Source organism: Diabrotica virgifera, chromosome 10 (genome assembly GCF_917563875.1).
Source record: "Diabrotica virgifera virgifera chromosome 10, PGI_DIABVI_V3a".
NCBI classification, from domain to species: Eukaryota; Metazoa; Arthropoda; class Insecta; order Coleoptera; family Chrysomelidae; genus Diabrotica; species Diabrotica virgifera.
In genome coordinates, this window is record NC_065452.1 from 27,017,361 (window position 1) to 27,594,076 (window position 576,716).

A 576,716-nucleotide genomic window follows, 5' to 3' on the forward strand; every position below is an offset into this window, starting at 1 on the left:
AAAATAGCAATAATTGCGAAAAAACAGTACAAAAACAAGTATTCGAATTTTACGTTTTTCAACCATTTATGCTATACTTAGGACCTTCATATTTCACCCAGAAAAACTCTATGATACAGTAAAACAACACTGTAAATTTTATTAAGATCGGTTCAACAGATTTTGCGAAATAAATTTTGCAATCCAGCTTTCGCAAAACAAATTCATTTTTTCAAAATGTTACAGGACTGAAAATAAAGCAGATAGCAAGTTGAAATTTTTTTTGCTTATAGAAGTGTACTGTACCTTTCATTTGCAATTTGCAAAATTAAAATCTATTAACTACCACGGCGTCAGGAAATTTTTTAAATAAACATTAATTTTTTGTGCTACGCGCAGGACAGCGGTGTTCGATTCACACAAGTTGATTTCCACCAAAATTTCTTCTAATCTTTATCTAATATATTATTTTCTTACTCTATATTTTGTTGTATTTTAATATTTTAATTCCACAAAAAACAAACTAATTTTATTATTGTTTGTGAAATATTGTTTTAATAATTGCATTTATGTTTAAAAATAATAAACTTTTATTTTCTAAGTTAAAATATATAAACAATAAAGTTTTTGCTAATAAAAGTGTTATTTCAAAGGATAGAGTATGTGTTTTTATTTTGCAATAAACAAATTTATTTATTTATACCGAAATGTAATAAAAATTAAAATGTATCAATCATTATCAAAGGTCATTGGAATGCCCAATAAGAGCAAACTATCCGCTGTCCTGCGCGTAGGACCAATAATGAACGTTTATTTAAAAAAATTCCTGACGCCGTGGTAGTTAATCGATTTTAATTTTGCAAAATTCCAAATGAAAGGTACAGTACACTTCTATACGCAAAAAAAAATTCAACTTGTTATATGCTTTATTTTCAGTCCTGTAACATTTTGAAAAAATAAATTTTTTTTGAGAAAGCTGGATTGCAAAATTTATTTTGCAAAATCTATTAAACGGATCTTAATAAAATTTACAGTATTATTTTAATGTATTATAAAGTTTTTCTGGGTGAAATATTAAGGTCCTAAGTATACCATAAATGGTTGAAAAACGTAAAATGCGAATACTTGTTTTTGTATGTTTTTTTCGCAGTTATTGCTATTTTGCAACAAGGGTGACTATTTTTTAAATTCTTAACCAATTGTATATTGTAGGAAATTTAATTAGACAACTTTTATGTTAGTACAACTTTTCTCGGAAATGAATACTTTATAAGTTATAATCAAAAAACGAAGAAAAAATCGAATTTTTCCTTCATTTTTTGACATTTTGATTATTTAAACAACGTTCCGGACCTTTTTGAGAGGGAGGATAACTCAAACACTATTATTTGATTTATTTTCAAGCAATTTCTGCAAAAAAAATTGAGTCACCTCGTAACGTCCAAATGTGCTAATATTTTTACAGATGAGCACTGGTCTAAAACTCGACACAAGTCAAGTTTTATTTTTTTTGTGGTATATGTCAAGGGGTGCTTATTATGAGACTTACTTTTTCTTAAAAGATTACGCCCCGGAACTACGCCCCGGAACACCAATTTTCATCCCTTTAAAGGGGGTAATTTGTGGTTTTTGAGAAACGTAGCCCTTCCTGTACGTTTTTGCAAAAAATTCCTTAATAGAAATATGAAGAAGACTATAATTTCCTACAGTTTATTCCGCGACAGCATGTCTATCAGCCACCGGAATGGGACATTTCGATGCCGCCGGTTCATCGCCGGCCGTTTCGATGCCGCCGGTTCATCGCCAGTCCATTTCATCGCCGTCATATCGCGCATTTCCTAGAATTCCTAATTAATACTAAAAATAACTAATAATTGTAACTGTCGAAAATTCGGAAATATATCAGATAGCGATTAATTGACTGGCGATAAATCGGCGGGCATCGGCATCGAACTGGCGGCATCGAAACGGCGGCGATGAAACGTCCTAGACCAGCGTTTCCCAAATGGTGGGTCGCGACCCGGTACCGGGCCACAAAAGCAAAATGCCGGGTCGCCTGGCTTTGACAAATAGTTTTTTTTTTATAAATAAAAAGAGAGAATTTATAGCTACCATAAAGAATATGTTTTTGAATTTTCTCAGAACGCTCAATCTGAAAACCTTGTACTGGCTTCTTATGAAATATCAAAATTAATTTCTAAAAAAGGTTATCCACACACAATTGCCAAGAAATTAATAGTTCTAGTAATGAAAATAGTAGCATCTCGGATAATATGTGATGAAAAGCAGGAAAGGCAAGAAGTGAATTCGCTGGCTCTATCAAATAACACATTGAAGCGTAGTGTTGTGGAGATGGCAGATAATATTGAAGAAACTATTATATGTCACTTAAAGGACTATAACTATTTTCCTGGCCGCTTGATGAAAGTACAGACGTATCAGATAATGCTAATCTAACATGTTTTGTAAGACACGATTTTGAAAATACTATTCACTAAGAATTTCTATTTTGTAAATCTTTGTCAACAAGAACAACAGCTGAAGAAATATTTAATCTGATTGCTAGCTACATTAGTGATAATAGGGACTTAGGAGCGATGGATCACGGACAATGGCAGGCACTCGTACTGTACTTTTTCCGGGGATCAAAGCCTTATCACCAGAATGTATTAGGTGCATTTAGCATCCACAGAGAGGTATTCGCTGTCAAAAAAATGCCACTGATTTTAACCGAATCTATGAAGGAGAGTGTACATTTTTTAAACTTCATAAAATCTCGCCCACTGAACTCACAAAGTGTTCTCTGCTTTGTGCAGAGCAATGGGAAGTGAACATGAAGATCTTATTTTGCACTACGAAGTGCGTTGGCTGTCAAAAGGGAATGTTTTAGAAAGACCTATGGAATTGAAGGAAGAAATTTCAATATTCTTAGAAGCACATCCACCAACGGCTAGGGATGCAATATTTCAATTTAAAGACAGTTTTCATGATGTCAATTGGTTAATCAAGGTAGTCTACCTTTGTGATATTTTTGACTTCTTGAACAATTTAAATATGACATTACAAGGTAGCAATGTAACTCTATTTTAAGTACAAGAAAAGGTGGAAGCTGCAACAAAAAAACTTAATTTGTAGACACGTCGCGCGGAAGCAGGAAATTACAAAGCTTTTGTAAGTGGCTTTCAAGAAACACCTGCTAGGACTGGAGGTCCTGCAAGAGGCAAATCTGAAGGAATAATTTCCTCCGTCCACGGCAACAAAGTGTGGATAAGGTATCCATTTACAATGGACGTATGTTGAGTCAGTAATTGAATTATCGTGTGATAAAGCACTCAAAGACATATTAGAAAAAATACCAGTGATAGATTTTTGGCTGTTTTGCCGCCAGGAGTAGGTACCTAGTTTTAGCAGAAAAAGCGATACCATTTCTAATTCCTTTTGTTACGACCTATAAGTGTGAGGTAGGGTTTTTAACACTGCTTTTTCTTAAAAATAAATATAGGAACCATTTGAAAGTCGAACCGGACCTGAGGATAAAATTAACACCTACTTCTCATTAATATTTGATTATTATTTTGTTTTATTACATTTGTGTTTGAGCAAATGATTCTTTATTAAAATATATAAAACTTTCATCAATATTTAAATATGTTTTCTTTTGCATACACCAGGCTATGCAAAAAATTAGTGGGTCACGAAGGATAAGCACAAAAATAACCGGGCCACGGAAAAATAAGTTTGGGAAACGCTGTCCTAGACCCATCAGCCACCGTTTAGCTGGGGTGGTGCCGCAAAATTGACAAATTACAAAAATATATTTTACAAAAAATGATTTTTCCCTGACTGTAATGGAAATTAAGAAGAAACCCTGCGGCAATTAATCACAAATAGGTAAGTGGCTGATTTTTTGGTATATGTTTCATTTAAGGGAATTGCTCATTTTTTAATTACAGGGTGTTACATTAAAAAAAAACCTTTTTATACCATATGAACCGCTTATGCTAGCGTAAAAAACTTTCAGCGATTACCCATTTACAAGTGGTATTTACAAATTTGTATAATACACCCCCATATTTTCCCCGGAACCACCCCAAAAAAAGAGAATTAATAAAGAAAATATGCAAAACTTGATTTTGGGCCACCACTGTGGCTTTAGGGTGCAAAGAAAGAAAAATATGCATAGGTTATAATGTGTAGCAGACAGTATGTTCTTTTATTTGCCATAAGTACGTTATCAATAATATGAATAGGTGACAAAAAAAACTGGAGCTCGCTAAAGCATTTCTGAGGTTTACGGCGCCACTCTGCAGCAACGGTTGCTTATACGAAAAAAATTCATAGACCTTATTTGTAGAGAAAATCGTAAAAACATGCTCTCCAAGGGATAGGGGTAGTTTGTGCAGTTTATTTTCAAGGATAGGGGTACTTTCCGCAGGGATGTTTCAATAATCATATATTTATGAAAAACCCTATTGATGAAGCATATATCCATATGGGACAAAAAGCAAAAAAAATTGTTTCAACCCCCTTTATTTATTTTTTTTTGGCTACAGGGGTTGCGAAAAAGAAAATGCATAGGACCTTATTTAGAGAAAATAGCGGTCTTTAATTCTGTACAAGTATTATTTAAAAAAATCCATAGGTAATGAGAAAATCGTAAAAACAATTATATGTATATATATCCATTATGTATATTTATGAAAAACCCTATTGATGGAGTATAGGCCCATATATGGGTCAAAAAGCGATTTTTTTTTCTTTTTCAACCCCCCGTTTTATTTTTTTTTTGGGCTATAGCGGTTGCACCAGGAAATCGCTTTAATTGTCCATGCATGGGTAATAAGAAAATAATATATGCAGCATTTTAATAAAGGGCATGGTTTGTGAAGGATTACAAGAAAACCACTTTTTTTATTAATTCTTCTTTTTTTGGGGTGGTTCCGGGAAAAAATAGGGTTGAATTATACAAATTTGTAAATAACAACAGTACATGGATAATCGCTGAAAGTTTTTTACGCTAGCATAAGCAGTTCAGATGGTATAAAAAGGGGTTTTTTAAAATGTAACACTCTGTAATTAAAAAATGGGCAATTTCCCTTAAACGAAACCTATACCAAAAAATCAGCCACATATTTGTGATTAATTTCCGCAGGGTTTCTTCTTGATTTCCATTACAATTAGGAAAAAATAATTTTTTTAAAAATATATTTTTTTAAAAATTTGTCAACTTTGGGGCGCTACCCCCTCTAAACGGAGGGTGATAAACATGCTGTCGGGGAATAAATTATAGGAAATATGGTCCTTTTCATATTTCTACTCAGGAATTTTTTGCAAAAACGTACAGGAAGGGCTACGTTTCGCAAAAACCACAAATTACCCCATTTAAAGGGATGAAAATGGGTGTTCCGGGGCGATACCTTTTAAGAAAAAGTTAGTCTCATAATAAGCACCCCTTGATATACCAGAAAAAAATAAAACCGGACTTGTGTCGAGTTTGCGAAGTTCAACCTCTGTTTCCTACACTATCGCGATTCTGAAAACAGCGACTAATAAATCGTAGTGGAGGCACCCTCTAGATTTTCTGCGACAGCGATTTTTTTGTCGCCGCGACTACAAATCGCAAGTGGAGTGCTAGCCTAAGCACCGAGCCTATCCACCAAGTGCAATCCTATTTTCACATGAAATTTATCAGTCTCTCCCACACCTGTCCTAACACTAGTCGTTTCTCCCTCATACATATCCCTCACAATGTGAAGTAGAAAAAAAAAATGAAATATGACTTACAACTTCTTAACCACACTGTATATTTATTTTATATTTTGCAGGCGAATATTACTTAGGGTGTACAATCAACTAATTGATTTACAATTATAAAAAATCCAGGCCTGGATTAAAAATATTGGAAAAATGCTCCGATCCAAAAACAACACCCTGTAGGTACATTAATTTTTTAAAAACGGAAAAGAGCATGAAAAACTAAATTTAGTGGTATCCTTTGACGAAAAATTGGCTTTTAGTTTAACCAATAACTTTTTATTTTTATATTAGTTTGTTTATTGCACGTGTCGACTGTTAGGCCCGCCGCACATTGAGACGCAGGTGTCGCAGACAACACAGAGTGGGACAGCACAGGTTTCTGTTTTCCGTACAATTAAATTGGCCCGCGCGAATTGGAACGCAAAGCAGGGCAGCACTTAACTGTGTTTATAGACCAGGGCGCATCTGTAAAAATATTAGTACATTTGGATGTTGAGAGGTGACTCATATTTTTTTGCAGAAATTGCTTGAAAATAACTCATAATAATATTTGAGTTATCCTCCCACTCAAAAAGGTCCGGAACATTGTTTAAATAATCAAAATGTCAAAAAATGAAGGAAAAATTCGATTTTTTTCTTGGTTTTTTGATTATAACTTTAAAACTGCTCATAAGTTGTTCCGACATAAAAGTTGCGTAATTAAATTTCCTACAATATATAATTGGTTAAAATTTTTAAAAATTGTCACCCTTGTTGCAAAATAGCGATAATTGCGAAAAAAACATAAAAAACAAGTATTCGCATATTACGTTGTTTTTTATCCATTTATGCTACACTTAGGACATTCATATTTTAACCAGAAAAACTTTATAATAATATATTAAAACAATACTGTAAATTTTATTAAGATCCGTTCAATAGATTTTGCAAAATAAATGTTGCAATCCAGCTTTCGCAAAAAAAAATTAGTTTTTTCAAAATGTTGCAGGACTGAAAATAAAGCAGATAGCAAGTTGAAATTTTTTTTGCTTATAGAAGTGTACTGTACCTTCCATTTGGAATTGCAAAATTAAAATCGGTTAACTACCACGACGTCAGGAATTTTTTTAAATAAACATTAATTTTTGGTGCTACGCGCAGGACAGCGGATACGTTTGCTCTGATTGGGCATTCCAATGACCTTTGATAATGATTTATAAATTTTAATTTTTACTACATTTCGATATAAATAAATAAATTTGTTTATTGCAAAATAAAAACACATACTCTGTCCTTCGAGAAACCATTTTTGTTGGTAAAAACTTTCTTTGTTCATATATTTTAACTTAGAGAATAAAAGTTTATTATTTTTAAACATATGCAATTGTTTAAACAATATTTAACATGCAATAATCAAATTAGTTTGATTTTTGTGGAATTAAAATATTAAAATACAACAAAATATAGAGTAAGAAAATAATATATTAGATAAAGATTGGAAGAAATTTTGGTGGAAATCAATTTGTGTGAATCGAACACCGCTGTCCTGCGCGTAGCACCAAAAATTAGTGTTTATTAAAAAAAATCCTGACGCCGTGGTAGTTAACCGATTTTAATTTTGCAAATTGCAAATGAAAGGTACAGTATTCTTCTATTTGTATAGAAGATCTTAACTAAATTTACAGTATTGTTTTATCATATCATAAAGTTTTTCTGGGTGAAATATGAAGGTCCTAAGTTTAGCAGAAATGGTTGAAAAACGTAAAATGCGAGTACTTGTTTTTTATGTTTTTTTCGCAATTATTGCTATTTTGCAACAAGGGTAACAATTTTAAACATTTTTAAGCAATCTTATATTGTAGAAAATTTAATTACGTAACTTTTATTTTAGTGCAACTTTTCTCGGACGTGAACACTTTTAAAGTTATAATCAAAAAACGAAGAAAAAAATCGAAGTTTTCCTTAATTTTTTGACATTTTGATTATTTAAACAATGTTCCGGACCTTTTTGAGTGTGAGTGGAAGGATAACTCAATTATTATTATATGGGTTAATTCCAAGCAATTTCTGCAAAAAAATTAGAGTCACCTCTCAACGTCCATCTCAAAACAGATCCGCCCTGGACGATTAAGTAAACCTGCCAACGCAGTCGTCCGGAGACAGATTCCTGTGCCACGTACAGAGCAGTTAGGCAAGCCGCACATTGGGACGCAGGTGACATAGGCGACGCAGTGCACAGCAGGTTACACAGGTCAGAAAATATACGTGTCACGCAGTGTGAGCGCATATTTAGAAGCAGTCATCTCGAAAATTTTGAGGTGCGAATATCAAATATATTATGTGAACATAGAAAGAGAATTTTATAATTTAAATAATGGCGTTATTTCTGGACAGTTCCGAGTTAGAGTCAGACGCTGAACTTGAAGAAACAGTTTTATTATTCAACATGTCAAAGAGAAAAAAATCATTTTGAAAAAGCAACTAAATGAAAAAGAGAAATACTCATGGGGAATATGCACTATCATCTGAATACTCTGAGCCTGCTTATTTATATTATTATCGGTTAAGCACATTTATTTATTATTTTTATTAATTTTATGTTTTATTAAAAAATACAAAAATATCCATTTAAACAATCATAATTATATACTCTATAATTTTCCACAACATTACGAATATTACCGGTATTAGGTTTGACGAGTTGTAAGCATTTGAGCATAAAAAAGAGATGTTGGTAATAGGAGCTACAGGATTATCATAATGTTGATTCTCAGTACGCTGGCTACTGTGACTGGAACTTGGTGATGGAAGAGGTGTTGACGAGTAAGACTGCTGTTGAATATGGGTAATCATTCATTTCGAATATAACCATACAAAATTTTACTAGAAACAAACAAACTGCCCTGCACGTGGCACAGGAATCTGTGTCCGGACGACTGCGCTGGCAGGTTTTCTTAAACACAGTTCTGTGCTGCCCTGCCCTGCGTTCCAATTCGCGCGGGGTAATGTAACTGTACGGAAAACAGAAACCTGTGTTGCCTGCGTCTCAATGTGCAATGTGCAATGTTTAGGCGCACCGCACATTGAGATGCAGGTGACGCAGACAACGCAGCGTAGGACAGCACAGGTTTCTGTTTTCCGTACAATTACATTACCCTGCGTGAATTGGAACGCAGGGCAGGGCAGCACAGAACTGTGTTTAAGAAAACCTGCCAGCGCAGTCGTCCGGACACAGATTCCTGTGCCACGTGCAGAGCAGTTTGTTTGTTTCTAGTAAAATTGTGTGTGGTTATATTCGAAATGAATGATTACCCATATTCAGCAGCCCCCTTACTCGTCAACACCTCTTCCATCACCAAGTTCCAGTCACAGTAGCAAGCACACTGAGAATCAACATTATAATAATCCTCTAGCTCCTATTACCAACAACTCTTTTTTATACTCAAATGCTTACAACTCTAGAAGCACCAATAATTATTATTCATCTACTACACTCACCCCCAGGTTGTCTGCTAAGATATCTCCTCAAACCGCTAATACCGGTAACATTCGTAATTTTGTAGAAAATTATAGACTATAGAATTATGATTGTTTAAATGAATATTTTTGTATTTTTTAATAAAACATAAAATTAATAAAAATAATACTTTAAAAAATAGCTAGTTTTTCTTTAGTTCCTATTGGTTTTTGGCATTACAACCATCTGAATAAATTAATCTTTTCTATTATATTATGTACTTCTTCAACTTGTTTTCTGCGTAACCGAAAACAATTTAAATAAGCAGGTTCAAAGAATTCAAATGATAGTGCAAATTTCCCATGAGTATTTTTCTTTTTCATATAGTTGCTTTTCCAAAATGATTTGTTTCTCTTTGACATGTTGAATAATAAAACTGTTTCTTCAAGTTCAACGTCTGACTCTGTCTCAGAACTAACCAGAAATAACGCCCTTATTTAAATTATAAAATTCTCTTTCTATGTCCACATAACTATATTTGATATTCGCACCTCAACATTTTCGAGAGGACTGCTTCTAAATATGCGCTCACACTGCGTGACACGTATATTTTCTGACCTGTGTAACCAGCTCTGCACTGCGTCGCCTGTGTCACCTGCGTCCCTATGTGCAGCTTGCCTTATTGTTTGTTTCTAGTAAAATTTTGTGTGGTTATATTCGAAATGTATGAACATGAAACAACTAATTGAACTGGTGAGAAGCCATACAATTCTTTACGATGCTATTATATTATGTACTTCATCAAATTACGAGTATTTTCTGCTTAACCGAAAATAATTTTAAAAAACAGGCTCAGACCTCACAGCTCCTTTTCATATAGTTGTTTTTCCAAAATGATTTTTTCCTCTTTGATATATTGTATAATAAAATTGTTTCTTCAAATTCTGCGTTCGACCCCGACATTGAACCGTAAAAAAACAAAGCCATAATTAAAATAAAAAAAGTCTCATAGACGCATAGATGCAGAAATAGCTATCTGGAGATAGTGGTCCAACTTTGAATCAAATAAAAACAAAAACTGCCTTTACCTTTTTCATCTTTACTCAGATTTGAGTACCTGAAACTGTCTTTCGGTCCTTTTCCTAGACGAAAAGAAGGTAAATACGTGACCAGTGTCCTTTATTTGCTTTCTTCTATATCCGTCGTCTCTTGTGCTTATACAGTGATGAGCGTGCTAATAACCGGCAAAATAGCGCAAAAAATGGAAAACATATTAAGTTGTGAGATAAAAAGGAATGAAACTAGTCGAGCTGGGAAATTTAGCGATATTAACATTTCAATTCACATTATATTGATTGTTTCCCACCTTTACACGTATCAGATGAGTATGTCAACTAAAACTGTCAAGGCCGCGTCCCACCATCAAATAATTTGATCAAACAGTTTGAGCAAACTCCGGAAGTACGTCAAAGTGACGTCACAATTGCAGTTTTTTTGAAATTCTAAAAATCTGAGCTCTCACTATCAGTCTAGTTTGATCAAATTTTTTGTATTGAGTTGTCTAACTTGTTTGTACTTTATTTAAAATTAAAATTTTTCATTATTATCCACAATTAACACTCAGGATGTGACGTCACTAACTGTCACTTTCAGTTTGCTCAAACCAGTTTGATCAAATTATTTGATGGTGGGACGCGGCCTTCACTGTGACAGTTGCCAAACTCGTCCGATACGTCTAAGGGTAAGAACATAACAAGTTTACATCCATGTAAAACAAACACATTATACTGAATGAAAGAGAACAGAGCAGGTAAGTCGCGGTGGAGGATTAGCGCGATGCTATCCAGGAGGTTTACATCGATGCTTTTGAAAATAAAATGAGTTTGTTTACATGGATATCTACTGTGCGGCCTACAAGGATGATCTGAGTTGATACTTTTTATATAATCCCTTTTTTGTATTCAGTTTATTTTTGAATTTCTAAAGTAATTAAGTAATTAAATTCAGTAAATTTTTGAAATATGAAGGAGGATCTGATTATTTACAGCCAATTGATAGTGGTTCTAGCTCGACTGACAGCGCAGGTGACCTCCTTGCTATGTGCTGTCGACATCGACCGCGACTTAACTAGTGGCATCTACCGCGAGCTACACCTCCACCTCGACCCACTTGTTATGTGCTTACTAAAGGTGGGAAACAATCAATATAATGTAAATTTTTAGGGTAATGTCGCTAAATTTCCCAGCTCGACTAGTTTCATTTCTTTTTATCTCACAACTTAATACGTTTTCTATCTTTTGTGCTATTTTGCCGGTTATTAGCGCGCTCATCACTGTATATCGTAAAAGTCAGGGATACAGGATGCAACCAGAAAGCAGTTTCTTAACGAACAGTCTTGGATTTAAAATATTGTTTATTATTTTTATTTCAATTGTTTAAATGTAGTACACTTTGTATCTAGGGCTTTTCGTCTTCCTCGTATTACGAGAGATGTCGCTGTTTTTGAGTCTCAAATGTGGAATCATTGCATCGCGATATTTTCCCTTAAATAGATAGGGTGTTAATATTTGTTTTAGAATTGTGACTGCATAGCTCGACTGAAGACGCATAGATGCAGAAATAGCTATCTGGAAATGGTGGTCCAACTCTGAATCAAATAAAAACAAAAACTGCCTTTACCTTTTTCATCTTTACTCAGATTGGATGTAGATAAACAGGGAACCAAGCATCGTCAAGTAACAACTGAGAAAATCAACAAAATTGATTGTCATCAGTTAGAATCGATTATTTTGAACAACGGCTATTTTAAGATATTATATAGGTTGCATCCAATATTAGTATAGGCAACTTATACTTTTGTTGTCTGAAAGTAGTTTAAAAAATATCATTCATAAAATAAATATGCTACTTGGTTCCTCTTTAAAAAATTAAATTTCAATATTTTTTATACAATTTTAAAAAGAACCAGTTACTTGGTTCCATGTATATGTTATAGTCAAAGCCCGAATTTCAGGCACTCCTAGGTTTGACTAGGCAATCCTCAGGTCTGACTGACGGTCTTAGTCAAAGCCCGAAATAAATTATAGTTTCGGCCTTTGACTAGTCAAACCTAGGAGAGACTAAGTTGATCAGGCAAAGGTCGAAATTTAATTTTATGAAATCGGGGTTTGACTAGTCAAACCCCGATCAGCTATTAAAATGTCGTAATTTGTTAGATTAGGTTTAATAAAACGTTCTTTTTTAATTTTAATGTTTATTATTTTTATATTGTCGCAATTAAAATAAAAAAAATAGTGTTTATTTCCACATGTTGAGGCATTATGGCATTTAGAGTTGCACAATACGTTAGACCTTTTACACTTACATAATTTTGAAGAGCATTTCTTATTGCAGTAGCATTTTATAAAGCCTTGTCCTGCAAATTTATAAATTTTTGTTCTAATTTCTCTTTGAGACAGCTTAACGTCTGGAACATCTTCGAAATTAAGAAAATTCTCTTTGCATTCTCTTATTTGATTTCTTGAAAAAGTGTGTTTATTGTTCCTATCAATTGTTTTATTTTATATTATATCCAAAATATTTCGAGCATCGTCTTTGACCCTATCAAAGCTGGGGAGAGGTATTGTTACAGTTTTTCCGATCGAAATTGAAGGAAATTTTTTTTCACTTAATTGTTTCATAGCATTATACTGGGCATGAAGACCTTTAATCGTCTTTCCTTTATTTATTTTAATCTTTTCTGTCTGTGCACAACGCATGCATGTACCTTTTCTGTCAAAACCTTCATAGTATGCACCAAGTGTGCTGTCAGCGCACACAACATGTACCACCTAATTACCAATTATGCACTTGTTTGACAATTTTTTTCCTCTCCTAGTGACGACGGTCCAGGGGCTTGCTTAGTATTATGGTGATCCTTAGTTTTTCCTCGGATTGCAATATCTTCTTTCACAGTTGACGATGACATTCCAATTCCATCTGTTTGTGCTAAAATAAAATTCATATACTTTGTCAAACCAAATTACGTTTTTCAAGAAATCAAATAAGAGAATGCAAAGAGAATTTTCTTAATTTCAAAGATGTTCCTAATGTTAAGCTGTCTCTATAAAGAGAAATTTGTACAAAAGGTTCTACATTTGGAGGAAAAGGCTTTATAAAATGCCACTGCAATAAGAAATGCTCTTCAAAATTATGTAAGTGTAAAGAGTCTAACGTATTGTACAACTCTAAATGCTATAATGCCTCAACATGTGAGAATAAACACTAATTTTTTTATTTTAATTACGACAATATAAAAATAATAAACATTAAAATTAGAAATGAAGTTTTATTAAACCTAATCTAACAAATTACGACATTTTAATAGCTGATCGGGGTTTGACTAGTCAAACCCCGATTTCATAAAATTAAATTTCGACCTTTGCCTGACCAACTTAGTCTCTCCTAGGTTTGACTAGTCAAAGGCCGAAACTGTAATTTTATTTCGGGCTTTGACTAAGACCGTCAGTCAGACCTGAGGACTGCCTAGTCAAACCTAGCAGTGCCTGAAATTCGGGCTTTGACTATAACATATAAATAGGAATATTTTTTTTATAAAGAAACATTGATAAAGTAGCAACGAGTGGGTTCAGGGAACACAAGAAAATGTCAAGTCACCAAATAAAACAGGTTTATTTTCCAACAAAGTAAGGTGGTTCCTTGTACAAAAACGTAAAAACAATATTTAATGCTACAAACAGGTATCGACAAAGGAAAAAGAAAATAAAAAAATGGTAATTATTATTTTTGATACAACTTTTTAACAAAATCTGCCTCATTATTCAGTTTCAGTTTCAAACTCAAAATCAACGTCACCATCATAACCATCTACATCATCTATAATAGCATTCATTAGTCTTCAGGAATCAAATGCATAATAGATTTAATATCATTTAACTTGTCGGGCATAACATATCGCGGCACACCGTAAATTTATTCATCGTGTATGTTCTTGAATGAAATCTTAGATGACTACCTTGAATATGGTTTTTTCGTCTTTTAACTGCATTTTCTTGAACCAAGGCGATAATAAGTGATGTTTGAAGATCATAACTACCAACATTCCAGTATTTCTCAAAAATTTCTCTGCGGATTTTACTATTAATTTTTGTGTAACATTTTTCTTTACAGTTACATTGATAGTCAATAAACTGTTTAGAATCTACGTGTAACCCTCTTTTAGAAATATAATATGGTTTATTGGTGTTTTTTAAAGTTCTCCGAATTTCTTCTGTCTGTCCAATGTACTTCCGTTGTCTTCCTTTTCTTGGTCTTCCTTTCCAATGCTCTTCTTGGATTACTTGTTGAGGATAATTTTCGTTGTTAGAATCGTGTCCCGTATTTGCACTGCTGTCTGATGAATCATCGGTACTTTCTGGATATGAGGCTTCATCATTTTGATAATCAGGATCTGCAATATTGTCGTCAAAGTCACTCTCCTCAGATAAATCGGTGTTCCGGCCTTCCATATTTGTATTATGAGCCTCAGCTGTACTATTACCCTCACTTGCACCATTTTGCTTACCATTTGGATAACTATTTTTGTTGTTACCTAAGTTATGATTATCCTGAAACAAAGTAATAATAGGTAAGTGGCGTATTTATACGGTAACCAGTATTTTTTTCAAAATGACTATAACAAACGGTATCTAAATATATTTTGATCTATTACAAAACACCAAAGTAATTATGTCTGACTACCTAATTTGTGTTCATCGAATAAGGTACTTGGGAAAATACGAAAACATCTAGGTACCTATGTGCACATAACTTCGGATTCCATAAATATCATCTTTCTGAACAAAGAACCAATAAGAAGAGAATCCATATTATTCCTACTAGACATTTTAGAACATGGAACCAAACAACAATAAAAAGTACCAAACCCCCACATTTCACTTAACTTCATTATTGAAAAAGAAACCACGTAACCTATTTGAGGTTATAAAATCCATATAAAAATGTAATAATTTGTAAACTTACCTGCTGGCAATACTTCAGAGACTTTTTAAAAGATTTAATATTTTGTTTTCTACACAACATTCTTATAAACTTTTAGATTATTTCGAAATCACTAAAGCATGGTCTAAAAACTGTGGATCTTTGTTCTAAAATTACTATTTCGCGAAACTGTACAAGAACATAGACCTTTCGTGAATAGATGGCGCTAGCGATATTATTTAAGATTCATATTCTGGAGCTGGGTGCAGGGGTATTGTGTAAATCTATTTAACGACAGAAACTAATATTTCAAAATTTGGCGGTTGGTTCCCTGTTCTATATCTACATCCGATTTGAGTATCTGAAACTGTCTTTCGGTTTTTTTCCTAGACGAAAAGAAGGTAAATACGTGGCCAGTGTCCTTTATTTGCTTTCTTCTATATTCGTCGTCTCTTGTGCTTAGATATTGTAAGCGCCAGAGATACAGGATGCAGCCAGAAAGCAGTTTCTTAACGAAAAGTCTTGGATTTAAAATATTTGTTTATTATTTTTATTTCAATTACTTTAATTGTTTAAATGTAGTAAACTTTGTATCTAAGGCTTTTCGTCTTCCTCGTAAAAAAGTCTCTTTCTATGTTGAAATAATATAGGGTGAGGTAGATAAAGGGCCTATTAAAAATATCTCGAGAACTAAAGGCAACTGAATTATGAAAATTAGAATAATGGGGTTTTGAAGACTGATCTATTTAATGAAAATATTTTCATCTACTTGGTACTTCCGGTTATACCGGAAGTTGCTTATAACTTCGTTTTTTTTTAATGGGACACCCTGTGTATTTTGACATTTTTGGATTCTCCTCGACTTCTTCTTTCTTAAAATATAATGTTTTGTAACATTGTACAGGGTAGGTTAAAAGATATTTACGTTTTCTTATTAATTTAGTAGCAATATTCACACCCTGTAGGATTGTAGTAGTTTGACATAATAAACTCTATTTATATTCAAATGATTTTCAATATAGTCTACTATTATTAACAATTATTAGTATAGCTAAATTTTTAATTTTAGTATACAGGGTGGGTCTAAACTCGGAATGAGTATTTTCTGAGTTTTCTTAAATGGAACACCCTATATTTTAGTATTGTAATGAAATGATATTTCATGGTACTTTTTTATTTCTTAAGCATTCCCTATACCTAACTGCTTTAATTTGTGCTTAATTGTTAATCGCACCAACAATCTTAACTTCGATGGTATTTTGACAGTTCAACCATTATTGGAAATTTTAAGTATTAGTCTAGATTAATATATGTATTTATTTCCAAAAAATTATTTGTGATTGAATATTTTCACGGCCAACCTAATACAATTTCACATATTTTGTGTTGCAATTAATGTTTTGCTTGAATCACCAATAACTCACAAATTAAAGCAGTTAGGTATAGGGAGTGCTTAAGTAATTAAAATGTACCATAAAACAACATTTCATTACAATACTAAAATACAGGGTGTTCCATTTAAGAAAAGTCAGAAAATACTCATTCCGTGTTTCGACCAACCCTGTATACTAAAACGAAAAATTTAGCTATACTAATAATTGTTAACAATAGAAGACTATACTAAAAATCATTTGGACATAAATAGAATTTATTGTGTCAAACTACTACAAGCCTACAGGGTGTGAATGTTGCTACGAAATTAATAAAAAAACCTAATTATCTTTTAACCTACCCTATATAATATTACAAAACCTTTTATTTAAAGAAAGAAGAAATCGAGGAGAAACCAAAAATCTAAAAATATACAGGGTGTTCCATTTAAAAAAACGAAGTTACAATCAACTTCCGGTATAACCGGAAGTAGCAAAGAGACCAAAATATTTTCATTAAATAGTTCACACCTCAAAACCCCTGTATAACAATTTTCATGATTTTCTTACCTTTAGTTCTCGAGATATTTCTAATAGGCCCTTTATCTGCCTCACCCTGTATACAGTCGGAAAAATGAAAGATTACCCATGAACGATCACATCAATCACTTATTTTGTATTTGCTGTCTTTTTCTATTAATAACAAATTTGTTATAAAAAAAGACAGCAAATACAAAATAAGTGATTGATGTGATCGTTCATGGGCAATCTTTCATTTTTCCGACTGTATTAATAACAAACGCTTGTTATAAAAAAGACAGCAAATACAAAATAAGTGATTGATGTGATCGTTCATGGGTAATCTTTCATTTTTCCGACTGTATTTGCTATTCGTACTTCAAAACTTTCGAGAGGACTGCTTTCAAATATGCGCTCACACTGCATGACACGTATATTTTCTGACCTGCTCTGCACTGCGTCGCCTGGGTCACCTGCGTTCCAATCTGCGGCTAACTTTTCACACCACAACTCAGGAGGCCTCACGTACTGACGGGTGACCTTGAAAGCGCTCAAAATGACCATAATAGACCTTAGATTTTTCTCAAATTTTCCATAGAATCTAGGGAAAAATTTATTTTGTACTTTGCCCTGACACATACCCAGATGTTGTGAAATGCCCCGTTTTTCGGGAGATCTGGGGAAATTTTATTTTTGTGGCCCAGCTCTGCTGCTGCTCTTTTATTAACTTTAACTGACCATCTGACTAACTCAAACAGCTTTAAATATCTATACACATAATATGTACATATTATATTTTTTTATTATCCCGGTTATTTATAGCGTTCTTCGCCTTCCGGTTCCCAGTTTCCAGCTTAGTCGGTCGTTCCATTCGCCAGGGTGAAGATTCCTTTCCGACATTGCCTTCTGAATGCCGCCTAGCCATGATTGTTTCTTCCTTCTTTCCCTTGGCCTCCATTTTAGAATTTGTTTTGGCAGTCTGTCGTCGTCTATTCTTTCTACATGGCCATACCAGATCAGTTGTCTCCTTTGAATTTCGTCTATGATGGTTGACTTGACTCCCATTATATTTCTGATTTGGTCATTTTGTATTATATCAAGTATCAAGCCTTGATTTTCTAGCCTAGTGGTCGGCAAACACTTTAGCCACGGAGTCAAATATGAATATTACAACAATTTAAAAAAAATTGGGAGCCAAATCTGCTTGTTCAGCAAACTTTTATTACACTCAATAAAACTAAAGCGTCTAGCCAGTTAAGATAGTGAAAAACGTTCCCAGCGATATTCCAAAAATAAAAAAACCACATGTTCTACATCACAAAGTATTCGACAAAAAAATTTTAAACCCCTAGCCCCATTCATACCCCCCCCCCAAAAATTAAAACGTGTTTTTTCGTTTTTTGGCGATATCTTGGTTTCTAATCATCGTAGAAACTTTTATTTTCTTTCGTTTTGTAAGGTTTTATTTACGACAGCACTGTATTTTTTACAAAATTTTTGGCGCAATATCCATTTTTTTTAATGTTGATATATTATGGAAAACCAAAAAGGGAGAGAACAGCAAACATGAGGTTTTTCAGCTCATCATAAGAATCAGGAATACTATTCCAAGCGTTGAAAATTATCATATCTTCCTTCTCCAGATGATGTAAAGCAGACCACTTGTGTTGTGAACATTTTTTTCTTTTCCAATATTTCCAATTCAACACAAAGACGTTCGAATTTAGAGCGCTATATCTCCTTTAAATCCAGAAATTGTATTTCAATTTTTTTTTGTAGCGTATGGCACCTGACACATTTACATTTACATATATTTTGTATAAGACAATACATAGGTTCACAAACGCACATCTAACTTATTTACATAGTCTATCGACTCTGGAGTCGCCATCAGGAAATCCTCTGACCTGCCATGATATAATCTTGTGGGACACTGTTCTGTGATGTGATAGATGGTTTGTGGTTGTCCACAGTCACAGAGTGGGGATGGTCGTTTACCCCATTTGTGCATCATGTAACCACATCTGCCGTGTTGGGTTCTGATTCGGTTCAGCATAGACCATGTGTTGCGTGGTAAGTCAAAGCCTGGTGGTTTTTGTGTGATGCAGGGTAAGTTGCTATTTTGTTGTTCCATCCATTCTAGAGTCCATGTTGTCGTTAAATTGAACTCACCCTCCACAGCAACCTTTGCCGTTTTTATTGGTGGTCGTCTGGAGCGTAGACGGTTACCGTTGGCGGCATCTATATCTTGATGGATTGGCAGGTTCTCGTTACCTACTATCTTTCTGTACTCACTAGTGTGTGTATGCGTCGTAGTTTGTGTGGTGGAATGTGGCTCAGTACTGGGAGCCATTGCGTAGGGGTGGATTTGATAACTCCAGCAATCATTCTCATTGTATTATTCAATTGGACATCTACTTTGTGTATATGTGGGCTGTTAAGCCATACTGAAGAGCAGTAATCCGCAGTTGAGAAGACTAGGCCCAAGGCAGATGATCGCAAGGTGGAAGCCGATGCTCCCCATGTTGTGCCGCACAGCTTCTGGATGATGTTGTTTCTGGATTTAAGTTTTTCCGCTTTTTTTTCAGATGTTCCTTGAATGATAGGGTTCTGTCAAGAGTCACCCCAAGGTACTTTGGTGTTTTATTGTAGGCGAGTGTGGTGTTTTCGAACTGAATATTGAGTATTCTTCCTGCAAGCTTCTTATTTAGGTGGAAACTGGAAACCTCTGTTTTCGTAGCGTTTGGTTGGAGCCTCCATTTACGGAAATATTTTCCCACTATGTGTAAGTCCGCCGTGAGGATTTCTTCTGTTTCTTCAAATGACTTACACCTTGTTGCAAGGACCCAGTCATCGGCGTAACCAAACTTTCTTGATCTGGTTTCTGGTATATCAGAGATGTATAGGCTAAAGAGAAGAGGAGCCAAGACAGATCCTTGAGGCAGTCCATTCTTCAGTTTCCTGGGCTGCTGATGTTAGATCCCATGACCACTTGAATCGTTCTGTCTGCTAGCATGCTGTTGATTATTCGAGCGGTGAATTTACAGGGGATTGTACGGAGGAGCTTGTATATCATGCCTTCTCTCCAGACTGTATCGTAGGCCGCTGTTAGGTCTATGAATGCGGCTGCAGTTTTAAGTTTTCGCTGGAACCCTGCCTCGATAAATGTGGTAAGTGAAAGAACCTGATCTGCGCAGCTTCTTTTGGGTCGGAAACCTGCCTGATCAACCGGTATTTCAAAGCTATTATGAATGTAATGCCATTTTCAAAAGGAGACAATTTCAACTCGGTTATCGTAGATTAAGAGGATTTTTGACAAAGGCTAAATTTTTTAAGTTTTTTTTAATGAAAATATTGCGCTGTCCGTAGATATTTGTGCCAGAGCCGCACCTAAGGAGCCAAAGAGCCACATGCGGCTCCGGAGCCGAACTTTGCCGACCACTGTTCTAGCCGATCTTCTCCAGAAGTCCATTTCGAATGCAAGTAGGCGCCGTTCCAGGGATTTAGTAAGTTGCCATGTTTCGCATCCATAGAGCACTATACTTTTAAAGATGGAGTTAAAGATTTCTTTGATTAGATAGTTCTTTTGACTAGGTTTTGATAGTTCTTTGATTAGATAGTGTTTTAGTGCTTCATTTAAATAGATCTTAAATAGTATTGGAGACAGGCAGCATTCTTGTTGTAATCCTTTTGTTACAGGAAATTCTTCTGATAAGGTGGTGTTTAGTTTGATTTTTGATGTTGCTTTATTGTATAATTGTTTGACTGCGGTGATGATCGTGCTATTTAAGGGAAATCGTTCAAGAGACTGCCACAGATTTCTCACAGGAATCGTGTCATATGCTTTTGTGAGATCCACAAATAAAAGATTATTTCCTGGCTTCTTACAACTTTCTTTTCATTAAGTTGTGTTAGGGTAAATATGTGGTCTACGCAAGATCTTCCAGCTCTAAAACCTGCTTGCTGTTTAATTTCATGAGGTTCGTATTCTTGTTCAATCATTTTTTTATGATTTTATCAAACAGCCTGCTAAAGGTACCAGTGACCGAGATACACCTGCAGTTTCCTCAAATAGCTTTTGGACCTTTTTTGTGAATTGGAGTAATCCATGCTTCTTTCCAACTCTTCGGGATTTCTTCCCCATTTAAGTATCTTGTGAATAGCATTTTAAGATACCTTATTAGTTTTGGTGTTCCGTGTTTTAGAAGTTCTGCTGGTATGTTCTCCGGCCCGGATGCTTTGTTGTTCTTCATGGATTTAAGTGTTTGTTGTATTTGTTCTTCTTCCACGTTTACATATTCGCCGTCTACTCGTATACGTTGGAGTGAATCAGTGTTATAGATATCTCTGTCTTCATTTAGTTCCCTTGGGTAATGCTCCTTCCATGCATCCATCTGGATGGTCTGTATTCGACTTTTGTTTGATGTGCCGGATTTCAAGGTTTTTATTAATTTCCATGCCGCTGACGATCGCGCTCCTCCGATGTAACAGTCAACTTCTTTACAATTTGCATCCCATGTTTCGTTTTTGTTGTTCCTGGTAATTTCTTTAAATATTTACACATTATAACAAACTAAAAAAGTGTAGTGTGATCACAAATATTTCAACGTCTACATAAGATTTTTATTTTTATTATAAAATTACAGTTTAAATAATTGCACAAAAAAATAGTATATTAAATTCAACAAAACGTTTGAACATTGTATCATTTTATTAATATGTGTTAGTAACTACTTTGAGGATGACACCCTACAAGCACAATCTGACAATTCACAAATGACTCTATCCCTGCTGCTTCTGGTTCAATAGATTTCTATATTATTTTCTCACAGTAAATTTTTAGTGATAATATTCATCCGTGTTTGACTCCTCTCAGAGAAGTAAAGCGCGCTGTGGCTATTGCTAAGGAAAGATCGTCTGCACAACTATATGAAGAGTTGGAAACACCCGAGGGATGGAAACGGTTATATAGCATATTTAAAGCAAGGGACAAGTCACCAAAGGAATTGACTCACGTAGAGCAGATGAGAGTACGGATGGTAAAGTGCTAATAACTGATGTTGAAATAAAGCAAAGACGGTATGAGTACTCTGAACAAATATGGGAAGAAAAACGCATGCCGAGTGACTGGAACTGCGGTCTGATAACATCAATCCCTACAAAAGAGAAGCCATTTAGGGTGAAGACATAATCAAGTTCGCGAAGGCGTAAAGGCTCAGGTGGCTGGGATACATAGAAAGAGCTAACCCAGATTCTACGCTAAAGCAAATAACCGGCTGGAGACCAACAACAAAGAGACCAAAGGGAAGACCCAAAACAGTATGGAGAGATCAAGTCTTAGGAGACATAAAGAAGCTAAGAAACTACAATTGAAAGGAGCGATGTAAGGACCGGAAAAAATGAAGGATAATTGTAGACAAGGCCAAGTCACACAACACGCTGTTATAATAATAAAAAGACAACAGCGGACTGATTCTCCGCAACAAATGAATCAGAGAGCCGGAAGGGCGACAAACACTCCGAAAGGAGTGAGTAAGCCATGATGATGATGGTATGAGTACTTTAGAAAGTTACTAAACGAAGAACACCAGAGGAGAGACAGAGGATACGGGATCCCAAATGAGAATGTAATACACCGGGGATAGCGACAGACGAGTGTCGAGGCGTTAAATAGGATGAAGCATGGTAAAGCAGTAGGACTTGATGTGAAGGTTTGGAAGACTCTAGGAGAGGAAGAAGTTAATATTTTGTAGAAAATGATGAGTCGGATATATGAGGAAGAAATTATGCCCAATGGATGGAGAGTGATGGTACCATTGTATAAAGATAAAAGGGATATTCAGGACTGAAAATTCGGGAGAGAACGAAGTTTAGGGAGAGATACATCGATAGGAGAACAACAGTTGGGTTTATGCCAGAAAGGAGGACAACAGATGCCTGGTTTGCTTTAAGACAGTTGACAGAGATATATGGCGAGAAGAAAAGAGAGCTACATTTGGTATTTCTGGATCTTGAGAAGACGTGCGATATGGTTCCTAGACATCGGCTATGGAGATGTATGAGAGAGAAACGGGTTCCTCAGAAGTACATAAGGATCGTGAAGAATACGTATTAAGAAGCATACGTCAAAGTAAGGACTTATGTGGGATTGGCTGAAAGTTTTCCAGTGACGGTGGGTTTTCAGATGATGAGTAAGACTAGAAGGAACAGAAGCAGGCACGACTTAATTAGGAGAAGATCCGGGGTGACGATAGTCTCAAAAAATATTCAAGAACAAAGACTGCAATGGTTTGGTCATGTTACACGTAGAAATAAAAACTATGTGGAACGAAGGATAGAGCTGTTAGAAGTTTATGGAAGGACAGAATAGAGGCAAACCGAGGAAAAAATGAAAGGACTGTGTGGCATAAAACTTGGGAGAGAAAGGTATGTAGGTGAAGAAGACCCGATGGACAGATATGAGTGGCGAAGAAGAGTAACGAACAGCGACCCCTGAAAAGGAATAAGCTGAGGAAGAAGAAGAAGAAGTTTGACGATGATGATTTCTGTTGTGTAATACAATTTATCGAATACTTCCACTAGAATATCCAGATTTTTGTCATTGATTGACTTTAAGCCCTTTACTTTTTGCTGGTGTAATGGTGACTCCATATCTGTGTTTTCCGAATAATAGATTCTTCCTTTCTTTATATTTCTCCAAAGTTTATGCATCTCCTGTTCAATATTTCTTAATATTCCTTGTCGCAATTTTGAGGTTTTTGTGCATATTTAATAAGCAGGGATTTCGCTGATTTACAGCCTGGGAAGCCCTGTTTGCTTGTCCTCTACTTAATTATTAATTAAGGTGATTTCCCATTGCCTTCCCCAATACAGAAGACTTTTGATTCTAATGGATCTTCTGCTTCCTATCAATCGGCCAATCGCGTCCACTGGTGGGCACAGGCCTTCCTCAGTTCCTTTCAGTGTTCGCTACACGTTCCATGGTTCGTTATGTAACTCTGAGTTTATTCTCGGATTTTTGCGTTAGTGTTAAAGTCTCTGCTCCATAAGTTTGTACGGGTAAAACACATTGGTTATAAACCTTTCGCTTGAAACAAATGGAAAAATCATCTACTTTTATAACTTTAATAAAAGTATTACAAAAATTCTATAACAACATTCAAGCAAACATAAAAATCAACACCAGATTATCCGATACCTTCCTGGTGAATAAGGGTCTACGACAGGGATGCAGCTTATCGCCTACATTGTTTAAAATCCATATAAATGAGGTCTTGAATAAATGGCGGAAAGCATGTTCTGGCATGGGGATAGGTACAGCTAAACGACGACTCAACACTATACACACTACATTTTGCTGATGATCAGGTGGTGATTGCCCAGGATAAAGATGATCTAATATTTATGACATACAAAATGAGAATACAAAATATGAGGTCTATACGTCAATATAGAGAAAACCAAATAAATGTGTATAGGAGGAGAAAAAAAAGAGTTAGAACTAGAGGATATGATTATTGAGCCAAGCTGTGATTATGTATACCTTGGAACGAGAATCCAACAAAGTGGAAGGACATAATTCGAAACAGAGGAAAGAATTATGAAAGAAAAGACAATAATAGGAGCTTTGAACTCACTATTTTGGTCAAAAGCCATATCAAAAGAAAAGAAAACACAGCTATGTAATAGCATCTTTAAAAGCGTAATACTGTATGGATGTGAAACCTGGCAACTGAATAAGCGAACAGAAGTTGCTCGCACTGGAAATGGACTCTTGGCGAAGATCGACCTGCATCTCTAGAGTCCCACACACAACGAATGAACGAGTACGAGATATTATGCATAGGAAAACAAACATAATAGAATAAATCCAAGAAAAAAAACTTTGTTGGTATGGCTCTGTACAAAGAATGGAGGAATATCGACTCCCAAAGCTAATAATGGAATGGCAACCCCCGGAAAGAAGGAAAAGGGCAGACCGAAAACTACCTGGATAAGTGGAATCCAGAAAGCAATGTCTGAGAGAGATCTACAACCAGGACAGATATGGACAGATCGACGCGGCTGGAAAATAGGAATCGGAAGGCACAGGACGCTATAAACCGGTGTTATATATACCGGGTGGTGAATTGGAAAACGGGCCATAGGAAACTCAATGTAAAATTCTAAACTGTTGAATTCCTGCTTCCCTAATTATTTTACATCAAAAGTCATTAGAAACTATTTGTAGAGGATTGAAATCTGTATTGAAAACAACTGTTAAAAGTGTTCTACGAATTAAACATGTTCCAAAATTTTGTAAAAACGTAATACATTTTTCAGTTTTTCAGCCCAAAATTAGGCCAAGCACAGTGCAATAATGGGTCACAATGAAGTTATTATTTTCACATTTTTTTTAAACTGTCAATATTTTTATTTTATCATTTATTGTTTAAAAACACAGTTGATAAGATACCCTCAGTTGCGGAGAAAGTATTAGTAATAAAGATTTTTTTATTCAGTCAATGGTGTGAGCACTGTCAGTTAAATAGTAACGTGTGGCCTAACTTTGACACACATACCTACTGTGCAAATGTATTATATTTTTCAAAATTTTGGAATGCGTTTAAATCGTAGAACAATTTTAACTTTTGATTTTAATACAGATTTCAATCCTCTACAAATATTCTCTCATGACTTTTGATGTAAAATAATTAGGGAAGCAGGAATTCGACAGTTTAGAATTTTACATTGAGTTTCCTATGGCCCGTTTTACGATTCACCAACCGGTATAGCTATATTTCCACTCATTACGAGATTTGCCATCAGTTTAGTTTTGTCATAAAAAATTTATTTTTAATCGTGCTCTCTCAGAGTTTTAAGCGAATGTATCATAGAAACTGTATCTTTTAAGTTGTCTACGATTAATACAACATTGTCTGCAAACCTCAGATGATTATTTAATTTTTTTCCACCTATATTGATGCCCGTATCTTGCCATTTACACCAGGGAAATAAGACAAAAATGTACCATGTTCGGGACACTTGAGCAGCCGGGTTGCAAATGGGTTTTTTGGGTACTATATACCTAATACATTATAAATACAAAAATGCCCGTCACAGTTTGGACGAGAAATTTAGTTATTAACAAATAAGGGTCAAAAATGAGAGTTTTTTCGTTTAAATCGCTACAGGTAAAAATAGGGTAATTAAATGTCTTATTTATAATATTTTTCTTTTAGTAGATGAGCCAAGGTTTAAAAAAGCGTTTTTTAAATTTTGGTGCGATTATTTGTTGCTTCGTATATTGCAAAATAAAACTAAGATTTCGAAAATAAAAAATTTGCTATAACTTTTGCGAAACTGAATTAAGGACTTTCATATTGCACGAAAAGTTGAGTCAAACAGTCCATACAATGCACAAAAAATTTTAAGACGATGCATCAATTAGTTTAAATTTTATTCAATTTGTTTATCCCAAAGAGCTTTCTTTTCGCAATGTTATTGTTCAGAAAATAATAATGATACAGCAATTCTGTGAAAACAACATGAAAGAAGAATAGTCACATTTTCAACGCATTTAAAAAAATCATTAAAAAGTCATTTTTATCACTCAGAAAACATTTTACTAAAATAGAGTCATTTTTCGCTTATAAACAATTTGAATAACTTTGTTAATATTGACTGTAGGCTAAAACTACAATAGGATTTGAAAAACTGGTATTTTTATACGAATTTTCAAAGAAAAACTTTTCGCCTAGGTTAATTACGGTCAAAGTTAGTCACTTTTTTTATTTAATTGACGGCTACTTTGTTTATAACAATTATGCAACCTAACTAGAGCCATTTCGAAGTTGAAGATATACAGGGTGTTTCATTAATAATTGTCCATATAGTAACTGGAGAAACCTTAGCACAAAATACGGAGATTTAACCTAAAACATCTAAATAAAATGTGGTTCCTTACTGAGTTACAGGGTGTTTTATCTAAAAATTTAAAAACTATTTTTGCTCAGCATTTTAAAACTGTTCGACGTATCCTTTTCATACTTGGCAGGAAGTATAGGTACTGTACACACTACTAAATTATGTTAAACAAACGTTTCTGGCTATTACCAGAGGCGTACGACGGGGGAAAGTGAATGGTTGACCCTTCTCAAATTCTACGCCACTGGCGAAATTGCCATTTTAGTTCAATTTTTGGATTCTCCAATACTTTCTATGAAAATAATATACTCTTCATTCGTAACGATAAAGTCATTAGTTTTCGAGATCTTTGAAGTTAAAAATGAAACGACACGGTTATTTTGATTAATGTATTGTGTCGCTTCATTTTTAATTTCAAATATCTCGAAAACTAATTATTTTATCGTTACGAATGAAGAGTATATTATTTACATAAAAAGTAATGCAAAATCAAAAATGTACACTAAAATAGCAATTTCGTCAGTGGCGTAGAATTTGGGAAGGGTCAACCAGCCACTATCCCCTGTCGTACTCCTCTGGTAGTAGCTAGAAAAGTCTATTTATCTTAATTTAGTAGGTTTTACAGTACCTACAATTTCTACCAAGTATGATAAGGATACGCCAAATAGTTTTAAAGTACTGGGTACAAATAATTTTTAAATTTTCATCATATGAATCATAATAACATAAATTAATCAAAATAACTGTGCCGTTTCATATTTAACTTCAAATATCTCGAAAACTAATGACTTTATCGATACCAATGAAGAGTATATTATTTACGTAGAAAGTATTGGAGAATCTAAAAATGGTACGAAAATAGTAATTCCTCCAGTGGCCTAGAATTTGAGAAAGGCTAACCATTCACCATCCCCTGTCGTACGCCTCTGGTAGTAGCTAGAAACGTTTGTTTATCGTAATTTAGTAGGGTGTCTAGTAGTCGCACTTTTTGCCAAGTATGAAAAGGATACATCGAATAGTTTTAAAATGCTGAGCAAAAATAGTTTTTAAATTTTTAGATAAAACACCCTGTAACTCAGTAAGGAACCACATTTTATGTAGGTGTTTTAGATTAAATCTTCGTATTTTGTGCTAAGGTTTCTCCAGTTACTGTATGGACAATTATTAATGAAACACCCTGTATAGGTTATGTGTAAAAGTTTGAGTAAACTTTGAACCTCAACAGAGTGGTTAATAAAGCTTTAAAAATGGCGTTTGAACGGAATTAATTCGTGGTCGGTGGAGGGGAATTACTAAAATACGTGCACTCAAAAAATGAAACTGAATCTGCAAACATATGCTGCGATTAATATCGCTGCAACTTGTTGATGGCTTTTGATCATAATTTTTTAAATTTGTATGTACTCGTAGTCTTATAGGGTACGTTATGTACACACAACCCCACCTAACATTACAAAATGTTAGGGGGAACTCCCCTTATCACTCAGGGATATGAAAAATAGATTACGACCGATTCTAAGACCTACCGAATATACATATATAATTTCATAAAAATCGGTCAAGCGGTCTCGGAGGAGTATGGAAACTAACACTGTGACAGGAGAATTTTAAAGATGTAAATATATAGATGGCTATTAACAAATTGGAGTTGGTGATAGAAGAATGAAAATTAAGGGTTGTATTTATTTTTTAATTCTACATCATATAAAATTAAGGTAGATAATTTTGTCCAAAAAAATAAAAAAAAATGTCAGGGGGGCAACCCCCATTATAACTTATGGGTATAAAAATAGATTAAAACCTCTTCAACGTCCTACAGGATAAACGTGTAAAATTTTATAAAAATCGGCCAAGCCGTTTCGTAGTATGGTAACTAACACTGTTACAGGAGAATTTGATGTATATAGAAGTAACTACAAATTAAAGAATAAAAGTGGCTAACTTTGAACCTAATTAACCTGGGCAAAAAGTTTTTTTCTGAAAATTCGTATAAAAATACCAGCTTTTGAAATCCTGAAGTAGATTTACTCTATAGTCAATATTAACAAGTTATTCAAATTGTTTAGAAGCCAAAAATGACTCTATTTTACTAAACTTTTTTCGGAGTGATAAAAACGACTTTTTAATGATTTTTTTCAATACTTTAAAAATATAACTATTATTCTTGTATGTGGTTTCCACAGAATTGCTATGTCATTATTATTTTCTGAACAATAACATTGCGAAAAAAGCTCTTTGCGATAAACAAATTGAATAAAATTTAAACTAATTGACGAATCGTCTTAAAATTTTTTGTACATTATACGGAATGTTTGACTCAACTTTTTGTGCAATATGAAAGTCTTAAGGCCATTTTCGCAAAAGTTATAGCACATTTTTTATTTTTGAAATTTTAGTCTTATTTTGCACTTTCCGAAACAAAAAAGGATCGGACCAAAATTCAAAAAGTGCCATTTTAAACCTTGGCTCATCTACAAAAAGAAAAATATTATAAATAAGATATTTAATTACCCTATTTTTACCTGTAGCGATTTAAACGAAAAAACTGCCATTTTTGACCCTTATTTATTAATAACTAAGTTTCTCGTCCGAACTGTGACGGGCATGTTTGTATTTATAATGTATTAGGTATATAGTACCCAAAAAATCCATTTGCAACCTGGCTGCTCAAGTGTCCCGACAAAAACCTTATTTCTCTGGACTAATTGAATATTCTTAAATATTGACTCTAGAGCTGCCGTGAACGATTTTGGTGAAATATTGTCTCTTTGTCTTCCTCCTCGACTTAAGCGGAATTTGTCTGTGTCTTCGTGTAGTTGTATACTTGATGTAGCGCTATCATAGATGTTTTTGATTAATGACGTACACCTGTAATATTCGGCTTTGCTTTAGAGCTTCCAGTACTGATTCAAACTCTACAGAATTAAAAGCTTTCTCGTAATCGACAAATGCAAGAACCTGCCTTAAGTGCTCTATACTATACAATTCGAGAAAAATGTACAATCACCTGTCATCTAACATCAAATATATTGCAGCATTTCCCGCTTTTCGCAAGGCCTTGAAAGTTTATTTGCTTGAGAGAGCTTTTTATACAGTGAATGACTTTTTTATAAACGATTTGAATTCAGCAAATTGACTTGCAGGATTATTACTTTCGAGTACTTTTGTACATATTTGCAGCGGCATAGATCTTTAGATTTACTTTCCCTTTCCCTTTTCCTCGTTCGCCTTCTTTTTGCTCTGACGTTGTATACATATTGTTTGCAAAATTTTTAAAAATTTTTAATGTGTACTTAATAACTATAAAATTGTATTTAAGTAGTATAACTCACGCCATTTATTTAGTGTCTGTTTCTGTTATTATTTTGTCTGTAGTTTTTATTATTTTTTGTTTTTTATTGTATTTTTTATTTTGTCCACAAATTGTAAAAAAAATTTTTGACAATAAAGCATACCCCCCTCTCTCTCTCTCTCTCTCTCTCTCTCTCTCTCTCTCTCTCTCCTGTGTACTTCTGTTTCCTACTCAGCATATAAAAACGATATTTTCGCCGTTTTAGATTAATAGGGATTTAAGGTTTAATAGAGTTCTACTCGGTCGTCAACAGGGTGTACCAACTCAATTCTGGACAAATGGTAAGGTTGAAAGTTGAATAAGAGCTATTACTTGCGCATCACTATTCCATCAACACAGTAGCTACAGGCAACCCTCAAAAAAGGATAATTTGCAAGGAAATCCATTATAAACCAATAAAATATATGATGTATTGAAATTATTTGTTTATGTATGGTGAGTGTCAGCTTCAAAGAAAATGAAAATATGTTAATAAACTTATTCTATATTAAATATGACTCGATCAAAATGACAATTACACTTTACACTAAAAACTATACTAACAAGCAATCTGTTAGGATTAAGTCATTAAAAATGGCAGTAACAAGTATACAATTTCAATGTACATTTAATAATGTCATACACCCAACAGATTCTTTGAAAGGCAAATTCACATAGTTTTCACTAGCTTGATATCTATAATGCCGACGTTAAAATTGATTATTTTTTAGTGATTTAAAAGCTATAGTGTTAACTAACAGAAATTAGAGAATAAGAGAGTTATTCTAGGAATTTATAGTAGCAGTAGAGTATAGACTGCAATGGAAACAAAAATAAAATCAATGTTACTTGTTATAAATGAGGCCATGAGAGCCAGAGTGGCCTAACTGATAAGAACATTACTTTACATAAGCAGAGAAAATTATCAGAAGCTATCAAAGTGCGATTGTTTTAGTAATTGTATGTTGACCAATCAACATACACTTATTGAAACAATCGGACATTGTTAACTTCTAATATTTCTTTGATTCTTACCAGTTAGGCCACTCTGGCTCTCATGGCCTCAAAATATACAACGTCTATTTAAATCTGACCTTTAACAACATATTTATTACGACTGATTAAAAACTACACAGTTTGTAGTAGTGTAGTTAAAAACTACACACTTTATATTATATAGTACCTAGTTTTTAATCAATGCTATTACTGATTTGCGGGTAGATCCTCCATCGACTAATTGACTGTTGTTCTGTAGAAAGGAGACATCATTGAAGCAAAAGGTATCCCTTGTTTGGAATGACCTGCTTGTTCACCCGAGCTTAACCCTATAGAGTATTTGTGGGATATGCTTAAAAGAAAAATTAGGGCTCGCCGGGATAATCCACAAAACATCGCACGGCTAGTACAAGCTGATCTTGAATAATGGAGCAACCTTCTTCTTCTTTAAGTACCGTGCCCAAATTTTTAGGCGTGGGTAGCTTCCATAACAATTTGCCGATATCGTTCTCGATCTTGTGCGGCATGTAACAATTGATCTGCTGATAAGCCAGTCCATTGACGAAGGTTTCGGAGCCATGAATATTTCTTTCGACCAATTCCTCTTTTTCCGTCGATCTTTCCATTGAGTATTAACTGCAGCATCCTGTATCTGCTACCTCATTATATGCCCCAGATATTCAAGTTTTCTCTTTTTTATCATCTTCATTAAGTCACCTTCGCCTTGACCTACTCTGTTTAAGACTTCTCTGTTTGAAATGCGTTGAACCCAAGATATTCTGAGCATTCTACGTTACGACCACATCTCAAAGGCTTCTAATTTGTTCATCATCTTAACCTTCATGATCCAGGTTTCACATCCATATAGTAATACAGGATACAGATAACATTTTAGGAACTTGATTCTTAGTTGTAAGTTCAGCTGAGAGTTGCTCAGAATAGATCTAAGTTTCATAAATGCTCCTCTTGCAACTTCTATACGAGTTTTAATTTCTTCATCCGGATTTAGTGTCTCGTTTATCCAACATCGTAGGTATTTAAAATGGTTAGATAGGAGCAACCTACCACAACAAAATGTTGATAATTTGATTAGGAGCGTGCCCACGCAAACTGAAGCTTGGCATAAGGACTAGAGCTGATAACACTGACTACAAAAAACAAAACAAAAAAAAATAAAAACAATTTAAACATTATTCGTTTTGCATTGAAATTTTTTATGCTATTGACTTTAAAACAAGTAGTTTCAATTTGTTTTTTAAATAGGTACTTTGTTGTTTTATTTAATTGTTATGTTTTGATTTCTACATTGCTTTAAAATAAATATTGTCTGACTTCGTGTGTTCGTTTTTTTTAAATTCGCACGAAATAATAAGAAATATCAGGCGATTCCATATAAGTTTGGTTGTGGGTACCTACATATTGGTATTGAAGCTAAGATAGTGCTTTGAAAATAAAAATTTATTTCTGTTTCCATTTTAGTAAATATTTAAAGAACTCGTTGTTTGTTATTAGTTATTAGTTTACTCGTTTACTCTTGAAGCTAGTTAATGTGAATTTGCTACGAAGCATTTGCTTGGTCCTTTTATAGACAATCATTTACAAGACACAAAAACATCCACAAAACATTTTTTGGTGTTTACTATAAATATAAATTACTTTTTTTATCAGGGCATATTTTAGAATAATGTGATTTTTTGGTTGCTTTTATGTTTTTACCTTGAAGACTAGAAACATAGACACGGTCTGACATTGAAACATTCATATGAAATAGATGTGGTACTTAACGCATAAATTATAAAATCTTGACAACTTGATCAAGACAAGCACAACTACTATTGAGAACAAAAAAAATAACTATACAATTATCAATATTTTGCAGGAGAGGCACAAATTATTGCGTTGCGATTGTATTGCATGTAAGGCGTTAAGAACCAAGATTTTTCAGTTGATTCCAAGAACAGAAAGTATAAGTATTTAGCCCCATCAAAGAACACAAAAATTTACAAAAACCTAAAAAAATAAAGGAAGAATGAAAATTTGCGAATACGTAGTTGAAAGTATAAAATATGTACCTATTTATATAATTGTCCCTGTAAGTTGTATCCATATGGAAAACTTTTTTGTTATTAATTTTACGAAAAAAAGTCATTCTTCATAAAAATCTCTGCATGGTCCAAAACCTAAGATTCAACCATCAGATATAAAATTTTATGAATATTATACGAGGTATGTCAAAAAGTTTGAATTTCACTCAAGAGTAAAGTAGCTTTATTTTTCACAATATTGAAAATTGATATTATGAAAAGTTGTTTGGAATTAAAAACTATATTCTAATATGCAATTACATCCTTCTAATTAAAATTTTTTTTTTGAAAAATTATGGATAACTAACATTATTTTCAGTTATTTCAATTCTGATAACTCTTTTATTATTAATTTTACGAAAAAAAGTGATTCTTAATAAAAAGTTCTGCATGGTCTGAAACCTAAAATACAATCATCTTATGTCAAATTTTATCAATTTTATACAAGGTATGTCAAAAAATATGAATTTGGCTCAAGAGTATAATACCTTTATTTTTCACAATATCGAAAATTGTTATTATGAAAAGTTATTAAGAATTAAAAACCATGTTTCAGTATGTAATTACATCCTTCTTATTGAAATATTTTGAACTATAAAGGTACTTTACTTTTGATCTAAATTTATCTTTTTTGACACACCTCGTATAAAATTGACATAAGATGGTTGTATTTTAGGTTTTAGAGTATTTTAGACCATGCAGAACTTTTTATTACGAATCACTTTTTTCGTAAAATTAATAATAAAAGAGTTATTAGAATTAAAATTACTGAAAATAATGTTAGTTATCCATAATTTTTCAAAAAAAATGTTTTTCAATTAGAAGGATATAATTGCATATTAGAATATAGTTTTTAATTCCAAACAACTTTTCATAATAGCAATTTTCAATATTGTGAAAAATAAAGCTACTTTACTCTCGAGTGAAATTCAAACTTTTTGACATACCTCGTATAATATTCATAAAATTTGATATCTAATGGTTGAATCTTAGGTTTTGGACCATGCAGAGCTTTTTATGAAGAATAACTTTTTTTTCGTAAAATTAATAATAAAAAAGTTTTCCATATCGTCCTATTAGAGGTAAAACTCACTAAGTGCACTTTTTTGAGATTTTGACATTTTCATCGATTTGAACTCAATACGGTACTGTCCAGCTCTGGAGAAGTCACCTGGGGCTCTAACCCTTCTAATTGCTGAGATAATTTATGGTACAATTCACTAAGTGCATTATTGTGAATTTCGGTTTCAGGGAAAAACTCATTTAAACTTATTATTGCACTTAGTGAATTATTCTTTACAATCTGGAATGCAGAATCGGTACTTACTTAGTCATCTTTCAAAAAATACATTAGATAACATAATCTATTTTGCGATTAAGCAGGCGACTTGTGTGTTACATTGTATTGTTGAAACTGTACAAACTGTACATTATATTTGTGTGCATTATCTGTTCGGCGATTGATAAAAGAAATATGAGATTAAATTTCTTTGTAACCATGCTAGCTTACATAAAGGGTAACATAATCTATTTTTCAATTAAGCAGGCGACTTTTGTGGCTGTCATAAATGCCGACAGAATTGCATTTACTTTCGAAGGAGGAAATTTATTGTTCATTTTTTAAATAATAAACTGTTATTTTTGATAGTTCGTTTGTTGTAAGTAAGCGAGATTTTATGGAGACAAATTCATTAACTTCTCAATATCCAATAATTGTGTTCAAGGAAAAACTCATCAAGTACAAAGTGTAGTTAGTGAGTTTTACCTCTAATAAGATATCAATATCCAATAATTGTGTTTATGGAAAAACTCAATAAGTACAATAATTGATCTAATGCGGATTGTATCATAGTTCCTGTGACGAAATATGGCTTAAAATATCTGTTTTTATTTATTCTTTAAAGTTGCATTAAAAAAATTACAATATTCAAGTCAGGTGAATTTAAAAAACAATTTGTACCTTTAAATCGATTTTTCTCCACTTTCTGAAAAGTGTAGTTAAGAGTTTTACCTCTAATAGGACGATATGGATACAACTTACAGGGACATACTGTATAAGAAAAAGTTTACATTTCTACATCCCCTTCATTTTGCAAAAATTGTGCAAGAAGTAAGTAAGTTACGCTCAAAATAAAAGTTAATCCCTTTTTTTTTTATAAAAAAATCGTAAAAATCACCCCCAAATTAGCATCTAAAAATGAAATTATTCGTTACCTTACTTTACTTATGTATTGTTTATATGATCTGTAAGTTTCATTGGTTCAAAGTGCTCATTTTTGAAAAAATTTGGTTTTAAAGTTAATTTTTTTTATTTTTTTTTAAATAACGTAAAAATTATTAGTGACACCAAAGATCTTAAAGAGTAATCAAATGTACGTTTGGCTTTTCTGAATATTCTGGATTTTTTGTTTTCCTGTTAGACCAAAATTGATTATGGTAGGGCTATTCAAAATTTGCATACATTCGTGATTAGTGACTCGCTCAAGCCATTTTAACTAGAGCCTTTTCAAAAATAAGCACTTCGAACCGACGAAACTTACAGATCATATAAAGAATAACATAATATATAATAATATATGTATATAGTAAAGTAACTTGTGTATAAAAAGTAACTTTTGTATATAAAAAATCATAAGCAAAGTAACTTGTGAAGCGGTAACGATTAATTTTATTTGGGATACTAATTAGGGGGTGATTTTCACGATTCCTTTTACCAAAAAATAAAAGGGGCCAACATTATTTTGAGCGTAACTCACTTACTTTTAATGATAGAAGTTTAAAAAAAAAAACAAAAATATATCTTTTTTTAAACACTTTAAAAAAGTTGAAATGAGTTTTCCCCGAAAAGTGCTCCATTTTTGGTTATTTCACGTAGAAATATTCGATTTGGAATTTGACAAATAAGGACCTACTTTTCATTAGCTATAACTCTGCTACTATGGGTCTGTGGAATTCATACATACACTATTTTTTTCACTTTTTTATAAGCTATAGTTTTGTTAAGAATATTTTTTTTCGATAAAATACTTTTTGAGTTATTTACGAAAAACCATCCAAAAACGTGGTTTTTTTTGTTGAAAAATGAACATAATATTCACTCGCAAATAACTCGATAAGTATTGACTTAGTGAAAAAACTGTATAAAACAAAAGTTGCTTAGAATTAGTCATTTTATCCAATTCCGGACTTAGTTTAAGCATATGAAGGGTCAGAGGGAAAAACGATGAATGTCAATTTTTGGTCATTTTGAGATTTTTGTGCAATCTGTTAGCTTAGAATGAGTACTATCAACCTGTGAATGGCCAAGGAGAAATAACGATGATAATCGACTTAAAACCACGTCACAAGATTGGACGCAAGGGGGAAAAACAATGAATATGTAACTCTGTTTCTCATTTTACCGAAAATGCTTCCAGATAGACATTCATCGTTCTTCCCCCTGACCCTTCATATTTTTTTTCACCCACACTAAGGGGTGAAACTAACCCCCGAACCCGAACAGAAACGCACATCTGTACAATATCACTTTTTTTCTTTGGCATGTTAGCTATGTGTATGCCAAATTTTATGTCAATCTGGTTGCTTAAAATTTGGAAGTTTTGCAATATTTTACCCTTAGTGAATGAACTATGCTGTGCAATTTTGAATATAAGTGTTATATAGCTATTTTAGAACGTAAATCTAAAAGAAATTTTAATTTAAATGATTATATAAATTTTTACGAAAAAATAATGTTTTTGATTATTGCATTATTTTCCAAAATACAGCACATTTAATGAAAAGCCAACCCTTATTGCCCAATTTTTGTAAAATGGAGGGGTTTAGAATTGTAAACTTTTTCTTATATAATAATAGACAATTTTAATTACCTATTCCCAAATTTTCATTCTTTCTTTATTTTTATTTTGGTCAGATTGTTCTTTTATCGGGCTAATTTTTTAATAAGTAATAGTAATAGTACAACAGAAAAAGAATATGGTATCACAAACAGCAAAAGACAGTAGGATAATGTAATTGTGTAAGTTTAGTTATTTTAGGTGTAAGATTTTAATTATTTAAGGATATTAATATAGAATTAATAAAAGCCGTCAAAGTACTATACAATCAGCCTATAACAAAAATAAAAACAAGGTCACAAATTATAACAGGATTTTTAACATCAAAGGGATTGAAGCAAGGATGATGCCTCTCACCCAACTAAATAGAGCTAAACTTGACTGAGAAAATTAACACACTTATACCATCTAGAGAACAAAAAGTCTCAAACATTAATGGGAACTTAATATGGTTCACTGATGGATCTAAAACTGGTCATGGTACTGTATCAGGAAAATTTGGGCAAACGTGCAACTATAATAAATATAATAAATCTTACAGCCTAGGTCAACATACAACTGTGTTCCAGACTGAAGTTTTTCCTTTGGTGGCCTGCATTGATGAAATCATTGATGAAAACCCTAAAGCTAAGAGAATCAACATTTACACAGATAGCCAATCGGCTATAGCCAATCGGCTATTCTGACTGTAAAGAACCCACTCAATAAAACAAAAATGGTGAGAAACTGTAAAGATTCCTCATCAACCTGGCAAAAGACAACAAAGTGTCTTTAATATGAGTGCCAGGTCATGAAGGGGTGCATGAGAACGAAAGAACAGATATGTTAGCGAAACAAAGCTCGACAGAAACTTTTGAAGGCCCAGAACCTTTCTGTGGCATCACTAAAGATGCTACGAAAAACGAGGTTCAGAAATGGCTGATAAAGAATCATCAAAATAAATGGAGAACCACTCAAGGGCAAATCCAGACTAAAAAAATAATCAAGAATATTAATAAAAAACTCTCGAACAGTTTGATGAACCTCAATAAACGAGAGATCAAAACGGCCACTCAAATGGTGACTCGACATTGTCGTTCAAGAAATCACCTATACAAACTAGGTAAGGTGAATGAAACATGGTGCAGAAAGTGCGAAATGAAAGAAGAAACTGCCATACACATACTATGCCATTGCAGTGTGCTAGGTGATGTAACACAGGACTTCACTGGTCAAATGAGGTTTGAACCAGAAGAGACCTAAAACTACCAATAAGAAAACTGTTGGCCTTCGTTGAGGCCACAAGACTTATTAGAGTTTAAGGAGAAGAACAGGGTTTGGTACAAAGGTCTTAAAGTTAAGAAGATACCTCGAAAGTGCTTTAAAAAATGGAATCAAAAATGTAGAACAATGAAAATGCCACTCACCAAGACTATAGCACACTATAGATATATAGTCTAGTCGCAACATAGAGGGTCCCGTGGGCACTTTTAGGTCGCCGCGATTTGATGGTGGTATTATAGGTTTTTTGGGTCGCTGAATCCATTGGAAGTGGTCTGGAAGATTAAATATAGTGCGTTTAATTGTTATTAACAAATTATGGTAAAATTAGGTATCTTTCAGGAATTATTAGAAGCCATGTAAATAAATTTATATTTTTATATAAATTTAGGTCTTCTCTAGTGTATTTTTGGTCGCTGAATCCAATGCGACTACTCGCGATTAGTTAAAATATGTTCTTATTTTGTTATTGTTTATTCGCCGAAAAGCTCGAAATATTGCGCTATCTACAGCAAGTTTGTACTCTTTTTCATAGTACTTTTATACTCTAAATCGATTGCCAGTAGTCGTGATACCTTAAACCACGTTCCGACTTTGTTATTAATAAATTATTGCAAAAATAACGGTTTATAGTACGTTTACTCACGGTTTTTGTTCTAAATTAAAAAAAAACCACTTGTATTGACATGAAATTTGGCATACACGTAGCTAACATGTCAAACAAAACAAGTGATATTGTGCCGATGTGTGCTTTTATCCTGGAGGTAAGTTTCACTTCTTTTCGGTGGTGAAAAAAGAAACCTTAATAAGTCCGGAAGTGGATAAATTGATTAATTCTAAGCAACTTTTGTTCTATACAGTTTTTTCACTAAGTCAATACTTTTCGAGTTATTTGCGAGTGAATATGTTCATTTTTCAACAAAAAAAAACACGTTTTTGATGGTTTTATAAGCACTTTCGAACTGATGAAACTTACAGATCATATAAATACAACATAAGTAAAGCAACTTGTGAAGCGGTAACGATTAATTTCATTTGAGATGCTAATTTCCCGTTTTTTTTTAATGGGCCAACTTTATTTTGAGCGTAACTTGCTTATTTTTGATACTAGATTAGTTTTTCAAAAAACGAGAATAAAGGTTTTTTGAAAACTTTAAAAAAGTTATAATGAGTTTTCCTCAAAAAGTGCGTCATTTTTTGGTTATTTTATGTTGAAATATTCGATTTGGAAATCGACGAATATGAACCTGTTGTTCATTAGCCACAACTCCGCTTCTGCTGTGTCTACGGACCTCGCACATACACCATTTTTTTCACTGTTTTATAGTCGATATTTTTGCTAAGAAAATTTTTTTTGAAAAAATACTTACTTTTTAAGTTATTTGCGAAAAACCGTCTAAAACGTGGTTTTTTTGTTGAAAAATGAACATATCACTCGTAAATAACTCGAAAAGTATTGACTTAGTAAAAAAACTGTATAGAACAAAAGTTGCTTAGAATTAATCAGTTTATCCACTTCCGGACTTATTTTAAAGGTTTCTTTTTCACCCCGAAAAGGGGTGAAACTCACCCCCAGGGTAAAAGCACACATCAGCACAATATCACGTGTTTTGTTTGACATGTTAGCTAGGTGTATGTAAAATTTCATGTCAATACAAGTGGTTTTTTTTTAATTTAGAGCAAGACCCGTGACTAAACGTAATATAAATCATTATTTTTGCAATAATTTATTAATAACAAAGTCGGAACGTGGTTTAAGTTATCACGACTAGTGGCAGTCGATTAAAAATACTATGAAAAAGACTACAAACTTGCTGTAGATAGCGCATTATTTCTAGCTTTTCGGTGAATAAACAATTATTTTGTTATTAACAAAATAAGAACATATTTTGAGTAATCGCTGCTAGTCGCATTCGATTCAGCGACCAAAAATACACCAAAGAAGACCTTAACACTATCAATTTATTTACAGGGGTTCTAATAATTCCTGAAAAATAACTAATTTTACCATAATTTGTTAATAACAATTAAACGCACCACATTTGGGCTTCCAGACCACTTCCACTGGATTCAGCGACCTAAAAAACCTATAATAGCACCATCAAATCGCGGCGAGCTAAAAGTGCCCACGGAACCCCCTGTGTTGCGATTAGACTAATACGCTCAACTTTGCAGACGATCAAGTAATAGTGATTATGACGATTTAAACTATATGGCCCAAAAATTAATTGAAAATTGCGATATATCAAGAAGTCAATACAAAGTAAACCAGATAAACCGATAAAGCACTGCTATGACTAGAAATATCTAAGAATTAATATTTCGCACGATGGAACATGAAAAAACCATAAGAGAAAGACATACGGCAGGTAGAAAAGCCATCACAATGGGAGAAGAGCAGCAGAAAGATTTAGAAGAGATAGAATAGATCAACAACGAATACCAAAGGCAATACTAAACTGGCAACCAGAAGAAAAGAGAAAACGCGGTAGACCGAGAAAAAGTTGGAGCGAAGGACTAGACAAAGAGAAAAGAGAAAGAAAAATAGAAGAGTGGAACAACCGGGCGAAGTGACGATTGGAAGTCCGAAACGGCAGATAACGTTATAAACGGACATGTATTAGAAGTAGTAGTTTTTTTAGAAATTCTGAATTTTGATTAATACCGGCGTAAATTGTAATTAAAGTTTATCGAAATCACATTTTTGAAATTCGTAAAACTGCTATTTATAAATACTATTAGTGTAGTGCATATTGAAAACAGCTTAACCTAGCGTGAACTAAGCCGTCTAGAGGAACTATATACTTTTGTACGGCTGACCAAATTTTATTATCTATAAAAAAAGAGTAAGAATCTGCCTTAATACCCGAAGAAAGATTTATGAATTGGCGATTCACAAAATCTCTTTTCTCTCTTTGACTCACATACTCCCATTTGATTTTAGATTTATTTATATCAATTTACGCCCTTATTAATCAAAATTCAGAATTTCAGGAGCGATTTGGTAAAATTATTTTTTTGTTATTTATCAATCAGTGCCGGCCAACTTGGAAAAATTAAAAAGATCTTTTAACTTTCCAAAATGCGCTCGGGCGCAAAAAAATCGATCCATTGAAAATTTGGTCATTTTTGATGTCTCGAATTTCCTAAACCTGTTGTCCGATTTAAGTGATTTTTTTTACCATGTTATAGCCTTATTCATTAACAGTATCGCTGTAATAATATTGTTACCAGACAGATAAACTGTCATTGTATACCGGGTGTACGAATCAAATTGTGTTTTTTCTCAAAGTTCGCATCACCTTGAGGACTATTATACTGTTTATAAAATACTGAAATTAAAAACCAACTATAGCCTCAAGTTTTCTTAACATTTTGTTTTTAGATTCATTCGCTTATGTTGGATAATAAAAAAGCTGGCCATGTTCGTCATCAGTACAGGGTGTTTCGAAATAAGTGCGGCAAACTTTAAGGGGTAATTTTACACATGAAAATAATGACAGTTTGCTTAATAATCATATGTCCGCAAACGCTTCGTTTCCGAGATACGGGATGTTCAAGTTTTTTTACAAACTGACGATTTATTTATTGCTTTAAAACCAGTTGAGATATGCAAATCAAATTTGGTGGGTTTTAAGACGTAGTTATTGCACATTTTTTGACATACAATTAAGAATTTAATATTCACCATTAGCGCGCAACGGGGTAATATGACCGATCATATTACCCTTATGCACGCCAATGGTGAATCTAAAATTCTTAATTGTATGTCAAAAATGTGCAATAATTACATCTTAAAACCCACCAAATTTGATTTGCATATCTTAACTGGATTTAAAATAAATCGTCAGTTTGTAAAAAAACATTGAACATCCCACATCTCGGAAACGAAGCGTTTGCGGACATATGATTATAAAGCACCTTGTCATTATTTTCTCATGTAAAGTTACCCCTTTTAGTTTGTCGCACTTATTTAGAAACACCCTGTACTGATGACGAACATGGCCAATTGTTAAAGTACCTAAATTTTTATTATCAAACATAAGCGAATGAATCTAAAAACAGAATGTTAAGAAAACCAGAGGCTGTAGTTGGGTTTTAATTTCAGTATTTTATAAATGCTAGAATAGTCCACAGGGTGATGCGAACTTTGAGAAAAAAACACAGTTTGATTCGTACACCCGGTATACAATGACAGTTTAGCTGTCTAGCAACAATATTATTACAGCGATATTATTAATGAATAAGGCTATAATAGGGGTGGCCAAACTGCGGCCCGCGAGCCACATGCGGCTCTTTGAAGGATTACTTGTGGCTCTCGATAAATGTACCCTAGTTCCTTTTCAATTGTGTGTTATTATATTTAAAAAAATTATTATCGTTCCATATGTTTCAAAACGTCTTTTAAACTGATATGACACATCAAAAACTGCACGAATGAACATTAAGAGTGGCGCGAAATAAAAGTCAGTAATCAACCGACTCCAGACAGATTTGTATAACTCTTGCTACGGATATAATTTGTAATTTGGATTACACATCTTAGTCATTAACGAGTATATAAAAAAGTCAGAAGGAGTATTGACCTAACTTCAAAATAGATTTCAAGACTTAAAATATTTTGAATCGTCTCTTCATTTTTTTCTGAATTCGTTTGAAATGAACATATGTAATTCATAAGGTGAATTTTTTATTACCAATATATGACCCAAATACCCCAAAGATCAAGCTCGAAAATAAAACTATATGTAATTAAGTTTTAATATTTCGTAAATTTATTTCTATTTTCAATAAATAAAATTTCTGTTAAAAATTTGTTAATACCTTCTTTACATACTTTTTGAATACGTATTTAATTGCGGCTCGCGAAAAATTTCAACTTGTGAAAAGTGGCTCGGACTATCAAGGAGCTTGGCCACCCCTGGGCTATAACATGGTAAAAAAATCACTTTAACCGGTCAACAGGTTTAGGAAATTCGAGACATAAAAAATGACCAAATTTTCAGTGTATCGATTTTTTTGCACCCGAGTGTATACAGAATCGAATAAAAAAAGTTTGATATAGTAGAAATGCAAAAAATAGGCTGCTTATTACTGCTCGAATCGAATTAAGGAAGCCGACCTTGCATAGAGATAAAAGTAAAGTTAATGATAATAATTATTTAGGAATTTCTAATAGTCCTGAGGCAGGATTATCTAGAATCTAGACCTAGCTAGACTGTCAAAATTGTAACTTTGTCGACAATCTTGTTAATCTGTTCTTTATTAACTTCTAAATTACTTATAATAAACATCAGGACAAAGTTAATGAGCAGCTAATATTTTTGCAAACAATCTAAGATAATGATAACATCTAATGTAATTTCTTATAGTCTAGTCGCAACATAGCCTTGGGCACTTTTAGCTCGCCGCGATTTGATGGTGGTATTATAGGTTTTTTGGGTCGCTGAATCCAATGGAGGTGGTCTGGAAGCCCAAATATGGTGCGTTTAATTGTTATTAACTAATTGTGATAAAATTAGTTGTTTTTCGGGAATTATTAGAAGCCCTGTAAATAAATTGATAGTGTTAAGGTCTTCTCTGGTGTATTTTTGGTCGCTGAATCGAATGCGACTAGTCGCGATTACAAAAAATGTGTTCTTATTTCGTTAATAACAAAATAACTGTTTATTTATGCTGTGGTATTAAGTATCTGCAAGTATCGCGAGTCAGAGTGTGGTTAGAATTTGTCTAATCGCGTTATGTTTACACTTTAATATTGATTTGTAAAGAGTTTCCTTATTTTTTACTTGTTTAGTGTTTTTTTAAATTAACTATGGAGTTAATTTAAATGGCAATTATTTAGTTCTTTTAATGAGTTTAACAACATTCTAAAACACTATGAAAAAGATAAAAAACAAAAATTCGTGATTAAGGGTAGCAGAAGTAATAAGATAAAATATACGGGGCGATTGATTAGTGTGATAAAGCTCAGTAGATCCGCTATAGTAATAAATAGCAATAAAAGTTAGTAACAAAAATTTTAGTAAATTTTGAGCTTCATATTACAAAATTACTAAAATTAGTTAGAATGTTACAGGGGCGTTCGATAATATAGTGGCAGACCAAACTTATATTTGGTCTTTAATGACCAAACTTTAGACTCGACGTCACTTTAATGTCAGATGTTGCGAACACTTAGGTGTCACTCCTCACTTAGGAAGACGATCAAGAACAATTCCAAATTCAGCGGTATTCCAACATATGACTGATTCTGACCACCCTATTAGTCGTAAGGACTTCTCAATCATTGGTCATGCAAGTTCTCCAACGGAACTCAGCATCAAGGAGGCATTATCCATATTTCTTTTGAAGCCACCCTTAAACACGCAACAAGACATGACGTGTTTGAAATTATTGACTTAACCCAATGATTGTTAAGTCATTTTTACGTTTTCATTAATTATTGTTTGTTCCTTTAAAATTATTTTAAAGCATCCGCTCAAGAAACTTATTATTCTGACGATGATTAAAGTAATAATTGAAACGTCACCATGAATTTTAATTTAGTTATGGGTTTTATCTTTAAGTTTATTATTTTTATCAAACTTATGTTTTCTAAATGGAACACCCTGTATTTTATTTTATGTTCGAAATCTTCTTAACTTCCATATCACAAAAATATAAAGGTTTATTATGTTATACAGAGTATTTACAAAGCTATAACCAATTTTCTATGAAAATCGTAACAAGTTCAACTCCCTGTATAAATAAAAATAAACATCACAGCAAAAATAAACACCAATATAAACTGGTATAATTAACTTACGTATAAAAATTATTTTAGCAGTATTTTGTATATATCATGTTAACTAATATTTATTTTGCTAACCTGAATATATACTTTTATATACATATTGTTTTATTACAATTAAGTTTGAAACATCTGAATAGTTTTGCTTCCCTTTCCCTTCCCTTAATAAAAATATTTTCTATCAAACAAACAACATGCACTAAACATATCAAAATAGCGTGTACCAAAATATAAAGTCACTGCGCACGCTAAATAATGACGTCACTGGCTTGATGAAGTTTAATTCGCTTGTACCTAACGTTTTTATTTGCGTACACGTTAGCGTGTACCTAGACACAGCGTTTATAAACTCACGGTTTTTACTCTAAATTTAAAAAAACCACTTGGAATGACATGAAATTTGGCATGCACGTAGCTAACATGTCAAACAAAACAAGTGATATTGTGCCAATGTGTGCTTTTACCCTGGGGGTGAATTTCACCCCGTTTCGGGGGTGAAAAAAGAAACCTTTAAAATAAGTCCGGAATTGGATAAACTGGTTAATTCTAAGCAACTTATGTTCTATAGAGTTTTTTCACCAAGTCAATACCTACGTTTCGAGTTATTTGCGAGTGAATAATATGTTCATTTTTCAACAAAAAAACCAAATAACTCGTAAAGTATTGACTTAGTGAAAAAAACTGTATAGAACAAAAGTTGCTTAGAATTAATCAGTTTATCCACTTCCGGACTTATTTTAAAGGTTTCTCTTTTCACCCCGGAAAGGGGTGAAACTCACCCCTAGGGTAAAAGCAGACATCGGCACAATATCACTTGTTTTGTTTGACATGTTAGCTACGTGCATGCCAACTTTCATGTCAATCCAAGTGGTTTTTTAAGATTTAGAGCAAAAACCGTGAGTAAACGTACTATAAACCGTTATTTTTGCAATAATTTATTAATAACAAAGTCGGAACGTGGTTTAAGCTATCACGACTAGTGGCAATCGATTTAGCTTATAAAAATACTATGAAAAAGACTACAAACTTTCTGTAGATAGCGCATTATTTCTAGCTTTTCGGGGAATAAACAATTATTTTGTTATTAACAAAATAACAACATATTTTGAGTAATCTCGGCTAGTCGCATTCGATTCAGCGACCAAAAATACACCAAAGAAGACCTTAACACTATCAATTTATTTACAGGGCTTCTAATAATTCCCGAAAAATACCTAATTTTACCATAATTTGTTAATAACAATTAAACGCACCACATTTGGGCTTCCAGACCACTTCCATTGGATTCAGCGACCCAAAAAACCTATAATACCACTGTCCTAGATTTTAACAATATTTCAGATAATTTCAAATATCTTAAAATTAATCCACTGTAATATTTAAATATATTAGTAAACAATTAAGCAGGCCGAATTAATGTAGCAAGTAGTCTTGTAAACAAACTTACACATGTAGGTATTAGTGCAAGGTTGCATTTCTGTATAATAGTCTTGACATACATATACGAATGTATTACAAACATAGGTAATCAATAAGTATTCATACACAGAGATATTTAGGGCAGTCTAATGTTGGGGTTACTTGAGAGAGTGCCACCTCGAAGAGAGGACGTTTCATTCCATCGTCAACTGGGTACTAGAAACCACTAATAAATGTACCCTATATAATAATAAAGAATTTAATGGGAAAATAGTGTATCCAGTTAATCAACCCCATTGTTAGGGTAGTAAAAACCCGTTACCACCATACCACCATCAAATCGCGGCGAGCTAAAAGTGCCCACGGGACCACATATGTTGCGACTAGACTATTAGTCTCGATGCATATTTACGTGTTTTCAAGTTGCGTGCACGCTGCGAGCAAACTACGTGCGATCGCTGGAGGTTCAGCAGTAGGTACATGACTTGAATTTATTCACAGCACACTCAAGCTGAGCCGCGGCGTGCAAGCTGCTTCCAAACCGCGTGGACTGAGAGTACGCCAGTTTCTGCTACGCCGCCACGTGCACGCCACTTGAAAACAAGTCAGGCGGTTTAGCAGTCTGTGGTGGGCAATCATTCAGTACACGTTGACCGCGCGATCGATTTCAACGTAGATACAGAGCTGTTTATTTCTGGCGTTTATTAACCCCGAGAAACCGCTCAAATGTGTGTTGACGGGAAACTTGGCTTGAAAACAAGCAGCTTGCTCGCAACTTGAAAACACGTACATGTGCATCGAGCCTTATGTAGGCTGTGAATATCATTAACATGGGCAACAGACTCTGGCATTTACATGTTTTACTTTTAAGAATTCCAAATACCAATTAGGTTTAAAAACAACTGATTTATTAAAATCCCTTCGAAAACTGATGATTGTGATAGGTTATACAAAATATGTTTTAAAATTCATCTACGAGTATTTTCTGAGTGGTAACTGTTTGAGAGTTAATGTTGAAAGAGGTTAAATAAAATCGGTTATAGTTAATTTGTTTTAGCTAACCGCGGTTTAATCGTATAAAGTACCGACTCTTAGTATAAAATCAGAGTTTGGTATTAATTTTGAGAGTAAATTAAATGTAAGATCAAATACTTACCATGTTAGAATAGTATCATGAGTTTTTTTCTGGTTTTATCCTCATGATTTACTATGGGATCACTAACAGGAGAATTTTACTGTCATCGATCTATGTAGTTGTCTTTTTAAAGACGAATCACATGCTAAGATTATTTTCACAGATATTCTTAAGTTAAAGTTGATTTCATGTAATCGAATGAACTATCTTCTAATAAAGTCGTTCCAGGAACGCAGCTCATAAATATTGGCAACATCATGTTAAAGTCATCTACCTAACTCTTACCTACTACAGAAAGTCAACTCTACTTCAACCAAACCCCTGTATAAAGAATGACGCACTATAACTAACTCGTCAGCATAATACATGAGGAATGGACCAAAAATTAAAAAACAAGAGCGTGTATTGGAAAAGCTAGATACACCTTCAACAAGGACGTGCCGTGCTATGATGCGGCGAGGCAGTCGCATCAGGCGGCATCACAAGGGGGCGGCATAAGCAGTAAAATCAAAATAAATTTGAACCATTCAATAATTAAAAAAATATATAGGACCAAGTGTCAACCGAAAGTATAAATATTATATACATATAACGCTTATCTTTTTCTATAAGTTCTTTCTATAAGTTCTTTATTATTCCGACATTGAGGTATACGATTTATGGATTTATGTTTTTACAGCAATGTTTTGTCTAAGCGAAAAATAAAAAGTTACAGACAATCTTTCTACGACCAAATGAAAATTACTGCAGAAAATCTTGATATAAGTTGATTACGAAAAGTCTGTGGATGAGCTATTAACAGTGGAAGATAAATTTAAAATATATTTTTTCATCTATATTTTAGGCATTGTCATTAATGCTTTGATTGATCGATTTTCGCTTCTAGTAACTCCAAAATTTTTTTAAATTTTTTATATAATTTGAGGGAAATAGATGATAAAACGGTACAAAAATATTGTATGAATTTTCATTCAATACTTTCAATATAAAAAGATAAAGAATCGGATATAGAGGCTATATATAGGCGGATATATCTTCTAGAAGAATTTCGTGATATATCCCAAATGATATCAAACCTCCATGAAATCTTTAGGGGTTTTGAACTATTTGCGCCAAAATAACCTAATTTCTTTATACCTAAATGTAGTTGTATCAATAAGAATTTTATTAACACTCCCTGTCTCGGTAGCTAGTGGGGAAAGAAGTTTTTCAAAATTAAAAATTATTAAAAACTATTTACGAAGCTCTATAAGACAAACAAAACTTAAAAAATTAGCACTCTTTTCAATAGAGTCCACTCACTAGCTGCTAATTTAGACTACACCAATCTGATTGACGAATTTGGCAAAATTAAAGTCAGAAGAGTAAAATTGTAATTTTTGTAAATGCTATTTAATGTTAATACATATTTAAGTTAATTTAAAGTATGCTTTGTTTTTAAAATAAGTTTTCGTTCATTTTGTGTAGTTTCATTTAGTAAAAATAAAAGTTAAGTTTCAATAATATTTAATGGCGTAGTCTCAATATTTCGGCCGCAATGCTTTTTAAATGCATTCATTTTTTTAATCCTGAGAGAACTAATAAATATTTTTGAAAAATTTAAACGCAGTATGAAAAATTACATTGTTACCGAGGGCCGAAAGTCCCTTAGAATAAACAAACAGTTTCTTTTGAATGAGATATTTGAAAATAAAAATCACACTAAATTTTTTCTTTTTTTTTATCACTGTAACTTATTAAAATAAACATTATAGAAGTTTTCAGGAACTTTCAGCCCTCGGTAATAACGGAATCTTTCATTCTGTGTTTAAATTTTTCAAAAATATTTATTAGTTTTCTCATGATTCGAAAAAAAAATTAATACATTTAAAAAGCACTGGAGCCGAAATTTTGCGCCTGCCCCCTTAAGGGGCAGCATTCCGAAGACTTGCATCATATTGAAAAGATGTACCGCACGGCTCTGAGTCCTTCAACAGGAGGGGGCTTCTTTAAGAGCCACAACCTCTCTCTTGTTATAAAAGTAACAATGCTGCGATGCTACGTCTACTGGCCTTTTTTATGGTGTAGAATCGTGGACCTTGAACGAAGATATGTGCAGAAAATTAGGAATATTTGAGCTGTGGTTATATCGAACAATATTTAAAATCCCGTGGACTGACAATATCCTCACCTTCACTTTCCCGTGAAGGTTACAATACTTTGGACACATTGTGTGAAATGAATCCAGATCTTCCCTTCTACAAGGCATGTTGCAATAAAATATATTAGGAAATCAAGGTCCAGGAAGAGCAAGAACGTTTTTGTTAAAGAACCTCAGAACCTGGTTCAACACAACTGCTGTGCAGCTTTTCCGCATTGCTGCAGACAATATAAAGATTTGCCATGATGATCGCCAACATTTTTCACGGATAGGTACACCAAGAAGAAGAAATGCAGACCGACAGAATAGAAAAAATATTGCACCACATAGGCAATCTAACATCTAAAAAATATGACAGGAAAAAGCAAATAAGGGAGTGTTAAGTACGAAAAGGTCAGAAGAGTGCAGGAAAACATATAGTGTAGGAAACAGAGGTTGAACGTCGCAAAATGGACAAAAGTCCGGTATTATTTTTTTTTCTGGTATACAGGGTGAGTCATGAGGAACTGTACATACTCCTACCTCGTATAGAGGCTCTTATGGGGAATAACAAATGACCATTAAAAAGTGTCTGCTCCCATTGTTTAATATACAGGGCGAGTTTCGCATTTTGACAGAAATTTGTATTCGTCATAATTTTTGAACGGTCAGATCGATGTGTCTCTTATTTTGGTCAATCGTTACACTATTACCACCCAATCAACTGATTTATTCAAACTAGTTAAAAATCAGGTCCGGCTTTAAAAAATTAGTTCGTTTCGGTCTTAGAAAAAATTTCACAATTGTCCATATAGAAAAGGTTCCTGAGGTTAAAATAGGCCGATTTAAGCTAACTTACCTTAGTACAAAGTTTATAATAACCGAGATACAGGGTGTCAAAAGTTAAACTTTTTTTTATTTATTATTGAATATTTCCTTACAGGTATAAGATAACAACATGAAATTTGGTATGTGAGGGTTTTTTGGGTCGAGAAAACTAAATTCCCTACCAAAAATTATGTATTGTCCAGAGGGCGCCACATACACCTTTCAGCACTCATTTATTACGTTCAATTTTTTTATCCCCCACTCTGTATAATTTTGACATTAAAATTTTTATTCTCCTATTAGTTTTACTTAAAAAAGGTATACTTCTTTCATCTCCCTAAACTCAACCGTTTTCGAGATAAACGCATTTTAAATCTGCGATACACCATCATTTTTAGCATAATATCATTGTAGTTACACCCGAAAAATAACTTAAAACCATAAAATTATCCAAAAATGTATCGCAAATTTCTTCAAATGGAATATGCGATGCAATGACATAAATTTGAGAACTGGCACAATTATTATGGTTTTAAGTTATTTTTCGGGTGGAACTACAATGATATTATGCTAAAAATGATGGTGTATCGCAGATCTAAAATGCGTTTATCTCGAAAACGGTTGAGTTTAGGGAGATGAAAGAAGTATACCTTTTTTAAGTAAAACTAATAGGAGAATAAAAATTTTAATGTCAAAATTATACAGAGTGAGGGATAAAAAAATTTGAACGTAATAAATGAGTGCTGAAAGGCGTATGTGGCGCCCTCTGGGCAATACATAATTTTTGGTAGGAAATTTAGTTTTCTCGACCCAAAAAACCCCCACATACGAAATTTCATGTTGTTATCTCATACCTGTCAGGAAATATTCAATAATAAAAAAAAAGTTTAACTTTGACACCCTGTATCTCGGTTAATATAAACTTTGTACTAAGGTAAATTAGCTTAAATCCGCCTATTTTAACCTCAGGAACCTGAGGTTAAGCTATGGCCCATTCTTTACCAAACACCCTGTATATGTCATTTAAGCCATAGTTGAAAAACATTGTAAGTGGAGTTACAATGTTCTTCATATCAGGTGTCGAATTCATGTAAATTTAGCACAGCGTAGCTAAAAAATCAAATTATCAGATAATTTGCTTGCGGTCCAATAAAAACTGAATGAAGTGCTAGTTGCATTTATTTATAACTAAAATCCTGTAAAATGATTCTAGCTAATCACCTCATGTATAATTAAGTAAAAAAATACGACTACGCATTTTGTAAATTTTCTATTGAAAAACCTTACAAAACAAACGTTTACCTACTTTGGAGAAAACTCGCATGATTACATATCAGAACTTTAAAGCATATGCAAGTGGTCTAGTAAAAAATTACACAAACTTAAAAACTGAAGTCAAAATATCTAAATATTTTTTGTACAATTCATAATAATTGAATACTGGACATAAACAACGAGTCAAAAAACAAGAAAAACTAAAACAAAAACGGTAACAAACAGTAATCAAAACGTCATGCAGATCAGCTCATAAAGCCGGCTGGTGACACAACTCGCTCATCCTGAGAAAAGTAACAGAACTCAAAAAATGCATAATTCCAGTTATCTTGTTAAATTGACTCCAAATATCACTCCTATTAAGCTGCACCCCCCACCATCGCGAATAAAGTTCGGATTCTAGGCAAAAAATTTAGTGCTATTTACGTGCTAATTAGTTGCTCTAATCCAAATTTTGTTGCTCAAACCGTTGACCAGGAATTGCTCTAATCCGAATTTTGTTGACCAGAACGTCAAAACGTTGACCAGAAAATCGCGTTGAAAGTGGGGGGGGGGTCCAGCTTAATGGCAAGCTGGACCTCCCCACACCGAAAAAAGTTCAAACTTCTTGATTTGTTTGGTGAAATTTTTTTTCTATTTATATGCTAATTAGTTGCTCTTCTTCGAATTTTGTTGCTCTAAGCGTTAAGCAGGAAATCTAGTTGAAAGTGGGGCGGGGTCAGCTTCTCATTAGGCGTACAACGAAAGACATGTATATTCACTATAACAATGATCAATAAAATCAGATACCGGTATATTTCGATGGTACGTGTTCCCTAGATTATTTTATTACCAAATATGTACGAGCAACTAATTTATTTGACATAGAACAGATAGAGACACATATAGAGCGGAGCAAGGTCGGGTGGGATAAACTAATGCATTTGCAAGTTCTACGGTTAGCAACAAAATCGGATACCAATATATTTCAATAGTACGTGTTCCCTAGAATATTACATATAATACTAAATATGTGTGAGCATCTAATTTATTTTACACGAGACAGAGGAATTTAAAGTGCGGTGCAAGGTTGGGTGGGACGAACTAATTAATTTTTAACTTCTACGGTTAGCAACAAAATCGGATACCATTATATTTCCACAGTACGTGTTCCCTAAAATATTTTAATACTAAATATGTGCGAGCAATTAATTTATTTAACGCAGAACAGAGACACAAACAGCGAGGAGCAAGGTTAATTGGGATAAACTAATGAATTTGCAAGTCTTACGATTAGCAACAAAATTGGATACCAATATATTTCGATAGTACCTGTTGCCTACCATTTTTAGTACCAAATATCTGCGAGCAACTAATTTATTTTCTAAGGAACAAGTACTATCGAAATATACCGGTAGCCGATTTTGTTGCTTTCCGTAGAAGTAAAAAATTAATTAGTTCATCCCACCCAACCTTGCACCGCGCTTTAAATTCCCTTGTCTCGTGTAAAATAAATTAGTTGCTTGCACATATTTAGTACTAAAATATTCTAGGGAACACATACTATCGACATATATTGGTATCCAATTTTGTTGCTAACCGTAGAACTTGCAAATGCATTAGTTTATCCCACCCGACCTTGCTCCGAGCTATATGTGTCTCTGTTCTATGTTAAATAAATTAGTTGCTCGCACATATTTGGTACTAAAATATTCTAGGGAACATGATTTATCTATATATGCCGGTAGCCGATTTTGTTGTTAACCGTAGAACTTAAAAATTTATTACTTCTTCCTTCATAACACCGCGCTTTATATTCCTCAGTCAGCCTCGTGTAAAATAAATTAGTTGCTGGCACATATTTAGTATTAAAATATTGTAGGGAATTGTTGTCTATTGTTGCTAACCATAGAACTTGCAAATGCATTAGTTTATCCCACCCGACCTTGCTCCACCGTGGATGTGTCTCTCCTCTATGTTAAGGGCAGGCAAAGTCCAAAAATTGAATTTTTAAAGTTTTTTGGGTTATGATTGAAAATTATTCTCTGCAATCTTCTCTTTCCAACGATATATAACACATTATAGTATAAAATATCCATGGTTACAAAATTATTTGTTTTTTGAACGTCTGCACTCAACTTACCGTGTACCGGTAGTTTTATAGCCTATTCGAATGTTTTATGTATTTGCGATTTCCCGAATACTAGGTTTTTAACTTTTGGTGTCAAATATCACTGGATCCTTAGATGATAGAAGGTTCAAATTTTTACAGTAGTTGTAGATACATAATATCAAGTTCCGCGTAAAGTTTTATTGAAAAATGTACAAAAACAAGTAAAATAAAAAATAAAATCTAAACTTTTTTGGGTTTTTTTGTAAGGCTATTTTAAAAAAAATTGAAAGTAAATGTTTCTTTTATTCTAAGTTTACAAAAATTTATGCGGGACTAAACAATACATCTAGTTTTAAAATAAAGCAAAAATTCGGTCCCTAAGTGCTTTGTTTACAGAGCTATGTGACATAATGTTAACATTGTCGTTAAATGGGACTTCGGGTGCCCTTAAATAAATTAGTTGCTCGTACATATTTGGTACTAAAAAAATTTAGAACACGTGCCATCGAAATATACCGGTATTTGATTTTATTGCTCATTGTTTTAGTAAATATATGTCTTTCATTGTACGTCTAAAGAAAAGCTGACCATGCCCCACTTTCAACTCGATTTCTTGCTTAACGCTTAGAGCAACAAAATCCGAAATAGAGCAACTGATTAGCACATAAATACATAGAAATACATTTTTCACCAAACAAATCAAGAAGTTTGAACTTCTTTCGGTGTGGGGGGTCCAGCTTGCCATTAAGCTGGACCCCCTCACTTTCAACGCGATTTCCTGGTCAAAGGTTTGAGCAAAAAATTCGGATTAGAGCAACTGATTAGCACATAATAACACTAAATTTTTTGCCTAGTCCGAATTTTATTCGAGATGTGTGTGGGGTGCAGCTTAATAGGGGTCCAAATACCCTATACTTTTACCAGGAACTATGTCACATATATATGTTTACTCCAACTCCGAAAGATGGCGGTGGTGTCATTATTTCCTTAGCGGTAAAATGAATACTTTTATTCTGGAACAATGACACTTTTCAGTTATGCTGTGACATTCGACGTGGACGTAAGCGTATCGTTATTTATCACAGAAACCGTTGTATTTCGAGAAATATCTTTTGTACTTGTTGAAAACCGTTGTATTTTGCGTTACTTTTAAAAGGAGTGACCAATATTTTAAAAGAAAAGTGACATAACTCAAATTTTTAATATCTTTCTTGGTTAAATCAGATATCATATTTTTTTGGTTTTGCCTCTTACACATTTAGAAATATTAACTTTGTTTTTAATATATAAATTTTAGCAGTTACCGTTTAAAACTTACAGTTAAGTCTACAGTAAAAGTTCAAGTCTAAAAAATCTATTTTTGTCTCCCCTGAAAAAAGTTGTGTTTTGAGTTGGGACACTTTTCTTCCGAATGAGCGAACTATGACTCAGAGGAACGACAGATGACGTAAGGGGCGCGTGCTGGGCCCCATATAGTCTTGTACGAATTTTGGTCTTAGAGACACCGAATGGAGTGCCTCAAGATTCGCAAGAACGAGGCCACCAACAGTAGAATCAAGAACGTTATTGATATTTATCACCCGACTTCTTTGAAAACACAATTAAAATTGCTTCGTATATTTTTTAAAATGAAAATTTTAAAACTTCTTTTGTTTGTTGAAAAGTTAAAAACGGACGTGACTTAATTATTATAAAATAATAGTACTAAATGATTAGATGGTGCCAGTATAGTACGCGGTCTACCGTCGCGTTTCTGCTATAGCTTGCGGTGTACCTGTACGTCTAAACAACACCATAATCTTTTCTCAGAAGGGTTTGCATACAATAATGAAAGACAACAAACCGTTTATAGGCAAAATGTTTATTGCTAAGTAGTAATAAACATTTTTAGGAATATAGAATAAACTTTTTCTTTACTATTATAAAAATAACACCATAATCTTTTCCCAGAAGAATTTGGGCAAATAACAACCCCTGTTTTCAAGTAAAATGGTCTGGTAGATTTACTAGGGTCGATTTCTCATACCTGCGTTAATCTATGGTTCAGTTGAACGAGGTTCACCGGTGAACTTCGGTTTTGTTTGGAATGCGTTTCTCATTGTGAGTGCACGTTCTACAGCTTTCGAGAAATGCCAATAGATGGCAAAAGGTAAAAAACTATCGCCATTTTGTACGACCTTTTTTATGCTGTTTTTGAATAAATTTAAATTTAAGTATTTATAGTCAAATAGTCATTTTAATAATTATAAATAAATGTAATAAAAACAAAAATAATGTTATCGTTTACCGTTAGGCTTAATATAATAAAATAGGTTATATTTATATTATGACAGCGTTTCGTGTTAATACAACGCATGCGTAATCCATGAAATCATCTGAACTGAGTTCTGAAATCTTTGAACGGCCGAATTCCAGCGTTCAAGCATCGTTCAAGTTTAAACTGCCATCGTATCGGTTGAACGTGAATTGAGAAAGACGATTTTGACTTTAAACTGAGGTTCACTAAAAGTTCAGGTTAAACTGGAGTTTAACTCGATATGAGAAATTGGCCCTTAGATTAGATAAGCTTCTTCTTCTTGTAGTACCGTCTCCTATCGGAGGTTGGCTACCATCACAGCAATCTTAACTTTGTTGGCTGCAGCTCTGAACAACTGTATTGAACTGCACCCATACCACTCCCTTAAATTTCGCAACCAGGAAATCCTCCTACGTCCCACATTTCTCTTTCCCGAGATTTTTCCTTGGATTATGAGTCTTAACAGAGAGTACTTTTCTCCTCTCATTATGTGGCCTAGATACTCCAGTTTTTTCGTTTGTATGGTTTTTATGACTTCGCATTCCTTCCCCATCTTCAGCAAAACATCTTGATTTGTTACTCTTTCTGTCCATGGTATTTTCCACATTCTCCTGCAACACCACATCTCGAATGCCTCAATGTTTTTGATGTTTATCTTTTTCAGTGTCCAAGCTTCCATGCCGTACAGCAGAACGGAGAAAACATAGTATCTTAACATTCTCGTTCTTAAGTTTATATTTATGTCCCGGCTGCATAGGAACTTTTTCATTTTGACAAACGATTGTCTCGCTATCTCAATTCGCCTCTTGATTTCTCTTGTCTGGTCATTAGCATCAGTGAAGCAAACCCCTAAATATTTGTAGGACGTAACTCTTTCAACTGGCTGATTATTTATGGTTAAATTCACATTGGTGTATAGCTTCTTTGTTACAATCATGAATTTAGTCTTTTTGATGTTCAGATTTAGACCATACCTATTGGTATGAGTGTTTATGTTTTCCATCAAATACTGTAAATTTGCTAGGTTATCTGTTACTATTAGCGTGTCATCAGCGTATCATATATTGTTAAGTAACTCTCCGTTAATGTTCATACCAATGTTTTGCTCTAGGAGCGCATCCTGACATATTGTTTCGCTATATATATTGAATAGTAGTGGAGAAAGCACACAACCCTGACGCACACCTCGACGAATCTCAATTTCTTCGGTTAACTCATGATCAACCTTGATTTTTGCTGTTTGTCCCCAGTACAACCTGGATATGATGTTAATGTCGCGGCTGTCAATGTTTTTGCTTCTTAGGATTTCATACAGCTTTTGGTGTCTGACTTTATCGAAGGCCTTTTCAAAATCTATGAAACCTACGTAGAGGTCTTGGTTTACATCCAATCCATCCATTAGATAAGCCTTGAGTATCAATAACACAATATCTGTAACGAGAATGTTGTTGAAAGACTTCTACAGAAGCGTGATTTAATCAGAGGAGTGTGCTGTGGCGTTTCTTCGATAACAAGGCACGTATCCATTAGGTTGGTGCTGTGTAACTGCCACCACATAGTGGATACGTTGATCACTGGTTACTGCGTCCTTCCATCTCTTTCTTGGGCGACCAACTGACCTTCTGCCATCGGGCCTTTCCCAGAATGTGGCGTTCAGAAGTCTTTCGTCACTCGATCTTAGCACGTAACCCGCTCATCTTATTCGGTTTGCTTTGATGTAGCGTACTATGTTTTCATCTCCATATATTGTCTGGAGTTCATCATTGTGTCTTCTTCTCCATTCTCCTGTTGTCTCTTCTTTGCAAGGCCCATAGATAGTCCGCAGTATCTTTCTTTCAAGTCCCAGTAATTTTGTTGTTTCCCGCTGGTTCAGAGTCCATGTCTCGCTTCCATACGTTATTGTGTGACGAATTATTGTCTTATATACTCTTATTTTTGCCGGTCTTAAGAGTATTTTTGATTTAAGTACGGTCATTAATGAGTAATATGCCCTGTTTCCTGCAATGATCCTGGCTGCCACGTCCTTTTCATATTTATTTTCGGATGTTATGATCGCTCCCAGGTACTTAAATTCTTTGACGACTTCAAAGTTGTATTCATTAATTGTTACGTTTTGTCTAACCCTTGGTCTTGGGTTCTTCGTAACCACCATGTACTTGGTCTTCTCCTCGTTGACCTTAAGACCAACTTCCTTGGCTCCGTTCTCGAATAGGGTGAAAATTTCTTTTGCACCTCTGGTGGATTGTGCAATTGTGTCCACGTCATCCGCAAAGGCCAGTAGTATTTTTGATCCTTGGGCGGCAAATCCGTTTGTCAGTTGTGGCTGAGCTTTCCTTATTACATGTTCCAGTGCGAAGTTAAACAGCAGCGGGGCGAGAGGATCTCCTTGTCTATGCCCGGTGTCGATGAGAAATTCCTCCGACGTGGTGCTGCCAATTCTGATTCGTGCGGAAGCGTTCTCCGTGCTCACCTGTGCTAATCATACCAGCTTTCCAGGCACTCCCATTTCTACCATAGTCTCCCACAATGCTTCTCTGCTAACAGAATCGTAGCTTGTTTAAAGTCCACGAAGGTTTGGTGTACATCGCGGTTGAATTCCCAGTTTTTTCCAACACCTGGCGTAGGACGAAGATCGGGTCTATGGTCGACCTTCCCGGTCTGAATCCGCTTTGGTAGTCGCCTATTATTTCCTCTGCGTATGGAGTTAGTCTTCTAGACAGTATTATAGATATAATTTTGTATGTTGTATTGATTAACGATATTCCTCTATAGTTCCGATAAACACGGTCTGTTGGTCAGGATAATCAATTTTTTCATTACACCGATCTCAACAGGATCAGTTCGAAGCTGTCCCTATGCATTATTTTCGAAATAGTGATTTTCTTCGTGAAAGATACTCCATTAAACACGACAGTTCATCTAACCTTGAAGTCAGCAAATACGGTAACCGACTGGCACAACATATGCTGAGAAATTGGTACAGCCATCGTACCGAGAGAAGTGACCCCATGACAGGAACAAACGACAGTCCCATTCAAATTGATGAGGTGAGATTCGGTGTTCGCCGAAAATACAACGAGGACACATACTGGAAGAAGATGGCGCTAGAGGATCGGAAGACAGCGATGGTCCAGTGGAAAACCAACAGAATTACGGAGTATGGATCGACGTCCCTTGCATGTTCGGGTTGAAAAATGCGGCAGACTGCCGCTATTTTTTGTCGAGCGGAGAGACAGGTATTATCCAAAGAGGAATTGTAGCAGGTTCCGTCATCCATTCTGATAAATGGCCTGCTTATACAAATCTAAATCGATTGGGATTCGAACATCAAACGGTGAACCACCAAAGGCACTAGATAGATCCTGCATCAGCAGCGCACACACAGGGGATCGGGAGGTCGTGGTTAGATGCAAAGATCCATATCATGAAGAAAATGCGAGGGGCACCTCGTCAATATTTTCAGTCTCATTTGGACGACTACTTTTGGACGATTCTGCGAAAAGATGGAGAAAATCTGTTCCTCGTATTTTTAAAGGACGTTAGACAGGTATATTTTTTTTTAATTCTTCGTTAGAGTTCCTTCATGAATTTTTTAAGCTAGAATCATTGACTGATTTTCTTTCTTAAAGTGCACGAATTTTTTCTTTAATAATAATTAAGCTGTATCGTTTTGTAAATAATTAGGTCACATATAAATGTTTTTACACGCACCTAGATACAGGTAGACCGCATACTATAGTGGCACCGATTAGATTTACCAAAAATCGTAAAACTTATTTTATTTTCACTTGCCTCTTTATTGTCAGTAAATGTATGCCATCTAGCAAGCTCAGAATTATTTCCGAATAACATATTACTTTTCATTCTTATGTGATAAGAATTTAAAAAATACAACAATTTTATTATAATACGTAATGTAATTATATAGACTAAAAATGTTGATGACGTTTTAATATTCAAATTTTTTTTTCTCCAAACAGAAAACTTAATAAGATAATAAAATTTTGACACTTTATCCATGTCCACTCTTCAACCTAAGACTAAATTATTGTAGCTGTATACAATGAAACAAATATTAAACTTAACATATAAAAATAAAAATAATCCATACGCCCTTGCATTATTTATATTCAGCAAATATTTTTTGTCAAAATATGAATAGACTCATCTTGAGGAGAAAAGTAGCACCAGCCCCAAGGGTGGGCGAACCGGGCGGTTACCCAGGGCGACAAATTTTAGAGGACAGCCAATTTTTGAAAGTGAAGAAATATTAAGAAATATTATTATAAAAAATCAGTACCATGAACCCAGGCGCCTACCCCTCCCAAGTTTCCATAGATGTGCCGTTAACAGTTTTCGTTAACAAGAGGAGAACAACAAATGGTAGTAACAAGCAGCACCACTACTTGGGAAAACGTATTCAAAACGAAATTATTCAGCTCCTCCATGACCAAATCAAAAAGAAAATTTAATCTCTTTGAAATCAGCCAACCATCAGACGCATGCGCGTTCGTAGCCTACAAACGCTAACTGTTAACTGCGCATGCGTTTGATGGTTGGCAATGGTTGCTGATCGTATTATGAACAAACCTATAATATCATTTTAGATTGTACACTTGATATTTTTGGGGTGGAACAGATGACTATTGATGTACGTCTTGTCGATTTAGGCTCCTGTTCATAAAGTGTTCAAATTGCAGAAAATTTTCTTGGATTTGTGCCTGTACTGGAAACCACTGGCTTGAGACTTACAAAAGTTATTTTGAAAAAACTAAATAAACTGGGAATACCTTTGGAAGATATGAGAGAAGGAGGGTATGATAATAGGACAAACATGAAAGGGAAGAACTTGTTTTGAGGGTCCAAAACAGATTTTTGCAAATGAATCCTAGAGCATTTTTTTGTCCCATGTTCTATCCATTCACTCAACTTAGTCGTGAACGATGTTGCTAAATTCTCACAGTTTTCAGTTTGTTTCTTTTCATTAGTGACAAAAATTTACAACTTTTTCTTAGCATCTATTAGGGTATTTTGAGAAATAATATTTCTAGCCCAACATTGAAACGATTATAAAGCTCAAGAGTACACCTATTGAGGCCCTGAAAATTATTAGAAACTATGATTTTAATTTCGCACTCAACGTTAGTGTTGCTTTGAGGATTTTATTAACCCTACCAGTGACAGTGTCCTCTGGAGAGAGAAGCTTTTCAAAGGTGAAACTAATAAAGACCTATGTCCCAGGAATGTTTGAGTGAGTGCTCTAGCGACAATCTCAATTGAACACGAAATAGCTGAGTCCTTGAATCTTACCGAATTATTAAAATACCTTTCTCGTGCAAAGCCAAGAAGGGGAGGTCCAATTTAGGTGGATCGAATAGTTCTGCCTGAAATAGTGTTAAAAGAATGGAATAAACATTACAATAAGACTTTATAAATTAATCCGGGAGTACACAAGCCAAAGGGATTTCGACCGGGTTTTTGAAACAAACGAAAATATTGATAAACAGAACACTTATCAAGCCCGTCCTGATTTACGCGTCCGAAACGTCGATGATGAAAAAAAGCGGATGAAGAACGTTTAGACTGCTTTGAACGTAAAATCCTCAGACATATTTATAAAGGCGTGCAGGAGAGCGGATTATGGCGTTATAATTTTAAGCTTTACCGCCTTTATAGTGAACCTAGTATTGATAGGTCCATCAAAATAAACAGACTGCGGTGGGTAGGCCACTTAGAGAGAATGAACGGGATGGGGCCGTCAAAACACATTTATAATCAAAGATCGGATGGAGTGAGGAAAGAAAAGGCAGACCCAGAGCAGGATTTAAGGACCAGATGGAAGATGACATACGAGTGTTAAATTGGAGAACCAAGGCGAGGGATAGGAAGTAATGGAAGCTGATTATAGAACAGGCCAGGGGTTGTAGAGCCAATAATGGGGATGATGATGACTTAAAGAAATCGCAAGTTTTTGTTTCACTACTATGTGGTGTTCCTTTCTGCATAATATTATTATTATTATTGTCATTATGTCATTCTCTCAAGTCATTGTCATGTCATTGTCATATCATTGTGTCACAGTTTGTCAATCATAATGTATCTACAATTTTAGTTTATTAAAACCTTTAATTCTCAAGGTTTTCATTATTACAATTTAATAAACTAAAATTTATTCAACAATGGATAAACTACTCAAGCCTGATCGACTAGACATCGATTCCAATTCAACAAATGCAACACAACTCTGGACACACTGGAAGAGAACTTTTCAAAACTTTTTAGCAGCAGCTAATGTATCTGAATACACAGATAAACTGAATTTATTGGTGAATTATGTAAATCCTGTAGTATATGAAGCTATAAGTGAATGTACCACCTACACTGATGCAACTGCTGCCTTAGAAAAACTATACATAAAACAAAAGAGTGAAATATTTGCCCGCCACACCCTATCCACACGAAAGCAACAAGTGGGTGAGTCCATTGATCAATATTTACTAATCTTAAAACACTTAAGTAAGGATTGCAATTTTCAAGCAGTGTCTGCTGATAGAAATAAAGACGATTACATCAGGGACTCTTTTATTCGAGGTTAAGTGCTTCAAATGTTAGGCAAAGTCTACTTGAAAGCGCCACTTTAACATTAGATCAAGCGTATAATTCAGCCAGATCTTTAGAAATGGCCCAACAACTATCAGATTCATATATTATGTCAAATTCTATTGTAAATTATATTACTACTGATAACACCCTGCAGAACACTGCACATTTATGGAAATTAATAAACTGAAAAATACAGATATAATTCTGAATGACCAACTCGAGATAAACAGCTCCCCACTCCTCAACCTCTTCAGTTAGAGACTTAAAAAGGCAAACACATTGTAAATTATATCACTTGAGAAAGGCACTCTGCCGAAACAGCTGTAGTCACATAGTTGTAAATAATAAATTTTGTGGAAGTATAGAAAACAAAAGTTTTCAGTGTTTTATTGTGAAATCTATACCGGATTTGAAGCATGTGGCAACCTCTACCAATTTACAAGAATTCCATTTGGCGTCACCAATGGAGTAGCATGTTTTCAAAGAACGATTAACAACATAATAGAGAATGAGAGATTAACAGATACATTTGCATTCCTAGATGATGTCACTATTTGTGGAACAACAAAAGAACAACATGACAAGAATCTACAAAACTTTATGGAAATCGCAAGGAAATATAAATTAATTTTAAACGATGAAAAATCAAAATTCTGCATGACTCAAATTAATATACTTGGATATACTATTGAACAGAAAACTATAAAATCAGATGCTGAAAGACTGCAACCCCTTATCAATTTACCAGTACCAACAAATATCACTTCATTAAGAAGAATTCAAGGAATGTTCGCCCACTATTCAAAATTCATACATAAATTTTCGGAAAAGATACATCCTATTGTCAATATCAAAGAATTTCCCTTAAATCAAACTCAAATACATGCATTTTAAAAGCTGAAACAGGACATTGTAGAAGCAGTAGTAACTTCTGTTGATGAAAATGAAATATTTACAGTTGAAACAGATGCCTCGGAATTTGCCATTGGAGCTCAACTTACACAACAAGGAAAACCAGTAGCATTTTATTCAAGAACACTTTCAAAAATAGAACATAATCATTCAAGTGTTGAAAAAGAAGCTTATGCAGTTGTGGAATCCATAAGAAAATGAAGACACTTTCTTATGGGCCGACACTTTAAAATTATTACAGACCAAAGGTCAGTTGCTTTTATGTTTGACTTAAAATCAACATCAAAAATTAAAAATGAGAAAATAATGCGTTGGCGTATAGAACTTTCCTGCTATAAATTTGAAATTATTTACAGACCTGGGAATCAAAACATTGTTGCGGATACTCTTTCAAGAATATCTGCTGCTATTCACCCCACTATGTCAGATAAAAATTTATTCAATTTACATAACACAATGTGTCATCCTGGAATAACCAGATCCTATCACTGGATACGATGTAAAAATCTACCTTATTCTTTAGAAGATGTCAAACGAACTATCTCTTCTTGTCCAATCTGTACTGAAATTAAACCAAAATTTTACAAAAGCAAAAGCACTTTGATTAAGGCTACAGCACCTTTTGACAGACTGAATATTGACTTTAAAGGACCTTTACCATCTAACAATCAAAATAAATAGCTGCTGAATATTGTAGATGAATATTCAAGGTTTCCATTTGCATTCCCATGCTCAAATTTATCATCTTCAACAGTTATCAGTTGTTTAACTGAGTTGTTTACTACTTTCGGAACTCCTGCATATATTCACAGCGATAGAGGATCTTCATTCTTGTCTGCTGAGGTAAAATCATTCCTAACAAGTCATGGTGTTGCTTCCAGTCATACAACTCCATACAACCCTCAAGGAAATGGACAATGTGAAAGATTTAATGGTATCATTTGGAAAACAATTCAATTCTCAATTAAATCTAGAAATCTACACATAAACCAATGACAAGATGTACTACCTGATTCTTTACATTCAATTAGATCTTTATTGTGTACCTCTACCAACTGTACTCCACACGAACGTATGTTTAATCATCCCAGAAGATCAACAAATGGTACATCTATTCCAACTTGGCTTAGTACTCCTGGAACTGTTTTTCTCAAGAAACATGTTAGAAATTCGAAATATGAACCTCTGGTGGAAGAAGTCCAACTCCTAGAAGCAAATTCAGATTATGCACATGTCAGATTACCAAATGGAAATGAAACCACAGTATCGGTCCGACACTTAGCTCCGAGAGGAAATAATTCCCTTTTGGCATTAGATGAGGCAACTATTGAAGATAATGAAAAAAAATGTAGAAAACTAGTCCCCCATGTAGTGTGACCAACTCCAATTCAGTCGAATCCGGGACAATGCTGAAAAAAATACCTAAAATCCGGGACTTTTGAATTAAAATCGGGCCATTTGTTATTTTTTTAAATATAGGACCCTAATATCATCATTTTATTGGTTATTTAACATTTTTATGTTGACAATGATATTTTTGATGGGCTTAATCAAATGATACGCCCAAACACCTTCCCGAGCTGCTGTCTCTAAATCAATGCTCGATGAAGCTGTTGGCTTGAAAAATTGAGTCAATTTTTTTGCTGCTGGACGCGGAGCAGATACCTCTTCGGTGTTTTTCACTTTTGATGTGACTTAGTATATCCGCTCTACCACTGTGGGCGATCGAAAATTCCGATCCACAAGTATCACACTTCATGTCATTGTTAGAGTTACATTTTTTTTCAAAAATAGAAATTCTTCTTCCAATATTTTATTAAAAGTGCAATATCGCTTTCTGTTTTTACTTTCTTGTGTTGGTTCCATATTCATATTAACAATAGTGGATATGTGAATATATTGAATGTGAATATGAATATATTGGAATGAAAAAGTCAGGTAAAAACAATAATTCCGAGATGGTCACTAATCGATTTTCGGATTCAAACTGATTACTGTACTGACAATAAAATAAATGTTTAGATAAAAAAATCATATTGCAACGCAGCAGATTTTAATTTGGCTCAAAGCATGCAACGGTTTGGAAATTAATCATATTTCGCGAACGAACTCAAGAGGTTTATCTAGAGTGGTTGACAAAACCGAAAAAAAGATGCATCAGCAATCATTACATTACACCGTTCGATGCGGCATGCTGCCTAGGCATGATTCATTGTGACATGAATTATTATTGTTTTTGAATGGTCTTTTCGGAAGACGATAATTAAAACACACAAATAAAAAAAATTCCACAGTTTTCGTTTTCTTTCATAGAACTATTAAAATTTATACCACGATTTTTTTTTCGTCTCAACAATTTAATTTGATGTAAATTCTTAGAATAATGTTGTTCTTAGAATAAAAGCGAAAATATAGATTTTTACCAAAAAGTTGAAAACTCGGATGGCCCGGAAGCCTTGTCCGGGACGCCGGGACACAACTTCGTAATTCGGGCCATGTCCCGGATTTTTCGGGCTAGTTGGTCACACTACCCATGATAAATCAAAACATGGAACCATTGAACAGTGTAGAAGAAATTAATACCATAGATAGTCAACTTCAACAACCTTCTTCTGCTCCTGGTGACGGTCCAACTACATCAACTTCAGTTTCCCCAGAACTGATATTGCAAAAGCGAATAAGAAAGTCTCCTACCTATTTACAAGATTATATCAGAAACTAACAGCGTGGATGAATGTGGTGTTCCTTTCTGCATATTATTATTATTGTTGTCATTATGTCATTCTCTCATGTCATTGTCATGTCATTGTCATATCATTGTGTCACAGTTTGTCAATCACAGTGATGTGGGAGCACATCACTGGTCAATCATAATGTATGTACAATTTTAGTTTATTAAAACCTTTAATTCTCAAGGTTTTCATTATTACATACTATATCTGGAAAAACGACTTATAATTGTAGAAATCATGTTTTCTTGTAAGAATGACCTTGCGAAAAGTTAAATTAATATTTTTTATTAATCTGCAGTCTTTTACGTCAATGTTTTCATGTCCAAATACGTGAGGAAATATCAATAAATGTAATTTTCAAGTAAATGATTTACTTACTGTTACATATGACTAATAATATTATGATCACTGCAATTCAATTTACTAAATGACCAAAGAAACAGACGAAATGAGAGAAAGAGTAGATAATCATTGCTGAAGTAGGAAATAGTAGAGGAACAGTATTTGCGTTACGTGCAGGATAATGCAAGGCCAAATACTGCAGGAACCGTGGCCAGCACAATCGCCAGATCTTAAATCCCATTGAGCAGTTAAATAATTCAGGGACGGATTGCTCCTTATCTGCACAATATTCATATTAAGGTGCGTACTGAACTGAGTATTTTTCTCCGAACAAACCGAAGGAGCAGAGCGCTGTAACAAACTGCTCTAGTCAGTCCTTGTTCGCGAGCAAAATTTTGCCAAAACGCACGAGCCGATCATTTTCAGAGGAGTATCGGTAACCGTTGAAAGATCAAAAGCGAGCAATTTTCATTGATGCTCAGTGGGTACGGGCGTTCAACGTATTTGTTGTCGCGGCAAATATTTAATAAAAAAAGAACTTTGATTAGTTCTGCACTTAAACAAATGGAATGGGGCAGAGAAAAATGTTTAGATCCGATTGATTTATATGAACTCTCTCGTATGTTATGGAATCTAAAACACGGGCAATATTATAATAAAATAAAAAAATATGCATGGATATTGATAGCTGAAGAAATATGATGTACCTCCGAAGAAGCAAAGAAAAAGATTGATAGTTGGCTTGCCAGTTTCCGAAGAGAAATGCAAAAAGTATCAAATCGACAGGTAGACTCTTTACTTTTTTAGGAACCAATGAAACATAGATAGAGATGAACCAAGAACAACTATACAGTTGTTTTATTGAAAAACAACCTTCTTATCCAATGTCTTTTTGATATTTTTGAAGTTATACTTCTTTAGGCGCGATTTCATTGAGGGTGAAATTTTATTGATCTGCTCGCATGCGCACACCGACAGTATGGTATTAGTCGTTATACGGGCTCTGATTGGGTGTTGAAATGATCTGTCAATAACTGTTCAATATGGAAGTTATCGGTAAACAAAAATATTGTATATATTAGTTTTTATTTTTGTGAGGACAGAAATAAAATCAAATTTATAATTATAGTGACTTTTTAAATAGTTTTGAAAAGCCGCAGGTACGTAATTCTAAATGTTTCAGTTGTATTCCAATAAAAAATTATCTTTATACCTATCTATTTGGAAAATGTAAAAAAAAATAATGTAGGCTATTAGTAGGCAATGCTTTAATTTACATAATCTGATTACGAACAAACTTTCTACAAATGTTCATCTAATATATCGTTTTCTTACTCTATATTTTGTTGTATTTTAATTCGACAAAAATCAAACTAATAATTTGATTCATATAAATAAACAAAATGTCAAAAAGTTTATGGTGTAAACGTTTAGGTTGTGTATATTCCCACATGACGTATACGCGAATGTGGTGTAGTGGGAAATCGCTTCAACTCTCGTACGGCGCGGTAGACGTGAAGTGGGTTCAAGCCCCAAGCAAGTTGCAAATTTTTTTTATTTTTTTTATAGATTTTATGATTGTAAGTATATTATTATATAATTTTTTTTCAGAAAATACGTATTTAATTAAAATTTTTGGCAACAATTATTGTTCAGAAATCATTTGTGGCATTTTTCAATGTGTTTGTGTGTGTTTTATTCTTTTATTTTTTTAATTTTTGGTATTGTTTTAATAAAAAAATTTTGGAAAGTAGTAGAGAAACTGTTTAAAGTATATTGATTTCGTTGAAATCATATAATAGAAGTATAACTTCTTACATGCTTACAAAGTACACACACATTCTTTTTTTTTAATTGCTTTCTATTCGAAATAAATTGAACAAGAAAAAGCTCCAGCAGCCACACATAACCAGATTCTCTACTACCATTGTCGGACGAACACTGAAATAAAATGAGCAGAACATAAGAACACGGCGAATAGAACGAGCTCTTCGAATAACCTGAACATTTACTTGTTTGTGCGCGCTCGGCTCGTTTGCTTCGTTCAGAACTTGTTTTGTTTGCTCTAGTCAGTCCTTGTTCGCGAGCAAAATTCTGCCAAACCGCACGAGCCGATCATTTTCAGAGGAGTATCGGTAACCGTTGAAAGATCAAAAGCGAGCAATTTTCATTGATGCTCAGTGGGTACGGGCGTTCAACGTATTTGTTGTTGCGCAAATACTTAATGAAAAAAGAACTTTGATTAGTTCTGCACTTAAACAAATGGAATGGGACAGAGAAAAATGTTTAGATCCGATCGATTTATATGAACTCTCTCCTATGTTATGGAATCTAAAAAACGGACAATATTATAATAAAATAAAAAAAATATGCATGGATATAGCTGAAGAAATAGGATGTACCTCCGAAGAAGCAAAGAAAAAGATTGATAGATGGCTTGCCAGTTTCCGAAGAGAAATGCAAAAAGTATCAAATCGACAGGTAGACTCTTTACTTTTTTAGGAACCAATGAAATATAGATAGAGATGAACCAAGAACAGCTATACAGTTGTTTTATTGAAAAACAACCTTCTTATCCAATGTCTTTTTGATGTTTTTTTTTTAATTTCTTTCTATTCGAAATAAATTGAACAAGAAAATAGCTCCAGCAGCCACACATAACCAGATTCTCTACTACCATTGTCGGACGAACACTGAAATAAAATGAGCAGAACATAAGAACACGGCGAATAGAACGAGCTCTTCGAATAACCTGAACATTTACTTGTTTGTGCGCGCTCGGCTCGTTTGCTTCGTTCAGAACTTGTTTTGGTAAGTCCTTGTTCGCGAGCAAAATTCTGCCAAACCGCATGAGCCGATCATTTTCAGAGGAGTATCGGTAACCGTTGAAAGATCAAAAGCGAGCAATTTTCATTGATGCTCAGTGGGTACGGGCGTTCAACGTATTTGTTGTTGCGCAAATACTTAATGAAAAAAGAACTTTGATTAGTTCTGCACTTAAACAAATGGAATGGGACAGAGAAAAATGTTTAGATCCGATCGATTTATATGAACTCTCTCCTATGTTATGGAATCTAAAAAACGGACAATATTATAATAAAATAAAAAAAATATGCATGGATATAGCTGAAGAAATAGGATGTACCTCCGAAGAAGCAAAGAAAAAGATTGATAGTTGGCTTGCCAGTTTCCGAAGAGAAATGCAAAAAGTATCAAATCGACAGGTAGACTCTTTACTTTTTTAGGAACCAATGAAATATAGATAGAGATGAACCAAGAACAACTATACAGTTGTTTTATTGAAAAACAACCTTCTTATCCAATGTCTTTTTGATGTTTTTTTTAATTTCTTTCTATTCGAAATAAATTGAACAAGAAAATAGCTCCAGCAGCCACACATAACCAGATTCCCTACTACCATTTTCGGACGAACACTGAAATAAAATGAGCAGAACATAAGAACACGGCGAATAAAACGAGCTCTTCGAATAACCTGAGCATTTACTTGTGTGTACGCGCTCGGCTCGTTTGCTTCGTTCAGAAGAAAATGCTCTAGTCAGTGCACATCTTTAGACGAGGTGTTCAAAATCTTACACATGAATGGATCCTATTGCCTCAACATGAAATTGATAACTTAATTTTAAGCATGCCAAGGCAGTGCAAACTGTAATTAATTCTACTGGAGAAAACACAAATTATTAAACACATTTGTTGTTAGACTTTTATGTTTTATATTGATTTTTATGTTAAAAATTTCCATTAAATTAGTGCACTTCTTAAATTTTGTTTGGTTATTTCATCATAAAGAACTCATAGTACACTGAAAATAAGATGAATTAATTGCTGACTAATCAGGCATTAGCAGTGGCGGCTCGTGGCTTTAGGGTCAGGGTCGGCAAGGTTTTGTCTCCTCAGATAGGTATGTCATCTAATTAAAAGGCTTCAATTTCATAGTTTTTTGTTTTTTTATTTTTTTTTATTTTTATTTTGTTTATTTTTTTTGTTTTTTTTTGTTTTTTCCTATAAATTTAGAACCTAAACCTGTTTATAAATTAACTCTAGACTATGTTCTTTCGAAGTAGCGAAATGGGTTATAACGTCATTGTAAAATTTATTATTGTTTTGGAGAGATTTTAAAAGTTTTTGTCTATTGACATTTGAGACAAGTTTGACATTCTCTCTTGTTTAATGGTCTTTCGACAATACGTTTTGACTCTTTTGAGACAAGAGAAATCCCGTTCATTTGAGGCAGAATGTGCCCACATTTGAGAACAATAATTTATTAATTTCGGGAACAGTTTGTTGTACCTAATGAATTGCAGTATATAAAATTATACAATATTTTTTAACTTATCCCACCTCCCACCTGAAAATATTTGAATCAGCATATAAAATTTCATTTTCTTATTTTATTTGATTAAAGAATTGTGGATAATGAGCTTGTCTAATAGATATTTTAAAAATTGAAGTAAAGAAAGACAAACGTATTCACAATCATTTAAATGACACTTAAATGTTTGTGAGTACGTCTGTCTTTTACTGTTACTTCATTTAAAATGAACTCACATATGCAAACCATTCAACATTTTGAAAATTCCTTGGCGTAACTTTTAAATTTTGAATCGTCAAAGAGGTAAAGTACTTACGACAGCGAGTAAATAAAGCGGGGGTGTAATAGTTTTAACTTTTGCCTGGAGACCATACAATTCACCGGACATCAAGGCAGCGCCGTCATAAGTTTGCCTTACCAATTTATTTTTCATATCAAAAAATTTTAATCTGTCCTTTAAAACACCAAAAATATATTCTGTCTTATGGCTTCTACTCACGTCTGAAAAACTAAAAACCTCTAATAAATATTCGACGTAACGCATATCGAAGAACAATTGATAATTGTGAATGACATGTTACCTCTATCAGTAGTTTCGTCTACTTTACCGAAAAGGATCAACATGTAACTACTAATTGATTCTTTCATTCTGTGTTGTTTTAGGTACGCCGCTAAATCTCTTCGAGACAGAGAGTAAATTAGAAAATTCTAGATCGTATTTGTTAAACAATTTTCTATGTTCTCTATAATTAACTTGATTTAACGAATGCTTCTATTCATCCCGTCCCCTAAACGATAATTCCTGGCAGCAAACTTAAAAAACTACAATATCAAGAATTAAACGACGTAAAACTACTTATTTCATAGTTTCACCCCGGTCGCGCTAGCAATACATGGCTAGATACGTGCCTTGCTGCCGTTTGCAGATCACCGATCGGCAGATTGGTATCTGCCGGACTTGCTATTCAAATGAATACGGGGAATGTATAATTGGTTGCCTATCGGCTAATACTCGATAGCTTCTTATTACAAGCAAATCGTCAATCTGGGGACGGCTTACCGAAGCGGGCCTATCGCAATCTGGATCACTTAACGTATCGGATCGATCGAATTCTTTTAAAAACAATGAATAAAATTTAGTCTATATTATTTCAGATATTTTTTTATTTCACAGAAACGAATATCATCAACTCTGATTAAATTAAATATTTAAAAAAATATAATATGTGTTCATAAATGTGTGGGTCGGCACTGCCAACCCTGCTGACCCTGACCAGCCGCCACTGGGCATTAGAACGGTATTTCACTTTTTAAACTCCAAGAAAAATTGATGTATACAGAGTGTTTCATTAAGAATTGTCCATATAGTAACTGGAGACATTAGCACAAAATTCGAAGATTTAATCAAAAACATTTAAATAAAATATTCCTCCTTACCGAGATACAGGGTATTGTATTTCAAATAATCTAGAATCATTTTAACCCATTGCTATAACAACTTTCAATATTTTTTGTTCAAACTTGACAAACAGTTTACACATGTTAAGATACTTTAACTAGTGTTAAAAGATAGTTTTCTGCTGTTACCAGAGGCGTGCTGTAGGGATATATACTTCATTTTCCCTGCCTTTCCCCCTCACAATCTACGCCACTGTCGCAAGAACCATTTCAACAACATGTTTTTTTGATTCTTTGTTACTTTTCACGTAAATAGCATCTGTTGTCTCAATGCGATAGAGTAAGTAGTTTTCAAGTTATTTGAGTTTAAAGGTAATGGATTCAATATGTATTTTAATCACAATAATCTATTGAAGTGCCACCGTTGCATTTGGTTGTCTTTTTAAACACAGATCACATGCTATGATTTTTTGTGGCGGATATTCTTGAGTTGGGATTGATTTCATGTAATCGAATGAACTATCTTTTAGTAAAGTCGTCCCAGGAACGCAACTCATCAATATTGGCAATATCATTTTAAAGTCGTCTACTTTAAAATGTATAATACGTGTCTGAATTGCCGATATAAATGAGACAGATTAAATAAATTATTAGAAGAATTTTTTACTAAGCAACAACATTTTTGTTTATTTAGTATTATTTTGTATTTTGACAACGACACCCGACTTGGGCGTCGAAACGTTAATAAAATCATTTTTAGGTAAAATTGTGGCTTATTTCCCATTTGAATATACTTGACTATTAAATGTTGTTTAAAATACATAATCTTATTGAATTAATGATCTTTAAACGCAAATAACTTGAAAACTACTTACTGAAAAGGATGAAATTTATGTAGAAAGTAACGACGAATTAAAAAAAAACATGCTGAAATGATTATTGCGACAGTGGCGCAGATTGTGAGGGGGAAAAAGCGGGAAAATGAAGTATACTACAGCACGCCTATGGTAACAGGATAAAACTATCTGTTAACACTAGTTAAAATATCTTAACATGTTTAAACTGTTTGACAAGCTTGAATAAAAAATATTGAAAGTTGTTAAAGCTATGGGCTAAAATGATTTTAGAATATTTGAAATAAAACACCTCGGTATCTCGGTAAGGAGGAATATTTTATTTAAGTATTTAAATTTTTGTGTTTTGTGCTAAGGTTTCTCCAGTTACTATATGGACAATTCTTAATGAAACACCCTCTATATGAGAAAAAACTTATTCCTTAGACATTTTTGATATGTTTACATATTTCAAATTGAAAACTTTAGTTTGTTGTAGTGATGGTAATTGTCTCAATGGTCGTTGTTAATTGTAATGGTATTGTATCGAAGTTATCCTTTATGTCTATCGCTACCATCCACTGACTATTTTGGCATTTTTCTATTTCTACAGAAACACTTTAAAATCTTTTAGACTGGGCTTAATTATGTTTAAAATCGATTTCTTGTAAACATATTTTTGAAGGATTCTATTTTGAAATTAACAGTTTTAGCATTTCTAAATCAGTGTATGTACCATTTAGGTTCTATTCTATAGAGATGTTTTTTCTGGTCCTGTTTGGGGGTGTTTGCATTATTTTGTTTCTTATTAGAATGTACTTGTTTCTTTTCTCGTTACGTTAGCTAAGGATATGTATTATACACTCGGGTGCAAAAAAATCGATCCACTGAAAATTTGGTCATTTTTGATGTCTCGAATTTCCTAAACCTGTTGTCCGATTTAAGTGATTTTTTTACCATGTTATAGCCTTATTCATTAACAATATCGCTGTAATAATATTGTTACTAGACAGGTAAACTGTCATTGTATACCGGGTGTACGAATCAAAGTGTGTTTTTTTCTCAAAGTTCGCATCACCCTGTGGACTATCCTAGCATTTATAAAATTTTGAAATTAAAACCCAACCATAGCCTCAGGTTTTCTTAAAATTCTGTTTTTAGATTCATTCGCTTATGTTGGATAATAAAAAAGTTAGGTACTTTAATAACTGGGCATGTTCGTCATCAGTACAGGGTGTTTCTAAATAAGTGCGACAAACTTTAAGGGGTAATTTTACATGACAAAATATTGACAGTTTGCTTTATAATCATATGTCCGCAAACGCTTCGTTTCCGAGATATGGGATGTTCAATTCGTTTTTACAAACTGACAATTTAATTATTGCTTTAATACCAGTTAAGATATGCAAATCAAATTTGGTTGGTTTTAAGACGTAGTTAGTGCACATTTTCTTGACATACAATTAAGAATTTTATATTCACCATTGTCGTGCATACGGATAAGATGATCGGTCATAATACCCATTTGCGCGCTAATGGTGAATATTAAATTCTTAATTGTATGTCAAAAAATGTGCAATAACTATGTCTTAAAAACCACCAAATTTAATTTGCATATCTCAACTGGTTTTAAAGCAATAACTAAATCGTCAGTTTGTAAAAAAAATTGAACATCCCGTATCTCGGAAACGAGATACGGGACATATAGGACATATGATTATAAAGCAAACTGTCATTATGTTTATGTGTAAAATTACCCCTTAAAGTTTGCCGCACTTATTTCGAAACACCCTGTACTGATGACGAACATGGCCAGTTGTTAAAGTACCTAACTTTTTTATTATCCAACATAAGCGAATGAATCTAAAAACAGAATGTTAAGAAAGCCTGAGGCTATAGTTGGTTTTTAATTTCAGTATTTTATAAACGCTAGAATAGTCCACAGGGTGATGCGAACTTTGAGAAAAAAACAGTTTGATTCGTGCACACGGTATACAATGACAGTTTACCTGTCTAGCAACAATATTATTACAGCGATATTGATAATGAATAAGGCTATAACATGGTAAAAAAATCACTTAAATCGGACAACAGGTTTAGGAAATTCGAGACATCAAAAATGACCAAATTTTCAGTAGATCGATTTTTTTGCATTAAACAAAAATTGTCTTGTTTTATTGAACAAGTTTGCTTTATTGAACACGGTTATTGTATAACTTAGCATTGTATCTAATGATTTTGTAGAACTGATATCTAATAGTGTTACGGTTATAGTATAATATAACAAAGATTTTTGTTTATCAAAACAAAGATTTTTATTTGTCAATACAAAAATGCCAAAAGAAGTTTGGGTATTTCTTCGACATCAACGATCAGAGAAAGACGAAGGCTATATCAGATGACAGGATAGATGAATATAACGATACACAAAAACAAACAATGAAAATGCAAAAGAGCGTTATAGAGATTAGTCGGTATCGATCAGAGAGGCGTAACTCTGAAATGAAAGGGGGGGGCAGGAAATATACTGACAGAAAATAACAATTACACTGCGGTGCAAAAAAATCTATCCACTAAAAATTTGATCATTTTCGATGTTTCGAATTTCCTAAACCTGTTGTCCGGTTTAAGCGATTTTTTACCACGTTATAGCATTATTCATTGACAATATGGCTGTAATAATATTGTTGCTAGACAGTTAAACTGTCATTGTATACCGGGTGTACGAAGCAAACTGTGCTTTTTTCTCAAAATTCGAATGACCCTGTGGATTAATCTATCATTTATAAAATATTGAAATTAAAACCCAATATAGCCTCAGGTTTTCAACATTTTGTCCTTCGATTCATTCGTTTATGTTGGATAATAAAAAATTTAGGCAATTTAACAACTGGCCATGTTCGTCATCAGTACAGGGTGTTTTCTAAATAAGTGCGACAAACTTTAAAGGGTAATTTTACATAGAAAATAATGACAGTTTGCTTTATAATCATATGTCCGCAAACGCTTCGTTTCCGAGATACGGGATGTTCAATTTTTTTTTACAAACTGACGATTTATTTATTGCTTTAAAACCAACCTGCAAAATAACCTGCAAGCATGGAATCACGCATTATGTAAACAGGGTATGAAGATAAATACACATAAGACGAAGACCATGGTAATATGGCAAGAACCAGTCGTAATAAATATGCAAATTAATGAGGAGGCAATAGAACAAGTAAACCATTTCCAATACTTGGGCGTTACAATCGAAAATAATGGAAGGCAGGACAAAGATGTTAAAGAGAGGATAAGTAAAACATCAAACCTATTTCATGCAATAAAAAATAGCTTCTTAAACAAAAAGGAAATCACAAGAAAAACCAAACTAACTGTATTCAACACCATATATAGACCAGTGCTCACATACGGCTGTGAATCATGGATACTAACTAGAAAACTAAAAAGCAAGATACAAGCCCTAGAAATGAAGTATTTACGAAGAGTTAGAGGAGTGACAATGAGAGACAGAATAAGAAGCACAGATATACGCACAGATCTTAAGACGAAATCTGTACTTGAGTATATTGAAGAAAAACAACTAAGTTGGTGGGGACACATGAAAAGAATGAAAGACAACATACCGGTGAAGAAAATATGGGAAGCCAGGATACAAAAGAAAAGAAGTAGAGGAAAGCCTAGAGAAGATTGGGATACAGTAGTCGCTAAAATCATCCAAAGGAAGGGGAAAACAATAGCAGAAGCAAGCCGATTAGCATACAATAAGAAACAATGGTCAACAATTGCACACACGTGAAAGGATGTGCCAGTCCCGACACTGAAAAGTAAAAGGGACTCAAAAGACTATATATTTAAAACCAGTTAAGATATGCAAATGAAATTTGGTGGGTTTTAAGACGTAGTTATTGCACATTTTTAAAGTATATTCACCATTGGCGTGCGTACGGGTAATATTATCGGTCATAATACCAATGGTGAATATTAAATTCTTAATTGTATGTCAAAAAATGTGCAATAACTACGTCTTAAAACCCACCAAATTTGATATGCATATCTCAACTGGTTTTAAAGCAATAAATAAATCATCACAGGGTGATGAAAAACACAGATTCGTACACCCGGTAGGTATATAATGACAGTCTGACTGTCAAGCAACAATATTATTACAGCAATATTGTCAATGAATAAGGCTATAACGTGGTAAAAAATCACTTAAATCGAACAACAGGTTTAGGAAATTCGAAACATCAAAAATTACCAAATTTTTAGTGGATCGATTTTTTTGCACCGCAGTGTATATGAAATATAAGGGCACTAAGTCGTATCTTTGGTATTAATAGGTGAATCGCAATATATGTAATCTCTTTGGAGAGAAGCTTCGATTCTGTCAAGTGTCCCATGGCACTTCACAATATATTTTTTCCTTAAAAAAAATTCACTTTGAAGGTATATTTTAGAAATATTTATTTCTATTTAATTAACAATTTCACAAATGATTTACAGAAATCGCAAGTTTTTGTTTAAATATTATTTCCGGACACACGAAATATATAACATGTACTTATACGTATAAGCAAAAATTTGCGATGTGTTTGCTACCATTATTTATATTTATATATCCCAAGATGTAAGAAAATAACTAAAAATCACTAATTGAAGTATCGAACAAGAAATTGGAATCTTCCAAAATATCATATTAATGTAAAAGAGAGTAAAAGTAATTAGCTTTTTAACGCTAATACTAAATTTTATTTGTTTGCAACTGGCAGCTAAGTACAAATACAAATCTTCAAATAGAGGTTAAGGTTTACCAACAAGACCATTAACGCTCTTGAAGATTTTTTAGTAATCAATGAGCTTTCATGGGAGAAAGTAATTGGCATATGTACTGATGGGGCCCAAGCCATGACAGGCTGTTGATATGGATTTATGGAATTGGCAAAAAAGAAGAACCCTAGGATAATTGGTTCTCACTGCATTATTCACAGACAAGCTTTAGCTAGTCAGACTTTACCTGAACCTCTCAACGTCACATTAAACTTAGCAATTAAAACAGTTAACCACATCAAATCCAGCGCATTAAACACTAGGCTCTTTCAGGCACTATGTCAAGAACTGAATAGTGATCAGGAAACCCTCCTGTTTCATACAGAAGTCCGGTGGTTATCCAAAGGAAATATGCTTGCAAGATTATTCAATATAAAGTCAGAAGTTGAAATTTTGTTAATGACTTCAAAACAAGAAGATCTTCACAGAAGATTTACAGATGATACAAATATCTTTTACTTGGCTTATCTGACTTTTTTGAGACACTAAGGGCCGGTTGTTCGAACGCTAATCAAAACTGATCATTATCAAATATTTAATTAAAATTATATTTGATTAAGCGTACTTCTGACAGATGTCGCATTTTGAGGTTATGTTGACTGATTTATTTTATTATTTTGGTTTTAATTTAAAATAAAACATAATTAAACTCTTTCTGATGTTAATTTCTTGTTTTTGCTTACAAATCAATAATAATAATAAGTAATTTTTAATAATTTAAGAGCTGCGGCTATATTTTAATTACTGTTTTACCTACAATCAATAACTGATTAGTGTTTTACATGTATTTTTCATGTCGCGATTTGATTCCCATCAAGAAAATTGATTACAATAAATGATTGATTATAATCAACTTCTTGATTAGGGTTCGAACAACCGGCCCTTAATGTCCTGAATCTGAAGCTTCACTTATGATGCAATTAAGGGGTTTATAGAAAAAATATAGCTTTGGCAACGCCGCCTTCACAGTTCCAAGCCAAACTTTTCCTCTTTTAATAAACTGAACGACCTCCTCGATGATATTCAAACCCTTCCACTACATCTAGTTTCGGATTTGAAAGACGTCATATCACGGCATTTGGAAGAACTGAAAAATCAAATTCGAAAGTACTTTCCAGATGTTAGCTCGGAAAACTGGGAATTTAAGTTGACAAGAGATCCTTTTCATATCGAAGTTGACATTCTTCCAGTTAACCTTCAAGAGCAGGCAATTGACCTAAAATGTGATTCACAAGCAAAAGCAGATTTTGCAAACATGGACTTGGAAGAATTTTGGTTAACCTACTTTCCTGTTTATCCAGAAGTGGCTTTAGTATCTGCGAAGTTATTAGGCAAGTTTTCATCCACATATCTTTGCGAATCTGGTTTTTCTGCATTGGCGTATATTAAATCAAAATACCGTTTAAGGCTGGACGTTGAAAGTGACTTGAGGTGTGCTCTGACACAGTTTCAACCGAATATCGAAAAACTTGTCAACAACAGACAATGCCAACCCTCTCACTGAAAGTGCAACCCTCTCACTGAAAGTGCAACCCTCTCACTGAAAGTGCAAAAACACTCATATAAGACTTTCAACTTTGTATGCGTATTTGATTTTTTGATTATTCTTTTTCTCAAATAAATAAACAATGTTAAGTTTAATGAGACATCAAATAAACTTTCGTATTTAAATATATCTGGATTTTTATTTTGCATCCCAGCTTTTGCTAATGAAGAGTTAGCATAGTCAGTTTCACAATTTCACTGTTCTAACTTGAACCAACCAATTATTGACTGGAGGGGAGGCCTGAGTTAATCTTCAGTGTTCAAAGGGGGCGCCAGTGCTAAAAGGTTGAGAACCGCTGATATAAATGATGATGATGAAAATACTATTCATATATATTTATTTAAAGTGAATATGTAACAAACTAAGAACATTATTTTCAAAATATCCTCGAAAATAAAATAATTATTTGTGGCGAGTTGTGAAGAATACTCCGAGGATGAAGACATGGATAAAACATGAACGTTAACGTTAGAGTGAGAAGTTGAAACGACTAATGGCAGGAAACATATCATTCTTTGCAACGCAACGTCTAATGAGGTCAAAACTTCTTTCACGAGATGCAAAAATCCAGATATACAGCGTGTCTACTTAAGTTGGAAACATATGGGAAACTTTTTTGTTATTCATTTTACGAAAAAAAGTTATTCTTTATAAAAAGTTCTGCATGCTCTAAAACCTAAGATTCAATCATCAGATATCAAATTTTGTCAATATTATACGAGGTATGTCAAAAAATATGAACTTCGTTCAAGAGTGAAGTACCTTTATTTCTCTCAATATCGAAAATTCTTATTATGAAAAGTTCACATCGTATTACACATACGATAACTCTTTTATTATTACTTTTACGAAAAAAAGGTATTCTTTATAAAAAGCTCTGTATGTCCTAAGACCGAAGATGCAACCATCAGATATCACATTTTATTAATTTTATACGAGGTATGTCCAACAATATGAATTTCACTCAAGAATAAAGTACCTTTATTTTTCACAATATTGAAAACGGTTATTAAAAAAGTTGTTTAGAATTAAAAACTATGTTTCAATATGCAATTACATCCTTCTAATTGAAATATTGTGAAATATAAAGGTACTATAATCTTGAGCGAATTTCATATTTTTTGACACACCTCGTATAAATTTAATAAAAGTTGATATATCATGGTTGTGTCTTAGATTTTAGACCATTCAAAGCTTTTTATGAAGAATAATTTTTTTTTTCAATTAGAAGCATGTAATTGCATATTTGATCTTGGTTTTTAATTCCATACAACTTTTTATCATAAGAATTTTCGATATTAAGAGAAATAAATGTACTTTACCCTTGACCGAAATTCATATTTTTTGACATACCTCGTATAATATTGAGAAAATTTGATATCTGATGATTGAATCTTAGGTTTTGGGGCATGCAGAACTTTTTATAAAGAATAACTTTTTTTCGTAAAATTAATAATAAAAAAGTTTCCCATATGTTTCCAACTTAAGTAGACACGCTGTATAACACCATAATACGACCAGCAGTCGCGTATGGAAGCCAAACATGGACGTTAATAAAAAGGGAAGTAAATAAATTGCTGGTGTGGGAACGTAAAATCCTTCGAATGATATATGACCCTTGCAGAGACAGCGTGACAAAAGAATGGAGGCGCAGATACAATATCGAATTAGAGTCTCTATTCGAAAAGGAAAATCTAGTCGAATATTTAAAGACCAATAGACTCAGATGGGCAGGGCATGTATTAGGCTATTGATTATGTTCAAAATAAGAGAACTAAAAGGAACTACAACGTTAACGGGACTTTATTATCTCATATGGTTAATGGATCTCTATATTTGAAAAAACCGCGGAGTGCTACCATTTAGATGGGTGCGTTTTTGAGAAAGGAGTGAATTAGTCCCTAGGCACAGGGTGGATTAGGGTGAGTACTATGCACTTTTGGTACAAACACGTCTACAGGAAAATTGTTTCAGGTTGAATTTGCTATCAAAATATTATATTTTAAGGTCAAAAATAATTTTTTTTTGACAAAAATATATTGAAAAGAAAAGCAAGAAAAAAACACGAAAGAAAGCAATTTTGTTTTTTGTCCCATAACTTTTTTCCACAGGGATATAGGTATAGGCATTACTTCAGCGAAAAATAACTTCCATCCTTCCTAACTAAAATAAAGTTTGGTAAAAGTCTCTAGGATTTATAGTTTCCGAAATAGGATTTTTCAAAGTTCGCCGCTCACAGCATTTCTGGGCCATTTTCCCCATTATTTCGCAAAACACTGTTCTGTAATTTTTTTCTACGCATTTCTAGGTATATGCAATGTACATTTAGTAGAAAGAGAAGTCAATTACCTTTAAAATGGTCTATTGTATAAGGTTGTATGGCTCTTTTTAAGCAAGTTATGCTTTTTCAAGATTTTATACTTTTAATGATTTTTGATATTTTTAATGTTTATTTTTTAAATTTCTCATTATGACTTTTTACTTGTACATTTAGGCATATGCATTGTGAAATAAAAAAAAGATTATTTTCTTTACTTTAAAATGGTGTATTGAAAGAAATTATAGGACTATTTTTAAACAAGATATCCGTAGGATATCCAAGGGTATCCGTAATTTGAGAAAAAATTTTAATTTTTTTTTATTTTTTTCAATTAGAAGAATATAATTGCATATTATAACATAATTTTTAATTCCGAATATCTTTTCTTAATAACACTTTTCGATATTATGAAATATAAAGGTACTTTACTCTTGAGCGAAATTCACATTTTTCAACATACCTCTTACACTATTGATAACATTTGATATCTGATGATTGGATCTTAAGTTTTAGACTATGAAGAGCATATTATAAAGAATAATTTTTTATTCGTATAGTTAATAATAAAAAAGTTTTCCATATGGTTCCAACTTAGTGTGACCTGTTGCATGTGTATATGTCACATTTTGAATAAGCATATCTTGCTTAAAAATAGTCCTAGAATTTTTTACAATACACCATTTTAAAGTAAAGAAAATAAGCTTTCCTTTTTATTAAAGGAAATAAAGTTATAAAGTTATAATCAGAAATTTAAAAATAATCGTAAAATGTATCAAAAATCATTAAAACTATAAAACTTTGAACAACCATATCTTGCTTAAAAATAGTCATACAGCCTTCTACAATAGACCATTTTAAAGATAATTGACTTTCATTCCTATTAAATGTAACATTGCATATACCTAAATCTACGTAGAAAAACGTTACAGAACAATGTTTGAGAAATAACAAAGAAAATGGTCCAAAATTGCTGTGAGTGGCGACTTTTAGAAAATCATATTTTGGAAACTGTAATTCACAGAGCTTTCTACCAAACGTCGTGTTAAAGAGGAAGTATGAAATATTTTTTTTTGCCGTGAAGCAATGCCTATACCTATATCCCTGTGGAAAAAAGTTATGGAACAAAAAACAAAATTGCTATCTTTCGCGTTTTTCTCTTGCTTTTCTTTTGAATATATTTTTGTAAAAAAAAATATTTTTGACTTTAAAATTTGATGTTTCTATAGTAAATTTAACCTTGAACAATTTTCCTGTAGACGTGTTTGTACCAAAAGAGCATATAACTCACACCAATTCGCCCTGTGCCTAGGGACTAATTATATGAAGTAATAAAGCCCCGTTAACGTTGTAGCTCCTTTCTAAAATACATAATCAATAGCCTATATACGCAGTAACGACAATCGCCTTATAAACAATGTGTTCTGGGAAAGGCCAGATGGAAGGTCTGTAGGGTGGCCTAGAAAAAGGTGGAAAGATGCAGTCAAAGAAGATCTAGAGAAAATGGGAGTGCGACAATGGGAATTAGTGGGACAGGACCGACAAACATGGAAGGCAATAGTAAACTCGGCAAAGGCTCACGAAGAGTTGTAACGCCATTGATGATGCTAACGTTGACGCAATCAAATGGACTTGGAAAGTTATTTCCCTGGATGGCCGGTGAATATCAAGTTCTTCCTCTGTATGCATATTTTTAATAGGCAATATCGTGGTATTTAACAGCTTATTTTATAGCAGAGTTTATACATTTTGTAGGGACCAGTTAGAGGTGTTATAATTTTGTAAAACCTCAAAATTAATAAATTGGCGCTCATCATGTTTTTCCCCTGGACCCTTCATTTGTAATGAGCTGCCAGTTGCAAACAAATAAAGTTTAATTGAAAGACCGAGCAAGGAATTGGAACCTTCTAAAATATCATATTAAGATAAAAGAGTAAATAGTCTAAGAGCTAGTGAACCCTCCGACTAACGGTCTTCCTGTAAGGCTAGAAATTTGTATAGTGATAATTCATAGCACACCAAGGCTAAAAACCATGACCTGGCAGGCATCAGCCCTGCACGTGTATCTACCAGGTGAATCGAAAACTGCATAGTTTAGGGGAAAAATAAACTTTTTCCTGTGAAGTTTAAATTTAAATATGTGTTTGAGTAAGTCATTTAGAAGAAATGTGTACAATGACAGGCGATTCTGAACAGCATAAGACCTTGCAATGCGAGGGGAAAGATTAGGGTTTTTTCCTAAAATTATTTTTTTGCACTGAACAAAGTTTTTTTGGGTTTTTTGGAACATTCCAAACAGAAAAGGTCTTTAGTGACTTTTCTCTTAGGTTAATAGTTTTTTACATATTAGAGATTAAAAATTTTAAAAATTGCGAAATCGGCCATTTTTAACCCTTAATCGGACATTTAACTGAATATTTTAATGTAGCCAAGGTAGGTAGGTAGATATTCTTTAAACATCGATTGATGAAATCCCGAACAGTTTTTTGCAATACAATATCGAAAACCCCTTTGTTTTTTAATTGCTAATCAAGCGGGCGCGACACTAGTATAAATGAGGACGTTTGAGTTTGCATAAATTCATATCTCGAGAATGGGCGAATTTGAAGAGAAATCCTCAGACAAGTCGATTTTATTTTTAAATTAGGACTTCTTTGCATATATATAATACTAGTGACGTCACCTATCTGGGCGTGATGACGTAATCGATGATTTTTTTAAATGAGAGTAGGGGATGTGTGATAGCTCATTTCAAAGTTTATATAATTCTCTATTTAGTAATATAAACATTAACATAATTATTTATACAGGGTGTACAAAAAATATTTTTTTATTAAATTAATTTACAAAACAAGAATAAAAATTTTTTGCCACACCCTGTATAAATAATTAATGTTAAAGTTTATATTACTGAATAGAGAATTAAATAACCTTTCAAATGAGTTATCACACGACCCCTACAAAAAACAAAGGGGTTTTCGATATTGTATTGCAAAAAACAGAGGGATTTCATCAATCGGTGTTTAAAGAATATCTCTCTACCTTGACAACATTGAAATTTTCAGTTAAATGTCCGATTCAGGGATAAAAACGAGCAATTTCGCAATTTTTAAAATTTTTAATCGCTTATATGTCAAAAACTATTAACCTAAGAGAAAAATCACTAAAGACCTTTTCTGTTTGGAATGATTCAAAAAACCCAAAAAACTTTGTTCGATGCAAAAAAATAATTTTAGGAAAAAACCCTAATCTTTCCCCTCGCCTGGCAAGGTCTATGCTGTTCAGAATCGCCTGTCATTTTACACATTTCTTCTAAATGACTTACTCAAATACATACTTAAATTTAAACCTTACAGGAAAAAGTTTATTTTACCCCTAAACTATGCACTTTTCGATTCACCTGGTAGATACACGTGCAGGGCTGATGCCTGTCAGGTCATGATTTTTAGCTGTGGTGTGCAATGAATTATCACTATACAAATTTCTAGCCTTACAGGAAGACCGTTAGTCGGAGGGTTCCTAGCTCTTAGACTAAAAAGTAATTAGCTTTTTAACGCTAATAATAGTTGTTAATTTCATAATAAATAAGTAAATTATTATTATTATTACAGCCTAAAACAAGTTGCTTTATGAACTGTGAAAGTGTCAAACAAACGAGAGATTAATTAAGTTAATTACATCAGGTAAATCATTCATTCGGATCAGTTACTTTCAACAATTCTGTAAGGGCAGTATGGTACAAAAACTTCCTTGAAAATAAACATAAAATACGAAACATTGCCATCTGTATCTTGAAGTTAATGAACTCTGGGCCAGAATGACCAACAGAATTAGTAGTCCAGGGTAATAAAAATTTTTTCCATGCCACTTCAACAGCCAGGGTACCGAGGGGTTTTTCGACAGGTAATACCTATAAGAAGTAATTGTAACTATCTTCTGCGTAGGATCTGGCGGCCATTTTTATTTATAAACAATTTAGGGTCAAAAAACGGCTTTTTTCTATTTTTTCAAATCAATGGAAAACAGTAAAACATGTTTTTTTCAGTACAAATATCTTCGAAAACATGGAAAAAGCTTTAAAATGTCGTATTACAGTTTCAGCGACCAAATTTCGGAACATTGCATTGACGACATATACAGTTGAACTGCATTTAACATAGTGGACCAATATAAAATTTCGAGACACAGAAATCCATACCACGTTGATAGACATTGTATAAAATATCGTTCAACTACCTGTCTCCTTTGAGGAGGTGCTATTATAGCCCATAGCGCCGCCCAAAATCCATGTTGCCAAGCGACCTTAATAATCCGATTTGCGGATCTTTTTGAAAGTTATATCTGCTTCGTGTCTTCGAATAAATCGGATATTAATTTGCCTATATTTTTCAGTGTAACTACCAATCTAGTATACAACAGACTAATAACAAAAATAAACTTAATGCTTAATGGTTTGTAGTTATTTCCTGTCTTTCCTGTAAATATTTTATGGTTAAACGTTATACCTTGTTTGAGAGAAATATCTAGAGAAATGCGATTGACAACATTGTCCAAACGTCTTACTGCTTAGAAAAGGAACGAGCTTGTCCAGGACACTTGCATGTCCGCAGAGCCTCAAGGATTATAACCAAACTGATATAACAACCACAAGCCGGTTGCATATTATCTAACTTTCTACGCATACACAGTAAGAATAGATTATTATAAGTTTATGGATATGTACTTAAAACATAATTTTACCTAAAATACATCAAAATTTAATAACTCTACATAATATAGGTAAGTATGTACATTAACTCCTTCAGTCATAATCGTCGCAGATCTTTAAAATTACCCCCACCCCACCTCTAGGGGGTGGAGTGGGGGTCGTGTTTACTGCCATTGGATATATTTTTGAAAATTATTCAACACGTATTTTTCAGTTGTTCGAGAAACATCGTAGTTTATTTCGCTAAGTTTCGACCGTTCCGCTACTTTTGGGACACCCTATAATAGTTATTTATGTATTACGAGCGAAAAGTGATACATTATTGCTTGAGAGTAATAGTTACCACGCGACGTGTAGCGGAGCGCGTTAATTTCTCGAAAGCAATAATGTCACTTTATGCTTGTACCTAATACATACAACATTTTTTCTACAGTCATTTAATAAAATGAAACTATTTTTAAATCATTAACTTTATGAGTTTGAAATTTCAATTTGTTTGTATTGTATGGTGGTATGGTTGCTACGGACGACGCGCGTTTTTCAAACTTTAACGCACTAGAGCGATAAAGTGACGGTACTCAGTAAACGTCAACTTTTCGTTGCCATTGACAAGCGAAAAAGTCTTCTTTATCAAGTGATTGTAGAAAAAATGATTAAAACTTTGATATATTTTATGTGAAATTATATGTTTTAAGTACATATCCATAATATGTAGTCCATTCGTACCGCGTATGCGTAGAAAGCTAGGATCTGCAATTGGCTTGTGCTTGTAGTCGGTTCGGTTATAATCCTTGGGCTATGCGGACATGCAAAAGCAGTTTTGACACGTTAGTCAGGTTAGAGGTTAGTCTAGTTTTCTCCACAGGTGCGACTTTCAATTTTTATACGTGATGGGCGGAGCCGTAGCAACTATTTGGGTGGAGTTAAATTTTGACTTGTTTTTGAATGAGTTCAGAGTCCAGTAGCCCGATGAACTATTGTATGATGAATTATAATATAAAAATTTGAAAACCTTTTGTTGGTCAACAACCTAGAGCAGAGTTCAAATACATGTATCGTGTATGATCCGAAATTTTCTCGTCTTCTCTGTGTATACAGGTCGATACACTCATTTATTGTTAACATAATTGCGAAAAAAGGTCGAAATTGCAAAAAAAAAATTTCGCAATAACTATTATAAAAACTAGTGTACAGCTTTGAAATTTTTGTCAAATGATGGTTCTTTGGTGCTTAATACGCGACAAAAATTTCAAAGCGATTCATTAAATTGTTTAAATATTATTCAGATTGTTCGGGAGAGCTTTTTTGTGCAAGAACATAAGTCAGAAAAAAATAATGTTAGAACCATTCTACTGGTGTCAAATGAAAAAGCATGAGCTAAACTTTCAAATTCGTTTAAAAAAGTGAATAAAAATGTATTTATTAGTAATAAATAATTATGCAAAAGTATCGTCAATCTTTACTTATTCACTTTTTTTATATAATAAATTATATTTATATATTTATTACAATTTTTTATCGATTATCATATACATAACATCACTTGGAGTTGGGCACCTAAAAAAAAACGGTAAAAATATAGATTTTCTTGAAAAAAGTTACTCAAAAAGTTTATAAGGAAGAATTAACGATACTTTTGCAAAATTATTTATTACTAATACATAAATGCATTTTTAATTTACTTTTTTTAAAGCAGTTTGAAAGATTAGCTCATGCTCTTTCATACATCTGTAGAATGGTTGTAACATTATTTTTTTCTGACTTACGTTACTGCAAAGAAAGCTGTCTGGGATAAACAATTTGAATAAAATTTAAACAGTTGAATGAATCGCCGTGAAATTTTTGTCACATGTTAAGCACCAAAGAGTCCTCATTTGACAAACATTTCAAAGCTATACACCAATTTTTACAACAGTTATTTTTTCGCAATTATTTTAACAATAAATCAGTATATCAAACTTCGTACTACGCCATTCTAAATATTTTTCCATGCTCTTGAAGATGTTTGTACTAAAAAAAACTATGTTTCACCATTTTCCATTGATTTGAAAAAAAAAAAGGAAAAAAGGCCTTTTTTTGACACTAAATTGTTTATAAATAAAAATGACCGCCAGATAGGTATTACCTGTCGAAAAACTCTTCAATACTATGGCCGTTGAAGTGTCATGGGAAAAACCTTATTACCCTGGACTATAGTGGCATAGTTGGTAGCTTTAATGGCGTTAGCAAACTATTTCACGAACTATCACAGGTCTCCCAGAGAAGCTCTGGGAGCTCTAATCATGGTTGAATAGGCATGAATTTTGTAATGTTTCTGTATGCAAGGTTAGACTGGCAATAACAAACATCTTGTTAGATAACGAAATCACACTTCGACGGTTACGACTATACCAATGAGTAAAATAAACTATGAAACATCAAAACAATCAGAACTATATAAAAAACTCTTTTTTAAGATCACATCTGTTGAATCATCAATGTCACCTAATCGGGAGGAAGTTGATTTGAGCGAGCTTTTGGAGATTGATGATAGCCTGCGTTATAACTCCATGTCTTCAGCTTCATTTTCCGAAAAGTCTGACATACTTGATTCGCTATCGGAGCTAACGTTCTCCTGACCCCGAAGAGCTTCCTCTGTCGCGTACTTCCGTACGTACTCTACAAAAATAAAGTAAAATCAAACATTATATTATTTCAAAACCTTAATAAACTGCGCGCCAGACAAAAACGTCAAAATTAGGAAATTTTTGATGTTTTTCTTATTTGTATCAAATTAAATATATTGTGTATTGGGCCAGTTACTTACAAACAAGGAAAAACCTAAGAAAATGATAAATGTATTGAAAATTTCCATGTACCATTACAGTTACAGTTATAGCAGTAGGTTTGTTCGTAGAACGATCAGCAACAGTTGCCAACCATCAGACGCACGCGCGTTCGTAGTCTACGAACTAAAAATTGTTAAGTGCGCATCGCTAACAGTTAACTGCGCATCGCTAACAGTTAACTGCGTATGCGTCTGATGGTTAGCAACGGTTGCTGATCGTTTGGATTGTACTACGAACAAACCTAAATAATTGAAACACAGAGTCTAGAAAAGTATCACTTGTTTCAATAATGTGAGATGCCACTACGATTCTGGATACCACTCTACATTCGATTTGGCATAGAACTGATCACGTTTTGGATGTCATTTTGGGGAAAGTGGTCCATACCTCAATGAGAACCTTTTGAAGCTCTTCACATGTTGGAGCAGGATTACGACATCTTACACGCCTTTTGGGAAGACTCCATATTTGCTCCATAGGATTAAGGTCTGGACTTTAAGCAGGACAGTCCATTTTTGAAATCCCATCTTCAAAATACTATGTTACAATCCTTGCCGTGTGTGATCCCGCATTATCTTGAATTAGCAGAAAACCATTACCAATAAACCAAGCACATGGCATCACATGATGTTGAAGGATCTCCGTTTTGTATCGGTGTGCTATTAATGTGCCTCCAAATCAAGACGATCCATGTGTGCCTCAAAAGAAATTCCTACCAAAGAATTAGTAACCCACCACCAAAGGAAACCCGGTGTGATCGATGCAGGCAGCATAACGTTCTCAAGCCCTTCTGTGGACCTTATTTCGACCATCTTTATCACATAAATTGATATTCTACACTCAATCGTAACCAATACATTTTCCCAAGCGTCTATTATCCAATTGACGTGTTCACGGGCAAATGTAAGTCTGCGTCTTTTGTGAGCAGCAGTAAGTACTGGCTCTGTTGCTGTATTGTAATTAACCTTTGTCGAACAGCAGAAACGCCGATTACTGGCCCTTGTGCTTGCTGAATGACTTTAGATCATTTTAACAGTTTACGTTCGGTTTCTCAATCAGGAGCGTCATTTGAAATTTTGTTGGGGGGGGGGGGGGCAAGCACTACAGGGTGTAACAAAAATACAGGTCATAAATTAAACCACACATTCTGGGACCAAAAATAGTTCAAGCGAACCTAACTTACCTTAGTACAAATATGCACATAAAAAAAGTTACAGCCCTTTGAAGTTACAAAATGAAAATCGATTTTTTCGAATATATCAAAAAAGAGATTTTTTATTGAAAATAGACATGTGGCATTCTTATGGCAGAAGTATCTTAAAGAAAAAATATAGTAAAATTTGTGCACCCCATAAAAATTTTAAGGGGGTTTTGTTCCCTTAAACCCCCCAAACTTTTGTGTACGTTCCAATTAAATCATTATTGTGATACCATTAGTTAAATTCAATATTTTTAAAACTTTTTTGGCTCTTGGTAGTTTTTCGATAGGGCAGTTTTTATCGAGTTGCAGCCACTTTTTTAATACATTTACATAAAGATTTTATGGGGGTGTTGTTCCTTTAAACCCCCCAAATGGTTGTGTCCGTTCCAATTAAACTATTACTGCGATACCATTAGTTAAACACAGTGTTTTTAAAATTTTTTGCTTCTTTGTATTTTTTCGACAAGCCACCTTTTATCGAGATGTGGCTTCTTTTTTAATATGGTACAAAATATACCTAAAAATGTAAATCATAAATAAATTTTCCTATTATTACTAATAATATAAGTCTCCATAATCGTACTTAACCATATACAAATATGTGGTGGATTTGACAAATATTCAAAATATCTCGATAAAAACTGACTTTTCGAAAAAGTACTAAGAGGCAAAAAAGTTTTTAAAACAGTGTGTTTAACTAATGGTACTACAGTAATAATTAAATTGGAACGTACACAAAAGTTTGGGGGGGAGGGGGATTAAAGAACAAAACCCCCATAAAGTCTTTATGGGGTATCTAAATTTCACTATAATTTTTTCTTAAGATACTAATGCCATAAAAATGCCACATGTCCATTTTCAATAAAAAATCTCTAATAGTTTTCGATATATTCGAAAAAATCGATTTTCATTTTGTAACTGCAAAGGGCTGTAACTTTTTTTATGTGCAAATTTGTACTAAGGTAAGTTAGGTTCAATCGAACTATTTTTGGTCCCAGAATATGTGATTAAATTTATGGCCTGTATTTTCGTTACACCCTGTATATATACAATACATTATACAGGGTGTCCCGAAAAGATTGGTCATAAATTATACCACACATTCTGGGGTCAAAAATAGTTCGATTGAACCTAACTTACCTTAGTACAAATGTGCTCATAAAAAAAGTTACAGCCCTTTGAAGTTACAAAATGAAAATCGATTTTTTTCAATATATCGAAAACTATTAGAGATCTTTTATTGAAAATGGACATGTATAATTCTTATAGCAGGAACATCTTAAAACAAAATTACAGTGAAATTTGTCCAACCCATAACAATTCTATGGGGGTTTTGTTTCCTTATACCCCCCCAAACTTTTGTGTACGTTCCAATTAATTCATTATTGTGGTACCATTAGTTAATCACAACGTTTTTAAAACTTTTTTACCCCTTAGTATTTTTTAGATAAGCCAGTTTTTATCGAGATACGGCTTATTTTTTTATATTTACATAAAAATTTTATGGGGGTTTTGTTCTTTTAAACCCCCCAAATGTTTGTGTACGTTCCAACTAAACTATTATTTTGGTACCTTTAGTTAAAGAGAGTGTTTTTAAAACTTTTTTGCCTCTTAGTCTTTTTTTTGATAAGTTACATTTTATCGAGATGTGGCTTCTTTTTCAAAATATACCTAAAAATGTAAATTATAAATAAATTTTCAGATTATTAACAGGTCTCTAGAATCGTACTTAACCATATACAAATATGTGGTGGATTCGACAAATATTCAAAATATATCGATCAACAGTGGCTTTTCGAAAAAGTAATAGAAGGCAAAAAAGTTTTAAAAACATTGTGTTTCACTAATGGTGCCACAATAATAATTTAATTGGAACGTACACAAAAGTTTGGGTGGGTTTAAGGGAACAAAACCCCCATAAAATTTTTATGGGGTGGACAAATTTCACTTTAATTTTTATTTAAGATGTTGCTGCCATAAGAATACCACATGTCCATTTTCAATAAAAAATCTCTAAGAGTTTTTGATATATGAAAAAAAAAATCGATTTTCATTTTGTAAATTCAAAGGGCTGTAACTATTTTTGTGTGCACTATTGTATATAGGTAAGTGAGGTTCAATCAACCTATTTTTGACCCCAGAATCTGTGGTATAATTTATGACCAATCTTTTCGGGACACCCTGTATATGATGTTATGGTGAATATTGATGTGTTTTTTGTAAATTTCAGTCATTTTCATGACCAGGGGGGGCAAATGCCCCCCTGGACTCCCAAATGACGCCCCTGTTCTCAATGCAGCAATAGTCAGAACGCGATCTTCTCTGACTGTTCATCTTCCTTTTTATACCAGTACTGGGTCGCTGTTGATTAGACCCGGTCACAAGAAGAAGACGTTGGTAAGTTCTCTTTACAGTTGGACGACTAATATTCAATTGTCTTGCCACATCTTGTTGGTTTGCTCCATTTTCCAGCAATGTCAGAATCTGAACAGACTTTCGATATTTTTACATCGTTATTGCAATACAATTCACTGTAAGGAGGCCAGTGTAACAGTAAGCTACCTCAGAAATATAAAATCAATGGGAAAATCCCAGACAATCTCTGAAACTCTTTAAGGGGGAAGTCTATTGTCAGGGAAAAAACAGGCCGATTTTCCGGATTTTTTTTCTAACAAAATATGACTCGTACATTAAATTAAATTAAACCGTCATCTTTACTATATATTCAAGTATTTGTAAAAAAATTTTCAAGTCGAAATATTCAAAATGGCCGTCGTGGCACTCCTTCAAGCGCAGGTCCGTTTTTTTTTAGGTGCCCAAACGGTGTACATGAAATCTCACGTCTGGGTGATCTGAAACAAAAAACAAAATATTGGTTATCATCTACATAGTATTGACTCTCGTCTGACGGAGGATTTTGTCGATAAAAAATTTTGGCGCCGAAAAAAAAATTCTTGAAATTTTTTTCTATTTTTTGCCCAAATTTGATGTTATTATTGTTTATAACAATTAAACAAAAAACGATATCAAAAAAATCCTCCGTCAGACGAGAGTCAATACTATGTAGATGATAACCATATTTTGTTTTTTGTTTCAGATCACCCAGACGTGGGATTTCATGTACACCGTTTGGGCACCTAAAAAAAAAAACGGACCTGCGCTTGAAGGAGTGCCACGAGCGCCATTTTGAATATTTCGACTTGAAATTTTTTTTACAAATACTTGAATATATAATAAAGATGACGGTTTAATTTAATTTAATGTACGAGCCACATTTTGTTCGGAAAATCGGCCTGTTTATTCCCTTGTCACAGTAGACTTCCCCCCTAAAACACCACAATAGTTAATACAGTTCCCAAAACAATTTTGCGAAGATTCGTTGACTCGTACATAATGAGTTCTGAGAATTTTATCATTTAAAAGGTTTTAAGAATTCGTTTATTTTTTTTCCAGGTTCAGTCTAGCTCTAGCTTGTCAGTATACGGGATAATCAATTTAATTTAATTAACATAAAACAAATTAATAAAAATGAGGCAAAATAAAATAAAATAAACAGTACTGAAATGAATATTGAAATGTTTATGATTATTTAAATATTTAGTATACATACATGATATAGCCTTGCAAACATTATTCACGACGACGCACGTTCCCGATAAAACAGATGTTAAATATGCCCTTTGGTCAGTCGCTGATCTACAGGGAGGAAAAATAAGGAAATTCCCCGCCCCCCCAACAAGGCCAAAAATTAAAGAAAAAAAAATGGTTTAAACGAAACCACAGAAAGACAAATTTAACCCAATAAACACGCTAGTTAGAAAAATTAAGGGAACTTAATGCCTATAAGTTATTATTTATGTCTTTTATGTAATCTGAGTTTATCTTTTTTATGTTTTTTTGGTTGGTTTTTCATTGTAAGTTCCCTAAGGCAAATTTCCCTCCCCAAGGCAAATTTCTGGATCCGCCACTGCCTATGACACGAAAAAATCTTTAATTCTAGTCCGCAATTCCGAAATGGCAGACGGTGGATCTGTCTGACTCCTTCAGCATCCTCCATATGTACGCATCTGGTGACGTTAGTTCTGGTGAGTGGCAACTCCCAAAATGATCGCGCAGTATTCGAAGAGACCCTCTGGCAGTGTGACAGAATGTCCCGTTTTGCTGAAACCATTGGACTGTTTTCGTGACCTTTTCCGTATGACCGAAAACAGTACTCCATCATAAACATTTATTCTGCATGGGGCCGTTTAAGTATTACGTAACGCAGGTTGGGGGGAGGAGGGGTAAAAAATTTTCAAAAATTGCGTTACGTAATAATTCAATGTCCCATTACGGTGCGTTACATAAGGGGGAGAGGGGGGGTCAAAAATCTTCAAAAATCGCGTTACGTAGTACTTGAACGCCCCTCCAAGACTAAGAACCATTCTGAAACACCTAACATTATCACGACATTCACATACACGTTATAACGACGTTCGGAAACCACTCAATACTTTTCGGCGACTGACACATACAAATTTGAGGCATACGAATTTCAGTACTGTTTATTTTGCCGAATATATGTGAACGAAAAAATTTAAAAATATTTTATTAGCTTATGAGTTTCTCGAGGTAACGCTATCGAGTATCTTTTAGTTTTAACGATTTTTGACTTTTTGTAATCACTCAGAAATTAAAACAGTTTTTTCTGCAAAAGGGGCGAAAATCAACATATTTATTATTGTTAAACAAAAAATAAGCTTAGAACAAAAAATATTTCGATAACGTTACCTCCTGAAATGTCTAAAGAAAACATATACACAATTTCAGGTGAATCGGTCAAGTAGTTTTTGAGTTACAATGTCTTGCCTTTGCCTTTGAAAAAAGCAGTTTTAAGAAAAACGCGTTTTAAGTTTTGTCAACTTTTATTTTCAATTCCTTTTTTGTCTGTCAAATCGTAAAGTCATGCACACCGGAATATGTTTTTGAATAGCGAAGTAATTTAAAAAATAGAATGGGAACAGAGCTGTTGAACGTTTCTTACTACGCTCAAGCGCGCTGGCGCCAACCTGCTGCAAAGCGAGTCGAAGGTGTGGATATTCAACACTATATCATCGCGTTTGTTATTAAAATTTAACTATTTAATAATATTTAAAATTCTTTAATAAACTTTATTTTGCTATATATTTTCATTGGTAAACAGATCGGTGCAGTCACTTACATTTGCTTACCTGTTTAGACTGTTTGTCCGGTAGCCATGAACGTTAACACTTAGGCAATACCTCATAGACCTATTTTATATGCTTTAAACTTTTAGTTTCAATAATATTTTATTGGTACAAAAATAGGTGAAACTTGCTAAACAAAGTTGTTCGCGCCTGCGTGCTTGAGCGTAGTGAGCAACGGTCAACAACTGTTCCAATTCTCTTTAGTCAATTACTTCGCGATTCAAAAACATATTCTGGTGTGCGTCACTTTACGATTTGAGAGACACAAAAGAAATTGAAAATAAAACTTGACAATACTTTAAACTCGTTTATCTCACAACTGCTTTTTTCAAAGGCGGTGGACATTGTAACTCAAAAACTACTTGACAGATCCACCTAAAATTTTGCATTTACATACAGGGTGATTGATTAGTAGGGTAAAGCTCAATAGCTCCGCTATAGTAATAGATAGCAATAAAAGTTAATCACAAAAATTTTAGCCAACTTTGAGCTTCACATTACAAAATTAGTTAGAATGTTACAGGGTGTTCGATAACACAGTGGCAGACCTAACTTATGTTTTTTTAAATGGAACACCCTATATTTTATTTTATATTCGAAATCCTGTTAACTTCTCCATCACAAAAATATAAAGGTTTGTATTGTTATACAGGGTATTTACAAAGTTATAACCAATTTTGTATGAAAATCGTAACAAGTTCAACTCCCTGTATAAATAAAAATAAGCACAACAGCAATGGTTTATTAATGCCATATTTTTTATTTATTGTCAAAATTTTTAAGAATTAATATTGCTAATTTTCTTTATATCAAATACAGGGTGAGTCAAAACGCAAATTATTTTCTCAGTAATGTTAAATGGAACACCCTGTATTTTATATCATTATTGAAAAGTAACATTAACGTACTTTAATTTTTATATAACATTCCCTATGCCCAAATTTATTAGTTTTCAAGATATTTTCATTTTTCAGAGCAAATTATTTTAGGTGTTTAAATTTATCTACATTTTAAGTAAGCCATGACTGAATTGACAATTGAAGATTACCGATTATCAATCCGGTAATCAATATAACACTGTAGCAAATAAAGAAATAAAAATAATGTATTAGTAATACATTTTACAAACAAAAACACAACCACTACATGCAACATTTTTGAAACAATTAAAAACTATCTTTTTATGTAAATGCAACAAATAAACAAAGAAAATTAGTAATAAATTTTACAAAAAAACACACAAACACAAAATACAATATTTTGTGAAGACAATTAAACACTACTTTTGTATGTAAATGTAACAATGTAACAAATAAAGAACGAAACATAATTTATGAGTAATACATTTTGCAAAAAAACATGTTTGAAAAAATTAGAAGCTACTTTTAATAAAATATTTTTAATATTTAATTACATAAGGTGTTCAAAATTATCTCCTAACACATTTATGTACGCCTAAAAACGATCATTGAATGAGCTACTTACTCTACGGAGCATTTGTAAATTAACACATCGAAATACACTTTGTATTCTATTTTTCACCTCATCCCTTGTTGTTGGAGGTATTTTATAAACTTCATTATTAACGTAACCCCAAAAAATCAGTCCAGTTTATTAAATTCTGGTGATTTGGGTGGCCACGCTACTGGTCCATTGAAAAATGAAAATATCTCGAGAACTAATAAATTTAGACATAGGGAATGTTATCTAATAATTAAAGTACGGTAATGGTACTTTTCAATAGTGATATAAAATACAGGGTGTTCCATTTAAAATTACTGAGAAAATAATGTACTTGCGTTTTGACTCACCCTGTATTTGATATAAAGAAAATTAGCAATATCGACCATTCTTGAAAATTTTGACAATACGTTAAAAAATATGGCATTAATAAACCATTATTGTTGTGCTTATTTTTATTTATACAGGGAGTTGAACTTGTTACGATTTTCATATAAAATTGGTTATAACTTTGTAAATACCCTGTATAACATAACAGACCTTTATATTTTTGCGATGGAGAAGTTAACAGGATTTCGAATTTAAAATAAAATATAGGGTGTTCTATTTAAAAAAACATAAGTTTGGTCTGCCACTGTGTTATCGAACACCCTGTAACATTCTAACTAATTTTGTAATGTGAAGCTCAAAGGTGGCTAAAATTTTTGTTATTAACTTTTATTGCTATCTATTACTATAGCGGAGCTATTGAGCTTTACCCTACTAATCAATCATCCTGTATATGCAAAGTTTGGTGAGGTAACGCTGTATAGATATTTTTTGTTTTATGCTTATTTTTTGTCTAACAATAATAAATATGTTGATTTTCACCCTTTGTTTGCAAACAATTTCGTTGTTTTGACTTCTGAGTGATACCAAAAACTCCAAAATCGTTCAAACTAAAAAATCCTGATAGCGTTACCTGGAGAAACTCATAAGGTAACAAAATCTTTTTTAACTTTTTGTTTTACATGATCCAATAATGAGTTGTGATGTCCACCGCAAAATCCATTGTTTTTTGAGGTGTCTTTAATAATTTGCCACCAATTTTTCAATATTTTTCTTTGAATTTTTTTTGAATATTCTATGAATTGTACAGGGTGATCAGTTAAGGGTAGCGAGCGGCCATATCTCATAAGATATTGGTCGTATAGATTTGAGAAAAAAAAATCATGATAAAAGTCGTCACGAGAAATTGCTGGAAATTATTTTCGAGTTTGTCAAACGTCCGCTAGAGGGCGTAACAACCAACACAAAGTAGAAAAATGGGATTTTTATAGAATTTTGTCTAATGAAAGTTTATCGATGATATCATTTTCATATTTACAGACCATTTCCCTACATTTTTTGTCTAAAACGTTTTGTTCTAAAAAATAAAGATAAAAATCCCATTTTTCTACTTTGTGTTGGTTGTTACGCCCTCTAGCGGACGTTTGACAAACTCGAAATTAATTTCCAGCAATTTCTCTTGGCGACTTTTATCATGATTTTTTTTTCTCAAATCTATACGACCAATATCTTATGAGATATGGCCGCTCGCTACCCTTAACTGATCACCCTGTACAGAACATGCTTATTTAATTAAAAAAAAAATAAAATACCATACTTTCAAAAACAAAATTCACAAAAATGTTCTTGAAATGTTGATTTTAAACACTACGCTCCCTTAAGGATAGTTATGTAAAGATTTTGATAGGCACCCCATGCAACTCAAACAGATGGGTGGAGGTCGACTTAGATTCGGATCTAAAGCCGGCCATTCATGGTACTGCGGTGTCGTTCGACAATATCGTCGATGATATCAATTTCTGCAGCACTGCAGCAGACAGGTCAGTCTGTCTGCGGTCAAATTGTACGATATTGTTGGATGCACGGTCACACACGATCAAAATTTTTGCCAATTAGTCGAATAACCGTGAGTGGCTGGCTTTAGACTATGTTTAGTCGTTGTCTGCGAGAGGACTATGTATGATTAGTGTGACCAACTCCAATTCAGTCCAATCTGGGACATGGCTGAAAAAATACCTGGAATCCGGGACTTTTCAATGAAAATCGGTCCATTTTTTAAAACGTTTTTATACAGTGCGTCCATAAAGTAACGCATAAATTCATTATTTCGTAAACCGGCGACTTTAAAGAAAAATCCCAAAACAGGTCGATTTTTATTTTTAATTTCCGATTTTTTGGCATATATATCATAGTAGTGACGTCATCCATCTGGGCCTGATGACGTAATCGATGATTTTTTTAAATGAGAATAGGGGTCATGTGATAGCTCATTTGAAAGGGTATTCAATTCTCTATTCAATAATGTAAACAATAACATAATTATTTATACAGGGTGTTCAAAAAATATTTTTTTAATTAAAATAATTGAGACAAAAAGAAGAATGTATGTAATTTATTTAATTCAAAATGCGTTTTCCTACTGTCAGTAAACTTAAAAAAAAATTATTTGACAAATAAACATTGATTTTCGCTTGAACGAAATGTTTAAACTGGCAAGAGGCAGGTGGGTGGCAGCTTTAACATTGAATTTATGCGAAAAACAATATTTATTTGTCAAATAAACATTTTTTCCTGTTTTCTGACAACATTAAAACGTATTTTGAATTAGATAAATTACATACATTCTTCTTTTTGTCTCAATTATTTTAATTAAAAAAATGTTTTTTTGAACACCTTGTATAAATAATTATGTTAATGTTTATATTAGGGAATAGAGAATTGAACATCCTTTCAAATGAACTATCACATGACCCCTATTCTCATTTAAAAAAAATCAACTATTACGTCATCACGCCCAGATGGATGACGTCACTAGTATGATGTATATGCCAAAAAATCGGAAATTAAAAATAAAAATCGACCTGTTTCGGGATTTTTCTTACCGGTTTACGAAATAGTCGCCGGTTTACGAAATAATGAATTTATGCGTTACTTTATGGACGCACTGTATACTTGGCTTGGTCGGTGTCACGGACTCCGCAAATTTTGTAATCTATTTTAAAAATAGTTCTAGGCTACGTAGGTACAGTGGAACCCCAATAAGTCGGCCTCCGATAACCCGGAAGTCCGGCTAACTCGGACGGATTTTCATCAAACAAAACAAACATTTTTTTACTTTGACTGAGTTTTTTACCAAGAAATACACAAACTATATACAACTGTACGTAATTTAGATTTACATACTGTGCATATGCATTTCATGTTTTTGCAATTATTTTAAGGTGTATTTGTTTATTATTTATATGTATTTTATTAATTTTTACCATAATATTCTCCGGCTAACCCGGGTTTTTGATAACCCGGATCGGCCGCGGTCCCGATTAATCCGACTTATTGAGGTTCCACTGTACCTGAAATTTTCAGAATAGCTTTGAACTAGCTAACAATGCAATATTTAACTGCTATTATACAGGGTGATTGATTCGTACGGTAAAGCTCTGTAGATCCGTTATAGTAATGGATAGTGATAAAAGTTAATAACAAAAATTGTAGCCAACTTTGAGCTTCACATTACAAAATTAGTTGGAATTTTACAGGGTGTTCGATATCATAGTGGCAGATCGAACTTATGTTTTTTTAAATGGAACACCCTATATTTTATTTTATATTCGAAATCTTCTTAACTTCTCCATTAAAAAAATATAAAGATTTTGTATGTTATGCAGGGTATTTACAAAGTTATAACAAATTTTATATTAAAATCGTAACAAGTTCAACTCCCTGTATAAATAAAAATAAGCAAAAAGGCAATGGTATATTGATGCCATATTTTTTTACTTATTGTCAAAATTTTCATAAATGATTGATTTTCCTGATTTTCTTTATATTGAATACAGGGTGAGTCAAAACGCAAGTACATTATTTTCTCAGTAATTTTAAATGACATACCCTGTATTTTATATCACTATCGAAAAGTACTATTACCTTACTTTAATTTATATATAACATTCCCTATGTCTAAATTTATTAGTTTTTGAGATATTTTCATGTTTCAGAGCAAATTATTAATTACGGGTCTAAATCTTTCCGAATTTTAAGTAAGCCATGACTGAATTGTCTAAAACTGACAATTTACGATTACTGATTATCAATCTGTAATCAAAGTTGGCTACAATTTTTGTTATTAACTTTTATTGCTATCTGTTACTATAACGGATCTTTTTTTTTTCTGACGAATGAACTGATACTTTTTTTTTCGTCTTTAAAGAGGGGGGGTCTGGAATCTTCAAAGGCACCTCAGTCCAGAACGCCGCCTGACTGACCTTAGTGCAGGATTCATTCTTCGTAGTACCAGCGATAGTTCCCGAGGTGCTTTAAAAACGCTCTCTCGTCGCCGAGGCTACGCCGAATGCCTACCTGCTAAACCAGACCCTCCTCTGTCATCCAGCGCTCCGAAAACGGAATGGCCGCTGCAAGGTCGACATCGCTTCCGAAGCACTTACCTTCATTTATCCACAGACTGTGAGCAAGGAGGCCCTTCATTTTCCCCGTTCTCCCCTTTTTTTGGTCCCAAGATTGGGCTTTTTTTTTAGCTAGAGCTTCTTTCCCACAGTCTGTCCCATACAATATAACTATAACGGATCTACGGAGCTTTTCCCCACTAATCAATCACCCTGAATGGATAAATCGATTTTTTTTATTTCAAACTATTTTAAAAATGTGGCTAATGCAATGATATTTTAAAGTACGTTAATAAATCAATATCTACAAATTGATGGTGGGTCAGTGGCATTAGACTGCAGACCGAGAGTTCCCTAGTTCGAACACGGCTGTTGCTTATCTTCCTTTAATTTTTTTAATAAATAATTAAAAGTTGATATACTTAAAATTCGTATTTTATAAGTTAATTATTATATATACATATTATATGTACCATTTTAAACAACCGTGGTATTATTTAAAGTACTTTTTATACTAGTGTAATTTTTGGAATTATAATTTTAACAGTTAATACACCTACTAAAAATTCATATTTTATTCTTTCGAAACATGTTGTGTCCTATATATAAAAAAACCGTGTTATTATAAAAAGTACTTTTTTTATTATAGTGTAATTTTTAGAATTTTAAGCGTTTTATATCGTCAAATTATTTTATATTCTCCCTTATAATAGTATATTATGCAACGAGCATTTAATGACGGTCATTATGAAGCGAGTATGAGGGTTACGAAACGAGCCGTATGCGGCGAGTTTCGTATAGAGTACGAGCTTCATAATGATAATTAAATGCAAGTTGTATACACTACTTTTTCTATGATCATTCACAACAAAAAATATATTCAAATTTATTAATTTTGTAACACAAATAAATTCAGTAGTTTGTCAGTTTGACGGTTTGTTTACATATTGAGAACTGTCAAAGCGTATGTATTTGACTCGCCATTGGTCACTGCGTGTGTACCACCTTTATAGCGAATGCCATATCGCGATTCTATTGGTTAAAAATCTGTATCTTAATGAAAATCTGTATCATAATGAAGTTCATTATGATACAGGTAGTGACATCATAATTGATATATTATAGTATGAGAATAGAAAAATAATAAAAACGTTTTATTATAAAAAAGTTCTTTTTTTATAAAAGTGTAATTATTAATATACAAACTTAATATCATCGGTTTATTGATTATTTAACATTTTTATGTTGACAATGATATTTTTTATGGGATTAAGCCACAATTGGTTATAATGATAATTATTACATTTTTGTTAGTTTTTGACGTTCCGACTTCCAATCGGAAAATCGTTCTCAAAAAAAAAATTGTAAGAAAGAAAAAATGTAAACATAAATTTAGGTTAATATAAAAATGTAATTATCATTAGGTACAACCAATTGTGGATTAATCCCATCAAAAATTTAATTGTCAAACATGTCACAAAAAAACAGCTTCAGAACATCATTATGCTGATTATTTCTTACTATCATATTTGTCGAAGGATTGAATTTGCTTGAGAATGAGTAGAAAACCTTTAAAAATCAATCCATTCATATTTCAAATTGACCTCAACGAACAAAATATATTCACTGTTTGCATTGTTTGTTTCTTATAATTAAATTTGTCTTGCGATGAGATTTGCTTTATAACAATGACGGTGACCCACCATGAATTTTTTCGTCTCCCTAATTCAGTTTCATATGAATTCTTAGAAGAATAACGTATTCAAAATTTAAAAATAGAATTTTACCAAAACGTTGAAAATTCGGATGGCCCGGAAGCCATGTCCGGGACGCCGGGACACAACTTCGTAATTCGGGCCATGTCCCGGATTTTTCGGACTAGTTGGTTACACTAGGTGTTTTCGTGGTGCACATCCTGAACGTGTTCAGAGGAAGAACGCTTGCGCATTAGAATATTGGCTGTTCGCGGTGTTGAAAAATCCTCCTCTGAAAAAAAAGTTCTCTGTTCGCGGAGCGCAACAACTTGTCCTGAACGTATTCGGAATGCGTTCAACAGGTTCTGGAATTAAAGAGAGGATTTATTGTCCGCACATGTGCAGAAGTTGATATGACGAATTTATTTATTTTGCTTAAAGATTCGAGATTTTATTTCTAACCTAACAGATTTTAAATTGTTGTGTTATCATAAAAATTTTGTAAAAGGTAAGGTTTTTAAATTGTATTATGTATTTCAGTTTCTTATTTTTAGAACCTTTTTAGATAATGAACCTCAGTTCAAGTGACGAAGATTTGGAAGAGATTGTAGGACTTTTAAATGTTCAAAAAAATGCAATTTTTTTTTAAATATGTTAAATTACTTTTCCTGTCTCGGAGGTGTCGATTGTCGATGCTATGTCGTAGATAAAGATAAAGAATTAGGCAATTGGCATAGGCAACCCAAAAAACATCCGGAAATTGTTCGTGCAGAAACAAATTCAGAATATATTCGGAGACACGCTTGCGCATATATTTGTATCCGGGTTAAGTTCAGAGTACATTCAGGATGTGCACCACGAAAAGACCTACTATGTATGTGTCTCTGTTGAAGGAGATTGGAAATTGGAGGCCTGGCATGCAGGTGCATGGGCATCTGCTCCGTATCGGCGTATAAAGACTTACAATACGCTCTCCAAACATCTAAACCTTGTCTAAATCCGCCTGTGTGCTTGAATTTACGTGTAACGAGTATGACTTTATCGAAGAGTTCTTTGGTGTTATTTGTGTCGGCATGTTGTTGAAACTCTGCAGATTTACTGTATATGCTTGTTCTTGTCTCCTCTACAAGCAGCCTGAATAGGAATACCCCATCACGTTAAAGGAACTGCTCGTCAAAAGTAAGTGATATAGAAAATTATTCTCATTTTCATGGTTCATTTTTTCGTGAACAATTTAACGGATTCCGCTTATTTTTTTTATTATTTCAGATTTTTCTTTCGTATTTACACAGTCGCGCAAAGGTTTGCTCAAACTCCTTTTTTGTACTTATACCGGGCGAAAGAAAAGAAATGTTTTTCTTATATTAAGTTTGTGACAGTGTTCCGCTTATTTTTTTTATTATTTCAGATTTTTCTTTCGTATTTACACAGTCGCGCAAAGGTTTGCTCAAACTCCTTTTTTGTACTTATACCGGGCGAAAGAAAAGAAATGTTTTTCTTATATTAAGTTTGTGACAGTGTAGGGAGGACGAGGTACAAATGTTAGTATACATCGGAATCGTATTATAGTCTTATGTTTTGTAAACATTTTTTTTTTGAATGTCCCTGATATCTTATCTTTAGAAACAAAAAAGATAGGTGGTTTTACTCTTTAACATGTGTTTTAAATGAAACAAAACTAAATTAACAATAAAAAATAACAGTTAACAAAACTTTAAAAACAGAAAGGCAAATAAGGTACACAGTTCTTATGAACACCTCTAAGAGTTATTTGTCAACCAGGTAAGCGGTATGCACAGCGCAACATAAGAGAGACGAGGTTGTTTAATGGAGGCTCTGTGATGTTTGGTGTGGATTTTCCTTGAGAATAAGTACGGTTTTGGTGTCTACGTGGAGGCTCTTTAAATAGCGCTAGGTACATTACGCAGATTTTTTTCTTTAAACACTCTGCTCCTTTTGCACTATATGTAGGAAATAATTTCATCTTGGTGGTATGATAACACATGGTCTCCTCACGTATCGCACGTCATCAGTTAAAACACATATTAAAGAGTAAAACCGTCTAGTTTTGTTGTCATTAAAGATATCAGAGAAATTTAAAAAATAAAATATTCGCAAAAGATGAGACTACAACATAATATCGATGTATACCCACCCTTGTACCTTTTCCTCCCTACAAGGTGTCTCAAAATTTTGTTTCGGTTAAAACACAACATGTTAATCTAAAAAACCGCCTATTTTCTTTGTTTCTAAAGGTATCAGGGACATTCAAAAAACAAAATGTTCACAAAATATAAGATTACAATACGATTCTGAGGTATACTCACATTTGTATGGTCTGTTCGCTAAACTCAGACACAACTGGCTAGTGATTTTAGTAGGTAATTTTTTTGTTTTTGGCCAATTTTGCTAAAATTGGCAAAATTACTAACTATTTAGTATTTATTAACTATTTAGTAATTATTTTTTTGCCAATTTTACGAAATTGGCAAAATTACTTACTAAAATCACTAGCCAGTTGTGTCTGAGTTTAGCGAACCGACTATACCTCGTCCTCCCTACAGGGTGTCTCAAACTTAACACAATAAAAACATTTTTCTTCCACCCGGTATAAGTACAAAAAAGAAGTTTGAGTAAACCTTTGCACAACTGTATAAATACTAAAGAAAAATCTAGAATAATAATAAAAAAATTAGTGGAATCCGCTAATCTGTTCACGAAGAAATCAACTATAAAAATGAGCATAACTTTTGAGCAGTTTATTAGAGAGCAGCATTGAAACTATTACATGAAGTGATATTTTTATTTAAAAATTCCAATATTCTGAATGTTGTTCTTTATCAGATATGTATACCATTCGCCGAACAAAACCACAAGTTATGGAAATTATTTAATATAAACTTGACGTGAATGATATTATCCAAAAATGAGAAAAAGAACTCTTAAAACATACCTTGTACTTTCTTTTTGTATTCTTCAGGCTTATGAAGATACATCGCAGCTGCATCTCCGTTGAGTGGATCAATTGGATTGGGGTAGGTTAATAGTTGCGGAAGAAACGATTCGAATATATTTGATAGATCTAAAACAATATGAAAATTAAATAATTAATCAGGTGAGAATACCCGAAATGATTTTCGGAGACACATTTGTCCCATCGGTTCTTACAATTTTCTAAAATAAGGACACACCAATTTTTATTCCAGAAGTGGTTTCCACACTTTATAATTTCAAAATTTCACCCTATATTATTCATAAATTCATAATAGACGCTACATGACATAGTTCGTTGACATCAGGTTGTTACGCAGCTTTTACAAAAATATAAAGGATGTCCCATTAAAGACAAAGCTTATGGACTATGCTAGGCTTGAGTGAATCACTCTGTACAAGTACAATTGATGTTTAAAAATCGCAAATTTATATATAAAAATTGACGGATCTCAGTGTTTTTATGACGTTTTAAAACATTAACAGAAATAATTTTATTCTATTAGTGATTTCCGCCCTATTGTATACAGTATGGTGCAACTGAAAGGAATACATTTATTTTTTCGTGAATTGGCGATTTTGGAAATAAACCTCGAAGCAGGTCGATTTTTACTTTTAAATTATGATTTTTTGGCATATATATCATACTAGTGACGTCATCCATCTGGTGGTAATAACGTAATCGATGATATTTTTAAGTGAGAATATGAATTGTGTGCTAGCTCATTTGAAAGGTTATTCAATTCTCTATTCAGTAATATAAACATTAACAATTCAAATCATACATTTAATTAACATAATTATTTATACAGGGTGGCCAAATTTCTTTTTAAATTAATTAACGTAGTGAATGTGAGTGAAATAAGAATCGAAAACAAGATAAAGTAAGTCAAAATCATTAATAATAAAAATCGAACAATATAGTGATAAGAGTAGTAGAACTAACCTTGAAATTTGTACGCCTGAATAGATATTTGACATCCGAAAAGTTGATTTGTGCCAAATATATTACGCCTGACGTGCACAACGTAAACAAACTGAACGGTAACCGAAAAGTATTTACATAGCTATTACGCCGATAGAGCAGGCAACACACAATACAGCAACAGAGTAGTATTGAATAAAACAATATCAAGTAAATATAAGTTTTAAAAAAGAACAAATAATAAAAATTAAAGAATTCATAAAGGAACTGGTAGCCGAAAATGGAGAGGAAATGATGAAAGAAACAAGAGATCTGATCGGAGAAATGAAAGAAATGAGCAAGATGTAAAAGGATGAAATAAAAAGACTAATAGAAGAAAATTTGCAGATGAAAAACGAAATAAAGGAAATACGAGCTAAAATGAACTACATAGAGGAAGCAGTGGCGGCCGGTCAGGGTCGGCAGTGTCGACCCACACATTTATATAGATAGATTTTTTAAATATGTGTATCTGTGAAGTAAAAAAAATCTGTCAGATAATACAGACTAAATTTTATTCATAGTTTTTAAAAGGATTTGATCAATCCGAGCGTTAAGTGATCCCTGCGCATAACAGACTGCTCAAAAAATGAATGATCCGAGCCATTCATCTGACTTTTCGGCTAGCCGTACCCAACTCATCCGTAGCTTGACGACTTACGCGTAAAACTCAAGTCGATGAGCAAGCGAACATACATTCTCTCCGTATGCATTAAGCGGCAGGTACGGCATATTTAAATCTGCCGGTCGGTGTTTCATTTGGCACCGCCAGATCGCATCGGCAGAAATTGTCAAAAATAATCACGCCGTTTTACGTCGTTTAATTGATATTGTAACTTTTTTAAGTTGTCAGGAATTATCATTTAGTGGACATGATGGATCGAAGCATTTGTTAAAAATCAAAGTAATTACAGAGAAAATAATGAAATTGTTTTAGAAATATTTACTTTCTGATTCGAAGTGTATTCGTAATACAGAATGAACTAATACATATATTCAAATAGTTATATTTTGAATAACGTTATTGAATCTGAGATTTAGAAAACCATTTGCTTTTCGCTGGAAGTAGATGAAACTTCTGATTATCATGTCATTCACAATTATCAATTATTGTTGTTCGATACGCGTTACGTGGTAATATTTATGAGAGGTTTTTAGGTTTTAGAGACGTGAGTAAAAGCAATAAGGCAGAATATATTTTTGGTGTTTTAAAGAACACATCAAAATTTTTTGATATCAAAAATAAATTGGTAGGGCAAACTGGGGCAATCTTATGATGGCGTTGCTGTGATGTGTGGTGAATTGAATGGTCTCCAGTCAAAAGTTAAAACTACATATTGCATCACAAGCTTTATTTACTCACTATTATGCGCATATAATGAATTTATTTTTGCATGATACGTGTAAAATAATAAAGAATATCGTCTTTTCTTGCCAGTTTAGCTCACCTAAACGGATTACTGCTTTAGAACGAATTTGTTAAAAAAAAAAGCGAACAGTTTGTCAGACGCGATGAAATTTTAAATCTCGGTTAGTTTTATCTAAGCAGATTATCTCTGGTAGTTTTAGTATCTGTAGCAGATTTTCGTGAACAGCTTTTGGAAGTTTTTGATTCTATTATCGAAGGCGACGATTTTTAAATTGGCGATACCTCGATCCGTGAAGCAATCGGTTTGAGAACTTTATTAAATAATTACTCTTTTAATATTCTTTTAAATATTTTTAAGACAGAGTTTGCCCAAGATATTCATTATTGTTCAAAATCAGTCAACTGACATTATTTATTCAAAAAATAGAATACGAAAGCTGGTGCAAAATCTCAGAGATTTTCGTAATGATAGTAGTTTCCAATATATACGCAGTGACATTTTGGATTCGCTTGATATTTCCGAACCATCAAAAAAAAGACAACATGATACATATCTCGAAAAACGAGTAGGTATATCTTGAAATTTTGGATACCTACTAATATATGCAAATAGATACTCGTTTTTCGAATTTTGAAGATTTGCAAATTTTCGACCTCTTTGACGATTCAAAATTTAAAAGTTACCTTTGCCAAAGAATTTTTAAGATATTTATTATAACAAGTTAGGTACTTAAAAATTATGCCGATCCAAATATTTTCAGAAAGTGGGATAAGTTACAAAATATGTATGTATTATGTATAATTCTATGTAGTAAGTACCGCAATTCATTATAACAAACTGTTCATCAATTTTCTTATCACCACTACCACCAATTTCTGCCTCAAATAAACGGGATTTATCTTGTCTCAAAAGAATCAACACGTATTGTCGAAACACCATGAAACAAGAGAGAATTCAAGTACATCAAATAAAAAAAAACAAAAAACAACAAAATCTCCTATGATGATTTAGGCCTTTTAGTTTGATGGTATACCTATATGAGGCGACAAAAAAACCTTGCCGACCCTGTCTCCAAGGCCACGAGCCGCCACTGAGAGGAAGTAGAAAATAGAATAGAATACGAGTGATAGGGAAAACAGGAAAAACAATATAATCATAGAACTAAATAAAACTTTGTCGATAAGGAATTAAAAGTTGAAATCAATAATGCAAAAGTAAGAAAAATCAAGAACAAAACATACTTGGTCAAAGTAGATAACTTCCCAAAGAAATTGGAAATAATGAAAAACAAAACGCTACTAATGAGAAAAAAACACAAACAAGTTTATATATCTGACTGTAAAAGAAATAGCAATCCAAAATAAACTCAAAATAATTGCAGAAGAAAAGAGAGAAGAAAACAAGAACGTAAAAATAGGATATCAAAAACTAATAATCAATAGAGAAAAATGGATATGGAGTACAAAAAATAATAAATTGATAAAAGAATAAAGAAGCGATAACACGCAAACTAAAAATTGCTGATGATGTAGTTGTTATGGCATGTAAAGAGGAAGATCTGAGAAATAATTTACACATATGGAACGAGGTATTAAATAGACATGGGATGAAAATAAACACACGCAAAACGAAGATTACGGTAGTAGCACAAGAACAACCCGTAATAAACATACAAATTAATGGAGAAACAATAGAACAGGTAAACCACTTCCAATACCTGGGAGTGACAGATTCTAGTACATAATCATTCTATTAATGAATATGTAGTTTCAAATTCTTCATATTCAAAATAATGGCGTTAAGCTATCATTATTAGAATCTAGTGAAAATAAATAAATTAAAAAATACAGATATAATAATTGTGAATGACCACCTGGAGACAAAAAGTTCCCCACTCCTCAACTTTTTCAGTTAGACTTTAAAATGCAGACACATAGTAAAATAAATCACTTGAGAAAGGCACTCTGCCGAAACAGCTGTAGTGCCAATTTATATAATGAGTTATAATAAATTTTGTGGAAGTATTGGGCACAAAAGTTTTCAGTGTTTTATTGTTAGAAAAAATGAATTTGTAACGGTTTGACGTTACGAAATCATTTTTGAATTCTTTTAATATTTTTATAATTATTTTCTCTTGATCTCTTAATTAATTTCTCTTATTTTCGCGTAATTAACTATTTCTAATTATTATCTATTTTTAAAATTTCTTGCAACGATGCCACACCTAATTATGTGTGATATCATTGGTTGATTTGTATGACGCCATACCTCAACACACTTAAAACTACCTGTTAGTTTCGTGGGTTGGTAGTGGTGAATATGATTTCGTGTTCCGAGTCTTAATTTTGAGGTAGAGAGAAATCTCGCGTCTCGCGTCACTTTTGGTTCGGAGATTGACGAGTGGTGTGTGGCCAGTTTAGGTCAAGTTTGGAATTTAGACCTCGTTTTTATTTTAAAATATGTGAATTTGGAAGTATATATCACCAAATGTAATCTGGAGTATTTGGGAAGAAATGAGTAATCCATACAATGGGGTTTTCTGCATAAAATCATCGCCACATGGTAAATTTTTTTTTATAACTGTCATTTCCTTGTGACATATATAATTTTTCCAAGTAAATCTTATGATAAGTACATTTATTCAGTGAATTTAGTAGGTATCTTTTAATTATTATTCCAATATCTTTTAAGTACAGTATTTCTCATGATCATCTTTCAGTGCGTCACAGTTTTTCGATTTCTTTCTAACGCATTAAATTGTATGTGACAGAAAAAAGGCACGTCGGTGATTACATTTCGTCGGTAACATTTTTATAACATTTATTCTAGTTATTCTAGTTGTCGATAGATGGCGCCATAATAAAAAAATAATTTTTTTTTAATTAGATAATAATATTACAAATATAATCTGTATAATTTATAAGACTATACAAAACAAAGAAAATACCATTTTATAAATGCAAGAAACACTTTTGATTTGTTTTTATTCCAAATTGAAAATAAAATGTGACAACTGTCAGATTTAACTAAAATGTCATGTTAGAATAAATGTCATAAATGTGTATTATCACGGACTTACCCTTTTTCCTATCATTTGTTACGCACTGAAAAATGATCATGAGAAATACTATAATATTCATTCCGAGAAAATCCTAACCTTAATTTTTAGCTATTAATCTGTATCTTTATCGTAATTTTATCATTGTATTCCAACATATTAATAGGTATCCTACAATTAGTTTAAAGAAATCATATTTGTTCTGTATTTAAATCCCAAATCCACCTGTCGGTAATTAGAAATTATCAGATAAATTCTTGCCAAGGTCAAATTTTGTCAAGACTTCAATAATTCAGTAATTTTTTTGGTGTTTAACTAATGGCTTTTTTTACATTACTATCTATCAACACTTTCTTAGTGTTTCTTCTATCTTTCCTTGGACTTTTTTTCCGTACACTTAAGAAATTGAAGTAAACGGGAATTGTGTTTGTTTTAGTCACTCATGGGAAAACTTAAAAACACCTCAAAACACCGAGAGGCCAATCTCCAACCATAAGTCACTATGGGAATATGTCAATTTGGGAACAAGCTATTGGAGCGTTCCAGCTCAATTTTCGTCTTGGCACCTGGGCCTACAGGAGGCATGGGATCCTGGTGCTGATTTTCGGGGATGTAACCGCAGCCTCTTTAGGAGTCGTTTGGGTTTGTTTTGGGAACATTTAGTGTTGTGCCTTGAGTAACTATTATAATTCATATCACAGACATTTGGTTAATGCATTATGTTTATTAATTATTTTTCTTAAGATTTAGCTTGCATTTATTTGGTTTTTGATATAGGTACATATATTATAGGTTTGGTAAGTTCCCAAACATGTATAATTTTGCAGTATTGTACGTTGTGCTCGGCGTATTTGCCAAAAAAAGGTATTACTTTTGACATATTATTGTTTATTTAGGTCGATTTCATGTCATTATATAAATTTGGTTGTATTAGTTGCTTGTTTCCCAGATACTTTATTGTTTATTCGCTTTATTCCATTTGTTCGGTTAATTCAGTCTTCATTTAGGTATTTATCTTAACTTCATTTCTAAAACTTTCATTCATTTGTATATTTAATTTTGCTTAATTCATTGTATTGTATTTTTACTTAGTCATAGTCAGGCTTGTGCCTGCTGTTTTATATTATTAGTCATATTTTTCGGGTTTTAATTTAGTTGTACGTAGCAAGCGTACTACAACCATTTGGTGAAGGTAGTCTCATGTGAGTTGTACCCTATATATAAGTAACAGGTATATAATTTTGTAATATATAACATGACTGTTGTTATATTAGATATGCATAATAGTATAAACCATAACTTTTGTCTTTTAGAGTCACATAATATGCATTTGGTTTAACTCCGAGATTGTTAAAGATCTAGTAGTTATTTTTAATAAATATTTATTTATTTTGTATATCATTTATTCTTATTATTCCTTTATATTTACATTTACTTATATATTTAATATTTGACAGCAGTGTAAGATACCTGGGAGAGTAATCGAAGATCATTTTCTTGGCGCCCATGATTTGTTTGGTTTTGTTCAATTGTTCTTCTTTAGCAATTATTCATCTTTATTCAGGTTCAGTACATTATTCTTATCTTAATATTTCCATTCTTAGTCATTATCACTATCTACTTAGAGCTACCGTCTTCGGAAGGCATGCAAAATTGGCCGTATCTATCCTTGAGTGTCAAGTTATCGTTCTCTTGCATATCTAGCTAGCCTAACTCCACTCAATTTGCCTCTGTTTATTCATACTTCTTTAAAAATTGGTCCATCCCACTTTCTTCTTCATCTTTGCATCTTCCTCTACTAATACTACTGAAAAGTAGTATTTTGTTACTTCAGCTTCTCCAACGAGAAGCCAGTTTCTTTCAATTCCCATTTTTGTACTATTAGCTACATCTAGGTTCTTTCTTTTTCCTTACTTCTGTTGGAGTATAATATCATTCTCTTTATTTTCACTCCAACAGAAGTTTTTCTTTTTTGTTACAAATTTCCATCAAGTAACGGTCGAATCCATCAGTTAATTCCTGCTTCTTTTAGTATTTGCATCTTGGAGGGCTGTACTCGATCAAACGCTTTCTCATAATCAACCAAACATGCGAATACGTCGCAATTGACATCTCTGCATCTCTGGAAGAAGAGAACTTCTAAATTATCTTATGGATTATCTTTAGGAACAATTTTAGGAGATGACTCATGAGGCTTATTGTATAGTATTCTTCGTATTTTTACGCTCATTCTCATTCCGCTATCCAAACAGCCAAAAACGAATCCTTTGAAAGATATGTCACAAACCTTTCTCTTGACGAAAACTGTCTTTGGAAAGCCACAAAGAAATTCAAAAAAACCGGTAGTAATGAAATCACCAATTAGGAAAAATGACGGAACCTGGGCTCGATCAGATACAAAAAAATCCAACAGATTTGCAGAACATCTATCAACCGTCTTCTTCACCCCACAGGCCAACGATATTAACGACGAGAAAATTAGAGACTTCCTTAATGCACCCTGTCAGCTATTATTACCACAAACATATTTCTCACCAAACGAAGTCCGTAACGAAATCAACCTACTTAACCGTCATAAAGCTCCAGGATTTGACCTTATAACTGGCGAAATCTCTCCCAAGAAAAGGTGTCGTCTTAATAACTATTATTTTTAATAGCCTCCTGAGACTATGCTATTTTCCAGCCTAGAAGGGAAACAAATCTGTCTGTCAGCATTCCTCGATATACAGCAAGCATTTGATCGAGTGTGGCACGAGGGTCATCTCTTCAAAATAAAAACTCAGCTAACTGACCAAATCTATCTCTTCCTTAAATCATATTTGTCCGACAGATACTACCAAGTTAAATACGAAGGTACTCTATCCAACTACCACCAAATAAAATCCGGAGTACCTCAAGGCAGTGTACTTGGCCGATTCACCAAATATTCACTGCTGATATTCCTATAAGTGAAAATACACTAATGGCAACATTTGCGGATGACACTGGTATACTAGCATCAGACATCAACGAAATATTATAATTTAACAAATTGCAAAAGCATCTCAATGAACTAGAATACTGGCTTAGATGCTGGAAAATAAAGGTCAACACAAACAAATCTTGTAAAGTAAATTTCACAAATCGAAGAATTAGATGTCCACAACTACACCTAAATAATCCACCTATACCAATAAAAACAGAAGTAAAGTACCTGGGCCTTCATCTAGACGAAAAACTTACTTGGAAATCACATATTGCAGCCAAACGACGACATCTCGACCTAAAAATTAAAAATATGAGCTGACTAATCAACATCAGATCGCAACTTTTATTAGAAAACAAACTGACCATCTATAAAACAATACTCAAACCAGTGTGGACATATGGAATCGAGCTGTGGGGCTGTAGCAAACCATCCATCACCAAAATACTACAGACATTCCAGTCAAAGACTATTCGTATGTTGGCTAAAGCCCCATGGTACGTATCAAACCAAACCCTTCATGCAGACCTCAACATTCCTTTCATCATTCCTTTCAATGATGTGATCGCTGACCACTCCAGAAGATACATGAATCGCAGCGCAAACCATCCAAACTATCTCATAGACGAATTATTCAACCCTCCACTGATTGACAGATGCCTAAAAAGACTTTGGCCAGAAGACCTAGCTGCTAGGTAAATTCCAGAGAGTCGTCAGTGGACGACACCTGCCACAAGCCAAGAACATACATCATATTTACTTATTACTTTATTGAAGTAGATTGTAAATTAGCAATGAATAAATAAATAAAAAAGTTTTTAGGCTTCTGGTTTTTTGAATGTGCAACAAATTAAGACTTAAGCCTTTCTGTTGGCATTTCTCCAGTGTTGTATATGTTGTTGAGTATCTTTGTGATTAATGCTATTGATTTGTTGTCCATTATAGTCTAAGAACTAGCAACGTTTTCGAGAAAGTATTTTAAGACAGCTGATTCTTTAATATATTGTTCCCTATGCTTCCTCGTACACCGTACCGGCCATCTGACTGCTGATACAGGTTGCGTTGATTACTGCGCAGCACACCTGTATAGGTAAATACAAAATCAGGGTGATTAATTAGTGCGATAAAGCTTAGTAGATCCGCTATATAGTAACTTTGAGCTTCACATTACAAAATTAGTTAGAATTTTACAGGGTGTTCGATAACATAGTGGCAGACCAAACTTTTGTTTTTTTTAATGGAACATTTTTAAATGGAACATTTAAAATGGATATTTTATTTTATATTCGAAATCTTCTTAACTTCCCCATGACAAAAATACAAAGGTTTGTTATGTTATACAGGGTATTTACAAAGTTATAACCAATGTTCTATGAAAATCGTAATAAGTTCAGCTCCCTGTATAAATAAAAATAAGCACAACAGCAGTGGTTTATTGGTGCCATTTTTTTTATTGTCAAAATTTATATTCCATTTAAAACTTCTGAGAAAAGAATGTACTTGCGTTTTGACTTACCCTGTATTCGATATAAAGAAAATTAGCAATATCAACAATTCTTAAACATTTTCACAATCAACAAAAAAGTATTGCACCAATAAACCATTGCTGTTGTGCTTATTTTTATTTATACAGGGAGCTGAACTTGTTACGATTTTCATAGAAAATTGGTTATAACTTTGTAAAAGCCCTATGTAACATAACAAACCTTTATATTTTTGTGATGGGGAAGTTAAGAAGATTTCGAATATAAAATAAAATACAGGGTGTTCCATTTATAAAAACATAGGTTTGGTCTGCCACTATGTTGTCGGACATTCTATCTAATTTTGTAATGTGAAGCTCAAAGTTGGCTACAATTTTTGTTATTAACTTTTATTGCTATATATTACTATAGCGGATCTACTGAGCTTTATCACACTAATCAATCACCCTGTATATTGAATTTAAAAATTATTTTATCGCCAACCGTCACTAAAGTCATTCATTATTGTACTCATTTGCCCTCATTTGCGGCAGCAAAGTAACACTTTGTATTGAAAGAAGAATTTTACTTTATCTGCCGCGATTAATCAAATTAACCGAGATTGAATGTAAGTGGTCGATGGCAGTAATCGATTATTTATTTGAGTGAACTTAAAATTTATTTAGTTTATTATTAAAAATATTGTACAAAATTTACGTTATTATTAATTAAATTTATGTCAAAAAGTGAAATCCTGTACTATTTTGCAATTACATTCATACAAAATAAATCAAAATTTTGCAAATTTAGTAATTAGGTATTCAATATTGATAACAACTACTATCACGCCATTTACTTGGTGTCTGTTTCTGTTTTTGTTTTGTTTGTAGTTTTTTATTATTTTTTGTTTTTTATTGTATTTTTTATTTTGTATAAGCTTTGTTCACAAATTAGTAAAATTTTTTGATAATAAAGCATACCTTATCGATTAAACATCGAAACCGGCCATCACGCAAAAGCATTGTCATTACTGTCACACGAAATTTTTATTGCGTCTACAATTTAAAAAAAATTTAAATCTTTTAAGTTAGGTATTAATGCAAATAATGTGTGAAATTGTGTTTTTGTTAATTCGATTATACAGGGTGTCCCGAAAAGATTGGTCATAAATTATACCACAGATTTCGGGGTCAAAAATAGATTGATTGAACCTCACTTACCTATATATAGGGTGTCCCAAAAGTAGTGGAACGGTCGAATATTTCGCGAACTAAACATCGGATCGAAAAACTGAAAAATACCTGTTCAATCATTTTCAAAAATCTATCCAATGACATCAAACACCAACCCCCACTACACCCCCTGGAGGTGGGGTGGGGGGTAACTTTAAAATCTCAAATGGAAACCCCTAGTTTTTCTTACAGATTTGGATTCGCTACGTAAAAGTAAGCAACTTTTATTGAAGACATTTTTTCGAACTGTGGATAGATGGCGCTATAATTGGGAAAAACGATTTAACCTGATACCATAGGTAAATTATAGAAACGGTCTAATATCTCGAGAAATACATTTCTAAATGAGAAACCAAAAAACAGGTTTCTAATATTTTTCGAAAACCTATCGATAAACACCAAAAATGACCCTCCAACCCATCCCCTGGAGACGGGGTGGGGGTAAATTTAAAATCTTAAATAGCAACCCCCACTTTTTATTGCAGATTCGAATTCGTCATGAAAAATTAAACAACATTTATTCGAAACATTTTTTAAAGTTGCTGATAGATGACGCTAATAAATCGTATTTTTCCAATTAAAGCGCCATCTATCAACAATTCTAAAAAATGTTTCAAATAAATGTTGCTTAATTTTTTATGACGAATCCGAATCTGTAATAAAAAGTGGGGGTTGCTATTTAAGATTTTAAAGTTACCCCCCACCCCACCTCCAGGGGGTGGGTTGGAGGGTCATGTTTAGTGTTATTCGATAGGTTTTCGAAAAGTATTAAAAAAATTTTTTTTGGTTTCTCATTTGGAAGTGTATTTCTTAAGATATCAGACCGTTTCTATAATTTACCTATGGTATCAGGATAAATCGTTTTTCTCAATTATAGCGCCATCTATCCACAGTTCGAAAAAATGTCTTGAATAAAAGTTGCTTACTTTTACGTAACGAATCCAAATCTGCAAGAAAAACTAGGGGTTTCCATTTGAGATTTTAAAGTTACCCTCCACCCCACCTCCAGGGGGTGTAGTGGGGGTTGGTGTTTGTTGTCATTGGATAGATTTTTGAAAATAATTGAACACGTATTTTTCAGTTTTTCGATCCGATGTTTAGTTCGCGAAATATTCGACCGTTCCACTACTTTTGGGACACCCTGTATAATAGTACACACAAAAAAAGTTACAGCCCTTTGAAGTTACAAAATGAAAATCGATTTTTTTTCATTTATCGAAAACTCTCAGAGATTTTTTATTGAAAATGCACATGTGGCATTTTTATGGCAGCAACATCTTAAAAAAAAATTAAAGTGAAATTTGTGCACCCCATAAAAATTTTATGGGGTTTTGTTCCCTTAAACCCCCCCGAACTTTTGTGTATGTTCCAATTGAATTATTATTATGGCACCAATAGTTAAACACATTGTTTCTAAAACTTTTTTACCTCTCAATACTTTTTCGATAAGCCAGTGTTTATCGAGATATTTTGAATATAATTTGTCGAATCCACCACATATTTGTATATGGTTAAGTACGGTTATAGAGACCTGTTCATAATCTGAAAATTTATTTATAATTTACAATTTTAGGTATATTTTCAAAAAGAAGCTACATCTCGATAAATGGTGACTTATAAAAAAAAGACTAAGAGGCAAAAGTCTTAAAAGCACTGTGTTTAACTAATGGTACCACAATAATAGTTTAATTGGAACGTACACAAACATTTGGGAGGAACAAAACCCCCATAAAATGTTTACGTAAATATATTGAAAAAGAAGCCGCATCTCGATAAAAACTGGCTTATCGAAAAAATACTAGGAGGCAAAAAAGTTTTAAAAACGTTGTGTTTAACTAATGGCACCACAACAATGAATTAATTGGAACGTACACAAAAGTTTGGGGGGGGGGTTTAAGGGAACAAAATCCCCATAAATTTTTTATGGGGTGGACAAATTTCACTATAATTTTGTTTTAAGATGTTCCTGCCATAAGAATGATACATGTCCATTTTCAATAAAAAATATCTAATACTTTTCGATATATTGAAAACAATCGACTTTCATTTTGTAATTTCAAAGGGCTGTAACTTTTTTTATGAGGACATTTGTATCAAGGTAAGTTAGGTTCAATCGAACTATTTTTGACCCCAGAATGTGCGGTATAATTTATGACCAATCTTTTCGGGACACCCTGTATATAGGACGGTGATATATATTTACTCGTAATTTGTTAGTAAATATATTTATTTAGATTTTCTAGGATTCATCATGAGAAAAACAACTGCGCAAAGCTATAACAGTTCATAAACAATAACATAACTATTAACGTTTTTTTAATTTTTCAAAAACTTTTAATTTTTGGTATTATTTTAAGTATTAAAATTAGTTTAATATTTAAATACAAATACAATTAAACTGTTAAAAATATATTTATTTCGTTGAAATCATAATAATAGAAGTGTAACTTCTTACGTGTGTACAAAGTACACACACTCTTTTTTCATTAGAAGGATGTAATTAAGTAAGTGTTAATGTTTTTTATGATTGGCGATCAAATTTGGTATGCACCCCGTCAGTAAAGACTCTTTATGGAACTCGTCTGTCACTCGCCCTGCTCGCTTCGCTCCCTCTACTCGTAATATCAGACTCGTTCGATAAAGAATCACTTTACTGACTTGGTACATAAATAATTATTAAGACGAAAAATTTTTTTGTCATTACTTTTTAAACCACAGAAATGTCTGGCAATTATAATTCATATTTCAAATAATGTTTAAAAAGTGATGACAAAAAAAATTTTCGTCTTACAATAATTTTAAATTCGATATATTTACCTGCACAGGTGTGCTGCGCAGTAATGAACGCAACCTGTATCCGTAGCCAGATGGCCGGTACGGTGTTCGAGGAAGCATAGGGAATAATATATTAAAGAACCAGTTGTCTTAAAATACTTGTTTTTCCGACGTTCAGCTCTTGGTCCATTAGTTTGATGTTTTGCTGGTATATTATCGAGGCTTGCTGGTTTGCCATCCTTTAGCTCTGTTATTGCAGAACAAAGTTATTTTTTATTCCATCATTTCCATATTCCATATTTTTAGTCCATCATTTACCTCTTCTTCTAGCTTAAAGGTGTTATCTCCTTGGTTTTAAAATAATTTCTCTAGTTTGTCTATTTTATTTGTCTATTGTATTTTACTCTGTTTGTCCAACCGTCAAATCAAGTCTCAACCCCCTTCTTCAAGTCACACCCACACAATGGCAAAATTATCTAAGAAAATTTGTTCGAAGTTAAAAAATTATTTTTGTGAATTTGTTTAAAAAAAAATTGTTTAAACAATTTTTCTACCAAGGTACCGCCTGGCACCCTATGGATTTGTTATAAGCACCATCTTTTTGAGTAAGTTTGTGCAAAAAAATCTAATCGAAATAATTTCGCTAACGATGGCGACGGTACAGTCTGGACTATAGCGCTAATTGTTAATAATTAAAAATAACAGCTTTGTAATAAAAAAAGAATGTGTGTGTACTTTGTACGCACGTAAGAAGTTATACTTCTATTATATGATTTCAACGAAATAAATATACTTAAAAGTTTATTTGTATTTTATTTAATTAATAAACTAATTTTAATATTACCACTTTCAAATTTTTTTTATTAAAACAACACCAACAATTAAAAAAAAGGATAACAATCGTCCGTGTCAGGATTTGAACCCGGGATCTTCGCGTTATGTAGTCGAATGCTCTACCAATAACCCATCAGGGTTTTGTTTTTACGGCTTCTGGGATCTGGGACGTAATTACAAACGACGGTGACGAATAGATCAAGTGAAGTATTAAATATAAAAATGTTTAAAATACTTATTATCTTACTCCCAAGGAAGACAAATACAAAGACACAAAAATTATAATAAATATATTTACTAAAAACACTAATATATTATTTTCAAACCTTACTTGCATACATAAATTGGATGATTTAGCAACTAACAACATACTGTCGGTGTGCGCATGCGCCAGGGAATGTAAAAATTCACCCTCGTGCTTAAAGAAGTATAACTTCAATGATGACGAAAATTTCTTCAGGATCTTGAAGGAGGGGTTTTACACTTTGATTTGATCACTTTCTAACTTTTATACTATAATTTTTAATCGAGTTATTAAGAATTGAAAATGGCCATTTTTGCATTTTTAAAATTTTTACTTCGACAAAATTTTAACTCGACAACGATCAATTTTAGAGAAAAATGACAAGATACCTTTTTTGTTCAGAATAACCCAAGTTATCTAAAAAATTTTGTGAATTTGTTGTTTAAACAATTTTTCGACCACGGCACCGCCTGGCACCCTGTGGTTTTGATATAAGGACCTCTTTTTGAGTAAGTTTGTGCAAAAAAATCGAATCGGAATAATTTCGCTAAAGGGGGCGACGATACAGCCCCGTCTAAATATCAGTCTGCCGAATAATGTTTTCGAATTTGTTATCAGCAGGTATACATTGATTGCGACAAAAAAGTAATCGATTTGTTTACATTTTCAAGCGTTCATTAATATTCAAGATAAAATTAAAACGAAAGTTTATAAAATAAAATAAAATCAAAAGTTGGAACAAATTTTATATTAAAGTTTTGGTGAAAACGGAAGGTGGGGATTATTTTTTAAATAATGAAAAATGGCTAATTTTTTTATATTTTTTAAACTGCTGCGGTAATTTATGTTTTTATAAATAGACCAGGGCGCATCTGTATAGTACATTTGGATGTTGAGAGGTGACTCAAATTTTTTTGCAGAAATTGCTTGAAAATAAATCAAATAATAATATTTGAGTTATCCTCCCTCTCAAAAACGTCCGGAACATTGTTTAAATAATCAAAATGTCAAAAAATTAAGGAAAAATTCGATATTTTTCTTGTTTTTTTGATTATAACTTTAAAAGTATTCATTTCCGAGAAAAGTTGTACTGACATAAAAGTTGCGTAATTAAATTTCCTACAGTATACAATTGGTAATAAATTTAAAAAATAGTCACCCTTGTTGCAAAATAGCAATAATTGTGAAAAAAACATACAAAAACAAGTATTCGCATTTTACGTTTTTCAACCATTTATGCTAGACTTAGGACCTTCATATTTCACCATGAAAAACTTTATGATACAGTAAAATAATACTGTAAATTTCATTAAGGTAGGTTCTATAGATTTTGCAAAATAAATTTTGCAATCCAGCTTTCGTAAAAAAAAAATTCATTTTTTCAAAATGTTACAGGACTAAAAATAAAGCAGATGGCAAGTTGAAAATTTTTTTGCGTATAGAAGTGTACTGTACCTTTCATTTGCAATTTTGCAAAATCAAAATAGATTAACACCACGGCGTCAGGAATTTTTTTAAATAAACAATAATTATTGGTGCTACGCGCAGGACAGCGGATAGTTTGCTCTGATTGGGCATTCCAATGACCTTTGATATTGATTGATACATTTTAATTTTTATTCCATTTCGATATAAATAAATAAATTTGTTTATTGCAAAATAAAAACACATGCTCTATCCTTTGAAATAACACTTTTATTAGCAAAAACTTTATTTGTTCATATATTTTAACTTAAATAATAAAAGTTTATTATTTTTAAACATATGCAATTGTTTAAACAATATTTCACACACAATAATAAAATTAGTTTGATTTTTGTGGAATTAAAATATTAAAATACAACAAAATATAGAGTAAAAAAATAATATATTAGATAAAGATTGGAAGAAATTTTGGTGGAAATCAACTTGTGTAAATCGAACACCGCTGTCCTGCGCGTAGCACCAAAAATTATTGTTTATTTCAAAAATTTTCTGACGCCGTGGTAATTAATCAATTTTAATTTTTTATATCGCAAATGAAAGGTACAGTACACTTCTATAAGCAAAAAAAATTTCAACTTGCTATCTGCTTTATTTTCAGTCCTATAACATTTTGAAAAAATGAATTTTTTTGCGAAAGCTGGATTGCAAAATTTATTTTGCAAAATCTATTGAACCGATCTTAATGAAATTTACAGTATTGTTTTACTGTATCATAAAGTTTTTCTGGGTGAAATATGAAGGTCTAAGTGTAGAATAAATGGTTGAAAAACGTAAAATGCGAATACTTGTTTTTGTATGGTTTTTTCGCAATTATTGCTATTTTGCAACTAGGGTGACTATTTTTAAAATTTTTAACCAATTCTATATTGTAGGAAATTTAATTACGAAACTTTTATGTCAATACAACTTTTCTCGGAAATGAATACTTTTAAAGTTATAATCAAAAAACGAAGAAAAAAATCGAATTTTTCGTTTAATTTTTGACATTTTGATTATTTAAACAATGTTCCGGACCTTTTTGAGAGGGAGGATAACTCAAATATTATTATTTGATTTATTTTCAAGCAATTTCTGCAAAAAAATTTGAGTCACCTCTCAACGTCCATCTCAAAACAGATGCGCCCTGGACTAAAAGGTTTTTACAATTTTTTTCTGCAAAGTTGAAGGGAAAAACTTTTATTTGAGTCTTACTAAATTAAATTTGACCCTTAATTCATTTAAATAATTATAAATCAACATTAAAAATAAATTTGTAAAAAATTATTATTTGCATTATAAATACGTAGACATAAAATAAACTCGCGTGCATAGAAATCCGCCCACTTAAAATTTTGGTCATTTCTGATGTCTCGTATTTCCTAAACCTGTTGGCCGATTTAAGTGATTTTTATAATATGTTATAGTCTGAGTCTTTATCAATACCGCTGTAATAATATTGTTGCTAAACAGGTAAATTTTCATTGTATACCGGGTTTAAGAACCAAACTGCGTTTTTTATCTCAAAGTTCACATCACCCTGTAGAATATTCTATACTAAATTTAAAATCAAGATGCAATAGAAATAAACAAACCAAGGCACGTGCATTTAACGTACTAGGAGCACTCCCGAACCATAATTTAAAATATAATACATTGTAAATTCCAAATCATGATTTTCGAAGTATATACAGTAGAGCGTCGATAATCCGAACTAATTGGTACAGGGGTAGTTCGGATTATCAAATTGTTCGGATTATCGAACATATGTTCCAAATACATACAAAGCTCATAAACATAGTACATACATACGTTTTAGTTACTAGGAATAAAACACCTGCATAATAAACAAATATATTGTATGTATTTCTGCATAAATAAAACAAAAATCCGCGGTCATATTTTGCCCATATTGTCATAATAAATTAAAAAATTCGGTCCGCGATCATATTTTTTAATTTTATAATTTTTTTTTGCGTTCGGACTAGCGAACGTTCGGATTACCAGGGTTCGGATTATCGACGCTCTACTGTACATTGTAAATTATGATTCGGGAGTGCTCCTAGTAGCATTTAACGTGTCTGGGTTTGTTTATTTCTACTGCATTTTGATTTTAAATTTAATATAGCATTTATAAAATACTGAAATTAAAACCCAACTATAGCCTCAGATTTTCTTCATGTTCTGTTTTTTCATTTGTTTCGCTTATGTTGGATAATAAAAAAGTTAGGTACTTTAACAACTAGACATCGCACCATCAATGCAAGACTATCACAACTCAAAAATTGCCATTTTTTGTTTTTTATGAATCTGTAATGGTAATGGGTGGTCTAACATAATGAAAGAGAATTATAGCTCAAAATTTAATATAAGACATTATTAAACAATATTAATGTTAAGTTATAATTAGAGACTGGAAAATATGCACTAAAAAATGTCTAAAATATGCATGCAATATGCATTTTAAAACAAGCTGAATATGCACAATTAACATGCAAATATGCATTTATATATGCACTTATTTTTATATGAATAATTTTATGGTTTACGTTAAATACATAAATAAATAAAAAATAATAAAAATAAATAAATAGGTTTGAATTTAAACCAAATTGTATTATTATTTCTTAATATATTTTTTTAACTTCAGGTTTTGTGACAAATAAAACGGCAAAATATTTTATTTTGACCACAAGATAAATAAGAGTACAATAAAATAAATGTACATATTTTTATTGTTACAATATTGATTCATATTTTCTAAACTAATATTATAAAAAGAGTACAATAAAACAAATTTACATATTTTTATTGTTACAATAAATAATCATATATTGATTCATATTTTCTAAACTAATATTATGTCTTCTATCTGTTAATATTTGTTTATAGGCAGAAAAAGATCTCTCAACGTCACAAGATGTAATTGGGGCATATTTAAACTTTGCTATTAGAGACGGATCCATATTAATATTTTCATCGAAGTTTCCAAAATTGATTATATTATTTATTGAACGCAATAAAGTGAAACCCTCATTTTTGTTTAAAACGTCATCAAGTTTATCTTTAATTTTTACTCCAATTTCCCCATTCAGATTTGTTATTTTCTGTTTAACCGAATCAACAATAGACATACTATTGTGAAGACATAAATTTTGAGCCTCTAATTTTGTAATTGAACTTTCAATGATATCGAAATTCGATTTTATATACAACAATTGATTTTTAATAGACTTTTCTTTAAAAATATTTTGACAGTTATCAATAGCGGTACAAGTCGGATCAAAACTTGAAATAACGCTTTTGATGTCGTCGTAGTGTTCAGATAAAAATATAGCACTTTTAAGCCAAGCTCCCCATCTGGTTAATACTGGTTCTGGTGGTAAAGGAATATCGGGAAGCATCTCCCTATATACCTGTACACGTAGTGGTGCTTTCAGAAATACTTTTTTTACATTATTTATTAAGGTGTTTACATTGGGAAATTCAATTCTAACTTTCTCTGCAACTCTGTTTAGGCCGTGCGCCAAACATGTACAGTGAATTAAATTAGGGAAAAAGATTTTAAGATTGGATGCAGCTTTCATCATATATGAGGCGGCATCACTAAGCATTAATAATATTTTTTCAAATGGTACTTGATCAGGTAAAAAAAAATTTGTTAGGGATTCGTTAACAAATCTAGCTATTGTAGCATAGTTTGTTTTTTCCAAACATTTTACACTAATTAAGTATGAGTTTTTAAAATCGCCAGAGTCGTTAAGAACTCCAACAATTAGATTCGCAATTTGTCGACCCTTTGTATCCGTTGTTTCGTCGACGGAAATCCAAAGATATTCGGCTTTTAACTGATTTTTAATACTCGTCATCACATCTTTGTAACATGCACTGACATATTTTTTCCGAAGAGTTGAAGAACTTGGTATTTGAGCTGGTTTATCTTTAATCTTGCAATAAGTTTTTAAAAAGTTTTGACACGATTTATGTTCTAACTTGTGCAGAGGGATATTGCAGTTCAAAAAAAAATGGCATAAATCCTTTGCAAAGGTTTCTTGCCCAACTGACGTATTCTGAATCTGCAAACTGTTCTGTAGAATCTGCTGGCGAGGTTTATTATCATTTTTTGATAGCTTAGTTTGGTGAAGTGAAGTTTTTATGTGTTGAACTACTTGGAATTTCTTTTGACATGGAATCTGGAATATAATGATAATGATGTTTTAGATGTTTTCGTAAATAGATACCTACATTAAAATGATCAAACTTTTTAAACCTCCCCCAATTTTTTTTTATTTCTCAAAGTGAAATTGAAATCGTCAAACAATAAAGTACAGTCAGTGTACCGTAGTATACAGGGTGGGCCACTCTCAACACCTCGCTCTGTATAAGCCAAACCGTTGCGAACTTTAAAAAACAGTTTTTGAAGAAATGGGACGGTTTGTCATTTTAGAATAGACAGACACATAGATGTGCAAAGAAGTTTGATAAGTTTAAAAATCTATTGAAGTGGAGAACTTACCTTTTTATCACAAATGGTGCAAAACATACTTTCACTGTCGATAACTTTTAGATGATTGTTACTTCCAATCCAACTTCTGAGAAGACTTGATTTTTCCCTTGCTACTTTAGGCATTTTCACAATAATAATAAAATGATTTTTTTACACAGTATAGTCAATAACTTGCAATCACAAAAGTTGAATAATCGGCGATTGATTTAAGACTAACCATTCATAAAATAAAATAATCTATCCTACCCTTAAAATGCTTAAAATTTCGTTTTGGTTGGTTTTCCCAGAATAATTCATAGTTGGCCGACACCAGCAGAAAGTACAGGTAATATTTGTAATGTTATTCAAAATATAATCGGTATTTACTTAGGTAATTTGTAAATTCTGAGAAGTCTATAAATCTTAAATATCCGGATAATGATACCTGCAGCTATAAATAACGCCCATTATGTTTATGGGTACAACAACAAAGGAGCTTAACAGCAAAATATTTACTTTCACATTTTATTTTAATGGATGTTGATGTTACTAATATATACCTTATTTTTAAATGGGGTAGAGTAAATTCCCATCAAAATATGCATTTATATGCTCTTAAATCTCCAAATATGCAAGGCATATGCATTTATGAAAAACATGAGAAATATGCAGCATATATATGCATATGCATTTTGCATATAATCCAGTCTTTAGTTATAATACTCTTGCATTATGTTAGACTACCCATTACCATTACAGATTCATAAAAAACAAAAAACGGCAATTTTTGGGTTGTGATAGTCTTGCATTGATGGTACGACATATTCTTCATCAATACAGGGTGTTTCTAAATAAGTGCGACAAACTTTAAGGGGTAATTCTGCATGAAAAATCATGACAGTTTGCTTTATAAACATATGTCCGCAAATGTTTCGTTTCCGAGATACGTGATGTTGAATTTTTTCTTACAAACTGACGATTTATTTATTGTTCTAAAACCAGTTAAGACATGCAAATGAAATTTGGTAAGTTTTAAGAGATAGTTATTGCAGATTTTTTGACATACAATTAAGAATTTACCATTAGCGTGCATACGGGTAATATGATCGGTCAAATTACCCGTATGGCCAATGGTGAATCTTAAATTCTTAATTATGTCAAAAAATGTGCAATAACTACGTCTTAAAATTCACGAAGTTCTTCAAGGTCAAGTGAACTTCATCATGAATTCATTGTTAGTGTAAAGCGGGTTTAAGAGATAGGTACAATAAAAATAATTTTGTATAAGTCTAGTTATAAATTTTTATTACTTATTACTGATTTTTAGATAGACATTTAATGTTGATTCAGTACTATTTTGTTATTTTTTTAATATAAAAATATTTGTTTCAATACTGTTTAGAGGCTATCTTTTCTGCTAATTTTTATTTATCACAATATCACAGAAAAAATTTTTGAAAGAAAAATTGTTTATACCATGTTAATAAATATTTATTGCAAAAAGGATCATGTAGATGTTATGTTTATTTGCTACCACAATTTAAAAAAAAATCGTTGAAACTGGTCCATTATTAACGGTTCAACTTTTGAACGTTTGGATCTGCTTTCCCAACCACTTTTCAGGCAAAAAGTTTTCATTTAAGGTCGCTACGAAAATCATTATTTTTTTAAAATATTCTACATTTTTATTTTATGTATAACTGGCATTATTAAGTAGTAGTGTTCATAAATGTACTCACGCAGTTTTAAAAAATGTTAATATTGATCAATAAACAAATTATTAATTTTTAAAGTTGGAAAAGCTATCTCTTAAAAAATGGTCCTAGAAAAACTTTTTTAATGTGTAAAAATTTTTCAACAACACGAAAATCGAAAGGGATTTTTTAAACTTTTTAATCCCCGAGAAGTTAAAAAAAGTTTTAAACAAATTAGAATAATTTTCAAACTCCATTTTGGAAGGGAGTTTATTAATTGAAAGTTTGGTTTTTTAAATATTTGGTCGAAAATATACAAAAAGACAAAAAAATGACCCTATAAAAATGTATACTCCCGCGTTTATAGAATTAAAAAAAAACAACATTTAATAAATAGATTAAATATCTCCAACTATTGAATATTTTTCGACCAAATTTTTTTGCTTTATATTGGTAACATACCGCAACTTTTCCTGCAAAATAAAATATGGTATAATATTGTATAGTGCATACATATTCATAATGTAAATAATAAGTTTTTGCCAATGGTTTTTCAAGTTTTATTTATAATTATTTAAATAAATTAAGGGCGAAATTTAATTTAACAAGAGTCTAAAATGAAAGTTTTTCGTAAAAACTTTCATAAAACCATGAATTACCGCAGAAGTTAAAAAAGTAATTTGTGTGAAAAATGACCCATTTTTCATTATTTATCCCCTTATATATAAATCATATATTTTCTTGAAAATATCTTTTGTTTTCACCTAAACTTTGATATACAATTTGTTCCAGAGGCGTGCGGTCCATGGAAGCGGGGGAAGCGCCGCTTCCCTATACCTACTTCGATATAAGAAAATATATCTATTATTAATAAATACCTATTTAATAACAAAAATTTTTCCCTAATCCAAGTAATCTACATATTACCTAGGCATACACATTGAAAAATATTAAAAATTAATCGCGTACGAACAAAATCAATATGCACACAATTCAACTACATATTCGGTCCACTCCTGACAGAAGCGCATCTCAAAATCGCCGCTTGTCAAGCAGTTGTCCGGTTTAAAAATTGGCCAGGGTTCAATGACCGCAACCCACTAGTCGCGCGAATTTTGGTACTCTCTGGAAGCGATAGTCCTAGCGCATCTTAGCGCCTTCCGACTGTTACTGCTACAGCGGTGGTTAGGTACGTATGTACATTCGCTTAAAGAATATGTATTTCGATTTAAATTTTTTGCAGATATTTTTCCTTTTACTGATCTTTTATTTGACATTTTACAGATGAAGTCAAATGACATTGCATTTTGTATAAGACAAATTGATGACTTTATTAATACGATAATTAAAAAACGAGAGCAGTTTAAAAATATTTGGGATAAAACTGAAAATATGGGGTTTCAACATGAAAGAAAAATAATGAAGATTGATAATGTCGGCAACAGAGAGACCTTTTGATAATATTCTATAACAAATGAATTCTAACTTTCAAAATTTTAACGATTTAAAATTTGTAGAATTATATATAATCTTAATATTTCTAATTATAATTCATCAAAATTTCCCACAGAGGAATTTATTTCACTACGATTAAATAATGAAAATCTTTTGATATCCCAGCTTTGCATTCTCAGTTAAGTGTCGTTTATGAAACAACTGACATTAGTGATAAAGAAATACCCAGAAATCTGGGTATTTCTTTATAACTACTGGTTTAAACAAGTCACTGTGTGAAGTGGTCAAGTTGTGTGAAGTAGTAGGTACTAACTATCCCAGCCACAACTGCATCAGTTGAACGAAGTTTTTCATTATTAAAATGCATTAAAAGTTTCAAATTAAGAGTTTAAAAGAAATTCAACAAGCGAAATTTAGCCCTATTATCCATTGAAAAAGACTGCATTCAACAATTATCAGAAGTTGATAGGAGAATAGATCTCAAGTATAAATAAGTGTCATATTGTTGAAAGTTGTGTGTTGTGGAAAATGCCTCGGAATATAATTTTTTTTTAAATAGAACTCTTCTTTGGGAAACAAAGCCCGGTGCGAGGACTCAAGGCCCGAGTTAGCAATATAGATTAATGATAGGTCACTAGTCACTAGAAATAGCGGGAATAGAGTGCCTCACGCATTGATCGGGGTAGGATTTAGTGTGTACCCAGGACGTCTCACATAAGCACTTTGCTGATAGAGAGCCCCTATAGCGCATCAGAGTGTTATCAGGTGGGAAGTGGCTCGACCCTCGACCCTTAAGAAAATATTTTATTATCCTTATTGAATCGCTTCCCCTTCCGAAAAAGTCACCGCACGCCACTGATTTGTTCCAACGTGTACCGAATTACATTTTGATTTACGTGTATTGTAATTTTATTTCATCAGACTACTTATTCAAGTATAAGGTATACATTGGTTTAATTGTAACGTAAAATCAACTGTAAATAAACACAACCACAAAACAAATATTTTCGATGATTAATGTTCGTTAGTAACGAAGTTTCAATAATAGTCCAGAGAAATAAGGATGTTGTCGGGACACTTGAGCAGCCAGGTTGTAATTGGGTTTTTTGGGTACTATATACCTAATACATTATAAAAACAAAAATGCCCGTCACAATTCGGGCGAGAATTTTAGTTATTAACAAATAAGGGCCAAAAATGGCAGTTTTTTCGTTTAAATCGCTACAGGTAAAAACAGTGTAATAATTACACTGTTTTAATTATTAAATATCTTATTTCGAGTATTTATCCTAGTAGATGAGCAAAGATTTAAAGTGGCAGTTTTTGAATTTTGGTCCGATTATTTGTTGCTTCGAAAATTGTAAAGTTAGACTAAAATGTCGAAAATCAAAAAGTTGCTATAACTTTTGCACAAATGAATTGTAGTTCTTAGTTGTTATTTTTGCATATTATGGGTATATAAAATTGGGAATTTATGGAGAATTTATTATTAGAGTAATACTGTTAGAACGTATATCAATTTTATTAAGAAAGATACTTTGGAACCATCCATAAATTTGGATCCTTTAACACCACCACGAGTTAGACTAACTAATAACTCGAACAGTCGATACCTTTTTGCAAGATTAAGGGAACCGGATATCTTAAAAGCAGTTAAACTACATCTTGCTTTTCTTCACGACAAGCCTTCTTCTGTATTTTATCTGTAAAAATATATAAAATTCTTAATCTAATTCCTAATCTTCTACAATGCCTGATAAGCTTATTTTATACTTATATATATTATTTTATACTTATATATTATTTTATACTTATATATATTATTTTTTACTTATATCCATAAATTCTATAAGTACGCAGATAAGAAATAATAAAAAACTAGTTATTAGCAACTTAAAATAAAATATAATAAACAGATACAAATGTCTTTCTGACATACTAAATTTCAAATTAAATTGTCAAATTATTTTTCTCTTTTTAAATTAACTAAAATTAAGGCATTGTAGAAGATTAGGAATTAGATTAAGAATTTTATATATTTTTTTGTTATGTATGCAAAAAATTTAATGGATTAACCTCACGTTGTAAGTTTTTTATGCTTTTTATGTACAATATTTTTTATCATCTTAATTTCATTGTATTTACTAAAACTTTTTTAGCATATCTTGAAGAAGCAAATAAATTTTGCGAAAGCTTGATAATAACTAAGAGTTTTACTTATCCTGCCCCCTGAAATTTATGACTGCAACCTCAAAATTAACAAGATTTTACATAGTGTCAGTCAATATTACCTGACTGCTTTATATATATATATATATATATATATATATATATATATATATATATATATATATATATATATATATATATATATATTTATGATTGTAGTTTCCCTGATGATGAAAATAAACATTTTCGAAAGCTTGGAACTATTATAAAGAGTTTTCTTTGAGATTGCTGCTACCCCAATATTTCAACCTTGTTTCCTAACTGTTCAGCAAATATTATAGCACTAAAGGCCTTAGAGGCCCATGGCTTGAAAAGTTTGTTCGTTCTTCATTTTTACTTTTCTTTAGGTACCTAGATCTTCTCTGGCTTGGTATGTGATTTTTCTCGATTCCTTCCTGTTATTCATTTTTCTTCTCTGACCTTCTAACCCCATTTTTCCATATCTTTTTCGGCCTCTTGCTTCCATCTATTTTTCGGTCTTCCTTTTCTCTTTTTTGAGGCTATGTTGTAGTTTAGTACCCTTTTTGGAGTCCTCGCGTTCGGCATCCTTTCTATGTGACCTCGCCATCTAAGTCTCTGTGCCTTTATCACTCCTATTATATTAGGTTGATTGTATAATTCCTTTAACTCATTATTTGATCTTCTTAACCATAAACCGTCCCTTATTATTCCTCCATATATCTTCCTCAGGATTTTCCGTTCCCAGATCTCCAGTAAACTTTGTTCATTTTTTGTCATTGTCCATGTCTCACTGCAGTATGTTAATATTGGTTGGATAGTTGTTTTGTATAACTGTATTTTTGCCTTTCTTGATAAAAACTTGCTTTTCAACATTCCATTAAGCGCATGTACACTTTTGTTGCCTGCCATTATTCGAGCTTGTATTTCTTCTTTAATATTCGGTTTACGTGATATTATTGCTCCTAGGTATGTAAATCTTTCTACCATTTCGAATTCGTATGATGTTCCTTCTTCTACTTCTACTTTAAGCTTTTGTCCATTCCTGAACTGACCATCTGTCCATTCCATACATTTTGTTTTAGTTTCATTTATGTGGAGTCCCATTTTCTTCGCTGCTTTTACTATTCTCTGTACTATTTCCTGTAGCTCTTTTGTTCCTCTTGCAAGCAACACCACATCATCCGCAAATGCCAAAACTTGGTGTCGTTTTTGATATAGGAGTGCTTCTCTATTGATTTTTGCTTCTCGCATTATTTTTTCTAGGCATAAGTTAAAGAGTAATGATGACAAAGGCCTTACTCCTTCGTTTACTATAAATGTGTCTGATAATTGGTTGTTTATTTTGACTCTATTTTCTGTATTTTCTAACGTAATATGTATCATGTTGCGTAACTTTCTGCTAACTCCCAATTCCTCAAGCGCCTCTTTTAAATTCTTCCTCTTTATTCTATCGTACGCTTGCTGGAAATCGATGAATAGCGCTATCGTTCGTAGGTTGTGTTCATAGCTTTCTGCTTGTAATTCTCTGATTACGAATATTTGGTCCGTTGTGCTTCTCCTCGTCTAAATCCGCACTGATATTCACCTATTATATTTTCAGGTTCTTTTTCAAGTTTATCTTTTATGGATTTTGATAAGATTTCATATATGGTATTTAGTAATGCTACTCCTCTGTGATTACTACATTCTGTTTTGTCTCCTTTTTTGTGTAATGGGCAAATAATTGCTTCCTTCCAATCTTTTGGTATCCGTTCTATTCTCCATATCTCTTTTATGATCTTGGTATTAGACCAATCAATACTTTACCTCCAATTGAAAAATTTTTAGAATTGATTGTATACGAGCAACTACTTGACCACGTTACGAACAATGCTATTCTACTTAGTAATCAGTCTGGTTTCAGAAAAAAATACTCATGTGAGACAGCTATTCAATTAACAATAAGTAAATTTAAAAATGATATTGATAATAATAAATATGTTGTAAGTGTATTCTTAGATCTTAAAAGAGCTTTCGAAACTACAGACAGGAATATTTTATTACAAAAGCTTCAGCAGTATGGTATTGGCGGAAAGGTATATGATTGGTTAAGTGACTATCTTCGAGGTCGTAAACAAAAAGTACGTTACAATAATGAAGTATCATCAGAGATTGAAATTAACACAGGAGTGCCTCAGGGAAGCGTCTTAGGACCTTTACTTTTTATTCTTTATTTAAATGAGATAGAACTTGTTGATTGTGAATTTATTAATCTTTTTGCCGATGACACTGTGTTAGCTTTAGCTGACACAGATTTAAATTCAGCAGTTGCAAAAATTAATAGGGTATTGCAAAAAGTGGATATTTTTCTTAAAAGCAATAAACTAAAGTTAAATGTCAATAAAACAAAAGCAATTATTTTTACAACCAAATATAAATTTAATCTGTTGAATTTGAATAACGTCAGCATAGGGATTGATGGTGAGCAAATTGAAGTAGTATCAACTATTTAATATTTGGGTTTTCAATTGGATAACTTTAGTTAAAATTAGTCAAAAATTATACTTTTTTTCAAGAATTGAAAAAAACTTGTCAACTTTCGCTAAAATAACGGTGTACAACACCATCATCCAACCTCACTTCGATTATTGTGCTTCTGTTCTACATCTATTTAATCTAAATAAGATGAACCAACTTCAGAAACTCCAAAATCGTGGTATGCGTATTATATTAAAAACTAATCGTTATACTTCTACAGTAACTATGTTAACCTTCCGATGACCAACCTTTTTTTGTTACACGGATGACCAAGGGGGGGAAAAATGACCCCAGGTCAAAAATGTTAAAAATGACAATTAACAAAAAATGAAGTTTTTTTTTAATTTTTTTTATGGCATGGACTTTATGTCATTCAGCCAGTCACAACGTGAGTATTAGTGTCATGTGCAGTGTGTATGTTGAGTAAGTGTCTTGTTACTTTGCAAAGTCGACGTCATTAGCGTAAAACTACTTGGAATTACACATAATAGACGGTATTTTACTAAACATCAACTTCAGAATATATTTGTTATTCGTAAAATATAGGGAATTTTTTTTATTTCAAAATATGAGGATATCTAGAATGATATTAAAGTCAAATAAAAAAATAATGAGTTAAAAATTGAAAATACTTTTGAATTTATTAAAGAAAAACATAAACTGTTGTCACAATTTCCCCCGCTTGGTCATCCGCTTCAGTGGTTTTCAGTAAAGCAGAGACTGTACTATTTTACAATGTTGTTAATTTATAAAATAATTAACTGCTTAGCTCCACCTTATTTTCACCAGTTTATTTGTTTTCATAGTGACATACATGACCATGACACAAGAAATAAAAACAACATTTATGTAAACAGAGTTAATCTAACCAACTCAATGTCATCTTTATTATTTAGGAGTTTTCAAGAATATAATGCACTAGCCATGCATTTGAAGGATTGTAAGTCATTTTTATTATTTAAAAGTGAATTAAGGAAATATATAAAAGATTTGTGAAAATACAGGGTGTTTGATTAATAATTATCCATATAGTAATTGGAGAAACCTTAGCCCAGAATACGAATATTTAACCTAAAACACTTAAATAAAATGTGGTTCCTTAGGCTAAAAAACTATTTTTGCTCAGCATTTGTAAAATATTCGACCTATCCTTTTCATACTTGGCAGAAAGTACGACTACTATATACCCTACTAAATTATGATAAATACACGTTTCTAGCTACTATCAGAGGCCTACGACAGGGGATAGTGAATGGTTGACCCTTCTCAAATTCTACGCCACTGATGGAATTACTATTTTAGTGCAATTTTTAGATTCTCCAATACTTTCTACGTAAATAATATACTTTTCATGGGTAACGCTAAAATCATTAGTTTTCGAGATATTTGAAGTTAAATATGAAACGGCACAGTTATTTTGATTATTTTTTGATATGATTCATAATATGATTAAAATTTAAAAAATATTAGTACTCAGTACTTTAAAACTATTTGGCGTATCCTTATCATATTTAGGAGAAAATGTAGGTACTGTACACCCTACTAAATTAAGATAAATAAACGTTTCTAGCTACTACCAGAGGCGTACGACAGGGGATAGTGGCTGGTTGACCCTTCCCAAATTCTACGCCACTGACGAAATTGCTATTTTAGTAAAATTTTTTAATTTTTCAATATTTTTTATGTAAATAATGTACTCTTCATTCGTAACGGTAAAATGATTCGTTTTCGACATATTTGAAATTAAATATGAAGCGACACAATACATTAATCAAAATAACCGTGTCGTTTCATTTTTAACTTCAAAGATCTCGAAAACTAATGACTTTATCGTTGCGAATAAAGAGTACATTATTTTCATAGAAAGTATTGGAGAATCCAAAAATTGAACTAGAATGGTAATTCCGCCAGTGGTGTAGAATTTGGAAAGGGTCAACTATTCACTTTCCCCCGTCGTACACCTCTGGTATTAGAAAGAAACGTTTGTTTAACATAATTTAGTAGTTTGTACAGTACCTATACTTCCTGATAAGTATGAAAACGATACGTCGAATAGTTTTAAAATGCTGAGCAAAAATAGTTTTTAAATTTTTAGATGAAACACCCTGTAACTCAGTAAGGAACCACATTTTATTTAAGTGTTTTAGGTTAAATCTTCGTATTTTGAGCTAAGGTTTCTCCAGTTACTATATGGACAATTATTAATGAAACCCTGTATAACTGCAAATTTTAGAGTTATCTTTTTTTCAATGTATGTGTCTTTGTTATATGATGTACCTTTTTGTTGGCTTTATGTTTTATATACATATTTTTTTATTTTATTATATAGTATATTACCTATGATTTTATGTCAGATATATTTCACAACATTGTGATTACCTGTAACAAATAAATTTTTATGTACCTATAGCATAAGTTCATATTGTAATTTTTGTCTTAATTTATGTATATTAGGTTTTTTCCTACTTCAAATAAAAATAATAATAAAAGATCAAGAATGGTTATTGAAACAACATTTCGGTGTTTTGAAGAGGAGATTTCCCATTAACATGTGGAGTGAGATGAGAGTTACTTTTTGTTCAAAGAATAATAGTCTAAGAGCTAGTGAACCCTCCGAGTAACGGTCTTCCTGTAAGGCTAGAAATTTGTATAGTGATAATTCATAGCACACCAAGGCTAAAAACCATGACCTGGCAGGCATTAGCCCTGCAAGTGTATCTACCAGGTGAATCGAAAAGTGCATAGTTTAGGGGGTAAAATAAACTTTCTTCTGTACAGTTTAAATTTAAGTATGTGTTTGAGTATGTCATTTAGAAGTGTGTTTAATGACAGGCGATTCTGAACAGCATAAGACCTTGCCAGGCGAGGGGAAGATTAGGGTTTTTTCCTAAATTTTGTTTCCATCGAACAACGTTTTTTTTAGGTTTTTTAAATCATTCCAAACAGAAAAGGTCTTTAGTGACTTTTCTCCTAGGTTAATAGTTTTTGACATATAAGCAATTAAAAATTTAAAAATTGCGAAATCGGCCATTTTTAACCCTGAATCAAACATTTAACTGAAAATTTCAATGTTGCCAAAGTAGGTAGATATTCTTTAAACATCGATTGATGAAATCCCGAAGAGTTTTTTGTAATACAGTATCGAAAACCCCCATTGTTTTTTAATTGCTAATCAAGCGGGCGCGACAATGTAGTCGTGAGGACGTTTGAGTTTGCATAAATTCATTATCTCGAGAATGGGCAAATTTGAAGAGAAATCCTCAGACAGGTCGATTTTTATTTTTAAATTAGGACTTTTTGGCATAAATATATATATATATATATATATAACAGGTATATAATCTTTGCTGAACAGTTAGGAAACAAGGTTGAAATATTGGGGTAGCAGCAATCTCAAAGAAAACTCTTTATAATAATTCCAAGCTTTCGATAATGTTTATTATCATCTTCAGGGAAACTACAAATATAAATATACAGTATTTAACAATTAGTCTAACTAAAATCAATAAAAATTGTTATCTTTGTGCCATCAAAAATCCAAAACACCATAGTTTTCTCTCACTAAACTAGGTGTCTAGGATCCCCAGAAACACAAAAATAACAAAATATTGCTCTGAGAAATGCAGAGCTAATACTCTCACTATAAACACCGCATATCACAGAACAACCTTACTAAAAAATTATTTATATGTTTTGGTACTTACATTATTTGAGGATGTAGAGCCTAGTTGTTAAATACTGACATAACAATGAAATTTTGTCTTGGTAAATAGTAAATAATATAAATTAAAGTAAAAACTATATAAAAACTTATAAAAATCTGAGTATAAAGCGATAAAAGCTAAAATATTTTTTAAAAAATTATGTATGTCTAATTGGCATTTTACAAAATGTCTAACAAAATGTTATGGATGTTTATTCATTTTTCTTTGAATTCATACGGAAACGTCACAACCACTGAACCAATTACAATTTTGTTATAAATTTCTAATAAATTTTGAAATAGGAAAAGAGCGAAATGATAATATAAAAGTTTTAATAAATGCAAAATTGTTTCATAGTCCTTGTCTTTTATTATTATGTAGTATACTGAAAAAATCTACAAATTATGTATCAAATTAAAGAAGAATCTGAATTATTAAATTTAAATTGGTTATTTTTGTCTAAAGTGAGCAAATAAGAATAAATTTCACTGAGATGTCTTACATCTGATTTTTTGTTTATCGAATTTTCTTCTTGAAAGATAAAAGCCATTTCCAAAAAAAGTCTTTTTTTATATGAGTTCTCAGAAGCTAGTACTTTAGTATGTTGATAATCCATTACATGACCCTCTTTGGAAACATGTTCTGCTAAAGCACAACGTTCAGGATGTAGTCTAGAATCACTTTTATGTGAAATTATTCGAGATGATAAAGTTCTCGAGGTGATACCTATATAGCTCATATTACAACTACGACATGGTATATTATAAACTACATTTGAACAAGACAATGCAGGAGTTTTATCTTTCAGTCTAGTAAAAATTGAGTTAATAGATAATGTGATACTATTAGCTATTTTTATGCCACTAATTTGATTAAAGATTCTGCTTAGCTTTGGTGTGATGTTCTTAATGTAAGGGAGTGAAAAATATTTAAAGTTAATGGGTTCCTGGTTTTCTGCAACATTAGTAAGATTATTTAAATTTTGGTTGTTAATACTATTATTATTTGTGTATGAGATGTCAGATGTATTAAAAAGTAATTTCTTTATAAGGGTTTTTGGATAGGAATTGTCAATGAATATATTATATAATATTCTTAGATTTGTATTATGAAATGAGTTGTCTGATATTTTTAAAACCCTTGATTTCATTTGTTTTATTAAATTAACTTTTTGAGAAAATTTTTGGTAAGACCAGTAATTCATATACCTGCCTGAGCTTATTGGTTTTTGGTACCAGTCAATCATTAAGGTGTTTGTAGTAGTATTACGAATAAATTTAGTATCTAAGAAAGGTAGAGTACCATTTTCATCTTCTCTTTCTAAGGTAAATTGAATGTAAGGATCATAACTGTTGAAGATGAACAAGATTTCAACACCTTCTTAAATTTAATTAGCTTTTTATTTAATAACACATATTTTTCTTTTAATAATCAATATTATTCTCAAAAATTTGGTACTCCTATGGGAGCGACAATTTCACCTATTATTGCATGTTATGTGATGGACGATTTGTTGGACGTAGTAATACCAGTACTACCTTTTGACCTTTGTTTTATTAAGAAATATGTTGATGACATAATACTTAGCCTACCTTCCAATGCCTTGGATGAAATCTTGTTCATCTTCAACAGTTATGATCTTTACATTCAATTTACCTTAGAAAGAGAAGATGAAAATGATACTCTACCTTTCTTAGATACTAAATTTATTCGTAATACTACTACAAACACCTTAATGATTGACTGGTACCAAAAACCAATAAGCTCAGGCAGGTATATGAATTACTGGTCTTACCATAAATTTTCTCAAAAAGTTAATTTAATAAAACAAATGAAATCAAGGGTTTTAAAAATATCAGACAACTCATTTCATAATACAAATCTAAGAATATTATATAATATATTCATTGACAATTCCTATCCAAAAACCCTTATAAAGAAATTACTTTTTAATACATCTGACATCTCATACACAAATAATAATAGTATTAACAACCAAAATTTAAATAATCTTACTAATGTTGCAGAAAACCAGGAACCCATTAACTTTAAATATTTTTCACTCCCTTACATTAAGAACATCACACCAAAGCTAAGCAGAATCTTTAATCAAATTAGTGGCATAAAAATAGCTAATAGTATCACATTATCTATTAACTCAATTTTTACTAGACTGAAAGATAAAACTCCTGCATTGTCTTGTTCAAATGTAGTTTATAATATACCATGTCGTAGTTGTAATATGAGCTATATAGGTATCACCTCGAGAACTTTATCATCTCGAATAATTTCACATAAAAGTGATTCTAGACTACATCCTGAACGTTGTGCTTTAGCAGAACATGTTTCCAAAGAGGGTCATGTAATGGATTATCAACATACTAAAGTACTAGCTTCTGAGAACTCATATAAAAAAAGACTTTTTTTGGAAATGGCTTTTATCTTTCAAGAAGAAAATTCGATAAACAAAAAATCAGATGTAAGACATATCAGTGAAATTTATTCTTATTTGCTCACTTTAGACAAAAATAACCAATTTAAATTTAATAATTCAGATTCTTCTTTAATTTGATACATAATTTGTAGATTTTTTCAGTATACTACATAATAATAAAAGACAAGGACTATGAAACAATTTTGCATTTATTAAAACTTTTATATTATCATTTCGCTCTTTTCCTATTTCAAAATTTATTAGAAATTTATAACAAAATTGTAATTGGTTCAGTGGTTGTGACGTTTCCGTATGAATTCAAAGAAAAATGAATAAACATCCATAACATTTTGTTAGACATTTTGTAAAATGCCAATTAGACATACATAATTTTTTAAAAAATATTTTAGCTTTTATCGCTTTATACTCAGATTTTTATAAGTTTTTATATAGTTTTTACTTTAATTTATATTATTTACTATTTACCAAGACAAAATTTCATTGTTATGTCAGTATTTAACAACTAGGCTCTACATCCTCAAATAATGTAAGTACCAAAACATATAAATAATTTTTTAGTAAGGTTGTTCTGTGATATGCGGTGTTTATAGTGAGAGTATTAGCTCTGCATTTCTCAGAGCAATATTTTGTTATTTTTGTGTTTCTGGGGATCCTAGACACCTAGTTTAGTGAGAGAAAACTATGGTGTTTTGGATTTTTGATGGCACAAAGATAACAATTTTTATTGATTTTAGTTAGACTAATTGTTAAATACTGTATATTTATATTTGTAGTTTCCCTGAAGATGATAATAAACATTATCGAAAGCTTGGAATTATTATAAAGAGTTTTCTTTGAGATTGCTGCTACCCCAATATTTCAACCTTGTTGTATATATATATATATATATATATATATATATATATATATATATATATATATATATATATATATTATTATGTATCACTTTATCAATCAAAGATAGAGTAAAAATTTAAATTTTTAATTATAACACGGGCACATAAATTTGATACACCCTGTATATTGATTTGTAACTATTTAGTAGAAGGTAGCTTTTACGCAGTGGGTTTTTCCTTAATGAGTTTTTCCCTGAAGACATAGACATTTGTAAATACAGTGAAGTGAAATGACAATTTATTTCGGATTATAATTTAAAAAGATTGTTTGTTATGGGAAAGGTAAGCTCCACAGGTAGCTGTAATTATTAGTTTTAGGAAAATAAAGGTAGAGAGATTTGGAATTTTAAGTCTGTTTTGTTTAAGCACCAGAATATTTGTATAATTTCCGGAAAGTGATTAGGATGAGTAGAAGTATTGTTTGAAAGAATACCTGGGTTTTTTCGAATGAAAAAGAGAAATGTTTCTGATTGGCTTGGCAATTTAGAATGGGGAAAGGGAAGTTTGAATGTTGAGACAGTTTTGGAAAAGAAAAATTATTGTGTGGTCGGCATCCGAGAAAGGCAGTCGAAAGTTTTCGCGTATAGTTCAGAAGCAAGTACTAGTGGTTGTTTGATAGTGGAGAGTAGCTGAAAAGTGGAACGAGAGACAAATCAAATTGAGAAGAAAAACCTCTTTGATTCTGTAAAGTCCAAGAGAGTAAGTTACAAGAACTATAGTTATTAAAATTATTTGTGACACCAAGTAAAAGAGATACTTGGGTCTCAGGATATTATTATTGAGAGAAAGAGAGGAGAGAGTTTTTTAGTTTATTGAACGAGTACTGGTCAAAAGCGGCCTGGTTTGTGTTTTGGAGAAATAGTTGCTGGTATGCTGCTGGATTGATGCTGAGAACGGAGAGGGCTTTAATTGGTAGCCTAACATAATCAACAAGGAAGAGCTGTTTGGGTCAAGAGGAGACATCATTGTGTATGAATCAAAAAGGTCAGTCAATAATTTATGTGATAGATGTTCTTTATAATCAGAAGTTAAAATATTTGCGTAAAAGCATATGAATTAAGATTCCAACATTTCAATAATTTAATAGGAAGTGGCCTCACGCTAATCCATGATCCTAAACTTCCATCATCTTTTTAGAGCAAAATTTGGAAAAGAAGATATAACCCGGATATCTGTTTTTCACGTAATAACCTCGAAGACCGATGTACCAAAGTAGTATATGGCCCAATACCAAAAACTCAATTAGCATAGACCAATTGGTATAAACATCTCTCCAATTGTCAGACCACAAACTATTCCATTCAGAAAGAGATTTAACCTCAATAAGGCAAACTGGCAAAAGTATGCAGACATGCTAGATTCTGAGCTGCTACGTCTTGAGAACTATTCTTGAGTCATTCTTGAGCCAAAAGTAAAGAACTACGTAGTACTAGTAAGAATTACTACTAGTAAGAATTCTTGAGCCAAAAGTAAAGAACTACGAACAATTTGTAGAGGTAATAAAAAATGTGTCTAGAAAAGCTATCACCGGAGGATGTAGGCAAAAATATGTTCCCGGGATGTCCAGTGAGTCCAAAGAACTAATGTGTACATACGAAACCCTCTATTCCAGTTACCCTTTTAGCCAAGAAACGGTTGACTGCGGAGCAGTCCTACTCCAACAGCTAAGTCAAGACAGAAAGGAAAAGTGGATTGAAACCCTGGAAACAATGGACATGACACATAGTAGCAAAATAGCATGGAACCTTGTAAAAAAACTTAGCGGTAACCCAAAAGAACATAAACCACCTTGCAAGGTTACAGCAAACCAAGATGCTACTCAACTCCTCATGAATGAAAGAACTAGGAACAGATATAAAGACCGATATACTCGAAGAATATTGAATCAGGAGAGAAACTACCTAGGAACTCCACGACGGTATGAACAGGTTAAAAACGGGAAAGCAGCAGGTGTGGATAATGATGTTAGAAGAGAATATTCTCGGCCAGAAAATTCTCTCGAGAATATTCTCGGAAAAAATTTTCTATATTTTCAAAAACCGAAACAAAAATAAAAACTAGATACTTACGGGTCAAATTATTATAATTTAAAAAATATGTAGGTATATTGTTTTTGCCAATCCCATGAACCACTAGCATGGGTGTTTACAGTGTCAATATTTATTGTTTTGGTGTAATATTAACGTGCAAATATTTAGATAGAATGGTGTTCATTTAAGCAGAGAAGAACAAGTTGAGGAAACTGAGTTTGTAGATAATTTAGCAACTTTAAAATATGGTGATGAGTCGGCTGAAATAATGGCAGATTTGGCACTTTATCAGTCTAAGGAGGGATTTTTTGGAAAACCATACGTTGTAAAATCAATTGAAAAACTAGACTTAATCATATGGTGAAAAGGTGCATGTTTCGGAACAAAATTAACTAAAATAGTTGTTGATATATTAAGCATGCCTTCATCCAGCGCAGCACCTGAAAGAAGTTTCAGTACTTATGGTTTTTTTATCCACTCCTCTAAAAGAAACCGGCTCACTGCTGAACGGGCTCGTAAGGTAAATTTTATTGCTCACAATATAAAATTGTTAGACGTAGAACAATCCATGACTGAGCTGGCCACTTGTGAAAAACAAAATCCCACAACTCATCAGTTGAAATGCAGATTGTAGATGACTAGGATAAGCTAATGATAGAAATAGATTCTGAATCTGAGGTCTCATCTTTTATCATACCACATCGATTATTTGCTGTTAAGAAGAAAACTTCATTTTTTATCAAAGAAATTTTGTGTTTTCTTTTTTTTGTATTTGTAATATACAAGGAACACTGTTGTTTCGTCTCATAATTTTGTATATAAGATCATGCTTTTTAAAACTCTATTTTTCATCTTCAACAATATTCTTAAGTGCGTCATGGGGTTCATTCTCAGAAAATTCTCCATATCGAGAATATTCTCGAGAATATTCTCCGATTTTTCATTCTCGAGAATTTTCCAACACTAGGTGTGGATGATATATGCAGTGAACAAATAAAGCATCTAAACAACTTTATAACATGTGCTGCAAAGACTGCAAAATTCCAAAATCGCAGAGAAAATTTAAAGTAATAGCCTTGTTAAAACCAGGAAAGGACCCAGAAAATCCCAGTAGCTACAGACCTATTTCGCAGTTGTGTCACTTTTTCAAACTATATGAGAGACTCATCCTCGCCAGAATAGAAAAAAATGTCGACAAGCACCTCATCCCACAACAAGGAGGATTCAGACCCGGCAAATCTTGCACCGGTCAAGTCCTCGCACTAACAGAACACATTTAAGAGGGCTTTGAAGAAAAACTTACAACAGGAGCTGCCTTCGTAGATTTAACAGCAGCATATGACACAGTAAGGCACAAAACATTGCTTCGCAAATTATACGACACTCTCAATGACCACCATCTGGGTAAGGTCGTATATTCCTTACTGCAAAATAGACGTTTTTTCGTTATGCTGGAGGGCAAAGTAAGTGGGTGGAGCGTTCAAAAGGATGGCCTCCCACAGGGAAGTGTTTTAGCACCAATGCTCTTCCATATATACACAAACGACCAACCTACGCCGACTGAAACCAAGCCTTTCCTCTATGCTGACGATCTCGCAATATGTACCCAAGGAACTAGCTTTGAAGAAGTGGAGAAGAAACTGGAAACTGCCTTAAAAACAATGACAGAGTACTATCTGCAAAATTCCCCGAGACCCAATCCCTCTAAAACCTAAGTCTGCGCATTCCACCTTCACCAAGCGAAAACTCCAAATTGTGTGGAATGATAATACACTAGAACACATAGACCAACCTATATATCTTGCGAGTAACTCTGGACCGGTCCCTCACCTACAGAAAACATTGGGTGTTTCTCAACTGCTGAATATGCGTTTTCCATGTGGGACAGATCTGCCCACGCTAAACAAGTTGATACTGCGCTAAATGAGACATGCAGGATAGTAACGGGGTGCATGAAACCAACGCCACTCTCAAATCTATATAAAGCAGCGGGTTTTGCACAACTCTCAACACGGAGAGGCGTTACAGAGCACATAGAGAAAATTAAACAGATTGCGGACAAACGGCATGTCCTATACAAAGCTCGAACACCACGAAAGCGACTAAAATCCAGGAAAAGCTTCCTTGGAACCGTGCAGGATGGACCGCCTGAGTATTTTCCTCTTCCTCAGGTTCCATGGACTGGCCAGTCTCTAGACTTTAAAACGTGGAAAACTATGAATAATATAAGAACGGGGGTCGCTCCAGTAAAATAAAACATGGTAAAATGGGGGAAAATAGACTGATGATGTGAACTGTGACTGTGGAGAAACACAGAATATGGAACATCTTACATGCAGAAACTGTCATCATCAGTGTACCCTCGAAGATTTGTGGCTCGCCAACAAATATGGAACCGACATAGCCCGATACTGGGCCGAAATTTTATGAATAACATGTCCGGACACGATAAAGTAAAGTAAGTGTTACAAGAAAAACCTTATTTCTCTTGACTATAACTCTTATCTTATACTTCTTTAGCTTTATTTGTGTTATTTACAGTAGCGGCTGGTGAGTGATAGACTGTCTGATTACTGATGAGTATTAGATATATAATATATAATTTATATATTGGATAAATAAAATAACAGAGTGGAGCTTGATAGCAAGAAGGAAGAGAGGCAGACCCCGAAGATCTTTCAGAGATGAAGTGGACGAAGCAATGGAAAGAAGAAATCGGCCGAAAGGGGACTGACAAAACAGAAAGAACTGGAGAGAACGGTTGGGTGAAGAAATACAGTGAAAACTGTGGAAATCCTTAGTATATTATATATAATACACACACCCAAACTTACATGGAATCATCTTATATTTGTTACTATTTCGGGCGAATTTAAAAAAACGAACACACGAAGTCAAACAATATTTATTTTAAAGCAATTTAATAACAAATACATAACAAACTCTAACATGAAGTAAAAACCACTTCTATGTAATTGATATATTTATTAAAATCTAAAAAATCCCAATGGATTGGATAAAATGTGTCCAATTCAGAACGTTTTCAGACCTATCGGTCAATCATCAGTGAATCTACAATAAAATAAGTAATCCCACTATTAAAATTGAAAGATGGTTGAAATTTTGAAAGTTAAAAAAGTGTGGTTATGATTACTTACTTGAATACTTGCTAAATAGCCCCAGAACCAAACAATGGTTGAATTTATAATTCGATCTACATTATTTAAAAGTAATATTAAACAGGCTAAACGCCGATGTTACAAGATATAACGTCCGGGAACATGGTAAAACCCTACCAGGAAACTTAAGCAACCATCTTAGGCCAACGCTGACTATCAAGTGTCAAAAATGTGTAAGGAACTGTTTGTAGTGACATTGACAGTAGAGAAAAAGGTAGTCGATTTTTCAATGGTTATTAACAGAAGGTCATGATCCAAAACAATGATAATATGATAAAGATTTTAGTATCTGAAAATGTCTAACATTTTAAATCTATTGTTTTTTGAAAAGAAAATTGTGATTTACAAAATTTAATTTAGAATATAAAATTATTTTATGTTGACTGTATACTATAACATTAAATTGATCAAACTGAAAAAAGGAAGTATGAGCTGCTATTAATAATGATAAACAAAAGATAAAACAGGTGATGGTGAGAGAGGAGAAAGAATAAATATTAGTTGGAATATTATTGTACAAATTAATTAATAGGTAGGCAAATTGTTTAAATCTATATTGTATTGGTGGTTGTATAAGTAAAAGGAAAATTATTGTTATTTAAATGTAAATGGAAATTGTTAAAATAATGGATTTTAGTTAGGATACAGTCAATATACTTAATAGTATGAAATATGTAAATGAAGAGGATTGTAATTATTATGCGATGTTTTTTTTTAAATTTGAGAGAATTCTTGTGACAAAATGGAGGTATGTGAAATTGAAGATAAAGAAATGTATGATTGTATACAAATGTATGATAATCATACATTTCTTACCCCCATCTTGATAATCATACCCCCATTTTGTCACAAGAATTCTCTCAAATTTTTTAAAAAACATCTCATAATAATTACAATCCTCTTCATTTACATATTTCATACTATTAAGTATACTGACTGTATCCTAACTAAAATCCATTATTTTAACAATTTCCATTTACATTTAAATAACAATAATTTTCCTTTTACTTATACAACCACCAATACAATATAGATTTAAACAACTCGCCTACCTATTAATTCAGTTGTACAATAATATTCCAACTAATATTTATTCTTTCTCCTCTCTCACCATTTAAATTATATATTATACAGGGTGTCCCGAAAAGATTGGTCATAAATTATACCACACGTTTTGGGGTCAAAAATAGTTCGATTGAACCTAACTTACCTTAGTACAAATGTGCTCATAAAAAAAGTTACAGCCCTTTGAACTAACAAAATGAAAATCGATTTTTTTCAATATATCAAAAACTATTAGAGATTTTTTATTAAAAATGTACATGTATCATTCTTATGGCAGGAACATCTTAAAACAAAATTATAGTCAAATTTGTCCACCCCATAAAAAATTTATGGGGATTTTGTTCCCTTAAACTTTTGTGTACGTTCCAATTAATTCATTATTGTGGTACCATTAGTTAAACACAACGTTTTTAAAACTTTTTTGCCTCCTAGTATGTTTTCGATAAACCAGTTTTTATCGAGATGCGGCTTCTTTTTTAATACATTTACGTAAAAATTTTATGGGGGTTTTGTTCATTTAAACCCCCCAAATGTTTAAGTACATTCCAATTAAACTATTATTGTGGTACCATTAGTTAAACAGAGTGCCTCTCAGCAACAGAGTAAAACTCTTGCCTCTTAGTCTTTTTTTCATAAGTCAACTTTTATCGAGATGTAGCTTCTTTTTCAAAATATACCTAAAAATGTAAATTATAAATAAATTTTCAGATTATTAACAGGTCTCTATAATCGTACTTACCATATACAAATATGTGGTGGATTCGATAAATATTCAAAATATTTCGATAAATACTGGCTTATCGAAAAAGTATTAAGAGACAAAAAAGTTTTAAAAACATTGTGTTTAACTAATGGTGCCACAACAATAATTAAATTGGAACGTACACAAAAGTTTGGGGGGGTTTAAGGGAACAAAACCCTCATAAAATTTTTACGGGGTGCACAAATTTCACTTTAATTTTTTTCTAAGATGTTGCTGCCATAAAAATGCTACATGTTCATTTTCAATAAAAAATCTCTGAGAGTTTTCGATATATGAAAAAAAATCGATTTTCATTTTGTAATTTCAAAGGGCTGTAACTTTTTTTGTGTGCACTATTGTATATAGGTAAGTGAGGTTCAATCAACCTATTTTTGACCCCAGAATCTGTGGTACAATTTATGACCAATCTTTTCGGGACACCCTGTATACTCATCAGTAATCAGACAGTCTTTCAAAGACAAAATTTCAACCATCTTTCAATTTTAATAGTGGGATTACTTATTTTATTGTAGATTCACTGATGATGGACCGATAGGTCTGAAAACGTTCTGAATTGGACACATTTTATCCAATCCATTGGGATTTTTTAGATTTTAATAAATATACCAATTACATAGAAGTGGTTTTTACTTCATGTTAGAGTTTTTTAACTAAATGGTATACAGCCAACCTAGGGAACTTCCCTTTTAGTAAATACATAACAATTAAATAAAACAATAAAGTATTTAACAAACAAATTGAAAGTAGTTGTTTTAAAGTCAACAGCATACAAAATTTCAATGTAAAACGAATAATGTTTAACTTGTTTTTATTGATTTTTTTTGTATTTTGTGGTAGTCAGTGTTATCACCTCTAGTCCTTATGCAAGCTTCAGTTTGCGTGGGCACGCTCTTAATCAAATTATCAACATTTTGTTGTGGTAGGTTGCTCTATCCTCTAAAAGCAGCTTGTACTAGCCGTGCGGTGTTTTGTGGATTATCCCGGCGAGCTCTAATTTTTCTTTTAAGCATATCTCACAAATACTCTATAGGATTAAGCTCGGGTGAGCAAGCAGGCCACTCCAAACAAGGGATACCTTCTGCTTCAATGATGTCTGTAGTCGCTCTAATGGTATGTAGAGGTCCATTATCATGCAATAAAATTAAATTTTCTCCTGTTTCACCTCTCCAGACTACAGGTTATCAACATACCTGTGAGCAGTTAAAGTTGATTGGATGAAAATTAAAGGAGTTTTTTTACGGATCATAATTCCTCTCCAGAACATTACACTTCCCATTGTATATTTGTGAACAGATCTGACAGTTTTCGTTCTTACTTGTCTTCCTCGACCTCGGCTGTCCTTCCTAGGTCATCTGATTTTCCATCTGATTACATTAAATCCTGACTGTTTTTGAAAATAGCACATTTTGTCAATTCCCAATGTTCCAGTTTTGGTGGTGAAGACACCAATTTAGGCGATCAATCTTGTGCTGCCTGGATAACTCGGGAACCCATAACTGTCTCCTGGTGTATACTTCTTGGCACGAACTCTTCTTCTTATCGTTTCAACTGAAACAGTTACACCTGTAGCTTCCAAAAGCTGCCTTTGGAGCTGCAGGTGAGAAATGGTTGGGTGTCTTCCAGCTGGACAATTAAACGATCGTGGAGAGCCGTTATTACTTTTGGCGACTTTCCCTTGCTTTATTTTTGAGCTTTCCTAGTTCCTTTTACCTAGCATATGTTTTGGACAGAACGCCCTGTATTACGCCTAGCTTACCAGCTATGTCCATCTGAGAACATTACTTTCTCCACAAGACCAATAATCTTTCATCGTTGTTAGTTGTATAACCCCACATGAGGCATATTTTCGTTTTTGGACGCAAAAGTTAGTTTATTTATTTTCGTTCAATTTGCAACTCAAGCAAATAATCTATACCGTACCGGGCTGTACTATCCGATTGTCTTATATATTTGTTTATTTTAAATAAAAACCTTTAATCTTCGCAATAATAACAAGTTTTTTCAAAATAAATAAATATTACTTTGAAATACATGGTGATTCCATATAAGTTTGGTTGTGTGTATATAATTTAATTATAATTTATGATACATATTAACACAATTTTTAATTGTTTTATCACACTTAGTTGGATATTACCAAGTTACTTTAATCAGGTTTAGACAGACAAACTGCTTTACATCCTATAGGTACAAAATAAAAACAATTATGACTTACCATATAAAGCAGTCCATGCCTGATTAATCACATCCAAGCAGACAGTACCAGACACTTCATCGATATTGGGATGGTAGATACGATTCATGAAACCAATGCTTGGAGACTTAAATGGATAATGTTCTGGCAAGTGCACTCGTACTTTCCATACACCACCTTCATAAGGGGCTGAAAAAAGATAAAATGTTAAATATTTAAAAATCCACGGATACAAGGAAATTAATTTCCTGTAATCGGTTGTATACCATAAATCACAAAAATTTATTAAAAATCCTTTATAAAAGGTATACATATTTGTTAAAAGACCCTTTCTCTAAAAAGACTATCTAGCATGAGTTAGTTGGGAGTACAGTGTTGCTTGCCATGATGTAAAATCAAGTAAAAATTAAAACATCACATAATATATACCTATGTTACGGTAAAAGTAGATAATTGGTAATTATATACAATTACCTTGATAGACTGAAGGACCTTAGATGTAGAACTACCCATACACCAGTTTGGTTTTAGAGAGAGACACTCCACAACACAACAGACTCATAGAATTATAACAAAATCCTTACCGCTATTGAGAATAAAAATATTTCACAGCGGCATTCTTAGATGTAGAAAATGTATTTGATAGAGTATGGCATAATGGACTCTGACACAAACTCAAAAACATTATTCCAACCCCCTACTATCTAATTATGAAATCCTACATTGATGATTGTTACTTCCAAGTAAAATATAACACAGCAACTTCCACATTATTTTCCCATAATATCAGGCGTACCACAGGGTAGCGTCCTGGGTCCTCTCCTCTACCTATTATTTACCACAGATACCCCGACCACCGAAACAACCCAAATCTCAACATTCGCCGATGACACTACCATAATCGCTGTCAATGAGGATCACACTATCGCGTCTGCACAACTACAAAACCACCTTGACCAATTGGGGACATGGCTCAACAAATGGAAGATAAAAGTAAATGAAACGAAGTCAACTCAAGTTACTTTTACAAACCGGAAGTTGTATGTACAACAATGACATTAAATATATACATAGGGAATGCAATCCAGCAGCATTTTCAATCCAGCTGGACTTAAAAAGAGGATGAAAATTTCTTCATTGGTTAACCTTCTAAAAACATCGAAAAAGAAGTGAAAGCCAGAATTTACAAAACAGTCATCAGACCAATAATGACATACGCGGCAGAAACACGACCTGATACAGAAAGGACAAAAAGAATGCTAGAAGCAGCAGAGATGAAAACACTGCGAAAAATCGATGGCAAGACACTGTGAGATAGAGCTAGAAGTGCAGAAGAATAACTGGGTAAGAAACAGAAGAATAGAATGGAATGACCACATAAGCCGAATGACAACAAATAGAGTAGTAAGGACGGCGAGAGACGGTTTCCCAATAGGAAGACGATCAGTGGGAAGACCACGAAAAAGATGGAATGACAACTTACTGGAGGCACATTGAAAAACAGGCAGAGTAATGTCTATATAAAAAGAAAAACAAAGAAGAAGAAGTTAACCTTCTAATTTCGCCTACACTTATCCTCACCGGTCCCATTATTCGTCGAATTATCTTTCTCTCTAAGATTTCTAACTTCATTTCATCTTTTTGTGTTAGGCACATCGTCTCTGCAGTGTAGGTGATAAATGCCTGATTGCAGCATCGTATTTCTTTTTGAACAATTTTCTATAGTGTTTCCCATTCCTTTTTTCCAATATTTGCCGGTATCTTTTTCTTCCATTATCGTTACTATTAGCTTCGGGTTCCACAGTAAATCTTCAATCCATTTCTTCATTTTAGTTCTGCAACATTTGTCCGACTCTTTCTTCTTCTCTTTATAGTGTAGGAGATCTTCTTGTTTACCTGTGGACAACCATCTGTGTTTTACTTTGTCCTTGTCTTTACTAGCTTGCTCGCATTCTTCATCGTAAATCTTTTCTTTTCTTGTCTTTAGTCCTATCGTCTTCTCTGCTGTTGTTAAGATACTATCTTTTATGTCTTCCCATGTTTCATCTATGTCCAATGGTTTTAGGACTAGTAGTTTTTCTTCTAACTTCGTGCAGAATTTTCTGTTTGCATTATCTGTATTTAGTTTTGACAGATTCCACCTCTTTCCTTTCTTTTTGTCGCTTTTGTCTTTAAGTATCTTCAATTTCATGTCGTGTATCACTAAAAAGTGATCCGAATCAGCATTGGCTCCCCTGTAGGACCTACATTCTGTACAATTGTTCTCTATTTTTTTGAGATTAGGATGTGGTCTATTTGGTTTCCGTCTGTTGTTCCAGGTATTGACCACGTTACTTTGTGCTCTTTTTTGTGCTGGAATTGAGTGCTAATAATAAAAGTATTCGCTGTTGCTGCTACATTACATATTCTCCTGTCATTGTTATTCGTATTTTGATGGATCGTTTCTTTTCCTGCGATTTCTCTGTTCGTGTCTTCTTTCCCTATCTTTGCGTTGAAGTCTCCTAACAAGTTTCTCATAGAATTCATTCTTCTCTTCTTCGGGAGCATTCTCTCCAGGATTATGTTAAATTTGGTTGTTTCTTTTTCATTCTTATATATGATATTCTTCCATCAACCGATTTAAAGTTAATAATTTTGTCTCTTAAGCTATTACTAACTAGAAAGGCGGTTCCATTACGACCCTGTTATTATCAATATAAAGATCTAAAAATTTATTTACAGTGTCAAAAGAAATGCCTTCATTGCCCAGAGTAATGTTGTTTAGATCATTCTTAAAAGAAATTGATTTGGTTTTTGAAAAATGAAATGCCAAATGATTAGCTTTGCACCACTCTAACATTTTTAGCAGATCAATACTAATAATCTTGTTCAGAACCTTAGAGTCCTTGTTTTGCCATAAAATTGTGGTGTCATCTGCAAATATAGTAAACCAGCCATTAATGTCGAGGTTAATTATGTCACTAAAATATATTAAGTAAAAGATAGGACCAAAGTCAGAGCTTTGAGGTACGCCATAACTAATAAAGATATTACTAGAGTAGTGCTCATTTATTGATACAGATTGGCATCTGTCGTCCAAATATGAACTGAACCACGTTAGAGTAGTGACTCTAAAACCATACCTTTCCAGTTTATTAAGAAGTATTTTGTGATTGACACAGTCAAAGGCTTTAGATAGATCACAAAAAACACAATTATAATAAGAAATGTATGCCTGGTTGCACCAACAAATCTCAAGCTCCAGCTTAGCCCAGCTCACCTTATAGATAGGCCCGCTTTAAGTCTAACTTACGTTGCACCATAATTTTCGATTGATCTAAGACTTAATGGTGCAACGCGTTTGTTTCGTAATTCGTAAGCTGAGCTTAAGGCATGTCTTAAGCTTAAGATCTGTTGGTACAACCAGGCATTAGGCACTTTATGATGGTAATTTAGATTTAAGATTAGAAAAGGTGAGATTTGTGATTAAAATGTATGATTGACAATTAAAAGTAAAAGAAATAGAAGAAATTAGGATTAATTAAATCTGGGTCAAAACGGCAAACAGGTGTATGTTCTCAAAAAATTTTTTGATAGTGTGTAAAAAATGTTTTATTAGCAGCTAAGTACTTTAAACACACAACGTGCCATCATCAGAGCTTCGTCCTCTTATAAAACTTTCATAGAAGAGCAATTGCTAAACGACACAATAAAATTGTGTCACATTTATTATGTCGTTTAGCAATTGCTCTTCTATGAAGGTTTTATAAGAGGACGAAGCTCTGATAATGGCACGTTATGTGTTGAAAGTACATTTTTTACACACTATCAAAAATTTTTTTGAGAGCATACACCTGTTTGCCGTTTTGACCTACTTAGAAGTGTGTACACAGTCTTTTCCAATTAATTAAATCTATCTATAAGCGAGGTTCCTACAGCCACTGTCGCTTCTCGCATTTCGACCGCCATCTTTTTCTGTCCACCCATTCGTCTTCTTTAATAGCACTATCTCTCATTATGTGCCGTACATTTTCTTCCCAGGCAACTGAAGCCCTTCCCCTTCCTCTTCTTTATTGTGGTATGTAATTTAAAGCTTTTTTGGGCCATCTATGTTCATTCATTCGTTTCACGTGACCATACCAGTTGTCTCGTATCAATTCTATCTAAACTGGAATCATTCCTGATGTGTTTTTTTTTGATATACCACACGCTCTCCTTAGATAATCCATTTCTACTACTTCTATTCTTTTTCGATCTTTCTTCGTGATCTGCCAAACTTCTGCCCCATAAGTCATAATAGAGGCTCTACCAAGGTACGATAGATTGTCAATTTCGTTTTTTGTCTTATATCTTTAGACCATAGTAGAGAGTTTAGAATGTTTACCGCTTTTTTGCCCTGCTGCGTTCTGTTTTCGATGTCTCCTTTGGTAGTCCTTCTCTGCCTTCGTCTGTCCTTCGATGCTTTCTTTAGATAATATAGATCCGAGATATATTAATTAAATACTAAATAAAAATTATATCAATAATCACATAGGTATTAATACTTAATGCTTATGCCATGTACTTACTTCCTTTAGGTCCATAGAATTTAACACAGAATTCATTGAGTCCACCAAGGATAGTTACCTCCTGTTTACTCTCAATGCTAAATCACAAATTAAGGAAAATGAACATATCGTGGACTGTGAATGCGAATTATATTTACTCTTGACCTGACAAAGGTATAAACTTTTCTAGCCAATTTATACCTAAATATGTGCAAAGAAACAAACAAAGGGCCTAGCCCGGTAAGATGTTGAAAAATGCCCCCAACTCGATTCGATTTCCATATAGGTCACAGTTTAGCACATATAGAAAAACTCACTTTCTGAAATTTTTAGTCCCCTAGGTGGTCACGTGACCCACCTAGAGCCTAATTAGGCTTTTTATGTTTTTATCTCAGCCGCATCGAGAGCTAGCGAAAAACTTTAAATAAATAAGTTATAAGCTTCAAAAAGTTCTGCACGAATTTTTTTTTATTTTTTGGCAGGAAATTCAAATTTTAGGACGATTTTAAAATTTTAAATAAATATAAAAAATAACTAAGACAATCGTTCTTACGAAAAAAATTATAACGTGTATTTTTGAATAATGTTTCACCCTGAATTTTTTCAGATTTTTAAAATTGGTGAAACGTACTTTTAAAAATAAAAAAAACCGCATTTTTCGCTTTTTTTTCGCTTTTTGATACAATTTTATACAGGGTGTTTAAAAAAGGTCACACAGTCACTAGTACAAGTAAAAAACTAAAAAATAATTGGGGTTTGCCTAATAAAAAATTTTTGTAATGTCATCCATTTTCAAGATACAGGGCGTTAAAGAACACAAAATTTTACACATTTTTTACGATTTTGCCGAAACTACTGGCAACATTGTAATAAAATTTGGCATGTTTTAAGAGGTAGTTATTGTTCATTTTTTGACATCAAATTAAGAATTTTATATTCATCATTGGCGCGCACACGGGTAATGGTCTGAACTTTTTAAAGAAAAAAAGATAGTACGCCACTGACATATTTCAAATTAATAATAATTTTTGAGTTCCTCGTCCAATTTCGAACAAAAAAATCTTACCACCGTTTTTTCATACGACGCGCCGTTTTCATGCAAACAATAAAATAGCTTACCGCTTCCAAAGTATTGGAATTAAGTTTTTCTATGGATGGTACAGTTGTACAGGGTTATTCACTATATTTTGACCCCCCTGTTAACTGCTTTATTTACAGAATTAGCAAAAATGTAAAATACAAAAGTTATTCGATTTTTAAATTATTATTTTTTGACATATATATCGTACTAGTGACGTCATCCATTTGGGCGTGATGACGTAATCGACTATTTTTTAAATGGGAATAGGGGTCGAGTGCTAGCTCATTTGAAAGGTTATTCAATTTCCTATTCAGTAATATAAACATAAATTAATTGACACAAAAAGAAGAATGTATGTAATTTATTTAATTTAAAATACATTTTAGTGCTGTTAGAAAACTGAAATAAAATTTATTGCACAAATAAACATTGATTTTTGCTTAAATTCAATGTTCAAACTGCCAAGAGACAGATAGGTCGCAGCTTGAACATTAAATTTAAGTGAAAAGTAATGTTGATTTGTTCAATAAATATTTATTTCTGTTTTCTGACAACAGTAGAATGTATTTTGAATTAAATAAATTACATACGTTCTTCTTTTTGTGTCAATTCATTTAATTAAAAAAAATTTTCTGGACATCCTGTATAACTAATCATGTTAATGTTTATATTACTAAATAGGAAACTGAATAACCTTTCAAATGAGCTAGCACTCGACCCCTATTCCTATTTAAAAAAATAGTTGATTACGTCATCACGCCCAAATGGATGACGTCACTAGACGATATATACGTCAAAAATCATAATTTAAAAATGGAATAACTTTTGTATTTTACATTTTTTTCTAATTCTGTAAATAAAGCAGTTTACAGGGGGGTCAAAATATAGTGAATATCCCTGTACATATGAGTATAATGTAGATTGTAGATGTATAGAAACTTACATAGAAATTCGAATTCTTTGTAAGGATTAAAATATTTTATTTCTTGCATAAAAATGGCGCGTCGTATGAAAAAATGGGAAGATAGATTTTTTGTCACAAATTGAACGAGGAATTCAAAAATGATTGTAATTTGAAATATGTCAGTGGCGTACTATCTTTTTTTCTTTAAAAATTCAGACCATTACCCGTATGCGCGCAAATGATGAATATACAGGGTGTAACAAAAATACAGGTCATAAATTAAACCACATATTTTGGGACCAAAAATAGTTCGAATGAACCTAACTTACCTTAGTTCAAATATGCACACAAAAAAAGTTACAGCCCTTTGAAGTTACAAAATGAAAATCGATTTTTTCGAATATGTCGAAAACTATTAGAGATTTTTTGTTGAAAATGGATATGTGGCATTCTTATGGCAAGAACATCTTAAAGAAAAATTATAGTGAAATTTGTGCACCCCATAAAAATTTTATGGGGGTTTTGTTCCCTTAAACCCCCCCAAACTTTTGTGTCCGTTTCAAATAAATTATTATTCTGGTGCCATTAGTTCAATTAAATATTTTTAAAACTTTTTTGCCTCTTAGTATTTTTTTTGGTAAGGCAGTTTTTATCGAGTTACGGCTTCTTTTTTAACATGTTTACATAAAAATTTTATGAGGGTTTTGTTCCTTTAAACCCCCCAAATGTTTGTATACGTTCCAATTAAACTATAACTGCGGTACCATTAGTTAAACACAGTGATTTTAAAACTTTTTTGCCTCTTTGTATTTTTTTGATGAAGCATCTTTTATCGAGATGTGGCTTCTTTTTTAATATGATTCAAAATATACCTAAAAATGTAAATCATAAATAAATTTTCATATTATTACCAAGTCTCCATAATCGTAATTATACCATATACATACAAATATGTGGTGGATTTGACAAATATTCAAATATCTCGATAAAAACTGACTTTTGGAAAAAGTACTAAGAGACAAAAAAGTTTTTAATAACTTGTGTTTAACTAATGGCGCTACAATAATAATTAATTGAAACGTACACAAAAGTTTGGGGGGGTTTAAAGGAAACAAACCCCCATAAATTTTTTATGGGGTGTCCAAATTTCATTATAATTTTTTCCTAAAATAATACTGCCATAACAATACCACATGTCCATTTTTAATAAAAAATCTCTAGTAGTTTTCGATATATTGGAAAAAATCGATTTTCATTTTGTAACTTCAAAGGGCTGTAACTTTTTTTCCGTGCACATTTGTACTAAGGTAAGTTAGGTTCAATCGAACTATTTTTGGTCCCAGAATACGCGATTAAATTTATGACCTGTATTTTTGTTACACCCTGTATAATTCTTAATTGTATGTGAAAAAATGAACAATAACTACCTCTTAAAACATGCCAAATTTTATTACAATATTGCCAGTAGTTTCGGCAAAATCGTAAAAAGTGTGTAAAATGTTGTTTTCTTCAACGCCCTGTATCTTGAAAATGGATGACATTACAAAAATTTTTGTCTGTGTGACCTTTTTTAAACACCCTGTATAAAATTGTATCAAAAAGCGAAAAAATGCGGTTTTTTATATTTTAAAGTAAGTTTCACCAATTTTAAAAATCTGAAAAAATGCAGGGTGAAACATTATGCAAAAATACACGTTATAAATTATTTTCGTGGGAACGAATGTCTTAGTTATTTTTTTATATTTATTTAAAATTTTAAAATCGTCCTAAAATTTGAATTTCCCGCCAAAAAATAAAAAAAAAACATTTTTTTCGGACAGAACTTTTTGAAACTTACAAACTTTTTTATTTAAAGTTTTTTGCTAGCTCTCGATGCGGCTGAGATAAAAAATAAAAACATAAAAAGCCTAATTAGGCTCTAGGTGGGTCACGTGACCACCTAGGGGGCTAAAAATTTCAGAAAGTGATTTTCTCTATATGTACTAAACGTCACCTATATGCATTTCAAATCGAGTTGGGGGCATTGTTCATCATCTTACCCAGCTAGGCCCTTTACTATTATGAATTATATGCAGATACAGCAAGAAGACTGACTGAAATAGACTACCTTTATCCCTATGGGCTAGAAAAAACAAATAAAGTAGTAACTTTGGCCATTAAGCGAATTAAAAAATGAGAAATCACCACAACCTAACGAAGTGCATGGTGAAATTTTATAGCTGTTAGAGACACATCAAACCACAGCTCTTACGAAGCTATTCAACAACACATATGAGACTGGCCTTTATTAGGCTGTACAGTGCCTACACTTTCTACCAAGTATGACACGGATATGTCAAATTATTTTAAAGTATTCTTTTTTTTTAATCATTTATTCTTTATTTAAAACTTTAATAACTATGTGTGCCCAATACTATAAAACTATTTGACATATCCTTATGATACTTGGCAGAAAGTGTAGTTACTGTACACCCTACTAAATTATGTTAAATAATTGTTTCTGGTTAATACCAGAGGCGTACGACAGGGGAAATTGAATGGTCTACTCTTCCCAAATTCTACGCCAATGATGAAACTGCCATTGTAGCAAAATTTTTAGATTCTCGAAAACTTTCTATGCAAATAATATAAGTACTCTTTATTCGTAACGATAAATTCATTAGTTTTCGAGATATTTGAAGTTAAAAATGAAAAGGTACACTTATTTTGATTAATGTATTATGCTCCTTCGTTTTTAGCTTCAAATATCTCGAAAACTAATGGCTTTATCGTTACGAATGAAGAGTATGTTATTTACATAGAAAGTATTGAATAATAAAAAAAATTGCACTAAAATAGAAATTCCGCCAGTGGCGTAGAATTTGGGAAGGGTCAACCATTCACGTTCCCCCGTCGTACGCCTCTGGTAGTAGCCAGAAACGTTTGATTAACATAATTTATTAGGGTGTACAATACCAGCACCACTTACCAAATTTCGTGTTGTTGTCCCATGCCTGTTGGAAATATTCAAAAATAAATAAAATAAAAGTTTAACTTGGTATTTCGGTTATTATCAACTTTTGTACTAAGGTAAGTTAGCTTAAATCGACCTATTTTAACCTCAGGATTCTGAGGTTAAGCTATGGCCCATTCTTTACCAAACACCCTGTATACCAAATTAGAAGAACACTTACGTGAACTTCAATTTGGATTTAGACTCGAAACTAGGGAAGGACTTTTCTGTTTTCAAGTTCTAATACAGGGATCCAGGGATGTCAACTGTGATATGTATGCATGTTTCACTGATTTCGAGAAGGCATTTGACAAACTACATCGTGGGAAACTCGATATACTAAAAACATCAGGACTCATTGGTAAGGATATAAGACTGATATCAAACTTATATCTATAACAAAAATCAACAGTGTGATTCGAAAATAAACTTTCTGAGATGTTCACAGTTGGAAAAGGAGTTAGACATGGTTGCCTATTTTCACTAGAAATATTAAACATACTTTAAAAACATCTTTAGAGAAATCTTGGATGAATCAGAAGATGGTATTGCAGTAAATGGCCCAACTGATAAACCACATTAGATATGCAGACGATACAGTATTGCTGGCAGATATTCAGGGGCAGATATTCAAAGGGGGGCAAAAAAACTTGTAACAAATGGGACCTAAAACTAAATTGTAGGAAGAAAAATAATGATTATTAGTAAGAACACCAACATAAATGCCCACATTACAATAAGCAGTACACTATTAGAAAGACTGGAGACAATATACTATTTGGGCTGCAATACCTGGGATCACAGCTCCTAAATAAAAACTTGTATTGAAAAAGCCAGAAACTCTTTAACTGTCTTAGAAAGATTCTCAGCAACTTATCTCTCTAAGTATCAATATACCCATAGAATTCTTAGATGTTAAGTCTTTAGTGTCCTCTTCTACGGAGTAGAAAGCTGGAGTCTTACAGAAGATGCCATAAACGATTAGAGGCATTTTAAATGTGGTGCTACCCACATGTGTTAAGGGTCTCATATACAGTGTGACCCATTTAGATTGGAAACACCTCTATAAAATTTGAAGTTGTTAACCGATTTTAACCAAATTTTTTTTTAATGTCATGTAATAAAAGGTCTATTGCGGGACAAAATATGAAATATTTAGTTAAATTTACGATACTTTTTCTTCGTCGAAAATGGAGAATTTGTATTAGCGATTTTTTTATTAAAAAAATTTCTACGCCACTGGATTTAGAGTGGCTTCAAATAGCTATGACAAAAATGTCATTTTAAATTTATTTTAAACATTTTTTTTGTCTAGTAGTGGTTTATTATTAAAATTATTTGAAAAATAATTAGTTTTATGGTTATCTGTTGATAAAGGTGTTCTTTTTTGACTCGTAGCTTAGTGAGTTTTAAAATTTTAAGTTGTCATAACACTCTAAATCCAGTGGCGTAGAAATTGTTTTAATAAAAAAATCGCTAATACAAATTCTCCATTTTCGACGAAGAAAAAGTATCGTAGAATGCCCTGAAAATTTAAATAAATATTTCATATTTTGTCCCGCAATAGACCTTTTATTACATGATATTAAAAAAAAATTTGGTTAAAATCGGTTAACAACTTCAAATATTATAGAGGTGTTTCCAATCTAAATGGGTCACACTGTATATACACCACACAACTAGCATAACTATTCTCCAGCGGTAAAGAAAAGACAAAGAAATTATTGACACCGTAAATACCAGAAAATTGGCTTACTTCAGCCACATTACATGTAATAGTAAATACTGATTTCTACAAGGCAAGATTGAGGACAAGAGAGGCCCTGGAAGTAGATATACAGGGTGAGTCACCACTAACGGGACGGAAGATTACAGCGAAATGGTAAAAGATTTGAAAAAAATTTAAATTGGATAGTTTGTAAGTTGATAAAAGCTACGTTTTAAAATTATTTTGAAATATACAAGGTGTCCCAATAAATGGCGGTGTATCAAAGTTATATTTTTTCTTATGGAACACCCTGTATTTTATTGCATTTTTTAATTGGCCGCAAAAAATAAGGTATAGTTTCATAAGGCCTATAAGCCTATACCTATGTACAGAGTGTTCTGAGTTATGTTGACTTTTCTTAAAATGTAAAGTTTTAAAAGAAGGCTTATTCTCAAGTTATTTAAGAAATAATAAAAACATTACTTTTACGTCTAAATAGTTGGATATTGGTTGAATGTATTCCATGATTAATTATTACATATTTGTCTACAGGGTGTTCAAAATTTACAGTTTCATTATTGAAATATTCAATGTGTCATATGATGCTTATTTTAAATGGAACACCATGTGTATTAATAAATAATTATACTAAACAAATTTACCTCTTTCGAATGGTATATGGATGTCCTATACCTAGGTGTCATAGTTTTTGCGTAATTTACAATTATTTAAATTCTTAATCTGTAAATCGATTTTAAAACAAAAGATGTAGTTGATTAATGTCATTTTATTACATTGTCAATTTATGACAGTACGGTCTGGTAATTATCAAAACTATAAACATCCGTGTATGATATTCAAATTTTTTTTACCTAAAAATGGCTTTGGCAGAGCCAATTACATTCAAATTTAATTGTTCCTAAAAATGAATAATCACGCTATCAATGAAAGAGTAGGCATGCTACTTTGCATTGGGGAATATTTTTAAAATTGTCTTTTAGCTTCTAAAGTTTACGCTTAAAAGTATCCTGATAGAAGAGACCCAAAAAGGACGTTTTTGAGAGATTTCTCGATAGATTCCATGCTACTGGTGATGTTGTATAGGTACGAAAAGTTAAATAAAAATAAACCATTTATTTTTGGTGACGTCAACGAACTTGATGTCCTGCTTTCTGTTACGGAAAACCCAAATACTAGTACGTGAAAAATTTCGAGTCAATTGGAAATCAGTCAAACGAGTGTATGTAGAATACATAAGAAAAACCACTATCATCCGTATAAAACTTAACTACACCAGCATTAGACAGAACAAGAACGTTTAACTTTTCATTTATAGACTTTCGAATTTGGAGAAGATCCTGATTTTTTTTTAAGAATGTATTGTGTACAGACGAATCTACCTACTTTTCATAATAATCGTCTAGTTAATAGACATAGCTTTCATTTTATTATGATACAGTAAACAAACATTTTACTGTTGATCGCCAACATCGATGAAGTGTTAATGTTTGGGGCAGTATTCTGAGCGAGTACTTGATCGAGATTCGTGACCCATATTTTTTGACGAAAATCTGAATGGAACAACTTTTTTAAATTTCTTAAAACAAGTTTTTTGGATCCATCTTAAAACCTTCCACTTACCGTGCGAGCAAACATGTGGCTCCAATTGGACGACGGAGTTCCTGCTTACTTTTGACGTGATGTTAAGAACAACCTCAACATAAAATTTAGAAATAAATGGATAGATATATTCGGTCCATATATTTGGCCACCTAGGTCACCAGGATTGACCAAGATGAATTTTTTTATATGGGGTTATATTAAAAATATTGTAAATATTACACTTCCTACCCTACTACTTCAGATGATGTTTTTATGAAATTAAGAATGTCAAACGCTTTTGAAAAACGCTACATATTTTTATTTACAACTACACTATATAACAAAACTATGCCAAGATGATGGGTTTAAAAATTGAGAGTGACTATAAATATTTTTAAAATCGATGTACCGTTTAAGAAAATTGTAAATAACGCAAAAACTATGACTCCTAGTTATAGAACATCTATATACCATTCGAAATAGGAACCTGTGTTTAGTATAATTAGTGATTAATATACATGGTGTTCTAATAAAATAACCATCATATTATGCTACATTGAATAATCCAATAATGAAACTGTAAATTTTGAACACCTTGTAAATAAATGTGTAATAATCAATCATGGAATGCAGTAATTATAAGATTGCAGTATTGTCATAAAATGACAATGTCATACAATGACATTAATTAACTTCATATTTTGTTTTAAAATCGATTTACAGATTAAGAATCTAAATAATTGTAAATTACGCAAAAACTATGTGACCTAGGTATAGGACATCCATACACCATTCGAAAGAGGTAAATTTGTTAAGTATAATTATTTATTAATATACATGGTGTTCCATTTAAAATAAGCATCATATTATGACACATTGAATACTTCAATAATGAAACTGTAAATTTTGAACACCCTGTAGACAAATGTGTAATAATTAATCATGGAATACATTCAACCAATATCCAACAATTTAGATGTAAAAGTAATATTTTTATAATTTCTTAAATAACTTGAGAATAAGCCTTCTTTTAAAACTTTACATTTTAAGAAAAGTCAACATAACTCAGAACACTCTGTACATAGGTACAGAGAAGCCTTATGAAACTATCTTATTTTTTGCGGACAATTAAAAAATCCAATAAAATACAGGGTATTCCATAAGAAAAAATATAACTTTGATACGCCGCCATTTATTGGGACACCCTGTATATTTCAAAATAATTTTAAAATGTAGCTTTTATCAACTTACAAACTAGGATTTAAATTTTTTTTCAAATTTTTTACCATTTCGCTGTAATCTTCCGCCCCGTTAGTGGTGACTCACCCTGTGTATATAGTGGCTGGCCAATCTTAGGAAATGGTCTGGTCTAACGTCAACTGATCTATTTTGAGCTGCTCTGAATAGAATATGGGTCAATGTGGCCACCAACATCGCTAGAAGATAGGAACCTTTAGATTATTTTCTTGTTATAAATTGCCAAATTCGAGAATTTTTTGTCCATTTTTATACCTAATACTTATGCTTTCCTTCTTTTCAAAGATTTTAACATTTGTCATAGCATAGCTAATGCTCTTCAAGTTCAAGCATATCACCTCCAGAGTCATTTGTAGTTTCAAAGACAAGTCCTTTGTGAAAAGCTTCTATTGTTTACTTACACACAAAGCTTTTCTTTTATTCTCACTTACACTCTTACACTAACTCCAGGGACATAAACAGATCACATTCAGCACATCTCTATTAATAACAATGTCACTGATAAAGTAAATTCGCTCAACTCTGATTCATTTTGACAGATTCAGAATAGGAATCATACAACACAAAAATTCTTATCTCACTATATTAACAGCTCAAATAAACTTGTTCTTTCATTAAAAAAGAATAATTATTGTAAATAGTGGGATTAGATGTGTCTTAACCTTTTTCTGATTGACATGTCAAATTTTGTTTAAATTTATTTCCTCAAAATATTTGTATTTTGTACAATAAATCATTTTCTCAGTTGTTATCAATACATTATACTTATCATGGTGTAAATATATAATTATTGATTGGCGTAAGATGTACCTACGTTATTTATGTCTGTTTACTATTAAGAATATTGGCTATGAGCAAGTGTGTTTGGTTCTGCAGTAATTTCCAGCTACGTCTAGTCTGTCAAAATGTAACTAACTTTGCAAAAAAAATTACTAAAATCACTAGACAGTTGTGTCTGAGATAAGCGAACCGACTATACCATTCTATCATTGGTTCTTAGAACTTAAACAATTCACTCTTATTTAGGCAATTATACTGACGGGCATAGGTAAATTTAGTCCCGTATACCTGAATAGAGAAGGGTCAAAATATTCGGCGTTATCGAAATGTCTCCCACTTTTTCAGGTAAATATTTTCATACATGAAATGCCTCCCCGGTACAATCTAAATTCCTCCGTTTCGTTAATCATTTAGGCTGTATTTTGTCTATTTAATCTCTGTATAATGACACAATGTTGCCAAATCGTAATTTAAATGGGTACTAAATAGGTAAACTAAATAGGTATATTTTGTTTGTTTATATTCTCTGTTGTATATTGTATTAATTGGCTAAATGCTGTATAAATACTTGAAAGTTTATTAGTTCTTGCATCAGTCAGTTTGTCTATTTCAAGCATGTCAGTTCGTTGATTTCAAGAACAAATTGTGTTATTTCAAGTCATAAAATCCGAAGTAATGGAATTAACGATAAATATCAGTCAAAAGGGCAAACCTTCACTATTAATTGATGGTTATACATTCGGTTTTCAAAAAATTTTGGCCAAAGATACAGTCTAACGGTGGACATTTACTAAAAAAACCTGCAAAGCATTTGTGAAAAGACAGGGATGTGAAATACGATAATTGAATCAATATTAGATCATAACCACGAGAAGTTGTCTGCCGAAGTTTACAATAGAAAAGCCGTAAGCAACTCAATAAAAAGAGCAGCCGTGGAAGATCTCAGCGAAAAACCAATGAAGCTCATCTGTAAAGAACTTAAGAAAACAAATAAAGAGACGTAAAAATGTATAAACATTCTCAATTTCTTTGCAACACGAAAATGCAGCAGCTGCATAATACTATGGTCAAATCTGAGAGTGCAGGAAGAGTCTATACCGGTTTCGGGGGTTGTTTCCCCCTCATCAGTAGTCCCATATCCTCTTCTCTCAGATTCTTCCACGTACCACACTTTAGGCCTTTCCGAATTGCAAAGAAAGAAATGTCACGGATGAACTAGGGCCATCTACCGAAAAACAAAGTAAGTTATCAATCGAAGTAGCACAGAAAACGACAATAAATATCGTCTCCATACCACCAGATTGACAACAGGTGGAATACTTTCTTTGGTTACACCTCCGGAGATTTTCAAAATTTATGAATCATGCAGGATGCCGAGGAAATTAAGATGAGAGAATTTTAAATAATTCACAACTCATCTGCTCAGCGTGGTAAATGCTCCAACAAGAAAGATTCCTTAAAACTCAAACTTAAGAGTAAATGAATTAAAAATGTATAATCATTCTCAATTTCTTTGCAACACGAAAATGCAGCAGCTGCATAATACTATGGTCAAATCTGAGAGTGCAGGAAGAGTCTATCGGTTTCGGGGGTTGTTTCCCCCTCATCAGTAGTCCCATATCCTCTTCTCTCAGATTTTTCCACGTACCACACTTTAGGCCTTTCCGAATTGCAAAGAAAGAAATGTCACGGATGAACTAGGGCCATCTACCGAAAAACAAAGTAAGTTATCAATTGAAGTAGCACAGAAAACGACAATAAATATCGTCTCCATACCACCAGATTGACAACAGGTGGAATACTTTCTTTGGTTACACCTCCCGAGATTTTCAAAATTTATGAATCATGCATAGTGTGACCAACTAGTCTGAAAAATCCGGGACATGGTCCGAATTACGAAGTCGTGTCCCGGCGTCCCGGACAAAGCTTCCGGGCCATCCGAATTTTCAACGTTTTGGTAAAATTCTATTTTGAAATTTTGAATACGTTATTCTTCTGAGAATTCACATCAAATTGAATTGGTGGGAGAAAAAAGTCAACAATTTCCAGAGTGTAAGAGTAATATACCACATCCAAAACGCATGCATTTTATATCGTGGTATTATAGTTGTACGAAAACTAAAACGGTGGACTTTTTTTCGTTTCTGTATTTTAATTATCGTCTTCTGGAACAGAAAATGGCCCGATTTTCATGGAAAAGTCCCGGATTTGAGTAATTTTTTTCAGCCTTGTCCCGGATTCGACTGAATTGGAGTTGGTCACACTAATCATGCAGGATGCCGAGGAAATTAAGATGAGAGAATTTTAAATAATTCACAACTCATCTGCTCAGCGTGGTAAAAGCTCCAACAAGAAAGATTCCTTAAAACTCAAACAAAAGAGTAAATGAATTAAAAATGTATAACATTCTCAATTTGAGGATATGGGACTACTCATCAGTAGTCCCATATCTTCTTCTCTCAGATTCTTCCACGTACCACACTTTAGGCCTTTCCGAGGGGGAAACAACCCCCGAAACCGGTATAGACTCTTCCTGCACTCTCAGATTTGACCATAGTATTATGCAGCTGCTGCATTTTCGTGTTGCAAAGAAATTGAGAATGTTTATACATTTTTAATTAATTTACTCTTTTGTTTGAGTTTTAAGGAATCTTTCTTGTTGGAGCTTTTACCACGCTGAGCAGATGAGTTGTGAATTATTTGAAATTCTCTCATCTTAATTTCCTCGGCATCCTGCATGATTCATAAATTTTGAAAATCTCAGGAGGTGTAACCAAAGAAAGTATTCCACCTGTTGTCAATCTGGTGGTATGGAGACGATATTTATTGTCGTTTTCTGTGCTACTTCGATTGATAATTTACTTTGTTTTTCGGTAGATGGTCCTAGTTCATCCGTGACATTTCTTTCTTTGCAATTCGGAAAGGCCTAAATAATCTGAGAGAAGAGGATATGGGACTACTGATGAGGGGGAAACAACCCCCGAAACCGGTATAGACTCTTCCTGCACTCTCAGATTTGACCATAGTATTATGCAGCTGCTGCATTTTCGTGTTGCAAAGAAATTGAGAATGTTAATACATTTTTAATTCATTTACTCTTTTGTTTGAGTTTTAAGGAATCTTTCTTGTTGGAGCTTTTACCACGCTGAGCAGATGAGTTGTGAATTATTTAAAATTCTCTCATCTTCATTTCCTCGGCATCCTGCATGATTCATAAATTTTGAAAATCTCAGGAGGTGTAACCAAAGAAAGTATTCCACCTGTTGTCAATCTGGTGGTACAGTAGAACGTCGATAATGCGGACGTCAAAAATCCGGACCGTCAATAATCCGGATTTGTATCTAGGTTTATAATTAAGGACTTAGCTGCGAAAAAACGAACCACTACAGCAGTTCAAAAACCTATTACACATTTTTTTAAAGCTCAAATAGTGTCTGATGTTTTCACTGTACACATGTTGCTATTCTTTTTCTCATAGGCATCTTTCAGTGCGTCACAGTTTTTCGATTTCTTTCTAACGCATTAAATTGTATGTGACAGAAAAAAGGCACGTCTGTGATTACAGACATTTATAACATTTATTCTAGTTGTCGATAGATGGCGCTATAAACGAAAAACAATTATTTACGAGCTATATAATATATCTACGAATATGATCTGTACAATTTATAAGACTATACAAATAAAAGAAAATACCATTTTAAAAATGCAATAAACACAATTGATTTGTTTTTATGCCAAATTTCAAATAAAATGTGACAACTGTCAGATTTAACTAAAATGTCATGTTAGAATAAAGGTTATACATTTATGTTATCACGGACTTAGCTTTTTTCCTATCATTTGTGACGAACTGAAAAATGCTCATGAAAAGAAGCATATAAATATATTACAATACAGTGTTTCAACATAAAAAAATGTTTTGATTAATTTCACCTCTAGACTATTCACAGTATAAGAGAAGATATAAAAAATTTTAATGTTTGTTGTAATTAAATGTGTATACCGACCTTGTTTTAAAAGTAATTTCGATAATCCGGATAATTTGATAATCCGGTTGGGGTGGGGTCCCAATTAATCCGGATTATTGACGTTCTACTTTATGGAGACGATATTTATTGTCGTTTTCTGTGCTACTTCGATTGATAACTTACTTTGTTAAATATAGAGACATTTACTATCAATGATATTAATAGGGTTAGACAAAATTTATATTATACTAGAACCACTAATAGTCTTTAATTAAACGCCCAAAAATATATCTGAATTTCATAAACCTCTTGATTCATCTTGTATTATTACAAATAGAAACGAAAATTTTATAATTAAAAATGGCAAAGATTTTGTTATATTAACATGTTTTTCAAAATTTCGTTTTCTCTCGACTGTTTCCAATTGGTATGTTGACGGAACTTTTAAATACTGTCCTCGTTTTTTCACTCAATTATTTAGTATACATGGCTTGAAAAATGGACATTATATTCCTCTTGTCGTTTGTTTACTTCAAGATAAAAAGTCATCTTCATATTATCTCGCTTTTAAATATATCATAGAAGAATGTTTTAAAATAAATTGTCCTATATCCAAATGTATTGTCTAAAATAATAACTTCAGACTTTGAAATTTCCATTCATAATAGTATACGTATGGCATTTCCTGAAGCAGATCTTCATGGATGTCGTTTTCATTTGGGTCAGGCATGGTATAGAAAGGTTCAAGCACTGGGCTTAGCTCCAGAATACCAGAAAAAAGGTGTTGACTCAACTGAAATTACGCATTTCCTTATTTATATTTTTGGTCTTTCTTTCTTACATCCTAAAGATGTTAGCGATTTTTGTGCTATAGATTTGGCAGAAATTAAACCAGTCTATGAAAGAGTCACCCAGTTTTGTGATTATCTTGTTGATAATTACATATCTGAAAATTCGACATTTCCCTCCACATCTTTGGGCTGAGCACTTTTTATCCTTACAAAGAACCACAAACTCATGCGAAAGTTTTCACTCCAAGTATAATTATTCTTCTTTATACTACCCTCATCCTAACATTAATAATTTTATTGATATAATTTTACAATTTCAAATAAATACTTACATTAAAATGAATTCTGTTTCGACACCAAAAAAAAAGTTGTTGCGGAAAGTACAGCAAAAATAAATTTTCTAAATGAAAAAATTTTAGAATTAAGAAAATGTAAAATAAATAGATTAGAATTTGTCAAAGTAGTATCATATAAATTTAGGAAAAATAATTTGTAATTTTATATTTCTATACACATTTTGTAATATTTTCCAAATAAGTTGTTTGTGATGTTATTTTTAATAAATCTATAAAATACTTATTACGTTTTTGTATTTTTTGTCAAATTATTAATACCAAAAAATAATGCTTATTATATAATAAAAGGGTTATAAAACTAATTATATATGTATAAGTTAGTTGAAATTTATAAATACTGCCTAGTGTCAATAATGTTTAATACATAAAGGTTGAAAATAAAATAAATTACATAACAAATTACCAATTTTGCCAAAAATTTACAAAGGGGCGAAGATGTGGCAACGTCTCACCTTCACATAAAGATTAGAAGCATGTAATGTATTTAGGGCTTAGGAGGCAATTCGTATGTGACCATTTTAGCGACAGTTAAAAAACCCTTCTCTGGGAGGCATTTCATATGCGCCCAAAATATTTAGATGGTTGAATTGAGTCCCAGGCATCGTAATCCTTCTACATAATTACCTTTTAATAGCTTTTTAATTTTTAAGTATTTTAAGTAAGTAAGTATTTCATTGATTATACATTTATGGTACTTAATCAAATATAAAAAATAATACACTACAAAAGATTTAGTAGATATAGTGTGCGATATATCTGTACCCATACGATACGGTATTAAGTTGATTGCCAAAATGAGTTCTGTGAAAATTGTTCTTAGTGAAAAAGGAAAACAATTGATTATGTTGAATGGCTTTAAACACCTATCGTTTTCACAAATCGTTAAAAAATGACTGCAAGCGTTGGATTTGTTGTGCACAGACGAAAGAAAAATGTAAAGCATTTTTAAAAACCCAAAGGGACAACATAGTGATAAAAACTATGGATGACCACAAACACAGTGAATGAAACGAAGATGTACTCAATCGTCAAAACTCCTTAAAGCGAAAGGCCGTAGAAGATATCAGTGAACGATCTATGAAAATGTGTGATATGAGAATTTTACATGAGGAATTACGAAATGGCGATATTAGTACCTTGACTACCAAAGATGTGGAATTGGACGGAAAATATAATATGCATAACACCCAACAATCTCTTCTGTCTAAATTGCCAAAAAGTATGGGAGAAACTCATGATATAATAATAAAAACATTTCCAGTGAAAACCAACAAAAACGAGGATTTTCTAATGGCAAACGAGAATCATAGAAAACCAAATTATTATCTTTTCCTGCAACAGCAATTTACAATTTTTAGCAGGTTTGGACACCATTTATATAGATGGAACTCAGTGCCGGTTTATCCACTGGGCGCTTGGGGCGGGCGCCCAGGGGCCCGGGCCCGGAGGGGCCCGTTCCTTTTAATTATAAAAAAATAAATAATTTACATATTCTCCGAAAAAAAATCTCATACGCAGATACGCCAATTGCAAACGCCTTTGTTCTATTGTTACATCTTTTCACGCCTATACACAGTGCCGTAGCCTAGCCCCACAGGGGCCCCGTGCCAGTATTTGTGGCGGGGCCCTTTTCCAAAAACTACAGAAAGTTGTCAGATTTCGCCATGTCATTGATTAAAAATTACCCAGGTAGTGGGTAAAAACTGTGTAGGTTATTAATCAATGGCCATGTCTCGATTTGTATCCAAAATAATCGTACAAACGGAGTATTTTAGTTTCTAATAATTTCATTTTGAATTGTGGAGCTTAAATAATAATTTATCTCACTTTTCGGCTTTAAAATAAGTTCTTTTAAAATAGGAACAAAATAAGTCCTTTTAAAAGAGATTGGGCAGGTTTACATGTATCCAGTAACTGGCGCCAGTCGCACTGGAACGACAGTGCTGGCATGGTAGTGGCATCATGTAAACGCTTTTTTGCTCCAGTCCAGCGCTGTCTGCCAGCGCTGTCTCGAATAGAAAGCTGGTCCATTTTTCATGCCAGTGGCCCTCGTCCGCGTCCCCTTTAACCCCATGCCAGTGGTTGTAGACACGTGTAAATACAGCGTTCCAGTCGCTGGTGCTGCCGTACCTGTGGTTTCAGTGGCAGTATTAGGATTTTTAATAAGAGTGCCAGTGAGACTGGCGCCAGTTACTGGATACGTGTAAACGTTACTTTAAACGAAAGACAAAAATAGATATACATAAATCTAATTTATAGATAAAGAATAGATTATTCTCGAAAATGCCAATACCCAAACAATAGGTGCACACTCTTTCAAACATTCAAAAGTAAAAAGTAAAGCGATTACAAAAATTGCAATTTGGCATTAAAACAGTGGCCTCTAAGTTAAGCCGCACACCAACGAAACATGACACGAAAAACATGAAACGTAAAACACGTTTCATGAAAATTAAACACGGCTAAACAAATCTTGAAGTCCGCCTACCAATGAAACGAGTGTGATTCATGCTCATAACACATTTTTATTTTCGGAAAGTTTCATAAATTGCCGGACGTCTATTTGTTTAGCAGTGTTTTATTTCCATGAAACGTGATTTACGTTTCATGTTTCTTTGATGTGCGGCCTGCATAAGGCTAGTACTCCACTTGCGATTTGTAGTCGCAGCAACAAAAAAATCGCTGTCGCAGAAAATCTAGAGTCTAGAAAATTAGACGCTGTTTTCATAATCGCGAATTGAATGCTACAATGATGTAACAACAGCTTTTAGATGTTTTTTTAATCTAGAGATAAAGAAGAAGTCAAAACGTCAATTAATACTTTTATTCGAGAAACATAAAAACGATGTTGATGAAGCCAAAGAGAACTTGCATAATGAAATTACACATTTTGTAACGTTATGCCAAAATTTGAATAAACATCATATGTAAAAACAACTTTTCCCAATATTTTAACTTTACTGCAAATTTATTTGACGATACCAATTTCTAATGCGTCAGGCGAGTGGTCTTTTTCAGCTTTAAAAAGAATAAAAACATATTTAAGGTCAAATTTGGGTCAACAAAACCTAGACGCATCATCACTATTGTATATAGAGAATGAAGAACTGAAGAAACTGAATTGTGATAATATTATATGGCAGTTTGCGAATGCCAAGTCAAGAAAAAAAGTGATCTAATTTTTGTCTTTAAGTATTTTTTAGAATATGTTTTTTTGTTTGTCATGTGTTGTTTTGTTGAACTTTCTGTTTTTATTTATGTTTTTAAATGTATTTTTTGGATTATTTTTTACATTTGCTATTCTATTCTTGCTTGTTTAAAAAATATATTTTATGGATTTTACAAGAAACCTTTATAGTTAATGCATGTGTTTTCTTGTTAAAAAACTGACAACGAATAGCAATGAAGGGGGCCCCTAAACCTCCAGCGCCCAGGGCCCGAAGTTAGGTTAAACCGGCACTGATGGAACTTTTGAATATTGCCTTAAGTTCTTTAAGCAAATGTTCTCCATCCATGGTCTAAAATATAATTATTATATACCTTTGGTTTTCTTCTTATTGCCAAATAGACAAAAATATACATACAGGGTGTTTGGTAAAGAATGGGCCATAGCTTAACCCTAGATTTCTGAGGTTAAAATAGGTTGATTTAATCTAACTTACCACAAAATTTGATAATAACCTAAATACAGGGTGTCAAAGTTAAACTTTTATTTTATTTATTTTTGAATATTTCCTGACAGGCATGGGACAACAACACGAAATTTGGTAAGTGGTGCTGATATTGTACAATCTACTAAATTATGTTAAACAAACGTTTCTGGCTACTACCAGAGGCGTACGACGGGGGAACGTGAATGGTTGACCCTTCCCAAATTCTACGCCACTGGGGGAATTGCTATTTTAGTACAATTTTTTAATTCTCCAATGCTTTCTATGTGTAAAAAACATACTCTTCATTTGTAACGATAAAGCCATTAGTTTTCGAGATATTTGAAGCTAAAAACGAAGGAGCATCATACATTAATAAAAATAAGTGTGCCTTTTCATTTTTAACTTCAAATATCTCGAAAACTATTGACTTTATCGTTACGAATGAAGAGTATATTATTTGCATAGAAAGTATTGGAGCATCTAAACATTATGCTAAAATAGCAGTTTCATCAGTAGCGTAGAATTTGGTAAGGGTCAACCATTCACTTTCCCCTGTCGTACGCCTCTGGTATTAACCACAAACGATTATTTAACATAATTTAGTAGGGTGTACAGTACCTACACTTTCTGCCAAGTACCATAAGGTATGTCAAATAGTGTTATAGTACCAGACACACATAGTTCTTAAAGTTTTAAATAAAGAATAAATTATTAAAAAATAAAGAATATTTTAAAATAATTTGACATATCCGTGTGATACGAGTACTTAGCAGAAAGTGTAGGTACTGTACACCCTACTAAATTATGTTAAATAGTCGTTTCTGTCTACTACCAGAGGCATACAACAGACTGTATACATAGACTGGCACTTAAATACCTTACTCAGCATAGATTTAGCATGTAAATGTAGATTATATTGTTTACTGTAAATATTTTAGGTATACATTTTTGTAATAAAATTATATGTTATAAAATTAATTATTGTTTTCTCATTCCTAGAAAATATTATGTGCACTGACTAGACTATGCCCCAGGTAGGCATGGGACTCAATTTAGCTATTGGAAAGATGTATGTATTATGTATTATAAATTCTGGGACTCAACTAGGTTACTCTGATACTGACTCCACTTCTAATGTTGATTTTCATTACAAACCGTAACTTTGGATTCCCCAAAATAGTTATAAATAGAGATACAGTGGGTGGCCAGATTATTAGGGACAGTAAAACAATTTTGAATTTTTTTAGTAAGTACAGTAGAACCCCGATTATCCGTGCTTCTCGGGACCGGACATGGCACGGATAATTGAAAGCACAGACAATCCGAACATTTAATTCTTATATATAATACATATGTACGTATATACATACATATCTACCTAACATAAAAAGATAACAGAAAAAATAAATCTTGTACTATGAATCTACCTCTCGGCATATAGAGTTTCCGTCGAAAGATTTACGGTGATGCTATTTTGATAAAACCTCAAAAATGCAATTTGAGTAATAGAAAATCATAGCACGGATAATCCATAGCCCGGATAATCCACACACGGATAATCGGGGTTCTACTGTAATTAGCTTTAAGGCTTGAATTTATTTTTTCTATAAGAGAGTGAGGTATTAAGGTCACAAAACCAATGAGTTTTGTTAGTAAAACTATTTATTTTCTTTACAAAAAAAATTTTTTAACATAAAATCACTAATTTTATTATTTAGTGATGTCACCCTTTGCTGCAATTACAGATTTTAGGCGTCATGGCATGCTCTGAATACAAGCTTCTGCGTTAGTTTTTAAGTTTGGTTTATGATGCCATTTTTTAACAAATTCACAGACACGCTTCACATGTAGACACATCTTATGAAGTAAGTGTCTGCATATGCAGTCGTGTCCGTGAATGTGTTAATAAGGGCTTCAATCAACTGGTGATAACATCTTTGTGAGCCCTACAGAAAAACAAAAACGAAGAAGAAGACATGGATAAAGGGCATCTCCAAGGTGATTTAGGAAATAAATTTAAGAGAAGAAGACTGTCACAATAGTAAGGAGTGGCTAATGGGAAAGGAAATGTGTAGAACTCTATAAAATCGGTTTAGTATATACAGTGCGTCCATAAAGTAAAGCATAAATTCATTATTTCATAAACTGGCGACTTTAAGGAAAAATCCCGAAACAGGTCGATTTTTATTTTTAAATTACGATTTTTTGGCATACATATCATACTAGTGACGTCATCCATCTGGGCGTGATGACGTAATCAATGATTTTTTTAAATGAGAAGAGGAGGCATGTGATAGCTCATTTAAAAGGCTATTTAATTCTCTATTCACTGATATAAACATTATCATACTTATTTATACGAGACTACCAGCACGGATTTAGGGAGGGAAGGTCAACAATAGATGCAGTTCACATAATCACACAGTCAATTTAGAAATGTTACGAACATGATATTGACTTACACATCCTTTTCATAGACTTCAAGCAAGCCTTTGACAGCTTAACAAGACCCGACCTAATAGAAGACATGAAAAACCTAGATATACCAATGAAACTTATAAAGCTTACGAAAATGACAATAAGAGGATCGACTGCAGCAATAATTACAGATAACGGAATCACCAAAAATATTGAAATAGCAAGTGGAGTACGACAAGGCGACTCTCTATCAACGTCACTATTTAATGTCGCTATAGAAGGAACAATAAGAGCTACAGAAATAAAAGGTACAATTATAACATCGATGTCACAACTTGTGGCGTATTCTGATGACATAGCAATAATTAGCAGAAACCTAAACAGTTTAAAGGAAGAATTTACGAAGTTATGCAAAGAAGCATCCAAAAGGGGTTTAAAAATAAATCAAAACAAAACAAAATACCTAATATGCTCAAGAAAAAACCCAGTTAATATGATAAGCTTAAATATCGGTGAATATGAATTTGAAAAGGTAGAACATTTTAAATATCTTGGAGTCTCAGTTAATGGAACTAATGACAGAAGTATCGAAATTAATGAAAGAATCCAGGCAGGAAACAGAACCTACTGGAAATACAGTAACTTCCTCAAAGATAAGAAGCTTACTCAGAATACAAAACTGAAAATTTACAAAGCAGCAATTAGACCAGTAATCACATATGGTGCTGAGGTAATGTGTCTGACACAGAAAGATTGAGGATCCTAGAATGGAAAATAATTCGGAGAATAGCAGGACCACTAAACTTAAGTAATAATGAATTTAGAAAACTCATGAACCATGAAGTAAGAGAACTTCTGAAAGGAGAAGACATCGTCAGATTTATCATGGCACAGAGACTCAGATGGATGGGACATATAGAAAGGAGGAATCCAGAAGCTGTTATCAAGAAAATTTCCAAATGGAGACCTTTATCACGCAGACCCAAAACTAGATGGGAGAACCAGATAGTGGAGGACCTTAAGAAGATGGGAGTCAGAGAATTGGTAACCATAAGCAAAAACAGGAATGACTGGAGGAAAATTGTAGAAGATGCCAAGTCACACAACCAAATGTAAAACAAAAATGATAATGCGGAGTGATTCAACGCAACAAACGAATCGGAAGAGCCCAAAGAGGGCGGCAATCACTCCGCTAGAAGTGTAGATGCCATGATGATTTATACAGGGTGCCCAAAAAATATTTTACTAATTAAATTAATTGACACAAAAAGATGAATGTATGTAATTTGTTTCATTGTTAATACATTTTACTGCTGTCTGAAAACAGTAAAATGTTTTATTTGAAAAATACATTGATTTTTCACTTAATCGAAACATTTAAACTGCCAAGAGGCAGGTGGGTGGCAGTTTACATTGAATTTAAGGCGAAAAGCAATATTCATTTGTGAAATAAACAGTTTTTCCTGTTTTCTAGCAACAGTAAAATGTATTATGAATTAAATAAATTATATTAGGTACATTCTTCTTTTTGTCTCAATTAATTTAATTAAAAAAAAATTTTTTGGACACCCTGTATAAATAATTATGTTATGCTTATATCAGTAAATAGAGAATTGAATGCTCTTTCAGATGAGCTATTAGATGACCCCTATTCTTATTAAAAAAAATCATCGATTACGTCATCTCGCCCAGATGGATGACGTCAATAGTATGATGTAGATGTATATGCCAAAAAATCATAATTTAAAAATAAAAATCGACCTGTTTCAGGATTTTTCCTTAACCCTGCTGTCCCGTTCGAGTCAACTACACAAATGTACTGTTCGGGTCAATATGACCCAACTATGGTTCACGCTCCTTAATCGAAATAAAATAAGTTAATGGTGATAAATAAAACTTTACTAACAATAAATTATGGTTAACTAAACAAAAATTATGTTATTAATGTAACTTAAACCTTCTTAACAAAAACAAAAGACATTTTTTCTTTCAAAAAAGCCTAGTAACAAATATCTACAAAAATTTAATTCAGTTTACAACTGGGACATTAATAAAAAGAATGGATTTTACAAATATGTTTGTGATGTAATCCAATATAACAATTTGTCTTGTCATCGTTTTTACGGCAAGTTTACAGCGTGTTCGTTTAGCAGGCGGAGTTAGATTTAATAGACGGTTCACTAGCATTTCCATCTTGTCTACTTGTTCATTCTCGTGTCCTTTTTGCCAGTTCGTAAGAGCCTTTAGTTATTGGTATATTTTTTCTGGAAATGATGACTAGATTCATTAGTTTTTTCCCAATTCCTCAAGAAAAATTCGCCGTTTTCCCAATTGATTGGTATTCCATTGGATATTTATTGATGCCCATAATACGAACGCGTTGTAGGCAGAAATGTCCAGTAGATTATAAAAAACAATCATTGGCCAGCGATTTATCTCTTCTCACATATATACGTGCCAACAAGCTAATCTAGAGTATCCATTGCTCCCTTATTGGAATTGTAATCTAAAATAATTTGGGGCTTTTTCATTTGATGAAAATGATGCATGATGCCTCGATTCATGATGCAAAGTACTCATAAGAACAACATTTTTATTATTTTTGGGAATATTGTCAAATCTTGCATGAAGCAAAAAAGACGAGCTATGAACTTCTCTATTCGCGATTTTTGCTGAAAGCTCCGGTTTATTTTACTTATAATCCCAGGCGTTGTATCTACTTTGTTTTAGAAGAAATTTTCCCAAATTTTACGATGAAAAAAAGTTATTATACACGTAATATTGTGGCATTTCAAATCACTACTCAAGTCACACATCACACGCATTTCTGTATAGATCTTCAATTTTAGAGCATAAGAAGTTTTACTGTTCATAATTACATAAACCCTAAAGTTTTGTGCCATATTTCGCTGGCTTGCTGGAATATACCATTTGAAGGGAGAGCGGTTGCCTCTAAAGGCAACTAGTTGCTTATCGACGGTAACATTTTTATCAGGGTTAAAAGTTCTGTTTACATTTTCTACCCATGTTTCATAAATTTCACGTATTACCGCAAGTTTATCAAAACGTCTTCTATCCTGTCTAGTAGTTTTGTTATCAAAACGTATTACTGGCAAACTTTCTGTAAATAGATCAAGCGACATTGTTGATCTAAATATAGTACGACCCGTTTCTTCATTCCATAAACTTTTAGTTGATTCACCATGGGACTTATAAACTCGAGCTAAAAATAAAAAACCAATGTATGCTTGGAAACCAACTTTATTTATGTCTTTCCAGTTGGTTCCAAATACATGCTGTCTGTCCATGTTGGTCATATTTATAATTTGGTTTGCAACATCGTCCAGCTACACTACAGTTGATTTTACAAGTTTTAGCTTGCAGTAACCTGTTTTTATTTACAGACGTATGCGGCTGACAAACACACAGGTACTGCTAATATAGAATACTGCCAACTAAACACACATACACAAGTAATTTTTAACGGTTTAAATACTCGGGTCACATTGACCCGAACGTACCATAGGTAACAATTTCATTTTTATCAAAAAAATCAGGAAGTTGATTGTTTATCTCATATGCAATTGAAAGACCTCATATTAGGTAATAAAGTCACGAAACACCAAATCGTTACGCCGCGTAATAATTTGTAAAATAAGAAATAAATTATTTTTTGGGTCAAATAGACCCGAACAGGACAGCAGGGTTAACTTAAAGTCGCCTGTTTATGAAATAATGAATTTATGCGGAGGCACTGTATAAAAAGGCAAAAGTATGTGTAGTGTCCTTAATAATTTGGCCACCCACTGTAGGTAGTCAAATTATAAGTATGGTAAATTCTGAGTGTTGTCTTGAAATTTTTTATAAACACAAAATTTTAGACAAAGAGTTTGTCTTTTAGACCTATAATAGGACATTAAGACACTTTAGACTAGTAATTTAGATTTAAGAATAGAAAAGGTGAGATTTGTCAGTAAAATGTATGATTGACACTTAAAAATAGAGGGAATAGAAGATAAATTTATGATTAATCAAATAATGAATCAAAATGATATCAATATTAATATTTAAATGTACCATGTACTTACTTCCTTTAGGTCCATAAAATTTTACACAAAATTCATTGAGTCCACCAAGGATAGTTACCTCATGTTTACTCTCAATGCTAAATCGCAAATTAAGGAAAATAAACATGTTGACGATCAGCTGTTCAATGTGAATAAATATTTACTCTTGACCTGACAAAGGAAGGTATAAACTTTTCTAGCCAATTCATACCTAAATATGTGCAAAGAAACGGAAAAAATTTACTACTATTAGTTGATACAATATAACATATTAATGTTGAATAATATCATATTAGAAAAAACAAAGGATACAGTTTAATAACATCCGTGTCCATACGTCTTTTTCCAGCACTTGGAGACGACATTTTTCAAATTGTCATGAAATTCTTACCATCAGTTTGTTACAACTAACTGAAAAGAATTATTCTCGAAAGGTAATCACTTTGTGAACACAAAGGCTCTATCTAAATACAGATACAGCTTAAACTTAGTATCAACCAAGAACTCTTCGACCCTAGTTTACTAACACTTGTCAGTGTCACTGCTTGCCAGCGTTGCCAACCTAAAATTTCTGAAATCGGAAGATTGATACCAAAAAAATCGGTAAAAATCGGGAGATTTAAAAAAAACGGCGGCAAATTTAAAAAAGTCATTTAAAGAAGATGGATTTGGTTATTTTTTTAGTGACATTATTATCTGTCGTTTGAGTTTACTCCTCCTATTTAAAAAATGAACCATAGTAAATAAGTATGACTTACTTCTTTGATTTCTTCTTCTTGTGTTTTAGAAGACGTACCCGCTTTCATAAAAGAAGTAATTGGTCTCTGTGTAGCAATAGCCTTAAATTTTTCTTTGTGAATATTTGAATTTGAATGTTTTATAATTGAGTCCTTTCCACTTTTTATATTAATATCTTTATTACAACTTTTACAAAACGCAAATTCATCTTTGCTACCCTTTTTTAACCACCCTGCAAACTCTGGTAATCTTTCCCATTCTTCTTTATACTTTTGGTAATACATACTTAATTTTTTTCATTTTCGGTTCACTACTTTCACTCTCACTTGACATGTTTAATTTTCACTCTGCTTGTATTTGAATAAAAACCGAAGTCTGAAAGCTAACTATAAATTAAATAATATCCTTTCCAAGACGGGTTAAATACGATACGGGTTAAATAGTTTTATACTACATATAAATTTAGGGTATTCCCATATAGCATAAGTACTTCCTTCCCCTCACAGTTTAATCTACAGATGTGTTTTCCTGATGAATATTGCTGAGTTTGTTGTTATGTAATACCTATAAGTTTTCAGCGGATGTACAAGTACAAACGATAATACAAACAAACAAATTCTTTCTGAAAAATATTCCTGACACATCAAAATTATCAATGTGGGTGTCGATCTCGGATGTATTCAAGGAAATATGTATTGAAATAATACAGTGGCGCGCCCGCCATATAGTCTGGATGATGTAATATAATTATATAGATAAGAAATTTGTGCATTTTCCACAATACAAACAAAAATTAAAATAATTTAAGTATAATAATAAAAATCGGTAGGTGAGGGTGCAAAATCGGTCTATCGGTAGATTGCTCCCTGAATCGGTAAATCTACCGAAAAATCGGTAGGGTTGGCATCGCTGCTGCTTGCTTAATTTAAATCAGCAGAGCCCAAGTAGCAAGATGAGAAACAAGAATAGAAATCTTAGTTTAAATAAATAAGTCCAAAATGTCAAACGTTTTATTAGTTTTCTGCGAAATACAAAGTAAACTTCCACGAAACATTATAAGAGGGCGCAACCACCAACAAGGTAAAAAAAATATTTATCATTTGGCAAGTATATATTTACTTTGTAGAAAGTATTTAACATTAAATTTTAACTAAACATAAAACTTAAAATAATCCAAATCTGTTGGGTTAATACCTAGTTATTAATATCTTACTGTTAAAATGTTTTTTAAATATAGATCCGTCATCCCAAATGTCGGCAACAAACATTACAAACTACCAAATGTATTCACACGGTAGGATAATAAGGGCCTAACTTTAATAGGGCTTTTCATCGATTGTCATTTGTTTCGAGCTTCTGTCATAGGTTCTATAATCTGTTTATGATATTAATATACACGGATTATACGACATGTGACAGAAGCTCGAAACAAATGACTGTGAATGAAAAGCCCTATTCACAATATTCATCACTTCTTTATCAACTATTACCTAAGTATATTTGCATTAAAATCTCCGAAATTTCGGGAAAGCAATAACCGAAGATAAAAAGCCAAGTAAAGATAGTCTTTTTTATTCCTAATAGTTCCTTTGAATTCCTAATTAGGTTCCTAATGAAGTCCTTTGACTTCGTTCTAAATAACAAAGTGCATTTAGTAGTTGATCAAGAATTGTAGTATTTACTACAATTCTTGATCAACTACTAAATGCACTTTGTTATTTAGAACGAAGTCAAAGGACTTCATTAGGAACCTAATTAGGAATTCAAAGGAACTATTAGGAATAAAAAAGACTATCTTTACTTGGCTTTTTATCTTCGGTTATTGCTTTCCCGAAATTTCGGAGATTTTAATGCAAATATACTTAGGTACGACGTAAGGAGAGGGAATACGCGTCAACAGGCACGTAGCCAGGAAATGTACTTGGGGGGGGGGGGGGGATCCAAACACAACTTAATTTTTTTGTTAGATTAGACGGTAAGGTATTGAAAGAAATTTTTAGAGTAAATTTTAGATTAATCTTTTTGTTAGCAACTAATAAGAGATTACAAAACTGATTTTTAGTTTGATAAAAAACAGTGGCGTGCCATTTTTTAATGTAATAAAATTATATTTTGGTCAATATCAACGGTTCAAAAAAAGGTAGAGAATAAATTCTTTTCATTAAATTATAGAGAAATTTATCCTCTTTTAAAGTATATAAAAATTAATATACCATTACATTTGTTTTTTTTTTACATTCATTTAACGATATCTAGCGGCGACGGCAAAGGTCAAAAATTCAAAACCAAATAAGCGTTTTGTAGTGCAAATTATGATCTTTCATATGAGCCTAAGTTTGCTAAAATCGGTCAAAAGAAACGGAAGAAATCTTGGTTTGTTAAAAAAAAACAATTGAACTCCCCCCACCGCTTTATTTTGATAGATAGAACAAAACGTTTTAGACAAAAAATGTAGGGAATTGGTCTGTAAATATGAAAATGATATCATCGATAAACTTTCATTAGACAAAATTCTATAAAAATCCCATTTTTCTACTTTGTGTTGGTTGTTACGCCCTCTAGCGGACGTTTGACAAAGTCGAAAATAATTTCCAGCAATTTCTCTTGGCGACTTTTATCACGATTTTTTTTTTCTCAAATCTATACGTCCAATATCTTATGAGATATGGCCGCTCGCTACCCTTAACTGATCACCCTGTACATAACTACTATTATAAAATACGTTACTTCCCAATTTCCACTGGTTTCACATGAAAAAATTTTGTAATTTTTCTTTGAGAACTCTCTTGTGGTGCAAATCTCTTCATGATAAAGAATACAAAGTCAAGACTAAATACAGAGTTCACTAAAAAACTCACTCACGAAAACTAAAAGAATTTTAACTTTTAACTACCAACAAACAGTACAATCACAATTGTTTGAAAAACACTTCTTTTATGTAAAAATATTCTTATTTATACAGGGTGTTTGGTAAAGAACGGGCCATAGCTTAACCCCATGTTCCTGAAGTTAAAATAGGCCGATTTAAGCTAACTTACCTTAGTACAAAGTTTATAATAACCGAGATACAGGGTGTCAAAGTTAAACTTTTTTTTGATTTAGTATTGAATATTTCCTGACAGGTATGAGATAACAACATTAAATTTGGTATGTGGGGGTTTTTTGGGTCGAGAAAACTAAATTCCCTACCAAAAATTATGTATTGCCCAGAGGGCGCCACATACTCCTTTCAGCACTCATTTATTACGTTAAATTTTTTTTATCCCTCACTCTGTATAATTTCGACATTAAAATTTTTATTCTCCTATTAGTTTTACTTAAAAAAGGCATACTTCTTTCATCTCCCTAAACTCAACCGTTTTCGAGATAAACGCATTTTAAATCTGCGATACACCATCATTTTTAGCATAATATTGTAGTTACACCCGAAAAATAACTTAAAACCATAAAATTATCCAAAAATGTATCGCAAATTTCTTCAAATGGAATTTGCGATGCAATGACATAAATTTGAGAATTGGCACAATTACCTGCATAGGAATTAACAAAGGTTTTATGAAAATGGAAACGCAAACACAAACACTTAAACAGGCACACAGCACAGTGCACAGGCATTTGTATTTGTATCAAATCTATGCTTGATGCTGTGTTAGGAGGAAGATGAACGACAAAGTATACTAAGAACTAGGACTAGGAACATACATAATCTGTTTATTTTGTTTGTGGTGCTTGAAAATATTAAATTCATTTTGGTAACTCAATATTACTTAAATAGTAGGTAAGTACAAAATATATAAATTTTAGTTATAGTTTAGGTTCACTAAATATGATATAATATTTATATCTAGGTATTATATTATCTATTCAGTATGTTTATTTTGATATGCACATAATACCTAAATATAATATATACTTACCTATATAATATTTATACAAATAACTAAAATTTATATGTACCTACTTACTTTTTAAGTAATATTGTAAAATGTACTAATTACATTCTCGTATGCAATTATTTGAATATGTAAATATGTTAGTTGGTAGAACCTAGGATGAGATTAGGTGATGCTCAAAACTTACTTCTGAGCAATATAGCACTTGCTTGGAATATTTTGAAAAGTATATTCTTCCCACATACTAAAAAGATGTGCCGTAGTATGTATATTCTAAGTATATAAATAGAAGGTTTCTAGCACTTGCTTGGAATATTCTAAAAAGTATATTCTTGGTATATACTGAAAAGAAGTGTGGTAGTACATTCTTAGTATATACATAGAACGTTTAAGTACTGTAATGTAGTATATACTCAGCATCTGCTCTGCACATTCGTAATGGTAATTACGCATTTTCTCAGTACATATATACTTTTTCTGAAAAGTATGTTCTATGAATCTACCAAGAACATGAAATTGTAATGTGAGAGGTTCCCCCATTATAATATATTGGGGTGACCTCTGGTTATCTCTTAACTTGACTTTGTGAAACCGGCCGTAATTGGGGTATAAAGACAGGTATTAATCTGTTAACGACGCACTTTGTGAATGTGGGAAAATACAGAATGTGGAGCACCTGAGAGTATGCAGACTCACATCACAATGCACCCTCGATGATTTATGGCTCTACAAAAACTGTAGTTGGATCCAGATTCGAAAAAGTAAGTAAGTGTAGCGGAAAGTCCTCAATAAATGTGCTTTGGCAGTAATGACCTGCGACGCGGAAACACTGTCCCTAACAAAAAACAATGCTTTAAAACTAAGAATAGCACAAAGAAGGATTGAGCATTAAATGATAGAAGTAACGATAAAAGACAAGATCACAAACGAAGACCTACGAAATACGAAACATAACCAGAGTTACATCAGTGGCGGATCCAGCAGGATCCAGTATCGTCAAGAGGGGGGCCGATTGGCTAAATTTCTATTAAAAATAAATGATTTTTTTTAAACGTTTATTCAGCAATCTGTTAGTTATAAAAAATTCTAACAATAAGCGTCTTTGGGGTTTGAAGTAAAAAAAAAATTGACGTTAGAGAGGTCAGTCCAATGACTGGACCTCTAGTATGGAACAAACATGACATTCCGATAATATTCTACATACAAACAGGACATTTTACATTTACAAACAATACATATATCTAAAATATAAACCGAATTACGGTGAGTTATAAAATTTAATTATAAATAAGATCCAGTGGATTTTTACGTTTTAATCTGTGAGTTTGTTCACTATTATTAAGCAAGTTTATTGCCAGGGCATTTGGATTGCTTTCTAGGCGTTTTATGTACCGAACACTGCACTGAACTATCACTTCACTGATCGTAGGTACTTCTAGATCACAATAAATGTCTTTGTTTGACACGAACCATGGGGCGTCTGTTATAGGGCGTAACACTTTGGATTGTAATCTTTCCATTATGGATATGTTGGATTTTGCTGCTGTACCCCATAGCTGGATCCCATAGGTCCAGACCGGTTTGAGTATTGTATTGTATACCAACAGTTTGTTCCGTATAGACAACTTCGATGTTCTGCCCAGTATCCAATAATGTTTACGAAATTTTAAATTTAACTGTTAGCGCTTTTTCCATATATGTGTTCTCCATGTCAAAGTTTTGTCCAGGTGCATACCAAGGTATTTAACGCTTTCGGCTTGTGGAATTGCTTTGTTATTTATTTCCATATTGGGCGATATTTTACGACATTTTGTAAATATGATATGTTGTGATTTTGATTCATTGATCTTTATTCGCCATTTCTTTGTCCACTTTTCAATGTTCCTAATATGCCTTTGAAGAGATTCGGTAGCTGTTGCGGGGTTTTCATCTGTGACTAACATAGCTGTGTCGTCTGAGAATGTTGTAGTCGTTACATTTTCGTTTGTTGGTATGTCGTGTGTAAATATTAGATATAATTTAGGACCCAGAACACTACCTTGAGGGACTCCAGATCGTATTTGGTAGATTTTTGATGTATCTGCTTCATGCTTGACACGGTAGTACCTTTCTTCTAAATATGATTTTAGTATAGTAAACATTGAATCAGGAACGTTCATTTTTATTTTGAAGAGCAACCCTTCGTGCCAGACTTTATCAAAAGCCTGACTGACGTCAAGGAAAAGTGCAGAACAGTACTTTTTTTCTTCAAAAGATTTATTTACTATATCAAAGACTCTATGAACTTGTTCTATTTTTGAATGCTTCTCTCTGAAACCAAACTGGTGATCCGGAAAAAGATTGATATCAGTTATTATCTTCATTAGCCGGGTCGCTAATAGCTTCTCAAATAGTTTAGCTAGTACCGGTAAGAGACTGATAGGACGATAAGAGGTATGTTCGTGAGGTGGTTTACCATGTTTATGGATCATTATTATATCAGCAATTTTCCATTGCGTTGGTACAATTTTGAGCCTTATTGCGGCGTTGAAGTTGTGTTATCATAGCTACACCTTTATCTGGTAACTCTTTTAAGATAGTTCCTGTTATAAGGTCATAGCCAGGAGCTTCTTTGGTTTTTAATCTATATTGAATAGTATTTTTTACATCTCTTTTTGTTACTTGTTTAATTTGCTCACTTGGCTGTTGGATTGTTGCTAGACTTCCATAGATAGCCTCATCTTCTTCAGCACTGACAGAGGGTAGAGGTTGAAAAGCGTCTTCAAGATATTTTTCAAATGCTTCTGATTTTTCTTGATCTGTTCTCGACCATGAGCCATCTGGATTTGTTAATGCTGGTATGTGTTTACTGGGTTGTTTTAATTTCCTGGTGGCCTTCCAAAGTGAATAATAGGTATCTGCTGTTGGTGTTAAATTTTGAAGATAATTTTCGATGTAGGAGTTTTTGTGCTGTAGTATTGTATTTTTCAGCTGTCTTGCGGCTCTATTGTAGTTCATTTTGTCTTGATGCTGCCTTGTGTTTTACCATATCTTTCTTAGTCTCCTCTTCTCTTTAATTTGGTTTCTTATATTAATAGGATTGTTTCTTTTATTCTGTGTATCTTTAAATTCTGGAGTGGCATTCCAAGCAGCTTCTTGGAGAAGTGTAGAAAATTTGTATACTGCCAATTCAAGTTCATATTTTGTTTTGAGAGAAATATTAAGGTTTATTTTTTGATGTATTTCTTCCCTGAACTCATTCCAGTCGGTTTTATGATTGTGCAGTTTTGCTAGACGTTCCTTCTCAACAAATCTTGAATTTAGCGTCGCTATTACGGGAGTATGGTCTGAAGCAACTTCATAATTTGGTACAATATTTAGATAGCCTTCTCCAAAACCTTTGCTTACAAAGAAGTCAAGACAGTCCGGAAGTCTACTAGGGTCAGTGGGCCAGTAAGTAGGTGTGTAACTAGATAAGTGTTTGAGATATAGTTCCTGCATCACTTGAAAGAGGATTCTACCTCTACCTGGTGGAGAAAGTCGAGAGCCCCAACTCACATGTTTTGCATTATAGTCAGCACCGGCAAGAAATCTATTACCTAGTGAATTAAAATAATTAGTAAATGATTCTTTATTCGGTGGATAGTTTGGTGAAAGATATGTTGCAGATATTGCTACTTGTCCAAGCCAATCTTCTACGATAATACTTGCTGCCTGCAAGTGTGGCTCTTTTATGTTACCAAGGTGATAATGTTTAATCCCTTTTCGAATAATAACGGCTGCACCTGCTCTAGCATGCCTTTCAGCATCAGGGTGTGGTGCATTATAAATTATGTATCCATAAAATTTAAGGTTGTGGTTGCTTGTTAAATGTGTCTCTGATATTAGCATTATGTCAATATTGTTTTCTAACAGGAAATATTGCAATTCGTTTTTATGATTTGCTAGTCAGTTTGCATTCCAGAGTCATACCTTAAGTAACTCACCCATTTGTTTTCAGAGAGAGTGCATGTTTGAGTTCTTCTCTTAGTTCTCTGATTTCTTGTGTAAGTTCATTTATGTTTTTTTGCTGTTTTTCCAAAGTTTGTTGAAAAAATAAATTTTGTTGTTGCAGGTACATGTTTTGTTGATTTAGATATGAATATATGTATATCATTGGTAGCTATATTTTTTGATGTAGCTTGTGCATATGTTAATCCAGTTTTTGGTTGGTGCGTGCTTGACGTAGGTCTAGGACCAATATATTGCTGCGATGTAGATGGATAAATTGATTCGGTTTTTTGGAATTAATTTTTATTATTATTGTTGTTCGTGTTTTTTGGAAATCTCTTATTTAATAATTCAACGTAGACTTGACAGCCTTTATAATTCGCAGGATGAGCGCCCTCACATAGAATACATTTTGCTGGTTTTCCGTCTTCTTTCTTCTTTGCACATTTACGGTAGTCGTGTTGCTCCGCACACTTGACACATCTGTATTGTAGTGTACATTGATTTCGTGTATGACCATAATTTTGGCATCTTTTACATTGGACTATGGTTTGTTTCTTCCTTGTGGCTTCAAATCGAATTACTGCATTTAACAGAGTTCCTATTTTATATATATATATATATATATATATATATATATATATATATATATATATATATATATATATATATATATATATCACTGTTGTTTTGCTTTTTTTCTAAATCTATGAAGAAGAGATCACATGGTTCATTTGTTGCCCGATTTTTTACATTCATTAGGTGTTTAACGTTATGTCCTTGTTTTTTTAAGACATCTATTATATCATCTTGCGGAGTACTATGATGAAGATTCCTTAGCACAACTCTTTTCCTCCGGTAATTTGTAGGTGTGCCGTACTATTTTGTTAGCATCCAGGGTTTCTTTAATTAATTTATAACTCTCAACTGTGTTTGGTTGAATTTTCATATTATTGTTCGTTAGTAATTTGTAAGTAAAATCCACTGTTGCTGATTTTATTAAGCCTAAAAGTTTTTGGACTTCTTTGGTAACTCTGTATAAAATAAATGGTGGAGTTTTTTCCTTTTTGACAGGAACATCATTTTCTTTTTCTTCTTGTTCATCGTGGATTTCATTTAATACTTCAAAATGATTATTTATTTTGACAGTATTATTTTCTTCGATGCGTGGTTTTGCCTTTACTTGGTTCGTTGGACTATTGTTTATTCTTTTCCGTTTTCCTTTATACGATTCTACTGTTTGGAATTCATTTGGTTCGTATATTTCATAGTGTTAAATTGTATGTACATCGCCATTTTCTCCATCTTGGTTTGGCGAAGAAACTTCGATGGAGTGACTAAAAGTATTATTGATGTGTTGATTCTTTCCTATGTTGCGTATATTTCCAGTTTGAGACGATGATGTACTCTGGTATGCCGGCTGATCGGGGATTTGTCCATTTTGTATTTCCATCGGTTGTTGCCATATTGGTGGTTGGTACTGCGTAAGGAACGAAGGTTGCATTTGTTGTTGCAATCCGTATTGTAAATGTTGGTTTGGATCATTCAAATTTTTGATTTGAAAAAATAAATGAATAAATCAATGTTTTTATAACCTTTATATTAACTTGGTTTGATAGGGGGACCTATAGCCCCCATCGCCCTTCCCTGGATCCGCCACGTTACAGACGTTGTGGAGAGTTCTTGCAGATTGAAATGGAGATGGGCTTGTCATGTGGCAAAGATGAAGGATGAAAGGTGGTCACGCAAGTTAACTGAATGGATACCAAGAACAGATAAACGAAACACAGGAAGACCACCTGTGCGATCGCGATGGCAAGATGATTTGCAAAAGATTGGATCTATAATAATTGTAACGTAATTAGTTTTTGTGTGACAAATATGTAGACCTTCTTTGTTTAGGAATAACCAGAATTGCTTCATTATCAATTAATCCGAGAAAAAATCTTACTTTTACTCGATAATCGGAAAAATTTCTGGAAATTCTAATTAGTTTCCTCACAAACTCGCATAATCGTGGATTACATAAGCAATACTGATTTACGACCAATAATTATGCTATAAGCGACTCTAAAAAAATTTACACCTAAGTACTTCCTCTCGACGTCCGATAAACGAGATTGGAAACAGTGAAAAGAAAACGTTTGATACCTGTACCTGTACAGTGTACACCATTTGAATTTTTTATTAAATTTGCCCAGTTCCGGCAGGAACTTAGAAAGAACTGCAGTATAGTGAAACAGTAGAAGGCGTGTGTATGCCTTATTGGCAAATAGGAGTGTTGGTTGCGAGTTTTATTAAAAAAATTTTAAGGTTTAGTAATAATTATTTGCCGGCGTAGTAAAAATGGTGTGTAAATTAGTCAATTTTTATTAAACACATATTATGGTAAGTTAAGATATAGGTTAATGATTTATTTTTAATTTAATTTATTTCATTTTCTTACAGATTTCTCTCTCACCCATAGTCAACACATTTATTTGATCCTATGTTATGGATGATCCGTTGATTGGTAAGAAAGTTCATACCTTGTTAAATTAAAACTTATTTGTTACATTGACATAATATGTTATTATTATTAATTTATTCAAATTTAATATTTTGGATCTTACGTATATATAATATTGATTAGTGGGGTAAAACTCAATAGATACGCTATAGTAATAGATAGCAATAAAAATTAATAACAAAAATTGTAGACAACTTTGAGATTCATATTACAAAATTAGTTAGAATGTTACAGGGTGTTCGATAACATAGTGGCAGACCAAACTTATGTTTTTTTTTAAATGGAACACCCTGTATTTTATTTTATATTCGAAATCCTCTTAACTTCTCCATCACAAAAATATAAAGGATTGTTATGTTGTACAGGGTATTTACAAAGTTATAACCAATTTTATATGAAAATCGTAACAAGTTCAACTTCCTGTATAAATAAAAATAAGCACAACAGCAATGGTTTATTGATGCCATATTTTTTATTTATTTTTAAAATTTTTAAAAATGAATGATATGGCTAATTTTCTTTATATCGAATACAAGGTGAGTCAAAATGCACGTACGTTATCTTCTCAGTAATTTTAAATGGAACACCCTGTATTTTATATCACTATTGAAAAGTACCATTACCGTACTTTAATTTGTATATAACATGCCCTAAAATGTCTAAATTTCTTAGTTTTCGAGATATTTTCATTTTTCAATTTAGCAGTAGCATGGAGACCCAGATCACCAGAATTTAATAAACTGGACTGATTTTTTTGGGGTTACGTTAAGAATGAAGGTTATAAAATACCTATAACAACAAGGGATGAGATGAAAAATAGAATACAAAGTGTATTTCGAAGTGTTAATTTACAAATGAGGAGCTCAAAGCTAAAAGGATGAGGGCCCATTTTTTGTCATTATGGAGATAGGTAATACTAATTTCTTGTACGTTATTTCATGTAAAATATTGCATGGTATCTAACTAAGCAATAAAGATGAAGGTATACAAGCCATCCAGCTTTGAAAAATACGTCTTCTAGGCTAAAAGAATGAAGGTGCTACATAACATATGCAGGCTAAAGGGATGACAGTCCACCTAGTTCAGATTGCTGACCACAGAGGTCTCTGCTATTAGTGCTGTTTATTGTCTAGATATTTTGTTAATGTACATACCTGTGTTTATTTCATAGACATTAATTATACAGAGTGTCCCGAAAAGATTGGTCATAAATTATACCACACATTCTGGGGTCAAAAATAGTTCGATTGAACCTAACTTACCTTAGTACAAATGTGCTCATAAAAAAAGTTACAGCCCTTTGAAGTTACAAAATGAAAATCGATTTTTTTCAATATATCGAAAACTATTAGAGATTTTTATTGAAAATGGACACGGGGCATTCTTATGGCAGGAACATCTTAAAACAAAATTATAGTGAAATTTGTCCACCCCATAAAAATTTTATGGAGGTTTTGTTCCCTTAAACCCCCCAAACTTTTGTGTACGTTCCAATTAATTCATTATTGTGGTACCATTAGTTAAACACAACGTTTCTAAAACTTTTTTGCCTCTCGGTGATTTTTAGATAAGCCAGTTTTTATCGGGATGCGGCTTCTTTTTTAATATGTTTACATAAAAATTTTATGGGGGTTTTGTTCCTTTAAACCCCCCAAATGTTTGTGTACGTTCCAATTAAACTATTATTGTGGTACCATTAGGTAAACACAGTGTTTTTAAAACTTTTTTGCCTCTTAGTCTTTTTTTGATAAGTCACCTTTTATCGAGATGTGGCTTCTTTTTCAAAATATACCAAATAATGTAAATTATAAATAAATGTTCAGATTATTAACAGCTCTGTATAATCGTACTTAACCATATACAAATATGTGGTGAATTCGACAAATATTCAAAATATCTCGATAAACACTGGCTTATCGAAAAAGTACTAAGAGGCAAAAAAGTTTTATAAATATTGTGTTTACCTAAGAGTGCAACAATAATAATTTAATTGGAACGTACACAAAGTTTGGAGTGGTTTAAAGGAACAAAACCCCCATAAAATTTTTATAGGGTGTACAAATTTCACTTTAATTTTTTTTAAGATGTTGCTACTATAAGAATGCCACATGTTCGTTTTCAATAAAAAATCTCTAAGAGTTTTTGAAATATGAAAAAAAATCGATTTTCAGTTTGTAACTTCAAAGGGCTGTAACTTTTTTTTGTGTGCACTATTGTATATAGGTAAGTGAAGTTCAATCAACCTATTTTTGACCCCAGAATCTGTGGTATAATTTATTACCAATCTTTTCGGTACACCCTGTTTAGGTATATGGTGTATTTACAGCTTTCTGTTAGCCTGGTGTACATTGGTGTTATTCTGTAAAGTTTCAAGCATATTTTGATGCACTGCCACATGCTTAAAACTTTTCATTGTATTTAATACTAACAATCTTCTACTGTATTTGTAGCTTGGTGTAATCAACAAGAACATATCTGTATGATATGCCTTTTAAAAATATAGATTACCTTATCTGTATTTTTAGTTTCATTTTAAACACGTTAGTGGACCATCATCCATTTAGCCTGAGATTTCATGACATCAAAAGATAAAAATAAATTTATATTTATAGTAATTTGTAAATTGATAACCCAAAAACAGAACCTATACGTTCCCTGTAAGTTACTGGATGAATTAGTAACCAAAATGAAGTGTCTTTTCTCTTAATTATTTTTATATTTAGTTTTAAAATTTAAAAACCTAATTTCTCAAAACTTGTTCTTTTTACACTCATCCTTTTAGCCCTGAGCTCTTCAAATGCTTCGTAGTGTAAGTAACTCATTCAATAACCGTTTTTAGGCATGCATAAATGTGTTAGGAGGTCATTTTGAACACCTTATGTAAGTAAATAAGTATTTAAAATATTTTATGAAAAGTAGCTTTTAATTTTTTCAAAAATATTGTATTTTGTGTTATGTTTTTTTGTAAAATTTTTTACTAATAAATTATTTTTCGTTCTTTATTTGTTACATTTACATACAAAAGTAATTTTAATTGTTTCAAAAATGTTTATGTTGGCGGTTGTGTTTTTTTTGTAAAATTTGTTACTAATAAATTATTTTTCTTTTATTTATTTACTACATTGTAACATTGATTACCGGATTGATAATCAGTAATCGTTAATTGTCAGTTTTAGACAATTCAAACACGTAATTAATAATTTGCTCTGAAAAATGAAAATATCTCGAAAACTAATAAATTTAGACATAGGGAATGTTGTATAAAAATTAAAGTACCTACGGTAATGGTACTTTTTCAATAGTGCTATAAAATACAGGGTGTTCTATTTAAAATTACTGAGAAAATAATGTACTTGCGTTTTGATTCACCCTGTATTCGATATAAAGAAAATTAGCAATATCAATCATTTTTGAAAATTTTGACAATAGAATGGCATCAATAATAATCCATTGCTTTTGTGCTTATTTTTATTTATACAGTGAGTTGAACTTGTTACGATTTTCATATAAAATAAGATTAAACATTAAGGTAAGTATAGATATGCGCGCAGAGCACTTAGCGCCGTGTGTGCGCTGAGCGTTCGTGGCGCGTTCATTAGAATAGTACGTGTTTTCAAATAGCGCACAAACGTCGCGCACACGGAGCATCACGATTCAACTGCTGTCGGCGCCACAAACGCGCAACGCACACACAGCGCGAAGTGCGCGGCGCGCATATATATACGTATCCTTACACTGAACATATTTTATACACAATACAGGTAATATTTTAAAAAATTTACAAAATGCACATCATGTTTCTCTAAAAGTCGATTTCTCATACCTGCGTTAATCTATGGTTCAGTTGATCGAGGTTCACCGGTGAACTTCGGTTTTGTTTGGAATGCATTTCTTATTGTTAGTGCACGTTCTACAGCTTTCGAGAAATGCCAAAAGATGGCAAAAGGTAAAAAACTATCGCCATTTTGTACGACCTTTTTTATGCTGTTTTTTAATAAAGTTAAATTTAAGTATTTATAGTCAAATAGTCATTTTAATAATTATAAATAAATGTAATAAAAACAAAAATAATGTTATCGTTTATCGTTAGGCTTAATATAATAAAATAGGTTATATTTATATTATGACAGCGTTTCGTGTTAATACAACGCATGCGTAATCCATGAAATCATCTGAATCTGTGTTCTGAAATCTTTGAACGGCCGAATTCCATCTTTCAAGTTGAACGTAGTTTAAACTGCCATCGGTTGAACGTGAATGGACAGCCTAAGTCTGACGTCACAAATGTCACAAAATTGGGAAGAGCTTATATTGACTCCAAACAATTTTGTTTGTAACGTAAAATGGTCATAAGGAATTTTTCATTTATGTGCTTTGTGTGGCAAAATAAGACTTCATTTAGGTATTTCGTTAAAGAAACGTGTTAATTAAGAGATTTTTATTCGTTTTTGCTCAGGTGGCTTTTATTCCTTAGTGGTTGAAAATAAACATAACCTCAAAACTGTTTACGTTCTAATCATTGGATTAAATTAACTCACCTGGGCAAAAACGAATAAAATCTCTTGATTGACACGTTTCTTTAACTGAATACCTAAATGAAAAGTCTTATTTTTTCACACAAACCACGTAAATAATAAATTAAAAATTCCTTATGAGTGTTTAACATTATACCTAAACAAAATTGTTTGGAGTCAAATATAAGCTCCTCCGAATTTTGTGACGTCAACACTTAGGATGTCCATTGAGAAAGACGATTTTGACTTTAAACTGACGTTCGCTAAAAGTTCAGGTTAAACTGGAGTTGAACTCGATATGAGAAATTGGCCCTATAAGCGAACGGCTCCACGGGCGAGAAATTGACGCTAGCAGTAGCCGTAAAACGAACTTAAGGTTCCGCGGAACGGAATAGGAATAGCCGAACTGTACCGACTACAGGACTTGTGCGTAGTCGGTTCAGTTCGGCTATTCCTATTCCGTTCCGTAGAACCTTAAGTTCGTTTTACGGCTACTGCTAGCCAATTTCTCGCCCGTGGGGCCGTTCGCTAAGATGTTGTAAGAGATTGCCAGGCATAATGTGGTAAAACACTTCAAAACGGTTTTGGAAGGTGGTCGTGAAACCAAAACGATTATACCCAGGAGATCAAGTTACATAATAATAATATAAGAAATAAATTGACTAATGTTTAACGTTCAATAATAAAAGAAAAATATTTTGCAATTATGATCTGAGTATGCAGCTCGAAATATGAATACCGAGGTGTTGTGTATTTTTTATATTTTATTTGGAACAGAGGCTTGAACGCTAAACAAGGATATAGTTACGTAATAGGTACAAGATCTTAGGTGTCGGCATATAGAAGATTTTTAAAAATAAGTTTGACCGAAAAGATTATGAACAACCACGTTTTGTAAACGGAATGAAACATAGAAAAATTAGATATTAAAAATACAATTAAAATAAGAAATTTACATTATTTGGAATCATGTCATGTGAAATGAGATATGTGTTTATGTAGATCATTACCTACACACACCTAAACTTATATGGAATCATCTGATATTTCCTATTATTTCGTGCGAATTAAAAAAAAACGAATACACGAAGTCAAACAATATTCATTTTAAAGCAATTTAATAACAAATACATAGCAATTAAATAAAACAATAAAGTATCTAACAAACAAATTGAAACTAGTTGTTTTAAACTGAATAGCTTAAAAAATTTCAATGTAAAACGAATCCTGTTTAAATTGTTTTTATTTTTTTTTTTGTTTTTATTGGTAGTCAGTCTTATCACCTCTAGTCTTTAAGCAAGTTTCAGTTTACGTGAGCACGCTCCTAATCAAATTATCAACATTTTGTTGTGGTAGGTTGCTCCATCCTTGAAAAGCAGCATGTACTAGCCGTGCGGTGTTTTGTGGATTATCCAGGCGAGATCTAATTTTTCTTTTGAGCATATCCCACAAATACTCTATAGGGTTAAGCTCGGGTGAGCAAGCAGGCCACTCGAAACAAGGGATATCTTCTGCTTCAATGATGTATCTAGTCACTCTAATGGTATGTGGAGGTCCATTGTCATGCAAGAAAATTAAATTTTCTCCTGTTGCACCTCTCCAGAGTCTAACTACAGGTTATTAACATACCTGTGAGCAGTTAAAGTTCATTAGATGAAAATTAAAGGAGTTTTTTTAAGGATCACAATTCGTCTCCAGAACATTACACTTCCCCTTGTATATTTGTGAACAAATCTGACAGTTTCCGTTCTTGCTTGTCTTCCTCGACCCCTAAGTATACGGTTTCGTGGGTCATCTGATTTTACACAAATCCTGACATTTTCTGAAAATAGCACATTTTGTCAATTCTCAATGCTCCAGTTTTGGTGGTGAAGACACCAATTTAGGCGATCAATCTTGTGCTGCCTGGATACCTCGGGATCCCATACCTGTCTCCTGATGTATACTTCTTGGCACGAACTCTTTTTCTTATCGATTCAACTGAAACAGTTACACCTGTAGCTTCCAAAAGCTGCCTTTGGAGCTGCATGTGAGAAATGGTTAGGTGTCTTCCAGCTGATTGGACAATTAAACGATCGTTGAGAGCCATTATTACTTTTTGGCGACTTTTCCTTGCTTTATTTTTGAGTTTTCCTAGTTATTGTTACCTAGCATAGATTTTGGACAGAACGCCCTGTGTTACGCCAGCTCTACAGATATGTCCATCTGAGAACATTACTTCCTCCACAAGACCAATAATTCTTCCCCGTTGTAAGTTTTATAACCCCACATGAGGCATATTTTCGTTTTTGGAAGCAAAAGTTAGTTTATTTATTTTCGTTCAATTTGCAACTCAAGCAAATAACCTATACCGTACCAAGCTGTACTATCTGATTGTCTTGTAGATTTGTTTATTTTCAATAAAGACCTTTATTCTTCGCAACAATAACAATTTTTTTCAAAAGAAATAAATATTTCTTTGAAATACATGGTGATTCCATATAAGTTTGGGTGTGTGTATATAGGAAAAGATACTGGGTTGAAGATGCATGCTTAGGACGTTGACATATTATATCCTGGCTAAACACATTGGGGTAATGGTACAATTGTAATTATGTTGAGTTGCGTGTGGACAGTAGTATCAAAGGTAAAGGTAGCCGTGGTGATTACCCACCTTTATTAAGGAAGGCAGCACTTAAAGAAAAAGAACAAGAAAGGCCGTATTTAAAGTGTTTACCAATGGTGTGCTTACAACCATACTCAATTTATCAAATTGTGATATATATTGGAGAGATCCTTGATATCAGTTTTATTATTGATACAATTTTGGTCTTTCTTTATGTGAATCATCTCCAATATACATCCTTTGTTATAATTTTGTTGTTTATCCAGAATCTGTAAATTTTCAAAATCAAAACTATGGTTATTTTCTACAGAATGTTTGGCTAAGGCTGTGGTGTTTATTTTGTTGGTTTGTACACTATGTTTGTGTGCAACAATCTTTCTATATTGCAATTCAACATACATTGTACAAACACATCAGTATCTACATATATTTTAAATTAAGCAACAAAACACGTGGTAATAAACTTACGTGCATGATGAACTTACTTACTTGAATACGCGAGAAGTCACATTTTTTTATTTGTATATTCCCTATTAAATAATTACTTTTTAATATTATTTAGATCTACATAAACTTACGTGCATAGAAATCGGCCCACTTAAAAATTTGGTCATTTTTGATGTCTCATATTATTTCCTAAACCTGTTGGCCGATTTAAGTGATTTTTTGAACATGTTATAGCCTTATTTTTTAACAATACCACTGTAATAATATTGTTGCTATACAGGTAAACTTTCATTGTATACCGGGTGTAACAATCAAACTGTGTTTTTTTTCTCAAAGTTCGCATCACCCTGTGGAATATTTTAGCATTTATAAAATACTGAAATTAAAACCCAACTATACCCTCAGGTTTTTTTAACATTCTGTTTTTTGGTTCATTCGTTTATGTTGGATAATAAAAAAGTTAGGTACTTTAACAACTACACATGTTTTTCATCAATACACAGTGTTTCTAAATAAGTGCGACAAACTTTAAGGGATAATTCTACATGAAAAAATAATGACAGTTGGCTTTATAAGCGTATGTCCGCAAGTGTTTCGTTTCCGAGATACGGGATGTTGAATTTTTTTTTACAAACTCACGATTTATTTTATTGCTTTAAAACCGGTTGAGATATGCCAATGAAATTTGGTGTGTTTAAAGACGTAGTTATTGCACATTTTTTGACATACAATTAAGAATTTAATATTCACTATTAGCGCGCATACCTGTAATATGACCGATCATATTACCCGTATGCACGCTAATGGTGAATATAAAATTCTTAATTTTATATAAAAAAATCCGCAATAACTATCTCTTAAAACCTACCAAATTTTCTTTGCATATCTCAACTAGTTTTAAAGCAATAAATAAATCGTCAGTTTGTAAGAAAAAATTCAACATCCCGTATCTCGGAAACGAAACAATTGCGGACATACGTTTATAAAGTCAACTGTAATTATTTTTCATGCAGAATTACCCCTTAAAGTTTGCCGCACTTATTTAAAAACACCGTGTATTGATGAAGAACATGTCTAGTTGTTAAAGTACCTAACTTTTTTATTACCCAACATAAACGAATGAATAAAAAAACATAATGTTAAGAAAACCTGAGGCTATGGTCGGGTTTTAATTTCAGTATTTTATAAATGCTAGAATATTCCACAGGGTGATGCGAACTTTGAAAAAAAAACACAGTTTGATTGGTACACCCGGTGCCGGTATACAATGAAAATTTACCTGTTTAGCAACAATATTATTCCAGTGGTATTTTTAAAGAATGAGGCTATAACATGTTCAAAAAATCACTTAAATCGGCCAACAGGTTTAGGAAATATGAGACATCAAAAATGACCAAATTTTTAAGTGGGTTGATTTCTATGCACGTAAGTTTATGTAGATTTAAATAATATTAAAAAGTAATTATTTAATACGGAATATACAAATAAAAAAAATGTGACTTCTCGCGTATTCAATTTTTGCACAAATATTATCCGAAGTGGGAACAAACTAAACCAATCCCGTGCCCTACCTTTGAGTTTCTAAGCAGTCAACAAAAACTTTTTGCTTGCATTTCATTTGAAGGAAATGTCACGTTGTTGCATGATCGTACTCCTATATGGTGCTCGCTTGCATACCATTACAACCAAAAAATTCTCAGTCCGGGTCTGATTTACTGTTTACGTTCACCAGGCGTATCGTGAATAGTGGAATCTTAGTTTCCTGTGTAGTGAGTATTTCGACAAACAACTGGTGTATGTTTGGTAGTTCTTTTATTTATGTGTTCAAAGGCTCTGTTTAATGACTTTTCTGAAATTGGTAAGTGAAAATAACTTCATATTTGCACTAAACACACTGCAATCTTGCTTTTAGTCTTAGTCATAAAGTAAATTCTATTTCAAAAGCCGCAACATTAACGCTCAAAAGAATATTATGCATAATACATTACAAAATATAGGTGGGTACTTTTTATATGTAGATATATAAAACTTTTGACAATGTATAGTTCGTAGTTTCTGATACAATATAACATATTCCTTATTCATATTCCTTATTATTTTTATTTATTCAAAATATTGCCGCATAGGAGGATACCCACAGAGTGAGGGTGTTATCAGCCTTGAGTGTTTTTGTATTAATTTAGACTTAAGTTTCCAATTTCCAATCAGTATACCACATAAACTTGCTTAAGATCTATCTTAGTATCTTGTGTGATATTGTGTCAGTATTACTTACCTGTTGACAATGAAGAAAAAAACCAATACAAATAGAGGTATGTTATTGCTTTCCGGCATTGATCGCTATATGAGATTTTCTCTTACGGTTTCAGAATATTGCACACAATTTTTTCCCTGGTTAATTACACATGCTGTAGTTTCTTCTATTCTCCCCTACAATCAAATAGATTTGTCTTAGTCCAGAAAAATAAGGTTTTTGTCGGGACACTTGATGACTTGATCAGCCAGGTTGCAAATGGGTTTTTGGGTGCTATATACCTAATACATTATAAATACAACAAGAATGTGTGTGTACTTTGTACGCACGTAAGAAGTTATACTTCTATTATATGATTTAAACGAAATTAATATACTTTTTATTTATATTTTGTTTAAATATTAAACTAATTTATACTTACTACTTCTCAAACATTTTTATTAGAACAGTGCCAAAAATTAAAATAATAAAAGAATAAAACACACACAAACACATTAAACAAGCCACAAATGATGTCTGAACATTAATTGTCGAAAATTTTTTAACTAAATACGTATTTTCTGAAAATACAATTATATAATAAATATACTTACAATCATAAAATGTATTAAAAAAAAACAAAAAAGAAAGTTTCTATTGGGACTCGAACCAGCGCTGATAAGAGCGGTTGGTATTAGAATTCATTCGCCTTCTCCGCTTATCCACGGACACTATGTATCATTATTTACGAAGATCGACTAACTAAACGGATTAAACTTGTGATATTTTGATATTTTGAAAATTGATCAAATTATTTTCATTTTGAATTGAAATGATTTAGAATTGAAAAAATACAACAAAACATAGAGTAAAAAAACAATATATTAGGTGAATATTGATAGAAATTTTGATGGTAATCAAATTATATAAATAAAAGTATTACATACTATGTATTTTGGCAGATCAAATAGGTAGGTTTATACGCATGATACATTAACAATTATTACGTACCTGTTGCTTTTAAAAACTATTTAAAAGTCACTACAATATTATAAACTTTTTTGTTTCTGTCCTCACAACAATAAAACTAATATATTATACATTTGTTTACCTTTACCTTTACCTCCAAACCACAGCTGCCATATCGGATAATTATTGACATGTCATTTGAACATCCAATCAGAACAAAGTTATAATGCGCATGCGCCGGGCTGATAGGTTTTAACATATAAAAAAATCACCCTCTATCGCCGGTAAAGAAGTATAACTTCAAAAATGCCCGTCACAGTTTGGACGAGAAATTTAGTTATTAACAAATAAGGGTCAACAATGAGAGTTTTTTCGTTTAAATCGCCACAGGTAAAAATATGGTAATTGAATGTCTTATTTATAATATTTTTCTTTTAGTAGATGAGCAAATGTTTAAAATGGCAGTTTTTGAATTTTGGCCCTATCATTTGTTGCTTCGGAAATGCAAAGTAAGATTAAAATTTCGAAAATAAAAAATTTGCTATACCTTTTGCGAAAATGAAATTAAGACTTTGATATTGCATGACTAGTAGAGTCAAGTAATTCGTCTAATACACAAAAAATTCAAGACGATTCGTCAATTAGTTTAAATTTTATTCAATTTGTTTATCACACAGAGCTTTTTTTGCAATGTTATTGCTCAAAAAATAATAATGATACAGCAATTCTGTGAAAACGACATGAAAGAAGAATACTTATATTTTCAACGTATTTAAAAAATCAATAAAAAGTAATTTTTACCATTCTGAAAACATTTTACTAAAGTAGAGTCATTATGGCTTATAAATAATTTGAATAAATTTATTAATATTGACTGTAGACTAAATCTACTTTGGGATTTGAAAAGCTGGTATTTTACAACAATTTTTGACAAAACATTTTTCGCCTAGGTTAATTACGGTCAAAGTTAGCCACTTTCTTTTATTTAATTCACAGCTACGTCTATAAATATCAAATTCTCCTTTAAGAGTGTTAGTTATCTTATCATACTCCGAAACGGCTTGTCCGATTTTTATAAAATGTTACACGTATATCCTGTAGAACTAAGAATAGGTTGTAATCTATTTTTCATACCCATAAGTTATAAGGGGGATTGCCCCATTGACATTTTTTTTAACAAAATTATCTATCTTGATGTAGCATTAAAAAATACGCACAACTCTTAATTTTCACTCTTCTATCACCAACCCCTATTTTTTAATAGCCATCTATATATTTCCTCCTCCTCCTAAGTGCCTTCTCTATTGAGGTTGGCGATCAATATGGCAAATTTCTCTCTGTTCTGGGCTTGATGGATTAAGTCATTCCCTGTTTTGTGGGTCCAATCTCTGATGTTTCGGAGCCAGGATTTCTTCTTTCTTCCTATACCCCTTTTACCTTCGATTTTGCCTTCTAATATTACCTGAAGCTCCTCAAATTCCCTATGGCGCATTATGTGTCCTAGATATGACGTCTTTCTAATTTTGATCGTATTGACCAGATGAGGACGTGTGTTCATTATTTCCAGTACTTCTTCATTTGTAGTTTTGCTGGTCCAGCTTATTCTTAGCATTCGGCGGTACATCCACATTTCGAATGAATTCAGTTTGTTGACGTCATACTGTTTTAATGTCCAGGTCTCACAGCCATATAGTAATAGAGACCACACATAACACTTTAGTGTTCTCAATCTTATTGTGACTGATAGTTTGGGGTTACAGAGCATTTTACGCATGTTCATGAAGCCAGATCTTGCTATCTCAATGAGTCTTCTAATTTCTTTTGAGTGGTCTAGCTGACTGTTTAGCTCTCTTGGAACTCTGAAGGGTGATACCATTGATTTGTATGTTGGGTGTAATTTGTTCATGGGGGTTCTTGTGGAATACCATGATTTTGGTTTTGGAAAGATTAATATCCAAGCCCAGTCTGTGACTTTCTTCTGATAGTATGTTCATCAATATTTTTAGTTGGTCTTCTGTTTCCGCTAATACTACGGTGTCATCGGCATATCTTACATTTTACATGTCTACATTTTACATCTGTTTTACATCTATAAAATTCTCCTGTCGTAGTGTTAGTTGCCATACTCCTCCGAGACGGCTTGATCGATTTTTATGAAATTATATAATTATATACTATGTATACTCGGTAGGTCTGAGAATCGGTCGTAATCAATTTTTCATAACCCTGAGGAATTATTAATATAAGGAAGATATATGTGTACATAATGTACTTTACAAGACTACGAGTACATACAAATTAAAAAAATAATGATCAAAATCCATCAAAAATCTCCGGATAGAGATCTGTACATTAATCACAGCATATGTTTGAAGAATCAACTTTATTTTTTGAGTGCACGGATTTTAATAATTCCCCTCTACCGACCCCAAGCCGATTTCGTTAGGACGTCATTTTTAAAGCTTTATTAACCGCTCTGTTGAAGTTCAATCATTACTCAAACTTTTACACATAAAATACTTACTACTTACTTTTTTTGTTTTCTTATAGCAGTAGAATGTATTTTGAATTAAATAAATAACGTACATTCTTCTTTTTGTGTCAATTAATTTAATTCAAAAAAAATTTTCTTTGGCACCCTGTATAAATGATTATGTTAATATTCATATTACTGCATGGAGAATTGAATAACATTTCAAACGAGCTAGCACACGACCCGTATTATCATTTAAAAAAATAATTGATTACGTCATCATGCCCAGATGGATGACGTCACTAGCATTATATGTATGTCAAAAAATCATAATTTAAAAATAAAAATCCACCTGTTTCCGGATTTTTCCTTAAAGCAGCTGGCTTACGAAGTAACGAATTTATTCCAAACACTTGCACCATACTTAGTGTGACCAACTCCAAGTCAGTCCAATTCGGGACAAGGCTGAAAAAAAAAAACCAAAAATCCGGGACTTTTCAATGAAAATCGGGCCATTTTTTTAAACATAGAACTTTAATATCATTTTATTGATTATTTAACATTTTTATGTTGACAAACATTTTTTTGATGGGATGGGTTGTAATGATAATTATATTTGTCTTAGTTTTTGATGTTTCGACTTCCAATCTGGAAATCGTTCTCAAAAAGGGAAAAATTATAAAATTTAACTGATGTTGGATTTCCATGTAAATAGAACCTTAGGTTAATATCAAAATATAATTATCATTATTTGATATTCATGTTTTTGAATCGTCTTTCAGAAAAAGATAATTAAAATACAGAAACGGGAAAAAGTCCAGGGTTTGAGTTTTTATAGAACTGTAATACCACGATATAAAATGCAAGCGTTTTGGATGTGATATTAGTACTACACTATAGAAATCGTCGACATTTTTCGTCCCACCAATTCAATTTGATGTGAATTCTTAGAAGAATAACGTATTCAAAATTTCACAATAGAATTTTACCAAAACGTTGAAAATTCGGATGGCCCGGAAGCCTTGCCCGGGACGTCGGGACACGACTCCGTAATTCGGGCCATGTCCCGGATTTTTCGGGCTAGTTGGTCACACTAACCATACTGTATCTATATGTCTGAATTGCCGAAATGAATGAGTCAGATTAAATTAAATTATTAGAAGATTTTTTTACTAAGCAGCAAAATTGGTTTAATTTATTAATATTTTGTATTTAGATAACGGCTTCCGAAGTGGAAGTCGAAACGTCAATAAAATCATTATTGAAGTTAAATTGTGGCTTATTTCCCAATTAGAATAGTAAATTATTTCTTAATTTTTGAGTCTGCCTGTCCTTTTTGCCACTATCGTTCTTCTGAGGTATTTCATCTCTGCTGCTTGTATTCTATGTACTCTGGTGTCTTCTGTGTAAGATCCAGTTTTCTGTTTCGTATGTAAATGTTAGCCTATATACTGTTACATACAGTGCGTTCATAAAGTTACGCATAAATTCATTATTAGCTAAATAAACAACATTATTGGAAGTTCCCGAGACAGGTCGATTTTTATTTGAAATCACGATTTTTTGGCATATATACAGTACTAGTGACGTCATTCATCTACATAGGCGTGGTGACGTAATCGATGATTTTTTTATATAAGAATAGGGGTCATGTGATAGCTCATTTGAAAGGGTATTCAATTTTCTATTCAGTAATATAAACATTAACATAATTATTTATACAGTGTGTCCAAAAAATTTCTTTTAATTAAATTAATTGAGACAAAAAGAGGACTGTAGGGAATTTATTTAGTGTAAAATACGTTTTACTGTTGTCAGAAAACAGGAAAAAAATGTTTATTTGACAAATAAATATTGTTTTTCGCTAAAATTCAATGTTAAAGCTGGCCTGCCTCTTTGCATTGCAGTTTGAACATTTCATTAAAGCGTAAATCAATGTTTATCTTTCAGATACATTTTTTTTCTGTTTTCTGACAGCAGTAAAATGTATTTAAAATTAAATAAACTACATATACATTCTTCTTTTCGTGTCAATTAATTTAATTAAAAAAAATTGGACACACTGTATAAATAATTATGTTAACGTTTATATTACTGAGCTTATAGAGAATTGAATACCCTTTCAAATGAGCTATCACATGACCCTTATTCTCATTTAAAAAATCATCGATTACGTCATCACGACCAGATGGATGACGTCACTAGTGTGATATATATGCCAAAAAATCTTAATTTATAAATGCAAATCGACCTATTTCGGGAATTTCTAATAACGTTGTTTATTCAGCTAATACTGAATTTATGCGTTACTTTATGGGCGCACTGTATATTGTCATTTTCGTTTTTCTTGATATTTCTTTGTTATCTAGAAATACTCTATTTAAAGCCTGGGATAGTTTTCCTCTACTCTCTAGTTAGTGTGCTATTGAGGTCGTCCTCGATGCTTCCTCTATTACTTATTACCGTTCCCAGTGGCGGATCCAGCATCGTCAAGAGGAGGGGCCGATTGACTAAATTTGTATGAAAAATAAATGAATAAATGAATGTTTTTATAATCTTTATATATAACTTGCTTCGAGAGGGGAGCATCGCCCCCATCGCCCTCCCCTTAATCCGCCATTGACTGTTCCCAGGTATTTGTAAATATGTTTGTTTGCTTTATTTTTTGTTGCTTTATCTCCACTTCGATTAGGTCATTTGTGTCTTTTTTCCTTTTTATTTTCATTACCTGTGTCTTCTGTTTATTTACATTTAGACTTTGCAAACTTTGCAAATCTTCAACTTGAGCTATCAATCAATTTACTTTTAATGGGAAATAAGCCACAATTTTACCAAAAAAAAAATGATTTTATTAACGTTTCGAAGCCCAAATCGGGTTTCGTTGTCAAAATACAAAATACTACTAAAATAAACAAAAATGTTGTTGGTAAGTAAAAAAATTCTTCTACTAATTTATTTAATCTGACTCATTTATATTGGCAATTCAGACGTATATTATACATTTTAAAGTAAAAGACTTTAAAATGATATCGCCAATATTTATGAGTTGCGTTCCTGGGACGACTTTACTAAAAGATAGTTCATTCGATTACATGAAATCAATCCCAACTCAAGAATATCCGTCACAAAAAAATCATAGCATGTGATCTGTCTTTAAAAAGACAACCAAATGCAACGATGATAGTAAAATTCTCGCGTTAGAGATTCCATAGTAAATCACGAGGGAAAACCAGGAAAAAACCTCGTGATACTATCCCGACATCGTAAGTATTTTGGTCTTACATTTAATTTACTTTCAAAAAAACTAATACCAAATTCTGACGTTAATATGTTTAAATTATAAATAATATTAATAATACATAGATATACAATGAGTAATACTAAAATATAAAATTTGTATTAACTCGATATGTTATTGACTACTATCGTGGTATTTTCTTTCTATTGACTTCCTCTTTCAGTATTCCTGGTTTTCCCTTGTGATTTACTATGGAATCTCTAACGCGAGAATTTTACTCTCATCGTTACATTTGGTTGTCTTTTTAAAGACAGATCACATGCTATGATTTTTTTGTGACGGATATTCTTGAGTTGGGATTGATTTCATGTAATCGAATGAACTATCTTTTAGTAAAGTCGTCCCAGGAACGCAACTCATAAAAATTGGCAGTATCATTTTAAAGTGTTCTACTTTAAAATGTATAATATACGTCTGAATTGCCAATATAAATGAGTCAGATTAAATAAATTATTAGAAGAATTTTTTTACTTAGCAACAACATTTTTGTTTATTTTAGTAGTATTTTGTATTTTGACAACGAAACCCGATTTGGGCTTCGAAACGTTAATAAAATCATTTTTTTGGTAAAATTGAGGCTTATTTCCCATTAAAAGTAAATTGATTATAAAAAATGCCACAAGAAAATAGCTTCAGAACAACATTGAGCTATCAATATTGCGTCGTCTGCGTAACAGAGTATTTTTACTTCTTTGTTTCCCATTTTATACCCTCCGGCAATTATCGCGGTCAATTTTTTATGTACTTTAATTTGGAAACTCTCAAAATTAAAGAACTTGCTCTAGTATACAGCTTTTATTTGAACCATTTTTCTTTAAAATATATAAGAAACGTTTTCTAGACAAAAAATTATTTTTTTTACTTTTTAAGATTGTTTAAAAAAACAAAGCAAAATCTCAAAGTCTCTCATATACCTTTGAGGACCTTCAAATGTCTGTATAAGAATTTTACGCGAAATCAAGGATTTTTCGCAGATAGACGATGTATTTGGCAACATCGCTTGTTTACGCGAAATGACTTAACTTTTTAATAGTTGTTTTATAGTAATGATTTCTGTATGGCCTTGGAGTTGGTGTTACCTGTGAATTTGTAAGTTCGAGGTAAAATACGTTTTATGTTTTTGTATTAAACCGTTATTTACCTATTATTTTTAAAATGCAAGTTTATAGGTAATGGATTTTGACAAGAGATATGTAGTCTAGTTGCAACATAAGGGGTCCCGTGGGAAATTCTAGCTCGCCGTGATTTGATGGTGGTATTATAGGTTTTTTGGGCCGCTGAATCCAATGGAAGTGGTCTGGAAGTCCAAATATTACCCGTTTAATTGTTTAATTAACAAATTATGGTAAAATTAGGTATTTTTTAGAAAGCCCCGTATAGAAATTGATAGTGTTAAGGTCTTCTCTGGTGTATTTTTGGTCGCAGAATCGAATGCGACTAGTCGAAATCAAACTTCTTCAAACAGTTTGAAGTTTGAATATCATATCATATCAATATCATCAACGTGTTTGTTTCCAATTCTTATTGAGAGCGTACGGATTTTGTTATGACTTTTTGGATAGGTCTGAAACTGTACTTGCTACTCCGCAAATTAGTTTGTAGTTCATATTTAGACGTCCATGTTTGGCTTGTTTATTACGTTCGTTTTGAAGTGTGTGGCTTTGGGAGATAATATCTGAATTTGGATATTTTTCGGTTCAGAATAAGTACCAGAACAAATTGAGTCTGATATTGAAGGTATTCCCACTGCAAAAATTAAGAGGAACAATCTGTAGTCGAAGCAGAATTAATTAACAAAAATAAATATACTGATTTATTTGATGTTACGGCAGGTGATTTCAAAACAATGAAAATTGCAAAGTGCATACTAGTGATGTAACGAATATTCGTATTCGCATTCGCATTCGCGAATATTCGCATTCGCGAATATTCGCATGTTTTTGCATATTCGCATTCGCATACGCATTCGCGAAATTTGTGCGAATGTTTTGCGAATATGAAAACCAGAAAAAAAAATAATTTTAAGATAATATTAGGTTAATAAAATCAAAATCTATTCACTTCTCATCTTTTTTTATTAAGAAAAGGTAACTTAACCTCAAACCTGCAGCTACTCTCAAATGGAAATATGCAGGACACAACAGCAGACAAAGAAACGGAAGATGGAATGAAGCGATAACTCACTGGAGACCTTGGACTACAAAAGAGGAAGGGGCAGACCACAGACGAGATGGTCGAATGACCTAAAGAGATACGCAGCGACCAGATCGACAGCATTAGCACTGAACCGAGAAGAGTGGAAAAGTAAGGGGGAGGCCTACGTTCAACTTTGGACAAATGAAGGGCAATAGATAGATAGAACCTAACCTTGTATAATCACATTATCAGCCTTCACTTTTTTTTATTATTTGGTATTATGTAATAAAGCTTAAGATTCAGATTGATTTACACTAAATATCAATTAACTTTTCATTAAAAATTTAGGAAACATTACAAAAATAGAAACAAATTAAAAAAAACTGGACATTCGCATTCGCATCCGCATTCGCGAATGTCAGTAGCAGATATTCGCATTCGCATTCGTATTCGCGAATGTTAAAAAATGACATTCGTTACATCACTAGTGCATACATACTTCTATTATGTAAAAATAAAGAACAGCGTTATAAAATCACAAACAATGAACTAATTCTTTAAAAGGACGGCGTTATGCATAACTCGACCAAGCGTCATTTCTTTAAAATCGAGATAACAGCGGATTGTGGTGAAACATGGCTAAAACTATCTTGGAAAAATCACTGTTATTGTCACGTTAACGGTTACTATGAGAAACAAAAATAAACCAAGCGACATTCTGTCTATTAAGGGTTTTTAGTTTTGCATAACAAGACTATATTCATAACTGCAATTCTTAACTGCCATTCATATCTGCCATTCATAACAGTTTCGCAATTGTAGACTAAGCACCGACTAACCGCCTTTGGTCTGTTTATGCTAAACTAAGCGTTTGGCCAAAATAACATTTTTGTCCCCATTAATGTACACATTATGAAGTTACGTTTTTATGAAGTTACACATTATGAAGTTACACATTAATTTTGAAGTTACGTTCAAAAACTGATGGAATTTTTTTAAAGTGAAAATGTTGTGTTTATGTATAATTAAATTGAAAAATACAAATAATCTACATAAAATCTCTATATTATATCTAACGTGCTATGTACTAAGACCTAAGAGTACAGTATAAGTCATAAAATGGACCTTTCGGGATTCTTCTATATTTTGAATTTTGAATGTTTATTAATCATTTCTGTACTAAGAGTATAAGTCAATAGCCTGTTTTTCATGTATAAATATTGATTTTATTCCAATAGTACAACTTTTAATTTCAAAAGTCTGTTTTGTATTGAGTACAAGTCAACTTATACTGTTACTGTTAGTACCTTCCGCTTTCATTTACGCAGCTTGTTTTATACTTTTAGTGCCCACACCACATGTTATGAGACTCTGGGACGTTTGTATTGAAAAAATGTAGATACAAATTTGACCATACAATTTCAAGGAATTAACATGCTTAAAAAGGGGTTGGTACGAAAACAGATTTTTGAGGTTTTTTGTTTTCTTCCTTTTTAACTTTCCTAAACGTTTTTTTATGACTTTCGTTCTGTCGTTGAAGACGATGCCGGTGTTTATCGTTATCGGTTATAAAAGCAGAAAATTATAAAAATCGCTAGATCCCACTTAAACCAAAAACTGTTCATTTAGTATTTTTTCATGCTTAAAATATTTTTTCTACAACCGTGTTAAAAATGCAATTTTAACGAGCGTTAAAAATGCTACTTTAAGGCACTAATGTTTATTTTTTAACCAGGAGGAGTAAACTAAAAAGACATATTCACACCCAAGAAAGTCACTAGAATAATAACCAAATACATCTTCTTTTTTGGTTGATCTAGTCGGCCCTTAACGGTAATCCATAAATATTATATTAAATTAATACGTCGCTAAAGAGTTCCAAAAATAACTGCTTTTTATATAAAAGAAGACTAACAATCTAAAAATTAAAGTAATAACACAGAAAACACAAAAATCGCCGATATAACTTAATTAACCTATGAAATGTCACTAGTGTCAAAATTTGATAAATGTTATTAGTGTCAAAATTTTATAACAGTGGAGTAAACTTGCCTGCGGTTGAACCAATTACAAACAAGCAATACAGCGCGGTAAATTTGAATCACTCCTCTTGGTTAAAAAACAAACATTAGTGCTTTAAAATTTTTATGGCACTGCAGTTCGTATTGACCGTATAGGCAATTTTAATGTAATGTAAAAAAAATATAAAAATGGAATGTCAGTCAAGTTCAAGTAAAAGTTTTTGTAGATATTGTGCTGTAATTACGTTTGTAGAAAAAATATTGTATGATATGCGTGTTAAAAAGTACATTTTTAAGGCACTCATGTGAATTGCCGAACTCGCTTGGCTCATTCTGCAAACTTTCACATTCGTGCCTTAAACGTGTAAATACTTATATCATAAATAACTATTACTGTGAAAGTGTCAGTGTTCTATTGTACATGATTTTTAAAAATGAGTAGAGGGAAACAAATACTAAAATTATTGAAACTAAAGGATGATTTATATGGCAGTCAATGTATTATTAAATTTCCTATCTTAATTGGCAACTGACATGTCTATCTCAACAAAAAAGTATATCTACGAAATAAATAAATTATTTTTCAAACTCTTTCAAACTAGTTTGACAAACAATTTGAATTTTCAAACCTGTACGATTGACCAGTTTGAATTGACTTGAATTATTTGTTAGAGGGATTGACTTGAGTTTGACTTGAAATTAAGTCAAACTCAAGTCAAGTTCAAACATTCAAGTCAAACTTGTGCAACTCTAAAGCGTCGTTTAAACACAACGATAAGTCACAGCAACTAGTTGTGATGACAAGTTGAAACGCTGTTTAGACGCTGCGATTCAATGCGATACCACCTTCAACCCAACTCCAACTTTGATAAGTTGTGCGATGCACCGTTTACACACAATGATAAGTTGCAACAACTCGATTGACCTTGATAAGTTGTTTGATTTATCGCTGTGTTTAAACGACCCTTAACTGGGAGAATAGAGTGCTATGGAAGACGAAAACGGCAAACTCATAATGGGAAAAAGCCAAGAAGAAGAAAGTAATTCAGCGAACTAGTACGGCTTAATATAAATAATAAATTGAATAAAATACTTTGTTGGGACCTGATTTGGGAATTCCCCGCATGTAAAAGTCCTTACATGTTCGCTAAATTACTTTCGACTCGGCTAAATTGGTTTAGACTAGGCCGTACTAGTTTATTCTGAAGTGTTAGTCTTTATTATATCAGGATAAACTAGTTTGGCCTAGGCCATACTAGTTTATCCTAACGCGCTTAGGACAAACTAGTTTGGCCTAGGCCAAACTAGTTTGTCCTGAAATCGGGTTTGGCCGGTAACATACATAATATAAAATTTTAACGGTTAGTTTAGTAAATATTTTAACCTCAATGTTTTCAATATTAGTTTTGTCCTAGTTATGTGAGGTCTTGTTTCTACGGTGTAATTATAATAATAGATAAAGTTTTGTTTCTGCAGTGTAATAATGAAGCTTATTGTTGCTACACTTTATAGTCTAAGAGCTAGAGCCGAAAAATCATCGTCATAAGTAATATGGAGTTTGGCATGTGAAATGTGTCTATTGTATATTGATAATTATGACCCCTTTCAGGCTGACACCTCAGTGGATACAGAAAGTAGGAATAAGGGATGAAAGGGGAAAGTTAGTGTAGTCTTTAAAGGTTTTCACCTCCTATTTTGTTAAACCTTCATCGATTTGCATGAAAATTGGTGATTAGTTAGAACATACCTCAGGAAAAAAAAAGATTTGGTGCCAACTTGCACTTTTACCCTGGGGGTGGATACCACCCCTTCTCGGGGATGAAAACGATTTTATTCAAAATAACCCCACAAATCGATAGAGGGACAAATTATAAGTAAAATTTGTTGTATCATGTTATTAAAATAAATCAATACTTTTTGAGTTATTAAAGATCAAAGATTTGTCTGTTTAAAGAGCACATGCGTGAAGTTACGGATGATAAAAAGAACATATTAATTAATTGTATGTTACTAAAATATTATTTTTATATTATTTCGATATTATAAATTTAGCAAAAGTGTATTCGAACATGTCAAATGTACCCATTATTGGACACCCCCAGTTTCTGGACATATTAAGTTTATATTGAAATAAAAATTCAATTAAATATCGAAATAATATAAAAATAATATTTTACTAACATACAATAAATTAACATGTTCTTTTTATCATCCGTAACTTCACGCATATGCTCTTAAATAGACAAATCTTTGATCTTTAATAACTCTAATGATTTGTTTTAATAACATGATATAACAAATTTTACTTAAAATTTGTCCCTCTATCGATTTGTGGGGTTATTTGTAATAAAATAGTTTTCACCCGTGGGAAGGGGTGGTATTCACCACCAGGGTAAAAGTGCAAGTGACACCAAATCAGTTTTGTTTCTTGAGGTATGCTCTAACTAGTCACCAATTTTCATGCAAATCGATGGAGGTTTAACAAAATAGGAGTTGAAAACCTGTAATGACTGCACTAACTGTCCCCTTTCATCCGTTATTGCTACTTCCTGTATCCACTGAGGTGTCAGCCTGAAAGGGATCATAATTGTCAATATACAATGGACACATTTCACAGGAAAAACTCCATATTACTTATCGCTGGTACCTATGATTAATGTGATTCCTAATACATTTCCAGTGAACATAATAACTCTTTGATAAGTGTTGGCGATACAATTCTTTTTTATATGCGTGTCCGCGAAGATTATAACTCCCAAAATATTTATAACGAAAAGATGTAGTTCATAATAGATGCCGACGAAAACAATTATTTCCCTTTATGTTTCTGTGTTTGCCGACGAAAACAATTATTTCTGAGAACTTTTAGTAATTATAATTTTCGTGGACCCAAAAACAAAATGATGTTTTTTGCTAGTCTGCTGTTTTTGACGAAGCTGCGCGACCTAATTCCACTTGAATATCAAAATGTATCTTAGATGCTTGGATTTTAAATATATTATTGTAATTGAATTAAACTATAGCATCTCTAAAAGTCGTATGATTAAATTGTACTAAACAGCCAAACTTTGAAATTTTGCAAAAACTACTAATTTTACTCATTTCGTATTACGTTGCGCGACCGGAAGAGATGAAAAAAATATGTATAATAAGTGCATTTATATTGATTTTACATGCTTTTAGTAGTTAATTCATGGTATAGGAACGAAATTGAAACCATCTGGCCTGTTTAAAAAAAAATTTGAAAAATTAAGGTTTTTCACAATTTTTGCTAACTTCGATGGCATTGCGCGACCGGAAGACAAATTAATAAAAAAATAATAATTGGTGCTTTTCTCAAGTCTATACCAATGGCAACTTTTGCGCACTATAGCGATCTGAAATAAGAAATAAAGTTTTTTCGAACCACCCTAATATACAACCTGTAAGACAATTATGTATTATACTTAATTATCGAATAGAAATTAAATTGTGGATGTTACAACTGTTTAATTTTACAATTTTATTCTTAATAAACATTTTATAATTATCAATTAAGCAATAAGGATTTAACAACCTCAGCAAGATACGTCGAATGAAGAAGGTATGGTGTAAATCCGTGACTGCATAAATATAACGTCAAATGTGAAATTCTTTTTTAATAATTATTTAAAATAGTTTAAATTCAAGCAAATTAAGTCAGTATATTAATTTTTTAACTGATTTCTGTGTAATTTGTTTAGGTATAAGGAATTTAAATTGATTAGTATTAATTAAATGAAGTCTAACATTTATAATTTATTATTATAATAAATCTTCGTTTTTAAATTGTGATTTTTATTTTTAGCAAAAACTGTGGTTGTAGAAAAAGTATAGTATGTAACACGTGAAGAACAGTAATTTCTCACTCGTTTGAATTGCTGCACTCGCTTGCGCTCGTACCGCAATTTTTCAAACTCGTGAGAAATTAGTACCTTTCTGCACTTGTTGCACAATATACTATTCTGGAACAACAACCTTCACGGAATTCTCGTCACTATTACGCACATTACCCACATTGCATTTCGAAAATCGTAACAAATTGTCGCACGAAAATATTTATATCATATTTATCATTCTGTATTTGGACCGAGATGAATTTGCAAATTTAAACAATACAAGTAGAATTCGTGTAGCAATTTTATCGTACCTAGTAATTATATCATTAACAACTTTAACCTAACTATGCTAATATCAGATTTAAAGTTTCTACGCGTTTCTACACAAAAGCCCAAAAAAAAACGAAAAAAATTCTACTGCACTAGCACTAAACTGCAAATCAGTGGAAATGATTAAAGCAAATACTAGGTACAACACTGGATAATACATGAAAAATATTTCTGTAACATTGAAAATATTGCATAAACCAGACCTACGCTAAGTACAAATTAGTAAAAGGCCTTCGTTCTTCGTTATTATGTTAAATGAAGATACTTCCCACAATGTGGTATTGATTATTTTTGAAACATAGATAGTTCATGTTGTGAGGCCGCTCCCGTCTGAAAAAATTTCTGATTCGGTTTCTTTGCGGATTCCTATTCAAAAATATCCCCTTTAAACAAATCTGAAGAGTGCCGGGCGAAATTTTTGGGCAGGAATTGTTTAAACAATTTTTTTAAACAAATTCAAAAGATAACGTTTTTTGCTCCGGAAAATATTTTTTTAGGTATTTTAGGTTATTATATAAAAGAAAGATATGTCATCATTTTTCTCAAAAGTTGATAGTTTTCGAGTTATAGGCGATTCAAAATTTGAAAAATGCGAAAATACGCATTTTCGAGGTTTGGAAACTGATATGTAAATTATTATTTTTGAGGTTGCCAAGTGCCTAAATTGAAGTTTAAACATTCATTTTCAAGACTTTAAGGGTAATCGGGCCTAATTTAGACCGTTGTTTTTTAATTAGTAATTATGCGTGTCCATCCGATTTTTATGCCGATGCGGCATAAAAATCGGTAACAATCTTATATTTTGCTCCGTAAAACATTTTTTTAGATTCCTGTATAAAAGGTATATTTAAAATCCCTCAAAAGGGCCACATCAAATTCACATAAGTAGTTTTCGACTGGTTTACCAGTCATCATCAGTGCTTAGATCATTACTTAGTCAGAACAAAAGTCAAATCCAGAATATCTAGCCACAAATACAACAAAACAACAATGAACCCACAATGGAACATGGACGAAATGCCGAATACAGAGAAACATCAAAAATATATAGAACAACTTGAACAAACCTTGAACTCTGAAATAGTTTACAATGATATAGAAGAGCTGTGGGAAACGACTGCCAAAATAATAACCAAGACTGCCGACAAGATCTTTGAAAGGAGTAGGCAGAAAATGGCAAAAACATGGTATGACGAAGAATGTCGGAAACAGCTGGAAAAAAGACAAATCGTAAGGAAGACATGGATACAACTACAAACAGAAAAAGTAAAAAGGAATACGACGACTGCCGAAAAGAAACAAGAAAAATGATACGCACAAAGAAAAGAAACTATGAACAACAAAAATATGAAGCTATGGAGAGAGATCGACCCAAACCAGGCTCCAGAGAATTCTATAAAGCAATTTCCACTGAGAAAAGAGGACATAGAACCAATTCTATCCATACACTGTATCATGATGAGACAATCAAGGTCATATGATAATCGACGATAAAGAACTAACAGAAGAATGGAAAGGGTATTTCAGGAACCTTCTAAACATCGTACAGGAAGAACAGCACAAAGAAGAGATCTAGATCACAGCGGACATGCCCGTCGAAAATCCCTCTTTTGAAGAAACCCAAAAGGCGTTAAATAAGCTGAAAAATCACAAAGCGCCGGGTACGGACGAGATACCAGCAGAACTTCTGAAATATGGTGTAGACGCACTACATCGACAAATCCACCACTTAATAACACAAATATGGTTAGAAGAAAGGATACTAGCAAGATGGAAGGAAAACATCATAGTGCCCATCTACAAAAAAGGGGACAAAACAAAATGCGCGAATTATAGAGGAATTTCACTCCTAAACACGGCATATAAAATCCTCTCAAACATCATTCTTCATCAATAGTTAGGAAAATTTTCGGACCTCACTACGATATTAACACAAACCAGTATAGGATCAGAACCAACATCGAATTAAAAGCACTCTACAATGACACCGATATTGTCCAAGAAATTAAATCACAGCGACTAAGATGGGCAGGCCACGTGCACAGACTTCATAACGAAAGACTTGTAAAACTGGTATGGGAGGAGATTCCTACAGGCAAAAGACCACTTGGACGTCCCAGAATGCGATGGAGAGATAACATCCAAGCAGATCTTTGGAAAATGAACATTCCATTTGACCCTAGGTTGATGGAAGACCCAGGGTTGTAGCGCTACGTGATGATGATGATATCCCACCAATGCTCTATAGGATTAAGCTCGGGTGAGCAAGCAGGCCACTCCAAACAAGGGATACCTTCTGCTTCAATGATGTCTGTAGTCACTCTAATGGTATGTAGAGGTCCATTACCATGCATTAAAATGAAATTTTCTCCTGTTGCACCTCTCCAGAGCCTGACTACAGGTTATCAACATACCTGCGAGCAGTTAAAGTTGATTGGATGAAAATTAAAGGAGTTTTTTTACGGATTACAATTCCTCTCCAGAACATTACACTTCCCCTTGTATATTTGTGAACAGATCTGACAGTTTTCGTTCTTGCTTATCTTCCTCGACCTCTAAGCACACAATTTCATGGGTCATCTGATTTTACACAAATCCTGACTTTTTTTGAAAATAGCACATTTTGTCAATTCCCAATGTTCCAGTTTTGGTGGTGAAGACACCAATTTAGGCAATCAATCTTGTGGTGTCTGAATAACTCGGTAACCCATAACTGTCTCCTGCTGTATACTTCTTGGTACGAACTCTTCTTCTTCTTATCGTTTCAACTGAAACAGTTACACCTGTAGCTTCCAAAAAGCTGCCTTTGGAGCTGCAGGTGAGAAATGGTTGGGTATGTTCCAGATGATCGGACAATTAAACGATCGTGTAGAGCCGTTATTACTTTTGGCGACTTTCCCTTGCTTTATTTTTGAGCTTTCCTAGTTCCTTTTACCTAGCATATGTTTTGGACAGAACGCCCTGTATTACGCCTAGCTTACCAGCTATGTCCATCTGAGAACATTACTTTCTCCACAAGACCAATAATCTTTCATCGTTGTTAGTTGTATAACCCCACATGAGGCATATTTTCGTTTTTGGACGCAAAAGTTAGTTTATTTATTTTCGTTCAATTTGCAACTCAAGCAAATAACCTATACCGTACCGAGCTGTACTATCCGATTGTCTTATATATTTGTTTATTTTCAATAAAAACCTTTATTCTTCCCAACAATAACAAGTTTTTACAAAAGAAATAAATATTACTTTGAAATACATGGTGATTGCATATTATAAGTTTGGGTGTGTGTAGATCTTTCATATGGAACTTGCCAGCGTATTCTTAAGTAAGATTTACATTTTCATCCGTATCGTTTACAAGCCTTCCATGAAATCATCCTAAACGGCTATCCTCAAAGGCTAGCCTTCTGTAATTGGTTTCTGAACAATCTCAATAATAATGATGATGTATTAAGCAAAACCTTTTTTACTGACTAATGTTGGTTTCATCTTTCTGGGTACACAAATTCTCAGGATATGAGGATGTGGAGTGCAGATAACCCGCATTATTTTATTGAAACACCTTTATATACACATAAATTTGGAATTTGGGCTGCTATAAGCAAGCGACATATAGGCTCAGACAGGAGCTGATATAGGCTCAGATCATAACCCGGTAGTTACTGTGATAGAGGCGAGACCAAAAAAGATTAGGACACCACATAGAAAGACACTAGATTTAGATAAACTTAGAAACAAAAATATACGACAAGAAACAGGAGAAGAAATAAATGAAAACCTCAGTTCAGTGCAACAACAAATTAACGATACAGATAACGTTAACCAAAAATTAAAGTACATAAATACAGCTATACAAACAGCAGGAAAGAAACATCTGACAAAAACGACAACAAAGAACAAGGGGTGGATGACACAGGACATACTAGACTTGATGGAACAAAGAAGAAAGATGAAGAATTACCTATCTCTCTGCCTTGAACGTTCTAACACAGAGATGCCTAGATGTTAACCAAGAGGTACACGCCTGCTTTATAGACTTTGAAAAGACCTTTGACAAAGTACGCCACAGTAATACGTAGAGGGGTACGACAGGGTTGTATATTGTCACCGCTCTTGTTTAATATCTACAGCGAACAAATATGCCAAGAAGCTCTCTCATATGCAAACGAAGGGATAATAGTCAATGGAGAAGTTATCAATAACATTCGATATGCTGACGATACTGTGATAATGGCAAGAACAGCGGAAGATCTATAACATCTAGTTGAAAGTATGAATGAGATATGTAATAACTACGGCATAAGGATGAACGTCAAAAAACCAAATGTATGACCTTCAGTAAGAATCCAATAAATGACACTAGTATCACAATCAACGGTACACAACTTGAAAAAGTAAACGAATACAAATACTTGGGAACCCTTATCAATGAAACAGGTGACCAAAATCACGAGATAAAAAGGGTTGAAATTGCCAGGTCTACTTTTATAAAAATGAAAAAATTATTTTGTAATCGTGATAATAGTATTCATCTACGAACTAGAATGTTAAAATGCTATGTATTCAGTACTTTTCTCTACGGTGTTGAGTCATGGATTCTTAAACAGAGGAATATTAAAAATCTTGAAAGCTTTGAGATGTGCTGCTACCGCCGTATACTAAGAATAAGTTGGATGGATAAAATTACAAATGAAGAAGTAATACGCAGAATAAATAACGAGCCAGAAGTTCTACTGAATATAAAAAAGAGAAAACTTGAATACTTAGGCCACCTGATGAGGGGACAACAGTACACATTCCTACAAAATATAATGTAAGGAAAAATCCAAGGACGAAGAAATCCAGGCCGTAGAAGAATGTCCTGGATGAGAAATTTGAGAGAGTGGTTTGGCTGTACCACTAACGAATTGTTCAAAACAGCAGTAAATAAAATTAGAATCGCCCTAATGATATCCAATCTCCGATAGGAGAGGCACTCAAAGAAGAAGAAGCAAGCGACGTATTGTAGGACCCATATTTTTTGAAGAGATTCTAAATGCTGAAAGATACCGTCAAAAAATTTTAGCTCCATTTGTAAATCAATTGATTGATGATGAATTAACAGAAGGATATTTTCAGCAAGACGGGACTCGAATTCATACAACGCTGCAAAATTTTGAATTTTATTATGGACTTTTTCGACAATAGGGTCATAAGTTTAAATAAGCCTATTTTATTCCACCCTCGATCCTGTGATTTAACTCCCTGTTATTTTTTTCTTTGGTTACATTTAAAAAATTCTATTTTTAAAACTAGCGGACTTGGAAGATCTTAGACAAAAAATAGCGAATTATATTGAAGAATTAAACAATACTCCAAGGGTCCTAAACAATGTTATAGATTCAATGAGAAGAACAGATACGTTATGTAGAGATGTTGGTGGTGGACATATACAGCATCTTCTTTGATTTTATTTCTTATTGTTACTTATATTTTTTTTTATTTTTTTTTTTCTTTGTGAAAAAAGTTTTGTGTTAAAGGATTTGGCTGATTTTTATGTTTTACAATGTTAGTCAAAATTATTTGATAAACCAATGATACAAATCCAGATTAAAAGAAGACATACGTAATATTTGCTGGGATAGCTTTGATGAAGCTAATGTGGATCGCTCGTTATCTTTTTCGTTTAGAATGATCCAAAAAACTTAAAACAATGTTTTCCGGGGCACAATAGGTGGTTGTTGAAATATAATGCGCGCCCCGGCATAAAAATCGAATGGACGCTCAAAACTAGCAATTAGAAAACAACTGTCTAAATTGAAGTTAGACCCGATTACTCTTCCGAATCTTGAAAATGAATGTTTAAACTTCAATTTAAGCACTTGTCAACCTCATTTTAAGAAAAATGACAGGATACCTTTCTCTTTTAGAATGACCCAAAGAACGTAAAAAAATATTTTCCGGGACAAAAAACGTGAACTTTTGAATTTGCTTAAAAAATTTGTTTAAGAAATTTCCCAGCAATTTCCCCAAATATTTTCCCAGCGGTGCCTTTTGATATTTTGATATCTAGGTCAACAGAAAACTAGAATCGAGTCGCCATTTATTTCACTTATTCCCCGTTAGAGGGCGTTCTAACCTTACTCCGGTATAAATAGTTTTATTGTATACCGAGAACTACGGAAGTTTTGATTTAAATTTGTCTTCTTGCATAGCCTCCTTGACAAAAGGTAGACCTAGAAATAGCGCTATCGGGGGATGGCAGGAGACGGATTTAAGTCAAAACTAAACCGTCTATTTTTGTATTTTTACTAATGCCATACTCTGTATGAGAGTACAAAGACTCGTTTCATATAGTTTCTCTGAACCGCATTTTTGGAATATTTTCCCAGCGGTGCCTTTTGATATTTTGATATCTAGGTCAACAGAAAACTAGAATCGAGTCGCCATTTATTTAAGAAATTTCTGCCCAAAAATTTTGCCCGGCACTCTTCAGATTCGTTTAAAGGGGACATTTTTGAATAGTCCGCAAAGAAACCGAATCACAAATTTTTTCAGACGGGAGCGGCCTCACAACATGGACTAAGACTCTATTGATGATTTTATTGATGCTATTGCAGAAAACAGTTACATATTATTATGAAGATTAGTAATTCATATAAGTGCTTTTAGATATGGGGAGTATAGAAACCATTTATAAATCAATTTACATTAAATTAAATACTTAGTGTTCGTACATACGAGGGCGGTTTGCCAACGTTGACGTCGCGGTTTGCCAACGTTGACGTCGCGGTTTGCCAACGTTGACGTCGCGGTTTACCTGAAAAACCCAAACGCCGCGGTTCAAGTTACCAAAGAACAAATGCAACCGCAAGGTATCGTACACATTATGAACCACTCAACTAGATGAGGGCATTTAGCACAAAATAAATAAATTTTTAAATACAGCACCTAGGGACTTGAAGTTTTTTGCATTATGTTCAGGATGACGTCAGGAAAAAAGTCTACTATTCAAAAATGGGTGGAAATGCATTATTGCACAGTAAAGTGCATAAAATGCATCCAAAATTGCATAAATATAAAAATAAAGTCAAAAACAGTATACTAAGGAACAAAATTTATTACTTGGGTGGATTTTGGGGTCACTGAATACGATTACGCCATCAGAACTGACCCCTGGGTCACCTGGTGCCCAAGATCAGTGCAAGAGACGTCATCTTTTGGAGTTTTGATGGTTTTCGGCATTAAATCGATGCAAACGGATTACTCACGGGTTTTAGGGGTAACTAAGTACTAATATGCCATCAGAATTGGCCTCCGGAGTACCTGGTGCCCAGGGTCGCTACTAAGTATACGTCATCTTCTGGGGTTTTGAGGGTTTTCGTCATTTAATTGATGCAAATGGATTACTGGAGGGTTTTTGAGGTCGCTATTTTCGGCAAAAATTAACAACTCGCCCTGTATATTATTATAAAATGGGAGCTGACACTTTTTATTGGTCATCTGTTATTCCCCATAGGGGTCTCTATAGGAGGTAAGAGTATGTACAGTTCCTCATGACTCACCCTGTATACATACTTGAATGAAAGTAGTTTCTGTAAATCAAATAAACCAAAAAAAGTCAGGAACACCAGTTGCAATATAAAAAAATTGAATTATCAATAATTAAACGAGTGTAAAAAATACAATAATACAAGAGATACGAAAAATATTAAAGAGAAATGGGAAACATAATTTACAAAGTATTTAAATACCGAACAAACGTACAATAATATAGATAATATAAGATACAATGAAACAGACACAAGCAACAATAGATAAAGAAAGTAATAACATGATATCTTACTGAAATTACTTTATGCTTTTCCTTTTTTAAAACGTGTGTCTGTGTCTACTAAGGCAACGTTCTTTTTAATCCGGAGCCAGACAGGAAGACTGTAATTGGCACCTGTCTGTCCTCTACAATATTTCATATCCTGTCAGAAAACACTCGTCGCCTGCAATGATAATTATTGCTGTGTTAGGTCAGTAAATGAAACTGAAATACTGCGATACCGTGTAATTTTCTGTGTCACCACCGAATTGCATGAAAATTGGGATTTAGATTCCTCTTACCCTCCTCTTCACTTTCGGACTTGTGTCATTGGTTGCTTTTACTTGAGGGTGAAAACCACTCTTTCTCGGGAGTGAAAAAACATACATTCAAAATATGTCCGGAAATAGATAAACTGGCTAATTCTACGCAACTTTTGTTCTGTAGTGTTTTTTCATTCTCAACTCAATAATTTTTGAGTTATTTGCGAGCGAAAATGCTCATTTTTCAACAAAAACGAACCACGTTTTTAGACGGTTTTTCGGAAATAACTCGAAAAGTATGTATTTTACAAAAAAAAAATCCTAGCAAAAATGTAGCTTATAAAAAATCGTAAAAAATGGTGTATGTATGAAGTTTGTAGACCTAGTAGAAGCAGAGTTGTAGATCATGAAAAGTATGTTCTTAGTACCCTTTCCAGACCAAGACACCGGTATCCGACCCCGGTGTCCGGCCACCGGTTTTCAATTGCAGCAAAGCATGAGCCACTAAAATCAGCCAGACACTCAAAAGTGGCTCGTCTGTAGTCGTTGATTTAAAACAATGTTTTGCTGCCGGTGGCGGACACCGGTGTCAGACACCAGTGTCTCAGTCTGAAAGGATACTTATTTTAATAAGCACCAAAATTTTGGAATTAACCAAAAAAATTAAGCACTTTCGGGGAAAACTCATCAAAATGTTTTTAAAGTGCCTTATTTTTGTTTTTTTTTATTAAGTTTCTAGCATCAAAACTAAGCAAATTACACGCAAAATAAAGTTGGTCTCTTTTTTTTGGTAAAAAAAATCTCGAAAATCACCATCTAATTAGCATCCCAAATGAAATTAATCGTACCCGCTTTACAATTTACTTTGCTTATACATATTGTGTTTATAAATAATGATCTGTAAGTTTCACCGGTTCATAGTGCTTATTTTTGAAAGAGTTGCAGTTGAAAGGGCTTGAACGAGTCACTAATCACGAGTGTATGCAAACTTTGGACAGACAAATCTTAACCAATTGCTATCTTACAGAAAAACAAAAAAATCCGAAATATTCAAAAAAGCCAAACCTATATTTTTTTATTCTTCCAGATTTTTCGTATCACTAATACTTTTTAAAATATTTTGAAAAAGGGCATTTTTTTTAATTTCAAAAATTTTTCCTTATTTTAAAACCATTTTTTTAAATAAGCACTTTGAACCAGTGAATCACACAGATCATGTAAATAATACGTAAGTAAAGTAAATTGTAAAGAAATAACGGTTAATTTCATTTGGGATGCTAATTAGGAGTTTTACAAAAAAAAAGGATCAGCTTTATTTTGAGCGTAACTTGCTTAGTTTTGAAGATAGTAAGAAAATAATATATTAGATAAAGATTGGTAGAAATTTTGTTGGAAATAAACTTGTGTAAATCGAACATAAAAATGTTGTTCTCAAAACAATAAAACCTAAAACAACAACTTAACAATTATTAACAACAACACATTTGTTTGTCCACAGCCGCAATATTCGATAATTTTTGACAGGTGATTGGAATGCCCAATCAGAGCAAACGTATCCGCTGTCCTGGGCGTAGCACCAAAAATTAATATTTATTTTAAAAAAATTTCCCACGCCGTGGTAATTAACCGATTTTAATTTTGCAAATTGTAAATAAAAGGAACAGTGTTCTTCTATATTTAAAAAATTTCAACTTGCTATCTGCTTTATTTTCAGTCCTGCAATATTTTGAAAAAATGCATTTTTTGCGAAAGCTGGATTGCAAAATTTATTTTGAAAAATTTATTGAACCCATCTTAATAAAATTTACAGTATTGTTTTAATATATCATATCATATCTGGGTGAAATATGAAGGTCCTAAGTTTAGAATAAATGGTTGAAAAAAAGTAAAATGCGAATACTAGTATTTTTATGTTTTTTCGCAATTATTGCTATTTTGCAACAAGAGTGACAATTTTTAAAATTTTTAACCAATTCTATCTTGTAGGAAATTTAATTCCATAACTTTTATGTCAGTGCAACTTTTCTCGGAAATAAATAGTTTTCAAGTTATAATCAAAAAACGAAGAAAAAAATCGAATTTTTCCTTCATTTTTTGACATTTTGATTATTTAAACAATGTTCCGGACCTTTTTGACTGGGAGGATAACTGAATTAATATTATATGAGTTATTTTCAAGCAATTTCTGCAAAAAAATATGAGGCGCCTCTCAACATCCATCTCAAAACAGATTCGCCCTGGACTAGTTGTATTGTATATTTCATATTTGACTGTTTAACAATATTAGTAGTTAAAATGTGGACTGTCTGTGAACGAAACGGTAAAAGTTGAAAAGGTACTTTAATATAAGTTCAGTAGGTCAATTTTCTACGTTCATGCAACAAATTGAGTTGGGAAAATCCATTTATATATTAATAAAAAATGTACTTCATTAAATACTTGTTATACTGTATAATTGATTAGTACACTTTAACTATTGATGTCTTGATTTACGGTACTTTAATTTTTAATACAATGTTATATAGAAGGTCGGTATATTTAAATATAATGAATCAAATAAAAAGAAGAACAAAAATGGAACATCGTTGAATTACTTTTTTTATTTACACAAATATACCCGCATCAACCACAAGGGTTATTACTGGGCATTGTACAGTCAGTAAAAGCTTTGTCACGCACGAGAGAGAAAAACAAATAACGTCAAACAAACTAAACAGAAACAAAATAAACTTAAACACAATCCTGGATCTACACTATTGCTTATTATTTTATACGTGTTTCGAATGTCTGTGCACACTATTGTCCATCCAACTCACTACCACGCAGATCCAGAATGTAGAGGTGTGAGGATGTGACAACCCTGGGTCTACTACCAAGAGAACGATGCGAAAACTTCTAACACAAATATTCTTGGCTTACACAAATAAGGGCACTACATGACAGATTAGAGAGCACTTTGAAAATGTAAGTAGAGTCAATCTTTAACGGATTTTTTGAAGACTTCTGTCAGCAGAGATGTTGCTTCGACCCCGTCTTAATTTGCTCTGATTTGTAGGCGGGTTTCTGGTGTTTTGGGAGTCTTTCTAAACTATATATGTCTTTGAGCACACATTAACACTAAACAATGTTACTATTTACATACACATAGTTTCAAAAGTTATGCATCACCTAAAATTATGCTCATTTTCGTAATTGATTTTTTTATTAATAGAAACGGATTCCGCTATTTTTTTTTTATTTTAAATTTTTCTACGATATTTACACAGTTGGACACATGTTTAGTCAAACTTCTTTTTGGTAGTTATACCGGGTGGAAGAAAAGAAAAAATGTTTTTCTTATGTTAAGTTTGAGACACCCTGTAGGGAGGACAAGGTACAATTCTGAGTATGAATCGAAATCGTATTGTAGTCTTATGTTTTGTGAACATCTTGCTTTTTGAATGTTTCTGATATCTTTAAAAACAAAGAAAATAGACGGTTTCATTCTTTAACATGTATTTTAACTGAGACAAAAGTTTGAAACACCCTGTCAGGACTAAAAGGTACAAAGGTGGGTATACATCGAAATTATGTTGTAGTCTCATATTTTGTGAACATTTTATTTTTTTCTCTGATATCTTTATTAACGAAGAAACTAGACGGGTTTACTTTTTAATATTACGTGTTTTAACTGACGACATGCGATACGTGAGGAGACCATGTCTTATCATACACTAAGACGAAATTATTTCCTATATATGATGCGAAAGGAACAAAGTGTTCAAAGAAAGAAAATCTGTGCAATGTACCTCTCGTTATTTAAAGAGCCTTCACGTAGACACCAAATTTGTACTTACTCTCAAGGATATTCCATCCCAAAACATTACAGAGCCTCCATTAAACAATCTCGTCTCTCTTATGTTGTGCCTTGCATACCGCTCACTTCTTCTTCTTCTTAAAGTGCCTATCCGTTCCGGATGTTGGCGATCATCATGGCTATCTTGACTTTGTTTACCGCAGCGCGGAACAGTTCAGTGGTAGTCGTGTTATACCACTTATCAGTTGGAGAAGGCCGTAACGTTCTTGATTTCTCATTACATGTCCTAGATATCCTAATTTTTTTGTTTTTATGGGTATGAGAATTTCACACTCTTTCCCCATTCTACGCAGGACTTCCACATTGGTAATTCGGTCAACCCAGGATATACGTAAGATGCGCCTATAACACCACATTTCGAAAGCCTCGAGCCGATTCATAGATGCAACAGTTAGTATGCTTCCATTCCGTAGAGCAGAACTGAGAATATGTAGCATTTCAACAGACGGTATTTTGTTTTTAATGCTATGTCTCGACTGTTGAAAATGGGTCTCATTCTAACGTATGCTGCTTTCGCCCTTATTATTCGCTGTTTAATTTCTATTGAGTGGTCCCATTGGCTATTTAAATTCGTACCCAGATATGTATATTGCTCAACTCTTTCGATATTCTGTTGGTTGATTGTAAGTTGAGCGTTTAGTATTGGTTTCTTACTAATTGTCATAAATTTGGTCTTCTTTATGTTAAGAGCTAGTCTGTATCTGTTGCTGACTTCTGTTATACGATTTGTTAATATCTGTAAATCATTGAGATTATCGGCAAAAACTATGGTGTCATCTGCATATCTAATGTTATTCAACCATTCACCATTTATTAATACTCCTTTGGCACAACCGTCTAAAGCTTCCTTAAATACCCATTCAGAGTAAATATTGAATAGTAGTGGAGATAAAATACAGCCCTGTCGTACTACTGGTTCTATTGCAATTTTATCAGTTAACTGGTCTTCTATTTTGATTTTGGCCGTTTGATTGTAATAAATGTTTCTGATAATTCTTAGATCTTTGTTGTCAATTCCAATTTCTTGCATTAGAGTTATTAATTTGTCATGTTTTACTCTGTCAAATGCTTTCTGGTAATCTATAAAGCATACGTATATATCACAATTTACATCCCTGCATCTCTGAAATAGCACTTGCACAGCAAAAAGGGCCTCCCGTGTTCCCAGAACATCACGAAATCCGAATTGTGTTATTGTTAGTTGTTCCTCGCACTTTGTATAATATATTCGTTTGTGAATGACCTTTAGAAATGTTTTAAGTAAATGGCTCATAAGGCTTATAATTCTATAGTCTTCACACTTTCTCGCATTGGGTTTTTTTTTGGAAGATTTATAAAAGTTGATTCTAGCCATTTTTAAGGAATTATGCCTGTGTCATATACAGTATGTCCCTGTAAGTTGTATCCATATGGAAAACTTTTTTATTATTAATTTTACCAAAAAAAGTAATTCTTCATAAAAAGCTCTGCATGGTCCAAAACCTAAGATTCAACCATCAGATATAAAATTTTATGAATATTATACGAGGTATGTCAAAAAGTTTGAATTTCACTCAAGAGTAAAGTAACTTTATTTTTCACAATATTGAAAATTGCTATTATGAAAAGTTGTTTGGAATTAAAAACTATATTCTAATATGCAATTACATCCTTCTAATTGAAATATTTTTTTGAAAAATTATGGATAACTAACATTATTTTCAGTTATTTCAATTCTGATAACTCTTTTATTATTAATTTTACGAAAAAAAGTGATTCTTAATAAAAAGTTCTGCATGGTCTGAAACCTAAAATACAACCATCTTATGTCAAATTTTATCAATTTTATGTAAGGTATGTCAAAAAATATGAATTTGGCTCAAGAGTAAAATACCTTTATTTTTCACAATATCGAAAATTGTTATTATGAAAAGTTATTAAGAATTAAAAACCATGTTTCAGTATGTAATTACATCCTTCTTATTGAAATATTTTAAACTATAAAGGTACTTTACTTTTGATCTAAATTTATCTTTTTTGACACACCTCGTATAAAATTGACATAAGATGGTTGTATTTTAGGTTTTAGAGTATTTTAGACCATGCAGAACTTTTTATTACGAATCACTTTTTTCGTAAGATTAATAATAAAAGAGTTATTAGAATTAAAATTACTGAAAATAATGTTAGTTATCCATAATTTTTAAAAATAATACCTCGTATAATATTCATAAAATTTGATATCTGATGGTTGAATCTTAGGTTTTGGACCATTCAGAGCTTTTTATAAAGAATAACTTTTTTTCGTAAAAATAATAATAAAAAAGTTTTCCATATGGATACAACTTACAGGGACATACTGTATATATTGTTAAATGTTTTTGTCAACTATTTTATGCCGTCGTAGTCCATAAGTTTTAAGAATTCGGAATGAAAATGATCAGGGCCTACTACTGCTTTACCATCTTTGGTACTTTTGATGGCATACGTTACTTCTTCAACTGTAAGTGGAGGTCCAGATTCGCAATTGGTGTTTGTTATGATGCCAGTGTTACTTCGTATATCTTGAAAAGTTTTTTCCACGTATTTAATCCAAATATCCCTTTTCTGATCTATTTCCAATACTATGTTTCCCTGATTATCTGTCAGAAATCCAGTGTTCTTGTGTTTATATAAGCCTGCAGCTTCTTTGATCTTTTTATGGAGGTTAAACGAATCATGTTTTTGTTGTAATAACTCTATCTCTGTACATTTCGAGCTTAGCCAATTTTCTTTTGCTATTTTAATAGCCCTTTTAATTTCGTTACCTATTTATTTTGTTGTAGTTATTCTTATTATATTTAGCCTTTATTCTGTTTTCAATCATACATAGAATCTCCTCTGTCATCCATTCTTTTTTCTTTGTTCTTTCAGGTCTTAAGTATTTCTCTGATATTTCTTGACTTACCTTGTGTATCTTTTCTAGTTCTAACTCTGTGCTATCTATTTCTGTATGAACCCACGTTTATTATTTTAGGCGTTTTTGTACCTTTTCTTTTACTGTTTTATTTTTCAGTTGATTAATATCGTATTTCCGAATTTTTGGTCTTTGAATTTTCTTTAAACTAAGTTTCATTTTGGCGACAAGTGGATTGTGATCCGATTTTATGTCGGATCCTGGGTACGTTTTTACAGATGTTATAGAGTTTCGAAATCGTTTGTTGACAAGGATATAGTCTATTTGATTTCTTACTGTGTGATCTGGCGTATCCTGAGGAGATTTCCACGTATACAGTCGTCTTGGAGAAAGATCATAAAAGGTGTTTGTGACTTCGAGCTGTTCTTCAGTTGCAAATTCAATCAAACGGTCTCCACGTTCGTTACGTTCCCCTAGCCCAAAGGATCCTACTAAATTTCCACTTTGTCCTTTGCCAACTTTGGCATTAAAGTCGCCCATTATTAGTAGTATTTCGTTTTTCCGAATCCTTTTGACAATATTAGTAAGGTCACTGTAAAATTCTTCTATAATTTCTTCTGGGGCGTCCGCTGTAGGAGCGTACACTTGAATAATATTTGTTCTTATGGGAGTTGTGCTTAGCTGAACTAAGAGCATTCTTTCTGACACAGGTACAAAGTGATTGACATAGTTGGCAATTGTAGTATTAATAATTAGGCCCACTCCATTTACATGTTCGTTTTTAAGATTTCCGGAGTAGAATATTTTGTGGTCGCTATTTTACCGCTCACTTAGTCGACAAATAACTCTTAAAATGTCGACCAGAATTGTTAAGTTATGTGCCTTTCTGTTTTTAAAGTTTTTTTAACTGTTAATTTAGTTTTGTTTCAGTTATAAGATGTGATGTTAATAAAATCTTCTATTTTCATTGTTTCTAAAAATATCAGGGACATTCAAAAACAAAATGTTCACAAAACATAAGACTACAATACGATTTCGATGTATACCCATACTTATACCTTGTCCTCCCTACAGGTTGTCTCAAACTTATATTACCCTTAATATTTTTTTCATTTTCATCAGTTATTATATTTGATAATTCATTTATGATCTTAGCCGAATATATTTCTGATTCTTTTTTTTTAAGTTTGCTAGTGGTTCTATATTTTTCTGTTGTTGTGATGGGATGTTTATTAGAAGCACACATTACTATTGGTCTGATTGTTAACTTTTAATTTTTTCTTCCCATAAACTTTTATCGTTTGAATAATACACACTCACTGGTACAAAAAACTGGCACCCCTTGAATTTTTGATAAAATTGTCAAAGCACACTTTATTTTTTATTGTAACTTGTATCTACGATTGGCATGCTATGAAAGAGTGTTTCAAGGTATGTTCTAAAAAGAAAATGCATACAAAAAACTTGTGTTTAAGGAAAACTATACAAACTTACAAAGGACACTCAAATTCAATAAAATTTACATGAATAGATGCGTCCCGAAATTTCAATAATTAATTTGATATTGCGCCAACTCTGAATTTGGCTTAATTAGGGCGTTAATTGTAATTAAAGTTTATCGAAATCGCATTTAGAAGTCCATAAAACTGGCATTCATAAATAATATTAGTCTAGCGGCTATTAAAACAGTTTATTCACTATTAGCTTAAGCCGATTAGAGGCGGTACAACTAACCAAATTATACCTACTTTATTATCAATAATAATAGAAAAAATAAGAGTAAGCTTCTGCCTTAATCCCTCAGAAAGATTTATGGAGTAATCGCATCACATGATCATTTTTCTCTCTTTGCCACACGTACATTCCCATTTGATTTTAGATTAATTTTTATCAATTTACGCTCTTGTTAATCAAAACACAGAGTTGGCGCAATGGTATCAAATTATTGAAATTTCAGGACGCATCTATTCATGTAAATTTTATTTCATTTGAGTGACATTCTATTTTCCATAAGATGTGTGCGGTGTCCTTTATACAACAACAAAAAAATAAAATAACACATTGGTATCTATTCAATTACTTTAGTGTTACAAAGAGCTGCGCACTTTCAATTCTTTTTATTATGATATTTTATATTTTTGCTTATTGATGTCAAAAGTATTTAGTATATTGTGCTTGTATCAATTATTGATGTTGTTTTGAAGCTATTTCCTTGTGGTATTTTTATAATTAACCATTTAGATGGGAAATAAGCCTCAATTAAATTGAAAAAAATAATTTTATTAACGTTTCGACGCCCAAATCGGGTGTCGTTGTCAAAATACAAAATACTACTAAATTAAACAAAAATGTGGTTGTTTAGTAAAAAATTCTTCTAATAATTTATTTAATCTAACTCATTTATATCGGCAATTCAGACATATATTATACATTTTAAAGTAGAAGACTTTAAAATGATATTGCCAATATTTATGAGTTGCGTTCCTGGGACCACTTTACTGAAAGATAGTTCATTCGATTACATGAAATCAACCCCAACCCAAGAATATCCGTCACAAAAATATCATAGCATGTGATCTGTCTTTAAAAAGACAACCCAATGCAACGGTGACAGTAAAATTCTCGCGTTAGAGATTCCATAGTAAATCACGAGGGAAAACCAGGAAAAAAACCTCGTGATACTATCCCGACATCGTAAGTATTTGGTCTTACATTTAGTTTACTCTCAAAACTAATACCAAATTCTGACTTTAATATATGTATGTTGTATAAATTATAAATAATATTAATAATACATAGATATATAAGTAATACTAAAATATAAAATATGTACTAACTCGATATGTTATTGACTTATTAATCGTGGTATTTTCTTTCTATTTACTTTCAGTATGGGTAACCACATCCTACCCATTCTACCGAGGAATTTGCGACACAATTGGTTTCATTTAGCGTAATTAGAGCCGCTTTTTTGATTTTTCTCTTTTTACTATCTGTTTCTTTCAGGACTATACTTGAATGTCTCCACTGAACTCTATGTTCGTTATCCCATGCGTGTTGACATATTTGAGATCTATCAAATTCTCTATTTTTAATATAAGACTGATGTTCACTTATTCTAACGTTTAATGGTCTTGGACGTTTCACCTAAATAAAATTATCGCATTCACAAGGTATTTTATAAATGCAATTCTTTGTTCTTTCTTGTTCATTGTTAGGTTTAGTTTTAGAAGATAGAATATATCTCAATGTGTTTGTTGTTTTGAATGTTGTTGAAATGTTGAATTTATTTCCTATTGTTTTAAGTTTCTCGGATAGTCCTTTGTAGTAAGTTTGTAACTTTTAGTACATGTAGTACTAATGATTTAGTAATGATTTTTGACTAATTTTTTAATGAATTTGCCGAAAACTCCCGAAGACTAGGTAAACAGTAGGTACCCTGGGCACCAGGTATTCCTGAGATCACTTCCGATGTCATACTCGTCATTAGCGACCTCAAAAATCCCCCGAGTAATGATTTTTGACAAGTTTTTTAATAAATTTTTTTGCCGAAAACTCCACAAGACGAGGTAAACAGTAGGTACCCTGGGCATCCAGTCCAGGTACTCCGTAGATCACTTCCGATGTCATATTCGTCGTTAGTGACCCTAAAAACCCCCCGAGTATTGATTTTGATTAATTTTTTTATGAATTTTAATGACGAGGTAAACAGTAGGTACTCTTGGCACCAGGTACTCCGGAGATCACTTACGACGTCATATTCGTTTTCAGCGACCCCAAAAACCCCAGAGTAACAAAATTGAACTCATTTCCGCCGATAATTGACGAGTCCTGAATTCTTTTTATTGTCTGTTTGAGATGCACTTTAAGAATGCATTTTTTGTATGCAGTTTTTCAATATTATATTATGGCTGTGGGTCACAAAGTTTCCTGGTGCATTCACGAATCGAATGCAAAAAGAATTATGTATTAAGATCCGTCTTGTTTTTTTTTTCGGAGATTCAATGCTTTATTGCTTCAACTATTAACAGTATGCCCAACAGAATGAATGGCGTTTTATAGGCACGTTAAGATATTAAGACGAGCTACTAATTATTAATTTGTATAGGTTTCCTTGTTATTTTTATATTGTATGAATTTTGTTATTTTATTTTTTGTATTCGTTTTTTGTAAGTTTGTATAGTTTAATTATTTTTATAAAAGTTTTTCGTACGCATTTCCTTTCTAAAATATACCTTACTACCTTCTATCAGAGCATGCCAATCATCGAAAAAAGTTACAATAAAAAATAAAGTGTGTTTTGACACTTTTATCAAAAACTCAAGGGGTGCCCGTTTTTCGTGCCGGTGAGTGTACCTGTATTAAAACACTAATTTACATATGCGTATACTTAATACACTATCTTTTGGTTTATATCAGTGCTTTCCAGAATTTTAAAATTAGCATTTTTATTATGTTGTAGGCAGATCTAATCAAGTATGTACTATAAAATAGACGGAGAGCTAGAGCCGAAAAATCATCGTTATAAGTAATATGGAGTTTTTCCCGTGAAATGTGTCCATTGTATATTGACAATTATGTCACCTTTCAGGCTGACACCTCAGTGGATATAGGAAGTAGCAATAAGGGATGAAAGGGGAAAGTTAGTGCAGTCTTTAAAGGTTTTTTCCTCTTATTTTGTTAAACCTTCATCGATTTGAATGAAAATTGGTGGCTAGTTAGAGCATACCTCAAGAAACAAAACTGATTTGGTGCCAACTTGCACTTTTACCCTTGGGGTGGATACTACCCCTTCCCGGGGGTGAAAACTATTTTATTAAAAATAACTCCACAAATCGATAGAGGGACAAATTTTAAGTACAATTTGTTATATCATGTTATTAAAATAAATCAAAACTTTTTGAGTTATTAAAGATCGAAGATTTGTCTATTTAAGAGCACATGCGTGAAGTTACGGATGATAAAAAACATATTAATTAATTGTATGTTAGTAAAATATTATTTTTATATTATTTTGATATTTAATTGAATTTTTTCTATCAATATAAATTGAATATGTCCAGAAACTGGGGGTGTCCAATAATGGGTACATTTGACATATTCAAATACATTTTTGCTTAATTTATAATATCGAAATAATTAAAAATAATATGTTATTAACATACAATTAATTAATATGTCATTTTTTTCATCCGTAACTTCACGCATGTGCTCTTAAATAGAGAAATCTTTGATTTTTAATAACTCAAAAAGTATTGATTTATTTTAATAACATTATATAACAAATTTTACTTAAAATTTGTCCCTCTATCGATTTGTGGGGTTATTTTTAATAAAATAGTTTTTACCACCAAGAAGGGGTGGTACCCGCCCCCAGGGTAAAAGTGCAAGTTGGCACCAAATCAGTTTTATTTCTTGAGGTATGCTCTAACTAGTCACCAATTTTCATGCAAATCGATGGAGGTTTAACAAAATAGGAGGTGAAAACCTTTAATGACTTTCCTCTTTCATCCCTAATTGCTACTTCCTGTATCCACTGAGGTGTCAGCCTGAAAGGGGTCATAATTATTAATATACAATAGACACATTTCACATGCCAAACTCCATATTACTTATGACGATGATTTTTCGGCTCTAGCCCTTAGACTAAAATAAAACAGAATCTTAAATTTAAGTATTATGTTTCTATGAATTTTAAATATGTAAAAAATGTTTCGTTAGCCTACCAAAACTAGATTTTAAATACCTCTTCAAAATTACATTCCAATACTATACAACACTACATATTATATGGATCTTTTAGCATACTTTTATACATTTTAGATAAGTAGGAGTACAGTCCACTCGTCAGAGACAAAAATGCTACTAAAGCTCTAAAAATCATACGAATTAACTGAGTTTTGATAAAAATGTCAATTTTGGGACCCCAAAAAAGATGCAAAAAGTTTGCCTCTCTTACCTCACCCATGGTCTTCCACCAAAAACACAGGGGGGGGGGAAATATGGTAAACATTGATTTACCAAGAATCTGTACACCGTAGAAAAAAGTTTCAAATAAAAAATGTAGCTGAGGTAATTTTTAACTAAAATATTTATTAGCACCCCACGGTCTGAGCTGGTTAAGTGCTCTATACTATACAATTCGAGAAAAATGTACAATCACCTGCCATCTAACATCAAATCTATTGCAGCATTTCTCGCTTTTCGCAAGGCCTTGAAAGCTTATTTGCTGGAGAGAGCTTTTTATACAGTGAATGACTTTTTGATAAACGATTTGAATTCAGCAAATTGACTTGCAGGATTATTACTTTCGAGTACTTTTATACATATTTGCAGCGGCATAGAACTTTTGATTTACTTTCCCTTTTCCTCGTTCGCCTTCTTTTTGCTCTGACGTTGTGTACATATTGTTTGCAAAATTATAAAATTTTTTAATGTGTACTTAATAACTATAAAATTATATTAAGTAGTATAACTCACGCCATTTACTTGGTGTCTGTTTCTGTTTTTGTTTTGTTTGTAGTTTTTTATTATTTTTTGTTTTTTATTGTATTTTTTATTTTGTATAAGCTTTGTCCACAAATTGGTAAAATTTTTTGACAATAAAGCATACCTTACTTATTGAAAAATGATTCATTATTTAAAAACCGTTAAGGATATCTGTGAATATCGCATTACTCTGAAATAAAATTTGTCATAATAATTTTAGGTATCTACATTTTTGTTTATGCTTAAAAACAAAATATGTAGACTAGATATAAATATAATAGGTAAGCAGTTTTGACTATAGAAAAATGCACTCATGAAAATAATGCGTTGTTGGTGTGGTAGTTGGTAGTAATTTATTACACAGTTAAAATCATAATTGGAGATATTACTAATATTTTAAATACATTGAAGATATAAAACTAAAAATTTAACGGAGGGATCATTAAACAATAATTCTGATATTATTTTAAATATATTATATTGTGAAGCATGCAAACAATGTAATAAATGTAAAGAGCATGAGAGGAGCCGACTGTAACTCTGACCACTACCTGGTGAGAGCAGAATATAAAATCGAGCATAACATAAAGGGAAACAATAAAACAACAGAAAAAATTGGAAAACAATTTAACATAGGACTACTAAAAGATAACAACACACAGAAGAAGTATGAACAGAGAATAACCAACAGACTAATCAGGGAACAAGAAACGTCAAGCCCAGACAAACAATGGCAAAATATCAAAGAAGCAATATTGGACACAAGTAAAGCAATCCTAGCGAAAACCAAAAGAAAACACAAAACAAAAGATTGGTATGATGAAGAATGTCAAGAAGTAGCAGAAGCAATAAGAAAAGTAAGACTCAAAAATCTCACAAATGACGAAGAAAGCACTAGAGAAGAATACAGAGAATTGAGAAAAATCATGAAAAGAAAATGTAGAAGCAAAAAGAGAAAATACAACGAGAACAAACTGAAAGAAATAGAAGAAAAATTTCAAAAAAAAGAAATAAGATCATTCTACCAGGAAGCAAAAAAAAATGGAAAGAGGATATCAAAAAAACAACCCATATATGAGAGATGATAAAGGGATGTTGCTAAATGAGCCTGAAAAAATAATGGAAAACTGGCAAAACTATTTCACAGAACTGCTAAATAAGAGCGAAGTACAAAAGGAAACAAACCATGAAATTGAAGATGATCAGATAGCAATAGAAATACCCACAGAACAAGAAATAAAGAACGAAATAAAGAGCTTGAAAAATAACAAAAGCCCAGGAATAACAGAAATATCGGCCGAAATGATAAAATCAGGAGGGAAAAGACTACAGAAAGAGATATATGACCTGATAAAAAGAATATGGGAAGTAGAAAAAATGCCAGAAGAGTGGACCATAGCAAGAATATGACATATACATAAAAAAGGTGATAGAATGCGATGCGAAAACTACAGAGGCATCGCACTATTAGAAATAGTTTACAAAATCCTGGCACAAAGTATAAGAAAAAGGCTAAGTCATTATTCGGAAAAAATACTGGGGGAATACCAGGCAGGTTTTAGAAACAACAGATCAACGACTGACCAAATATTTGCCTTAAAAGAAATACAGACTACCTGTTACGAACATAAAACAGTACTATATGCTTTGTTCATAGACTTTAAGCAGGCTTACGACACAGTAAATAGACAGCAGATGTACGAACTGATGAAAGAATTGGGGATACCAAGTAAAATTGTCAGGATGATAAAGATGACGATGGAAAACACAACAAACGAAATAGCTTGGAAAGGGTATACATCCAAAAAGTTTGAAACCAAGGAAGGATTACGACAAGGAGACCCACTATCAACAATGGCATTCAATCTAACATTGGAAGGAATAATCAGGAAAAGCAGAATAAACATGCAAGAAACGATATTTAAAAACGGCCACCAATGCATAGCATTTGCAGATGATCTGACGCTATTAGCAACAAGCAAAAAAGAACTACAAAAGTTAATGAAAAACATAATAACAGAAGCCAAAAAATTCGGACTTAAAATAAATGAAGAAAAGACAAAATATATGATAATGGGAGAGATCCAAAAAGAAAAAGAGAATAACATCATAGTACAAATAGATGGAGAAAAAACATACTCGTTTAAAAGAGCCAAAGAAATTATTTACCTGGGAGCCAAAATAGATGAAAATGGTCATGAAGAAGGGGAGATAAAGGCAAGAATAGCTAAAGGAAATAAAAAATATGGAGCATTACGCACATTATTGAAATCCAAATACGTATCAAGAAAAACAAAAATAAGAATTTATAAGACTGTTATCAGACCTACAGTAACATACGCAAGCGAAACATGGGTGCTCAAAAAGTCAGAAACAGACCTGTTAGAAAGATGGGAGAGAAAAATGCAAAGAGCAATATATGGAGGTGTGAAAATAGAAGGTCAGTGGAGAAGAAGAACCAATAAAGAATTGGAAGAACTATATCAAGAGCCAACGATTACGACGACGATCAAAGCACAGAGAATACGATACTTGGGGCACATAGAGAGAATGGGAAGTAAACGAATGCCAAAAATGGTACTTTCACGAAGACCAATACAAAAGAGGAGGAAAGGCAGGCCAAGGAAAAGATGGAAGGACAGTGTATATGAAGACTTGAAGAAAAGTAACATTGAGAGGTGGAAAGAACTAGCATTGGACAGAAGGAGATGGAGAGAGGTTGTGAAGGAGTGTATAAAAAGACTGAAGTGTATTTAAATAAAATTTATAAGTTATGTAAGTTATATTAAGTTATTTACTATATTATTTATGTAATCAGAAATGTAAACATTTTAGCCCTAGGCCTACAAGGCCTGTTGCGCTTAATAAATAAATATTATATTGTGTGCAGAAATAAAATATTCAGTATAAGATATCTTTTTATGCGCCCTATTATGATCAAATTCGATGTTTTCGAAAGTCATGCCGCTACGAGTACTAGGGAGATGTTAGGTATTTAAAACGTTACAAGTACGGAAATAACGATTTAAAGTTTCCTACTCAATTCAGTACAAGAATCAGATATTTACATCAGTATTTTGTAATCAGTATTTGTACTCAGTACCACTGAGAACCAGTATCAAAAGTAACCGTTATACTTCCGCATTGATTTTGCCCGTCTCTATTCGTTACGGCGACAGACAACGGTTCGGTTGGCTTGTGTTCAATATGCGGTGTGCTAGAAAAATAACTGCACGGGTCACCCGTCCCGCCGGCGCAGGTTGTGTCTCGCTTAGGTTCAATTTGCGCCGGGCCTAATAACAGCGCACAGGTGAAATTTGGACAGGCCCGTTTAAATACGAAGGATTATTTGCTCAGGAATTACAACATCCTGACGATATTGCTGCACAATTCTCGCCGTGTGTGGCCTGGCATTATCTTGCCTAAGCATGAAATTATCCCCAATAAATGATGCAAATGGCACGACATGCTCTTCTAAAATGTCTGTAATATACTTGCCTGATATAAAGTCACCCGCGAATGCCCGCGATCTATTCCAACTAACTATGTACGAGCCTCCAATTTAATCCCACCCCAAACCATTACCGAGCCGCCACCATAATATACAATCCCGACGGTGTTACACTGTGCTTAACGTTCCCCAGGGCTTCTGTACACTCTGTTCCGACTGCCATCAGAAAAAAGACAGTAACCTGCATTCATCGGTGAACCATGTTCAACATGTTCACGAGAAAAATGCAATATTTTTCTTCTATGGTCTCTGGTTCATAATGGGCCAGTGTGGCAGTGGGTGCCCTTCCAGGGCGTAGGTCGTTTTCGGCAAGTCTTCTTATCGTATTTTGGCTGATTCTAAAGTTATAACAATCCAAAAATTTATTTTGTAGAGAAGTACTTTTAACAAACTTTGTCTGAGTGTACGACGTGCCAAAAACCGGTCTTAAATTAGGAGTTCTAACCCTTCTACGGCCTTGACCGGATCTTCTGAAGTTACTTCCAGTAACAGAAAAAAGTGTTAACACTCTTGCAATGGTTGACCGAAGTGACGTTAAAACGTTCAGCGAGTTCTACTTGACTGTATCCTTCTTCGCAAAGAGTAACAATTCTAATACATGTATTAGCAGTCACTTACTGACAAATTTCGATTTTCTTGCTGCTGGTGGTTCATGGTAAAGGAAAAAACACTTAATGAACTTAAAAAACGCCTTTAAACGTTCAGCACAACGTATTCCAACATAACTAAATTCAAATTAAAATGAAGTACAATTAGCAAGTTTTTAACTTTTTGGCAAAAAATGATAAAAACATCAGCGTTTTTTACCGTTTTTTCGATAAATTTTACAATATACCGGAGGCAACAATAATATATTACGACAAAAATCGAAACATTAAAATGATTTGATTTACCAGGGTTTTTAAAATTATGCGTTGTGGGGCAGTGGGTGCCCTTCCAGGGTGTAGGTCGTTTTCGGCAAGTCTTCTTATCGTATTTTGGCTGATTCTAAAGTTATAACAATCCAAAAATTCATTTTGTAGAGAAGTACTTTTAACAAACTTTGTCTGAGTGTACGACGTGCCAAAAACCGGTCTTGATTAGGAGTTCTAACCCTTCTATGGCCCTGACCGGATCTTCTCAAGTTACTTTCAGTAACAGAAAAACGTGTTAACACTCTTGCACTGGTTGACCGAAGTGACGTTAAAACGTTCAGCGAGTTCTACTTGACTGTATCCTTCTTCGCGAAGAGTAACAATTCTAATACATGTATTAGCAGTCACTTACTGACAAATTTCGATTTTCTTGCTGCTGGTGGTTCATGGTAAAGGAAAAAACACTTAATGAACTTAAAAAACGCCTTTAAACGTTCAGCACAACGTATTCCAACACAACTAAATTCAAATTAAAATGAAGTACAATTAGCAAGTTTTTAACTTTTTGGCAAAAAATGATAAAAACATCAACGTTTTTTACCGTTTTTTCGATAAATTTTACAATATACCGGAAGTAACAATAATATATTACGACAAAAATCGAAACATTAAAATTATTTGATTTACCAGGGTTTTTAAAATTATGCCTTCATTTTTGGGCTCAGTGTATATAAAATGTTCTACTTCTTTTCCGAGAACGGTTCATTCTACACAAAAATTGATAATAAACATTTTTGTTTAAAATTCTTTCCGCTATATTTTTCTTGTTTCGGTTACGCAGACGAGCCATACCCAATATTGACAGCCCAAGATAAAGATAGTCTGCAGAGATTAGTCCACAGATTTAGTAATCAGCAACGAACCAATCAGATGTAAAATAGAAATTGATGGCATCTCAAATTCCACGGCAGAATGCAATTCACATTTAAAGAAGAAGACAACAAAAAGACAATGCACATGTTATTAAGTTAACAAAATATCGAGGATCAAAGCTCAAAAATACTGACAATAGCATTTTAAAATCTTCTACTTTGAAAAAAAAACTCTGAACTTGGCAAATGTTCTAGGTTGGACTTCCTTCTTCTGATGTCGTGCATTTCTGCGTAGGCGTTCTCCGTACATTGTATTGTCAGGTGAGATGTTCGATAATCAGGATTAAATAATTCTGTTTTGAGCAGCATTGCGAAGCATTTCATAGCTCTGGATTCCTGTCCATTGGCGAATATTACGCAGCCATGACATCTTTTTACGTCCCAGACCCCTCTTACCCTCTATCTCCCCTTCGAGTATCAGTTGCTGAAAAGTGTATCGTTCTCCTCGTAATTTACTTATAATATTTTGGGAGACTCCCATGCGCTCAACTATATTAGTTTGTCGCATGCCACATTGAAGAAAGCCTAGAAACTTATTTATCTCATCCAAAGTTAAATAACGTCGTTCTATGATAAAATATATTTTCAATGTACTAAGTAAACAAAAACTTTATAGCATAAACAAAATCGAAATTAACAGAATATTTACTGCAGTGTAAAACCTATACTCGTAGTTTGTTCCTATCAGTGGCGTACTGATAAACCAGCGGGCCCTAGTTCCAGTTGGGATGCGGGCCCGCCCTCCCAATAAAAACGCACATTGTATATAAAAAATGTTTAATAAACATTAAATATAAATCATCATATCATAAAATACCTATATCATATATTTATAAAAACTCAAGGTAATTATAGGCCATATACTCACGGTTCTTGCTTTTAAAGAACCGCTCGGATTAAGATGAAATTTGGCATACCCGTAGCTAAAGTGTCAGACAAAAAAAGTGATACCTATTTTGCCCTGGGGTGACTTACACCCCTTCTCGGGGGTGAAAAACATACGTTCAAGATAAGTCCTGAATTGGATAACCTCTTTAATTCCTAATTAACACTTAAAAATTATTGGTGACACTTCTTCTTTACGTGCCATCTCCGCAACGAAGGTTGGCAATCATCATTGCTATTCTAACTTTTGACACTACAGTCCGAAAGAGTTCAGTTGAGCTGCGTCCAAACGATTCTCTTAGATTTCTAAGCCAAGACTTTTTTCTTCTACTTATGCTGCTCCTTCCTTTAATCTTTCCCTGCATTACTAATTTTAGGAGTTCATATCTGTCACCACGTGTTATATGACCCAAGTATTGCTGATACCAGAAATCTCAACTAGTAAAAAAATATATGTTTTACTATTGTGAATATTTTGGTTTTAGTTTGTATTTTGTTTTCCTGAAGACAAAATTGGTTATAGAAGATATGGCTGTGCAAAATTTGCATACACTCGTGATTAGTGACTCGTTGAAGCCCATTTAACTACAGCCTTTTCAAAAATAAGCACTTTCAACCAACGAATCTTACATGACTTATAAACAATACATAAGTAAAGTAATTTGTGAAGTGGTAATGATTAATTTCATTTCAAATGCTAATTAGAGGGTGATTTTCACGGCTTTTTTACCAACCATAAAAAGTGTACCAACATCACTTTGATCGTAACTTATTTCTAATGTTAGAAACTTTTTAAAAAATAGTGGACTATTAAAACAGTACGTTAATATTAATCCTATCGTTTTTCATACTGACATGGCTGAACACTTTACGCCAGCCGTTTTCATAAATAATGAAACTCAAAAATCTCTAGTCATAATTAAAAACCTTAATATCGGAAAACTAAAACAGCTTCTAAAAAATGAACATTGGAATGGAATTTATATCAACAAAATAGATTCTCAAATTGCAAATGATATACAGTAGAACCCCGATTATCCGTGTGCGGATTATCCGGGCTGCGGATTAACCGTGCTATGATTTTCTATTACTTAAATTGCATTTTTGAGGTTTTATCAAAATAGCGTCACTGTAAATCACTCGACGGAAACTCTATACGCGGAGAGGGAGACTCATAAGGAAAGATTTATTTTTTCTGTTGTCTTTTTATGGTAGGGCTATATGTATGGATATACGTACATATGTATTACAATAAGAAATAAATGTTCGGGTTATCCGTGCTTTTCAATTATCCGTGCCAACGTCCGGTCCCGACGAGCACGGATAATCGGGGTTCTACTGTAATATATAAATTTATAAATAAGTTAAATAATTACATACAAACCTCTAGGAAGATAAAACGGTTAAATAGAAAAATATCAAAAAAACTCTTGGATAACGGTGGGGTTGATATCTTTTATGAAACGAAGAGATTTTCTTAAAAATAAATTAGTGTCTATATTTATCCTTATTATAGTTACCACTATATTATATTCTCTATATTTAGAATTTAACTTCAGAACTACCTAAAAGTATAGGCTGAAGGATGCGGGTGCTATAAACACGAGTATCGAACATCGAGCCAATTGTATTGGGATTATTCTTATGGCCGTATAAAACTTGTTTTGATCAGTTGTCGACTTTCTGCAGCTGTAGTTTACCTAAAACTTATTCATAATTATTGTACCGGGTGTCCCAATAAGAATGGCTCTCGGCCATATCTCAGGAACCGTTTATAGTAGAGCTTTGAAATAAAAAATTTTATAACAAAAGTTGCCTCAGGAAAAGCCTGGAAATTATTTTCATAATTGTGGGTCCACCGCTAGAGGGCGTAATTGAATATCAAAAATAAAAAAATCTAAATTTTACAAAATTTTCCTAATGAAGGGGCACTGGAAATTCGATTATTGTATTCTTCATCAAATTCTGCGCATATTTGATTTAACAAGTTTAACTCTACCTTTGCAAATAAATGGTGGGGGTGAGTGGGAACCTTTTTATGAAAAAATGGTTGTAAGTCCGGTTCTGCTAAATAAAATTTTGAAAACTGGGTCTTGTTGAAGACAGATCTTTTTCTTCAATGTAAGTGTGATAATTTTGAACCATCCTAATAAGTAATAAGCCAGATGGGAGGCGTTATTTAATTTTTTTCAGAAATCTAGTTTTCTTTGGAAAATATTAAATACAAGTATGTATTTTTAATCATACTTTATAAAATTAGATTAAATTAGCAATAGAATAGCGAAAACCGCATGTCGATATCTTTTTTCTATCTCAAGATATCTCGAGAAACGTGTAAATTTAATACATAACTGTTACTATCACCGGTAAACTAAGTTAATGAAAAGTAGTGTGCTGTGGAAAAAAACCAAATAACATTTTCCAGATGTCAACGTATAAAAATATGATTAATTAAAACAACAATATAAAGAGAAACAATACTATTAAAATTAAATATAACAGAACAAACAGAACTACTAGAATTTTTTTACATATAGAAGAATACTGTACTTTTCATTTGAAATGTGCAAAATTAAAATCGGTTAACTACCACGGCGTCAGGAATTTTTTTAAATAAACATTAATTTTTGGTGCTACGCGCAGGACAGCGGATGGGTTTGCTCTGATTGGGCATTGCAATGACCTTTGATAATGATTGATAAATCTTAATTTTTAGTACATTTCGATATAAATAAATAAATTTATTTATTGTAAAATAAAAACACATACTGTGTCCTTTGAAATAACACTTTTTTTAGCAAAAACTTTCTTTGTTCATATATTTTAACTTAAATAAAAGTTTATTATTTTTAAACATATGTAATTGTTTAAACAATATTTCACAAACAATAATAAAATTAGTTTGATTTTTGTGGAATTAAAATTTTAAAATACAACAAAACATAGAGTAAGAAAATAATATATTAGATAAAGATTTGAAGAAATTTTGGTGGAAATCAACTTTTGTGAATCGAACACCGCTGTCCTGCGAGTAGCACCAAAAATTATTGTTTATTTAAAAAAATTCCTGACGCCGTGGTAGTTAACCGAATTTAATTTTGCACATTGCAAATGAAAAGTACAGTGTTCTTCTATACCTATTTAAAAAATTTCAACTTGCTATCTGGTTTATTTTCAATCCTGCAACATTTTGAAAAAATGAATTTTTTTGCTAAAGCTGGATTGCAAAATTTATTTTGCAAAATTTATTGAACCGATCTTAATGAAATTTACAGTATTGTTTTGTTATATCACATAGTTTTTCTGGAGAAAATATGAAGGTCCTAAGTTTAGCAGAAATGGTTGAAAAACGTAAAATGCGAATACTTGTTTTTTTATGGTTTTTCGCAATTATTGCTATTTTGCAACAAGGGTGACAATTTTTAAAATTCTTATCCAATCCTATATTTTAAGAAATTTAATTGCGCAACTTTTACGTCAGTACAACTTTTCTCGAAAGTGAATACTTTTAGAGTTATAATCAAAAAACGAAGAAAAAAAATCGAATATCTCCTTCATTTTTTGACATTTTGATTATTTAAACAATGTTCCGGACCTTTTTGAGTGGGAGGATAACTCAATTATTATTATGTGAGTTAATTCCAAGCAATTTCTGCAAAAAAATATAAGTCAGCTCTCAACATCCATCTCAAAACAGATGCGCCCTGGACTATAAATGATGACGTGCATTTATTTTTATTAGTTTTATTATGTTACAAAAATATTTTTAGACTTTTCCGATGTGTGTAGTTTAATTGCCAAAGAAAACACTGTCGTTAAACTCCAACCCTGTACTCTTATATGCAAATATTGATCCTAAAAGCACATTTACCTTCTACAAGTTATATCAGCCTGTTAAAAATCTCCCTTGTTGATGGAGGAACTACTGGGGAGAGGGAATCTCCCTAGAAGTCCTCTTTGGAGGAAGTATTTTGAATGCATTTACAATTACCTTTTGAGGAGATACGTAAATTGATGATAAAGGTGAGGAAATCGAGGAAACCTCCTGAGAGAAATGAAATTGACTAGTTTGATAGGAATGCATCATTATTACAAACGGAGTGCTTATCGTTAGTGCACAACATGGTTTTTTTTTTAATTTAGTTTGTTGTGTCTCAACTACGAATACACTACTGAATCAGTTAAAGTGCTTGACACACTTTAGAACGGGATGTCAGATAGGGATGTAAACTATATCCACAATTATTTAATATATATCGGGAGCACATTATGAGAAGAACACTTGAAGTGTGAACCCAGTTTCTGTACTCTTATATGATTTTGCGGATTATACACACACCCAAATAGTCTAGGCGCCAAATAGAGGTCACCGTGTCATTTTCAATTCTGATGGACAAACTCAACGGTTTCTTATGGATTTTTGGCTGCTGATTACGAATTTCGAGGGGGGATTTCGATCCGAGTGGTCAAAAAATTGTTATAAACAATTAATTGTTTATAAATTGTTTATAATGCTCTGGCTCATAAACTAAAAGAAATAAAAAAAAATGTTTCAAATAAAATTTGTTCCTTAATAAAAAATGAAGAAACAACCGTTTACTAAACTTAAATCCGACAATCAGAACTCAAGATATTGTAAAATTAGTGCACAATGCAAATTGCAAATTGCAAAATAAGTATTTTTCGAAGCTTTATCGATCGTAACTCGGCTTCTACGCATGCAAATGAGCCTTATGAGGTGTTCTTTTAAACCTTAATTAAGAGGCTTCCAAACAAAGTTTGTTAAATTATTTGATCTTCATTTGTTTTAAAGTTATACCCGTTTTAAATTATAATTTTCTCAAAAAAATTGTACATTAATTTGTTTATAAAGGTTTCAAGCAAACTTGAGCTATAAACATTTATACTTTAATTAACAATAATGATAAAACAACTCAAAAGGAACAATTTGAGCTTACGAAAATGTTCGTAAGTTTATTTTTGGCTAAGATGTCGATATTTTAATGGCGCGCTATGAGGCGCAAGATTGGCTCACAGTCAAGTAAGTATGTATTCTTCGACGCTTTATCGATCGTAACTCGGCTTCTACGCAAGCAAATGAGCCAATATGTGATATCCATATAAAAATGGATCGAGTTCTTTTGCAGCATCATCATTGCATATAAAACGAGCATTTATGATGTGGCGGCATACACACAATTGACGGGCCTTGATGATGCTGCAAAAGAACTAGATCCACTTTATATGGATATCATATAGATAACTAGACTCTGAAGCCTCAAAAAGTTTTAGTTTTACTGCATACAAGAACAGACTTGTACCACCATGTAACTGTTAAAATTTCGCTAAGAACATGCAGATGTAAGAAAGCTGATATTCCCTGTATATCTCTATGCAGATTTGCAGATGCATGAAAAAAAATGTTTGTAAAAATAGTATTAATTAATAGTATCAACTTACTTTTTAGTTATACTTCTGAAATATTAGTTTTTAATGTTTTTTTCTCATTTAGTGCAAAAAATAGAAGACAAAGTAAATAGAATGAAAGGTGATACGAGGTACAGTATGATGATTTAATTACATATAAGAATTATATGATAAAATTGTATTAGGATCTTCAAAAATGAAAAATGAAGATAACGTATGTATACATAGTTTTATAATTTGCATCTAGAAGTTAGCGCGTGAACCTTTACGCGGTGAGCCGATCTTGCGCCTCATAGCGCGCGCCATTAAAATATCGACATCTTGGCCAAAAATAAACTTATGAACATTTTCATAACATCAAATTGTTCCTTTTGAGTTTTTCTATTAATATTGTTCATTAAAGTATAAATGTTTATAGCTCAAATTTGCTTGAAACCCTTATAAACAAATGAATGTACAATATTTTTAAGAAAATTGTAACTTCAAACGGGTATAACTTTAAAACAAATGAAGATCAAGTAATTTAACAAACTTTGTTTGGAAGCCTGTTAATTAAGCTTTAAAACGACACCTTCTAAGACTCATTTGCATGCGTAGAAGCCGAGTTACGATCGATAAAGCTTCGAAAAATACTTATTTTGCAATTTGCAATTTGCATTGTGCACTAATTTTACAATATCTTGAGTTCTGATTGTTAGATTTAAGTTTAGTAAACGGTTTTTTCTTCGTTTTTTATTAAGGAACAAATTTTATTCGAAACATTTTTCTTTACCTCTTTTAGTTTATGAGCCAGAGCCTTATAAACAATTTATAAACAATTAAATTGTTTATAACAATTTTTTGACCACTCGGATCGAAATCCCCCCTCGAAATTCGTAATCAGCAGCCAAAAATCCATAAGAAACCGTTGAGTTTGTCCATCAGAATTGAATATGACACGGTGACCCCTCTGGCGCCTAGACTAAAACTTATATGGAATCATCTGATATTTCTTACTAATTCGTGCGAATTTAAAAAACCAAACACACGAAGTCAAACAATATTTATTTTAAAGCAATTTAATAACAAATACATGACAATTAAATAAAACAAAAAAGAATAAAGTATTTAAAAATTCCACAAGGAAAAAAGTTTTCCTGTAGTTGGCTGTATACCATGTAATACAAAAAACAGTAAATCCTTTATAAAAGGTATATTCAAAATCCCTAAAAAGGGCTACATCACAATCAGAACTAGTTTTCGACTGGTTTACCAGTCATCATCAGTGCTTACGTGAAGTTTACATGCTAACCACCAAGATATAATTTTACAAAAATATGTGGGTCAAAGCCCTATATACGTGGTCCGTTAAGGAAACATCGGTTAAAGATGCCAATTAAAACATGGATGTTAGAAATATTTAGGGCATAATTGTAAAATATTTCTAACATCCATGTTTTAATTGGCATATTTAACCGATGTTTCCTTAACGGACCACGTACGTATATAGGGCTTTGACCCACATATTTTTGTAAACTTATATCTTGGTGTTAGCATGTAAACTTCACGTAAGCACTGATGATGACTGGTAAACCAGTCGAAACCTAGTTCTGATTTTTAGGGATTTTAAATATACCTTTTATAAAGGATTTACTGTTTTTTTTTTAATAAAGTATTTAACAAACAGATTGAAAGTAGTTGTTTTAAAGTCAATAGCATACAAAATTTCAATGAAAAACGAATAATGTTTAAATTGTTTTTATTTATTTTTTTGTATTTTGTAGTAGTCAGTGTTATCACCTCTAGTCCTTATGCAAGCTTCAGTTTGCGTGGGCACGCTCCTAATCAAATTATCAACATTTTGTTGTGGTAGGTTGCTCCATCCTTTAAAAGCAGCTTGTACTAGCCGTGTGGTGTTTTGTGGATTATCCCGGCGAGCTCTAATTTTTCTTTTAAGCATATCTCACAAATACTCTATAGGATTAAGCTCGGGTGAGCAAGCAGGCCACTCCAAACAAGGGATACCTTCTGCCTCAATGATGTCTGTAGTCACTCTAATGGTATGTAGAGGTCTACTATCATGCAATAAAATTAAATTTTCTCCTGTTGCACCTCTCCAGAGCCTGACTACAGGTTATCAACATACCTGTGAGCACTTAAAGTTGATTGGACGATAATTAAAGGAGTTTTTTAAGGATCACAATTCCTCTCCAGAACATTACACTTCCCCTTGTATATTTATGAACAGATCTGACAGTTTTCGTTCTTGCTTGTCTTCCTCGACCTCTAAGCACACGGTTTCATGGGTCATCTGATTTTACACAAATCCTGATTTTTTTGAAAATAGCAGATTTTGTCAATTCCGAATGTTCCAGTTTTGGTGGTGAGGACACCAATTTAGGCGATCAATCTTGAGCTGCCGGATAACTCGGGAACCCATAACTGTCTCCTGCTGTATATTTCTTGGTACGAACTCTTCTTCTTATCGTTTCAACTGAAACAGTTACACCTGTAGCTTCCAATAGCTGCCTTTGGAGCTGCAGGTGAGAAATGGTTGGGTGTCTTCCAGCTGATTGGACAATTAAACAATCTTGGAGAGCCGTTATTACTTTTGCCTTTCCCTTGCTTTATTTTTAAGCTTTCCTAGTTCCTGTTACCTAGCATAGGTTTTGGACAGAACGCCCTGTGTTACGCATAGCTCTACAGCTATGTCCCTCTGAAAACATTACTTTCTCCACAAAACCAATAATCTTTCCTCGTTGTAAGTTCTATAACCCCACATCAGACATATTTTCGTTTTTGGACGCAAAAGTTAGTTTATTTATTTTCGTTAAATTTGCAACTCAAGCAAATAACCTATACCGTACCGAGCTGTACTATCCGATTGTCTTATATATTTGTTTATTTTTAATAAAAACCTTTATTCTTCGCAACAATAACAAGTTTTTTCAAAAGAAATAAATATTACTTTGAAATACATGGTGATTCCTTGTAAGTTTGGGTGTGTGTATATTATTCAATATTTGTTGTCCTCTTTCTCGCGTTGGTCGTCGTAATGAAATCATTTCTGTTCCGAGGCATGATCGTGTTTCTATGAGCTGTATGGTTTTAAAATATATCAGTAGGGTGCTAACCTGGCTGTAGACCCCCTCCTCCTTTATCCGGGCTTGAGAACGGCAACAGATCTGTCGAGCTACTTGATCCACCAAACAAAACTGCAGGCGGAGTTCCACCAATCGGTAGAAGAAGTATCGGCCGACCGCGCAAAAGATGGAGTGACAACCTTCCATAGAGGTATCAATCCGTTAATGAACAAGCAGAATTGCTTATAAAGAGGAAGAAGAAGAAGAAGAAGAAGAAGAAGAAGAAGATATATTCAATATTCAATATCGTGATAATTCTGGTCCATAAGAATCTGATCATCCGCAAAACATAGAGTGTATAGTATGCTATCATAATTTAGCGGTATACCCATATTCTTACATTTCCTTTTCCTGGATTTCAAAACTTGCTCCAAATATATTTTAAATTGCGTCGGCGAGGAATATTTGAGCGCAAAATACTAAGAAAGATTCAAGAGTCTCAGATGCAGAATCCACCAATTTAATAAAATTAAAATGGTAAATAGTCATTTAAACCTGAGACTTTTCGCGTTGAAAGTTCTTACTGGTACATCATTTTTCTGAGACTTTTTCAATTAATAAGACAGCAGACGACGAATATAGAAAACGAAAGGGAAACAATCACATTCCGCCTTCATTCGTCTAGGAAAAAGACAGCAGAGGAACTTTCAGTACTCAAACCGAGTAAAGGAAATAAAATAATAAATGATGGTTTTGCTTGTTTTCGATTCAGAGGGTTGCACACCCGCTAGACAGGCTGTTTCTACCATTTCAGGCGTCCTCAGTAGCTTTTGTTAGCGTGCACACCTCTGAATCGTAAAATAGCTCCACCATCATTTTAAAGGGAATCTGAAAAATAATTAAAATTTCCCATTAGACGCGATACAGCGACATCTCATAACAAATTGAAGAGTCTCAGATGCAGAATCCACCAATTTAATAAAATTAAAATGGTAAATAGTCATTTAAACCTGAGACTTTTCGCGTTGAAAGTTCTTACTGGTACATCCTTTTTCTGCGACTTTTTCAATTAATAAGACAGCAGACGACGAATATAGAAAACGAAAGGGAAACGATCACATTCCGCCTTCATTCGTCTAGGAAAAAGACAGCAGAGGAACTTTCAGTACTCAAACCGAGTAAAGGAAATAAAATAATAAATGATGGTTTTGCTTGTTTTCGATTCAGAGGGTTGCACACCCGCTAGACAGGCTGTTTCTACCATTTCAGGCGTCATCAGTAGCTTTTGTAAGCGTGCACACCTCTGAATCGAAAAATAGCTCCACCATCATTTTAAAGGGAATCTGAAAAATAATTCAAATTTCCCATTAGACGCGATACAGCGACATCTCATAACAAATTGAAGAGTCTCAGATGCAGAATCCACCAATTTAATAAAATTAAAATGGTAAATAGTCATTTAAACCTGAGACTTTTCGCGTTGAAAGTTCTTACTGGTACATCCTTTTTCTGCGACTTTTTCAATTAATAAGACAGCAGATGACGAATATAGAAAACGAAAGGGAAACGATTACATTCCGCCTTCATTCGTCTAGGAAAAAGACAGCAGAGGAACTTTCAGTACTCAAACCGAGTAAAGGAAATAAAATAATAAATGATGGTTTTGCTTGTTTTCGATTCAGAGGGTTGCACACCCGCTAGACAGGCTGTTTCTACCATTTCAGGCGTCATCAGTAGCTTTTGTAAGCGTGCACACCTCTGAATCGAAAAATAGCTCCACCATCATTTTAAAGGGAATCTGAAAAATAATTCAAATTTCCCATTAGACGCGATACAGCGACATCTCATAACAAATTGAAGAGTCTCAGATGCAGAATCCACCAATTCAATAAAATTAAAATGGTAAATAGTCATTTAAACCTGAGACTTTTCGCGTTGAAAGTTCTTACTGGTACATCCTTTTTCTGCGACTTTTTCAATTAATAAGACAGCAGACGACGAATATAGAAAACGAAAGGGAAACGATCACATTCCGCCTTCATTCGTCTAGGAAAAAGACAGCAGAGGAACTTTCAGTACTCAAACCGAGTAAAGGAAATAAAATAATAAATGATGGTTTTGCTTGTTTTCGATTCAGAGGGTTGCACACCCGCTAGACAGGCTGTTTCTACCATTTCAGGCGTCATCAGTAGCTTTTGTAAGCGTGCACACCTCTGAATCGAAAAATAGCTCCACCATCATTTTAAAGGGAATCTGAAAAATAATTCAAATTTCCCATTAGACGCGATACAGCGACATCTCATAACAAATTGAAGAGTCTCAGATGCAGAATCCACCAATTCAATAAAATTAAAATGGTAAATAGTCATTTAAACCTGAGACTTTTCGCGTTGAAAGTTCTTACTGGTACATCTTTTTTCTGAGACTTTTTCAATTAATAAGACAGCAGACGACGAATATAGAAAACGAAAGGGAAACGATCACATTCCGCCTTCATTCGTCTAGGAAAAAGACAGCAGAGGAACTTTCAGTACTCAAACCGAGTAAAGGAAATAAAATAATAAATGATGGTTTTGCTTGTTTTCGATTCAGAGGGTTGCACACCCGCTAGACAGGCTGTTTCTACCATTTCAGGCGTCATCAGTAGCTTTTGTAAGCGTGCACATCTCTGATTTTTATTTATTATATTAATCTGATATATTATATTATATCTTATATATTGATCTATTAATTTATTATTACTAAGAAAGATATTTGGACCAACCAAATGCAGCGATGGTTCGTGGAGAATTAAAATGAACCACGAGCTGGATGAACTAATGTAGGGCGCAGATATTATTAGATCTGTAAACTCACAAAGACTAAACTGGCTCGGTAACCTACAAAGAATGCCAGATAATCGATCTGTAAAAGTAATCAAGAAATGGAAGCCCCAAGGAAATAGAACAAGAGGAAGGCCCCGTCAAAGATAGGTAGACGACGTAGAGGGGGATCTTAAAACCATGAACATCAGGCAGTGACAAAAGAAAGTATCCGACAGAGCAGAATGGAAGAACATTGTTAAGCAGGCCAAGATTCATAAAGAGATGTAGCGCCATTAGAAGAAAAACAAGAAGAAGCGTCGGCGATAGAAAGCAGCCCTGTTTAAGACCCTTATTCACTTCAAATCCTGACGAGATTTCCTTGCCTAGCTTATTTTTTGTTATATTGTAGTGGTGTGGTATAGATTTTTTACAACTTTAATGAGGTTCAGACTGATGTTAGTTTTTTAGAGGGCTTCCCAAAGTTTACTTTGTGGTGCAGTATCTTATGCTTTTTTAAGTCTATGTATGTACACTAAATGAAGTTCTTGATTGTAGGCTATTTGTTTGTCTATTAACTGTGTTACACAATGTAGGTGGTCAGTGCGGAAACCGGATTGCTCTTCGGCCTCTAAGCCTTTGTATTCTTCTTTTATTTTATTTTTAAAATTTTTTCCGGAAACTCTGCTGATGATGCTTGTGACAGATATTCCCCGGTAGTTATCGCAAATATTTTTACTGCCTTTCTTGTGTATTGTAGAGATTACAGACAATTGCCATTCTTTTGGTGAGTTTGCTTTTCATACATCTATTAAATAGATATCTTAGGCATTCATACAGGGTATTGCTGCCATGTTTAAGCAGTTCTGGTGCTATGTCGCCAGGTCCTGCAGCTTTTCTATTTTTTAGGGATTTGCATGCATTTCGTACTTCTTCCAATCTTAACCGAATCGCTGACCACTGACAGTTACATTGAAACTTTTTTGATCTCTGTTTTTAATAAAATCTTCTCTATTTTTCTTCTAGTAACTGTTTGAAATAGCCATCCCACTTTTCCAGAGTAATCGGTGTTATTACATATATACCTTTTGGTATCCATTCTCAGCATTTTAAGGAATTTCCAACTCCATGTGTTTCTTGTCCGCCCTATACAGGGTGATTGATTAGTGGGGTAAAGCTCAATAGATCCGCTATAGTAATAGATAGCAATAAAAGTTAATAACAAAAATTGTAGCCAACCTTGAGCTTCACATTATAAAATTAGATAAAATGTTACAGGTTGTTCGATAACACAGCGGCAGACCAAACTTATATTTTTCTAAATGGAACACCCTATATATTATTTTATATTCGAAATTCTATTAACTTCTCCAACACAAAAATATAAAGGTTTGTTATGTTATACAGGGTATTTACAAAGTTATGACCAATTTTGTATGAAAATCGTTACAAGTTCAACTCCCTGTATAAATAAAAATAAGCACAAGAGCAATGGTTTATTAATGTCATATTTTTTTATTTATTGTCAAAATTTTCAAGAATTATTGACATTGCTAATTTTCTTTATATCAAATACAGGGTGAGTCAAAACGCAAGTACATCATTTTCTCGGTAATGTTAAATGGAACACCCTGTATTTTATGTCATTATTGAAAAGTAAAATCACCGTACTTTAATTTTTATATAACATTCTCTATCTCCAAATTTATTAGTTTTCGAGATATTTTCATTTTTTTAGAGCAAATTATTTTAGGTGTCTAAATTTATCTAAATTTTAAGTAAGCCATGACTGAATTGACAATTGACGATTACTGATTATCAATTCGGTAATCAATGTAACAATGTAGCAAATAAAGAAATAAAAATAATTTGTTAGTAATACATTTTACATAAAAAAAAACAACCACAACATGCAACATTTTTGAAATTATTAAAAACTACTTTTTGTAAATGTAACAAATATACAAAGAAAATTAGTAATACATTTTACAAAAACACACAAAATACAACATTTTGTGAAGACAATTAAACACTACTTTTGTATGTAAATGTAACAATGTAACAAATAAAGAACGAAAAAGAATTTATCAGTAATAAATTTTGCAAAAAAGACATGTTTGAAAAAATTAGAAGCTACTTTTAATAAAATATTTTTAGTATTTAATTACATAAGTTGTTCAAAATTACCTCCTAACACATTTATGCATGCCTAAAAGCGATCATTGAATGAGCTGCTTACTCTACGAAGCATTTGTAAATTAACACATCGAAATACACTTTGTATTCTATTTTTCATCTCATCCCTTGTTGTTGGAGGTATTTTATAAACTTCATTATTAACGTAACCCCAAAAAAATCAGTTCAGTTTATTAAAAGCTGGTGATTTGGGTAGCCACGCTACTTGTCAATTGAAAAATAAAAATATCTCGAATACTAATAAATTTAGACATAGGGAATGTTATCTAAAAATTAAAGTACGGTAATGGCACTTTTCAATAGTGATATAAAATATAGGGTGTTCCATTTAAAATTACTGAGAAAATAATGTACTGGCGTTTTGACTCACCCTGTATTTGATATAAAGAAAATTAGCAATATCAATCATTCTTGAAAATTTTGACAATACCTAAAAAAATATGGCATTAGTGAACCATTGCTGTTTTGCCTATTTTTATTTATACAGGGAGTTGAACTTGTTACGATTTTCATATAAAATTGGTTATAACTTTGTAAGTACCCTGTATAACATAACAAACCTTTATATTTTTGTGATGGAGAAGTTAACAGGATTTCGAATTTAAAATAAAATATAGGGTGTTCCATTTAAAAAAAAACATAAGTTTGGTCTGCCACTATGTTATCGAACACCCTGTAACATTTTAACTAATTTTGTAATGTGAAGCTCAAAGTTGCCTACAATCTTTATTATTAACTTTTATTGCTATCTATTACTATAGCGGATCTATTGAGCTTTACCCAACTAAGCAATCACCCTGTATAGGCGTTAAGTTGATTGCATTTTTGTCCACATTTCGTTTTTCTTCTGTGTAATTTTTTCCACACTCTTGCTTGTGCCTCTTTGTATAAAACCTTATCCGAATATTTCTGTTTACTCATATTATGTTTCCGATACTTTTCTCTCCGGTACTTTAATCTTAATGCGGTCCTGAAAACCCCTTGATTAATTCCAACTCGCAGTGGTTGTTTGAAAGGCGTCGGGATGCTGAGATGAATGGCCTGGAATTTATTGCCCCTTTCCTGATATACTCAGGCGATAACCTGTGACTTATAAAACCTCTTTTAATAGATACTAAACTTGGTATTGCACTGACACATTTATCTTCCATGTAAAGAAATTGCACAAACGACATTCTTAACTAAACGACTCATACATTGCAAATATGCCCAAAAATAGAAGAGACCCTCCTTTGAACAGTTACGGAAGCGACACATTTATTTGCATATACATCATGCTTAACTAACAATGTATACTTAAGAATAATACGTCTGTTGTTTATAACGCCTCTAGGGCTTCTACCAACTGTTTTGTAAGTAGTCAATACCATGAGAATAATTTCTTTATTTTATTTATCCGCACAACAGGCCGTTAACACTTAGGTCATTTTTATAAAACACAATTGAGTGGTCGTTTGCCAAAAGCTGATATTATGTCCATTTTGCTACTTTTCAGGAGAGCAAATTCAAATTTCTACGACGTCCATAAAATCACAGTTTTAGAAATATCATATTTGGTTTTGAGTTAAATTTTTTTACAGCTATCCATATGAGTTTACATATAATTACCTAGCTACAAAGGCTATAGCGGGATAAGATGGTCAAAAATGTCCCCGCACCGATCAGCCCCGCTACTTATTTTTTCGATAAAAGATATAAAATTATGCCCTCATGCAAATTTTTAGCTTCCCAAATGTCCTAGAACCTCTTAAATCGAGAAAAGAAGAATTTTTAGGTTTTATTTTTTTGTGAGCGCAATTTTAACTTAAAAAATCTGGAAAAATTCAAGATGATGTATATTTTGAATATAAAATAGCCTGATTTTTTTCAGATTTTTGTAATAAAAAATGAGCTCAGGAAAAATTTTTGAAATTTTCAAAAAAATTTTAGGTTATGTAAATATCATTTGGCCAACTTTTAAATAGTATTTTTTTGTGTGTTTTTTGTCGTTCTTTCGAATGGCAGAGGCAGAATTTTTAATATCTGAGCGGAAAGAACGAAAAAATTGAAAAAAACCGTTTTTTACTGTCTCGAGATGCATCTCGGGACAGCAAATTTTAGGATTTGGGATCCTGACTACAACAACTTACAAAAACACTAAAAGTGTGAATTTTGTCATAAGATTTGGTATGTGGGCTTATAATAATATTTAGAACAGCTTTTCCAAATAATTTTTTTTTCGATATCTCTAACGCGAAGGAAACCGAATCGCATATCGAAAATTCACTCTGTTTGTGGATTCGCAGTAGACCGCGTTTAAAATTTAAATTTCAGTTGACTATTTTAAAAATTGTGAACCATCAACCTGTATGACTGTGTCAAATTTCAAATCTGAATATATTTTGATAGCCGAAATATTAGGGGTGTCTTTATTTTAAACGCGATACACTGTATATTATTAATTTAATAATTTATTGCAACTGATATAGTCGTATTTTTTATACCTAGATTCAAAATATACATTCAAAATACTGACTAATTCACTAATTTTATCATAAAAAGTTCAAATTGATTGCATTGAAGCATTGAACCAATTAATGTGTAATAATATAATATACAGAGTGATGTTTATGTACGGAACCCTCAAATATCTCGGAAACGGTTAGCACAATTTTTATAAATTTTGGTGGGTAGGGGTTTTCTAATGCGGCCGATATTATAGTGATAATTACATTGTTGTCAGATCTCCCGTTTTTCTAAAAATCTATTATTTTTTTTTTACTTCAGTTGGAATACCCTTTCTATTTTTTGCTTTTTTAAGTCCTTAAGAAATATTAATTATTTTTCATGTTATGTTCCCTATATCTAAAGATCATAATTTCGGAGTTATTGCTACATTTATTTAAAAAAAAATTTAAACAAATTATAAAAATCAATTTTTTCGGCCCGGGTAGACATTATTTTGCGTTCTTTGGACTATTGGGAACAAAAAAAGTTCTTTTGTAATTTTTCTTTAAAGCTAAACGAGTTCGAGTTATAAACAATTTAAAACTGAAAAAAATCGAATAATGACGATTTTCAACGTACAAAAACACAAATCAAAAATATTATTTTTGAAACTGTCCAGTACACAAATTCAAGTTCAAGCCTTATTGTATCAGTTACAAATAAGTAATTTAAGCTTGTTTCATTCTAAAATATTGTTCTTTAGTTGTTAATGCAGCCCAATCGCCCGTCCTCTCATATGCGCTTCACTAACAATTTTATTAAAAACCAATGTTTTAGAATAAAACGGGCCAAAAATTTTTATAGCGAGGCCCTAAAAGAAGGGCTTAGCTTGAATTTGACTACTCAGCAGTTTCAAAAATAATATTTTTTATTTGTGTTTTTGAACCTTGAAAATCGTCATTATTCAATTTTTTTCAGTTTTAAATTGTTTGGAGCTCGAAAACCATTAACTTTGGAGAAAAATTACAAAAGACCTTTTTTCTTCCCAATGATCCAAAAATGTAACTACACGGGCCGAAAAAATTGATTTTTATAATTTGTTTAATTTTTTTTTTAAATACATGTAGCAATAACTCCAAAACTATGGCATTTAGGTATAGAGAATATAACATGAAAAATAATCAGTATTTCTTAAGGACTTCAAAACGCAAAAAAATAAGAAAGTTCATTAGATTTTCAGAAAAACGGAAGATCTGACAACAATGTAATTATCACTATAATATCGGCTGCATTAGAAAACCCCTACCCACCAAAACCTATAAAAAGTATGCAAGATGTTTCCGTGATAATTGAGGGTTTCTATACATAAAACTCACTCTGTATATTATAATTATTATAATAATATTTATATTAATACGCATTAATTGGTTCAATACTTCAATGCAATCAATTTGACTTTCTATGATAAAATTAGTGAATTAGTCAGTATTTTGAATTTATATTTTTAATCTACTTATAAAAAATACGAATATATTAGTTGCAATAAATTATCAAATTGATAATATACAGTGTGTCGCATTTAAGATGAAGACACCCCTACATTTCGGCAATCAAAATAAATACAGATTTGAAATTTGGCACAGTCATACAGGTTAATGGTTCACAATTTTTAAAATGGTCAACTGAAATTTAAATTTTAAAAGCGGTCTACTGCGAATCCACGAACAGGGTGAATTTTCGATATGCGATTCGATTTGCTTCGCGTTAGAGATATCGAAAAAAGTAATTTGGAAAAGCTGTTCCAAATATTATTATAAGCCCACATACCAAATTTTATGACAAAATTCACACTTTTAGTGCTTTTTTTAGTTGTTGTAGTCAGGATCCTAAATCCTAAAATTGGCTGTCCCGAGATGCATAATAAATAAGAACATACTTTTCATTAGCTACAACTCTGCTTCTACTGAGTCTACAGACCTCAAGCGTACACCATTTTTTTTTCAGTTTTTTATAAGCTATATTTTTACTAAGAATATTTTTTTCGCTGAAATACTTATTTTTTGAGTTATTTCCGAAAAACCGTCCAAAAACATGTTTTTTCTGTTAAAAATGAACATTTCACTTGCCAATAACTCGAAAAGTATTGACTTAGGGAAAAAACTCTACAGAACAAAAGTTGCTTAGAATTAGTCATTTTATCCAATTCCTGATTTATTTTGAATGTATATTTTTCACCTTCGAGAGGGGATGTAGAATTGTAAACTTTTTCTTATATAATAATAGACAAATTCAACTACCTATTCCCAAATTTTCATCCTTCCTTTTATTTTTTTTTGGGGTCATATTATTGTTCTTTGATCGGGCTAGAGCGTGCGGCCGGTGGAGACGCGTTGTTGTTGTTTCCTTTTATAAAGGCAACAAGGCCATCTGAAAAAGTCGAGCCTTTAAAGCCCTGATCGACAGGAGAGTAAAACCGCGGTTTTGTGGCTCGTCGGTAAAGCTCGACAGTGTATCATTGTAATACCGCGGTTTTATTTACCGACGAGCCTGGCTGGCTCGTTAGTTTGTTTTATTTTTTACTTGGCTCGTCGTTCAAAACTGCGCGTGTATCACGGCTGGCGAGCCAAGCCGGCAGTTTTCGGCGACCGTTGAAGTGAAAAGACCAGTTTTTAATCGTGGATATGCGAACTCTCAGCCACGAGTTTTTATTAGAATTTATATATTGCTTACGAGACTGTTCTTGTTTATGGAAATGTAAATCGCCAGAGTACAAAAACAAAGCAATTTGATTTACCGCATATGTTAAACTCTTAAATATCGTAAAAAAAATGAACCCAACTCAACTAGAGCCGATGTCAAGAAAAAAATAAATCATTGCGAGCTTCCTACAGGAAAGTAAGTAAAGTGGGTGATCGACGTGCGAGCCATAATACCGCGGTTTTAAGAACGACAGCGACCATTTTACTCGCGGCTCGTTGGTGCTGATCGACTAGCGAGCAAGACAGTCGTGTCAACCGTCCACAGCCAACATGTCGTAACCTTGTTACTTTCTTTCCTGTAGGAAGCTCGCAATGATTGAATTTTTTTCTTGGCATCGGCTCTAGTTGAGTTGGGTTCATGTTTTTACGATATTTAAGAGTTTAACATATGCGCTAAGTCGAATTGCTTTCTTTTTGTACTCTGGCGATGTACATTTCCGTAAACAAGAACAGTCTCGTAAGCAATATATAAATTCTAATAAAAAGTCGTGGCTGAGTTCGCATATCCATGATTAAAAACTGGTCTTTTCACTTTAACGGTCGCCGAAAACTACCAACTTGGCTCGGCAGCCGTGATACACGCGCAGTTTTGAACGACGAGCCAAGTAAAAAATAAAACAAACTGACGAGCCGCGAGCCAGGCTTGTCGGTAAATAAAACCGCGGTATTGTAATGATACACTGGCGAGCTTTACCGACGAGCCACAAAACCGCGGTTTTACTCGCCTGTCGATCAGGGCCTTAGCAAGGTTACGACATGTTGGCTGTGGACGGTTGACACGACTGTTTTGCTCGCTAGTCGATCAGCACCAACGAGCCGCGAGTAAAACCGTCGTTGTTAAAACCGCGGTAATATGGCTCGCACGTCGATCACCCACTTTAGAGGTTTATTAAGATTGGTAATAGTGTTGTTTAATACAACTAAGAATAATGTAGGGCTTAGGGCTGATCCTTGGAGTGTTCCATTTTCTTCAGTTTTCTCCTCTAAGTATTCAGTTTGTCTCCTCCTTTACTCTTACGGAAAAAGACCAGTTATATAAAAAGTTTTTAATATATTTTAGGCCATTTCCACGAATATTCCATCAATCTAGTTGTTTCAAAATATTGAAGTGTTAAATGTCCTTTTTATTAAATCAAAAAAATATTGCAATACTGTTAATAATAGGTATTTTTTGTGGCTTTTATAAAAATTAAATTTTTCATATTATCACAAAATTTTATAGTCATACTTTTTATTCTTTCGATTTAAATTCGATTTAACTCAAGATGCCTATTCCAAATTATTATAAGATTATTTTACAATTTGTGTGTGTGTGTTTTTTCAGAATATATTCAAAAACTGATTAGAAACTGAGAGAAATCGTTTTTTAAAATTTAGTCACACTTTAGATTTGGTGGAATTGTTTCAGCACATACAGTCGCATATTAACTTTTCCTTTGGTGGAATTACTTCAAAATGAAAGGTATCCTAAAATTCGTTGTATTCTTCTGTCAACAAATTGTCATTGCTGTTTTAACACACAAACTACGTATTTACCAAATATTTATTTGGTGGCTTTCAAGCATTAACCACTTGCACCATTATGTTCTCAAAACAAACATGTTGCTTCTTCATCTGATTTATCTCCGCAAACATTACCATACTCACGTTGTTTTCATGTAAATTTATCGTTGCAAAAAGTGAATAATGGGATGGGAATTATCCTTTTTTGTCATGTGAATTTCCCAGATATTGTTTCTAAAAAACTAAGTACGTGATCCTGTTCTGTTACCAGAAGCTCTTATTTTTATACTCATACAATAGCACGGAAGGCAACTTGGTATGTGAATGTGTACTTATGAACGACTAAATGAGATACTTAAGTGATATTATTGTTTAAATGAGAGTAATAATCATCGAAATTATGTTAAGAATATTGGAAGGAGTTGAGATTGTGTTTATTTTTACACTAGTCTCTCTGAGAAAAATATTAATTTCAATTTCACGTAAAAATTTTATACAGATATTTGAAGGTTCTAAGGCAGGCCGCACATCAAAGAAACATGAAACGTAAAACATGAAACATAAAACGTGAAACACGTTTCATGAAAATAACACAATGCTAAAAAAACAGAAGTCCGCACACCAATGAAACGAGTGTGATTCATGCGTGTGAAACATTTTTATATTCCGAAGGCGCACACCAAAGAAACATGAAACGTGAAACACGTTTCATGGAAATAAAACACTGCTAAACAAATAGACGTCCGCATATCTATGAAACGAGCGTGATTCATGCCCATGAAACCTTTTTATCTTCTTGAAACGTGTTTCATGAAATAGGATGTGTTTTATTTTTCGATATCAGTTTCATTGTTTTAACTAATTACATGCGTAAAATGAATGCGACCAAGAATTTAATATTGTATTGGATTCTGTGGTGGAGCAGAACGAAGAGTTGTACAATAATTATAACCTGAAGTGGTACTCGAATAGACAATAACAACAAAATATCGTTTTTTTAAACCAGGACCCAAAATAAAACAATGTAATTGTTTGAATACTCATTCCATAAAATGATTGAAATTTAGCAAGATGATTATTTAATTCGTTTGCAACCAAATATTATGTACTATGGTTATGATTTTTGGACAGTAATAAAAGAGTTGCCACGACAGCAACGACCTCGTCATCATCACTTTCCATTATTTACTATACAAATTTTATTTTTGTTTCTTTGATTAGTATATTAGTGTAGGAAACAGAGATTAAACTTCGCAAACTCGACACAAGTCCGGTATTATTTTTTTTTCTGGTATATCAAGGGGTGCTTATTATGAGACTATTAAAGATTTGCCCCGGAACACATATTTTCATTCCTTTAAAGGGGGTAGGGAAAAATCCTACTACATTAGTAGGGTTTTTTATAAATATATTTATATATACATTTATATATTATGGTTATTGCAAAATCCCTGCGGAAACTACCCCTATCCATGAAAATAAGTTTGGCGAGCATGTCTTACGATTTTCTCATTACCTATATATTTTTTTGAAACAACACTTATACAGAATTAAAGACATTTACTCTACAAATAAGTTCCTATGCATTTTTTTCGTATAAGCAACAGTTACGGCACAGTGGCGCCGCAAACCTCAGAAATGCTTTGGCGGGCTCCAGTTTTTGTTTTTTTTCGTCACCTATTCATTTTATTAATAATATACTTATGACACATAAAAGAACACACTGTCTGCTACATATTATGACCTATATATATTTAACTTTCTTTGTGCCTTAAAGCCACAGTGGTGGCCCAGATTCATTTTTGCATATTTTCTTTATTAATTTTCCTTCTTTTTGGGGTGGTTTCGGGAAAATATGGGGGTGAATTATACAAATTTGTAAATAATACTTGTACATGGGTAATCGCTGAAAGTTTTTTTACGCTAGCATAAGCGGTTTAAATGGTATATATAAAAAGGGGCTTTTTAAAATTTAACACCCTGTAATTAGAAAATGGATAATTGCCCTTAAATGAAACCTATACCAAAAAATCAGACATTTATTTGTGATTAATTGCCGCTGGGTTGCTTCTTGATTCCCATTAGGGTTAGGGAAAAATAATTTTTTTTAAAAACATGTTTTTAAAAACTTGCCAACTTTGGGGCGCCACCTCCGCTAAATGGTGTGTGACAGATATATGCTGTCGCGGAATAAATTGTAGGAAATGTAGTCCTCTTCATATTTCTATTGAGGAATTTTCTGCAATGACGTACAGGAAGGGCTACGTTTCGCAAAAACGACAAACTACCCCCTTTAAAGGGATGAAAATGGGTGTTCCGGGGCGAAATCTTTTAAGAAAAAGTTAGTCTCATTAAAAGCACCCCTTGATATACTGAAAAAAAAATATAACCGGACTTATTTGCTAAGTTCAACCGTTGTTTCCTACACTATATAACATGAAACGGTTTCGTTCTTCACAATTTATTTTTGTTTCATGTTTCACGTTTCTTTGATATTAAAAAGCAATTAAAGAGCGGCGCCGACAGCAACGACCACGTTACTATCCATTGCCGACCACATTGCCGACTATACAAATTTTATTTTTGTTTTATCGATTAGCTTATCACATGAAACGTTTACTTTTTTTACAATCTATTTGTTTCATGTTTCACGTTTAATGCTTCACGTTTCATGTTTCTTTGATGTGCCTAAAAGGTATATCAGAGGTAGAAGATGAAAAATCCGTGAAGCTGGTTTTGCTTTGTTTTTTTTTTAATAATCTTAAAAAGTAAAAAAAATAGTTGTTGGTTTATAAAACGTTACTTATACATTTAGAGGAAAATGGTTTAAATAAAAGTTGTATCATAAAAAGTTCTTTAATTTTGAGAGTTTCTAGATTAAAATACATAAACAATTTCTGACCGATAAATTGATAAAATCCCGAAATCACGAAACTACAGCCGCATCATATTCTAGTTCAATCAGAGAGTGTAGCAAGCACCTCTACCGGATTCGAAACTTGTTAGTCTCTCATCAGGAGGCACATATTAGACCAGGGCATTTAGCACTAAAAACACCCGAATAAATAAATTTTTAAATACAGCACCACAGATTAACCCAACAGGGTTGGGTTAATCTGTGGTAAAGTGCATAAAATGCATTCAAAATTGCATAATTATAAAAATAAAGTCAAAATCAATATATTTAGAAACAAAATTTATTATTTGGGGGTTTTTGGGGTCACTGAATACGATTACCCATCAGAACTGATCCCCGGATCACCTGGTGCCCCAGGTCACGACAAGAGAAGTCATCTTCTGGAGTTTCGATGGTTTTGGGCATTAAATCGATTCAAACGGATTACTCACGGATTTTAGGGGTCGCTAAATACGAATATGATATCACTATTGACCTCCGGAGTACCTGGTGCCCAGGTTCGCTACTAAGGCACGTCATCTTCTGGAGTTTCGATGGATTTCGGCACTAAATTGATGTAACTGGACTACTCGGGGGGTTTTTGAGGTGGTTAAACACGAAGATGCTATCAGGATAGACCTTAGGGTCACCTGGTGCCCAAGGCCACTGTAAGGGACGTCATCTTCTGGAGTTTCGAGGGCTTTCAGTATCAAATTGATGCAAACGGATTACTCACGGGTTTTTGAAGTCTCTAAACACGAATATGCCATCAACACCGACTCCCTATGCACCTGGAGCCCAAGCTCACTGTAAGGGACGTCATCTTCTGGAGTTTAGAGGTCTTTCGGTAATAAATTGATGCAAACGGATTACTTACGTGTTTTTGGAGTTGCTAAACACGAATATGATATCAGAATTGAACTCCAAAGAATCTGGTGACCAGGATAGCTTCTAGGGCACGTCGTCTTCTGGAGTTTCGAGGGTTTTCGGCATAAAACGGATACAAATGGATTACTCGGGGGGTTTTTGAGGTCGCTAAACACGAATTTGCCATTAGAACAGACCCATGGAGCACCTGGTGCACAGGGTCACTGCAAGGGACATCATCTTCTGGAGTTTCGAGAAATTTCGTCACTAAATTGATGCAAATGGATTATTGAGGGGTTCTTGAGGTCGCTAAATACGAATATGCCATCAGAACCGAATCCCGGAGACCTGGTGCCCAAGGTTATTGCTAGGGGCGTCATCTTCTGGAGCTTCCAGATTCTTCGGTACTAAATTGATGCAAACGGATTACTCATAGATTTTTGGGGTTGCTGAACGCGAATACGCCATCAGATCTCATCCTCGGAGCACCTGGTGCCTAAGGCAGGTCATCTTCTGAAGTTCCGAGGGTTTTTATCATTCAATTGATGCAAACGGATTACTTACTAGTCGGATTTTGGAGCTGTTGAACACGATTTCGTCATCAGAACAGACACTAGAGCACCTAGTACCTAGGGCACGTCATCTTCTGGAGTTTCGAGGGTTTGTGGTACTTAATTGATGCAAATGGATTACTCATGTGTTTTTGCGATTTCTGAACATAAATACGCCATCAGAACATACACCGGAGCACTTGGTGCCTAAGGCACGTTATCTTCTGTAGTTTCGATAGTTTTCGATACTAGATTAGTGCAAACCGATTACTCTTGAGTTTGTGGGGTTGCTGAACATGAATATGCCATCAGACCCAACCCACGCAGCATCTGGTGTCTAAGGCAGGCCATCTTCTGGATTTTCGAGTGTTTTCGGTACTAAATTGATGAAAACTGATTACTCATCGGTTTCTGTGGTACCTGAACACGAAAACGCCATCAGAAAAGACACCGAAGCACCTGGTGCCTAAAGCACGCTATCTTTTGGAGTTTTGAGAGTTTTCGGTACTAAATTGATGAAAAATGGATTACTTTTTGACAACGTGCAAGGAAGTAGACACTTTTGTTGTATGTAGGCATATGAATTTATTAAAATTATTAAAATTTATCCAGAAGGGAGTGTAAGTACAAAACGTTTTTGGTCAAACTGACCATCATCAGTGTAAACCTGCAAATAAGTGAACCACTAAGATTAAGAAGCAAAAGGGTTAAATTTTGACAGTTGAAAAAAATTAGAAAATGTGGTTACTTATGTCCAGTGTACAAGTAATTGTAACTAGCCACTTCAATAGGTGTAAAAACCCCTAAATTATATTATTGTTACATTCTATATTAAAAAGTAGTCGACATTAAGTCGATGTCTTAAGATTTTAAAGATCACTAGTCGGTGATCTGTGGTCGGTAGTCGACCACATGTTAGTGTTTACTGACCTCAAAAACCCCCGAGTAATTTATTTTCATCAATTTAATGCCGAAATTCCTTAAAACTTCAGATGATGACGTCCCTTGTAATGACCTTGGGCACCAGGTGCACAGGGGGCCGGTTGTGATAGCATATTCGTGTTTAGCGTCCTCAAAAACCCTCCAGTAATCCAGTTGCATCAATTAAATGCAGAAAGCCCTCGAAACCCCAGAAGATCATGTGTCCTAGTAGCGACCCTGTGCACCAGGTATTCCGAAGTTCAATTATGATGGCATATTCATGTTTAGCGACCCCAAAAACCCGTAAGTGATCCGTTTGCATCAATTTAATGCTGAAAACACTCGAAACTCCAGAAGATTACGTGCCTTAGTAGCGATCCTGGGCACCAGGTACTCCGGAATGAATTCAATTCGTGTTTGGCGACCTCAAAAACCCCCGAGTAATCCGTTTGCACCAATTTAATACCGAAAACCCTTGGCACCAGGTACACCGGATGTTGGTTCTGATGGCATATTCGTGTTTGGCGACATGAAAAGCGTTCCAGTAATCCACTTGCATCAATTAAATGCTGAAAACCTTCGAAACTCCAGAAGATGACGTCCCTTGCAGTGAGCTTGGACATCAGGTGCTCAGGAGGTCGGTTTTGATTGTGTATTCGTGTTTAGCGACATCACAAAACTCGAGTAGTCCATTTGTATCAATTTAATGCCGAAACCCCTCAAAACTCTAGAAGATGAGGTGCCGTAGTAGTGACTCTGGATACCGGAAACTCCGGAGGTTAATTTTGATGGCATATTCGTCTTTAGCGACCCCAAAAACCCATGAGTAATCCGTTTGCATAAATTGAATGTCGAAAGCAGTGTTGCCAATCGGCGGATAATTATTCGATTTGCGTACCTTTTTGAGAGTTGTCGGATCTTCTTCGTATCTTTAAATAAATCGGATATTTGCGGGTATTTTTCAGTGTATCTACCATCGACTAAAACTCTTTCATCCATATAATATTTCCAACACCAACACATTAATTTTGTTTGGTTGCACCCAAATTTTTATAAATAGCCTATACTGAATGAATGTTAGTGGCATCCGATACTTTTCATCTTTTGACAAAAGGGACATGTGCCGATTCTTTTGTTTAGAATTTAAATGCACAAGTGCATCCACTTAAGGCATACTAATAAAATTCAAATTTCAAAAACCGTCTGCCGTCCGATGTTATGTATGAGTTTTTAGTTTTTAGTCTTTAAACTTATGAAAGCTAATTCACGCACGATTTAGTTTTATTTTCATTTTATGTAGTGCAGTGCTTAAGTAAACGTTTCAAGATTTCTCGAACATAAGATGTAGTTAAATCTAGTTCTTTTTTGTAAAGTTCTATCAAATCTAATATCTTAAACAAAACCCTTTCATCAAAACATGTTATACTTACCTAATTAGGTATATTTATGATTTTTTTGAGGAATGTAATGGTACTATGCAGAAAAGAACTTTTCGGTACAGAAACGTCACTTTTCTGCACACTACTGTCAGTTATTCTGTGAGAAAATATTAAGTTTGTTAACATAAAATTCTGCAGAAAAATGCATTTGGAATAGTGGTTGTAGAAAAACTAGTAATATCTAGATATCTACTAATCAACTCAAAAATCCTTCAAATTTTTTGCCTATAAAAATTATTTAGTCGGGCATTAACGTTGAACGCACCACGGGTATTATGGATAATAACTTTGATACCTTAATAACTACAAGACTGTCAAATATATTTCTATTGTTGGATTAGTTGTTAAAAGAGCATAGGCGCAAAATTTCGGACCAATAATCTTTAAACGTATTCATTTTTTCGAATCCTGAGAAAACTAATAAATATTTTTGGAAAATTTGAACGCATAATGAAAGATTACATTATTACCGAGGGCTGAAAGTCCGTTAGAATAAACAAAATGTTTCTTTTGAATGAGATATTTGAAATTAAATATCACACTTAATATTCTCTTTTCCTTTTACCCCTGTAACATATTAGAATAAAAATTATAGAAGTCTTCAGGGACTTTCGGCCCTCGGTAATAATGTAATCTTTCATTCTGCGTTTAAATTTTTAAATAATACTTATTAGCTTTCTCAGGACTCGAAAAAAATAATTCATTTTAAAAGCATTGACCAGAAATTTTGCGCCTATGCTATTAATGTAGCTGTAGTTTATTTTGTATTGATTTATTTATTATTTATTTTTCCAGTACCTAGTTTTAGGTAGTTATTACGTTTTAATAAAATAATATTTAAAAGTGTTTTTTTTTACTTAAATAATTATAATAAATTAATATAATGATCCACACAATGAAATATTTAGATTTACTTATATATTTAGAATTTAACACTTACTATAATACAAAATACGAATAATATAATAATAGCAAGTAAATAGTATTTACATACATGAATTAGGTAATAATCAGCTAGGATACGAGATTTTCATCTATAAACGAACATTTTTAAACTGTGAAATAGAGAATCCAGTAGATTAAAGGGCCGGTTGTTCGAAGGCTAATCAGAAATGGAATCAACTGATCATTATCAAATATTTAATTACTGTCAATGTCAACTTTGATTGGGTTGCTGAAAACATAATTGATTACAATTATGAGATTAATTGATTAATTAATTAATTATGTTAATAATTGTTACGTTAATTGATAATTAATAATTAATTAATCAATCAATTATGTTAATTATCATAATGATAATTGATTACAATCAACTGATTGGCGTACGAACAACGGATTTTGTTATTTGACGGTTGTTAAAGGGACTAAAAGAATAACATTGGCAACATTGATTTTAATAACAGAATAATTTTTGACTTAGCGTACCTTTTCGTGACAAATCGGATATTTTTCGAGCGATCATCGGATAATCTAGAAAAATGCGATTGGCAACACTGGTCGAAAGCCCTCAAAACTCCAGAAAATGAAGTCACTTACACTTGCAGTGACCTTGGGCACCAGGTGATTCGTGGGTCGGTTCTGATGGCGTATTCGTATTCAATGACCCCAAAAACCTCCCAAACAATAAAATTTGGTCCTTAGTATACTGATTTTGATATGTTTATGTACTTTTGAATGCATTTTATGCACTTTAAGTGCAGTTATGCATTTTTACCAATTTTTGAATAGTAGACCTTTTTCCTGACTTCATCCTGAACATAATGCAAAAAGCTGTAAGTCTCTAGGTGCTGTATTTAAAAATCGATGTATTTTGTGCTAAATGCCCCCGTCCAATTCTAATAAACGATTGGTTAAATTGTGTTCGAAGGCGTAAATAAACACAAAAAGAAGCGTTTCCTATTAAAATTGCTGGCTGCACTACCGATTAACCCGCTTGATTAAGGTCAATCTTTTAATTAATTCAGAAGACAAAAAGTTATTATATTTTCCTGTTAGTCACTATTAATCAACTGTGTAGAAGAATTACGTTCTTTGCACTACACGGTCGAAATTAGAAATGCTAGTTGCTTATAATAGTCTAAGAGCTAGAGCCGAAAAATCATCGACATAAGTAATATGGAGTTTGGCATGTGAAATGTGTCTATTGTATATTGATAATTATGACTCCTTTCAGGCTGACACCTTAGTGGATACAGGAAGCAGCAATAAGGAATGAAAGGGGAAAGTTAGTGTAGTTTTTAAAGGTTTTCACCTCCTATTTTGTTAAACCTCCATCTATTTGGATGAAAATTGGTGACTAGTTAGAGCATACCCCAAGAAATAAAAATGATTTGGTGCCAACTTGCACTTTTACCCTGGCGGTGGATACCACCCCTTTTCGGGGGTAAAAACTATTTTATTAAAAATAACCCCACAAATCGATAGAGGGACAAATTATAAGTAAAATTTGTTATATCATGTTATTAAAATAAATAAATACTTTTTGATTTAAAAGATCAAAGATTTGTCTGTTACGGATGATAAATGCACATGCGTGAAGTTACGGATGATAAAAAGAACATATTAATTAATTGTATGTTACTAAAATATTATTTTTATATTATTTCGATATTATAAATTGTGCAAAAGTGTATTCGATTATGTCAAATGTACCCATTATTGTATACCTACCCCCAGTTTCTGGACATATTCAGTTTATATTGATAGAAAAAATTCAATTAAATATCGAAATAATATAAAAATAAAATTTTACCAACATACAATTAATAAATATGTTCTTTTTATCATCCGTAACTTCACGCATATGCTCTTAAATAGACAAATCTTTGAACTTTAATAACTCAAAAAGTATTGATTTATTTTAATAGCATGATATAACAAATTTTACTTAAAATTTGTCCCACTATCGATGTGTCGAATTTTTAATAAAATTGTTTTCAACCTCGGGAAGGGGTGGTATTGACCACAAGGGTAAAAGTGCAAGTTGGCACCAAATCAGTTTTATTTCTTGACGTATGCTCTAACTAGTTATCAATTTTCATGCAAATCGATTGAGGTTTAACAAAATAGGAGGTGAAAACCTGTAATGACTGTACTAACTTCCCCTTTCATCCCTTATTGCTACTTCCTGTATCCACTGAGGTGTCAGCCTGAAAGGGGTCATAATTGTCAATATACAATGGACACATCTCATTCATAGTAAAAGCTCCATATTACTTATGACGATGATTTTTCGGCTCTAGCTCTCCGTCTATAAATCATATTATGACCGTCGATCTTATTTTAATATAAATTGACTTAATTAATAATTATAATCGTGAGAAAATTATATACAAAGATTTTAACCTTTATACTGTATAATTTAATGAGTTTTACATGATGTTGTAAAAACCATATATTTATCCTGAATGACAGAAATCTGAACACCCATTACAAATTATTATAATTTGAAAATATTTTATACAATTTTACAGGATAGTACAATAAAAAGTCGGTCATGACGGCTCAGTTGGATGAGGCGGAGTCGATCGACAAGTTTAGTGGATTTGCGATCGAGCCTCAGCCAGGTCATTTGAAATTAATAAAAGGCCAACGTCGTAGTATAAAATTCAATAGAATCTACGACTTGGTCTGGAATAAACTGGTGTCTGATCGGCATATATAGGAGCGGTACGGCAAGGGATAAGGGCTTCGGCTTGGTGATACTCCTCCATAGATCCCTGCCGAAGGGCGGTAACGCCTAATAACGGTGTATATATATATATATATATATATATATATATATATATATATATATAACAGTGCAATAAAAAACAATCAAAATTTCAATAATATGATTTAACGAACTTAAAGGCGCCATACACACTACGATAAATCTTTACGTATATGGGGTAAAACTACACGGTTGTCAAAGATTTTTAAAAACGGTACCGTCGCCATTGTACGGAACAGTACAAAAATTTCAAGAAATTTATCGGAATCGAAGGAACTGCGCAGTTTGATCGATACGTGTATGGTATTATCGTTCACTTTTTGCATAGATCTAACGCTCGGTATACACGAAAACGATTTATCGTGGCGATATGACTGTGCAAATCGTTGGTGCAGTTTATCGAACGTCCATTGAGTGTTCACACTTCTCCAAAATTTGCATCGATCATCAGTTCCCTGCCGAAGCTCAGACTATAAACATGTCATCCGTGGCAGAAGCAGACTAGAAGACGATGATGTGCTTGCGATAGCCTGGCTTATTTTGTGCAAAAACAGAAGAAAATCAAAGAATCTGTAGTGTAAGAATTGTCTTCTCGAAAGGAAGGCATACTCTCATCTAAAAGCTCTAGCGGGATAAGATGTTTCCAAGGTGGAAATCGAAACGTCAAAGATTTCTTAGGTAAAAATGTAATACAGTAGAACCCCGCAAATCCGAACTAATTGGGGGGACAGCCTGTTCGGATTCCGAAAAGTTCGGATTATCCGAAAGTCAGCCTAATTAATAATCAAAGCTTTCGTTTTTGTTGATTTTGAGTCGCAAAACGTTCTCGCAAGAGTGTGGACAATATTTTTGGACTCAAGTTAACTGCAAGAGAACCGAAGTAAGTTTATATTGAACCTTTATAAGCACTACATATAAAGTATCTACGTATTCATTTTTAAGAAATTTTAAATGTCAAAGTCCTATTAATCGTAAATTGTTCAATTTACTGCATTTATTCTATATAATAAACATGGTTTTAAGTTTTTGTCTTGAATTTTTTATTTTTTTTCACTTGCCGGTGGTTCGGATTAGCGGGGTTCGGATTTGCGGGGTTCTACTGTATTGTCATTAGATTTAATTATGGCTAATCTCATGTAAACATAATAAACATAGTTTTAAAAGTTATGCATCACCTAAAATTATACACATTTTTATATTTGATTATTTCATGAACAGATTAACGTATTCCGCTATTTTTTTTATTATTTTAGATTTTTCTTTGGCATTTACAAAGTGGAGCACTCTTCTTTTTTAACTTTTTTTGTAATTATACCAGCTGGATGAAAAGAACTGTTTTTCTTATGTTTAAGTTTGAGACACTCTGTAAGGAGGACAACGAACTAGTGTGAGTATTTATCGAAATCGTATTGTAGTCTTATGTTTTGTGAACATTTTGTTTTTTGGATGTCCCTGATATCTTTAGAAACAAAGAAAATATACGGTTTTATTATTTAACATGTGTTTTAACTGAAACAAAAGTTTGAGACACCTTTTAAGGAGAAAAAGGTACAAAGGTGTAATTTAATATTTTATGAACATTTTATCTGATATCTTTCATAACAAAGAAACTAGACGGTTTTACTCTTTAATATGTTATTTTAACTAACGACATGCGATACGTGAGGAGGTTATGTCTTAACATACACTAAGATGAAATTATTTCCTATATATACTGCGAAAGGAACAAAGTGTACAAAGAAAGAAAATCTGTGCAATGACCCTCTCGCTATTTAAAAAGCGTCCACGTAGACACAAAATCCGTACTTACTCTCAAGGAAATTCCACCCCAAAACATCACAGAGCCTCCATTAAACAATCTTGTCTTATGTTGCGCTGTGCATAGCGCTCACTTGGTCAACAAATAACTCTTAAGCCTGGGTTTCCTCGAAAGCGGCACCGACAAACTGCGACCATAACACTGCGATGAATTACGTCAGAAACGGTGAAAAATCAAGGTTCTTCACTGCGGCAATGGAATATGCAAACTCAGCAAGCGGTGGCTTCCAACGCATCCTTGGAAACCATCGCTATTATTTTGCGTGGTACAGTTTTTTATGACGTCTTTCATCGCAGTGTTACGCTCGCAGTTTGTCGGTGCCGCTTTCGAAGAAACCGAGGCTTTAAGGTGTCGACCATAATTGTTAACATTATGTGCCTTTCTGTTTTTAAAGTTATGTTAACTGTTTTTTTATTGTTAATTTAGTTTTGTTTCAGTTAGAATACGTGATGTTAAAGAATAAAACCGCCTATTTTCTTTCTTTCTAAAAATATCAGGGACATTCAAAAAACAAAAAATTCACAAAACATAAGACTACAAATACAAATGGACCGTGATAGTCGTGACGTCAAATCAACGTTGGCTACTCTGAAATAATTGCCAAACAAAACAAAAATTCACACGTGGTGTTTGTTTTGGTTGTTATAATTGGAATATATTGCTTGTAGGATGTTTAATTTTTACAAAATGGTAATGTGTTGGGTAACCGTGATTGTAATCAATGCTCATAGTATATTTTCCACCATAATTCCAAATAGGACTGGTTAAGAACCTGAAGAAACACAGTAAGTACTATTGTAGTGAAGTGTGTAAATCCTTGATTTTGTGTAGGGACATTTATAAAATTAAAAGCAATATGATTGATATGACTAACAAGGATTGTGTCTTTAGAAAAAATGTGCAGATGCTTGTTAAAACAAAATAAAATTAAAAATGATTACACAAATCACGTGTATAATCCATTGACAGACGTCAAACATTTATTGATTTTTGATTTGTTTGGAAAACTATTTGACGTTTTGACGTCACACTATCACGGTCCATTACAATACAATTTCGATATATACCCATACTTAAACCTTGTCCTCCCTACAAGGTGTCTTACACTTAGTATAAGAAAATCGTTTCGTTTTTCCACCCGGTATAAGCTCCAAAACAAGTTTGGATAAACCTTTGCCCAACTGTATAAATACCAAAGAAAAATCTAAGATAATAAAAAACACTAGCGGATTACGTTAATCTGTTCACGAAAAAATCAACTACGAAAATGAGCATAATTTTAGGTGATACATACTTATATCTGTAATGCATACCTGTACTTATACCTAGTGATGCACTCATACTTATACCTTGTCCTCTCTAGAGTGTGTTTCAAACTTAACATAAGAAAATAATTTCTTCTTTCCACGCGGTATAAGTTAAAAAAAGTTTGAGTAAACCTTTGCCCAACTGTACAAATACCAAAGAAAAATGTAAAATAATAAAAAAACTAGCGGATTCCGTAAATCTGTTCACGAAAAAATCAACTACGAAAATAAGCATAATTTTAGGTGATGCATAACTTTTGAAACCATGTGTATTTTCATTTGTTTGCATGTTATTGTTATTGATTACATTTTAGTAAATAAATATACACAAGCTAACAACATTTTTTACCACTTATTAGGATATCTTGAACCTATTCCTTGACCTGTGCCTTTGTTTTGTAAATGGGGTGACATTTTTATTCTCATCGTGTTACTTCGATAAAACATAGTTGTTATGTAAACAAAAATTGACAAATTGTAAGTTTTGTTTATAATCTGAAGAGAGAAATAAAATATAATCATTTCACTTCGCATGATTTTGTTGTTAGCTGTATTGAAAAGCAAGAGTGGCGCTATTTACTGTTAGATATGAATAATATAAATCATTGGCGTAGTGTCAGTAACTAAACTTACTCCAGGGAAATAAGCAAGAAATAGTCCATGTTCGGGACACTCAAAAATCCAGGTAGCTGACAACTTTTTTAGTTATTGTAGACCTGTAGGATGAAAACCTACCTGTTTCCTGTCTAGAGATCGGGTCCGTTTTTAATTAATAACAATTTAGTGCAAAAAACGCGATTTTTTTGATTTTTTGCACTCCATCAAAAAGTTAAATAGTTGATAAAAATTAAAAAAAATAAATTTTTTAGAACATTGAAATACTTTCAACGTGCCGGTTTTTGAAAGATAAAAATTTAAACTGTTGCTTCACAGAGTGCAAAATAAGTGAAAATCGTTATTTGTTATTAACTTTTACTAAAAATAACTTAGAATTTTAGTGTTTCACACAAAGTTAGGTATTAGGGTACTTAACAGACCCTAAAAATTTGAGACCGATCCATTAATTAGTTTAAAAGTTATTCTATTTGTTTATCCTAGAGACCTTTGTTTTGCAATAACATAAGAGAAAATAATGAATATAAGGCAATTCTGGGTATGCTAAATGAAACTAGGAGAGTGATACTATCGAAATGTAGTAAAAAAGGATAAACAATTATTTAATATAGTCAAAAATCCTAATGCCTAATTTTTGAAATTTTGTAGTTTATAAACATTTGAAATAACAGTCTAATTTGTTTAAACAATTTTTGAAAAAATTACCAGATAACAGCAGTTCTCGCCAGTGGCTCACATCCACACTCCCCTACACGCGACACTATATATACACGAAATTTTCGATTTTCTAAATCTGACTTAATTGAAAACGTCATCTGACATCCATTTTCGTCCACGGGTGTGGATTTTACGGCCCTTCCTATTTAGGGTCTGGCTTCTGATAGTACTGATCATTACCTTTCTAACGCATGTCCATTGGCGAAGCGTCCATGTAACCACTGTTACCATTGGTAACAGTTAAAAATCTTGCAAATAAATATTTTGTGACTACTGTGAAATAATTCCATTTTATTTTTTTTTTCAATAGAAATATGAGTTTTTTTTTTATTTTAATGCTCCACTCGGAGTAACATTACAATCTGTTCACTATTGGAACAATGAGTAATTTAATTCTAACCTAAGCTAACTACATTTTTCTAAGCTAAAGTCTTACTCATCAGTATTTCTTTAGGTTATACATATAAGCATATCGCCTATTTACACTGCAATTAACGTGTACACTACCGCACTATGCGCACTACACTATCTCATATGGTTTAGTACCGCACTGTGCGCACTACACTAACTCATATGGTTTGGTTCTTTTGAGTCGTCTGGTCTGGTTCGTGTTGTCAAGTAGCTGGAGGGCCTCAATATTCACGTGACGATGGAGCCTATCTTCGTGGTTCCGGGCAAGTCTAGATATAGTCTGTCTAACAGTGTCGATCCCCAGATCATTGTGGATTATACTGTTTCTAATATACCAGGGGGCATCTAAGATGTTCCTTAGTACCTTGTTTTGGAAGCGTTGAATTATGCCATAACTCCAGACAGTCTTGAGGATTTGATTGTAGAGTAGCAACTTATTATGGATTGATAATTTGGAGTCACGTCCAAGCAGCCAATACATTTTTTTATATCTGATTCCAAGCTCTTGTCTTTTCTTTTTAATATGTGCTTTCCACCTGAGTCTTGCATCAAGAGTGATACCCAGATATTTTGCAGTATTCTCATATGGAATCTGGATATCATTTATTCTGATTGGTATGTATTGCCTCCTTTTATTGGTAAAATCAATATGTATGGATTTGGATTCATTCAACTTGATTCTCCATGCTTTAGTCCATTTATATATCTGATTTTTAGAGTTCTGTAAGTTATGTACCGCTTCTTCATGATTATTTCCAACTGAGATAATTGCTGTGTCATCTGCAAATGTAGCAATAGTATCTTGACGTAGTTGAGGGATATCTCTGGTGTATAAAATGTACAGAACTGGTCCAAGGACACTTCCTTGTGGAACACCAGATCTAATCTGTCTCAAATCAGAGTATGCTTCCTCCTGCTTTACTCTGAAGCATCCGTCTGATATGTATGATTCTAAGAGTTGGGCGAACTGTTCTGGTAGGTGATAGCGCAGTTTATATATTAATCCTTTGTGCCACACCTTGTCGAATGCTTGGGCCACATCCAGGAAGACAGTGGTGCAAACTTTCTTTTCTTCCAGTGCCATTTCTATGACGTCAGTGATCCTATGCACTTGTTCAATAATAGAGTGGCTCTCTCTAAAACCAAATTGGTGGGATGGGATTAGTTGACTCTCTTCAATTATTGGCTTAAGCCTTTTAAGGAGCATTTTTTCATAGAGTTTTGCTATCACAGGGATGAGTGATATTGGTCTGTACGACGTTACTTGGTGAGGTTGTTTGCCAGGTTTAGTTATCATTATCACCTCTGCCACTTTCCACAACTTCGGAACATATTTAAGTCTACATGAAGCGTTGAAAAGGTGGATCAGTTTTATAATGGTTTTCTTCGGCAGCTGCTTTAAAATCTTACCAGTAATAAGATCGAAGCCAGGCGCTTTTTTCGGATTCAAACTGTGCTTTATTTCTGTCTCTAATTCATTATGAGTAACAGGGTTGATTTTTATGTTTTCATCATTTAGTTCAATTGGTTCTTCAAGATCTTCTCCATCATGTGGTTTGAATGTATTTTCTAAATGATCTGCAAATATTGTAGCTTTTTGTTCATTGCGACGAGCCCAGGTACCATTGCTATTCCTAATAGGAGGATTTTGTATAATTGGTCTTTTAAACTGTTTAGCTGCTTTCCACAGAGAGTAGTCTGTCGTTTTATCAGCGCTTAGTTCACTGACGTACTCCCCTATGGACTCTTGTTGTATGCGTTTGATTTCTCGCTTTAATTTTTGTGTGGCATTGTTTAAAATAGTTTTATCTGCAGGATTTCTAGTCATGTGCCAGTTTCGTCGTAGTTTTCTCTTTTCGGCTACCATATCCCTTATTTCTTTAGGATAATTGTTGCCTTTAGTTCTTTGGATAATAGTTGGTGAATTATCCTAAGCTGCTTGCTGGATCTTATTCGTAATTTTTTCTACAGCTTCATCTAATTCCTCGGGGGTTTTTAATGAGCCAGAGAGATCAGTTGTCATTTCTAATTGTAATTGGAAACTAGTCCAGTCTGTACACTTTTTGTTAATCGTGGTGGATTTTCTTTCTGTATGAGAGTGTCACTGAGAGTAAGAAGAATTGGAGAATGATCCGAATTCATGTCCAATGCTTTTTCCACGTGTACAAAATTAGACGCAAGGCCTTTTATGATAAAAAAATCTATTAAATCAGGTATCTTGTTTGGGTCCGTTGGCCAATAGGTTGGGGTGCCTGTGCTCAGAACATCACACTTTAAGTGTTTGGTTGCTTTGAGTAGCTCTTTACCTTTATTTGTGGTTAATCTGGAACCCCAATGGACATATTTTGCATTCAAATAGCCTCCTATAATGAACCTTTTACCGTAATTCATCAAGAAGTTGGTATAATCTTCTTCTTTTAATGCATGTCGAGGAGGACAGTACAACGCTACTATTATAACGTTATAATCTTTCATGTTTACATTGACAGCTGTGGCTTCAATCTCTGCTGTTTGGTATCCAGTGTCTTGATAATGTTTAATGGTTTCTTTTATAATAACCGCACTACTCCCTTTTGCTGCATTATCTGGGTATATTGTGTGGTATATTTTGTAGCCACGGAATCTGATATATGATTCTCTAGTAAAATGTGTTTCGGATATAAGGCACACATCTATTTTTTCAAGGTCAAGGATTATTTGCAATTCCTGTTGGTGGTTTTGGAGTCCATTGGCGTTCCATTGCATAATGCGCAGTTGTTTAGCCATTTTTGTTTTTTGGTATCGCTCCTTGGGCGCGTTTTTCCAAATTAAGGATTCTGTTATCCATTTGATTTAGTCTGTCTAGTATTTGCTGCAATAGTATTTCAGTAGCTGCAAATTCTTTTTGTGACGATTTTTCATTACAATTATTTTTGTTTTTTGCAATCTCGCTATATGTTTTCTTTTGTGTTTTTTCTTCACGCTGTTGTTCTACTCGTGGAATGGCATTTCGTTGTGGATGCCGAGATGGGTTAGGTTTTCTGGTTTGCTTTTGTCAGAGTTTTTGTATCTCTTTTGCAACGAGATATGAGTGTTAATAATAATTCACTAAATTGCAAATTGAGTTGGCTAAAAAGGCAACTAGACGCACGAAAATATCGGCGAATTTATGCAACTTGGTTGCAGGTTAATGTTACCACTTTTAAATGTGAATACAAATGAAGGTCCATCGGCTATCGGTCGGACGGTCGCAGATGGCTCGTGTCTGAAAATTTTGAAAGGCGAAGGCGTAAGCGCGCTGTGGATATTAGTAGGCACGTTACCATTTTTTGGAATGGTTACAATTGTTACTTTTCTATTAAAGTGTGCGTGCAATTAAACATGGATGAGTGTCGTTGACGACTTTCTTTTTGAAATTTTTGACACTATGATTATCCAACTTAAAAATAGGTTTTCTAATTTAAAGCAAACAATTTTCAGATAGGGCCTTTCATCAATTTGTACAGCTATATGGACAAACATTTGACACAGTAAAGTTTGTAAACAGAATTGACAGTTCTTTATAATGATCCAGATTATATTAAAAAAAATGTACAAGAATTGTATCAATATTTAACGTCTTCAGAACTTGATAATGCATTACAGGAACCTTTTAAATTGGCAAACCTATTTTTACTAATTCCGGCTACAAGTGCATCCGTTGAAAGAAGTTTTTCAGCAATGAAACGGATTAAAGCATGCCAAAGAAATACCCAATTGCAAGATCGAATGTCCTCATTTTCTTTAATTTTCATTGAGTAACGCTTTTTAAATGGATTAATGACAGAACCTTCTTTCTACGATTCTGTTATTAACAGATTTCCAGATAAAATAAACAAAAACTTATATCAATGGCGCATCTAGACATTTCCTTTGGGAGGGGAAATTTGCTTTAGGGGGGAACTTTCAATGCAACACCAATCAAAAAACATAATAAAGATAAACCAAAACAACATAAAAGACATAAATAATAACTTATATGCAGTTACAACAATTTTTTCCTTAATTTTGGAACTTGTTAGGGGGGATTTCCCCTTTTCCCTCCCCGTAGATCCACCACTGACTTATATTTGCGAGGTTCTTTTAAACAAGATTTTCTACATCTGGGTTTGGTAACACTTTAGAAAAACTCACTTGAAAGTCACGTGTCTAATTTTGAAAATCGGTTATACCATTCAAAAGTTACCGTGCTCAGAAATATGACTCAATTTTTATTTAAAAAAGGGAAAATGTTTGTGGATATGTATGTATGTATGTACGTATGTGACTGGAAAAGTTAAACCGATCTGAATTTTTTTTCTGTGTTTGAAGAGGGGGCCAGGGCCGATTCAGAACCGGTGTAGTTTGTGACTTTTGACCACCCATAAACCAGCTATAGGACTTGGTAGGTACAAAACGGCATATTTTTGGGAGTATATATCTTCCGTTCAAGAAGAGACAGGAGAACCGCAAATACACCAAATCAATAGTGTTGAGTTAAACTTTCAAATGGTGTCTAAGCCGCTAGGATCAGACATACACACGGCCCAGTATAGCCGAAAAACTGAAAAACTAAACATTGAAAATTTTGGTTTCTCGACAATTACTCAAAATTTTAACCTACGAATTGCGCCAATAACTGAGCGTTTGTAGAAGGACTATAGGCGAATCTAACGGTGTATACCTCATATCCGGGAAAATTCGAATTTTTAAGTTATAGGCTTCATAAATATGATCAAATCTATTTATTATCGGAAAAACGGTTTTTCAAGCTCAATAATTCCTGTAATAGTTTCAGTTATCATACTTGACCTTAGATTCATCAGATACTACTTGTCAATACGTTTCCAACTCATGTTTAGTGATCAAAATCGGTTAAGCCGTTTAGAAGTTATTCAGCTACAAAAGTATAATCCAATTAACGATTATTCCCTAAATGGTTTATGTAGTTGTGGTGGTTACACGCTAAATTTGATCTGGCAACGGGCAATCCGAATTTATTTACCGGCCATCCCAATATTTTTTTCAATCTATTTCGAATAGAAAAAAAATCTTGTGTACATTCGATGGACACTAGATCATTTGGGAGATAATGCGACAAAGGCGACCATTTATAAAGCTTAACGTTTAATCGAGAAACATTGCATTTAACTTCATCCATTTAATTTATAAATAACTTTGAAAAACTCCTGATACAAGAATAAAAAACCGCTAAACGCCGTAAAAATGAGTGGCGCATACAATATTCCAGCTACAAAAGATCTGATATAAATATTACGTGCCGCGAAATTGTATTTTCATTTTGATGCAAAACAAAATTATAGTTTTATTTTAAAAGATTTTTCCATAATATTTGCTGAATTTGAAGTAAGACACGCCACAAAAGAGTAACTTTGATTCAGTTTAAATTTTGAAACTCTTTTGTGGCGCGTTTACTTCAAATTTAGCAAACATTATGGAAAAATCTTTTAAAATAAAAGTAGAATTTTGTTTTGCATCAAAATGTAAATACATTTTCGCGCCACGTAATATTCATATCAGATCTTTTGTAGCTTGTAACATTGTATGCGCCACTCATTTTTACGGCGTTTAGCGGTTTTTTATTCTTGTAATTTTTTACAAAAATCTTTTTTTCCTCTATATGTAGCGTTCATAGATTTCGAAAAGGCTTTTGACAGTGTCGAACATTGGGCAGTGAAAAGTTCTTTGATTAACAGCAGAATTGACCACAGATATACAGACCTAATAGCCAATATATATAACGATGCCACAACAACAATTAAAGTATACGAAGGAACACAATCAATTCAAATAAATAGAGGCGTAAGACAGGGTGACACAATATCACCGAAACTTTTCAATCAGGTTCTGGAAGATATCTTTAAAAGATTAGAATGGGAAGAAAAAGGTATAAAAATTTGTGGACAACGCTTGAAACATCTAAGGTACGCCGATGACATCGTATTGATAACCGATAAAAAAGAAGAATTGTTTGAAATGATGAAAGAACTGGACATAGAAGCCGGAAAGATAGGCCTTAATATGAATTACAGCAAGACCAAAATCATAACAAATACAGATGAGGACATCACAATGAGGATCGGACAAGATGAAATAGAACAAGTTCATGATTATATATATATATCTGGGTCAAATTATAAAACTTAACAAGGAAAACCAAACAGCAGAGATCAAAAGACGAGTTAGACTGGCATGGGCGGCATTTGGAAAACTAAGCTACATCCTTAAAAACAAAAGATATCCACAACATCTTAAGACCAAGGTATACAATCAATGCGTACTCCCTTTTCTCACTTACGGTTCCCAAACGTGGACGTTTACAAAAGCAAACATGGATAAGATCATAAAGACGCAAAGAGCAATGGAAAGGCAAATGTTGCACATAAAACTATTGGATAAAAAGAGAAACGAGTGGATAAGAGAGAAAACCAAAGTTAGGGATGTTAGACAAGAAGTTGCAAAGTTGAAATGGAGATTTGCCGGACACACTATAAGACAAAAGGAAGACCGATGGAACAAAATTCTCATAAATTGGAGACCGTGGCAATATAAACGAAGCAGAGGAAGACCACAAATGAGATGGACAGATGATGTCAAGAAGCACGTGGGCTCTAGGTGGATAACTGTAGCGACAGACAGAGAAGAATGGAAAAGGATTGGGGAGGCCTATGTCCAAAGATGGACCGAAGAAGGCTAATTAGATAGATAGATAGATCATTATTAATCATAGAAGAAGTTAAGGTACACTTTAATAAATACATTATCTTCAATAAATAGTTATTTAATAAAAATAATTTATTTATTAAAGTGTACTTTAACTGTTTCTATAATCATCAATGATACTATGATTAAAAAAAGAAGAAAATTAGTTCATATAGAAGATTTTTAGAAGAAAATAATTTTTTCAACAAATTAGACTGTGTATTAATTAATAAATTTATTAATAAATTACATATTTGTAATGTACGTAGAAATTACATGCAGATTTAAAAAGAAAGATCAAAATCCATTGAGTAGATCCCGAGATACAGTTAGTTTGAAATTGCTTTTTCGGTATTTGAACTCGGTGGATTTGTAGGTTTCCCTTGTAACCATTTGAACTACATTTTTGAAAATTCGTAGAGGGTCCTATGAGGGTACAATGTTTGTGCAAATTTTTTAACAAAAAGTACAAATCCCATTCTTTAAAATGGCATCAATGAGATTTCTTAATTGTTATAAACAAAATAGCTGTGGAATAAAAAAATATATGCCCAACTTTGGCCTCAATGAACCTAAATAAATATGTATATATATGAACCTTTATAAATAAATTACATTTTTGTAATGTACATAGAAATTACATGCAAATTAAAAAAAGAAAGATCAAAATATATTGAGTAGATCCGGAGATACAGAAAATTGTATTAGTTTGAAATTGCTTTTTCGGTATTTGAACTCGGTGGATTTGTAGGTTTCCCTTGTAACCATTTGAACTACATTTTTGAAAATTCGTAGAGGGTCCTGTGAGGGTCCTGTTTGTGCAAATTTTTTAACAAAAAATACAAATCCCATTCTTTAAAATGGCATCAATGAGATTTCTTAATTGTTATAAACAAAATAGCTGTGGAATAAAAAAATATATGGCTAACTTTGGCCTAAATGAACCTAGGCTAAATTTTGTTATTTGAAAATTCGTGTTAAAATAAGGTTTTCGAATGTATAAAAAGATTTCTTCTATAGACAATATTTTTAAAGTTATTCTAAGTGTTATTCTAGTATATAAACTACAAAATTTCAAAAATTAGGCATTAGAATTTTTGACTATATTAAATATTTTTTTATGTTTTTTTAATACATTTTAATGGTATCACCCTTCAACTTTTATTTGGCTTATGCAGAATTGCCCTATCTTCACTATTTTCTGTATTGCAAAGCAAAGGGTTCTGGGATAAACAAATAGAATAACTTTTAAACTAATGAATGGATCGGTCTCAAATTTTGAGAGTTTGTCAAGTATCTCAATACCCAACTTTGGGTAAATCCCTAAAGTTCAAGTTGAATTTAATAAAAGTTATTAACAAATATTGATTTTCATTTATTTTGCAATTTGCAAAGCAACAAATTGACTTTTTAACATTCAAAAATCGGTATTTTGAAGCTTTTTCAATGATCTAATAAAAAATTTTTGTAATTTTATGTCAACTGTTTAGCTTTTTAGTGGGGTGCAAAAAATCGAAAATATCGCGTTTTTTGCACTAAATTGTTAATACCTACTTAAAAAAATGACCCGACCTCTAGGCGGGAAACAGGTAGGTTTTCTTCCTATAGGTCTACAATAAGTAAAAAAGTAGTCAGCTATCTGGATATTTCAGTGTCCTGAGAAAATCCTTATTTCTCTGGACTAACTATAGAAGGTACCGATAAAAAGTGTTGAATATTCTTCTGTTTTATTTTTCGCGTTGAAAGGGCCTAGCCGGGTAAGATGATGAAAAGTGCCTCCAACTCGATTTGAATTGCATATAGGTCACCGGTTAGCATATATAGTGAAACTCAATTTCTGAAATGTGTAGCCCCCTACGTGGTCATGTGACCCATCTAGAGCCTAATTAGGGTTTTTGTGTTTTTATTTTTTATCTCAGCCGCATCGAGAACTAGCGAAAAACTTTAAATAAGAAAGTTGTAAGCTTTAAAAAGTTCTGTCCGAAAAAAATTTTTTTTTAAATTTTTTGCGGGAAATTTAAATTTTAGAACTATTTTAAAATTTTAAATGAGTATAAAAAAATAACTAAGACATTCGTTTTCACGAAAAAAATATATAACGTGTATTTTTGCATAATGTTTCATCCTGAATTTTTTCAAATTTTTAAAATTGGTGAAACGCACCTTTAGAAATAAAGAACCGCATTTTTTCGGTTTTTTTTTCGTTTTTTGATACAATTTTATACATATTTTTCAAAAAAGGTAACACCGTCACTAAAATAGGTAAAAAACTGAAAAATAATTGGGTTTTGCTTAATAAAATTTTTTTGTAACGCCATCCATTTTCAAGATACAGGGCGTTGAAGAAAACAGTATCTTACACAATTTTTACGATTTTGCCGAAACTACTGGCAACATTGTAATAAAACTTGGCGGGATTTAAGAGGTAGTTATTGTACATGTTTTGACATACAATTAAGTATTTGATATTCATCATTGGCGTGCATAGGGGTAATGGTCTGAACTTTTCAAAGAAAAAAAGATAGTACGCCACTGACATATTTCAAATTAACAATCATTTTTAAATTCCTCGTTCAATTTGCAATAGAAAAACTATCCTCTTATTTTTTCATACGACGCGCCGTTTTGCTGCAAAAAAATAAAAAACTTAACGCTTCCAAAGTATTCGAATTAGTTTTTATAATGGATGTACGAGTTTATGTAGATCTATGTAGAAACTACTATTAAAAGAATAGAAGTTCGAATACTTTGTAAGGGTTAAGATATTTTATTTTTTGAATAAAAATGGCGCGTCTTATGAAAAAATAGGAAGATAGATTTTTTGTCACAAATTGAACGAGGAATTCAAAAATGATTGTTAATTTGAAATATGTCAGTGGCGTACTATCTTTATTCTTTAAAAAGTTCAGACCATTACCCCTATGCGCGCCAATGATAAATATAAAATTCTTAATTGTATGTCAAAAAATGCACAACAACTACCTCTTAAAATTCGCCAAATTTTATTACAATGTTGCCAGTAGTTTCGGCAAAATCGAAAAAAATGTGTAAAATTTTGTTTTCTTCAACGCCCTGTATCTTGAAAATGGATGGCATTACAAAAAATGTTTATTAAGCAAACCCCAATTATTTTTCAGTTTTTTACCTATTCTAGTGACGGTGTTACCTTTTTTGAAAAATATGTATAAAATTGTATCAAAAAACGAAAAAAAAACCGAAAAAATGCGGTTCTTTATTTTTAAAGGTGCGTTTTACCAATTAAAAATTTGAAAAAATTCAGGATTAAATATTATGCAAAAATACACGTTATATATTTTTATCGTGAAAACGAATGTCTTAGTTATTATTTTATACTCATTTAAAATTTTAAAATTGCTCTAAAATTTTAATTTCCCGCCAAAAATTAAAAAAGAAATTTTTTTCGGACAGAACTTTTTAAAGCTTGCAACTTTTTTATATAAAGATTTTCGCTAATTCTCGATGCGGCTGAGATAAAAAATAAAAACATAAAAACCCTAATTAGGCTCTAGGTGGGTCACATGACCACCTAGGGGGCTAAAAATTTCAGAAAGTTAGTTTCACTATATATGCTAAACGGTGACCTATATGGAATTCAAATCGAGTTGGGGGCACTTTTCATCATCTTACCCGGCTAGACCCTTTGTGTCGCTAGAACTGGAAACACCAGAAATTACCACAAATGAAGAAGTTAATATAGGTACAAAGGAAGTTAGAAAAACATTTGAAAAGCTGAAGAACAGAAAAGTTGCAGGTAAAAACGGAATACCAAACAAATTGCTGAAATATTCTGAAGCAGCAATGACAGAACGATTAACAATAATTATTTATGTACCAAGTCTGTAAAGTTACTCTTTATCGAACGAGTCTTGATATTACGAGAAGAGCGAGCGTAGCGAGCGAGGCGAATTACAGACGAGTTCGATAAAGAGTCTTTACTGACGTGGTGCATACAAAATTTTACCGCGAACCATAAAAAACCTTAACACTTACTTAATACTTACTGAAGCACACCCTTCTAATGAAAAAAAGAGTGTGTGTATTTTGTACGCACGTAAGAAGTTATACTTCTATTATTATGATTTCAACGAAATACCTAAATATAATTTAAACAGTTTAATTGTATTTTTATTTATATATTAAGCTAATTTTAATACTTAAAATAATACAAAAAATTAAAAATACAGTTGATAGTTACGTGTCACTGTTTATGAACTCTATAGCCTTGCCCAGTTGCTTTTCTCTTGATGAATCTTAGAAAATCTAAATAAATATATTTACTAACAAATTATCAGTAAATAGCTATCACCGTCCTATTATAATCGAATTAACAAAAACACAATTTCACACATTATTTGCATTAATACCTAACTAAAAGATTTAAGAATTTTTTAATTTTAGACGTAATAAAAATTTTGTATGACATAATGACAGAATGCTTTTGCATGATTGCCGCTTTCGATGTTTAATCGATAGTAGCTGTTATCAATATTGAATACCTAATTACACATTTTGTTGATTTATTTTGTATGAATATAATAATTGCAAAATACTAAAAAATTTTACTTTTTGACATAAATTTAATTAATAATAATGTAAATTTTGTACAATATTTTTAATAATTCAAGTAAATAAATTTTAAGTTCGCTCAAATAAATAATCGATTACTGTCATCGACCACTTACATTCAATCTGGGTTAATTTGATTAATCGCGGCAGGTAAAGTAAAATTCTTCTTTCAGTACAATAAAGTGTTACTTTACTGCCGCAAATGAGGGCAAATGAGTACAATAATGAATAACTTTAGTGACGGTTGGCGATAAAATTATAAAGCACAATAAAATACCGGAAAAATGAATAACGATCGAACTAATTCTAATATTCAAAAAATGAGATAAAAACAGCCAGAAAACTACTTGAGGTATCAACTTGTTAAATACTACCCTAAAATTTACAACTAAAGTTCTACAAGAACTAATGAATTAGAGGATAAGTTTAGCACAAGAACAACAGGGTTTTCGTACTGGAAGATTGTGTCAGATGGACTATTCGTTATAAAGCAAAGACTAGATTATAATAGACTAGCATTTCTATGTCTGATTGCCTGGAACAAAGCATTTGACAGAGTAAGACTCAGAGATATAATTCACAGAAAAGTTCCCTTAGATATCAAAACTATTAAAAACATCTACCAAAACAACAAAATAGAAGTCAGAATAAATGGACAATTTACAGAACATATAGACATAGACAGCGGAATAATACTCATTGTCTCCTTAACAAGACACTTTCTCTCCTTAACAAGAGAGAAAAAACTCTTAAATTGTTCAATTCAAAAGGGCAATTGACAATGTCGCAATGCTTAGCTACTCGAAAAACCGAGCAGCAAGTTGTTGCCGCTCGATTTTTCCACTTGGTTAATAGCAGCATTTTTTCTGCGGAGTATTTTCAATAAATAAAAAGTTTTATTATTACAAAGTAAAGAGAGTAATATTCCATTATCCCATTTACTTATTATCACGAGATGGGGCACTTGGTTGAAAGCAGTATTTGTTATGCGGAGTATTTTCAAAGCAATAAAAATTTCACAAATAAACATTGCTTTTCGAATAAATTCAATGTTCAAGCCACTTGCCAATATTATATTTAAGCAAAAAGCAATGTTTATTTGTGAAATAAACATTATTTTCTGATTTGTGACAGCAGTAAAATGTATTTTGAATTAAATAAATTACATAAATTCTTCTTTTTTTGGCAAATAATTTAATTTAATAATTTTTTTGGGACACCCTCTATAAATAATTATGTAAATGTTTGTATTACTAAATAGAGAATTGAATAGCCTTTAAAATAAGCTAGCACACGACCCCTATTCTCATTTAAAAAATCATCGATTACGTCATCACGCCAAATGGATGACGTCACTAGTATGAATATATGCCAAAATATCATAATTTAAAAATAAAAATTGATGTTTCGGGATTTTTCCCTAAAGTCACCGGTTTACGAAATAACGAATTTATTCCTTTCATTTGCACCATACTGTATATAAAAAATACGAATTTTAAATACTAGCAGGAAGGCATTTTAAATTATTATTATTATATGAATTGCTTTTTAAATGCAAAATTTATGAACAGAACGATAATTAACGTCTTCATATTTGTATGTATTATGCATATTTTTTAAAAATGTTTGCATATTTGCGCCAATTTTGTGCATACAGGGTGTGGCGCGATAAGTTTTGATTAAAAATAATTTTCTTAACCTTTCGACGCCCAAATCGGATGTCGAAACGTTAATAAAATAATTTTTTTAGTTCAATTGTGGCTTATTTCCCATTTAGAATAGTTTATTACATAGATTGTATGAGCAATTAGATGAGCTAATCCAAGATCCCACAAATAACTTAGTAAAACAACGATTATAAAAACAAATTAAGGCTTTTAATTAAAAACATAAGAAATAATAACTGACAAAATAGAAATTGCAAATGAATTAAATACGCATTACAGTACATTAGGACAAAAGTGTGGACAAAAAATACCTATTTGTAATGATACATCGTAATGATACATATCCGACATCGTATCATTTACCTACCTCAGCCACAAAGTGTAAATAAAAATAATATACCAAACTTCTTCTTCTTATGGTGCCTATCCGTTACGGATGTTGGACACTAACATGGCTATTCTGACTTTGTTGACTGCTGCCCTGAAAAGTCCGGTAGTAATTAAGTTACTCATTTTCGCAGGTTATGCAACCGGGATATTCTTCTTCGTCCTGGACCTCTTTTCCCATGCACTTTACCTTGAAGTTTGGTCCGAAGTAGGTCATATCGTTGTTCAATGCGCATTATATGGCCCAGGTATTAAATTTTCCGACGTTTTATGGTTACGACTAGTTCGTGCTCTTTACCCATTCTATGTAGAACTTCTTCGTTGGTAACTCTGTCTATCCAGGAAATCCTCAACATGCGTCTATAGGACCACACCTCAAATGCTTCGAGTCTCTTGAGTGATGCTTCAGTTAAGGTCCATGACTCCACGCCATATAAAAGAACGGAGAATACGTAGCATTTTAGTAAACGAACTTTTATTTCCAATTTTATATCGTGGCTGTTAAAGATTTTTTTCATTTTGACGAAAGCTGATCTTGTCTTCTCGATTCTTATCTTAATTTCCGTCGATTGGTCCCACTTTTCATTTAAGTTTGCACCCAAATAACAAAAGTTGGTGATTTGTGTTATAGGTTGTTGGTTAACTAGTAATTGACCAGGTGGTGTCATATTTTTGCTTATAACCATGTATTTGGTTTTTTTGATGTTAAAATCAAGCCCAAACCTACTATTTATTTCTGCCACCCTGGAGACAAAAGTGTCTGCAGACGTTCAAGACTGTCTGCAAAAATGACAGTATCATCAGCGTATCTTACGTTGTTCAATCGTTCTCTGTTTATAAGTATTCCCTCGTCTATATCCGTTAGCGTTAGGTTCATAATGTGCTCTGAATATGTATTGAACAATAATGGGGACAATATACATCCCTGACGCACACCTCTTTTTATCTTTATGTCGTCTGTTAACTGATCCCCTACTCTAACAGCTGCAGTTTGTTCGTAATATATATTGTTTATTATACGGCGATCTCTGCTGTCTAGACCAATTTAATTTATTATTTTTATCAGTTCGTCATGTTTTATTCTATCGAACGCTTTCTGGTAATCAACAAAACACACATATATATCACAATTCACGTCTCTACATCTTTGAAAGGGAACTTGTATTGCAACCATATACCAAACAACACAGCAAAATACCTTCGTGCGACTCAATTCTTATTGTGTGAAAAGGACAAGTGCGACAAAACTACGGCACGAGAAATCCCTCGCACGTTCAAAATTCTTATAATGAGAAACAGCACTATGGGTCAGAAAGTTTCCTGGCGCATTCACGAATCGAATGTAAAAAGAATTAAAAAAAAAACAATAAATCTTGTATAAAAGGTATATTTAAAAAACCCTCAAAAGGGCCACATCAAATTCACATAACTAGTTTTCGACTGGTTTACCAGTCATCAGCAGTGCTTATATAAAATGAATATAACCTGATAAAAAAGGCAAAGATGTTGAAATTTTGACTAGGGTTAAAAAAATATTAGGTTATACTCACGTGAAATGTACATGCTTAACCACCAAGATAGTATTACACAAAAATATGTGGGTCAAAGCCCAGTAAAAGTAGTCCGTCAAGGAAACATTGGTTTAAAATGCTACCTTAAGCCTGGATGTTTAAAATATTATCTAATTTGCCCTAGGTAACATCTGAGAGCTAGGTATGACTTGTTCACATGTTGGAAGTGAGACGGCAAGTGAAAATGAAATGGTTGGGAACCTCGGAACGATGACAAGACAAACGACAGGTCCACAGGTAGTTTAAAATAACCTGTCATATTTAAGAGTAAGGTATGCAGATTGTTAAAATTAGAAATGATGTAACAACACACCCAATGTGAAAATTATCATTTAAAATTCATTAAACTAGTTGTTATTGTAAAATGGATTCTCGCTAACTGTAAGTGGAACTAGTTAGGCAAACCACATTACACAGGAGTTTAGTGTTCGACAACTGAATACCGCATAAAGTCTTATTATCAAGAGATCGAAGATTTAAAAAAGCAATTTTGTGGTGATTTGAGTTATCGAATTTATTTAACTTATTAGTAGCTGTTGGAATTTGTGTAAGTGTGTAAGAAATCACAATGGGGGTGTCTAAGGTGTAAAAATGTCTTAAATAATCTAGGGGATGTATCATAATGAAAGCACAAACTCAGACTGAGGCGACTATTTCTTAAAGGCAATGCAGGCTGCCCGGATCTCTAAGGGTCCAAAAACCAAAACCGTAATATGATGATGACAGTATGAGCTGGGTGGGGGGGGGGGGGGAGTATAAGATGTCTGTGAGGAAATTAGTGAAAGGAACAAGAACGAGAACCAGAAAGAAAAAATTAAACTGTTGATTTGGTTTAGCTAGAGATGAGTATTATATGTTATTGATGACAGATGGAGTAGGTATGGTGATAATAGTCATATGTAGAAATATAGTGGTGGGTTGTATGCAGATGAAAATTTGTTTAAAATGGATGTTTGCAGATGATGATATCAGTAATTTATATGTATGTTATGAATAGATAATATTGGTGAGATGGCTGAAGATGACAAAAGGATTATTGTGACTAGTAACACATGAAATATTAAAAGTGTGACTGAGAATGAAGCAGAGGAAGTCAGGTGAAAAGAAATATTGAGAATGTATTAAGAAAAAAGTTGTCGATGGAGTGGTTGATGGAGAACCAGAAAGAAAAAATTAAACTGTTGATTTGGTTTAGCTAGAGATGAGTATTATATGTTATTGATGACAGATGGAGTAGGTATGGTGATAATAGTCATATGTAGAAATATAGTGGTGGGTTGTATGCAGATGAAAATTTGTTTAAAATGGATGTTTGCAGATGATGATATCAGTAATTTATATGTATGTTATGAATAGATAATATTGGTGAGATGGCTGAAGATGACAAAAGGATTATTGTGACTAGTAACACATGAAATATTAAAAGTGTGACTGAGAATGAAGCAGAGGAAGTCAGGTGAAAAGAAATATTGAGAATGTATTAAGAAAAAAGTTGTCGATGGAGTGGTTGGAAGTCCCGGTTGAACGAAACATGGCGGTTGACACAATTCGGACTTTTTTGTTTTTCTTTGATTATTTCTAGGTCCTCGTACAAGTCTAATTTTAAGAAGTCTTTCTGTGGGATGTTGTGAAGTAGAGCAACATCATCTGGGATATTTAACGTATGGTTTTTTTGTTTAAGATGTTGTGAAAAGGTAGAGGTGTTCTCTCTTTTGGTGTGTTCAAGAGAGCGAGAAGCAAGTGATCGACAAGTTCTTCCTATGTAAGTAGCATCACAGTCAGAACATTGTAGTCTATAAACACCACTACGATTCATGTAATTGATGCTATCTATGGAATTAGATAGATATTGTCCTAAGTTGTTGGATACTTAGAAGGAAATTTGGATGTTGTCTACTGATCTTTTGATAATGTTCGAAATATCCCCAGATAGCCTATCTTGGTGAAAGGGTATGGAAGCATAAGTAGGTTTGGTTGTCGAATCCCTAGGGAACGCAGCATCTCGTAAGACTTTAAGCTGTCTTTTATGAATGAGTTTGTTTATGATGTGTGGATCATAACCGTTATTAAAAGCTATTTGACGAAGTATGTTTAATTCTTTATTGTAATTAGATTGTAACAGGGGAATGGTTTCAAGGCGGTGTATATAACTGTGAAAGGCGCCAAGTTTGTGCGACATCGGGTGGTTAGAAGATAGAGGTATGACATGGTCAGTCTGTGTCGGCTTCCTAAAGATACTGAAATCGAAGTGGTCATTTAATCTGGTAATAGTGAGGTCAAGAAAGTTAATTGATTGGGATGACTCTAATTCCATGGTGAATTTAATATTGGGATGGATTTGATTAATTTTAGAAAGTAATAAGTCAGCTGTATTTGAGTTACCTGAGATGATCAATAAGCAATCGTCAACATAACGATACCAATGTAGAATTTCAGGATTTTTCATGATATGTATGGATTCTAAATCATCATCATCATCATTCTCTTTGCCTTATCCCTATGCGGGGTCGGCTTCCCTAATTGCATTTCTCCACACAGTTCTATCTTGGGTCATATCAATGTTAATCCCCTTTACCAACATGTCCTGCCTTATCGTCTCCCCCCAAGTCTTCTTTGGTCTTCCTCTCCTACTCCTTCCAGGAATCTGCACTTCAGATATTCTTCGTATTGGGTGATTAACGTCTCGACGTTGAACATGACCAAACCATCTTAACCTATGCTCTCTCATTTTGGCATCAATTGGTGCCACACCTAGACTTCCGCTAATATACTCATTTCTAATTTTATCCTTCTTTGTCACTCCACTCATCCATCTAAGCATTCTCATTTCCGCCACATGCATTCGTTGTTCCTCTTTCTTTTTAACAGCCCAACATTCAGTTCCGTGCATCATAGCCGGTCTTATGGCTGTTTTATAGAATTTTCCCTTCATGATGATAATGATAATGATAATAAATGATCCATAAAAATATCAGCTAAAAGAGGAGATAGGCAACTACCCATGGCTAAACATCATTTGTTTAAACATCAGCATTTTTCAGCATCAGTTTAAACATCAGCATCAGTTTAAGCATAAACATCATGTTACATAATTTCTAATTTTAACAATCTGCATACCTTACTCTTAAATATGACAGGTTATTTTAAACTACCTGTGGACCTGTCGTTTGTCTTGTCATCGTTCCGAGGTTCCCAACCATTTCATTTTCACTTGCCGTCTCACTTCCAACATGTGAACAAGTCATACCTAGCTCTCAGATGTTACCTATGGCAAATTAGATAATATTTTAAACATCCAGGCTTAAGGTAGCATTTTATACCAATGTTTCCTTGACGGACTACTTTTACTGGGCTTTGACCCACATATTTTTGTGTAATAGTATCTTGGTGGTTAAGCATGTACATTGCACGTGAGTATCACCTAATATTTTTTAACCCTAGCCAAAATTTCAACATCTTTAGCTTTTTTATCAGGTTATATTCATTTTATGTAAACAATGATGATGACTGGTAAACCAGTCGAAAACTAGTTATGTGAATTTGATGTGGCCCTTTTGAGGGTTTTTTAAATATACCTTTTATACAAGATTTATTGTTTTTTGTATCACATGGCAGTGGCGGCTTTTCTTTATGTGCTGCTGAGCTGCAGAACTACCAAACAACCATAGCAAATCTTAATTATTAAAGAATAATTAATATAGTTTTATTTCAAATCTGCCATATTATCATATTAAACATCAACTGTTAATAATAATTCACCAACAACGATGATTAATATTATTTTTTTTACGTATTTACTCCTCTAGTGAAACCGTATAATTTTTTTACGTATTTGGTGCTCCAGTGAAGCAATCTTTTTACGTATTTGCTGCTCCAGTGAAGCCGCGTCGATAACAACCGAAACACTGGCAGCGGTAAAATGCATTTATTAGGCAAACGGCGATCTTAGCCGATGTGCTTCGGCAATCGGCTGATTAACGGCCTCGGAAATGTGTTTGCGAGCTGCAATTCACGACAGTTATTCGTGACCGTTGCATCTGTGCCGTGTTTAGAAATTCTTAGGTTACAATTTTGTTTAATTTGTTTTGTTCGAGCGTGTTTAAAACAATGGAGTTTCAATTTAAATTAGGTGTAAATAAATTTCAAAAACTTCACTATCAACAACAGTTGATTATAAAAGAACGTGGCCGTCCTATGCCTGATCTTAATATTGAAGTGTCCGGTAAAAGCCGTGGAAAAACATATACGCGTAAATTTAATAAAGACATGTATCTACGAAATCAGTGGATTTGTGGATGTTCCGAAAAAAATGCTTTTTTCTGTTTTCCGTGTGCATTATTCGGCGCAGATAAAGAGGAAAAATTGTGGCGCGAGACAGGAGTGCGGGATCTAGTGCATTTAAGTGAAAAAATAAAGAAGCATGAAAACACGCAAACTCATATGAACAATGAAATGCGATTTGCATTATTTGGGAAACTTAATATACAGGCCCAACTTGACTCTGCTTATTGGATAAATATACAAAAACACAATGAAGAGGTGACGAAAAACAGGTATGTTTTGTCAAAAATAATTGACTGTATAAAATTCTGTGGGGCTTTTGAGCTCGCCTTACGAGGACACGATGAATCTGAAACATCAGATAACCCTGGAATTTTTCGTGGTTTAGTGAATTTTTCTGCTGAACTTGATAAAACACTTAGTGAACACCTTACAAATGCGACAATTTTCAAAGGTACCTCAAAAACAATACAAAATGATATTTTGGATTGCATGCTAGAAGTATACGCTGAGGAGATTTTAAACGAAATCAATGAAGCCCCATTTTTAGCAGTGATAGCTGATGAGACAACGGATGTTTCTATGAAATTTCAAATGGTCATTGTTTTTCGTTATGTAAAAAACGGTGCTCCAGTTGAAAGGTTTTGGACTTTTTTGCTTCCAGAAAAACATGATGCTGAAACCTTAGCTAACACAATTTTGAATGTTTTAGACCCAATATTAAAGAATAACAAAAATAAGCTCATTGCACAAAGTTATGACGGAGCAGCTGTTATGAGTGGGATACATGGCGGAGTGCAAACAATAATTAAGAGAAAATATGAAACTGCTCATTTTGTGCACTGTTACGCCCATCAATTGAATCTAATAATGTCAAGAGCATGTTCTATTAATTCCCAAGTACGCGTATTTTTTGGAGATTTACATGATATACCTGGATTTTTTAGTCATTCACCTCAAAGAATAGCTGTCTTAAATCAAATAGTTGGAAAAAATATTCCTCGTTCAATCCCTACACGCTGGAATTTCAATATTCGTACAGTAAATGTCGTTTACGAATATAGAGACTTTATTATTGAGTGTATGGAGCAACTAGAAGAAGAGTCAAATGCTATTACTTCCAAGGAAGCAAGAGGACTTGACGTATTCTGGAAGATCAAAATTTTACTTTCTGGCTGACTGTTTTTCATTATATTATGCCACATGTTGACGTTTTGTACAATAATCTTCAAAAAAAGAACATGGACCCAACCGAAGCACAGAAAGCTATACATGTTTTTGAGCAAAGTATTAACAATGTCCGAAATAAAATAGACCCTATCATACATCAAGCTTCAAATTTAAATGCGGCGCCTAGTGTCCAAAAAAGAAAACGCCCAAATAACAGCCAACAGGATCACCGTATTGCCTGTCTAGAAGTTTGTGATGTTATTATAAACAATGCAAAAGAACGGTTTGCATATACAAATCATCTAGTTGCCGCAACACTTTTATCTTCAGAACATTTCGAAAAATATAATAATAAGTTTCCTGAAAATGAATTGGATTTAACTTGTACAGCTTATAACTTCTTTGATAAAAACCGTTTGCGAACAGAACTGTCAGTTTTGTATTCCAATATCGAGTGTAGAACATTAAAAGGTGCAGTGCCTTTACTAAAATTTATAATTTCTAATAATTTAGAGGACACATTAACAGAAACCAAAAAGTTGATACAAATTCTGGTGACTACGCCAATGACCACAGCAGAAGCTGAACGTAGTTTTTCAACTTTAAAACGGATCAAAACATTTTTAAGAAATTCAATGCGCGAAGACAGATTAACAGCCCTTTCCACACTCTCGATAGAAAAAAAGTTCATCGCTTCAATACCGAACTTTAACGATAAAGTAATCGAAAAGTTTGCGACAAAAAAGGACCGGCGTATTAATTTCCAATTTAGAAAAATGCAATAAATGTAAGTTAATCAGATTTTTATAGCATGTCGTTATTAGTTACTATTAATTAGTATTAAAGCTAATTTTATTGTTTTTGTTTTCGTATGTTATTCTATTTCTATTATTTTATATTGGCCGTGGTTCATGCAGCACACCCTATAGCAGATGTCACGAGCCGCCACTGTCACATGGTATACAGCCCACTACAGGAAAACTTTTTCCTTGTGGGTAAATAGAATTATTAAGATCTGTCTTGTCGTTTTTTTTTGGAGGTTCAGTGCTTTATTGCTTCGACTATGGATATTTCAGCGAGAAAATTCTTATTTCCCTGGACTATATAGAGTTGTTGAAAAATAGCGCCCTTTTCGAACGTCTATGTTGTTTAAACTAACACAGTGTAACTTATAACTTCCATGTAAGATGTAATATTCCCAATAAAAAAACGCATCGCTGATAAGGAAGTTATTGACCTTGTTATTTAAACAACAATGTTTTAAATTAATATTTTTTCAGAATTATGAACTAAGAACTGTTACGATATAACTCAGTTGAGTGAACATCACATTGAATTTCAAATATGTGGTTAAGTTTTTGCTCTTAGTGATCATGCTATCCAAGTTTTTTGATGGTAGGTCAATTACAGCTTATTATTTTGTGGTAATTTTTCAGATAATTATATTTACACTGATTATTATTTAAAACTTCGTCTAATTATCATCAAGAATGATTTCTTTGTTTCTTTTGTATCACAATGTATACGAGGCAATAAGGTTTTGCATGCAGTGGAGTTAGCCTACATAGCATCATAAATATATCATCATCATCAATCAGCCCTGATTTGTCTATTGTTGAACATAGGCCTCCTCCAGATATTTTCATCTTCTGTTCTGCGGATCTGCTATCCAATAGGGATATTCACAAAAAATAAAAAAGTCATTTCAAACATATAAAACGATTAAGAAACACCCTAGGAATAATTGTCTAAAATTTCAAAAGAGTCAAAAAGCCTGTCATAAAAATCTTGATTAGAAATCTAGCATTATTTTAAATTTAAAGAACGCTTCTCTATTGGCTTGACGTCACTAGTCGTATACCCCAGCGCGCGCCATTCCTCCCAGTGTTATTGTTTACGTGTTTGACGTTAGTTCAGGTCATTCTATTTTGTTCTCTTGTTGTTTTATCAGGATTAAAGTGGAGTTTAATAGTGAATTTGTTTAGTTAACGAAATTATTAATGATTTTAATATAATATAAAGTCATAGCCATATCCACATGCAGTTATTTTAATGTTTATTTTTACTGTATGTATTATTAGAACCCGGTTATAAAAGAAGTATCCCAGTTTAAAGAATATACATTTGAGGTCCCGAAACGTTTCCATTTACTCCTTAAGGGAGTAGGCGCAAAATCTAGGTCCAATGCTATTTAAATTCATTCATTTTTTTCGAATCCAGAGAAAACTAATAAACATTTTTGAAATATTGTTCTAAAGCTATTTCCTCGTGGTATTTTTATAATCAACTATTTATAATGGGAAATAAGCCACAATTTTACCAAAAAAATATTTTATTAACGTTTCGAAGCCCAAATCGAGTTTCGTTGTCAAAATATAAAATACTACTAAAATAAACAAAAATTTTTTCTAATAATTTATTTAATCTGACTCATTTATATTGGCAATTCAGACGTATATTATACATTTTAAAGTAGAAGAATTTAAAATGATATCGTCAATATTTATGAGTTGCGTTCCTGGGACGACTTTACTAAAAGATAGTTCATTCGATTACATGAAATCAATCCAGTAGGATGTGGTTACCCATACTGAAAGAGGAAGTCACTAGAAAGAAAATACCATGATAAGTAAGTCAATAACATATCGAGTTAGTACAAATTTTATATTTTAGTATTACTTATTGTGTATCTATGTATTATTAATATTATTTATAATTTAAACATATTAAAGTCAGAATTTGGTATTAGTTTTTTGAAAGTAAATTAAATGTACGACCAAATACTTACGATGTCGGGGTAGTATCACGAGATTTTTTCCTGGTTTTCCCTCGTTATTTATTATGGAATCTCTAATGCGAGAATTTTACTGTCATCGTTGCATTTGGTTGTCTTTTTAAAGACAGATGACATGCTATGATATTTTTTTATGACGGATATTCTTGAGTTGGGATTGATTTCATGTAATCGAATGAACTATCTTTTAGTAAAGTCGTCCCAGGAACGCAACTCATAAATATTGACGATATCATTTTAAAGTCTTCTGCTTTAAAATGTATAATATACGTCTGAATTGCCAATATAAATGAGTCAGATTAAATAAATTATTAGAAGAATTTTTTTTACTTAGCAACAACATTTTTGTTTATTTTAGTAGTATTTTATATTTTGACAACGAAACCCGATTTGGGCTTCGAAACGTAATAAAAGATTTTTTTTGTAAAATTGTGGCTTATTTCCCATTATAAATAGTTGATTATTTTTGAAATAATTTTGTAAATGTAGAGTGAAAGATTACATTATTACCAAAAGCCAAAAGTCTCTGGAAAACTTCTATAATGTTTATTTTAATAAGTTACAGGGATGAAAAAATATAGAAAATTTAGTGTGATATTTATGGTAGGGGAGCAAAGTATGCTAAATGTGCAGTCACTCGAGCGCTGTGGGGACCTAAAACCAAAAAAAGATAAGTAAAATGTTCCACTTTAGTGGGCACTTGCCATTTTTTAATTTAATTTTTCATTTCCAACAATCGTTTTTTCCGATTATAGCGCCATCTATCCATAATTCTAAAAAATGTTTCGAATAAAAGTTGCTTATTTTTACATAAAGAATTCAAATCTGCAATAAAAAATTGGGGCTCCTATTTAAGATTTTAAAGTAACCCCCCACCTCACCTCCATGGGGGGTCGTTTTGGTACCATTCGATAGAGTTTTCAAAAATATTGAATAAGTGTATTTTGCAGATTTTCGATCTGATGTTTATTTTGCGAAATATCGCGGGATTTGTATTTAAAATTTTAAATTTACCCACATCCCTCTTCGTGAGGGGTCATGTTTGGTATCATTCGATAGATTTTTGAAAAATATTGAACACGTAGTTTTTAGTTTTTTGATCTGATGTTCATTTCGCGAAATATTCGCTTTTTTTTTGTGAAACTTTTTAACTCGCACATTTCTTACGCCCGTTCAACTCGTCAGGTTTTTGAAATATACACTCTTTTGCATGTACTTAACTTATCTTGTGTTTGTGTGGAGAGAATGAGATGGCATTAGACAAAGAGTCTTTTTGCCATACCTTAACTTAATCTGACAATTTCGAGCATTTTTAAGGATATATTTGTTTTTCGGGCCCCCCTTAACGAACCCGCCTGTGTTAAGAGCCAATATATATGGTAGAGGTACATCTAAGGGGTACGAGCTTTCTCCCTATATGATAATATGATGCGCTCGAGTAATTTCAAAAATCCCCGCTTGGGCTCCCCTGCCATTAATTTCAAATATTTCATTCAAAATAAACTTTTTGTTTTTTTGAACGGACTTTCGACCCTCGGTAATAATGTAGTCTTTCATTCTGCGTTTAAATTTTTTAAAAATATTTATTAGTTTTCTCAGGATTCGAAAAAAATTAATTAAATAGTATTTGACCAAGATTTTGCGCCTACCCTCTTAATAAATTTATCCGCTTGGTATAAAGTTGTGCTCAGTACATTGTAATAAAATTCATGTTCAGTGAATCCAAAATAGGCCAGGGTAATAAGACAAAAATATACCCTGTTCGTGACACTTCAGCAGCCAGGGTACTGAAGCGCTTTTTCGACAAGTAATACCTATAGGAACAAATTGTAACTATTTCCTGCGTAGGATCTGGCGGCCATTTTTATTTATAAACAATTAACTGTCAAAAATGGCATTTTTCCCTTTTTTTTCAAATCAATGGAAAACAGTGAAACTTATGATTTTTTTAGTACAAATATCTTTAAGATAATAGAAAAACCTTTAAAATGACATATTACAAAGTTTAATATACTCATTTATTGTTAATAAAATTGCGAAAAAACGTCGCAATTGCAAAAAAAAATATTTTCGCAATAACTATTGTAAAAATTAGTGTACAAATTTGAAATTTTTGTCAATTGAGGGTTCTTTGGTGCTTAATATGTGATAAAAATTTCAAAGCGATTCATTCAATTGTTTAAATTTTATTCGAATTGTTTATTTCAGAGAGCATTTTTTTTGCAATGACATAAGTCAGAAAAAAATGACGTTAGAACCAATCCACAGGTGTCAAATGGAAGAGAATGAGCTATATTTTCAACTTGGTTTAAAAAAAGCTAATAAAAAATGCATCTATTAATAATAAATAATTATGCAAAAGTATCGTAAATCTTTCCTTATAAACTTTTTGAATAACTTTTTCCAAAAAAATAAACTTTTTTACCCTGTTTTAAGTGCACAACTACCAAGTAATGTTATTTATATCATAATTGATAAAAAATTGTAATAAATATATATAATTTCTTATATAACAAAATAAAAAGTTTATAAGGAACGATTTACGACACTTTTGCATAATTATTTATTACTAATAAATTCATTTTTTATTCGCTTTTTTAAAACAAGTTGAAAACATAGCTCATGCTCTTTCATTTGACTCCTGTGAAATGGTTCTAACGTTATTTTTTTCTGACTTATGTTATTGCAAAAAAATGCTCTCTGGGATAAACAATTTGAATAAAATTTAAACAATTGAATGAATCGCTTTGACATTTTTATTACATATTAAGCACCAAAGAACCCTTATATGACAAAAATTTCAAAGCTGTACACTAATTTTGACAATAGATATTGCGGGGAGTCATTAAATCCTTATACACTCACCGGCAGAGAAAACGGGCACCCCAAAAAATGGGTCATTTTTAATGTCTTGTATTTCCTAAACCTGATGTCCGATTTAAGTAATTTTTTTAATATGTTATAGCCTTATTCTTTATCAATATCGCTGTAATAATATTGTTGCTAGACAGGTACATTGCCATTGTATACAGGGTGTACGAATCAAACTGTGTTCTTTTCTCAAACTTTGGAACACCCTGTGGAATGTTCTAACTTTTATAAAATACTAAAATTAAAACCCAACTATAGCCACAGATTTTCTTAACATTCTGTTTTTTATTCATTCGCTTATGTTGGATAATAAAAAAGTTAGGCACTTTAACAACTACCCTTGTTTTTCGTCAATACAGGGTGTTTTTCAATAAGTACGGCAAGCTTTAAGGGGTAATTCTGCATGATAAAATAATGACAGTTTGCTTTATAAACTTATGCCCGCAAATACTTCGTTTCTGAGATAGGGGGTGTTGAAATTGTTCTTACAAACTGACGATTTATCTATTGCTCTAAAACGGTTTGTGATATGCAAATGAAATTTGGTAGATTTTAAGAGCTAGTTATTGCCCATTTTTTGGCATACAATTGAGAATTTTATATTCACCATTGGCGTGCATACGGGATATATCTAAAATATTTATACCCGTATGCACGCCAATGGTGAATATAAAATTCTTAATTGTATGCCAAAAAATGCGCAATAACTACCTCTTAAAATCTACCAAATTTCATTTGCATATCACAAACCGTTTTAGAGAAATAAATAAATCGTCAGTTTGTAAGAACAATTTCAACACCCCCTATCTCGGAAACGAAGCATTTGCGGGCATACGTTTATAAAGCAAACTGTCATTATTTTATCATGCAGAATTACCCCTTAAAGTTTGCCGTACTTATTTAAAACACCCTGAATTAACGAAAAACGGGGGTTGTTGTTAAGCTTAACTATTTTATTATCCAACATAAGCGAATGAATCAAAAAACAGAATGTTAAGAAAACCTGAGGCTATAGTTTGGTTATAATTTCAGTATTTTATAAAAGCTAGAACATTCCACAGGGTGTTCCAAAGTTTGAGAAAAAAACACAGGTTGATTCGTACACCCTGTATACAATGACAATGTACCTGTCTAGCAACAATATTATTACAGCGATATTGATAAAGAATAAGGATATAACATATTAAAAAAATTACTTAAATCGGACATCAGGTTTAGGAAATACAAGACATTAAAAATGACCCATTTTTTGGGGTGCCCGTTTTCTCTGCCGGTGAGTGTATGATATAGCCAAAATTACTTGTTCTAACGAAAATTCATTTTTAGAAGAAAAACAATTGTTAACATCTGTTTTATTAAAAAATGATTATCCCTTCTCGTTTATAAATAAGGAATTGTCAATATTGGATCGAATGGAACAGAACAACTTAGAATGGGATCCTACAACATTCACAAGAAATAATACGAGGAAAATATCAATACCATATATAAAAAGAACTATCCGAGAAACTTAAAACAATAGGAAATAAATTCAACATTTCAACAACATTCAAAACAACAAACACATTGAGATCTATTCTATCTAAAACTAAACCTAACAATGAACAAGAAAGAACAAAGAATTGCATTTATAAAATACCTTGTGAATGCGAACAATTTTATTTAGGTGAAACATCAAGACCATTAAACATTAGAATAAGTGAACATCAGTCTTATATTAAAAATAGAGAATTTGATAGATCTCAAATATGTCAACACGCATGGGATAATGAACATAGAGTTCAGTGGAGAGATTCAAGTATAGTTCTGAAAGAATCAGATAGTAAAAACAGAAAAATCAAAGAAGCGGCTCTAATTATGCTAAATGAAACCAATTGTGTCGCAAATTCCTCGGTAGAATGCAGTAGGATGTGGTTACCCATACTGAAAGAGGAAGTCAATAGAAAGAAAATACCACGATTAGTAAGTCAATAACATATCGAGTTAGTACAAATTTTATATTTTAGTATTACTTATTGTATATCTATATATTATTAATATTATTTATAATTTAAACATATTAAAGTCAGAATTTTGTATTAGTTTTTTGAAAGTAAATTAAATGTAAGACAAAATACTTACGATGTCGGGATAGTATCACGAGGTTTTTTCCTGGTTTTCCCTCGTGATTTACTATGGAATCTCTAACGCGAGAATTTTACTGTCACCGTTGCATTTGGCTGTCTTTTTAAAGACAGATCACATGCTATGATATTTTTGTGACGGATATTCTTGAGTTGGGATTGATTTCATGTAATCGAATGAACTATCTTTTAGTAAAGTCGTCCCAGGAACGCAACTCATAAATATTGGCGATATCATTTTAAAGTGTTCTACTTTAAAATGTATAATATACGTCTGAATTGCCAATATAAATGAGTCAGATTAAATAAATTATTAGAAGAATTTTTTTACTTAGCAACAACATTTTTGTTTATTTTAGTAGTATTTTGTATTTTGACAACGAAACCCGATTTGGGCTTCGAAACGTTAATAAAATAATTTTTTGGTAAAATTGTGGCGTATTTCCCATTAAAAATAGTTTATTATAAAAATGCCACAAGAAAATAGCTTCAGAACAACATCTATTACAGAGAAATGAGAAGTCCCAGATGTAAACAATAAATCTGAAAATTCTCTTGGAACCACTTTCTGGTAACATCCTTAATCTCTGCCTTTTACAATTTATAAGGCAAGGAGGACGAATAAAGGAGACGAAAGGAACTCTACAATAAACAGTCACATTCCATCTATTCGTCCATATTTCAGAGGTCCTGATTCAGAGGTGTTTATGTAGCTCCACTGAAGAGGTCTAGAGACCGAAACGGACGTATGGTGATGGTGGATCATCTCTGAAACGAAATGAAACATAAGCTGTTTTTAATTTTTCTTTTTACTCATATTTTGAGTACACTGAATCAACTTTCGTTGGAATTTTTCCTAGACGAATAAACGGAATGTGACTCCATATTGTAGAATCCCTTTCGTCTCCTTTATTCGTCGTCCATTTGCCGTATAAATTGTAAAAGTCAGAGATTAAGGATATTACCAGAAAGTGGTTCCAAGAGAATTTTCAGATTTATTTATTATTAAGATCTGGGACTATTTCTCTTTCAGAACCATATTGTCTTCCGATGATCAAAACTCCACGTTATATTGTACGTAAAATCATACCTAGAGCGTCTTAATTTTTCTACTCTAGGGACAAAATTAAAATCAATCTTTTATATGAAAATATTAGCTCTTTATTGAAAATAAAAACATCAAAGTACCACACCGTTAGAATATCGCATGTATGAATTATTTTTATTGTCATTGACCCCTGCCATATCTAAAGCACCTGAAATACGGTATAAACGTATTTTGTGTATTAAAAATTCTACAGTTGCTTTATCAATTGTATTCAATTTGAACTTGTATTATATGTAAATTTTTATTGCAATTAGATAGATAGTATTTGACAAGTCACAGTATGCGGATAATAAATAAACATACATATTATTGCTTATTCAGTAATATTACTTGTACGCCAGGGAAATAAGGCAAAAATATAACATGTTCGGGACACTTGACAAGCCAAGTTGCAAATGGGTTTTTTGGGTACTATATACCTCATACATTATAAATACAAAAATGCCCGTCACAGTTCGGACGAGAATTTTAGTTATTAACAAATAAGGGTCAAAAATGGCAGTTTTTTTCGTTTAAATCGCTACAGCTAAAAATAGGGTAATTAAATATCTTATTTATACAGGGTGTCTGCGTAACTTGGAACCATATGGGAAACTTTTTTAATATCAATTTTACGAAAAAAGTCATTCTTTATAAAGTGCTCTGCATAGTCTAAAACCTAAGATGCAATCATCAGATATCAAATTTTGTCAACAGTATACGAGGTATGTCAAAAAATATGAATTTGGCTCAAGAGCAAACTACCTTTATATTTCAAAATATCAAAAAATTTTATTATGAAAAGTTATTTGTAATTAAAAAACATATTCAAATATGCAATAACAGCCTTCTACTTGAAAAAAAAAAAGTTTGAAATTTTCCTAAATTTTCGATTCCGAACATCATTTTTATTTATTAGACATGTAATAACTCTTTTATTAATAATTTTAGGAAAAAAAGTTATTCTTCATAAAAATCTGCATGGTCTAAACCTCAAGATGCAACCATCAGTTATCCTAGTTTGTTAATTTTATACGAGGTGTGTCAAATAATATGAATTCTTTCTAAATTCTTAATATTCTTTCTAAATTCATATTATTTGACACACCTCGTATAAAATTAACAAACTTGGATAACTGATGGTTGCATCTTGAGGTTTAGACCATGCACAGATTTTTATGAAGAATAACTTTTTTTCCTAAAATTATTAATAAAAGAGTTATTACATGTCTAATAAATAAAAATGATGTTCGGAATCGGTAATTTAGGAAAATTTCAGAAATTTTTTTTCAAGCAGAAGGCTGTTATTGCATATTTGAATATGGTTTTTAATTACAAATAACTTTTCATAATAAAATTTTTTGATATTTTGAAATATAAAGGTAGTTTGCTCTTGAGCGAAATTCATATTTTTTGACATACCTCGTATACTGTTGACAAAATTTGATATCTGATAATTGCATCTTAGGTTTTAGACTATACAGAGCACTTTATAAAGAATGACTTTTTTTCGTAAAATTGATATTAAAAAAGTTTCCCATATGGTTCCCAGTTACGCAGACACCCTGTAGTATCCCTCTTTTAGCAGATGAGCAAAGGTTTAAAATGGCAGTTTTTGAATTTTGGTTCGATCATTCGTTGCTTCAGAAATTGCAAAATAAGACTAAAATTTCGAAAATAAAAAAAATTGCTATAACTTTTACGAAAATGACCTTAAGACTTTCATATTGCATGAAAAGCTGAGTCAAACAGTCCATATAATTCACAAAAATTTTTAAGACGATTCGTCAATTAGTTTAAATTTTATTCAATTTGTATATCACAAAGAGCTTTTTTTGCAATGTCATTGATCAGAAAATAATAACGACATAGACAATTATGTAGAAACTGTATGAAAGAAGAATAGTTATATTTTCAAAGTGTTGAAAAAAAATCATCAAAAAGTCATTTTTATCATTCCGAAAACATTTTACTAAAGTAGAGTCATTTTTAGCTTATAAACAATTTGAATAACTTTGTTAATATTGGCTCTGTAGACTAAAACTACTTTGGAATTTGAAAAACTGTTATTTTTACACGAATTTTCGAAAAAAAACTTTTCGCCTAGGTTCATTTCGGTCAAAGTTAGCCACTTTTTTATTTAATTCACAGCTACTTTGTTTATAACAATTAAGCAGCCTAACTTGCGCCATTTTTAAGTTCAAGGTATATAGTTTATGTGTAAAAGTTTTAATAAACTTTGAACTTCAAAAGAGTGGTTAATAAAGTTTTAAAAATAACGTCCTAACGAAATCGATTCGTGGTCGGTGGAGGGGAAATATTAAAATCCGTGCATTCAAAAAATGAAACTGAATCTGCAAACATATGCTGCGATTAATATCTCCGAAGATTGTTGATGGATTTTGATCATAATTTTTTAAATTTGTATGTACTCGTAGTCTTAAGGTCCATGTTTGGCATGCGTATGTGAGAATTGGGAGTATGCACTGGTCAAACACTCTTGTTTTTAAGTATTGTTGTATTTTTTTATTCTTTAAGTTAGGACCCATTTTAATTTCCCTAATCCTGCCCAGGCTAATCTGACCTTTCTTTTTACCTCCGCTGTTTGGTTTTCTTATTTATTTTTATTATCTGTCCCAAATATATATTCATTAACCGATTCTATTGTGGTGTCGTTTTAGTATTTCGTTTCTATTATCTTGTGTTTGTCATTGTTTTTGTTTTGGCAAAATTCATTTTTAGACCTATTTGTTCGTTCTTGTGTCTTCGTTATTGTATCCATATTGGCTCTTGTGAAGTAAAATGTATTTTTACAACTTTTTTTGTTGACTCTGCATAATTTTAAGAATTAAATCGATTCTGCTGAAATTGTCTGTGGTGTTTTTTATATTAAAAAAATTTTCTGGTCTGGTAAATGTTCAAAGTTCTATATGACTTTTAAATACCTGAAAAAGCTTATTGAAAAAAAAATAAAAGTAAAAATTAATAATAATTATTTTTTCAATTCGAAATTAATTATATTTGTAAGGAATTGTATTTCAAAACGTTTTTGTCTTCACAAAATGTGTGTAAAGCAGCAGAGATATAGCACGGAAAAGGAGAAAAAAAAATGGAATTTCTCTGATTCTTTTCACAAATTGTATAATAAAAAATTGAGCCCACCTTGTGAAGTAGCTGCATATTGAAATTATCTTATCTAATAATATTTCAAAACGATTAAAGCAAAAAAAAACAGGATCATAATGCGATTTACCCAAATGAGAGTGTTTTAGAACAGATACCGTCTGGCCTAATATTCTAGAGTTGGTTTTGCTATTTTTAGTGTTAATGCAATCTTATTCTTCTTCTAATGGCGCTACAATCCTTTGTGAATCTTGACCTGCTTAAAAATGTTTTTTCATTCTGCCCTGTCAGATACTTTTCTTCGCTATGCCTGGATGTTCATGGTTTTAAGATCTCCCTTTACGTCGTCTTTCCATCGTTTACAGGGCCTTACTCTTGTTCTATTTCCTTAGGGCTTCCATCTCTGGATTACTTTTACAGCTCGATTATCTGGCATTCTTTCTAGGTGACCAAACCAGTCTAGTCTTTGTGACTTTACAAATCTAACAATATCTGCACCCTGCATTAGTTCATCCAGTTCGTAGTTCATTTCAATTCTTCACAAACCATCGTTACGGATGTTGGACACTAACATGGCTATTCTGACTTTGTTGACTGCTGCCCTGAAAAGTCCGGTAGTGGTTAAGTTAAACCATTTTCGCAGGTTATGCAGCCAGGATATCCTTCTTCGTCCTGGACCTCTTTTCCCATGCACTTTACCTTGAAGTATGGTCCGAAGTAGGTCATATCGTTGTTTATTGCGCATTATATGGCCCAGGTATTCCAGTTTGCGACGTTTTATGGTTACGACTAGTTCGCGCTCTTTACCCATTCTATGTAGAACTTCTTCGTTGGTAACTCTGTCTATCCAGGAAATCCTCAACATGCGTCTATAACACCACATCTCAAATGCTTCGAGTCTCTTCAGGGATGCTTCAGTTAAGGTCCATGACTCCACGCCATATAAAAGAACGGAGAATACGTAGCATTTTAGTAAACGAACCTTTATTTCCAATTTTATATCGTGGCTGTTAAAGATTTTTTTCATTTTGACGAAAGCTGATCTTGCCTTCTCGATCCTTATCTTAATTTCCGTCGATTGGTCCCACTGTTCATTTAAGTTTGCACCCAAATAACAAAAGTTGGTGATTTGTGTTATAGGTTGTTGGTTAACTAGTAATTGACCAGGTGGTATCCTATTTTTGCTTATAACCATGTATTTGATTTTTTTGATGTTAAAATCAAGCCCAAACCTGCTATTTACTTCGGCCACCCTGGAGACAAGTGTCTGCAGACCTTCAAGACTGTCTGCAAAAATGACAGTATCATCAGCGTATCTTATGTTGTTCAATCGTTCTCCGTTTATAAGTATTCCCTCGTCTATGTCCGTTAGCGCTAGGTTCATAGTGTGCTCTGAATATGTATTGAACAGTAATGGGGACAATATACATCCCTGTCGCACACCTCTTTTTATCTTTATGTCGTCTGTTAACTGCTCCCCTACTCTAACAGCTGCAGTTTGTTCGTAATAGATATTGATGGATTCGACCGTTACTTGATTGCAGTTCATTTTATCTCACAATAAAACACTGAAAAGTTTTGTTTTCTATACTTCCACAAAATGTATTAATAAATTTTGTGGAAGTATAGAAAACAAAAGTTTTCAGTGTTTTATTGTGAGGTAATAGATATTGTTTATTATACGGCGATCTCTGCTGTCTAGACCAATTGAATTTAATATTTTCATAAGTTTGTCAAAGCTTTCTGGTAATCAACAAAACACATATATATATATATATATATATATATATATATATATATATATATATATATATATATATATATATATATCACAGTACAGTTCACGTCTCTACATCTTTGAAAGAGAACTTGTATTGCAAAAAGTGCCTCTCGAGTACCCAATGCATCCCTGAAGCCGAATTGTGTGTTTGTCATGTGTTCTTCACACTTTTTATATATTCTTTTATGTATAATTTTTAAAAAAGTTTTCAGGAGATGGCTCATAAGGCTTATTATTCGATAATCTTCACATTTTTTGACATTGGGTTTTTTAGGGATTGTTATAAAAGTTGATCTTAGCCACTGTTGGGGTATTTTTCCACTTTGTTATATATTGTTGAAGATCAAGGTAAGTCTTTTGACTTCGTCTTTATCCATAATTTTCAAAAATTCTGAGTAGAACTCGTCTGGTCCTGCGGCTTTTCCTTCCTTAATATTGTTTATAGCAGCTTCTACTTCCGCTTCGAGAATAGGTGGTCCGGTATCGTCATTTTCATTTTGTGTGATGGTGACATTCCTATCGTCTTCAAATGTTGTTGTCACATAGTTCATCCATGTTGTTTTTGTTTCTTCAATATCAACTATTGGATTTCCTTGAGCGTCTGTTAAGTGTCCCGGCCTTTTTGATTTATAGATGCCTGCTGCTTCTTTGATCTTTTTGTGGAGATTGAAGGAATCGTGTTTACGTTCCAATATCTCGATTTCTTCACACTGTTCTTCCAGATTTCTGTTTTTACCTTCTCTTACAGCTTTTTTATCTCTTTGTCTAGAAACTGATATGCAACATAGTGTTTCCGCTTGGATTCTCTTCTTCTGTCCATCATCTGTAATATACAGTCGGTCATCCATGGTTTTTTCTTTTCTGTCTTTTTCGGTCGCAGCTTTTTTTTCTAGGTATCGCTGCATTGGATTGGTCCAAATGTCTTCCTTAGTATTTTGCGGTCAAATATGCTCAGTTGATTTTCATCAGTGGTTGAGAGGGTCCACGTTTCACATCCATATGTGACCGCTGGTCTAATTACTGTTTTGTAGATTCTAAGCTTAGACTCACGATTCAGTAATTTACTTTTCATTAAGTCTTTGTATACATAACAGCAGTTATTACCGCTTAGAATCCGTGCTTGCATTTCTTGACTGGTCTTGTTCTCATTTATTATTGAGCCTAGGTAGGGAAAAGTGGAGGCATAGTCATATGTATGGTTGTCTACATTCAGATTCTCATGTTAATTCGACTTTGTGTACTCCATGTATTTTGTTTCACTTTCATTTATATAAAGACCAAACGTAGCAGCTTCCCGTTTCAGCTCTATATCTTTTTCGCTTAATATCCATCATCCTAAGGACATCCATCATTATTTCTGTTCATAAGGGTGGTGAAAAATCTAATGCCTGCAATTATAGGTCTATTGCATTACTACCGGCACTCTCCAAAATTATTGAGACACTCATAAAAGCCCGACTTTTGTCAAACCACATTAACAAATTATGCCTATTTAGTACATATTACGTTTACAACTTGTATTTACATAATTTAACATGTTTTTTGTGATTATTCCAAAGCTTTTGATTGTGTAAACCACGACATTTTGATAAAAAACTAGATTTTTGCGGAATTCGAGATAGTTTTTGAATTGGTTTTAATCTTACTTGGATAATAGGAAACAACTGAATAGAGCAAATGATACAGACTCTAGTCTCAAAAATATTGTATGTGGGGTACCACAAGGTTTAGTATTGGGTCCTACTTTTCCTTATCTTTATTAATGATATCACTAGTTTAAAAATCGATGGAAAAGTTTTTCTTTTTGCTGATGATACCAGTATCACTTGGAGCAACTCAAATACTGCAACTCTTCATGCTACTATAACTTCTGAGGGGCCGTTCAAGTATTACGTAACGCAGGTTGGGGAGGGGAGGGGTCAAAAATCTTCAAAAATCGCGTTACGTAATACTTGAACGCCCCCTGATCTACTCACAATAAAATCCTGGTTTGATTCTAATTTACTCTCTTTTAACGTGGATAAAACAGTTGTATTATCCTATAAAGGAGCTCTTCAAACCTAACCTCTTTATAACAGTCAGATCAGTGTGGTTGATTCTGTAAAGTTTCTTGGTATTTTTTTAGATAGTTTGTAATGTAAACAACTCAATTTGCATCCCACGTGTTGGGAAATTGAATACCTTAGTTAAGGGCATTATCCTTGTTGCTATCCTAAGGCATTTTATTTAAGTATGCACCTTTATTGCAATATTTAAAGGGTTTTTACCCGAATATTTCTTTGGTGGCTCAGCTGGTATCCAATCTGTCTAACACTGATGATGATTTTTTATAAAATCGAAAACGTTTTGTTGTGATGTAGCCCTTAAAGGGATTTTAATAAAAAAATTATACCTTTTACACAGGATTTTTTCCAATTTTTTTTATATTTGTTATTGTTTTTATTTATGACTCTTGTAAGCTTTGTCTATAAACTTGTTAAATTTTCCATGACAGTGTAGCATATTTCTATTTTAACCTTTTGTTGCGGCTTATTATGGCAATATCATCCGCATATGCGCATATTTGCATAGATCTTACATTAATACAGCCGTTCATATCCAATTTTCTAACCACAGCTTCCAAAGTTAGATTAAAAAGTGTTGTTGATAAGGCATCACCTTGCTTAACTCCATTTTCAATATCAAATGCCTCTGTCATATCTCCATCTTTTCTCACCATAGCTTTGGAACCCTCATTCGTATAAGTTTAACTAACTTATTGGGTATTAATGAAATATTCACATTTAATTTTAAAACATCTTGCTTTTTGCACCAGTAGATTAGTTTATTGATTTAAGTCTATAGAAATGTATCTGAAGTTGTAGATTCAACGATATTTAAATACTTCAACATATTTATTACTTTGCTATAAATATTTTTTTTTCATTGTTTGATTACTGTCATTTCTTAACAAATTCTAAAAAAGTTTTGTTTCTGTAGCATATTTCTTTAGGCTTAAATCATCTTTATCTTTACAAGAACTTGACTGCATCAAATTTGGATTAGGTAATTTCATTTCAGATCTAAATGGCAGCATTTCTCAAAAATGGAAAAGGCTGCGCAAGTGCTGTGCCTCTCTTCGGGGCAATAATGTACACAATTCAGAAACATCTAAAAGTACACTTTTAGAGTCCACTACGCCCAACATTCTAGTCAGTACCCCCCATACCACTTCTTCGTTACGAATACCAAACAACTCCAAGAGGAGTAGCGTCCAGGATGTCCTAAGAGCGAAACTAAGTCAAATTCACGTAGGTGAGTACTTCAGATTTTTTACTTATTCCATATGATGGTATAATTTAAGTTAACTGTTAAGATCTATCGCACCCCTCTTATAATTTCAAATTCCTCATACAAAACATTTTTAGGAAATGTGCGACAGGAGTGTATTTTGTCTCCTGTGCTGTTCAACCTCTATGTGGAAAATGTATTTGCAGAGGCACTTGAAGGCACTGACTGTGGTATAAAGGTCAACGGGTACCCGATAAATAACATTCGTGACGCCGACGATACGCGATAATCACAGATAACGAACATGATGTGCAGTTAACGCTAAATAAAATAAATGATCATCATCATCCAGCTTCTTCTATTGTCCACTACTGGACATAAGCCTCCTCAGCACGTCTCCAGGAAGTTCGATCTTGTGCTAATTGCATCCATCTACCATCTATTCTTTTTATTTAAATTAAATAAAGATAACGAACATGATATGCAGTTAACGCTAAATAAAATAAATGATCATCATCATCCAGCTTCTTCTATTGTCCACTACTGGACATAAGCCTCCTCAGCACGTCTCCAGGAAGTTCGATCTTGTGCTAATTGCATCCATATACCATCTATTCTTTTTATGTCATCTGGCCAGCGTGTTGGTGGTCTGCCTCTGCTTCTCTTGTCCATGCGACTTCTCCATTCTAAGGGTAAGAACAGAACAAGTGGGTCGTTGTGGAGGTGGAGGTGTATGTCGCGGTCGATGTCGATATCCATGTAAAACAAACACATTGTAGTGAATGGAAGAGAACAGAGCAGGTAAGTCGCGGTCGAGGTTTAGCGCGATGCCATCCAGGAAGTTTACATCGATGCTTTTGAAAATAAAATGAGTTTGTTTTACATGGATGTCTACTTCGCGGCCTACAAGGATGCTTCCCTGTGATTGGTCCGTTCGAAGCCAAGTTGTCATTAACTGCGCTATCTGAGTTGATACTTTTTATAATATAATCCCTTTTTTGTATTCAGTTTATTTTTGAATTTCTAAAGTAATTAAATTTAGTAAATTTTTAAAATATGAAGGAGGATCTAATCATTTACAGCTAACATTTCATCACTATCATCACTTGATTGACACAACATCGCAAAAGCACAGTCTTTTTGTCATTCAAATTTCATTAACTACTTCACTTGATAGTGGTTCTAGCTCGACTGACAGCGGACAGCGCAGGTGACCTCCTTGCTATGTGCTGTCGACATCGACCGCAACTTAACTAGTACCATCCACCGCGACCTACACCTCCACCTCGACCCACTTGTTCTGTTCTTACCCTAAGTCTTTTTTTCTGCCTGTCATTCTGCAGTCTCGCTATATGTCCGGCGAAACCCGATTTTAACTTGGTAATTTTTTCTATGATATCTTGAACACCCGTTCTTTGCCTTATTTTTGAATTTCTCACTGGATCTGCAAGTCTTATTCCTAGTATGGATCTTTCCATTTTCCGCTGTGCTATTCTAAGCTTTCACCCTTGCTTTAGTTAATGTTAGTGTTTCAGCTCCGTACGTAATGACTGAAAGAACACATTGATTGTATTGTAAATAAAATAAATACCGCAGGAAAACATATCGCTTGAAGATATATGCTGGAAATACTAAATGCATGGCAATAAGAAAGGGCGCACTTTTAAGAGTACAATACAACTGTAATAGACCGATCAAATAAAATTACAATACATGTAAATCAAAATGTAATTCCGTACAGGTTGGAATAAATTTCGAATGAGCTAGCGCACGACTTCTATTCCCTATTTAAAAATAAGGACTGGGGAGGTGGAAAGGAGGGGGTTGACAAATGACAGATGTATGTACCGTAAAAATGTGTCCCCCTAGATCAAAAATCGACGTGTTTTGTCATTTCTTTAAAATTCAATAAATACTGCCAAATATCGAGGTGGACTCTTTCCTTTGGCCCACTCTGTATATATGTATTTTACATTTAATTTTATAATCTTTTTAACAGGTAATACAGGTTAAAATTAACAGGTTTAAAAATTAAGGTTTTAAACAGGTAAAAATTAATTGTGTATATATTTGTTAATTTATATTCACTTATATACATTTATTTATATAGAGGTTTTATATACATTATATGTATTAGATTTTGTATATTATATTTGATATATTATATTTTGTATTCACATTATCTTTGCGAGATTTTGCCAATAATTTGTACAAAGAAAAAAGTTTTTATGATTCTTGAACAACATTTTACTATTTTGGTAAATTTTTAAAATAAAAATTTGTTTTAATCCTCTTTTGTGATTATCTTTGGTGCCAACTTTTATTACTGGACTGAAAATTTTCAGTCAGTTTTATGTAACTTTACAGGAGAGACGAAAACCATGTTGGTTTCTTTATTTAAGATTAAATTTATTCATTTTTTGTGTGTAGGGTTCTTTTTAGGTAACGATTCCATTACCATTAAGTAAAATTCATTAATATTTTTTTTTGTCAAAGAGCGACTTACGAGGTTTTGTGACTTAAAATCTTACGAGAATTTTGTAGATGTCGCTAGTACCATTAAATTTAAATATTGACTTACAAGCTTTCGTAGTTACTTACTTACTTTCCGTGTCCGGAACACCAACAACTTTAAATTCTGTATTTCCAATGGTTGGCCACATAGATGGCCCTGTCATTTGCTATAATTAAGTCTTGTTCTGTGCAGGTCTCTCTCATCTCTGTGCATGATAGTAGATGCCGGCTGGTCTGAACCGCGCCACAGTCGCAGGTATCGTCCTCCTGGTATCCCCATTTTTTCAGGTTACTAGCACAACGTGAAACGCCGGTTCTTAGTCTGTTTAGCGCTTTCCAAGTCGGATACGGTAAATTGTGTCCAGCAGCCATTTCCTCCGAGGGAGGAAAATGTGTCGCAGTAGTTGACGCTTGCCATAGGTGTATTCGGCGCGTCTCTGGCGCTTCGGGGATGGATCTTGATGTTTTCAGGAAGCTTTTCCGAGATCTTAGTCTGCTTGGCTGAGTTTGGTGGTCATATAAGGGGTGTCTTCGGTCGTAGTTTAAAATATATGTAAAAGTATAAACCAACAAAGTATAAAAGTCATAATGTAGCAAAAATCGACGAGGTTTTGCAGTTTAACCGTCGAAATGTTTTTATAGTTAATCTACTTGATAAATGATATTCCTTTTTGTACGTTAACACATTTGTCACATACATTTAAAATAAACGTATGTCGTGTTGCTTTTTTTTGGTTGTTGGAATTTGATACTATGTCCATTCGCTAATTTGCTCCATTTGATACTATGTCCATTCGCTACAGATTCTCCAGAGGCCTTCACCTACGTCAAATTCGTGTGCAACAACCCAAAAAACCCTCGAGTAATCGATTCGCATCAATTTAGCCCTCGAAACTCGAGAAGATAACGTGCCTTATCAGTAACCTTCAGGAGCACCAGGTGCTCCTGGGGTAGATTTTGATGGTGTATTGGTATTCAGCGACTCCAAAAACCTTCAGTAACAAAATCTGGCCCCCTGTTATAATGCTTTTGACATGTTTGCACTTTTGGATGCATTTTATGCATTCCAAATGCAATTATGCATTTCCACCAATTTTTCTATTGTAGACTTTTTTTGTGACGTCATCTCGAACACAATCCAAAATAGACCGAGCTGTATCGTCGCTCCCGCTAGGAAAATTATTTCGATTCGATTTTTTTGCACAAACTTACTTAAAAAGAGGTCCAAATAACATATCCACAGGGTGCCGGGCGATGCCGTGGTCGAAAAATTGTTTAAACAATTTTTTTTAAACAAATTCACAAAAATAATTTTTCATTTCAATTAATGTTTTTTGAGATAATTTGGGTCATTCTGAGCAAAAAAGGTGTCCTGTCATTTTTCTCTAAAATTTATTGTTGTCGAGTTATATGCGATTAAAAATTTGAAAAATGCGAAAATGGCCACTTTCAAGGCTTAATAACTCGATTAAAAATTATTACTATGAAATCCAAAAAGTGACCAAATTAAGTTTCAACCCCCTTCTTCAAGGTCCTGAAGAGATTTTTATCATTATTTTATTACAAAGCTGCTATTTTTAATTATTAACAATTAGCGCTATAGTCCAACTGTATCGTCGCCCCCGTTAGCGAAACTACTCGTATTTCGATTAGATTTTTTTGCAAAAACTTACTCAAAAAGAGTTCCTTATAACACATCCACAGGGTGCCGTGGTCGAAAAATTGTTTAAACAATTTTTTTAAACGAATTCAAAAAAATAATTTTTTCATTGCGAACGACTTTTTTAGATAGTTTGAGTTATTCTGAGCAAAAAAGGTCTCTTGTGATTTTTCTCTAAAATTGATTGTTGTCGAGTTATATGGCCATTTTCGCATTTTTCAAATTTTAAATCGCGTATAACTCGACAACAATCAATTTTAGAGAAAAATCACAAGAGGCTTGTTTTGCTCAGAATGTCCCAAATTATGTAAAAAAAATGATTCGAAGTGAAAAAATTATTTTTGTGAATTTGTTTAAAAAAATTGTTTAAACAATTTTTCGACAACGGCACCGCACGGCACCCTGTGGATATGTTATAAGAACCTCTTTTTGAGGAAGTTTGTGCAAAAAATTTGAAGCGGAATAATTTCACTAACGGGGGCGACCATACATCCTGGACTATAGCGCTAATTCTTAATAATTAAAAATAACAGTTTTGTAATAAAATAATGACAAAAATCTCTTCAGGACCTTGAAGAAGGGGTTTGAAATTTGATTTGGTCATTTTATGAATTTCATAATAATAATTTTTAATCGAGTTTTAAGCCTTGAAAATGGCCATTTTTGCATTTTTTCAAATTTTTAATCGCATATAACTCGACAACAATCAATTTTAGAAAAAAAATGGCAAGATACCTTTTTTGCTTAAAGTGACCCAAATTATCTAAAAAAATTGTTCGAAATAAAAAAATTATTTTTGTGAATTTGTTTTAAAACAAATTATTTAAACAATTTTTCGACCACGGCACCGCCTGGAACCCTGTGGATATTTTATAAGAACCTCTTTTTGAGTAAGTTTGTGCAAAAAAATCGAATCGGAATAAATTCACTAACGGGGGCGACGATACATCCTGGACTATAGCGCTAATTGTTAATAATTAAAAATAACAGCTTTTTTAAAAATAATTAAAAATAATTAAAAATAACAACTTCGCTAGCGGGGGCGACGATACCTCCCGGTCTAAAAAGTTGCATGTCGATAGTTGCTGCATTTAAAAAACCGATTTACACCGGTATTTTTTGTTCTAAATGTCCTGGTCTATAATTAATTTGATTCAAAACTCTTCTAAAATTTCCATGGTACTCGGTACCGATTATTCTAGCACGCCAAGAATGAATCGTGTCCAGTACACCACGAATACTAATGAATGTTAATGAAAATGCTTTAAAAAATATAAAATACATAAAAATAGTGTTATTGTTATCTTGAAAAAATACACATGTTTTTATTAGTAAATTGAAATGTGTATCAAGAAACAGCAGTATTTTAAACAATCAAGATCCCAGTAATTTAATAATAATTGGTACGAAAATTTATTTTGGAAAAATGTATAGATACGTATACAATAAAAAAAATTAGGTTTTAGATCATAAAGACCTTGAATTTATGAAAAATAACTTACTGTCTTAAGATTATATATGTATCATCAAGGCCTTTTATTTCTGATAGAATGTTTTGATAGAACTCTCTGAGAGAGAGAGAGAGAGAGAGAGAGAGAGAGAGAGAGAGAGAGAGAGAGAGAGAGAGAGAGAGAGAGAGAGAGAGAGAGAGAGAGAGAGAGAGAGAGAGAGAGAGAGAGAGAGAGAGAGAGAGAGAGAGAGAGAGAGAGAGAGAGAGAGAGAGAGAGAGAGAGAGAGAGAGGGACAAATCCTAGCACGCAAAACGTACAATAAGACGTAGCATGAAAACAAGCCTTTTGTTAAGCGCTGGTTTCCTCGAAAGCGGTGCCGACAAACTGAGACCATAACACTGCGATGAATGACGTCATAAAAAACTGTACGTAAAAAACTACTGTAAGTAGTTGAAACGGTCAAAACAAAGAAACGCATACTCATCAAAAATGCACTTGAGATTCTCGTATAATCAACATTTACTGAATCGATCCAGGAAGAGTCAACTCCAACTAGTACAAGTTGATTTAAATTTTTAAAATCAACTTTTACTGCTCGTTTCAGTTGGAGTTGACTCCAACTAGTTGGAGTCGACTCTAACTGAGAATCAACTTGAACTGTAACATATACACCATTTTTGTCAATTATTTATAATGCCATACTCTGCATAGAGTACAAAGACTCGTTTCATATGGGCTCTCTGAACCGCAAAGTGGAATGTTTTCCTGGCGGTGCCTTTTGGTGTGTTTATACCTGGGTTAAGCAGAAAGCTTGAATTGAGTCGAAATTCATTTCGCTTATTCCCCGTTAGATGGCGTTCTATCCATACTGCGATATAAATTATTTTAATTTATATCGACAATCTACGGTCGGAATGGTAAAAATCTGTCTTCCTTAGAAGCCTCCTTGACAACAGGTAGACCTAGAAATAGTGCTATCGGGGGATGGAGGAAGACAGATTTTAATCAAAACGAAACCGTAGATTTTCTTATTTTGTTAATGCCATACTCTGCATAGAGTACAAAGACTCGTTTCATATGGGCTCTCTGAACCGCAAAGTGGAATGTTTTCCTGGCGGTGCCTTTTGGTGTGTTTATACCTGGGTTAAGCAGAAAGCTTGAATTGAGTCGAAATTCATTTCGCTTATTCCCCGTTAGAGGGTGTTCTATCCATACTGCGATATAAATTATTTTAATTTATATCGACAATCTACGGTCGGAATGGTAAAAATCTGTCTTCCTTAGAAGCCTCCTTGACAACAGGTAGACCTAGAAATAGTGCTATCGGGGGATGGAGAAAGACAGATTTTAATCAAAACGAAACCGTAGATTTTCTTATTTTGCCAATGCCATACTCTGCATAGAGTACAAAGACTCGTTTCATATGGGCTCTCTGAACCGCAAAGTGGAATGTTTTCCTGGCGGTGCCTTTTGGTGTGTTTATACCTGGGTTAAGCAGAAAGCTTGAATTGAGTCGAAATTCATTTAAATTATTTATAAGCTATTTTTTGCTTAGAATATTTTTTTCGATAAAAGTTGAGTTATTTGCGAAAAACCGTCTTAAAACGTGTTTTTTTTTTTGTAGAAAAATAAACATATTCACTCACAAATAACTCGAAAAGTATTGACTTCTAAATAACAAAAGTTGCTTAGAATTCACCCCCAAGAAGGGGTGAATCTCACCTCCGCGGTAAAGTCACACATCGGCATAATATCACTTTTTCTTTGACATGTTTTATATGTGTATGTCAAATTTCATGACAATCCAAGCAGTTTAAAATTTGGAGGTTGTGCAATATTTTACCGTATGGAATCGACAAAAACGGGAGTTGTCTTGCGTAGTATAGACCTCTATAGCAAGAATCTAGATGTTTTCTGTAGGGGTGAAACTCACACCCAGGTTAAAACCAAACATCGGCACAATATCACTTTTTTCTTTGACATGTTAGCTATGCGTATGCCAAATTTAATGTCAATCTAAGCGGTTTTTTAAAATTTACAGCAAAAACCGTGATTAAATGGATTATTTACCTGGTCGGGTTAGCATCACAAACAGGGTACTTTTTTTGCTGATTTCCTGGACTATAAGAAGTTAAGAGTAGTTCAAATGTGAATATTTTGACTGCGCTATATTTATCGTGTGTCCAAACTATTATAATTAAATAAATTATCGATGAGTCGCCAGTAAATAATTAACCTTTAACTATTTACCATTTTCCAATTTATAGTTTTGGTAAATAATTATTCGTCTTGTTTGTATTCTATTATTATTATTGTTGTTTATATTTGGTAGTGTTGACCTAGCTTTTAGTCAGGAATGTTAAGTTGTTTGTGTAAGTATGTTTAGTGGGTGGCAGCTAGGCGATTTTGGTAAAATTATAATTTATACTATTATTCGTATACACATTTAAAAAATTAAGTAATAAGAATCTTATGTATATTAAGACACCAAAACATTGGGTACGTACAACCAGTACTTTTTGTACAATAAACTTGAAATTAAAATGGATTGGCGGTAATAATAACTGTTATGTTCTCATCATCATCACTGATGATGGTACCTATAAAGGCAACACCGAAATGTATCTGATATTGCAGAAAAAAAATTACTCTTGGCTCTGTTATTTTAGCTGCTTATCCATTAATCCTTTCCAAGTAATTGGGTAAACAGCTGACATATACAAAGTGTACTTTATACTAAATACTAAATCGAATATATTTCGCCTAATTTCATCATCAGGGAAAGCTAAATGATGGTTACTAGCTTTGATTAATGTCAAAATCACTGCGTTCTATATTTACTGACTTACTTATTACTTCAAAACTATTTGGCACTCAGAAGTTTTATTTATTTAAGAGTTTAGTGACTATATAAAAAACCGAAGTGGTTAATCATGAAAATGGAAAATCTGGCAACATTGTAAGCATTAAATTTGAAATCATATTGCATAATACCTAAGCGTATGGGTTTTGTACGTCCATTTAAGATAAAATTAGAAATTTTTTGTCCACTCTGTATATATATATATATATATATATATATATATATATATATATATATATATATATGTATTGTATATTAAACTTTTTAATACATAAATAAATATAGTATTAAGTAGTATTATTATGCCACGATATGATATTTTGGGCCGTGGTAATATAATATATAGGTAACATTTTTTTTCCAGTTAAGACATTGATTTTTGGATTTTGGATTTGGATTAAATAAGTTTCTACATATTCATATGGAAACTTCGTCGAATACTTTGTAAGCGTTAAGATGTTGTATTTTTTGCATGAAAACGAAACATCGTATGAAAAAAAGGAAAGATTTTTTGTCACGAATTGAACGAAGAATTCAAAAACTATTTTTAATTTGAAATATTTCAGTGGCCTACTATTTTTTTCTTTAAAAAATTTCAGACCATTACCGTACGTGCGCCAATGGTGAATATAAAAATTCTTAATTATATGTCAAAAATGCGCAATAGCTACATATTAAAACCCAGCAAATTTCATTTGTGTACCTCAACCGGTTTTAGAGCAATAAATAAATCGACAGTTTGTAAGGAAAATTTCAACACCCTGACAACGAAGCATTTGCGGATATAAAGCAAACTGTCATTATTTTTGTATCTCGGCAACAAAGCATTTGCGGACATATGTTTATCGAACAAACTGTCATTATTTTTTCATGTAGAATTACCCCTTAAAGTTTGTCGTACTTAGATATTTACTAACACCCTGTATATACAGAGAGATTCAAAATTATGGAATAAATTCATTTATTCGAGAACAGGTTACTTTGGAGAAAGATCCCGAGACAGGTCGATTTTTATTTTTAAATTATGGTTTTTTTATATGCATGCCATAATAGTGATGTCATCTATCTGGGCGTGATGACGTAATCGATGATTTTTTAAATGAGAACAGGGACTGTGTGCTAGCTCATTTGAAAGGTTATTCAATTCTCTATTTAGTAAAAAAAACATTAACGTAATTAGGTTATAGATAAACCTGTCTCGGAATTTTTCTCCAAAGTGGCCTATTCTTGAAAAAATGAATTTATTCCATATTGAATTAATTAACAATATTTTTACACAATATAGTGACAACTAAACGTTCGGGCAATTTAAGAAATTAGTATTCTATCATTGAATGTTGCTTCGGTATAATAGTTTGAGAATAAAAACACATTTTTACCCACAAACCCAAACACAAGTACCTGCACGTCAAGAATAATAAGGTCATCAGTCAACGATATAATATACTGCATAATAACAAAAAATAGAGAATAGAGGAATAATACTAAAACAAATCCTCAATTAAGAGCTTTAACATTGACTTAAACTACCCAAATAGGTACTCGGAAAAACTAAACATAGAATCTCTGGAAGACCACAACATAATAATAATGGTTTTATAAAAAGCACTCAGAAAATAGGCGCTTTTAGGCGATTCAACGAAGTAAGAAACCTCTACCAAATTTTTGCAGTTGGATGATAGGCGAAGCAATAAAGCATTAAAATCGGCCGTACCTCCGAAAAAAAGACGGATGTTAATCATTCTTTTTGCATTTGATTTGTGAATGCGCCAGGAAACTTTGTGACCCCTAGCCATGAGATAATATTAAAAAGGTGTATACAAAAAATGGATTCTAAAACTGCATCTCAAACAGACAATAAAAAATTCAGAACTCGTCAATTATCGGCGGAAATGAGTTCAATTTTGTTACTTAAGGGTTTTTGGGGTTGCTGAAAACGAATATGACGTTTGAAGTGATCTCCGGAGTACCTGGTGCCCAGCCCAGTAAGCACAAGTACGTACATAAGACAAACTAAGTACGTACTGATGGGACATAAAGTATGTACAATGTACCTACGTACTTTTTATTAACGACATCGTCACCTGCTTCTCTAACACTTCTGCTCTCTTATTCGCTGATGATCTTAAATGTTATTAAATCATTAATAATCAAGATGATGCAATATCATTGCAATCAGATTTAGATAATTTAGCCAACTGGTGTCTTGATAATGGGATGGATTTGAATGTCAACAAGTGTCACATTATCCGGTTTTGTCGGAATCATCATTTATCAGTATTTAATTATACCATAAATGATCAATTATTGGATACGGTAGACTCAATTAAAGATTTAGGTGTTGTTCTTGATTCCTCTCTGAGCTTTAACCATCACATCAACAATATTACTCAAAGATCCATGAAAATGCTTGGCTTTGTTAAAAGGACAACTCGTGATTTCACGAACGTGTTCGCTATTAAAATGCTCTATTGTTCTTTAGTCAGGAGGCACCTTGACTACTGTTCTCCAGTTTGGTCCCCACATTATTTACACCTCAAGAACAAACTTGATAGTGTTCAACATAATTTTCTTAGATATATTGGGTTCAAAAAACACATCAATTATAATTATACAGATATGGAACGATTTTTGAATATCTCTTCTCTGGATGTCCGTAGGAAGCGTAAAGATCTTACAGTATTGTTTAATATTATCAATGGCATATATTACTGCCCTGAACTCCTTGCTAAAATATTGTTGTTTGTTCCACCACGATCAACAAGACAAATTCAAACCTTTCATATTTCTTTTCATAGATATAATTACTCATATTTTACTTTTGTTCCTAGAACACTAAGACTTGCTAACTCCCTAGGTGACCTTTTACTTTTTGGTAACTCTGTTGATGTTTTTAAGAACCATTTAACCAAATTAAATATTTAGCAATGTCATAACCTTGTTATTTGTTAGTAATTAATGTTTTGTAATTATTTTACTTTGTCATGTATTTTTAAATGTTTTGTACTCTCTCATTTTATTCTTATATATTCAACACTGTAATTATCAATATCTTATTAATGTATTACCGAATTGGGCTTGCCCGTATAAATAAATAAATGTCTTTAAATGTCTTTGCTGTACGAAGTACGTACTTAATACGTACATAAGACGTACATTTTCCAAATTATGGTACATACCTAGTATGTACTGAAGGTACGTACCTAATACGTACTGAAGGTACGTACCTAGTACGTACTGAAGGTACGTACCTAGTTCGTACCTAGTACGTACCTAGTACGTACTGAAGGTACATACCTAGTACGTACTGAAGGTACGTACCTAGTGGTACATAATATTGATTGTTTCCCACCTTTAGACGTATCGGACGATTTTGAGAAATGCCACTGTCACAATGAGTTTTAGTTGACATACTCCTCTGATACGTCTAAAGGTGGGAAACAATCAATATAATATCAATTTATATGTTACTATCGCTAAATTGAACAACTCTACTAGTTTTATTTCTTTTTATCTCACAATTTAATATGTTTTCCATCTTTTGCGCTATTTTGCCGGTTATTAGCGCGCTCATCACTGTATACATATACATATTATGTACATACTATACACACTTATGATGATTTATGTAAATAAAAGTAAATATAGGTGAATATATCTTTATTATTTAAAAAAAAATAAATTCAATTTTTATTCTGATTCCTTTTCCTTGAAAGTTTTTAAGCGATCCCCGGCTCTCCTCAACCATCGTCCAATTTCTTGCTCCGCCACCTTCTTATCACTACATTTTTGACTTTTTATTGCCGCTTCTATAAAAAAGAGTATCAAATTATAAAACTGGATACTTTTGATAAAGAATATTTTATCACAACCATCATCAACTGAAGCATTAATTAACCCATGGAAATACACCCATATAAATAAATAATACTGCTAAATGTATGTCTGCCTTGTGTGTCTCCGAAAATCAATTCATTTTTGCAACTGCTCTAAATATTTAGAAATTTAGAAGTGGGTTGTTTTTTACAATAATTTAAAAAAGTCTGTTTTAAGACTGATGTCCCTCTAGTACCCTTAAATGGTTTATTTGAAGCCCAATAAATTATCGTTAAATGTATAGTACATATATCTATGTTACATAATGCATTTAATTACAGTCAAATGTAGTTTAAATACAGTCAAATTTATGCAGTGCGCAAATGAAAATTCTTCGTGTCAAGAAAACAAATCCTATTAGTGTAAACCCCTTCAATGTCACATTTACTGCAAGACATGTAACCAGAATGACCTTTAGTACATGTAATGTATGCTTTAGCAGGAGCATCACAAATAAAACCTTTAATTTTAATAAAATAAGTTCTACTTTCATATTTCATACCATTATTAATTATTTCTATGGCATCTTTTACAAATTTTTCTAAAAATAAATTACAATCTTTGGGTTTCTCATAACCGTGATATATACCAACTATATCAACTGGCCCCTGTTTCGGATATAAACTGCATAAAATTGGATACACTTGACTGGATGAACTTTTTGAAAGTAGAAGACCATCTATATTAATTAAAATTTCTACAGTATCAAGACACTCTTTTCCAGAATACTGAGACAGTAGTTTTTGCAAACAATTTCTCAATCCAAAGTGAACATAGTGACTGGAATTTATTGGTTGTAGAATAGTTTTCCTTGGATTGTGTAACAGAGTTCTAGCATCTCGGGGTAATTCAGGATGATATGGTTTTAAAATATTTAACAGGTCATTAATAGCCACATGTGTAATATTATGTTTACAGCACCATTCTGATAAGCTACTGGTAAGACTTTTAATATATGTAGTATCCTCGGTAGTATCACTAATACAATACATTTTTCATCTTCTAATAATATATTCTCATATTTAAAACAGAGTTTGTCTGAAAGAGAGTGTGGTAATGGATGATGTTTTAAATTTTCAAAAACATCCATTGAATTATCATTAGTGTCTGTCATATCCATAGTTTTATTATCTAAACTAGTATTTCACTTTTCACTGAAATATTAAAACTAGTAGATATTTTTGCACATTCATTTCCTTAAATCGTTTCAATTGCTTTGTAGCATTTTTGTAATGTTTACTTTTTGATGACATGTCTAAAATTTACCTAAATGAATTAATTGTTAAAATTGCCTTTTTATTCACCAATATGGAAAAAAAATCATATTTGAAGTACAAAAACAAGCAAAACATGAATCTTAAAGTTTACAAAATGGTTTGTTTTAAATATACTTATTTTTTATTTAATTTTATTTATCTAACTTTCTCACCCACAAAATACATTTTTCAGTATGACTATATAAGTTAAAAAACACTCACCTCAATAAGATAACAGGAAACCACACTATATAAGCTCCAACACCAAAAATAAGTAAAAAAAATCTAAATGAAACTGTCTTGCAATGAATTATCACATAAAAACTGTACTCGAGGTGGAAAGTTCCTAACCAAATAAATTAGGTTAGGTTAACATAACCTAACAATAAATATGCTTTAGCTCTTCTTTCTCATGGTACATACTTAAGATGTAATAGTACGTACTCTTCTGTACGTACTGGTATGTACCCCAGTGTACGTACTTAAAACGTACATTTTACATCATGTACGTACAGTACCAAAATTGTACGTACTCAAAACGTACTGTGCTGTTTGGGAGGGTACCTACTGTTTACCTCGGCTTCTGGAGTTTTCGGCAAATTCATTAAAAAATTAGTCAAAAATCATTACTCGGTGTTTTTGGGGTCGCTGAAAACGAATATGACGTCGAAAGTGATCTCCGGACGTCCTGGTGCCCAGGGTACCTACTGTTTACCTCGTCTTCTGGAGTTTTCGGCAAATTCATTAAAAAATTAGTCAAAAATCATTACTTGGTGTTTTTGGGGTCGCTGAAAACGAATATGACGTCGAAAGTGATCTCCGGACGTCCTGGTGCCCAGGGTACCTACTGTTTACCTCGTCTTCTGGAGTTTTCGGCAAATCCATTAAAAAATTAGCCAGAGATCATTACTCGGGGGTTTTTGGGCTCGCTGAAAAAGAAGATTAAAAATTATCTCCAGAGTACCTGGCGCCTAGGATACCTACTTTTTACGTCAACTTCTGGAATTTTCGTTATACAATCAGTCAAACCTCTAAACTCGGAAGTTATTGGATTCACCGAAAGTAAATTTCTGAATGTTCATGGTCTTCAAGGTATATAATACAGATTGCAGTTGATTTTAATGCGAATTCTTTGATCTTGTATTATAAAAATACCTTTATTAAAAATAATACAATTAAATGGATTAACTAGTTTTGATGGGAAATAAGCCACAATTTTACTAAAAAATTATTTTATTAACGTTTCGAGTTCCAAATCGGATGCCGTTGTCAAAATACAAAAAATATTAATGAATTAAACAAAAATGTTGTTGGTTAGTAAAAAATTCTTCTAATAATTTATTTAATCTGACTCATTTATATCGGCCATTGAGACATAAATTATATATTTTAAAGTAGAAGACTTTAAAATGATATTGCCAATATTTATGAGTTGCGTTCCTGGGACGACTTTACTGAAAGATAGTTCATTCGATTACCTGAAATCAACCCCAACTCAAGAATATCCGTCACAAAAAAATCATAACATGTGATCTGTCTTTAAAAAGACAACCACATGCAACGGTGACAGTAAAATTCTCGCGTTAGTGATTCCATAGTAAATCACTAGGGAAAACCAGGAAAAAACCTCGTGATACTATCCCGACATCGTGAGTATTAGGTCTTACTTTTGTTATCTTTCAAAACTAATACCAAATTCTGACCTTAATATGTACATATGTTATTTTAAAGTACATTTATTATAAGTAGTTTTTAAGAAGTGGGTTATCGTTAATGAGTTTTTTCCCTGAAAAATAAGAGACATTAGGAAAGAAAGTGGTATGAATAGACAATAATTGTTCAGGGTATTTGGAGATTATAACGGTGCTTTGTTATGCACGAGGCCAGAAGCCACAGGTAATGATATCTTAGAAAATAATGTAAAAGAAAGTTTGGAATTTTAATCTCTTTTTGTTTAAACCCGAGTAAATTTTGTAGAATTTCCCGAAAGTAATTATTATGATGGTAGGAATATTTTTGAAAGAATGCGTGGGTTTTTTCGAATGAAAAAAAGAATGGGGAAGAAGAAATGTCTCTGATTGGTTTGGCAATTTGGAATGGGAAGGAGAGAAGGTTGAATTTTCAGATAGTTTTGGAAAGAGGAATTCATTATGTGACCGGCATCCCGGAAGAGTAGTGAAAGTTTTCGTGGATAGGAACAAAGCAAGTACCAGTGGTTGTTTGATAGTGGAGAGTGGAGCTGAAAAGTGGAACGAGAGACAGATCAAATTGAGAAGAAATACCTCTTTGATTCTGTATTATTGTGAGAAGGAGAGGAGAGAATTTTGGAGTTGTTTGAATCGAGTACTGGTTAAAAGAGGCCTGGCTCGTTGTTTTTTTTTTTTTTTTGGAGAATTAGTGCTGGTATGCTGCTGGATTGAAGCTTGAGAACGGAGAGGGCTTTGATGGGTAGCCTAACATAGTCAACAAGGGAGAGCTGTTTGGGGCAAGAGGAAACATCATTGTGAGTGAAGAAAAAGGTCAGTCAATTTATGTGAAAGATTTTTTATGTTCGGAAACTAAAATTTTGAGTAAAAGTATATGAATTAAGATTCCAATATTTCAAAAATTAAATAGGAAGTATAAGTAATTTTGCGAATACCAAATTTGTTTGTTTAGCTTGTTTTATCAAAGTCATCGGGAACAAACCGATAAATTTTTATTTGAACTAGAATAAATTTAAGTGGTAAAAATTTCATTCGGACAGCTATGTCCACAGGTTTTAATTGATCGATTTTTAGAGTATTGATTTTGATAATAAAAGATTTTTCTATATGCTTATTTATGTATTTCTATTTATTTCCCTTTCCTATTTTTCTCCCGATAAGAATCAACTAAGATATACTGAAACCACGAGAGAAGATAAGTATAACATAAGATAATTTAGATATTTTTTGTATTATAAAAAGGCACCCTGAGATTTTTTCTTAATTTTTTTGTATGATTTGCGACAATTGGATAATTGATTAAATAATTAATTGGAGTAATCAAATAAAGACTAATTGATATAAAAGTAATAAAAAGTAGATCATAACAATACATAGATAGAAAAGTAAGCCCAAGGTTTTGTTTTTATTGTATTCCTATGAGAATTGGAGAATCTGGTCAAGTTTGGAGCGCTGTAAAACCTAGATAAATAAATAAAATTAAACAACTTTATAGTATAAATTGTTCGTTGAAAAATCCTCTATAAAATCGCTATGATGTTATTTTATTGTAAAATGAACGGAAAAAAAGTTATAACCTCCAAAAGGAAACTTCTTACAAAATTTTCTCTTATTTTTGTTTCTAACTTTTTTGTTGGTCACTTGACGATAAAAAGTAATAGATATAAAATTGTAGAAAATTTAATTTTCTACATTTTATGTGTAATTAAATTTTCTGTATGGTTGCTAGTTTAGGAGATACAGCGCGAAAGCCCTTTGCACCCCCTTTTCCAAGATGGCGGCCGGGAGACAAGGGCGGCGACCCCAAAAACTTGAACTTTAGCTTCTACTGAACCCCCCCTAGACAGTAAAAAAAATAAAATTGACTCCTCTACGAAATGCAACCCTAAATATAGCATTTCAATGGACCACTAATATTTTTACAGATGCGTCCTGGTCTACAGAGAGTATTTATTGTTTCGAAGTATGTGGCCAAGAGATGATGTTCTTATTATTTTAATTGTGTTCATCAGCTTTCTGCCATGTCCAATTCGTCTTAACACTTCTTCGTTTGAGACTTTGCTTCTCTATAAATATGTATCTCTTTTTACATTTACCTTTAACCCGTCCCTGTAGAGTAAGCCGACTAAGAAGAGTACACATAATTTTTTATGTAGGTATCTTTGGATTTTCTGAATGACCTTGCGTGTTAACATTTTAATTCTAAAGGATGAATTCAGTTCTCACCGGTAACAGATAAAAAATCATTCAATTGTTAGATACCTTTAAGCAAACGTAACAACTATACTTACTATACATAATGCATTTAAGGAAGGAAACGGCACTTGCTACCAAGCGTAAACAAATAAATATTTCTTATTTGTAGATTAGGATTTTTCTTATTTACTTCAATTTCATCTACAGTCGGAAAAATGAAAGAATACCCATGAACGAACATATAAAACACGCTGTATTTTCCTGTCACAGTGTCACAAAGAAAATTGTCCAGTGCAAGTACATGTAACAATAATTATTACCTGTACTTGCGCTGGCCAATTTTCTTTGTGACACTGTGACAGGAAAATACAGCGTGTTTTATATGTTCGTTCATGGGTATTCTTTCATTTTTTCTACTGTACTGCAATTTCACATATTTGATAAAATCTGTACGTCGGAGGGACACAGCACTATATCCATTTTCATAACTTTACAGTGTAGCAGTTTTAAACTTTGTTCAACAATAGGTACAAATGGACTTGGTGTTCTTTTAAAGGCCACTACCTCCATTAGTCAGAAGCCACTGGATATGCGTGATTTAAGAGTTTATTCTTAAAATATATAAGCTATACAAATTATATCCGCGATACGATATATTTTAATTTTTCTCAGCATTTTTCTCTAAGTTTATCAAACGGGTTGTTTGGGGGTGAAGGGGATGATCTCAAAAATCGGAACTATATCACTTCGAAAGCTTATAAATAGCTCGTAATTCTGCCGCAAAGATCGATTTAATATCCCTATTTTTAAGTAGTGGGGGGGGGGCTGACTCAACCCTGAACCCTGCCCAGTGTAACGAGCTCAAAATTTTTAATTTGCGGAATATGAAAGCTCATAATATGCTTAATGTATGCTGATGATGTCGTGTTAGTAGGAAATAGTGAAAGAGACTTTGAACAAAAACTGGAACAGTGGACACGAGCTCTGGAGGAAAACGGTTTAAAACTTAGTAGGACAAAGACAGAGTATTTGGAATGTTCATTTAAAGATGGAGTTACTACAAATAAAATGGTATCTTTGGATGGTGAACTGATTGTAAAAAGCAATAGTTTTAGTACCTGGGATCGGTATTACGGAGTAATGGAGAAATAGATGGAGATGTATGCAGTAGAATTAGGGCTGTATGGATGAAGTGGAAGGAAGCGAGTGGTGTGTTGTGTGACAGAAAAGTTCCAATGAAACTGAAAGGAAAATTCTATAAAACAGCCATAAGACCGGCTATGATGCACGGAACTGAATGTTGGGCGGTGAAAAAGAAAGAGGAACAACGAATGCATGTGGCGGAGATGAGAATGCTTGAGTGGAGTGACAAGAAAGGATAACATTAAAAATGAGTATATTAGGGGAAGTCTAGGTGTGGCACCAATTGATGCCAAAATGAGAGAGCATAGGTTGAGATGGTTTGGTCATGTTCAACGTCGAGACGTTAATCATCCAATACGAAGAGTAGCTGAAGTGCAGATTCCTGGAAGGAGTAGGAGAGGAAGACCAAAGAAGACGAGGGGGGAGACTATTAGGCAGGACATGTTGGTAAAGGGGATTAATATTGATATGACCCAGGATAAAATTGTGTGGAGAAATGCAATTAGGGAAGCCGACCCCGCATATGGATAAGGCAAAGAGAATGATGATGATGAAAGCTCATAAATAGCTGAAATAAATCGTCGCTATTTGTTTTTTAATTTTTGCAAGTGAGGGGGCAGCTCAACACAGGGGTCATTTTTATTTATTAAAAGAAATCCCCTATTTCTTTTTATTTATCACGTTCACGTTTAGATTCAAAAGTATCATCATCTGGTGTTGTCTGGTATCTGAACTAATGACGTCTACACACGCTCTGACAAAACCACCTAACTGTCGGGGCTGACAATGTTGGGTCCGGCTGTCGGAGCGTGTGTAGGTTTGTCACACGACAAAAATGAGTATTGCTGACGGATTTGGTCGGGTGGTCTTGCTATTTCAACATCCTGACAAAATTTGTCGTGTCAAAACGTGTGTAGCGTTGTTGACCTGACCTCTGACTCCAACACGGATAAATAATAATTATTTAACAATTGACAGATTATTAACAAAATTAACGTTAATGATCTATACGGGCGGCATTTGTAAAGCGGTGGACACAAAATACGTATTAACTAACACTATAATAATATAGAGTACATCATTTACTACCTGGTGCTGTATATTTTAAATTTTAACATGTTGCTTTTTTTACTCCAATTATGAGGTTAGGAATTTAAAAATACGGCTTATACAGAGTGTAACAAAAATACAGGTCATAAAGTAAATCATATATTCTGGGACCAAAAATAGTTCGAATGAACCTAACTTACCTTAGTATAAATCGCCGCCGCCTACGAAAAGTATAACTCCGAAAAATGCCGGTAAGAGTAGAACTTTCAATGAACGCCGCGAAGAATATTATTTTTGATTATAAAAGTGTTAGCGAAAAAATTTATTTTTTGTGGAGTATCAGCAAAAAACATCATTTTGTTTTTGGGTCCACGAAAATTATAATTACTAGAAGTTCTCAGAAATAATTGTTTTCGTCGGCAGATACAGAAACAGAAAGGGAAATAATTGTTTTCGTCGGCATTTATTATGAACTAAATCTTTTCATTATAAATTATTTGGGAGTTATAATCTTCGCGGACACGCATATAAAAAAGAATTGTATCGCCAACACTCATCAAATAGTTATTATGTTCACTGGAAATGTATTAGGAATCACATTAATCATAGGTACCAGCGAAATATGCACATGAAAAAAGTTAAAGCCCTTTGAAGTTACAAAATGAAAATAGATTTTTTCGAATATATCGAAAACTATTAGAGATTTTTTATTGGAAATGGACATGTGGCATTCGTATGGCAGTAGTATCTTAAGAAAAAATTATAGTGAAATTTGGACACCCCATAAAAATTTTATGGGGGTTTTGTTTCTTTAAACCCCCCAAACTTATGTATACGTTCCAATTAAATTATTATTGTGGTACCATTAGTTAAATTCAATGCTTTTAAAACTTTTTTGACTCTTAGTATTTTGTCGATAAGGCAGTTTTTATCGAGTTGCGGCTTCTTTTTTAATATGTTTACACAAAAATTTTATGGGGGTTTTGTGCCTTTAAACCTCCCAAATGTTTGTGTACGTTCCAATTAAACTATTACTGCGGTACCATTAGTTATACACAGTGTTTTTAAAACTTTTTTGCCTCTTTGTATTTTTTAGATAAGGCTCCTTTTATCGAGATGTGGCTTCTTTTTTAATATGGTTCAAAATATACGTAAAAATGTAAATCATAAATAAAATGTCCATATTATTACCAAGTCTCCATAATCGTACTTAACCGTATACAAATATGTGGTGGATTTGACAAATATTCAAAATATCTCGATAAAAGCTGACTTTTCGAAAAAGTACTAAACAGCAAAAAAGTTTTTAAAACATTGTGTTTAACTAATGGTACTACAATAATAATTAAATTGGAACGTACACAAAAGTTTGGGCGGGTTTAAAGGAACAAAACCCCATAAAATTTTTATGGGGTGTCAAAATTTCACTATAATTTTTTCTTAAGATACTACTGCCATACGAATGCCACATGTCAATTTTCAATAAAAAATCTCTAATAGTTTTCGATATATTGGAAAAAATCGATTTTCATTTTGCAACTTCAAAGGGCTGTAACTTTTTTTATGTGAACATCTGTACTAAGGTAAGTTAGGTTCAATTGAACTATTTTTGGTCCTAGAATATGTGATTAAATTAATGACCTGTATTTTTGTTACACCCTGTATATAAGTAAAATGATAATTTTACCTAATATACCATTTGCCATGTATATTCGTAATATGCATTTTGCTTATTTCGTCCTTTCCGTATTCGTTAATGATCTATTTTTGTACACAAAAGACGTGCTAACTAGGAGAATTTAGTACTTGTAGTATATTTTAAAACATTACACTTTTTGTACTCCACATTATAGTCCAGCCAGGGTAATAAGGATTTTCTCAGGACACTCAAAGATCCAGGTAGCTGACTACTTTTTTAGTTATTGTAGACCTATAGGAAGAAAACCTACCTATTTTCTGCCTAGAGTTCGCGTCCGTTTTTTAATTATTAACAATTTAGTGCAAAAATCTCGATTTTTTCGATTTTTTGCACCCTATTTAAAAGATAAATAGTTGACATAAAATTGCAAAATTCAATTTTTTAGAACCTTGAAAACCCTTTAAAATGCCGATCTTTTAATGTTAAAAAGTTAATTTGTTTCTACGCAAACTGCAAAATAAGTGAGAATTGTTATTTGTTAATAACTATTACTAAAACTACCTTATAACTTTAGTGTTTCACCCAAAGTTGGTTATTATGGTACTTAACAAACCTTTAAAATTTGAGACCGATCCATTAATTAGTTTAAGAGTTATTCTATTAGTTTATCCCAGAGACCTTTATTTTGCAATAACATAAGATAGAAAATAATGAAGATATGGCAATTCTGAGTATGCCAAATGAAAGTAGAAGATAGTATCAAAATGTGTTAACAAAAGATAAACAAATTAATCAATATAGGTTATAGGTTATATTCATTTTAGGTAAGCACTGATGATGACTGGTAAACCAGTCGAAAACTAGTTATCTGATTGTGATGTAGCCTTTTTTAGGGATTTTAAATATATACCTTTTATAAAGGATTTACTGTTTTTTTTTTTAATAATAATCAGAAATCCTAATGCCAAATTTTTGAAATTTTGTAGTTTATAAACATTTATAATAACTTTACAAATGTTATCCGTAGGAACAATCTTTTTATATATTCGAAAAGCTAGTACTTATCTTAACACGAATTTTCAAATAGAAAAATTTAGCCTGGCTTCATTCGGGACAAAGTTAGCCATGTGTTTTTTTAATTCACAGCTAATTTGTTTATAATAATTAAGGAATTTCATTGATGCCATTTTAAATAATGGGATTTGTATTTTTTGTTAAAAAATTTTCAAAAACATTGTATCTTCACAGCACCCTCTACGATTTTTCAAAATTGTAGTTCAAACGGTTACTAGGAGGAACCTACGAATCCACCGAGTTAAAATACCGAAAAATCAATTTCAAACTAATATAATTTTCTGTATCTCCGGATCAACTCAATGGATTTTCATCTTTCTTTTTTTTTAATTTGTATGTAATTTCTACGTACATTACAAATATGCAATTTGTTTATAAATTTATTAATTAATAATCAGTCTAATTTGTTTAAACAATTCTTGAAAAAATATTTTTTACAAAAATCTATTTTTTTAATCATAGTAGCATTAATCATCATACAAAAAGTTAAAGTTCACTTTCATAAATAAATTATTTTTATTAGATAATTATTTATTGGAGATAATTTATTTATTAAAGTATACCTTAACTTTTTGTATGATTCATAATGATAGTCTGATTAAAAACATGGAGTTTTGGGAAAAAATTATTTTTTCAAAAATTGTTAAACAAATTAAACTTTTTATTAATCAATAAATGTCAAATTGCAAATAGACAAATTACATATTTGTAATGTACAGAAAAATTACATACAAATTAAGAAAAGAAAGATCAAAATATATTCAGTAGATCCAGAGATACAGAAAATGATAGTAGTTTTAGTTGCCTTTTTTAGTTTTTGAACTCGTGCATTTGTCGGCTCCCAGCTCCCCCTTCACTTACCACGACTAGTCACCAACTGAACAATATTTTTAAAAATTCGTGTAAAATACCAACTTTTAGAATATTAAAATGATTTTTTCTATGAACAATATTTTTAAAGTTGTTCTAAATGTTTATAAACTATAAAATTTCAAGAATTTGGCGTTTAGTATTTTTGACTATATTAGATAATTTTTTTATCTTTTTTAGTACATTTTCATAGTATCACTTTGCTGCTTTCATTTGACATACGCAGAATTGCCTTATCTTCATTATTTTCTGTCTTCTGTTATTGCAAAATAAAAGTCTCTGGAATAAACAAATAGAATAACTTTTAAACTAATTAATGGATTAGTCTCAAATTTTTAGGGTTTGTTAAGTACCCTAATACACAACTTTGGTTGAAACACTAAAGTTCTAAAGTAGTTTTCGTAAAAGTTATTAACAAATAACGTTTTTCACTTATTTTGCAGTTTGCGTAGCAACAAATTAACTTTTTAACTTTCAGAAATCGGCATTTTGAAGGTTTTTCAAAGTTATAAAAAATTAAATTTTGTAGTTTTATGTCAACTATTTAGCTTTTGAATGGGGGGCAAAAAATCGAAAAAATCTCGCTTTTTGCACTAAATTGTCAAAAACGGACGCGAACTCTAGGCAGAAAACAGGTAGGTTTTCTTTCTATAGGTCTACAAGAACTAAAAAAGTAATCAGCTACCTGGATCTTTGAGTGTCCCGAACATGGTCTATTTCTAGTTTATTACCCTGGACTAGTATCTTTAGACAAAATGTAAATAAAATAATAATTTTACGTTTTGTCAGATAGTTTGGTCGGGACGTGTGAGCTAAATTACCAAATCATTCCATTAATAATAAAAGTGTATTTTCTGCGGGATATACATGACGTCCCGCGGGACAAGGCGCCCGTCCCGTCCCGTGTCTGATTCCGCAGAGAAATAGCTGTCCTTACCCCTCCCGCTGGATAAGATAAGGGGTATCTAAAGTGCATCCCTACAGGGAACAAGGAAAACTTACCAGATTTTTTTTATTTCAGGTTTAAGGAAAAGGCGAGCGCTATCCGTTCAAGAGTTTTTCCATAACCCCAACCAGGAAAAGCCCAATCCAACGTTCTATGTTCCATCTCCTTGTCCGAATCCAGTCAACGCCCAGACACGAAGGCCCAGATCTCGCCAGAGGGCTGTCAACTCTTTGTCTTTCACTCCAACGCAAAGTCGAGAGTATATAAAATGCAACAGTGGTGAATGGCACCCGCTCCCTTACGAGCCTCCGCCTGATTACGATCTGGAAGAAAAACCCCCCAACAGAAGATGGTCTGTGGTAACGTTCAGCAAGGAATCGCATAAACCAAAACCGAAGATAGAAAATGTGAATATAAAAATACCGAAGACTAAGTTGAATAAACAATACGACCGAGCAAGGTCGCAATCACCCAGCTGGAAAAAAGAACAATTTAAAGTGTATAATGGCGAGAATCGACGTGTGGCTAACTCGAAAAGTCATTATGAACTCATAGGTGCTAGAGACAAACCTGAAAGAGGACGAGACAGAGGAAGTGAACATCAGGTAAGCAATTGTTTTAAAAGGTAGTATTATCATTTTCATGGGCGCTACATTTTATTTTATACATATAACAGTGTGTAAGGCACTTATGGAATAAAATTATTTCTGTCCTTGCTTCAAAAAATTATAAAAAACTTTGAGACCCGTCGATTTTTATATATAAATGTGCACTTTATAAACAAATTTAAATGTACAGGGTGATTCATGCAAGCCTAGCAGGAGCATTAATGGAGCACCCTGCATATTTTTATATTTTTAAAAGCTGCTTAACAACCTGATTTCAACAACGAACTATATCATATAGGATAGGGTTTATGAATAATGGAGTGGAAACCATTTATGGAATAAAACTGTTTATGTCCTTATTTTAGAAAATTATAAAAAACACTGGAAAACGTTCACTTTTAAATTAAAATAGGCGCTTAACAAACATAAATTTAAATAGACAGTGTGATTCACGCAAGTACAGCATAGTCCATGATCTTTAGTTTTAATGAATCACCCTATATATCTTCGTTATTATAAGCTACTTAACAACCTCATCTAAAAAAGTGTATTATGTAGGGTCTATTATGAATAATACAGGGAGAACTTTTAAAATTATTTATAAATTTCGACAAGATATTAAATAAGACAAACTCCAGTACATTGATACTTAATTTACTAAATGTATGTCTTTATTTAGCTAATTTAAAAAATAATACCATTATTTAAAGTATGAAAATTATTAATTTCAAAATTTTATATAGATATCAAGATATCTGTCTATTTAATATCTTGACGAAAATTATACATAATTTTAAAATTTCACCTGGTATTATTCATAATAGATCCTACATAATATACTTTTTTAAGATGAGGTTGTTTAGCAGTTTGTAAAAACATAAAAAGATACAGGGCGTTTCATTAAAATTAAAGATCATGTTAGACATGCGTGAATCACCCTGTATATTTAAATTTATATTTAAACAGTGCATATTTGAATTTAAAAGTTGACGTCTCCTAGCATTTTTATAATTTTTTAAAATAAGGACTCAATCAATTGTATTCCATAAGTAGTTTTCATTCATTATAATTTTAAATTTCACTCTGTATTATTCATAATACAACCTACATGATATAGTTCTTGAAATCAGGTTGTTAAACAGCTTTTAAAAATATAAAAATATACAGAATCTTCCAAAGCTTATGGACTATGCTAAGATTGCATGAATCACCCTGTATATTTAAATTTATATCTAAAAAGCGCACATTTATAAATAAAAATCGACGGGTCTAAGCGTTTTTTACAATTTTTTAAAACACGGCCAGAAATAATTTTAATCCAAGTGTTTTCCACCCTATACAGTGATGAGCACGCTAATAACCGGCAAAATAACGCAAAAGATGGAAAACATAATCATCATCAGGGCTTTTCATTCCGTGTGGAATGTTTGCCGCTCTTACTTAAGCCTTGGTTTCCTCGAAAGCGGCACCGACAAACTGCGACCGTAACACTGCGATGAATGACGTCAGATTACGGTGAAAAATTCAAGGTTCTTCACTGCGGCAATGAAATGTGTAAACTCAGCAAGCTGTGGCTTCCAACGCATCCTTGGAAACCTCTGCCACCCTCTGCTATTATTTTGCGTGGTACAGTTTTTTATGACGTCATTCATCGCAGTGTTACGGTCGCAGTTTGTTGGTGCTGCTTTCGAGGAAACCCAGGCTTTAGAGCTTTTTCGCGGTGGAAAAATTTTTTCGCTTTTCGCGGAAAAATGGCTTTTTCGCCCTTCAAGGGGGTGGAAAATTTGTTGGTCAAAATAAGCATGGAAGTGGCTAGAGAACCTATTTTTAACAAAAACTGATCTATACTTTTTTTTTATGACTCAATACTTTTTGAGTTATGCGTAGTTGAAAATTAGCCATTTTCATTTAAAAATGACACGTTTTCGGACGGTTTTTTGTGAATACCTTAAAAACTATGCATCAAACTAAAAACACTATATAACATTTTTTTAGATTATAAATAACAAAGAGATTCGATCCTTCGTAAATTTTCTATTTATAATACAAAAAGAGATATGGTAGGTAAAAAGAGTTTGTTTTTTGGTGCATGCTCAAAGTACTCATGCTTTTGTAGTGTTTGAAAAGGCATTTAAAACGAGCACCGTTAAAATGTCGGTTACATTCAAACTAAGCGAGATATGGTGCAAAAGAATATATGACTAGTACTTTAAGGAAAAATGAGAAGTATCATACATACATTTAACCCATCATCCACCAGAATTTAAATGCATTGTTTTTCTTTTGCAATACCTCTTAATATAGTGTTATTTCTACTTTCAAAAAGTTGGACGGGTGAAAAAATAAGATCAAATTATAGAGCGCATTTTTAAATTCTCTTAAAATTCTTCCTTTTGCTCCATGCAGTTCGAAAATAAAAATGTTCTATCCCCGAGAAGTGGTGGGAACCGCCCCCATGATAAAAGCGCCATAGTATATAGGATAGACTTTGAATCAGGAGATTGGGCTACTCCCAAAATTTCATTAAAATCCATGCAGTAAAATGCAAATATTGTAAACTATTAATTTCTCAGAAAAATGAACTAATTTGAAATGAAAGTATGACTAATATTCTATTGATTTATGCAATAATCTATAGTGTGTCCTCGAACATTTTCTCAAATGCAGGAATTAATGATGCGTAGAACCATAAAATATTTTCAAGTATACAAGGTGTTTCTAAAATATCAAAATAACGAGTAACTTTGTTATTTTTATAGAACGCCAGTATCTAGTACGATAACGATAATAGATCGGTACGATAAAGTTCTCGGGTGGCCCTTCCGTCCAGCGTTTTTTGCTTAATTGCCAGACTTCATCTCCATAGATTAACACTGGTTTTAATATTGTGTTGTAAATTCGTTTTTTATTTTCTGTTCTTATATTTTTTGCCACAGTACCGAATTCAGGTCTCCTGTCACCTGTTTTCCCTTTACTATCCTTCCTTTAATATTTTCTTGGTTTCGTCCTATAGTAGTTAGTTTTATTCTCAGATACACTGCGCGTCATAGAAAACGGGCACCCTAAAAAATGTGTCATTTTTGATGTCGCGTATCTCCTAAACCTGTTGTCCGATTTAAGTGATTTTTTGAATATGTTATAGCCCTATTCTTTGTCAATATCCCTGTAATAATATTTTTGCAAAACAGGTAAATTTTCATTGTATATCGGGTGTACGAATAAAACTGTGTTTTTTTCTCAAAGTTTGCAACACCCTGTGGAATATTCTAGCATTTATAAAATACTGAAATTAAAACCCAACTATAGCCTCAGGTTTTCTTAACATTCTGTTTTTTGATTCATTTGCTTATGTTGGATAATACAAAAGTTATGTTCTTTAACAACTAGGCATGCTCTTTATCAGTACAGGGTGCTTCTAAAGAAGTACGACAAACTTTAAGGGGTAATTCTGCATAAAAACATAATGACCGGTTGCTTTATAAACATATGTCCGCAAATTCTTCGTTCCCGACATACAGGATGTTGAATTTTTTCTTACAAACTGACGATTTATTTATTGCCCTAAAACCGGTTCAGATATGCAAATGAAATTTGGTGGGTTTTAATACGTAATTTTTGAACATTTTTTGACATACAATTAGGAATTTTTTATTCACCATTGGCGTGCATACGAATAATATGATCGGTCATATTACCCGTATGCGCTCCAATAGTGAATATAAAATTCTTAGTTGAATGTCAAAAAATGCGCAATAACTATCTCTTAAAACCTACCAAATTTCATTTGCATATCTCAACCGGTTTTAAGGCAATAAATAAATCATCAGTTTGTAAGAAAAAATTTAACATCCCGTATCTCGGAAACGAAGCTTTTGCGGATATATGATTATAAAGCAAACTGTCATTATTTTTAATGCAGAATTAGCCCTTAAAGTTTTTCGAACTTATTTAGTCCCTAAAACCCCGTAGACTTATAACACCCTGTACTGATGAAGAACATGGCTAGTTGTTAAAGTACATAACTTTTGTATTATCCAACACAAGCGAATGAATCAAAAAACAGAATGTTAAGAAAACCTGAGGCTATAGTTGGGTTTTAATTTCAGTATTTTATAAATGCTAGAATATTCCACAGGGTGTTGCGAATTTGAGAAAAAAACACAGTTTGATTCGTACACCCTGTATACAATGAAAATTTACCTGTTTAGCAAAAATATTATTAGAGGGATATTGACAAAGAATAGGGCTATAACATATTCAAAAAATCATTTAAATCGGACAACAGGTTTAGGAGATACGCGACATCAAAAATGACCCATTTCTTAGGGTGCCCGTTTTCTATGACGCGCAGTTTATATGTATTCATTGCAGCTTGTAATTGTCGCCTGTTCCAGGTTCAGGTTCTCCGTTTCTTCCCTTTCTACGCATAGATATTGTGTTTTTTTTTTTGTATTCACCTCCAGACCCCATTTTCTATATTCATCTATTAGTTTCCTTGCCATATATTCAAGATTTTCCTTGTCCTGTGCAATAACGATTTGGTCATCTGCATAGTGCAGCGTGTAGAGTATTGTATCTCCTATTGATAATCCTATTCCATTGCACTTCTTCTTTCAATATCTAAGAGCTTCATCAATATGTATATTGAATAATACTGGCGATATACAGCATCCTTGCCTTAGCCCTTTTGTGACCGGGAAACCTTTTGATACTTTATTTCCGCTTTTAATGTTTGATGTCGAGTTTCTATATAGTTCTTTGAGCGCCTGTATAATAGATAAATTTATGCTGGTGTTTTCTAGTACTTCCCACTGTCTATTAATGGAGACCGTGTCATATGCCTTCGTTAGATCTACCATGAGTAAATGCAACTGTTGGCCTCTTGACAGCCTTTTTTCTATTAGTTGAGTTAAACAGAAAATGTCGTCTATTGTTGATCTATCTGTCCTAAAGTCGCTTTGTTCCTCTGATTCGTATGGATGGTACTCTTCACATATTAGGTCTTTTAGAATTCTTCCGTACAGTCGACTTAGTGTACTAGTTATGGACTTAATTAGAAATAAAGTATTAAAAGAATATGGGTTATCGAACTGTACAAAACTTTTAATTACTAGTGGAACACTTTTAACTTTAGCCCATTATCATCACTCCAGTTCGGATTTAAAAGCATAAGAAAACCCAAAAAAGCGCTTGAAAAGCAGAACGATTTTATGAAAATTATACAAAAAAAGCATGAAAATTAGCATATACGAGGGTCGTTTTTTTTTTCAACCTCCGTTTGTCCATAAAAAATTCCCGTGAAGCGTTTCGCCATTGCGGTGCGCAGTGGGCGGCAGCGCATCTCCCCGCTACACTCTACATTAATCCCGACTTCCAGGCATCAGTCTGTACTGTGCTACACACGAAACAACATGGCCGCGACAATTAGTTCTCCCGCCAAGTGTGAATTACGCGCTGTCATTCGCTTCCATTTGACACACACACTTGACACATCAAGGATGTGTCAAATGAAACTTGTGGAAATTCCATTGCCAACGATGTTAAAGTGAAGCGACGGTTGTTTCTCACCGCTTCATCAACACGTTGAACAAGCTCATCTGTAACGACAGAATTGCGACCTTGATCCCCTTCGTCATGCACATCATTTCGTCCTTCTTTGAATTTTCGGCACCATTCACGCACAACTCCATACTCATAAGTCCTTCTCCGTACACTTGACACATCCTTCGATGAATTGCAGCTGCACTATTGCCTTCTGCCTGCAAAAAGCGAATGCCAGCGCGTAATTCACACTTGGCGGGAGAACTAATTGTCGCGGCCATGTTGTTTCGTGTGTAGCATAGTACAGACTGCTGCCTGGAAGTCGGGATTAATAGTATCGTTCGCGGTAACGATCCCGTACTTGTCCAGGATTACTTCGCATGCGCACTTTAAAAAAGAGCCGTTCTCTTTTTTAAAGTGCGCATGCGATTTTTAAAGTGCGCATGTGAAGTAATCCTGGACAAGTACGGAATCGTTACCGCGAACGATACTATTGTAGAGTGTAGCGGGGGAGATGCGCTGTCGCCCACTGCGCACCGCAATGGCGAAACGCTTCACGGGAATTTTTTATGGACAAACGGAGGTTGAAAAATCGTACATTTTGACAAACCGTTTTTTTTACGAAAATTTGTCTGAAACCTATTATATAATAATATTTTATTAATAACTCCTTTATAAAAGATATATTTATTAAAAAGACCCTGTCGGGCTATATTACAGAATGTTTTCGGAATGACAATTCCCGTTATATGAATTGTATACTTGAAAATACCTTTTGTCTTCACCTAAACTCTGTTATAAAATTTGTTTCAACCTGTATGGAATTACATTTTGATTATTTTTATCTTTTTCTTGTTTAAGTGCCGTCTCCCAATTGAGGTTGAATATCATCATCACTATCTTTACTCTATCTACCGCTGCTCTGAAGAGTTCTATAAACCAATCCCTTAAATTCTTCAACCATGACACTGTCCTTCTTCCTATACTCCGTCCGCCTCTTATCTTTCCCTTTATTACAGTGCCGGATTAACCATTAGGCGGACTAGGTGGCCGCCTAGGGCCCGGGCACTTAGTGGGGCCCGCATCCCACACAAATGCATTAATTAATATTTAATTATTTAAGTAGTTATTTAAAAAAAAATTTAAAATGTTAAAAAAATCAAATAGGGCTAACTGAGACAAAAAAAAAGAAAATGGTTAATTTATGATTTCCAATCAAACTCAGTTTTTTGCTTTGTCTTCTGTCAAATATCAGGAAAATACAACCGACTTTGAGACAAATTAAGCAGTTATCTTCAAAGGCATTTTTATATATTCCATGTTCTAATCATTCCCTCAATTTGGTAATCAATTTTGCAAGCAAGTTGGTAATTATTTTGGTATGGTACGTTTTTTTTTTCAATTTCTAGCCACCGATGGGCCTTATAGTCCATTCACTCACGGTAAAATATTGCAAAACCTCCGGATTTTAAAGAACCTTTGGATTTGAAACAAGAGCTTGGATTGACATGAAATTTGGTATAAGCATAGCCAACATGTCAAAAATAAAAAAGTGATATTTTGCCAATGTGTGTTTTTGCTCTACGGTTGAGTCCACCCCTTCTCGGGTGTGAAAAAATATACCGTCAACATACGCCCGGAAGTGGATAAACTGACTAATTCTAAGCAACTTTTGTTCAATAGAGTTTTCTCATTAAGTCAATGCATTTCGAGTTATGTATTTGCAAGTGAATATATTCATTTTTCAACAAAAAATACCACGTTTTTAGACGGTTTTTCGCAAATAACTCAAAAAGTAAGTATTTTATCGAAAAAATATTCTTAGCAAAAATATAGCTTTTAAAAAATTGAAAAAATGGTGCATGTGTGCAGTCTCTATACCCAGTAGAAGCAGAGTTGTAGCTAATGAAAAGTAGGTTCTTATTCGTCAAATTAAAAATCGAATATTTCAACGTGAAATAATCAAGAAATGAAGCACTTTTCATGGAAAACTTATCATAACTTGTTTAAATGTTTTAAAAAAGCATTATTCTTGTTTTAAAAAAAAATTATATCATAAAAAGTAAGCAAGATACGCTCAGAATAAAGTTGATCCAATTTTTTGGGTAAAAAAAAGTGGTGAAAATAACCCCGTAATTAGCATCCCAAATGAAATTAATCCTTACCGCTTCACAAGCTACTTTACTTATGTATTGTTTATATGCTCTGTAAGTCTTATCGGTATAAAGTGCTTATTTATAAAAGGGATGTAGTAGAAAGGGCTTGAACAAGTCACTAATCACGAGTGTATGCAATTTTCTTTTATTTAGCTTAATGCCTCGACAACTAATGGCCATTGGCATGGTACAGTGGATGTTTCCAATCAGGTACCTAGTGTAGTGGGTAGTGTGTGTGTGTTGAGTAAATATCTTGTTACTTAGAAAAGTCGTCATTGATTTTGCAAAGAGACGCTAATTGTATCCGAACGTCTGCGGTCCCTCCGTTGAGTACCGATCCCACAAGGATAGAAACTATTTTCATTTATTAATATTTAATAAATGAAAAATTCTCTACCCAGGGTATGCAAATTTTGAACAGTCATATCTTAACCAAATTTTTCCTACCAAAAAAGCAAAAAAATTGAAATATTCAGAAAATCAAAACCTGTATTTTTTACTCTTTAAGATTTTTGGTACCACTAATAATTTTTAAGTTATTTTGAAAAAAAAAGACATTTTTTTTTTCAAAATTTCAAAAATCTGTTTTACTTTATATCCCAATGTTTTGAAATATAAGCACTGTGAACCGGTGAAACTTACAGATCATATAAATAATATACTTATAAGTTTTTTCATGATTTTCATAAATTTTCAAGATTTTTGTGCCAAAAAAGGAATCAACATTATTTTAAGCTTTACTTGCTTAATTTTGATACTTGAAACTTGTTAAAAAAATAATAAAACTTTAAAAACACTAATAATAAAACACTTTAAAAAAGTTGTGATGACTTTTCACCGAAAAGTGCTTTATTTTTTGGTAATTTACGTTGAAATATTTGATTTGGAATTTGTCCAATAAGAATCTAATTTTCATTAGCTCCAGTTCTGCATATACTGGGTCTACATACTTCATACATACACCATTTTTTTAAATTTTGTATACGCTATATTTTTTCTAAGAATATTTTTTCGATAAAATATTTAATTTTGGAGTTAGTTGCGAAAAACCGTCTAAAACGGTGTTTTTTTTTTGTTGAAAAATGAAAATATTCACTCGCAAATAACTCAAAAAGTATTGATTTAGTGAAAAAACTTATTAGAACAAAAGTTACTTAGAATTAATCAGTTATCCATATTATTTTAAATTAATGTTTTTTCACCCCCGAAGGGGTGGCACTCATACCTAGGGCAAAATCACATATCGACGCAATATCCCTTTTTTTTCTTTGGCATATTAGCTATGGAATATTAATGAGAAGTTGTTGCGAAATGTAAAAAAAGGAAAAATGATCTTTTTTACATTGTCGTAATTTATTTTTGGAGTAACTACTTCCCAAAATTACATAAATATCTGTAAATTTGTTTTAAGTAAATGGTCGATATAAAGGGGCCTACTTCTTATGGCCGCCTAGGGCCCCATGATGCCTTAAACCGTCACTGCTTTATTATCAGTAGAGCTCGGGAAATATGCAAAATGCATATTAAGTGCATATTTGCATCTTTTGGATAAATTTTATAAGTGCATATGCATTTATTAAAAGTGCATATTTTGAGTTATTTGGGAAAAATCGCTTTAAAACATGCATTTTATCACCAAATATCAAAATCTTTGATAACTTAAAAAGCACTGATTTATTTTAATTACTTTATATAAAAAAATTTTTTTAGAATTTGTCCCTCTATCGATTTATAAATTAATAATTAATTTTTAATAAATTAATTTTCACCCCCGAAAAGGCGGTGCCATTTACCCCCAGGGTAAAAGCGCAAGTTGGCAGTATATCACTTTTGTTTATAAAGGTATCGTCTAACAGTCTAACCATTCACCAGTTTTCGTGAAAATCGATGGAGGTTTACCGTAATTAAAGATAATAGTAGTTGATTTTTACCTTCAGTGATTTTACTATTGGGACCATGCAAGTTCGGAATAGCGACACCTGGTTTCATAGCTTAGCAACATTTTTAGCACTTTTAATTATATTGGCCAATTATATTAGTCCTGGTTACTGGATAATTGTCAAAGCCATAGTCCAAACAAATAATAAGAAGAAAAAGTAAGATTAAGGTTATGTTATTAAAACGTAAATATTGCAGGTATGTAGTAAATAAAATTAATTATTAAAATGCAGTACTACAAGCAAAGTACAATTAATTAAATTCGCTTTAATAATTGCATATCATATCAATATTTTCGAGCAATAATTAATATAATTTTTACAATTTATAACACAGCATTTGCGAAATCCCATTTTTTCAATGACAGAAATATACGTCAATTTGACAATACGAAATATTTAAGAAATATGTTAGAAAGTTGCAAGATTTCTCCGCGACTCGCGCACGATCGTTTCTCGTATCCCTTCCAAGTACTTGCACACAGCGAATAGAAAAGAAATTACAATTCAATAATCGAAATGCCCGTATTTTGCAAGCTCATAAATTAGTAAACGATAAGTATGTAGCCGCCAAATTATTAGTTTTATTAGTTTTAAGTACAATTCTCTCTTAAGCCGGGAAGATGGGAAGGTATTGTTGCGAAGGGGTTGTAGCTCAATAATCGAAATGCGCATATTTTAAAAGTTTATTCTTAGAATTTATACGTTATACGAATTATATCCGCGATAAGGTACAATTTAATTATTCTCGACATTTTTCTCTTAAGTTGAATCAATTAAATGGCTATTTGAGGGTTAAGGGGATAACTAAACTATATACCTATATCCATTCGAAAGCTCATAAATAGCTCGTAATTCCGCGGTAATGATCGATTCAATATCTCTTTTAAGTAGTGAATATTTTGTAATTTAGCGCTATCTGTATTTTAGTTTCTACAATTGGGGGCCAGCTCAACAGGGGTGGAATAGAAGAAGTTTTTCCGCGTATAAACAATTATTATCAGATAGACGGCGCAGTTTCTCTCTAGAAATTTTAGAAAAACATTTAATAATATATAGTTTTAACTTTAATAATAATAAAATAAAGAATGATGATGGAGTTAAAATGCAGTTATGGATAAAAGCATATTTTAGTGCATATTTCAACTGTTTTTGTGCATATTTTCATGCATATTTTAGGATTTTTTAAGTGCATATTTCTCGAGCTCTAATTATCAGTCTTAGCATTTCGCTGTCCCTTCATTACGTCTCGCAGATATTGTATCTTTTTTATTTTTATTGTGTTTATTATTTCGCGTTCTTTGCCAATTTCTCGCCATATTTCCGTGTTCGTTTTCTTCTGTGTCCATGCTATTCTAAGCATCCTTCTGTAACACCACATTTAAAATGACTGTAGCTTATTTATGTGTTCTTAGTTTAATGTCCAGCTTTTGGAGTATCTAGAACGCGTAGCATCTCAAAGCTCTTATTTTCAGTTCTAATCTAAGGTACTTATTTATCGCAGATAATTGTTTTTACAAACGTATTTCTTGCTATTTCTATCCTTGTGCTTATTTCTATTGTTTGATCATTTTTCGCTGAAATCCAGGTTCCTAGGTATTTGTATTTATCAAGCCTTTCCATCGGTACATTTCTCAAATGTACGTTTGTATGTATATTTATTTTCTTAGTTATTATCGTGTATTTGGTCTTTTTTATATTCATTTTTAGTCTATATTTTTCGCAGAAACTGTCTGTTTTGTTTAGTAGTAAGTTGTTCAGCAGAGCTTGCCCTAATCACAGTGTCATCTGCATATCTCATGTTGTTAATAGATCTTCAGTTAATTATTATTCCTTCACTCTGAGATAGTAATGCTTCTTCAAAAATGGCTTCACTATTCACATTAAAGAGTAATAGAGACATAATATATCCCTGCCTAACTCCTCTCCTGATTTCAATGTTTGAACTGGGTTCGTTATCTATTACAATTTGTGCTCTTTGATTCCAGTAAAGGTTTGTTATTATTCGTAAGTCCCTTTTGTCTATGTTTTTTTTAGAATTTGGACTAATTTTTCATGTCTTACTTTGTCAAATGCTTTCTCAAAATCAACGTAACAAACATGCACATCCACATTCACATCCATGCATCTTTGAGCTGCTAATACATTAAAAGCAAATAACGCCTCTCTGGTTCCTAGCCCGTTTCTGCACCCAAACTGACTATCATATGTTTCTTCTTTCAGTTTTTTATTTATACGACCATGTATTATTTTCAAGAATAATTTGAGAATGTGACTTATAGTCGAAGCAATAAAGCACTGAACCTCCGAAAAAAAAAACGACAAGACAGATCTTAATAATTCTTTTTGCACCCGATTCGTGAATGCGTCAGGAAACTTTGTGACCCCAAGCCATGATATAATATTAAAAAACTGCATACGAAAAATGCATTCTTAAAGTGCATCTCAAACACACAATAAAAAAAATTCAAAACTCTTCAATTATCCGATTATCCAATTTTGTTACTTGGAGGAGTTTTTGGGGTCACTGAAAACGAATATGACGTCGAAAGTGATCTCCGGAGTACCTGGTGCCCACGGTACCTACTGTTTACCTCGTCTTGCGGAGTTTTCCTCAAATTCATTAAAAAATTAGTCAAAAATCATTACTTGAGGGTTTTTGGGGTCGCTAACGACGAATATGACATCGGAAGTGATCTCCGGAATACCTGGTGCCCAGGGTACCTACTACTTCTGGAGTTTTCGGCAAATTCATTAAAAAATTAGACAAAAATCATTATTCGGCGGTTTTTGGGTTGCTAACGACGAATATGACATCGGAAGTGATTTCCGGAGTACCTAGTGCCCAGGGTACCTATTATAAAAAATTTAATACAAAATTGGTCAAACTTAGGAGTTTTTGGAGTCGCTAACGACGAATATGACATCGGAAGTGATCTCCGGAATACCTGGTGCCCAGGGAACCTACTACTTCTGGAGTTTTCGGTTCATCAAAAAATCAAAATAGACAAAAATCATTATTCGGTGGTTTTTGGGTCGCTGGTGACTAGCGTTACCAGGTGTCCCGATTTGCGCGGGACGTCCCGATTTTCAGGGGTCTGGGGACGCGTACCGATTTGTACCTGATCGGGACACTAAATGTCCCGATTTTCACCCACGAAAACCAATTTCAGGAGGACTTAGTGAATTTTATAACTATGTATGTTATAAAAACAAGGCACTCCTAAAAGCGGCAAAATCGAATGAAAAATATGAAAATATGTATAATTTTAATAAAAAAATAAGTAATTTAATTAATCTACGATTTTTTTTTTTGTAAATGAACGGGAAATATGGCGATACCGTGTAATTTTCAGGATCAACTCCGAATTGCATGGAAATTTGGACGGCTTGTGCCGTTGGTTGGTTTTACTCGGGGGGTGACAGTCACACCTAGTTGGGGGTGAAAAACCGCGCGTTTAAAAGAAGTTCGGAGATGGATAAATTGCCTAATTCTAAGCAATTCTAGTTCTATAGAAGTTTAACTTAGTTAATACTTTTCGAGTTATCTACGATTGAAAATGTTTATTTTTCGACAAAAAAAATCCGTTTTCATTCAATTTTCACAAATAACTCAAAAGTAAGTATTTGATCGAAAAAAATATTCTTAGCAAAAATGTAGCATAATATAAAAAAATGAAAAAATTGTGAACTCGTAAAGTCTATAGATCCAGCAAAAGCAAAGTTGTAGTTCATGAAAAATACGTTCTTATTGGTCAAATTCCAAATCAAATATTTCAACATGAAATAACCAAGAAATGAAGCACTTTTCGGGAAAAATAAATTTAAAACTTTTTTAATAAAGCTTTATTTTAATGTTTTAAAAAAGTTGCTAGCATCAAAACTAAGCGAGTTATGCTCAAAATCAAGCTGACTCCTTTTTTTTTGGTAAAAAAATCGTGAAAATCTCCCCCTACTTAGCACCCCAAATGAAATTAATCGTTACCGCTTTACAAACAATTTACTTTACGTATGTATTTTTTACATGATTGAAAGGCCCTAACCGAGTCATTAAACCCGAGTGTATGCAAAAGACGAACAGCCGTATTTGAACCATATTTTGTGTAACAGAAAGACAAAATGAATCTATCATATTTATAAAAGCAAACCTACCTACTTTTTACTCCTTGATTTAGCATTCCTAATACTTTTTAAGTTATTTTGAAAAAGGCTTTTTCCAATATTTTAGAAAAACATTTTTTTACTATAAAAACAATTTTTTTTAAAACTAAGCACTTCCAATTGGCAAACCTTACAGATCGTATAAACAATACACATATAAAGTAAATGGTAAAGCGGTAACGATTAATTTTATTTACGATGCTAAAAAGGGGGAGATTTTCACGATTTTTTTTTACCAAAAATAGGAGCCAACTTTATTTTGAGTTTTAAACTCGCTTAGCTTTAATGCTAGAGATTTTTATATAAAACAAAATTAAAGATTTTTTTAAACACTCAAAAATTTTAATAGGTTTTGCCCGAAAATTGCTTAACTTTTTGGTTATTTCAAGATGAAAAATTCGATTTGGAATTTGACGAATAGGAACGTATTTTTGATGAGCTACAACTTTGCTTTTACTGGTCTTATAGACTTTCTGAACATACATTTTTTTTTTGCTTTTTTAAATGCTACATTTTTACTAAGAATATTTTTTTTTGATAAAATTACTCGAAAAGTATTGACTTAGTTTAAAAATTATATAGAACAAAAGTTTTTTAGTTAGTCAGTTGATCCATTTTGGGACTTACTTTAAACGCGCGTTTTTTTACCCCCGAGAAAGGGTAACTGTAACTGTCACCCCCCAAGTAAAAGCAACCAACGGTACAAGTTCAAATTTGAACTAGACAGTAAGTAGAACCTAAAACCAGATTTTTATGCAATTCGCAGTTGACTCTCCGAAAATTACACTCCAAAACGGTCATTTACTGGGCTATTGTTGTTTATTTGTCCCGATCTCTAACCCTAAATCCCGATTGGTTTTTGCTTATGTACCGATTAAAAACAAATCGGACCTGGCAACACTACTGGTGACGAATATGACCTGGTACCCTGGGTACCTAATGTTTACCTCATTTTCTGGAGTTTTCAGCAAATTTTTTAAAAATTAGTCAAAATTCATTACTTGGGGGTTTTTGGGGTCTCTGACGACGAATATATCATCGGAAGTGATCTCCGGAGTACATGGTGCCCAGGGTACCTACTGTTTATCTCGTAACTATTGATTTTTGACTCATTTTTTAATGAATTTGCTGAAAACTTCAGAAAACGAGGTAATTGTACTCCGGAGATCATTTCCGATGTCATATTCGTCATCAGAGACCCCAAAACCCCCGAGTAATGAATTTTGACTAATTTTTAATGAATTTACCTAAAACTCCAGAGAACGAGGTAAACAGTAGGTACCCTGGGTGCCAGGTACTCCGTAGATCACTTCTGATGTCATATTCGTCGTTAGCGACCCCAAAAACTCCCGTGTAATTATTTTTGACTAATTTTTTAATACATTTTTGCCGACAACTCCACAAGACGAGGTAAACAATAGGTACCCTAGGCACCAGGTACTCTGGAAATCACTTCCGATGTCATATTCGTCGTTAGCGACCCCAAAAACCCCCCGAGTAATGATTTTTGACTGATTTTTTAATGAATTTACGAAAACTCCACAAGACGAGGTAAACAGGGAGTTTTTGGGGTCGCTTACGACGAATATGACATCAGAAGTGATCTACGGAGTACCTGGCACCCAGGGTACCTACTGTTTACCTCGTTCTCTGGAGTTTTAGGCAAATTCATTAAAAAATTAGTCAAAATTCATTACTCGGGGGGTTTTTGGGGTGTCTGATGACGAATATGACATCGGAAATGATCTCCGGAGTACAGTTATCTCGTTTTCTGGAGTTTTCTGCAAATTCATTAAAAAATGAGTCAAAAATCAATAGTTACGAGATAAACAGTAGGTACCCTGGGCACCAGGTACTCCGGAGATCACTTCCGATGACATATTCGTCGTCAGAGACCCCAAAAACCCCCAAGTAATGAATTTTGACTAATGTTTTAATGAATTTGCTGAAAACTCCAGAAAATGAGGTAAACAGTAGGTACCCAGTGTACCAGGTACTCCGTAGATCACTTCCGATGTCATATTTGTCGCCAGCGACCCAAAAGCCACCGAATGATGATTTTTGTCTAATTTTTGATGAACCGAAAACTCCAGAAGTAGTAGGTACCCTGGGCACCAGGTATTCCGGAGATCACTTTCGATGTCATATTCGTCGTTAGCGACTCCAAAAACTCCCAAGTAATTATGTTTGACCAATTTTTTATTAAATTTTTTGCCGAAAACTCCACAAGACGAGGTAAATAATAGGTACCCTGGGCACTAGGTACTCCGGAAATCACTTCCGATGTCATATTCGTCGTTAGCGACCCAAAAACCGCCGAATTATGAATTTTGACTAATTTTTTAATGAATTTGCCTAAAACTCCAGAGAACGAGGTAAACACTAGGTACACTGGGTGCCAGGTACTCCGTAGATCACTTCTGATGTCATATTCGTCGTTAGCGACCCCAAAACCCCCCGAGTAATGATTTTTGCCTGATTTTTTCATGAATTTACGAAAACTCCACAAGACGAGGTAAACAGTAGGTACCCCAGCCACCAGGTACTCCGTCATATTTCGCCGTCATATTCGTTTTCAGCGACCCCAAGAACCACTGAGTAACAAAATTGAACTCATTTTCGCCGATAATTGACGAGTTCTGAATTTTTTTATTGTCTGTTTGAGATGCACTTGTAGAATGCATTTTTTGTATGCAGTTTTTCAATATTATAGCATGGCTCGGGGTCACAAAGTTTCCTGGCGCATTCACGGATCGAGTGCAAAAATAATTATTAAGATCCGTCGTTTTTCGATCTTCGATTGTCCTTTTTTTTTCGGAGGTAAGGCCGATTTTAGTGCTTTATTACTTCGCCTATTTTATTTTACTAGGCGATAAATAAACCCTATTTTCAAGTTTACGCGACGACCATGAACGTGCCACCTATTATTAGTCATTGTACAGGCGAGTCATGGATGTGTATGTGAATAATAAAAAGTATCCTGTTGAGCTATTGTTACTCTAAGTGGTACCAGAAAAGTGCATCTGGAGAAAATTACTCAACCACTTATTTATTTGTGTTAAAACATTTACTTAGTGTGCCGCCAGGAAAATATTGTTCTTTATTGTTTGTCAGTAACAAGAAAATAATAGTTAACTGTAACATTTGCATTTGGAGTTGGAATGCTCATTATGCTGAATTTGTTTAAGCTTGTTTTTTCTCATGACAATCAAATACTTATAAAACGGTTTAGGTATAACGAATACATTATTCCACTTTTGCTCAATGAGGTTAATATGGAGATTTTCAGAGAGATGTTGTTTAAATTGATTCGTTTCGATAAAACACAATACTTGGTTAATTTAAATAGCTGGTAAAAAATGTACTATTTATTGTTGTTTTCTTTTATTATCCATTTGTGTAATTCATAAAAGCAGCTACTTTTATATTTGTCTTTATTTTCTACGAATATTCTGGATTACAGGAAAAAAACAAATGCATCTCTTAAACTTAAAGCATACCTATCGTCTGTCAGTTTTCTCCTTATTGTAAGAAAAAGGACAGGTAAGGAGGTTTTTAACGATCTACAACATTTGTTGATATACAGTGTGTCAGTATGTAAGTGTAACAAATAAAGAAAGAAAAATAATTTGTTAGTTATAAATTTTACAAAAAAAACACAAACACGAACATTTTGTGAAAACAATTAAAAACTACTTTTGTACGTAAATGTAACAATGTAACAAATAAAGAACAAAAAATAATTTATCAGTAAAAAATTTTACAAAAAAAACATGAACACAAAATACAACATTTTAAAAAAATGAAAAGCTTCTTTTAATAAAACATTTTAAATATTTAATTACATAAGTTGTTCAAAATGACCTCATATGTTCACATATTTATGCATGCCTAAAAACGGTCATTGAATGCGTTATTTACACTACGAAGCATTTGTAAATTAACACTTCAAAATACACTTTGTATTATATTTTTCATCTCATCTCTTGTTGTTGGAGGCATTTTATAACCTTCATTCTTAAAGCAACCCCATAAAAATCGGTCTAGTTTATTAAATTCTGGTAATATGGGTGGCCACGCTACTAGTCCATGGAAAAATGAAAATATCTCGAAAACTAATAAATTTAGACATAGGGAATGTTGTATACAAATTAAAGTACGGTAGGTAATGGTACTTTTCGATAGTGATATAAAATACAGAGTGTTCCATTTAAAAAAACAAGTTTGGTCTGCCACTGTTATCGAACACCCTGTAACATTCTAACTAATTTTGTAATGTGAAGTTTAAAGTTGGCTACAATTTTTGTTAATAACTTTTATTGCTGTCTATTACTATAACAGATCTACCAAACTTTACCCCACTAATCAATTACCCTGTATAGGAAAGGAAAGGAAAGGAAAGCAGGCACGCTAATCAAGAGTCAGAGTAAACTGGATGCAATCAGAATAAAGAGCAAAATATTGCCAAAAATACGGTGAAAGGCACACTAAACCAGTTCCTATGAAAGATGAAAGATGAAGATAAAGGGAAGAAAGATAATTAGTGATGGAGCTCATTGAAAAATAACAAAGCAAATATACCAATACCAATATACTCCTGGGAAATAAGCAAAAAATAGACCATGTTAGGGCTACTGAATTATCCAGGTATCTGACTTTTATTATTTATTAGATATAGACCTACTTATAATAGACGGAGAGCTAGAGCCGAAAAATCATCGTCATAAGTAATATGGAGTTTTTCCTGTGAAATGTGTCCATTGTATATTGACAATTATGACCCCTTTCAGGCTGACACCTCAGTGGATACAGGAAGTAGCAATAAGGGATGAAAGTGTAAAGTTAGTGCAGTCATTAAAGGTTTTCACCTCTTATTTTCTTAAACCTCCATCGATTTGCATGAAAATTGGTGACTAGTTAGAGCATACCTCAAGAAACAGAACTCGTTTGGTGCCAACTTGGGCTTTTACCCTGGGGGTGGATGCCACCCCTTCTTGGGGGGTGAAAACTATTTTATTAAAAATAACCCCACTAATCGATAGAGGGACACATTTTAAGCAAAATTTGTTATATCGAGTTATCACAATAAATCAATACTTTTTAAGTTATTAAAGATCAAACATTTGAATTTTTCGTGAAACAAATGCGTTTAAAGCGGCTTTTCATAAATAATTCAAAAACTGTAAGTTGTAACAAAATAGTTATGATTACCAAAATTGAAGATAATAAAAAATCGAATAGATTCTTTACGTGAAAAACCTTTTAGAATTAATTAAAAGCGAGTTATAGTGGATTGAATATATTTTTTTTTTTTCGACTAGTACTCAAATCTAAGTATTCAAGCTTAAATAACGGGAAAACGATCCATTTTATAAAATATACTTACTAAACACTTGTCAAAGTACTCAAGAATACCTATCAAGTGAGCTCCAGATGAAATTGATAACATCAAAGCTAAGCAAGTGATGATGAAAATGAGAGAACCCTTTCGAATTTGTTAGGAAAAAGTGAAAATTAAAACATACCCTATTTATATATTTATTTTGAAATTAGTTTGCCTTATTGCTACTTCCTGTATCCACTGAGGTGTCAGCCTGAAAGGGGTTATAATTATCAATATACAATAGACACATTTCACATGCCAAACTCCATATTACTTATGACGATGATTCTTCGGTTCTAGCTCTTAGACTATAAGAAGAAAACCTATGTGTTTCCTGCCTTGAGTTTGGGACCGTTTTTAATTTTAAAAATTAAGTGCAAAAACGCGATTTTTTCGAATTACAAAATTTGATTTTTCAGAACGTTGAAAGCTTCAACATGCTGAGTTTTGTACGTAAATCGGCATTTTGAAGCTATTTCATTCAGTGTTCTAAAAAATCAAATTTTGTAATTTTATGTCAACTATTTAGCTTTTTAATAGAGTAAAAAATCGAAAAAATCGCGTTTTTTTTTGTTCTAAATTATTAATAATTAAAAAACGGCTCCAAACTCTACGCAGGCTACCTGGATAATTCAGTGTCATCAGAAAAACCTTATATTATTTCTCTGGACTAATATACATAAAGAATAGTTAAGGTGAATGAATCTACAGAGACAGACAGTTTGAATGTATACATAGCTCAAAGTTTTTTATTATTTAACAAAATTTGTATTTTTTCAATGTACTGTATTGTATTTACAGAGAGTCCCATTAATGGTATAATTAAAACATGATTCACTCCCACGAAATCATTAAATGTACTAATCATCGATACCTGGTTTTACCATCAATAACATAACAAACCTCACTGCGTGCCTTCGACATTATTCATTTTGAATTTTAAATTTACTTTCAACAAATAAGTATTCAAATTTGATTTAAATAAATAAAACATTACAAAACGATATATAGTGAAACTTCTCCATAACAGACAACAACGGGAAAAAATAATTATTGTCCGTTGTGTAGATTTATATTCTATATTCGGTATAACGTATGTCCTAAAAGTTTTGGCACACAATATGGCCTATTCTTCTCTACTAGACGCTTTCTACGAATGTCTTTCATGAGGTTCTGGGCGGAATTCAGATCAATTTATCTTAGTTGTTGTAAACTCTCTATCTTAATTGTTCTTCATCTTGGGCTTCCTAGCCTCCATGATAAACTTTCCCAGACAGTAAAGCCTAAAAATTCTCTATTGGGCGAGCCTGCAGCAAGCTTGGAGGATTATCGTTTTCGGAAACAAAGGGTATTTGATGTTGTAGAAGCCAGTTTTGGATATATCTTGAGTAACAGTATGATCCTAGGTCTGAAGGAGTTGCGCTTGGGAGTATTTGGCGCACTAACGCCTCTTTTGAGATTTAAGACCATTCCTTCTCAATTTCAACGATACCGTACTCTTAGAAGATCTGTATTGGCGAGCCAATCTTCTAATTTCCAGTTCAGCCATTGATAAAGAACGTTCTATAGATGATAACATTCTTCTCATCAAAAACTTTCTATGCAAGAATTTCAAGTTATTAATGATTATTCCTTAGTCTAACGGTTGACAGTGTGGTATTAGGTGGCAAAAATATAATATGTTAGATATTCCATATTGACTATTCCAGCAGAAATTCCACCTTTGACGTCTATTTACCGATCCCATCCACTGAGTTAGTAAATAAATCTATATTATATTCTGCAAAAAAAATAGCATACCGGCTGTATCGGAGGCCTGCATACCGGCCTCCGATATACGAAGGGAATATTCTTTGCATTCGTCTTTCCTATAAAGTCGCGCTGATGACGTATAGATACAGAAACCGGTCTGCGAATGGCAGGAGAGACGAAAGTGTGAATATTCCTTTTCGTATATTATTAATGTCATTATTTTCATACTTTTTTAAAGTCGAAGTAGCAATTATTGCCTCATGTTTTGGCGTCCTAGGTATTTTGTAATAAGTACCAGACGCCATCTAGTGCCTCAAAGTAGAGGGACAAATAGGTTTCTTTACCAAAACAAGTAGGTAGATTACTTCTAAGCAATTCAGATTGCACCAGTCTGTGAATGACTGTTTGGCTGCATACCGGCCTCCGATATACGAAGGGGATATTCTTTGCTTTCGTCTTTCCTATAAAGTCACACTGATGACGTATAGATACAGAAACCGGTCTGCAAATGGTAGGAGAGACGAAAGTGTGAATATTCCTTTTCGTATATCATTTATGTCATTATTTTCATACTTTTTTAAAGTAGAAAGTTGCAATTATTGCCTCATATTTTGCCGTCCTAGGTATTTTGTAATAAGTACCAGACGCCGTTTAGTACTCTCAAAGTAGAGGGACATATAGGTTTCTTTACCAAAACAAGTAGATAGGTTACTTCTAAGCAATTCAGATTGCACCAGTCAGTGAGTGACTGTTAGGCTGCATACCGGCCTACGATATACAAAGTGGATATTCTTTGCTTTCGTCTTTCCTGTAAAGTCGCACTGATGATGTATAGATACAGAAACCGGTCTGCGAATGGTAGGAGAGACGAAAGTGTGAATATTCATTTTCGTATATTATTTATGTGATTATTTTCATAGTTTTTTAAAGTAGAAAGTTGCAATTATTGCCTAAGTTTTGTAATAAGTACCAGACGCCATCTAGTGCCTCAAAGTAGAGGGATAGATAGGTTTGTTGCTTTATCAAAACAAGTAGGTAGGTTACTTCTAAGCAATTCAGATTGCACCAGTCAGTGAATGACTGTTAGGCTGCATACCGGCCTCCGATATACGAAGTGGATATTATTTGCTTTCGTCTTTCCTGTAAAGTCGCACTGATGACGTCTAGATACAGAAACCGGTCTGCGAATAGTAGTAGAGACGAAAGTGTGAATATTCCTTTTCGTATCTTATTTATGTCATTATTTTCATAGTTTTTTAAAGTAGAAAGTTGCAATTATTGCCTCATATTTTGGCGTCCTAGGTATTTTGTAATAAGTACCAGACGCCATCTAGTGCCCTCAAAGTAGAGGGATAGATAAGTTTCTTTACCAAAACAAGTAAGTAGGTTACTTCTACGCAATTCAGATTGCACCAGTCAGTGAATGACTGTTAGGCTGCATACCGGCCTCCGATATACAAAGTGGATATTCTTTGCTTTATTCTTTCCTGTAAAGTCGCACTGATGATGTATAGATACAGAAACCGATCTGCGAATGGTAGGAGAGACGAAAGTGTGAATATTCATTTTCGTATATTATTTATGTGATTATTTTCATAGTTTTTTAAAGTAGAAAGTTGCAATTATTGCCTAAGTTTTTGCCGTCCTAGGTATTTTGTAATAAGTAACAGACGCCATCTAGTGCCTCAAAGTAGAGGGATAGATAGGTTTGTTTCTTTACCAAAACAAGTAGGTAGATTACTTCTAAGCAATTCAGATTGCACCAGTCTGTGAATGACTGTTTGGCTGCATACCGGCCTCCGATATACGAAGGGGATATTCTTTGCTTTCGTCTTTCCTATAAAGTCACACTGATGACGTATAGATACAGAAACCGGTCTGCAAATGGTAGGAGAGTGTGAATATTCCTTTTCGTATATTATTTATGTCATTATTTTCATACTTTTTTAAAGTCGAAGTAGCAATTATTGCCTCGTATTTTGGCGTCCTAGGTATTTTGTAATAAGTACCAGACGCCGTTTAGTACTCTCAAAGTAGAGGGACATATAGGTTTCTTTACCAAAACAAGTAGGTAGGTTACTTCTAAGCAATTCAGATTGCACCAGTCAGTGATTGACTGTTTGGCTGCATACCGGCATCCGATATACAAAGTGGATATTCTTTGCTTTCGTCTTTCCTGTAAAGTCGCACTGATGATGTATAGATACAGAAACCGGTCTGCGAATGGTAGGAGAGACGAAAGTGTGAATATTCATTTTCGTATATTATTTAGTTGATTATTTTCATAGTTATTTAAAGTAGAAAGTTGCAATTATTGCCTAAGTTTTTGCCGTCCTAGGTATTTTGTAATAAGTACCAGATGCCATCTAGTGCCTCAAAGTAGAGGGATAGATAGATTTGTTTCTTTACCAAAACCAGTAGGTAGGTTACTTCTAAGCAATTCAGATTGTACCAGTCAGTGAATTACTGTTAGGCTGCATACCGGCCTCCGATATACGAAGTGAATATTATTTGCTTTCGTCTTTCCTGTAAAGTCGCACTGATGACGTATAGATACAGAAACCGGTCTGCGAATGGTAGGAGAGACGAAAGTGTGAATATTCCTTTTCGTATATTATTCATATACAGTGAATTCATAAAGTGTGGAAACGGTCTATTATTTCATGACTTAATTATTTTCAGAGTTAAAGCTCTGACAGGTCGATTTTTATTTTTAAATTATGCTTTTTGACGTATATCCCATAATAGTGACGTCATTTATTTGGGCGTGATGACGTCAACGATGATTTTTTAAATGGGGATAGGGATCGTGTGGTAGCTCATTTGAAAGGTGATTCAATTCTCTATTCAGTAATATAAACAGTAACATCATTATTTATACCGGGTGGCCAAAAAAAAATTTTTAATAATTGCCGCCAAAAAAAATATATATGTAATTTATTTAACTCAAAATACATTTTACTGCTGTCAGAAAAGAGAAAAAAATGTGTATTTGATAAATAAACATTGCTTTCGCTTAAATTAAATGTTCAAATTGCCAAGAGGCAGGTGTGTGGCTGTTTGACATTTAATGTAAATTTAAGAAATAAACATTTTTTTATATTATGTGGCATCACTAAAATGTATTTTGGGTTAAATAAATTACATACATTTTTCTTTTTGCATCAATTATTTTAATTCAAAAATGCTTTTTTGGCCACCCTGTATGGTGTTAATGTTTATATTACTGAATAGAGAATTGAATCACCTTTTAAATGAGCTACCACACGACCTCTATTCCAATTTAAATAAAATCATCGATGGCGTCATCACGCCCAAATCAATGACGTCACTATTATGTACTATACTTCGAAAATTCATAATTTAAAAATAAATATCGACCTGTCAGAACTTTAACTCTGAAAATAATTAAGCCATGAGATAATAAACCGTTTCCACACTTTATGAATGCACTGTATATACACACACCCAAACGTATATGGAATCATCTGTTGCGAATTTAAAAAAACGAACACACGAAGTCAAACATAATTTATTTTAAAGCAATTTAATAACAAATAAGTAACAATTAAATAAAACAATAAACTATTTGACAAACAAATTCAAACTAGTTGTTTTAAAGTCAATAGAATAAAAAATTTCAATGTAAAACTAATAATGTTTAAATTGTTTTTATTTATTTTTTTTATTTTTTTTTTGGTAGTCAGTGTTATCACCTCTAGTCCTATGCAAGCTTCAGTTTGCGTGGGCACGCTAGTAATCAAATTTCAACATTTTTTGTCGTAGGTTGCTCTATTCTTTAAAAGCAGTTTATACTAGCGGTGCGGTGTTTTGTGGATTATCCCGGCGAGCTCTAATTTTTCTTTTAAGCATATCCCACAAATACTCTATAGGGTTAAACTCGGGTGAGCAAGCAGGCCACTCCAAAGAAGGGATACCTTCTGCTTCAATGATGTCTCTAGTCACTCTAATTGTATGTGGAGGTCCATTATCATACATGAAAATTAAATTTTCTCCTGTTGCATCTCTCCAGAGCCTAACTACAGGTTATCTACATACCTGTGATCAGTTAAAGTTGATTGGATGAAAATTAAAAGAGTTTTTTTACAGATCAAAATTCCTCTCCAGAACAATATTCTTCCCCTTGTATATTTGTGAACAGATCTGACAGTTTTTGTTCTTGCTTGTCTTCTAAGGCAAGCCGCACACCAAAGAAACATGAAACGAAAAACATGAAACATGAAACGAAAAACATGTTTCATGAAAAGAAAACACTGCTAAACAAATCTCAAAGTCCGCCTACCAATGAAACGAGTGTGATTCATGCTCATGACACATTTTTATTTTCGGAGAGTTTCATAAATGGCCGGACGTATATTTGTTTAGCAGTGATTTATTTCCATGAAACGTAATTTAAGTTTCATGTTTCTTTGATGTGCGGCCTGCCTTAGAACTCTAAGTACACGATTTCGTGGGTCATCTGATTTTACACCAATCCTGACTTTTTCTGAAAATAGCACATTTTGTCAATTCCCAATGTTCCAGTTTTGGTGGTGAAGACACCAATTCAGGCGACCAATCTTGTGCTTCCTGGATAACTCGTGAACTCGTAACTGTCTCCTGATGTATACTTGTATGTTTTAACTGAAAAAGTTACACCTGTAGCTTCCAAAAGCTGCCTTTTGAGCTGCAGGTGAGAAATGGTTGGGTATTTTCCAGCTGATTGGACAATTAAACGATCGTGACAAGCCGTTATTACTTTTTGGCGACTTTCCCTTGCTTTATTTTTAAGCTTTCCTAGTTCCTGTTACCTAGCATAGGTTTTGGACAGAACGCCATGTGTTACGCATAGCTCTACAGCTATGTCCCTCTGAGAACATTACTTTCTCCACAAGACCAATATCTTCCCCGCTGTAAGTTCTATAACCCTACATGAGGCATATTTTCGTTTTTGGACGCAAAAGTTAGTTTATTTATTTTCGTTCAATTTGCAATTCAAGCAAATAACCTATACCGTACCGACCTGTACTATCTGATTGTCTTATCGATTTGTTTATTTTCAATAAAAACCTTTATTATTCGCTGCAATAACAAGTTTTTTCAAAAGAAATATTGCTTTGAAATACATGGTGATTCCATATAAGTTTGGGTGTATATATATTATATATACCGGGTGGTGAATCGTAAATCGGGCCACAGAAAAGTCAATGTAAAATTCTAAACTGTTGAATTCCTGCTTCCCTAATTATTTTACATCCAAAGTCATGAGGAACTATTTGTAGAGGATTGAAACCTGTATTAAAAATAAAAGTTAAAATTGTTTTTTAATTTAAACACATTCCAAAATTTTGAAAAATATACATTTGCCACAGTAGGTACCTATGTGTGTAAAAGTGTGCCACACGTTAACATTTAACTGACATTACGCTCACTATTGACTGAATAAAACATCTTTATTATTAATACTTTTTCCTCAACTGAGAGTATCTTATCAAATGTACTGTTTTTTAAACAATTAATGATAAAATAAAAATTTACAGTTAAAAAATATGGTTAATATAATAACTTCATTGTGACCGAAGCCAACAGTTACATACATTATTGCACTGTGTGTGGCCTAACTTTGGCGTGATACTCTAAGAATGAATAGAATGAATTACATTTTTACAAAATTTTTGAATGTGTTTAATTCGTAGAACAATTTTAATAGTTGTTCTCAATACAGATTTGATGTAAAATAATTAGGGAAGCAGGAATTCAACAGTTTAGAATTTTACCTTGAGTTTTCTATGGCCCGTTTTCCAATTCACCACCCGGTATATAATATATTATGTCTAGCCATATTTCAGGCATATTAAACTATGGCTGAAACCGGGCCAGTAAAATAAACACAAGTGACAGACAAGTCCATTGGCTCTTCGTTTCAAGTAATGTGTAGGTATGTATTACTTAAATATCTCACTTTAATAGCTAGTGGGTAGTAAAGTTATGCCCATAACTTTACAAAATTTCATTATGCCTGTTAAATTTCACTTTATGTTTGTTTAATGTAAATGCGGAATTGATAAAAACAAAAATAAAACGTCGGAGTACCACATGTGGGTAGATAAAAACCAGCGGGGCCACTTTGTGTAATTATTTGCATAAGTGTTTACTTTGTTGACACCAAATAACTACTTGGCTTCACCCTCATTGAGGAAATTATAAAAAATAAACAATTCGTTACAAAAGCTGACTTAGAAGAGTGTTTTTTCTTTTATTGATTGACAATTATCTTGTGAGTTCTTTTATACAGACTGTCCCTATGGTCAGTCAGAGGTATTATACCTATAGGACCTAGTGTGACCAAACGTCCCGTAAAAACGGGATTGTCCCGTTTTTTAACGATTTATTCCGGGGTCTAAAAGGCTCTCGGGAGCCCTAAATGTCCCGTATTTGCGTTGGGTTGATTTTATGTATCTGACTATATTTTCTCTCTTTAATTTTTCTTCAATTTCGGCTTTTATTTTCATTATTATTTCCCATTCTCTTGTCACATTGTGGTCCAGTATTGTTGTCATTATTTTTCTTTCAAATTTCAGAAGGCGATCTTCCTCTTTCTTGTTAATCGTCGTTGTTTCCATCCCATATGTAACAGCAGATCTTATTAAGGTCTTATATTAGAGTCTTGCTTCTCAGCAAATTTCATTCATTCCATATGTTTTTCTGCCTTTAAGAATTCTTTCCTCTGTTCTCTCTTTTCCAGTTTTCCCTATTGTTACTCCCAACTAGCTAAAGGTGGATACAGTTTCAAATTGATGGTTCTTCCTTATCAAAATTTCCAACTGCTTTATAAGTGTCATCTTCGTCTTCGCTATGTTGACTAGATCATCTGCATATGTTACTACACACACCGGCCAAATTAGCCGAACACCTTAAAAATGGGACATGTTTGATGTCTCAAATTTCATAAACCTCTTGTTCGATTTGAGTGATTCTTTTAGTATGTCATAGCCTTATTACTTAAGAATATCGGTGTAATAATATTGTTGCTAGACAGGTAAATGTCATTTTATACCGGGTGTAACAATCATATTGTGTTTTTTTCTTAAAGTTCGGAACACCCTGTGAATATTCTAGCATATATAAAATATTGAAATTAAAACTCGATTATAGCGTTAGGCTTTCTTAACATTTTCATTTTTGATTCATTTGCCTATGTTGGAAAATAAAAAAGTTATGTGCTTTAACAACTAGCCATGTTTTTCATCAATAAATCCTCATAGTAGGGGAGGAAATTATGCTAAATTTGCAGTTACTCGAGCGTTATGGGGACCTATTGGATTGTGAAGAGTGGGTGCTAAAACCAAAAAAAGTTAAGTTAAGTTTTCCATAAAGTGTGGGACTCTCCATTTTTTAATTTAATTTTCCATTTCCAACAATCGTTTTTACCGATTATAACGCTATCTATCCATAATTGGAAAAATGTTGTGGATAAAAGTTGCTTATTTTTACGTCAAGTATCCAAATCTGCAATAAAAATTGGAGGCTCCTATTTAAGATTTTAAAGTAACCCCCCACCCCACCTTTGTGGGGGGTCGTGTTTGGTGCCATTCGATATATTTTTGAAAAATATTGAATACGGGTATTTTGCAGTTTTACGATCTGATGTTCATTTCGCGAAATGTCGCAGAGTTCATATTTAAAATTTTAAATTTACCTCCCACCCCTCCCCGTGGGGTGTCGTGTTTAGTATTAATCGATAGATTTTTGAAAAATATTAAAGACGTATTTTTTAGTTTTTCGATCTGACGTTTATTTCGCGAAATATTCGTTTTTTTTTGTGAAACTTTCTCATAGCCTAGTTTAAGATTGTTTATTAAACTAAACATAAAATGAGGAGTTATTGATGGAAAACACGGCTAGTTGTTAACGCACATAACTGTTTTATTATCCAACATAAGCAAATAGTGAGAAACCTTGTACCCTGTAAATGTACCTCTACCATAATATTGGTTCTTAATACAGGGGAGTTCGTTAAGGGGGATCCGAAAAAAAATCTATACTTAGAAAATTTCTAAATCGTGAGATTAAGATAAGGTAAGTTAAATACATGCAAAATAGTGTATATTTAAAAATCGGACGATTTGAACGGGGCCTAAGAAAATGGGCGAGTCACAAAGTTTCACAAAAAAAGCGAATATTTCACGAAAGGAAAGTCAGATCGAAAAACTAAAAAATACTTGTTCAATATTTTTCAAAATTCTATCGAATGATACCAAAAACGAACCCCCACGGAAAGGGGTGAGGGGTAAATTAAAAATTTGAAATACGAACCCTGCGATATTTCGCGAAATGAACATCAGATCGAAAAACTCTACAATACACGTATTCAATATTTTTGAAAAATCTATCGAATGGCACTAAACACGAGCCCCCACGGAGGTGGGGTGGGGGATATAATTTAAAATCTTAAATAGCGGCCCCCAATTTTTATTGCAGATTTGGATTCTTTACGTAAAAATAAGCAACTTTAATTCGACACATTTTTTCGAATTATGGATAGATAGCGCTATAATCGAAAAAAAAACGATTATTTCAAATTGAAAATTAAATTAAAAAATGAAAAGTCCCTCACTTTATGGAAAACTCAACTTAACATGTTTCTGGTTTTAGCACTTACTCTTCACATTCCAATAGGTCCCGATAACGCTCGGGTGACTTCAAATTTAGCATACTTTCCTCCCCTACTATGAGGATTTATTGATGAAAAACATGGATAGTTGTTAACGCACATAACTTTTTTATTATCCCACATAAGTAAATTAATCAAAAAGGAAAATGTTAAGAAAGCCCAAGTCTACAATTGAGTTTTAATTTTTAATATTTTACATATGCTACAATATTCCACAGGGTGTTCCAAACTTTAAGAAAAAAACACAGTATGATTGGTACACCTGGTATAAAATGATATTTACCTGTCTAGCAGCAATATTATTACAACAAAATTCTTAAATAATAAGGCTATAACATACTAAAAGAATCACTCAAATCGGACCACTGGTTTAGGAAATTCGAGCCGTCAAACATGTCCCATTTTTAAGGTGTTCGGCTAATTTTGCCGGTGTGTGTAGTTGAAGTTCTTCTTCTTCTTCCTACTTTATAAATAGGCTCAATGCCTGTTTACTTCAGTTTTTAGCCTCAATAGGGAACTTGCACATAAAAATATTTTTGCATAAAATTGTTAATTTATGTTTAAAAATTATATATTCAAAATATTACGTCTTAACAATAGGGAACTTGCAAAAAATTTTAAATATTAAAATGATATTAAAAAACATAAGGTAACATGATCTTAAAACGCTTGCATGCGAAAAAAACAAATATTTTTAACCCGTACGCTAATTACGACGTTTTGAAAATGCTATAAAATTCAAATATCTTAGGAGGCTCTTGAACGTCGTTCTATTGGTTCGACGTCACCGGCCACGGTGAACCGGCGGAAACAACGCGATTAAGGTAGGTATCACGGGTATATTACATTTTAATCGTCTTTAATGAAAAATTCCTAGGTATTATTTATGTTCATCTTATATATTATAATAAGTAGTTCCCCAATCAGCTTAGTTTTAAACTGAAATTGATAAAGTTGAGTGCTACCTTGTAAAGAGTTTAAAACACATAATATGACGGACGAGGGTTTTTCAAAAGGTCAATCTAACTAACTTACCTACCGTTGATGTCTTCATCGTGGCAACTTTTATAAAAAGTAGTAAAAGCTATTCTATTGGAGAAATGCGAGGTGTCAAGGCAAATAAGTAAGAGTTATTAATAAGCATGTTTAAACCGTTTATAACAATAGTTTGGTACCATTATATTATAGTACTTATACGGTTTACCCCGTGGGTTTGATCTACCTACCTCTAATCGAAGGATTTCGTATATCCTGGAAAAGATTACGGTGTAATTTGCATTATAATAAAGATTATATTTTATTGTAATGTTTATTAGTACCTACTGGAGCCTTTCATTATTGTGTTCAAAGCCTTCTGAGAAAAGATTATGGTGATTAGCAGCAACAAAATCCTTCTTTACAAAGTTAATAATACGCATAAATAAGAAGAATCATTATTGTAATTTTACAAGTTAATATCTTTATCATCTCAGCTTATACTTACACCGCATCCCTCGGTAGACCGCAAGCTATAGTAGAAACCCGACTGTAGACCGCATACTATAGTAGCACTAATACTTTTTAGTTACTCTTACTTTTATTACTAAAAGTTTTGTTTATTTTTAAGTTACTTGTTTCTTCTTTGTTCTTCAACACAAGAAACGAACAAAGTAATTTCATAAAAAAGAACTTTTTGATACATGTCAACAGAGATAAAATGTTAATATTTTGCCTGTCACAGAAAAAATCATTTTTGCCACAGAGTAAAACAAGATATTTCAACTATATTATTTATCTATGGGCAAACTGCATTAAATGCAATGGCCCACCCCGAATGGACAAACGATACGAGTGGCCTGTGACGTCAGACCTCAGGTCTCGCTTTTGAAGTTGTTTAAAACGGAAATTTTAGGCGCGGAACTTTGATTAGATGTTGTACGTACACTATTCATTGTTAAGACGTAATATTTTGAATATAACATTTTAAAACATAAATTAACAATTTTATGCAAAAAAAAATTTTAGTGCAAGTTTCCTATTAATAGTGTACGTACAACAACTGATAATAATTCCGCGCCCGAAATTACCCTTTCAAACAACTTCACAAGCGCGCGCTTGGGTCTGACGTCACCAACCATGATATTTACCACTGTTCTCGTTTGGCTACTGCCTAGTGCCAAACGTGCACCCTGCAGATAATATTTTGTAAAGATTTCCATGCATTCATAATATTATTTTTAGTTAAGGGAAATACATTTTTATGTTACAACCTAGGTATCTCAAATGCCAAATTATATTATAAAGTTTGAACAAAATTAAATACCTACATTAATAACATATTTCTTAAAAAATGTAAGTACATAGATACTACCAAAAAATTACGTACAAAAAGAAAAATAAAGAATGTTTTATTATAATATATAAATATATATTTAGTTTAAAATATAAATTTCATTCTCACATAAAGAAATAAAAAATATTTTATGGATGAAACTTTATTTTATCAAATTTTTATTCCATTTATTTTTAATAATTATCAGATCCAAATAGATGCGGGAAAATATGTATTTATACTCCAAAAGTCTTGTGCTATACTAATCAGACTGTCGATAAGATCTGCGTCATATTCTATCCAAATATAAGTAAATTTTAAATTATTAAGTGTGTATCTGCTACGCAAAATCAACACTTTTTTTCAAATAGAAACATTATTTGCAACTGTACTTGTGCATTGAACAATGTAACATTGGTTAAACTAAAACCTATCACTTATAAATATTTTAAATTCATAACCAAGAAGAAAGAAAATAAAAATAACTTAAAAATAAACAAAACTTTTAGTAATAAAAGTCAGAGTAGGTAACTAAAAAGTATTGTTATAAACAATTTAAACGTGTTTATTAATAATACTTATAATAGGTACCTATTTATTTGCCTCCTCGCATTTCTCCAATAGAATAACTTTCACTGCTTTTTATAAAATTTGCCACCATGAAGACATCAACTACTGTAGATTGTCAGATTAACTTTTTGAAAAACCCTCGTCAGTCATATTATACATTTAAAACCACTTTATAAAGTAGCACTCAAAATGATCAATATTTCAGTTTGAAACTAAATATACTCATTATGGAACTATACAAGAACACAAATACCTTGGAATTTCCAATTAAATAATATGATTAAAATGGAATTAATACAATCCCCAAAACAACCTATTTTTGAACTTTTATTTACAGTCAACTTCTACATGAGAGTTTTAAGTAAATGTGAATGAATTTGTAAATAATTTCGAAATATCCTAGCGGCTTTGTGTGGCTTTGTTGTCGACTCGTAGAAATCTAGCAGGTAGACGTGGGTCGTGACGTCAGACCCGTTCACGCGCCTCTGAAGAAATTTGAATTTTATAGCTTTTTCAATGTCTCGTAATAAGTGTATGGATTAACAATATTTGTTTTTTTTGCATGCATGCGTTTTATGATCCTGTTACCTTATATTTTTTAATATTTAAAATTATATGCAAGTTCCCTATTGACATTGTCTGACCATCTTTTCCTCGGCCGTCCCAATAATCTTCTTTCATTTGGCGATTTGTCTCTTGCTATTCACACTATTCTATTTTCTGTCATTCTTTCTATGTGTTGATTCTATTCTATTTTTCTTCTTTTGGTCCACATGTTTATTTCTTCTAGACCACATCTCGCTCGTATTTCCTCTCTTCTTACTCCTTCGTCTTCTTATTATATATGTTATTGCATTTAATAAGTCATATTTTTATTATATCTTATTCCAAAAGAAACATGATTAGTGATTAGCAGAGTCAGGCAAATATGCAAGAGTGCATATGCGTATGCATTTGCATATTTTTGTATTTTCTTTTGAATTTTGCATATACTGATATATTTAAAAATAAAGTGCATATAATAGGTTTTCAAAACAACTTTATTTGTTGGTTTATGGTTCAAATACCTTTGCACCTGATATTTCCAAAATATGTAATATTATTATTATCTTAATTCTTTAACAATTTCTAAATAAGAATCTGAAAATAGAAAGTAAAAATTCCCAGGAATTAGCCTATTGGGGCTTCTTATTGGCCTTTTTTTAACTTAGGTAAGGAAAATGTCAATGTAGTTTATATATTGAACTTAAGCAGTTACTTTTGGAGTGTACAGAATGATAAAAAGTTTTATCCAGTGTAGTTAAAATGTATAAAGAAGCGAATGTGTCTGCATAGATGAAGACATATCCAGAATAAATCATTGATATGAGAAAAGTATTTTGCTCAGCATGCAATAAAATTGTAAGTAAATACAATTACAACTAACAAGTAAACCTAAATACTTTAAATTGCGTTACACATTTAAATGCTTTAAATTGCGTTACACATTTAAATGCTTTAAATAACCCTGGATTTAAAAATTACTTAGTTTACTTTAGGAATTTTTGTGCAGATATCATGCGAAAAAAAAATTCCAAATAGTTCAGTACTGCAAAACTATTTTACACACCGGCAAAAAAAATTAGAATCGTGTGAGAAAAAGCAAGATTCCATATCTAGGTGCTTACGATCAACTAATCGGAAATCAAGTGAGCAAGAGATATTTAACCATGATTTGTAGGAAGCATTGTTAAGCTCAAATATACCTTTGTCCAAATTATTAAATGAAAGTTTGCGTATGTTTCTTGGAAAATACTGCAAATGGAATATTCCAAGTGAAAGAAGCTTAAGAAGAAACAAGGTCGATTCTGTTTATTCTGCGGTACTGAGTAAAATAAAATTAGATATAGGAGACAATTATTTTTATGTATGTGTGGATGAAACAATAGATTCTTCTAGACGTTACATCGCATATTTATTAATCAGATCTCTTAAAAATGAGCAAGCTTGTAAATGACATTTAATTGCTTTCAAGCAGTTGGATAAAACCAACGCTTTAACAGTTTCAAGGTTTTTGCAAGACAGTTTAGTAAATTTTTTTCTTCCCTTAACAACTGTTCCCAACGACAAATGTTTGCTTTTTCTTTCAGATACCGCACCTTACATGGTTAAAGTAGGAAACAGTTTGAAAATTTGTTGTCCACGTTTCCACGAAGAAATTAGAAATTTTCCTCTTGTTAATAATTTAATCTCAAATATGAAAAAAATATTTCTTGGCACTTATAAGAACAAGAACTCAGTTATATAAAAAATATTTGTATTTAAACGAATTATAAAGTGCACATTTTGTTTAAATAAATGCATCTATATGCATATTTGACACAAATAATATATGCATATACATGCATATTTGACATAAATAAATGCATATGCATGCATATTTGATAGAAACATTATGCATATATATGCGCATATATCTTACTTTTCAGCCTGCATATTTGCCTGACTTTGGTGATTAGTTAAAAGATTGTTTTGTTTGCTTCCAATCCAGATCTTCATAGTTCATATTTTTGATTAGGAAGACGAACACACACCTTGGGAATCTGAGCTAGGCCAGGGTAGGCGATAGCTATCATGGATGATTGAAATATTATCTTTCGATGGTATTTCAGTTATCTGGGGTAATTTATCGTTTCACAAATTGGCTAGATAGTTAAAGTTGATGTGTAATAGTGTTTTTGTTTGCAAAGTCCTCCTCAAAGTGTGTTTGTCCTCCTTATGAGTACATTCAATATCAGATTAAACAGTATCGGGGAGATAGATTCACCTTGTTTTTCGCCTTTGTTTACATTTATTTCCTTAGAAGTTGTTCCGTTGAAGCCGATCCTTGCTCTGGTGTTCTTATTTAGGCTCACTGTTAGCGTTTTAATTTTTCTGGGATTCCAACATTCTCTAGCTTCTCCATCATTTTCGTCCGATTTATTGTATCAAAAGCGCTTTTGAAATCTATGAATATTAGGTAAATTTTTTGTTGTATTCTCTCGATTTTTGAATTATTTGCTTCACTGTATGTATGGAATTAATCGTCGACCTCCCCGGTCTGAACCCGTTCTAGTATTCTATTAATATTCGTTCAGCGCATGATTGAAGTCTCATGTTTAGTATGTTTGCTAGAATGTTGAATATGTGGTGTTTAATAAAGTTATTGCTCTGTTATTCTCGTACTCCTACCGATCTCCTTTTTATATATGTAGGTACTATATTACTTGTGTTCTAATCGTCTGGAAATCTGTTTTTGTCTGGTAGTCTGTTGTAGTTACGTAAATTACATATTCAAAGGTAAATTGAAAAGGATTTATAGGTCCCAAATTAGCTAAAACAACATGTGTGCTAATTCTGAATAAAAATCTTTGATAGTATCTAAAGGTACTTATCCATTATGGCATATCCGGTGCTCGTGCTCCATGTAACTGTTCAAATGGATACAGCATGCGCTCCCCTACATGTAAACCGCCACCGCTTGAATCGCCGAGCAAAAGCACCAACGTATCCACTATGTGGAGCAGCTACACGGATCACCAACCTAATGGATACGTACCTTAACACTACTAGTATCGGTGCCAAATAGAGGTCACCGTGTCCTTTTCAATTCTGATGGACAAACTCAACGGTTTCTTATGGATTTTTGGCTGTTGATTACGAATTTCGAGGGTGCATTTAGAAGGATGTCCAAAGTGTTATATAACGGAGACCTAAAATTGGCACTGCGGATCCGCCTACTTCGCAGCTACATGTTCTCGGTCCTACTTTATGGTGTCGAGTCCTGGACTATGAATAAAGTCGATCTAAATCGCCTTGATGCTTTCGAAATGTGGTGCTATAAAATAATTTTCAAAGTTTCCTGGGTGGAGAAGATTCGAAACTTCACAATACTAGAACGTCTCAGCAAGACTACTGAGATTTTAAAAAGCATCAAGCAGAGAAAGCTGGAGTATCTCGGACATGTAATCAGAGGTCCTTGTAAATATAGGTTGATGCAAAATATTATGCAAGGAAAAATAGCAGGCAAACGCAGTCCTGGACGAAAAAGAACCTCATGGTTGAAAAACTTGCGAGATTGATATTGTGTTGATACCATGCTATTCATGGTACATGAAGAAGAAGAGGGTGAATTTCGATCAGAGTGGTCAAGAAATTGTTATAAACAATTTAATTGTTTATAAATTGTTCATTAAGGGTCTAGCTCATAAACTAAAAGAGATAACAAAAATTTCAAATAAAATGTTTCTTAGTAAAAAACAAAGAAAGTGGAGTTTAACTTCAAATATCTCGAAAACTAATGACTTTATCTTACGAGTGAAGAATATATTATTTCTTCTTCTTCTTGTAGTTCCCTCTCCTATCGGAGGTTGGCTATCATCGTAGCTACCCGTACCTTATTGGCGGCGGCTCTGAAAAGATCTACTGAGCTACAACTATACCACACTCTTAAGTTTCTCAGCCAGGAAATTCTTCTTCTACTTATGGATCTTTTCCCCTTAATTTTGCCCTGCATTATAAGCCGTAATATTTCATATTTCGCACCTATAGTAATGTGGCCCGAATATTCCAGCTTTCTTGTTTTGATGTTCTTTCTCACCTCGCAATCCTTTTGTAGCCTTCTTAGCACCTCTGCATTCGTAATTCGTTGGATCCATGGTATTTTCAAATTCCTTCTATAGCACCACATCTCAAATGCTTCTAACTTCTTTGTGTTGTCTACTTTCAGTGTCCAGCTTTCAATTCCATACAACCGAGAACACGTAGTATCTTAAGGCTCTTATTCTCAGCTCCAGAGGAAGGTCTCGATTAACAAACTTTTTTTCATTTTTATAAATGCCTTTCTTGCAATTTCGATGCGTGTCCTGATTTCTCTACCGTAGTCTTTTTTTTCTGTTACCCAGGTTCTCAGATATTTGTAGGTATTTACTCTATCTACTTGTTTTCCCTCGATATCTAGCCTTCCTACTGTGTGTTGCTTAGAAATAATCATGAACTTGGTTTTCTTAACGTCCATTTGGAGTCGATATTTTATACTGACTAGATGTAATCTATTTACTAGTCGTTGGAGTGCTTCTAGACTGTCTGCAAAAATAGCGGTGTCGTCTGCGAATCTTATGTTGTTCAAGATTTTTCCGTTTATTAATATACCTTATTTTTCCCTGATATTACTTCCTTCGAAATAGCTTCGTTGTACAGATTGAATAACAATGGGGACAACACGCAACCCTGTCTAATACCCCTTTTAATTTCTATGGTTTCAGTTTCGACATTTTCGATTTTAACCATTGCTGCTTGGTTCCAGTACAGATTGAAAATAACCCGTATATCTCGAATATTCCACATCCTTTTCTATTAAAAGTTCTACGAGTTTCTGATGTCGTACTCTATCAAAGGCCTTTTGATAATCTATAAAGCAGATATTATTTACATAGTTCATAGTTACATTTTCATAGAGTATTGGAAAATCGAAATATTGCGCTAAAATAGCAATTCCGCCAGTGGCGTAGAGTATGGGAAGGGTCAACCATTCACTGTCCCCTGTGGTACGCCTCTGGTAGTAGCCAGAAACGTTTATTTATCATAATTTAGTAGGTTGTACAGTATGACACTTTCTACCAAGTATGAAAATGATACGTAGAATAGTTTTAAAATATTGAGCAAAAATAGTTTAAAATTTTAAATAAAACACCCTATAACTCAGTAAGAAGCCACATTTTACTTAAGTGATTTGGGTTAAATCTTAATATTTTGAGGTCTAGAATCTACAACTCAGAGGTTGGACATTCTTAATGAGACACCCTGTATTTCAGCTAACCTTTTTTTCGGTACATCTTTTTTTTTCGGTCCCTGAACAGAACTATGGAGTGTATTGAAAACAGTTAAACACATTTAATATTGTATTTATTTGCCTCATACTAGTTTATTCCCTTTGATTGCTTTGCTAAAATGGTGATACTAACGTATTAATCATTTTGATTTTATCATTTCAGAATTCTATAGAAGAGCTCGAAGAAATAGAAGAGGAAGAAAGTAAATTCTGTACCCTTCCACGAGGAGGCAATACGTTCACTATTCGACAAGTCATTTTCCAGAAAGGATCAGATTTTAAACCATTAGGATTTAGTATAGTAGGAGGAAGAGACTCGCCAAAGGGCAGCATGGGCATTTATGTTAAAACCATTTTCCCAAATGGCCAGGCAGCTGATAATGGTACGCTTAAAGAAGGTATGTTTTGACTCTTTTGCTTTAGTATATATATACATACATATATACATATATACTATATATGATGCGCTCCCTCGCCTGCGCGTTTCTTGGCTCTTGTGATTGGCCCAGTATAGGTTGGGGAGTCAGGAGGGGTGACACGCGTCGATGTCGCTGCCTGATTTATTTTGGTTTTTTTCTTCAATACCGTTTTCCATGTTGTAGGAAACCTTTGAGCATCGTCTCTCTGGTTTAGACCGTTGGGATTTCTTTCAATTTCTATCGATTCTCTGATTTCACGTTTTACTTTTATTTCTATGTTAGCTAACATCGTTGTTTGGTTCAGGTTTATTGTGTGTCCTGTATTTGCGACATGTTGTTCAAGGGATGACATGGTTTCTCCCCTTTCGATGGCATTTCGGTGTTCTTCTCGTTTTACATGGATTCTTCGGTTGATCTGTCCAATGTACGACTTTCCACAATCCCCACACGGAATCTCGTATACTCCTTGACTTTCTAACGATATTTTGGTTTTTGATGTTGGTAAAATAGTTGAGATCTTTCTGTCGGTGTTAAATATCGGTTTTATGTTGTGTTTTCTCAGCACTCTCCCTATTTTCTCTGTTGTACCCTTCACATACAGCAGAATGGTTTTGCCCATCAGTTTTTCGTCTTCTGTTGGGTCCTTAATTCTTCTTCGAGCATTCTGAGCTTTTTCGTTGGTGTATGTTGAGAAACCGTTTTTTCTTAACGCTGTTTTCACATTATGCATTTCTTCATTTTGATGTTCTTGGTCTATCAGTATTTCGGTTCTTGTAATCAAGGTTTTGATGACTGAATGTAATTATGCAGGATGGTGGTGTGAAGCAGCATTTATATATCTGTCGGTATGTGTCGGTTTCCGATAAACTGTATGGCCTATGTATCCGTCTTGTTTCTTTATTATTAACACATCTAAGAATGGTATTTGATCGTTTTCTTCCAGTTCCATAGTAAACTGAATTTTATGGTGGATATTGTGATGTGTTCTAAAAATGCCTTTAGTTTTTCTTCTCCGTGGGTCCAGATGATAAAAGTGTCATCCACGTATCTAAGCCAAATTTTGGGTTTCTATTCAGCTGTTTCCATTGCTCGCTGTTCTATTTCTTTCATAAACAAGTTCGCTATTACTGGTGACAGTGGGGAACCCATTGGTGCTCCCTCAACTTGTTTATATCTTTGTTCCTTATAGTTGAAATATGTATTATTTAAGCAGTGTTTGGTTAGGTTTAGAGTATCCGGTGATATTGATGTCTATAGCTGACTAGTAAATGTCCCGGCTCAAGAGTCACATCTTTTATACGCTCGATGTAGTGGCTCGCGTTCTTGATGTAAGACTCCGCTTCCTCCGCGTATAGTTGCAGCTGTTCAGCCAGAAATTTTGCCAGTGGTAGTAGAGGAGATATTTCCTATACTTTTGTGGGAGGGTCTACCGTTTACCTCAAATTTTAGTTGTTTTACTACAAAAATGGGACTCTCAGATCAAGAATTTTTTCAGATTTTCTTTGAGCCAGGGGCCTCTTCTGTGAGCTTTAAAAATAGCTCGTTTTAACGCATTTTGAAGAATTTTTTCTCGGTTCCCTTATATTTAGAAAGATGATTAAGAAAACCTCCTGTTTTAGGTCCTGGTGGGTACTTTTCATATGAATTTGTTCAACTGGTCAAATGTCAAAGCGCCATTTTGGCAGAAATTAAAGTAGGCCCACTTTTTACCGAAAATTACCATATTCAAACAGCTTTTAGGTAATGCAGCCATATTTAGGTAGTGTTGAGATAACAATACTATCGCAACATGACAATAGGACGTGCATAAAGAACGTCCTAAAAAAGAGAGAGAGACTGTATCTATTGCTATAGGATGCTGGATTCAAAACAAAATCTGAGGTTATTTACCTGTAATAAAAGCGAAGAAGTTTAAGCACTACGATTTAAAGGAGCTTTTACGATGAATATTAACCATTTATTGACAGTAGATATATACAAATAGAGTACAAACAAACCTAGGAGAAAGAGAACAAAACATACTTAAACAAAATGGGTGGATGCAACACTAGTGCTGATCGAGAGAAACAAAAACTACTACAACAAAGTACTTACAAATAGGAGTCTTTTGCGATGTCTATGTATGCACTATATTGTCTGTCCTAAATTCACACCACGATTCCAGCTGTGTAGGCGATGTGAAAACTATTGGGTTGGTTGTCTTAAAGGCAACGGAAAGGTCTCGTCTTCTTCTTACTTGAGAACTGGTGAGTGACGTAAGATTTCTTGGAGGAATCTTTGAGTATGCCACAAAACTCCCTTAAAATACTTAACTTCCTTTTCCCTGACAGACCTTTAGAGATAGAGAACGAAGGTGCACTTTGCATGGAGTTAAACTTTTTATCCTTGACGGAATCACTTGTTATACTACTTGTGGGTGGCGTAACATTCCTTGGTGGAATTTTTAAGGTAGCAACAAGCGTGTTGCATCCTCGTACGGAAGCACAATTGACAGTGAGCTTAAAAGGGCGAGTTGCCCCTGGTAGTTGAAGGATGAAGCGGGTGGTACCGGGATAGAAAGTCATTTCAGAAAAACACAACTTTTAGGCACATCATATTAAAACTAAACATTTGTCCTTTGTACATATTTACAACGTTGGCACTGTAACATTTGAAGATGGACTTTCTATTTATTTCGAAATAAGAATTTGTCTGGGAGTGTTGTTCTTTTTTTATCATGTTAGGTGTCCTACCCATCTTAATCTTCCTATTTGCATGGAAAATAATAAGGCGTTTCCACCTGATATGTGCTTTTAGCTGTATATTTCATAGTTGTACTTTCTCCTCCAGATATCAGTTTTACCGCCAAAAAGTATACACAAGATCAGTTCAAAGATTAGCTAACCATTAATAGTGTTTTAATATTCTTTTATGTACTTTTGACATATGTTTCAGGGGATGAAATTCTAGCAGTAAATAGTAAACCCCTTCATGGATGTTCGCACAAAGAAGCCATCAATGTTTTTAAGCAGATTCGACAGGGATCAGTTTTATTACACATAGGTCGTAGGATAACGAAAAAACACAGGGATAAAACATATTAACAGCTGGGTTTCAGCCAAAATTTTTACAGTGGCAGCTATCGGGAGGGAACAAGAAAAATTAGGAATAATTAAAAACGTTAAGGAAACAAATGAGTTGATATGTTTAGGTGATTATGATATATAACATAAGAATTTTCTGGAAATAACAAAATTCTGGCAAAACTTTTTGTGATGTCTCAGAAAATTTAATGAGTGAAGAATTATTGATTAAAATTTAATTAATAAATCTTTCAATGAATTGTTTTGTTTTCAGCACATTAACACTGGTACCTAAAATAAGCTTTTCATGAAAATAATATGAAAAATCTTCGAATCTCCTCTTTCTCCTGTTTTTCATGGGTTTCCTAATACTACTGAATCTATTTCAGCATCATACATTTTTCTAATTCCTTGTTTGAATCCATTTCAATTTCCAATCCAATGAAATAAAATCAGGTTTACTTAACTACCAGTCCTTGGCTCTCTCTGTCAACTTACCAATGGCTACAAGTTGTATAATATCTTGGGAAACTGCATAAGAGGTATTAATTTTTTGATTTCGGTCTAGCCATACTGCAACAATACAATTTTTCCTGTTTGCTGAAAACCATGCTCATGGTTTGTTTGGTACTTTCATATCTAGCCTCTTTTTCTTTTTCAGAGGCTCATAAAGCTCTCAGTGTAGCCTGAACAATATCATTTACATCATATAGATCAAATCAACACCTCAACTCGTATGGTGATGTAGAAAAAAGAATAATGTAAAGCAAAAAGGATAGTATAAAGCCAAATAATGGAGAATTATATCTCAAAGAAGTCAGTGGAAAAAAGGCAATGACAGGCAGGAATTCTTATTACGTTCCTTCATAATTTTCCTATGAAATTTTAGATCGTCAGTCTAACGTGTTGGTGGACTACCTCTGCTTCGGTAGGCATCATCTCTTGTTCTCCATTCCAGTATCCGCTTTGTCCATCTGTTCTACATCTACAGCAGTGATTCCCAAAGTGGTCTATATCGACCACCAGGGGCCTATGGCAACCTACAAGGGGTCTACGTGGGTGAAAATAAAAATTGGGGGTCTATGAGATGAAAATGGGGGTCAATGGCAAGAACCGCAATGGATTATTAATCCATTTGGTGACATTGAAGTAACGGATGTTACATTGCACGAGGAATTGATTGGAATAAGCACCAACGACGAACGTAGGTAGAGTTTAGAAATGGATGTCAACAATTCTGGCTTCAAAAAGACATACCTGTTACTTATCCCGTATTATGGAAGACCGCGAGAAAGTTTTTAATTGCTTTTCCGTCTTCATACCTAGTAGAAAGGGGCTTCGGCGCAGTTATAAATCTCGTAACAAAAAAAAAAGAAACAAGTTGGACATCATTACCTCATTACATCATTACCATCAAACGGAGGAGGTTTGAGATTATATCTAACTAAATTAATGCCAAATGTTAATAATTTATTAAACCATCAAGTTTATACCCCCCTTATTAAATCAATTTATTTTTTGCTTAGTTTGTTCATGTAAGAGTTACTGTATTTTGATTTAAATTTGATTAATCAATGCGTGAAAAGGTGTTGTTTCTTTTACTTTTTCACACTATAAGTACTTCACTACTACTAGAAATTTTAATCTTTTAAAGTGAATAGCAGGGGGTCGATCTAAACTTGAAAAACATGATAAGGGGTCTACGAGAGAAAAAAGTTTGGGAAATTCTGATCTACAGCATCAGCCACTCCTGATCTTCGTCGTAGCTGGCGGTTTGGAATTTTGTCTTGAAGTGGATTCATAAATTCTTATTATCTTGGTATAAATTGGTACCCCTATTGGTATAAATTGAAGAATTAAAATGTGTGTTTACGAAAAATAAGTTCATTTTTCTTGCATTCTCCTTTTTTTCTACAGTGTTGGAAAAAGATCGGATATTTGAATGTGTTGTTATTATCTGCAATTACCAAAATTGTAACTGTTTACAAAAGAAAAAGTTCCAATCATACTAGGTTTGTTCCAAAATGAACTTTTGGACGGTCCAGAAACCGTCACGAAACTACTTGTACCGTTTGTTGTGCGCATGTTCGTAATTGTATCGCCCAGTTATCGTCCCATGACGGTAATTTGGAAACCGATGTTGGAACGGTTACCTGACTGATAACTGATTTATCTATCAATATGTATATTGTTGTTGGTATATCCAATGATAAAACCTAAAGACGTGTGCCGTAGATATATTTATATTATGTGACACATGACAAAAGCTCGAAACAAATGACAATCAATGAAAAACCCTATTTCCCGATTACTGAAATGATCATCACGAAACCGTCACTAAAAGATCACAATTCTTGTTGGAACAGTGGGAAGGACGATCCGATGACGATCATATTTTTGTTGGAGCAGATTTTGTTTACTGCGCAGGAGCGTTACCGTTTCGTGACGGTTCTCGGTCGTGTTGGAACAAACCTACTGAGAACACAAGTTTATTCTAAAATTTATTAAAACAAAAATAATGGAAAGCACTAGATGAGCCTGATATATAACTTCGAATGGGTTTGGCTCAGCTGATCTTGAGAATTACGCTGACGTTTCTTAGTGTCTCCTTAATTTTCTCATTTCGTCCTATATAGACTATAGAGCAGGGGTGGGCAAAAGCCGGCCCGCGGGCCGGATACGGCCCTTTTGCTTACTTTATCCGGCCCGTTAAAAATCCCGCAAGCATTTTTTTAAGAGTGTAAGCTCAAAATTTCGGGACAATGCCAAAGTATTTAAAAAAAAATTACCTAAACTTTGAATGAAAGATTATATTGTTACCGAGGGCCGAAAGTCGCTGAAAACTTCTATAATGTTTATTTTAATAAGTTACAGGGGTGAAAAAAAATTTGGTGTGATTTTTAATTTCAAAACAAGTATGTAATTGGACAAGTCCTAGGCTTTCACCCTAAGAAATCGAAAGTAGAACTGGAAGTCAATATTTGAACTCTTCGTGTAACGTCGTGCGTCGATTGATATACGATTTCACTAATTTTGAGTCATTTTTACTAAACTTTGGGTCATAATTGTTTAAACAGAAATTACTTCAAAACCGGAACTAAAAATTCAAACTCAACTTTTCAATCCGCTTCGATTGATGTGTCACATCTACTAACTATAATGTGGCACTTCCATTTCTGATTTGAACTTTTTAACCAGAAATGATATAAAAACCAAAAGTATACATTTGTTCTCTTGATCTTGTTAGGGCACGTCGAAAAATATATCGCTTATAATATGTCGGTGACTTTAAAACACTACTTCTGCTTGCAACTCTAAAGCCGGAAGTCCGATGTCAAATTTCTCATCTTTAATACCATCCGTGGGTTATAAGCTTTATTTCGACACATCATTTGTCATTCTATTTGTATTAATAACGAAGGAGTTATATTCGCAGACGGAAGGACACACGGAGAGACGGTCATGAAACCGGAAGTATATATTTGTTCTCTTCTTGCGCGTCAAATAATATATCACTTGTACTTCCGCTGACTTCAAAAGAGTACTTCCGGTCACATTTCGAAAACCAAAGTCCTAGGTCAAATTTCTCGCCTTTAGTACCATCCTTGGATTATAAGCTTTCATTCGACACCTCATTTGTCATACCTCTACTCTGGTATAATGACGGAGGAGCTGAGTTTACGGACAGACAGACGGACGGACGGACAGACGGACGTGGATAATTCAACGTTTTCACACTTTTTCAAAATTGGTTGAAAACAATATCTCATTCAAAAGACACTTTTTGTTTATTCTACGGGACTTTCGGCACTCGGTATTCATGGAATCTTTCATACTGCGTTCAAATTTTTTAAAAATATCAAATTAGTTTTCTCAGGATTCGAAAAAATGAATGCATTTAAAAAATGTTGATCCGAAATTTTGCCCCTACGCTCTTAATCTCTTTTATGCGATTTTATTGAAATCAACAGCATTAGTGTTCGTAGTGTTCACATAACTAACGAATCTCTATTTTCTGATTTTCTTAAAAGTGACTGTGTGTTTAACCCGGTACAGGCGCGAATATTTATCTACCAGGGTATTTATTGTCTACCAGGACCCCTTTTCCTTCGATTTTGGCCTTCATAATCCCCAAATATGCTGTCTTTCTCCTTTTAATAATGGTCAAAAGTTCTCTGTTCCTTCCCATCTGTACAACACCATTTCTTTCGTAATATGACCGGTCCATGATATTTTCTAAATTCTTCTAAAAAAAAGTCACATCTCAAAAGCTTCCAGCTTACTCATTACAAGTCAGAATTAACAATCCAATAAAGAAGAATAGAATGGACAAACCATTTTACCATCCGATATCGGATTTTGCAGATTGAATTTTTGGTTACTCAGAAACTTTTAATCTGGATCCTTGAAAAATGTTGCTCCAATGTGTTTTAAATGCATTCATTTTTTTTCGAATCGTGAGAAAACTAATAGGTACGTATTTTTGAAAAATTTAAAAACAGAATGAAAGAATACATTCTTACCGAGGGCCAAAAGTCCCTTAGAATAACCAACAAGTTTCTTTTGAATGAGATATTTGAAATTAAAAATCACACTAATTTTTTTCCTTTTTTTTTTCACCCCTGTAACTTCTTAAAATAAACATAGAAGTTTTCGTGGACTTTCGACCCACTGTAATAATGCAATCTTTCATTTTGCGTTTAAATTTTTCAAAAATACTTATTAGTTTTCTCAGGATTCGAAAAAAATGAATACATTTAAAACATATTGGAGCGATATTTTGCGCCTATACCCTTAATATTTTAATGGACCATATTTGTTTAAAAATTTCTTAACATATTTTACTGGGCACAAATTGTTCGCATGTACACCCGAGTAAGACAATTTATTATTATTATTATTTATTATTAACAGTCAAATTTCTTTGTCCAAATGCTTTAAAATGATACTTATAGTATTTTTGTAAAAAAATTCTTGGGCAGAGAAAAACTCTACCAAAAACATTCGCATGTGCGCAGCGTACATACGGGAGATACAGTTACCCGGCCCGGGAGACATTTCGAAACTTTCATTTTGGCCCGCGCTTAAAAGTATTTGCCCACCCCTGCTATAGAGGAAAGTCTCCAATTATGGAATACCATTTTGTTTTGGGGATACAAAATAATACCTTTATAGAAATGAAAACAATTTAATGTTATGACACATCAGTCATATATTTTTATGTAGTAATTAAAAGCCTTCTATTAAATATCTTAATTAACAAAAAAAAATCGAACAAAAAAACAAAATCCCAAATGAGTAACCAAATATGGAATAGATACCCATATATGGAATATAGGCATAAACCAACATATCAGTAACAAAAATAGACATAAACATCTGAGATCAAATATATTTAAATAAGAAAATTGTGAAAAATGAAAGAAGTAGCTTAATTCACTTGCAGACATCACAGATCCATGTATGAAACTCTGGACCAGCACAATCATAATGAGCCCACTTACACTTAATCCGCTATTCCATATTTAGGCACCAACGACTGTCCATATTTGGATTTGTACATTAGTTCAAACTAGTATCAACATTTTTTCAAGTCGTAATGTTTTAGTTACAGAAGGTCATAAAATATCAAAATAAAGGTACTATTGATATACGCAATAGCATAACAAGTCTGTATTCATGCATAATAACCAATCATACTCGTTGAATAAATTTACCTTTGAAATTTTCTGCGAGACCATAAAACAAAACGCGCCTGTCAGACACGTATTGTTCGCTCATCTGACACAGAGGTGTGAATACGATAATAAAGAGAGCTACTGAAATAGAGGATGGTCTTGTAGTTCGCTTCAACTTATATTTTTGGAGAAATCAAGGAATTCCATATTAGGGCACTATTCCATATTTGGTTACTTTCCTCTAATAATCTACCGCACACATACCAAGTGGCGAATTTCGAAATAGTAGACAGATTTGAGCTCCTTGATAAATAACAATGGCGATAGGCGATAGCTCCTCAAAAATCAAGCGTAAACTAGCAATGGTCCAAATCGCAACACCTTAATTGTTTGAGATATGGGAAGATCGAACAATTTCCAAAAATACTAAACTTAGGTGTCCTGAACAGAACAGAAACAACCTGTCAATTCTGGAAGAGCTTATTATAAAAGACAGGATATTAAAAAAAGTAAACCGATCATACTCATTACTTCGGTCACATAACGAGGTGACTATGAAGCTATTGGTAGTAGAAGGAAATATAGAAGGCTTTACATGGAGATAAAGATCTGTAACTCGATGGGTAAACCAAATGTCTGGTGGGAAACTTCCTACATGAAGCCATTCATCTGGAACAGGATCACAGCCAGTGGCATGGGTGACACCCGGGGCTGTAATCCATGGTGTCACCCCAAATCCAAAATATAAAAATTGTTAAAAATCCGATAAACGTATGTTTTGAATTATGAAAAAAATTAAGAATCATAGTTAATAAACCGAGGTTATTTAGCTTTGTTTGCGCCATTGTTGCTCGCAAGTAATTCTTGATTAATTTTATCTTACTAAAACTTCTCTCACATAAAGCAACCGATACACAGCTAACCATTTAGAGGCTGTAATATTGGCCGCTTGTAAATGTTTTCTGAGCTTTGGTATTTATAGCAGGAGGTCTGCTTTTGATACCTCTTCATGGTAAAAGTCACAAAATGTTGAAACAGCTAAATTCAACTGTTCACTGTTCATGAAAAGCAAAGTGTGTCTCTGCGCAACTTCGAACAATGAAGTCTGGTTTTAAGTTTAATATTGAATAGGTCAAAATATTCCAACATATCTTTTTGAAGTGCGAGGCCTGAATTTTTTTTGTGGTAGGAATGTCGTCGTCCTCATATTTTTTCGTGGCAATATCTATTGCTTCAGCTATAATAAATATGACCACGTTTTTCTTTAATATAAAGTGCACCTATTTTGTTCGCTGATTGATCAACGGTTATGCCTTTACTTTGAAATTCAATCTGACAAAAATTTATTTCTCTTAAGTAGGTACATCATTCCAAAAGAAAATATAACAAAGAAATTACACACAGCGGGCATATAGTATGTGCAGCATCTCTAGTGCCTAAATTTTCTTATTGGTGATATAATTCTTCAATTGCAGGAACAAAACTATCAAAAATGTTCTGTTACAACTTTAACTGCAGCATAGTGATCACTTCAACGCATTTTGACAAGTCGTTTAACAAAAGCTTTGCTGTGTTTAATAAGCACTTCTGTCCGCAGCTAGTGGAAGCAGAAAATTAAAAAATTAAAAATTGCCTCTACAGTTAAAAAAGGTTACACAAGATGTACCTTCTTCTTCTCCTTCTTCTTTTGGCATCATAACCCTGGATGGGTCTTTGCCTGTTTGACTATGCTCTTCCATTCAGATCTCTCTTGGGCTCTTCTCCTCCATTATATTCATGGTTTTCAGGTCGTCTTCCACGTCATCCAACCATCTCGTCCTGTGCCTTCCTTTTTTCCATATGTAGATGTACCTATTGTGTGCAAAAGAGTGCTGGCCACATAAATTAATTAAATGATCAATACATCCAACAAAAATGGCTTTTTTGTTTTTTGCTTTAATAATAGCTTGTATTCATCCATGTATCCCGCTTATAACAGCTGCAGTATCCCTGTGCATTTCGTTACTTTTAGCTTCTTTTTTCCTTTTAACGGAAAAAATCCAAAAAATGCTGATTTGACCTCGACTTTTCTCGGTTTCGTGTGTTCACAAAATAATATCGAATTGTATTTTGATTATTTTGTGATCTTTGCGATCTCATTTTTTTGCATTTGGGTTTCTCGGGTGTCACCCCCGAACGGGTGACACCCGAGGCGGACTGCCCCCTCCGCCCCACCGTAGCTACGCCCATAATCACAGCGAAGCATGACAGCTAATAATAGGTTTGTTCTAGCATCAGTTTCAAACGGTTTGAAACCATGGATCAGCGAATAGTCGACCAGCGCGAGTAGAGGGGATAGCACTGGTGACTGTATTATGTTCTCTCACTGACCAACTGTTTGCTGACGGTTTCTGACTAGTATGACTTATGACTGTTTGCTAGAACAAACCTAATATTTAGAGTGTCCACACGTCCAGACACGCTCAAGAAATGAGGTGGAGAGGAGACTCTATCAGATTTAAATCTGGGCTTTGAAACGATAAATGTGCCTTTTATTTTTGTTTAAATTGCTTTTGCTTTAAAACCAATAATCAGGTCCCAGTATTAGTAATTTTTTGCATGAATTTTCTTATGCTATATTTCATAACAGTTCATATCAAAGATACAGACATTCGTATCACCAAGTGGTATTGAATAGTCACCGAGTTCCACATTTCAAACAAACTTTAGTAACCTATACCTCATTTGTTTGCAACTGTCAGCTCATTACATTAGGTACGCAAATCTCTAATCTTCAAAAAGCAGGTAAAGTGGTCAAAGTGATATCACTTAAAATAATATCCTCTCCTGTTGCAATCTGGTTTTAGATATTATTTTTCAAAGAGTCAAGCTAACATGTAAGAAAATTCTGGGTCAGTGTTGGATAATTAAAAATGAACAGATTCATAAATGTTATATCGGATAAATTTTGCTCACTCCGGACTATAAGCGCTACAATGAGACCACATCAGAGCAGTATCTGAGACTGTTTAAACGTAATTCAAAGGAGTTTATACGGTGTTTCATAACGCAACGACGAAACATGGTTTCACTAGTATATACCAGAGACCAAAGAGCAGTCCATACAGTGGACCTCACGTCGCTAACGTGCTCCTAAGAGGGCGAAGACTGTCCACTCGGCAGGAGAGGTGATGGCCACCATTTTCTGGGATTCACAAGATGTGATCTATATCAACTTCCAGTAACAGCCCACCTTTTCACGGACATTATAAAGACTGCTATCATACCACAGGAACTCAAACGCTCGAAGCTCATTGCCATATTAAAACCAGGGAAACCAAATGATAACAACCCCAAGAATTACAGACCAATAGCCCTACTATCGGTGACGTTTAAGCTTCTAGAGCGCCTTATCTACAATAGAATTAGCCCAAAGCTGCTTGATACAATACCGGTTGATCAGGCAGGTTTCCGACCCAAAAGAAGCTGCGCAGATCAGGTTCTTTCACTTACCACATTTATTGAGGCAGGGTTCCAGCGAAAACTTAAAACTGCAGCCGCATTCATAGACCTAACAGCGGCCTACGATACAGTCTGGAGAGAAGGCATGATATACAAGCTCCTCCGTACAATCTCCTGTAAATCCACCGCTCGAATAATCAACAGCATGCTAGCCGACCGAACGATTCAAGTGGTCATGGGATCTGACATCAGCACCCCAAGGAAACTGAAGAATGGACTGCCAAAGGGATCTGTCCTGGCTCCTCTTCTCTTTAGCCTATACATCTCTGATATACCAGAAACCAGAATAAGGAAGTTTGGTTACGCCGATGATTGGGTCCTTGCAACAAGGTGTAAGTCATTTTAAGAAACAGAAGAAATCCTCACGGCGGACTTACACATAATGGGAGAATATTTCCGTAAATGGAGGCTCCAACCAAACGCTACGAAAACAGAGGTTTCCAGTTTCCACCTAAATAACAAGTTTGCAGGAAGAATACTCAATATTCAGTTCGAAAACACCACACTCGCCTACAATAAAACACCAAAGTACCTTGGGGTGACTCTTGACAGAACCCTATCATTCAAGGAACATCTGACAAAAACAGCGGAAAAACTTAAATCCAGAAACAACATCATCCAGAAGCTGTGCGGCACAACATGGGGAGCATCGGCTTCCACCTTGTGATCATCTGCCCTGGGTCTAGTCTTCTCAACTGCGGAATACTGCTCTTCAGCATGGCTTAACAGCCCACATATACACAAAGTAGATGCCCAATTGAATAATACAATGAGAATGATCGCTGGAGTTATCAAATTCACCCCTACGCAATGGCTCCCAGTACTGAGCCACATTCCACCACCCAAACTACGACGCATACACGCACTCACTAGTGAGTACAGAAAGATAGTAGATAATGAAAACCTGCCAATCCATCAAGATATAGATGCCGCCAACGGTAACCGTCTACGCTCCAGACGACCACCAATAAAAACAGCAAAGGTGGCTGTGGAAAATGAGTTCAATTTAACGACAACATGGACTCGAGAATGGATGGAACAACAAAATAGTAACTTACCCTGCATCACACAAAAACCACCTTGACTTACCACGCAACACATGGTCTATGCTGAACCGAATCAGAACCCAACACGGCAGATGTGGTTACATGATGCACAACTGGGCTAAACGACCATCCCCACTCTGTGATTGTGGACAACTACAAACCATCTATCACATCACAGAACAGTGTCCCACAAGATCATATCATGGCAGGTCAGAGGATTTCCTGATGGCGACTCCAGAGTCGATAGACTATGTAAATAAGTTAGATGTACGTTTGTGAACCTATGTATTGTCTTATACAAAATATATGTAAATGTAAATGTGTCAGGTGCCATATAAATAAATAAATCAGACGCTAAATAAATAAATCCAGTAAAAGGACAAATCGGTCACAGGGCTTTACTGTGCCGCATTATTGGGCGGACTCGATGCCGAATTTCACAAAAAACCATAGGCGTAACCAGGGGGGTTTGGGGGTTATAACCCCCCCCCCCCCATTGGGATGGACTTTGAGCTCTATACGCTTAACACCATACCCCTCAGAGACCTTCCAGTAGTTGTAACCCCCCCCCTTAGGATCATCCTGGTTACGCCTATGCAAAAAAACGGCCCCAATTGGGGAATAAACCAAACTTTTCCACCATGACAACACCGGCTCATACCTTCACCGACGCCATGGCTAAATTGGGCTTCGAACTGCTGTCCCATCCACCGTATTCTCAAGATTTGGACTGCACCTCTATTTGAAGATTTGCATTTGTAATAAGCTGCCAGTTGCAAACAAATATACTTTAGTAAATAATCCACTCGACTTGTTGTTTGTTAGATATATTTACATTTTTATACCCCGTTTTACAATATTCAGTGAAATGTAAGTTTTATTATTTATAATAAATACTTTAAGTCAACTAACATCATTTTTATGTAATTATACCGTTATCTATCTATGTATGTCGTATGTATTACTTTGTTGTATAGCGATAATGGTACTTTTGTTATCTGGTTAATTTTAAAATATGTGATAATATGTATTTTTCTGCATACAGTAAAACCTCTGTTAACCGAAACCTTTTTAATCGAAACATCGTTTAACCGAAATGGCTGACTGGTTTCAATAATTTCGCCAATAAAAAGTAAATTTTAAAAAAGCAATAAAATCAATGAAAATGAACATGTTTGGAGTGTTTTTTTTAAGAAATATTCTATTTTCTGTTGTATTTCCCTTGACATCGATGTTTTGCAGCTATATCTCTCCAATGCTATGTAATTTGATACAAGAAGAATACAAAAAACAATGTTATTTTTAACCGAAATTCTTGTTCCATATTTCGGTTAACGGAGGTTTTACTGTATTTAATTGTATTTATCGTAGTTTTATATTTTTACAATAGAAATGTCTTTCTAATATGATTTGCGTTGTTTTTTATTGGAACTTACATCAAATTTCGAACAATAATAAGAACGAATCATAGAGACGCGTTATAGAAATAAAACGAGGGGAAAGCCTGAAAAAACTTAAATGAGGTCACATGTTTTATGAGATCGGTAGTTAAACTGAAACAACGTTAGGCAGGCCGCACATCAAAGAAACATGAAACGTGAAACATGAAACGCGAAACATGAAATAAATAAATTGTGAAAAAAAGTAACCGTTTCATGTGATATCCTAATCGAACAAACAAAAATAAAATTTGTATAGTCGACAATGGAAAGTTATAACGAGGTCGTTGCTGTCGTGACAACTCTTTTATTACTGGCACATCAAATAAACGTGAAACATAAAACATGAAAGAAATAAATTGTGAAGAACGAAGCTGTTTCATGTTATATACTAATCAAAGAAACAAAAATAAAATTTGTGTAGTCAACAATGGAAAGTGATGATGACGAGGTCGTTGCTATTGTGGCAACTCTTTTATTACTGTCCAAAAATTATAACCATAGTAGCTACATATTTGGTTATAAACGAATTAAATAATAATCTTGCCCAAATTTCAATCATTTTATCGAATGAGTATTCAAACATTTACATTGTTTTATTGTGGGTCCTGGTTTAAAGAAAAACGATATTTTCTTGTTATTGTCTATTCGAGTACCTCTCCAGGTTATAATTGTACAAGTCTTCGTTCTGCTCCACCACAGAAACCAATGCAATATTATATTCTTGGTCGGCATTTATTTTACGCACGTACCTAATAATTGTCCAAAACAATGAAACAGAAACCGAAAAATAGAACACGAACTATTTCATGAAATACGTTTCAAGGAGATAAAAATTTTTCATAGTCATGAATCACACTCGTTTCATAGATGGGTTGGCGTCTATTTGTTTAGCAGTGTTTTATTTCCATGATACTTATTTCACGTTTCATGTTTCTTTGGTGTGCGGCCTCCCGAAGATAAAAATGTTTCACGAGCATGAATCACACTCATTTCATTGGTAGGCGGATTTCTATTTGTTTAACAGTGTTTAACATGTGATATGCTAATAGTCTAAGAGCTAGTGAACCCTCCGACTAACGGTCGTCCTGTAAGGCTAGAAATATGTCTAGTGAGAATTCATAGCACACCAAGGCTAAAAACGATGACCTGGCAGGCCTCAGCGGTGCACGTGTATCTACCAGGTGAATCGAAAAGTGCAAATTTAGGGGCTAAAATAAACTTTCTCCTGTAAGGTTTAAATTTAAGCATGTGTTTGAGTAAGTCATTTAGAAGAAATGTGTACAATGACAGGCGATTCTGAAGAGCATAAGACCTTGCCAGGCGAGGGGAAAGATTAGGGGTTTTTCCTAAAATTATTCTTTTTGCATCTAACAAATTTTTTTAGGTTTTTTGAATCATTCCAAACAGAAAAGGTCCTTAGTGATTTTTCTCTTAAGTTAATAGTTTTTGTTATATAAGCGATTGAAAATTTAGAAAATTGCGAAATCGGCCATTTTTAACCCTAAATCGGACATTTATCTAAAAATTTCAATATTGGCAAGGTACGTAGATATTCCTTAAACATTGATTGATGAAATCCCGAAGAGTTTTTTGCAATAAAATATCGAAAACCCCTTTGTTTTTTTAATTGCTAATCAAGCGGGCGCTACACTGTAGTATAAGTGAGGACGTTTGAGTTTGCATAAATTCATTATCTCGAGAATGGGCAAATTTCAAGAGAAATCCTCAGACAGGTCGATTTTTATTTTTGAATTAGGACTTTTTGGTATATATATAATACTAGTGACGTCATCCATCTGGGCGTGATGACGTAATCGATGCTTTTTTTAAATAAAAGTAGTGGTTGTGTGATAGCTCATTTGAAAGGTTATTTAAATCTCTTTAAAGGGGGTAGTTTGTGGTTTTTGCGAAACGTAGCCCTTCCTGTACGTTATTGCAAAAAATTCCTTAATAGAAATATGAAGAGGACTATATTTCCTACAATTTATTCCGCGCAGGCATATATCTATCGCACACCGTTTAGCGGAGGTGGCAGTAGTGTCATGGTGCCGGAACGCCGGTCCGGCACTGGTTAAGAAAAAAAAATCAATAGAGAATTTAGGTTGTGTAAATAAAATATGTAATATAGAAAACGCTCTCTATATTTCGATACAGTATAAAGATTCACTCCGCCCTCCGGATGAATCGTTGTAGGCCTACTACTGCCTAGTGCACGAAAACCAGAGTGTACAGCGACAGCCACTTCTTTGACGTGTTTAGTATTGCAAATAATGTACAATGTTGATATTGGAATCGGGCTTAACTCTAGAAATACTACTGCAGAAATAATTGCAGAGTCAACAGCTGTAAGCTCAAAATCTAATCTAATAGTGTATTTAAAATGTGAATTCAGCAAAGAGTAGAATCCCCATTTTTTGTTCTTAGAGTTTATTGAACTAAGCTGTCAAACATCTCAGGTAATTATTTTGCTAAGCTGTTTGAAAATGAGCGGATTTGATGATGATTACTTGAAAGAAAATTTTGTTTCATTTGCAAGTGATGTGCCAGTGTCATGTTGGATAAAAAATCAGGTATAGCCGAAAGATTGCTTGAGATGTACCCATATATTATTGTTTGGCATTGCATGAATCATAGACTAGAGTTAGCCTTAAGTGATGCAGTTGATGAAGTTGGGGGCGTAAATCATTTTCAAATACTTATGGATAAAATATACTCAATTTACAGTAAGTCACCAAAAAACCAGCGTGAACTCTCCGAGTGTGCCTCAAGGCTGGAACAACAACTCCAAAAAATTGGAAAAGTTTTAGGGACTCGATGGGTTGCAAATTCTTATCGTGCAGTTTCGGCTGTGTGGTATGGTTACTCTGCCATTTACAACCACTTTGAAAAGGCGAAGACAGACAACAACAGAAGTTCTACTGAAAGTTCTATGTACTGTGGCCTATCAAGGTGATTTTCATCATTACAGTTTCTGTTAAATTTAACCATTATGTATGACATTTTGATTCTCATCAAAAGCACCTCGCACCACGCACCAAGCACCACGTACCAAGCACCTCGCACCACGCATCGAGCACCACGCAGCTCGCACCAAGCACCACGCACCACGCACCTCGCATCAAGCACCACGCACCTCGCACCAAGCACCACGCAACCCGCACCTAGCACCTCGCACGGATAGCAGGAATCTTCTCTTTTTGAGATGACCTGCTGCACTGCCATCAGAGTAGATGGAGGTCTTGTACCTTTCAATGAAATTGTGAGTTTTCCCAGACACGTCGAGTCTCTTGTGGTTACGATTTCGTGTTCTACTCGGATGGTTGATGAGTGACGAAAGTCCGAAACAGCGCTGTATCATTGTGACTGTGGTTTCATTCCATCTTATGCATATTTTGTATTTTCATTGTTGCGAGCCATGCCGATATCCATTAACTCGCGTTAACCTCTCCTTGTTATATATATATATATATATATATATATATATATATATATATATATTTACATCTACATCTTTTGATCTACATCTATATCTTTTGTTTTTTCATAAACATTATCTTACTTACTCTAAAGTAATTAGGGAATTAAAACTTGAGACTGTCATTTTCAGGTTGGGCGTAGATTTACGCTCCTGCTATGTCTAGGACTCGAATGTTGTTTTTTGATTGGAATGTGTCTAAAGATATTCAACTTCTCATCTTTACCGATGAGCCCAGAGAGGTTATATATATATATATATATATATATATATATATATATATATATATATATATATATATATATATATATATATAAATCAAACAAATGAAATAGAGAATGTGGAAAAATCCCCTTACGAATAATTCACACATCCACCACTTCGGGCTGGGAAAAATTTTTTTAATAGAATCAAAGATCCAAACACCAGTTCTTAGAAATGTGTTTCGCCCTCTTCAACCTCTCTGGGCTCATCGGTAAAGATGAGAAGTTGAATATCTTTAGACACATTCCAATCAAAAAACAACATTCGAGTCCTAGACATAGCAGGAGCGTAAATCTACGCCCAACCTGAAAATGACAGTCTCAAGTTTTAATTCCCTAATTACTTTAGAGTAAGTAAGATAATGTTTATGAAAAAACAAAAGATATGGATGTAGATCAAAAGATGTAGATGTAAATATATATATATATATATATATATATATATATATATATATATATATATATATATATATATATATATAATAAAGGATGTTAGGTAAGCGAGTACAACTATAAACATAGGAAAGAAAAATCATTGACAAATAACTCGCAATGTGAATGTGAATACACAATTAACAATATAAAAAGATGGAATGCAACTGCAGACACGTGTTTCTGACTCATTATTCGTCATCAGTACAGTATAGTTAAGTTAGAAGAACAATAGTTTAACTTGGAAAAAGATCACTACAGGAGCAATATTACCATTTGTGACAACAATGTCAGAAGACCCTGCCTTTCAGGGCGACGACCAACACAGTCACGGAGCTAAAGCTACCTGAGGAAAGAAAAGCCAAAACCTTACACAATAAAGGATGTTAAGTAAGCGAGTACAACTATAGACATAGAAAAGAAAAATCATTGGCAAATAACTCGCAATGTGAATGTGAATACAAAATTAACAATATAAAAAGATGGAATGCAACTGCAGACACGTGTTTCTGACTCATTAGTCGTCATCAGTACAGTATAGCCAAGTTAGAAGAACAATAGTTTAACTTGGAAAAACATCACTACAGGAGCAATATTACCATTTGTGACAACAATGTCAGAAGACCCTGCCTTTCAGGGCGACGACCAACACAGTCACGGAGGTAAAGCTACCTGAGGAAAGAAAAGCCAAAACCTTATACAATAAAGGATGTTAAGTAAGTGAGTACAACTATAAACATAGAAAACAAAAATCATTGGCAAATAACTCGCAATGTGAATGTGAATACAAAATTAACAATATAAAAAGATGGAATGCAACTGCAGACACGTGTTTCTGACTCATTAGTCGTCATCAGTACAGTATAGCCAAGTTAGAAGAACAATAGTTTAACTTGGAAAAAGATCAGTACAGGAGCAATATTACCATTTGTGACAACTATATAGTTGTACTCGCTTACTTAACATCCTTTATTGTATAAGGTTTTGGCTTTTCTTTCCTCAGGTAGCTTTACCTCCGTGACTGTGTTGGTTGTCGCCCTGAAAGGCAGGGTCTTCTGACATTGTTGTCACAAATGGTAATATTGCTCCTGTAGTGATCTTTTTCCAAGTTAAACTATTGTTCTTCTAACTTGGCTATACTGTACTGATGACGACTAATGAGTCAGAAACACATGTCTGCAGTTGCATTCCATCTTTTTATATTGTTAATTTTGTATTCACATTCACATTGCGCGTTATTTGCCAATGATTTTTCTTTTCTATGTTTATAGTTGTACTCGCTTACTTAACATCCTTTATTGTATAAGGTTTTGGCTTTTCTTTCCTCAGGTAGCTTTACCTCCGTGACTGTGTTGGTCGTCGCCCTGAAAGGCAGGGTCTTATGACATTGTTGTCACAAATGGTAATATTGCTCCTGTAGTGATCTTTTTCCAAGTTAAACTATTGTTCTTCTAACTTGGCTATACTGTACTTATGACGACTAATGAGTCAGAAACACGTGTCTGCAGTTGCATTCCATCTTTTTATATTGTTAATTTTGTATTCACATTCACATTGCGAGTTATTTGCCAATGATTTTTCTTTTCTATGTATATATTGTTATGACAGTCCCGTAGATTTATCCTACATTGAAAAAGTCCCTTGACGTAAAAGAAGAAGTAGTCACGTACGAGAATGTTCTGGATGTCATGGAATAACCCAGAAATGTCTGGTGACGTCCAGAACGTCAGAAATCTATATAAACATACGTGTTTGACATTTTACAGTTCAGTTGTAATTGAGTATTTAAAGTTGATAGTTGTCATTGAGTTTGTATTGTAATTGAAGTTAAATAAAGTATTTTAAAGAAGTTGTAACATTGGTGACAGCGGTGGGATAAGAAGACATTAAGTAATTTGTATATGGTCAATACAAGATCTACTAAATTCGAGAAAGAAATGGATACATCCGGACCACCAGAATGGTTTTTAAAAATGGAAGAGTTGAAAGAGAAACGTAGGCAAGCAGAGAAAGAAAATGAAGAGAAACGTAGGCAAGAAGAGAAAGAAAATGAAGAGAAACGTAGGCAAGCAGAGAAAGAAAATGAAGAGAAACGTAGGCAAGAAGAGAAAGAAAATGAAGAGAAACGTAGGCAAGCAGAGAAAGAAAATGAAGAGAAACGTAGGCAAGAAGAGGAGGAGAGGCGTAGACAAGTAGAGGTAGAAATAATAAATAGTTTGTCACAAATTCAAGAAAATTTTACATTAGAGGTAAGTCAAATTAATAGTAGAATTGACACATTAGAAGAAAAACAAAACTATTTAGATAATACACTAGAAAAGCAACAAAATGATTTAAAGCAACAACAAGATAATTTAAAATCTAGTTTAGAAAGACAAATAGTTATGTTAGAACGAAAAATTGATACCAAAGCTTCTTTATCTCGTATTGTTTCAGTAACGAATGTCGAATCTGAAACAGCCCCTTCATCTTCACATCCCCTAAATCTTCTTGAATCAGGCACAATCAGAAATAGCAAAATTTTGAAACCACCTACCTTCGATGGCCAAACAGCATGGGAAACGTATCGTTTCCAATTTGAAGCTGCAGCAAGAGCAAATGGCTGGACTGAGAGAGAAATGGCAGCTTCCTTGGTGGTGTCGCTTCGAGGCCAGGCAGCAACCGTCCTTCAATTTCTTCCTCAGGATTCACCTAGTTATGACTCACTTGTTCAAGCTTTAGAAACAAGATATGGCCAACAACATCTGAAGCAGGTTTTTCAAAGTCAGCTTAAAGTTCGGTATCAAAAACATAACGAGAGCCTACAAGAATTTGAAGCTGATATTAAAAGATTACTACATTTGGCATACTCTCAGGCACCTAAAGATTTTCTTGAACAAATCGGTATACAGGCATTCATAGACGGACTACATGATATCGAAATGCAACAGGCTCTCCGATTACAACAACACAAAACGCTAAATGGAGCACTAGTTTCAGCCCAGGAGTTTGAAGCGGCTAAAAGTATTTCAAGATCTCGCCCAAGATTAAAAGAAATAAGATTTCGAGAAGATGAAGAAGTCACTACCACAGATAATCAACAACCTATTTTGTCCCAGATGTTGAAAATACTCCAAAACCTTCAACAAAATCAACAAAAAGCTCAAAATCAAAACAGAAGATGTTTTAACTGCGGAAGAATGGGACATCTAAAATCCAATTGCAGAAGCCGATCCCAAGCACGAAAAGAAGAATACAAGAATGAGATCAGAAGGTCGCCTAGTTCGACATCCAGAAGCCCATCATATAGTCTCACTAGAAATGATGGTAGATGGTCACTAAGAAACAGATTTCCTACAACTGACCATAGAAAGGAAGAAAATACACTGGAATTTGAAGTTAGCCATTTGAAGGAACAACTAGCGATTAGTAAAAATAAAATAGAAAGATTAAGAGAACAGGTGACAATATTGCAAGAAGAGTGTAAGGTAATTCAAAATAATGCAAAAACTACACAGTCCAATCTGGAAAACGAATGTCAAAAACTGATGAAAGAGAAGAATGTGTTAAATAAACAATTTCAAGAATACCAAAATGCATTAAATGAATTACAAGTTCAAAGCCAACGTCAGCTAGCACAAAAAGAGAATGTAACCGAAGAAGTTAGTCTGCGGATGACCACAGTTGAACAGCAAGAAGATAATGACCAGATTTCTCTGGAAAACATTAAGAAGAGTCAAAAGAAAGATAACGACTTAAGAGTTATACGAGATTGGCTTAAAAATGGAGTAAGACCTCTTTGGCAGGAAATATCTAAATACAGTCGAACTATAAAGGCGTACTGGGCTCAATGGGAATCCTTGCATCTTTCGAATGGTTTGTTATATCGGAAGTGGGAAAGTTCCGATGGAGTACGTATAGTTCAACAGGTGGTACTGCCAAAATTACACATTAAAAGTGTGTTGGAAGACCTTCATAGCAGCCTGTCTGGAGGACATTTTGGAATAAAAAGAACACTGGCCAGAGTTCGAGACAGATTTTATTGGATCAATTGTCGCCGAGATGTAGAAGAATGGTGTAAGAAATGCGATTTATGTAACGGAAGAAAAGGCCCTAGAACAAGAAGTCGTGGTAAAATGGCACAATATCTTTCCGGAGAGCCTTTTGAACGACTTGCAGTAGATATTCTCGGTCCACTCCCGCTGACAGAGAGAGGAAACAAGTACTTAATGGTTGCAATGGATTATTTTTCGAAATGGCCTGAAATTGCACCCCTTCCTAATCAAGAAGCGACTACAGTAGCAGAAGCATTTATAACACACGTCGTATCAAGACATGGAGTCCCTTTAGAGTTGCATTCTAATCAAGGTCGAAATTTTGAATCAGAATTATGGCAAGAATTAATGAAAATCTTGGGTATATAGAAAACTCGAACCACGCCTCTCCATCCACAATCAGACGGAATGATCGAAAGACATAATAGAACTATTTGTCAATACCTCTCAATGTTTGTTGCTGATAATCAAAAAGATTGGGATACCCTAATACCTCTATTCCTGTTAGCCTACAGAAGTTCTGAACATGAAGCAACCGGTTATTCTCCATCAATGATGATCACCGGAAGAGAAATGAAGCTTCCTCAAGATCTTATTTTCGGAAAATTGCCTACCTGTGAAGAAGAACCTTCATCCCTGACGTACCTAGAAAGCTTAAGAGAAAAACTGGAAAAAGTCCACGAATTTGCTCGTAAAAGTTTGAAGCTTCAAAGTGATAAAGCCAAGTCCAGGTTCGATGTGCAAGCTACTGGGACAATTTTCGAAAGGGGTGACCCAGTATGGCTATACAATCCCACACGCAAGAAAGGACTTTGTCCGAAACTTCAACGAAACTGGGAAGGCCCGTACACCGTCTTAAAGAAAATAAATGATCTAGTCTACCGCATCCAGTTTTCAGCTAGAAGTAAACCCAAGGTAGTTCATATCGAGAGACTAGCCCCATATCATGGAACTGATCCACCCTGTTGGCTTCAACCAGACCCTGATAGACCAGTTATTCGAGGCGAATAACTATAAAGGAGGGAGCAGTGTTATGACAGTCCCGTAGATTTATCCTACATTGAAAAAGTCCCTTGACGTAAAAGAAGAAGTAGTCACGTACGATAATGTTCTGGATGTCATGGAATAACCCAGAAATGTCTGGTGACGTCCAGAACGTCAGAAATCTATATAAACATACGTGTTTGACATTTTACAGTTCAGTTGTAATTGAGTATTTAAAGTTGATAGTTGTCATTGAGTTTGTATTGTAATTGAAGTTAAATAAAGTATTTTAAAGAAGTTGTAACAATAACTAATGAGTCAGAAACACGTGTCTGCAGTTGCATTCCATCTTTTTATATTGTTAATTTTGTATTCACATTCACATTGCGACTTATTTGCCAATGATTTTTCTTTTCTATGTATATATATATATATATATATATATATATATATATATATATATATATATATATATATATATATATATATATATATATATACCGATTGGGTATTTTCTTATGGTTGGTTTGCGCATTTAATAAGAGCAACAAGGAGACATGTATTTATTATACATTTGAAACGGGTTAGAAGATATGGGACGAACCAACTATAAAAAATAGGGAAGGGTCGCCGAAAAATTTCGCGTCGAAGGTATGGCTTTGTCAGACAGCGTTGCCAAAGTTGGAAATTATCAAAAGAAAATATTAAAGTAGAAAAAATAATATATTTAACTTTTTGTAAACAGATATAATAAACAAATTATTTAAAAATAACAAAATATTGTTTTCACCCATTTTTAAAAAATGTGAAAACGTTGATTTATAATTCAACGATTATTTTTTTACTTATATTTTTCTTTTAAATAATTTGTTTAGTAGATGTACTTATTTGTTTACAAAAAAATAATATACAGTGATGAGTGCACTAAGAACCGGCAAAATAACGCAAAAAATGGAAAACATAATACGTTGTGAAAAAAAAAGAGATGAAACGAGTAGAGATGTAAAATTATCGATAGGAACCTATAAATTTACATTACATTACATAGTTTCCCACCTTTAGACATATCTGAGGAGTATACCTAACAACTCTAACTGTGACAGGAGAATTTCATAAAATTCTCCATGTTTTCTGTCACAGACGTCTAAAGAGGGAAACTATGTACCTAATGTAATGTAAATCTATAGGTTCCTATCGATAATTTTACACCTCTACTAGTTTCATCTCTTTTTATCTCACAACGTATTATGTTTTCCATCTTTTGCGTTATTTTGCCGGTTATTAGCGCGCTCATCACTTTATTATTTTTTTTTTCTACTTTGATGGATAATTAATTACGCATCGTCTGTCTCTCTCAGAGACTTTGTAAACACAACTTTTCTGTCATTAGATAAGACAGGACAAATGAGCTGTCGGATAAAAGCTCATGACCCAAGGATCTTATTAAGGTGAGAAGTTTGACCTTACACTTCCAGTTTTAGAGTTGAAACTTGAAGTACTATTTTAAAGTCGCCCCAATATTATAAACGACTTCTTATTAGACGCGCTTTAGCAAGACGAAAACCATTATATTCTTCCGGCTTTATGCAAGTCTGTCCTTCGGTCTGTCTGTCCGCGAATATAACGCCTACGTTATTAAAACACTCAACTCCGGTGGCGAGATAATATAGCAGGAGACCTGAAAGCTACGGACGTGGAGAACTGGACAGAGATTGCTAAAGACAGAGAAGAGTGAAGGCATGTTGTCGAGTCGGCTAAAACCCATGAAAGGTTGTAACGCCATGGAGTAAGTATGAGGTGTCGAATTAAGGATGTTATTAAAGCTGAGAAATTGGACCTCACACTTCCGGTTGCAGAGTTGAAACTGGAAGTAGTGTTTTAAAATCGCCGAAATAGTACAAGCGACATATTATTCGATGCGCTTTAGCAAGACGAAGACAAGGTATTAAATTAGAGCTTATAACCCAAAAATGGCATCAGAGTTGCAACCGGAAGTACTATTTTAAAATCACCGAAATAGTACAATACATTTGTTTTCGTCTTGCTAAAGCGTGCTAAATAATACATTGCTTGTAATATTTCGGCGTCTTTAAAACCGTACTTCCGGTTGTAACTCTATAAACGGAAGTCCGAGATCAAATTTCTTACTTCTAATACCATCTTTGGATTATAAGCTCTCATTCAACACATCATTTGTCATTCTATCTCTTTTAATAACGTAAGAGTTATATTCGCGAACGGACAGACGGACGGACCTACTTGAATGAAACCGGAAGCATCTTGCTAAGGCGCGTCGAATAATATGGCGCTCGTACTATTTCGGCGACTTTAAAATAGTACTTCTAATTTTAACTCTAAAACCGGAAGTGCGATCAAATTTCTCACCTAATAACATCCTTGGGTTAAGAGCTTTCACTTTTGGCGCCTGCCTCGGTCCCGTATTTTAATGGGGCCCGGAAAGATCACCAAACAAAACATGTTTATTACAACAAAACAAATTTTCAAAATTCTTCCATTTTACGAACAGGCAATGATAAATGATAACCATAAAAGTTATAATTAAGTGGATAGGCTCAAACTTTCGGCTTCAATGCTCTTTAAATGCATTCATTTTTTCGAATCCTCAAAAAAACTAATAAATATTTTAAAAAAATTTAGACGCAGAATGAAAGATTACATTATTACCGAGGGCCGAATGTCCCTTAGAATAAATAAAAAGTTTCTTTTGAATAAGATATGTACTTAAAATTAAAAATCACACTCAATTTTTTCTTTTTTTCACCCCTGTAACTCATTAAAATAAACATTATCGAAGATTTCAGGGCCCTCGGTAGTAACGTAATCTTTCATTCTGCGTTTAAATTTTTCAAAAATACTTATTAGTTTTATCAGGCTTCGAAAAAAAAATAAATGCATTTAAATAGCATTGAAGCCGAAAGTTTGCGCCTATCCCCTTAAACAATTTAAATATAAATTTTATTTATCGTTAATAAAAATTTTATTTTCTTGTGCAACTATATTTCTATTAAATAATTAATAAATTTAAAAAAGTTATTATTATTATTAAATTATATTTAGGGGCCCGAAAATTGTGTAGTGCCTCGGGCCTCATTTGAAGTAAAATAGCCTCTGCTCGTTTGTCCTTCCGTCTGATCTAATGACGGAAAAGTTGTATTTACAAATTACAAAGTTTCTGGGACAGGCAAACTTGCATAATTAGCCATTAAAGTAGAAAAAATATATTAATTTTTTTTAACAAATAGTGTACTAACCAAATTATTTTGAACCAAACGTTGAATTATAATTTTTTTAAAATTTGCGAAAACAATATTTTTGTACTGAAGTTTTTTTCCTTTAAAGAATTTGTTTATTATCTGTTTACAAAAAGTTAAATATATTATTTTTTCTAGTTTAATATTTTCTTTTGATAATTTCCAACTTTGGCAACGCTGTCTGACACAGCAATACCTACGACGCGAAATTTTTCGGTGACCGGTCCTATTTGTTTATAGTTCGTTCGTCCCATATCTTCTAACCCGTTTTAAATGTATAATAAATACATGTCTCTCTGTTGCTCTTATTAAAGGCGCATACCAACCCTAAGAAAATACCCAATCGGTATATATAAACCGTTATTAGGCATCAACGCCCAACGGTAGGGATCTATGGAGGAGTATCCCCAAGCCGCAAGCCCTCATCCCTTGCCGTACCGCTCCTCCATAGACCGATCAGACGCCAGTTTATATTCCAGACCAAGTCGTAGATTCTATTGAATTTTATACTACGACGTTGGCCTTTTTATTAATTTCAAATGACCGGACTGGGGCTCGAACCACGATCGCAAATCCACTAAACTTGTCGATCGACTGCGCCTCAACCAATTTGGCCGTCCGATCGACATAATTATTTATTATTACATAATTATGTACCTTACGCCCGTATGGTATTATAATATCACCCTGTACAAAAGATGTTTAAAACTCATTCAAAGTCATTAATCCATGTAGTATCTGTTCTTGGATTCAATAACCGCAAGTAACATTGAATTGTCATGTTTTGTTATTATTTAAATGTGTATATAAACATTAACTCGGTCGAGAAAGATTATTATGATTATTGATGTAGTTGGAAGGTATTCACGTATAGGATAGGTCAAGTAATATTATAAACAACTTATGTAGTGAATCATCGACTTCGAATTAAATATAATGTTATCGGAAAACCTGAGTTTTAATTAATTGAGACCAGAAGGCATAACATCACACTATTTAATACATGGCGATCCTGCAGACTAGGGGAGGTCTTCTGAAAGGAGCAGAGATGGCGGCACCAGCTTGGAAACGGAGACGGCGAAGATGGACAGGAAACCCAGTGAGCGACAGTGTAAAGACAAAGTGGAAATAAAATGTAAGTAAGAATGTCTATCTTTATTAAAAATGCTTCCCTCGTTTTATATTATTATTGAACATTGAATATTTATCTTTGCTGATATTCGAATAACTTATGAAGTATCGATTTTTTTTTAAGAATATCTATAAATTTTGAAATATGAAGTGATTTTTGAATTGAATATTTTTATAGAAGTTTATTATATATGCTATTCTTGAATTTTTATTGAATTTTAAATCTTTATTGAATTTATTTGAAAAATCTCTATCCGATTTCGATTTTTTAGTACGGTTATTTTTGAATATTGTATGGAATATCGAATTTTTTCCAAAAATTTCTATCGAAGTTTGAGATATAAACTTATTTTGAATATGCTATTTTTTTTATTGACGAATATGTATACTATTATTAAATTTTTATTAGCCAGTTGTTTTTATTATTGATATTTATTGATTATATAGATACATTTTCATCGATTTTGTGTTAAATTTTGTATGATATGAACCTGAATTAATATTTTTTGAGTGATAAATGATATTTTTTTAATAAATAATGATTAGTGATGACATACGATAAACATTGCTATAAGCAAGATATATATTTTTAACGAACCGACCTGATGCGTCGAGATAAATAATTTGGAGAAGATCTATATAGATAAGAAGAAGAACTAACAATATTATAAGCTAAATATTATGAGGCAACTAGAGAAATAAGAAACCCACTGCTCTTGTCAAATTAGGAAGGTACTAATGATTTATAGAAGCTTGAAAGCTTATTAGAGACCCACTCTGTGTTTTGAAGGGTACCTATTTTATTCATGATTATTCGTGAATAAACAACGGCCTCAAAGCAAGGGATTGAGGTTGTGATATTTTTAGAAGAATTTTAACCGCATAAAGTACCTATTTCGTTTTTTGAGTTAACTATACCACCTCTATGGTGCGTACAGATCAGGGCGAAAATTCGGGTTAATATTGGCGGAGAACTAAGACATCCGAGTGAAACCTCTTTTATTAAGGTAAAACGAAGGTATCGGAGCTAGTATATGAAGTGATGATTATGATGTTATATGAAATGATATATGAGATAAATGATATATGATTGTTATATGAAATATGTATATGAAGATGAATTATGTACACTGTAGAAGTGTTATTATGTGGAGGAAAATGAAGAAATATATAGTTGTAGTACCAGACAAGAAGAATAAAAAAAGAGAATTTTTAGTAAAATATGTGGGAAAAATGAAAGAAGACACATAAAAATTGCAAGAAAAGAAGCAAAATTAAGAAGATACTAAGCAAATAAGTAGCTAATCATTGAATTATGTTTAAGAATTAAAGTTGTAATTTTTTTTGCTCTAAAGTAATGTAAATTATAAATAACTTATTTTTAAATGTATATAATGAATTCAGGTTAAATTTTCGCGGAAAATGGAAGTGTTTGAATTAAGGATAGACAATATCTTACAATAAGTGTTAGTAGATAGTAAGCAAAGGGACACAAAAAGTGAAGTTCTTAGAGAGATTACATTTTTATTATAGGTACATTATTTTAAAGTTAGTAAGACATATATAAATAAATCAAAAGAAGACTGAAACAGGAATTATTCATAGAGTAAAGGATACATTTTTTTGACTTATTCGAGTAATATTAGTTTAGCTTAGGACTTTTAGTTAGATACGAGATTTTTAGTTAGGTAGATTAGATTATTCCCCTGCTTATAGGAGATGCATATAGGCACTAAAAGAATATATTAAAAATCCCGATAGGTTTAGTCACTGTTTTTATGTGGACACTGTTTTGTGAATGGAGAAAAGACTAAAATGCAAGACGGAACAGAAAGTGAATTAGTGATAATAATAAACAATTTTTAGGATTAAAAAAAAACTCTGAAACGTACCATGTTACAGTTAGTTAGGATAGTTAGGAAATTTAATTTTTGAAAATAGTATTAGGTAACCATAAACATTTTTGTAAAAGGGAAAGAGGAGCATCACATTTTAAAAATATATAATTTTAACAAAACGGGGAGGTATGGTATTATAATATCACCCTGTACAAAAGATGTTTAAAACTCATTCAAAGTCATTAATCCATGTAGTATCTGTTCTTGGATTCAATAACCGCAAGTAACATTGAATTGTCATGTTTTGTTATTATTTAAATGTGTATATAAACATTAACTCGGTCGAGAAAGATTATTATGATTATTGATGTAGTTGGAAGATATTCACGTATAGGATAGGTCAAGTAATATTATAAACAACTTATGTAGTGAATCATCGACTTCGAATTAAATATAATGTTATCGGAAAACCTGAGTTTTAATTAATTGAGACCAGAAGGCATCACACTATTTAATACACCCGGTTTCATAATCAGTTAAAGTGAACTTTAAGTTTTAAGTTGGTACCCTTGTCAATGCAATTCATATGGGTAAATGTCAACGTTAAAGTGAACTTTAGTTAATGTTCACTTTAAGTTGATTATGAAACCGGGCGTTAATAAGTAATAGTATATTATTCAACGAGTATGTAATGATGGGTATTCCTCACGATGATGAAGTTTGCTCTCGTTATTCATTAGAGTGAGTAATAGCCATTACATGTGAGTAGAATACTATACTTTTCCTACGACCTTCTTTTTTGTTTCATTAGTAGAAAAATTATTGTACAGTAGAGCGTCGATTATCCGAACGTCGATCAACCGAACGACCGGTTATCCGAACTCTCGACTCCCGCACCCCGCATTCGAGTACCGAGCAAGCGTTAGTAATTAACGCTTAAAATATCTTCAATTTTCTTCAATATTGTATTCAAAAATATGTTGTTGCAAAGACTGCACTTTTTTGTTTAATTGATATTGTCATTATCAAGATATAAATAAATATGTAGGTATATAAATATGGCTTTTATTCACTTGTGGATGAAAATGTATGACTATATCAATCTAATTCGATTATCCGAACAAATCGGTTTTCCGAACACCCATGTCCCCCAATTAGTTCGGATAATCGACGCTCTACTGTACTTTTAAATGAATCGTTCATTTATTGATAAGTTTAACAAAAAAAAACTAAAATAATTTTTTACTGCTTTAAAATTTAAAATAATATCTTGCCTGTTATCCTTTGACTGATGATAGGCAACCTAAGAATGTTTCCATTAGTTTTGGCCTTAGACACGAGTGTGTATGTGTGTGAAATAAAAATAAAACTTCAAATACATAGATACTTTTATTTATAAAATCAAGACGTACATTTATAAAAAAGAACCTTAAATAATATTGCGAATATATTCCTCATTGTTTCACTATCTTAACCTAAGTCGAATGGTGGTCAATGAAGACAAGTCATCGATTATAAAGATCTTATAATCTCTTTCGTATGTATGGATGCAGAGAGCTATCTAAAAAAATCTAGAACTACTCTAAAATCATAAAACTGTCTTAAAAGATTTTACATATTTTTATAATAAATTATTCAAAAGGTAAGAGATTTATTAATCAGATCAGTACCATGTAGAATTTTCTAAAATAGAAAAATTCCTTTATAAAAATATAGTGAAGAATTGTACCTCAAAAGCGTAGTTTACTCTGAACATGCTACTTTTTAACCATTAGTCAGGTACATTTTGAATTCTTGTAGGTATGTAAGTAAATAATCAGTAAACTGATGTAAACAAAAGAGTAATAGGTAAATATCCTACATAACTAATTTAAGGTCAGATCAACAGTTAAGGTTACTTTACTATTAAAAACCTAAGTTAGTCTTAGTTGACGAGAGGCACACGCACTGTTTAGAATTGAGGCCAACTGGTCTACATACGATATCTGTAAACTAAGATTCAAGTTTGAAAAATAATTTGGTTTAAACTAAAGCTTTGATTGCTTGAAATGATAAGCAATAATCTACGGAACACATTAAAAAATATTGTTCTCTTATTTGGTGTTTTTATCTATTTTTATTCTGACATTTTGAGTAATTGGTTTTCTTTGGTTTCTATGATTATTTGGTTTATTGTTCTATACAATTTTTCGTAGACAAAACTCTTGCTAATAATTTTTATCGTACGGTTGGCCTTTTAGGTTGTCATGTACTGCCTTAAAGTGGATAAACAGATGATCTGTCATTATTCTCTACTCTATCACATTTCAATACCTATACAAGGTGAGGCAGATAAAGGGCCTATTAGAAATATCTCGAGAACTAAAGGTAAGAGAATCAGGAAAATTGGAATACAGGGGTTTTGAGGTATGACCTATTTAATGAAAATATTTTGGTCTCTGCTACTTCCGGTTATACCGGAAGTTGATTGTAACTTCGTTTTTTTTAAATGGGACACCCTATATATTTTTACATTTCTCGATTCTGCTCGATGTCTTCTTTCTTAAAATATGAGGTTTTGTAATATTATACAGGGTAGTTTAAAAGATAATTACGGTTTTTTTATAAATTTTGCAGCAAACTTCACAGCCTGTAGAATTGTACTGATTTTATATCAAAAACTCCATTTATGTTCACGTGATTTTTAATATAATCTACTATTATTAAAAATTAATAATATAGCGAAATGTTTAATTTTAGTATACAGGGTTGGTCGAAACTAATGAGTATTTTCTAAGTTTTCTTAAATAAAACACCCTGTATTTTTGTATTGTAATGAAATGATATTTTATAGTACTTTGTTATTTCTTGAGCATTCCCTATACCTAACTGCTTTAATTTGTAAGTTATTCGTAGTTCTTTAAGCCAAACATTAATTGTAACAAAAATTACGTGAAATTTTATTAGGTTTACCATGAAAATATTCAATCATAAATAATTTTTCGAAAATAAACACATATTAATTTTAACTGACCCTTAATTTATTAATACTGGTTGATATATCAAAATACCTACGTAGTTAAGATTGTTGGTGCGTTTAATATTAATAAAAACATATAATATTTTATCTAGTTGGCTATGACTTTGACACTAAATAATATATGCTTAAACATTTGCATTGCTTAAACATTCTACTGTTTTTGGATTTTCAGTGGCTTTGCTACCATTACTAATATCAATTTTTCTAATGCGGAACTGATTCAGATGTTTTTATGGTCTAGGAGAGTATAACAAATAAAAATGTGCTATTAGCAATAAGAATTTATCATCAGCAATTCCATGATAGATGACAACCAAAAAGAAAAACTTTTCAAAATTTACTAGAGCGGTTTCAACGAAATGGAGATTTAGAATACGAGAAATCTGATCGAACAAAAACTATTGTAAATAATTAAAATGAATTATGTAAATGTTAGTGTCACTGAGAATCTGCATATTGGTATGAACGTCCTCGTAATCTAAGTGTCTAATACGTCGAAACTATTCTAGCAAACTTTGAAAAGTTTCTCTTCTTGGTTGTCGTCTTAAATTCTTATTGCTAGTAGTATATTTTTGTTATACTCTCCTAGAACAAAAACTTTACTAATCAGTTCCCCATTACAAAAATTTATATTAGTAATGGTAACAAAGCAACTGGAACTATAAAAATAATATTTGTAATGTCTAATGTTTAATCAAGTTTAGTGTCCAAGCCATAGCCAACTATGTAGAATATGGTTTGTTTTTATTAATATTTTATGCAACAACAATCTTAACAACGCAGGCATTTTGGTATCCCATCCAATATTAATAAATTAAGGATCATTCTAGATTAGCATGTATTTATTTTCAAAAAATTATTTATGATTGAATATTTTCACGGCAAACCGAATAAAATTTCACGTAATTTTTGTTGCAAGTAATGTTTGGCTTAGAGAACTACGAATAACTTACAAATTAAAGCAGTTAGGTATAGGGAATGCTTAAGAAATAAAAAAGTACTATAAAATATCATTTCATTACAATACTAAAATACAGAGTGTTCCATTTAAGAAAATACTCATTCCGAGTTTCGACCAACCCTGTATACTAAAATTAAACATTCCGCTATATTAATAATTTTTAATAATGATGGACTATATTGAGAATTACTTGAACATAAATGGAGTTTTTGATATCAAATCAGTACAATTCTACAGGGTGTGAAGTTTGCTACAAAATTTATACAAAACCGTAATTATCTTTTAAACTGCCCTGTATAATATTACAAAACCTCATATTTTAAGAAAGAAGACATCGAGCAGAATCGAAAAATGTAAAAATATATAGGGTGTCCCATTAAAAAAAAAGGAAGTTACAATCAACTTCCGGTATAACCGGAAGTAGCAAAGAGACCAAAATATTTTCATTAAATAGTTCATACCTCAAAACCCTTGTATTCCAATTTTCCTGATTCTCTTACCTTTAGTTCTCGAGATATTTCTAATAGGCCCTTTACCTGCCTCACCCTATATATTATTAGTTTCTCGTACTGAATGTTAGTTAGTATTTTGTAAGCTATATTTTCATATTTTCTATCTGGGATAATTTGCATCCTTCTTGATCTGGCATATCAGCTGATTATCTAATTTAGGGTGTTCCTCTATTTTATTCATGATTCAATTCACTCATATTTAAGAGTGCCAATCTGACAGTATATTATTTGTAATATTAAAGCAACCTTTTATCAGAAGAAATATTGAAAAATATTGAAACATTTAACTTGCTTAATTTTTATATAATTATTTTAGAAACGATACTGCTAATTAAAGGAGTTGAGATTACAAGACAATTATGTTTACTACGTTAAAAGTCAGCTAAATGCAACGATACATTTTAGGTATCTCTAATAGTACTATGCATTCAGAAAAATATTTTTTATGAATTACTTCCAGTACGTACTGTGGGAAAAAGACATTTGACCTTCCCCTACAAATTTCCCTCTTCAAAGTCAGTGTAGTGAATTTGAAATGAAAGGGAAGGTATACAATTTAGTTAATCAATTATAATCAATTTAACATAATTTAATAATCAATTTAAAGTTTAATATGTATAACTAAAAATATTAAAATCAAGGCGAGTAAATGTCTAACGCGAATATATGAGCAAAAGTAACAAAACCATCTTTTCTTTTTCGTTGTCTCATTTAGCTGAAAGAAGTAGTTCTCTACTGATTTAAGAGACTTGGGTTGTATATAACATAAGTCCTATACACGGTCTAGAAAGAAAACTGAATATGGTAATGGCCATAGATATAGGCAAATATCTAATAGTTGGCTGGAAGGCGGTTCACTTGTAAGCTCCTGTCCAACTTAACTGGATTTAAACTATTAAAATAGCCTTATAACGGTCAGAAGCAGAGTGAAATCTTACGATGATGATGTTGAAACAACTTCTCCCTAAGTTGAAAAATCCTTAAAAGAGAACGAATAATACCGACCAAAACGGTTAAATACATACATAGGAGTGATGTTGGACACAAATAGTGCCGAACAAAGCGCAACAGCATTGGCAATAATTATGCCAAATATAGGAGGTCAAGGTACCTACGGGTAAAAAAAGGATTGTGATCGAAGTGGTACATTCCACAATCCTATATGCGGCACCGGTGTGGCGTCAACTAATAAACAAACAAAAGAAAAGAGATTTTAGAAAGAGAGAGACAATAGGGGTAAACATAAGTAACATAAGCAATAAAGAGAAGAGATGGGAAAGGGTATCTGCGCGCGCGAGAGAAAGGTCTGGAAAGACTTGCCAGGCATCCATGGAAGATAATCCGAAACCGGACTTAGTCTCGATATTCGTGATCTGGGAGTAGATATATCTAGTTGTGGAAAGAGAGTGTAAGAAAACAAGCAAATAAAGGAGCTTAAATTATGTGAGATTAGATGGTAAAGTGCGTATATATAGAGCCTGTGACAGAGCAATAATAGAAATTATAGCAGATTCAGCAGAAACAAAAAATAATACTTAGAACTCCAGACATAAATACACAATACCAAATATCAAAATAAAACATCTCTGTAACACCACATTGTAGGATTGGGAAGACAAGTATCAAGTCTTATAGCTTTAATATCGAACAAAAACAGGCCTAAGGCCTAATATAAGAAGAAAAAGAAGAATAAGGAATCAAGAAAAGTTGTGAAAAAGCAGACGAAAAAATGGAAGTAACTTACACCTTTATGAAACATTATAAAAGTGGAATCAAACTGTGTAAAAACACTGATAATTTAAAAAACAGTACTTAAAAGCTGCTTCATTATAACAACTATTATTAAAGAAAAAATAAGTATAGCGCAGAAAAATTTATATATTTCGGTTTTGTAGCGCATGGAGCATGAATTCACTAAATCAATGTGGATGCATTAACCCGTTGAGATATCGGGCTGTTAAAAAATAAATTGAGATTTATTTAAGGAGAAGCAATAGTAATAATAAATTTTTTACATTTGTAGGAAGACAAAAAGTGAAAAAATTGGAGGAAAAAAGGGTGAAGCACAAAATGATGGCGAGACCAAATAATAAAATAAAACAAACAATTTCAAAAAACTTAAGCGAGGATCTAGAATCTAGACGATTGTGTGGGTAGTACAACTGCAACAATGAGATATATTATAACAGATATATTTTTTTGCGTTTAATACATCTTAAGAGGTTCACTGATATTTTCGATTTTTTTAAACAATGGTTGGAAGTTCATAAGTTCTAAACGCATAGTATTTTGTTTGTCATAATTTTAAGGATATTTAATATCGAAATCTTATAACCTATCCATTACCTAAAAATAATATTTTATGAATTTTTAAGTTATTGCACATTTTTATATCGCATTTCCGTGGAAAAAGTTTCATAAGTCAAAAAAAATTAATTATACTCTTGATTTTTTACATTTTATACTAATCTACAGTAGGTACTTGTAAAATATTTATTCGTTTTCATAACGTGTAACTTTCGTAGATGCATAAGCAACTTTAGGATCAAGAACTGTAGGCTTCTGCTGCCGGTGTTTTGTGATGGTAACCGTTTTTTGGGGTTTATGAACTGTGGCAAGTCTTAGCCACGCCGCACACCAAAGAAACATGAAACGAAAAACATGAAACATGAAACGAAAAACATGTTTCATGAAACTAAAACACTGCTAAACAAATCTCAAAGTCCGCCTACCAATGAAACGAGTGTGATTCATGCTCATGACACATTTTTATTTTCGGAGAGTTTCATAAATGGCCGGATATATATTTGTTTAGCAGTGGTTTATTTCCATGAAACGTAATTTACGTTTCATGTTTCTTTGATGTGCGGTCTGCCTAACAATTCCTTCTTCCTGGCATTTCATCTGCAACTGCGGCAGAAATTATTAACAAGAATACGGCAACGGTCGTATGTATCGTTCACTGATACGAGCGATACTGTCTGGTAAAATCTTTCACATTTGTAAACGAAATGCCAGAACACAATAATTAATAAAAATATATAATAAAAATCAATAATAATAATTCATAATTCGTAATAAATAATAATAATTAATAATAAAATAATGTACCATTACAACTTTAGAATCAATTCACATAATTTAGGATTGACCCATTTGTGATTTAAAAAGTAGTAAAATAAATAGTTCTTGAATCTAGATCGCCCCATCACTTTTTAATTTAGATAGTTTAATCAACTGAACCAACATTTTAAGTTTAATGAATTTTGACTCGATTCAAGTTCTCTGTTTAACCCAGATATGACAATACCAAAAGGCACCGTTAGGAAAATATTCCAATTTGCGGTTGCAGAGAACCTGTATGAATCGAGTCTGTACTAATACAGAGTATAACATTAGTAAAATAAGAAAATCTACGGTTTCGTTTTGATTTAAATCTGTCTCCCTCCATCCCCCGATAGTACTATTTCTAGGTCTACCTGTTGTCAAGGAGGGTCTGAGGAAGACAAATTTACACCATCACGGCCGTAGTTTCTTGATATAAATTAAAACAATTTATATCGCAGTATGGTTAGAACGCCCTCTCACGGGGAATAAGTGAAATGAATTTCGAATCGCCTCAAGTTCTCTGTTTATTTCTGTAAGATTTTCTTATTTCACTAATGCCATACTCTGTATTAGAGTACACAGACTCGATTCATACGGGTTCTCTGAACCGAAAATTGGAATATTTTCCTAACGGTGCCTTTTGGTATTGTCATACCTGGGTTAAACAGAGAACTTGAATCGAGTCGAAATTCATTTCACTTATTCCCCGTTGGAGGACGTTCTAAGCATCTTCTTCTTTTAGCCCGTTTCCATTCAACTTTGGACATATTCCTTCCCCAAATCTTTCCATTTCTGTCTGTCCTTGGCTGCGTTTTTCCGGTTAGTTCCTGCAGCTTTTACAATATCGTCCTTCCATCGCATCTGAGGTCTTCCTCTTCCTCTTCTTCCTGTCCACGGTCTCCAGTTTCTAACCATACTGCGATACAAATTGTTTTAATTTATATCGAGACACTACGGTCGTGATGATGTAAATTTATCTTCCTTATAGCCTTCTTAACAACAGGTAGACCTAGAAATAGTACTATCGGGGGATGGAGGGAGACAGATTTAAATCAAAACGAAACCGTAGATTTTCTTATTTTAAGTTTAGTTAATACATATAACCTCTCCTGGTAAACTTCCAAATACAGCTTCATCTTATTCAACTACTGAACTTAAACTTACAAGAAAAGCGAGCATGGTCAGAATCCAGAACGTTCTTTCAAGACCCCTCCACTGCAAAAATTGACTAAGAGAGAGTGATGAATAAGTTGTTGGATATGCAGATGATATCGACATCACAGCTAGGTTCACATAGTCTCTGACCGATACATTCCGGTTATTAAGGGCATCTGGACAGAGAACTAACTGGGATTAAATATAAATATCCCAAAGATCAAATATATGTGTCGTACTAGGTCAGTCTAGGTAAGTAACACAACTAGATAGAAGAATAATAATTGATGATTTAGAACTGCAAGTTGTGAACACCTTCATATACCTAGGCTCGATGTTGACTAAAGATCAGATAAGGGCAAGAACAATAGTGCTTGCTAATAAGTGTTCCTATGGCTTGAGCAGATAGATCGCCTCGAAACTACACAGAAAACTAAAGTGACATCCTATATACACTAATAAGACAAGTGCTAAGATGTGGAACAGAAGCGTGGTCACTTACACAGGAGGACAAGAACTGTTTAACCATTTCGAGCGAAAAATCCTAAGTAGAACATATGGAAGAATAAAAGAGCAGGGTTTGTGGCGCAGGCGTTGCAACTTTGAGTTGTAAGTATGAGTTTCGGAAAACCTGACGTTGTAAAATTCATTAAGGTAGCAAGCCTTAGGCGAGAGAAAGGTGCAACAATCAGAAAAGTTTATGAACGATAAGGGGCGGTTGGACAACGAGCCAGACAAAGACCGAGACTTACGTATCACGACTACTTAGAGGATGATTTAAAACCTATTGGAGGTAGAGCATGGAGAAAAGTTGCCAGAGACAGGGGTGAATAGAGGATTGTTCTGAAGAAGGCTTTGGCTCATAACGAGTTGTGATATCACGATGATGATGAAAACAGTTCTAGAAAAACTAGAAACTTGTAAAAACGCTCAACGTTTCTGTTAAACGACTAAAACTGGAACATCTAAAACCAATGATGCAAAAACTTAAATAAGATGAGAATAATGTCATAATTAAAATTTGGCGAAATATATCTTGACTCTATTTGACTCTGTCTTGCTATGATAACGTACTGTAGAAAATTAAATATTTTCCGTAATATCAGACTTCATAGTTTTATTCGTAGATTGACGTCATCAAATGAGTGAGTCAGGTTCTGAAAGTTTGTAAAGGCGGGTACACATATGCGAGCCGAACTGTTTGCGAACTGCTCGCATACGGTTCGCTAAATATATATTTATAGCGAACTCATCGCAAACTCATAACGATCCATGGAAAGCGACGAACCAACTTGTGCGACGTTTAATGTAAATGATTCATTTAATTTGTAATTTTTTCTCAAAGTCACGTTCAAAATGTATATAATGACAGCCATTATTTGTTTACTCTAAAATAACTATAAAATATAACTATAAAATAAAAATTGATTACATTTTTTTTCTCAAGTTTATCTCTAGGAACACGTCATTCACACAATCTCGATTCGACGAGACAATATCGCTGCGTACGCCGTCCAAATTGAACTGCGAATATTCTTTGTGTTCGTCTCAAAAACCGACAGGCCATGGTTCGTGACGAGTGACGAATGAACAGCTCGTAAGCGGTTCATACTGCCGTACAAACTATACGAATATAGCGTTCACATACAGTTCGGCTCGCATATGTGTACCCAACTTAAGACCAATAATCACCGAGAATATACCAGGAGATTAGTAACGAGTGGTGATGCAATAGATATGGTAGCTTGGGCTTTAAACTATGAATAATTTTTTCTTGGGTCGCAATGTTGACTGACGGTTTTATAAATAATCTCTTTTTGACTTATGGTACTATTTGCAACGTAAATACGACATTAAACATTAAAACTTTACAATGCAGCGGAGTCTTGTCTAAAATGAGTTTTGCCTAAAATGATCGCATAATACCTTTTGCGCTACATTCTTCAATATTCAAGAGGTTTTCAGAGTTCTTATCACAACACTGAGCATACATATCTAAGTCATGGCTGGTCATTATTTACAAATCTAAAGCTATATACAAAGAAAAACCCATCTTTCCCTAGATACAAGAACTAGCGGTTCTGTACAAATCGTGTTCAGATCATTTACATTTTCCAATTTTGAGATCAATGGTGACCAAGTTATTACTAAGGAGATTCTGGAAAACACTTTTTATTTTGTAGCATACTTAATTATACTCTTAAAACCCCACAATTTTCTATGATATTCGAAGATAGTTGTTTATTCCCTACGAATAGTCTAGCAGAATATTTAAAAATAACTAAATTTTTTATGTTGGTTCTTAAGGCAGATACCTATCTAAAAGTATATATTCCTAGAAAAAATACAAACAAAATCATGAGTAGGTATATTGTGCTCTACATAAGTATTGCATCTTATGAAAACAAGACAGACAGAGGCTGGCGAGTTATAGATAAACGTATATTTTTTCAAGTATCAAAGAAAAAGTAAAGAATAACTTCTGGGATGAGAGACAAAGACAGTTATTGGGGATCAGAAAGCATATGTGGTGCTTTATACATTTATATGAAATAGATTAATCCAATAGACAGATGATGAACAACAATATTCACCTTCTCGAAAAGTGAAATTATGTACCACTACAATTTTCAACTTGATTCATGACGAAAAAATACCAAAAAGAAGGAGAGAAAATACTAGCATGTTGTAGCTTCAGAACAGAATAATATACACAGATGAAGATGTCATAAACCTGAGGGAAACTAAGGGGTGTCCTCAAGGGTAGTTGCTCAAGGTAGTTGCTAACTTCAAAACAACAAAAGAATTACTACAGGGATGCCCAACGTCACCAACTATTTAAAATATTTTTAGAACACGCACTAACAACTTGGAAGACCAAATGTGGGGGTATGGGAATACCGATAAGGGACGGATTATCTCTACACATTGTGTTTCGCTGACGATCAGGCGGTGATGGCTCAAGATGAAGAGGATATCAGTTACGTGGTAAGAAAACTAAAAGAGGAATACAAAAAGGTGGGCCTGGAAATAAATATGAAGAAAACGGAATACTTAGCAATATCGGAAGAAGACGTCAAAAACTTAGAAATAAAAGGAACAAAGAATTTTAAATATTTGGGCTTTATAATGTCAAAAAACGGAACAACAGAAGCAGAAATAAAAAATAAATTGGGACAAACAAGATCTTGCATCAGACAGCTCCATAATGTAATCTGGAATAAGAACATCAAGCGAAAAACAAAATTATATATCGAACAATAGTGAGAAGCATCATGACATATGCTGCAGAAATTTGGGTCATAAACAAAAAACCCAAAAGAGGATTCTGGCAACCGAAATGGAATACTGCAGAAGATGCTGCAGTCTCACCAGAAGAGACAGAATAACAAATGAGGGGATAAGGAGAAGAATTCAAGTAGAAAAAGATGCCCTGCAATATATGGACGAGAGAAGACTAAAATGGTACGGCCACGTACGCAGAGCCGAAAACACTTGGATAAACAAGGTTGCAGAATGGAGCCCAAGAGGAACAAGAAGATGACGACCGAGAAGATCTTGGAAAAACGAGGTCTAAGAAAGGATTGGAAGACGGAGACTGGGAAGATCGAAAAATATTGGAAGTCCTGGCCGACGGAAGGGAAACGGCATTAGCTGTAGACAACCCTTTATATATATACTGTTGCGGATCAGATGCGAAATACCCTTCATTACATAGAGAATTGGTGCCTGAAAGAGAACCTCTCTGAGAACCGTTCCAAAACTAAATTAGTAACCTTCACTAATAAGAGGACGCTCATTGGACCGAGTGAGCTGAAATTATTTGAGGAGGACCTAGCATGAACCAATGGGGTCAAGTATCTAGGGGTAATCCTGGATTCCAAACTCAATTGAGGCACTCATATTAACAATGTAACCAATACGGCTAAACTAGAGTTCAAACGAAAGATAATCTGTTGGTTATATACATCAGTGATATGACTGACAGTTACTTATGGTTCAGTACTTTGGTGGAAAAAGACGGTTTTGCAATCTTTTGCAACCTTTATCACCACCAACAAAAACAAGCGCTTCTAAATACAACAGGAGCCTTGAATAGAAAAGGAACGGTATCTTTAGAGGCTATCAGAAGTCTTCCTCCGCTGGAATTATATATTTCAGCGGTAGCCTTTAAGCTTGCGATTTAAAGAAAAATAATACTTGAAGGCCCAGTTATCTATTGAATAGCCACATAAATAATACACTTGAGGAATCCATATTTATGATGAACTCAGATATGATGACACCAGAACTAATCTTCATTAAGAAGAATAACACAATAATTATACCATCAAGAGAACAAAAAGTCCCAAATATTAATGGGAACTTAATTTGGTTCACTGATGGATCTAAAACTGCCCATGATGCCGGATTTATTATAATTACACACATAAAGTTATAATAAATCTTATAGGGCTGTAACCTAGGTTCCTAGGTCAATATACATCTGTGTTCCAGGCTGAAGTTTTTGCTTTGGTGGCATGCAGTGATGAAATCATGGATGCAGATTTCAAAGCAAAGAGAATCAAAATTTTTACAGATAACCAAGCGGCTATTCTGGCAGTTAATAACCCACTCACCAAATAAAAACTGTTAAAGAACTGCAAAGATCTCCTCAACAACCTGGCAAAAGAAAGTTCTTTAATACAGGTGCCGGGTTAGAAGTCCAGACAGAGGCGGATTTAAAGATTTGCCGCCCCCGCCATTTTATTTTTTACAAAAATTTGCCGCCCCCTGAATTCTGTCGCCCTGGGCTATCATTCCGCCCATAAGTAAATCCAGCACTCAGTCCAGAACCATTTAGTGGCATCGCTAAAGAACCTGTTACAAAAGCGAGGTTCTGAAGTGGTTGAGAAGAAATCATCAAAATAAATGGACAGCCATTCAAAGGTAAATTCAGACTAAGAAAATAATCAACAATATTGATAAACAACTCTCGGACTTGGAATGAACGTACTTGCTTAAATATGTCGAGATATATCTATAGACATATACTGTTGTTTTATTGACTTCCAAAAGGCATTTGATCGTGTTAAGCACTCTATATTGATCGAAGCTCTAAAAGACATTGGCTTGGACGGCAGATATGTTCGAAAAATTGCAAATCTATATTGGAATCAAACAACATCAGTTTTAGTAGATGGTGTGGAACCACAGGCTCTTAATATTAAAAGAGGAGTACGGCAGGGATGCCTTTTGTCACCCCTGCTTTTCAACGTTTACTCCGAAAGAATTTTCAGAAAAGCACTTTCTGAAAAACAAGAAGAAATACTTGTGAACGGTGAAGTCATCAATAATTTGCGATATGCGGACGATACAGTACTCCTAGCTTCTAGTCAAGAAGATCTGCAAACACTACTTGATAGTGTCGTTGAGAGTTGTAGGGAGGCAGGTCTGGATCTGAACATACGGAAAACCAAAATACTCGTAATAAGTAAACAACAGCATATAAAACCGTCTATATATGTAAATAATACCAAACCTGAGCAAGTTGATAAAATCGTTTACCTTGGACAGCAATTAAATTGTAACGCAGAAAGTCACGGCGAAATTAGATCTAGGATAGAGCAGACTAGAGCCGCTTTTAGAAGGATGTCCAAGGTGTTATGTAACAGAGACCTAAAATTGGCATTGAGGATCCGCCTACTTCGCTGGTACGTGTTCTCGGTCTAACTTTATGGTATCGAGTCCTGGACTGTGAATAAAATCGATCTAAATCGCCTTGAGGCTTTCGAAATGTGGTGCTATAGAAGAATTTTATAAAAGTTTCCTGGGTGAAGAAGATTCGAAACTCCACAATACTAGAACGTCTCAGCAAGACTACTGAGATCATAAAAAGCATCAAGCAGAGAAAGCTGGAGTATTTCGGACATGTAATGAGAGGTCCCAAATATAGGTTGCTACAAAATATCATGCAAGGAAAAATAGCAGGCAAACGCAGTCCAGGACGAAGAAGAACCTCATGGTTGAAGAACTTGCGTGATTGGTATGGTGTTAATACAAGCATGCTATTTAGGGTGGCAGTGAATAAAATTAAGATAGCTATGATGGTAACCAACGTTCTGAAAGGACATGGTACATGAAGAGAAGAAGAACTCTCGGACAATCCGATGAACCTCAATAAACGAGCGATTAAAACAGTCACCGAAATAGTGACTGGACATTGCCGTTTCAGATAACACCTATACAACCTGGGTAAGGTGAATGAATCATGATGCAGAAAATGCGAAATGGAGGAAGAGACTGCCATACATATGCTATGCTATTGCAATGTGCTAAGTGATGAGAGGCAGGAATTCAATGGTCAAATGAGGATTAAACCAGAAAAGATCATAAAACTTTAAGGAAACTGTTGGCCTGCGTTGAGACCACAGAACTTATTAGAGTTCAATGGAAAAAACAAGGTATGGTACAAAGGTCTTACGGCCCAAGTGTCACGCGTGAACTAAGAAGAGAAAGAGGAGAACATAATAGCATGTTCTACGTTAAATATGTTAAGAAGATCCAAACGATTCCGATGATTAAGGTATATCCAGGAAATGAACAATCAATCTCCCAAAAAGTAAGGAGGACCATTGCTTTAAGAAAAGGTTTGCTTCCAGGATCTATAAGGAAAAAATAAATAAAATTCATGGATTAAAGTTTCAAAGTAACTATTTAAGATTTTTGAAATGATGTATTCAACTAATTATATAAAAGTACTACCTAACTCAATATAATAAAACACGTTACTGCATAATTTGAATCTAAATCAAAACTAAGATTATTCCCCTAGGACTGCTAACTTTTAGAAGTTATGAAACGGTCTTAAAATTGCATATATGGCACAATTTAGTAGGAAACAAATGACACATCTGCGTACCTATATGTATAAGAAGTACATTATGTATAATCGATGTAAGGTTTTTTTACAATAGTAGCCACAAATAAGTGGTGCTTCAAGAATCACCTTTCTAGATATATACCGGCCGTGTCACGACGAGCTGAAACCCATGTCCTTTTATATATTGAACACAAGAAACAGAACCGTATGCCGTGTCTATGTGAAGGCAAAAAGTCGAAATCTAACGGACTGTTTTTGTGTCATAGTGTTACGTGGTTGCAGCTCGAGGTTCCACTTCACTGGCTACTCTGAATGTAAGGAGTGCAGAGCACTATAACTATAAAATATATTTAAAATATAAAAGGTATATAGGGTATAGTGTAAAACATCTACATACCATGCTTGATTTACAATGTATTAATGAGTTCGTATGGACATAGTCGCAGCACGTTGTGACACGTCATATACGTACATCGATGTAAACCCTAAATGCTAAATTCTTAATAAACGTATTTAAATTCTCAGAAACAAAAACATTGCCACCATGTATTAAAACCTGATAACATTAGAGTTACATTGGATCTTTATGATCACATTAATATTTTATAAATATGAACGTAATCACGCCCTAATAACATAAAAACAAAAACTAACAAAAACTTAGTTTGATTATAAAATGAAAGAAAAATCCTTGTAAAAACAACATGCTAGACACTATAAACAAATAATAAAGTTTTGATCAACATCGTTCTTAAAAATACATTGTTTAAAAAACAAATCACAACAAAATCTGATTATAATATCAATGGCGGTTAGTGGTTCATCAGTTCCACGAGTGTTAAGTCATATAGATCCTCATCTACTGCCTTCAGTTCCATTAAAAAATAATCCTCGTTGCAGTAGTAGGCGACCATATCATCATCAATCTTGGCTATAATTCTGAAAAGAAAATTTAACAATTACCTATTATACATATTATAACGACACTTAACATTATCCCCGTATATGCCCCAGATAACAACAAAAACAAGGAAGAAAAGATGCTTTTTATGGACAGCTCCAAGATCTACTGGACACCACAACAGCCGGTAGTAAAACAATAATTCTCGGCGACTTAAACGCCAGAGTCGGCAACATACCTGTGGCTGGAGCTACACAAAGATTTAACGAAGAAACGCTCAACGACAACGGAGAAAGACTCCTAGACCTTTGTTTATTGAATAACCTCCGAATTAACAACACATACTTTGACCATTCAATACAGCATAAGATCACCTGGTCAGATACAAGAGGACGTAACTCTATGATTGACTACATTATAACAAACAGACAAATACACCCCAGGGATATAACAGATGCGCGCACTCTATCGTCCGCCAATGTAGGATCCGACCATGGCCTGGTACTAGGGAAAATAAATATAGAAATCAACACACAACGCAAACGAAATACAAAAGTCGAAGAAAAGTTAAACATAGAAAGCTTAGAAGACCAAGGGACACAAAACTTGTATAGAAACAGACTAACAGAAAAGCTTAACAGCCATAACCTAGAGACTAAAAAGGATATAGAAGAAACCTGGAAAATTATTAGAAAAAGTATCCTACAAGCAGCCGAAGAAGCTTTAGGTAAAAGAAAAGTCAACAAAAATAAACGTGAATACAAAACTCCATGGTACGACGAAAGGGTGAAAGCACTAGCAAATCAAAAGAAACAAGCTTTCCTAACATACAAAAGAGTGAAGACACCGGAGGCACGAGACGACTACGTGACAATCAGGAATAGAGTAAACCAAGAAATAGATAACATCAAAAAGGAACACTGGGAGAAATTTACCAAAGATATGGAATACGACCTCTATGGATCCCAGAAAAAGGTGTGGAAGATGATAAGGAGACAAAAAACAGAAATGAATGAATTTATACGGAGAGATAACATTACGGAGACACAATGGACTGAGCATTTCGCGAAATTATATGGAGAAGGAGAAGAAGAGAACAGAGAAATAAACATTAATGAAACCCACGATAGAGTACTAATATCAGAAGAAGAGCTACAAGAACGAATAAAAAAATTAAAAAATAGAAAAGCACCTGGTCCTGATACTGAAAAGATAAATAATGAACTGCTAAAATATGGAGGAAGAACACTACTCAAATGGCTCCTAAAATTATTTGTCGATATAATAAATATCGGAGTAGTACCAGCGGAATGGAAGGAAAGTCTCCTGCTACCGATACTCAAAAAGGGAGACTCGAAAAATCCTGAAAATTATAGAGGCATTAGTCTGATGAACAGCACATTAAAATTGTTGACGGCAGTCATAAAAGATAAAATCGAGGAAAAAGCGAATATGGCAGATGAACAGCAAGGCTTCCGGAAGAACCGCAGCACAATAGATGCAATTTTTATTATCAGGCAAATAGTAGAAAAGTCTATTGAATATGGAAAACCAGCATACATGTGCTTTGTAGATTTAAAAAGTGCTTTTGACAGGGTGAGGCGAAATGATATCTTAAATTTATTACAAGCTGAACAAATAGACCACCAGATAATAAGGCTAATTAAAGAAATTAACAAGAACAACAAGACCAGAGTTATAATGTCAACAGGAGAAACAGAACGCATAGAACTAAAAGGAGGAATCCGCCAAGGAGACTCGCTCAGCCCATTGTTATTCAATATGATGATGAATCAAATAATTCACGAAGTCAGAAAACGACATGGATACCACATGGGAGCGCATAAAATCACGATACTATGCTATGCCGATGATGCAGTACTAATTGCTGATAACGAGGATGACCTACAAAGGCAGCTCCACACTTTCAATCTCACAGCAAATAAATTTAATATGAGAATATCGGTAGAAAAAACTAAATGTATAGTGATAAGTAAAGAGCCGCGTAGATGCAAGTTAGAAATAGACGGCAAAATTGTAGAACAAGTAATGAAATTCAATTACCTAGGAGTAGAGATCACTAGTGACAGGAATATAAGAACAGAGACCACAACACAAGCAACAAAAGCGGCAAGAGTAAGTGGTTGCCCCCGAGAAACCATATGGAGAAACAAATATCTGACCACGGAAAGCAAAATAAAAGTATACAAGACAACAGTAAGACCTATCCTAACATATGCAGCGGAGACAAGGACCGATACAAGAAAGACGAAACAACAAATCAACAATATCGAAATGAAAGTATTAAGAACAATAGCGGGCATATCATTAAGAGTTTAAGAGACAGACAAAGCAACAGAAGTATACGAGAACGTTGCAAAATTCAAAATATTAACAGGTGGATAAAAACAAGAAAGAAAAACTGGAACGAACATGTAAATCGAATGGAACCAGATAGATTAGCGAACATCTGTAAAAACAACAAGCCGTATAGCAGAAGACCCGTTGGAAGGCCGCCGAAAAGGTGGAAAGACAATGTACAGTCAACAACAACTGAAACGGAATAAGAGGCAGACAAACAGGAGTAATCCTAGTCGCGCGAAGAAGAAGAAGAAGAAGAAGACATATTATATCAACTGGAAATGATGAAACAATGAACATTGAGAAAATGAAAGACAGTCTATTTCGTCTAGAGGCGACCATCTTCCTCTTACTTACGTTTCATCCTCTTAGGGCTCTTCGAGATGCTGTATGGTCTACTCTATAACTACTTCTACTCTAAATACTAAAAGAGCAGACCATATAGCCTCTCTGAAGACCCCTAGGAGGGTGAAATTTACGTAAGAAGCTGATGGTCGCCTCTGAAACGGAAGAAATATAAACTGTCTTTCATTTTCTCTTAGTTTACTCATATTGTGAGTACACGGAATCAACTTTCGACGGAATTTTTACCCAGATGAATTGACGGGAGATGACTGCATATTGTAGAGTCCGTTTTGTCTCTTTTATTCATCGTCTGTTTGCTTTGTAAATTGTAGAAAGACCGGATTGAGGTTGTAACCAGAAATTTGGCCAAAAGGTTGAAGAAGGTTGGCGATCATCATCACGATTTGTATTCTGCTTACAGCTGCTTTAACCCTGTAACGTTACAAACGTCACATCTTTGCTATTTTATTTTTAAATAATTATTCTATTTTATTTCCTTTAATATTCCATTAGTAATAATGTTCTTCTATTTGTTTTACCTGTTTTCTTCGTTAAAAACTCGTTGGCGCCCTCTTTTATTATCATTTATTTACTATATCTCTTTTCATCTAACATCTAAGTCATCATACTGAACGTACTCCGTATATCCTTACTCTCTAGATATGTCTTTCATTACGGAACATGCTTACCCATCTTTATGTCCTTGGTCGTCATTTCAAATGTCGTTTTCAATGACAGTGACACTTCATCGCTCGCTGACACTAAGTGGAAAGGGAAGACTTATTCCTTAAAAAGGGCATGAAATTCGAATAATAGCTATGCATTTCCAGACAATCTCTCTCTTGGGGTAAGAATTCTAATTAATTACAATCATTATATTCCTACATGCATACCTAGCTTTTTATAATAGTTTTTATAGTATTTTTTATACCTAACCTCCCATCTTCTAAAAGCGTGTGTTCTGATATTTCATTTCATTTATTAATATGCATTTAGTAGTCAGATAATTTAACTATTCTCCTCAGTATTAATTCCATTTAATTTATTCTTGCCATCTGCTACTCTTTCTGACGATTATTTCTTAAAATAATGACACACTTTGGTTTCCTTACTTCTTGATGTTTGATATGTGTTTTATATTCTAGTTTTTGGGAACAAAATCAACCTTTCTCCCTTCGGGAGCTTCAAGCCATCCTCACCGGTGATCGAGCTAAGGCTGACAATAATAAAGACCATGTCATCTAGACTGCAACGATGAACATCTTCAGCTGCAGGGATCTGAGGCCAAACTGTCCAGGTCTACAAGAAGTCTACAGCAGTACCATTCGACATCAAGAAGTTACCATCAAACCAACACCACAAGCCATGCATAAGTATGATCCAAGAATTGTTAGTTTTTGGCAAGAATTTGAATTTACTTGTTAATGCATTTATAGTCATATTTTTATTATATCTTTAATGAACAGTAAACATGATTAGTGAAAGTATTGTTTTGTTTGCTTTCATTCTAAATTTTCATAGTTCATATTTAAGATTAGGACAAGACGAACACACACCTTGGGAGACTAAGCTAGGGTGAGCGATAGCTATCCTAGTTGGTTGAAGTATTATTTACGAATGCTATTTCAATTAGCTGGGGTAGCCTATCGCGTTTTCGCTTCAACCCTTTGAATGCTGATGACTGATGACGCCTAAACACGCCATACCGTTACTACTGTCAGGTGCGCATGAATGCTTCAGGCGTCATATGTAGATATGCACAACATTCGTTTAGAGGTTAGTATTTGTTTGACTTTGACTGAAACGAGTTGTCTTTCTACTGAGTACGTAGATAAAAGTCTTTTTAAAATGTCAGTTTCGGTTCATATTATGGATGAAGAAAACCAGGGCCATCTCGAAAAAAACACTACAATGTAAATGCAGCGAAAAATCGAGTTAGCACCCAGATCGCGTTAGGCATATTTCGTCAGCAATGAAAGAGTTAAAAAGCTGGATGAGCAATTAAACCACTTCCTGAGACTGCGATAGCCATCACATTCGTCGCCTTTCAACTTCCAACGCTACACTTTCTTAGAATCTCCTGTACGTTAGAATATCCTGTACGATATTCTGCAGAAACTGCTATTTTATTCATCTCATCACGTAGCCACGGTGTTGTAGTTTTTGTATCTTGATTTCATTATTCAGTCCTGTTTCGTTTGAAAGTATTCTCAAGACTTCTTCATTCGTGGTCTGTCTATGTAACATATTCTCAGGATTCTTCTGTAAAGCCACATCTTGAAAACTCCCACTTTTCTCATCATTCATTTAGTTGGAAGAGTGGCTACCTCTATCCCATATAGAAGGACAGAAAGTAACTTAAATAAGCAGTGTGGCATCGTATTTTTCTCACGAATATGTGGCAAGGAAAGAGGGCGTACATAATAAATTGTATAATACAAATAAAATCAAGAAATGGTGCAAATTCAATTTAGAGTAAAGAAGGTTATCAAAATAATATAACATGCAATAATATACTACGTGGCAGAAAATCCTACAAGGGCTAAATAACAATATGTTTTAGATAGTAAAATGGCACAGAGAAAAACTAAAGCAACATACGCTAACAGTGTGTTAGAATATTTGATAAAATAAAGTGGTAGGTAAGGGTATAAATACAAATTTACAGTATTTGTAGTAAGGTTATAATATAGGTACGTGATAAAGCAGAAAGTATCAACTTAAATTAATGGAATCTTAAAACACTGATCAACCGAGGAATCCACGAGGCCGAACAACTAGCCCAGAACAACGATATAAAGAAATTATAAAAATTTGATGGTGTTCACCACATCCTTATAAGGGATTAAGGACGGGGAGGAATGGTTCTAAAACTCGAGAGAGACACAGTACCTACCAAGAGTACCTAGTTATGATATATTATACAGTGATGAGCGCGCTAATAACCGCTAAAATATCTCAAAAGATGGAAAACATAATACATTGCGAAACAAAAAGAGATGGAACTAGTGGAGGTGGAAATTATCGTTATAAACGTAGTATTTAACATTACATAGTTTCCCACCTTTAGTCGTCTGTGAGATGAGTATTTTATAAAATTCTACTGTCAGAGTGACAGTTGTCATACTCCTCTGATACGTCTAAAGGTGGGAAACTATGTAATGTAATGTTACTAATTTCCACCTCCAATAGTTTCATCTCTTTTTGTTGTGCAACGTATTATGTTTCCATCTTTGGAGCTATTTTGCCGGTTCTCAGTGCGCTCATCACTGTATAATGTTATTATACAATTGTCTACAGTGAGGCAAAATAAACTGCAGTATTATATTAGTGACTAAGAAAAGTATAAAACAAAGCAAAATCTTGGGAAAAATATAAAATTACCTAAGACATCACAATTCAAACGTTAAAAACTGAATACACCATTTAGAAAAACATACTTGGACATGATACACATATGAATAACAATTTCCATTAAATCTTTATTATTAACTACTAAATATTTTAAGAAGTTAGTAGGATGGCACCAGTCCAACACATTGAAGGCTGCTGTACAAGAATACAAGCAATTGAGACTTCGTCAAGAAGGAAGAAAACAGAAAACGCTAAAATACAAGAAGATAAGTTAGGGAGTTAGAGCGCAAGAGAAAGAATGGGTTAAGGATTTCATTTCAATAGGTTTGTTCGTAGAACGATCAGCAACCGTTGCCAACCGTCAGACGCATGCGCGTTCGTAGTCTACGAACTCTAAATGTTAACTGCGCAGCGCTAACTGTTAATTGCGCATGCGTCTGATGGTTGGCAACGGTTGCTGATCGTTTGGATCGTACTACGAACAAACCTATTATTTTCATTCATAGACTTAGAACAGAAAACCATTAAAACATAAAAGGGAGAAATCCTACAAAAAAAAACAACACATGAAAATAGACTACACTACACCGGCTGTTAATATCTGAGCTGGCTGTAGTCGATGGACTTAAACAGCATTTATGTAGATGTCTCCATTGGTACATCACCGTATGCAGCATTTTGTTGGATTTGAGAATGAAATGACGCTGGGCAGGTCCAGATATGATGATAAAAGGTGGACGCGGAGAATTCTAGAATGAAGACCAAGAAGCATGGGAATACCTCAAAAGAGATGGGTAGATGACTTAAGAGCAGTGGCAGCCAAACCGTGGATTAGATTAGCGCAAGATAGAGAGTGATGAAAGCAATTGGGAGAGACCTACATTCAGGAGTGGATGGAAAATAGTTGACGAAAAAGAATATTCTTGATGCGTAGACACGGCTGTTGTTTTCTCCGTTGCAAATAATGGATTTTCGAAAGTTGGTAAGAGGCGAACTCTTTTCAACATGGCTCTCGATTCCCTATTTACGTTATAGCGAGTATGCTTTGACATACTGTTTCCTCTATATATGTACATCGATTGTTATACAACACTTCTAGATTTGGATTAACTATAGGCCCTGAAGGGAACGCTAAAATCGGCAACATTGCTTACTCCAATATTCACCCCTGTGATGTATCAAACACGTTATAAATAACGTGCACGTTATCCTGCATTTACGTTAAATTCTACAAATTGATGTGACGTATGACAAATAACGTTTCTCAAAAACGTTATCTGGTAACATAACAGATTCATTTTAACGGGACCATTAACCTCTTGTTATAAAATAACGTGTACCTAGTATAAAGAATAAATAAATATAAAAAATAAATAATGTAGTCCAGAATTTTGTCAGATTGTAACGTCGGATTATTAAAATAATTAGATGATGCTGTTAGAAGGTTTGTTAAAGTTATTTTTTAGAAATAGTGTATTATTTTTTGAGGTTATGTTATTTGTAAACAAAAACATTTTATTCATATAAATGAAGAAAGCATACAGACTATAGAGACCAGTTTGGCCAGATTGGGTAAATCCATTTAAATGTTCGTTTTGTAGTTTATTTCAATCCTTGTTGAGCCATTTTATATCATAACAACACGACAAGCAAAAATTAAATAAAATGCACAATAGAAAGAACACCTCACGGACCCGGGAATTTCAAATAACGAAATAACATCTTGGTCTTAGTTTTGGTGCCAGTGCCAGATGTGCGAGTGCGATGAACAAGATGCGTACTTAGCTACACGCTGCATGTTTATGTCTGTCTTCCTCTAACTTATTCAATTTCTGTATACTGTTATTCTTGTCGCGCAAGACGACACTTTAACGTTTTGAAAATAACATGCTGGATAACGTGCACGTTAAAAACATGATACATCACATCCAATTTTTGGCAACACGTTATACAGGCTGTTATAATCAAACGTTATGTTAACATAACGTGTATACGGTATTTATATCGGGTTAGTCACATCACAGGGCTGATTGTCGGTAATGAGGATGATAATGACGGCGGAGGACGGAGAGTGTTAGAATCGGAGCAAATCAACGGGGTGCAGTGTTGCCATGTATCGAGTGTATATCTAATTTAAAACTAAACAATCTGTATTACCGTTCCTAATCTATTATTAGAAGTAAACATTGTAAGTAGTTAGTAAAATGCGAACTGTTAGAAGATACCACCAATAAATGATCAGTTCACTACTCACAACTACTCCAAACATTTGTCAAAAAATCTAAACTTACCCTTTTCTGTTTTTGCGATACAAGTTAATAATATTCGAAGGGCTTATTTTGTACTTATTCTCAATCTGCAAAATAAGGAAAACAGAATTAATTTTTAGTGAAAAAATAGATGTATTTCTGTCTTTCTTAATTTTAGCATAGATTTAGAAGAAGTACTGAGCTTTTCTTTAGAAATGCAAATGACAAGTACGTGGAGCTGCAAAAGTGAACTGTTCCCACGTCGATGATTACCATGATGTTAATCAAACATGCCGGTTTTAGTTTGTAGTGTTATTTTAAAACGGAATGAGATGAGTGTAAAAGCCCAGTACATCCAGGTCCATGCATATTAGGCCAGGGCTTCCAGCACAAAATGTTATTCTACTAAATTACTATTTTATTTCTCTTTAAAAATAATATTTAATACTTTATTAATTAATATATGTACATATGTACTTAATTACGTGAAAATTGTTTGCTAAGTTTGTTTCGAAAAATATTTTTCAGTTGAACAAACACAATTTCGACGAAGAAAATTTTCTTAATATTTTATTTGTAAAATTGAAAAGCATACAATGGAAAATTGAAATAGCGGCACTTACCGCGGTACTTAAATAAAAAAAGGGAAACGAAATAATAGAAGAATACGTTCATTACTACAGCGAAGTAAGACGACAGAGCAAAAAAGGAGTGTCTATAGCAATAAGAAAAAATATAACAAGTATGTTAAAGATTAGGCAGCCATAAATGACAGACTAATTATTGTAGACATGAAAATAAAAGGAAGACATATCGTCATAATATGAGTATATTACCCCATCGATGACAGTAAAAGTGAAAAAAACGTGAAAATTGTTTGTTAAGGTTGTTTTGAAAAATATTTTTTAGTTAAAAAAACACAATTTCGACGAAGAAAATTTTCTTGATATTTTATTTGTAAAATTGAAAAACATACAATGGAAAATTGAAATAGCGGTCCTTACCGCGGTACTTAACTAAAAAAAGGGTCAAGCAAACGAAATAATAGAAGAATACGTTCACTACTACAGCAAAGTAAGACGAAAGAGCAAAAAATAGGAGTGTCTATAGCAAGAAGAAAAAAATATAACAAGTATGTTAAAGAGTGGGCGCCATAATGAAAGAATAATCAGTGTAGACATGAAAATAAAAGGAAGAGATATCGTCATAATAGGAGTATATTACCCCATCGATGACAGTAAAAGTGAAGAAAAAGATCAGCTCGAACAACTTCTACAAGAAGCAATAGAAACCGTAAACAATTGGGAACAATTATATTGTTGGTAAACCTTAATGCAAGAACTGGAAGAAAGGATAATAGAAAAATAGTAGGCCCATATATGGATAAAATGTCTTGAATGAAAATGGAAGAAACTGATTGATCTATGTGACCAACATTCGTTAATAATATGCAATGGTTTCTTTAGACACAAAAAGATACATAAATATACATACATAAGACCAGTTCTCAATCAAAAATCAATAATACACTATCTAATTGACAAGAGTCAATGATCGAGGTCAAAGAAATGAGAGTATATAGAGGAACCGTATTTGGATCAGACCACCATTTGATGAGATTAAGAATATACATAATAAATATCGATCACAACAGTGTAATAAAAAGAAAATGTAATGTGGGTGAAGACATAACATCAAAAAGGTGACTTACAAATAAATTAAACGACGAGTTTCTTTACAAATTGAGACTAGCGACAAAAGCGACAGATTTACAAAACATAAAAAATGAAGAACACGATATGAGTTCGAAGTACGATACGAAAACATAAAATCCAAATACACCTAACAGTAGAAGAAGCCATTGGATGGTAAAATGATCTAATAAATTATAAAAAATAAAAATCATATTGGTGGACAACAAAGATAGGAAACCAAATAAAAAAAAGAAGAAAGCTTACCAAAAGTGTCTGACAACAGGAAATCAAAAAGACAGAAAAGAATACAGAAGGTACACTTATGAAACAAAAAAAAAATAAGGCGGGGGAAAAATTTTGACAAAAAAATTTAAAGATATACAGTGTGACAAAGCCAAATGAAATAAATTCATCATTTCGTAAACCAGCGACTTTAGGAAAAATTCCGAAAGAGGTCGATTTTTATTTTTAATTTACGATCTTTTGGCATATATCATACTAGTGACGTCATCCGTCTCGGCGTGATGACGTAATCGATGATTTTTTAAATGAGAATAGGGGTCGTGTGTCAGCTCATTTGAAAGGTTATTAAATTCTTCTGAAATTTTTTTCTGTTTTATGACAGCAGTAAAATGTATTTTGAATTGTGCTAATTAATTTAATTAAAAAAAAATTATTTGGACACCCTGTATAAATAATTATGTTAATGTTTATATTACTGAATAGAGAATTGAATAACCTTTCAAATTAGCTGGCACACGACCCCTATTCTCATTTAAAAAATCATCGATAACGTCATCATGTCGAGATGGATGACATCACTAGTATGATATATTTGCAAAAAAAATCATAAATTAAAAGCAAAAATCTAACTGTTTCGGGATTTTTCCTTAAAGTCACCGGTTTGCGAAATAATGAATTTATTACATTTGGCTGAGAAGCTCAAAAGCAAGGGAGGCATGAAAAAGTTGATGGACTTCAGCATAATACCTATAAAAAGGTAAAGAAAGAAATAAATTATTAAAGAAAGAAAGAAGAAAGTCTCGGATGCTCATGTACTGATAATATATTTTCTATGACACAGCTCATAGAAAAAGCAATAGCATTCAACGCTAAATTGTACATTGTATTTGTGGACCTTCGAAAGGCCTATGATAGTGTCCCAATCAACAACCTGTGGAATTTGATGAATCATGCTAAACATATTTCTAGTTCTTATAACGTAAATATTCTTATTATTTGGATCTAGAATTTTGGAAATTCTTAGCTCTTTTAATAAAATAATTATTCTACTAGTGCTAGATTAGTTACTAGTTTGCTAACATTTATATTTTTGATCAGTTTACGGAAAAAAATATTCAATAAAGTTTTTTTTAGAGTCAATCAAGAATATGTATATATTACTGTTGTTTTTGTTGTTATTTTAAATTTTTTAGAAATTTTTAAATAAATTAAGTTATTAATTAAGTAATTAAGGGACTCTGCAGTATTAAGAATTTAAGAAAAATATACTACTGTACTATACTGTTCGAATTTTGGGACATTTTTTCTGTTGTAGTGCAGCTTATCAATATGTATATGATATTACTGTTGTTTTTGTTGTTATTTTAAATTTTTTAGAAATTTTTAAATAAATTAAGTTGTTAATTAAGTAATTAAGGGACTCTGCAGTATTAAGAATTTAAGAAAAATATACTACTGTACTATACTGTTCGAATTTTGGGACATTTTTTCTGTTGTAGTGCAGCTTATCTTAACTAAATGTTTCTTAAGAATATGCCCAGTTCTCAATTGAATTTAGGTCTGGTGAATTACCAGGCCAATCAAGCACTTTAACTTCATTTTTTCGTATAAAAGTCTGGATCAATTTCGAATTTTATAAGGGGCCAAGTCATGTTAAAAGGTTTCGTCAAATGTTTCCGTGGATGGAACAATCCTTCTCGTAATATTTCAATGTATTTGACAAAATTCATCATGCCTCTAATAGAAACTAAGCTTCGACTGCCATTTGTTGTGAAAAAACCCCAAAACATCTGTTTAGAAGGGTATTTTATAGTCTTATATGATCTTGTTGCGCAGATTCAACTTTACTTCATCTAACAAAACTTGATTTACATCCCTGCACAAACAAATCACTGATAATCACCTATTTTCCAATCGTCAACAGTCCATGATAGCTATTTTTTGACCCATGCTAACCGTTTTTATCATTTTTTGTGTTAGATATTGTTTTTCCTTGGCTTTTCCTTTTCCTTCCCTTCTGGACTTTTCCGTACAGTTCAGGTATTCACTTTAACATCATGCTCCAGTAAATCTCTTCGAAGGTTTGTGCTTGTCTTGACATCACCGGTAATCACTTACTAACTCAGACCAGAAAAACATGTTTGTCCCAATTAACTCGAATGTAGTTTTGAATGAATGATTGTTCCGCTCTATTCTTGATTAACATATTTATTAACTTGAATGATTGAAAAAACTTTTATTAAACACTTTTTGGTAAACCTATCACCAAATATCAGCAAGTAATGTTACTTTCTATAAACACTATATTAACATATAAAATCTACTACTCTATTTTTTAAATTTATTTTTATGTTTTTGATTAACATAGTGACATATTTCAAATTTAATTTTTTGGTAAATGTTAGTTATATTTGATCTAAGACGTCTTTTCAAATTTTTCACCATACTATTTTATTATCTTTTTGCTGGAAACCCTTAAAGCAATTAAAGCTAAGCGTTATTCATGAAACTTTAAGAAAGGGCATGATTAACAATGAAGAAAAGTTCAGTTTAGATCATTTTTATCTAAATTAACAATAAACCATTCGCTAAACATGTTGGTTCAAGCACGTAGATTACTAAAATTTGACGTAAATATAATATAACTATAAGTTCTTGGGTTCTAACTTCTTCTCTTTCATTATATCTTTTATATTCCTCTTGCACGTTTATATTTTTAGTATTCTGTACCTGTAGTCATATTTCTCTACAACATATTATGAGTTTTACAACTATATATTACATTAGTTTTCTTTTCATTGTTTTAATATAACCACGGTTAAAACTCATTTTTTGTAAGTAGGTATATTTGTCCCTTTTGGTCATAATATATCCTATTATGATTTGATCCTGGAATAATTTGCAAAGTTGTACAAGGAACCATCCAAAAGGGGTTTGGCAGTAAATCAAAACAAAATGCCTGATATGCTCAAGAAGAAATACAGTTAATTTCACAAGGTTAAATATTGGCCAATATGATTTGAAAAATAAAACACTTTAAATATTTTGGGGTCTCAGTTAATGGAACTAATGATAGAAGCATAGTAATTAAAGAAATAATCCTGACAGGAAACAAACTACTGAAAATACAACTTCCTCAAAGACGCTTACTTACTCAGAAACGATGAAAATTTAGAGAATAGCAAGTAGATCAGTAATCACGTAAGGTGCTGAAGTAATGTGTTTGAGATAGAAATACGCTGAAGTACTGTGTCTGAGACAGAACAATTAAGGATCCTAGAGAGAAAAATAGTTTAGGAGAATAGCAGGTCTACTAAACTTGGAAATAATGAATTTAGAAAACTGTCGAACTACGACGGAAGAGAAAGTTTGAAAGGAGAAGACATCGTCAGATTTATTAAGGCACACAGACTCAGATAGACGGGACATATAAAAAGGAAAAATACAGAAGCAGTAATCAAGAAAATCATCAAACGGAAACCAGTATCAGGCAGACCATGAGGAAGACTCAAATCTAGATGGGAGAACCAGATAGTTGAAGACCTTAACCCGGCACCTGCCACGTGGGGTGCTACCAGCACCCCATAACACATTTTTATCAAATATTTGGTATTTCAAGTTTGGTAGCCGAGCTGTGCGTCATAGTAGCTTTCTATAATATTATATAGCATATATGTGTTAGTGTTTGAAGTGGTTATTTAGTGTCATTCTGAACTTACAGCTCTAAAGTCGAATTGGGGTGTCATCATCTGGCACTTTAAGTTTTAAATTTTTTTTGTATTTTTGATAAACAGGTCAAACTTACATTTTTTATTGAAATAATTGATTTAAATTATTAATATAGACTCTACACTCACTAAATCTTAATTTTTTTAGATATTTTACTTGACTTCATTTATTATGGGTTGGTACCTGCTAATTTGCTTATAACACCTTTTTCCTTTTATTTTTTAACTTTTATAACATAGTGGCTAATAAGTTAATAAAACATGTTTATTTATATTCTTGTGTTACTCAACACATTATTTTGTTTTTTAAACAAAAACAAGTAGATCACAGAAAATTTTTAATGGGTGCTGTGAGCACCCCACGTGGCAGTTGGCGCCTTGCAAAGCCACGTGGCAGGTGCCGGGTTAAGAAGATGGAGTTATATGGTCCTTCTCAGAGGCATTTTTCAGTGCGACACAAGTGATAGTATAACATTTATTCTAGTTGTTGATAGATGGCGCTATAATCGGAAAGACATGATTTACTTAGGTATTTACAAATTATTTACCTATTACATATCTATACGACTGTAATTCAAAGTTCTTCTCAGTCTTTCAGTGCGTCATTAATGACGTAATTATGATTTAAGAATTTAGAGAATCATAGCATGACATTTTAGTTAAATCTGACAACGGGCGCCCATATAAAAATTTTCAGGGGGGGGCAGACGTGAAGATGCTGCACGGTATATTTTGTATACTTTAGATAACCATATATAGTTTACAGCACCGGAAAAGCCAGGGGGGGCACGCCCCCCCTGCCCCCTGACACTTGTCAGAATCGTAATTGTAATTTGGTATAAAACAAATCAATTGTGTTTATTTCATTTATAAAATGATATGTTCTTTAATTTGTATAGTCTTATACATTGTACGAAGTGTTGCGAAGGATGCAGAAAGAAAAAGAACTTGCGCTTACTATTAAAAAGCGCAAACTGCAATACTTGGGACATATAATGAGGGGACAAAAGTACCAGCTACTACAATTAATTATTCAGGGAAAAATAATAGGTAAAAGATCCATTGGCAGAAGAAAACATTCATGGTTGAAGAATTTAAGAGATTGGTACAAGTGCAGCAGCTGCCAATTATTTAGATCTACGGTATCAAAAATACGCATAGCCTTGATGATAGCCAAACTTCGGAACGAGGACGGCACCTGAAGAAGAAGATACATTGTACAGATTATAGTCGTACAGATAATAATATCATTAACATTATTATATATTATATAAATCATTTTTTGTTCGATTATAGCGCCATCTATCAACAACTAGAATAAATGTTATAAATGATTTTAATCACGGACGTACCTTTTTTTCTGTCACTTGCAACTCAATGCATTAGAAAGAAATCGAAAAACTGTGACGCACTGAAAGATGCCTGTGAGAAGGAGATTAGAATGGGTAACCATAAGCAAAAACAGGAACGAATGAAGAAATATTGTAGAAGATGTCAAGTCACACAACCAATTGTAAAACCAAAATGTTAATGCTGACTTATTCCCCGCGACAAATCAATCGGAAGAGCCCAAAAAGGGCGGCAATCACTCTGCTAGGAGTGTAGATGCCATGATGATGATTTGATCTTTTATGTATTGTAAGATCTACATTTTTGCGTCAGTAAGCTGAATTTTTAATAATTTCTTTTTCATAACTTAGCTGTTAAATACTAAGAAAAGTAGACGATAAAAGTTGACGCCCTGGATTCAAAATATTTAGCTTAATGCTTTCACCAATATAGAGTTTAGCTTATAGTTTATGGTTTATTTAGATACTAATATGTTCAATTATTAATTTTCTTGAAGGCTCTTAAAGTTTCATTAAGGCTCTAAAACTTACTGCGTTTAGAAGTCCTGCTGTGGTAGGAGGAACTACGTGTAACGGTGTATAAACGTCTTCATTTTCTTGACGTACATATAACATAACTCTCTCGCTCAAGGGGGGAGGTCCTGAGCCTGGTCCGGCCATTAATTTTGTCCTTTTTATTGGAGGGGAGAAGACGTTGCCTTCTGATGATAAACTACTATCTAACATGCTTGTTTCCTTTTTGTCAGCGTCAGGGGGAAAATGGTTGTGAAATTTTAGAGTAGGAGTTATGGGAGGTTTCGAAGCAGGGTGTAGAAGAAACGGAGATCCAGTCTTCACGTGATCTACTGGACCGCTAAGAGAACCATCTTCCTGAGAGTAAAACCCCTGCAGTTCCATTGACGTTAGCTAAAAATAAATAAATGAAAATTAATAAAACAAAACTAAGTAGTTTGGTCAAAATTAAGGGGATGTATCTTTTAAAGTACCGTATTCGCTAAAATAGGATACAACAAGGGACTCAACGAAAATTGCACTATCAGAGAATAATGAGCTGTAGCGTTGTTATAGGGCCAACCTTGGACAACGGTCTACTAGGTTAATCCTTCTCTCACCAGTTCGAACAATCATCTTACAAATTAAAAATTTTGTACACCCGCAATCATTTTATTTTCACTGTTCTATTCAGGATTAACTATTTTGACAATCTCAGTTAATATTCAGGGAATATCTAAGATACGGAATTTTATTATCTGACATATCTGTCAAACACAAATGTGACTTTCTGCTAGTACAAGGAACCCACAGAGGGCTTACTTAACCCAAAACTAGTATCTCTGGTATGGAAATATTGAAAGATCACATAAGGATATGGAAGTGCTATCTTTGCCCGACTTATCCAGTATTTTCATTTCATTATCCCTTTCAATGGAAAGAATAAATGAAGGATACAGAAGAATAATCTCATTTTGAAGGCAGTGTAATGGAACGAACACTGTAAACATTTATATCAATGATCAACCCATACTAGTAGATACCAAGACTTTCATCTCCACAGATTACACAGCTATTATTGCGTAAGCAGAAACTTTTCCTCACGTAGAGATAACACTAATCGAAGCCTTGAAAACTATGAAAACCTACTACAAATCTAACTAGCTTAAGCCAAATCTCGGAAAACCTAAGTCTGCTCCTTCCACCTTCGTATTACAGAAGCATACAGAAAACTGAACATGCTTCTCCAAAATCCTTTTAAATTTAAAGGTCAACTATCAACCAGAAATAGGATTCTTCGCAACAAGAAAAAAAGAAAAAATTTGAAGAACCTTGACATTCGCTCGATGATCAGCAATCAAAAGTAGTATGAAAACTCAAATTAAGGAAAATATATCTGGCCAGATCAGTTCATCTGCAAACAAGAAGAACTCGTGTTGCTGAAAGAAGCTGTTACTGACATCTAGAGCCAAGAGAAGAACTCTTCACTATCCTATGTGGAAAACTCTCAACTGCATGCAAGTCGGAGTACCCAAGAGTAAGAACAGCCTCAAGAAATGGGACTATTACCTGCTGACTCAGATACCCAATGTGAATGTGGACCACTGCAAAACACAACACATATCCTTGTCTGTCCTCTGTTGGAGAACATTGACATTAACTTCATGATTACCATTCCAAAGCATGAAAACTCAAATCAAGGAAACGATTTCTGGCCAGATCAATCAATCTACAAAACCCATCAGAAAGAACTCTTGTTGCCAAATGAAAGAAGCTATTCCTCAAATCTAGAGCCAAGATGGTTGTATGGTTGTGAGTAGCTAGCTGTATACCATTAATTACAAAAAGCCCCCCCTTTTTGGGTTTTTTTATAAAAATAAATATAACTTTTACGCAGAAGATTTTTCTTCAAATTTTTGTTTTTTTGTAGATGGAAAAGATTTTATTTGACAGAACTGGACACGTATAGAAAAGTAAGTCAGTATTCGCCAAAATAAAAGGCAAATTATATTATTTACAATAAAGGTAAAAAGCGTTCTGATAGTAACTAACTTTCGAATCAAGCTGGCACAAAAAAAGGCGACGTATGTATCATTATAAATAAATAATGGATTAAAATAAGTGAATCCACTCAATAAAAGTATGCAACGGACAACTATTCTTGTCTTGTTTGAACAGTCGTCCAGTGGACAAAAAAATTATGTATACATTTATAAGTTTCATCCTATTAGCAGCTACGATTTAAGTTCAGACGAAAGAGATAGAGAAGGAAGCATTTAATCAGGCAACCAAGTGACGTCAATAACGTCGAGGAAACGTCAGTTTTTGGTTGAATATATACACGTGTTTGAACATTACGTCGTAGAAACGTCTTTTGTAGGTGATTTTAAATAAGGAAAATTAATGACGTTAAAATACGTTTAAAAACACGTTTTCATTTGATAGCCTAAGTCTGACGTCACAAAATTGGGAAGAGCTTAAAGATTTAGTAATGCTTATGACTTTAAACAATTTCCATAAGAAATTTTTCATTTATTGTTTACATGCTTTATGCGGTAAAAGACTTTTCATTTAGATATTTAGTTAAAGAAACGTGTTAATTAAGAGTTTTTTGTTCGTTTTTCTCAAGTGAGTTAGTTCAATGCAATAGTTCTTTTTGAAAACTGTTCGAGGTTATGTTATTTGTTTTGTTTTGGTGTTTTCTGTTAATGAACTAATTATGTGTTATCGAGTTTAATTAAATTAATTTGTTAATAAATTATTTATTAGTTTATATGTTGTTTCAACTTTGACACAGTAAGTATAGGTACCTATATAAAATGTGAAAATTCTATATTTGTTGCATTGAGGGTATTGTAATTCTATACATTTTAGATAGTCTTCCATTTGGTTTGACTTTCAGCCTATGGGCTAAATTTAAAACAGTTAAATGAAAAATTGCAATAACAACAATGCCCATACGAATAATTGTTGTGTATTTTTAAAACCATAAAATGAAAAATAATCTAAACACGACATAAAAACTACGTTATTGGTATCACGTAGGTTAAAACGTGATAAAAATGACGTCAATTCTGGTGGAAAAAATTCACGTGATTTTCGACGTCGAATAAACGTGATAGACTGACGTGGTTTGGTGATAATTAAGACGTCTTTTCAACGTTTTGTAAACGTTATTTGGTTGCCTGGGTATAGGAGCAAAATATATCTAATACGTACCTTATCAATGTCTTCTGCTGGCGAGAATAACACAGGAGGCTTGGTGAGATCACTCATTGTATAGAATTCTGATCGCTCAGACATAGGATGATATAATTCATCAAGCTTTTTCCGCCCTGTTGCTGTCATTTTACGTTTAGCAGCTCTTCGTTCTTCGTCTCTTGTCTTCCGCTCTGCGCCCTAAACATACCATAAAATTAATACTGTATAGCTGTTGGTTCCATGACATTTCCTAACGCGACAGTTCGTAACCGGACAAATGGTAACGGATAATTCGTAACGGCGACAGTTCGTGACTATACATATTCGTAACGGTACAATTCGTAACTGTTCAATTCGTAACGTCAACATTTTATCTGATTTTTAGCAAAGTTAGTACATATTACCGAATTTATACAAAAATGCATTCCTATACTAAAAGTAATTGTACTTTTTTAGGACCACTTATTTTTAAATATATGTCACACACATGCTTGCATATAATATTCTTGTTAATATGACAACTAAATAATTTTGTTTTAATTTTTTATCTTGAATGATATATGTATGAAGCAAATATGAACATATGAATAAAAAATAATGAAACAAATAAAAACATTTTAATAATAATCTATTTACTACAATAATTAATACAATTTACATTACTAGATTATATTTATTTTAAGACATTTTATTTAATCAGTTAAACCCATTTGTACCTTTCGGTGTTAGGCTATTTATAAGTACAGTTCAATACCTACAATTCAATACATTTTAATAATTATAAAATACTTATTTTAACAATACAATTTTAATAAATGAAGGGGTGAGTGGATGAAGGGAGTAAGTAACAAAAGTAAGTTTTTGAGAAATTTAACTCCAAAGTTTTATTGCTGGAACTTTTTTATTAATCGATTTTTAAACCGAATTTTTTTATTCTCACAGGTAAGATATGTATAAATTTTATTGTAAAAACAAAAATCCCCCCGATTTTTAAAAACTTATTTGAAAAATATATATTTGTACTTACCTCTTTTATCCAAAAACTTTTTTGTGTTAGAAATTATGTCTATGCCAAAATGAAGGGGGTATGTGGACTTACCTCCTTTATCTAGGATAATTATTTGCATTTTCTTTTGAATAAGCGCTATAATCAGAAAAAAAATAACATGGATGTCAAGTAAACACTTATATTTTTGGTTTTACAAAGGAATGACAAACACTGAATTTCTAAGCAGTTTTTGAATCAGTCTAAGGATATTGTACCAACTTCTTAAAATTTTTGTTGCTCTATGATGGCTTCATAATACCACTTATCCCTTTCTGGAATGAAGCAAAGCTGTTCTTTTAGATTGTCTACCTTTTCTTTGCTTAAGGATCCAGTATTTTGGATATGTCTTGGAATGTTGAATTCTTCAGGTAGAAGGGATGGGAAATTTTTCTGCTTGAGGATACATACCATTTTGAAAGGTGTGTAGTAATCATAAGACTCCTTGAAAAGGTATGATCCAAAGATATATACGTGAATCCACTTGATTCCAGTTTTGAAATTAACCTTTTCATTAAGATCTTTTTTTCTATTCATTAGTTTCATGGTTTTCATAATATTTTCCGTGTCTCTAAAGTGATGTTGCATGTCTATCACCATATTTTTCTTGGTTGAAGAAACAATCACATCACCATATTCATCAGGGATGTAAATGTTTTGATGTTTCTTTAGTCGTTTCTCAATACGTCCAAATGCTCTATCCGAGTCTAAGTACGAGTATCCTACCTCTGGAAACTTGTGCTCAATCGTTTTGAAGATGCCTTTGCCCACAAGATACTGAAACAAACATACCATCAAAAAATTTTTATATTGCCCGGCACACGAGTCCGTCCACAAAATTAGATGATCTTTTCCTTTGAAGGCTCGATCCACTTCGATTGTTCGTAGAAAACAACTAAAAATTCCCGAGCTACCTCTGGAAGCTTGATTTTCCGTCCATGTGCAGAAAACAGTTTTTCCACATTTTTGGTTATTATGTGGATTCCCAAGTTGTAAAAACACATTTGTCTAAGATAAAAGGCTTTCGAGGTACTAAGCCTAGGTAGGGGCATAGTTTGCTGTAGATCCAATGTTACATACACAGTGTTCTCTGATTTGATAGCAAATTCTCTATCTGCTTTTTGAGATTCAAACGCTGATTTGTAATTTTCAGCGTGCTCTTAATTACTTTTGCCAGAATCGCATGTACTGCATGTATCGCTTTTGGGATACCCAAGACAGATTAAATTCATTATTAAAAATGAATCGGTATGTAGCCTCTTTTATTTGAAATTTTTTATTTCTTCCTTCAGTTCGGCATTTGTGTAGGTAAAGTTTATGCATTCTAGGGATCGAAAGTTGCGGTGAAAGATATTTTTTGTGAATATTACAATGCCTGGAGTAGTGCGACTCTTCTGCTGGGAAACTGGAAATATGCTCAATGACGTAAGCAGCAACTTCAGCAGGGGTCTTGTTAGGTCTGACTGCGTGTTTGCCCCTTCTGTCCGGTTCAGGAGCATTTTTCCCTGATTTTATTGAAGTTTGGATCAGGTCAACCTTTTTCAAGCTGATTGCAAACAAGGAAATGAAAGCCCGTTTGCATACGGTAGTTTGCCGGCCACTACAAGTTACATTGTATTGGTAGGTGGCAGTTTTATGCTTTAATGCTCCAGTTTTCTTTCTCATTGGTTCCCTTTTTTTAATGCTCTTAAAAGAAGGCAGTTTTTTGCATTTACATCTAGTTTGTAGTAGGAAGAAAATATTGATTCCCTTTCTTCTACAGTTATTGACTAAGAACACTTGTAGCGGCAATTTTCATTGCACAAAATCCCAGAGTTAACGGTTTTAGCGGGTTTTACTTGGCCTATTTTAGAAATGTAAGCCAGACCACTTTCTCTGCACTTGGCACGTTTTCGTGCTTTACATTCTTCAATCTTTTTCTGTCTTTTTCTAGTAACTTTTACTTTTAGTGGAAATATTTTTTTCTTGGTTTTAGTGGGCAAATTAAGAGCCTCTTCATTTCCATTTTCAGGAAGAGCAACGAACTCATCATATGGAATATTTCCATTTACTTGTAGTTCAAAATTTATATTGCCATCATTCATAATCTCATTTTCAGTTTCTTCACTCACCACTTCCTTATTGATATTGCCTTCCTCATTTCTCATCTGATGTCAGCTGACGAATACATGAAGGAGGTATGTCACATTTTTTATTCTCTGTGGTATGGATGAAGGAGATAAGTACTTTATCTTGTTACTTACCTCCTTCATTCACTAGATATTTAAAGTAGTATGGTCAATTACCTCCTTCATACGCTGGCTATCTCAGTTATTTTAAATCATAGAAGGCTGGGGATAAGTGGAAATTTTAATTTAGCACTTACCACCTTCATCCATGCGGATAACTCATTTTCTTAAAAAATGTCACTTACTCCCTTCATCCACTCACCCCTTCAAATATAAAGTATTTATTTTAATACATTTTTCTGTTCATTTTCACGAAATATGAAATATATCAAAAATGTTTATCCTGATGCTAGTTCGTTAAGTTGATAAAAGTAATTGCCATTGTAGCTATAATAAAAGTTAGTTTCCACTAATTAGAGAGTTAACAAAAATAAAAATAAACAGAATAATTCTACAGTGAAACCTGCCATCCGGATCAATGTGGCGACAGACCGATCCGGATATGAGAAAATCCGGATATCAAGATAAAATATCTTTTAAACGTTTTCTCCTTCATACATTCCAGTAATCAACGCCGTCAACAACTTTTGTCGATAGACACGTTTTATAGATTCTATAATACATTATTTCGCCATCTTTTAGCTCTTTTGGGTCGGGATGAGAGGGTGTGTTGTCCAACAGCAGGACTGCCTTTCTCGGTAGATTTCGGTAGATCCGGACGGTTCTGCCGTCCGGGCGAATATATGGGGAGGTCCGGATATGACAGGTCCGGATGTGGCAGGTTGTACTGTATTTGTACGCTACGAATTGTATCGTTACGAATATGTATACATAGTTACGAACTGTCGCCGTTACGAATTGTCGCCGTTACGAATTGTCGCCGTTACGAATTGTCCGTTACGTTTTGTGGGGTTACGAACTGTCGCGTCACGAGATGTCTTGTCACGATAGCGGTTATCATCAAAACTTATATTTACCTTATCACAGAAAACTTTTATTTGGCAATAACCCCTATGGAAGATCTGTGAATCCCTGGGGTCTTCATATGTGTCTATTTGTAAATGGAGCGGTAATCCTTTGACTCCCTTCTGACTGCTGAAGTCTGTGCTTAAGCATTGGACAGCGATATTAATCTAAAAAATGAAAATTGATTTTATTTAATTATTTCGAATTAATAATATTGTGCATACCTTTGCTGGACTTTCCAGAGGGTTCCAATATATAGCTATCGCGTTATGAGCAATTTCCTCAATGCAACCAACCAAGCCTACGCTATTTTTCGTATCTAGAATAGATAAAAACGTTGAATTATTACAGTAAATTATATTTTAAGATATTTTAGTTTTAAACAAACACAGAAAATAATGTTAATAAAAATTGACAAAACTGACAAATCAAATAATTAACAAAACTGCGTGTATGTGCTGAAACTCACAATTTCAATCGAAAAGGAAAATTCATTAATATCCTCATATTATTACAAGAAGCATCAACCAGGATCTTCTTCTCCCCTTCAATGTGGGGTGGATAGTTTCAGTGCAATTCTACTGCTTATGGAGAAATGAACAAAACACAAATTAAAAATTTTACTAAACGAATTATGTCATTTAAACTTCAAGAGACAGTTAAGACATTTTAGATAACATGTTTGCACTGAATATATTGAACAAGATATGAACTTGCATGTGATAAAGTCGAAGCCTTCCCATTCTTCTTCGTTGTGGTATATAATTTAAAGTTTTCTTTGGCCATCTACCTTCAGTCATTCATTTCGCGTGACCATACCACACTGTTGTCTCGTTTCAATTCTATCTACACTGGAATATATAGTATTTGTCCTCCTTCTAGCAACTTCATTCCTGATGTGATATTTTTTGGATATACCACACGCTCTCCTTAGATAATCCATTTCGACAACTTCTATTCTTTGTCTATCTTTTTTCGTGATCTGCCAAACTTCTGCTCCATAAGTCATAATATGCTCTACCAAGGTTCGATAGATTGTCAATTTCGTTGTTTGTTTAATATATTTAGACCATAGTAGAGAGCTTAGAATATTTACCGCTTTTTTCCTGCTGCGCTCTGTTTTCGATGTCCCTTTTCGTAGTGCCTTCTTTAGATTTTATAGATCCGAGATATTTATATTCTTTATATGTTTTTGTGGTTCTAGTTTCTAACTCTGGATCTTCTTCATCATCCATTATTTTAACATACTCTGTCTTTGACATATTCATATTGAGGCCCCATTTTTCATATTCTTGCTTTAGTTTTCTAAACATGTAGTCGATGTCTTCCTCATAATTCGCTACGACTACCTGATCATCTTCAAAAAACAAAGTTGTTAGACATTTACCACCGCCTATGTCTATTCCCATTCTGGATACTTGTTTCCTCCAGTGCTCTAGCGATGATTGAATCTATACTTTAAATAAGGTAGGAGATAGACAACATCTTTGTTTAAGTCCCTTTGTTATTGCAAATGATTCAGATATATAGTTTCCTTCTTTAACGACACTTCTTGCACTTTTGTATATATTTGCGATAGCATCCACATGCTCTCTACTAATACCTACTTTCGTCAATGTTTGAAAGGTATTTTCATATACGGTACCACTGAAAGGTTTCAAAGGTCCGCATCGTATGCCTTCTCTAAATCTACAAACAATAGGTAGGTAGATAGGTGCCTTCCGTTTTTCGATTACCTGCTGCAGAACGAATATATTATCAGTGAACTATCTTCCTGCACGAAATCCTTTTGTTCTTCCATGTCTTCGTATTCTGATTCTATTCTTTCTTTTATTATTCGACCTCCTCACTGAGCTCGTAACAGTTATTCCCCTATAATAAAATTAGAGCACATGCGTTTATCCCCTTTCTTGTACATTGAGCTGATGTATCCAACATTCCAATCATGAGAGATATTTTGTCCTTTTAAGCATTTATTAAATAGTTGAACCAACAGCTCATGTAATATTTTTGGTCCGTGCCTTACCAACTCATTGGGATGTCTTCAGGTCCTGTTGCTTTACCGTTTTTCGATCTTTTGAGGGCCTCGCTTAACTTTCCGGTTGTTATCTTAATTATTTGTGTAGATTCGGATATTTCTTCCATTTCGATCTCTTGGAATTTACATCTATCTTCTGTCAGTAAGACCTCATAATGGTGTTCCCACTGTTTCAGAGCTATTAACTTTATGTTACATTTTTCCTTTCCTTCCCTCCGGAGAGACTTTATCACCTTTCACGCTTGCCCAACTTTTGTTCCACCCATATACCTATCCACCTCTGCACATCTTCGATCCCACATCTCATTTTTACTTTTCACTACTTTTCTTTTTACATCTCGATTTGATTTTGTATATCTCTTGTGATCTTCCTCCTTTCTCGTTAACATCCATTTCTGATAAGCCGTTTTCTTCTTGTTTACTAACGTTTGCATATTCTCCGACCATCATTATTGATTTCTTGTTTCATGCTTGTCTTATACCCCAAACCTTCACTTGCAGCCTCATGAATGTATTTTATTAAGTTGCTGGTATAATTCTTCTGTTATATTTTCTCGTTCCACATTTTGTAATTTTCTGGCCAGTCGCATGTTATAACGGCCATATAGTTGACAGCATTTCGTTTCAGTCTAAGCTGCAAGTGCTCCTGATGAGAGGTGAATACTTCGAAACGCGTGTAATGATGGAGGTTCAATTCAGATGTAATTCCTAACCTCGTCCAGTGGCTTCCAGTAAGGTTGGATTTGCTCTTCACCTGAAATCACCATCGAAGACAAGTCTTCTGACTTCCCGTTGCTTCATTTATAAAATTGTTTGTTTATAGATTGTAATGAAGATTCTTAATTCCTGTCTTCTTCTTCACGTGCCATATCAGAATTATCCGACGTTGGCGTCACCATTGCGAAGGCTTCTCGATCTTCTGCAATATGAAATAATTGTCCTGCATTTGATATTTATTAGTCCATTCACGAATGTTTTTTTAATTCCTGTATGATACAATTTTGAAACATAACTTAAACAAAAACTAAAAAACAAGCATTAAAGTGCATATTGTTATTAAATTTTACAAAAAATTTTATGTACAAGTCATTACTCCATGCAATTCAGAATTTGGGTACATTATTTCAGTACTAAAATTTTATAATGCAGCCAGTGCATTTCATTTTTGTTTCAGTACAAAGAGAAGAATTATTTACCAATGGTGCGACAGCAATGCAGTTGCAATGTTAGCGATGGAACCTTTATTGATTGTTGTACTATTTATGTATATCATGCTTCACCTCATAATTGTTTTCTAAAAGAATTGACATACGATACAGTTGCTTTATAAATGTTCAATTGTCCATTCCCTATTCCGCGTTAATTGGCTAGGATAGTTTTACAATACATCGAAGTATTTTTGCCTCATTTCCCGCAGTAGTCTTAGATAATTCAATGTCCATTTGGGATTTTTCATGTTAATTCAAATCAAGATTTTGTTCCAAGAAACCTAGTTTCAACTGGTGTGGAGATTCTTTAATTGTTGTTTTATAGTTATGAGCATTCTTGTTCTTCTTCTTCCTCTTTAGAAGTAATTTTGCTTGTTCATTGGCGGATTGATACCTCTATGAAATGTTGTCACTATATCTTTTGCGCGGTTGTCCGATACGTCTGCCCATTTCTATGTTTATATTTGTGAATAGTTTCTTACTGATTACTATTGTTTTGGTTTTCTGATTTGAGATGGTCTATATTAAATTCTTTTGTCCTTATGTTAAATCTGTGGACTAGTCTTTGCAAACTACCTTCATTTTGGGGTAACAATATTGCTTCAACGTCGTCTACGTAACAGAGTATTTCTTCTTCTTCGTTTCCCATTCTGGATCATGTTCATTTGTGGACAGTTCTGATGTTTTCATTCATGATTAAATTAAAGAGCATATAGCTCAATGAGTGGTGTATTTCAACGGCAACCCTAAATCTAATTTATATGTGCTAAGAACACTTCCTTGTATTATTCCTAAATTGATATATTGTGTACCATGTTTTATTTGAATGAATCAGTATCATATATGGCTTGTAGGGTAGAAATATAATTTGTTATTATACATCTGTGTTTTTATCAAACAATTATTGGTGTGTTAAATATGAGTACAACTACTCAGACTTAAAATATCGCATAATACATGCTAACATAAAAAGACACAAGGTGAAACTCAAAACGGTGCAATAAAATCACAAGCAAAAAACATTGATTAACTTACCCCTAAATTTAGGCGAAGAAGACGCATGTAAATAAAAATTATTTAAAATATCTTAAAACAATAAAAAAGTTGTTATGTTTACTAGTTTTATTTTGTGGTTATTCAATTCTCTGTATTAATTGTTAATAAATTAACTCCAGCTAATCCTAACAATAACAAAAGAGATAGCAAAAAGGAAATCACAAAAACGGTAAAAATTCGAAATTTACAATATTTCGGTAACGTAATGAGACATCTAGAGATATATAACCTTCTACACCTCTTAATACAGGGCAAGATCGCTGGAAGTAGAGGACCAGGCCGAAGAAGAATATTCGGACTTCGAAATCTCCAAGAGTGGTATCAAGAGACCACAGCTAATCTGTGTAGAGCTGCCGTAAACAAAGCTATTATTGCTAATATGATCGCCAACGTTCGATAATCGGACAGGGCACTGAAAGAAAAAGAATCTTAACAAGTTACGAGGCTGGACTAAATGCAAGAAACAAGTTGTATAAACTTGTGAATATGACTGTTATGATCTGGGTGAAGTTATAATATTTTGGTTATGTAATGAGTAGAGAGCGGAATATATGCAACACAACATTACCAAAATATGCGCATATATATGCATTACTTTTACTACAAATATGCAGGTATTTTTTTTAAATTTGTCTAAATATGCAAATGCATATTAAAAATACTCAAAAATAAAACAATATATTAAATATAAACATTTATGTTTAAAAAATTCAACCTACATTTATGTTTAATACATATTTATTTTTCACATAAAAACCAATGAAATGACACACAAAAACTGATATTATAATTAAATTAAGAATCTAAATTATAGTATGAATTTATAATCAAATATTTTTCAAAATTTTCAACTAGCAACTTTTGCCTTCTATCACTAAAAACGTGTTTGGACACAGAAAAAGTTCATTCTACATCTACTGATGTTATAGGACAATATTTTAATTTAGGCAGTAAACTAATTTGCCAAGTCGTAAGATCTTCAGAAAAGTTGCCTTCAAAAATACGTACAACTTTCCTCAAACAATCGAAGCCCTCATTTTTTTCTAAAACATTTTTTAATTTATTTCTAATTGTAATCCCTGTATTTCCGGGAATTTTTTGACAATGGGCAGAAAAAGTGTTAACAAGATTAACCGAATCACTTAATTGTAAATTTCTTTGTTCTAATGACTTTATTAGATCTGGTAAAAAACTAAAATTAACTTTTATGAACATAAAAACACTCTTTCCAGAAAAATTTCTTGTGTGGGACATGATGCTTTTGTTTGTCAGTTCCTCATTTAAAAAATGAAATCTGAAAATGAATGTAACTTACGATTTTGGAACAGGCCTTGCAAAATACTTTGTCTCCACTTAGCTTTAACTCGGGAAAACACTTTATCCAAGCACTTTTTTGAATGGTAGACATATTTAAATTTAATATATACCAATCACTTCAAAAACACTAAATACGATACAACGTTTACTTTAAACAAATGTTGGCCGGAAACTGACAAAATAAATATTAGACCCTTAAAAGCAGGTAGGTACCTACGACTTGCTACGCTAATAAAATAATATTTTTCTGGGAACACCCATAATTGTTAAATTCAGGTAGTAATGGGAAAGTCCAGATAGATAATAATCAGCGATAGGGCAGTGCCTATCTCGGCCCAAGAAACAGGTAGGTCTTTTAAAAATGTCCCAAGTCGGCGCAAAGATTAAAACTGCCCGATATAAAATATACCCAGCTCGGCCCATGAGATATTAATTGTTACAATCAAATAATTTTACATCTCAATGGAAAAAACACAATGCACACAAACAGGAACATTTGTTGTCAAATTGGTTAAATTATTGTCAGTATTTAATTCTTTTCTAATTAATTTGGAAGGTTTTTCAAATAAAACATCTTCGGCCTTTCTTTTTATGCCGTGACTTAAAACTTGTCTTTCTAATAGGTTTTCTGCTTCCGGATTATGATTATGACTATTGTTTATACTAGTTGTAATTCGATTCTTATTTTCTCCAATTGATTTGATGAATGCTTTGCAGTTATCCTTTACACATCTCCACTTTGTTTCACCTGAAGCTAATTTTCGTTTTTGTTCTTTAAATTTATAACGTTCACACACTAATAACAATTTTCCTCTTTGACTAAACATTTCATTTATACTTAAAGATGTCATTTAGATTTTGCCTGGATACTGAACTAGTAGATAATTGAAAGAATTGAAAGATTGAAAGATAATTACACTACGAGGTGTCGACCGAATAACATGCTTTTTAAAACATAGTACAAAAACAGTGACATTAGTGTATCTTCAACTCGAAATAATTGTTTTTGACTACATGAGCAGTGGCGTAGCAGATACCCAAACAGTATATTTTCCCTAATCTATAATTCCAAGATAAATTTGTGGGCCGAGATGGGAATACACCCTAATACCTACCTGTTAATATTCGAGCCGAGCTGGGGGGTTTTTAAAATGTACCTGGGGTATCATAAAGTATTAAAGGATTATAGTGGGCCAAGATGGGAATACCCCGAGCGATAGATAGATAAATAACGAGCTCGTTCATATCGAAGTTATAAAATTCCAACTAAGAGAGGAAAATTTTAAACTTTTATATAATTTATTTTTAAAACATGCAAAATAAATCGTGTTTAGCTTAAATATGCAATGTTGTGTTTGTTGTCTGAAAATATGCAATATATGCATCTATATGCACTTTGCATATATTCCGCTCTCTAGTAATGAGACATCCAGAGTGGTATAAGCGCTGTTTCACATTATAAGAATTTTGAACGTGCGAGAGTTTTCTCGTGCGTTAGTTTTGACGCACCTATCATTTTCACACAATAAGAATTGAGTCGCACGAAGATATTTTGCTGTGTTGTTTGGTATATTAGTTTTATTTACACTTTGTGGCTGATGTAGGTACATGATACGATGTCTGATATGTATCATTACGATGTATCATTACAAATGGGTATTTTTTGTCCATACTTTTGTCCTTATGTATTGTAATGCGTATTTAATTCATTTGCAATTTCTATTTTGTCAGTTATTATTTCTTATGTTTTTAATTAAAAGTCTTAATTTGTTTTTATAATCGTTGTTCTACTCAGTTATTTGTGGGATCTTAGATTAGCTCATCTAATTAACTCATACAATATATGTAATAAACTATTCTAAATAGGAAATAAGCCACAATTTAACTAAAAAAATGATTTTATTAACGTTTCGACATCCGATTTGGGCGTCGAAACGTTAATAAAATCATTTTTTTAGTAAAATTGTGGCTTATTTCCTATTTAGAAGAGTTTATTACAAAAATGCCACAAGGAAATAGCTTCAAAGCAACATTACAATCTATGTAATATTACAGAATTTAAAGAAGCCTCTGTCATCAACTCGTTTTTAAATGTTGTTCCACTCGTTTTAAATGTTGTTTTTAGATAATTTCACACAAGACGTGACAGCCGCCCTACTCCAGTCTTCACCGAGTCGTTTACCCTATAAAACTAAATATAATTTCGTGTCATTTCTCGTCAATTTTCTATCTTTATTTTATGTATTTCTATTGTTTTGTCCCAAAGAACAGGTCTCGCTTCAATTAATGTTATTATTATTTCACTATCAATCTGAGACATCATATAAAATATATGCACCTACTTCAAAAAGCCATAAAGTGTAAATTAAAATAATGTACCAAACAACCAAGGAAACTACCTTCGTGCGACTGAACGACAGTATGATATGAAAGGATGCATGAAGTCCCATATATTACTAGGTGCGTAAAGACGGTACGGCTGCTGTCTGTTGTTGTAGCAAGGGACTGTACAAACACGGCGACTTCACCAAACGTTCCAACCACCGTCTAGTGAGAAAGGCTCCATATGATTACATGAGCCACCATTGGAATGTCGTCGTGCGTTTTAACCCTCGCACGTTTAAATTCTTATAATGTGAAACAGCGCTAACCTTCTACACCTCATACAGGGCAAGAAGGCGGAAGAAGCGGCCCAGGCGGAAGGAGAACGTCCTGACTCCAAAATCTCCGAGAGCCGTATTAAGAGACCACCGCTAATCTGTGTAGAGCTGTGTAGAGCTAATATGATCGCCAATGTTCGATAATCGGAAAGGCTACCGAAATAAGAAGAATCTTAACAAGTTACGAAGCTGGGCTAAACGCAAGAAACAAGTTTTATAAACTTGTGAATATGACTCTTAAGTCTCATTTTCACGCTACGTCTTATTGTATGTTTTGTGTGATAGGACAAATCCTATATAATAATAAAATGTGGCGTGTAAACAGCAAAACGTACGTTTTGTCGAACTGAAAAATGTATATGATTTGTCCTATCACACAAAACGTACAATAAGATGTAGCGTGAAAACAGCAAAACGTAGGTCTTGTCGAATCGAAAAAATTAAATCCGCTTATTGACAAAACGTACGTTTTGTATGACCCACAAAACGTACAAGAAAACGTAGCGTGAAAACGGGCCTTAATTGTCTGGGTGGAACTTTAAAGGCTCGTTTTCACGCTACGTCTTATTGTACGTTTTGTGTGATACGGTAACCGTCTACACTCCAGACGACCACCAATAAAAACAGCAAAGATTGCTGTGGAGGGTGAGTTCAATTTAACGACAACATGGACTCGAGAATGGATGGAACAACAAAATAGCAACTTACCCTGCATCACACAAAAACCACCAGGCTTTGACTTACCACGCAACACATGGTCTATGCTGAACCGAATCAGAACCCAACACGGCAGATGTGGTTACATGATGCACAAATGGGGTAAACGACCATCCCCACTCTGTAACTGTGGACAACCACAAACCATCTATCACATCGCAGAACAGTGTCCCACAAGATTATATCATGGCAGGTCAGAGGATTTCCTGATGGCGACTCCAGAGTCGATAGACTATGTAAATAAGTTAGATGTGCGTTTGTGAACCTATGTATTGTCTTTACAAAATATATGTAAATGTAAATGTGTCAGGTGCCATACGCTAAATAAATAAATGCCCTATCACACAAAACGTACAATAAGACGTAGCGTGAAAACGAGCCTTTAAAGTTCCACCCAGACAATAAAGGCCCGTTTTCACGCTACGTTTTCTTGTACGTTTTGTAGGTCATACAAAACGTACGTTTTGTCAATAAGCGGATTTAATTTTTTCGATTCGACAAGACGTACGTTTTGCTGTTTTCACGCTACATCTTATTGTACGTTTTGTGTGATAGGACAAATCATATACATTTTTCAATTCGACAAAACGTACGTTTTGCTGTTTACACGCCACATTTTATTGTAGAAGATTTGCCCTATCACACAAAACGTACAATAAGACGTAGCGTGAAAACGAGCCTTTAAAGTTCCACCCAGACAATAAAGGCCCGTTTTCTTGTACGTTTTGTGGGTCATACAAAACGTACGTTTTGTCAATAAGCGGATTTAATTTTTTCGATTCGACAAGACGTACGTTTTGCTGTTTTCATACAAAACGTACGTTTTGTCAATAAGCGGATTTAATTTTTTCGATTCGACAAGACGTACGTTTTGCTGTTTTCACGCTACATCTTATTGTACGTTTTGTGTGATAGGACAAATCATATACATTTTTCAATTCGACAAAACGTACGTTTTGCTGTTTACACGCCACATTTTATTGTAGAAGATTTGCCCTATCACAGTAGAGCGCCTTATCTACAATAGAATTAGCACAAAGCTGCTTGAAACAATACCGGTTGATCAGGCAGGTTTCCGACCCAAAAGAAGCGGCGCAGATCAGGTTCTTTCACTTACCACATTTATCGAGGCAGGGTTCCAGCGAAAACTTAAAACTGCAGCCGCATTCATAGACCTAACAGCGGCCTACGATACAGTCTGGAGAGAAGGCATGATATACAAGCTCCTCCGTACAATCCCCTGTAAATCCACCGCTCGAATAATGAACAGCATGCTAGCCGACAGAACGATTCAAGTGGTCATGGGCTCTGACATCAGCACCCCAAGGAAACTGAAGAATGGACTGCCTCAGGGATCTGTTTTGGCTCCTCTTCTCTTTAGCCTATACATCTCTGATATACCAGAAACCAGATCAAGAAAGTTTGGTTACTCCGATGACTGGGTCCTTGCAACAAGGTGTAAGTCATTTGAAGAAACAGAAGAAATCCTCACGGCCGACTTACACATAGTGGGAAAATATTTCCGTAAATGGAGGCTCCAACCAAACTCTACGAAAACAGAGGTTTCCAGTTTCTATCTAAATAACAAGCTTGCAGGAAGAATACTTAATATTCAGTTCGAAAACACCACACTCGCCTACAATAAAACACCAAAGTACCTTGGGGTGACTCTTGACAAAACCCTATCATTCAAGGAACATCTGACAAAAACATCGGAAAAACTTAAATCCAGAAACAACATCATCCAGAAGTTGTGCGGCACAACATGGGGAACATCGGCTTTCACCTTGCGAGCATCTGCCTTGGGCCTGGTCTTCTCAACTGCGGAATACTTCTCTTCAGCATGGCTTAACAGCCCACATATACACAAAGTAGATGTCCAATTAAATAATACAATGAGAATGATTGCTGGAGTTATCAAATCCACCCCTACGCAATGGCCCCCAGTACTGAGCCACATTCCACCACCCAAACTACGACGCATACACGCACTCACTAGTGAGTACAGAAAGATAGTAGGTAACGAGAACCTGCCAATCCATCCGTTTATTGACGAAACGTACGTTTTGTATGACCCACAAAACGTACAAGAAAACGTAGCGTGAAAACGGGCCTTTATTGTCGGGGTGGAACTTTAAAGGCTCGTTTTCACGCTACGTCTTATTGTACGTTTTGTGTGATAGGGCATTTATTTATTTAGCGTATGGCACCTGACACATTTACATTTACATATATTTTGTAAAGACAATACATAGGTTCACAAACGCACATCTAACTTATTTACATAGTCTATCGACTCTGGAGTCGCCATCAGGAAATCCTCTGACCTGCCATGATATAATCTTGTGGGACACTGTTCTGTGATGTGATAGATGGTTTGTGGTTGTCCACAGTCACAGAGTGGGGATGGTCGTTTACCCCATTTGTGCATCATGTAACCACATCTGCCGTGTTGGGTTCTGATTCGGTTCAGCATAGACCATGTGTTGCGTGGTAAGTCAAAGCCTAGTGGTTTTTGTGTTCCATACATTCTCGAGTCCATGTTGTCGTTAAATTGAACTCACCCTCCACAGCAACCTTTGCTGTTTTTATTGGTGGTCGTCTGGAGCGTAGACGGTTATCATTGGCGGCATCTATATCTTGATGGATTGGCAGGTTCTCGTTACCTACTATATTTCTGTACTCACTAGTGAGTGCGTGTATGCTTCGTAGTTTGGGTGGTGGAATGTGGCTCAGTACTGGGAGCCATTGCGTAGGGGTGGATTTGATAACTCCAGCAATCATTCTCATTGTATTATTCAATTGGACATCTACTTTGTGTATATGTGGGCTGTTAAGCCATGCTGAAGAGAAGTATTCCGCAGTTGAGAAGACCAGGCCCAAGGCAGATGCTCGCAAGGTGGAAGCCGATATTCCCCATGTTGTGCCGCACAACTTCTGGATGATGTTGTTTCTGGATTTAAGTTTTTCCGCTGTTTTTGTCAGATGTTCCTTGAATGATAGGGTTTTGTCAAGAGTCACCCCAAGGTACTTTGGTGTTTTATTGTAGGCGAGTGTGGTGTTTTCGAACTGAATATTGAGTATTCTTCCTGCAAGCTTGTTATTTAGATGGAAACTGGAAACCTCTGTTTTCGTAGCGTTTGGTTGGAGCCTCCATTTATGGAAATATTTTCCCACTATGTGTAAGTCCGCCATGAGGATTTCTTCTGTTTCTTCAAATGACTTACACCTTGCTGCAAGGACCCAGTCATCGGAGTAATCAAACTTTCTTGATCTGGTTTCTGGTATATCAGAGATGTATAGGCTAAAGAGAAGAGGAGCCAAGACAGATCCCTGAGGCAGTCCATTCTTCAGTTTCCTTGGGGTGCTGATGTCAGAGCCCATGACCACTTGAATCGTTTTGTCGGCTAGCATGCTGTTGATTATTCGAGCGGTGGATTTACAGGGGATTGTACGGAGGAGCTTGTATATCATGCCTTCTCTCCAGACTGTATCGTAGGCCGCTGTTAGGTCTATGAATGCGGCTGCAGTTTTAAGTTTTCGCTGGAACCCTGCCTCGATAAATGTGGTAAGTGAAAGAACCTGATCTGCGCAGCTTCTTTTGGGTCGGAAACCTGCCTGATCAACCGGTATTGTTTCAAGCAGCTTTGTGCTAATTCTATTGTAGATAAGGCGCTCTACTGTGATAGGGCAAATCTTCTACAATAAAATGTGGCGTGTAAACAGCAAAACGTACGTTTTGTCGAATTGAAAAATGAAATCCGCTTATTGACGAAACGTACGTTTTGTAGTACGTTTTGTATGACCCACAAAACGTACAAGAAAACGTAGCGTGAAAACGGGCCTTTAGACCACGCATTGGAATAAACAAGCATGGATGTTACACTAAACACAGAGAATTTGATGGGATTTTCTTTTTTGATATGTTAGTTTTCGTTACTCTCCTCTCTCCAAGTGATTCTGTTGCTGCGTTAATTATAAATATTACCTCTCTGTAACTTGGAAGTAAGTCACAATCAACTTAACTTTGGTGTGTTTCTATCTTATAATTAATCCTAGGTTATTTGCAAATTTTGATCATAACGATACGGGAATTAATGACTATATTCGAAAGTTTTCATAATTGTTAGAACCACAGAAATGAAACGGGCGCACCAGGTAGCTGGCATTTTAATCTACATTATAATACATGTATAAATTTTCGTCAAATGTCATTATGCTCGTACATAACACCTACACGTCTGAAGAACAAAATATAATCAATAAAACCCACGAGAAACCTTCGCGAACAATATGTTTATCTGAAAATGTACCTACAATTTTATGTTATAATTCAGCGCCCAAGAATACCAATTCCAATATTAGAATAATAATTATATGTAAGGCTATTAAATGAAGTGGAACAAATTACGCAAGTTAGGTATAAAATAATTTCTACCTACTTACAAAGGAAGAGAGACGACAATAATGATTTCAATGAAGATTAAACTTAAAAAACAATGTTTATCACAATGTTGACCAACTTGGAACATTAATTCGCTAAACTTGGCGTATTTGGACTTCGGACATGATTTTCATTTTTAAATGTAACAGAGACAACAAAAACCATAAGGAAGGAACATACGACATGGACAAAAAATATGATATTAAATATGAAAGATCAATAGGAATCACACAAAAGAGCAAAAGTTTCCACAAAATGTTGGTTTAACGATAAAACAAAGTAGATGTATTTAAAAACAGATAATACCAACTGGCATGAAACGAAAAACGAATGATATTTGAAGAGAACGTAGAGGGCAAAAGATCCAGAGGAAGATCTCCAGTACCATAGCCATAGACAAAAAAAAGGACATGACTGGTTACTCAGTCTCCGAAGCAAAACAACACGCACAGAAGAGAGATAATTGCACAGAAATAGTCAAACAGGACGACCTTCTCCAGGAAGTACATAAAATAATGCCCTCTGTTCGTAACGGAACATCACAAGAAATATGGGAGACTTTTAAACATTGTGTAACAACACCAATTGATCATCCAAAAATAAATAATCCTGTGAAACGGAAACACTGGATATCAGATGAAACCTTTAAAATCATTGAGAATAGAAGAAATCTTTGTCAAAGTGGTGTGCATAGTGAAAGGGAAAAAGCTAGTTTAAGAAACTTCAATAAAGAAATAAAATGAAGATGCAAGGCAGATAAAAAACTATACTATCAAAGTATATGTAAAGAAATTGAGAGACATGATCAGAATAATCAGCCGAGAGATCTATTTAGAAAAATACGCTACTTAACAAGAGACTTCAAAGCCAGAACTTGGGCCATTGAAGACAACACTGGAACTCTGAGAACAAACAGAGAAGATATAGCAGAGACATGGAGATCGTATTGCAGGGACCTATATAAAGATGATCAACGCCAAGAACCTGTTAACCAAATCTCTGACGAGGAAGAAGAAGAACCTGATATACTTGAAAATTAAGTAAGACTCGCGATCATTAAGCTCAAATATAATAAAGCACCAGGTCCAGATATGATAACAGCAGAAATGCTCAAAGCCACAGAAGAAACTGGCGTAAAATTACTTCATCTACTCTGTAACCAAATATGGCATTCTAAACAATGGTCTGAAGACTGGACAAAATCTACAATAACAACAATTCATAAAAAAGGCAGCTTCCATAAATGCGACAATTATAGAACTATTTCTCTTATATCACATGCCAGTAAAATAATGCTACATATAATCAATGAGAGACTAAAAACATTCCTTCAAAGAGAAATTCCACAAGAGCAAACTGGATTTACCAAAGGTAGAGGTACTGGAGAACACCTGTTGAATATAAGACAAATAATCGAAAAATCTAGGGAATTCAATATTACACTGTACATAATGCTTTATAGATTATCGTAAGGCGTTCTTGATAGGGTCAAGTGGAGACACTTATGGCGAATACTAAAAGAAGTAGGCGTACCTCAACACCTTATTTCGCTTATAACTGAACTATATGAACACACTACTGGATCAGTTAAAGTTCTTGACACACTTTCAAACGAATTTCATCCAGAATGGGGTGTCAGACAGGGATGTATACTATCTCCACAGTTATTCAATATATATGGAGAGCATATTATGAGAAGAGCACTTGAAGGATGGGAAAAAGGCATCTCAATAAATGGTCATAAAATAAACAACCTACGTTTCGCAGATGAGACAGATTCTTGCAAATAGTCAAGCAGAGCTGATTATCTTATACAACTGGTTGAAAACGAAAGTCAAATATTTGGTCATCAATTAAACATATCAAAGACAAAGATCATGATAGTGGATAGACTACATAACAATCATCCACACATAACCACAATTGATCGGTTTGAGGTAGTGAGCTCATACTTATATCTGGGATCATTAATCACAAACACAGGGTCACTACAAGAAGAAATAAAACGTAGATGTGATCTAGCAAAAGTCGCCACAGCAAAAATGACCACAATATGGAAGGACTGTCAAATTTCAAGAGCGTTAAAGATGAGGTTGATCAACTGCTTAATATTCCCAATACTGACCTACGGATGTGAATCTTGGACCCTGAGAAATTCGGAAAGAAGAAAGATAGACGCCACTGAAATGTTCTGTTGGAGACGAATGCTACGAATTCCTTGGACCGACCATAGAACAAATAATTAAATTTTAAGAGAGCTTAAAGTTAGCCAACGACTCTCCATTAAAGTCCATCTAAAACAATTAAAATACTTTGGACATGTTATGAGAGCAAACACAGAAAACATGGAAAGACTCATTATACAAGGAAAGGTGGAAGGCCGAAGATCACGAGGAAGATCCCCATCAAGATGGATCGATCAAATTACGGGAATATGCTAAAGACCCATGCATGAGTTAAAATAAATGACCAGAGACAGAGATCTTTGGAGACGGACAATACACGGCATCACGTCGACCACTACACTCCCTCCGGGGGGTCAGGATTGAAGAGAGAGAGTCAAACAAATTACATGACGCCACTACGTCCTTACGAAGGAAAAAAGATAGAGGAGGAATACCAACTGAAGGTATATAAAAATTCCCAATTTTGATCAATTTTCCGGTATAAACAAGACTTTGCGGAGTCAATCACCAAAATTTCCACCATATACAAAACTTAGTAAAAGGGTCCGGGTTAGGCAAGTATCATTCATTGTATTCTATTTCAAATATTTTTTAAATTTCAATTCGCTATAATGTTTATAGCCCATTATTTATATGTTGACTGCAGTTTTATTTTTGTATTTTCATTGAGAAAAAATTCAATTGATTTGCACATGATTTCAATTGATTTCATTGATTTCAATGCACATGTGGGCCAAGCCAAGACAGGATATGAAAAAATACATGGGGGATTAGGCTTTGGAACTAGAAATGAAGCTGTAGATGACATGCTAGAATTAGCAACAGCATTGGATATGGCGATTGTTAACACATTCTTTAAAAAGAGAGAAACTCAATTTATTACCTACAAAAGTTGACAACATCAATCCCAAATAGACTACTTCATAATAAGAAAAGAAGACATACGTGAATGCAAGGACTGCAAGGTAAAAGTTAGTGAGACAGTAAGCCAACAACATAAGCTGCTTGTTCTGGACATCGAAGTAAAAAAGCGAAACTAAACAAAAATATCGGAGAGGACCACAAAAAATCAAGTGGTGGATGCTAAAAGATGAGAAGGAAGGTTTATTCAGGGAAAGAATAGTACAAAAAATATGTTGGAACATGAAAGGAAGCCCTAACACAATTTGGAGAAAAATGGCCAATATCATTAGAGAGACGGCTATTGAAATACTTGGGAAAACGTCAGGAAAAAAGTTTGAGGATAAAGAGACTTGGTGGTGGTCAAATGAAGTACATACAAGGAAAAATAAAAGAGAAGGGAAAATTGTATAAAAAGTGGCAAGAAACCAGATCGGACATAGATCTTCAAAACTATATGGTCGCCAAAAAGGAAGCGAAAGTAGCAGTAGCAAAAGCTAAAGCAGAAGCGTATTCAAACCTATACGATCAACTTGATATCAGGGAAGGCGAAGCAAAGATATATAAAATAGCCAAACAGAGAGCAACGAAAGCAAGAGATTTTAATCAGATTAGATGTATCCGAAATGAAAATAATAAAATACTAATTCACGAAAAGGATGTCAAAAAGAGATGGAGAAAGTATTTTGACTGTTTATTAAATGAAGAATTTGACAGACAGCCTGTGGAGTTAACGGAGACAGTAACAGCAATGGTTACCAGAATAACAAACGAGGAAGTGGCTCAAGCGCTTCAAAAAATAAAGAAAGGAAAAGCAGTCGGACCAGATGATATTCCTGGGGAAGTATGGAGAGCATTGGGAGAGACAGGAATAAGTTGGCTAGCAGGTCTATTCAATAGAATTATGGAAGTTGGTCAAATGCCAGACGAATGGAGAAGCAGTATATTAGTACCTGTCTACAAAAACAAGGGAGACATACAACAATGCACAAACTACAGGGCTATAAAACTACTTAGCTACACCATGAAAATATGGGAGAGGGTAATTGATAGACGGATACGTGAAGAAACCGAAATATCCGATAATCAATTTGGCTTTATGCAGGGCGGATCAACAACAGATGTAATTTTCATTGTAAGGCAACTGGAAAAATACAGGAATAAAGAGACCAACGCTCATATGGTATTCATTGACCTTGAGAAAGCATATGATAGAGTTCCTCGAGAGATTCTGTGGTGGGCACTCAATAAGAAAGGAGTCCCTGGCGAATATGTAAAGATTGTGAGAGATATGTATGAGGGAGTAACGACTAGTGTTAGAACAGGTGTGGGAGAGACTGATAAATTTCAGGTGAAAGTAGGATTGCCCCAAGGCTCGGTGCTTAGTCCATATTTATTCTCATTAGTTTTGGGCCAGATAACAGCGAAACTACAGGGTAGTATTCCATGGTGCCTAATGTATGCTGATGATGTAGTGTTAATAGGAAATAGTGAAAAAGACTTAGAACAAAAACTGGAACAGTGGAGACAAGCTCTGGAGGAAAAAGGTTTAAAACTTAGTAGGACAAAAACAGAGTATTTGGAATGTTCATTTAAAGATGGAGTTACTACAAATAAAATGGTATCTTTGGATGGTGAAATGATTGTGAAAAGCAATAGTTTTAAGTACCTAGGATCGGTATTACAGAGTAATGGAGAAATAGATGGAGATGCATGCAGTAAAATTAGGGCTGGATGGATGAAGTGGAAAGAAGCGAGTGGTGTGTTGTGTGACAGAAAAATTCCAATGAAGCTGAAGGGAAAATTCTATAAAACAGCCATAAGACCGGCTATGATGCACGGAACTGAATGTTAAGCAGTGAAAAAGAAAGAGGAACAACGAATGCATGTGGCGGAAATGAGAATGCTTAGATGGATGAGTGGAGTGACAGAGAAGGATAAAATTAGAAATGAGTATATTAGGCGAAGTCTAGGTGTGGCACCAATTGATGCCAAAATGAGAGAGCATAGGTTAAGATGGTTTGGTCATGTTCAACGTCGAGACGTTTATCACCCAATACGAAGAATAGCTAAAGTGCAGATTCCTGGAAGGAGTAGGAGAGGAAGACCAAAGAAGACCTGGGGGCAGACGATAAGGCAGGACATGTTGGTAAAGGGGATTAACATTGATATGACCCAAGATAGAATTGTGTGGAGAAATGCAATTAGGGAAGCCGACCCCGCATAGGGATAAGGCAAAGAGAATGATGATGATGATGATTGAGAAAAAATTCAAATCTCTATTTTTCTCCTATGACACTAGAGACCAAGTCGGACCCTGCCCTTCCCCTGCATGCGCCTCCAACCAACCCTTTATTTGGCTGCTCTCCTTCAGTTATCCACCCTCAATATTTCTTTAACATCGGTTTCTTTTTAGTATTTGTCTATCCACCTCTTCCTTGGTCTTCCTACTGGTCGAGGTCCCATCATAGTTCAATTAGGCGTTCTACGAGACGTTGTTATTAATTCTTATAAGGTGACCTGTCCTGTTCAATCTTTTATATCTTTTAGTCCCTGTGTATTTTTGTATAATTTGCTACAGATGGTTCTTTATAAATTGAGATAAACGTGATTAAATCTTATTCTCCAAATATCATTGTACCAATACTCCAAATACCATTGTCCAAATACCAAAGTCGGAGCCACCCGATCTCCCTGTTGAGACCCTTATATATCTGGAAGGGCTATGCCACTTGGTTTTGAACTCTTACTTACGCTTCTGATTTTTGTATGTATATCGTGCTCCCAGGCTTAGCTAATATGTATTTATTTTACGTTGAATAGCTGGTCAATAGTAGACATCCCTGTTGATCAATTCTGGTCCCGGATTCAATCTCCTGTTTATAATCAAGTTAAACACCTTATAGCTCACACAGACTAAGGATATGCCTCTGTAGTTTTTGTAGTTGAGTTTATCTCCCTTCTCGTGAAATGGGCATATAGTTGCTTTTCTCCAATCTCCTGGAATTTCTTTTCTGTATTCCACACGTCTGTTATTAGTTTATGAAATCTATCTATCCGGATGGTCCTCCAATTTTGAGAATTTCAGTTAGTATTTGTCAATACCTGGGGCTTTATTATTCTTCAGTGCCAGTGCCTTAACCCTTTGAATGCCGATGACGTCTAAGAACGTCATACCGTTAATACTGCCGAGTGAGCATGACGTGTTCGTCTTCAGGCGTCATATGCAGATATGCACAAGATTCGTTTAGAGGCTAGTATTTGTTTGACTTTGACTGAAACAAGTTGTATTTCTATTGAGTACGTACATAAAAGTGTAGTTATAACGTCAATTTAGATTCATATTATGGATGAAGCAATTCCAGGGAAATCTCAACCAAAACACTACAATGTAAATACGACGAAAAATCGAGTTAGCACCCAGGTCACGTTAGGTATATTTCGTCAGCAATGAAAGGGTTAATGCCATTCGTTTAAAATAATCCAACTAAAATAATCTCCTTGAATTATGAGTCATAATCTAATAAGTTATTTAGAAATGAATGATTGTAGACCATGTCAATGGATACATTGTAAGCAGAGGTGTAACCAGGATGATCCTAAGGGGGGGGGGTTACATCTACTTGAAGGTCTCTGGGGGTATGGAATAATAATGGTGTTAAGCGTATAGAGCTCAAAGTACATCCAAAAGGGGGGTTATACCACCAAAACCACCCCCTGGTTACGCCTATGATTGTAAGAAAATATTTATACAGATTTAAAACTAAGTAATTCAAAAACCCCGTTAATTAGAGATCACAAACATTTTCACAATCATCTAAATATTGTAACGAAAAAGTTAATTTCTACCGACTTCAAATAACGGTTGCAACTCAGCAGACTGATGCGAGGAGCCTAGACTCTAGAGAATTTTCCCATTCTCTGATGAATAGAGATGGGCGTACCGTTCTCGATGATTCTGGAATAACCTATTTATGTATATAAAGACCGATATCGTTAGTTTAGAGTTAGATAATAAGATAATTCCGAACTGTAAACTAAAAATAAATAGTTTTAGATAAATTCGAACCGCTGCCTGCGCTAGTTTTATTTAAACACGTTACAATATTAATTTTAAAATCTAAAAAAGTAGTACTAACCTGCATCTAGTATTCGTTGTTTCACCGAATGCTGCCGACCATGCCAAAATTGCCAGGCCTTAATTTCGTCTTCGGGACTTTTTTCTTCTCGGAACATCAACATAACAATGCTCTGCAATTAAAAATATGCAAAATGACAAACAAATTATGACGCGAATAAACACAATTTTAATATTTAATATAAAGGGTGTCCCGAAAAGATTGGCCATAAATTATACCACACATTCTGGGGTCAAAAATAGTTCGATCGAACCTAACTTACCTTAGTACAAATGTGCTCATAAAAAAAGTTAGAGCCCTTTGAAGTTATAAAATGATAATCGATTTTTTTCAATATATCGAAAACTATTAGAGTTTTTTTTATTGAAAATGGACATGTATCATTCTTATGGCAGGAACATCTTAAAACAAAATTATGGTGAAATTTGTCTACCCCATAAAAATTTTATGGTCCTTTAAACCCCCCAAATGATTGTGTACGTTCCAATTAAACTATTATTTTGATACCATTAGTTAAACACAGTGTTTTTAAAACTTTTTTGCCTCTTAATATTTTTTTGGTAAGTCGCCTTTTTTCGAGATGTGGCTTCTTTTTCAAAATATACCTAAAAATGTAAATTATAAATAAATTTTCAGATTATTAACAGATCTCTATAATCGTACTTAAACCATATACAAAAATATGTTTGGATTCGACAAATATTCAAAATATCTCGATAAACAGTGGCTTATAAAAAAGTACTAGGAGGCAAAAAAGTTTTAAAAACATTGTGTTTCACTAATGGTGCCACAATAATAATTTAATTGGAACGTACACAAAAGTTTGGGGGGGGTTTAAAGGAACAAAACCCCCATAAAATTTTTATACGGTGCACAAATTTCACTTTAATTTTTATTTAAGATGTTGCTGCCATAAGAATGCCACATGTCCATTTTCAATAAAAAATCTCTAACATTTTTCGATATATGAAAAAAAATCGATTTTCATTTTGTAACTTTAAAGGGCTGTAACTTTTTTGTGTGCACTATCGTATATAGGTAAGTGAGGTTCAATCAACCTATTTTTGATCCCAGAATCTGTGGTATAATTTATGACCAATCTTTTCGGGATACCCTGTATATTGCTGAACAAACTATCTATCTACACACAAACTAAAACTGGTTATCTATCGTGTCTCAAAGAGACTGCTAAATAGCGTTTCTCGTTGCAAGATTTCTAGAAGATGGATGATTCATGCGAAGACCTGCAGGCTTTCTTGCAAAAATATTGGGCCATGCATATTTTTTATTTACATCGTTTCAATCTCATATTACATTTTTTACGACGATCTTCCAAAATAGACACGAATGTAAATAAAGAAAGTCCGAGCCAGTCTGAGGCTGCGAGCCTGATTTCGTTTATCTGAACACAGACCAAATAGAGAAGTTCTCATCCCAGACACGACACATCCCTTTGCCTAATAGGACATGTGTCCGTGTGTCCGTGTCACACGTGTGTATATATTGTATAACCAAATAATCACTAGCGGATCAACTAAGAAGATGGCATAGATGCTTCAGCAATGTTATTAACAACTATATATTTGTTGGTTGGACATAACACACACACACACACACACACACACACACACACACACACACACACACACACACACACACATACACACACACACACACAAAATATACATACACGCATGCACATTTACACCACACTCAATCAGCAAATCGTCAACCTCACCAAAACTGACTCATCGTATGGTGAGATTTTTCTGCAACTACTGCACTCTCCAATTCCGAGGTGTAATACCATCGTGTCCAGTGCTATATCATCACAACTCATGGAAATAAAACAGACACGAAACAAAAGATGGTCCAGTAGGGAGTAGATGACTCAGAAATGAAGTAATTTTCTGGTGCTGAACTATGAAACAGGCGATTATGGTCGCGGATTCTCTAGCTCTCCCAAATCAGTATCGATGACTCCAATCAGGATTAAAATAGTTAATTTAATAGGAAGGTGTATAATAGGAAGATGTTACAATAAGTAAATTGGCTGCACCGGTGTAAAACTCAGAGCTTCTAGAAAAGAATAAAGGAAGTGTAGTTGTAATATACATATATACTTCTTCTCTTTATAGTGCCATCTCGCGACGGACGTCGGCAATCATCGTAGCTATTCGGACTGTAGAGACGGCTGTTCAGAAAAGTTTATTTGATGTACCTACATCCGTTTCATTCGGTAACCGGTCACTTGCTCGAATAAAGACGAAAATTGTATATCTAAATATTTATTCATAATAATACAAAATATAGACATAAGAATAGTATATTGAGCAACAAGTGTAGAAAGGTACTAATTTCTCACGAGTTAGAAAAGTTAGAAAAGCCGCAATTCAAACCAGTGAGAAATTACCTTTCTGCACGTGTTACACACTATACTTTTTCTACAACCACAGTTTTTGCTAAAAATAAAAATCACAATTTCCAAACGAAGATTTATTATAATAATAAATTATAAATTTTAAACTGTATTTAATTAATACTAATCAATTTAAATTCCTTATACCTAAACAAATTACACAGAAATCAGTTAAAAAATTAATGCACTGCCTTAATTTGTTTGAATTTAAACTATTTTAAATAATTATTATAAAATAATGTCACATTTGACGATATATTTATGCAGACACAGATTTTCACCAAACCTACTTCATTCGACGTATCTTGCTGAGGTTGTTAAATCCTTATTGGTTAATTGATAATTATAAAATGTTTATTAAGAATAAAATTGTAAAAGAAAACAGTTGTAACATTGATAATTTAATTTCTATACGATAATTAAGTATAATAACTGTCTTACAGGTTATATATTTGTCTAAACTTTAACCGAAGATGTAAAAAGAAGATATAAAGTTACTCCGAATGAGGCAGTCATTTGTAGAATACTAAATATAAAAGTATTATCAAATCTAATATCTCAAATAAAACAATTTCATCAAAACATGTTATAATAATATTTTTTGTGGAATGTAATGGTACTGTGCAGAAAAGAACTTTCCGGCACAGAAACGTCACTTTTCTGCACACTAATGTCATATACCATATACTGCGAGAAAATGTCAAGTTTCTCAACATAAAACTGTGCATAAAGTGCATTTTGAATAGTGGTTGTAGAAAATAGTATATTGTGCAACAAGTGCAGAAAGGTACTAATTTCTCACGAGTTTGAAAAGTTGCGGTACGAGCGCAAGCGAGTGCCGCAATTCAAACGAGTGCGAAATTACCTTTCTGCACGTGTTTCACACTATACTTTTTCTACAAGCACAGTTTTTCCTAAAAATAAAAATCACAATTTCCAAACGACGATTAATTATAATAGGTAGCTATGTGATAAATTTTAAACTGTATTTAATTAATACCTACTAATCAATTTAAATTCCTTATACCTAAATAAATTGCACAGAAATCAGTTAAAAAATTAATGCACTGCCTTAATTTGTTTAAATTTAAACAATTATTACACATTATATTTGTATCCGCAGTCACGGATTTACACAAAACCTACTTCATTCGACGTCTCTTGCACAGGTTGCTAAATCCTTATTGGTTATTTGATAATTATAAAATGTTTAATAAGAATAAAATTGTAAAATAAAACAGTTGTAACATCCATAATTTAGTTTCTATGCTATAGTTAAATATAATAATTGTCTTATAGGTTATATATTTGTCTAAAGTTTAACCACGGATGTAAACAGAATATAACGTTACTCAGAATGCGGTAGTCTACGGATGTAAACAGAATATAACGTTACTCAGAATGAGGTAGTCAACTGTGCAGAAAAGAACTTTGCGGCACAGAAACGTCACTTTGCGGCACAGAAACGTCACTTTTCTGCACACTAATGTCAAATATCTTATACTGTGAGAAAATATCAAGTTTGCTAACATAAAACCGTGCAGAAAAGTGCACTTTGAATAGTGGTTGTAGAAAAATATATTTTAAAAACGACAAATTATTGAGATATTCTTCGTATATAACATATAACCGTATATTAATTTATGCTAAAAACATATTTATTACAAATCTAAAATATCTTTGAACTTTGGAAATAAAAAGAAAAATAACGATTTTGATTTAGTCTCATTATCATTACTAGGGATTATGATAATTTCCAGGTATTAGGGAAGGATTAAAATCAATACCTTAATTTTATTGAAGATTGGCATTGCGGATTCCAAAATGCAAACAAGTGCTGATAGGTTATTGCGTTTAATAAACAATTGAGGGGGCCAGACGTAAAAGGGTTTAAGTGCAGTTTTGATAGTTCTGAGATAATCAGCTTCAAAGCTGTTTGAGTTTTATAAAATCTAGGAGTCATTAAACTAAAATATATCTAGTGTACAATGTACTATAAAATGATAAAAATATATGGGTATATTATTACTCTTACTAGGTATATCCTTTCTTTTTTTTAATTATTAAAAAATGTACTTGAATCGGTACATGGTGTTGATAAATGTTACTGATAAAACGGTTCAAGTGCAGATGTTAACTACATATTACTAATCATTTTTGTCCCAGCTGTTATCCACCGTGTATAAAAAAATAATTGCATAATACTTAATTAGTCTTCAAAATTGGTCACAAATATAATTATATTTACTTGAAATTAATCCTGTATTAACATGTGTTTACACATTACAGAATACTAAAAATAGTTTTGTGGTAAAATGGTTCAAGCGCACTTAAACCCGTTTATTACTATTTGTTTTTACAGAATACTAAAAATAGTTTTGTGGTAAAACGGTTCAAGCGCACGGTTAAACCTGTTTACTACCAAAGTAAACTGCAATTGTTTCCGATGGACTAAATGTAATGGCGATAGATCGCGACTGTAGGGCGAAATATGCTTAAATCGTTTTACCATCAAGTTATAATACCATTTAAGTATGCGAATCTGTACTTAGAGTACGATTTTAAAAGAAGTGCACTTAAACCCTTTTACTTCTAACCGCCTCAATTATGAACAACAAAAAATAATATTTATGTGATTATGTACATGGAATATTACATAATTTGTCATATTAAAAGTATCTTTCTTATGTATATTTAGGTATGGTCGAAGCGAAGATCGGTGGGATATGAGCATTTTATCAATGAAATTCGATATTTTTAAGATATTCCAGAAACCGCTACAGATAAAATGTTTTAACAACCTATTAATCATTTAGAATTACTCGACGGATATTAGTACAGTTACAATAATTAAGATGATAACCGGACAATAATGATTTAATGAGTGAAATTTAGTTTTTTTTTTACTTTAATGACAACAAAAAGCAAGCCCATTAGCAGAACCCAATTAAAAATTATTTTGCACATCATATTTGAAACATTATTTGGTTGAAAAATCTCATTTTTGTTGGCAAAAAAAATATATTAATTTGTTTGGACTAAATCACAGTTGTGCTTATCTTAAAAAGGATATGTTACTATCAACTTTCACACAGTGTTGCCAAACTGAATTTTGTTATTTTGGGTGTAAATTTTTTCCACGGATCTCCGAGGGTACAATACATATATATTTTGCATTATTGTGAATAAATACTTGGATAAATATATACTTTTCTACTTTATTCGAGCAATTTGTATTTCGAGCAATTTTCATGTCGAGCAATTCGTTTTCGAGCAATTGACCTAGAATCGTTCAATTCTCTCAAGGTTGCGCAGCCACAATATTCTGTCTCCCTAAGCTTCTTTTTTCTTGAATCTTTCCTTGCATAATCAATTGGACCAAGTTATATCTCTCTCCACGTGTAATATGTCCGAGATATTCCTATCTTCTTCTTTTGATTGTATTTAAAATTTCAATTTCTTTATTCATCCTTCTCTTGTTTGTGATGTGTTCTGTCCACGATATTTTCAGAATTCTTCTATACACCTACAACTCGAATGATTCCAGTTTTTTAATATACATTAACCCAACACTATGAACGGTATTTTTGCTACTTTTTTTAGGCATCATTTCATAGAATGACGTTCCAATAGCGCAATAACAGATTAATTTTTAATCAACTGTACATAAAAATTACTATTAAGTAATTTTTATATAGGTACTAAGTAATTAAAAGCCACTAATATTACATTGAGAAACTAAAGTCACAGCTACATCCATATTCATCATATAAATCCGAATAAGTTCAACGATTAAAATGCAGATTTCTTATGTAGATAATATTACAATAAATATATATAATATGTAGGTGCAACGTGCAACTACAATATGCACATACTTAAAATACAAACTGTGGGAAAAATAAATATCAATACATCGGTAATTATAATCAATTAGTATAATTGATTTATCATGAACTTTAAAACCTTATTAAATGCAATAAAATAATTTTTCTGCATAAACGATGTATTTATATAATTAGAACTTGCCTTGAGGAACCAAATTAAACAATCAATTCTTAATATTCGCGATTCACACTTTAAATTTTCTAAACGACCTATAAATTCTATTTTTTTAAATTTGAAACTCTAGAGCAGCGGTGCTCCCACAGAAAAAATTATCATTCTCTTTGACTTATCCCTATCCGGGGTCGGCTTCCCTAATTGCATTTCTCCACACAATTCTATCTTGGGTTATATCAATATTAATCTCCTTTACCGACAGGTCCTGCCTAATCGTCTGCACCCAGGTCTTCTTTTATCTCTCACTTGTGTGAGAGACTCACACAAGTCACTTCATCGGTGACTCACTTGTGTGAGTCGTACATTTTCCCAAATGAAGGTAGTGAAATCAAAGTATCATAATCGGCTAACTGACGAACATCTCTCATCATGCTTGCGTTTGGCCCTCGGTAATTACGTACCATCATAGGAAAAACTTGTGGATAATATGCAGTACCATGCATCAACATCCAACTAAAATGAAGATGAAAACCATGACTTCAATGGCAGCTATGTACGCCGTTGCTCCCGCTTGGCGGCGCTAGTGTAATTGGGGTCAACGTTTTGACAATTCGTGAAGTTTGTATATGGTGTTTTTGTTTACGATTTAATAAATAATAAATTATGGCAAAAAATACGGATCTTGGACTGTTTGTACGTTGAGAAACGAATTAGGGAGAAGGAATGCGAGAGTTACTGGAAAAAAGGAAGCCCTTTAACAGCCTCCACTGTTTATATATCTATTTCCTAACTGCCCTGTCCCAGTTGCTTAGTCTCTTGTTGCCACAAGATCAAATTTATATTTTTTGGCTTCGTTTACTAGATGCTTCAGTTTTCCTTTCTTGGATGATCCTCTTATATTCCACGTCGCAAGTTTAACTAGTTCTTCTTTATGGCCATTATCTCGTTTATTATTTTTCGATTCTCGTTTCCGTTTGCTTCGCCGGGTCATCTTTGTTGGGTCTGCTAATACTGCATTCAATTCTAGTATTTTGTAATGTCTTCCTCTATTCTTTCCAGCTGCTCCTTTTCTTTCTTCCATTTCCATAATTCATTGTTTATTGTCAGTTTTTAGTACCGTGTTTTTATGCTATTTCCTTTGATTTTCTCTTCCTTAGCAATTCTTCTTATTTTGGCCATTATTTCCTTTTCCGTCCTTCGTCAGATCATCATTTATGTATATTCTTTCTCTCAGTTGTTTGAGTTTCATCTTATTTTGCATTAGGTACTTTGGTCTTTTCTGTCTTGCTATCCATCTTTACCAAATATAATTTCTCCCAGCTTTCTTGCTTCATTAACGTTTACTTTTACTCGAATTTCCTTTTCTATGAATTTTTCTACCTCATTCCCTACCAAAAGTGGTTGATCGGTGTCAATCTGCAGTCCTTGAATCACAATATTTTCCCTTCTTCCCTCTCTTTCTAATTTTTGTATTGTTTCGTTGGAGATCTTTAATTCATTTCGTAATTGATTAATATGTTGAAGCGCCTTTTCATTAATAAGTTTCAGTTCTTCCATTTTCTTTCGATATTCTTTTTGCTGGAATGCGAGAGTTACTGGAAAAAAGGAAGCCCTTATCGAAGGGTAAGCTATATTAATCACCGTCTTAATATTTTTTATTTCTATAGCTCAGACAAAATAAAAATATTTATGTTGATCTGAGTTTTATAGTGAAGTATTCGATTTTTTACAGTCGCATCCAGGGGAAATACGTAATATGTTTCAACAAAATGTTTATTGCAGATACGTGCATTTATTGTCGGCAGATATTTTTATCCCTTCTTGTTGCTACAATCCACTTTTTTCTCATCAGAATATCTTTGGTAAACGGTAAACCTGTATCCTGATGTTCTCGATAAGCACAAAGGCACAGCACAACATTGAGGCATTTTATTTTCTCAAATTAAATTCACCAGAGGCCTGTTGTACATATTCTATGGATTTGTCAATGAGTTCTTTTATCGTTTACAAGTGGTCGTTGGTGCCAAACATCGAAACATCGAAATCCCGCCCCCTGGTTTGGTACAGGTCTAGTTTTTTTATCAAATTTCGTTGTTATGAATCTTGTGAAGGGTTTGTACATAATATGTTATATAATATATTATACGGTTTAACCGGCTAATTGGTCGATAATGTTCTAGGTCAGTTTTATGTCCTTTTTCATACAGCAGAATCGTTACAACCTTATTCCATTTAGATGATATCGATTTTCTCGCAAGCATAAATTAAAAAGTTCTTGTATTTTGGGAACCAAATATATTTGCTTAAACTGGTAAATATACGAAAATATCATACTTGAGTCATACATTTAGAGGAAATACAGTATGCGACAAAATAAACAATACTGAAATGAATATTGAAATGTTGAATGGGTTTCAATGGAATTATTGAATATTGAAATGTTTATGATTATTTATATATCTAATATACATGATAATAATATAGCCTTGCAAACATTATTCACGACGACGCACGTTCCCGATAAAACAAATTTTAAAGATGCCCCCTCACGGCGGATCTACGGTGAGGTAAGATGAGGAAGTTTCCTCAAAAAATTAAAGAAAAAAATTGTTCAAACATAAAAATATATTAGCTGACATGAAACTGAAACCACAGAAAGACAAATTCAATCCAATACACACTCTAGTTAGTAAAATTAAGGGAACTTAATGCCCATAAGTTATTATTTATATCTTTTATGTAATCTGAGTTTATCTTTTTTATGTCTCTTGGTTGGGAATTCTAGTCCGCAATTTCGAAATGGCAGGCGGTGGATCTGTCTGAATACTTCAGCATTCCCCATTTGTACGCATCTAGTGGCGTTGATTCTGGTGAGTGGCGACTCTCAAAATGATCGCGCAGTATTCAAAGAGACTCCCTGGCAGTGTGACAGGTTGCCCCGTCCTGCTGAAACCATTGTTGATTTTAAGCTTGGACCATTTTCGTGAGATTTTACGTATGACGGAAAATAGTACTCCACCATAAAAATTTTTTCTGCAAAACTGAGAACCATTCTGAAGCACCTGACATTATCACGGCATTCACATATAGAGATGCATCAAGTCAAACTAGTTTGATTTTATTCAACAAACTTGACTTGACAACCAAACTTTTTTTGTAAAAAAAGTTTGACTTGACTTGATTTCGATATCTTTAGGTTTGACTTGAAATCAAACTTCTTCAAACAGTTTGAAGTTTGAATATCATATTGCGTAACGTGTTTATTTCCAATTACCGACTTTTGTTTTGACTTATTTGGATAGGTCTGAATCTGTACTCTTCTAAACTGTACTCTGTAAGAGAAAAAAATCTGTAGTCGAAGCAGAATTAATTAAGAAATATAAATATAGTGATTTATTTGAACTAATGTGAACTAATTCTTTAAAACGACATTGCAAAGTCGCAAAAAATTCATTAAACCTACTGTTGTTCCTTCATAAATTTTCGTTGAAGTAGATTAAATTACAATTTGTATGATAAAAAAACCATCCAACGAATTCTTTGTTAATCTAGTAGCCTCCAACAATTTTTAGTTTGAATATTATTTTGTCTGTGTCGTTTAAATCAAAAATTCTCGTGTATAAATAGAACTCTTTACCTACATATTTTTCTTTTGTAAAAATAGGATATCTTTGAGTGCGATGACACTGACACCCGGACAACATCTGTTGATTTTTTGACCTGGCTGGCCCTTCCGAGACTTGCGTCTGTTTTTTCATACATGCACTGACACCAAATTTACTATTTTTGAAATATCCCTTGCTTGGCAGAGCGAAGTTTAGTTTTTTATGCATTATGTAAGGGTAATGTATACAAGGAAATGAATCACTTTCGTCATAATTTATTATCAATAATATTAATCAAGTCAATAATTAAGTCAAATTATGACTATTTTATACCTAATAATAGCTAATATGCAACAATTACAAAGCAATAACAATTATCTGTTATTATTTTTAGGAAATCTAAATAAACTTATTCCTCTTCCTGTCGCAGATGAACATCCGCGAAACACACACGAGTAACCAGACATTTTAACCATAACCATAATGCTACTATATAATTATGTGAATGCTCAAATAAACTTGTTAAGTAGAGTATATACCATATCCAGGAGGAACAAGTTTTCCTGTAGTTGGCTGTATACCATATATTACAAAAAACTACTAAAATCCTTTATAAAAGGTATATTTGTTAAAATCCCTAAAAAGGGCTACATCACAGAACTAGTTTTCGATAAACTATAATCGCTTCTTGTACCAAGTTACTTTTATATGGCACTCATTATACTATTAATTTTCTTATCTTAATTGGCAACTAACATATCTATCTCGACAAAAAAGTATATACTAAATAAATTATTTTTCAAACTCTCTCAAACTAGTTTGACAAACAGTTTGAATTTTCAAACCTGTACGATTGACCAGTTTGACTTGACTTGAATGATTTGTCAGAAGGATTGACTTGAGTTTGACTTGAAATTAAGTCAAACTCAAGTCAAGTTCAAACATTCAAGTCAAACTTGTGCAACTCTATTCACATACGTTATAACGACGTTCAGAAACGACTTAGTACGTTTCGGCGCTTGACGCATACAAATTTGAGGTATACGAATTATAGTAGTTTATTTTGCTGCATACCGTACATATGGAATACTGCAACTGACTCGTAAGATTACCGCAATCCCTCGTATCAGTATGACGAGACTTAAATAACAAAATTCCCATGTAACTGTTTATAGAACACCGTTAATAGCATCTTTCCTTAGATGACAGTAAAAGTGTTAAACGAACTAAAATGTCCGAACCATTTAAACACATCTTTTCTTGGTTTTCCTAAACTCTGGTCAAGATGGAGTGGATATATTTTAGACATTTTGTTATATTTGTCAGCTTTAAAGGATTTTTGTGCAAAAAAAAAGAATGTGTGTAACGGAGAATGAATTGTTTGGTACAATTGGAATCGCTATTTCATTACTTGATTTGTAATTAATTTCTTAAGGCTGATGGAATGTCTATGCCCGCATCAACTCAGACGTACAAACCATACCTATAAGGCAACAAGGGTTATTTACCTTGTAGAACACAATATAGCAAAAAACATTCTGTGGGATTTCGACTTTTTCTTTCGCGATGATTAGTGGATGAGATAGAATAGTTTTATAGTTACATTTTTAAGGAGTTATTAAGAATTGATAATATTAAAGATTCCATTTGCGCATTCATAGCCAATTATTTAATAAGAAGCTGGCATAAAAATTTATCTCTTTTGAGGCATAATGAACGTTATACATGATTCTGTGGCGTAAGACGTATGAAAAGCAACTACGTACTAATTAAATATAATTTAATATCATCAAAACAGAAGATTTATCTGAAACTATTAAAATTAAAAAGTTACTACAAAAAGATATGAAACACTGTTGTATAATTTGTGTTCAATATATTATCTCTTATCCATTTGTATAAATATATAAGCCATATTCTCAAAAGAGCAACTCCCATGTGTCTCAAACGAATGGAGCACAGACTTTAACACTGACGCAAAAAGCTGTAAATAAACTCAGAGTGACACAACGAGCCATGGAACGTGCCCGACGTGACCCTTCGAAACCACAAAACAAACCAACAAATCAAGCAGATAGGAGATCAAGACGTTATCGAAAGAATCACGACGCTTAAATAGAACTGGGATAGGCTCTTAGCTAGAACACAATATGGATGGTGGACAAGACGAATCATGGAATGGAAGCCCAGAAACTATAACTGAAGCCGAAGACGACCACTGACTAGCAGTGGACGCTATTGGCTGATTATGATGATTTGTATATATAGAGAACACGTTTTTAAATGGGCCAATCTAGTATGCCAGAGACATGTCACTGGTTTCTTGACTTTAAACTAGAAAAAGGGGAATCTCTTTTTTGAAGAAAGTAAATTTAAGACAGTAAATCTTTTTTTTTATTTATTTAACCTCCCAATTTATTTACAATCTGTAAAACAAGTTACAATGAGTAAATGTTGTGACCACTAGTGTAGGTGACTTGGAGAAAATGATTCATTAATCATTTTCTTTACAAATATTTTACATAGATATAAAATTGTTTGTCTCTGGGAATTACGACACATATAACTAAAATCGCGGTGGTAAATCACTAGGTGTATTTCGTCTAAGTCTTCGTCTCACTGGTTGTCTCATCAGGTTTCTGGCTAGTACATTTGGATGTTGTGTCAGTCTGTCTTCGTATTTCTGTGCGAAGTTAGTAATTTCTTCTTTTACTGTTGCAATTTCTAGATCGCGTCTAATAATATTTCAACATACCATGGGGCATTTGTGATTATTCGAAGAACCTTCGACTGGAACCTCTCCAAGATTTCGATATTGGAGTTTGATGCAGTACCCCAAAGTTGGATCCCGTAACTCCATATTGGCTTCAAAATTGCTTTGTAGACAAGTACTTTACTTTTCATCGAAAGTGATGATTTGTGACCAATCAGCCAGTAAAGATTGTGTAATTTGAGACCAAGTTGTTTACGCTTCATAAAAATGTGTGTTCTCCAGTTTAATCTTTGGTCTAGGTGCAGTCCAAGGTATTTGACAGTTGCTTGCTGTTTTAGTTGGTGGTTGTTGATATATACAGGCGGGCAGTGACCTTTACGGTTTGTGAAGGTAATATGAACCGACTTTGTTTCATTTGTTTGAAAACGCCACCGTTTTAGCCAAGTTTGCATTTTGTTGAGGCTGGTTTGCAGAAGTTGAGAAGCTATCCGTGGGTCCTGATGTACTGTCATCACTGCTGTGTCATCTGCATATGTAGCTGTCGTGGTTTGAAAGTGTGTTGGTAAGTCCGCTGTGTACAATAGGTATAACACTGGCCCCAGAACACTGCCCTGTGGGACTCCGGATCCAACTGGAAATAGAGACGTGCGCTCATCTCTATGTTGTACAAAAAAGTAACGGTTATGGAAGTAGGATTTTAAAATTAGGAAGTGAGTGAGAGGAAGCATTTTTTTTAAATTTGTATAAAAGGCCTGTGTGCCAGACTTTATCGAATGCTTGCGAGATGTCTAAAAAGGCGGCAGTGCAGTACATTTTGTCTTCCAATGCTCGGTTAACAGTTCTGCATATCCGATGAACCTGTTCTATGGTTGCGTGTTGGGATCTGAATCCAAACTGGTGTGCAGGGATTAGTTCTCGATCTGAGAGGAGTGGTTGAATTCTTGAGAGTATCAGTTTTTCTAGAATCTTTGACACTATCGGCAGTAAGTTTATGGGTCGATATGATTTGACATCTTCCAGAGGCTTACCTGGTTTGGGAATTAGTATAATTTTTGCGACTTTCCAGAGGAGGCAGTAAATCTGGATGACCAATAAATCAGTTTAACTGGCAGCATATGCAGATGACAGATATGAGCAGAACCAAAGCAACAGGCGAGAATACGTATAAGGAACTTAAATCACATGTTAAAAAATAGATCTGTCAATATTCACAAAAAATACTAAAATCCCATTACAAAGCCGATCGGAGAGAGCAACACGATCCTACCTGACAGTTGACAACTTAGAAAAAGTAGATCATTATCTATTTAGGAGTCAATATTACCAAGGGCAACATTGATAAGATCTGGCTTAGCAGAACAATCATTCTAGCCAATACAACATAATATGTACTTTGCTAAGAACCAGGTATTTGAAAGAAAGGTAGGTACTGAAACGAATGAGTTATAAATGAGAACAATAGATGACGAATCAATTATGAAATTATAATACAGGGTGTTTGGTAAAGAATGGGCCATAGCTTAACCTTAGATTCCTGAGGTTAAAATAGGTAGATTTAAGCTCTTACCTTAGTACAAAAGTTGATAATAACCGAAATACAGGGTGTCAAAGTTAAACCTTTATTTTATTTATTTTTGAATATTTCCTGACGGGCATTTGACAACAACACGAAATTTGGTTAGTGGTGCTGGTACTCTCCACTCTACTAAATCATGTTAAACAAACGTTTCTGGCTACTACCAGAGGCGTACGACAGGGGAACGTGAATGGTTGACCCTTCCCAAACTCTACGCCACTGGCGGAATTGCTATTTTAGTGCAATTTTTTTATTCTCCCATACTTTCTATGTAAATAATATACTCTTCATTCGTAACGATAAAGCCATTAGTTTTCGAGATATTTGAAGCTAAAACGAAGGAACATAATACATTAATCAAAATAAGTGTGCCTTTTCATTTTTATCTTCAAATATCTCAAAAACTAATGGCATTATCGTTACGAATGAAGAGTATATTATTTGCATAGAAAGTATTGGAGAATCTAAAAATTATGCTAAAATAGCAGTTTCATCAGTGGCGTAGAATTTGGGAAGGGTCAACCATTCACTTTCCCCTGTCGTACGCCTCTGGTAGTAGCCAGAAACGATTATTTAACCTAATTTAGTAAGAATACAGTGTCAACACTTTCTGCCAACTGTGACATGGATATCTCAAATTATTTTAAAGTATTCTTTTTTTTTTAATAATTTATTCTTTATTTAAAACTATAAGAACTATGTGTGTCCGGTACTGTAAATCTATTTGACGTATCCTTATGATACTTGGCAGAAACTGTAGGTACTGTACATCCTACTAAATTATATTAAATAATCGTTTCCGGCTACTACCAGAGGCGTACGGCAGGGGAAAGTGAATGGTTTACCCTTCCCAAATTCTACGCCACTGATGAAACTGCTATTTTAGCACAATTACACTATGCAAGTATTGCACTATGCAAATAATATACTCTTCATTCGTAACGATAAAATCATTCGTTTTCGAGATATTTGAAGTTAAAAATAAAAAGGCACACTTTTTTGATTAATGTATTATGCACCTTAGTTTTTAGCTTCAAATATCTCGAAAACTAATGGCTTATCGTTACGAATGAAGAGTATGATATTTACATAGAAAGTATTGGAGAATCAAAAAATTGCACTAAAATAGCGATTCCGCCAGTGGCGTAGAATTTGGGAAGGGTCAACCATTCACGTTACCCAGAGTAGTAGCCAGAAACGTTTGTTTGTAACGAGTACTTTATAACGAATAGTTACTTTTTCAACATCACTATCACCCACTCACAAACACTCACCAAAAGGGTAGTGAACAAGATTCACGTGACTCAGAGGGCTATGAAGCGCCATAAGACAAAGACATATGAAGAGCTGAGGGAGACCTATGTCCAGTAGTGGACGCGTATAGGTTGATGGCGATGATGAATAAACTTAGATCTTATTTTAAACGAGCATTGCGAAACCGTTAAACCATTTTAAAACATTGATCATCAATAACAACACATACCTTAATGTCAGCTAATAAATATGTCTAAAAAGCGGTACCACCCTATACATGTGTACATGTCCATATCAGTAATTAAATCCACGAATACCTTCGTTACATACGCTTTTGATTAGCTTATTAAGAAAAAGACATCCTTTAGAGAATGATTAAGAATTAGTAATATTAAAGATTCCATTTGAGCTTCTCCAATTACTGGAAGGAGATATATCTAAAAAACCGGGCCCGTGACATTCGTTACCTCATATGGAGATGTAATAATGATCATCGACTGCTGTCGTATGACAAATGTGGTAATTCTAATAATACAATTTACAATTATACCAAGTTCTGGGACACAGAACTGCTGATAATTATGTCGATTAATAAAAATCTTTATGACCATTTTTAATTAACTATTTTTGTAGTTGAAATCACCAGATATACATATGATAATTTATTACAATTCATTATATATTATTTATTTATTTACTAAGCTCAGCAGCTAGTGCTAAAAATACAATATAATATTTTATTTATATATTACAAAACTTGTATCAAGTGTGGTGGCTTCTTGTCCAAACATGCTAGGCCAGGGTAATAAGACAAAAATATACCCTGTTCGTGACACTTCAGCAGCCAGGGTACCGTGAAATGGGGTGAGATTGATCAATTTTAACTTTATTTGATTTATATTTTAAACGTTTTTGTGACTTTTCTATATTTAAACACTTCACGTGTTATATTAATATCTAAAGAGTAGTGATTTAACACTAGTTTTGTTTTAATTATTAAGAAAATCCACTTATCTCATAAAAAAAGGGTGATCAATCTTAGACCCATGACTGGGGTGAGATTGATCATGATGATTTTATAGCATGAAACAGTAGTGCTTTTAAATAGAATATGATCAATCTTAACCCTGACTAATTCGGTCAGACAGTTTTTCGAATTTTTACAAAGGGGTGAGATTGATCATGCGGGGTGAGAATGATCACACTATTTTTATTGTACTATTCTTTATTTATACAAAAAAAAAACATATTTTAACAACTAAAAATGTAATTCAGAACAATTATTAAAAAAAGAAAATTTGATTTAACATTCTTTTATATTAATTTCTCCGCGAAAATGATATTTTTGTATCCTATCAGAAATCGTCTCAAGTGTCGGATCTGGTAGTAAGGCAACTACTTCCTTGAAGGGAACAGTGGATATGTCATTTTCAATTATTTTGAAAATCTTCCTCGATCCTGCTAATTTAAGGCCAAAAAACTTTTGACGAACATTCTCAAATCCATTGCACTTAGAGGATATCCCCAATCTGCACACGTTAAAATGCTATTTATAATGGCTACTTCTTCTTCATATATGAATACAGATTGTCCACCTATTTTCTTAATCTTCCTTCCATGGTACTTGTTATTTAAAGTCCCGTAGGACAATTTGTATTTTTTTGCGGCTTTTCTTAGCGATAATCCATTTTCCAATACATCGTGCAACGCCTGAATAACTTGTTCTTCATTAAAATTGCCATACGTTCTACTGCCTAATTGTCTTTTGTACGTTCTTCCCATTTTGATTGATATTCTTAAATCTGTAACAAAAATTATAAATTAATTTCTGAAACGTACGTAACGTGGGGTTAGATTGATCACTTGATCAATGTCACCCCATTCAATATTATCCGCCATCTTAAAAAAGCTGGCGTTAGTTAAAATGCTAGATACTTAAAATTATTATTACAGAACCATACAAAATAATTTTATAACACTAGAAATAGCGAACTTACCTCTGTTCCTCCTCTACCATCAAAAGTACACAAACTATAAAAATAGGACAAAAATTATGGTTAATTTCAAAGCCACAGAACTTCTTCCCAATGCCAATTGCAAACTAACAACGACGTGAACTGATCATAGTCAAGATCCAAGAAATGAATAGTGCCACGCCCAGAAACAATTTTACATTGTTGCCGGTTGTATCTACATATATGTGATACAACGACAAATGATCAATGTCACCCCGGGAGATCAATCTCACCCCATTTTACGGTACTGAAGCGTTTTTTCGACAAGTAATACCACAGAATATATAACCACACAGAAGCGAATCTGACTGTCGTTTCCATTGATTTTGTTGGGACCGAAATATTTGACCTTGTGCACCAGTTACAGAATAGAACTTGATGTTCTAAGGAATAGATCATTCCAAATTAGGTAATATTTTTGACAAGTTGTTATTAATAAATATAAAATTTAACTATAAAATATAAATAAAATATAAAATAAAACATAATATAAATATAAAATTTAACTATAAACAACTGTCACGTCAGTCGCAAAAGTGAGGTCGCACCAGTTACGTTGACACATGAGCATGAAAATTATGTTACCGTTTTCGGCAGGAGTTTCGCTTCTGTATGGTTATTTATTCTGTGGTAATACCTATAGGAACAAATTGTAACTATTTCCTGCGTAGGATCTGGCGGCCATTTTTATTTATAAACAATTAACTGTCAAAAAATGGCATTTTTCCTTTTTTTTTTCAAATCAATGGAAAACAGTGAAACTTATGATTTTTTTAGTACAAATATCTTTGAGATTATGGAAAAAGCTTTAAAATGACATATTACAAAGTTTGATATACTCATTTATTGTTAATATAATTTCGAAAAAAGGTCGGAATTGCAAAAAAAAAATATTTTCGCAATAACTGTTGTAAAAATTAGTGTACAGGTTTGAAATTTTTGTCAAATGAGTGTTCTTTGGTGCTTAATATGTGATAAAAATTTCAAAGCGATTCATACAATTGTTTAAATTTTATTCAAATTGTTTATCCCAGAGAGCATTTTTTTGCAATAACATAAAGCAGAAAAACATGACGTTAGAACCATTCCACAGGTGTCAAATGAAAGAGCATGACCTATATTTTCAACTTGGTTTAAAAAAAGCGAATAAAAAATGCATTATTGTAATAAATATATATAATTTGTTATATAACAAAATAAAAAGTTTATAAGGAAAGATTTACGATACTTTTGCATAATTATTTATTACTAATAAATGCATTTTTTATTCGCTTTTTTTAAACCAAGTTGAAAATATAGCTCATGCTCTTTCATTTGACACCTGTGGAATGGTTCTAACGTCATGTTTTTCTGACTTATGTTATTGCAAAAAAACTGCTCTCTGGGATAAACAATTTAAATAAAATTTAAACAATTGAATGAATCGCTTTGAAATTTTTATCACATATTAAGCACCAAAGAACCCTTATATGACAAAAATTTCAAAGCTGTATACTAATTTTTACAACAGATATTGCGAAATTAATTTTTTTGCAATTCCGACCTTTTTTCGCAATTATATTAACAATAAATGAGTATATTAAACTTTGTAATACGTCATTTTAAAGCGTTTTCCATAATCTCAAAGATATTTGTACTAAAAACCATGTTTCACTGTTTTCCATTGATTTGAAAAAAAAAGGGAAAAATGCCATTTTTTGACACTTATTGTTTATAAATAAAAATGGCCGCCAGATCCTACGCAGGAAATATTTACAATTTGCTCTTATAGGTATTACCTGTCGAAAAACCGCTTCAGTACCCTGGCTGCTCGAGTGTCATGGGAAAAATCTTATTACCCTGGACTATGCTCCTTGCTTACTAAATTGACTTACTTACTATTCTCCTCCATTCATCTCTATGTGTTGCTCTTTCTTTTCAGCCAATAATTCCCTCATTTCTGATATCTACCTGTACGCTGTCAAACCATCTTTGTATGGGTCGTACTTTCCTTCTTTTCGTGATTGGACCCGTTTTAGGATCATCTTTGGCATTCTCTTCCTTTTCATTCTCATCACGTGTCCCATCCATCTCACTTTCTGTGTCTTTATGAAGCAACTGATGCTTGGTTCGTTATACAGTTCTTCCAACTCCCTGTTTGATCGTCGCACACAACCTTCAACCTTGTTTTTGGCTCCGTGTATAGCTCTGAGCATTTTCCTGTCCTATATTTCCAATTTCTCCGTATTTGCTTTTTTTATTGTTCATACTTCGCTACCATACGTCACTGTAGGCTTTATTACCCGTCAGGGTCGTAACTACGATGTTGGGGGCCCCGGGGCAAACGTGATGTGGGGGCTCCTCCAGCGAAATGGGGGGCGGGGGTCCGGAAAAATGCTTGATTTTTAACCCCTTGAAAACTCATTTTAATGCATTTCATGACTGAAGTTTCTTGTACCTACATATTGCTATTTTAGTTGACCAACACAAAAAAATTTGAAATCACCTTATTTTAAGTTAAATAATTTTGCAAGTTAAATAATTTTGTTTTTGAACAAAAACAAAAAGAGAACAAAAGTCAAAGACGCAAGCCAACATATAGCCAGGCTAAAATGTAGCTTCGCACGTCATAACGCTAGACAAATGGACAATAGGTGGAATAGCACGATACAACAATGGAGACCATGGACAGGAAAGAGAGCAAGAGGACGACCCCAGATAAGATGGGGAGACGACATTAAAAAGATAGGAGGAACGCACTGGAAACAGAAAGCACTAAACAGAAGCGAATGGAGGAAACTGGGGGAAGCCTATGTTCAAAATTGGACGAATTAAAGGGCACAAGAAGAAGAAGAATTTTGCAAGTACCATCTTATCCGTTTTATGCAAGTACTCGGCTACAATGTGGTTCCTTTCACGTACCAATATGTGGCCTGGGGCTTGGGGTAAATTGGTTAAGACAATATAGCTGGGACGGGGGGGCCCATATTCCGGTTGCATTTTAGTTTTTATTTCGCCAAAATGACTAATTTTCTCAGTAACAATTTATATCTTTACGAAAGGTCTCGGGGGTCCCAGCTTAGCCCGGGCCTCCTCTTCCAATGGCATTTTAGATTTTATTACGCCAAAATAACTAATTTCCTAGGTAATAATTTAAATTTTTATGTTATGGTCTCGGGGGCCCCAGCTTAGCCCCCTCAACTTTATGTTGAGGTCTAGGGTGCATCTATTAAAAATAAATATATAAATATCGTATGTTTTAATTTTCACTTTTTCCTAAAAACTCGAAAGGGTTCTCTTATTTTCATCATCACTTGCTTAGCTTTGATGTTATAAACTTCATCTGGAGCTCACTTGATAGGTATTATTGAGTACTTTGACAAGTGTTCAGTAAATATATTTTATAAAATGCACCGTTTTTCCCGTTATTTGAGCTTGAATACATAGATTTGGGTACTAGCCGAAAAAAAATATACATTCCATCACCTATAACTCACTTTTTATTAATTCTCAAAGGTTTTTCGAATAACAAATCTCTTTTATTTTTTATTATCTTCAATTTTGGTAATCATAACTATTTTGATAAAACTTACAGTTTTTGAATTATTTACGAAAAACCGCTTTACATCATGCATTTATTTCACTAAAAATTCAAATCTTTGATCTTTAATAACTCAAAAAGTATTGATTTATTTTAATAATTAGAGGTAATAAATTTTGCTTAAAATTTGTCCCTCTATCGATTAGTGGGGTTATTTTTAATAAAATAGTTTTCACCTCTGAGAAGGGGTGGCATCCGCCCCCAGGGTAAAAGCGCACGTTGGCACCATATCAGTTTTATTTCTTGAGGTATGCTCTAACTACTCACCAATTTTCATGTAAATCGATGGAGGTTTAACAAAATAGGAGGTGAAAACCTTTAATGACTGCGTTAACTTTCCCCTTTCATCCCTTATTGCTACTCCCTGTATCCACTGAGGTGTCAGCCTGAAAGGGGTCATAATTATCAACATACAATAGACACATTTCACATGCCAAACTCCATATTACTTATGACGATGATTTCTCGCCTCTAGCTCTTAGACTAATACGGATTTATAAAAATGTAATAATCGTGAATACGAGGGGTGACGCATAACTTTTGAAATAGTGTGTTAATTGCACCTATTTATATCTTTGGAATATTTTCAATTTAAAGTAAAATTTGATGTTATGAAAAACAAATAATCATATTCCCTATCAGGTATTAATTGCAACTTGATCGCTAAATCATTAACTTGTTCATTATTGTAATCATTAAATTGTTAAAAATTGTAAGAAACCCAAATTTACTTTAATGGGCATTTAATGACAGAAAATGAAAACAAAAATAATATTGTCATTTCTATTTAATGTTATAATTTCCGATGAGATTAAATTCATTTTCAGATATGTATCATAGAAAGACTAAAAAGATATACATACCTATGGAATTAAAAATGTAACAAACATTATAGGACTAACTATACTAAAATAACAATAAAGATGCACTAGAAATAAAAAAACCAAGACACGTTAAATGTTATAGTAGTACTCCCGAATCACGTTTTACAACGTAACTTTGTAAATCATGATTTAGGATTTACAATGTACAGCTGGTTCCAAAAAAAACTGATACGACTCTTAAAGCGTATTTTGTAGAAAATTGAGCAGTGTATTTTGAAGGATAAATCCTTATTATTTACATACTGTCACTGTCACTGTCAAATTTTAAAATTTGTCAGATAAATTATTCTGTTCAACCTCAAAAAGTGGCTCCACATGCTGTAGGTCTGGATCCGGCGTATGAAAAAAAAGTTGATTAATAGCAAGCTGAAAATTTGTTAATAGCTTAAGGGTGTCTGGTCGGATAAACTTTGATATATGGGAACACTGGAACAGGGGCAGTTTTAATTGTGGAACAGGTTAAAAATTTGGAACGGTCAGACCACGAAAACGGCACATTTATTTTGTCCGACAGAATAGACTTAAACTCTCCGAACAGAGATTAAACTCTCATGCAAAAATCAGACTGCTATTTATCACCTGTCATAATTCCTGTCATTTGACATATTCCACATGTTCCACTCATTAAAACGCCCATTTTGGTGATAAATAGCAGTCTGATTTTTGCATGAGAGTTTATTCTCTGTTCGGAGAGTTTAAGTCTGTTCTGTCGGACAAAATACATGTGCCGTTTTCGTGGTCTGACCGTTCAAAATTTTAACCTGTTCCACAATTAAAACTTCCCCTCTTCCAGTGTTCCCATATATCAAAGTTTGTCCGACTAGACACCCTTAAGCTATTAACAAATTTTCAGCTTGCTATTAATCAACTTTTTTTCATACGCGGGATCCAGACCTACTGGCAAAGAACTAAAATCAAGAATTGTAACGAAATTAAAAGATGGTTGGTCACTATCTGCGGTAGCGAACCAATTTAATGTAAGCAGAACAACCGTTTTTATTATTAATAAAAGACGGAGAAAACAAGAAACTCTCGAAAGAAAGCAAGGTTTGGGAAGAGCTCTCTGAAGAAGACAATCTCATTGTTCCTTTCACGCAGATGGACCGAAGACTACAAGCTGTTATCACTGCTGATGGAGATATTACAAAATATTAATTTTATTTTTACATACCTAAATTTAGTATAGTTTTGGTCTTCCAGACCCTCACTTATTTTCGAGTTTCTTGTTCCCTCCATTTTTTATTAATAGAAAAACTGTGGTTCTGCTTATGTTAAAATGTTTTGCTGCCTCTGGTAGTCATAGGCGTAACCAGGATGATCCTAAGGGGGGGGTTACAACTACTGGAAAGGGGGGGTTACAACTATTGGAAGGTCTCTGAGGGGTATGGTGTTAAGCGTATAGAGCTCAAAGTACATCCCAATGGGGGGGGGTTGTAACCCCCAAAACCCCCCCTGGTTACGCCTATGCTGGTAGTGCCCAGTTATCTTTTAATTTGGTTACAATTCTTGCTTTAATAAACATATTGTTGATTTAAGTCGTTTGTTTTATTCCTTAATAATAATAAAAATGATAACAACCCTATTTTATGTAAAAACTATCATTTACATACTCTTTATAAAATGCAGAAATTCAAAATAATATAAAAATTTAGACCTTAATAATTATTACAATTTATGAATTAACTAATTATGTAATCAGTTTGTTTATTTTAACTGACTTTGACAGTTTGTCGTAATAAATATAATATAATGTCAGACCAATCAAATATACTGCTCAAAATAATTAAATCTTACTAAGAGTCGTATCAGTTTTTTTAGGAACCAGCTGTATATGTTACCGGCCAAACCGATTTCTAAACTAGTTTGTCCTGATATTAATACGGACACTGCAGGATAAACTAGTACGGCCTAGTATAAACATCATACCTACAGTATACCTACAAAGCCAAAATAAATAGATAACCTGGATAAAATACTCTGTGATTGCATTTAAATCAATCATTTTATTAAAATGATAATGATTTGGCATAAACTAATGGACAATTGGAAATACAAGCAATCATATAAAAAGTATTCAGTGTTTTTCTTATAAAGACCATAATTATTCCTCAATAATTATAGAATTTATTATGTGTTTTTTCATTGAGTGCTTTGATGACACTTTATTGCTGATGACACTTTATTGTGATGACGCTTTATTTAATGATAATTGCGAAATATCATTGTTTGCTTTGGACCCTTTCTCTTCGTTGGAGGACTGTAAAAAGCCAACGAGGGTTTTTAGCACTTTTCGTGATGTCCTATCTTCAGTGTGTAGGAAATTCACAGTAATTAAATATGTTTTAATAGTTTCTTTATTTTAGCGCATTCCACAGCATTAAGCGAAGGTAGATTCCACAATAAATAAAATTTTGCTCGTTGAAATTATTTTGATTGATTTTATATTTATTTTCTGACTGTTGTTATGGGTTACCGATTCCAAAAAAACTACTCGTCACCCGTGAAATATTATATGTACTTGTTTTATTTTAATTCATATTGGCAATTTCAAATATTTCATACAAATTAGGATCGAACAATCATTGTTTACTTGTACTTGCATCTGTGTAAGGAACAGTTTTTGTTGCAGGTGTATTTAAAAAAAAATTGTTCTGATTCAACTGAATCTCTCGTAGCTGTAACCATTCAACAATATTTTAGAGCCTTGGTTTAGGATTTTCGACTTCATCTTTGCAGCAAAAAATCATAAATGACATTCAGGATGAAAATAACTTACAACCTTGTAAGCGTTACCGTATGGTAACGCTAGCTGTTGAAGGGTTAAGGAATAAAATAGACAATAATTGCAATGTTAATCTATGAGAAGACAATGATGCTAACAGGCAGAGGTAATCTCATAAACATCATTGCAGCTATTCTTCAGACAAATGACGAAAGATTTTACAAAGTTTGCACCAAACTTGACGTTCTTCAGAAACTATATTCTGGGTTTATTGTTTGTTACTTAACACATTCACGGATACGATATCATATGCAGACAATCACATCCTTTTGTAAGTGTCTGCATATGCAGTCGTGTCCACGAATGTGTTAATAAGCTACGAGAAATTCAGTTGGTTCAGGACCAGGTCTTGTCAATTGTAGCTGCAAAAACAAAACTGCTCCACAAACAAATGCAATTGCAAGAAGGCAATAATACTATGCACTGTACACAATTGAGGTTTTTTATAATATATTATATTATACTTGTTTGTATTACCAATTGTCCATTAGTTTTAACGACGAACCATTATCGTTGGAATGAGGAAAAATAACGGTTTTTGGGAATACTACGAGAAGAATGGAGAACAGAAAAAAATTTCAAACCAATCTGAAGAGAGCATATTACCGATATAAAAAAAACCATACGAATCCAAAAAACTACACAAACATTTGTATTTTAACAACAAACTTTAAGGTCTATACCAGAATACTGGAGAAAAGATCAAGGGGAATAACGGCAAGCGCCGTATTACTGCAGCTATCAGTCAAGTTGGCTGTTGTTTGCCAAATCAACATGGCTGGTACAACACGTCAACTGAATAAATTGTTGTATTAAAATGAATGTTCACCGACCTACCAGGAGGACTATTAGCAGCGAATTGGACAAATTTGAGTTACCAACGATATGTTGTTTCAACGGGATGGCGCGATGGGAGATATGACCATGCTAGAATCTTTCTGCCAAAAACAAACTCGACACATTCGAAAGGAAAGTACTGAGGAGAATACTAGGACCTGTGAGGGAAAACGAAATCTTCAGAAGTTGGTACAACAACGAGCTTTATTAACTTTATAAGGAAACACCCCTGTCAGACTTCATTAGAATACAAATATTGCAATGGGCCGGACATGTGATTAGAATGGGAGAGGATAGGCTACCAAAAAGAGCACTGAATACTAGAATGCAGGGAAAGAGACCGATTGGAAAGCCAAGAAAGTGCTGGGAAGACACAGTAAACAGCGACGCACAAGCCCTTTTAGGAGTCTGTGTATGGAGAAGAGCAGCCACAGACAAACAAGGGTGGAGGCAAAAAATAAAGGAGGCCATGGCTCAATTTCAGAAGAAGAAACAGAAGAATCTTTCTGGTGTGGTTTTCTTAAGTGGTAAATTTATCCTAATAAGCCACAAACCACAACTACCCTTAAAGTTAACATAACCCATGCCATCGGTCAAATTCAGCCTGATTTATGCGCCAGAGATAAATATGTGGGTTAATGAAATCTTATGTCTGCTTATTACCGAATTATTATTTTTTTTTTATAATAAAACCACACATTTAAGTTCTTTAAAACTTAAAAAAATCCAAATTTTTTTCTTAAAAAAATTCAAATTTTTTTCTTAAAAAAATTTGTTTAATAATTTTAGTAGTTTTTATCATTTTTAATATAATATAGAATCTATTCATCATTTACATTTTCATTATTATCTTGTTTTTATGTTTAGTTACTTCATTTTGATTATCATTATATGCTAAAAATAAAACTAGTAAGAAATAAAATCAAAAATATCTTTAAAATTTGAATAATCTTTATTTATAATCTTTTTAACAATTTTGTGTAACAATTTTAATAACTTAAAAGTTTGTTAAATATGGGTCTACCCCAAAATCCCGACAGGCCAAAATCCCGACAGGCCAGAATCCCGACAGGTTTGATAAGTTTCTTTTTAGCATATAATTACATTTATTTCTTGTTTTTTGTTTATGGCCATCTGTTTTTTATTTTTTGTTACCAAACAAAAGTATTTACCATTTAATATGAACTAGTTTTCGAAATAAAATTTCTAACATGAGTATATGAATTAAATTATTTTTTTTTGACAATAATATAGTCCAATAATATATTTGTAATCAAATCCTGAATTCAAGTTTACTTTCATATAATAGATATTATCATGTCCAGGGCCGCCGAGAGGGATGAGCGGGCCCCGGCAAGAAGTAACGAACGGGCCCCCGACAAAAAGTGAAGAGCGAAAAAAATTGTTCAACTTTTATAGAAATAAAATTATCAATAGTAAAAATATGTAATAAGAAACATTTGAAATATAAATTTTATTAAATTTATATTTATAATAGCGAAAATATTTATAATACAGGTGCTTTTCGAGTTTTCTGATTGGAAAGCCTGTTTCATTGTAGATATCACAGCATTCTTTATGCGGGAAAGAAAACTAAAGGATCTTTTCGCTTCTGCAACTGTCACACCGGCAATGTGCAAAATATTCTTAACGCAATAACGACGTTAGGAAATAATGAATCTAATTTGAGATGTTTAATTTTATTAAGTAAGTCTATTGGAGAAATTCCAGGGAAATATTTGAGAAAGGCGCAGCATAGGTAGAAGAAAAATGTTCTGGCAGAGAAATCTCAGAGAATGGTTTGGATCCAGCTCAACTGAACTCTTTCGGGCTGTAGTGTCAAAAGTTAGAATAGCAATGATGATTGCCAACCTTCGTCGCGGAGATGGCACGTAAAGAAGAAGATTGGAAAAGTTGAGATTTACCAATATTATCCTTGTATATCGCTCTCAAATGAAAAATTTGATCTATCAATTCTTCACTGATGTTTTCTTTATAAAACTCGCGCAATATATCAATTTTTTCTTAATATTCTCGTCATAGTCATCTCGGAATGCCCACAAAATGTTAAATAGCGAATGAATTTCATTTGCGGCATTAAATATTCTGGTGAAATTGCTTATTATTTAACAATATTAAATAGTTCACAGCGAAATATTGCGTCGGGCTCATAATTATCGGTCGCATCACTACTAGGCCCAGGCACAGGCAATCATCAAAAAATCTCACAGGCTTCTTGCGCAGTTTTTCTTTATTTGATGTAAATTCTGGATTTATTCCATAATTGCTGGTAACTAATTTAGATTCTTCAACCCTCTCTCTTTAGATTCTTACCCTTTATATTCTTCAATCAATTTTTGATTTTTTGTAAATCTTCTAGAAGCCCTGATATATATTTAATCTCCATATCCATAGTTATCTGACTGCACTGCAGCATTTGACTTCTGTGATTTATTGCTGTTAAAATTTTACACCAAATCAACTAAAGGTATAAAATATAGCCGAGGATTAATTAAACGTATTATGGACATAAAGTGAAGAGCAAAAAAAAAACAGGAAAAATTACGTCTTTGGTCTGGTCGACGCCGGGCCCCGTACATCGCCTGGCCCCGGTAAAATGTATCGGCTGTACCGCCCTCTCGGCGGCCCTGATCATGTCACAACCTTCCATTTCAGTAAGTATAGTTTTTATATCATAAAATGAAGTGTTTAAATATTTTTTTCCTTTAAAATACATATCTAATAATTTACATGTCGGGATTTTGGGCGGCACCGGTTAAATATAATATAGAATTTATTGATTATTTACATTTTCATCATTACATATCTTATATTTCAGTACTGAAGTTTTGAACTTTTCAGTCAAACGCCAAAAGAAAAAATAATAATTTGTTTCGATCTTAGTCTAGCTAGACGATTCTAGAAACGACTGACATACTCGGTCAAACATCGATCCGTACTTTTGGATTTACTTAATTATTTATTCATTTCAATAATGTTTCTTTTATAACTTTATACAGACTAAATAAACTGTTTTAATCGACAGCGCACTGCACCATGTACCGGGTGCCCCAATAAGAATGGCTCTCGGCCATATCTCAGGAACCGTTTATAGTACAGTTTTGAGAAAAAAATTTTTATAACAAAAGTTGCCTCGGGAAAAGCCTGGAAATTATTTTCATAATTGTGGGTCTACCGTTAGAGGGCGTAATCGAATATCAAAAATAAAAAAATCTAAATTTAAAAAATTTTCCTAATAAAGGGGCACTGGAAATTCGATCATCGTATTCTTCATAAAATTATGCGCATATTTGATTTACAAGTTTCCAAGTTTCCTTTCCAAATAAGAGGTAGGGGTGCGTGGGAACCTTCTTATAAAAAATGGCTGTAAGTCCGGTTCTGCTAAATCGAATTTTGCAAACTTGACCTTGTTGAAAACAGATCTTTTTCGTTAATGTAAGAGTTATAATTTCGAACCAGCCTAATAAGTAATATGCCAGCTAGAAGGCGTTATTTAATTTTTTTCAGAAATCTAGTTTTTTTTTTTGAAAAATATTAAATACAAGTATGCATTTTTAATCCTGTATTATAAAATCTGATTAAATTAGCAATAGAATAGCGAAAACCACATGTCGATACCTTTTTTCTATCTCGATATCTTAAGAAACGTGTAAATTTTAAACATAACTGTTACTGTCACCTTTAAATTAAGTTAAGGAAAAGTAGTGTGCTATGGAAAAAACAAAGAAACATTTTCCAGATGTTAACGTATATAAATATAATTAATTAAAACAACAATAAGACAAACAACACTATAAAATATAATAAAGAAATAAAAACAACTATTCAGTGACGATCTAAATTTCTAAATGTTCAAATTGTTGCCCATCATTTTCGATGCAAGAATTTACTACACTACTTGAGAAAACATGATCCAGATACTAAGAAACGCCATTCAAAGCATTTCGAGAGCAGATATTGAGACTGCTGTTCAATCTACTATTGAAAGAATAAATGTTTGCATCGAAAATTATGGGCAACAATTTGAACATTTAGAAATTTAAATCGTCACTGAATAGTTGTTTTTATTTCTTTATTATATTTTATAGTGTTGTTTGTCTTATTGTTGCTTTAATTAATAGGGCGTTTCAACCCTTCTCATTTGTTTCGAGCCTCTGCCATAATGTCGTATAATTCGTGTATAATATTAATGTACGACATATGACAGAGGCTCCAAACAAATGAGAAGCGTTGAAAGGCCCTATTATATACGTTGACATCTAGAAGATGTTTCTTTGATTTTTCCATAGCACACTACTTTTACTTAATTTCATTTATTGGCGACAGTAACAGTTATGTTTTTAAATTTACACGTTTCGTAAGATATCTCGAGATAGAAAAAAGGTATCAACATGCGGTTTTCGCTATTCTGTTGCTAATTTGGTCTAATTTTGTAATATAGGATTAAAAATACATACTTGTATTTAATATTTTCCAAAGAAAACTATCTTTCTGAAAAAAATTAAATAACGCCTCCTAGCTGGCATATTACTTGTTAGGGTGTTTCGAATTTATAACTCTTACATTGACGAAAAAGATCTGTTTTGAACAAGACCAAGTTTGCAAAATTTGATTTAGCAGAACCGAACTTACAGCCATTTTTTCATAACAAGGTTCCCACTCACCCCTACCTCTTATTTGCAAAGGTAGACTTAAACTTGTGAATTCAAATATGCGCAGAATTTTATGAAGAATACGATGATCGAATTTCCAGTGCCCCTTTATTAGGAAAATTTTGTAAAAATTAGATTTTTTAATTTTTAATATTCAATTACGCCCTCTAGCGGTAGACCCACAATTATTAAAGTAATTTCCAGGCTTTTCCCGAGGCAACTTTTGTTATAAAATTTTTTTTCTCAAAGCTGTACTATAAACGGTTCCTGAGATATGGCCGAGAGCCATTCTTATTGGGACACCTGGTACATGCTTGCTCTTACTTTGTCTAGAACCTTAGAAAACTTCAATCGGAGAAAAAACTAAGGATCACACTGACAAGAGAGTTTTCTTAATTTTGAAGATGCGCCCGACGCGACGTTTAGCTGTCTCTAAAGGAAATCCGTGGAAAAGATTCTAAATTTGAGGAAAAGGCTCTATAAAATGCTAGTGCAAAAAAATGCTCTTCAAAATTATGTAAATGATTCATAAGTCATAAGTTATAATGATCCAAATATTCAAATATACAACAATAATTGGAATAACTAAGTGCGAGGCAGTGGCGGCTGGTGGGGTAAAATTTTGGGTAGGCCAAGCCAGCAAATTACATATAGCTATGTATAATAATACATAATATGCAAATATAAATTTATTTTTATGTATAATAGTGTAGGTGTAGGAAACAGCGGTTGAACCTCGCAAAATGGACACAAGTCCGGTTTTTTTTCTGGTATATCAAGGGGTGTCGTTATGCAACTAATTTTTTCTTAAACAATTTCGCCCCGGAACCCCCCTTTTCATCCCTTTAAAGGGGGTAATTTGTGGTTTTTGCGAAACGTAGCCCTTCCTGTACGTTTTGCAAAAAAATTACTTAATAGTAAAATGAAGAGGACTATATTTCCTACTATTTATTTTCCGACAGCATATGTCTATCACCCATCGTTTAGCGGGGGTGGCACCCCAACGTTGACAAATTTTTAAAAAAGATGTTTTGTTTTAAAAAAATATTTTTCCCTGACTGTAATGAAAATTAAGAAGAAACCCTGCGGCAATTAATCACAAATAAGTGGCTGATTTTTTAATATAGGTTTCATTTAAGGGCAATTGCAAATTTTTTAATTACAGGGTGTTACATTTTAAAAAACCCCTTTTTATACCATTTGAACCGCCTATGCTAGAGTAAAAAAAACTTTCAGCGATTATCCATGTACTAGTGTTATTTACAAATTTGTATAATGCACCCCCATATTTTCCCCGGAACTACCCAAAAAAAGGAGAATTAATTAAGAAAATAATAAAAAATTGATTTTGGGCCACCACTGTGGTTTTAGGGTGCAAAGAAAATAAAATATGCATAAGTCATAATGTGTATCAGACAGTGCGTTCTTTTATTTTCCATAAGTACGTTATCCATAAAATGAATAGGTGACGAAAAAAACAAAAACTGGAGCACGCCAAAGCATTTCTGAGGTTTGCGGCGCCGTTTGCTGTGCCGTAACGGTTGCTGATACGAAAAAAATGCATAGGACCTTATTTGTTAAGAAAATAGTGGTCTTTAATTCTGTATAAGTTTGTTTTAAAAAAATGCATAGGTAATGAGAAAAAGGGGTTTTTTAAAATGTAACACCCCGAAATTAAAAAATGGGCAATTCCCCTTAAATGAAACCTATACCAAAAAATCAGCCACTTACTTGTGATTAATTTCCCTAGGGTTTCTTCTTAATTTTCATTACAGTTAGGGAAACATATTTTTTTTTAATACCTTTTTTAAAAATTTGTCAACTTTGGGGCGCCACCCCCGCTAAACGGTGGGTGATAGACATATGTTGTCGAGAAATAAATGGTAGGAAATATAGTCCCCTTCATTTTACTATAAAGTAAATTTTTTGCAAAACGTACAGGAAGGGGTACGTTTCGCAAAAACCCCAAATTATCCCCTTTAAAGGGATGAAATGGGGGTTCCGCGGCGAAATTTTTTAAGAAAAAGTTAGCCTCACAATAAGCTCCCCTTGATATACCAGAAATAAAATAAAACCGGACTTGTGTCCATTTTGCGAGGTTCAACCTCTATTTCCCACACTATAAAAATACTTAGAAGGTAACTGTAACAGTGTATAAAACCGGAAAAATACCTCAGGAATGGTTGGTGTCCACCTTTGTACCAATACCTAAAACAATATATGCCAAAGATTGTTCAGACTATAGGACAATATCACTAATAAGCCATACCCTCAAAATATTTCTAAAGCATGGAAGATTATACAGAAAGCTAGAAAATGATATGGATGATACCCAATTTGGGTTCCGCAAAGGACTTGGAACAAGAGAGGCATTGTTTGCATTTAATGTCCTCTCTCAAAGATGCTTAGATATGAACCTGGATATTTATTCCTGTTTCATCGACTTCGAAAAAGCGATCGACAGAGTCCGACATGAAAAACTAATAGAATTATTGAAAAACAGAGATATAGACAGACGAGACTTACGAATTATCATCAATCTGTATTGGAATCAAAAGGCCAATATAAAGATAGACGAACAAGAGTCCGAGAATATTGATATAAAGAGAGGGGTAAGACAGGGTTGTGTACTGTCGCCGCTACTGTTTAACGTGTACAGTGAAGCCATATTTCAGGAAGCGATAGCGGAACTAAGTGATGGAATCTCTATAAACGGAAGAACAGTAAATAACATAAAATTCGCTGATGACACCGTTATAATGGCAGACACCCTTGAGTCGCTACAAGAATTGTTAAATAGAATTAACGATTATTGCATTCGATATGGACTCAAAATAAACAAGAAAAAAACTAAATTTATGATTGTCTCAAAAACACAACATGGAAATGAAAGGTTAATACTAGAGCAAACCCAAATAGAAAAAGTAAAGACATACAAATATCTGGGAACCTGGGTTGATGACAAAAATGACCAAAGCAAAGAAATTAAAGTCCGAATTGAAACTGCAAGGCAAGCATTTATAAAAATGAAGACACTGCTTACAAACAAAGATCTTCAGTTGCCTGTCAGATTGAGGGCTCTAAGATGCTACATATTTTCTATTTTACTATACGGAATGGAAGCTTGGACATTGAAAAGGCAACATATAAGAAAAATAGTAGCGTTCGAAATGTGGTGTTACAGAAGAATGTTGAAAATTCAGTGAGTTCAAAGGATTATCAATGTTGAAGTGCTACGACGTTTAAATAAGGAGTTAGAAATTATGAACAGTATAAAAACAAGAAAACTAGAATATTTGGGTCACATTACCAGAGGAGAGAAATATGAGCTGCTGAGAGTTATTATGCAAGGAAGGATCCAAGGAAAAAGAAGCATAGGAAGAAGACGCATCTCCTGGCTAAGGAACCTTAGAGAATGGTTTAACTGTAGTTCATTACAACTGTTGAGAGCAGCAGCCAACAAAGTGACCATAGCCATTATGATATCCAACCTCCGCTAGGAGATGGAACTTTAAGAAGAAGAACTGTAACAGATTTACATTTAATTATATTTTAAAAACTAAATCAAATTATGAACTAAAATATACAAATAGTTTACATATTTTATTATTTATAGAGCAGGTTTATTCTTCTCTCTTTGCTTTGTGCAAATTTGTCAGTTACAATTCGATAATTCTGTTATCGGCAACGAGGCCCGGCGAAGTGTGAAGTGAGCGAAGGCCAGTTTGAATCGGGCCTATACACCAGGCATAACACGACAATATAAAAATCGTTGTCCGGCAAGCTACTTCACTTCGAACGCTTTTTGTACGGAGATCTTATGTGAGCGGAGTCGGCCAGCTCCGAGCGGGCCTATGATATTTAAAATACGATTCGATGCTTTCTGTGAATGTGGTAATAGGGAGTTTTTGTGCACACAAATACGTAAACGTAACCCATCTTTTTGACATATACGCTTGCGCATTAATGGTTGAACTCCCGTATCTCGATGCGTATGCGTATTACCTAAAGTAGCGCTCTGATACGTACGTGAGAACGCATCCCTATCGAGACGAAAGTCACCGAATGCACACGAGGATCTTGCCCGATTGGCGATTACCTACCAATGGCTACCAAATGAACATTTCATCAGCGTACTACCCGTTTATAAATATTTAAGGTTATATTGGTTATTGGTTTAGTCTAATTGAGTAAAATTATTCTGTGTTTGTAATTGGAAATTGGAACTTCATAATAGATTTAAAATTTTATTGTTTTCAAGTTGTCTATTAATAAAGCAAAACAAACAAATCTTGTATTAATTTAAGAAATACTGTGATCACCACAATTAATAACTTGATAAATAAATGACCTAATTTCTGTAAAATTTTCAAATAAATATGAACAAACTATTTACATTATACTGGAATTCTAATGTAGGTACAATAATTTACAACTAAAAAGTAGGTATAAACAAAAATAAAAAAATTTTAACCTAAGGAAAAATAATATTTTTATATTTAAATAGAAGCAATAAAAACCATACAATTTCATCATTAATTTTTTTTTTTTTTACATTTGTATATTAATTGTATATTGTGTGAACATTGTTTTATTTTTTTAATGTCAATGGAATTTAAAAATTACTTTACGATTTGCTTTACGTTACGTTAAGGCAGTCACAAAAACTACCTATTTTAACGTTCATCCTCTACGACACGTTAGTGGCTTTACGTATACGGAGATGCGTACGTTACGTAGCAACAAAAACTCCCTACTAACAAAGTTGTCTTAACGGACGCTAATGTATTGAGTGATTTAGTACATTTAAAAGTTATTTACATGCTTTAACATAATTTTTGAATATGTCTTTTTCTATTTCAAAGCTCTTAAAATTATTGGGTAGGCCCGGCCTATCCTGCCTACCCCCAAAAGCCGCCACTGGTGCGAGGTAGAGGTGATAAACATGTTTTGTCTATGAAAAAAAAATCACTGCATATTAAATCTGTAAATTTAACGACCGCACATAAATTGATTTATAAGACTAATAATTATTATTATTTTCTGTCCACGTATTTAATGCAGAATTAGTATCTTAAGGGAATTAGAAGTATATAATCTATCTAATGATTATATTAGAAAATAAGAATATGATTTGCAATTATAATAAACATCTAGAATCTATTGTATGGAGATTTACATCGAAGGCTCGCCTCTTTATTGATCATTCAATCTATAATTGTCTGCTCTAATTGTTCTAATTCACGCATGACACAATGCAATTGATATATGCGTAAACACCATACCACCGTTACAAAATACATACTTTTATAATGTCACTCTTACTCTTACTTGTTTACTCTTACACTAATAAAACAATAACACCTTAAAATATATTTATCAGATATTACAGTAAGAGTACCGCAGGGAAGGGTCCTGGGACTCATATTGTATGTTACATGTTCAGATTAACAAAACATTGCACATCAATATTAATAACTAGAACCTAAGTGATCAAAAATCGTTTATTATAAATAAAAAGCAAATACTTGAATAAGAAAAGATAATATGGTGAACATTCCCTGGTAGGCATTCGCTTATCTGCCTTTCCACTTATGTGGGGGATAGGGGAATGTCTCCCAGATATGTAGCCCAGTAAATGAACGGGAAATACGGCGATACCGTGTAATTTTCAGAGGCAACTCCGAATTGCATAAAAATTTGGATATAGGTTCTACTTACCCTCCACTTCAAAGTTGAAATTGTGCCGTTGGTTGCTTTTACTTGGGGGGTGACAGTCACCCCTTCTCAGGGGGAAAAACATATGTTCAAGATAAGACCGGAAATGGATAAATTGACTGATTTTAAGCAACTTTTGTTCTATAGAGTTTTTTATGTAAGTCAATACTTTTCGAGTTATTTTCGATTGAAAATGTTTATTTTTCGACAAAAAAAACTACGTTTTCGGACGGTTTTTCGCAAATAACTCAAAAAGTAAATACTTGATCGAAAAAAATATCCTTAGCAAAAGTGTAGTTTATAAAAAACTGAAAAAAATGTGTATAAAGTCTATCAATCGAGTAAAAACAAAGTTGTAGCTCATGAAAAATACGTTCTTGTGCATCTAATTTCAAATCGAATATTTCAAGGTGAAATCACCGAAAAATTAAGCACTTTTCGGGAAAAAAATCTATTTAAACTTTTTTAAAGTGTTTATAAAAAGCTTTTTATTAGAATTGTTCATAAAAGTTTTTAGCATTAAAAATAAGCGAGTTACGCTCAAAATAAAGTTGGCCCCCTTTTTTTCTGTAAAAAAAATCATGCAAATCTCCCCGTGTTTAGCTCGTCAAATGAAATTAATCGCTACCGCTTTACAAACAATTTACTTACTTATCTATTTTTTATATGATCTGTCAGTCTCACCGGTTTAAAGTGCTTATTTTTGAAAGGGTTATAGTTAAAAAAAAGTTTGAACAGGTCATTAATGTATGTAAATTTTGAACAGCCATATCTTAACCAATTTTTGTCTTGCGGAAAAACAAAATGAAACTAGCATATTTATAATAACAAAACTTATATTTTTTTACTCTTTAAGATTTTTCTTATCACTAATACTTTTTAAGTTATTTTGAAAAAACGAAATTTTTCAAAATTTTTTAGAAAATTTTGTTTTACTATAAAACCAATTTTTTCAAAAATAAGCACTTCAAACCAATCAAACTTACAGATAATATAAACAATATACATACAGTTAAAATAAATGGTAAATCGGTAACGATTAATTTTATTTAGGGTGCTAAATAGAAGGAGGTTTTCACAATTTTTTTTACCAAAAAAAGGGGCCAACTTTTTTTCCAGTGTAACTCGTTTATTTTTGGTGCTAGAAACTTCTGTAAACAACAAATATAAATGTTTTTTTAGGTACTTTAAAAATGTTAATAAGCTTTTCCCGAAAAGTGCTTAATTTTTCGGTGATTTCGCGTTGACTTATTCGATTTGGAATTAGAAGAATAAGAATGTATTTTCATGAGCTACAACTTTGCTTTTTTCTCAATTTATATACTTTACTGATACACCATTTTTTTTTTGTTTTTTTATAAGCTACACTTCTGCTTAAAAATTTTTTTCGATAAAATATTTACTTTTTGAGTTATTTGCGAAAAACAGTCTGAAAACGTAGTTTTTTTGTCGAAAAATCAACATTTTCAATTGCGAATAACGCGAAAAGGATTGACTTACGTAAAAAACTTTATAGAACTAAAGTTGCTTATAATCGGTCCATTTTTCCATTTCCGGGCTTATTTTAAACACGCGTTTTTCACCCTCCGAGAAGGGGTAAATGTCACCCCCCAAGTAAAAGCAACCAATGGGACAAATTCAACTTTGAAGTGGAGGGTAAGTAGAACCTAAATCCAAATTTTCATGCAATTCGGAGTTGCCCCTGAAAATTACACTCCAAAACGGTAATTTATTGGGCTAATGGGTGATACCGACAAAATGAAATATCCAGGGTGGACCAAAACTAGAACACATCCAGCGACTGATTCACAATGGAAGGCTGCAATAAGCGTCCGACCCAGAATGGGCGGCTGAAAACTAAATCACCAACACTCAAGGCAAGAGCGGTGTTTTAACTACCAAAAACCCGATAATGACCGAATTTTAAAACGTATCGATGTGTACCCCAGGTGGGCAGATCAGTATTTGACAAATCACAACTCAGAAAGAGGTCAACCTCAAGGATTCTGCGGGAGGTAAAAATTCGCTCAATAAAAGTAAAAAAAGACCAGAAGAATCAAAAAGCATATATCTTTGCAAGTAGCAGGATAAAACGCCAGAAGCAAAATATCAAACACGGAAGTTTGAAAACCCTCAAATCAGCTCACATTTTTACCACATTGGAAATGAAGATATGAAGAAGAAATGGGCGGTATAGGTATTGGGTTATTTAAACGAATAGACACTTTTGTCAGACATTTTTGACATATTTGTAAACTGAAGATTAAGGATCCAATAAATCGTGATGGGAGGAATCCATCCAAATTTTACAGCCTAGGTCAATATACAACTGTGTTCCAGGCTAAAGAGACTCAAAATTTATACAGTATTCAGTATACAGGGTGTCCCGAAAAGATTGGTCATAAATTATACCACACATTCTGGGGTCAAAAATAGTTCGATTGAACCTAACTTACCTTAGTACAAATGTGTTCATAAACAAGTTACAGCCCTTTGAAATTACAAAATGAAAATCGATCGATTCAATATATCGAAAACTATTAGAGATTTTTTATTGAAAATGGACATGTATCATTCTTATGGCAGGAACATCTATGGCAGGAACAAAATTATAGTGAAATTTGTCCACCCCATACAAATTTTATGGGGATTTTGTTCCCTTAAACCCCCCCAAACTTTTGTGTACGTTCCAATTAATTCATTATTGTAGTACCATTAGTTAATCACAACATTTTTAAAACTTTTTTGCCTCCTAGTATTTTTTCGATAAGTTAGTTTTTATCGAGATGCAGCTTCTTTTTCAATATATTTACGTAAAAATGTTATGGGGGTTTTGTTCCTTTAAACCCCCCAAATGTTTGTGTACGCTCCAATTAAACTATTATTGTGGTACCATTAGTTAAACACAGTATTTTAAAACATTTGCCTCTTAGTCTTTTTTTCATAAGTCACCTTTTATCAAGATGTAGCTTCTTTTTCAAAATATACCTAAAAATGTAAATTATAAATAAATTTTTAGATTATTAACAGGTCTCTATAATCGTACTTAACCATATACAAATATGTGGTTGATTCGACAAATATTCAAAATATCTCGATAAACACTGGCTTATCGAAAAAGTACTAAGAGGCAAAAAAGTTTTAGAAATATTGTGTTTAACTAATGGTGCCCAATAATAATTTAATTGGAACGTACACAAAAGTTTGGGGGGGTTTAAGGGAACAAAACCCCCATAAAATTTTTATGGGGTGTACAAATTTCACTTAAATTTTTTTTAAGATGTTGCTTCCATAAAAATGCCACATGTCTATTTTCAATAAAAAATCTCTAATAGTTTTCGATATATTGAAAAAAATCGATTTTCATTTTGTAATTTCAAAGGGCTGTAACTTTTTTTGTGTGCACTATTGTATATAGGTAAATGAGGTTCAATCAATCTACAGGGTGGTTCATCTTATTCGCCTCGGTCTCTGTACGGAAAACCACTTGATATTTTCTTTAATACTACAACCTAAAAATAATGTGAATTATACAGGGTGTTCCAAAAAAGAGTGGTATATCAAAGTTATATTTTTTCTTATGGAATGCCCTATATCTGATGACATTATTGAATTGACCTTAAAAAATAAGCTATACTTTCATAAGGGTTCCCTATACTTAAATACAGGGTGTTTTGATTTATTTCGATTTTTATAGAAATGTAAGGTTTTAGAAAAAAATAAATATCTACGAATCTAAGAAGCAGTAACAAATTCTTTCTTGGATCTTAATAATAGACTATTTAGCATACTTAAACAGATGCTTATTGCAACAAAATTTTTTACAGGGTGGTCAAAATATGAGATTGTTCTATTAACAAATTCAAGCTGTAATAACTTACTTATTTTAAATAGAACACCCTGTATCTTACTAGTCTATCGCGTAGAAAATTTACTTAGCTTTCAATTTGTATTAGGGTTTCCTATACCTATCTTTTTACAGGGTGGTCAAAATATTAGATTGTTCTATTAACAAATTCAAGCTGTAATAACTTACTTATTTTAAATGGAACACCCTGTATCTTACTAGTCTATCGAGTAGAAAATTTACTTAGCTTTCAATTCTTATTAGGGTTTCCTATACCTATCTCCCTTCATTTTTTAAATATTTAAAGATTTCCTAATTTGTAAGCTTTAAAAATTAGAATTAAGTACCTATGTCGTGGTTATGTACAACACATCACCAACACCGGCAATATACTTAGATATCTTAGGCAAGATAGTTTCATTAATAAAATTCACATTTTTATCATTTAATCACACAGAGTGTTCTTATTTTAAATGACATACTCGATATTCTATTCTTTATAATGGAAGATATTTAAAATCTCTTCAATTCCATGTAAAATTCTCAATACACATGTTATTCTGTAAATATAAATTCCAATGTTATTCTGTAAATACCCATTTTTACATATTTTTGTACAATAATCTCGTTTTCGTCAAAGTAGCCATTGCATTTAATTGTTTGTAATTGCGATTTAAAGATTCAAACAAAAAGTGGCGTTCTTAAATTTACTTAATAACCGTTGGGTTAAGATATGGAAAATACTTATACGGAATGAAATATAATTTAAATATCTTCCAGAATACGGCATCTAATATAGGGTATGCAGTTTAAAATAAACATATTATTCAATTTCAAATGTAGGCCAAAATCAACTAAAATAATCCAACACTATGTGTGATTACATGATAACAATGAACATTTTATTATTAATGACAGTATCTTGTCTAAGTATATTGCCGGTGTTGGTGGTGTGTTGTACATAAACACGACATAGGTACTTATGTAATTCTAATTTTTAAAGCTTACAAATTAGGAAATCTTTAAATATTTAAAAAATGAAGGGAGATAGGTATAGGAAACCCTAATAAGAATTGAAAGCTAAGTAAACTTTCTACTCGATAGACTAGTAAGCTACAGGGTGTTCCATTTAAAATAAGTAAGTTATTACAGCTTGAATTTGTTAATAGAACAATCTAATATTTTGACCACCCTGTAAAAAAATAGGTATAGGAAACCCTAATACAAATTGAAAGCTAAGCAAATTTTCAACGCGATAGACTAGTAAGATACAGGGTGTTCCATTTAAAATAAGTAAGTTATTACAGCTTGAATTTGTTAAAAGAACAATCTCATATTTTGACCACCCTGTAAGAAATTTTGTTGCAATAAGCATCTGTTTAAGTATGCTAAATAGTCTATTATTAAGATCCAAGAAATAGTTTGTTACTGCTTCTTAGATTCGTAGATATTTATTTTTTTCTAAAACCTTACATTTTTATAAAAATCGAAATAAATCAAAACACCCTGTATTTAGGTATAGGGAACCCTTATGAAAGTATAGCTTATTTTTTAAGGTCAATTCAATAATGTCATCAGATATAGGGCGTTCCATAAGAAAAAATATAACTTTGATATACCACTCTTTTTTGGAACACCCTGTATAATTCACATTATTTTTAGGTTGTAGTATTAAAGGCCCTGTATATTTCTGTGAAGAAATTTTTTTAAAATATCAAGTGGTTTTCCGTACAGAGACCGAGGCGAATAAGATGAACCACCCTGTATTTTTGACCCCAGAATCTGTGGTATAATTTATGACCAATCTTTTCGGGGCACCCTGTATATACAGTAAATTTATACAGCGGCTATTCTGGTAGTCATTTGGTCACTCACCAAATCCAAACTGACGAAGAACTGCAAATTATATCCTCAACAACCTGGCAAAAGATAATAAAGTGTCTTTAATGTGGGTACCGAGTCATGAACAGAAGAATGGGAATGAATGAGTAGATTTTTTAGCAAAATAAGGCTCGAGAGAAACCTTTGTAGGTCTAAAACCATTATTTGGCATCACTAAAGATGCTACAGAAAAACGAGGTTAGGCTAATAAGGAATCATCAAACGAAATGGAGATCTCAAGTGGACAATGCCCACTCACCAGATCAAAACTAGTGAAGAACTGCAAATATCTCCTCAACAACCTGACAAAAGATAATAAAGTATCTTTAATATGTACTAAGTCATGAAGGGGTGAATGGGAATGAATGAGCAGATTTGTATGCAAAACAAGGCTCGAGAGAAATCTTTGTAGGCCTAGAACCATTATGTGGCATCATTAAAGATGCTACAGTAAAATGAGTTTGAGAAGTGACTGATAAGAAATCATCAAAAGAAATGGAGAGCCATTCAAGGGCAAATCCAGACTAAGAAAATAATCAAGAATATTGATAAAAAAAACTCTCGGACAATTTGAAGAACCTCAACAAACAAGAGATTAAAACCGTCACTGAAATGATGGCTAAGCATTGTCGTTTAAGAAAATACATAGAAACTAGGTGAGGTGAATGAACCATGGTGCAGAAAAGGCGAAATTGAAGAAAATACTGCTATATGATATTGCAACGTGCTAAGTGATATGAGGCAAGAATTCACTGGTCAACTGAACCAACTGATCATTGAACTGATCATTGAACCAACCAGAAGAGATCCTAGAACTACCAATAAGGAAATAGAACTTAGAGGTAATGAAAAAAACAAGGTATGGTACAAAGGTCTTGCGACCAAGTGCCAGAGATTAGTGAGTCTCACCTAAACAAACAAAGAAGAAGAAATCGTGAAGAAGAACGTACCGCCTAAAACCTTTGAAACATTTGACGAAAATCTAGGAATCGATTTTTATACATTTCCATATTTTCCATAAAAACTGATAAATTGTTTATAATGTTGTAATGATAATATGTATCGCAAATGCACATTCTTTGAAGAATGATTTAATACTAGATGACTGGTTTCTCACCCATAAAAAATGTGTGATTTCATGCTGTGTCTATTGCATGATTTCATACTATTGGCTACTGTAATCCGAATTCACGGAAAACTACATTATAGTTCATTAACTACATTACATACACAAACTGTAATTGTTTAAAGTAAGCGTATGATAACATATGAAACAACTTTTGATAACGTAAAAAACTGACAATTTCATTATAAAAATGATTATTTGACATTATTTGCCGCTAATAAACATATCCAAACTTACTTGCTTTCAACAATAAGCAAACTGACAAATAACTTTAAACGTAGTGAAGATTAAATTATGTTAATTATAACATTTATTATATTTAATGATAATAATAGTACGGTTTTGTTTTTGGTGTACGAAAATTTTTGGGAGATACTCCAGCATACCAAGTCACCTAGAGCTCGATAGAGTCCCACCAGAGCTCAATCCTTTTGATTCCGTAGGTATCTGGGATCAGTGAATTTTCCCCTTAGTTAGAGGGAGTGAGAGCCATATGGCTAAATCTGTTAAATTTTATGAAAAACATTTTTTGGGTTGATGGTTTTGACATGTAATGTTTTTGTTTTCAAAAAATGTCTGAGAGAAAAAACCAAAAAAAATAAAGTTTATATACGTAGAATCGATGTATATACCAACTAAATTTTTTTAAAAAAATTTAGGTGTTAAAGCAATGCAGCAATATACAGGGTGTCCCGAAAAGATTGGTCATAAACTATACCACAGATTCTGGGGTCAACAATAGGTTGATTGAAGCTCACTTACCTATATACAATAGTGCACACAAAAAAAGTTACAGCCCTTTGCAGTTACAAAATGAAAATCGATTTTTTTTCATATATCGAAAACTTAGAGATTTTTTATTGAAAATAGACATGTGGCAATTTTATCGCAGCAACATCTTAAAAAACAATTAAAGTGAAATTTGTGCACCCCATACAAATTTTATGGGGTTTTTGTTCCCTTAAACCCCCCCCCCCCAAACTTTTGCGTACGTTCCAACTAAATCATTATTGTGGTACCATTAGTTAAACACAATATTTTTAAAACTTTTTTGCCTCTTAGTACTTTTTCGATAAGCCAGTGTTTATCGAGATATTTTGAATATTTTTCGAATCCACCACATATTTGTAAATGGTTAAGTACGATTATAGAGACTTATTAATAATCTGAAAATTTATTTATAACTTACATTTTTAGGTATATTTTGGAAATCTCGATAAAAGGTGACTTATCAAAAAAAGACTAAGAGGCAAAAAAGTTTTAAAAACACTGTGTTTAACTAATGGTATCACAATAATAGTTTAATTGGAACGTACACAAACATTCGGGGGGTTTAAAGGAACAAAATCCACATAAAATTTTTATGTAAATATATTAAAAAAGAAGCCGCATCTCGATAAAAACTGGCTTATCGAAAAAATACTAAGAGACAAAAAAGTTTTAAAAATGTTGTGTTTAAGTAATGGTACCACAATAATGAATTAATTGGAACGTACACAAAAGTTTGGGAGGGTTTAAAGGAACAAAACCCTCATAAAATTTTTATGGGGTGGACAAATTTCACTATAACTTTGTTTTAAGATGTTCCTTTCATAAGAATGATACATGTTCATTTTCAATAAGTTTTCGATATACTGAAAAAAATCGATTTTCATTTTGTAACTTTAAAGAGCTGTAACTTTTTTTATGAGCACATTTGTACTAAGGGAAGTAAAGTTCAATCGAACTATTTTTGACCCCAGAATGTGTGGTATAATTTATGACCAATCTTTTCGGGACACCCTGTATAAAAATCAAATAACTGTAGAGGCTCCGATATAAGGTCGATCTGCACCGATCTCTTTAATGGATAAAAATTATTGGATATGTAATTTAGTACGTAAACAATTATAAAAAACAGGGAATACCTTATCCTATTTTGGTTCTGACTAATTAATAATTAAAAAAATCACTATTTTTTATAAAGTAAAGAAATCGACGCGGGCAGATATTATTTCAGATTTTTTGGATCATTCTAAAACAGAAAAGGTCTTTTGTAATTTTTCTCTAAGTTTATCGTTTGCGAGTTATAAAAGATGACGATTTTCAAGGGCCAAAAACACACGTAACGTAAACAATATAATTTTTGTAATCATCAAGTTCAAACCTTGTCCTATCGAGTCCCGACAAATTTTTTCGCGATGTTTTATTCTAAAATCTATTTTTTTAATTGTTAATGAGGAAGGTTCTTTATGGAAAGACGGGCGATCGGGTTGCATTAACAACTAAAAAACAATGTTTTAAAATGAAATAAGTCCAAAATACTTAACAAGAACTGATAGAATAAGGTTTGAACTTGAATTTAGGTACAGTGTAACTCCGATAAGTCGGCCTCCGATAACCCGGAACTCCGGCTAACCCGGACCGATTTTCATGAGACAAAATTGACAAAACAAACTTTTTTTTCACTTTGACTGAGTTTTTTACCAAGAAATAAACAATACTATATACAACTGTACGTAATTTAGATGTACTGTGTATATATATATATATTTCATATTTTTTGCAATTACATATAATGGAGTTTATCTCTAAAGATACCATCTTTTATTAATTTTTCGTATCATATTCATATTCTCCGGCTAACTCGAATTTTCGATAACCCGGATCGGCTGCGGTCCCGATTAATCCGACTTATCGAGGTTCCACTGTACCTCGTAATTTCAAAAAGGATATTTTTTACTTATATTTATGTTCTTGGGCCTTGAAAATCGCCACCTTTCGTTGTTCTTCAATTTTAAATTGTTTATAACTCGAAAATGATCAACTAAGAGAAAAATTACGAAAGACCTTTTTTGTTTAGAATGATCCATAAAATCTAAAATAATATCTGCCTGGGTCGAACTTTTTTTTAAATTAATAAAAAAAAGTAATTTCTTAATTATTAATTATAGTTAAAACAAAATTAAATCGGACACCACTTGTTTTTTATAATTGGAAACATACCAAAATTACATATCTAATCATTTTTATCCACTAAACAGATCGGTGCAGATTGCAGATCGACCTTAATCGTATCTTAGACTACAATAAGAAAAAAAAAATCAAATATGAAATTGATTTGGGTACTCACTTTGACCGTCTGTGATTTGAGCTGTTTATCAGGATCAGGTAGATATTCCAGAGTAATCCCATAGAATTGCCCTTTATTTATGTAAGTAATCCTATCGTCTTCCCGTCTTTGCGACGTTGATATCGGTGTCTCGAGGTGGTACTTGAAACCGACGGGAGAGAATCTGTAACAAGTACGTATCGGTTAGCAATAGCCGATACATTTTCCTGCGAAGTGTCAGTACTCAATATCACTATAACTCTGCAACAGTATGTCGTTAAGTTGTATCTAGACGGTACTGTTAGTTGAAAGATAACGATATTGAACAAACTTGTTTATATCCTGTCCGTTCACAAAAGTGGTCAAGTAGTTCGCATTTGACCCGATGGCCTCGGGAAATAAAAATTAAACAGGTAATTTCAAGTGACACACAATAAAATTCCGAATATAAAAAAAATTACAATACGTTTGAATTACCAAAACTCGTTTAACAGTAGAGTAGTGTAACACACATAACACAACTGTTATACATTGTATAACATCAGGTACTCTTAGTGCCATTGGCCAAATCTAGTTTGTCCGGTTCAAGGTGTTTTTCACTACATTCAAACAAGTAATTTAATACTATCCCGTTTTAGATACTATTAAAACAAGTTTGAATAGTTTAGGTACATACATTATTATTCACTGTATGCATTTCACGCAATTAAAAAAACTGTTCCGCACTTTAAAACGTTGGGAATTGTTCACTAACTTACATTTTAGGTATTTGTATTTTGTCAGCGTCATTTTGTCTGCCAAAATCATGCCATGGGCGGCTCCTACTGGTCGTTTGATTTCCTGGAGACTGAGCACTACTATTGCTTCGTTGAGATAACGAAAGAGGGTCCAACAAGGAAGAATTGGTCTGGCACAATTCAGCATAATCAAATGACTGAAACAATAACAAAAAAATATTAAAAAAGGTACATTTTGTGAAATGCAATGCAGTGATGCGAATGACACGAATGATTTAATGAGTGAATAAGCATTTATGTAACGTGAAAACTAGTGTGTTATTTAAAAGAAGAGCATTCACATGAATCGTGTTTTTCGCACTTTCTGCATTGACACTCCAAGAAAATAGTTTTTTAGAAGTAGGTCTAGGGCTCACCTGCTGCAGCGTATTCTGGTCACGTGGCGTGATGGCATCTGCGCCTATTCCACTATCCGGACTTGGGAGATCAACGGTGAGACCGGCAGCGGCTATGACACCTTTTCCATGATAAGTCGATTGACGAACATATCTTTCGACAAAACTTGCTGTGGTTCCACCTGTAGCTGCTTCATCTGCGTATGCTAATTGGTTATTTCGCAGTTGAGTAGAATATAATGGTTCCGGAGTTCCTGCTCCAGATGCTACAGTGAAGTATTCACGGTAATAAGGATCAGTCGCAGAAAACGTCGTTGAACTACTCGGTCTACCGGTGGAAGAATAAATGGTAGTGTTACCACTGACACTTCCACCAGCTAACGAACTTTGAGTACTATATTGAACATGGTCGGTATAGGGAATGGGCGAAGGTGTACCACTACCACCACTGTGAGGCGCGCTGCTCATGGAGGCGAATATCTGCGTTGTATACATCGCTGGTTTGAGGCCATTCGCAGATATGAACTCAATTGGCCCTGTACTTGAACTGTCTGCTAGAAGACTACTGTGTGTAGACGTAGGAGTTCCGTTTATGGATCTGGAACCGTGCTGTGGTGATGTGAGTCCGTGGTGACTCTCGTCTTTGATTGAGTTGACATCTACTACCAGATCACCGGACTGACCAACGGCGGAGGACACCAGCACGACCTATAACCATCAAGGGATGTTAGCGTCATGCCTGCTGCCCAGCGTGGGCCCTAGATCTAACCTACTTTACTACAATCTACAATTCATGCACTACGGTTAATGAAAAACAAGAAAAGAAAGAAATACAGAAAAAATATTAGCATATAGTCCAGGTTGTATCGGTTGTACCAGATTTTTTTGCACACACTTACTCGAAAAGAGGTCCTTATAACAAATCCACAGGGTGCCAGGGTTTCAAATTCACAAAACACAAAAATAATTTTTTCTCTTCCAACAAATTTTTTTTAGATCACTTGGGCCATTTTGAGCAAAAAAGTTCTGCTGTGATTTTTCTCTAAATTGATTGTTGTCGAGTTATACGCGATTTAAAAGGTTTACTAATTCTGTTAAAAATTATTATTATGAAAGTCAGGAAGTGATCAAATCAAAGTTTAAAGTCCCCCCTACAAGATCCTGAAGAAATTTGTATCATTATTGTATTATTAAGCGGTTATTTTTAATTATTAACAATGAGCACTAAGCTTGTATTAGGCGGCCGTCCATGGTGAGTGCGAAAGAGGCGCACCATTCCGGCTGTCCAATGGTGCATCTCACTCGCACTCACATTGATGGTCGCCTCAAGGCGCTCATTGTTAATAATTAAAACTAACAGCTTAGTAATAAACTGACACAAATTTCTTTAGGATCTTGTAGGGGGGCTTTAAACTTTGATTTGGTTACTTTCTGACTCCCCTAATAATAATTTTTAAGTAGTAATTAACAATTTTTTTTAAATAAATTCACAAAAAAAATTTTTCATTTCGAACAAATTGTTTTTAGATAATTTGGGTCATACTGAGCAGAACATTCTGGTGTTATTTTTCTCTAAAATTAATTGTTGTCGAGTTATACGCGATTTAAAATTTTAAAAATACAAAATTGGCCATTTTCAAGGCTTAATAACTCGACTAAAAATTATACTATGAAAGTCAGAAAGTGATCAAATCAAAGTTTGAAACCCCCCCTTCAACATTCTGAAGAAATGTTTGTCATTATTTTATTACAAAGCTGTTAAATAATTAAAAATAACAGCTTTGTAATAAAATATTCACAAACATTTCTTCAGTATTTTAAAGGAGGGGTTTTAAACTATGATGTGGTCACTTTTTGACTTTCATAATAATAATTTTTAATCGAGTTATTAAGCGTTAAAAATGGCCATTTTCGCATTTTTCAAAATTAAATTGCGTATAACTCGACAACAGTCAATTTTAGAGAAAAATCACAAGAGACCTTTTTTGCTCCTAAAGACCCGAACGGTCTAAAAAAATTTGTCGGAAGTGAAAAAGTTGTTTTTGTGAATGTTTAAAAAAAAATGTTTTAAACAATTTTTCGACCACGTCTGGCACCCTGTGGATTTGTTATAAGGACCTCTTTTTGAGAAAGTTTTTGCAAAAAAATCGAATCGGAATAATTTACCTAACGGGGGCGACGATATAGCCTGGACTAATAAATAAAGCAAGTAATCACACAAATCCCCATTTCAAAAGGCCATACATAATTATGTCATTTCTCATGGGATGTTATTAAAATTAAATCACAGTAATCCATAAATGAAGCACATGTCACTAACCACCAAAGCCCGTAAAATATTTACAATAAATAGTAAGCACAGATAACACTAATTATTCACCTTAGGTCTCGAAAGCTTGGGGATGATTATCGAACCATCAATGCTTCCCGAACTCGGTGAACTACAGTCCAATTTTCGATGATGACTTAAATCCTCGGGTTCCCGCTTTACGATCTGCAAATTCTGTCCCGCTGCCGCAGGCTGCGTATAGCCGACGTGCGGATTAATAAATAAACCTTGCAACTCTTGAGAATTAAGTTGACCGGCCGCGCTGAGGGGCGGGGTCGCCAACTCCAAACCCGCCCCACTCACCAAGCCATTGGTTGCCTTCAGCTGCGAAGTTAGGATGCCTCCGGCCTGGGACCCTGCCCTGCAACAAATTTGTTACGTCATATGTGGACCTAATAGTGGGGTTATAATGTCATACTCTGAAACTGTCTCACTAGTCTAGTCAAATACAATTACAATACATGTAATCAGAACGTAATTCCGTACAGGTTGAAACAAATTTTATACCAAAGTTTAGGTGAACACAAAAGATATTTTCAGGAAAGTATTATATTATTAGTATTATACTATTATACCCATTAAAATGGGTAATTTTTGAACACAATTTAACAATTTTTTTAAACAAATTCACAAGAAAATTTTTTCATTTCGAACAATTTTTTTTTAGATAATTTGGGACATTCTGAGCAGAATAGTCTGGTGTTATTTTTCTCTAAACTTAATTGTTGTCGAGTTAAACGCGATTTCAAATTTTAAAAATAAAAAATTGGCCATTTTCAAGGCTTAATAACTCGATCAAAAATTATACTACGAAGGTCAGAAAGTAATCAACAAGTTTTAAACCCCTTCTGCAAGGTCCTGAGGAAATTTTTGTAATTATTTTATTACAAAGCTGTTATTTTTAATTATTAACAATTAGCGCTATAGTCCAGGCTGTATCGTCTACCCCGTTAGTGAAATTATTTCGATTAGATTTTTTTGCACAAACTTACTCAAAAAGAGGTCCTTATAACAAATCCACATGATGCCAGGTTGTGGTACCTTGGTCGAAAAATTGTTTAAGCAATTTTTCTTAAACAAATTCACAAAATATTTTTTTTTACTTCGAACAATTTTTTTCTTGATAATCTGAGCATCTGTCATTCTGAGCAAAAAAAGTCTCTTTTGATTTTTCTCTAAAATTGATTGTTGTTGAGTTACCCATACGCGATTTAAAATTTGAAAAATGGCCATTTTCGCATTTTTCAAATTTTAAATCGCGTAAACTCAACAACAATCAATTTTAGAGAAAAATCAAAAGAGACCTTTTTTGCTCAGAATAAGTCAGATGGTCTAAAAAAATTTGTTGGAAGTAAAACAATTATTTTTGCGAATTTGTTTAAAAAAAATTGCTTAAACAATTTTTTTACCAAGATACCACCTGGCACTCTGTGGATTTGTTATAGGGACCTCTTTTTGAGTAAGTTTGTACAAAAAAAATCTAACCGAAATCATTTCGGTAACGGGGGCGACGATACAGCCTGGACTATAGCGCTAATTATTAATAATTAAAAATAACAGCTTTGTAATAAAATAATGACAAACATTTCTTCAGGATTTTAAAGGAGGGGTTTTAAACTATGATGTGGTCACTTTTTTACTTTCATAATAATAATTTTTAATCGAGTTATTAAGCCTTAAAAATGGTCATTTGCGCATTTTTTAAATTTTAAATCGCATTAAACTCGACAACAATCAATTTTAGAGAAAAATGACAAGAGACCTGTTTTGTTCAGAATGACCCAAATTATCTAAAAAAAAAATTGTTCGAAATGAAAAAATTATTTTTGTGAATTTGCTTAAAAAAAGTTGTTTAAACAATTTTTCGACCACGGCACTGCCTGGCACCCTGTGGATTTGTTATACCACGAATCGGAATGTCGGAATATACCGGATATCGGAATAATTTCGCTAACGGGGGCGACGATACAGACCCGTCTATAATTATTCATGTTATTATAAAGGTATTTGCGATTTGTTTCTGCAAAGTTGAAGGAACAATCTTTCATATAAGACTTAGGGGGGACAGGGGCAAAACGGGATACTTAAGAAAGAAAATGAAACTGTGTATTGAAAAATAACAAAGTCAGAATAGTTAATTGATTATAAGGAACTTAACTTATTAGTCTGAAATTCCTATTTTGCCCCAAAATGAGAAACACAAAAAAGTTGTAAAAAAACTATTCAATAGTTTATGAGATATTTAATTTGATTATTAAATATTACTACTTACCATTGTTTCAATTGCAAAACGAGGTTGTTGCCAATAGAGTATACACTTTTATAAGATCCCACTTTTGTTTTTATGTATATCTTCGATAAATGCATTGAGAAATCAAAATTTCAATTAAATTCACCTTTAAAATGACGTTTGAAAATAATTGTTGTAATTTGTTTAATATGTACTTATATTTTTAATAATATAGCCGGAATTAAAAATTTTGAAATGCTGTTTCGATATTTGTGTTCCTGACCATTTTTCATACATTAACAACAAAAAAAGTTTTTCTAGGACCATTTTTTGCCGAGATAACTTTTCCAAATTTAAAAGATAACATTTAAAAGTGAGTGAATACATTTATCAATCCTACAAGGAACAATGCATTGTACACAAGTAGTAAACATTGTAGAATATTTTGAAAAATAATGATTTTCGTAATGACCCTAAATGAAAACTTTTTTCGACCCTAAATGAAAAGTGGTGGAGGAGCTGGTTCCAATATCTTTAACCCGGGAGCAGTTGCGCTCACTTCTGTAACGTTAGATTTTATCTCACAATACGAATTTACAACAAATTTTTATTTTATAGTATTTTTATTTACTTGCTATGTTAGAAATATTATTTCTAACAATTATTAAAGCTAATTGGCTCTCCCCAAAGCCATAAATTCCACAAAAAGAAAAAAAAACCTACGCATTACTTCACTCTTCCTCGAGGCACTTACGAGTGGAAAGTTATGTTGCAAAATGTTTCATCAAGTTATCGCGAAAAAGGATACAATGTTAGATTTTTAGAACGGCGCGACTGCTCGCGGGTTAAGGTTAATAATGGACCAATTTCAATATTTTTTTTAATTTGGGATATAAGATAAAAATAATAATATCTGCACGAACATTTCTTGCAAAAACTCTTTATTTTCACATCTGTAACTTATTAAAATAAACATTATAGGAGTTTTCAGGGAATTTCAACCCTCAGTAATAATGTAATCTTTCATTCGTCGTTTAAATTTTTTAAAAATATTAATTCGTTTCCTCAGGATTCGAAAAAAATGAATACATTAAACACATTGAACATTTTGACAGGCGACATTTTGCGCCTTTGCCAGATGTAGGTACTCACGCGTTTTTAAATGTTAATATTGATAAATAAACAAATTATGAATTTTTAAATTTGGAAAAGTTATATCAGCAAAAAATGGTCCTAGAAAAACTTTTGTTTTGTAAAATGTGTGATAAATTGTCAGGACCAGCATTTAAAAATTTTTAATCCCAGCGATGTTATTAAAAAACAAGTTATAAATAAATTACAACAATTTTCAAACACCATTTTGGAGGGGAGTTTAATTGAAATTTTGATTTATGCATTTATCGAAAGAAAATGTGCATAAAAATAAATCTGAATCTGAGACCTTATACAAGTGTATACTATATCGGCAACAACGTTTTTGCAATTGACACAATGGTAATATTTAATAAATAAATTACATATCTCAAACTATTGAATTATTCCTCAACCAGTTTTTTTGCTTTATAAAGGTAACATAACGCAACTTTTTCTGCAAAATAAAATATTCTATAGTGCTTATTTATAATGCAAATAATAATTTTTTGCAAAATTGTTTTTTAAGCTTGATTTACAAATATTTAAATAAATTAAGGGGCAAATTTAATTTAGTAAGTCTTATATGAAAAATTGTTCCTTCAACTTTGTAGAAAAAAATTTTAAATACCTTCATAAAAACATGAATTACCTCAGCAGGTGAAAAAGTAAATTGTGTGCAAAAATTACCCATTTTAATTATTATTTAAACAATGATCCCCTCATAAAAATTAGATACTTACTTTCTTGAAAATATCTTTTGTAATAATTGTAATCACCTAAACTTTGATATAACATTTGTTTCAACGTGTACGGAATTACATTTTCATTTACATGTAATGTAATTTTATTTGACTAGACTATTTTGTCCATTTAAATTAAATTACTCATATGATTGAATAGGTGATTATTCCGGTTCTGGATTCTATCACAGTGCTTGCACGTTTTGGCTACTTGCTTCATGCCAAATTTACATAAATATATTGTTTTACATTTTTAATGAACTTTCTGTTCACTTCGGGCGATTCTTTTATTTTATTGCTATTTTTTTAACAGGTGCTTAAACTCAACTATGATTATATTAATAGCGTGGTTATGTTTATGTAGGTAAACTAGATATGTAAATAATGAAGCAATACATATATTGATTCCATGAGTGCATTGAACAGGTATAAGCACTAATCAATTGCTTCATTTTTAATTCTACTTAATAATTGTCTAGGAACAAAAAAATGTTTGGGTAGCTATAAAAAATATTGGCCATTTATTTTACCTCAAGTTTAAAATATTCTTAGAATAAATGTCATTAAATATTTCATTAAATCACATACAGTAGAAGTTATTTTGGAGATTTTCAAAATTTTCAAAAATTAATTATATTTTAACCTGCACGAAAATGATCGTTTTTATTCAGGTATACTATTTAAAATTATTCTGATCAATGAGTATTTATATGGTAAAATTATTGTAAAATGAAACCGAGGTCAGCAAAATTATTGTTTAATAGACAATATAAATATACACCCTAATTTATCTGTAATTATCGCTAAATTGTAAAAGCCTTCCTTTGTGAATTCTTTCCTCGTTTTATTATAATTGCCACATTTAAGTTATTACGTATTTTATTCCATTATTGGCCTAAAAAAATATTGTCAGAAAAACATATTGTCTCATATTTTACACTTTTAAAGCAACCTTTTAAAGTTTTACACTTTTAAAGGTATAAAATCAGAAATTGTAGGTACAAGAAAATTTAACTTGCCAATCCAACATTTTTCACAAGAGCTGTATTTTCCACTGGTACATATTATAACTTGTATGAATGAAGGAACATTATACTACGTTTATAGTTTTATTACGATAGATGATAAAAAGAGTGATAAAACTACAGTCCAAGAGCTTGTTTGCCTTTTTAGTTAAAACATGTATCTGAGGGATTAAATTCTTCTTACTAAACTAATCTTACCAAACTATTCAATAGAGAAGTTTCATGCAAGACCAAGATATTATAAAAAAAGTAGAGTAAAATAAATATTATATACAGGGTGTTTAAAAAAAGGTAACGCCGTTTCTAGGATAGGTAAAAAACTGAAAAATAATTATTGTGGTTTGCTTAGTAAAAATTTTTGTAACGACATCGTTTTAAAGATAAAGGGCGTTGAAGAAAAAAATTACACGTTATTACTTCATAATTTAAAATCAAAATATTCCGAGAATGGTATACAGTATCGAGTTTTACCAAGATTACCTTTTTGGTGTAAAATTGTATGACGTGTAAGTCCATTTAGAATTTTGATTAATAATAATTATTCTACTCTTAAAATAGTTATTCATGGGATGTAACAGCTTTCAAAACATATTCGTATAAAACTTCATTACAATGTTGCCAGTAAAAAAAATGTGTAAATTTTTTTTCTTCAACGCCCTTTATTTTGAAAACGGATGCCGGTACAACAATTTTTTACTTAGAAAACCCCAATTATTTTTCAGCCTTTTAACTATCCTAGAGACGGTGCTACCTACTTTTTTTGAAACACCATGTATAAGTTATTATAGTAAAAGTAAAAGTATTGGTGTTGAGCGCCCCCCCCCCACTTGCAAAAATCAAAAAACAAATAGCCCTGATTTATGAGCGATTTTTGAGCTTTCATATTCCGCAAACTAAAAATTTTGAGCTCGTTCCACTGAGCAGGAATTTAATACTTTAGTGGGGGGGGGCTGAGTCAGCCCCCCACTAATGTCCCCACTTAAGTCCATTAAAACTAGTTTATTGCACAAACAGTTTAATAAAACTACAAAATTTTATCTCAAAAAGTGTTACGTTTATACATCAAGTATTCATTTGTCGTTAAATGACACTAGTGTCATTATATGATTAACCAAAATCAATGGTGCACCGAACATCAACAGTGTCACATATCAACTTGTGCAAGGCATTTGTCCAGGTAAGATGTGTATAAAGCGTCGTTTGTCGAGTTAAGACAGTATATTATCTGATTACTTTATTCAAAACAATCTGCGTATGTGCTCAAGAAATATTTATCACTTATTTATCTATATTTTTGCAGTATTTTTTGTTTAATGTTGTTACTTGTATTTAAAGTTACATCATTAAAAAGTATAAGTGTGTTAACCAGATAATACTTATCGATATTTATTATGTTCTGTACTGCAAGAGCCACTTTTTATAAATATTATTTCATAAATTTTTCGTTATATTTACCTATCTATGTAGTGTCAAAACTCAAGAAAAAATATTTTTTATAAATATTTTTAGCAGAATTCATACACTACTGTGTAGAGCTTCAAAAACCTTTGTAACCGACTAAAATAGTTATTATACTAATTTTAATAGTTTTTGAATTAAACCCGAAAAAGTTCTAGAACAAATTTTAAACGTCGTTTTCTCGATACTTTGCTTTTTTGACTTATGACATTGTTTTAGCGGAGGTGCGATATACAGGGTGTCCAGAAACTCTACCGACAAACGAAGACAGGAGATTCCTCAGGTAATTTTAAGACAATTTAACCCAATTCAACTAGTCCGAAAATGCTTCCTAAGGGAGCTAGAGCTCTTTGAAGATGGCGCCATGTAATTAGTTTTTCTTAAATATCTCCAGAACGCTTCTATTTAGAAAAACGAAAATTGGTATACATATTTACTTTCCAGATATTAATCGATTCCACCCATTGCGAATTTCTAGTACCGGTCATAGGCGTCCGTTTTGGGTAGGGCAACGGTTATTTTATCGCATAACTTTTTTGTCTTCAACTTTTAAGCATTTTAAGCATTTTTGATACTGGATTATTAAATTGTGAGGTGTTCTAGTACTAAAAGATACTTTTACTTTAAGTCGGTAGGACACACCGTTTACTAGAAAAATCGATTAAAATAATTTTAGTTTTGGGAATTTGAAAAAAAAATTGAGAAAAATAAAAAAAACGAGGTATTTTACCAACTTAGAGCAAGAGTAACTTTTAGTACTCGAATATCTCATAATTGAGTAATCTAGTGTCAAAAATACTTAAAAATTAAAGACAATAAAGTTATGCTATAAAATAACTGTTGACCTAACCAAAACGGACGCCTATGACCGGTACTAGAAATTTACCATTAATGAAATCGATTAATCTCTGGAATATAAATAAATGTACCAGTTTTCATCTTTCTAAATAGTTTTTTTTAATCTTTTATTTTTGAAATTCAAAGAACGAAAAATTTTCAAATCGATTTTTTTAGAAAACGGTGTATCCTATCGACTCAAAGTAAGAGTACCTTTTAGTACTAGAATACCTCACAATTTAATAATTCAGAGTCAAACATGCTTAAAAATCAAAGACAAAAAAGTTAGGCGATAAAATAACCGTTGCCCTACCCAAAACGGACGCCTATGACCGGTACTAGAAATTTGCAATAGATGAAATCGATTCATTTCATGAAAGTAAAGAAGCATACCAATTTTCGTTTTTCTAAATAGAAGCGTTCTGGGGATATTTAAGAAAAACTAATTACATGACGCCATCTTTAAAGAGCTCTAGCTCCCTTAGGAATCATTTTCGGACTAGGCGAATTGGGTTAAATTGTCTTAAAATTACCTGAGGAATCTCCTGTCTTCGTTTGTCGGTAGAGTTTCTGGACACCCTGTATATTTTTAGATAAGACTTACAAAGAAATAATAGTTTTGATCCAAATAAATAACCGTATACAAAGTGTTGCATTTTTTTTTACCATCAGTACATTTACTAGGATGAACTTTAATGTTTTCGGAAGTAAGCTCCGGTACTACCAGGTCTCGTACTTCGTCAGTACTCACGTGTTAGTGCTAACTGGCGCGTGGACTCGCGGCATTGTGAAGGTGACCCGGTACTTACAGGTCGCTATAATCACGAATAGCGCCAAGCGACTAACAAGTCTCTGTAAGATCAAACACTAGATAAAACCAAGAACTCGCTTAGTACATTTTGCTGTCTGTTTACTGTACAATTAGGGAGACAAATGATGAGAAAGTGTAAAGGAATAGGTAAAAATAGTTAACCCTTCGGTTTCTATGACAGTGCCATGGAGTTTCTACGTTGTAAAACATCTGTGTTTACATTGGCAGCATTTATTGAGACAAAAAATATGTTATCTACTGTTTTAATGAGTATAAGCACAATTTTAATATTATTATCTGAGGAAGAAATATTACGTATTACAAATTGTAGTTGAAAACAGTTTCGAAAACATATCAACATATCGCACCTCAGCTAAAACAGTGTCACAACTAAAAAAATAAATAAAAACTGTTTTATACCACCAGTTTAATAAAACTACAAAATCATATCTCAAAAAGTGTTACTACGTCTATGGTTGAAGTATTTGTCGTTAGATGACACTAGCGTCATTATAATATGGTTTACCAAAATCAAAATCAACGATGCACCGAATATAACAGTGGCATATATCGGTTTGTAAAAGGCAGTTATGTTTTTAGATCTGTATAAAACCGTCATTTGTCGAGTTAAGACAGTTTTATGTGATTGCTTTATTCAAAACAATCTGCCAATGTGTTCAAGAAAAGTGACACCTTTATTTTTCTTTTTGCTGTATATTTTATTTAATTTTGTTACTTAGGTATACGTATTTAAAGTTAGATAATTAAAAAGTATAACGTTCGGTTTCATAATCAGTTAAAGTGGACTTTAAATTTTAAGTTGGTACCTTTATCAATACCCATCATATTGGCAAATGTCAACTTTAAAGTGAACTTTAGTTAATGTTCACTTTAAGTTGATTATGACACCGGGCGTAGCGTAACTCTGTTAAATAATAATTCTGTATTGCTAAAACCACTTTTAATAAATAATATTTAGTACATTTTTCCTTATTTTCTCTGTATACTGTCACAACTCAAAAAAAAATTTTCTTAAATATTTTTAGTAGATAGACTTAATACGCTATTTTCTAGAGCTTCAAAAATCTTTGTAACTTACTAAAATAGTTATTGTTCTAATTTTAATAATGTTTTAATTAAGCCCGGAAAAGTTCTAGAACAAATTTTAAACGTCGTTTCCTCGACACTTTGTTTTTTTGACTTATGACTGTTTGGGCGGAGGTGCGATATAAGATATAATAATGCAAGAAAATATTTAACACAGACATAAAAATTAAAAGAGAAATTAAACGAGTTGAGGAAACAAGAATTATTGTTGAGTTTAAACATTGTTCAATTTATTTTTGAAACAGTTTATGATATATACATATATGAAAATAAACTAGTATAATACCATATTATTTAACAATACTTTCGTAATAATATATTACTTACAGGTGGAAAGTTATTTTTACCAGTAATTTTCACGAGTACGTAACATCCAACTTGAGTTATGTATTAGAAGGTAATGGATTTTGACAAGAGCTATGTCATACCGATACATTACTTTACGTGTTATTTTCAATGTCATGGATCTTGCGAAAATCCATGAGGTCTACACTTTATCTACTTTACTACTGTAGGTACTAGAAAAGAAGATCGTTAAAATAGTCTAAAAAGTTCCTTTATAGGTAAATATTGATCATTTGATAATTTTGGAATATCTTCTCTGCTTTAAAATTGGTTTATTTCGTACTTTTGAAATCGTCTGCTTTTGTTTCATGTCTAGTATCTCAAATTATACACTATTATTTATATAGACTTAAGACTACATATAAACTACAAGAAGAGACTCAAGGATGACAACAATACAGTCAGACCTATCCTGTCCAAAACGAAATCCAACATCAAACAAGAGAGGTCAAAGAACTGCGCCTACAAAATACACTGTGAATGCAACAATTTTTATATGGGACAAACTGCAAGAGCACTAAGCTTCCGGATAAACGAGCATGAAACATAGGTACCTACATCAAAAACAGGGATTTGGACAAATCACACATATGAAAACATGCCTAGGACATGAACACAGAGTACAATGGAAATATGTAACAATAAAAATGAAAGAAACAGATATATAAAAAAAGAAAAATCACAGAAGCATCGTTCTACTAAATGAATAAACATGTGTAGGAAACCCATCAGCAGAATACAGCATGACTAAAAGTTTTGCTTGCCAATACCAAAAGAAGTGAATAACAAGAACATACCAACAATACACACATTTTCAATCATACACACACAGCCGGATGAAGCACATGTAAATAATACAGAAACACACAGACTAATCAGCACTGCAGAATAGGGCATAAAACATCCACCCTCAGATCTTTTAAGCTAAAGCGTGGCAGTTGCCTACAATACCATGGCCAAGTATGTAAAGCTCAATTTTGAAAAAGACATAACCTCCTTGACTCCTTGGCAGTTATACACGCTTTTTAACACAATTTCTTTAATATTAATCTTTTTTGAAAACGATTTTCGGAATGGACATCAAAACGTCAAATTTTTAGGTAAAAATGTAATTGTCATTATAATTATACTAAATTTACAATCAAGTTGCAGTAGAAATAAACGAACCAAGACACGTTAAATGCTACTAGGAGCACTTCGAATCATAATGTACAATGTATAATTATACACTGTAAATCCCAAATCATGACTTCCAAAGCTTGGTTTGTTTATTTCTACTGCATCTTGAATGTAAATTTAGTATAAGTGTGGAATAATCCCATATAAACACAATGTTAAACTTAAATATGCGACAAGAACACAGTTTCAGAACCTTATACTAAAATCAAAATAAAGATGCACTAGAAATAAACAAACCAAGACACGCTGAATGTTACGAGGAGCACTCCCGAAACATAATTTACAATGCATAAACTTTGTTGATTTAGAATTTATAAACTTTGTAAATCATGATTTGGGATTTACAATGTATATACCGGGTGTCCCAATAAGAATGGCTCTCGGCCATATCTCAGGAACCGTTTATAGTACAGCTTTGAGAAAAAAAATTATAACGAAAGTTATCTCGAGAAAAGCCTAGAAATTATTTTAATATTTGTAAGTTCACCGCTAGAGGGCGTAATTGAATGTCAAAAATTTAAAAATCAAAATTTTACAAAATTTACATAATAAAAGGGCACTGAAAATCCAATCATCGTATTCTTCGCAGAATTCTGCGAATATTTGATTTCACAAGTGTAACTCTACCTTTGCAAATAAGAGGTGGGGGTGAGTGGGAACCTTGTTATGAAAAATGGCTGTAAGTCCGGTTCTGCTTAATCGATTTTTGCAAACTTGGTCTCGTTGAAAACAGATCTTTTTCGTTAATGTAAGAGTTATAATTACGAAACAGCCTATAAGTAATATGCCAGCTAGGGGGCGCTATTTTATGTTTTTCAGAAATCTAGTTTTCTTTGGAAAATATTCCTGTATTAAAAAATTAGACCAAATTATCAACAGAATATCGAAAACCGCATGTCGATACCTTTTTTCTACCTCGAGATATCTTAAGAAACGTGTTAATTTTTAAACATAACTGATGATGTCACCTGTGAACGAAGTTACGGAAATCAAAGTAGAAACAAGTAGTGTGCTGTGGAAAAAAATTAAAGCGTGACACTTGCGGAATGCCGACAGAAGTGAATACTTATTATAGATTCGATTATATGCGTTTGATTCAATTAGCTTCCATTCGATTAGATTTAATTTTATTTAATATATATTATATCTATAATTTAATATAAATATATAATATATACCTAATTTAATACATAATATTATATACTAGTGATTTTATCCGTTAAAATTAGGATTAATAAGATATAAAGGTACATAAAGCTTTAAATTATTATTTTTCTTAATAATTTAACCGATATTTTTTAATTTAAAAATTTAATTACTGATGAAGTATAGTAAATACGACGTGTAAATTTTAATCGTAAATAATACATGGAAGAGTTCATTTATTTTTAGATACTCTCATTAAAGGGGAGGCCGTTATACAAAAGTGACTTTTTTAAATTTGTTGATTACATTATTCCTTTCAACCTACTTATTCTCAAATTGTATTTTTAAACATCCGATTCATTTTATATAATAATAATTAAATTCACTATCAAATTTGAAGTAAAACTTCTTTTGAAAGTTTGTTAATTCTAAAATTAATGGGAAAATCACTAGTAGAGTTTGTCAAACGTAGCAAAAAGTTTAAAAATTTCGGCGATTGTAAGATTTTCAAACTCTTTCCTACGTTTGACAAACCATATATATTATGTATTAAATTGGGTATATTTTAAATATATTAAATTATAAGCCTAATTTTAATAAATAAAATTAATCCAATTAAATGGAATCGAATTGAATCGAACCGAATATAATTGAATCTATAAGAAATATTCACTTCTGTCGGCACTCCGCAAGTGTCCCGCTCTAATTTGTTTCCATAGCACACTACCTGTTTTCACTTTGATTTCCTTAACTTCGTTTACCGGTGACATTATCAGTTTGTTTACAATTTATACGTTAAGATATCTCGAGATAGAAAAAAGGTATGGACATGCGGTTTTCGATATTCTGTTGATAATTTGGTCTAATTTTGTAATACAGGGTTAAAAGTGCATACTTGTATTTAATATTTTCCAAAGAAAACTAGATTTCTGAAAACATAAAATAGCGCCCCCTAGCTGGCATATTACTTACTAGGCTGTTTCGTAATTATAACTTTTACATTAACGAAAAAGATCTGCTTTCAACGAGTCCAAGTTTGCAAAAATCGATTAAGCAGAACCGGACTTACAGCCATTTTTCATAACAAGGTTCCCACTCACCCCCACCTCTTATTTGCAAAGGTAGAGTTACACTTGTGAAATCAAATATTCGTATAATTTTGCGCAGAATACGATGATCGGATTTTCAGTGCCCTTTCATTATGTAAATTTTGTAAAATTTTGATTTTAAAATTTTTATATTCAATTACGCCCTCTAGCGGTGGACTTACAAATATGAAAATAATTTCCAGGCTTTTCTCGAGGCAACTTTTGTTATAAAATTTTTTTCCCAAAGCTGTACTATAAACGGTTCCTGAGATATGGCTGAGAGCCATTCTTATTGGGACACCCGGTACAATAGGTTTGTTCTAGCAAACAGTCAAACTAAGTCAAAATACAGTCACCGAGTCACCAGTGCTATCCCCTCTACTCGCGCTGGTCCGCTATTCGCTGATGGTTTCAAACCGTTTGAAACTGATGCTAGAACAAACCTATTGTAAATTATGATTTGGGAGTGCTCCTTGTAACATTCAACGTTTCTTGGTTTGTTTATTTCTAGTGCATCTTTATTGTGATTGTAGTAAAGATATTATTTATATCGCCACAGTTTTAATACAGAATAACAGGCCCGGGGAAGACAACTTATCTTCAATAATTCTTAAATATACGTGAAAAATATATTTTTCGAAAAATAATTCATTTTGCCTTCAAGCCACCAATACATAAACTTTTAAAAATCCCTTTTATAGACACTCTTGAGTTTAAAATTAATTAGTTATTTATTTGTAGCGGCCTGTTCTTTTGATCTCATTTCGGGAGTTTATATTTCATCTTCATTACATAATAAAAGTGTCACTACATAATAAAACTATTTTAAACTTGTTTTAAATAACTGACGTTTAATTAATATTATCTGACACACATTTCTATCAAATCTCCAATCCATCAAATTTATTCTTTCGACATAAATTTGAAAAAAGGAAAATGTGTTGCCTAAATCTGTTTATTCGCATTTATGATTTAATCAAACAACAAAGTTTTCAAAAAATATGGAAAAATTAATAAAATAATAGGACTTAATAACCTTTTGACATAAACTGGAAGTTCTGACATTGCAAAATTTGACATTTATACGGTGATGGAGACAAAATATCAAACAAACTAAATAGTTTATTAACTTATAAAAACACCACATTCCTACATGTTTCTATTGTTATTATTATTGGATAGTTTCGTCTCACCTGTACCAGTAGCTATCTTTACATACATTTCTATAGAATCCTGATTTCATGTTTTAGCCAAATTCGAAAAAAAGTTAAATTTTTTCGTCGCTGTTACTATAAACACTATCAAAATATAAGAGTTTTCAAAACTATTATTAATTAACTAGTTTTAATTACAACTGAACCTGTTCAGTGTACCACACATTAAAACAAACCGATATTTAATTTTACGGCTTTTTTTACAACAAAAAAGTTGACAAAAAACATGACCATTGACGTAGACAGTTTGGCCATATTACAGGGGATTTTCATTTTGTTACTTTTTAGCAAATAAATGAATACGTATGAATATTGATAGTTGTAGGTAAACCTTTAGACTACATGTAGATATCTATTATTTATTCACAGTCTTCCAAAACTGTTCTACTAAGCACCTTGTAAAGGCTATAATCAGTGAATTTTACAGTCAAAAATCCAGATAAAAACTTTTAGGGTAACAACTTTTATTGATATAAGCAAGATATAATAATCTAAGTACATGCCATTACACTGATTACACATTGTTTTTCAAAAAAAAACAAAGGGAAGTGAAAGAAGCAGAAGCAAACAAAGCATTCAGGAAAATAGGTAATCAAGTAATATTCTTTCTATCCACTTTTCACAGATGTTCTAAAACTGTTGTCTTATGGCATGTTGAAATTAAATATTGTAATTATATGGGATTAAACTACAATAATTAATTGTAATTGTCTATACACAAAAATACAACAGCACTAATCACATTATTGAAAATAAAATATACTGAAGATTATCTAAATTTAAGGAGTAGCTTGTAGCTAACAGACTACCAAAGAAGAATAATAACACCACACGACAGAAAGACAGCACACCTATACCTATAGAGTCCCCAAAATACACAGTCTTGTTCAAATAGTATCCAAGTAGGTAGGTACTAACACAGATATGTAGAGAAATAAATCCAAATGTATATATCTGTGCAATTGATTATAAAAAGGGTTTTGACAAGGTGCATAAGAAAATGCTAGAAATATTGAAAACAGCTGGATTGGACGATAAAGATTTACGAATAATTACAAATCTATGTGAACAATATTAGATATGCTGGCGATACGTTAGTACTAGTAGTCCAGAGAAATAAGGTTTTTGTCGGGACACTTGAGCAGCCAGGTTGCAAATGGGTTTTTTGGGTACTATATATACCTAATACATTATAAATACAAAAATGCCCGTCACAGTTTGGACGAGAAATTTAGTTATTAACAAATAAGGGTCAAAAATGGCAGTTTTTTCGTTTAAATCGCTACAGGTAAAAATAGGGTAATTAAATATCTTATTTATAATATTCTTCTTTTTGTAGATGAGCCAAGGTTTAAAATGGCTCTTTTTGAAATTTGGTTCGATCCTTTTTTGTTTCGGAAAGTGCAAAATAAGACTAAAATTTCAAAAATAAAAAATGTGCTATACCTTTTGCGAAAATAGCCTTAAGACTTTCATATTGCACGAAAAGTTAAGTCAAGCATTCCATATAATGGACAAAAATTTTTAAGACGATTCGTCAATTAGTTTAAATTTTATTCAATTTGTTTATCGCAAAGAGCTTTTTTCGCAATGTTATTGTTCAGAAAATAATAATTCTGTGGAAACCACATGCAAGAATAATAGTTATATTTTTAAAATATTGAAAAAAATTATTAAAAAGTTGTTTTTATCACTCCGAAAAAAGTTTAGTAAAATACGAGTCATTTTTGACTTCTAAACAATTTGAATAACTTTGTTAATATTGACTATAGAGTAAATCTACTTTAGGATTTCAAAAGCTGGTATTTTTATACGAATTTTCAGAAAAAAAACTTTTTGCCTAGGTTAATTAGGTTCAAAGTTAGCCACTTTTATTATTTAATGCGCAGTTACTTCTATATACATCAAATTCTCCTGTAACAGTGTTAGTTACCATACTAATTTGAAACGGCTTGGCCCATTTTTATAAAATTTTACAAGTTTATCCTGTAGGACGTTGAAGAGGTTTTAATCTATTTTTTATACCCATAAGTTATAAGGGGTTGCCCCCCTGACATTTTTTTTTATTTTTTTGGACAAAATTATCTACCTTAATTTTATATGATGTATAATTAAAAAATACATACAACCCTTAATTTTCACTCTTCTATCACTAACCCCTATTTGTTAATAGCCATCTATATATTTACATCTATAAAATTCTCCTGCCACAGTGTTAGTTTCCATACTCCTCCGAGACCGCTTGATCGATATTTACGAAATTATATATGTATATTCGGTAGGTCTTAAAATCGGTCGTAATCTATGTTTCATATCCCTGAGTGATAAGGGGAGTTCCCCCTAACATTTTGTAATGTTAGGTGGGGTTGTGTGTAAATAACGTACTCTATAAGACTACGAGTACATACAAATTAAAAAAATTATTATCAAAATCCATCAACAAGTTCCAGCGATGTTAATCGCAGCATATGTTTGCAGAATCAGTTTCATTTTTTGAGTGCACGTATTTTAGTAATTCCCCTCCACCGACCACGAATTAATTCCGTTCGGACGCCATTTTTAAAGCTTTATTAACCACTCTGTTGAGGTTCAAAGTTTACTCAAACTTTTACACATAACCTATATATCTTCAACTTCAAAATGGCTCCAGAGCCCTGCAAAAATGAGAAACGTACTTTGCAGCCACGATCTAAAATATTGACCTTGGAATGACATATTGCTATTTTTCAGTCAATCCAGTCCTACTGTATGAAATGGAAGCGTGGACGTGAGGCTATGCGTAAACGCTTGGAAGTCTTTGAGATGTAGATATACAGACGATTGCTAAGAATAAGCTTATGAGAGACATGCAGATCAATGTTCGGAGCCGTTTTTTTTTTACATTTTTCGCCATACTTAATGAATATCGAAGATATACAAGTTGGTGAATAAATTTTGAATTTTAATAATATGTTTTCTAAATTAAGATCGGTTAACCGTATTTAATAAACTCAGCCTTCCGAAATATCGGTGGAAAATAAAATATGCAAACTAAGATTTTGAAAAAACGTATTCATTGGACAGCGTCCATCTTACCCCTGTTTAAAGGATAAGTAAACATTATCCAGAGAATCAGCTTTGCAGCTTTTAAAGAAACCAAGTTATTAATTTTTGAAAAAATGGTCGATTTGACTGGTTTTCTCGATTTTTCTCTGCAAAAAATCCACAGATAGGGTTTAAATAAAAACAGTTTGTGTTTTGATTATCTTCAAGTTTAAAGCCCAAACATTTAATTTTGCTCTAGAAACTGAGCTAATAGTATTTTCCTGATATTCTGCTTTATTTTCTGTGTTTATGTGTCTATATTTTTATTTGTGCGGGTATAAATGTTTGTATTTGTACATGGCCAATGAATTAAAATTGTTGCTGATTGCAATTAACTGACTGAAAATAGATGTGTGTAAGAAATAAATAATAAATTATGTAAAATTAATACGATATTTAATTTATTAACAAGGTAAATAATTAATTGTATAACAAATTAGACATATTGCCGGATGATTATTACTTAAATTTGATATCATTATTTATCGAAACTCCAAAGAGCAAAGTTGATTTCAATATGTTCATGTTTTAATTTTGTCATAAGTTAATTTATTTAGAAATTAAAATTCTGACACATTTAACTTATTTAACCTCACGTCGATAACAAATAGAATATCCTAAGCGACAAAGAAACAACATACAAAAAAATTGATGATATCATCGATATAAACAAAAATTCTCCACTTACAGTAAACAGACATAATATCTATATTATATTTACCTAATCGGTAAAATTACGTCTAATATGTGTTTTCTATAATATAAGAATATACCTATTGTATATATATAAAACATTTTTGTGTTATACTATATCACACCTTTTTTTACTCCCCACGTTCCTAATGTTGCCCCTGTAGCTTGTTTCTCTCCTGTAATCTAGGAGTGCCTATAACCTCTACCTATTTTTACAACAGAATATTACATTCTGTGTACGTGCCCACACCATTCTCCTTATTTTTAGGTTAGAATTATCACTACTACTACTTCTTCTGCATAGCACTACTACCCGGGGGCATATTTACAAATGCTCCTATACTACGGCACCAGAGTGCTGAAATCGGTTAGCCTTTGAAATATACTATTACGCTACAAACCCTCATTGATTTCGGCACCTATTAAATTATAAGCATCTATTAAATTATGGTGTCTAAGTTTTTATTGCAATTAATATTAGTGTAAGTATTGTATATTTTTATTTTAATTTATTGCTTGAATAGAAATGTCTTTTCTTTTCTGAAAAATGTCTTTGGCAGAGCCAATTAGCCAGACTTGTTTGTGATTGATTGCAGATTCATAGTCATAAATTTCTTATTTCATAACATAAGTACCTACTAAAATATTATTTCTATAGATATGTACATAAGTACATTTTGTTGCTTCACTTTTATTTTTTTTTTATATAGAAATGTCGAAATGTTTAATAGAAATGTCCAAACTGCAATAAACCTAGCATACTTAAGAATGTGATTTTTGACCCTAACCCGAGAAACAAATAAAACAAAAATTATAAAAAAACTCCAATGAATAAAAAAGAAACAAATATTTTTTATTTTTATTTATTTATAAGTACTACAGATATAACTACTCGTATACAGTGGGTTCATAAAGTATCGCATAAATTAATTATTAGCTAAATAAACAACATTATTAGAAATTACCGGAAAAGGTCGACTTTTGATTTTAATATACATATTATTTTTTGGCATATGTATCATACTAGTGACGTCATACGTCTGGACGTGATGACGTAATCGATGATTTTTTAAAAGAGAATAGGGGACGTGTGCTAGCTCATTTGAAAGGCAATTCAGTTCTCTATTCATTAATATTAACATTAACATAATTATTGATACAGAGTGTCCAAGTTCTTCTAAGTTATAACACAAAAAGAGATATGGTGAGTGAAAAAACTTGTTTTCTTGGTGCATGCTCAAATCAGTGTATTTAACTTGAAATAACAGAGAAACGGTCGATTTTAGGTGTATAATGCTACCAATAACTTTTCTTGTGCTTGAAAAGGCCTTTAAAATAAGCAATATTAAATGTCGATTACATTCAAACTATGCGAGATAAACTGTAAAAAATTTGACGACTAACGTATTTTAAGAAAAAAATGAGAAGTATATTTAACCCCTCATCCACAAGAATTTAAATGCATCGTTTTCCTTCTACAATACATTTAACTAGTGTTATTTTTATGTTAAAAAAGTTGGGCGGGTTTAAAATGAATGGTTTTTGAAAAAAATAAGATCAAATTATAGAGCGTATATTTAAATTTTCTTAAAAATCTTCCCTTTTCTCCATGTAACTCGAAAATGATAAGAGATGCCAAAAAAAAGATGCCATACAAAAATGAAGGTTACTTCTAGATAAACATTTTGATTTTATTTTTTATAACAGTAGCTCTTATCATTTTCAAGTTACATGGAGAAAAAGAAGATTTTTAAAAAAATTTAAATATACGCTCTATAATTTGATCTTATTTTTTTTTCAAAAACCATTCACTTTAAACCCGCTCAACTTTTTAAACTTAGAAATGACACTGTAGTAAAATGTATTGTAGAAGGAAAACGATGCATTTAAATTCTTGTGGGTGAGGGGTTAAATATACTTCTAAATTTTTTTCTTAAAATTCGTTAGTAATCAATTTTTTGCAACATATCTCGCTTAGTTTGAATGTAATCGACATTTAATATTGCTTATTTGAAAGGACTTTTCAAGCACAATAAAAGATATTGGTAGAGAGATCCTTTCGGACAGTTCCGGCGCCATTTACATCTTTAACCCTGTTTCAAGTAACTAGTGCCGATGTACACTAGCCCAGGGGGACCGACGGCTTAACGTGCTCTCCGAGGCACGGTGAGACGACTCGTGTCATTATTGGAAATGAAAATGGTTTGTCTTTGACAGGGCTCGAACCCACGTGCACTGGCGTATGAGGCCAGCGATTATGCCGTTACTCCACGGCCGCTCACGTTTTTTTTTATTAATCATTTTTAACTAGTGAAAACGATAGTTCTGCTAGCTTTTATTTTTTGTCTATACGTATAAAGAGAAAGCAACTAAAACCCAAACATATCCAGAAAATGTAAGTATTCTTTAATATCTATAAAGGATATAATTGAAATTTTCCTGCTTTACTGGTTGTGATTGATTGAGACGACCAGTTTTATACAAGAAAAATATGCTTCAATTTCACTAAATTTTGTTTTCGTCTTTATTTTCACTTTCTGTTTGTATAAAAGTATTTTCTTGTTAGAACTAGAGTATTATTATATTTATTGAGAATTCGTAAAAAAACAGTACGTAAATATGAGGACAATGTATAAGGTATAAGTATTACATTTTTTACAGTATCAATAATATTATTTAAGCAAAAAATCTTATAATGAATGCTGGTTTCATTGAATAATTCGAAAAAGAATTATATCAAAGCCAGAAAAAAATTAATTAAACTTCAGACTTTATGGATGTAAGATTAAGCAACCTTGAAATTATAAAATCAGAAAACATGCTCATTATAGTTATCACGCTATAATTTAAAAATACCGAAATATAAAAAGTGACACCATCCAAATTCCATATAAAATGGAATCCATTGGATAGTTCCTAGAAGCAAGAAATAACTGAATAATTAGTGAATGTGAATATTATTAAATTCCACATTCACAGGAAGCATATTTTATCTAAAAATATCACTAAAGGGACTGGAGCTAGCAATAAGAGAACAGCAGAAAAAGAAGACCTGTATCTTCCAAAACATGTCATGTATGCATCTACTCATACTCCTCTTATTAAACAACAATTATTATTAATTCTGGTTACTATTTATCTCTTTGGTGGTTTTTCTGAATTGTCTTGTTTTTTGCTTTACTTGTTCAATACTCATATCACTGATTTCTATTTCACATTCTGATTGATCTGGTTTTATTTTACATCTGATTGCTGATTACTATTGTTTTAGTTGAGATTGTCGTTTAGTAAAAATCAAAAACAAATAAAATCCTTTATAAAAGGTATATTTGTTAAAATCCCTAAAAAGGGCTACATCACAGAACTAGTTTTCAATCGGATGACCGATCATCATCAGTGCTTACGTGATTCTAACATTCTAAAATGCATGATAAGGGCATTAAAACAAATGAACAGAACGAACTCCGAATATTCAGCAAGAATACTTATTTCTGAAATCACACATGCGCTGAAAGAAATGAAATCAGGTAAAGCACCTGGGTTTGATGGTATCCATCCAGAGTTCTTGATACAAAGTGGTGCATACACGAAACAGTGGCTTGCAATGTTCTTTATACTTCAGTCAGGTAACATTCCTTTCTCACTTAAGCGAACAAAGATAATTGCAATTCCGAAACCGGGCAAATCAAACGATAAGCCAGAAAACTACCGCCCCATAGCTCTACTCAGCATGGTATATAAACCATTAGAAAAGCTTCTCCTCAACAGAATTAGTCACAGGATACTAGAAAATGTCCCCATTGAACAAGCTGGCTTCCGCCCTCATCTGCTGTCATTAAAAACTTTTTAGAAGCTAGTTTTCAAAAGAAACAAAAGACAGCAACAGTATTTATAGATCTAACAGCAGCATATGATACTGTTTGGAGACAGGGATTAATATATAAACTGGCCCGTATTATCTCCTGCAGAAAGATAATTAACCTCATTGACAACATGCTGACAAACAGAGCCTTATTGTTATGGGAAAGGAGACGAGTAGACAGATGAAACTTAACAATGGTCTTCCACAGGGTACTGTCCTTGCCCCTTTACTTTTCAGCCTCTATATTGCTGACATGCCTGAAACCGAATCTCGGAAGTTTGGATATGCTGACGACTGGACCCTTGCAACAAGCCACCAATCTTTAGAAACTACAGAAATCACTCTCACGAATGACTTATCCATCCTCAGCGAATACCTTAAGAAATGGAGACTACAGCCAAGTACTACAAAAACTGAAGTATCAGCTTTTCATCTCAACAACAGGCTGACAAACAGAGAATTGCGAGTGTATTGCGACGAAACTAGCAGCAAAATTGAAAACACGCAACAATATAATACAAAAACTCTGCGGCACTACATGGGGGTCCACAGCATCAACATTAAGATCCTCTGCTCTTGGCCTGATATATCCGGTGGCAGAATACTGTGCTCCAGTGTGGCTAAATAGCAGGCATACCCACCTGGTCGACACCCAACTAAACCGTGCTATGCGTATGATAACAGGCACAATTAAGCCCACCCCTACAATGTGGCTGCCTACCCTTAGTAATATAGCACCACCCAAGCTACGCCGCGAACATGCATTGGTTAAAGAATATAATAAAATAATGGACAGTCGCCAGCTTCTAGTCCACAACGACATCCCCGATATTCTTGGAAACCGTCTCCGATCCAGGGTACCCCCTCTACAATCTGCTCAACCGCTGCAGCAATCCAACTTTGACTTAAATACCCGATGGAGAGAAGATTGGGAAAGTAGGACAGATCCGCATTACCATAGTCTACCGGACATCATAGGGAAACCTGGCGAATTTGAACGTCCCCGTAAGATTTGGACAGCCCTTAATCGAATTCGAACAAACTGTGGAAGATGCGCCGACTCCCTCTACAGATGGGGTAAACTCCCCTCGCCTTCTTGTGACTGCGGCGCTGCAAGAGAGACGATCAGTCACATTGTTCAGACTGCCTACGCAGAGCATACACAGGCGACCCTATAGACTTTGTAATGGCAACCGAAGGGTCAATCGAATATATAAAAAAACTGGACATCTGTTTGTGATGCATTGTATAATGCATAAATCTAAATATATTCTGTGATGTACTTAAACCATACGCTAAATAAAATCTAACATGCTAACCACCAAAATATAAAAATATGTGGGTAAAAATCCTTTACAATTGATCCGTCATGGAAACAGATAAAATATGTGAACTAAACATGGATGTCTAAAATATCCAATGTATTCTCCAGGTGCCATTTGAGCTTCAAATTGACTTGTTCACGTGTTGACTATATGGTGGCAATGCCATCATATTTTTGTATTTTGGTGGTTAGCATGTTAGAATCACGTAACCACTGATGATAATCGGTCATTCGATCGAAAACTAGTTCTGTGATGTAGCCCTTTTTAGGGATTTTAACAAATATACCTTTTATAAAGGACTTTATTCGTTTTTGTAATATATTGTATACAGTCAATTACAGGAAAACTTTTTTCTCGTGGATTTTTAGTAAAAATGACTCAAAATTAGTGAAATCGTATATCAATCGACGCAGAGATACACGAAGAGTTCAAAATCGACTTCCGGTTTTACTTGTTTTATTGTTAAATGGGCATATTTAATTTATTTATGTACTTAGATTAGAGCTCAAATTAGGGGCAGCAGTAATTTAGAAGAGTGTCCGAAGATTTGGGACGCGAGGTAAATTAAAAAGGCAATATACCATCGATATTATAACAGCGAAAATGAAGCCGAATGTTTATTACCATAATAAAAAGTTTTAGTATTCGATCCCTTTCCCAGTACGAAGGCAGACTTATAAATTTATTGGCGGGAGAAAGAAATAAGAAGCAATGGAAATGAATATTTTAAGATTTAAAATAACAAACGAATAAATCTCACGTTGGGGCTCTCAAAGATCTTTTTTTAACCATAATTTGTACGCGCTTAGGGTCTTCAACTTGATACTATCAGTATCACGTTACTATGCAGATCTGAGATAACATTTTTAATAAAAGGGATTAAAATTACATATGTACGATATTGTTGGTTACCCAGAGTTGTGCCTAAGGTAACGTACGCCCCTCTAGAAAAGTAGGTAACCTATAAACAGAGAATTAAAGTTTGCCATCATGCTTCTTTGAATAAGTTTGATTTATTTCGGATAAACTTTTTGCAGGGTACACACAAGTAGCAGAGGATTACGCACCGTTACCAAAACAAACTGCCAACGGTTGATTTTTTTAATAAAGCCGACTTTTGCGACCCAATAAAGGCACAATTTATTTATTATTTTAACTTCGCTTAAATTTAAATAACAAATAAACAAACTAATACAACATAGTAGACGAGGGCATTTAGTACAAAATAAATAAATTTTTAAATACAACACATAGAGACTTGCAGTTTTTTGCAATATGTTCAGGATGATATCAGAAAAAAGTCTACTATTCAAAAATGGGTGGAAATGCATAATTGCACTGTAAAGTGCATAAAATGCATCCAAAATTGGATCCAATCCATATCCAAAATCCATATTTTTATAGGTTTCTATTGGTCAGTGTCTCTATGAATGAAATAATCATCAAAATTTATGTTTCATTATGTTTGTCCAAGACATCCTAGTTGTGAATAAAATTGTTACTTTATTAAATTTGCCATTGCTGTCTTCTATCTTCCGTAAGAATTTCATTTCTGTGTCTTTTTAAGACTTGCTTTAATTATAAATTATTATTAGGTACAGTACTTTTTGGTAAACTTGACTTCTTACTGCCTTGGATGCATTTGTCTTTTAAAAAATGTAGTTCTTAAGGAAATAGAAAAAGTATTTTACGTACATTGGACGAATTCCCAAAAAATATAATAATTTTTATACAAACTTTACATAATCAATATTTATTATAAAGAATTTTATTGACTGTAAAAGTAACCGTAAATGAAGGAATAGTAGGTATGGACTTATGACGTACAGTTTAATAAAAATTGTTTGAATTTCCTTACAAGATTATATGTGATATAAAATTGTAATTTTATTCGTATTTCAGACGTACTAAGAAGTCTTTAAGCAATTTTATTTGCATATAAAGCTCTTCAGTTCTTCCGAGTAGAGACAAGAAAATTTAATCATTTTCAGGTTTATTCCTACATGCTACATTTTACATAATAGAAATAACCGTATAAATGTTTGTCTCAGATGTGTTTGTACAAGTCTGTAGACAAAAATATCAATTTTCATATGATTTTATTGAATTCAATCAGTACAATGAAAGATTTTTAACTCAAACTACAAACAATCGAAACATTGTACATAACTGATTGCCATCCGCAGGCTGGTTTTATTACTGCTGGTAGACCTGGTTAGTTAGACCTGTTAGTATTAATCATTTCATATTTTGAACTGGTTCAGTACTATTGTACATTGACTAAATCGTTCACTTTGTTCACACTTGTAACCTAATGTCCAAGAGCAACAAGAGAGCAAATTATAAAAAGTGAACTACACCCATACCTCGCTTTACGGCCTAGATACGTTCCACAAAACTTGGCCGCAAAGCGAAAAGCCGTATAACGAATCAATTATTCTAATACAAATTCATATAAATTCAATGGGATCGGTTCCAAATTTGTTAAATATGTTAAATGTAACATACTCCAAAAACCAACAAAAATCTATAAACAAAAATGAAACAACTTCATGTTACATAAAATATGTGTATATATGCACACATTTTTTTTAAATGGCTTTAATCTGAAGAACGATGAAGAAATGGTAACCTGCAGATGACTGCCGTCATCATTTTTCGCTGGTAAGGATGGACCTGGCTTAGAAAAATTGTCCAACATTGTCTGTGTTGACATGTTGTCTATTTCGTTCTTCAGTTGTTTATAACAGCTAATTCCTCGAGAAACTTTCGCATTACATTCGACGTCAGGATCGTTTTCAAGAAGGATATTTATTCCTTGTTCGAAAGAGGAAAAGCTTTCGACAAATGTTTTGATGTTAGCTGTTTGGAAACAACAGGCTCTGTCTCTTCATCAAGTGCCAGTTCTGTTTACAACTGAATGAGTTCTTCAAATGAAGCGGGTTCCCTATCAGCTCCAAGTAGATCAAGCACATCTCGTTCGTTCAAACCTTCAAAGCCGAGATTATGTGCTAGATACAAAATGTTTGGCCTAATTTCAGGAAGGATACTAACTTCTGTTCAGTAGAATGTGTACTTTTACACATTCTCGCCATATTTTTTTTCAAAATGCAAATATGTTTTAATGTCTTCTTTTTAATTGCAAATTTCAAAAATTTTCTCTCCAGCTAGCCGTTATAGCGAAACATTTTAGGCCGTATATCGAAAACGTGCCTTAATTGAAGAGGGCCGTTATAGCGAACTGCCGTATAAAGAGCGGCCGTATAGCGAGGTATGGGTGTATTAATATTTGCTAATTTAAAAGATAATAATTGGAACACTCAAAAAAATTTAGTTCGTAATATTGATTAACAGTGATTATTGAATAGTATTTCGTTGTCACAACAATTTAATTTGTTGTTTCAACGAACTTTTAGACATTGACGAATGTACTTGGTTATTGTCACAATGATTGAATAATAATTGTGAGAATAACTAGAGTACATTAATCAATAACACTCAATTTATTCAGCCAATAACTTAGTTTCGTATATTTAATAAATACTGTTAATTGTGGCAACAACTCACGTTCTTGATTTCGTAGATAACAAGCAATTACCTTGGTTTATCGTGACAACGTACAGATTTCATTAAGACAATGTACAAATGTTGTTAATATAGAGTAATATATGATTATTGAATAGATGTACACTGATTGTTGTGACAACGAATGCATTAATCAATCTACTACTGCCTTTAATTCCCACAATCAATGCGTTAATTGTGACAATAATCGTGGTTGTTGAGACAATAAATGTTTTGCTTGACCATTTGAAATGTAACGGCTTTTCCTTATCGTGATACCCCTAGCTTCTCTGTGTTACCATTGTTTAAAAAGGAGTTCTTTGTTAAACAATGCTGTTAGCTCTACCGAAGTGCCGAATAATAATTGCATTTTGTTTCCAAGTGTAGTCCGTAGTAGAAGGAAGATTTCGTGTGTCTCTTATCGTGAAATAAGGTAAAAATGTATAATACTCTAATCCTTTTTGAGAGCGTAAGCGTAAAATTTTGGTCGAATTCTTTTTAAATGTATTAATTTTTTTCGAATCCTGAATGAAAAAAATAATTAGTATTTTTGAAAATTTAAACGCAGAATAAAATATTACAGTATTATCGAGGGTCTGAAGTCCCTGAGAACTTCTATAATGATTATTTTAATAAGTCACAGGGGTGAAAAAGAGAAAAATTAGTATGATTTTTTATTTCAAATATACTATTCAAAAGAAACTTTTTGTTTATTCTAAGGGACTTTCAGCCCTCAGTAATAATGTAGTCTTTTATTCTGCGGTTAAATTTTTCAAAAATACTTATTAGTTTTCTCAGGATTCCAAAAAAATGAATGCGTTTAAAAATAATTCGATCGAAATTTTGCCCCTGCGCTCTCAAAAATGATTAAAGTGTTATACATTTTTGAAATCACTATTTCAAACACTTTTAAATGAGCTGTCACATGATGTACTTTCCCATTAAAAAAAATCAAAGTTACGCCTGTCACCTGAAGAGGGATCGTGTAAAGTTCGAAACATTGATGTTATAATATACTTTGATAATTTTAAAAGTCGACCTCTCCGAGCGTTTTGCTTATGTGCTAAAAATAAATAAGTTAATAGGGGGGGGGGGAGTGTAACACTTATTCCAGTGCACTGTATAAGCGATATAATAATTATGAGAAATCACACAGTGTAAAGTCCTAAAGGTTAAGGACAAAAAAGGGGATTTAAAAAATTATTATTAATCAATTAATATGATACATTGGGCTAATGCATTCAGTAATTATTAATATAAAATACGTTCATAGTAGGATCGAACGAAACTGATTGTAAGAATGAATAGAATTGCTTGTAAGAACTACCGTATTTATTGTGCCAATGAACGGAATTAATTGTAACAATAAACGGAAATAATTGTAGAAATAAACGAAATACGTTAGGAGAAATAACACTGTTATTGGCACAACGAATGGTCTTCGTCGGTCAATTAACGACGTTGTTGTTTCAATAAATAGTGTTCGTTGACTCAATGAACAGAGTTCGTAATATCAATAAAGTGAGATTATGGTATACATAATGAATGTTCGTCCATTCAATAAACGTAATACATTGGCTCAACTAACGAAAATAATGAATTGATGAACATCGCTTTGTTGTGCCAATAAAACCAAGAATTGGACAAATTTTAAGAATTGCGTTTGTTGTCTGAATTAACATTTTTATTGATATTACGTACCTTTTTCGTTGAGTGAAGATATTGTTGAGATATTGTCTATAGTCTATATCGAGATATAACTCATGTTCCGAAACTACTTGAATTACACAACTACATTTTATTAAGTTCATTAAATTAACTGTTTGTACTTCTACTATAGTTCTTCAGCTATGTAGCACATCATATTAAGCACATTTTTGGCCATAGATCTTTTTTAAATGCCAAATTACTTCCACAACAAGCAGCTTCTTCACAGAGTACATAGAGAAAGGATTTGAGCAAAGAGAGATAATGGAGGTAGGCTTGGTGACCTCACGGAGGCATAATATGATACAATAAAACATAAAACCCTGCTAACTAAGATCCATAACACTGTGCTTGACTACGATCTAGTAGCAAGCATAGTATAGAAGCGTTCTGGCAAAGTCCCTATTTAACATCTACGACTAGCCAATGCAACCCCAAGGTGAAAGTTTTGCTTACGCTGACGATCTTGGTATCGCAGTAAAAGGGAATACCTTCGCATAGATAGAATCGCCAATGGAAGAGGGTTTAAACGTAATGACAACCTATTACAAACCAAAATCACTAAAACCAAACCCTGCTAAAACCGAAGTGTGGCATTTCATTTTAACACACATCTGGCGCATGTAAAACGTATCCCTGGCGGGACAATTTTTGGAACATACTGACCAAATATCTTGGAGTCATGCATACCGCTCACTAACATAAAATACCACTGCTAGAGGACAAGACAAAAGGTTGCTAAGAGGAACAATCATCTTATCAATTTTTTAATGCTAGAATATATTGTTCCCTACAATTTTGAACATTTACGAACGTCTTTGATGGACTTTGTAGTTTCTTCGTTACTCTCACTATTGTAAATTTTTTCATTAGGTACTTAGAAGCACTAATTCAGAAGGTTAATCAAGCCTTTGGAAGTAATAAGCAATTATTCAGATCCAAAAACATCAGCAAACAAAAATTAGAATGTATCAGAAAAAAAAATTTGAAGACACTGATCAGACCACTTATCACGTATGCAATGTAAACCACGACGCTGACAAAAAAAGATGAAGAAGATTTAAAAATAGTAGAAAGAAAAATATGTAATGAGATCAATATTAGGACCAAAAAGAAAAAGCGCCGGAGAAATAAAAATAAAGACCAATAAAGAAATTCAACAAGAAATGTGAGGTGAGAACATAGCAAGATACATAAAAGCAAGACGACTAGAATTGACAGGTCACATAATAAGAAGAGCACCCACAGAAATGATAAAAAGAATCACGAACTGGACACCCCTGGGACCAAGAAAATGAGGAAGATTCAGGATAAGATGGTGGAACCAGATAGAGATAGAAAATAATGAAAATCAAGATGCAGAAACAGAAAAGATTGGAAAGACATAACCAACGCTGCAAAGACACGTATTATTTATCTATAAGAAATAAACCAAACAGGAATAATCCACCTGAAAAAAAGGATATGCCCCGGCATTGCCATAATCCACTAGGATTGAACGGCTGTGATGATGATGATGAATATACTTTGTAGATTCTACAAATTAAGTAACTTAATCTATACATTTCTTTATAATGCCAGTTTTTAACTGTCATTATTTCTTGTACCTACATACATGGATTGAATCCTTTTGGTTTAAAACAATATTAAAGTGGCCTTCGTTCTTAATGACCTCTATTAGCAGCCCGTTGAAAAAAGTTTATATATATATATATATATATATATATATATATATATATATATTATATATTTTCTATGATAAATAAATGTTCAAGTTATCAATATACTGAGGATAGTTTAGGATAAATGACGAAAAATAGTTTTTTAAAGTCGTATTTTGAAAACGTTAATCGTAGCTTCCACAGTATTTTTTAAAATAATTAAAAAACTGAAATGCCACAAACAGGTAGGTATCGGAAAAAAATGTGAATTCTTCTCTTGTGTGTGTTAGTGCTGTGTTATATTCCTTCTATTGCGTTCTGATTTCTTGTAATTTATGTCTTTTGTTACGAAGTCATTGTGGATGATTACACAACCTCAAATTTCGCTATCTAACTAACTTTTACGATTGAATTTTTTACGATTTAATCCTCCGTTACACGTTGGGTAAAGATTTGAATAAACTTTGCACAGATGCTTATTGTCTACGCGTTTTTGACAGTGTCATCACTCATCTCGCATTATTCTACTTGTGCCGGGCAACCCTCTCGATCTCTTATACAAATTCAACCCTATTGTGTTTCTGTGCCATTCTTATTCATAATAAACGTGCGTCCTTAATGTCTGCTGTATGTATAGTTAGTATTGGGGAACACTTCCTTCTGAAATCCGATGCCCACAATTTTGTGCGAATGCTCCTTTTATTTGAATCATGCTACCGTATTCAAGAAGAAACTGCCGTTTTTAGCTCTTATTTTATTTTAAATAAACAGGTACGAAATAACACCATTCCAAATAGTGTCTCTGAGTGTGTCATGTGTATGTGTATGTATTGTGTAGTGTGTATAGTACTCCAAGGAAATAAGCTAGAAATATACTATGTTCAGGACACTCAAAGATCCAGGTAGCTGACTACTTTTTTATTTATTGTAGACCTATAGGAAGAAAACCTACCTGTTTCCTGCCTAGAGTTCGCGTCCGTTTTTTAATTACATATTAACAATTTCGTGCAAAAATCACGATTTTTTTCCTTTTTTGCACCCCATTCAAAAGCTAAATAGTTGACATAAAACTACAAAATTTAATTTTTTAAAACATTGAAAAACCTTCCAAATGCCGATTTTTGAAGTTGAAAGTTAATTTGTTGCTACGCAAACTGCAAAATAAGTGAAAATCGGTATTTGTTCATAACTTTTACTAAAACTACCTTAGAACTTTAGTGTTTCAGCCGAAGTTGGGTATTGGGGTACTTAACAAACCCTCAAAATTTGAGAACGATCCATTAATTGGTTTAATAGTTATTCTTAAAATGGCATTAATGAGATTCCTTAATTATTATAAACAAATTAGCTGTGAATTAAAAAAAAAACACATGGCTACCTTTGTCCCAAATGAACCCAGGCTAAATTTTTTTATTTTAAAATTCGTGTTAAAATACTAGCTTTTCGAATATATAAAAAGATTGTTTCTACGGACAACATTTTTAAAGTTATTCTAAATGTTTATAAACTACAAAATTTCAAAAATTTGGTATTATGATTTTTGAATATAATAATTAAACTTTTTACCTTTTTTTAATACATTTTGATACTATCACTCTTCTACTTTCATTTGGCACACTCAAAATTGCCCTATCTTCATTATATTTTGTCTTATGTTATTGCAAAACAAAGGTCTCTGGGATAAACAAATAGAATAACTCTTAAACTAATTAATGGATCGGTCTCAAATTTTCAGGGTTTGTTAAGTACCCCAATGCCCAACTTTGGGTAAAACACTAAAGTTCTAACTAGACCAGGGCGCATCTGTAAAAATATTAGTACATTTGGACGTTCAGAGGCGACTCAAATTTTTTTGCAGAAATTGCTTGAAAATAAATCAAATAATAATATTTGAGTTATCCTCCCTCTCAAAAAGGTCCGGAACATTGTTTAAATAATCAAAATGTCAAAAAATTAAGGAAAAATTCGATTTTTTTCATGGTTTTTTGATTATAACTTTAAAAGTATTCATTTCCGAGAAAAGTTGTATTGTAATAAAAGTTGCGTAATTAAATTTGCTACAATGTAGAATTGGTTAAAAATTTAAAAAATAGTCACCCTTGTTGCAAAATAGCAATAATTGTGAAAAAAACATACAAAAACAAGTATTCGCATTTTACGTTTTTCAACCATTTATGCTACACTTAGGACCTTCAGATTTCACCCTGAAAAACTTTATGATACAGTAAAACAATACTGTAAAGTCCATTAAGATCGGTTTAATAGATTTTGCAAAATAAATTTTGCAATCCAGCTTTCGTAAAAAAAATTCATTTTTCAAAATGTTACAGGACTGAAAATAAAGTAGATAGCAAGTTGAAAATTTTTTTGCTTATAGAAGTGTACTGTACCTTTCATTTGCAATTTGCAAAATGAAAATCGATTAATTCCCACGAGGTCAGGAAATTTTTTAAATAAACATTAATTATTGGTGCTACGCGCAGGACAGCGGATAGTTTGCTCTGATTGGGCATTCCAATGACCTTTGATAATGATTGAAAAATTTAAAGTTTTATTACATTTCGATATAAATAAATAAATTTGTTTATTGCAAGATAAAAACACATACTCTATCCTTTGAAATAACACTTTTATTAACAAAAACTTTCTTTGTTCATATATTTTAACTTAAATAATAAAAGTTTATTATTTTTAAATATATGCAATTGTTTAAACAATATTTCACAAACAATAATAAAATTAGTTTGATTTTTGTGGAATTAAAATATTAAAATACAACAAAATATAGAGTAAGAAAATAATATATTAGATAAAGATTGGAAGAAATTTTGGTGTAAATCAACTTGTGTGAATCGAACACCGCTGTCCTGCACGTAGCACCAAAAATTATTGTTTATTTCAAAAATTTTTTTGACGCCGTGGTAATTAATCGATTTTAATTTTGAAAATTGCAAATGAAAGGTACAGTACACTTCTATAAGCAAAAAAAATTTCAACTTGCTATCTGGTTTATTTTCAGTCCTGTAACATTTTGAAAAAATTATTTTTTTTGCGAAAGCTAGATTGCAAAATTTATTTTGCAAAATCTACTGAACCGATCTTAATGAAATTTACAGTATTATTTTACTGTATCATAAAGTTTTTCTGGGTGAAATATGAAGGTCCTAGGTGTAGCATAAATGGTTGAAAAACGTAAAATGCGAATACTTGTTTTTGTATGGTTTTTTCGCAATGTTTGCTATTTTGCAACTAGGGTGACTATTTTTTAAATTTCTAACCAATTCTATATTGTAGAAAATTTAATTGCGCAACTTTTATGTCAGTACAACTTTTCTCGAAAATGAATAGTTTTAAAGTTATAATCAAAAGACGAAGAAAAAAATCGAATTTTTCCTTCCATTTTTGACATTTTGATTATTTAAACAATGTTCCAGACCTTTTTGAGAGGGAGGATAACTCAAATATTATTATCTGATTCATTTTCAAGCAATTTCTGCAAAAAAATTTGAGTCACCTCTCAACGTCCATCTCAAAACAGATCCGCCCTGGACTAAACGTAGTTTTAGTAAAAGTGATTAACAAATACCGATTTTCACTTATTTTTCAGTTTGTGTAGCAACAAATTAAATTTTTAACCTTAAAAATCGGCATTTTGAAGTTTTTTCAATGTTCTAAAAAATTAAATTTTGTAATTTTATATCAACTATTTAGCTTTTGAATGGGATGCAAAAGATCGAAAAAATCGCGATTTTTGCACTAAATTGTTAATAATTAAAAAACGGACGCGAACTCTAGAGGCAGGAAACAGGTAGGTTTTCATCCGATCGGTCTACAATAACTAAAAAAGTAGTCAGCTACCTGGATCTTTGAGTGTCCTGAGAAAATCCTTATTTCTCTGGACTATAGGGGAGTGTGTGTTGTTTAATTACTAAGAGTAGTTGTACTTCATTTGATATATCGTCATAACTCTTTTACTTGGTTCCCCACCACAAATCTTCTTCGAGCACACTATGGGGATTTCGGCAAAAATCGTTAATTATTGTTAAGTATATCAAAATTACCATGGCTGAAAAATTAGTCACTTAAATTATTAGTCACAGTCAAATTAGTCGCAAAAATATAACAACCTAATTTCTTGTTTTCTATAAAAGGATTTCCACAGTTTTCATTGTATTCCTTCACTCAACCGTTCTTTCCAGTTCTTTCTGTTTTGTCAGTCCCCTTTCTGCAGATTTCTTGTTTCCATTGCTTCGTCCACTTCATCTCTGAAAGATCTTCGGGGTCTGCTTCTCTTCCTTCTCCGTATCGGGCTTCACTTTGTTATTCTGTTTACCCAATATTTTTGTCTGCTATTCTGACTCTGACATATCCGTACCAGGTTAATATCTTCTGTTCGATGAAGTCTATAATATCTGATTCCATTCCCATTATTTTCTTAATCTCTCTGGTATTTATTTTATCTATTCTTGTTACTCTGCAGCTTCTCCTTAGGAATTTCGTATCTGTTGCTCTTATTTTGCTTTTGGCTTTCTTATTTATTGTCCAAGTTTCACACCCATAAGTGAGGATACTTCTTGTCATGGTATTATATATCTTTCTTTTTGTTTTTATGCTGATGTTCTTATCCCATAGTATCGGGTTCAATTTTCGTATGCAGCCTCTTGTTTGTTCTAGTCTATATTTTATATCTTCTTCCGTTGTTTCTTTGTTTGAGATTATGAAACCTAAATACTTGTACTTGTCTTTTCCTTTGATTTGTTTTACTTTCGTCTATTTCCAGCTGGTTTATTTCTATTATCCAGTGTTAGGTATTCAATTTTCTTTAGGTTTATTTCCATCCTATTTTTTGTATAGTACTGTTCCAGTTTTCTCATCATAAAACTGAGGTCATTTTCGTCTTGTGCGATGACTATTTGGTCGTCAGAAAAACTTGGGTGTATAGATATATTTGTCTCTTACTGGTATAACCATTCCTTCGAATTTTTTTTATGGTTTCAGGGTTTTTTCCAGGAATACTTTGAACATGGTAAGGGATGTGGAGCAGCCCTGTAGTAGTCCCTTTGTTGTCTTAAATAGACTGAATATTCTATTGCCCGTTTTGATAGCTATTTTGTTATTCTTGTAGAGTGCTTTTATTAATATTCGTGGAACTTCGATGTCTTCCATTGCTTCTCATAGCTTGGTTCTAGGTATCAAGGCATATGCCTTCTTAAGGTCTACAAAAGCCAGATGGTCGGATCTATTTTTGGCCATTATTTTTTCTATTACTTGTTCGACCGGGTAAATGTATGTTTTTGTTTTCTGCTTTATCTAAATCAGAAGTTTAAATAAAATAAAGTAACCTAAAATTAGTTTAAGCTCCTTTGATTACTTTGGAACATATTATGTATGTAGGACAGTTATTTGTCAGGAATCTAATAAAACTCATAAACAAGGACATTCAAAGTTAAACCTCATTGTGTGTGTGGTCTATGTAAGGAAAAAGTGACTACTTTTAAGAATGCATTTACTCCAATAACTTCTAACACAACCTACAAAGAATCTTAAATCTAATGAAACCATTCCAATAAAACAGTGAAATAGTGGAATTTATAGATTGGATTATTTACAAGAACAAACTGAACAAACGTACTACAGAATGTACATATAGGTAGTAATAACAGTGCCTTAAAACGCTAGTCAATATATCTATGGAATATAATAGACCCCTAAAGATGTAAATATCTAGAGGAGGCCTATGCTCAACAATGGACAAATCAGGGCTGACTGATGATGACATATCTTAAAAACTGTATAGAATTTGTTTCTTTGGCAGTATCTCCAAATATCTGCGTATAATTTGTCTATTTATATCTAATTTGCACACTATTTAGTAAAAAATAGAGGTGAGGACACTAAATACGTAACATCTAAGAGTCAGAACAGAACAAGTGGGTACAGGTGGAGGTGTAGGTCGCGGTGGATGCTACTAGTTAAGTCGCGGTCGATGTCGACAGCACATAGCAAGGAGGTCACCTGCGCTGTCAGTCGAGCTAGAACCACTGTCAAGTGAAGTAGTTTAATGGAATTTGAATGACAAAAAGACTGTGCTTTTGCGATGTTGCGTCAGTCAAGTGATGATAGTGATGAAATGTCAGCTGTAAATAATCAGATCCTCCTTCATATTTCAAAAATTTACTGAACTTAATTACTTTAGAAATTCAAAAATAAACTGAATACAAAAAAGCAATTATATTATAAAAAGTATCAACTCAGATAGCGCAGTTAATGACAACTTGGCTTCGAACGGACCAATCACAGGGAAGCATCCTTGTAGGCCGCGCAGTAGACATCCATGTAAAATAAACTCATTTTATTTTCAAAAGCATCGATATAAACCTCCTAGATGGCATCGCGCTAAACCTCCACCGCGACTTACTGCTCTGTTCTCTTCCATTCACTACAATGTGTTTGCTTTACATGGATATCGACATCGACCGCGACCTCCACCTCCACCGCGACCCACTTGTTCTGTTCTTACCCTTAGAATTCTAATGCTTATATTGATACTTGAAGATACATTGCAGAGAATATTCCTCGGACAGTTAAAAGAGCTTCTGGCTTTTTCAATACGAGTTTTTATTTCCTAGCTATGATCCCAGGTATAGTTTGGCTAACGTAGGAAAGAGTTTGACATTGTATGTGAGATATTCAAACTCTTCTACGTTTGACAAACTGTATCCTTAAAATTATAGCCCAAATAGCATATTTTCCGCTCTTTCTAACGGTTTATCGCTTATTGTAATTTGGGCCTTTATGTTGGTGTTCTTACAATGATCATTATCTTTGTTTATTTATTTCCAGATATTATCCTCTAATCGACATATCACAAAAACCATATGAATAACAAAAAGGAGGTGTTAACAAATAAGACGAAAAAAAAATGAATAAATTAATTATGTTGTTAATAAGATTATCAATTTGGCTATTAAACATTGAGATATGGGAGATAGTACCGTATCCGAAAACAAATGTGCAATGTAAAAAGTAAATAATTTCCTAGTAGTTAGTATAAATGGAATTTTTCTTTGTAAACACATGACCGAACAAGTAAAGAACGTTACATGACTTTCTCGAAAAAAAAATACTTATTTTGAAATATCACATACCAGTAAAAGAATTATGTAGATATTCCTTATTGGTTATGGACACAACACTCCTATATACTTTATGTTCCAAGACTCTACTAATGACAATAAATATTTATTAAGTAAAGTTTGTTGACTTCCACAAAGCATTTGAGATGGTGGAAACAGTCGCTATCTTAAAAGCTCTATCAGAATGCAGTATAGTCCACAAATATGCGAGTATTATTTGAATTTTATACGAAAATGTAACAACTGTAAACCTTCATTGCATGACTCAGAAGATAAAAATTATCATAGGGGTGCAGCAGGAGATACTTTGTCGCCAAAACTATTTATAACAGTCATAAAGTACGCATTAAAGCGGGGCACAAAGGGTATTAACATCGACGGGAAGACTAAATTATCTCCGATATGCCCATGACAGTGTTCCCACTGCACAGAGAAGCCAGAGTTATACATACTGCAACAACTGTTGTAAGTAACAGAGAGAGTTGGTTTAAAGATAAACTTTGGGAAAACAAACATGATGAGAATCTCGTCCCAATGAGCTAATATACATCGACAAATCGCTCATAGAAGTTATGGAAAGATATTTGTATTTAGGTCAGGAAATAAAATGAACGCAAGATAACCAAACCTGTGAGTTACTTAGAAGAGTAAGTTTAGGTTGTGCTGCATTCAGAAAATAAGAGACTGACGGACAAAACATTTTTTTTTGAGTGTAGACCACGGGCAGACAAGCGAAGACGGCGAATACCCCCAACGCAAGGGGCCGACGACCTCAAAAGAATTTTGACTTTCGTGTTCTGCTATGCGTTTGTCAAAGGTTCTGCCAGTTTGACCAATATAAGTTTTTGGAGAGACACCACATGTCAGTTTGTATACACAACTCTGTAATTGCTTTTTCTTTTAGTTCTTCTAATACATTTACTTAAGTTGTTGTTTGTCCTGAAAGCTGGTGTTGTTCCATTATTTTTTACGTGCTTGGTTATTTTTGTTGATATCTTGCCTGTATATGTAATAGAGCAGATGGTATTGGGTTTTTCTCTAGAAGTGGAACACTAATTTCAGGGCTTTCTTATGCTGTTTTTGGTTTAAAATTTTTATTTATTATTTGTTTGTTGTACCCATTGTTTACTGCTATCTGCTTAATAAATTTTGGGGAAGTATCAAAAAAAAAGTTTTTCAGTATATTATTGTTGAATAAAATTAATTTCCATCAAGTAACGGTCGAATCCATCGCTTATTCCCATATATCATCCAATCTATCTTTTGAATAACAAAAAGGAAGTGTTAAATAAAACGAAAAAAAAAATGAATAATTATGTTGTTAATAAGATTATAAATTTGGCTATTAAACATTGAGATATGGGCGATAGAAAACAAATGTGCAATGTAAAAAGTAATTAATTTCCTAATAGTTAGTATAAATGGAATTTTTCTTTGTAAACACATGATCGAACAAGTAAAGAACGTTACATGATTTTCTCGAAGAGAAATACTTATTTTGAAATATCACATACCATTAAAAGAATTATGTAGATATTCCTTATTGGTTATGGATACAACACTGCTATATACTTTATGTTCGGAGACTCTACTAGTGGCAATAAATATTTATTAAGTAACGGTATGTATCGATAGGCACTATAAGTAATTTATGTAAAATCTTACGACAAAGAGGCGTGACTAACACCCAGTATTTACTAAATATTTCAATTTTCTCTTTAATTGCTCCATTTCTATTGATTAGTTATTTAGAAACTTAATGACGAGCAAGTGATGGCAATTAGATAATTGCTAAATCACTGGCTTAAAACTTACATCTCATAATAAATTTGAAGTAAAAAATGAGTATGTATGCCCATCTAGGAACTCGTTTGGTCTTAATTTCTCCAGTTAATAGATCTCATTCCGTATATTTTACGCCTCCTGTCTATTATTATTAGTAATAAAACAAACATTAAAGTTGATCTTGATAAATGGGTGTGAAATTTGAATCGGCCAAAAATGGATACATTTTACTCAACAATTAAAGACGTCATTATACATTCTTAAAGACAGCTTTCGTTCTCTCAGAACCAAATACACTGGGGTGCAAAATTAACCGGACACCTTAAAAATGGGTCATTTTTGATGTCTCACATTTCCTAAACCTGTTGTCCGGTTTAAGTGATTTTTTTAATATGTTATAGCCTTATTCTTTAACAATACCGTTGTAATAATATTGTTGCTAAACAGGTTAATATTCATTATATACTGGGTGTACCAATGATTCTGTGCCTTTTTCTCAAACTTCGCATTACCCTGTGGAATATTCTAGCATTTACGAAATACTCAAATTAAAACCCAACTATAGCCTCATGTTTTCTCAACACTCTGCTTTTTGAGTCATTCGCTTATGTTGGACCGTTAAAAAGTTAGGTACTTTGTACTTTAACAATTAGCCGTGTTTTTCATCAATACAGTGTGTTTTTAAATAAGCATGGCAAACTTTAAGGAGTAATTCTACATGAAAAAATAATGACAGTTTGCTTTATACACCTATGTCCGCAAATGATTAGTTTCTAAGATGGGGGGGTGTTGAAATTTTTCTTACAAACTGACGATTTATTTATTGCTTTAAAACCGGTTGAGATAGACAAATGAAATTTGGTGGGTTTTAAGACGTCGTTATTGTACATTTTTGATATACAAGTTAGAATGTAATATTCACCATTGCCGCGCATACGGGTAATATGAGTCGGGATTTTTTTCAAAAATCGTCCATTCTCGAGAATATGAATTTATTCCAACCTTTACGTGTTCACTGTATAAGCCACGTATATACATAATGTGGCACTTAAGATAAGTATAAATGCCTATTTGTGTCTCTTTTGTATAATATATCATACTATTCTGAAAATATTTCTTCAAAAGATAATCAGTCCCAAACTGAATTTTCTCTATCCACGTGGCCTTGAAAAACATTTGGCTATACCATTGTTTAAAAAAGAACAGATTGTCTATTGTAAACAATGGCTACAGTATTGTCCGTAGGTCTTGTTCATATTATCTGTTTCTTTTAGTGCTAAAGGTTCAGTTCAAGTGAATGTAAGTACTTATTACAAGCGTCTACCATTTAGCAGACATTACGGGCTTACAGTGACAGTGGTATTTGACGGCTACAGTGACTCGATAAAGAATATTAAAGCTACAGAACAACGTCGTCAAACTACAAAAACATCATCGGGTTCAGAGATTATCTTTGATGAAAACATAACAGTTCCAGCGAATCAACAACAATTTTTCGCTAAAATTAATAATAAATCTCGTTTCATTTCCATATTAACTGACAAATTAACAGCTGCGATGCTGCGAATATTGAAGTGAAGTGAAACAAGCTAAAAATGACGCAGATATCCTTATAATTGAGACAGCAGTTGAAAAATTTAAGGCAACAAACACAACAATTGCAGTTGGTGAAGATGTTGATTTGTTAGTACTGCTTACTGCAAGGACTCCAGTAGATAAAGTTATTTATTTTCTGAAACCTGGAAGGGCTCAACAGCGAATAGAGATATATTCTTCGAAAAGTTTATCGGCTTATCCCAAATGCCAAAAGTACATTTTGGCAATGTCAGCAATGTACAGAAGGGGCAAAACGTCAGTACTTAAATTATTCGAAAAAAAAAAAGATTTGACTGACTGCTGTAAAGTTTTTACAGAACTTGATTCCCCACCGCAAACAATAATTACGGAAGGAATTCGCTTCCTTCTTGCGGTTTATGGAGCTCCAAAAAAAATTTGTTGTCTTGATAAATACCGATACCATTGTATAACTAGACCATGTGCAGATAAACAATGCCGATACTTAACTTTTGTAAAAAATACGCGAAACAAGAACAACTATCATGTCTTCCTCCAACATCAGCATCTGCTTTTCAATATATTTGTATATTATCAAGTTCAAACATGGCTAGGCAATGAACTGAATCCAGAAGAGTGGGGTGAGTGGGGTTGGAAATTTATAGATAATACTCTGGAACCGATTAAAACCTTACTCCCACCTGTTCCAGAAAAACTCCTTAACACTATTTTTTGTAATTGCAAAAAAGGTTGTATTGCCAAATGTGGGTGTAAAAAAGTCGGGTTGCTGTGTTCTCTAGCGTGTACCAACTGCCAAGGTCAGTCTTGCTCAAATGTCCAGTTTAGTATAACAGAGGAAGACTCCTGTGATTTTAATGAAGAGACCAATGACTCAGTCACATTTGAACAATTTTTGAACATCCAGCAAGAGGAAGAGGAAGAAGATGAAATCGAAGAAAACTTGACTGTTGAAGTAGACTTTCAAGAATATGAATCTGATTAAAATATCTAAAGAAATCAGTGGAGTAGGCCTACAGGGGAAACCACGGTAAAAAAAACGCGCCGAGTACACTACCTCACAGGTGGTGTGGAAACGTGTGCATAAATATCATGTATAATGTGATTCTTAGAATCGCGATATCTCAGGAATGGCAACTTTTAGGAAAAAAATAGTAAGGACTATTTTTGTAGAGAATTTTAAGATCTACAACTTTGGTTTAAGGTTCTTTTTTGACAAAACTTACCGTTTTCGAAAAAAATCCAAAAAATCTCAAATTTTGACCTTTGACCCCGAATAACTTTTGTTGCACACATGGGATCGATGGGGACTTTTAAAACTTTATTTGTTATGGTATACCCTAGCTCTCCACCAAAATTTGGCTCTCCGGCAATTTTTGTTATTTCAAATGTCTATACAGACATTATACGGGTTATTGGGATACTTTTGTACCTAGTTCTTTAAAATGCTTAATTATTTAAAATGCGTAAATTGTTCTAAAGTTGTTTGTTTGTGTTATTTCAGTTAATCGTTTAAAAATAATTAATTATTTTACATCAGTGATTCTATTGAAACTATGTACTTCTCTTATGGGCTTTTGGGAATGGAATCATACATTCCTACGAACCCGGCTTATAGGGAAACATGCAGGCAGTGTAAACTCGGCGACAGCTTCAAGCTCACAAGAAATTCAATTAGTGAGATCTTCAACAAACAACAAGTCATTGGTAGACATAATGATCAAGACCAAGATGAACTTATTATGGACCCTCGCGATATACTTAATACCTGGAAAATGTACACAGCTGTGTTCAATGATCACAAAATTGGGAGATTATTATTTAGATAGCCCCAAGTATTTTGAAAGTTGAGCTTGTACACACGAAGCATTAAACCTAGGAATTTTGTGCAGTAAGATGAATCGTCATAAAACTTTTGGCCTTCGATTGCATTATCAAAGAAAATGCATTTTCAAAGTGCATTTCGAAGAGGTGAATAATGAAAAATTTAGAATTCAGGAAATATTGACGGAAATGAGTTCAATTTTTATACTTGGGGGTTTTGGAGGTCACTGAACACGAATTTCATGACGGCGATGGTCTCCGAGGTACCCGGTGCCCATACCGGTTTTACCTGGTTACCAGGGTAAAACTCGAGACTTGAAATTTTTTATGCTATTGACTTTAAAACAACCAGTTTCAATTTGTTTTTTAAATACTATATTGTTTTATTTAATTGTTATGTATTTATTATTTAATTGCTTTAAAATAAATATTGTTTGATTTTGTGTGTTAGTTTTTTTTTTAAATTCGCACGAAATATTAAGAAATATCAGATGATTCCATATAAGTTTGGGTGTGTGTAACCCGTTGTCCTAGGTGAGCGACGGAAAACGACGCGACGCACTGCGATGCGATGCGATACGATGCGACCAGTACTTCACGCGACGTGTGGCTTATGTAGCGTCGCATCGCGTCGCCTTCCATCGCTCAACCTAGGACAAACGTGACGATGTCAATTCATTCCTATTCTTCAGTATGGGGAGTATACGGCAGTGTTACTAGAAAATTCATATTCTTAATACTTAGCTCAAAAAAATTCCATAAACGGAGAAGAAAGACAACAAATATCACATAAATATTTAGAGCAAAATAAATTTGGAGAATTTCATCATTTACATTCGAAATTAAGAAATAATCCACGTTGGTTTAAAGAGTATACTTTCGATTATATTATTGCAGCTGTTAAACCCAGTTTCAACTGTCAATAAGTAATTTTCAAAACCAATTTCTATTGAGGAGATGCTGTTACTGACTTTAAGATATGTCACAATGCGTGCGTCGTGTCTCGTCGCGAACAAAACAAGTTCGCACTTCGTCGCGTCTTGTCGTAGACTGATTAACCCGAAAACGTAGGCCACACACAAATACAACCATTACTTGATATTTTTGCGTCGCGTCGCGTCGTGTCGCGTTTGTCGTTCAGCTAGGACAACGGGTAAGCATCAAATCGGCAGCAATAGTATAAGTAGTCATACTTCTGACTCATAATGAAACATAAAAGACCCAGTTGGTTACTTAATAGTCAAGGGCGGATACAGGGAGGGGGCCATGGGGACCATGGCCCCCTCCGAGAATTTAAAAAATAGAAATTTAAATATTTGCAGTTCAAATGTTTTTAGTTTCAAACACATATACATATATGTAAAAAAACAGGGGATAAATATGGGAATTTGCATATTCTGTACACACAAAGAATAAAAAAGAAATAAAGAGGTATACTTGGGTCACCAGCACTTAGAATAAAGTTGGTTGGTACTTTTGCACATTCAAAAGGGATTGTTTTGCAAGTATTGGTCATAATAAAGGGATTACAGCCCAAAGCCTTATCACGAAACCTTTTCGCCAAACTCATGGGCAAAGACAGAGCCATACAAACCTATGAAAAAACATCATACCACAAGGAGTGCGTTCAGGTTGGGCTGGATTTTCTACAAAGTTATCGCAACTCGCAAAAGTCAGTCATTAACCAGATAGACTCTCACAGGTCTAAACACATACAAGAAAAAAAAAGAAAACTTAGACCAATAGTAGAGTCTATAGTGTTCTTAGGTCGACAAAATATTCCTTTAAGAGGCCATCGTGATGATGGCTTTCTGCTTCTGGGCGAAGATGAAGACGTCCTCGTGAATCAAGTTCATTGACCTTTATGGGAATATAATCACACAATAATTAGTGAAAATCAAGAAAGAGGGAAGCAATGCCGGACAGGAGAAGCATTGGGAAAAATAGTATTAAACTTGTTAAAAGAACTGCCCTTGGATCCGAAGAAATGTGTAGGAATCGGTATTGACTTTAATAACGATAAGGTTTGAATGTCTTATGGCTCTCAAAAGTGTGTGAAAATTAGGTACCTTAAAACTCACCATTGTAACCCTAATTTTTAAAAATTACCACCAGACCCCCTGGTACCCCTTCCCAAAAAGTTCATGGCCCCTCCCGAAAATCGGTCCTGGATCCGCCCTTGTTAATAGCTGTGTATGAGTCTAGTTGGCACTCGATCTATTCTAGTGGCTTTTCTATCTTTATTATATCCATTTTTCGTTTTTCTTTTCGGTTTATTTTTTTTTAAGTTTTCATCAAAATTTGTGTAATTTTTAATGAAGATGACAAGCTCATTTATTTTGATCGTCTTATATTTTCATAACGATGTAGACCAGCTCCTGATGCATTTACGTAACATAGATAAGAGGAAATATCAAATTTATAATACCATTTAAAACGATTAAATATCTTAAAATTTTTATTAATATTCAAGATCTATCAAAACTCTAATTAAATTGTGGTTAGTAAACTCATTTCTGGAGATGAATATTGAGATTGCGCAGAATTGCTCATTAATCATGAATACGGTGAACACTCCTTATCTGTTCGAAGACAACTGTCATTTTTAGATTTGTATATACATATATCTAGATCTCCTCTAGTTTCACTAGGATCGGATTTAAGTGAATGCAGCTTATCTGAATTAAAATATGATAGACCGGACAATAAATCTAATAATCTAATTTGGAATACTTGACAAGCATAAAACACTTGTCAGAAAAACTGGGAATGACATGCTACAAATTTAATGGAAGCCACATTTATTAATACACACATAGGAAAAGTCTAAGGGTATTTTTAGAACATTTAAAAATTAACAAAAATAATTTCATGTGGTCATTATATTCAATTGAATTTGTACACAAACAAAGTTTTCAATCTAATAATACATAAAACGACAATAAAATATCATTCTACATACCACTAGATTGAAAACAATGGGAACCTTCTCTGGTAACAACCTCCGAGGCTTTTAAAAATTATAAGTCATGCGGGTGCCAAGACTGTAGAAACGTATCCGCTGTTCTGCGCGTGGCACCAAAAATTATTGTTTATTTAAAAAAAAACCTAACGTCGTGGTAGTTAACCGATTTTAATTTTGCAAATTGCAATTAAGAGGTACAATATTCTTCATTACGCAAAAAAATTCAACTTGCTGTCTGCTTTATTTTCAGTCCTGCAACATTTTGAAAAAATGAATTTTATTTGTGAAAGCGGGATTGCAAAATTTATTTTGCAAAATCTATTAAACCGATCTTAATTTAATTTACAATATTGTTTTACTATCTCATAAAATTTCTCTGGGTGAAAGATAAAAGTCCTAAGTGTAGCATAAATCGTTGAAATACGTAAAATGCGAATACTTGTTTTTTTTTATGGTTTTTTCACAATTATTGCTGTTTTGCAACAAGGGTGACAATTTTTAAAAATTTTTAACTAATTCTATGTTGTAGGAAATTTAATTACGTAACTTTTATGTTTATGCAACTTTTCTCGGAAATGAATAAATACTATTAAAGGTATAATCAAAAAACAAAAAAAAATCGAATTTTTCCTTCATTTTTTGACATTTTGATTATTTAAACAATGTTCCGGACCTTTTTGAGTGGGAGGATAACTCAAATATTATTATATTATGAGCCAGTTTCAAGCAATTTCTTTAAAAATTATGAGTCACCTCTCAACATCGAAATGTACTAATATTTTTACAGATGCGCCCTGGTCTATATCCTGTAGATTTTTGCGAAAAAATCAAAACGACAAAAGTGATAACGAATATTTTACAAAGTTTTTAACAGGAGAGATATTAAAGATAATGATGATGATATCCACCTCCGATTGGGACACGGTACTTCAAGAACAAGAAGATAGTATGAATAATAATTTGGTGAAGCCACTACATGTTGGAATACTTCGATATGAATCGTTTACGATTTTGTATATTCTTATCGTTTATATGATTTCAATTTTAATTTCTCCAATCTATATAATCAGGTTTTGTATTTACTTTGTTTGGTATTTTTTGTAGTACCTCAAGCTTATGTCTCTTTAGGATACAATCAGATTTCACAGAGTTCATTGTAGGTTGATAAATCCTAGCTTCAGGAAAATTGTAGAGAATATTGGTATTCAGTGGCCAGATATGTTAACTATTTGGGGAACTGTAAGCATTAACTGAACAATAATAAGGAATAGTAAGCTCAGGTTAGTCAACATCATTATTTTTCCCATTGCTACATACGCAGCTGAAACATGAACTCTCAAAAAACTCGCCAGAAGTAAGATTGAAGCCTTCGAAAATGTGGATAAACGGAAGAATTCAGCGCGTATCCTGGACAGAAAACAGAACAAACATGTCACTTCTAAATAGAATAAAAGACAAGGTATTAAAAAAAAGTAAACCGAGCGTACCTAAATTACTTCAGCCACATAGCCAGAAGAATGGGCACCATGGAACTATTGGTAGTAGAAGAAAAGGTATAAGATCAAAGACGAAGAGGAAGATCTTCAACACGATGGGCAGGCCAAATGTAGACTCTGGTGGGAACATTCCTACACGAAACCATCCATGTGGCATGTGGCACAGGATCGCAGCCAATGGAGACAGCAAGCTAACAATATTGAGACTGTCACGAAGCCCTGACAAGGACTCAAGGAATGAGAAGGAAGAGGATGTTATTTATAGCATGTTTTTTTAGACTGATGAGATCTCTTATATCTTTTCTGTTTATAATTGTGACAAAAAAATGTTGATTTTCGCATATTGTTACATTTATTTTTCTATTTGTTCCGATATTTTGTTGTTACTTACTTACTTTACTCCTCTTGATTCCATTTGGAACATAGGGCCTCTACAGTCCCCCTCCGTTCATCTCTGTTTCTGGCCAGGGATTTCACCTCTTTCCATGTTAACCCGTTGTCTTCTAGCTCTCTGGTAATATTTCTTTTCCAGGATGTCATTGGTCTGCCTTTTTCCAGTTAGTTTGTAGTCTAGGGCTTGTTTGGTTATATAATCTTCATTTTTCCTTAATGTGTGTCCAATAAACTTCTATTTGCGTCTATTTATCGTTTTGGCTATCGGCTCTCAATTAGTTTTTCTCCAAAGTTCCTTGTTACTTAACCGATTTGGCCAATATATTTGCAATATTCATCTAAGGCATCTATTTACAAATGTTTGAACCTTTTGTATAATATTTTTTTCTAATTTCCAAGTTTCTGCTGCATATAGCAAAATGCTACATATTTACATTTTTGTATTAATTAAATATCCTAATTTTGGTTTTGGTTCTTAATTTATTGGACTCTCATGTTTTTTTCAGCATATAGAGCGCATTCTGAGCTTTATTTATCCTTCCATTAATTTCTTCTTCTATTCCACCGCTAGCGTCAATTATGATTCCCTGATAGCAAAACTTCTGTACATTTTCTACTTCTTCTCCTTCAATGAATATCCCCATTTCTCTTTCCGTATTTATCTTCGTAAGTTTGGTTTTCCTTGTGTTAATCTCTAATCCTATTTTTCTTGCTTCTTTTGTCACCTTTTATGTTTTTTTCTGGATATGTTGTCTTTTTTCGGACACCAGACATATATCACCCGCAAAGTCTAGATCTTCAAGCTGACCGAAAGCATTCCATCTAACTCCTGTTCTATTTTTCGTTGCTTTCTTCATGACCCAGTCGATTAAGATCAAAAATATGGTTGGAGATAAAATACACCCTTGTCTGACTCCACTGTCTATGTTGATTGGTTCTGTGAGTTTTCCATTGTGCATGATTTGTGCGGTATAATTTCCATAGAATATTTTGATGATTCTAATGTATTTTAATGGAATCCCATATCTCTTTAATATTTCCCACATTTTTTTCTGTTAATCCGGTCAAAGACTTGTCTAAAGTCAATGAAATTTATATAGATTTTGCTCTGGCATTCTATTGTTTGTTCTAAAATGTTTCTTAATGTGTTAATATGATCTGTGCATGCTTTATTACGTCTTTAGTCCGCTTGATTTGGTCTTAACAACTGGTCTATAAGTTCTTTCATCCTTTCTAGTATCACCCTTGTCATGACTTTACCCACTGTAGATAGTAGCGTTATTGCTCGCCAATTGTTGCAATTCGTTTGATCTCCCTTCTTGGGTATCTTTACAATTATACCTTTTTTCCAAGCATCAGGTATTCTCTCCTCCTGCCATATTTTGTTTATTAGTGCATGCAGGATTTTTCCCGATGTTTCTCTATCTGCTGTTTTTCTATTTGTTGTTACTGTTTGTTTTTCTCTCCCATTTACGGTTATTTGTTTGCTGTAATTTATTTTAATTCTCTTTAATATTTAATTATTTCATTATATTAATTTAAAAAATTTCAGAAATAACGGGAAATTAGTTATATAAATAAAATACTGAGACTAGTAAACAAGACCTGGACTATAAACAAAACTTCTGAAAAATACAGTAAGCTGTTTAGTGGGAGTGAATGAAGGAGATTGAATTTTATGAAGTACTAACACCGCAGAAGATCAGAACAAGCTCATAAGTTAGTTATTTCAAATATAATTCTTGGTCTATAACAACTGGCGAATAAAGTGGGTGAGCTGTACCTTGCGTGTATTTAACGAATTATTTCTATTTGGTTTGCAGTAGATAGGTCGCATGTTTAACAAAAGTCATTGAACTATCCCGCCTTTAAATGCCCTATTTACCTCCGCAGTTTCTCGCCCCATTGCATATCTCTGATACCCATACCCTAATGCAAATCCAAGTCTTTTTATTGTCTGAAGAAGTGAGGTATGAGACGCGTTGAAAAATATTTCAGCATATAAAATGATAAAGTTTTGTGAATATAGATTCCCATTTAAAAAAATCCGGACACTGACTTGCATTTTGTATGCTTTTTTTTTAATTTTGTTAGCTATAGTGGTTTTAATGAGGAGGAAGTAAACATAAATAATAAAAAAACGTTCATTCGTAACAATACAAAGGTTCTTTTAATGTTTCTAAATGATCCCGTCACCATAGAAACAAAATTTTGATATTTGACAAAAATGATACTTTATTTTGTTTAATAGCAACAGATTTTTGCATTTTTTATTGCATTTACGATAAGTTTCACCTTTTTTTTGTTTCAAATTCAGATCATTGTTAATTAGCGTTTTCAAATCGTGTTAGTAGGTATGACTCCCGAAAATAACACAAAAGTGTGGCATTACATGAAAATAGTCGCAGTATAAGTTATATTGCAAATCATTTAAATATTGCCAAAAGTGCCGTCCATTCCATAATGGTCTTACCTTACGAAGTATCATTAGACTAGAGAATACACCAGACTAGAAGACCAGGAACAGACTGTTACATATGATACTTGTATCATTACGTAGACACTCTCAATGTAACAGTCACTGTCAACCAATAATGACAGTTAACAAAAGTTGTATCTTGAAATGGCGTTGTTTTAATTATGGTTTTAATTTATCCTAATAAATATAAGATCCGCAACTATTAACATATGAAACACAGACAGAGAAAAGTGCAGAAATCAGCGTGATGAACATTTTTAAAAAATTCCACATTACAGAACCGCTCTTATTCTTTACCGCTCTTATTTCCACATTACAGAACTCATATTTCTGCACGAACTGTAAGAAGAGTTCTGCATGAAAGTGGTTTATGTTCTCATAAGCCAGTAGCATGCACTAAATTAACAACACCTCATCGAGCTAACAGTATGAATTTTACGAATGATTACTAGTCCAGGGCGCATCTGTTTTGAGATGGACGTTGAGAGGTGACTCAAATTTTTTTGCAGAAATTGCTTGAAAATAACTCAAATAATATTTGAGTTATCCTCCCACTCAAAATGGTCCGGAACATTGTTTAAATAATCAAAATGTCAAAATATGAAGAAAAAATTTTAAAACTTTAAAACTATTCATTTCTGAGAAAAATTGTACTGACATAAAAGTTGCGTAATTAAATTTCCTACAATATAGAATTGGTTAACAATTTAAAAAAAGTCACCCTTGTTGCAAAATAGCAATAATTGCGAAAAAAAAAAAAAAACATACAAAACCAAGTATTTGCATTTTACGTTTTTCAACCATTTATGCTACACTTAGGACCTTCATATTTCACCCAGAAAAACTTTATGGTATAGTAAAACAGCACTATAAATTTAATTAAGATCGGGTTAATAGATTTTGCAAAATAAATTTTGCAATCCAGCTTTCGCAAAAAAAATACATTTTTTTTAATGTTGCAGGACTGAAAATAAAGCAGAGAGCAAGTTGAATTTTTTTTTGCTTATAGAAGTGTACTGTACCTTTCATTTGCAATTTGCAAAATTAAAATCGATTAATTACCACGGCGTCAGGAAATTTTTTAAATAAACATTAATTTTTGGTGCTACGCGCAGGACAGCGGTGTTCGATTCACAAAAGTTGATTTCCACCAAAATTTCTTCCAATCTTTATCTAATATATTATTTTCTTACTCTATATTTTGTTGTATTTTAATATTTTAATTCCACAAAAATCAAACTGATTTTATTATTGTTTGTGAAATATTGTTTAAACAATTGCATATGTTTAAAAATAATAAAATTTTATTCTCTAAGTTAAAATATATGAACAAAGAAAGTCTTTGCTAAAAAAAGTGGTATTTCAAAGGATAGAGTATGTGTTTTTATTTTGCAATAAACAAATTTATTTATTTATATCGACATGTAATAAAAATTAAAATGTATCAATCATTATCAAAGGTCATTGGAATGCCCAATCAGAGCAAACTATCCGCTGTCCTGCGCGTAGCACCAATAATTAATGTTTAATTAAAAAAATTCCTGACGCCGTGGTAGTTAATCGATTTTAATTTTGCAAATTGCAAATGAAAGGTAAAGTAGACTTCTATAAGCAAAAAAAATTTCAACTTGTTATCTGCTTTATTTTCAGTCCTGTAACATTTTGAAAAAATTAATTTTTTTGCGAAAGCTGGATTGCAAAATTTATTTTGCAAAATCTGTTAAACCGATCTTAATGAAATTTACAGTATTGTTTTACTGTATCACAAAGTTTTTCTGGGTGAATAAAATTCGAATACTTGTTTTTGTATGTTTTTTTCGCAATTATTGCTATTTTGCAACAAGGGTGACTATTTTTTAAATTTTTAACCAGTTCTATATTGTAAGAAATTTAATTACGCAACTTTTATGTTGGTACAACTTTTCTCGAAAATGAATACTTTTAAAGTTATAATCAAAAAACGATGAACAAAAATCGAATTTTTCCTATATTTTTTGACATTTTGATTATTTAAACAATGTTCCGGACCTTTTTGAGTGGGAGGATAACTCAAATATTATTGTTTGAGTTATTTTCAAGCAATTTCTGCAAAAAAATTTGAGTCACCTCTCAACGTTCAAATGTACTAATATTTGTACAGATGCGCCCTGGTCTATACAGAGACTGGACTGTTCAGCAATGGAGTGTTGTAATGTTTTCTATCGTTTCTGCTTACGATCTCCTGACGGATGCGAATAAATCTCAATGTTGTCCCCTACGCCTCCTTCGTTTGTGTATTTATGCAGGATAATAAGCGTCGACCTACTGCACGAATCGTCATGGATTACTTAATACTGTCAGAATTCCCGTTTTGGATTGGCCCGTTTGTAGTCCTGACATGTATCCATTAAAACATTTATGGGACCTTTTAGAGAAAAATATTAAAACACCGGAACAAAGTATGATGCTCAGGTTAGAGATCGATGTAAAGAGTTAAGAGAGGCTTATGTCCAAAAATGGACGATAGAAGGTTAAAGCCGCGTCCTCACTGGTAAAACTTTGTGACGAATCAGCTGTTCGTCGCAAATATTTGCATGCGTTCTCGAGGTAAGTAGAGCTAATGTGGACGTGTTCGTCGCATAAATCGGACGCAAGAATTTTTGACGCACACAACGTAACACGCTCCATCGGTTGTCGGTTTTTGAGCGAAGATCAAAGGATTTGCGTCGCATAAGGTTTGCAGTGTGGACGCAAAACAATTCCGTTATTTACTCCACACAACATGAGCAGACGCGCACAACGAATAGACTAAGAGCCGCTATAGGTGATATTTCTTAATCATTTTAGGCACGATGGGACCCTATAACTTAAATAGTAGAACCTAAAAGAAAACGTTTGAACACTGTGCCGTCACTTTTCAGTGGCACATGCGTCGACAGTGGCGCATCAAACTTTCCACTTATAGGCGGGATAAATAAATTACCCTCCCTTACTAACAGAATTAAATTTTTTTAAGTTCTATGTGATTAACACATAAGATTCAGCGTAATTTTCACCCACCACCCCCTTCCCCCTGCCCCCACCATCAAAAACTTTATTTTTCGTTTTTATTTTTTTTTTTGGTGGGATGCAATCAATTTTAAAATATCAAAAAATTCACACGCATAGCTGAGGCTTTTATAAAACATGTCTATTTTTTAGGCCCACAGGTAGAGTGTACATAACCCCAAAAAATTAAAAGAAATTTTTTTTTTTCAAAAAAGCGTAAAACTTTTTTTGAGGAATATCTGCAGGTCTAATTTTTTCTTAATCTTGTGTGTTTTTTGTGTCTAATTTTTTTCAGATTTTTCCGTAAGGCTCGCCACCTTCAAAAATCCGAAAAACTGTTTTTTGGGGGGTTTTTATTTTATAGACTTCATAATATATCAAATCAATTTCGTTTTTATAGGTTATATGTAACTTGAAGTAACTGAGTCCTTTAGAATATTTAAAAATGAGAGAAACACGTTCAAACCACCCAAAACCACCTTAAAAACAGTTTTTTGGATTTTTGAAGGTGACCGGCGATACAGAAAAATCTGAAAAAAATTATAAATATAATGTTTGATAAAATACACAAGACTAAGAAAAAATTAGATCTGCAGCTATCCCCAGAACAAAAGTTATACATATACTTTTTTCAAAAAAAAAATTTTTTTTTGAGGTTATGTACATTCAACCTACAGGTCTATAAAAAATAGACGTGTTTTATAAAAGCCTTAACTATGCGTGTGAATTTTTTGAAATTTTAAAATTGATTGCATCCCACCAAAAAAAAAATAAAATCGAAAAATAAAGTTTTTGATGGTGGGGGCAGGGAGAAGGGGGTGGTGGGTTAAAATTACGATGAACCTTATGTCTTAATCACATAGAACTTAAAAAAATGAAAAAAATTGAATTCTGGTAATGAGGGAGGGTATTTTTTAATTTATGTATCCCGCCCATAAGTGGAAAGTTTGATGCGCCACTGTCGACGCATGTGCCACTGAAAAGTGACGGCACAGTGTTCAAACGTTTTCTTTTAGGTTCTACTATTTAAGTTGTAGGGTCCCATCGTGCCTAAAATGATTAAAAAAATTCACCTATAGCGGCTCTTTTTTTCAAATTTTTGATGGTCGAGCAATTAAATTTGCGACGCAAATTCTTGCGACGAACCATTAGTTCAATACGCACGTAAAGAATCGTATACCTAAATGTTTTTCTGGCTTTACAATACAGCCATATGGTCAATTTTCTATACCACACATCATAGAGACATAAAACGTACAATAGACTTTAATATCGTATCGGACTGTCATTTTTTAGTGAAAAAGTATAACTTGTGAATTAGTTACAAAAGTTTTCTATTGTTGGTGTGCCACATTTACAAAACAAAACTATCATGTATGCAAACAGATAAAATTTAGATTTTTTATACAAACTCCATTGTATGCCGTAATATATAGTTCGCCAATAAAAAGGAGCCCTATAAATCTGTCAAGAGAAACTTTTAGGTCAAATAAATTCACATATATTTATCGCCAATTTTTAAACGGCCCGACTCTTTTTTGTTCGAGCCAAAACCAATGGTATACGCATTTTTATAATGCTCTTAAATTCATTATAAATATTTATTCCACTTCCAAGAAGGGTGTATCTAATGTTTCCCTTTTGTAACTATCTTATAAGGAGATATAAAATCAGTTTAATGTTTGTATGAAAATAATATATGTCTCAAGGTTTTTACACTTCTTTGATATATGTTTCGCACAGTTATATAAACCGGACGGGATCTATCATTTTTAAATCCGTCTTTTCCTGGTCTAGATGAAATAACATCCATTTATGTTCAATAATATGATGAAAAAAATCATAAATTATTGTTGAAATTATCAAGAACGCGGTCAAATAAGAAAGGAAGCTTGTTGACACCAGCTGAGCTTTTAGATTTATTTTTACCATTTTTTACATCTCAAGAATTTACTTTATAACTTTACCATCTTTAACACGTTGTCTGTATCTCCTTTACGGAAGGTAAAGTTCCTCTGCGT

The 576,716-nt window shown here is 33.1% G+C and overlaps 4 protein-coding genes and 2 long non-coding RNA genes across 12 annotated transcripts in view; 3 read left to right on the top strand and 3 right to left on the bottom strand.

Annotated features, from left to right (window-relative positions):
- Positions 1-21,649: 21,649 nt before the first annotated feature.
- LOC126893306 (uncharacterized) lies at positions 21,650-239,051 on the bottom strand. The gene is made up of 2 exons (XR_007701130.1): positions 238,833-239,051; positions 21,650-29,953 (listed from the first exon to the last, which is right to left on the bottom strand). It is a non-coding gene; the product is annotated as an uncharacterized LOC126893306 (long non-coding RNA).
- On the bottom strand, positions 89,379-182,439 carry LOC126893303 (ubiquitin-conjugating enzyme E2 H). Its single transcript, XM_050663340.1, has 5 exons — positions 182,204-182,439; positions 181,913-181,989; positions 151,807-151,974; positions 106,754-106,882; positions 89,379-89,619 (listed from the first exon to the last, which is right to left on the bottom strand). The coding sequence occupies exons 1-5, from the start codon at positions 182,254-182,256 to the stop codon at positions 89,501-89,503; spliced, it is 546 nt and encodes a 181-aa protein (XP_050519297.1). The 5' UTR covers positions 182,257-182,439; the 3' UTR covers positions 89,379-89,500.
- LOC126893305 (uncharacterized) lies at positions 111,454-113,576 on the top strand. Its single transcript, XR_007701129.1, has 2 exons — positions 111,454-111,687; positions 112,620-113,576. It is a non-coding gene; the product is annotated as an uncharacterized LOC126893305 (long non-coding RNA).
- LOC114346485 (tyrosine-protein phosphatase non-receptor type 13-like) lies at positions 192,970-396,504 on the top strand. Of its 6 annotated transcripts, none has more exons than XM_050663337.1 (5): positions 192,970-193,003; positions 317,995-318,228; positions 342,524-343,053; positions 381,553-381,787; positions 384,743-396,504. In XM_050663337.1, exons 1-5 carry the CDS (start codon positions 192,985-192,987, stop codon positions 384,889-384,891), a joined length of 1,167 nt encoding a protein of 388 aa, XP_050519294.1. In that variant the 5' UTR covers positions 192,970-192,984; the 3' UTR covers positions 384,892-396,504. The 6 variants fall into 6 exon arrangements, with proteins under 6 accessions (XP_050519294.1, XP_050519290.1, XP_050519291.1 ...); XM_050663333.1 differs by lacking the exon at positions 192,970-193,003 and adding an exon at positions 202,209-202,424 and having other exon boundaries at positions 317,980-318,228; XM_050663334.1 differs by lacking the exon at positions 192,970-193,003 and adding an exon at positions 202,209-202,424.
- A 5,697-nt stretch (positions 396,505-402,201) lies between these two features.
- LOC126893004 (trichohyalin-like) lies at positions 402,202-416,789 on the top strand. The gene is made up of 2 exons (XM_050662940.1): positions 402,202-404,348; positions 416,775-416,789. Exons 1-2 carry the CDS (start codon positions 402,609-402,611, stop codon positions 416,787-416,789), a joined length of 1,755 nt encoding a protein of 584 aa, XP_050518897.1. The 5' UTR covers positions 402,202-402,608.
- The window catches only part of LOC114346982 (protein grainyhead-like), a 306,307-nt gene continuing 142,927 nt past the window's right edge, over positions 413,337-576,716 (bottom strand). The window contains exons 3-13 of one of the 2 annotated variants that reach the window (XM_050663329.1): positions 521,860-522,169; positions 519,501-520,187; positions 519,106-519,281; positions 518,369-518,531; positions 472,345-472,456; positions 451,904-451,998; positions 451,691-451,846; positions 447,519-447,698; positions 444,339-444,713; positions 436,836-436,900; positions 413,337-428,522 (exon numbers count right to left, since the gene is read on the bottom strand). In XM_050663329.1, coding sequence (XP_050519286.1) covers positions 428,396-428,522; positions 436,836-436,900; positions 444,339-444,713; positions 447,519-447,698; positions 451,691-451,846; positions 451,904-451,998; positions 472,345-472,456; positions 518,369-518,531; positions 519,106-519,281; positions 519,501-520,187; positions 521,860-522,169 — 2,446 coding nt within the window. In that variant the 3' untranslated portion in view covers positions 413,337-428,395. The remainder of the gene's footprint in view (positions 428,523-436,835; positions 436,901-444,338; positions 444,714-447,518; positions 447,699-451,690; positions 451,847-451,903; positions 451,999-472,344; positions 472,457-518,368; positions 518,532-519,105; positions 519,282-519,500; positions 520,188-521,859; positions 522,170-576,716) is intronic. The other variant, XM_050663330.1, reaches the window with a different exon arrangement.

What these genes read in the sequence shown, in the direction of transcription:
- LOC126893303 (XM_050663340.1), bottom strand. Translation starts at nt 182,256, where the DNA reads ATGTCGTCTCCAAGTGCTGGAAAAAGACGTATGGACACGGATGTTATT. An exon ending in GACACGGATGTTATTAAACT is followed by an intron (nt 181,990 to 182,203) that starts GTATCCTTTGTT and finishes TTTGCGATTTAG; the next exon opens with CATTGAGAGTAAACATGAGG. An exon ending in ATACAAAAAGAAAGTACAAG is followed by an intron (nt 89,620 to 106,753) that starts GTATGTTTTAAG and finishes TTATTTTTGTAG; the next exon opens with AGTACGTACGGAAGTACGCG.
- LOC114346485 (XM_050663333.1), top strand. Translation starts at nt 202,385, where the DNA reads ATGTGTTCAAAGGCTCTGTTTAATGACTTTTCTGAAATTG. An exon ending in TAATGACTTTTCTGAAATTG is followed by an intron (nt 202,425 to 317,979) that starts GTAAGTGAAAAT and finishes AATTTGGATTAG; the next exon opens with GTAATTTCATTTCAGATCTA. An exon ending in ACTAAGTCAAATTCACGTAG is followed by an intron (nt 318,229 to 342,523) that starts GTGAGTACTTCA and finishes TTTTTATTTCAG; the next exon opens with GTTTAAGGAAAAGGCGAGCG.
- LOC126893004 (XM_050662940.1), top strand. Translation starts at nt 402,609, where the DNA reads ATGGTCAATACAAGATCTACTAAATTCGAGAAAGAAATGGATACATCC.